Below are 574,834 nucleotides of genomic sequence, written 5' to 3'. Positions count from 1 at the left end.
AGCTTTTGTTTCTTTGTCACAGTTGCCTCTCATTGTTTTAAATGTAATATTATATAGGGAAAATTTAAAATAGCTGGAAAACATCTCAGTTATGCCCATTCAAACTGAGGAGGCACTTGCACCCTCGGTTTTTTGAGCCAAATGGATGCATGCAACCTCAAAATCAAAAAAGTGTCCATTAATCTGTTACTTGTCTTTTAATCTGTTAAATATGCAAAATATTATTAATTCTGTGCTGCATCCTTGTCACTTTTCAGAGATTTTGCCATTTTGATCGTGTTACATTACTTTATTCTGGCGTCATCAGCGTCTGAGCATGCTCACAAGCTGTTGCATTTGCCATCTGAGGAATTAAAACGTACGCTCACAACATTTCCAAACCTCAGTACGGTACAGTTAACCTCCTCTGTGTAAAAAATTTATGGTTTAAAATGTGACAGTCTCGACGTTATATCAGATTTCTAGATTCATCTTGGTACAACGCCAAAGTTCGCCAGAGTTCACGGGGGCGCGGAATCACACATGGACATATGAGGTCAAATTTAATGCAAAAGTCTGATCCTCTAATAATTTAATCTAAACATTTTTTGTTTTTAATTATTATTGAACATTTAACTTAATCACGTGGCTATAGCTTATGTAATTGTCGTTGTTTACATACTTTATGGATTTAAAATTACATTAATTTCATAGGATAATGCGGTTGTTGTGCAAAATGCATTAATGACACAATTAAACAAGTCATTAAACAAAACGTAAATAAACAAAACATGCCGTTTCAGATGTTATGCCAATATGTAATTATTCTGATTGAATAGTATTTGATATGAAAGTTAGTCAACACTTTTATCTTTGAGGTTTTTGCATGAAGGCATGGGCGCTGCAAATTGTTAGAAATGTAAGTGCCATGTAAAAGACTGAAAGCTCTAGAATATTTCGTTTGATGTCTGTGTATGCACAAATTTCTGTGAGCTGTGCACACTGCGCCCCCTTATAAATTGGTGCATGACGTCCCTGATTTATAGTCCTTTAGGATTGTTGCTTGCCACACTGTACGATCAAGATCGTAGTTAAGTCCAAGTCACATTGTATGATGTCAGTTTCCTTTAATGTCAGACTGTACGAGTGTAAAGACTTTTAAAAATCGGACGCACGCAAACAAACGCGTCCGTAGTTTTACGTCATCGATCGGCGACGGATGGGCGAACACACACGCTGAAGCGAAATGTTGGCTAGTAAACAAAAACAATATCTAGCATTAATTTTAATAATGACTTGCCTGGAGAAGAAAAAGAAGAAAAAACGAAGGAAACGAGTGTGGAGCAGGTCGTGGCTTGGCAAAAGAGGTCGTTATGGACTACCGATTCTACAGGGTGAACTTGAGGTAAGTTAATTGCGTTGACTATAATATAGATAAGCCGTTTGAAATCATTTTGCTTTTGTGATTCATTTGAAACACCCCCACATTTACGTCAACTTATGTTGTTTAACAAACAAAGGGCACCCTAAGTGCTCCCATTGATGATTTATGTTTTGTGGTTATATTAATTTGTTGTTTTTAGAGGCAAATTTGGTATAAAAAACCGTTAAATAACGTAAAATGACACACTAGCTCACAAGCCAAGAACAGTATTCATTATTTTTCTTTTCCTCTTTAACAGAGTGAAGATGCGAGTGGTTTTAGAGGTCTTCTCCGCATGAATGTGCAGGAATTTGAGCATTTGCTGGAATTGGTCTCTCCCCACATAAACCGGACACACACACACCTCAGAAGAGCAATCACTGCTAGGGAGAGGCTCTCTGTGACGCTTAGATTTTTGGCCACAGGTAAGAACAAAAAAAAAAACAAAAGATGATTTAAAAATACATGCTGTTGTAAAAGTGAAATGTAACATGTGTTTTTTGGGATCACCAGGGGAATCATTTGCCTCCCTTAGCTTTCAGTACAAAATTGGAAGAAGCACTGTCTCAGGTATTATTCAAGAGACATGTGAGGCACTGTACCTTGTGCTTAAAGACATTTACATGAAGGTAAGACTTTGGTGGACATTTCTTACACTCTAAATAATGCTGTATTATTATCATCCTAGCATTGGGTCTAAAAGGGATGAGCCCAGCCTATTCATCCGGACCACGTGACGTCACTGTGTCTCATCGCCGCCATTTTTGTTTCCGGTCACAGCTGCGTGCTCTGCTTTACTCTATGGTCACAGCAGCCCTAACTACCAGATAAGGAGCAATAAAACACTCCAGGAGGTTTACAACAAGATTACAATTTGCCCGGGATGTGTTGCGATGTTGGCTCGAACTACAATTTTATTCTATTCCAAAGGAGTTAAATCATCGGAATAAAGGATTGCCTTCAATCAGAAGTGACCAAGGATAACTTAAATGCTTGCCGAATATTAAATGAATAGTAAAAAGTTATCATGTAATTAAATAATCAAGTAAAATGTAAGTGATAATAATATAAGAACAGAGAAACAAATTTAATTTATTATTAAATAAATAAATATAACATTAAGGAGCAGATGGTTTTTTATTAACATATACAGCGGTCACTTTAAAAGCTTACAGTTATTGCTTCATACATCCTAAACCACTTTCCCTAAACTTTGCACTTCACACATAACCTTTTTATAAACATTTATATACGCCAATGGACATTTTGAGTTAATTATGAGCGTATGTGACCGTCAAAGCCTGAAAGATCACAGCTCTGCATGGGCACGTTTGTTCCCGCTGAGATGTTATGGACAGCAGACTTTCTTTGAGTCCCATCAACTTATATTAAGGACTTTAAAACAATAAATTGTAATACATTATGATATTGCTTTACCAGATCTTTGCATATGAGACAGCAGGTGCGCCAAGCAGGTTTCATGAGGACTTTTATGTGTCGTCATCATGAAAATAATGCATTATAACTTACCATTAAACTTTGATAGAAATATAGTATAGATAATGTTTTTATGTGTATTCAGAAGATATGATTCACTGTTAACTGTGGGGTGCAGGGCTGTTATGATAACGGGATACAGCGTACCATGAGAGGGATTGTTCATTCGCGTTAGTAAATTAAAGCCAAGAATATTCACCAAGTTGTCTACTCTATTTATAATGACAGAGATATAACATTTAATGTATTTTTATGAGACATTTTTAGTTTCTGGAAATATTTAATACAGAATATGACAAATAATGCAGGATCCCAAAAATTCGACATTTTGCACTCTTCCGTGATCGTGAACAACTGGAGGGACTTACTGGCAGCCGACATCCAACTCCACCTTGTAAAATCAGTAACTTGTCTCTGGTAAACCCTCAATTAAACTAATAAATGTGACCATTTAGTGCATAAGATATGCTGTGTTCGCTGACAAGACGGACACAAATATGGCGGCGGGCATGGCGGAAGTGACGTCTTTGGTACCCATGAATTGGGTTCTAATTTCACCTTTGCTGGGTTGTCTTAAACTGTTTTTTTGGGTCAAATATTTAAACATTTTTTGGGATAATTTAACTTAACAACTGAGCTTGTAAATTTTTTACCCAATGCTGGGTTAAATATAATCCAGCATTATTTAGCGTGTAGTTTAGAGCATTTTTGCAAATAAAAACATCATGCAAAACAAAACAAAAACTACTATCATAATACAGTAATTTTTCCTGTAACCTTAATGTCTTGGCATAAACATAATGAATTTTTTTAAACCTGAATTTAATACATTACAATTTAGACTTCTGCACATTTTAGCACAGCACTGTATAAACGCAAGATACATATTTATGTGTAAGATACAAAATAAAGTCTAATGTAGAGTTATTTATGCCAATTTATTACATTCAAACTGTTTCATAGATTGCAAGAAATTGTTCTTCTCATGTTGCTTTTTTTGTCTGTACAGACTCCAGTGACAGAAGTTGAGTGGAGAGAGGTCGCTAAAGGATTCCAGGAAAGGTGGCAATTTCCACATTGTCTCGGGGCAATCGATGGCAAACATATAACAATCCTCCCCCCTGCAAACAGTGGGAGCACTTTTAGGAACTACAAACCTCACTTTTCTGTCTTGCTAATGGCAGTTGCTGATTCCAAGTACAGATTTTTGTATGCTCATGTCGGAACTCAGGGTAGAGTTTCGGATGGGGGCCACTTCGCCCACTCCGATCTTCGAGAGGCAATGGACAAAAACATTCTAAATATACCTTCGGCTGAACCACTGCCAGGCACAAATATTGAGATGCCTTATATGTTTGTTGCGGATGAGGCTTTTCCTCTTCGCACTGACTTGATGAACCCATACCCTTCTCGACACCTTACTCACGACCAGCGTATTTACAACTACAGGTTGTCACGAACAAGACGGGTCATTGAAAATGCCTTTGGAATACTCGCGAACCGATGGCGAGTTTTTCTCTCCACAATTCACCTGGATCCAGTGGCAATATCGAAGATTACCATGGCTTGTCTTGCCCTTCACAATTATATGCAAGCACACGCTCCAGATACATACATCCCTCAAGCACTTATTGATACAGAGGATGCAGAACATCAAATTATCCCTGGTGGGTGGCGGAATGATGCACCTCTCCCATCTAAACCTGTATCCCATGCAAGAAATGGCTCCACACCCGCTAAAGATCAGAGGGAAATTTTAAAAGCTTACTTTATCTCACCTGCAGGGTCAGTCCCATGGCAGGAACACATGTTGTGAACAATCCACACAATTTGCTGAAACTATTGAATATAAAGTTGCATAGTTTGTAATTTTGCCAGCAGCTTTAAATGTTTTATATCTAGATGATGACAACCACAATTCAAGTTTTTGTATAACCCTATGATTTTACTGGTACTTTGTGTCTCAGTGCAGTTACTGTTGCTAAAATGACATGACATAAAATTATTTTGTGAAACAGAATCTATTTATTGAATCTATTTATAAGAATTTATTGCACATATGTCCTGAACATCAGAATTAAACAGTAGTTTCACTTTAAAACTTTGTGCCTATGCACACTGTGCAAACATATTGACAAATGCTTTCCAGAAGCCATATAAACAAAAATTGTAAACCATCACCATGTGAACATAACACTGTGAGCCATCACGGTGTTAAAATAACAATATAAATCCTTAGTTAAATTTGAGTTAAGTAATTTTCACTTTAATAGTGTGTACTCATTGCTTACTCATTACTCAAATCTTCTAGCTGAGTACAAGATCCACTGAGCATCTGTGTGTAGCTTGATACAGGAGTCTGTTGGTAAGAAGGAACTTGTTTAGTACAGGGTTCCCATGGGTCCTTGAAATCCTTGAAAGTTTGTTAATCTGGAGGGATAAATTCAAGGCCGTGGGAAGTTTTTGAAAATATACATACATAGATACAGGTCATTGAAAGTGCTTGAATCTATCATAACAATTCTAGACTTTTTAAGCACACATGCTAAACTTTTCGCTTTAAATCCTTACGTCTTCTGTATGCGATTGTTAATTCATACCAAAATGTTTTTTTGCATAGTTGTGTTTGACACATGAAAACGTCTCGGTTACGTATTTAACTGTTGTTCCCTTAGAAGGGAACGAGACGCTGCGTCTCCCTTGTCATACTTCCTGCGTCCCTGTAACGCTGTCTTTGGCAATATTTCAGATAGTGATATACTTCCTGGCTCCCGCGTCACCCTGTCTTTGTCGTTAAGCCTCACCATTGGTTGAATTTAATATACACATTCAGCCGCACTTACCCCCCGGAGGCGTCCCCAAAGTGTCACCGCAGTGACGCAGTGCGAGTTCCCTCAAAAGGGAACTGTAACAATGTATCTTAAAAGGTAACACAATGTAACCTTGCTCTCACTTGAAATGTGTCCCCACATTTAGTCCTTGAATTTGAGGGTATTGGACCTGGAAAGTCTTTTAGAGGTCCTTGAATTTGAAGTTAACTTAGGTGGGGGAACCCTGGTAGTAGGGCCTTTAGGGTATTGTACATGCTATACTTTGCTGACATAAACCTATCTTGTGCTTCATATAAAACTCTCATAATTGCTCGCCTAACCTGCATTTTCTCTGCTGGATCTTAAATAACACACATTTCATTGGCTACTTGTTTGCCAAAAATATCATCAGAATCTTCTTTTTGTAAAAGGCGCTACTTTTTGTATTTTGTATTTAAAAAAAAAAAGTTAATATTTTATCTAAATAACATTTCTTATCAGTGGATTTTATTGTGCTTATTCTCTCTTTGGATAAAATGTTACCCTAATTTACTAAAATAAAAGCATCTTAAAACTAATAATAATATTATTATTTTTTTATGTTAACTTCACTTACATTCAGTGTACTGACTGTGGAGGCTACACATGAGTCCTGAGAAAATCTAAATTCCTGAGAATCCAATTCTGTCTAGACGTGAACTCTCTTCCACTCAGTTTGGGGTGCAACAATTTTGAGAAATGGGTGCGCAGCGATGATGCATGTGTTTGAACTTCCAAGGCTACAATACAATGTACATTTTTATGCTCATTATTCATTACATCCACCTGGCTCTTGTCAACAATTTGTCCCCGTGCGTTTGGTTTGTTGTTGTCACATTAATTATGTCATCGGGTTCTATGCTTCTATTGGTTCTTGATCTGCCAGTTGTCGTAAAGAGATGTCACACAGCAGGATTGTGTCTCAGCATTTCTGACACTGCCTGAATTTTGTTGGAGGATAATTTTGATCGCAACGGCCATTAAGACGGCAGATTTTAGCCTAGGATTTCAGGAATCTTTTAGGATTTCAAAATTTGTCCCAGACAGCTAAATCGTGGCTGAAATTTCACAGTGTGCACCGGGCTTTACATATGTAACCTCCATTCCATGAGGGAGGGAACAAGACGTTGTATTGATGATTTGACAATAGAGGTTCAACCTTGGTAGTCCAATCACTCTGTCCAGTCACCACTATTGAAAATGGGCAATGAATGATCAATGAACACTGGCGTGTTCACTGCATACCGTGACTCCATCCGGAGATCTTGGTTTAAAAGGGAGGCCGTTATGCTTATTCATTCAGATTAAGTGCTAAGGAGCTGAATTAGGATCGGCCAATCGGCAGTCAGTAAGTGACGTGGCAGAGGGACACAATGTCTCAAGGTTACATATGTAACCAAGGCATTCCCTTTCTGTCAATGTGGTGACACTAGGGTCCCTATGACAAATGCCACAGAAACTGACTGTGTTAGAAACCTTTAGCCAGACAAACCCAATTAGCAAAGAGTATGGAAGAGCCTTCCAAGGTAAATAACCTTCTAGGGCACAAGAGAAGTTGACCATGCCAGAGGGATGGAAAAAGAGACTCCTACTACAGCATTGGACAAGCACAGCACAGGCACTGGGAAGTCTCTAAGAGACGGCGGAGATCACAACCTACCAAAGGCAGTGAGAGGTCCGAACAAATGGAGGAAAAATTTAACCCAAGAGCAGAGAGCTGCAAAACAGGGCTCAACCACTGATCTATATAAATGACTGGATTGCGCATAGAACGCTTGACGTAACCGAGTGAGGTGAAGCCAGCGCAGAGTTCGAGCCGCCATCTTGGTATACCCAACCGGCAGAGAGCGCCATTGACTTCCATTCAAAATTATGATCAAAATTTACCCCCTTTACAGCGTATAAGTTACATAAGGTTAATTTTTAGGATATGTGTACGTTAATTATTTGTTAATTCTGGTGTTATTTGCAATGTTTATGTTTTAATCGGGCAGGATAATGGATTTAGAAAAAACCGTTAAAGTGAGTGTGTCTGTTGCATTTGTTAATGACACGGGTATAAATAAAGCTTTTTTTGACATTCAGCTACACTGTGACGGTCAGCGTTATTTCTCTAAATAAGTTTAGGTAACATGTAAGTTTAGATAACATAATTACAAAACTAGCAAATTATTGCATGCACATACGGTACAAAGCATGATTATTTATTTAGATTTCAGAATGAGCACGTTTATTGTCATTAATACTAAATATGCTGCGGTCTATCTGCTGATCTGATACTGTAATAAAGATGAATGTATAATAACTGTTTAAAACGCAAATTGTACAACTTTCAGTAAATAACTATTTACATGCTTTGGACGTTTGTGTTGTAATAATGTGCATGGTAACTTCACATATAAAAACGAAGACGAGTAAAGTGAGGTTTTATCATTAAAATCTGATAACGTCCATTGATTTAATAGAACGTTTGGGTATACCAACATGGCGGCGCGGTGGCTTCACAAGTGTGACGTCATGCGCAATCCAGTCATTTATATAGATCAGTGGGCTCAACTGGAATCAAGGGAAAGCATCAAAAAGCCCTTCTGGGGAAGGCCCAGTGATTACCTAAGGAAAACCGTTGGGGACTTAAAAAGCAAGCAACTCAAGGGGTGGCAAGCCTACAAAAAAAAGTTCAAACCGGCTATACAAAAGGTAACCGGTCGAAGAGGAAACTGCTTCTCCGCAAGCAAAACTGAAAAAATAAAATTTAACACAGAAAAGGGGGAAACCAAGTTGGAAAATGTGCCCTGAAAAAAGGAAGGGCACAACCTAGGCCCACAGCCGTCAACCAGGTTGGCCGTCCGCAGCCGACACCACACGAGACGAAACTGCCTGAACCCTTAGGTTATAGAACCTCACAAAGGTATTAGGAGTGGCCTAGCCTAGACTATTCTAGTAAAAGTTCAGATGAGGATTCAAATCTGAGTTCATGTTTACTGTATGTAAAACAAAACTATAGATCCTATGTGATTCTGTTGTTCATATTTTAGGAATTAAAAGGATTTTAGCACAGTCACAAAAATACAAGAGTTCCTTTACTGATAAACATCTAACACGGTGTATTTTTACTGTTGTGAGAGTTGCTTTGAGTTCCCTAGATTTTTGTATTTCCTCACGTTTATGTTTATGTCAAGTGTTGACTGCAAGTTAAACCAGTTATCTATCATTTTGAGTGATCTGTTGTGAATTATTAAGAGAGTTCCCCTATTTGTATTTTTGTGTATTTCCTCATGTTGTTTATGTCAAGTTTTGACTACAAGTTAAACTAGTTTTTCATGGTTTTTTTTAATTATCAAAGTGGACCAGCAGGACCTAAAGAGAGACTGAAACAACACACAACGGTGTTGGGAGCATTTGAAATACTGTATAATCCAAAACAAACTAAACTAATGAGACAGAAGTAATAGACTTGATTATGTATTGAGGAAAATATATCTGTGAGTGTAAAGATGCTCTTTATGTGAATCTCAGTTAAGATTAAAATGTTTTCATTCAATGGAAATGACAATCAGGTATGAGCGAGTGTCCTGTTTTTCAAGGTCCTCAGATAAAATGTTGATGCTCATCAGACTGAAAAAGGTTTCAAAAATACTGAATGAGATTGGAAACAAATGGAAGATCACACCAGTCGTGGTAGAATTCATTCCAGCATAAGAATCTTAGGTGCTGATGAACATTTGGTGTTTATTTTGCTACATCTGGGTCAGGCTGGTTTATCATCATCATCCAGAAACCATTAAATTGTGAATTATACTACAGGGTATAGGATATTTAAAAATAGTTTTACATTGTTGCCAAATAAATTGGTTATGTTTTTCTGTAAAGTCGCTTACAAATATTGATAGTCACGGGTCGCACAGGAGACAGCAGTTTTTTCCCACCCTAATCCTGCTTCTAATTGGCTCTGACCCAGATGGCAACGAGTACTAGCCAATCAGAAGCAGAGCAGGGCAATCATTTTTTTCTGGTTAGGAAAATGTAGTCAGTGAGTGATGTAAACCTTAAATTAATGAACGAGTTGCGACTGATGGTGACTGACTGGACTGTAGAAGAGTTTTGGAGAAACAAATGCCTGGTACAAAGTGGGCGAAATATGGGAAGAAATATAACGAAGACTGGGTGAAAAAGAAAGGAGTAAAAGAATGGATTCAACCTGTCGTGTGAGACAACTCAAAAGCACTGTGCAGAGGGATTCCAGCAGAATCTCAAAAACAAAAAACAACATCTGTGGCTGCAAGCAATTAAACGTGCAAACTGGGACAATGCGAAGATTCAACAGTTCACAATCGTCTCTGTAATAAAACACACCTGATGTCAGATTAGAATAGAGAGATACGATTCATGACCTCAACAGTGACATATCTCAATGAAAACACCCACCAGGTACAAATAAAATCACAATCTATATTTTATACACTTCTGTAATTAAACAATGCCTATTCAACAAATACAATAAAAAAACGGTCCAGTGGTCAGGAGATAATATTTACAGATCAGTAATAAAAATATCCTCTTCATTTGAAAAACACACACACACACATATGCGTGAACTATAACAGTCTGCAGATGTGAATTTCATCACTAACATGTTGTGTTAAAAACAACGCTCATCTGTATGAAAACAAAACAAAAATGTCCTTCAGTCATCTTAATCGCTCCAACTTTTGGTCCAGATTATCAGACACACACATATTAAAGCGTGGTGACGTCACTGTTGGCGGTTTCTGTAAGGTTTGTGCCTGCTGTGCATTTTCCCATAAGTGTTTGTTTTTGGGCCGATGCGGTTTTAAGCTCCATGGGTATGAAGATGTTTGAAGCACAATGTTCACTCAGATATTCTCCTCCTTTCTCCTCATAATCCTGACGGCTGATCCAGCCCAGACCTCCAGTCGGGTTCCTGAGAGCCCACTCACGAGCTCCAAACCATGAGTCCAGAGCGGGTCGAGCCGCCACAGACACCTGCCAGACAACAGAAACATCATCCTAAGATCAATCTGATCTTACAACTCTTTAACAAATGATATCAGAAAGAATCATGAAACTATGAGAATTTTGTCTCTTAAACTGGTTTTTCATCTTACTATAGTTTCTTATGAATGGGAAAAACAAGTGTATAAAAATCTATGACTGTGCTTTCATGGCCGCATTTACACTGCATGCTTGAAGTCACTTCATTATGATTTGTTTCTCTCATGTAACACAGATCGGATATGACCCACAAACATGAAAGCAGAAAAAAGCCCATAGATTTTAAAATCTTACATTCGGTTTCAGGCTGTCAGCTACATGCAACAAATCAGAATTGGGCATCAAGATATGCAGTGTAAATCCAGCCTATGAAACAATATGATTATGTTAATGAAGACTAACGTGTCTTGAAATGTAATAATCAGACCTTAAAGTAAGACTGAAAGGGTCTGATGGCCAGCAGCTCTCTCTGTACTCTCTCTCTGACTCCACTGTACTGCAGGTTACCCCCGGTTAAAAACACATTCTTCACCAGCGCCTCCTGCAGGTCAGGAGAATACCTACACAAACACACAACAATCACTACACAGTTAACATAAATGCATATGAAGTCAGCATATAAAGCCATGTTACATAACCGTGTTATTTCTGATGAAGTGTTTACATTAAAAAGTGCCTGGATGAAGCATCCTGGATGTACTTACTGATCCAGAACAAACTGCAGTGTCTCTATCAAACCCATCTGCTCTTCACCGATCAGAGACGGCTGGAATAAGACCTCCGGCGCTCGCACGCGCTCCGTGCCCACAAACAGCTGATGATACTCCGCCATGTTAAACGACGCCTTTCACACAGCACACCGAGCAAGAACATACAAGCAAATACACAAGCAGACCTTAACATCATCAAAAAAACTGAATATTAATAAATGATTGATAAGATAAATTACCTGCAAGGCACTGGAGGTTTTCACACACTCACTGCTGTCCTCGTTTAAATCTGAATCCAGGACGTTTCCTTCATCCACAAGTGAGTCCACCTCTGAAATCTGATTCAACAAATGACTATCAGAGATTCATGAATATAAATATTTTTTTTTTATAAATGATTTTAATAGTTACACGATGATGAGTCTATGAGCTCTGAACATTAAACATGACGTGTACAGTGTGACCACATAGAGATGACATTTACACAGCAATTACAGCTGCAGAACGCTTTTATAAAGTACAAGAATAATATATGAAGTGAAATCATGCCGTTCATAACTAAACTAGTATACTGACAAAACACAGAAACAATCATTCGCAACATCAGAAGTGTTTCTGACTGAGGAAATATTAAAACGTCGCTCATATAAACCTCAATGAGACAGATTTTCTTCAATCTCATTATACAGATCTTTCCTTCCATCTTTCTTTCTATAAAATGTGATGAGTTTCACGACTAAAGTTTTACTCGAAATCTCATAACTTGATGTCTTTATTGTTGATAAGTTGTGAGCTTACTCTCTGGCGAGAGATCACAGCTTATTTACATCTAAATTTGTTTTGTTTTGTTAGCACTAAAGTGAATATGTGAAAAATAAGTGTGTCTCCAGTCTGTTTCCATCCAACTGGTGTTTAATTGTTAAGATGTCGCAGAAGTTTTGGTGTATGAAAAAAAAATCTAACCTTCAGCCGTTTCCATTTATATTTGTGTGTATATCGCAAATTATCTACCTTTTGTGTCCCAAGCTGTTTAAAAAAAGAAATAGTGTATTTGGATTTTGTGCGGGAGTAGAAGAACAGATTGATATCCGTTTTTCCAAGACGCATTTATGTGGTCGAATGTAAATGGAACCGTTTTAACAAATCAGATCAAAGACAACACATGAAGTGACCAGGTGAAAAAGTCCCAAATAATATTCAGCCCTAAATCAGTTAACAGAAATGTTTTAATCGTTTTAGTAAACTGTAATAACCCTGCTTAGGTACAGAAATGAAAGAAAATGAACAGAGGAGCAGGCCAAATCGAAATCATGTGACACCACTTTTTTTAACAAAAATTGTTTTCAATCTAGTTTTTTTGCAACATTCGAAGTACTGAAGTGTAATTTATGTTCTAAAGTTAAACAGACAAACATTGTGTCATTTCCATCAGCTTAACCTGTAAACAATTGGATGCCTTTAATCTTTTTGCAAAAAAGCATGGATGGAAACACGGCTCTTGACATGTGACACATGAACCTAACAGCACACATCTACTGAAGCAAAACGCTTAAACTTGTGTTGACAAACCTCAGACTTCACAATCCTGTGCTGCTCAATGCTCAGACTGAGTTTATGAATGTAAGACTGAAGCTCTTCAGCAGAGTCCATGTTGAGTTCCATCAAACTCCTGTGAAAAAGCTCCACAGATCCCTCCTCCAGGAGCTCCTGAACAACACAACACAAAAACTCAACACAACACACAGTGTGTTTATATATATGTGTGTGTGTGTGTGTGTTTGTGTGTACCTGCACAGACAGCAGTGTCTGCAGACGTTTCTGATCTTCCTGTAGCTTCTCTTCTCTCCGTCGATTGTTAATTTCCTGCAGTCGTCTGAGTTGTTGTGCTTTCCTCTCATTCCTCTCCTCAGTGCTGTTGCTCAACACTCGGCCAGAGAACGGCAGCTGAACACGGTGAACTTCTTGCTCATAAAACTCAGCACTTCGCCACTTCTCCAGCTCTGTTACACAACATTAAAAGAAAAAACATCAGTCAGATGAACCTGATGCTGAATTACCCAGAATGCAGTACGACATGATAAAAAAAAGAATCAAATTAAGTTTATTATTATTTACACTGATAGCAGAAAATGATATTGCACAGACATTCAGCTGGTGTGAGCTGCACTGACACTTTACCCGGTTATCTTTCAGTACTTTGCATGAGTCACTGATGTTTACAGTGTGACCTTTTATCTGGTCAAAAAGCTTTATTTTCTTTTTAAGTGGTTTAAAAACAAATTTGCCTCCACCTGTTTGAATAACTGGCAAACATTCATAGTGAAATGTTTCTCTGTATGTGAGAGAAGTGATTTTGAAATGTGACTTGAAGTTTTACCGTTCTGGTAGTCGAGTGAGACGTAGCTGTGATGATGAAGCAGTTCCTCCATACGACTCAGCGTGATGGCGTTCTGATGCACAGGATATTTTAACTGCAACAGTCTCTGAAGATACGCCACCGCCTCACCTCCACCCACATTCACACGCTTACAGTTCCCTGCATCCAGCCTGTATAAAAGTCATTGATTCATGATCAGTCTGAATGACTCAAGTCAATAAGCTCAACATCAGTATCTGTACAGTTCTGAATCTGATCTATCAACAGTTGTGAATACACCTGTAAAGTCTATATAGCCCTTTTCACACAGACATAATGGAAAATACACAGACAATTCAAGTCAATGTTTTGCTCAAACTTAAGATCTTGGGTTAACAACATAAGCCCAATGTATTTTCATGCTTTATACTATGAAATAAAAGGCATCATTAGTGAGATTAGGAGGTCACTTGATGTTTAGGGCGCGCACAGTGCTTGCTGGGACCTGTAGTGCAATGCTGTACATAACGAATGGAAGCGGGTCAAGATCAAAAAACGTTTATCATTGCGCGGGCCAGATTCAAATGTGCAGCAGTCCTTAGTTGACATGTGTTATATGGGATTGCTGTGAAGAACCTTTAAAGCACATTTATTTTTAAGACTAAATGTCCCGCAAACTTTTGGGTTGGCCTACAAAATAAATAATCTCCGCGGCACTCTATAACAAAACACAAAGCATGTGAAACAACGCGATAAAAAAATGTGGTATAGAAGAATTACATTTTGATAAATGGAAACTAAAATCCAATGATATTCCTTGACTTAGATGGAAAAAATATATAAATTTCCCTGACTCTGAATGTCTGGAATAGACCTTTTAAAATTACATGATATTCCAGAAATTCCATGACCCGTGGGAACCCTGTACAGAGGCCTGCGAGACAGACAGACAGCGAAACAGAGGCACAGTGACACAGAGTTAAGATAGGCTTAAGGTACCTGCCATTGATGACGGGCAACACATGGGAACAGTGATACCCTGAGGACAGCACCAGACCTGTGTGTGATGAATCCACTCCATGAGTGACACAGTTATTATAGAAGCTGAAGAGACTGTCCACACCGTACGACACCTGTGGGACTCCATAACACTCAAAGAGAAGCTCAGACATCATCTGTCTACAGTGCAGAGGATTACAGGGAGGCTCAGTAACAACCACAGGATGATCAACAAGACCCTGAAGACACACAAACACATTCATGCATTGAGTGAATCGTTATTTAGCTGCTCCTTCACATAAACGTCTAATAAATGTCTACACTACCAGTGATGAAAAGATCTTCGGACATCACCTGTGTGTTTATGCCGAGGTGCGTGAAGATGTAATCAAACACAAGCTCCTGTATGTCACAGTTGACCACCGCGTTGCGGTCAAACGCGCTCTTCAGCGTCCAGCGCAGCGGCTCCAGGTTCGCGATGTCATTACCGACCTGCGATTCGTTACGCGCGGCTCCTCTGCTGCGCGCCGCCACCGATCTAAACACGAGCAGCGGCGACACGCCGGACGCCCAGCCCGCGCGGCACTGGTACGAGCCGTTATCCACCACTACGGGCGACGAGACACATTCCGGTTCGACTGTAAATATCGGGTCGGGCGCGCACTTATAGTCCTGAAACGAGTATACGGGAGGTTTGTTACTCATTGCGTACGAGCATTAGGGGCTGCGTCTTCTTCGCATTGATGAGAGTCGCTTCACACACGCGGATCATTAGCGCCGCCTGCAGTACGCGGGGTCATCTTGGATGAGAGGGGGTTCAGCGAAAAATCGTCAGCTGTCAGCAGGAAGTTGCTGCCACTGGCAGCAGACAGTACCTGACACTAAAACCGGAAACCAGAGGAGGCTGTAAGCGGCAGCAAGACAAATAAATAATTATAAACATTTCTAATACGTATTTAAATAATGTCAGTATTATCTGATTAAAAAGATTTATGGAATATAAACAAAGAAAAAGATCATTTGGCCAAACGTTAAATTGCAGCTGAATATTTATGAATGCGTGTAAATCAATGTTTGTGTGAAATAATGAAAGATATGCACAAACACTAAAACCGGAATAAAGAGGAGGCTGTCAGCGGCACCAAGACAAATAAGTATAATTTCTAATACTTATTTAAATAAGTATAAATGTCAGTATTTTCTGATTAAAAAGGTTTATTGAATTTAAACAAAGAAAAAGAGAATTTGGCCAAACGTTAAATTCCAGCTGAATATTTATGTATGCATATGCGTCTAAATCAATGTTTGTGTGAAGTAATGAAAGAGATGCACAAAAACACCTAGATAAATGAATTCATATTTATATGAGGCACTTCCCACTAGATGTACTGTATGTTGTACTGTATGTTGTATATTTATTTTACAGGCCAAACACACACGCCTAAATGACAAAGAGAGACAGGTCTCACCAATGACCTTTATTTTAAATATTTTTATTTTGCTTGTTTTTTTACATTAGTAACTCAAGATGTAGTATTCTTAGGCTTTGCTAAGAACCAATCATATGTTACTGTTTTGAGATACTGTGTTCCTATTGGCTACGGCATATGTCAATCACTTGACGTAAGACGGTGTTTAGGAAGTCTAGTGTGTGCACTGATGCTGGAGAGTACCGGCAAAATTGTATCCTGAAAGAAGTTAATAAAATCCTCATCTAGATAATATACTGTGTGTCGGATCATCAATACATAAAGAATAACACAACATGGTGTCAGAGTGAACGGATTGCACGAAAATGGATACGTCTGGAGTCCCGATGCCCACGATGAACTGGGAAGCAACGAACCTGCCAGAAGCATGGCGCAAGTTTCAGCAACATGCGGAGCTGATGTTCAGCGGACCGCTAAAAAAGAAGGGTGAGGATGAAAAATGTAGCTATCTTCTCCTATGGGTCGGAGAAAAAGGCCGTGATATTTTTAATACATGGTCTCTGTCTGCAGACGAAGCAAAGGTCTTAAAATCGTATTACGACCGCTTTACAGCATATGTAGAACCCAAGGCAAACGTCATATTTGCTCGTTATAAATTTCACGAGAAAATACAGGGAGATCGCGAGCCCTTCGAGCACTTTGTGACTGACCTGCGTCTGCTTGCTAAAGACTGTAATTATGCAAATAGCGACGAGATGATCCGCGATCGCATTGTTTTTGGGATACACTCACCGAAAGTGAGAGAGAAACTTTTGAATGCAGGCTCTGAATTAACACTTGAAAAAGCGATAGATATCGCTAGATCTCACGAGTTAGCTCAAGCACAGCTGAAAACCATCTCAAATGGTATGAGTACTTCACGTGAACATGCAGTGCACTCAGTTTTTCGTAACATGCCACAAGGGGCTGTTTCAAAGCAACACAAAGCTAAACACACAAGGAAATACAGTGAGAATCTGCAACACAGAAATGCAACTTCAGTACACCCAAAAGGATGCGGTTACTGTGGAAACAATTTTCATGTTAATCGATCTCAATGTCCTGCAAGAGGAAAAGTATGCAAAATATGTGGCAAACTAAATCATTTTGCAAAAGTATGTCATTCTAACAGTGAGAAAACTGTGCATGCAATAAGCAAAGGAATCTCAGACCAGACTGAGGAGAGTGATGATGAGCTGTTTATTGACTCAGTCACACAGGGCGAACAAAGCTCAGAGACAGAACAGGCTTTTGTAAACATTAAAGTAGGCCCTAAACAACTCGAAATCAGGTTCAAACTGGACACTGGATCCGCTGCCAACGTCATTCCCATACATGAGTATGCCAAGTTGAGTACCCATTGCACTTTACAACAGACATCTCGCCTTCTGATTGGATACGGTGGAGAACACTTGTTGGTAAAAGGCAAATGTGACCTGAAATGCAAACACAGAGACATTGAAATGATCATGACATTTTATGTGGTTGACACAGTTGCACCTCCTGTCATAGGTCTAAAAGGCTGCATAGACTTTGGCCTAATTAAGCTTGTACTATCCGTAACACAAACACAGATGGAAACGCCGGTTTTGAAGGAATTCGCAGATGTTTTCAAAGGAATTGGACTGTTTCCCGGCGAGTGTACCATACACTTGGACCCGGATGCAACCCCAGTGGTCCACCCACCTAGACGCATTCCTCTCGCACTACGCAGCCGTCTTAAAGATGAGCTTGATAGCATGGAACAGCAGGATGTTATCATTAAAGTCACAGAGCCAACTGAATGGGTTAACTCAATGGTTGTAGCGGAAAAGCCACGCACAGGACGATTACGCGTGTGCCTAGACCCGAGGGATCTCAACAAAGCTATTAAGCGACCTCATTACCCATTGCCCACGCTTGAAGACTTAACATGCAAGCTAGCTGGTGCTCAATTCTTTAGTGTTCTCGATGCCAGATCGGGGTACTGGGCTATTAAGCTCACTGAGGAGTCGTCAAAACTGACTACGTTTAACACAGTCTTTGGACGTTACCGTTTCCGACGCCTTCCCTTTGGATTAATTTCAGCCCAAGACGAGTTCCAGCGGAAAATTGATGAAACATATGAGGGTCTAAATGGGGTCATGGCCATTGTTGATGATGTTCTCATTTTCGGAAAGACCAAAGCAGAGCATGATGAGAACCTACTTGCAATGCTCCAGCGTTCTAGACAGAGAGGAGTCAAGCTCAACCCAGAAAAAAGCATCATCTGTGCGACAGAAGTGAGCTACTTCGGACATCTACTCACTGCTGATGGGATAAAGCCAGACCCTAAAAAAGTCGCTGCTGTAAGAGACATGGAGCCCCCAAAAGACAAAGGAGAACTCGAGACGGTGCTGGGTATGATCAATTATCTCTCTAAATTTGCACCTGGCCTTGCTGATGTCAACGCACCACTACGTCAGCTCCTGAAGGAGTCTAGTGAGTTTGTTTGGGATGCCCAACATGAAAAAGCCTTCAAGAAAATAAAAGATTTGCTCACAAGTGAACCAGGCCCAGTCTTAGCATATTTTGACCCTGTCAAAGAGCTCAGGTTACAGGTCGACGCCTCCAAGTATGGGCTTGGGGCAGTTTTGCTACAAAATGAAAGGCCGATTGCATATGCATCGAAGTCCCTCTCTGAGAGTGAAATCAATTATGCTCAAATTGAAAAGGAGCTTTTTGCAGTGCTATTTGGCTGTAAACGTTTCCATCAATACATCTATGGCCGCCACATCATTATCGAGAGTGACCACAAGCCCCTGGAATCAATCATGAGGAAACCCCTGGCATCAGTTCCTCCAAGGCTACAGAGAATGATCCTTCAGCTACAGAAGTACAACTTCACCATCGTACATCGACCAGGCAAGGACATCCCTGTGGCCGACACGCTCTCAAGAAAGTCACTTTCTGACCAAGACATGAGCCTTACTGAAGGCATGGACATCCAAGTACACACTGTGTACAGCAGCCTTCCTGTCAGTGACTCAAAGCTGGAGGAAATAAGAGTTGAAACAGAAAAGGACCCTCAGTTTCAGAAACTACAGGAAGTCATACAAAATGGATGGCCTGAGGAAAAGAAAAAATGCCCCATGATTGTGTCAGAATTCTGGAATCACCGCGATGAGCTTTCATATCTGCATGGAATCATCTTCAAAGGTGAAAAGATTGTAATGCCCACAAGTCTTCGGTCAGACATGTTATCACGTATACATGCCAGTCACCTAGGCATTGAGAAATGTAAGCAGAGAGCCCGTGACATCATGTTTTGGCCTGGGATGGGAAAAGAAATAGAGTGCATCATTAGCAAATGTTCAGTCTGCCTCACATATCGCCCTTCCAACACCAAAGAGCCCATGATCAGTCACAAAATCCCAGATAGGCCATGGCAAGTAGTGGCTACCGATTTGTTTACCTGGAACAATGAGGACTATTTGGTGACAGTTGATTACTACAGCAGATATTTTGAGCTGGACAGACTTCACAGCACAACTTCTGCTGCTGTTATACACAAGCTAAAAGCTGCCTTCGCACGACATGGGATCCCAGAGACCGTCATCTCAGACAACGGTCCTCAGTATAGTTCGGGTGAGTTTGCATCTTTTGTTAAAGCATGGGAATTCACACATACCACCACAAGCCCATACTATCCGCAAAGTAACGGATTGGCAGAGAAATCTGTGCACACTGCAAAAATGTTGTTGGAAAAGGCAAAGGCTGATAGAGGTGACCCGTACCTCAGTCTCCTGGAATATCGAAACTGCCCAGTTGATGGTTTTAAGTCCCCGGCTCAGCTGTTAATGAGTCGCCGTCTCCGATCAACCCTTCCCAATACCAATCAGCAGCTCCTACCAAAGGTCATCAGCTGTAAAGATGTCAGAGCAAAAAGGCTGCACAAACAACAGCGCCAGAAGAGCTATTATGACAGATCAGCTAGACCCTTACCTCAACTCACAGAAGGACAGGCAGTCAGAGTACAGGAACGAGGATACTGGAAGCCAGCTACCATCATCAAACCAGCCAATACTGAGAGATCATATCACGTGTGTACGTCTGATGGACAGGAATACCGACGAAACAGACGTCATCTCATGAACGTACCAGAACCGCACAGTAATGACTCTTATCAGGTTTTAGGTGATACCAATAAGGAGCCTTGTACAACATCTGAAAATGACATTTCAGATACACCTGAGCACACCGATGTTTTTCCCAAACCCACTGTTTACAGAACCAGATACGGACGACAGATAAAACCCAGAGATATTCTGGATTTGTGAATGTACAAGGGTGTAGGCGGATCGCTGCCCTTTCAATTGAAGAATGTATACTGTTCATTATAGTTGTATAAATGCTTTCAATATGTTAGCGCTGAAAGTAAGTGTTCACACTGTTATTTTGAATACATAATAATTTAATTTTTCTTCCTGTAATGTGAACAATAATATTTTGTCTCATTTAGAAAAAGGGGGATGTAGTATTCTTAGGCTTTGCTAAGAACCAATCATATGTTACTGTTTTGAGATACTGTGTTCCTATTGGCTACGGCATATGTCAATCACTTGACGTAAGACGGTGTTTAGGAAGTCTAGTGTGTGCACTGATGCTGGAGAGTACCGGCAAAATTGTATCCTGAAAGAAGTTAATAAAATCCTCATCTAGATAATATACTGTGTGTCGGATCATCAATACATAAAGAATAACACAACACAAGAAACAGGCACATTAACACGTTGTGTAATATGCAAATTATCCAAACTTTATAAGCTAAGTATTATAACCAATTTAATATGCAATCCTTCAGAACATTAGAAACCGGTGTTGTTATTTTATACTCCAAGTGTTGCTTTAATGTAAAGTATTAAGAGTTGAGAATATATATTATATTGTTTAATAAAAGACACATATACAGTTTTGTATTAAAAAGTTAATTAGAGTAGAAAGCTTTGGATACATGTATAAGAAAGAAAGATTTTGAGTGATTGAATTGATTAAATACTTTATTGAACAACAATCAACATGAAGTGTTCAAAAGGATAAAAATACAAAAAGCCCATAGGCTTATTTCCATTGTGGTCCTTAAGATATAAAACATAAGAAATACAGTACCCTTTGGTGCATGATTTGCAGAAGAGCATAATTGCATGATTTGAGACAAAGAAACTTCTTCATAAACATATACACATAATATTAGGGGCACTCCCTAGTAGATGTCAGAAATCAGAATCACGAACAACAATCCTGGAGGTATTTACAAGACTTTCAGAACAGAACTGATGTGTTATACAGAGTTATTCCTCCTGTAGCATCATGCACCACTCACTGCAAACCCCTGGATGGGTGTTTTCGGAGTAAAAGCCTTGCATCTCTCCTCGTTTTCCTCTTCCAACATAACCTAGAGGATTCATAAGAAAATGGAGACATTAATACATAAATAACCTTAACAGTAGAAAAGCATGCACAGACATATTCCCATTGCATTTTGCCATGAACCTAACAGTGATCACAATTTCATGCTTAATTTGCACACCTGGTAAGCAGTTATTGTACACTTCATTGCAGTGTTGGCTGAAGTGTAAACATTTTCTAAAGGTCCTGGGATGGCTCAGACTTTGTACTCCATTTAGTTACACCTGTATATTGAAATGATAAAAATAATAAATGAGCATTACAAATATAAACATTCAGAGAAATTTAATGATATGGCACCATTTTAAACATCTTTAAATCAAATATGTAAAAGAAAATGAATACCATCAAGCCAGCCGAAGTGTGCCTGTCCACCAGACTTCTGAATTTGGAACAAACCAAAGAGAGATTTAACAATGCAGCAGCATCACCCTCCTCCAGGACCACGTGAAGAAGAACTTCTGACAGGACAGCATCTGGCAACTATTGGGTATTATAAACAAACCCAAAAATTACTGCAATTTCCAAACATCACAGCCTAAGCTCCCTAAAAACAGAAGTCCATCATATGGGAGCAGGTTATACTTAACACATGTATAAGGCATTTGCTATAAAGCTACTGTAATAGTTAGTGAGGGTAAAGACTTTTAGTGTTTGCGTAATATTGAATGTGCTGCTACCATCAAGATGTTCAAGATGTACTCTGATGTTCTGCACTTCTTTCTCCTGCCATTTTGTCTCATCCTTGAATGCTTCCAACATGGTTGATGTGCACTGCTTCTTCCTAAAAATAAAAACAAACAAACAAAACAAAAATTAATTCACTTAAGTTAGTAAGATTTTGGAAATGTAATGGCTTCTTACCCGTCATAACTGATAGTCAGATACACAAAAGGTGAAGGCAGAAATAGAAGAGTAGTTGTTAAAATAACCGTTTTGTCAATTGTTATAGTAAAAGAAAAAAATCAATAAGTTGATGGATATCACACAATCACTTGAAAAATTAAACACAAAAGTATGAACAGTGTTGCACTTGTATCTTCTATACATCCAGTCAAACAACATTCATTTTATATTATTCAGTAGACTCTTGTTAACACGTTAACAAACGTTAATATTTAATCGTAAACGTTATATTTGAAGTACGTTATTAGCCCCCTAACATACAGCAACAATTATGATGTAACATGGTACACAAACTACGTTTCTAACACGAATTGGAATAAATTTAACGTTTAAACTAAAATAGGCAAAGTTACACTATCGTTTACTAAGATAATAGTTAAAATCAAACTTACATTCATTACTCCGTTTAAAACTTACCGGTGCTCGATCAATCGCTGCCATTACTAAAGCATGCAATGGCTGCTGTTGTAGTTATATGTGATTGGTTGAGTTCACGTTGGTCGATATTGATTGGCTGTTAACGACTGTCAGGTCCCTCCTACCTTCAGGCTGTCAATGGCAGCCACTTCCTGCTGCCGGCTGCCGATTTTTATCTGAACCCCTACTGGCCCTGTCCCAAATGGCACACTCCGGACTTGTGGTCCTCCTCGGAGTCCACACTTTGATGACATCACGTAGTCCAGACTTTAGGGACCCTTGATGCGAGTCCACGTGGGTGCACCGGAGTCGTATTTTGGGACAGACTCGAGCATCACACCGGAAAATAGGTAGAGAAGTTGCCCGTCAGTGTGAACTCCTCCCTTCCGTCGTCTGATTGGTTCGATTGCCCTTTCGCAAGGACTTCTGGGTTGGCAAAGTGCGCGAAGCCTGCTGCAGTGCGGGCTTCGCTGAAGACCGCATCAAGGGGGCAAAGGAGGCGCTGATGAGCACACTTCAAAGCGTAAAAATGACAGATGGGACACCCTACGGACTCGTAGACTAAGCGAGAACGCGCAATTTAAGGCCACGAGACCGAAAGTCCACATGAAGTGCGCCATTTGGGACAGGGCCAAAGTCTTGGATGGTGCCAGTCCATCGTGACATCGAAGTCTCGCGAGAACAGGCATTGTGATGTCATACTCAGATCAGTCTGCGCAGCGGCTGATTGCGTTTCTAATACTTTGTCGAAAGAGTAATGACGTTTTTATTATTTTACAGACTGCTCTCACTGAATTGTACTAATTTTAAGAATTGTTTTTAATGGACTAATTTTCACCCAGTTAAAGGTCAATGGTTAAAATATCCTAATAACTATGTTTGCCTTGTGTGTGTTTTTGTTGTTGTTTTAATGATAATTGATAGTTTAATTATAGATAATAATTTACTGGATAGTTTTCATTGTATGTAGAAAACAAGAATATTATAATATGCATAAAATACAAGACAAACATGTAAATGTACGTAATAAAGATGATAACAATTTTTCTTCTACGTGTGAGCGTGCGTGCGTGCGTGTCTGTGTTTTACTTTCAGGGGTTTGGAAGTCAATTTATTTAAGATCATGGATCTTTCAAAGCAGATATTGTGTATGAGACATGACAGATAGTACTGCCACCTGCTGTATGTGTCATTCATCTTACATTCATATCTCCAGCATCTGCTTTAATTCACACTTTCATCTTTTGTAAGTAGATTTATTCCAGGAGTGGCTGGAAAGATCAGACCTTTGATTTGAGCCTGATCTGATCTGCTCTTTCTTTTAGCAGGTGTGTCTTTGTGAAGCTGTGACTCCATCTTCACTCATATCCATTCATTAGACACAAAGATGGAAAATACACAGTTTAATACATAGTTTAACATTTACTTTGCATGTCATTAACATTATATTGTTAACAGTTATATGCAAATATATGTTGACTTTATACATTTTTAATGTGATTAATGTAATTTATGTGCGGCAGGATTTGCACTGATCTAGAAACAGCTGTTATATATAGACCGTACTCTATATACTGCCAGCCATAAATAAGCTGTAAATTCAACAAATGTAACTTTTCAATAATAAATACTACTGGCTGGTACAAACTTGGCAGGATGGTCGTAAATGTGTCAGACATTATTGATGCTAAAGTATAATAACTTTTTGACCAAAATAATCACAGTAATACGGAGCCCTTAAGGGGAAATGGAGAAAAAATTAAATAAGTTTAGAGATACTAATGACAAAAAGTGTTTTAAAAGACCAAACCATAACTGCATCAAGAAATTCAATGGTCAGATTTGACTTTGTATTTTCTCTGGTTGATTGATGATAAACTTGCAAATATTTGTAACAGTATTAATTAGATGAAGCATCGTGACCATTAAATCAGTATGATCTGAATGTTTTGATGCTGTATGGGTATACCTGAAATGTTTTTATTTTCATGTGACCTGTATGTTCATTCACCTAATAAGACATAACTGCCACAAAAAATAACTACTGGCTTACTGTAGGTACAATTAACCATGGATTATCCTAATAAATAACTCATTAGTAATGTTAAAAATAAGAAACATCTGATAACGCAACAAACAATAAGGTGGAATGGGAAAAACTGTGAAAAATTATAAAATAGTATCATTTATTTAAATATATAAATATAAAAATGAACATTGAACACGACATTTTAAACAATGGCAGATGGAAGAGAGAAAATAAAAGCACTTGTAGGCAGGCTGTATCTGTACTGTATTGATGGATTGTGTTTAGTGATGGAGACAGTCGTTGTTTTTTTCTGATCAGCTGATGTGTGAATGTTTTCTCTCATCTGCTTCTATTTCTATTCATGACAGTGAAGATGAATCTCTTTGACAGTAAACACACAGATTTATTCTTCATTTAGATGTTACACTCTGAAATGGCAGTGTGATGTCTGATGGTTTTAGACCTCATGTTGTTGGGGAAGTTAAATGAGGGTGTGCTCTCTCCCTCCCTCTCTCTCTCCCTCTCTCCCTCTCTCTCTCTCTCTCTCTCTCTCTCTCTCTCTCCCCCTCTCTCTCTCTCTCTCCCTCTCTCTCTCTCTCTCCCTCTCTCTCTCTCCCTCTCTCTCTCTCTCTCTCTCTCTCTCTCTCTCTCTCTCTCTCTCTCTCTCCCTCTCTCTCTCTCTCTCCTCTCTCTCTCTCTCTCTCTCTCTCTCTCTCTCTCTCTCTCTCTCTCTCTCTCTCTCTCTCTCTCTCTCTCTCTCAGTTGAAATACAGACTCAGTTCTGCTTTTCTTTTGCAGTAAAGATGCTTCGGGCGGTTCGAGATCAGGTCAGGAAACATCCTGGAGTGAGTATTTTATTTTGCTTGTTATTCATCTTTACTCAATTCTCAATTTAAAGACACTTTATTGGCATGATTGTGTCACTTACAAATATTGCCAAAGCGTTATAAATAAAACAAGAAACATACAATAACACAATAGTAACGAAACATACAATAACACAATATTTATGCTCTCTCTCCAGCATCGATCAATACTGTAGTACTTTTATATCTGAACATTTAACAACTTTAAACATATTTTCCAAAGAAAGCAAAATATTAAATATTTGGCTATTTGATGATGGTAATTCAGTTGAAGTGAAAATATTCAGATTGATAATTAATTAATTGTGTTGTGTTTTTGGCAGCTGGTTCCACAGTTTTTCTTCATCTGTCTGGGCATGGGTGGAGCTTTTCTTTATTTGTTTCGTCTTGCAAAAGGACCTCATGTCATGTAAGAAATGTTTTTACACACACTACTGTAACTTATTCTTTATTTAAAAAATAAAATCATAAAATTTGTTCATGAAGACTCATCAAAACTATAAAAAAAAGAAAACAGTAAACGGTTGATAAATAGAAAAAAAAACTCTTTTCCATTCTGGATTCTTCTAGGCTGATTTTTTTTCAGTCCAAGTCACACATAAAATGCATGTTGATTAAATTACATTTTTGTTTTGTAATAAAAGATTCATTTGTTGTCACATTTTTATCCACATCATTTATTTTAAACATTCAGACGTGTGCTTTTAGATCATAGAGATTTTAGTCAAGTGACCATGAACTTTTGAATGATAGTGTATACTTTCTAAAGATCCTAAATATTTTGCATATTTTCTTTACAATGCAAATTAAAGCTAAAGGTTTTTTTTCTGTTTATTTTAAATATTTGGTTTTGCTATCGGCTGCTAAACCACCAGCTGGAGAAAAAGCAGTAACCCAGAGCCGTGGAATGAACTCAGCCCAACTTACCAGTACAAGGTAAATCTCCTGAGGTTAAAACACTGTACTGTACTGCATTACTCAATCTCAAACCTTTAGCTTTTTTGTTCTGATGTAATTTCTTGGTCCAACTTTTATTAAATCTTTCCATTTTCTGACAGAAAGTTAATGCAAAAGAATAAAGATGCAAATTAGGTGTGAAAATTATTGTTATGTTTTTTATAATTTGTTATCAGAAAAGGCAGTAGTTTATAAACTGAGATGAGATTAACAAACCTATCAGGACTTTACACACAGTCACAGTCTTTATATCAACAGGTGGACACAGATTTTATATTTGACATATAGCATATAGTCTTATTCAGCCTGAGTGTTAACCAATCACAGATTATTGTTACATGAAACACATTTCTCGTCATCTGCGTATTCATTTAAAATCTAGACTTTAACCTTTAACATTCAAATCTCATTTTTCTGAGGTACTCAATGGTCGTGCCGTATGTATACACAGTCTACAGTATATATTATTATAAAAATAAATGTTCTTCATTTTTTATAGTTTTAAATTTAACCAAATTGAGTGCTCAGTAAAATCAGATTCATTGACTGATCAGTCTTTAATTGATGTTAAGTTTGTTTAAAATTTCTGCGTGACAAAGGTGATGACGTCTATTGTTTCTTTCTATCAGTCAGATGTGTCTGTGTATCTAGTAAACAAACAAGCACTGTTTCTCTTTATAAGAAATTATCAAATACTGAAATAACATAATTTCTATTTCAGTTTGTGGCCATTAACACAGACTACAAAAACCTGAAGAAAGAAGGACCAGACTTCTGACTCCTGACAGAATCACAACTGATGTTTTTTATGTAGACACTGACTTCATTTTACTCCCTATTAAAAATAAAATGATTATTAAAACAAAATAAAAAAAAAATGTTTTATTGATGAATGCAACACTTGAAAAAAATGACACATCTTCCTAAAATATTTGTTGACAAAAGTTTTCATTAGAATCTGGTGAATATCTGTTTGGGGTAATTTATGTAAATGTGCAGCTTTCTAGAGACCGAGATGAAGCTGTAGAGATGATTTGAGATGATGTGACCTCACTGCAGTGTCGTGAGAAAGACGTGAGATCAGCAGATGTTTCTTCTCTTCTCTAAACAGAGATTAAAGTAGTAAAGACTCGTGGGAGAAAGACTGAACTCCCTCAGGAAGATGACCTTTAAAAACACTCCACTCAAATCTCACACTTACATGTGTTTATACACAAACTGCTACACACACAAACACACACACACACACAAACATTATCTCTCTCTTCATCATCATCATCTGATTATCTTATGTCTTCCTTTTAACCCGTCTGTATATTTTTGCAGGCTGTCTAAACAAACAGAGGAAATAGGCAGACATGAGGTTAACAGTAATTCTCTTCTCACAGGACAACAATTTCACCTGCTGTTAGTATAAAAAACAAACAGCAACGTTTGAATTGTACATTTCTGAATCGCTGTGTTGTTTGTTTGTTATTTTGTAAAATGTGAAAAGATCCTAAAGTCAGGTTACTGCAGGAAAACCATCAAAAATCTCAGTGTGATGTCTGCATTAGCAGTGGCATATGCTTGAATTGTTTTAATTTATATTTTATATCTCTAGAGATTAATATACACAATTCTAAGCTTAAGAGTAAATTTCCTCACTGAAATTTATAAGACAATTGCTAAAAGCATTTCTTTAAACTGTTGCACACTTTCTCAAAACCTTAAACACAAAATCAAATCTTCAAACTACCTTCACAGAACCTCTGAGTCTACTGGCAAATAAACAATCGCCTCAAAATCATTTATTTTGTTCATAATCAAACAATGATTTCAGTTGTAAACACAACTAGACTATATTTAAAACACAACAGAACATTCATTAAACATACATCATAAAATGAAAAAAAAGCATCCATGGTTACAGAAAAATATAGATTGATAGATTGATTAATTGATTGATTGATTGACAACACACTTGACTTGACAAATACTGTTAAAAAATCTAAAATACTATAATAACAAGTTTAGTTTAGTGAATATAGTGAATACTTATATAATGTAAGTACTGCAAGTAATAGTAAGTTTTAAATATAAATATAAAATAAAAAATAGTTATAGCAGTTCACATTTATTGTAATAAAAAAAATAAAGTATATATTATATACATAAAATTATGTATAACACTACAAAATTTAAGACATAAGTCTCAAGTAGTTGTAATCCAAATTTCAAGTTTATTATCAAAATATGAGGTTTGTGTCACACTTTTAGTGGCTTTACCAACAACGGCCCCTATGTGTCAATGGTTTGCTGGCTGCATACTCTTGTCACAAATTAATAAATTACTGTCACTGCCATATGAAATATTAAAAGCTTTCCAATGATGTATAGTTTGTCAAAAATTTTTTAGATGTGCAGTATAGGATATAGCGGTATATATATTAAATAATATGCATTCCTATGGGGGGGCATGTAACAAAAAACTGTCACTACATTATTTCTATCATCAGATGACCAAGATTGTTTAGCTTTAGAATAGGGTATTCGTGTTACAAATATATAATAACAACATGGGCTCACCTGTGAACAAGCATTTTAGAAAATGCCTCTCACTATGTCATTCGTTTCGCAAAATGGTGATGATAAATGACAACACTCTTAGAGCTTTCAAATGATATATAGTTTGTCAAGATTAGATAAGAATTCACATGAAAAACATTAAAATAGCCTAAACGCGGGACTGCTGCTCGCGGGACAGTGACATTTAGCAGGATATAAATGTTTTGAGGCAGACTCTTTTCATAAATGAATCAATTATTTATTTGATATATCACGTATTAAAATATGTATTCTAGAGATTCCAACAATTTTAGTTTGTCGTAATAGATAAAATTTACATTAAAAATATTGAAGTAAACTTAGCTGTAAGTTTTAGAAGTCTCCTTACTTAACACACCTGATTTAACTTATCAGCTTGCTAGGGAGACATGTTAACCATTTTAGAAGGAGGCTGATTAGTTGTTTTAAATAAGGGAACATCTAAACCTTTATGGGAGGGGGTGCTCGAGGACCGGGATTGGGAAGCACTGTTCTAAATAATCAAAACATTATTGGCTGAGCTGTATAAACAGCTAATATTCATTGTTAAAGTGTGAGCATAAATCCCAGTTTCAAGTGTTACTCTGATCGCATCTGTGAGTATGCACCATTATGCGCAGTCACGTTTATAATAGCTACACTTCAGATCTAAACAAGATGTTATGTTTCAGATTACTTTTTTGTAGCTTTTTCTTTTTTCTTTTCTTTTTATTGCCTCTGTTTTTAACAAACACAATGCTTTATTTATTGAGCTAAAGCAGGCTGTGTTTGTTTGGATCAGGAAAGGTGTGTTTTAAGAGGTGTACTAGATAAGAGGTGAGTAGGGTTATGAACAGTAAGATCTGATATGTTTAAGGCTTATAAAGCAGCAAGTATCGTGTTAACTAAATACATATCAATAATAATTGCCGTGATTGCTTGCTTATTTATCAGTCAAACACTCTCTTCTGCAGGTTTGTCTCATTTATCATGCATACACAGACATAAAAAATAAACTTTTATTTGACAAATAGTTTTATTTGACAAATAGTTTTATTTAACGTGAACATTTTTAAAAACATTGTAATTCCAAATGTGCTGTGACGTTCAATTATTGGCAGCAGATAAGAAGCAGAACAAGTGCACAGCTTTTCAAATCAAACACATGCAAAATATAATACTGGGATATTTGTAAAGCACACATTGCACACATTTAATCCATTACAGATAATCGTTATCAAATAAACTGATCATGACTATAGGTTTTGATCAATTGTAGTAAGAAATGAAGCTAGGATTTCATTCTCTTACACATGCAAACAGATGTTGAAGTTTCTTATGATGAGCTGATAGATGGAGCAAAGCTTTAAAGCAACACTATGTAGTTTCCATGTAAAAATGACTTACAGCTCCCCCATGTGGTTAAAAGCGCAACAGTGCCTGGTATCAGACACTCTTCTGCAGGCAGGGGGAGGGGCGGGGCTGTGTTTCCTACCCTCCACCGCCACTTTCAGAGTGTGCTTGTAGCAGCTAGGAGGCTGCTCAGGTGGCAGCAACAGTACAATTTGTCCAGTTAAAAGTTGTTCTATCACTGAAATAATTTTAGAGACATTATTTAAAGGTAAAAAAACTACATAGAGTTGCTTTAAGATCTGAAACATTTCAACACAGTGTGCAGATCACAGATCAGGTCCTAAAATATATTTATATGATTTTGCATAGGGCATCATTTTGGTAAAAGTGAGTCATATATAGCATAGATGTCATTCACTACATCCCAATTCAACAACAATGCACTAAAATGTCTATGTTTTGTTATGCAAATGTTGTTTCTTATGTATAATATTCATACTTTATTAATTGCAATTTGACACTGCAATATTTTAATGATCCACATTTTAACATAATTTGGTATTTGAATACTAGTCAGGACGGAAAGTACATTATGTGAACTGGGACGCAGGTATTTTTTCTTTTGTTCTCTGTGAACTCTTTCATTCTCAATGGTTCACTCAGATCTCCTCTAACAGATCAGCTGGGAAGAAGCCCAGTTTACGGCCGGTGCTGACCTTCAGATATCCATTCACTTCTTCTCCTTTCTTCACCACAATCTAAAGATGAGGAGCAGATATTTACACTGAATGAGCTGTCAAGTATTTTCCCGTTCTGTGTGCTGTATTGTTTTCAACATCCATGTAAAGGACAGACTTTGTATTATAGTTTTCTGTCTGACCTGATCTTTCTTCAGTGTGATCTGGCCCATCTCTCTGTTTCCCACAAAAGAGCGTGTCACTTTATAGGTGCGCTCTCCTACACGAACTCTGATGATGTACGTCATGGGTAAGTAACCCGTCTTCTCACCAATCTTACCCTATAACAAACACACACGCATACGTGCACATGACTTTTACAGTACAGTAATGAGCACATCCTTGAAACACAATGCTTTTTATAGACGATTTTAGTAGCAACAACATAAACAAATGACTTTGGTGGCCCAAACTCAACTTCCGGTGGACATCAGAAATCAATAACAACTGAGTTCCTCTAGAGGAGATTATTTCTGATAACAAGCAAAATAAATAACCAGAAAATGACCTTAGTTCAAATCATAGCTATTCATTTTGATGAATAGTATTAACATTATTTTCCTTTCATATTTGTATACCTGAGGTTTAGTCCTATTTATCAATATTAGGAGTTGAGATGTTTTAGAGGTGATAAAAATAATAAGGTTGGATTTGGTGACTTACACACCCAACTCAGAAACTCAAGACTTAAAGAAAATCCAGAGTTTCTGGCTGGTAAATAAGACCATATGAAAACAAGTGCACATAATCGGAATAATATCTGGATTAGGGTTTATTGGTGTTTATTGGAGTATGAATGTAACTCACCCTCCACCACTCCTCATTCGAATCATCCAGAACTGTAATACGATCACCTGGACTAAAACACAAACATTTACATTCAGCATCATCTGACCACATATAGAAATCAAATCTATAAACTCAAATCATTTATGAGGCTTATGCTTATGTATACAATAAATAAACAAAATGAAAAGATAGACTTACTGGAAGTCCAGGTCATCTTTCTCAATGGCTTTAAATCGATATAAAGCCAGATAATAATGAGACTGACTAAACGTCTGCTGCTGCTTCTTATTCTACAATCATCAAACACAGTCACTTAACCAGTTATAGTTAACCACAAACAGTCAACCTCACATAAACTGAGCATTAAATAATGCTTATCAATTGATTCACTTTTAAACTATACATTTTTTGTCAGGACATAAAAATGTTTTTAATGTGGTGTATTTAATACAAACTGTGAATAGTAACATAGCTCATGTGTGCATCCACAAAACTAAAGCAGTATTATGAAGAAATAAAAAAGGTGCTGTGTAATGTTATGTGTTCTGATGTCGATGACAATAAAGAGTTACTGTAGTGAAAATGTACAGCAGTAAGTCTAAAGTCTAAACACTGCTGTCATGCATCTTAAAAACCTTCATTGTCTGTGATGATGAGAAGATGAATGCAGCACTTCAACATGAATCCTGTACTGCAGGAGTTTCTTACCTTATCATCTGCAGCTGTCTTATCTTTCTTATCTCCATCTTGCTTTCCTAACCAGAGAAGACAGAATGTGTTCATTCAACATCTCTCCTTCAAATCATGGAAAGATTAAAGGTGTTAAAAAGTAATTGTGTGGCTCATTGTAAAGGGACAAGCAGGTGTCAATCACGATTGATGTCAATGAATAGAATAGATGAAAAATGTTTTGCCCAGCTGAGTCAATGACAAAAACGATGAGAAATTCAAAACTATTTTTTTTAAACTTGTTTTAAAAGCATGCATCAGGTTTATTTTAATGCACATAATATATTTATGTTGATTTTCTGCAATAAAAAATTCGTATAATGCACCATTTTTGACTGAATAGACCTGAAAATGTCAAATGGTGTAACCGCCAATTGTATTGCGGTTAAGAATGAGAAATAGTAAATATTTTATCCACCTTGATGGCATGTAAGCGTAATCCTCAAAAAAAAAAAAAAAAAAAAAAAAACATTTTAAAATATAATTTTATTTGTTATTTCTTAATGTTCATTTTTAATGCGTTTTTGTTATAAATGTCCTGAAAACAGTTTTTTAAATAATCTTTGACAAATTATGTAAAAAATCATATTACATTAAACTAGATGATTAAATTTTATTACACATTTTTATGAATATATATTTTTATTTTTATTTTAAAAAAAGAGTTACACCAATTGACACAGACTGGTTACACCACATTGACATTTTTGCAAGTATCCCCCAAATAATCTTTCAAAATAAAACAAAACCAGAAATTTTAGACTTGGTCCAAAAAAAGAGATTTTTTTGTAGATTTTTATGGTTAGGGATGTGTTAAAATAAGTTATTGCAAAAATATTTCTAGTCAAGTTGAATGTCTGTTGAGGGATCATCACAATAAAGTATCAAATATTAAGCAGTCAGTGTACTAGTTAAGAAGAAGTCTAAAATCTAAAGTGGACTGTTAAAATAAAGTGTTAGAAACTCTTCTGTACCAGTGACTTATTTAAACACCATTACATTCATGCATTCAACAGACAATTCTGTGATTGGACACTAGAAAAGCAATGCATATAAATAAATCTTGTAAGATAAATCAAACTATAATGACGTCGTCAGCACTTCAGTTGTATATTAGCTTTTGGTTTGTTGTGCAAATGCATTATTTTACTAAGGCTGATACAGTAAACTGTCATCTCATACCCCAAAAATATGTGCTGTCATGTCCTGCTCTCAGACCTTCTCATAATGGTTCATGTCCAAGTGGTGAAAACTGAACCCTTATCAGTTTTAGGAAACGTTTGGCAAGATGGAAGTGGGTTACTGCCAAACATTGAACTGTCTGTGAATAGGTGGAAACGTTCTTGTTGTTTTAGCATTAGTGTTTATCAAGTGAGATGACTGACATCGTCTGGCTGTTGCCTGGCACTGTTGTTTCATAAGAGAGCATGGAAGACATGTAAAACTAGATTGGTGTTATGCAAGGGATAATGTATATGCAGCAGGTTGTTATCAGTAATGCACAATGGAGGTTTGCTTTCAAAATTTTGGTGCTTTGAGTACGATTCTGTCATACTGACCACTGGATGTTGAACATGACACCTCATGGCAAAAAACTCTCTGAGGATTTGAGAATTAAAAATTGTTGCTCTCCAAAAAGATGGCCAATGCTAAAAGATCAATAACAAACTAAAACTGATTAACAGTACAGTAGCCAGGGTCATACAGAGGTTTTCCAAGACTGTTTCAACAGAACTCGCAATGGTCGATCAAAAAAGTTGAGTCCTTGTGGTGTGCTTCAGGTGCAGAAGCTGGCTTTAAAACAGACGCATGTATGCTGCCAACATTGATTTACAGGTTGCAGTAACTGAAGGAAGGCTCAGTTGCAAGGCTCAGTGCTTGGACCACTGCTCTTTTCTGTATACGTGACATCCCTGGGTTCTGTCATTCGGAAACATAGCTTGTCCTACCACGGCTTTGCAGCTGACACACGACTCCACTTGTGGTTCCACCCTGATGATCCCACAGTTTCTGCCTGCATCTCAGCATGCCTGAGTGACATCTCACTCTGGATAAAGGATCACCATTTCCAGCTGAACCTTGCAAAGATGGAATTGCTTGTCATATCGTCTTACCCCGAGATTCATCACAACCTTCCCATTCAGCTGGGTTCTTTGACCATTACACCTTCCAGGACAGCAAGAAACCTGTGAGTGGTCATTGATGATCAGCTTAGCTTCTCGAAGCATGTTGCCAGCACCTCCCGCTCTTATACTATAGATACATCCTCTACAATATTAGGAAAATTAAACCTTTCCTAAATGAGCATGCTAAGCAAGTCCTAGTCCAGGCTCTTGTCCTGTCCAGACTGGACTATTGCAATGCACCGGCCGGACTCCCAGCCTGCACAACCAAACCTCTACAGATGATCCAGAATACAGCGGCAAGAGTGGTCTTCAATGAGCCAAAGAGGGTGCACGTCACGGCTTCCTACACTCTAAAAACAAACGATGCTTAATAGCACTAAAAGTAGCTCGTAATCATAGGGGAACCATTTTAAGTGAACTACAGTGATGGACACCGAAATTTGGCATTTTGTAAAATTCCATTGACTTCTCTTGGAAGACTCATTGTTTATACGCTAGACACCGAGTTCCGTTCAGTGTCCTTGTATGGTAAAGTGGTTGTCGCCATCAAGTGGTCGGGAGTGTGCTAACACTTCAGACTCAAATATAGAGCGGAAGTATATACGCGGTTGTGAGGTATCTGAAAAAATTGTTCCACTATAGCAAATAACACGGATTGAAATCATACATTGCGCCGATATATTTGTTTTTAATCATCAACGAACACCACGAACCACTCGGTGAGTAGCACAGTTTTGAAAATGTACGTTAAGTGTTGTTTTAATGACATGTTTGTGCATGGTCATTGACTTCCATTCTGAAGCAGTCAAGAGACGCTTCTACACGGGTCAAAAACTCAAGACACAACCCATTGTCAAAATTTCAGTGTCCATCACTGTAGTTCATCCAAAACAAACCATGAGACTCAAAGTGTTAAATACCGGAATTATCCTTCAACTGAATGTATACAGTCATATGATTATATTGGATCTTAAAGTAACAGTATCCTAATTAAATCTGCTGCTCTCTGTGTCGTTAATATTAAAACAGAAAATCACTCCTGGATTTTGACACCCCTGTGGCCTATAGACTGTCAGTCTTTTTAGGTTTGTGAACTTGATTGACAAGGGACACATACATTAGTCCCTTTCACACATACAGTCTTTACTGGTAAATTGCAGTTAACAGATCATGGTTTTTGGTAAATCAGTGCTGCCAATTTACCAGTAAGAGAGTTTGTAAGATTACCAGTTATTTACTGGTGACATGTTTTAATTGAATACATGAGTCAAATGAAACACAGCTCAGCTGTTACCTGCTAAAAATATCTTAAACACAATAGCCTACATCTACATACCACTGTACAAGATCAGATCACTGAGCAGCCACATCTCAACCACAACTTACATATTGACATATTCCCATTTCTATCTGCAATAACAGTGTTTCCTGTAGTAGTATTTTTTTAATAATTTTCATGGCGTCATTCCCTTTTCCTTATATGTATAGCCTATTGCTTTTCTCTGTTTGTTTTAAAATGTATCTTCTAAAAACATGTTTTACTATATAGCTTCGTTTACATCTTTCATTGTAGTTTAAATGTTGTGTTCAAGTTCGTGCTTATATTAGGCTAGTGTTCCCTGTTGCAGAGTCATGCACAGTGCTGTTTGATAACCCAAATCCGTGTGCGACTACAGCATGCAATTCCCTGACCAGAGGTGATGTATTTCAGTGTATTCCAATCAAAAACGTGCGTGAGGTGAAAATGATTCATCCTTATGTGTGTAACACTTGAATCCTTTAAAAACTATTTATTACAACCCAGCTGTGTTTTCTTTTCAATATTTACCCAGCATGAGTTAAAAACAGCCCAACATTTTTCCTGGGGTGCCTGGGGTGTTATAAAACTCACCTTCAACCACCTCTGCATCCTCTTTTGGCTGTTGGGCTTCCTCCTCTTCCATCATCATCATCATCATCTATAGAACAGAATCACATTCATAAGGCCTGAGGTTCTTCAAGATCTTCTGAGATGTTTGATGATAAAGAGAAACTTACATTCTTCTTGTCTTCTGATCCTTTCTTCCTCTCTTTATTGGCCATGATGACGCCCACTCTCAGTGTGTCGAAAACCGGGTCCGTTCGGTTCTGCTGACCTAAACACGAGCACTTTAGTTTCTATAAGCCTCATTGTTATTGTCTTCATATCAGATACAGAGTCCAACTCACCTGGGTTATTGATCTCTTGATCATAGAGAGGAGAGCTATACGCCCGTCTAAACCCAGGAGGCTGAGAAGATATGTAAAGATATTACTGCAGGTTTCCAATGTCCAGTGCCTGACACCAGACAGATCTCATTCATTTAATCCTTAACATACTGTACAGTACTGTGCAAAGTCTTAGGCCACCATCACCAGCTTTGTTGTTTTAGCAAAGTTTTAATGTCCATCCACATTTTTTTATTAAGATACAAGCAGAACAATATGTACACAAAATTAAAAATCAATTTTCAGAACTAAATGTCTTTTTCAGGCATCAGTCAGTATTTCATGTTGACTTCTCTTAGCACGAAACACATCTTGAGCTTTTTTTAAGAAAACTGAAGTCCTGAAGTCATTCGATTAGAATTAGAAATAATTTCATTTCGGTTTAAGAGATCCTGCAATTGTCGCCTATTGCTCAATGTAAGGGGAGTTAACTCAAAAGACTTAACACTTCAGCTTATACTTTTATACAGTTTTACATACACCTTTTCTGTAATTTGGTTGTATTTTAGTAAAGAGAATAAAGATAAATAGTTAAATATCATATCATATATATGTTCACTATACCATTACAAAACAACACATCTAATGGTCCTAAGACTTTTGCACAGTACTCTATTGAGGTAACCAAATATTATGGTGTGACACGATGGCTATAAGATCATACGTTGAATAAAACAAAGCCATATGTAGACACAAATTTCTTTTTAATTTTCTATTATGACAAGTGTTTATTATCATTAAGAATTTTACAAAAAAAAAACCTTGATGAATTTTAGTTTGTTTGGCCAATTTCAAGAGGATGTCATTCTGTCTCCATATGATCTCATGGTCATGCCATATGACCTCCTCGTGATTGTTGTGAAAATGATTGTTTGCTCACAACATATTATTCAGATAATACAAAACTGAAGTGAAAATTAAATGATCTGTATTCCTTCTCCACCCGTACCATTCAACGCAATATATGATTAAGACTGTGCTGTCATCTTACTATTTTTCCGAAGCATCTCTGGAACTGGACATACGACTGACACGAGTGGTGAATGTTTGTCTTGCAGTTTTTGCAGCGCAAGGCAAATTTATTATTGACTGAAAAAAGAAAGATCAGTTAATAAACAAAATATTTTCTGCTGATCAATTTAGTTAGTAGCTAACAAACCTTATTAAAATGACACAGTATGCAACACACTAAAGACTGATCACAATGTCAGATCAGACAAAACACAGAACATTCTTTTAGTGTAAAAATAATGTTGAGCTATGACACATGAACAAGTATAACTGTAACATCCCGCATGTATCACTGTAACATCCCGCAGGTAGCACTGAAACGTCCCGCATGTATCACTGTAGCACCCTACATGTATCACTGTAATGTCCCACATGTAGAACTTTAACGTCCTGCAGGTAGCACTGTAACACCCTGCATGTATCTCTGTAACGTGCCGCATGTAGCACTGTAACATCCTGCATGTATCACTGTTACATCCCGTATGTATCACTGTTACATCCCACATGTATCACTGTTACATCCCACATGTATCACTGTTACATCCCACATGTATCACTATAACATCCCACATGTAGCACTGTAACAATCCACATGTAGCACCCTACAGGTATCACTGTAACGTCCCGTATGTAGCACTTTAACGTCTCGTATGTAGCACTTTAACGTCCCGCATGTAGCACTGTAACGTCCCGCAGGCACTGTAACATCCCGCATGTAGCCCTGTTACATCCCGTGTGTATCACTGTTACATCCCACATGTATCACTATAACATCCCACGTGTAGCACTGTAACAATGTAGCACCCTACAGGTATCACTGTAACGTCCCATATGTAGCACTTTAACGTCCCGCATGTAGCACTGTAACGTCCCGCAGGCACTGTAACATCCCGCATATAGCACTATTACATCCCGTATGTATCACTGTTACATCCCACATGCATCACTGTAACATGCCGCATGTAGCACTGTAACATCCTGCATGTATCACTGTAACGGCCAGCATGTAGCACTTTTACATCCCGTATGTATCACTGTTACATCCCACATGCATCACTGTAACATTCCACATGTAGCACTGTAACAATCCACATGTAGCACCCAACAGGTATCACTGTAACGTCCCGTATGTATCACTTTAACGTCCCGCATGTAGCACTGTTACATCCCGTATGTAGCACTGTTACATCCCACATGTAGCACTTTAACAATCCACATGTAGCACCCTACAGGTATCACTGTAACGTCCCGCATGTAGCACTGTAACGCCCCGCAGGCACTGTAACGTCCCGCATGTAGCACTGTTACATCCCGTATGTAGCACTGTTACATCCCACATACATCACTGTAACATCCCACATGTAGCACTGTAACAATCCACATGTAGCACCCTACAGGTATCACTGTAACGTCCCGTATGTAGCACTGTAACGTTCCGCAGGCACTGTAACGTCCCGCATGTAGCACTGTTACATCCCGTATGTAGCACTGTTACATCCCACATGTAGCACTTTAACAATCCACATGTAGCACCCTACAGGTATCACTGTAACGTCCCGTATATAGCACTTTAACATCCCGCATGTAGCACTGTAACGTCCCGCATGTAGCACTATTACATCCTGTATGTAGCACTGTTACATCCCACATACATCACTGTAACATCCCACATGTAGCACTGTAACAATCCACGTATCACTGTAACTTTCCGCATGTAGCACTTTAACGTCCTGCATGTAGCACTGTATTGTAACCGCATGTATCACTGTAATGTGCCACTTGTAGGACTGTAACATCCTGCATGTATCACTGTAACACCAACGAATGTATCACTGTTATGTCCCACATGTATCACTGTAACGTCTCGCAGGTAAACTGTAACATCCCACATGTAGCACTGTAACGTCGCACATTTGGCATCCTACAGGTATCACTGTAACGTCCTACATGTAGCACTGAAACGTCCCGCATGTAACACTTTATCACCCCACATTACTGTAATGTCCCAGATATAGCACTGTTACGTCCCATTATGTAACACTGTAGCACTCCACATGTATCACTGCAACGTCCCACATGTTTAACAGTAACATCCTGCATGTCCCACACTTCAACATCCCGCATGTATCACTGTAAAGTCCCATGTGTTTCAGTGCAATGTCCCGCATTTATCACTGCAAGAGCACACACACACAATTGGTATAATTAATTATAATGGTGTGAAAGTAAACTTACGAACAATCATTCGTGCACAAACATCACAAAATTTTGGTTCAAAATATTTTCTGCTGATCAATTTAGTTAGTAGCTAACAAACCTTATTAAAATGACACAGTATGCAACACACTAAAGACTGATCACAATGTCAGATCAGACAAAACACAGAACATTCTTTTAGTGTAAAAATAATGTTGAGCTATGACACATGAACAAGTATAACTGTAACATCCCGCATGTATCACTGTAACATCCCGCAGGTAGCACTGAAACGTCCCGCATGTATCACTGTAGCACCCTACATGTATCACTGTAATGTCCCACATGTAGAACTTTAACGTCCTGCAGGTAGCACTGTAACACCCTGCATGTATCTCTGTAACGTGCCGCATGTAGCACTGTAACATCCTGCATGTATCACTGTTACATCCCGTATGTATCACTGTTACATCCCACATGTATCACTGTTACATCCCACATGTATCACTGTTACATCCCACATGTATCACTATAACATCCCACATGTAGCACTGTAACAATCCACATGTAGCACCCTACAGGTATCACTGTAACGTCCCGTATGTAGCACTTTAACGTCTCGTATGTAGCACTTTAACGTCCCGCATGTAGCACTGTAACGTCCCGCAGGCACTGTAACATCCCGCATGTAGCCCTGTTACATCCCGTGTGTATCACTGTTACATCCCACATGTATCACTATAACATCCCACGTGTAGCACTGTAACAATGTAGCACCCTACAGGTATCACTGTAACGTCCCATATGTAGCACTTTAACGTCCCGCATGTAGCACTGTAACGTCCCGCAGGCACTGTAACATCCCGCATATAGCACTATTACATCCCGTATGTATCACTGTTACATCCCACATGCATCACTGTAACATTCCACATGTAGCACTGTAACAATCCACATGTAGCACCCAACAGGTATCACTGTAACGTCCCGTATGTATCACTTTAACGTCCCGCATGTAGCACTGTTACATCCCGTATGTAGCACTGTTACATCCCACATGTAGCACTTTAACAATCCACATGTAGCACCCTACAGGTATCACTGTAACGTCCCGCATGTAGCACTGTAACGCCCCGCAGGCACTGTAACGTCCCGCATGTAGCACTGTTACATCCCGTATGTAGCACTGTTACATCCCACATACATCACTGTAACATCCCACATGTAGCACTGTAACAATCCACATGTAGCACCCTACAGGTATCACTGTAACGTCCCGTATGTAGCACTGTAACGTTCCGCAGGCACTGTAACGTCCCGCATGTAGCACTGTTACATCCCGTATGTAGCACTGTTACATCCCACATGTAGCACTTTAACAATCCACATGTAGCACCCTACAGGTATCACTGTAACGTCCCGTATATAGCACTTTAACATCCCGCATGTAGCACTGTAACGTCCCGCATGTAGCACTATTACATCCTGTATGTAGCACTGTTACATCCCACATACATCACTGTAACATCCCACATGTAGCACTGTAACAATCCACGTATCACTGTAACTTTCCGCATGTAGCACTTTAACGTCCTGCATGTAGCACTGTATTGTAACCGCATGTATCACTGTAATGTGCCACTTGTAGGACTGTAACATCCTGCATGTATCACTGTAACACCAACGAATGTATCACTGTTATGTCCCACATGTATCACTGTAACGTCTCGCAGGTAAACTGTAACATCCCACATGTAGCACTGTAACGTCGCACATTTGGCATCCTACAGGTATCACTGTAACGTCCTACATGTAGCACTGAAACGTCCCGCATGTAACACTTTATCACCCCACATTACTGTAATGTCCCAGATATAGCACTGTTACGTCCCATTATGTAACACTGTAGCACTCCACATGTATCACTGCAACGTCCCACATGTTTAACAGTAACATCCTGCATGTCCCACACTTCAACATCCCGCATGTATCACTGTAAAGTCCCATGTGTTTCAGTGCAATGTCCCGCATTTATCACTGCAAGAGCACACACACACAATTGGTATAATTAATTATAATGGTGTGAAAGTAAACTTACGAACAATCATTCGTGCACAAACATCACAAAATTTGGGTTTCTTGCAGTAGTGGTCCTTAAATTTGTGTGGCCTGTCATTGATGATGACTACAGGCTCAGGGGTTGGAGGAGGAGGAGCCTCTTCTTCCTCCACCTCTTCATCATACACAAAATACACCTAAAGAGGTCAGACCGTCAGACGTGTGCATATGTGATATACGGCAGGCAGACAGAGAGTAATGTTATATGGTACATACAGTGTTGTCATCTTCTTTGACCACATTGTCTGGTGCTGGTGGGTTATCATGAATATCCAGTGAGTCTTTATCCTCTAATCTGCAAACAACCAACATTTAGCTAAAGCGACACACAGGTACATGATCTACAGAACAGAGCTGTCAGACACTCACTGATCATATTGAGCCATAGACGCCCCTGAATTCAGCTGTCAGTCCCAACCTAAACACAACACATAATTCATTTCACTACTAAACTCAACATGACATAAAAGTTATTCTGATGTTTCCTCTGAATGTTGGAATCTGATGATCCACAAAAATGATCTGCACTGAGAAAAGTAATTAAGATGAGGTTATATATGAGAAATACATAAGCAAAAGTTTATAAGTGTAAATAAATCTAATAAAGAATCTTATTTATTCATCATAATGTGGATACACTGTAAGACTATGATTTAGTTTATATTTTACCTTTACTGATGATGAATATAACAATAAAGAGACGATCATCTGAGTACACTTCACACGAGCATTGAGGTTTCAGAGGAATCCGTGTGTAAAGGAGTCTCAATGTCACTGTTTAAATATAAACCATCACTTATCTGTCTAACAGGTGACTGTGACTAAATACTGTAAGAAAGATTTGCCACAGTGTCTCTAAAGATGTTATATTACATTTGTTTAAGGATAAAAAAATGAATATTGCACTAAAATCTGTGTACAACACAAAGTCAATAATTCCTCTTATATCGCGGACGGTTACCACAGACTTTGCTCTGGTGGTGATTTTAAGATATTTGACAGGTCAGGTGTGCTTTTTACAATAAAATAATCATAATTTCTCAACCAATCAGAATAAAGCATTCAACACCCTTGTGGTATAAAGTATTATTAGTCAAAAGAATTAAATGAGTTTGTAAATGAAACTCATGCACACACACACAGTTTCTATTTGGGAGCTGGAAACTCTATCAGAGAATTCCAAAATTAGGATCCATCACCAGACAGAGTTACAGCGGAAAAGATGATGAACATTTCCAACACGACAGATTACAGAACAAAACTTTACGTTCTGAATTTACACATTCATTAGTTGGAAAGCCATTAATGAATCAAGTGACCTAAATTAACTAGTTCAAACACACATACCTGTTTATGGTGTATGCTTTACTAAAATCCAATGTTTGCAATGAGTTGAAGATTTTGTTTTACAATTTTTGTCATATACTTGCTGTTTGTATGAGAGTTATCAGTTAATGTTAACTCATGAACAACCGGACTGAACTGACCAACAAACATGAGTGAATGTGTGTGTGAGTCTTTCAAACAGATGGTGAATGACGAAAAGTAATAAGAGCCTCTCTCTCTCTCTCTCTCTCTTTGACAGACATGCACATGTGCATTTGGTTTAAATCACTCAGACATTTACTAGTAAACCTGTTTGGAGAACCGGCGACCAGCTACTGTAACCGAACAAGAAAGTTCTCAATGTCTTTCATTTATCCAAAAGAACAAATTTTTTCACTGCATCTATCACACATACACTGTCAGAAAAAAAGGTACAAAACTGTACCTTTTCTGTCACTGGGGCTGTACCCTAAGTTTCAATTTGGTACCTTTATGCAAAACAGAATACAATTTTGGGTAAATTACCGTACCTTAAGGACCTACATTGTTAGAAAAAAGTCCAAATATGTACCCTAGTTGTAAGTGGGGCAGCACCCTTTAAGAAGGTAATTGTATGGACCGTTAGGTACAGATGTGTAAACATTTAGTACTAATATGTACCTTTGAGATACTAATATGTATTTTTGAGGTACTAATAAGCTCTCTTTGGTCCCAGTATGTACCTCTGAGGTACTAAAATGAAATCCTTAGGTGCAAAGCCGTACTTTTAGAAAGGGTACCGCCCCAGTGACAGAAAAGGTACAGTTTTGTACTTTTTTTTCTGACAGTGTACAGTATATCATTTTGGTTAATGATAAAAGAGAAAACAATAAACACTTCACCCAATGAGAATGTCTCTAAACTGAACAGATCTATTGAGATGCTCATTGTTTTAACATGATTTCAACATTTTCAGGTGCTAGTGATTTTTTTAAATGTCTGAACCACAAATGATCTGAGAAAAACTAAACAATGTCCACACATATAAATGTGCTTGCTGTTTTCAACCAAATAAATACTAGTGAATGCAGATGTAATATCATCTAATACTTTATTTGAATTAAAGAAAACAACTTCCATTATAGGTGTGCAAAAATGTGTGTGTTAAAAATATCACCTTATACACAAATTCAATTCAAAGTACAAGGAATGTAAAGAAGTATGCTTCACTCTCTACATCTTTCTGGTCACTGTCCAAGTTTAATACATGTTCAAATATATAGGGTGACATTAAATAGCACATAACCACACAGAAAAGCTTCATGGTCACATCAAGCAGCAGATCTTCCAGATTCTTACAATGATGTCATTTTCAGAAGATCTTATAGAGCTCCAAGCCCTCAAATGTCTTGGTTGCAAATACCAGAATTTTTGGAAAATTTCAGCCTTGCATGTTACATTTATTTAAATATTACATTTGTTTCAATAAGCTCCAAAAGTAAAGTGTGGGTCAGGTCTGAAGTCAATATCTAAGATGTTTATTTGTATGTTTGGGTTGGATCTGAAAGATGATGGATATATCTCTATATTTAATGAATATATGCTGAAGACAACAGGTCTAGCTGATGAGTATGGTGAAGTAGATTGAGAGGCCTTTACTACAGTCTGTATTGAAGTGGTCAAGCTATGACCATTGCAGACTGCCATCATTATACAGCGGCAAGAAAAAGTATGTGAACCCCTAATAATGAACGGATTTTCTACAGTGATTTGCCAAAAAAATGTGATTGAATCCTCATCTAGGTCACAACAATAGACAAAGACAATGTGCATATAATTGTAGTTTTTTGAAAACACCAATTAAAAATTCACTTCTGGAGGAAAATATAAGTAAACCCATGGATTTAATAGCTTGTTGAACCTCATTTGGCAGCAATAACTTTAAGCAAGCGCTTTCAATAGTTTTGAATCAGACCTGCACATTAGTGAAGCACAGGTCGTCTCTCATAACCCGCGTGTCGGGTTGGGGCAAGTAAAGAAATTATGACTGTATTGTGGGTTATTAAAAACAAAATAATAAACATGTATGTTGCATGCAATTCCCTATAGCCCAGGGGTGTCCAAAGTCGGTCCTGGAGGGCCGGTGTCCTGCAGAGTTTAGCTAAAACTTCCCTCAACACACCTGCCTTAAAGTATCTTGCCTGCCTAGTAAGACCTTGATTGGATCAGGTGGAATAAAACTCTGCAGAGACACCGGCCTTCCAGGAGCAGGATTTGACACCCCTGCTATAGCCTATTAAATATTTTGTGAATATATATTTTCATATTTTATTAGGTTCTTTGATAAGGTTAAATTATGTAGGCCAACGTAGCAACGTAACTCAATATCCCCAAACCTTTGGCCTCACGTCACGAAAGTGCAAGTAGCTCCTGCTGCCAGCCACTCCAACCCATGGGTCCTGCTTTTATGAAATATTTGGGCCGCCCCAACCAGCATCACTACTTCACATCGTTCAGAAATTTTTTTGCCCATTCCCCTTTACAAAACCAGTTCAACTAAGACACATTTGTACACTGAAAAAAATGATTCATTAAATTTACTAAATTTTTTTAAGTTAAGTGGTTGCAATCAATTTATTTAAGCTACAAACAAAAGTTTTATATTTTATTTTACTTTACTAATCTTTTTTGTTTAAACATAGCTTAAAAGAGCATGTCACCCATGGAAACATTAATCTTTATTGAAAGTGTGTCATATTTGTAGTCGAAATGTAACATACATTTAGAATTTGGTGCATATTTGAACGAGAAAAGGGGTGTTTGTAGTCTCACCCCCTCAACAAAGATATTGGACTTCTTTCTTTCAATGATGCAAAATGATGATTTTTACATCATTGAAAGAAGGAAGTGCAACACTGAAATCCATATTTCTCCTGTCTCAGGGGAAACAGAGGGAATGATGCATGACCATTCAAAAACGTGACTGGGTTTCTAACTATACAAAGCTTAATGCAAATGGGTGAAATGTCCCTTTAAATAAATTGATTGCAACCACCTACCTTAAAAAAATTTAGTAAATTGAATGAATCATTTTTTTCAGTCTAGGAGGTCTGGTGTGAAGTGCTTTCTTGAGGTCATTCCACAGCATCTCTATGAGCTTAAGGTCTGGGTTTTGACTAGGCCACTCCAAATGGCACATTAAGTTTTTTTTTTAAGCCAGACTGTGGTGGTTTTACTTCGATGCTTAAGGTTGTTGTCCTGCTGCGTCAACCAACTTTAAGTGAGCTTTAACTGGTGAACAGCCACTCTGACATTATCCTGAATTCACCTCGACGATGGCAAGTGGTCCAGGCTCTGAGGTAGCAAAGCATGCCCAAATCACGATGTTCCTTCCACCATATTTACTGCTGGGATGATGCTTACTGCTTAAAGCTGTGCCCTTTTTGCACCATAATATTTTCCCCAAACAATTTAACTTCTCATCAGTCCAAAAAATATTTTCCCAGTTGCACTGGGGTTTGCCAAATTGCTCTTTTGCAAACTCCAGGCTCACATTTATGTTTTTCGGGCTTACTGTGGTGTTCTGCCATAGACACTGTGACTGTTCAAAGACTCTGTATGGTAGACTCATGAACAGATGTGATCCAATGATGTCTTCAAGCCCTTACCTGATACTCGTGGGTTCTTCTTTACTTCATTGAGTTTTCTGCATTCTGCCTTATGAGTCATCTTGGCTGTCCGTCCACTTCTAGGAAGGGTAGCTACTGTATTAAACTGTCTCCATTTATAGACAATTTGTCTTACTGAAGACTGATGAATGTCTAAACATTTTGAGATTGTTTAGTATTCCTTTTCGACCTTATGGAGTGCAACCCCTCTTGATCAGATATCTTTAGAGAGCTCCTTCATGGTTCATAAGAGCTGATGCTTCTTAAGGAGATGTCTATTGTTGTGACATAGTTGAGGATTAGATCGCATTTTATGGCAAATCACTGTAGAAACCCAGTTCATTCCTAGAGATTCACATACTTTTTCTTGCCACTGGATGATGATCATTAATAATGTATAATGATGGATTGTGTCTGACCCAGGTAGAGCTGGAACTTTATTATAAACTGTAGTAAACTCTTCATATGATGCTAATGTTTATAACACGGCAAACATTCATCATCCAAATGAATGAAGATTTCTATCAGAGCACATCCAGATTATGATCTATGATCATTCAATTTACAAAGTGCTTTGACTTAAACGGACCTGTAGATTGTGAGGTCAAGCCACCACAGCATAACCCATAGATCCTTAACTGGGTTGAGATCTAAAGAATCTGAAGGCTGGGTGCATTGGTGAAAGAAAGTGTGATGTACTGAATGTTGTGAGACATTCCTCCAGTAAATATCATTCAGATTTTATGTGACTTTTTTCAATTGTATGTGGCAGAGTAAAGCTTTCTGATGGTTTAGACACGACTGGACAGGCTTCATTTCCCTCACAAGCTGATGAGCCCACACTGTTTGTCCCGCCGCAGACCACGTTGGTCAAATTTTACCACTGCCGACAGTAAGAAACCCACAATCATCTATCAATGCGGACAGAACTGAAACTTTTAGATCTGCAAAAAAAACTTTGGAAGAAATCAAAAACTCAATTAATGTTTCTGTAAATACAGTTGTGCTCGTACGTTTACATACCCTGGCAGAATTAATGATTTCTTGTTCATTTTTTAGAGAATATGAATAACAAAAACTTTTCTGTCGCTCATTGTTAGTGTTTGGATAAAGCCATTTATTATCAATCAACTGTGTTTATTTTATTTTTTTATCATAATGACAGAAACTACCCAAATGACCCTGAACAAAAGTTTATATACCCAAGTTCCTAAAACCATGTATTGCCCCCTTTAACATCAATGGCAGCTTGAAGTCTTTTAGTGGTAGGGCTCTTTATCTTCTCAGATGGCAAAGCTGTTGATTCTTCATGGAAAAAAGCCTCCAGTTCCTGTAAATCGTCTTGCATGAACTGCACGTTTAAGATATTATGATATTGAGGTTCATTTTATTCTGTTGTAGCCAATAGTTGGCCTTGTGTTTTGGGACATTACAACATGACAATGATGAAGTACGTCCCATGCGCAGCTTCTGAGCTGATGAGTATAAAATTTCCTCCAGTATTTTTTGATGACATACTGCCTTTATCTTGCAATCAATTTTGACTAAATTTCCTGTGCCTTTGTAGCGCACACATCCCCAAAAAATCAGCGATCCACCTCCATGTTTCACAGTAGGAATGGTGCATCTTTCATCATAGGCCTTGTTGACTCCTCTCCAAATGTAGCGTTTATGGCTGTGGCCAAAAAGTTCAATTTTGGTCTCATTACTCCAAATGACTTTGTGCCAGATGGTTTGAGTCTCTGTGCGGTGTGGCATAATAATGGCTTTTTTCTGGTGACTCGACCATCCAGCCTACCTTTCATCAAGTGCCTCCTTATTGTGCATCTTGAAACAGCCACACCAAACATACTTTTAGAGAGTCCTGTATTTCACCTGAAGTTATTTGTGGGGTTTTTCTTTGCATCCAGAAAATTTTTTTTCTGGCAGCTGTGGTTTTAACAGAACCCTTCATTTTCCACTTCTTAATTACAGTTTGAACACTGCTGATTGGCATTCTTAATTCCTCAGCTATCTTTTTATTTCCCTTTCCTGTTTTATACAGTTAACTACCTTTCCTGCAGCTCATTTGACAAATATTTTGCTTTCCCTACGACTCAGAATCCAGAAACATCAGTGCAGCACTGGATGAGACGCAAGGGTCTGTCGGGAGTCCATAATCCACACTATTAACAAGCAAACAGATCACAGGTGAGCCATTCAAACCAGTTTGTCTCAACTTGTGTGCATACTATCAGGCCAAAATCATCATGGTCATTTGGGTAGTTTCTGTTGTCATTATGATTAAAAAACATTTGATGGATAATAAGTGACTTTAGCCAAACACTAACCATGAGCACAACTGTATAATACTTATACTACATGCATTAAAGGGGCACTTTTAGCATAGCTTAGCACAATCTATTGAATCTGATTAGTCACAATAATCAAGGACTTTGCTTTTGTAACATGGAGGCAGCAGGCGTAGTGATATTACGCAGTGCCCAAAACTAGTCCCCTGCTATTGAAAGTAACTAAGGGGACTATTTTCAGGAGCTGCGTAATATCACTACGCCTGCTGCCGCCATGTTACAGCAGCAAAATCCTTGATTATAACGCCAGTTTGAGAGTAGTTCCTAGCCATATCTGCCTAGAAAAACTTTTAATTTCCGTCGGTCTTAGTACACGATGTAACTACAGAAGAGTCAAGTTTTAAATAGGAAAAATGTCGAAACTCTTTGGTTATTTTTTAGCGCGATGCTAATGGTCTAATCAGATTCAATGGATTGTGCTAAGCTATGCTAAAAGTGGTACCGCCAGAGCCGGAGATTGGCTGAATGGATTACAAAACTGTAAGAATCAAAAATGTTTAACTCTAGGGGAGCTGGAAAATGAGCATATTTTCAAAAGTGGCGTGTCCCTTTAAGGCTTAAAAAATGTCAACAGCACAAAAATTAAGAGTTGTTTACTGTAACTGAGACTGTGATAAAGTAGAGAATAAAAGCACAAGATTTCATTTCATAGTTTCAGCATTTCATGTTTTAATTTTGCATGTTTAATTCTTCATTCCTGTTGCACTCCAAATCTACAATATTCTGAAAACGTGCACAAAATTTTTTTATGTTTTCCTTCCTCCTGCAAGAAAAATAATAATAATAATAATATAATAATAATAATAATAATAATACAAAACAAAACTATTACTCAAGCAGAGTAGACAGGAAACTAGTGTTAATTCTAGAAAGTTCCTTCTAGTCTTTTAATTGATCAGTAACTCAGTCGACTTGGACTCCTCCAGTCTGGGCTTCACACCAAAAAGTTAAAAAAAATATTCTCTCTAAAACAAATATTTTCAACTCGTATCAGTAATGTCATTTCTGCAGAAACTACAGCGATACTCATCTCTCATCCCTCCCTCAATCAAAATCTTCAACTTCAGGATAAAAAAAGAGGAATGACAAAGATTCAAAAGACCAAAAAAAACCTGATTCTTTAGTTAATGTGAATCATCTTATAGATTCAAACTGATCTGATTCACCTGAGCTCAACGTCTAAAGCTCAATTCTCAGATTTTAAAATATTTGTAACTTCCCAGAGTTAAATTAAAATAAATAAATGTTTGATACAGGGAAAGCGGTCGATCTATCATAGTTTTAGTTGCTCTTTTTTATTATTGTTTTTTGTTTCAGTTTTTATAAGAAAAATCTGACATAAAAACACCTGTCTTTTCAGATTTTTCCACTATCTCCACTGTCACTTTCTTACAATAATGTTAACTGACAGAATATGCATCAAAGAAAAAAAGACATTAAAAACTCTACGCAAAGGGATTTTAAAAACATTTCCATGAAATAAATAAATAAAATACTTGTGTATATCCATGAAGCATAGCTTGGATGGGTGAAAGGAAAGGATAGGCTGAGAATACTTGGGTTTCTTTTTGCACTTAAGAGAGTGTACATGTGTGATGAAGATGATGATGGAGGAGGAAAATGGGCAGTGGGGAGGGCAGGGAGCATCAGTTAGTGGCCAGTCCCGTCGCCTCGGATGACAGTCTGAAATCATAAGAGATTTCAATCAATATCTGCCGTACATAAACACAAAACCTTCTTTAATTGGAAGAGATGCTTCAGATTAAATAACACATGTGAGAGTTTTGTGTTACATGTTGACACATTGGGTTATGTACTTGACAAAGGCTGAGAGCAAGAGCGTTACCGTGCATTGATTAGGTATTCGGCAAGACTGATGCTGGCAGGTGAACCAGTGATGGTCACCTGCCGGTCAGTCGAACCTTCCACCGGGTTGGCAATCTTGATTTGTGCCCCAGACATCTGACGGATCTCGTTGATCTTCGCGCCTTGGCGGCCAATGATGCAGCCGATCAACTGTCAATTGACATCAGACGATTATTTCAACTATCATTCATATCATCAACTCCTACAATACCTATAAAAACAATTCATCGACATACAAACCAGTGCTACTTCTACAGCTGCATGTGGTATAAACACGATTCATCTGCTAGCTAGACTAACAAAGAACATATGTCTGGCCAACGTATGAACGATAAAGGCAAAAGCCAACATGCATCTAAAACTCTTGATAAATAAATTAAACTCACATCATTTGGAATGGTCAGTTCATGAGAGCCTGTCTGTGCAGTAGCATCCATACCAGCTTCAAAAGAGAAAGACATTGAATTAGTCATGTATGAATGACGTGCATCAATACTAGTACTGATTCAAGGTCACACTGGTTACCAGTAAAGCCTTGACTACTGGGAGCCAAAGGAAACGGGCTCTGCTGCATCGCCAACTGATGAAGTTTAGTGAGCTGTGGAGAAAAGACACCATATTAATATCATACAGAGATTCAGATTTTATCAAAAATATTAGATGTACCAAGATGAGGCACTAGTGTTACTATAAATGGGGGGAATGCAACACTCGATATAGCCACTAAAGGAAAGGAAGTCCCGCCCTCCAGTCACAAGAGCCAATTGACTCTCTGGGGGAGGGGCTCTATACGCTTAAGTCGTGTCTGATGTCACATTTTGGGTACAAATGCTCCATCAGATGCATTAAGCAAATAAACTATACTAATGAACACTTGCAGTCCTAAACTTTATCTCCATACTGATGGTCAGAAAATAATGAATCTTTTAAGAATTGTTAAAGTATTGTTGTCTGGGACGTCATGAGCTTGGAAAAAAATAGTGTACACTGCGAGTTTATAAAAATATAGCTTTAATATGTGAAATGAATAAATAGCGCTCATAATTGCTGTTGAGATTGTGGTCTTAAATGAAGCGAGTGGAGGCTTGAACCCAAAAATGGTATTTTTACATCATGATTTAACAAGTCGATACAGAGTCGCATGAGGCACTTTTTTGATGTTAGAGATATCCGTCTATCCTATTCAAGTAGGTAAGCCTAGTGTTGGCCCGATAAATCAGCTGATGATGCTTGCTAGGCTTCTCAATGAATTACAGTGAAATGCCCCTACATCCAAAAGCCAGAGGGCGCTCTCGTGCAGAAACTCAATATGGGTCCCAGAAGAAGAACCATTACACACGCAGCTAAAGGAAATGGCGTAAGCATTTTTTTTATTGTTGTTCTTCAAACCTTTTCAGGTATTTTCATAATAATAAAAAAGAATATGTATATTGATTATGTTTGACGATGGTTTCTTTTTCAAATACACATTATAAACGACTCTGACTCATTGATTTTAGATTGATACAGGCTTTCTGTTGATCAAAGAGCTGTAGTACATGAAAGAGCTGTGCGATTCAGTATCTATACCGAACGGGTATTATTAGTGTGTATCTGCATTTATCGTCCCATCTCTAGTAAGACTTTAGTCTTGTATGACTGAAATAACTGTCAAAAAAATAATTTTGTCCGCTGAGTGGCGTGACTGATATATAACTCACATCAGGCTGAGGAATGGCATGTTGTCCCTGCACCGCATAGGCCTGAAAAACATTAAACAGAAAAAGGAAATATAAAATATCTGTCATGCTGATCAAAACAACTCAAACATCTATCAGTTCCTCTACTGTTCTTCTTGAAAAACAACAAACATCCAGACATGACACAGGCTCTTATGTCAACCTGTTAATATACTGAGAAACATGGCACTTACAGTCATAACATACATGCTATATTTTTCCTTCCATTTGTCGGGACTGACTCCTAAGGCGTGAGTTTTCATTGCACGCAACAGAAGCAGAGAAGAAAAATGAGCACTTCTAACAGTTTTATATCTATCAGGATATGTGTTAGAAACTATCTGATATAACGTTTATAATGTATGCAAATAGTTGGTGGAGTGCACAACAGGGCCAGCGCCAGACCATAACTAACAGGGGGGCACTTGGCTTCCAACGGGGGGCACGCAATAGCAACAATAACTTGCAAAAACAAGACATTGAAACAACAAATACAGTGCAAGCACACACTCATACAACTGGTACAGACTGTCAGCTCATTTCCCGTATAAAGTGCAAAAGACCACAAACTATGCGCAAAACTATTGAACTTCGAGCGCGGCGTGAGCGCAAGCTGAGCTCCGCTGCGCTTGCGCTTTGCTTGACGCAACCTCCCTCGCGCGGCGCAAGCCATTGAAATGAATGGTTTTCATAGCGGAGCGCACCCCGCGTCCTAGCTTTAAAAAAGCCGCTTTACCATAATCACGTCGTAATGCTGTTAACGGTCTATAGCCACACTTCACATTTAAGCTTACATAATTTAAAACAACGCTAACTTACCTTTAAAATAGCTGAAGACGGCGTGTACGAACATTAAACTTCCTTAAAACAGTGTCCTGTAGATTTGTAAATTCCACCTCGACCTCTAATCTCTGAGTTTGAGCCAGTCTGTGTTTTCATTAAGTCAAATGAAGCAGGCGGTGCTGGTTCGTTCTAAATGTTCTAATATCCATATTTTACACGATCCATAAAATGCTGCGAAAAAACACGTTGCTAGTATCAAGTCACAAATATGCTAAAGCCCAATGACGCATGAGACCCGGCAATACAACCAATCAGAGAAACTGGTCGATTTTAATAAAAGAAAACATATATCAACTATTTTTTCCTCATTTGATGTTCATTCAATGTTTAATTTATTTTAATTATTCTTGATATATATTAAATTTATAAAAAACTTTGTAGGGAGGGCACAACAACCTGTTTGGGGGGCACTGCCCGCGAATGCCCCCCTTGACGCCGGCCCTGGTGCACAATTAGAGTAAAACAGGGTTAAAATGACGCTGTCATTCATATAGCAAAAACAATAGAGGAGAGCGGTGTTGGCCATCACTTATAATTCGTCCTCATACATATGCTCTTGTGTTAAGTGTGAGTGACATGTATAAACACACAATGCATTTTAAAAGTGTGTTTGTGCAGGTGAATGCATGACTGTCCACTCGATTTGTGACTTGTAAAGTTGTCACCACTGTATGTGTGTGTATGGCTCAAGAGCCTCCATTACTGATTCTGAAACAATCAGTGGAGGACTGATAAAAACAGTAAAGAGGTTCCTGTGATAATAATGGTGGAATATTACATAAATAGAAAAGCCTCTCAGCCTATCAGATTCAAGTGCCAGATATGCCACCAGCCATATCACCCTGTAGCCCAAGACAGCTTGCCCACTGAAGCTAAGCAGGGCTGAGCCTGGTCAGTACTTGGATGGGAGACCACCTGGGAAAGCCAGGTTGCTGCTGGTAGTGGTGTTAGTGAGACCGGCAGGGGGAGCTCACCCTGTGGTCTGTGTGGGTCCTAACACCCTAGTATAGTGATGGGGACACTATACTGTCAAAAAGCACCGTCCTTCGGATGAGACGTTAAACCGAGGTCCTGACTCTCTGTGGTCATTAAAAATCCCAGGATGTCCTTCGAAATAGAGTAGGGGTGTGTCCCGGCATCCTGGCCAAACTTGCCCATTGGCCTACTAATCATCCCTCATACTAATTGGCTATATCACTCTGTCTCCTCTCCACTAATAAGCTGGTGTGTGGTGGGCGTTCTGGCGCAATATGGCTGCCGTCGCATCATCCAGGTGGATGCTGCAAATTGGTGGTGGTTGAGGAGATTCCCCCATTCATTCATATGTAAAGCGCTTTGAGTACTGAGAAAAGCGCTATATAAATGTAAGGAATTATTCATTATTATTATTATTATTATTATTATTATTATTATTATTATTATTATTATTATGTGTTGTATCTGTTGGTGTTTAAAATGCTTTTAATTCATAAGTGCTCCCAAATGCAGCGCACATAACCTATAGCCTGAATTTCACTTTTACTGTTTGATGAAGACCAAACAAAAAAAACATTGGTTTGACCCACATCCTGGAAAAAAGCATGCATCATGTTTGTGAACAGTTGCTCGCGGCAGATGCGTCGCACAAGCACAATGACACACGCTTACCTGTCCTCCTGCAAAGATGACAGGCGATCCTGAGGGTTTGGGCCTGTAAGGGATGGTAACCCCTTTAGGAGGAGACTGAAATAAGAAGATAACAAAAAGAATGATGGCCAAATAATTCTGCAATTTCACGTCAAGTTCTAGTGCCTGACAAATACTGACAAGTTAAGTTAGTTGTCATCTGTCAGTGTTTGTTGGATCAGTGTAAACTAACCACATTTAAACTTCAAAGTGCTTGTACAAGAAACCAGGGCTGGGGGGGTGTGGTTAAAAGAATGCTCATCATGATAACTGATCAATAAATATTGTTTTGGCAATACATCATTTGATAAAGTGGTGTCAGCTTAAAGAGTATCTAGACACTAGCTGCGTTTACATGGTCAATACAAAACATTAAATTGTAATCATTATGATATTGCTTCACATGGTTATGCGAAACATCAGGTGCGCCACACAGTTTCACACAGATATTTCAAAGTAGGCATGTATCCTCATGAAACAGTGCATTATAACTTACAATTAAAAACTTTAGAATTAAAGAGGAGATAATGTGGTGATGATGTATGTTTAAGAGATCGTGAATGACTGTGTTAAGAATCATCATCATTCTTTAATTGCGCTTGCAAAATTTCATCAAACAAATGCTAACATTTTAAGTAAATTTCATACATTATACATTCAGTGCAAAGCTCAGGAGTAGGAAGAAGAAAAAAATTCTTATTTAACCTACCCCTTATTTAACCTAGAATGATGTTAACTGTGGGATGTAGGGTTGCTATGGTAGCGGGGCACTAGAGAGAGAGGGATGCTTCATGTGCGATAATGAAATAACGCCAAAATTGTTCACAAAGTTGTCAACTCAGTTGCATGGCAAAATATTACATCATTTTATTTTTTGATTTGCTATTGGTCGCATTTGATTGGCTGTTTGAGTATCATCACCATCGAGATGAAGTTAAGTATGATCCAGTGTTGTGATCTTTTATCACCAACAGGTCAAGAGACCTCCTAGAGAATTATCATCAAATCATTCTGCCTTGCATAAGTACAGAAACACAAAGTTAGATGCTAGCGATGTGATGTACCTCCAGCATAACCACACAGATCTGTTTGACACACTCGATGATGGACAATGGAGTCCCAGCAATAGTAATTGCCCTTTCAGTCGAGTTGGGCAGCATATCACCAGCCACCTGAACCTGAGCTCCAGTAGACTACACACACAGACAGAAGAGAGTAATGAAACATAAACTTTCACATCTAACATTAAGTGCCAAGACTATAACATGCACGCTTACCTCTCTGATCTCTTTGATCTTACAGCCACCCTTGCCAATCAGGGAGCCACACTGACTTGCCGGCACTACAATGCGCAGTGTGACCGGGGGCTTCGATGTGGCCGTACTGTTGGACATAGAGCTGCTGATGTCCTAATGAAATAAAGATGTGACATAAAAGTGTTATTTTTATTCACACTAGACAGGATTGTCTTGAACCATATCCGACTCTCAACTGTCCCCCGAATCCCCTGCATCATTTTAATGCGATTGAATATAAGCAGTGGCATGTTCTCTCAGTTTAATGGAGTCATCCTATATTACACAAACACATTGAAACCACCACACACACGCACACAAAAACTTTCACGTCAGCAGTTTTCAACAGTTAATGAATGTGACCGTACCTCTTCCAGTTTCTCGATGATCATAGAGAAGGCTTTAAAGATGGCCGTGGTGGGACCAGCCAGGGTGATGATGCGTTCAGGGCAGTTCCCTTCAGAAATGTTGATACGGGCACCACTCTGCAGAGTCAATTACATCATAGATTAACAGTTTTACACAGACTAAACGTTTTAATCATCGCTAAAAAGCAAAAGAGAATTGAAAAGAGTTCTCACCTCCTCTCGCATCTTCTTCACAGATTCACCTTTCTGCAAATAGAAGTGCATTTAAATAGCTGAACACATAAAGACAGAACACCAATAGCAGGTACACTCATCACCCAGGGCACCACAAGCAATTTTGGGTCCTATAAAAGAATATGATGTTGGGGCCCCTACCACAACCACTTTGTACCAAAAATATAAGCCATCCTACCCATCTATAATCTTTTAATGCTACTGCTTTTGCCCACTATTATCAGTCTTTAGTCAAAAGACCTACCATGTCTGTAGCTAGCAGATGATTTATTGTGCAAATGTACATTTTATAGAAAAATACAGTACAGTTATAAATATACAGAGAAAATGCAACATTCTTAAACATACAAGATATGGTGTAGGGATGCTTAACGATTAATCGTGATTAATCGTTAGCAGAATAAAAGTTTTTGTTTACATCATATATGTGTGTGAACTGTGTATAATAACTTTGTATAAATAAATGTACACACATGCATGTATATGTTTTAGAAATGTTTACATTTGTGTATATACATTTGTATATTTATGTATAATTGATATTATATATAAATACTTAATATATAAAAAAAATTCTTAAAATTATACATGATTGTGTTCATTTATATATATACATATTTATTATACACAGTTTACACACATATGTGATGTAAACAAAAACTTTTATTCTGCTAACGATTAATCGCAATTAATTGTTTAGCATCCCTAATATGGTGTGTATGAACCTTAACCCAAAAACCTTCATCTTAATACACTAGATAATTGTGACCCTGCCTGTAAAAACCCACCTGAAGTATTTATTTATGGGTTACTGTTTTCCACAAAATCATCCTACATAATGAACATTCTGTGAAAATATAAACTTGATATCTTTAATATTGACTGAGTAAGTTCATGTCAGGAATTGAAATCAGAGTGAAAATGTTTGAAATAAAACTGATGCGCTTTCTCACATAAATAGATTTGAGACTGTAGTCTGATTCTCGCATGTGTACAAGTCCGCTAGCATACACTGTGGTAGTTAGCAAAATGTCTGCTAGCATAATTTGCTAACGGAAAATGCTGGCAAGTGACTACAATTTCAAGATCTATATCTGGACAAAAATCACATCCTTCTCATTTTCAGCGGTGATAAATGTATTGAATATTAAATTGAAGGAAGCTACTTCCTCAAAGACATCTCTAATTTGGTTTACCATCTGTTCTCACTCAATGACTGACTGACAGTGAATGGGGTGGGGGGTAATTTTGCCAGAAATGCAGAAGCAAGCCATAACTTTGTTTTATTGCTAATTCCTTTGGTGGATTTATAATTGTATTATATCACTACTATTACTAATAAAATGATCTGTGATAAGTGGCGCCCCTCCTAATCACTAACACAACAAAAAAAATACTTAATTCTGTATGCTGACAGATAGGGATGCTCCGATCAAGATTTTTGCAGCCGATACCGGTCACCGATTTGTAATCTTCGTGATCGGCCGATACCGATTCCGATACCGATTTTTTAAAAGCTGATATGCAAGTTCTTTGATGACTGTAACTGTTACATTTTTTCTAGATAAAATAATAACACGGATGTTGCCTTTGTTAAATTACTTGCAGTAATTAGGTATATTATTGTTTTAATAGAGACTCAAATAAATAAGCACAACAAATATTTATTCTGCAAAGAGAAATTTAATATGGCTTTAAAAAGGCTTATGTCTCCTAAAATTACTGAAAATAAAACACTTCACAGTCTTTACTGTATTAATTAAATATACATGCATTCGTATGAAGTATAAAAATTCTTTAGTCAAGAGCAGAGAGTGATTTTATTGAGTGATGAATTAGGTTACTGCAGCTTTAAGACATGAGAGGGAGAGATCGCTCTGTTCACGTGCACTGATGACAGGCTGCTGTGTGGGGGGGCGGCGGCTGAACGCAGACAAGCAGCTGTGAGGAAAATAAACGTTTAAACGCTCAAAACTTTAAAACGCATGCAAATAATAAACTTTTGGCATGAGGATGCAATTGTCCGTGATAGATATGTGTTGTATACGCTGTTTGATGGGGATGTGAAGACGCCTCGCGCTGTTGACCGGAGCGCGTCCGCATAGAAAATACGCATATCTCTGTAAAGGCAAAGAGAGACATACAAATCTGCACGCCGCACATGAGCAACGGGTTGTAAAAATGCTCGCGCTACGTAAAAATGTCTTTAATTGCAGCCGCATTCAGGATCCTTTTGATGACAAAAGTAAACAGAAAGATCGGTTTATGAGATCGGCAGATTTAGCGAGCACCGATCGAGTCATTAAATGACATTAACGGCCGATACCGATCGGCGGCCGATCGATCGGAGCATCCCTACTGACAGACATTGTCCAAGTGGAGTTTATTAATTTTTTAATGTGTATGAAAGGGCACGAATATGAAGTAAAAAAAAAATGGTGAGGCTGACATCGCAACAATGAACAGATGCATTTAGTTATTAACCTTAGACATCAGTGCAAATTGATGACAGGTCACACCTGATGTGACATAACTGCAATGCATTCAATGTATATATTGTGCATGATGACTACATGAAAATTTCTGGTGTAATGACAAGAATTTAAAGACAGCGAGACCTTCCTCTTTTCATGGGTAAAGTTGGTACCAGTGGTTGGGAAGTTTAAGTGAACTAATTTGTGACCGATAATGGCAAATTAAGTTGGAATGAGCAAATTTTCAATAATAAGTTATTTTGAGAAAAATCGAGTTAAAGAATTTTGAGGGTTCAAAAACAAAGTCACCGCATCTATACCTTCAAATCCCCGGTAAAACTAATAGATTTAGCACACAAAGTCAAAAACAATATCTATAGGAAAACTATACGTATTCTTTTTCTTTATTTTATTATTTGACTGACAATAGCTCGGTTTCCATCAAACTAATTTTATGCGCATTTTGAAAGTATCGCATAAGAAACGAGTGATTAAAACACAAAATTTTAAATAAAATTACCTTAATTCGCAAAAGTTTTTACGCTCGCTTAAGGTGGTTTTTGACTTACCAAAAAGAGAGAAACATGCGAATAATAGGAAATGGAAGCGCATTAGCCGAATAAATTCTGATGTAAACATAATTAAACCCACGAGACTGATTGTCTAGCTGTATCAGCTGACGTTGTCTTTACCATATATGGAGCTCGACGTCGTCGTAATGCATCAAAAATTTACCCCATTCAAATGTCTTTGTTTTTCCTTTTTTTTGCAATTTTGAAAAGATTCGCTTCACATTTAGATGGAAGCCCAACTATAGACAGCATTTTGGGCACTACAGAGAAACTCTGTCTACAGGGTCTACAACTGTTAAAATATTCAAACCCACCTTTCCAATGATGCTGCCCACTTCCTTGCCATGCATTAAAAGTCTGATAGTGAGAGTGACATTGAGTCCTCCTTCAATCACACCAGAATCCATGATGATCAATGAGTCGAGCTCTGGATCTTTGGTCACAGATGATCAACCTGCTGCATACAACATACAAACACTTAAAACACAAAGCACTACTGAAACACACACACACAAGACAAGTGACGATATGCACATAACACTTCAAAACTAATGTGTTTAATGTGTAATAAACATATGATGGTACTGACGTCACATCTCATATTTAAATAGCAAATTTATGTTATCGACCGTTAAAATAATCTCATGTTACCATCGTTGTACAGTTCAACTAAACTAACACGTTTAACAGTAAAGTCTCATGGTACAATGAATGATTGGTTTGAACAAGCTGGTTAACGTTACCCATATAAATCAGCGGGTCATTGAAAGAAATGTTCAGATAATTCAGCTTTCTCATACATATTTCACTAAGCTGGATTTCTGCATTTGAAATTAATCCACGTCAATCATTCAAATATTGTTTTAAATCAGCAGGTCTGGCATATAAATATTCATCTTCATCGTCAAGTTAACGCTGCGTGTTTACTAGCTGCGTAATAGACTCAAATAACAGCAGACTCCCCTTTAAACGACACAAACCCGTTTAACGCACGTTTACAAGATTTGTTGCATAATTTAAGCGACACGTTTACATGATAAATGTTTAACGAGTCTTAAATTTCATCTAATATGAGACGCCAGCGATTAGCACGGGGCTAACTAGCGTCTAGCTAGGCCTGCAGGCCCGTCGAGCTCGAGGACGCGTTTAAAGCGCTAAAATCTCACCTGATGCGCGCTCCGGGAAGGGGTGAAGGGTCCGGAGGGTAAGAGGGGAAGGTTCGGGAGGTTCGGGAGGGAGTTTTGAAAGGATTCGGGGAAGAGGGAAGACACGGCTGCTTGATCGAGCTCCACTCTTACAAAAGACAACAAGATCACCTCTCACCCACGACCTTTCTGACGTCATCGTGCGCTGGCCCCGCCCCTCACTGCGTACTGCGCACTACTTCACTGTGTGCTGCACACTACTGTAGCAGCACCAGAGACGCAGAAAACTAAAACAATTATTATGGAAAAAATGTTTCAGCATCAGTACCATAAGAACCATTTTCACCACATGTCAAAAAGTGCTTTGGTAAGTCTTGTGTATGAAATTAAAAATTGCCTATCTGTCTGTTTGTGGGTGCAGTCCATCTGGCAGACAGTTAAAGGGGACACATCATTTTGTCACTTATTATATTGCGAGCAGTTTGCCAGCTGGAGCCATTCACTTCCAGTCTTTGTGCTAAGCTAAGCTAGGGGGCTGCGTCAGACATCACGCACGGAGATGAGAAATGTATGTATGCATTTATCTAACTCTGGGGATACTGTGAATAAGGCCTGTAATAACTAATATTCATGAGCCTCTCTTCTGATTGGACTGTTGTTTTATGAGTGAAATACGTAGTTGAAATAACGTTACCCATGGAAGTATACTAAATGTTAGATTCTGTAGGATAGTAAACCAACAGACACAGAGACTAAGAGATTTTAACCTCATTATGTTTAACTCAATAAACAAACAGACAGACACCAACAGGGCTGGTGTCTGTAACTTAGGAAAACAATGTCTGATTTCCAACAGATATCAAAATCAAACTTGTGCCTACCAAAGACTTTAATGTTACAAAACACCACGTAAGCATCACGTTAGCGTGCATAACGGTTTACAATATATCATTTCAGTTTTCTCTGTCTCCATAATGTAACCTAAAAGTTAGGACTGCTGATAAATCGTATGTGATTGTCTCGCGCACCTCTTCAGTAAAGCCAGTCCATTGATTAGTAGGGCTGTCAACTTTAGTCGTTTAGTCGACTAATCGGTCGATGCCGTCTTTGTCGACTGACATTTTCATTGGTCGACCAGTTGCATAATTTATTTATTTTCACCAATAAAAAAATTTTCATTGATTTACTCCTTGATATTTATTCCTTTATAAGCAGTTATATACTACTGTATTCTTAATATAATTAGCCTATATTTTATCCCCAACTTTAAATGCTTTAATTTGGGCTATTTTGTAACAGCGCCACAGTTAAGCGCACGACGTAGAACACTCTGGAACCGCACCTGTGGCTGGCTGCACTGCTGCTTCACGCTTAGTAAGAAATATAGGTAGTTCTGCTGTATTCATTCAGTTCAAACGCTACTTGTTTTGGCTTTAGTCAGCAAAATGTCCAAGAAATCTAAATCCTTTGTCTAGCTGCATTTGACAAAAAAAGGTCACGGAGTTTGGGTTCGCCTGCTCACAAGGTTTGCCAAAAGTAAACGCTACAGGCTATTTTTTGTAAATTCCTTCATTCGAATAGAAAATAAAATACAGTTATAATAATAATAATAATAATGGCATATAATTTTTTGTCTTTCAAAAAAAAACAATTTAAATACCGAGAATCGAATCGAACCGTGTCCTTAGAATCAAAAAAGTAATCGAATCGAGGATTTGGAGAATCGTGACACCCCTTTAAAATCAAACATGGAAAAAAAAGTGTCACATTTCTGGCTGATGTCAGAGGTATTCAGGCCAATCACAACGTACAGGTAAGCTGGCCAATCGAAAGACACTGCGCTTTTCAGGACGATGAGCTTTTTACAAATCTATGCATTTCAGGGAGGCAGGGCATAAAAGAGCAACAGTAATGTACGGAAAAACAGGTGGAAAACAATGTGTTTTTGAACCATAAACCACGCGAACACATTGTTTACACCAAATGCTCAAAATAACATTTTAGCAACGTAATAGGGGTTCTTTAAAATAGCACTAATCAAATTATTTTCCATGGTAGTGTGAGTGCAGCTTTGTCATATCCATAACATTGTTTTCCTTTCTCCATTTGTTGGGTATTACTGCTTCTGGCTTGTGCATTTTAATTCACAGAATTCCTACAAATTATGTTGTCTCCCAAAAACTCGTCCTCATTGGTCACATCCATAACGCATGTATATTTTATGTATAGACTGAAATATACAGATTTTTTTCTGATCATCAGGGGTTAAGCCCCTTAGGTGTCACCCTAATGGGTGAAAACTACACTCTTAGAGCTTTTACTGAAGTTAACATAGGCGGGACAGTGACATTTTACAGGATAAAATATTTTACAGGATAAAAATTTTCATAAATGAATCAATTACTCTCCCTACATAATTTATTATACAAAACACCGTTGAAATGTATTTAGAGGCTTAGACCTTTCCAACGATAAATAGTTTGTAGTGATAGATTAAAATTTACATCAACAATATTAAAGTAAACTTGCGTGTCCCGTATTCGGGACGGCAACGCTTAACATGTTTAAGCAAATGCCAACATCTGTGAAATGACTCTGGTCTGTAAGATCTATGCAGCAGTGCTCTCTTTCTCTCAAATGTTAAAAAGTCTTGTGTGTGTTGTTCACAAATGGACACATGAACACTGAGACAAAAAAGAATCAGAATCAGCATTTTCTTTAAATTACATTTATTTTTGGGGTCGGCTTCCAGCACACTTCCACACTGTACATAAAGCAACCTTCAATAAAGATATCTTGGCTAACTCAGGAGCTATTGCACATCTGACTCTTAAATATTTTCTCTTCTAATGGTGACAGTAAAGGAGTTTCTCAAGCACACGTGAGAATACATTTCAATGCCAACTAAATCTATGATTAAACCATCGTAATACAGTTTATACAGCCGCAGACAGAAATTATCTTGCTTTAAATAAGACTTCAAGGAGAAGACGAAGGAACGAGTGACACACGTCAGAAGAGATGAGAGAGATTTTAGGATTCTCAAGAGAAAAGACCAAACACTACTGATTCTCTCATCCTGATTGGCTGATCAGGATTTCCTGAGAGAAATCTGAGCTATGATTGGTCGGAGCTTTTGAGAAAATAACTAAAGCATTTTAGACATTCTTATGCATCAACTCGAGCAAGTGTAGGGAAGAATTTATAAGATATGTTATATTGATGACAGCATTAATACAGCCATCTTATTCATTTGTCATAGGAAAACAAACACAATGCAAATTAAATTTAAAATGGTTTTTGCACAATTGGAGGTAGTCAATACTTATATGTATCAAAATCTACACAATGACACTTACCTTTACATGTAAATTTAAATTTGTGTGTATTTGTGCACGCACGTACACATTGTTCGTCTTTAAGGCTCAGCAAGACTAAAGGGAAATTGTTTCTGTATTGTAACGCAAGCAGTATAGATTGTGTATTCCAATATCTATGTATAGATTAGTTTACAACCTATGTGCTGTTTTCTGACTAAACAAACCAACATGCAACAGTGAGATACAAGAGACAGGATACATGATATGAGTGCATGAAGATTATTGTGTAGAATATAAGACAGTACAGGTAGATAGTGAAGGAAACTGGGAATGAAATTTGTGACGAGAGCTAAACGGCTGCATGCAGACATCGGAGATGTGGAGAATCTACAGAAAACAAGAGAACAAACATTGAATTATAAAACATATCAACATTAGTTATTCATTCACAGTGTGTGCGTGTGTGTCACCTACATTAAATGATTAACTGGCTGCGGTTCCCTGCTGCATGATATAGACTCGTGAAGCATCATCCAGTGCACTGCCACAGTGAACATCACTCCTAATAACAAAACATATTCAATATGACCCACATGACCACAACACATGTCTGCTGATGTTTACATATCACATATTAGGTGAAATGGCAGGTCTTCTGCCACATTGAGTGTTTGTAAGCATGTAAAGTACAGTATTGTGACTGCATGAGCTAAAGACCTAAACATTCACATGTTTGTGTAGGGTATGTTCCTGACCTTAAAGGAATATTCCATTTTCTTAAAAGAAAAATCCAGATAATTTACTCACCACCATGTCATCCAAAATGTTGATGTCTTTCTTTGTTCAGTCGAGAAGAAATTATGTTTTTTGAGGAAAACATTGCAGGATTTTTCTCATTTTAATGGACTTTAATAGAGGCCAACATTTAATACTTAACTCAACACTTAACAGTTTTTTTCAACAGAGTTTCAAAGGACTCTAAACGATCCCAAACGAGGCATTAGGGTCTTATCTAGCGAAACGAGTGTCATTTTTGACAAGAAAAATAAAAAATATGCTCTTTTGAACCACAAGTTCTCTGTTGATTATCTCCCCAGATGTGTCTTGTTATCTTGTTACCCATGTGTATATATTGCACTAGTTGCAGTGCTTCCCAATCCTGGTCCTCGAGCACCCCCTCTGTAAATAGGTTGGATGATTTTCTCTGCGATGCTGTCAGGACTAGACTCACCATCAACTGAATTTGCTCAGGAAAGCTAGGGGAGGCAGGTGGACTTTGATCTGTTCTGAGGTACCATGTCCTGAGGACTTTTCATTATCTTCAAACAAGCTATTATTTCAACTATAACAGTTTTACTTGACCTTTGTTTAAATTAAATATTACATTCAGTTTAATTATTTCTGTAATACTGCTAATCTTAGTAAATCTTATCTTATATCAGTTGCCCCACCCACTCATCACCGTTCTTCGTGGATTAAATGCGATTTGTATTTAGGGGTTTATTGTAAAATAAGGTAAGTCAAACAGAGAAATATATTGACCCATTTGTATGCCTTTTGTGGCTCATAAGAGACCTACAAAAGACCTAGCTGGATCCCATCTCTATCCCATGTAGACAGACTCATGTAAGCACCAAATGGGAGCTATCTGGTTAACCCATATAGGCCCTATAAGGAGATGATCAAGGCTCCATCATCAGCCCATTTGGGCTATGAAACCTACATAAAACCTATTTGGGTCCCGTCTCTATCCTATGTAGACAGACTCTTGTAGGCACCAAATGGGAGCTACCTGGTTAACCCATATGGGCCCAATGAGGAGCCCATCAAGGCTCTATTATCAGACCATCGCCTAAGACAGTGGTTTTCAAACTGGGGGCCGCGAGATGGTGCCAGGGGGGCCCCAGTTTTATGACATTTTATGAAATACATTAATTTATCATGAATTCTGTGTAATTAAACCTAAAAAAATAAGGCTACTAACCAAAAGCACTAATTTTTTGTATAATTTAATGGTTTTTTTTTATTAAAATATTGAGTTTTAGAACAGTTTTTTGTCACAAATTTTTTTTGGGGGGGCCGCGAAGGAATGCACTGTACACAAGGGGGGCCGCACGCTGAAAAGGTTTGGGAACCACTGGTCTAAGAGACCTACAAAAGACTTAGCTGTGTCCCAACTCTATCCCATGTAGACAGATTTCTGTAGGTACCAAATGGGAGCTACTTGATTAACCCGTATGGGCCATATATAGTGCCTATCAAGGGCCTATCATCAGCCCATCTGGGATAACCAATGTGGGGCCACCATGGAAAAGAGGGCAAAATTAGCTGGGTCCCAGTTGGGTAGCCCATGTGGACTCCACATATCAGCCCAGGTGCAACATGGGTGTTTTGGCTGGAAAGGCACTTCAGTGAGCCTCTAAATCTGTTTTCTCAAATACTGATTGGTCAAATTTAAATGCACACATTAAAGGCAGGGTCCATGATCTCTGAAAGCCAATGTTGATATTTGAAATCACCTAAACAAACACGCCTCTACCCCAATAGAATCTGGACCTTCTGTCGATAGAGCCGCCCCACACATACGCAACCCAGGCAACGATGTTGTTAAGTAGACACGCCCCTTACTGCTGATTGGCTACAAGTGTGTTTGGAAGTCGGCCTGACTCCCTTTTCCAAAACGCTTTTCAGATATTGTGCACTCTGCCTTTAATTGTGAACTTCATTAAATGATAACTCTGTGTCTTAAACTGGTCTACTAAACAAATAAATCTACAGACATTTACTCTGCTCGCACTAAATCTCCACATCAATGTAAGTTTCACTCAACAAAGCAGGTAAGTCTCTCAGTTTAATGTCAGTTCTTGCAGTGGTGTTTATCTCAACAACTCATACAGCAGATAATACAAATGACTGAAGAGTAAATACCCCTCACCTGTTATCATTTATATCTGTGCTGTTTCCTAGAAAGGACAAAGCAAACAATAAAAGATTATCACTGTTACAATAAAGTAAAAAATATCTAGTATTCACATAATTTTCCCAGCTCTTATCACATTAGAAGCAATAAAAACAAAGTACTGTAGTCCAGACACAGCCATCACTGATGAGCAGAAGAAAATAATACAGTCAATTTTAACCGTGTTAGTTTGCATTATGATCTTATTTATGTTGTGTGGTTTATACTGAAAGTGGTTTTAAGCCAGAAACTGATTGCATCAAATCATGATCACATCTGATCATGTGTAAATGAATTGCTATCACTTGATTCATTATTTAATTTTAATAACTTGCCGGTCCAGTCAAGAGAGCCTGTGAGGACATAAAGAATAACCTGACACGACATTATTTCATCACGAGTAAAGTGTTCATGTAATCATCACCAACACAGACACTCACTGTCCTCCTCGCTCCAGAACTCAACTCACCGTTCTCTACGTCGAGCGGACAGGAGCTCAGTATGTCTACGGATCTCACAGTGCTGTATCCAACTCTAAAACACACATGGGAGCAGGTGAGATGAGCATCACAGGACAATGAGACAGAGACACCGACTGCGATACGGTGATACTCACGTGTTGTTGGTTTTCTGGAAAGCAGCGGTTTCCTCTTGTTGGAAGAGTGCGTTGCTGTAAGACGTGGCAGGCTTGCTTGTACGTATGGAGGAGAAGCTTGTGGGCGATGTGGCTGCGACATGGTGTCCGGGTCTTACAGGCTTAGCTGCAAGAGGTTAAAAAGCAATCAAATTGTATACTTGTTTACATGCTTCTAATTAAAAGCAGGACATTGTGCTTCGTTAAGATGCGTGTGATGATGCGCTACCGATCTGAGCTGCATTAGGACGGCGCAGCGGATAACGCAGGCGCATTGCGTCACGTATACGCTCCACCTCCTGCTGGTAGCGACGGCGGTCATTCATGGCACCCTGCTTGGCATCCTTCAGTGCTGCCTCCAGCGCCCGAACGCGCTCAGCCGTAGAACGAAGACGCTTCTCCAACTTCGGAAGCTCACAGCGCAAATCTGCATTATCACGTACCAGCTGTGTGAAGAGAAAGATGTACTTCAAGTTATTAAGAAATACATATATACTGTATAGACTAGAATTTCATCATATTTCCCCTTTTATATATCGTGCCACCCTATAATTTAGTGCATGTCTGTCTGTGCATCCTGACCTGTTTATGAACCTTTGTAAGCTGATCCAGGTTGTTCTCAAGAAAGGAAATCTTCTGTTTCTGAGTGTTAGACCCCCCATGATCATCAGGTCCAGTTTCTGTACTCTACAGACGAAACATTTATCAAATCAAACTGCTTGAGATGCAGTGAAAATCTGTCACAACATTGACATTTGTAACTAACTTTTTTAACTCGAGTCGTGAGGTCTTGAACGAACAGCTTGCGCAGGTTGTGGAGGGTCTGGAGTTCACGGGCCTGAGACAGACAGAGAAACACATGATGATATACTGTAGATCACAACTATATGAAAGTCAATACGTCATCATATTCAGAAAAACCAGACACACATTTACAATCATCAAGTCCTCAAACCTCTACTCCGGACACTCGGAATATCATCATATCCATTAAGAAACACATAAGTCAGAGAGAAAGAAAGAGGAAATGTTGAGTGTAATCAAGGAGGTGTACAGTATTTAAAACTTACCACAGTCTCCTCAAGGCCTTTAAGATCCTGTTTAGACTGCGCATGTCTCTCCTGCTGAAAGCTGAAGGAAAGAAAACAAATGTTGGCATTCACTAATTTCACTGCTGCACCATGACATCTCAATGTATGTTTATCTGTAATAGTTTAACATACGACAGCTGATCCAGACAGGCGCTTTTGGTTTCGTCTTGCATCTTCAGGTTACTGAAACTGGACCGCACGTGAGCCAGCTCCAGCTCCAGAGCTTGATTCTTACTGGATAACAGGTTATGACATCTTTATAGTTATTCATGATTTAAATGAAACATGTAGTGCTAATGGACTACATAACAATGTTGAATTGTTGAAGTAAACTGACTCTGTAAGTTCATCAATGAGTCGCTGTTTCTCATTGATCTCATCCCTCAGGTGGCTCAGTTGACTCTGACGTGACTCCACATGGACAGCAGAACGACCAGCAATCTTCTGCAGAAACGCACAGAAACTTGTGAGAATGAATCACATGATAAATCACATTTTTTATTACGACCTTAAATCTGTGGAATCATCTGTTGGTCATCATTACCACTCTGTATCTTTATAAAATACTACAACATATTCATGTAACGTGTTAAAGTAAAGGAGAAATGATCAGGAGTTGCAGTTTAATCTCTCTCACCTTCCCATCAGCCTCTCTGTCTGCCTTCTCTCCTTCATTCAGCCCAGACACATGACTCTCTGAAATCCAAACATGATAAATTACTGACAGGATTATATCTGACTTTAGATTAAATAAATGTGTGTGTGTGTGTGTGTGTTACCTGAGTTCTGCAGCATGTACAGTTCTTCACTCAGAGCATCATAATTATCCTCCAGCTGCCTCTTCTTATGCTCCACGTTCTGCATATACTCAGTGAGAGATCGAATCTTTGCCTCATGCTAAGCACACAAACACACACACACAAATGGCCAGTGAAGTCAATGGTATTCGTTTTACATGTTTAAAATGTTCAGAACAAGGTTTTAACTATATCAAGTATCTCATGAACTCAACTCAGTTACACAGCACAGATTTGTTTTACAATATTAGTGAGAACTCATCTCACAGTGTTTCCTACAGACTTACAGCTTATTTGTGGCGGTACAACCACCAGGGGGTATAAATGAATATTGGGTAACGTCTCGGTTACGTATGTAAACCTCGTTCCCTGAAGGAACGGAACGGACACGTCACGTCGTGATTGACGAATTGGGAACTCGCTTAGAGAGAACAATCTGCTTCGAATACTACTAAAACGCCAATGAACTTGGCATTGAGATATTTGCATAATGCTGGCGCCGCCCCGCCAGGTGCGTATATAAGCAGCAGGTGCAAATATGGAAATTAGCTTCTTTTTCGCTGAGAAAGCCGGAAAGTGTGACCGGCCGTAAACAGCAGGGAGCAGTCCTGTGGCGACGGGACGTGACCAACGAATTGGGAATCCCAACAAAATGCCATTGAGGGCTGACCTCTTCCAGTGTCTGCGTAAAGCCCTCCGGTTCCACTTAAGGAGAAGGAGAATTAGGTTTTAAGGCAGAAGGCCCGGCACTAGATGTTCCTTTAACCCCACAGTAGTGCCAGCAGTCTGCTGTCTTTGCGAAGAGCACCAATCGACGAAAAGGTTCCATTTAACCGCGTAAGCCCGTATTTACAGCGGATTTAAAAGAGGAACTATATTTTATGGCGTAATAGCACTTTTGGGAGTACTTCAACTCGCCTGAAAAATCCGCTTCCCTTCTCCCTCTCATAATGGGAGAGGGAGGGTGTTACTGCGCCGAGTCTAAGTACTCCCATAAGTGCTATTACGCCATACAATATAGTTCCTCTTTTAAATCCGCTTAGAAAAGCGCTGCGTTTTATTTTGTATCACCAAACTTGCTTGTATAACTACTCGTCTTAAATAGGAAAAATGTTGATGTGTTTGGTCACTTCTAACTTTATCTCTGAGTGGTACCATTGAATGAATGGGGCTAAGCTTAATGCTATCGAAGTGTCACAGCGCGCCCCAGCGCTTACGTGCATGCCCTAAGATGATAGAGGGATGTATCAACTCTTCTTAGTTATGGTAATAACATATTTTAATATTGAAAATGAGTAGACTATTCCTTTAAGGGCTGATGGTGGGCAAAAGTCAACTGAGTTGAGGTACAAAGACAGCCGTGGCTGTGTAGGCAAAGCAGGGCTCTGCTGAGGGAAACGTGGGCTAGTAGGATTAACCCCACGAAAAATACTCACAAAGGAACCCGATGGGACGCATTGTGGATGCCCGAGCCAAACACATAGGTTCGCGAGGATGCAGCTAGTGAGAGGCTGGCAGCAAACCATTACGCATTTTTGTCTTAATTGCCTTCCATACTGATACTCAGTTTGGAGCATCAGTTGGAGGCTGCGAGCTTCTCTGTGCTTCCCCTAGCGAGGAAAGAACACGAGAGGAGACAGGCTCGACACGAACACTGTAAAATCTAATGAACTTATTAGTTGTCACCCAACCAGCAGCTCTGCAGATGTCTGTTAGCGAGGAACCCCGAGCGAGTGCCCACGATGAGGCAACGCTTCTAGTAGAGTGCGCTCTCAAGTTAAATGGACAAGGAATACCCTGCAGATTATAAGCAAGGGCGATAGTATCAACTTTCCAATGAGACATCCTCTGCTTAGTGACAGCTTTCCCTCTCTGCTGATCACCGTAACAAACAAAGAGCTGATCTGAGGTCCTGAGGCTTTGTGTGCGATCCACATAGAGGCGCAGAGCGCATACGGGACATAATAAAGCCATGGTTGGGTCTGCCTCCTCCTGGGGGCAGCGCTTGCAAGCTCACCACCTGATCTCTGAAGGGAGTGGTGGGAACTTTAAGCACGTAGCCTGGCCTGGGTCTGAGTGTTACGCTCGAGACATCAGGACCAAACTGAAGGCACGAATCGTCGATGGAGAATGCATGAAGGTCACCTACACTCTTAACAGAGGCCAATGCTAGCAGGGTCAGAGTTTTCATTGACAAAAACTTCAGACTCACAGACTGCAAAGGCTTGAACGGGGGTCCCTGCAGGGCTTTCAGCACCATGGACAGGTCCCAAGGAGGAATAGAGGGAGGGCGCGAAGGATGTAGCCTTCGTGCATGCGCCTCTTAGAAATCTAATAATTAAATCGTGCTGGCCAACCGATCTGCCGTTTATTAAAGAGTGATGTGCAGATATAGCGGCGACGTCAACTTTAATGGTGGAGGGTGACAGCCTACCATCTAACCCAGTGGTCACCAATCCTGGTCCTGGAGGGCCAGTGTCTCTGCAGAGTTTAGCTCCAACCCTAATCAAACACACCTGAAGCACCTTAATTAGCTGCTTCAGGTGATTTTGATTAGAGTTGGAGCTAAACTCTGCAGAGACACCGGCCCTCCAGGACCAGGATTGGTGACCACTGATCTAACCGGTGTTAAAGGTATGTAAGCACGGTATTAATGGGGCATTCTCGGGGGTCCTCGCGTTGCGAAGAGCACCAATCGACGAAAAGGTTCCATTTAACCGCGTAAGCCCGTCTTGTGGACGGCGCTCGAGCCGCGGCGATGGTGTTAGATACCGCTTGTGATAAATCACCTAAACCTTGAGCGCGCTCAACGACCATACATAGAGATCCCACAGGTCGGGGCGCGGGTGCCATAATGTGCCCCCTCCTTGAGAAAGAAGGTCCTTCCTCAGGGGAATCCGCCAGGGAGGGGCTGTCGCGAGGAGCATCAGTTCTGGAAACCAATTCCTGGTCGTCCAGTAAGGCGCGACCAGTAGAAGGCTCTCCTCATCCTGCCTGACCTTGCACAGTGTCTGTGCGATTAAGCTCACTGGTGGAAATGCGTATTTGCGCATCCCCCGCGACCAGCTGTGTGCCAACGCATCCACGCCGAGGCTGCCCTCGGTTAGTGAATAAAATAGGCGACAGTGGACGAGTCTCCCATGAGTTAGGGTTAGGTTAGGTGGTTGAGTCTCCCATGGGTTAGGGTAAGGTGGACGTGTCTCCTATGAGTTAGGGTTAGGTGGACGGTTCTCCCATGGATTAGGGTTAGGTTAGGTGGACGAGTCTCCCATATGTTAGGGTTAGGTTAGGTGGACGAGTCTACCGTATGTTAGGGTTAGGTTAGGTGGACGAGTCTCCCGTGAGTTAGGGTTAGGTTACGTGGACTAGTCTCCCGTGGGTTAAGGTTTGGTGGACGAGTCTCCCGTGGGTTAAGGTAAGGTGGACGAGTCCCCCATGGGTTAGGAGTTAGGTTAGGTAGACAAGTCTCCCATAAGTTAGGGTTGGGTGAACAAGTCTCCCATAAGTAAGGGTTAGGTCGACGAGTCTCCCATATGTTAAGGTTAGCTTAGGTGGACAAGTCTTCCATGGGTTAAGGTTAGATGGATGAGTCTCCCATGGGTTAGGTGGATGAGTCTCCCATGAGTTAGGGTTAGGTTAGGTGGTTGAGTCTCCCATGGGTTAGGGTAAGGTGGACGAGTCTTCCATGGGTTAGGTGGACGGTTCTCCCATGGGCTAGGGTTAGGTGGACAAGTCTCCCATTGGTTAGGGTTAGGTGGACGAGTCTCCCATATGTTAGGGTTAGGTTAGGTGGAAGAGTCTCCCATAGGTTAAGGTTAGGTGGACGAGTCTTCCATGAGTTACAGTGGACGAGTCTCCCATGGGTTAAGGTGGACAAGTCTCCCACGGGTCAAAAAACCACCAGCACCACACTGGTGTCCAGGTGTTCCCAAAGGGGCCTGTAAGGGTCATCATAGCCCTGGAGTCCCTAGCCGGAGGCCTGCTCTTATTTCCCTGGTCTAATTGTGCTCCTCTGTTACCCCACTAGATTAATCCATTATATTTTTAACTGTTTCTTGTGTTTTTTCTAGAGTTATGAATATGGATGTTTTCTTCCTCCTTAGTTCCTTCCGGCTATCTGCAGGATAGAATTAACTAACTAGCAAGGAACATTTCGTACCCCCATTCTTTAAAATAAACATGACCTGACAGATTTATGACCCATTTGACTAGTGAGAGACTCTTAAAATCATGCAGTGTATCTTGCGCTTACACACCTGTGAGATGAGGAGCTGGCAGGAGGAGAGCTCTCGGCTAGTTTCTTCCATCTTGCGATGACACTCTAGCTGCATGTTTTCCAGCTGTCTGCAACGCTTCACCATGGACTTCACCTCCGACTTGATCTTACTGATGTAGAGGCGTGCCACAGTGAACTCCTCCTCAATGGCTCCACTGATCTCCACCGGCTACACATATAAACAGAGAGGAGACATTGAGATTAACACACACACATGCCTGCTGGTTAATACCCCATTTGAGTCATGTAAAAATCTACAGTAACAACTTTAATGTGAAACACCCAGGGCCTAAAACTAACTTTGACTGGTGACTTTGGCAGAAAGACATTTAGCTCAGCTTTTTTTGGTGAGGTGCAGTAAGTGACTTAGAGATTGGATGGGGGCGCTGGGCCATTAAAGGTTGAGAAACACTGTGCTCAACAATATGCTTCATGTGCGACTATATTGACATTAGAGCACAACCTCTGGAGTTGTCTTGCTCAAATTCTCCCAGAGGAGTCTCTCAGCTTACCAGTTTGATTTCTCCATTGCCGACGATGGAGCTGAACTCGCTGAGGTCCTTCATTAACCCGTTCAACACGTCAGCGATGCGTTTCCTCTGCTGTGAGCTCACTTCCTGCATCTGAGCAAGCTCCGCCTCCAGCTCCATTAAACTCGCCTGAAAAGAAGCCAAAGGTTTAACCAGAGACATTCAATTTAACTGTACAGATTCTCACTTGATATTTGACTTCTTGATTACTGTTTATTTTTCTTCTTTGACTCATGTATAATAGAAATGTGACATCTGTCAGGTTTGCATGAATAACATCACAGCTGTGGCCTCAGATCTACTGTGTGTCATTTTTAATTGTATAGTGCTTTTCACAAAACATTGTTTCAAATCAGCTTGTTTTATTCCTCAATATTCAAGACTTTGTTACATAGGAATGTGTTTGCATGCATTACCATCTTGTGGCTGAGTTGCTCGGCGAGCTGTTTGTTATGAAGGCTTTTCTCCTCCACCTCCTGACTCTTCTGGTCATAGTTAACAGCCAGCTCTTCTAATGCCTGCAGAACTTCTCGCACCTCAGCTTTAGCGCTATCGCTCTCCGTCTGCAGTCGACCCAGTTCTGTCTGGACCTTATCACTGTCACCACGTGAGGACGCCAGCAACTGTAACATACACAGAAGATCGAGTGGCTCTCTTCGTGGTTTCATAAGATGTTTGCATTGCTACAATGTTGCAGCAACTAGCTGTATCTGATCTTTTACAAAAGCCTTTAACAAAAATGAAATTATGGTATTTTTTAAGAAACCTACCCATATTTGAGAGGTAATAAAAAAGAACAAATGACGAAAGGATGTTTATTTAAGGATGCTTGTTTAAAAGCAAAAGGGTCTGTTCAATTATTTAATGAAGAAAATGTTCTGGAAGGCAATAAAATGTTGTAAAATCATAAAAATGCTGCCGCTGGCTGGCAACTTTTTGAAAAAAAATGCTAAAAAAGAGTTAAATAAACTGTGACTGAGTTAACCGTGTTCCTCTAGCTTAAATTGTTTAAGCAGCATAAGGTTGTGGATGCAGAGAACAAACTTACTGATGAAAATTTTGGATTCAAGTGCCTGCTAAAGGCATTTAGGGCGCACTCACCCTATCCAAATCAAACCGTGCTCCAGAGCGATTGTCTCCCCTCCCTACTCTCCCAGAAGCTTGCACTTACACTGTACTTTTGTACTTAAGCCCCGGCGCGCTTTTGTCATTATGATGAGATTGTTTTAAAGAAAGCAGGAAGTAAAGCACTCTCTTGACCCATAGTAATGTTACATCTTTTTTAAGTCCCATCGACATCGTGTTCCACGCCTGAGCCCAAGTAAACCGCGCTCAAGCCCACCTCTGCAAGCCGGCCAAGGCGCAATTAACCAAACCGTTTGGAAAGTGTGAGTGCGCCCTAAGGTAAATCTAAACTGGGCAGTGATGATTTTGACAAAATGTGACCACTGACCTCATCTTGATCTAAAATCTGTTCCTTCAGTTTCTCCACCAGCTGACACTGAAGATTGATCTCATCATCCTAGAAGACACAGAGCCACATAATATATGTCCGGTAAATCAGATACAATTTATTTTTAATAAATAGTGTAGAGCAAACGTGATGTGTAATATTGAGTTATTATGCAATATGTTTACCTTATCATCCAGCTGTCTGTAAAGTTTGCGAATCTCCTCCTCATATTTCTGCCGCTCCTCCTCAGAGATCCGCACTACGATGGAGGAGGAGTCAGAGTCTCTGTCTCTTATCTGCTGATGCTCAGATGATCGATCATTATCCAGAGAGACCTCATCATTGGCATCCAGCTTCATCAGACCAGGATCCGTCTGTTCGGTTTCTGGAACATTCTCTCCTGTGAGACACATCCTCTTTATCAGCTTTTACACAGCATCAGTACTCATCTCAAATTAATCAATGAAAAAACATCACTCTTTTATTTACAAAGAGAATGAAAAACACAGATATGAGGGCGTCAATATGTTGATGAGATTGTTCAGTGTCTAATCAAGAATCTTTTATTACTACAGACTGCAATGTCAACTTTTTTGTGGTTGTTCGGCACAATAACTGTGGTTCTCAATCATGTTCCTGGTTATTCACTGCTCTGCACATTTTGTAGGTCTCTCTTACAGTAACTCTGAATGAGTACTAAACGGTACTAAAATAATTATTATCTGTCACAATAAAAAGATTTGGTCAAGCACTCTTACAATATAAATAAGAAATTGAGTGAAGCCTGCTCCTACGACACAATTATATACCAGTATGAAAGTGTTAAGGGCCAAACTTTTATTTGTTTTATTCTTCAGACGAATAAGCCACCAATATCCCACTTATTTTCTGACACTGGCCACACTAAACACACCAATTCAACAAAATGTCGCTATGAGACGTACAGTAGCACTTTGGTCAAACTGCACGAAAAATGTTCACATTGCATCACATTGCCTACTAAGGGTTAATGTTGCCACATGGTGATCAACAGGTAAAATGACAAATTTTAACTCTTTGCAAAAGGAAAAACCACAAAGAATCAAGAATGCATGATAATAAGGTGTTATGGCTTTGCAATCAAAAAATGGCGTTATAATGAAAGTCAATGGGGCAAAAAAGCCACTAACAACTAATTATGGATAAAAAAAATAAAAACTGATGCTGCACAAAAACTAAAAATGCATCAAAGCCAATGTTTTTACCAATCTTTGGCATGCCCAAGACTGTGAAAAATCACTGTGAAAAATCCAGTCTACAATCACTTTTTGTATTAAAAATCTGCCAGCGACATCACTTATGAACTTGGCAATTAAAGAGTTAAAATCATGGAAATTTTGTAAACATTTGGTAGTTTTGATCAGTACTGAGGGTGATTAATCTAGTGAATTAATTCACTTGTCGTGAGCCTACTGTAGTTTGTGGCCTTTCACTTGGTTTCATAAAACTTGACGTTGCCCTCAAATCAAAAAGTTTACAGAGCTCTGATTTACCTCATTTATTATATGTGTATTGAGTGATGTGTATGTGACATGAAGAAAGTTGGTTTATTAGTCTCACCACTACGCCAGCGCTTCAGCTCCATCTCCAGTCTCTGGATGGTGTCTCTTAGACTCTTGCTCTTCTCTTTCTCCTTCTCATACTTTCTCTTCCACTGTTCAGCAGTCAGCTCCAGGTTGATGGAGGCGGCGTTCTTGATGGTTTTAGCACTGAAACACACACAGACAGATCAACAACTGTATATTTGCCTGCTTCCAGTAAAATATATTTAAACATCATCCAGAATCACCACAATTTTCATATGAAGCAACTGTCAACTAACAACATACCGTATACAGTCACCTAAAGGATTATTAGGAACACCATACTAATACTGTGTTTGACCCCCTTTCGCCTTCAGAACTGCTTTAATTCTATGTGGCATTGATTCAACAAGTTGCTGAAAGCTTTCTTTAGAAATGTTGGCCCATATTGATAGGATAGCATCTTGCAGTTGATGGAGATTTGTGGGATGCACATCCAGGGCACGAAGCTCCCGTTCCACCACATCCCAAAGATGCTCTATTGGGTTGAGATCTGGTGACTGTGGGGGTCATTTTAGTACAGTGAACTCATTGTCATGTTCAAGAAACTAATTTGAAAAGATTCAAGCTTTGTGACATGGTGCATTATCCTGCTGGAAGTAGCCATCAGAGGATGGGTACATGGTGGTCATAAATGGATGGACATGGTCAGAAACAATGCTCAGGTAGGCCGTGGCATTTAAACGATACCCAATTGGCACTAAGGGGCCTAAAGTGTGCCAAAAAAACATCCCCCACACCAGTGCATTAATGAGAAATTGAACAGGTGTTCCTAATAATCCCTTTGGGTGAGTGTATGTTTTGTGTGTGTTTGTGTTACCGCTGTCCAAACATGAGAGTGGATTTGGTCTCGGCATCATTGTAGCTCGAGGGGGAGCAGCAGATGAACATGGTGGTCCGGCAGTTTCCTCCCAGAGAATCCTGCAGGATCCTGGTCATCTTACTGTCTCGATACGGCACATGAGTCTTCTGCTCACACACGAGAGAAATAACAAAACATATGGCCATGAGTGTGAATAAACAGTATCTGTGTGTGTGTGTGTGTGTGTGTGTGTGTATGCACTGTAAGTGTGTGTTTGTGTGCTTACGGTTCCTTCAGCAAGAGCGGAGATGACGTTGCCCAGAGAAGACAGAGATTTGTTAATGTTTTTAGCTTCATCCAGAACAGCTCCAGCAGCACCGGTCTTACTGACCTATATTAACACACAACACACAGACGATCTGATATTTCATCTGATGATATGACTGATCCTTACAAACATCTATCAGTTATTCATCTATATGCGTAATTTGACGGGTGGGACATGTCCCCACCACTTTTTGCCAAAGTTGATTACGTCCCGACCACTTATTGGAAGAAATGTATAAGGATTTCTTGCGTTAGGTAAGTGTTAGGTGTCATGATAATGAAATGGCAAGACCTTCTCACTGCCAGCCAGATCCACCAGGTAAAGTTTTCCACAGAGTTTCTGCTCGGTCTCCACGTGTTCCTGTTTGATGTTGATCAGGAAGATGCTGTGACTACGAGAGCTGTGCTCATTCATATCTGACGGAGGAAAAACAACATTGTCTCATTCATGGCTTTTTCTCAAACATAGTATCCAAATATCCAAATTCAATATTTTGGGCTCACAGTATGTGTATACACCATAGACTGTAAATATGGACGTATTTTACCATAGGTTTGTAAAGGGCTTTTTTGAAGCCAATAGTTGACGGGGCCTGCCGTCACCATCTTAGCTGTGACCATTTAAGCCGTGCATTAATTTAATTTAATTAATTTAATTTACATGGATGAGTTACAAATAGATTGAATGACTCATATTTGCCATGTAGGGCAAAATTAGCTATACAGACCAAAAACACTTTTTGTACCAGGCTGTAAACATATTATTTTCTGCTGGAAAGTTGGACATTTTAACATAGAGGTCTATGGGATTGACTCTGTTTTGGAGCCTGCCTCTAGAGGCCAGTCTATGAATTACAGTTTATGTCACTTCTATATTGGCTTCATCAGAGAGATTGGAAGGTTGACACTATACACACAATGAATATGTAATAATCTGTAAGTATTGTAAGTCTACAGGGCTCACTACAGGCAGTATACGATCTTCATGGTGTGCTTTTGTAATGTCCAGGTCAATGTATACACAGATGTTTAGACAGTCTAAGGTAGTTTGTTGAGTCTTACTGTAGCTGGTATTAACTACAGTAGTGTTATATACTTAGAAAAGCATTTTTGAAAGAGAAATACAGTAGTACAAAAGTACTCACTGGTGACAGCGACGTGTCGATTAGACTTGCCCTCATCTATGACATCCATTACTTCTTCAGGACTGGACACAAAACGTTCAGTGCAGCCCTTGAACACACAGGAGAAACGTTTATTCACACAAAACAAACTCATGATACCTACAAATGTTATGTATGCCATTATATCGCAATATGATTTTATAAGATCACCTTCACATAAGGGACACGGTTCTTATCCTCATGGACAGCCAGGTTGGTCTTTGTGACTAAAAACAAACAACAGAGAAATAAACATAATGGAACATGTAAATACCATTTTTTACATTTATATGTACATTTCTATTTCCACAAACCATCCAAAAGATCCCGGATTTTCTCCATGTAGATCTCAAAGTAGGACACCTGGGAAAAGCCAACACTGGTTTTAGAAAAAGTGTCTAAAAGCACATGCATGGAATGAATGATATATATATATATAGTAGTGTGTGTGTGAGTTTACCTTGATGTGAAACTCCAGGTTTTCATCCATTGAGAAGATGTGATTGAAGATGTCCTCAGCGATACGCGGGATGATGCCCATCTGCTGAGGGTCATGCAAGTTGCCCTGTGGGTGAAGCCAAAAACAAACTGAGTTCATGCAGTTTCATAGTGCTGTGAAAACATGTTGATTTTTTTGAGAGCATTATTTACAGTGTGTCTGTTAAAATGATTTATTAAATGGTTTTATGAGAATCTAAACTCTAATTGTACCTCCATGGTGTGAGTTTTCCCAGAAGAGGTCTGACCATAGGCAAAGATGGTGCCATTGTAACCTCCCAGCACATCTACACACACACACAGATCAGATTATTGTCCAGACTGATTTCATTTAACTCTGATCATTGCTTAATCAGTGACATTTGATAAACCAGCTACAGATACAGATAACATTCAGACATATGAACTAGACAAAACAAAAAAAGCCTTTTGTTACAAACAGGTTTCATTTATCTACTGTAGAGCAATCCCAGTGTTATAGATGTGAACCCGAAATGATAGGCCCACCCACTAAAACAAATAGGCATGAGTTACAGAAGTCCACTTCCACTAATACATTTGACTTAATCAAAGTACCAACGTATTAAAGATTAAAGACATCAAAGTACAGAGAGAGTGATTTGAAAGCATTCAGAACAGTCTGATCTCACTGTACCTTAATGTCGTACACTAATGGGTCTGTATATAACAGCATGAAATCAAACACATCTAAACACCACTTTAGTCCAAATGTAATAACATGCATAAATTATTATACTAGGAGCACAAACAGCAAAAACCTGCATGACTGTGTGGTTTAAATAAAGCACTCAGATGCAAAAGCCACTAAACGCCACCTCAGTCACAAATTTGATAATGATATTTACCGAATGCTCTTGGCACTAATACATTTATCAAATACGTTCACATCAAATCCATTTATTTCTGGCCTCAGACCATTTAGTAATACGGCTTTGTTGGAAGAAGTCCTTTGTGCACAAAAGATTAATGTGAACGACCGTGGAATCAAATTCAAACGTAACTACCTGGACCTGAATACATCCTGAATGTGGCAGTCACACAGATCCCCTTAACGTGTGCTTCAGTTTTTTAACTTTTAATTCTGACTTTCATCATTTACAATGTTTCTAATTGCATCTTTAGTGATTTTGCAAAAGTTTACTCTTAAGCCCTAATCGCACGGGATTAGTATTACCTGGTGATCTCTGTAATAACTGTGATTTGTAATAACTGCGGAGATTGTCTGTGACCTTAATCCTGTACGAATGTCTGACCTAGCATTTTTTGTCAAACACAAAGGTCCTGTGATAATATTATTCCCGTGCAAAATGGCATCTCTGTGATTTGGCATGGTTATATATAAGTTTTCAAAGATATTGTTAGGGGCCAGTCACACCACGCCTTATTTGAATGATATTCTATGGGCAGGGAGCGTTTGCGCGCTGTTTATGCGCGCTGAGCGCCTTGCGGTTTTTGCCACCGGCCGCAGCACGCGCCTTTGAAGAAATGTTGAGAGCAGAGAAGTGCCCGACGTCATTCACGTCTTTCCATTGTCCAATCGAATGAGGGGAGAGGCCTTACGTTGTGGTGTGTGACTGCAGTCACTCACTCTCTCCTGTGTGTTTGTGCACCTCTCATCCTAAAACAAGGTCAGAGCAAGCATCCTCTTTTTAAAGTTTCTTTAAAACAAAAACAAAACATGGCATGACAAAACAAGACCATGAGGCAGTGGTGGGCCATGGAGCAGCGGCTGGCCTGGGCTGTGGAGCAGCGGCTCGGACACACCAGCAATGTTCCCTATTTAAGGGTGCTGGTGCAGCTGTGCTATTTTGGCTGTGGACACTGATGTGGCAGCCATCTTGGGTAAAGGTTCAGGCATGGCAGCCATCTTGGGAAGAGGTTCAGGCATGGTGGCCATTTTTGGAACTAGTTGAGGCATGGCGGTAATCTTGGAACTGGTTCAGGTCGTGGGGAACATCTTGGGAACCAGGTTCAGGAGTGGGGGCCTTCTTGGGAACAGGCTCTGGCATGGGGGCAATCTTGAGAACTGATTCAGGCATGGCGGCCATCTTGGGAACAGGTTTAGGTGTGGCGGCCATCTCGGGAACAGGTTTAGGCATGGCGGCATCTTGGGAACTGGTTCAGGCTTGGCGGCCATCTTGGGAATTGGTTCAGGTGTGGCAGCCATCTTAGTAACTGGTTCAGGAGTAGGGGCCAACTTGGGAACAGGTTCAGGCATGGTGGCCATCTTGAGAACTGGCTCAGGCATGGCGGCCATCTGGGGAACATTTTCAGGCATGGTGGCGGCCATCTTGGGTGTGGCAGGTGACTCAAAAGACTCCGCTTCATGGGCTGCAGTGAACTCCGTGGGAACTGTAGTGCAGTGTGTGGCCCGAACACACCACAGAGCTGTAGCCATCACTGGTAGGTTGCACTGCAGACAGGGGATAGATATCTGATGCCTCTAGGAATACCTGACTTGGGACCACTTGTGCAGCAGACATGACATGAGCAGACCCTGGTTTGATAGGCTTGACGTGAGCAGCCTTGATGTGAGCAGGCTGTGGCAAGGAAGGCTTAATGTGAGCAGGCTGTGGCAGGGTAGGCTGGATGTGAGCAGGCTGTGGCAAGGCAGGCTTGATGTGAGCAGGCTTGACATGAGCAGACTCTGGTTTTACAGGCTTGACGTGAGCAGGCTTGACATGAGCAGGCTGTGGCAAGGCAGGCTTAATGTGAGCAGGCTGTGGCAAGGTAGGCTTGATGTGAGCAGGCTGTGGCAAGGCAGGCTTGATGTGAGCAGGCTTGACGTCAGCAGGCTGTGGCATGGTAGACATGACATGAGCAGGCTGTGGCAAGCCAGGCTTGATGTGAGCAGGCTTGACGTCAGTAGGCTGTGGCATGGCAGGTATGACATGAGCAGGCTGTGGCAAGGCAGGCTTGATGTGAGCAGGCTTCACGTCAGCAGGCTGTGGCATGGCAGGCATAACATGAGCAGGCTGTGGCAAGACAGGCTTGATGTGAGCAGGCTTGATGTCAGCAGGCGGTGGCATGGCAGGCATGACATGAGCAGGGTGTGGCAAGGCAGGCTTGATATGAGTAGGCTGTGGCAAGGCAAGTTTGACTTGAGCAAGCTTGACATGAGCAGGCTATGGCAAAGCAGGCTTTATGTGAGCAGGTTGTGGCAAGGCAGGCTTAACACAAAAGATCTTTGGCATGGTAAACACTGTCGGACTACTGGGCCCCTCATCCACAGTTCCCACAGTGAAAGGAGAGCAACTCAACAATAAAGCATAGTCAATATTTTTGTAGGGTCCAAATTGAAGTATGACGTGGCATTAAACAGGATTTAGTCCAAAACGAAAAATGTCTTTCAGGAAAGTGTTATTGAAATCAACCTGATAATATAGTCATAAGAAGTCCTCCACATAATCCTCTACAGACCTCAACCAGTAGAACATTACATTCACAAGCTTGACAAAGACAATGGGAACATGAGGGCTATCTATACAGACAAGGAACCAATCAGAACATTACACACCAGGGAACAGGAAAACTAGAGACAACCATGACAATGAACGATATAAAAATTAAAGACGAACATGAAACATAGAACTTAAAAATAAAAGACTTGAACACAAGACAGAACCCTGACAGACAAACATAAAGCTTGCATGCAAGTTAGACAGTTTTGCAGCTAAAGACAGTAACATTTGTTGAATACTAATGAAATGAAAATAGTAAGATTTGTGAAAGCATTGCATTTCAATCACTGACTGATAACCATTGTATTGCCATTAAGGTAAAATTACAAAAAAAAATGCTCATTTACAAGAAAACATGTCTGAAAAAACATAGAGGGTTTTGCATCTGAGCTCTTCAAATATAATGTCATCTATATAACATCAGATTAGTGTCAGTGTTTCTCAATCGTGTCCCTGGAGGTTGACCAACACTACACATTTTTCAAATTCCTATTCAAACACACCTAAATCCAATCATCAGCTCATTAGTAGAGACTCCAAGATGGGAAATAATGGGCTCAGATGTGGGAGGTATCCAAAATCTGTTGGTGTGCCTCCAGGACCAGGGTTGGGAAACACTGATTAGCTAACACCTCTTATGAAAGTTATCAATGGTTCAACTATAGTAAACATATTAAAACAACATTATCCAGAAATTGACTATGGTCCTATCACAATAATCATTGTTTAACCAGGGTAGTTGTAAAAAAACTATTGTAATACAACTGATAATCACCCCCCCCCCCCCCAAAAAAAAAATACATGTTTACTACACTTTTAAAAGCATAATGGATTTTTTTTAAGGCAGTGGTTTTCAACTCCAGTCTGGGTGATCCTCTGCTCTCGTATCTGACAGACTCAGTTGAGTTCATTTAGAGATCTCTAGTAATGATCTGATAATCAGAGTCAGATCATGTGTCAGATAAGAGAGATTTAAAACTGCTGGTCTAGATTAAACCCAGCAGATGTGAAATTAAGAATCTTAAGATTACATCTAGAAAATTAAATCACAAATAAAGGTTTATTATAGTCTTTAAAGTTCAATCTATTTCACATATGGGATTTAATGATGAACTTTTGCTTAATGTGCATGTTATGTTTAATCTGTAATTATTAGCAAATGTTGTATTTATTATATACATGCTATGTGGTTTCTTGTATAATGCATGATTTATTGTTTATCTGGGAAATGTAGATTTAATAGTATATATTTTGTATAAGATTGATTGTGGTTATGGTTTGTGTGGACTGGAGGGGGATTCATGAGCCGAGTCTATCTGAGTAGATCTTAATCCACTACTGGTTTGCCCAAATTTTTATTTCATGATAATGATTAACTTTGTATGGAATTGCCCTGTTCAGTCAAATAATGACAAAAATGTAATGAAATCATTTCTTAAGGCAAAATAAACATATAAATATAAACATTCACAAACACACACATATACACACATATACACTGACTGACCTTTCACGATCTGCTTGGCACAGGTGTTATAAACCTGCTCTTGAGTAGTGTTAGTGGGAAACACACGGTCAAATGCAAACGATTTACCCTGCAGACACATAGGAACAGATTATACCACACATCACATTACAGCCAGAGACAAAAGAGATGAGTGACGGGAAATACACACACACACACACACACACACACACACACACACAAACTGGTTTCCAAACTTTGTGCTACCTTAGATAGGACATTTGGTCCCCACAACGTGATTATTACCAGGTACACACACACACACAGATACATTTGTGAAATACAGCTCTGGAAAAAATTAAGAGACCAATTCAAGATTATTTTCAGTTTTTCTAAATGTATTATATAGAGGTATGTGTTTAAGTAAGACTATCATTTTTGTTTCATTCTGTCATCAACATCTCTGCCAAATTCCTAATAAAAATAATTTGCAGAAAACTAATAACAGACAAACCAACAAAAAGATGCAATGTTTTCAGATCTCGAATACTTCAAAGAAAACAAGTTTATATTATTTTTTTAAACAGCACAAACTTAATGTTTTACACGTATTTTAATAATAGTTCAAAAGTGAATATTTGATGGAATAACCCTTTTTTTTAATCACATCTTTTATGTGTCCTATCATGCTCTCAGTCTTTTACATTGCTGTTGGGTGACTTTATGTCACTCCTGAGGTTTGCTTTTGTTGGAATCCAACAGACACTGGACAGAAATGATCACAATACATGTAGAGATGATGATTCAAGGCAAAAATAAAACTGGAGTGGTCTCTTAATTTTTCTAGAGCTGTATTTGTCTATGGTGTACACTTATCAGTCTAAATAGACACACACACATTCTCACTGTGACAATATAAAGTAGGCTTTTTATTCTTACATAACTGCAATATTCTCTGTAACTTTTCAAAATATCACAGTCAGATGATATTCAGCGCATGTCAATATTGATTATTTAGGATTTATTTTCCCTTAGTCAAAGAAAACTAGTCATAGGCCTACATCACCTGCCACTCCCTTCATTCACATCATCAGTCTCAGTTAACTCATGAACACATTAACACACTATACAGATATAGATATATGTATATATACAGTATATAATAACCTATAGTAATAAAAAAAGAAATTCGATTAATTTACATTTGTTTATAGGAATAATACAGCACAAGCATATAACAGCAATGTAATGTTAGATAAATAAATCTGCTGAGATAGCCTACATATATGTGTGTCTGTGTGTCATATATGTTGTTATATAGATGTCAGCATCAGTGGCCTTATCATTATGGGATGTTTATCTTACCCCGATGACGACCGTATCGTCTCCTTGAAATGTAGGCAGGAATTTGTCTCCTCGCAGGATTTCGGCCTGATTCAGCGGCCTGAAGCGACACAACACTTTAATATTACACTCAGCGACCGCGTCCGTCATGATGTCACTCACAAACCTCGAGATATCAACAACACTACAGATGAGATTTATTTGACAGAACAAGATGAAGCCGAACGGCCTGAACTCCAGCAAATGGCGGCGGATCGTCGAAACGAGCGAATCTTTAAACGTCTAAACGTTCAGCACACATCAAAGCTTTCGACGAATGATGATGGTCGTTTATTATAGATTATTAAATGTGCCTCGTCGTTGACGTAGATTATATTTGTTGTTGTAAATCTGCTCCTGCAGTGATGATGATGCTGCTGCTGCTGCTGTGCTGGTGCTGATGATGATGATGCTGTTGTCATGAGAGATGCGGATTCAGGGCGTGGCTCTGACGCTTCGCATCTCAAACAGCTCGGAAGAATGGGCGGAGCTTTCAACATAAGACGATTTTTCTATCTATAATGAATGTCATGTTTTCACTTTTCACAGTATTTTCAGTTCTGTCCACTGTCTCTTCGTGTTATCATTGAGAGGTAAATCGTTGTTTTTGCTGAAGCAGCAGATGATCACATGATCACTGTTACTTTTCTCAGCGCTGCTCGGGATGCGCTAATCACAGTACTGCATTCAGATTCTGCAATACAGATGACGACGAGCCATTTACACATAATATAATTTTTTTTTTTTAAATAGTTGTACTATAAATAGAACTGTGTTTGTAGAACTTACAATTAGTAGAAGTTAACAATTTGTAAAATTTAATAGATCGTCTTTAAAAAATGTAAAGTTTTATAATGTTAATTTTGTCTTCTGTTATAAATTAATAGAGTAAGAATTTAACTAAAGTAAGAAGTTAACTAAAGTCTTACAAAATCCTTCAGATAAATTAAATGATTAAACTCTAGAAATATTTTCTAGTTCTGGATCATTCTTATATTGATGGGGACTGATAGTGAGCTCACAATATATTAAATATTTATTTTTGGATAAATATCTATTTTGAGCTATATTTAATATATGTCACTGGCAATATGTGACAAATTGCAACAGGTAATATTACCAGATATTTCATCTTATATGCTTATTTTATTTGATATACTGTATACTCTTTATGTACCATAAAGCTGGTATAATTTAATCAAATTTGCGAGAGCGCTATAGAAATAAATTCAAACTGAACAAAATTTTACATCACCACTACATACATCACTTTACTATCCACAACAACCAAGTGTCATAGTAGGCCTATGAGAGTGATGTCAGTGCTGGTACATTATTGACTTATGACACAAGCTGAACATTTTTTTCCATAGATAAAGATGCCATCACCTCATATGAATCTCTTGGGATTTGGACTTGCTGATGTCACATAGGTTGAAATAACAAGTTCAATGAAATCCTTCAAAAAAACACAAGGGTTACAGAGCTTATGTTCACATGGACACTCAAACACCATCAAATATGAGACCAAAGAAACAACAGAAGAAACACAAGGCCTTTATAGACACAACATACATAACAAAAAGAAACAGCTAAGTGCATACAATCAGGCAGGGTCAAGATAGACAGGACTACAAACAAGACTGGCACAAAACTACAAAACAAATAGACATCTGTCATCTGATACAGCCATCCATCAACTTGATTATGATTGTAAGTTAATTACTTTAGCATTTGGAAGTTTAGGTCATGTGTACAAAAATGTGTCCATTATGGAGGCTGATGAGGACAGGAGACTAGGACTAGGTAGGACAGGATGGGAAGCCCCCAGAATGGTGCACATGTCACACAGTACAGCCTGCATCCGGGGGCCAGGGAGGAGCCGGCAGAGCAAATGCTCCTGCTAGGCTTTTGAACAAATCATCAAAAATATCCCATATAACTCCAATTTTAATTTCATTACATTGGCTTTCAATCAAATTTAGATTTCAATTAAAAATTCTTGTGATGGTGTTTCGAGCTGTACACGGTCAAGCTCCTGTTAATAAAAAAAAAGTTGTTGAACCCCTATAACTCCAGCAGGAATCTGAGATCCTCAAATCAAACCCTGCTTGTTGTTCCATACTCTAAATGAAAGATTAAAGGTAACTGTGCCTTTGAAGTATTGTTACTGCCAAAATGTGGAATGCTCTTCCATTTAACCTGAGTTCTGTGGACACTTTCTGTGGAAAAGGTGCTTCTGAAATAAATATTACTTACTTACTATATGAGGTCTGACAGGCAGGATATAGGCAGCACAATAAAAGAATTTCCTTTTAGTAACACAAACTGAATTATGTCAAACATAACAAATTATCATATGCATATAGAAAGTATTATCAAAAAATTGTTATGAGCACAGCTTTAAAATCATATACCTGATATGAGCATCCCATGACAGATGTTTGAACCTCAAACTGTTTAAAAGTTGAGACATCAGAGTATTGATGGCATGTCCAGAAATGACAGGAGAAGGAGGAAATACAGTCTAATCTTTTATACCATGTGGCTGTTGAATGCTTTATTCTGTATATAAAGATAATTTCTACTTGCATCCAGTCTGCTTCCTGATTCACAGCGTGACGTGTTACAATAACTACCAGAGCGATGTTTGTGGTAACCAGGGTATAAGAGGAATAATTGACTGTGGTACTTTGAATAAGTTGAAAATGCGGTGTAACTCTGCTTCGCATCGTGCTGCAGTACCACTTGAGTGTGCTTTTTGTAAGTCAGTGCAGTTCTGTAGTTTTTGCAAGACGGCTTTGCATCAGGGCTGTCCCATTTGACACTTAAGATTTATGTGGCAGTGATGTTGGCTTACCACAATCCTGTAAGTGGTCATTCATTGGGCAAAGAACAGCTGGTAGTACATTTATTTGAAACTGGGAGGCTGAGTAACACACCACACACCATTATTTTACAGACTGTAACCCTTGTTTCCAAAGGAAACAGACTGTAACGTAACTCTTGCATCCCTGTTACACCTGCTTTGGCACAGTTTAGCTGTAGATGACTTTGCCAGATGCCCTTTCATGCTTCCTGGCTCCCACGTCATACCACCTATGACGTTCAACCTTACTACTGGATGTTTTTGACATACTTGCTCAGATGCAATCATGCCGAGGTAACTAGAGACGTTTCCATCATGCTTTGCATGAGACTGAATAATTTCTAGAATATCAAAATTATTTAAAGGGCTATTTTCATGTAAGAAGGACAGGCATGTCTAGTTATGTCTATCTTACACTGGGCTCAAGGTGAGAATATATGATTTCTTTAATGTTTTTTAGCATATATGACAGAATGTCTGAGAGACTGAGAAGCTTTTAAGCAACACTATTTTTTATAGTTTTTTCTCATTTAAAATAATGTCTCTAAAATTATTTTCAGAGGTAGAACAATCTTGAACGAATTCTTCTGCCACTGCAAAATAAACAGCCTAATGACTACAACCACACTCTGGCCACGTCTGAAATCGCATGCTGTGACAGTAGGTACTGAATTAAATGAAATACCTATTGACCTTCAAAACAGTATGTACTATATATTTTTGTCTTTTTAAGAGTTAGAGAGAGAAATTCATGCTTTTGTGTCCTCACGGCTTGATTACTGTAATTCCTTTTATGGGAAGTCAATCGAACATAACATGGATTGCAGACGATTCAAAATGTGGCTGCCAAACTTTTGACTGGCACCCGCAGATTTGATTATATTTTCCCTGTATTATTATGCTCTGCACTGGTTGCCGGTCTTTTACAAAATCAAGTTTAAAGTCTTAATGTTTGTTCTTGAATACCTGAATAGTCTTTTAAGCCCAAATATATCGGCTAGACCGTTGAGGTCTTCTAAGAAAAGTGTTGATGGTTCCTAAATCTAGACTGAAGTTGAGGGGTGCATTTTCAGTCATTGGGCCAAAACTGTGGAATAGTCTTACAGTCTCCCTCAGATATAAATTCGGATTCTGAAGGAACTTATCTAAGTTAAAAGCTTACCTTTTTCCAGGGCTTATAATTGTCTTTAGAGTATAAGGATCTGTCATCTATCAGTGATTTTTCTCCTGTTTTATTTGATGTCTTTTTAGCAAGACTGATTAAATATAATATGAATATGGATAGTATGAACAAATTTAACCAATTTAACCACACGCTTATCAACCACATGGGGAACCATGAGCCAGTGTTACATTAAAGTATACAACAGTGTTGCTTTAAATCATCTTAATACCTGATGCACTGGAATGCTTGATTCTCAGTGTCAAAATTCAAAGGTTCGTTATTTTCACTAACTAAAACTGATAGCATAGCTTCATCTGGGTACTGCCAGTAATCTTGACAGGAGCAATTTAATATAAATAAATGTATTTATAAATAAAAATAAATATGCATAACATACACTCACCTAAAGGATTATTAGGAACACCATACACTCTCAGAAATAGGGGTACAAAACTGTACCTTTTCTGTCACTGGGGCTGTACCCTTTCAAAAAGTACAGCTTTGCACCTAAGGATTTCATTTTAGTACCTCAGAAGTACATACTGGGACCAAAGAGAGCTTATTAGTACCTCAAAAATACATATTAGTATCTCAAAGGTACATATAGGTACTAAATGTTTACATATCTGTAATGTTCCATACAACGACATTTTTAAAGGATGCAGCCCCACTGACAGCTAGGGTACATATTTTTTCTAACAATGTTGGTCCTTAAGGTACAGTAATCTAGCCAAAATTGTATTCTGTTTTGTGTTCCTGTAAAGGTATACCAAATGGAAACTTAGGGTACAGCCCCAGTGACAGAAAAGGTACAGTTCTGTACCTTTTTTCTGACACCATACTAATACTGTGTTTGACCCCCTTTCGCCTTCAGAACTGCCTTAATTCTACGTGGCATTGATTCAACAAGGTGCTGAAAGCATTCTTTAGAAATGTTGGCCCATATCGATAGGATAGCATCTTGCAGTTGATGGAGATTTGTGGGTTGCACATCCAGGGCACGAAGCTCCCGTTCCACCACATCCCAAAGATGCTCTGGGTTGAGATCTGGTGACTGTGTGGGCCATTTTAGTACAGTGAACTCATTGTCATGTTCAAGAAACCAATTTGAAATGATTCGAGCTTTGTGACATGGTGCATTATCCTGCTGGAAGTAGCCATCAGAGGATGGGTACATGGTGCTCATAAAGGGATGGACATGGTCAGAAACAATGCCCAATTGGCCCTAAGGGGCCTAAAGTGTGCCAAGAAAACATCCCCAACACCATTAAACCACCACCACCAGCCTGCACAGTGATAACAAGGGATGATGGATCCATGTTCTCATTCTGTTTACGCCAAATTCTGACTCTACCATCTAAATGTCTCAACAGAAATCGCGACTCATCAGACCAGGCAACATTTTTCCAGTCTTCAACTGTCCAATTTTGGTGAGCTCGTGCAAATTGTAGCCTCTTTTTCCTATTTGTAGTGGAGATGAGTCATTCCCGGTTGGGTCTTCTGCTGTTGTAGCCCATTCGCCTCAAGGTTGTGCGTGTGGTGGCTTCACAAATGCTTTGCTGCATACCTCGGTTGTAACGAGTGATTATTTCAGTCAAAGTTGCTCTTCTATCAGCTTGAATCAGTCGGCCCATTCTCCTCTGACCTCTAGCATCAACAAGGCATTTTCGCCCACAGGACTGCCGCATACTTTTTTTTCCACTTTTGACACCATTCTTTGTAAATCCTAGAAAATGGTTGAGGTTGAAAATCCCAGTGACTGAGCAGCAGCAACAACCATACCACGCTCAAAATTGCTTAAATCACCTTTCTTTCCCATTCTGACCTTAAGTTTGGAGTTCAGGAGATTGTCTTAGGACCACACCCCTAAATGCATTGAAGCAACTGCGGTGTGATTGGTTGATTAGATAATAGCATTAATGAAAAATTGAACAGGTGTTCCTACTAATCCTTTAGGTGAGTGTATAGGAGATTTAATTGATAAATAATTAAACCAAATGCATGTTCATCTTGTTTGGATTTTGAAAAAATCCAGCTAAGACCAGCTGGTGAGCTGGTTTTAGCTGGCCTCACAGCAAAGCTGGTCTGTGTTTTGTTCACATTTTAAGCTTGTCTAGCTGGACTTGTCTGTTCAGGCTGGAAGACCAGCTGACCCAACAGCCAGGCTGGGAGGAACAGCTTAAACCAGCTACTGCCACCTTAAACCAGCTACCATCTTATGCTGGTCTTAACTGGGCAGTGCAAAATAAAATGTAATATTTAATAATGTTAATTTAATAATTAGAGGAGGTGCTTGTTTTAATCATTTTACATACAAAAAAACTGCAGGTTTTACATCCTAAGCTGTCTGAGCTCTTAAATAATATTGCAAACATAATATTGGCTCCTGCGATTACGTACAGTACTTGTATGGAAAAACTTGATCATTTAGAGATGTTAACTGTAACTTCTATTAGACTCCATAACTGACATGAGATTTACATAAACATGGATGGCAATATTCTGACTATTGGTATAGTCTGAATATACATATATGTATGTGTATGTGTTTGATTTAGACTCCTGTTTAGACTTTAGTAGTGCATTGCATTGGTTCATGGGTTCAAATCTAAGGGAACACACATATTGATAAAACATTCAAAGAAATACCAACAGTTCTTTTTCATAGCAGAGATTTTATACTGATATATTTTATTTTCACAAACATTGGAAGGTAAAACCTGTTGTCAAGCGATCAGATTGCTGTACAATAAACATTGTTTACATTTCTTTAGTAATGTGATTACAATAGTCCACATTTCTCTTCAGTCATGCTTATTCCAAATGTGTCCTCTATTACAATAATCAGAAATGTTTCACATGACCATTTCTTATTCAGATTACCATCATAGTCTGATTATTGCTGTCTACGTGAATATAAACCAATCGCAGTAGTTCTGTTTCAGTCAGAAAAGGGCTTCCAATATTCCTAAATTTGAACAAATTGCCTTTTTTTTTACATTTTTACAACCTGCTTAGACTTCCCTGGATATAAACCTCAATTTACAGTTAAAATCATGGTTTTAAAAGAAAAAAGTGATGCGGTTCAAAGTATTTGTTCAGTGGAGATTTGCATCTCTCATTACATCACGATTATCGTATCATAAATACAATATTGAATTACATGATCATGTCTGTGTATATAAACATCCTAATGTACTGTAAAGTGCCTACAAGCAACACAATGTTATTACACATTCAAGGTAAAAAAAGTGCAAACATTTCTTTAGATGTATAAAAACAATCGATTCAAAAATTAAAATACATAAAAATGTTTATCATGCATTTTGTTCTTCAGAGCTTTACACTTCTCATACCTACATCTTGCAAGCTAAAATTCATATACATTTTGTTTTTGTTTTGTTTTTACTGTTGTTTGTGTTTTTCGTTTGTTTGTACAGAAAATAAAAGTGCTTCTTTAAAAGTAGTAAGTAATTTACATATTGCATGTCCCTATACGAAAGAAACGTTATTAAAGATAATCCGAGAGGTAAGAGGAGAGCGGACAGTTGAAATGACTAAAATGTACATTTAATAGTGGGCTATTGTTCAGTTTGCGTAGTATTGTGTATACTGTACTTGCATGAGGAAAGGCAGTGAGTCTATGAGAACTGAACATTTAGGAGGCTCAGGAGGAGAACTGCATCTGTCAATCTGTTGTGTGTTTTCGTTGAATTATCTTAACAAATATTATTTCATAGATTTAGCTTACTAAATATATATTTACATTATAATCAGGGCATTACAGTCCTAATAGAATCACATATTTACGTGCACCTTGTACATTTCCTTACTTTGGAAAGAAAGTGTCTGTACATAGTGTAGTGTAGTAGTCAGTCCCAATGAGAATGCAACCCATTTGTTTATTCTCGATACTGAATCTTGATCTTTCTACACATGAACGGATGTCATTTGGGTCTTATATGCCCTAAAAACAAAACCCTAATAAGACAAACACAGCTATGGTGTTCTTCAGTCACTGGATCGGTGGTTTGATGTGGTTCCTGATGTATTTAGCAAGAGTTATTTTCCGTGGCGATGCCCCGATGGTCACGGGGGCCGTTTACAATCACGACTTTGTTTTGACCGGTGTCTTAAAGTGACGAATGGTTGTGTTTTCTGTCAGTGATGATCAGCGTGTGTGCTGGTGTAATGTTTCCATTAATGTGTTGCATGTGTATGAGTTTCAGTTTTGAGGACCCTGGCCCCAACCTCCTGCGCTCGGGGGACGACTGGGCTCCCCGCTCCCCGATTGGTCGAGTTCGGCACTGTCGCAGTCTGAATCCTCACACAACGCACGAGTCTGTATATAAGAGACAGAGAAAGACATGTTAAATATATATTTCTCATTCTGTTTGGCCTGTGAGCAGAGAGAAAGTTCTGGTGGTGTATTTTGTGTAGCATCATGTGGTGTGTATGTCTGTACCTCCAGGATATTTTGCTCCAGGTCAAAGTTTGCTCTCTCCAGTTCAAGGGCAGCAGCCTCTCTTTCAGACAGCGTCGGTTCGGTGACGTCGGCGGGAATCTCCGAGCCTTGAGAGATCAGATCGTCGCTGCGATCGTCCAGACGCTCGTCCGTATTAGTGCTGACCACGTCGGGTGTGCCGCTGTGGGAGTGGTCAGTGGTGTGACCCTCCTCTCCCTCTGACACTGACAGGTTCTCGGAGCTGAAGGTAGACACTGACTGGCATTTGGTTATACTGGCTGGCCGCCTGTTAGAAAAGGGAAATAATTTGGTCACAACCGTAAATCAAACTCTTAAAATGACGCACAGTGTCTGTCTGTAAATTAACTTCATCTATTCTTCTTGTATTGATTTTGATGTGCTTTAATATGCTATACTTTAGTTACTTAGTAGCTTGCCGGACCACAAAAAGATTTTTTTGAGAGAAACGTTAAGTTGCCTTGTTGATCTATTCTTACCGTCTTCTTGGTAACTCGACCTCACTGTCCACCTCACCCTCCTCTTCTTCAGAAGAGACACCACGACGCTGATGATGTAAAACACACTTTACTCAGACATTTACAGTGGACACTTCATATCCAAAAGTCAATTTTAGGCAAATGTATGTTTATAGGAGCAATGTCAAGAGGGAAATTAAATTGTGTCAAATCAAAATGCTCTTCTTTGGACTCCCATTTCCACCAACTACAGTGGATTGGAACTTATGACCAAACATTGCTATTTAATTTAACAATATCTGCAACATAACCATCACGTTTGTAATGTCATTCTCAGTGTACTAATAGACACAGCACTGATTTAAAATGGCTGTATCTCTGTTTATTCCCTAACAAAACTAATTTCAAAATTGTGCTCCAAACATCGACCCATCTATGTCCTGTAGGTTTCTTTATGTTGTAGAGACGGATGAGTTTAGGTTAAAGTGAAGAAATAAGTTTGTGTAGCAGTGGCCCAAGCAGTGCGCGAATTGAGGGGGGATCTGGGACCCCCATAAGGCATATAGTAAAGATAATGCTGAAAAATTTCATTAAATATGTGTAAATGTCATGAATGAATTATTTACAGTAATAAATGTCAAGTATATTTTTAGTATATTCATATGTTGTGTCTCTTTCAACATGTTAATGCCCATGATAGTTAGGCATAGAAGCTAATTAAAAACTGGCAAACATTTAACTTTTAAAATGGAGAATATTTTTTTTCGTTGGTTGGTTGTCCACTTTATATCTGGGCTTTAGTATTCCTTACCAACATAAATTTACTGTGGCCAAAAACATTGAAAACCATGATCTCTATGTATGAAGTGAAACCTCAGGATTATCTCAGTAATATCTTTTATATAATTTGAGCCTGGTGTCAGTCCAAATCATTTCAGCACCTTGTGCATAGCTGAATGAAGCAGATGTTAAGAGTCAAATGGTGAAATTAAAGGTCTACTGAGTAGGGCTGTTAAATATAAAAGTAAAAGTGTGAGGGAGACAGACCTAACTGCACCTTACTGTGCAGTAATATAAAACATAAGGAGGCAAGCATTGGATTTGTGAGACCAGTGATGATTTACATCTCTACTACTTGTTACGGATTCACCAGGCTCCTTACTCATCTCCCTCAACAATCTGTCACCTGTCACTTGTTCACAGCAATGACCACCGCAACCATAGCCACAGCTCCCATGGCAAACCCAGCGTCCTATTCTGGTCTGGCAGAGGAATGCAAAGGTTTTCTGTAACAATGTTCACTAATCTTCGAAATGCAACCTAACCTAATATCGAGGCAAGATCGCATTCATAATCTCTATACTCACTGGAAAGGCATTGCGTTGGGCTGAATCCATCTGGAAGCAGAACAGGTCAACTTTACATTCCATCTCAGCATTCATAGACTATTTCCAAGAGGGATTTGGTATAACATCTGGTGATTCATCTGTTTGTGATAAACTGTATCATCTAAAACAGAGAAAGTCTTCTGCTGCTGAGTATTCGTTGAAGTTTCGCGTGGCCCCTAGCAGTTGGAACAAATTAACTCTTCTCACCACCTATTGCAATGGCTTATGACGACACCATAGGATTAGAGAACTTCATCCAACGCTCCATCAGAACTGAAAACTAGGGATGCTCCGATCGATCGGCCGCCGATCGTAATCGGCCGATAACGGCAATAAATGACGCGATTGGCACTCGCTAAATTTGCAGATCTCAAGAGCCGATCTTTCTGTTTACTTTTGTCCTCATAGCGTTCCTGATGCGGCTGCAATTAGAGACCATTTTACACAGTGCAAGCATTTTGTAACCCGTTGCTCATGTCTGATGTGCAGATTTGGATTTCTCTCTCTGCCTTTACAGAGATATGCGTATTTTCTCTGAGGACGTGCTCCGGTCCTCAGCGCGATGTGTCTTCACATCCCTATCAAACAGCGTATACAACACATATCTATCGCGGACAATTGCATCATCATGACGAAAGTTTATTACTTGCATTCGTTTTAAAGTTTTGAAGGTTTAAACTTCCATTTTCCTCACAGCTGCTCTTGTTTGCGGACACCCGCCGCACGCATACACAGCAGCCGGTCATCAGTGCACGTGAAGAGAACGATCTCTCCCACGTCTTAAAGCTACAGTATCCTAATTCATCTCTCAATAAAATTACTCTCTGCTCATCAGTGAAGAACTGTTGTACTTCATATGAATGCGTGTATATTTAATTTTAACAGTAAAGACAGTGAAGTGTTTTATTTTAATTACTTTTAACAGACAAAAACCTTTTTAAAGGCATATTACATTTATCTTTGCAAGAAGAAATATTTGTTGTGCTTATATTTTTGATTCTCTATTAAAACAATAATATACCTAATTTATAGTTAGTTTAATTTCTACAAATGGTGCAAACTCAGATCATGATCTGGGTGATCGGTAATCGGTGATCGGCCCAAAAATGCTGATCGGAGCATCTCTACTGAAAACCATATGCAATTCTGTTACAATAAGGTTAAAGGATCATTCACATCATCTCCCCTCCGCCAGCCAGAAAACACCTTACCAGAACCAGAAGCCATGCAGATAGATTCTACCCAGATTCCGCTGTCAGAATGTCATTGCCGGATGACCAACGGGCTGTGTCTGTACTGTGCTGCATCTGGACACACAATTGGAGAGTGTCCCATGCATCCTTCAAGAGCTGTGGTGAGTACGGTTCAACTCTAAGCTAATTTTTACACTCCATAAACTACAAAAGTTAAGCTCCATCTATCTGATTCTTCAGCCATCCTTGACACTCTGTCAGCCGGTAACTTTATCTCTTCGCAACTATGCTCAGAACTTAAAATCCAAAAGGAACGGATCCCCCAGAAACCCATGTCCAACTAGTAACTGGAAAATCCCTCAATCGATCCAACATCCATTACCTGTGAAGTCGTTCTGAGAGTGGGTGTCCTTCACTGAGAAAACATCAGCTTCCTGGTTCTGGAGAATTCTACTGCGGATGTCATACTAGTGACCGTGGATTGTTTTACATTATCCAGAGCTCTCTTGGGACACAGAAGTGAGAAAATGGAGTGATCATTGTTTTCCATCCTGTTTCCCACAAATACCACGTCCTTGTCATCGTCATGTCTTGGGTATATGGGTATGTTCCACATCCATCGAAAGCCTAAAAGGTAATGTGTCAGTCCCTATTCCTAAAAAAATACCATGATTTCCAGGATGTGTTTGTCCCAAGAGATCCTCATAATTACCACCTCATATGCCATGATGAACCAGTTCCTAAAGGTAAAATCTATCCACTAACCATTTCCGAACAGGAGGCCATGGAGAACTACATGAAGGAAGCACCAAGTCAAGGATACATCTGCCCTTCCATGTCCCTTGCTGCATTCCCTTTCTTCTTCGTTGACAAGAAAGATGGCGGCCTCCAACCCTGTATTGATTACTGAGCACTCAACAAGATTACCACAAAGTTCCGTTATCCCCTTCCTCTTGTTCTTGTTCTGGAACAGTTACAAGGTGCTAAATTCTCCTCCAAGCTGGATTTACCAAGTTCATATAACCTCATCAGAATTCGCAGTGGAGATGAATGGAAGACAGCTTTTGTGACCCCTCCGGCCATTTTGAATATTTGGTCATGCCGTATGGATTAGTTAATGCTACTTCCATCTTCAAACACTTTATGCACACCATCTTCAGAGACATTGTCATCTTCTGTCTACATTTGTCTATGTGTTCTAAGTCTTCTTTGTTTACTGTGACTTTCAAGAAGTGTTTGTGTTTGGAGTGCATGTTCAGCCATCTATATACATTCATATTTACCATTGACCATCACCACTGTGGATTTGTGATGTATGTGTCAATAAACACCCTGTTGGTTTTACTTCTGTCATCTCCCTTTGTCTACAGTTACATAAAACTACGGAGTGACTAATAAAGAAAGCAAGTTGCCCCTACCACCTACTGGCATGATAATATAACCTCCATAACACCACTAATACCACACTGACGTCCTATCTAGTCACACTTTATACTTAGTAATGTTTAATAAACTACTAACAGAAACATGTGGGAAAAATAGCATAGCATAAATATTACATAAATCATCATATTGTGTTGCCATCAAGTAGTAATGTGTTTCCATTTTGGGTTTGCTGCTTTGCCTTGATGCAGACCCCAATATGACCTAATTCAATTCGAGCACTGGGCCCAAGAACTCTTTACAAAATAAATAATATGTTTTACAACATGACAATATATCAGTTTCCATAAATGTTTATACAAAGGTATCAATTCTTTAAAAAACCTGCAGATATAAATAAATTTCTTACAGCACTGTAAATCTCTACCTGCTTGCGTGTGATGGCGGCTCGATACAAGATGGCGGATGGAGTCAGGTGACTCCCGCTGGATCCTCTGGGTAATCGGATGGCTCCAGTGCCCTCCTCTCTCTCCTCGCCATGAGCTCGCCCCACAGCTCCACTTCTGCCGCAGCAGGGCGAGTCTGGACTGCTGGAAAAAGGCAACGAAGCCGCATCCTCGCTTGCTGTGTCACTTCTGGGCGGAGTTTCATCTAGCCCTGCCCCGGCTTCAGCCCGGGCGCCCGTTTCTCCACCCAGGGTTTTAGTGGCAGAGGCTCCACCGACTCCGTCTTCTGCGCGACGTGTGGAGCTCAGCAGATCCGGGCTGGAGGAGGACAGCTTTAAGGGAGCTGGCTCCTGCTGGCCCTCCATAACCGCAGCTCCTGAAACCGATTCGGTGACTGGCGGGGCCGTTGTCGTCGTGTTGGACTGGGTGGGCTCTCTCTCTCGGGTGGGAGGGGCAGATGGGTGTTTCGGCCCCGAGAGATCCCCGCTGCTGCCCCGGCCGCTCCTCCGGTGCCGAGTTTTGACCCTACGAGTGCGGTTCGGCGAGGTGGGTCCTCGGTTCGCGCAGGCCGGGACGGTCACCTGGACCACCCCAGCGTCCATCTTAGGAAGAATTATCTCCGACCTCAGGAGATCAGGCCTTGATACAAGAGACAATAACAGCTTTATCATTTATCCTTTTGGATTATGCTGTTATTGTAGAAAATATTTACAGTTGAAATGCATTTATTGTACATGTTATAAATTAAGAAGCAGGGCTCTACGCTAACTTTTTTCCCAAGGAGGTCATGTGCTTCTAAATGAAAAATTTAGGAGCACACAAAGAAATTTAGGAGCACAGTGAAAAAAGTTTATTAAACTGCTCAATTCATATGGAGTAGTTTTATGATCTTTTTATGAACTTTTTTTGAAGCATCAAAGTTGTAGTTGTGTAGGCTGTCAATGGAGGGAAAGAAATCTCTCAATTTTATCAAATCGTTCTTCATTTGGGTTCCGAAGATGAGTAAAAGTCTTACTGGTTTAGAACGACATGATGGAGAGTAATAAATGACAGAATTTTCTATATTACCTGTTTAATAATTATAAAAATATTATTTTTAGCCTACTTCAAGATATATAAAAAGAATAAACCCACAATAAAGTATAAAATGCTAAAAAAAATTAATTAATGAATAGGATTCACATGACTCGCGCTCTACATCTCAGGCCGTATGAGATGAAACAGATGCACGCACATCAACTTGTAACTGTAATTGCGACCTCGTCCTCTTGCATGCTTTCCATGTGAAATCAATGGTATGCTTCAGTGCGCTGTTGTTCAGTGTATAGAGAACAGCCCGTCACTCGTGCACTGTGCTCCTAAATTTTTTTATAAGTTCGCACATAATTTTTTAGGTGCAAATGTGAAATACTCGCACGGTAGAGCCCTGAGAAGGCCATATTATGTGGTGTTTAATTCACCTCTTGCCGTGTGTGGAGAGTTTTTGAGGGACGTTTCTCTTCTTGATGAGTTTGTCCACTGTGGATGAGGGGTGATGTTTAAAGATACTGGGATATTTCTTGTCCAGACACTGCTCTCTTCTAAATATACAAACAAACATATAGAGTATTGTCACTATAGATCCTCTTCTCTATCTTTGGTTATTAAATTGAGTTTTATTACAGCTCTTGTGTTGATCATACAGTACGAGGCCAACATTAGACAAAATTCTTATATAATCTAGATTATAAACTCTGTCCAGTTTGTATATCTTATATTTTCACTATTTCACTGAATTTCTGGTTTGGACCTATTACTGTTAAAGGCACAATATGTAAGATTTTTACATTAACATACCCTGAAATCCCCGGCACAGTGTTATCAGTTGTGTTAATTTATCCCTGATATTTTCAAATCAAATGTTTGTTCAGAGAATTTGCAGTTTTTAAAAGCAGTAGTCCCATGTTCATAGGGTTCATTCAGGGGTCAATCAGTACATTTATCAATTCAGTGATCATCATGAACATGTGCTGTGATTCTGCAAAATGTTTATTGTACTGCCTGTTACAGTATAACTACATAGTTACATACATGTAATTAAACTGTGATTGAAATGTGTCAATTTAATATTCCATATCTATTATTTTGGGTCTAGGTCTAGGTTCAATAGTCATGGTTCGCTACTGATCCTAAAGCAATACTCAAAATATCTAAATTACTCCATGATTAACTCACTATTAAGCAATCCAAGATACATATGACCATCACCTTTCAGACAAACACATTTCACTGATTCTTGAAACTTTGGCAAAAACATGTCCCACTAAGAAAAGTGCTAATTCTATTGGAAATTAATAACATTTTTATGAAGAAAAAGAATCAATGTTATAATCAGGGCACATATTTAAGGTTCTTCTATAGGTTTATTTTTATTTTTTATTAATTTAATGATTATATGCTGGCCCATTGCCTCCAAAATCAGCTGTCCTCGGTTAAAAGATAATCATTTCAACTTGATTAAAAAAGCCAAAAGTAATAACTGAATTTAATAATATATTTACCACATTAAAGAGTACCTTGTAATATGTATTAAAAACTACAAACAGTGAGTTTTGAACAATATTTACTATTATTTTGTGATTGCTCAAAATGTGTCCCACATATTTGTCACCACCTTCAGATATTTTTAAAAGCAATAAAATCAGACAACTACAGGGTCAACTGCATTCCTGAGGACCCCATTTTCAAACCTTCAGCTCTACTGCATGCTTCAAGATCACTCAAGCTCCTGTAGGTTTGCTATTTTCTCTTAAACTTGTTCAAACCATAACATGTCAACACCGTCATCTTTGTATAAAAAAATTTGATTCGATTATGAAACAAAAGTATCATTTTTAAGAAGAGGTCTGAAGTAGCTAGCTACAGAGGGGAAACAAGATGGCTAATGTGGACAACTCATCTATTTTTTTTTAATCTATATTAGGTTTTTGTCACCACCGTCAGATGTCACCACTGTCATGTTTTCTGTCTTTTCTGTCAGGTTTTATGTATTTTAGGAAATTATGATTTGATATTTGTTCATCACAGTGCTCAGGATTGTTATTTTTTGGACCCAAATATTTACATAAAGTTTAAGCAAGAAGCCATTGACTTGAGTGGTATACATTTTGGAATAATGAGGCCAGTGTCACCACCGTCAGACGGAGTTTTATTTGTTTAAAATGAATATGTTACAATATGTGTCTTCAGTGCTGTTGAGTTATTAAAGTAATAGTCTCTCTTAATACAAAAAAATGTTTATTAAATAAAAAAATCATTACTTTTTCTATTAAGGCTTAAAGTAAACGTTGTATGAGTAATAACTGCAAAACGCCCATTTTATGAAAAAAAAATACAAACAGAGGAGGTTGCACCGGTAAATTGCTGAACAGCCAAGACCTTGGTCTATAATGATATACCTTCAGATTTCGTAATTTAACTTTTATCCAAATTCCCAAGAATCACTGATTTGGAGTTATTTTAGTAAATGTCCTGGCTCTTCCAAGCTTTATAATGGAAGGAAACATGGATCAGGGAACAACTTCTGACTTTAAACACCCCAAAAGTGCATTCAATCTTCACAGAAGTAATCCACACGGCTCCAAGGGGTTAATAAAAGTCTACCTTACGTTATTTGGCAATATGATCTAAGTAATAAAAACTTTTATTTTAAAAAATATTTTTTTAACAGTGCACTACTGCAGACTTATGTAGGCTACTGAGGATTTAATAGTAATATTTTAATATAGACGGTTTCGGCAGTAACAACATAAACAAGCGGCTGTCGCGGTCCGCACGTAACTTCAGGTAAACTCCGCTAAGAATAAATAACAACAAAGTTCTTTAAACGTAGTTCCCTTTCAATACGGTTCACTTCGCATTGCGTCAGTTTGCTGACGCTATGGGGGAAACTCCTGTTTACTCCGTGACTGAAGCCTATTGGTTAACGTCTGTACAAAGTACAGACCAATGACGTTTGAACCCGCGCGCGGGAGGAACGCGTCCCTATATAAGCGCGGTTCAATCGTCAGGAGCTCATTAATTTCTCCTTCAGCGCGAACCTCTCGCTGCTCCGAAGAAAAAGAAGAAGCCTTACCTCGCCGTTGACAAAAGCCCTGCAGCGGAGTCCAGGCCTAGCGTCTTCCCCTGCCGTTTTCCGGCTGAGAACCGAAGATAGCAGAGTCCAGGTCTAGCGTCTTCCCCTGCCGCTTTCCGGCCGAGAACCGAAGATAGCCTTCGCTTGCCGTGGTACGAGCCCTGTGCAGCGGACACGCCTGACGAGGTCTCCCCTGCGGCCGCCCGGTAAGATCAATATTTTTAATATAAAGCTATAAGCTAAAAGAGCAGGCGCTGTTGTAATAGCGTCCAGCACAGCGGCTCGGTGAGCCTCTCTGCTATGAATTTCCTCCGAGCGCGTTACCGGTCTGGCACCTCCCACGCCGGGACCGCGCTTATGCTTTGGTTGTCTTATCCATGTTTCGTGCTCCCCCTGCTGTTCCTCTCTCGCCGGGATGAACACACGGCGAGCCATGAGACTAGATGGATGCATAGACAAGCACACACGGACTAACCCCCCCTGTGTTCTGTCACACCGCAACCGTTCATGCTTACAGAGTCCCTTCGCTCCTCTCAAATTCAGTGGCGAGATCTCTGGCACATATATTAATCCCCCGAGTGCATCGGGTGATACCGTCACGACGCATGGCTGTTCTGTCTGTGTTGCTGCTCCCCTCTGCCGTTCCTCTCTTGTTGAGATGAACAAGCGGGGAACCGTAGACCTGGATAGATGCATACGACAAGCAAACACGGGCGGTCTGCCCCTGTCTCTGTCATAGCACAGCCACTCGTGCTCCACGCTCGCGGAGTCCCTCGCTCCTTTCCCCACAGTGGTGAGGTCTCTTAACGGCTTAGCTAGCACGCGGTATTACGGCTCGCTGCCTCTAAATGCAGCTGTCCAGTGTTCAACGATTACAGAGCTTCATGCCCCTCCCCTCTGGAGCGGCGCGATCTCATTCGTCTGCTCGATAGGGCCGATTCGCCGCTATTGGAGCACCAAGAACACTCATTATAAGAGAGCTTCATGCCCCTCCCCTCCTGGAGCGGCACGATCTCATTCGTCTGCTCGATAAGGCGGACACGCCTCTATTGGAGCGCTAAAACACTTATTATAGAGCTTTACTGGCCTGAGCCGATCTCACTTCAGATAGCTCATTCTTCGTCTGCCTGGTAATTTCTCTCTGGTTTAGACGGAATCAGAGGCAGAACGAATTTGTTTATAATATACTGAGGCCCGAATACCTCCCTTTATTCAGTCCCGTCCTATATCAGTGCGCTGAATATTGGTACATTCTTATATATATACCCGGTTTTTCTGCCCTTTTAATAAACGGCAAAACCGCGGGCCTCACGGCAGACTTCCTCTCTGCGATGGGTTCAGTCTGACATTAAACCACCTAGACATACTGCTCTGCTCCGTGAGCCGTTCGGTCACCGTCACTACTGAGGCTTGTGCACCTGAACGGCTGAGCTCTGGTCTCCGCAGCACAGCTGCATCAACAGAGAACGAAACTGTCTGGGAGAAAAGGGGTTATGTCGCGCCTCGGCTGGACTGCCCTGTAATGTTTTCTGTGTGCTGTTTATCCAAACATACTGTGTAATACTGTCGGCTATGCGACCTCACTATAGTGGCGAACGGTATTTAATTCCTCTAAAAAGAGTAATTTCCGTGCTTACTATACTGTGTATTGACACCCACGGTTGTACGGTGTCTCTAAACACTTTAACGCCTTACTGACAAGCAATCAGTAATACGCACACACGGCCCGCTGTCCATAATTCTATCGACGCTTGCCGAAAAGACCCCGGTTTGGCCATATACTGTGTATTGACACCCCACGACTGTACGGTGTCTCTAACACCTTTCTGCCAAATTCGCTCGCAGCCCACCTCAGTTTCTCCGCTACGATGCTGATGGCGCAAACCAGCACGGTCTTACGGCTGTTATTCTCTCTTCCTAGAGGAAGGACAGCCTCAGACTTTTGCATGGCTCCAAGCGTTTGAATCACGCCCTCTCCGGACGGCCACTCAAAGGCTTACAGCCAAGCGGTTTATGACGTTTTTCGGCCATATAGCTGATTTATATTAGCGGATCCGAAGACGCTCACACCTCCGCTCCAATACTCGGATATATTAAGGGTAATATCAACCTCAAGTGAGCTTGCTACCCGCCACAATAAGTTTCAAAGCTTAAAGCGCGCGCACAGTCAGACGCGCGCGGCATCTCGTTTAAGACGGGCACACGTACCCCTCTAACGAGCCTCAGAAAGCTGAATATCGTGGCATTCTGTTCATAAGTCCACTTCAGTTTGACTAAGCAAAGGTCCCGCCCCGAGCTGACGGCCGGGAAGCTTGCTTAAGTTACACACGGCTGCATGAAGTGCTGTCATTACGAGCTAGCCCAGCATTTGCTGTGGGTTGAACACGCTTTACGACGGCAATCAGCCTTCGGCGCGTGGAACGCCGTTTGTCTCATATAAATCACCTTGTACTGTGAATACGGTACATTAAGAGGATGATTTAGCACTGCAGCACTCTCGACCGTGTTATTGTGATAATGCGGTCGGGCAATCTACGGTGGTTTCATTATTTACCGAACCAGACTGAGATCTCGCCCCCTGAACAAGCTGACGAGTCATCTCCTTTATAAACTCATTGCATCGCTTTATAAGCTATGTTCAATCAGAGTGATACGCATCTCATGCTTAAACTACCAATATTAACCCATTACGATGGGCGTGCGGAGATGGCATCCGTGGGACACGACCTACATTACGTGCCTTATGACACATTGACACAAGCTGCTAGGACCCCTTTCACGAGGCGTCCTTATGCAAAGTCTGATCCATTCTGTCTAGTGACATTTGAAAGTCAAAACCCCCCGCGAATCGCCGGTGGAACACTTTTCTCCTCACTACAGAGGCACGGCGGCTCTCTCCCCTACCTATATCTATGTGGCCGTGATAACAGCGAACCACGCTTTTACGACCGACCATTCAGTTAATTCACAAGCCTGTCATCTCTCAGATGCGGACGGCGGCGGTAACAGCGAACCATGCTTTTACGGCTGGCCATTCACTTTATTCATAAGCCTGTCATTTCTCAGATGCGGACGGTGCCCGAGGCACAGCGCTCTGGAACTGTCCAAGGTCCTGTATGACACATACGTCTGACGTACATCAGACGATCAGCTGTTTATCTGCGTCACAGATCACTCACTAGAGCACCTGTCAATACAGGCTATTTATGGATCGTTGACGTTATCACCTCCCGTGACAATTATGCTCACTTGTCTTAGAGCATGGGCATGGTCTTAGAGGTTTCTCATTTGACAATTGTGACACGGCCGGCTGGTCCCCGCCGTCCACGTTGTCAGTTTACAGCTTCGACATCACTGCTTCGCGCACTACTGAGGTTTGTTGCATTAAAGGTGCGCCCATTAGGTCACCTGTATGCACGATATGGGTTTTAATTATATGCGTCCACCGTGCGCTTAGAGAAGCTCACATGTACACGCTATAACATTTTGGTATACAATAAGATGCGCTTGGGAAAGCTCACCTGTATACACAGCTGTGTTATGCTTTGTGACACATACATTGTTGTTCATCTGTGTACGTTCACGGTGCGTTGGGTGCCCACCGTTACGTTCATCAAGCATATCTGTACACATTCACGGCGCGTTGTGTGCACTGATTTATCTATACGCATTCACGGTGCACTGAAGAGTTCACCCGTGTGCGCACAATTTATTATCAGAACACATGACGGCGCGCTCGAGAATCTTGCCGGCCTGTGCATTATAACACTCTGATTCATCTATATGCATTCACGATGTATTCAAGTGTTCACCTGTGCCCGTGCAATTTATAGTCAATACACATTTACGGCGCGCTTGGAAAGCTCACCGATCTGTGCACTATAATACTACCTATATGCATCCCGATGCGCTCGAGGGTGCACCGGGGTTCACACTATTGTGGTATCTGTATAATCCCACGCTACGAACCGTTCTGCCGCATATTATAGTCAGATCGGCCGTTCGTGAGCTTCGCAGATCACTCACTACGTATGTCTGTTGCTAACAGTGGTTATTTAGATGGATCGTTGAAACCATCGCACTGGCTCACGCCCCTCTATGAGCTATGTCCTATATAGAGCCCACTCTGTGCGAGTTTGGCTTCTTCATGAACTTGGTCTACAGGGGTATCTATATCTATATTTAATATCTGCTACGCGGCCGGCTGGTCTTCGCCGTCTACGTTGTCAGATTGTACAGCTTAGACGTCCCTGCCCTACGAGCGCAGGTTCTCTCGGCTCAATCATGCACGCTCATGCGTTTTATGTGTACACCACGGTGCGCTCAGCGAGCTCACCAACGTGACTCTGAATTTACTTATCTCGCACAGCCGCGGCGCGTACCTCGCCGTCTTGTGCTATGTTATGTGCCCCCGGTGCGTTTAAAACCCCACCGTGTGCGCGTCAACAATTTATATGGTGCTTACACATTTGCTTTTAAAGCTGTGAATATGCCGGGTATAGGGCCACACGCAGTGTCTCTCCGGTAAGGCACTTCAGTACGTTGTGTATGCACGGCGTGATGGGATTACGTTCCCCTATAGCGTCAGCAAACTGACGCAATGCGAAGTGAACCGTATTGAAAGGGAACGCTTAGGTTACTCACGTAACCCCGGTTCCCTGAAATAACGAGAACGAAGCATTGCGTCTCTTGCCGTGCTACAAACGTCTACGCAGCGAGTGTTATTCGGCTGCGCGCTTCAGTCGAATAATAATGAGCTCCTGACGATTGAACCGCGCTTATATAGGGACGCGTTCCTCCCGCGCGCGGGTTCAAACGTCATTGGTCTGTACTTTGTACAGACGTTAACCAATAGGCTTCAGTCACGGAGTAAACAGGAGTTTCCCCCATAGCGTCAGCAAACTGACGCAATGCTTCGTTCCCGTTATTTCAGGGAACCGGGGTTACGTGAGTAACCTAAGCGTTTATTTATATAACAACCAAAAAAACAACACATAGATTACCTAGGAAAACAAAACATTTGTTATTTTCGACAAGGCATTCGTTCAAGAGATCAGTTTAGTAACTAGTCAGACCATTAAAAAAAAAAAACCGGAAGTAAGGTTTGGATCCAGACGTGTATCACGTGCGTCCAATGAAACCGTCTATAGTCAGTCATAAACTAAAGTGGTTCAAGGCATGAAACTCCAGGGCTAAAAATGAGTCCCACTCCGGCCCTATCTGAGGGTAATTGATGCGATTTTGTAAGAAAAATATGCATATTTCAAACTTTATAACCTATAATAACTAGCATCCAGTAACGATGTTGTGTTGGACTCATGCGATTCACCAGAGAGTTTTAGCATAGTAAGAACTTCAAAGTCAGAAGTTGTTCCCTGATCCATGTTTTCTCCCATTATAAGGCTTGGATAACTCCAAATCTGTTTTTCTAAAAGATTATGGTCATATGTATCTTGGATTGCTTGAGGGTGAGTAAATCATGGGGTAATTTTAATATTTGTCAGGAGTGTCGTTGCAAAACGAGATAACTCTGTTTTTAAAATTTTTGTCAAAACATTTTTATTATTATGTTATCATGGTTTTATCATGTTTTGTGGTGCTACTTAGCTGTATTTTTTAAGGTAATGTTGGTTTAAATCAAAACAAACCAACTGCAGTTGAATTGATATTAATTGGAATGCACAACCAAAAAACAAGATTTCTGAAAAATAAAAAAATAAAAAATTCCGTCATACGGAAGAAATAAGTTTGTGTTACCTGAGCAGCTCTTTCTCTTTGAGTTCCAGCTGAAGCATGACAGCGTTCAGCTCCATGTAAAGGTTATTGGCTCTTTCTAGTTTCCTCTCATAGTGTTCTCTGATGTCAAGTGCATGTCTGTTAGAAACAAACACACATGAGATCTGTTTTTACTGAAACACAGTAAACATTACAACAGCTGTGTCTCGTTTCAAATGACTGCATCCTTTGCGTCATCTGTGGGTTGCATCCTTAAACAAGTGATTCTCAACCGGTGGGCCGCGGTCCCCGGAGTGCCATCTGGGGGGCCGCATGGGCAGTGGAAGAATACTGACAAATGATTTTTATAAATCTTGTTATATTTGGATTAGATTTTTCTTATGAATTTAAATAAATTAAAAACGCTCATTCAAGATGCATGATCTAAAAGCCCATTTATGCCCATAACAGCAATCATGTCAGATGGAACGTAAAGTTCCCCTAAAGTTGGCCAGAGAAGAAAGCTTCTTTAACAAAAACATTTTTACAAAAAAGTAGGGCTGCACGATAAATCGCATGCGATACCACGCGCATCTCCTCAGTAATGCCGGTTCCTTAATTAGTAGTAAATCGCCATCAGCTGTTTTCAGATGTAGCAGCATTTACTACACAGAGCCATAGTTCACTGACAATCCGGGCAATTTCGTATTAATTATCGCAGACGTATCACCTGCAATATGTATGCGATATGGCCCAGCTTGTCAGGGAACTACGGCTCTGTGTAGCTAACACTACGCCTAAAGGTCAAAACTATAATAAATTAAATATTTGTATGATAAGCTAATGGAGACTGAAATATGTTTTCACCTGAGTTCCTCTCGGCGGCGGTTGATCAGCTCTTCATCCAGACGGTGAAGACACGTTCCCTCAGATTTAATCTTCTCAAAGTGCTGCTTCACCTCCTCACGCCACTCCGCCTATAAACACACATAAATACATACATACACAATCACTGTCTTTTATCACAAAAGTAAACTTATAATAATAATTTATCATTTGGGTTATTCCTGTTTGTAAAGAGTAAAAAGAGGATTCAGTTACTACATTGTGTTTGTGTGCTGAGCAGCGTCTGTAGTTGCTTAGAGTTCAAACTAAACGTTTAATCTCTAAAGATTTATGTGATGATCATCCAGCAAACATCATGTAGATATGTAAGAAATTATTGACAACGGGCCGTTAAATAATTTGAAAATAATGCACATCCAAGGTGGTAATGCGAGTGTGTATTATTTTCAAATAATTCAACAGCCTGTCGTCAATTAATTCACCTAAACCACGTTTACCACAAACATTGCTTTGGTGGTTATTTTAAAACATTTGACAGGCCAGGTGTACATTTTACAGAAAAAAAATCAACACTCGTGAAAAATTTTTCAACCAATCAGAATAAAGCATTCAACCGACCTGTGGTATAAATACATTTTATTGTAAAAATTGTGGAATAGAATTCCAGAGATGAAGAGCACCATGACTAACAACCCTAGACCCCATAGTGACTAAATAAACAGAGGGTACAACAAGGAAGACAGAAGAGGAAGATCGAAGTGTACGCTACGGGGTGTAGATGTGAAGCATTCCGAGAGAGATGAGGGTGCAAGATTATGAAGAGCTTTGAAAGTGAGAAGCAGAATCTTGTACTCTACCTAATATTTAACAGGAAGCCAATGTAGATGAAAGAGAACAGGAGAGATATGCTCAATGGAAGCGGTTCTAGCAATTATACGGCCAGCTAAGTTCTGGACCAACTGAAGTTTATAAAGGAGTTTGTGAGGTAACCCAAATAGAAGAGAATTACAGTAATAAATGCGTGAAGTGCCTAGAGCGTGTACAAGAGTGACTGTGGAATTGGATGTGAGAAATGGACAGAGACAGCTGTAGGTGGAAATATGCAGACCGAGTAATATTGTATATTAGTATCTCAAAAGATAAAGTACTATCGAGGACGACACCCAGACTCTTAACCGGAAAGGATGAAGAGATTATAGAATTATCAATGGAAATTAAAAAGCTATTGGATTTTGACAAATTGGATTTACTGCCAACAGAAGAATCTCTGTTTTATCAGTATTCAACTTCAATCTCTTCTAAACAATCTGAGAGAGAAAGAGAGAGAGAGAGAGAGAGAGAGAGAGAGAGAGAGAGAGAGAGAGAGAGGCAGATAGAAGAGTAGAATTTGGCTTGGATGATAGAGCTGAGTGTTGCCTGTATAGCAATAAAAACTAATGCCATATTTCCTGAAGATGTAACCAAGGGGTAGTAAGTAAATGATAAATAAAAGAGGGCCCAGAACATAGCCTTGAGGGACACCAGTGTTCACAGATGAGGAGTATGACCTGACATTTTTGAGCTGAACAAATTGAGTGCGTCCGGAAAGATCTGAACCAGGTAGGAGAAACACCAGTGATACCTATAGAGAGTAATCTATCTAATGGCGCTTTTCCATTGCATAGTACCCCACAGTTTAGTTTAGTTTGGGTCGGGTTAGCTCACCTCACTTAAGCGTGGTTAGCTTTTCCATCGAGTTTAGTATCACTTCGGAGTGGGAGGGATTATAGGCGTGTCATTATATTTGCGCTACCTGCTGTGACATCATACAAGTGAGAGAGTTGTTGTATATTCCCATACAGTTATTTATTTCTCAGTCCGCCACAAAATTAAAATTGACCACCACAAACAGATGTTTGCACATTGCGTTTATCACTACCTCTGTCTCACATGACAGTTTCTGTTCAAACACCTGCGGCGTCAGCCAACGGCGTTCCGCGGAGCCTCATTTAAGTTGCATTTAAGAAAATATAATGCTGACGTGCTCATTGCGAATGTTCCGCCACAAACTGCAAGTCTGGAAAAAACTGTTATGGTGTTCCTGATTCTCAACCTGTGGATGTTTTTCATCGCTAAATGGGAGTTTGGGAACTTATAGCAGAGCAGATGACAACATGTTTGCTCGAGACAGTGCAAGCTAGCAGTAAGCTAAAGCTAATATTTTACATTATAGCGATGACGTGACGATTCTCTCAGACCAATCAGTGATCTACAGTGTTTTTGTGTCACGTTTGGTATTAGCTCGGGTCGCTTGGAACCCCAACCGAGGTGGTATGAAAAAAGTATCGGGTACTATGTACTGCACCCAGTGGAAAAGCTCTCAAAAGTAAGCTGACCCGACCCAAACTAAACCAAACCATGGGGTACTATGCAATGGAAAAGCGCCATAAGAGAACTTGATGGGAAATTGTTTCAAATGCTGGACTTAAATTGAGCGTCAGTTCTGGCAGGCCAGGTAGTCAAGACGCTGCTAACGTGATTTCGTTAACATGTGCTCATGAAAGGTCAGAGGACTCCCTGAACAGAGCCATACCGCCAAATTTCATCTGCTTGCATCTATTGAATAAAAATTTCTCATCATTTTTATTGTCTGTATGTTCTTGACTTAATGGACCTGACAGAACTCAAGTAAGATAGCTATAATTAAGAGTACAGAATCAGCTGCCATCAGCAGATCATTAACGACTTTTACCATGGCAGTCTCTGTACTATGCAATGGCTGAAAACCAGACTGGAATTTTTCAAACAAGCTATTTTTAAGGGGTGAGCATGTACCTGAGATGCAACAATCTTTTCCAAGATTTTTGAAAAAGAAGGTAGATTGGAGATTGGACAAAAGTTGGAAAAATTGTTAGGATCGGCATCCGGTTTCTTAAGTCTTGGAGTTATAACAGCAACTTTAAAAGATGAAGGAACAACACCAGAAGTTAGAGAAGAATGTATAATATTGGTTACTATACCAGATAAAGTGGATAAGCAGGCTTTAACCAGGTGAGTAGGGAGTGGATCTAACTAACAGGTGGAAGACTTAGATTTAACTTCCAACTGTTGATATTATGTCTTATATTTCATCAACAGTCGGAAGTTCAAAAACTATAAAATGAAGAGAGAGTTGATTTATTGTAAAGCAGAAACAGCAGAGCACATGCCATGCTATTTTAAGGAGTCAATTGTTAATGGATATTGTCAATTTTAGTTATAAAAAAGGTCTAAGTTACACTAGAGTCTAAGTGGAAAGGAAGGGTGTCAGGCTGTAAGATGTTATTGTCTGCCCTAAACAAAGATCTAGTTTTCCCTTCATCTGACTTAATTATAGCAGAATAATAATCAGATTTAGCTGTCAAAAGAGCATTCTTGTGGGAGAGCATGTGATTTGTGTACATCTCTTTATGAATATTAAGACCAGTTTTTTATGCATAGATGCTGCAAGCGATGTTCATTAGTTTTAAGTTTTCTCAGATCAGGTGTAAACCAAGGCGCAGAATGAGTTTTTAGAGGTGCATCCTATCAAACACATTATGCAGTCCCTTATTATAGTGGGAAACTAAGTCATCAGGAGTAGAAAATATATCTATCATAAGAAAATTATCTAGTACATCAGAGAGAGCTGATAAATCAATGTTCTTAACATTCCAAAATGAGATGGACGACCCATGTTGATGTTTTCTACCATTAAGTTAACACTGAATGATATTAACTTGTCCCCACAGTTACGGGAGAGACTTTCAGCTTGTCATTATAAAGTATTGCAAGCCCTCCTCCTCGGCCAGAGGCACCGGGTTGACAGGTTTAAACAAAGCCCGGGGGAACCGTTTGATTGAGCTGCGAGAAATCGTGAGGTTGTTGCCATGTTTCCATCAAACAGAGGAAATCAAACTTGTTATCATTCAGGAGATCCTAAATAAGAGGTCCATTGTTTTTAATGAGTGAATGTTGAATAAACCAAAAGTTAGATTTTTCATTAGGATTTGGTACTAGTTTTCCAGGTTATGTTGGCTAACACACTGTGATCAACAGTCCATCCTAATTAAGGTGGATGACCAAAACAATTGTATTGGACCTGTGTCATTATATATATAATTCCGTCGTAACCTGCGATAGATGTATGTCTACCAAGGATAGTATATAATATCCTGGTGAGATTGAAGGGTCAGGGGTGGTTTGGGTAGCTCGTTCTTGAGGCCCTTGGACCAGGAACATGCTCTCAAGGCCAATTTGACAAGGAACACACTCTCAAGGTGTAACCAAACTCTCGAGGCTCTCCAGCAAAAAAAAAATGCACTTAAGGCTCTCCGACCAGGACCACAATCTGGGGCTCTCCTAACAGGAACACACCCTTGAGGTTCTTTGAACAGGAAAATGCTCTCAAGGTTCTCCGACCAGGACCACACTGTCGAGGCCCTACGACCAGGACCACGCTCTCAAGGCCCTCTGACCAGGAACATGCTCTCGAGGCCCTCCGACCAGGACCACGCTCTCGAGGCTCTTCAACCATGAACACCCTCTCAAGGCTCGCCGACCTGGACCACGCTTTCGAGGCCCTCCGACCAGGAGCACGCTATCGAGGCTCTCCGATCAGGAACATGGTCTCGAGACTCTCCAGCCAGGAAACCGCTCTTGAGGCTCTCCGACCAGGAACATGCTTTCAAGGCCCTCCGACCAGGAAAACACACTTGAGGCCCTTTGATCAGGACCACGCTTTTAAAGTCCCGCGACCATGAACACGCTCTTGAGGCCATCCGACCAGGACCACACTCTAGAGGCTCTGTGACCAGGAACACGTCCTCGAGAAACGCACTTGACCAAGAAACGCACTTGAAGCTCTCCGACCAGGGACACGCTCTTGAGGCTCTTCAAACAGGAAAACGCTCTCAAGGCTCTCCGACCAGGACCACGCTTTTGAGGCCCTCCATCCAGGAACACGCTCTTTAGGTCCTCCGATCAGGAAAACGCTCTTTAGTCCTCCAACCAGGACCACGCTCTCGAGGCTCTCTGACCAAGAAAACGCACTTGAGGCTCTCCTACCAGGAACACGTCCTCGAGCCTCTTCGAACAGGAAAACGCTCTCAAGGCTCTCTGACCAGGAATTCGCTCTTTAGGCCCTCCAATCAGGAACACGCTCTTTATGCCCTCCAACCTGGACCACGCTCTTGAGGCTCTCTGACCAAAAAAAGCACTTGAAGCTCCATGACCAAGGACACGCTCTTGAGGCTCTCTGATCAAGAAAACGTGTTTGAGGTCTGACCAGGGACACGCTCTCGTGGCTCTCCGACCAAGAAAATTCACTTGAGGCTCTCCTACCAGGAACACGCTCTTGAGGCTCTCCGACCAGAAACACGCTCTCAAGGCTCTCCGACCAGGAACATGTCTCAATGCTCTCCGACCAGGCTCGCTCAACCACTCAGAAGGAAGCATTCAACAGCCCAGTGGTACAATAGTTGATATTATAGCACAATTCCCACCCCAGACCTCACTAATTTTTAAACTCTGGCTACTTCCATGCTTCTTCATGTTTTACGGCGGTTGGCATCCAGATTTTTGGAGCATTACCATCATCTTCTGCTCCGGATGGAGACATTATTTAACAATCCAAACAAAGAGAAGTGTTTACAACACTGTAAAAAATGCTTGTGAAATCTACAGTATTTAACTGTGTTCATGCACAGCAAATAACTGTAATAAAGTTCACAGTGGATTACAGTGCATTCAGTGTGAAATCACAGTAGTGTTTTTAAACTGTAAAAATCACAGTAAAAAGGTATGTGCTGTAGAAAATCACAGTAAATAAAATATCCTGCAAAGATTCACAGTAACCAGCAATGTACTGTAGATACTCACAGTAACCAACATTGTACTGTAGAGACTCACAGTAGGGGTGAGCAGGGGCGAAAGTACAATTTTTCAGAAAAACTTAATTTTAAAAGATAAAGTTTTAGACAGATATATTTTTGCTGTGATCAGTAACTCAAGTGTGGACTATGAATTCCAGGTGAAATTTTGGAAACAAAATGGCCTTAGACTCTGTCAGCAGGGACGAAAGGAACACATAGGTGGCTCAAAAGCAGAACAGAACAAGATAGATTTTTGTGTTACACTTGTTTTTAGTAAATAAACATGACTATGATCTTGTTTATATGTATTTTCGGTTAAATTTTGGTTTCATCAAATGTTTCTAAAGCAACCTGACAGTACAAACTTGAATTGTTGAAAAAAAAACATTTTTAACAGTTTGAACACAATAAAATTAAATCAAATAAAAAAATATACATTTTCAACATAATGCAACAGTATTGGCAGTAGGAGAAGAGGAACAAGTGTTACTTTCATCCCGACAGGAACTCCTGACATTTAAACCCGATTGACTTTTATTTTTAAAAACTCTGAGAAATCAAACTTCATGATGTGTTACAGCACATTTTACATTCTGTAAATGTATTTAAGTCCAGTCAACAACAATTTTTGTTAGCAACATGCTGATGTCTAATCTTATTCAGGATACTCAAAATAAACTGAAGAAAATTATTTCTTCAATAATCTTTGTTGGGAATTCCTTTTTAAAGTATATTTATTATATTATATTTGAGTATTATGCTAGTAATGACAAATTAGATTTATTTTCTATTTCTTTAAAGGAGAAAGTCACTATGATTATTGTTTTGTCTACAATATGGTACACACAACATTCCATTAAATATGCTACCACACTGAAATAAATTGTAGGTTACACTTAATACTTATACAACTATAAATAAGTTTTCAACTATGTGAACCAACTTTCACTAATTTGCAACTATATCTCAACTAACTGTCTAACTGTCCTTAGAGTATTAGTAGACTGTTAGGGTTAGGGAAGAGGTTAGGGTTAGTGGAATAAGTTGACATGCACCTGCAAAGATACTTATCACAATATCATCACAATAAAGTGTGAATAGATATTAAGCAGACAGTCTACTAATACGGTAAAGATTGGTAGGATAAATAGTTGCAAAGTTACTTATAATTAGTAAAATGTCTAAAGTGGACTATCGAAAAAAAGTGTTACCCAATTGTATTGGCTGACTCGTCATGTTGCTTTGAGTATAATTGGTTAATATGACTGTCATTCAGTAAACTGGCCAATGACTGCTGTGTGAGCACTGGTTTAGTTTGAACAAACTAAGGGTGCATCCCAATTCAGGGTCTGGATCCTTTTAAGGCCGCAGACTTTGAAGGCAAGGCTCAATATTTGAAGGCAGCAGCCTCTAAACGCCACGGAGTGAAATGAAATGAGACGGTCTAGCCTACGGGGGCATCACTTGCTTTTCCCGTCCTCTACGCTTGTCACTGGGACACAAAAGCTGAGACCTATCAGACTTTTAAAAATAAATATGGTGGAAGATTTTTTTATTTTACTTTAGAAAATATTCAAACAAATTAGCGTCGCACACCTGAAGTCAATAGATGGGTGCGTAGGATAAGACGACAAAAAGTCTCAAAATATACAAAGAACAATTCCCGCACACTATCTGCTTGCTGAAAAAATGTATTTAATGAAAGTTGCGTTGCAACGTTTCGATCAACTGATCTTCATCAGGCAACATGAAGAGCAATATGATCTTCATCAGTTGCCTGATGAAGATCAGTTGATCGAAACGTTGCAAAGCAACTTTCATTAAATACATTTTTTCAGCAAGCAGATAGTGTGCGGGAATTGTTCTTTGTATACTTTAGAAAATATAACACATTGATGCAGATTAAACTATCCAACAGTATGTAAAATTCACCAACCTTAGAAATATACAAAAGCAAAATGCAACACACAACATTGCAGCAATAATATTAATTTACATCACTAAAACATCATTTATAAAAGTAAAACAGACACAAGGACCTTTAATTAGCAAAATATACAATTTTATTTAACTACAGTTTTGAATGTTTATTTCAAAATACCCAGACTTCATATTGAATTTTGGGATAGCCAAGGCTGTGAAGGATACATCTATGGATCCTCGGTAGGGCTGTAACGATTTATCGTGCAAATGCGCGTTTTCTCAATTAATGAATTTGCACGAATTACGGTGAAATGCCGCCACATCCAAAAGCCAGGGGGCGCTCTCGTGCAGAAACTCCCTTTGTGCCACAGAAGAAGTAGGCTAGCATTGCAAACGCAGTTCCAGGAAATGTCTGCAAGAATATTTATTTTGCTGTTCTTTAAATAGTTTCAGGTATTTTCATGATAATAAAGAATATTTTGAATGATTTTGAATGATTTTGTTTTATTTTGAATGATTATGATTTTTGATGCATAATCAGGCAGGTCTTTATAATGGGACAAGCTATAGCGTTACAGCCCTAACTCGGAATCAGTGGGGAAAAGGCCACAGTAAGAGGCTTTTATATGAATGAGCCTTCGAATTGTGACAGCCTTCGTCACAGCCCGGTGATGTCATTTGCCTTCAGATACGGCCTTGGAAGGCCACAGCCCCTGAATTGGGATGCACCCAGTATGTCAGTTTAAAGGGCAATTTATAGTCGTGCATAGGTCCGTAGCCTGTGCATAGCTCTGCGTAGCCTGACGCGCACCTCACAAATTTTTTAACAGCGCATCAGATCTACTGACGCGCGTCTATCTACAGCGCGTCAAATTGGTCCACCAGAACCCCTCCCGTCAGGTAAAAAAAACTGTGTCATAGGTATTTCCGTTTGTGACGGTGAAAACAAAAATGAGCCAAGTTGAGGAGTGATTTAACTCAAATTGCATCAAAAGTCGATGTTTATTTACTTCCATCATTACTGGTCTTCTCAAATTATACACAACAAGTTGCTGTTTCTTCTTCGTTTGTGGGTTAACTTGCTTAGCTTCTTCTTCTGTGACTTCTTTTGCTGCTAAAATATTTAATTTTAGAGAAAATACACATGGTTGGCTAATAGATACTTTAAACAGTATTACACTGAAATCATCTTGGCCATATGCTGGTGAGACATGAAAACACATAAGCCCTCTGAATGGAGAGCAGTCAAGCCCATTAGAGTTTTACCAGTGGCTAAACCTGCACACAAAAAAATAAAATTGCACAGTTTCATCAAAGTGAAGTGTGTATAAATAACTTAATAAATAACTTTGTTCACATATATGATACATAATCTATTGGAAAAGGTCCATTGTTTGGAGTCATGTTTTGGTGATTCACTTAAACATCTGATAACTAGTCCACTCAAAGCTGATATTATTTCGTACTTAATTGTCAATACAGGCACGTTTAATGTAAATTAAACAATAATGTGTTTAAGCATGTTGAATAGAATTAAACATAAATTCTAACTTTTAGTAAATCTTGTAAATATGTTTATTCATACTGTAGGATCCAGTAGATTACTAGCAATTTAAATGAAAACAGCTTTTCAATCTCTTAACATTGTCTGTTGTGGTATGGTTTCACTGACCTTTTTGGGCATATTTTAATGTTACTTATACACTGTAAAATTAGGATTCTGAATTTAGAATCATTTTTAGAATCAATGGTTGTGTTGTGCACTAGAACTATTTATTTTGGAGTGAAAATATTGTAGACATAAATTTGTTTTGCATTTCAGTTATTATACTTCACAGTAATATTGTGTTTAATAAAAATTGGAGGAAACTTTAACAGTTTACTTGAAGTGTACTTTTGATTTATAATTAATGATTTTGTTTTATTTACAGATTGTACTGAATTATATTTAGATATTTTTAGATTGTAACAAAAGTTTAAGATGTTTTAAGATACATTTCTTGGGAATTCATACTTTTTCATCCAAATCAAAATGTTATTTTACAAATGTTAGCATGCATTTATTGAATGTATTTGACTGTAAAAAAAATTTTTAATTTAGTACATATCTGTGAAATAGTAGCATTTTCCCTCAAATCAGAAAACTTATTGTATTATTTTTTAATTTAGCATATTTAAATTAGATAATTAACGTTGTGACATGATCACAAAAGAGACATGTTTTACCACTCATTATATTGTGACTTATGTATATTTGAGTTTAAATTAGTTTTACGTGTTTTCTTAGCCATTTTATCCTTTTGCTATTTTATGTGTGTATGTCTTTTATTTTGCTTCGTCTGCCTGTCATGTTAGGGGTCACATGACATGGAACTTTGTATAAAAGGAAGGAGCAGGAGCACATGGTTAGCTGACGCTATAGCTAAAACAAGCGGTTGCTGGGTTGTGGAGTTTGTGTATTTGGGCTTACCTGTCCAGTTACGTTTTATGGACTTTGGATATCACTTTCTTGGATTTTATATACACAGTGGAAACTTTGCACATTTGGACTTTTAACACGCTTGGACTTTTATATTGTTTTAGATTTGTTTTTTGTATTTCCTTCTTTTAACAGTCTTGAGTTTTTAAATAATTGTAACTCAACCTTTAAGGCTGGCCGTTACAACTTTATTTTAACATTGATGAATGTTTACAGAAAATAACTAACCAATCAAATGCTGTAGGGAAAACGCTTAGGTTACTCACGTAACCCCGGTTCCCTGAAATAACGGGAACGAAGCATTGCGTCAGTTAGCTGACGCTATGGGGGAAACTCCTGTTTACTCCGTGACTGAAGCCTATTGGTTAACGTCTGTACAAAGTACAGACCAATGACGTTTGAACCCGCGCGCGGGAGGAACGCGACCTTATATAAGCGCGGTTCAATCGTCTGGAGCTCATTATATTCGACTGAAGCGCGCAGCCGAATAACACTCGCTGCGTAGACGTTTGTAGCACGGCAAGAGACGCAATGCTTCGTTCCCGTTATTTCAGGGAACCGGGGTTACGTGAGTAACCTAAGCGTTCCCTTTCAATACGGTTCACTTTGCATTGCGTCAGTTAGCTGACGCTATGGGGGAACGTAATCCCATCACGCCGTGCATACAGAACGTACTGAAGTGCCTTACCGGAGAGACACTGCGTGTGGCCCTATACCCGGCATATTCACAGCTTTAAAAGCAAATGTGTAAGCACCATATAAATTGTTGACGCGCACACGGTGGGGTTTTAAACGCACCGGGGGCACATAACATAGCACAAGACGGCGAGGTACCGAGCGCGCCGCGGCTGTGCGAGATAAGTAAATTCAGAGTCACGTTGGTGAGCTCGCTGAGCGCACCGTGGTGTACACATAAAACGCATGAGCGTGCACGATTGAGCCGAGAGAACCTGCGCTAGTAGGGCAGGGACGTCTAAGCTGTACAATCTGACAACGTAGACGGCGAAGACCAGCCGGCCGCGTAGCAGATATCAAATAAAGATATAGATACCCCTTTAGACCAAGTTCATGAAGAAGCCAAACTCGCACAGAGTGGGCTCTATATAGGACATAGCTCATAGAGGGGCGTGAGCCAGTGCGATGGTTTCAACGATCCATCTAAATAACCACTGTTAGCAACAGACATACGTAGTGAGTGATCTGCGAAGCTCATGAACGGTCGATCTGACTATAATATGCGGCAGAACGGTTCGTAGCGTGGGATTATACAGATACCACAATAGTGTGAACCCAGGTGCACCCTCGAGCGCATCGGGATGCATATAGGTAGTATTATAGTGCACAGATCGGTGAGCTTTCCAAGCGCGCCGTAAATGTGTATTGACTATAAATTGCACGGGCACAGGTGAACACTTGAATACATCGTGAATGCATATAGATGAATCAGAGTGTTATAATGCACAGGCCGGCAAGATTCTCGAGCGCGCCGTCATGTGTTCTGATAATAAATTGTGCGCACACGGGTGAACTCTTCAGTGCACCGTGAAGGCGTATAGATAAATCAGTGCACAGAACGCGCCGTGAATGTGTACAGATATGATTGATGAACGTAACGGTGGGCACCCAACGCACCGTGAACGTACACAGATGAACAACAATGTATGTGTCACAAAGCATAACACAGCTGTGTATACAGGTGAGCTTTCCCAAGCGCATCTTATTGTATACCAAAATGTTATAGCGTGTACATGTGAGCTTCTCTAAGCGCACGGTGGACGCATATAATTAAAAACCATATCGTGCATACAGGTGAGCTAATGGGCGCACCTTTAATGCAACAAACCTCAGTAGTGCGCGAAGCAGGGATGTCGAAGCTGTAAACTGACAACGTGGACGGCGGGGACCAGCCGGCCGTGTCACAATTGTCAAATGAGAAACCTCTAAGACCATGCCCATGCTCTAAGACAAGTGAGCATAATTGTCACGGGAGGTGATAACGTCAACGATCCATAAATAGCCTGTATTGACAGGTGCTCTAGTGAGTGATCTGTGACGCAGATGAACAGCTGATCGTCTGATGTACGTCAGACGTATGTGTCATACAGGACCTTGGACAGTTCCAGAGCGCTGTGCCTCGGGCACCGTCCGCATCTGAGAAATGACAGGCTTATGAATAAAGTGAATGGCCAGCCGTAAAAGCATGGTTCGCTGTTACCGCCGCCGTCCGCATCTGAGAGATGACAGGCTTGTGAATTAAATGAATGGTCGGTCGTAAAAGCGTGGTTCGCTGTTATCACGGCCACATAGATATAGGTAGGGGAGAGAGCCGCCGTGCCTCTGTAGTGAGGAGAAAAGTGTTCCACCGGCGATTCGCGGGGGGTTTTGACTTTCAAATGTCACTAGACAGAATGGATCAGACTTTGCATAAGGACGCCTCGTGAAAGGGGTCCTAGCAGCTTGTGTCAATGTGTCATAAGGCACGTAATGTAGGTCGTGTCCCACGGATGCCATCTCCGCACGCCCATCGTAATGGGTTAATATTGGTAGTTTAAGCATGAGATGCGTATCACTCTGATTGAACATAGCTTATAAAGCGATGCAATGAGTTTATAAAGGAGATGACTCGTCAGCTTGTTCAGGGGGCGAGATCTCAGTCTGGTTCGGTAAATAATGAAACCACCGTAGATTGCCCGACCGCATTATCACAATAACACGGTCGAGAGTGCTGCAGTGCTAAATCATCCTCTTAATGTACCGTATTCACAGTACAAGGTGATTTATATGAGACAAACGGCGTTCCACGCGCCGAAGGCTGATTGCCGTCGTAAAGCGTGTTCAACCCACAGCAAATGCTGGGCTAGCTCGTAATGACAGCACTTCATGCAGCCGTGTGTAACTTAAGCAAGCTTCCCGGCCGTCAGCTCGGGGCGGGACCTTTGCTTAGTCAAACTGAAGTGGACTTATGAACAGAATGCCACGATATTCAGCTTTCTGAGGCTCGTTAGAGGGGTACGTGTGCCCGTCTTAAACGAGATGCCGCGCGCGTCTGACTGTGCGCGCGCTTTAAGCTTTGAAACTTATTGTGGCGGGTAGCAAGCTCACTTGAGGTTGATATTACCCTTAATATCTCCGAGTATTGGAGCGGAGGTGTGAGCGTCTTCGGATCCGCTAATATAAATCAGCTATATGGCCGAAAAACGTCATAAACCGCTTGGCTGTAAGCCTTTGAGTGGCCGTCCGGAGAGGGCGCGATTCAAACGCTTGGAGCCATGCAAAAGTCTGAGGCTGTCCTTCCTCTAGGAAGAGAGAATAACAGCCGTAAGACCGTGCTCGTTTGCGCCATCAGCATCGTAGCGGAGAAACTGAGGTGGGCTGCGAGCGAATTTGGCAGAAAGGTGTTAGAGACACCGTACAGTCGTGGGGTGTCAATACACAGTATATGGCCAAACCGGGGTTTTTTCGGCTAGCGTCGATAGAATTATGGACAGCGGGCCGTGTGTGCGTATTACTGAATGCTTGTCAGTAAGGCGATAAAGTGTTTAGAGACACCTTTGTAAGGGGGTGAAAAATATATCCCCCATCCATCCGTTTGGCCCAATGGCGAAGTCCAAACCGCATGGGAAGGATTAATAGCGCGTTCGGTCTTTTCCGGAGCTTTGCAGATGACGTTTTGGCGTTACGTAATTTAGGTATATTTATCTCTAATCTGACTCCAAAGACAAAGATTTAGTTTATATTATATTACAAATCGGATTATTACTTTTAAAACTTACAGAATTTAGATGGATGTTTGTTTGTTTATTCTGATAAAGCTCTGGTATTACACTCGTTCATTCGGTTCTCACAGTCGCACATGATCCTAGTACGGGCCTCATAATTAATATACTGGTCAACGGTCGTAAGCGAATCAGTGTTGGTCGCTGCCAGAGGTTGGACTATACGCTTAAGCGGCCGCTTTCTGCGTGCTCAACTTTAAACATACTTTATTTAGTCCCCTTAGAGGTGACACTTAATTATTACAATTATTATTTCTAATCAAGATTAATGAATAGAATAACATTGAAATAAACAGAGGTTGAGGCTGACCCTATTTAGAGTAATCAGAAATGTTACTCTAAACGGAAACACAGCCTCCACGCTTCTAAGTACACTTAAACTAACGCCAATTGCTATTCGTATCTCACAAATCCTCAGCTGATGTATTATTCACTATCTAACTGGGTTTGGGCCGATCCTAGCCTGATTTCAGTCCTTACGGTAACTACGGATACAACGATATTACTTGTAGTGTCAACATTTACCGAGCAACACAGAATAAAATCAAATATAACAATTTATTAACCAGGTAGGTAAAACATAATTCAGAAGCCAATTCACATTCCAATTCAAATACGAGAAAACAAATATAATCAAATGAGAATAATGCATACCTGGCAAGTGATGAATATCTGGTTACAGATTTCTCAAAGTAAAATAAAATACATGATGCTGTATCAAAGATACAGCATCATGGGGGTGAATTTCCATGAATAGAAAGACCCGCCGAAGCATTTTACATCATTCCCTTAAATATCCAGAGAGACAAAGCATATAGGAGTTTGCTACTGATTGGTTGTTGTAAAATTCAGGGGTGTTGCCTAATATACATACAGTGGGTGATTGGTCAACATCTCTAAGGTAGGAGTTGTCTCCCAACATTAGGTTACGTTTACTTGTTTATTGTCACAGATTAACATTGAATCCTGTTGTTGTATGGAGATGTGGTGTTTGAAAATCAAGTGTAACTCTCCAGGGAGTCTCCTGTATTCGAGATAAAGTTCTGGTTCCCGAGAGGGGTGTTTTGGGGGTCTTGGTCCCCTGCCGTGAGTCCTGGAGGAAAACTTGTTGTGTTGCAAAAAAGTTATCTTTTGATGTCCTTGCTGCCTCAGGCACCTACAGGGCACACACACTGCACTCTCGGGCATCCATGCTGTGTTCCCAGGAAGGGCTGACCTTTTGGTCAGGATCAATCAAAATTCTTACACCGTACAACCGTAGGTGTCAATACACAGTATAGTAAGCACGGAAATTACTCTTTTTAGAGGAATTAAATACCGTTCGCCACTATAGTGAGGTCGCATAGCCGACAGTATTACACAGTATGTTTGGATAAACAGCACACAGAAAGCATTTCAGGGCAGTCCAGCCGAGGCGCGACATAACCCCTTTTTTCCCAGACAGTTTCGTTCTCTGTTGATGCAGCTGTGCTGCGGAGACCAGAGCTCAGCCGTTCAGGTGCACAAGCCTCAGTAGTGACGGTGACCGAACGGCTCACGGAGCAGGGTAGTATGTCTAGGTGGTTTAATGTCAGACTGAACCCATCGCAGAGAGGAAGTCTGCCGTGAGGCCCGCGGTTTTGCCGTTTATTAAAAGGGCAGAAAAACCGGGTATATATATAAGAATATACCAATATTCAGCGCACTGATATAGGACGGGACTGAATAAAGGGAGGTATTCGGGCCTCAGAATATTATAAACAAATTCGTTCTGCCTCTGATTCCGTCTAAACCAGAGAGAAATTACCAGGCAGACGAAGAATGAGCTATCTGAAGTGAGATCGGCTCAGGCCAGTAAAGCTCTTTAATAAGTGTTTTAGCGCTCCAATAGAGGCGTGTCCGCCTTATCGAGCAGACGAATGAGATCGTGCCGCTCCAGGAGGGGAGGGGCATGAAGCTCTCTTATAATGAGTGTTCTTGGTGCTCCAATAGCGGCGAATCGGCCCTATCGAGCAGACGAATGAGATCGCGCCGCTCCATGAGGGGAGGGGCATGAAGCTCTGTAATCGTTGAACACTGGACAGCTGCATTTAGAGGCAGCGAGCCGTAATACCGCGTGCTAGCTAAGCCGTTAAGAGACCTCACCACTGTGGGGAAAGGAGCGAGGGACTCCGCGAGCGTGGAGCACGAGTGGCTGTGCTATGACAGAGACAGGGGCAGACCGCCCGTGTTTGCTTGTCGTATGCATCTATCCAGGTCTACGGTTCCCCGCTTGTTCATCTCAACAAGAGAGGAACGGCAGAGGGGAGCAGCAACACAGACAGAACAGCCATGCGTCGTGACGGTATCACCCGATGCACTCGGGGGATTCATATATGTGCCAGAGATCTCGCCACTGAATGTAAGAGGAGCGAAGGGACTCTGTAATCATCAACGGTTGCGGTGTGACAGAACACAGGGGGGGTTAGTCCGTGTGTGCTTGTCTATGCATCCATCTAGTCTCATGGCTCGCCGTGTGTTCATCCCGGCGAGAGAGGAACAGCAGGGGGAGCACGAAACATGGATAAGACAACCAAAGCATAAGCGCGGTCCCGGCGTGGGAGGTGCCAGACCGGTAACGCGCTCGGAGGAAATTCATAGCAGAGAGGCTCACCGAGCCGCTGTGCTGGACGCTATTACAACAGCGCCTGCTCTTTTAGCGTATAGCTTTATATTAAAGATATTGATCTTACCAGGCGGCCGCAGGGGAGACCTCGTCAGGCGTGTGTCCGCTGCACAGGGCTCGTACCACGGCAAGCGAAGGCTATCTTCGGTTCTCGGCCGGAAAGCGGCAGGGGAAGACGCTAGACCTGGACTCTGCTATCTTCGGTTCTCAGCCGGAAAACGGCAGGGGAAGACGCTAGGCCTGGACTCCGCTGCAGGGCTTTTGTCAACGGCGAGGTAAGGCTTCTTCTTTTTCTTCGGAGCAGCGAGAGGTTCGCGCTGAAGGAGAAAATAATGAGCTCCTGACGATTGAACCACGCTTATATAAGGACGCGTTCCTCCCGCGCGCGGGTTCAAACGTCATTGGTCTGTACTTTGTACAGACGTTAACCAATAGGCTTCAGTCACGGAGTAAACAGGAGTTTCCCCCATAGCGTCAGCTAACTGACGCAATGCGAAGTGAACCGTATTGAAAGGGAACCACAATGAACTATATATTAAAAACATATAATCTCTGCTTAGTTACTTGTCAATGACTGCCAGTAAATTACTGTGGAAAAAATCACAGTAGTTACCTGGCAGCCATTGACAATAGTGATTTACTGTAGAAAAGAAATCACAGTAGTTAACTGGCAGCCATTGACAAGTAACTTACTGTGGAAAAGAAATCACAGTATTTAACTGGCAGCCATTGACAAGTAACTTACTGTACGGAAAAATCACAGTAGTTAACTGGCAGCAATTGACAAGTAACTTACTGTACAGAAAAATCACAGTAGTTAACTGGCAGCAATTGACAAGTAACTTACTGTACAGAAAAATCACAGTAGTTAACTGGCAGCCATTGACAAGTAACTTACAGTACGGCAAAATCACAGTATTTAACTGGCAGCAATTGACAAGTAACTTACTATAGAAAAAAAACACAGTAGTTAACTGGCAGCAATTGACAAGTAACTTACTGTGCTTTTTCTAAAGTAAGTTACTTGTCAATTGCTGCCAGTTAATTACTGTGAATTTCACAATATGTTTTTTACAGTGAATGTTATTTTTGAAAAATTTTGAATAGCACTGATTTGTAATAAAGTTGTTTTAATATAAAAATAAAAACTGGCTTTGATGTAGCAAACTATATTTGCAATGTTGCTGTAGCTTAGCTATCCACATTTCCCGGGGGGATATATATTCCAAGTAACTTGCCCAACACTGTCAGAATGTTATATAACACTGATGTTGTAGTGTTGTTGTAGAGTTCACCTGTGAACTCTCGAGGCTCTCTGACCAAGAAAACGCACTTGAGGCTCTCCGAACAGGGACATGTTCTCGATGCTCTCCGACCAGGATCACACTTTTGAGTCCCTCTGACCAGGAACACGCTCTCAAGGTCCTCCGACCAGGACCACGCTCTCGTGGCTCTCCGACCAAGATCATGCTTTCGAGGCCCCCCCAACCAGGGGCACGCTCTCAAGGCTCACTGAACAGGAAAACGCTCTTGAGGCTTTCAGACCAGGAACACGCTTTCGAGGCCCTGCAATCACAAACACGCTTTCGAGGCTCTACGACCAGGACCATGCTCTCAAGGTTCTCCGACCAGGCTCGCTCAACCAATCAGAAGGAAGCATTCAACAGCCCAGTGGTACAATAGTTGATATTATAGGACAATTCTTGACACCCCACCCCAGACCTCACTAATTTTTAAACTCTGGCTACTTCCATGCTTCTTCATGTTTTACAGCAGTTGGCATCCAGATTTTTGGAGCATTACCATCATCTTCTGCTCCAGATGGAGACATTATTTAACAGTCCAAACAAAGAGAAGTGTTTACAATGTAAATTTTGAATAGCGCTGATTTGTAATAAAGTTGTTTTAATATAAAAATAAAAATTAGCTTTGATGTAGCAAACTATATTTGCAATGTTGCTGTAGCTTAGCTATCCACATTTCCCGGGGGATACATATTCTAAGTAACTTGCCCAACACTGTCAGAATGTTATATAAGACTGATGTTGTTGTGTTGTTGTAGAGTTCACCTGTGATTTGAAGTATGTCTCCTGTGGTGTGGACAGCACATCTGCTGAGGCAATGTCCAAATGCAACAGAATCTGTCTGAATGATGGCCGGTTCCTTGGTTTGCAGTTCCTAAACACACACAAACACATTCTAAAATGATTACATTTCTAAACGAGATTGATTTTTATTCAGCTGTGATGACAGGATCCCAAACTTACTCAACAAATTTCTTGTCTAGCGTTAGTAGCTGCAGGTCAGTAGCTTACCATGAAGCTGTCTCTCTCTCTTTTTGGCTCTTTCTCTCTTTGTTTGTCTGTCTCTCTGATTGTCTGTTAGTCAATCTGTTTGTCTCTCTGACTGACTGACTGTATGTATGTCTCTCTGTCATGTATCTTTTGTTGTCTCTCACCAGCACTGTCTGAGGAGGATCTTGAATCCATCCGGGCAGCTTTCAGGAAGAGGAAGCTGTAGGCTGTTGTTTCCGACGCCCCATATAATGGCAGAGGAGTCCACGTCTTTATACGGAATCTCACCGGTCAACATCTCCCATAGCACAACACCAAATGACCTTAAGTACACAACACATCATTCATAGCTCTAACAAACCAAGCAAGAAAATAAGACTGCATTTAGCTCCTGTCATTGTTATGTACTTAGTCCAGGGGTGTCCAATCCTACTCCTGGAGGGCCGGTGTCTCTGCAGAGTTTCTCCAGGACAGAGTTTGGACACCCCTGATTTATTGTGTCTAACGTTTAGTTTACACTTAAAGTAACTAACCAGCATACAATTATTCCCATACCAGATATCCACTTTCTCGGACACAGGTTCATTTCGAATGACCTCTGGAGCCATCCAGGCCACGGTGCCAGCGAATGACATCTTGGTGCTCTTATCTCTGAGTTCTTTAGATGTGCCAAAGTCTGAGATCTTTACCAGGTCATCATGTGTGATCAGCATGCTGACAGAAGACAGAAAACACAGGTTTAACACAACACTGTAACCCAAATGGACATGACTGCGAGAAAATGACAAGAACATTTAAAAACAGGAAGTTTCTGATGAATATGAGTGTGCTTAGTGAATAGGGAATTTACATTTTATGAATGTTGAAATGATTCTCATCCAAAGCTACAGTGTCTTTTCAGAAGATCTGGATTAAAACACTCAAGTCTGTTAATTTTGAAAAACTGGCTTCTCACCAATATGGGTGGACGACCATGTTTTTGCCACAAACCAGAGCTAGTAGTCAGTAGTTTAAGTAATTCTAGGTTCATTTAAATCTTAACAACCAAAGTCCCTATAGGGAAGTCACAAAACAGGCCAGGCATACTTAGTAATGACCACCTCGGTTGAGGTTCCGAGTGAGCTGTACTGATACTAAAATGTGATGTGTATACTGCGCTTTGTTGTACAAGTTTCCAAACTCTCTTCTTTTTGCAGTCTAAAACATCCAAATGCAGAGTATCAAAAACACCATGCCATCGATATGCTTCATAGTTCTTGTGATGTGCGTTTCTTTTTATCATGTTAACAATGACTTCACAGCAGTGTAGAAGTGGCAAAACTATAACCAGTGGCAGATTTAGGCATGGGTGTCATTGGCAGTTGCCCATAGCGGCATTTAGCGGAGGGCAACACAGGGTGACTGCGAATAAATGAAATGCGCATTTCATGTCACTGTGCTGCCATTTAACCTGTTTGGGACTAAAAGCGTGTGCCCTGCTGGCTGGACTCCAGAGTGCTTTGACTTCATACAGTGTTGCACAGATCGATCAGCGTTTGCCATCAGGGCCAGCAAGTGGAATTAAAGAACATTGCTCCTCTACTCTGTCATATCTGTCAATCAAACCAAGCCCAAGTAAACCAATCCAAACTGTGTCACACCAAACCTAGTCGTACCAAACAGTGGAAAAGTGCCATAGGTGAAGAAAAGGAGGATCAGTTTTAATGCTTTTACACAAAACTCATTCAGTGACCAATTTTATCAATATTTAATCAAAAGACTCTTTAGACACCACACACTACACAACTGTAAACTATGACTGATCACAACTGGAACACACTGAACACAAGATTAGAGACAATTTCAGCAGTAACAACATAAAAAACGTCTTTCGTGGAAAAAACACCTAACTTCTGGTAAACTCCACTAAGAATAAATAACAACAAAGTCATTTTAAAGTAGTTTATTTATATAACAAGCAAAATAAACAACATATAGTTTACCTAGGACACCAAAACATTTGTTATTTTCGACGAGATATTTGTTTAAGAGTTCAGTTTAGCAACTAGTCAGACCATTAAACAAACAGAAAATAAAAGTAAAGTTCCGACCAGATGCGTAATTTCGTCACCTCACGTGCGTCCAATGAAACTGTCTATAGGGAATATATTTACATTAACACACTTCGTGCAAATGTCAGTGTTTGACTTACTTAGGTGATTTGAGATCTCTGTGGATGATCTTGTGTAGATGAAGGTAGTTCATTCCTCCAGCGATGCCCATGGCCCAGTCCACCAGCAATGATGGTGTGATCTTTCTGCCGGCTCTCAGAACTTCATACAGCTGTCCCTGTGCACAATACTCCATGAGGATACAGTAACATGGAGCTTGTGTGCATACACCTCTGAAAAACAAACACATAACACAAATACAGCATATTACTTTCTGATTCACCATTTATTCATCCACAGATCAGACACAACACAGAAAGACACAGAAGGATATACCTGTTTAATACTTTTTCTATATTTTTTTCTATATTTATTTTTTTATTTTTTCTATACTTTTTTGTTTGTATTCATAATAAAATATTCTTAGGGGGGTCAAAAGGACTGGAACTGAGAAACATTAACATAAAGACAGAAGAGTCAGGACAGATCAATGCACATATTCTAAACTAATCTCAATCTGTAAATTAAGCAGACATCCAGAATCTAATAATGAGACATTGAGCATCAAATTTCGATTTCAATCATTAAATCATTAATATTTGACATGCTCTTACTCATTCTATATCAAAGACTTATCAAGGATATATTTTCACAAAATGTTTTCTACATTATCTAGGAGGATTTTATGTAGAACGCAGCAAATCTCAAACAAATAAAAATACTTTAACTGGATTTTCACAGGCAGGATCACAAAATATTCTCATTTTCCATCTTTAGCTTTAGCTTAGACATCCAATTAAATCCAAATCACTGTGAAACACTTTTCTGTCTCTCCACAAAAACAAGCTTCAGTATACAGCCGTGGAAAACATTAAGAGACCACTTCAAGATTATTTTTAGTTTTTATAAATGTTTTCTTAACCTATCTACTGTGTGTGTTTTTATTTATGTCTCATTCTGACAACTACCGACAACATGTCTGGCGTATTCTTAATAACAATGTTTTTATTTGCATTTACTTGCAAGTAAAGGGCTTAGAGGGAGAGCAGAGGAAGGCAAAGGTTGTAGGATTCCAGGGAGCTTGGAAAAAATGTGATCTCCCCAAAGGTAATTTGACATTGGCTAACCTCTGGAGGTTTGAGTCATATCAGATCTCCTTCTTGCTTCGAGACAACTATGGCACCCTTCAAACCTCTTTGAATCTACACAGATGTGGTATGATGGAAGACCCAACATGCACGCCATGACAAAGTACTGGCTGTGCTAGCTGACATTCTGCAAGCTCCCGCCTGACATAACATTTGTAAAGGAGACAAAGGTAACAGGGCCCAATAAATCCAGGGTAAGCCTTCTACAATCTGAAAAGAAAGCGTCAGTTTCCAGATGTCATCCATACTACCCAAGGACACTGATGCAGTCCTTTTCTTCACAGAAGGAAAGAAGATAATTTTGGTGGAGCTAATGTGGGAAAAGGGGTGGGAGAAGGCATTTGAAAGGAAGTCTGAACACTACAAAGATCTGGTGCAGGACTGCAGGAACAAAGGTTGGCAGACATGGTTGTACCCAGTCAAGGTTGGATGCATGGGCTTCCAAGCCCGGTCAGCCTGAAAGCTGATGACAGACATTGGACTGAGAGGAATTGAGAGTAAGAAGGCAGTGCAAAGATTGGGGGAGGCAGGAGAGAGAGCCAGCAACCCCATACACAGCACTCTTAAGATGGCACCAAGCAAGCTACAGAAGCCACACATCAGCAATACCCCCAGAGTCTCCCGAAGGGGAAAAAGATACTCAACGGGACTAATGTAAAAATCACATAACACACATTGTTTCTGCCAATCTGATGTTAATCTTGATTACCTATAGACTAGTATTTCATCCTTCATATTTCCACAGAGTATTTCGTTTTGTTTGATTTATAAAATACAGAACAGCCTTTCCATTTTTTTTCCAGAAAAAGACGAACTCAGTTTACACCTATCACTGTTTTAACCAATTGGGTAACATAAACAGGCTGGGGGAATTCATGTTAATGTTAAAAAACCTGTTAAAAAACCATAAAGTGAAATTTTCATGCCATGTGCCCTTTAAATAAACACTTTTTAAATAACAATGGCTTACAGTCAGAGACAGCCATAAATATATGATCCAGAATCGGATACTGAGTCGGTAATTGATCAACAGGAACAGCAGCAACAATTACAGTTGGACGTTTCTTATCTGGTAATTAATCCTTGTTTGCTTATCTCCTATTTTAATAAAAAAGTGACGTTATTCTTGATGTTTATTTTTTCTGCATTTGCCATTACATGCACGTATGCGTTTGAAAACAAAACACGTGAGATTTTGATTTACTTACCGCCTGTGATTCCAACTCCTGAACAGGGTATTTTACAGTTGAGAAGCCTTGTTTGTTAAGATATTCTCCACAAAATGCAGGGAACAAACATAAACCCTTTCAAAATGATGTTGCTGTCCAGGAAAAACAAACTGCATCCACTGTGTGTCTTTTCCAAAAACACACTTCTTTTGTCTAACCATCTTGATATAAAACAAAGTTGTTGCGTGCCGAGCAGTGATACCTATGGTTTTTACTCAATAGAACAACGTTAATGGGCGTTCTCGCTCTTTCTCTGATTGACATGCTTTTCCGGGGGAAGTCCCCATAAAAGGAATATGGGGTCAATCAGACGTACTGGGGACCCATGATTGAAAATTACCCCCCCCCCCAACGGTTATGGCCAGGAACAAAAACACAGAGAAGGCTTATTCAACCCAACATAACTGGGAAAGTACCAGAGGTAAGTGCTCTTGTAGTAAGTACAAGACTTAACAGGCCTCATAGCACATCAGGCCAAGACCAAGTGTGTGAGAACACACAGTTGCAACACGCAGATATAGAATCTGGTGAAATGCAGGAAAACTCCAGCCAGAAAGCACCCCATAGCGCTGGAGATTTCTCAGCCCCTCAATCACCTACACCCCAAGATAGCTTACCACAGATGCCATACCACAGCCAGAACCCATGAAGAAGAAGATTAGGTATCATGGAGGCATCCAGTTTCGATAAGGACCTGAATAGAATCCTTAAAGTCACGTCAGCTGGCACAGTTGAGCAAAAAGTGAACACCCTCACAAAGATCATGTACAATTTAGCAAAGGAACAATTTGGCACAATAGAGAGGAAGAGAAATATCAAGGAAGGAAAGCAACTGAACAGAAGGGAGAGGGAAATTTACAACCTAAGGAAAGAAATCAAGAGCCTTAACAAGAGGTACAAAGCAAGCAGTACAGATGAAAAGGAAGGTGTAAAGGAACTCACAAGCTGGCTCATCATAAAGCTCACTATTAAACAGGAGAATAGGTAACCAGAGGCCCAATAATGGATTCACGAATAGGGCAACCAGCTATATTGATGACCTTATAATCACAACAGTATCCCATGTACAGGCCAGGTGGGTTCTAACAAAGCTTGATGAGGTGGCAAAGTGGACCAGAATGACTTTTAAGCCAAAAAAATCAAGGACTTTGATAATTAGGAAGGGTAACATCTTCCCCAAGAACAATCTGTTCATACAAGTCAAGATCATTCCTTCCATTAAGGACAATCCCATCAAGTATCTGGGAAATTGGTACAATGAGTCATTACAGTGCAGCATGGAGAAGCAAGCAGATGGTTGGCTAAAGAAAATAGATAAATCAGGACTCCCAGAGATGGCTTTATCAACATGGCCTGTTTCCCAGACTTATGTGGCTGATTACAGTGTATGGGGTTCCACTTTCAGCAGTGGAAGGAGTGGAATGTAAAATCAACTGACAACTCAGAAGGTGGTTACTTTAGGCTTTACATCAGTTGGGCTGTACATCAGGTCCGGGCTATTACAACTACCCTTATCTTCCCTGGTTGAGGAGTTCAAAGTAGCAAAGTGCAGGGTTGTGATGACCTTAAAGGACTTAAGAAATAACAAGGTCAGAGAAGCTGGTATAAGAACCAGATCAGCATGAAGGTGGGATGTCTCTGCAGCTCTGACCCTAGCAGAAGGGAATGTAAGGCACAAAGACATCCTAAGAGCACCCTGCATAGGAAGGTAAGGACTGGGAATGACTCACTCCCAAGAGTGGGGTAAAGCCAACCCAGTGGAGAGGAGAGCATGGTTCAGAGCTTAAAGGAATAGCAGAGGAAGGCAAAGGTTGTGGTGCTAGGATCCCAGGGAGCCTGGACAAGGTGGGATCTCCCCAAGAGGAAGGTGACATGGGCTGACCTCTGGAAGCTTGAGCCATAGTGGATCTTCTTCTTGCTTAGTCTTGCTTAGTCTATGACATCCTCTCAACCTCTGTGATTCTTCACAGATGGAAGATGAGGGAAGACCCAACATGCAAGCTATGCAAGCAAAATGGAAAAATGGCACACATATTGTGAGGATGTAAGATCGCACTTGCCCAGGGCAGATACAGATTACGCTATGACAAAGTATTGGGCTATGCTAGCTGACATCCTAGAGCAGGAGAATACTTTAAAGATCTGGTGCAGGACCCAGTCAAGGTGGGATGAAGGGGCTTCCAATCCCGGTCAACCTGGAAAAGGATGACAGACGTTGGACTGAGAGGCAATGAGAAAAAGAAGGCAGTGCGAAGATTGGGGGAGGCAGCAGAGAGAGCATCTTGCTGGATTAGGATCAAGAGGGAGGAGTTGAGCTGGCAGCCAGGAGGGATTGAGTAGTGGCTGGCCACCACTGCTGACCCACCAACAGGAGAGTTTTATGGTTAAGGGTCGAAACTCTTCAGGATTGCTCTGTCAACCATCTGATGACACAAACTCCTGGCTAAAGCTCCAGTCAAAGCTCTCAAAGGGGATGCACACAAATCAGACAGGGTGGAAAATTGACATAAATTACTTATATTTGTGTTTTTTGGCAAAATATTTTAAAAAAGTACACCTCAGGGAAGATAATAAAATAATGAAAACTCCTCATGACCCCTCAAGAAGACCACATTCAAAAGTCAATCAACATCAACACTGAGGCTCATGGGAGTCACCATCACAGAGAACCACTTCTGAACTGACAAAACCTCAAAAGTGGTGGGTAAAGGGCTGTTCACATTATAGATGATAATTATAAAAATATTGTTTAAAAAATCATTTTATATTAAAGAAAATAGCGGAGCTCAACCCACAACTATAAAAATAAAGATACAAGATCCAATATTGTTGTGATCACTTTCTGAGCATTTTTTCCAACTGATAAACGATTGACAGCCAATCAAATCTATTTGAATTTAAACTGCGCATTTGAAATGGCAGATGTCAATGTGGGGAAACTCATTTCTGAGGTCCATAACATGACATTACCTCAGGTATCCAGCACTTTTGCAGTTGTAGTGAAATTAAATATGTAATGTTTTAATTCTACTATACCAAAAGGTAAGATATTAGATTACACAAACTAGATTCACTGTTTAGAAATACACAAAACGCAGCGTGTTGAGGACATCTGCTGGTTATAGCTGCTGTAAATGTAACAAGAACAGCATATTTATACATTCACATGACATGTGAACCATTAAAAATTTTTTTGTTAAAGGAAATATGCAAAATAATTTACTGCCATCGAAGGTAAATCACTTGCGCAAGTACTGCGCCTCGCTAGCGAATTGACATAAATCCGGTGGTGTGGATGCTAATATAGTTATAGTTAGCATTATGGTAATCACTAAAGTTTGGCGGCAGTTAAGGCTCACAATGGCTTTTTCCACAAAAGCTGCTCGTCAGCTTTTACAGATGCATGACAATATCAACCAAACAAACAGACTCAAGAACAATTTCTTTTCAAATGCAGTGAGACTACTGAACTTTTATATGTCATCAGTTTGATGACTGACTGGTACTTACATATTTATATTATTTATCTACCATTTTGTATGAGTTTTATGTTTGATTTCTTTGCAATTTTTTACAATAAACTGTTGACTTAATGTTTCACTGCTTCTGTTCTATATTTACTTTTTTACCTTATGATTTACCTAAATATTATTCTGTTAATTTATGCATTGCACTGTTAATATTCTGTACTTAAATGTATTATTTTAATATTGCCTATTTTCCTGTAAATATTTGAAAAATTACTTAAATTCTATAATGCAGAGTGGCTGACACATGCAATTTCACTGTGAAAGTGACATGATTGCCAGGTATGGTAAACCATTCTCTAAATCTGACATCTTCATTTAACCCACCCTCTGTGAGGAGTAAACACAGAGAGAGAGAGCGGTGGTGTCAGTCATTCACTGAAAGATGATTTGATGAAGATACATTGAGAATCAAACCTGCGACCCTCAGGTTAGAAGTCCAACTCACTAACTATTAGGCCAACACTCCACAAAAAAGTTAGTTTTACTTAGGCTACTTTTACACAGAAACGATCAGAAAAGAAAGCGCAAAAGTGGCGTTGCGTTATTAATTCTAATTCCGCATTTATACAAGCATTTTGAGGGGGAAATCTGCGTGCATATGGAGAAGCAAAAGTGTGTGATATTCGATGTAGTATGCACTCCAGGTGGCTAGGTGGCAATGTGAAGCACCACCAAGTCCGCGCGCCTGCATACAACCCTCTTCCTTTTTCTCCCAGGTCTCGTCCAAAGCCGTCTGGTTTGCCTACGACGAATTGGTGCATCAACAATTTGATGGAGGTAATTAATGCGCCTTCTCTGATCAGAAATACTAGCTGTGAACATTTTGTACAACTGCTGGAAAGGCTTGTTTATTTATCACAGCTGCTATGGCAACTTAAAGGTCCGACATATGGAAATAATCCGACATGTTTGTTGTTATTTTCATGAACTGGCGTATGCCTGTGACATAAACGCGTACATGACGAGAGCCACCGTGAGCAGACTTTGCATTTTTACCCTTTAGACTGGAATGCGAGGGTAGATAGTTTTTAAGATTTCCTCTCTGGAGGGTGGTTTCACTTTTTTTGCATTTTTAAGCCCCAAAAACGCTGTCACTGTGTAAACAAAAGGCACATCCGAAATTTTTTTTTACGTTTTCACCCTCGAGTGTTCTCGTGTAAACAGGTCCTTAGGGCACACTCACATTATCCAAACCAAACCAAACCATGCCCCAGCGCAACTGACGTCTTCACCTTTTGAATCGCGCTCAGGCGCGATTGCACTCACACCACAGCCTTCCGCGCCTGAGCCCAAGTGAACCGCGCTCCGGCCCACCTCTGCAACCCGGCCGCGGCGCAATTAACCAATCCGCACCCGAGCACGGAACAGAGCTATCACACTAGTCAAACAAACCAGGCTTTGGGGGTCAAACGCGACCGAGCGCGGTTTGGTTTGGATAGTGTGAGTGCGCCCTTAGTCTAAGCTCTGAAATGTTACCCTGTGTAGTTTAGAGGACACATTTGGTATTTTACACTTAAAGCCCTGTTTTCAGATTGTTTATGATGAAATAGAATGGTTTTGACTGAAATTTGGACATATGATGCTGGCCCGAGAATTTTTGGGTGTTTGTTGTATTACCCCCCACCTACAATGGGCGTATAGGTGCACTGGAACAATCCTTTCTAAAATGCATTAAACTTTCATTTACAAAGACGTAAAACTCACTGAGTGGTCAGGGGTGTTCACTGATATGCTCACACAAAAATCGCTGCAAAAGATGCTTTCCAACAGGTTTTATCATGGTTTTTGTCCAACTCCATTGACTTGTATTAGATGTCCTGTGAGGTACGGTATTACTCCGTGCCGGGAACTTTGTTTGTATTCTTGCAATTGGCAAAGGTGGATTATCGCCACCAACTGGGCTGGAGTGTCTATTATTCAACGGCTCTCAACGGAAGAATGTACGGGTGTGAGGCGTTTGGAAAAATAGGTCCACAAGTTTACAACGAATGCTAAAACACCTGTTGGAATGCAGCAATTTTTGTGTGAGCTTATCTGTGAACACCCCTGACCACTCGGTGAGTTTCATAGGTGCACTGGAAGGATTGTTCCAGTGCACCTATGCAAACACCCAAAAATTCTCGGACCAGCATCATATGTCCAAATTTCAGTCAAAACCGGTCTATTTCATCATAAACAATCTGAAAACTGCGCTTTAAGTGTAAAATACCGGACTTGTCCTTTAAAGAGATAGTAAACCCAAAAATAAAAATTCTGTCAACATTTACTCACCGTCATGTTCTTTTAAAACCTGTATGATTCCTGATTGACAGAATTTTTATTTTTGGGTGAACTATCCCTTAAATACATACAGTACTAATCAAAAACATCTTGCCATATTAGGGACATACCCGAATTATCGAATTTTCGAATATTCGATCTGCAATAATAATTCGAATAGAAAAAAAGCTTTTTGAATGTTTGTTTGTTTTAATGTGCCACAGCAGGATTAATGCTAATGCTCATTTAATGTTTTTTCACTTCACCTGTACTGTCTTATACAGACTTTCATGTAAAATATACATACATTTTTGTGTATTTCTGATTGTTTTGGCAATTCAGATTAGTGTTAATTTGTTCGTCAACTACCTTTTTTTCATGACTAAGACAAGACTGCACAGATGTCCAAAAACACTGACTAAAACTAATTGACATGTATAATTGTTGAGTAAAAAAGACGAGACTAAAATGTTTTGCACAAAATAAAAACTAAGATAAAATCTCTCTTCATTTTCATCTACAATCGTCTCAACTAGGGATAGAATATTCAGCCGTTACGTTACACCTTCAAAATACACTGAATGAGTTTGCGAAGTTGCTAGTACAGGTCTCAAACTCCTGTTGCTGCCAGCCTGTGGCTGCAACACGAAACTACATCGGACAAGAACACAACACCCATAGATAGCGAACACGAGAGACAAGCGCGGACATCATTTGTGAATGTGTCTTTTAAATCAGAAAACCAAACACGTTTAACAAAGTTGCATTCAACAAAAATCATTCAACAAGTGTATTTTGTCAGGTGATTATGACATTAAATCAATATTTAAGATGTGTGAAACACTATTTGACTGAAATGGTTATCAGAAATATTCTCAGAAATAATTTATTTAAAAAAAATACAAAATTGTTTTAACTAAAACTTGACTAAGATAATAGAGTTTTCTTTTGACTAAAACTACACTAAAATGACGAGACTTTTAGTTGACTAAAACTTGACTAAGATACCTTGAGTTTTCTTTTTGAATACAACTAGACTGAAATGACAAGACTTTTAGTCAACTAAAACTTGACTAACAAAAAAGATATGTAAATGACTGAATATGACTAAAACTAACAAGGAAATTTCTTGGCACAAGACTAAGACTAAATAAAAATAGGTGACAAAATTAACACTAATTCAGACCGTAGACCAATTTAAGTATTTCGAGTTTTAACACCATCGGGTTGTCTGTTTTTATCCACCGGCTCACATGCTTTTCTGGCGCATCAGGGCATCATCTGAGATTTATAGACCCCTTCAAGGTTTGTAAACATTGAATGACTATCAGGTGCGCGCGCAGCATGGGGTCAAACTTTTCATTCCATTCAGGCTTTATAATTTAATCTAACAGGGCTGAAAAATGATGACTTACCTCAAATGAACTGAGCACTACAAACACAAGCCTCTTTGATATTTGTATTGTTCCAGTCTGCACGTTAATTGCTTGCAGCCGCATATGTTGTATTTTTTTTGTTTTTGATATTCTGCATGAATCGCAAAAACTTAACGGAAGACCTGATGCGATTTTCAAAGCCCACGACGCAAGTAAGCATTTTTGACGATACCAAATAATACGCAACTCAATCTGCTGTAATGACTTTTCTGACCCCGACATGCGCAGTGGGAACCTCCTGTGACGTGAACCGTGAAGGGGTCTATTAGCTTCCTGTTATATAGCCCATACTATTTTGTTAATACAGAGCTAAACGAAACAAGAAAACGAAACGGAGAACATCTGTGGAAAATAAACCATATTACTGCAGACAGTTGTTTAACAGCAAACAGTAGCAATAGCTCTGTCTTTGTGAAGTGTTGTTGAATTAAGATCGTAACTTTGCACATGCATCAATAAGGTATCAAGTCAGCTTACGTTATTTGTAAAATAATGTTATTCAGATATTCTTGTAAGATCCGTCTGTTGTTTTTATCAGATAACCACGGAGCAGCGTTTTCTCCACAGTCAGCATTATTTTAATGAGAAGAACAGGCTTTCACCGGAGCAGGTCAGTTAAATATGGTTGCCTTTCTTTACAAAAACGTGTCAAATTAAATAAAGAGGATATTCATATGCCGACTGTGCAGTCTGTTATCTAGCTATGTTTTTTTCATTCACTCCGGGCTCTCCTGGTGTTATGAGTCTGTTTATATGATAATAGCCTACTTAATGTCAAGTACTCAAACTTTTAACTTCACTTGAGTTTGTGGTTAGGGTGTAATATAATTAACTCTTTCCCCGCCATTGACGAGATATCTCGTCAATTAAGAGAAAACGCTTCCCCGCCAATGACGAGATTTTCCGTCTTTCCGCAATACCGCTATTATCCACCAGATGGTGCCCTTCCGCAACTTTTTAAACCCGGAAGTATTGCCCTATGGCAAGCGGCTGCATGTCCGTGTCTGTTTTAAAGATCGCTCTGAATGGGATCTCTATGAAAAGTCCGTCACAAAAATGGAATTAGCTCTGCTTTTTGCTCAAAATATGGTGTTTATGCAAAAACCTACCCATATTCAAAAGCTGATTTCAAAAGAACCACTAAAGGTAGGATGAAACGTTTTTTTTTTTTTTTTTTGAAAGCAGAGGGTCTGTTCTTTCATTTGATATATTGTATGTTTATATATTTAAAGAAGAACATTTTCTGGAAGGCATTAAACTGGTGAAAATCATGAAAAACGCTGGCGCTGGCTGGCAACTTTTTTTAAAAACGCTGGCGGTGAAAGAGTTAATTATAATAAAATATATAATATAATTTAGGTATAAAATCATTTATCAACAAGATCAAACAATACTGAATTCGTACTAACAACCGACCTGAAACACAAAGGATTTGACTAATTTTTCTGTAGGCTATTTTTTAACAAGATTTTTTTATATAAAATTAAATATATATACAGAATATAAGCTTAGCTTGTTGTGGATATTTCTTAATTAAAGCCTTCTGAGATATTGCGACAAAATAAAAATAAATGAAAGTTTAACTAGTTCTATAACAGTCTAATTCTATGCTAATTTGGCCTGCGTTTTACAAAGCTTTGCATAATGATGAATGTTGTTATGTTTATTTAAATATATCATGTGACAATCTGAGTTTGTAATCACTTTTTTGCTTCACTTACTTAAAGGTGATGATGTTGGGGTGCTTGAGTTTGCGTAGATGCTTGATCTCAGTCTCTTTGATATCTCTCACTTTTTTCACAGCCACCTCCTCGCCGTGGTACTTGCCGAGAAAAACGGCTCCTTGTGCCCCACTGCCCACCCACTGCAGCTCGGAGATCTCCTCAAACGGCACCTCCCATGATTCTGCTTGAGACACATTTCCGTTTAGCCAATCAAATTCCCCAAAAACATTTTATAAAAAAAAATGGTTTACTCACCCTCATGGCTCTGTTTGTGCTCTGTAGAATAGGCTTTCCCAATCATTGTCCACACCGGCTTTAAACATCCAAACAAACCCTCCAGAAAGCCTCCACCGCCTGCCTGGAGTCGGAAGCTGTCTGCCTGGTTGCGCACCGCTCCGCCTTCAGCTCCACCCTCCTGCAGCTTTAGCACGCTATTAGAGAAGTTGGTAGGCTCGTCGCTCAGGGTGGGGCTGTTGCTGTGGGTGCCACTCCCACCCCCGACGGGATCGATGGAGAGCACGTTACGCAGAACGCACTGGGTCGGGGTGAGTTCGGTGTCCGGAGTGCTCCCGTGCGCCTCAGAATCCGGCCGACAGAAAGGGTGTTCAGACACAGGGGTGCTGAACCCTGAGAGGGAGGGGGACGGGGCATGTTGCTCATGGATGCAAGCCATGGCGGCAGAAGGTGTGGGCTGGCCCACTTATTTACCCCCACTTAAGAAGAGTCCCAACAGTCACTTCAACCAAGCTGGAAAGAGGAATAACAAAGCAAGTTTGTTTTTTTCTTTTTTGTTGTTACAATGGCATTTGCTCAGTCAGTTCATTAATAGAATATATTAAGAGTTTGTGAAGATTGTGAACTCATATTTTTATAATTTATAGTTTTTAGTAGTATTTAAACCTCCACATGCTGAATAACTATGCTGATATCTAAAGAGCAGGGTGACTTTTACTTTTATGCATTTGGCAGACACTTTTATCCAAAGCAACTTACGATGCATTACAAGGTATAACATTTTTACCAACGTGTGTTCCCTGGGTTCGAACCCATGACCTTTTGAGCTGCAATGGAATGCAAAGTGTGTGACCGCCCCTTAAGTCTGAATTATTTGTTTTACAGCATTATACATATTAATTTATTATATAAATCTATTTAATTTAATATATTATTTTAATATTTATATTTAATAAGTATATATATAGTTTAATAATAGCAAGTCTAATAGCAAATACTATTGCTTTCTTACTATAAAATAATCTTTATTTAAAAATTAAATAGGTTTACTGTCAAGGATGTCAGCAGATTTCATAGGTATCACTAATAATCTCATGTCTATTAATGAAAAACATTAAACAACACTCACTGACATCAACACCAAACATAAATGAATAATCCTTAATACAATTATACAAATACATATAAGATGATAAATTATATACAGAATGTGTGTGTGAACGCTCAAACACAGGCATACTGAACGCAGTTAACAAAATGACAGTGAGCAATATGTTTGTATCTATTTCTTTCATTAAATACGCTACATTCTCAACACAATGTGTCGGTGTCTTACAAAACACTTCCACGCGAACCGACGCACGCATCGCCCGCGCTCGCGTCCGTCCCATCACAATACAACACGACAAAATTGCATAACTAATGCATGCGTTCTCGTGGCGTGCGTCTTTCAATTACACCATTATTGACGCGTTTTACAAGCGTGTTAGTTCAAAAACACCAAAATCTGGCACGCGCACTAATAATGCACGCGTTTAATGTGACGTCATTGGCATCAATGGCGCGTGTGAACGCGTCCAGCAGTGAAGTACCGCAATGACTGAAGAGAGGATGCGCTCACACACACACACACACACACACACACACACAATATACACGGACACTAACACACGCAAACACTAACACACGCACGCAAATACAGGCACACACACACATACTGCACGGCTACACACTGATTTCTGATTTTTTTTCCACGATAATTTTTATTGAGCAATTTTAATCGCGCGATCGATGCGCCGCTCGTGTTGTGTTGTGTTGTGTGTGGGTTGTGGATGAACGGTACCGAATCTCCGCGCGTTGCTGTTGTCGCGTTGTCAGGTGACGGGATGCGGGATGTGCGGTGATGTTTTCCTCTCGGCTCCTCTCACGTTAGACTCAATATTCCCCGCGCGTTCTCCTCTATTTCTCTCTCTCTTCGTTGGTCTGATTTGATCTGATTGCCTTCGAGTCCCATCGGATGATCACAGGTTCGGCTCCATCGCTCCAGCGGAAGGAGCTGTTTCTCCTCTACGGTGCTGAAGTGACGTCAGAGGGCGGCATGACGCCCGACAGGGGGCGCGCGCGCGTCCGTGCACCAAAACATGATGTCAAAGCCTCTTAAAGAAAACGCTTGTTTATTTACATTTCTCTTATTATGACTTCCACTTATTTTGAAAAGCGTAATTAAATTTTAATTTTCTCCACTTTTATTCGAGTATTATTTTAGTCAGAATGTCAAGATGTAATCTCTGCGCGAGAAGCTTATAATTTAATACTTAAAGTGCATTAATGGAATAACAAAATATAAAACAGAGATCTTCAAAGCTGTTCTAGGAAATCTTTGTTTACATATCTTGGTGCTGCTCTAACACTGACTGTGCTTGCTGAATTGATTGACTTGAGTTTGTAAGATCTTTAGGAGCGAGTTTGAGATCTCTGAAATAAAACAGCCTGCTTTACATTTACACTCTAAGAAAGCATGTGTTTATTTTTTTATTGCACATTGTTTTTTATTTTAACACATTATGTGTTGATTTTGTGTTCAAATAAATAAAAGGGACAACACAAGATGTATTAAAACAACACATAAAATAGTAACACAGAGATGTCAAATGGTAAATGGTAAATGGACTGCATTTATTTAGCGCTTTTAACAGACCTATGGCCATCCAAAGCGCTGTACATGTTGCCTCACATTCACCCATTCACTCACACATTCATACACCGACGGCGGTGTCAGCCATGCAAGGCGCCATCCAGCTCGTCGGGAGCAGCTGGGGTTAGGTGCCTTGCTCAAGGACACCTCGACACTTGGTCCAGTGGAGCCGGGGATCGAACCACCAACCTTCCGGTTTGTAGACAACCTACATGAACCACTGAGCCACTGCCGCAAAAAATAGTAGGCTACAAATGTGAAGTTTTAGCTCAAAATACTGTGCCATAAAGATAATTTATTATAACATGTTAAAATTGCCACTTTGTAGATGTGAGCAAAAATTGCCATTTTGGGTGTGTCCTTTAAATGCAAATTAGTTGATATCTGCACTAAATGGCAGTGCTGTGGTTGGATAGTGCAGCAGATTAAGGGGCGGATCCCCTTCTGACACCACAAGGGGAGCCACATTTCAATTACCTATTTTTTTACATGCTTGCAGAGAATGGTTTACCAAAACTAAGTTACTGGGTTGACTATTTCACAAATTCTATGTTGATAGAAGCACTGGGGATCCAATTATAGCACTTAAACAGTTAAAAAGTCAGATTTTCATGATATGTCCCCTTTAAGAGTGTACTTCTGTACAATGTTGGGACAGGGTTCATCTGTCTACAGTTTACACCAATTAATGCTAATTGAAATGCTCCTGTAGTAACTATGTTAAACTATAATAACCACAGTTTTTAGTTTGAAATAAAAAACCATTGTTACTTTTTGTAAGGGTCTGCCCCTTTAGTTAGTCAGTATATAATCACATGCAGCCATGTACAGTTGTATAAATTTATCAGACATTTTTAACCTTGCTAAATAAGACCAAATTTTCAGTCTCTGTTTAGATATCTGACCGGCGACTGCATGAAATACAAGCAAACACGTCCTGTAACTGAACTAGAACAGATACATACAAAAACAGTTGAGATTAATATTTACCCAACATATGGTGTTTATAAACATGGTGGGTTTGGATGTGGCATCTGTAATGTCAAGTTTGATTTACTTTATTAAACCCAGGGGGAAATAAATGGGTCACAGCAGCAGTTTGTCACAACATATATGTAAGCCCGTCATGTGTGTGGTTCCTTTTTTCAAAATATGTTTTCTGCGCTTGGAGGGATCATGTGTGTATCCGTGTCTTGTCAAAATAAGTGCCTGCAGATGCATCTCTTTAATCATAAACGGTTTTGAGATGTGTGCAGCAGGCACTTTTTTTGACAAAACATGTAATAATCATGGTTCACATGATGCAACAAACACATATTTTGAAAACGCAAGCAAAACACCTGACACTCTGAACACTTATTTTGAATTAGCGCCTCTCAGATGAGCATTAAATGATGTCAATAGACCCTTTTACAGCCCACGTGATCAAATAGCCTGCGCGCACATCCCAGCCAACATTTGTATATAGGGCCCATATGGGTATGAATTGGGCTGAAAAATGGGCCCTATATAGGATTGTCCGCGGGTTCCATAATGGCCTCATGCTAATTGCCCACATGGATTTCATGCAGGACTGCACTTGCCACTAGGTGGGCCCCACCTGGGCAATATGCACAACACCCATATTGGGCCCAGATTTTAGTTTTATGTGGGTACTACATAGGGACAACACGGTCATGAAATATGGGTTGTAAGTGGGATTGTCCGCGGGTTCCATGTTTGCCCCTTGTCAATTACCCATGTAGGTTATCTGCAGTATTCCACTAGGTGTTTGGTGGGCCCCAATTGGGCAATATGCATAATGCCTATGTTGGGCCCAGATTTGAGTTTTATGTGGGTACTACATAGGGACAACATGGTCATGAAATATGGGTTGTAAGTGGGATTGTCCGCGGGCTCCATGTTTTCCCTTGTCAATCACCCATGTAGGTTATCTGCAGGATTCCACTGGGTGTTTGGTGGGCCCCAATTGGGCAATATGCATAATGCCCATGTTGGGCCCAGATATGATTTTTATGTGGGTACTACATAGGGACAACATGGTCATGAAATATGGGTTGTAAGTGGGATTGTCCGCGGGTTCCATGTTTGCCCCTTGTCAATCACCCATGTAGGTTATCTGCAGGATTCCACTGGGTGTTTGGTGGGCCCCAATTGGGCAATATGCATAATGCCCATGTTGGGCCCAGATTTGAGTTTTATGTGGGTACTACATAGGGACAACATGGTCATGAAATATGGGTTGTAAGTGGGATTGTCCGCGGGTTCCATATTTGCCCCTTGTCAATCACCCATGTAGGTTATCTGCAGGATTCCACTGGGTGTTTGGTGGGCCCCAATTGGGCAATATGCATAATGCCCATGTTGGGCCCAGATTTGAGTTTTATGTGGGTACTACATAGGGACAACATGGTCATGAAATATGGGTTGTAAGTGGGATTGTCCGCGGGTTCCATATTTGCCCCTTTTCAATTACCCATGTAGGTTATCTGTAGGATTCCACTGGGTGTTTGGTGGGCCCCAATTGGGCAATATGCATTATGCCCATGTTGGGCCCAGATTTGAGTTTTATGTGGGTACTACATAGGGACAACATGGTCATGAAATATGGGTTGTAAGTGGGATTGTCCACGGGCTCCATGTTTGCCCCTTGTCAATTACCCATGTAGGTTACCTGCAGGATTTCACTGGGTGTTTGGTGGGCCCCAATTGGGCAACATGCATAATGCCCATGTTGAGCCCAGATTTGAGTTTTATGTGGGTACTACATAAGGACAACATGGTCATGAAATATGGGTTGTAAGTGGGATTGTCCGTGGGTTACATGTTTGCCCCTTGTCAATTGCCCATGTAGGTTATATGCAGGATTTTAATGGGTTTTAAGGTAGTTCCCAAATGTACAACATAAGCAAAACCCATCTGGGACCCATATTACAGCTCTAAATGGGTGCTACATGAAGACTACCTGATCTAAAATCTGGGTTGCTGTTGGGATTGTATGTGTTTCTGCTACATCTACTTGAGTTTCAGCTTTGAAAAGCTGTGGGAGAGGTTGAACCAAAAATTTTAAATGTTAGTCTGAACTTGCATTAAACTACACAAGAAAAACTATTTGAGTCTGTCACCATATATACATTTGTTGCAAAATTGATCAAGCTTTCAGCATAGGAAGTTGTGAACCAAAGAATCATACAACCCCCTTGACAATATCTAGGCAAAAAATACCCCAAAAGACACAATTCCCAACAAAAGGTACAAAAAAATTATAAATCTTAGGTCAGCAGCTAGTAAATACAATAACTAGTTAGGCTGTAATTAATTTGTTGCAGGTAAATACATTATTTTAGTAAACTGCATATTTAATAAGACATATCCAGTGTTATCCAGTTAGCATATTGTAATGAGATGAGTGTGATGAAGCCCTGGATTAGCAGGGCAGAAGAAGCACACAGTGACACTGAAATCCTTTCAAATTCCATTTTTATTTAACTAACCATCAGGCCACATTTGTTACAATGGCACAAAACTATTTTAGAACCTTTTAGGGTCTTGAGTGTTTTGAAAAGTATATCCTTCAATAAATACAGTAACAAGATAAAGTCTATTAACCTTTTGGAATTTCATAGCTTTCTAAATAAATTTCAAGTCAAGAATATTGAACAAACATAATGGTTCTAAAAAAATTTAACAATAAAGAAATGAAAAAACAGAATTATTTAAGAACAGCCAAAAAACTCATAGTGCTTGTGAAAAAAGTATGTGAACTTTTAAGCCAACAAGACCTCGAAAAAGCAAATTGGAGTGAGGTTTTATCACACCTGGAGTCTCTTTAAGATAATGCATTTGGAGGTGTGGACTACAGCTACTTTGAAGTTTACTTTTGGAGTTCATTTTTTTATATGGGCCATGCCTCACCAAAAAGAGCTTTCAGAAAAGCTACAATCAAGAATTGTTGCTTTACATGAAGCTGGAAAGGGTTAAAAGTTATGTCAAAGACTTTAGAAATTCACCAGTCTACAGACAAACAATCTACAAATGGAGATGCTTTTGGGACTGTTGCTACTCTACCAAGAGATGGACGCCCAGTCAAAATGACACCAAGAGCACCACCAAGAATGAGGTAAAGAAACAACCCAGAATGACATGCAAAGATTTGAAGGCATTATTGGAACTCTCTGTATGATTGTCTACAACACGTAAAACACTGAACAAGCAGTGTATCCATGGCAGGACACCAAAGAAAGTCACTACTTACAGTACTAAAAGGAACATTGCTATTCCCCTGAAATTTGCAAAAGAACAAAGTGACATTCCAACAGTGGTATTTGGCAAAATGTTTTGTGGACTAATGAAACAAAGATTGAACTATTTGGAAAAAACACACAGCACTACATCTGGCATAGAAAGGGCGCGCGATATCATTGTGAAAACATCATCCCAACTGTAAAGTATGGTGGAGAAAACATGTTGATTTGGGCCTTTTTTGCTGCATCAGGGCCTGGCCAGCTTGCAATCATTGAGGGGAAGATAAAGTCCCAAGTTTATCAGACAATTCTTCAGGATAATTCTGTAGGAGGATTGTCTGGGTGATGCAACAGGACAAAGATCCAAAACACCAGAGCAAGTCCACAAGAGAATGGCTTCAGAAAAACAAAATCCGCCTTTGGAGTGGCCAAGTCAAAGCCCAGACCTCAACCCAATAGAGATTTTATGGATTAACTTGAAGAAGGCCATACACATGATAAGTCCAAATATTGAAGCGTGAGCGCTCTTTTGCTGTTAACTGTCATATTAGCAGAAACTTTAAAAAGAGAGCGTTTACTCCGACCTTGTTTGAGGGTGAAAGGTGCACAAAGACGCAGGAGAGAGTGAGAGAGTGGAGTCCGGTTCTTCAAAGCAACTGTAAACTTCCCTCACCACAACGTAAGGCCTGCCTCTCCCCTCATTCGATTGGACAATGGAAAGATGGGAATGATGTCGGGCGCTTTTCCGCCCTCAGCGCTCCTTCAAAAGCTCGTGCTGCGACTGGCGGCAAAAACAACAAGGCGTTCGGCACCCATAAACAGTGTGCAAACACTCCCTGCCTAAAGAATATCATTCAAAAAAGGCGCCTGCAACTGCCATAAACACGTTTGATGTGGTTGGCCTCTAAGTGTGTTCAATATAGACATGAAAGATCAGAAGTTGTGTTATTTTTTAGACACATTATGTTAGATGGAGATCAGATCACATTTTATGAAAAATGTATTTAAAAAAAAAGTATGAAATTCCAAAAGATTTACATTCCTTTTCTAGCCACCGTATATAGTATAAGGAGGTATGTACTTTGATAAGTTTATTGCAAATAAAATTTGAAAACAATTATATTTAAAGGGGCCATATCATGAAAACCTGGTAAACCATTCTCTGCAAGCATGTGAAAAAATAGGTAATTGAAATTTGGCTCCCCTTGTGATATCAGAAGAGGATCTTATTATAATAATAATCCTAATAACTATCCAAACATGGCACTGCCATTTAGTGCAGAGAGTGAGAAAAAATAATTGACAGCACAACTGAGTTTCAATCTCAACAAACCACCATCATTGTGATCTGTGTTTGCATTTTAAAGGACACGTTTAAAGGACGCAGTTTTGCCCGGACCTGCAAAGTGGCAATTTTAACATGCTATAACAAATTATCTATATGATATTTTGAGCTAGAGCTTCATATATGTACTCTGGAGACACCAAAGATTTATTTTACATCTTAAAAAACTCTTGTGAAATGGCGCCTTTAAAAGTAAATGAAAGTAAGATAATTACAAACACAGTTTTTCAATATTTTACTATGTTCTTCCCTCAACTTAGCCGAATAAATACATATCTCTCTTTTCTCAATGTGTACACTTAAACTTAACTTGATATTTCGCAGAGTCTGCTCAATCTACTACGTTAGTACAGGCGTGTTGGTTATATTGACCGTAGTTTAAGCAAGAGGGGGAGTAGTCAGGAGTGATGATGTTACTGTGCCCAAGGTCGAAGTGCTACAAACTAATTGCAATATAGTTATATTTTTTACCATACTTCCTCGTGTAACTACTCATGTAACAGTCTTTGAATAGGGAAAACATTAGGGGTGTGCAAAAAAATCGATTCACATTTGATTAATAGAATTCCAAAAATCGATTCATAAATTTTTTTGTAATGCTGTGTTACTAATGTCCTGAAATTAGTTTATCTCAGTATTCCCATAGATGACGCTGCGTCGTATTCACTCTGACGCCCGCACACTCTTGTCACAGTGTTTCCCACACATTGACTTTACTTGGGCGCGCTGCCCAGTTATATTATCAAGTGCCCAAGTATATCTGGCATCAAATTTAGTCTTTTATGTTTTTCTGTGATGATGACACTCTTTAATAATGACATTTTGTGTGCGACATGAGAAGTTCGGTGTGCGTTCACGTGCTCTCTGTTTCTCAATGAATTGGGATGTACATTCACATTGTATCCTTCATGTTTCTGAACTTGAGCAGAGTTTTACCATTAGAGGACATCACGGAGCACCCGCGGTCCGTATGGTTCCGGGTTTGTATTTGAAATGGTCAGCCCGGTCCGGGTCAGTCATAGTTAAATTACTTTGGGTCCCAAGTCTGATTAATATTGTGTGTAAAACCTAAGTCGATTGGAGAATGGCCGTGAGCGCTACCGCGCTAAAGCTTGCGTGCAGTTTCAGTGTGCCGAGGGTTTTATGGCGATAACAACTGGCTCTTTTCTATTATTATTAATAAACCATATCTTTTCCAAAATCTATTGCACTGAAAGCTAACTCAAGATCCCCTGTCACTAACAGCAAGTAGACTTTTCAATCTGAAATAATGAGTGGATTTAGCTTTTTTAAATCGGCAAGAGAGAAATAGATAGAAAGAGCAGAAGCAGGAAAAGTGCCTATCTAATAGAAATAATAACCATTATAACACCAGTCACATTTATAATCTATAGACCTGCACTGTCTATCATTAATGTACTATATTATTGTATTTAATAGAGTTTGATAAAAGGGGTCATCTAATTGCTTCATAACAGTTTTTATTTTTGCATAAAGACATAAAGTAACATCAAACTACATTTAGCTTGTTGTGTTTCTTTTCTTTAAAATTGTATATCTACTTCAATCAGTCACATAGGAAAAAGTAAACTACATTTACATAATGTGAATCGTTTGTTAAAATCAAGAATCGTTTTTGAATCGAAAATCGTTTTTTTTTTAATCGAATCTTGAGCCCAAAAATCGGAATCGAATCGTGAAATTTTCTGAATCGTGCACCCCTAGAAAACATGGACGTGTTTGGTGGCTTTTAAATTCTTCCCTGTTTGGATCTTAAAGCAACACCAAAGAGTTTTTGCTCTTTGCTCCCCCTACAGGTTAGAAGCGTAATTGTCCATTACCCACTGTCATAAATACTGAGGCATAGCTGGCTCTGATTGGATTGTAGGTCTGCCGTAAAGCAAGTTTTTGTAGTATTCACTCGGACTACAGGACCGCTACCCGACGGTTGGAAACTTCTTTAGTGCGGTTTTGGCCGATAGAGGGCTGCAAAGCGAATGTGAAAGTGCTGTTCACCCTGTTTAGAGTGGATGAACGACTGAAACTGTTTTGGAAACGTTATTTTAAGGTAAAAAAAAACTCTTTGGTGTTGGTTTAATGAATGAATGGTGCTAGGCTAAATGCTAACATATTCACGCCACAATTCACAACAAATAAAGGCAGGGTGCATGAAAGCCAATGTTTACATTTGAAATCATCTAAACAAACACACCCTTACACTAATAGAATCTGGACCTTTTTTTGATAGACCCGCCCCACAAATACGCAACGCAGGAAACGATGTCAGTTAGTAGACATGCTGCTGATTGGCTACAAGTGTGTTTTGGTAGTCGGCCCGACTCCCTTTTCCAAAACTTTATTTTTCAGAAATTGTGCACCCCACCTTTAAGTGCACGCATTGAGAAAATAGAGGTATGTATTAATTCATCTAAGTTGAGGGAAGAACATGGTAAAATATTGAAAAAGGTTTTCCTTTAAGAAAAATAAAAGAACTATGACAGTTCAAATCAGCAACTGTAGTTATAACCTTTCTCAAACAGACATCCTTTTCTGCATTCTTGATGCTCTCTGTCCTCCTCTGTCCCTTGCCCAAGTGAACCATTTTGACAGTGCCTTCTCAGCTTCTTGCTGATTGACCTTGGACATCAGGGCGTTGTCCTTAAGAGCATCTGCAAAACCAAATAAATTTTTAAGATAAAAATATTAAAAATGACACATTTGTTCTTTTTACAATGACAGTGTTTGGCATACAGTAGGTATTAAAGGATGGATACTCAAACCGAGCCCGCGGGACCCGGTGGTACCCAACGGGCCAGGTTCGAATAGACATTTAGAAATTATGTTCGGGTAAGGCATTGAAGATTTGAAATTTAAAACAGCTTATAATAATATGTAGGTAGCCAATGGGCCTGTTTAAAGCGATAGTTCATCTTAAAATGAAACACGCGCATTCACACATCACCTTCTTATTCATCTAATGTTTAATAGCGGGTTGCGAAACAACTTCATAGGTGCATACTGCTACCTACTGTTTCAGGTGCACGTGAGGGCGTATAACACTATACGGGGCTCTCTTTCTCTGGGGATAGTGTTGTATTAGAGGTAAAAAATGATATAAATACTGTTCGGTTTCTCACACAAACCGATCGTTTCGTGTCTTAGGACATGAATATGTCGTGTAGCAGGGTTTTATTTGGATTTGTCTGTGCATGTTTTTTTTCTCTTTCGGATTTTGTTACCATCCACTTATACAACTGACAGACTGAAACTGTTGGAGTTAAAAATCTACATTTGTGTTCTACTGAAGAAATAAAGTCACCTACCGCTTGGATGGCTTGGGGGTAAGCTGATAAACATAAAAGTTTCATTTTAAGTTGAACTGTCATCACCCATTTTTTTAATGTGTGCGGAAATATGTTTATGTTGTTAAGACAAAGCGATTTTTAACTGTGTTGGGCTCAGACATAAATATTGTAATGCCTGTCGGGTTACGGTCGGGTTTGGTTACCGCCCTGTCGAATGTGGCCGGGCTCGGACAGAAAAATGCGGCCCGATTCGCACTCTAGTAGGTATATGCTTATGTTAAACAATATTTTTTCCCCACACAGCCATACTAACAAATATTAGGTGTGTTCATCTTGAAGTGGCATTGTATACACTGATTGATGTATGAAATCAAAGTACTGTAAGAAAAATTAGAGAGCCGATCAAACTAGGCATGCACCGATACCACTATTTCCGCTTCCGATACCAGAATTCTGTAACAACACTGCTTATTCAATGTACAATAAACAGTTAATAATAATAATAACAATGTTACTAAATTCTGAACAAAAATGTAATTCAAAATAGTCTTGCATCGTGATGTGCATCGTACCGTGACCTTGTATCGGGATACGTATCGTATCAGGAAATTGTTGGCAATACACAGCCCTAATAAATACAATGCAATTTTTTATTTTCCACTTTTTATGGAGCAGCAAATCCCTAAAGAAGTGCTTCTTGGCACACTTGACTGCAACTACATTTCTAGTGAGGTAAGAAAGCAGGCCATGATGCATTCTATTGCAGTAGGGAAACTTTATATTCAAGAAACGTTAGCAAAATATTAAATTCTAAATACTTACATGGTATTGAATAACAGCTACTAAGGATCTGAAATAAAAATGACAAAATTATATGAGTTAACAGCTGGCAAATACTCTTAAAGTTCACTAACCAAGTCCATACTATACAGTATGTAGGCTACTATCTTTTTTTCATGTAAAGTTAAGCATAGAAGTGCAACAACAGTCTTGTTATAACGCTGCACCTAATTGCTTCCCTATATCCAAAATGACATTAAAACTTGTAATAGATATCAGTGATCAAACTGAGCAAACAAAATAGTGCTCTTTACAACAAAACATGCAGCCAAACGAAAACGTGATTTCCATAGGAGGGGACAGCCGTCAATATTATGCTTGAGTTAAAATACAGTAATTCGTGTTATCTAATATTATCAAACTAATGTGTCACAAAAAGCACTCACATCTGAACAAACATTACTTTTCAGAGCGAATCAGACGCCAATCGTCGATGGATTTTCTTCCTGCTGTAATCATGGCTGTGATTCAAGTGAACATTTTAACTTACTTTGTCAGCTCGCGTGCGTTTATCCGGGTCTGACGCACAGGTCGCGCGAGCATTTTCTTCTTCGAATACATTTACCGCGTTTGTTTCAGGAGATTGATAGTTCACTTGCATCCACTTCATCTAACACTCCTATTGGCGTGTTTTTAAGTTTCACGACGTTACGAGAGAGAAGTGCTGCAGATGTACAGATGATTCAGATCTTACAGCAAACGGAACAAATCATTCAAATTGATTCAAACCGTTCAATCAATACCTATTTTAGAATTGACCCGGTACAAAACAGTAATTCCTTTTGTGAAGAATCGACTCGTTCAAAAGAGTCATTCATTCACAAATCAAATGCTTCGGCAAATTATGAAAAAATAACAATAATCTGACGATCGCATTTCGTACTTCATTAAAATAAAGTGCGTCGTGCAAAACTGAGTGCATGTCATTTTCATTAGAAATATCATCGAGTTACGAGTAAAAATAAAAATACCCACTTTAACTGTTAAATATATCCTAAAGTGCTTCTTAAGTACATGTAACGTTAACAGAGTAAATGTAGTGTGTTAATACTCTTGACAATTTAAAAACAAGATTGATTTTCGCAACCGCGACCGTACGCATTCACCTAACGTTAACGAGCTTCGCCACTGAATAACATCCAAGAAAATTTTAATGTTTGACTACTTGAATATACTTTTTATCAACAGTTTAATGTCATATAATGTAATAAAACAGACCTACTCACCACACTTCGAGCTTGCAGCACTCCAGTGAAGACAGCAAGTAATTAAAATGTACCAGCTCCAACTGGCTCAGCAGAGCAATGCGCATGTCCTTTTTTCTTGGCGCCGTTTTTTTTTTAAATGAATACAACATATGTTGTATTCATTTAATACAACGTTTCTGAATAAATATACCCCAAAACACAATGTGCATATAGTTCTTACTTCTTACGAAAATTAAACATGGTTTTATTGTGGTAAAAGTGTAGTAACATGTTTTTTTTTGTGTATTGGTTACTATCAGCAAAACCATGGTTTTACTACACTTACCATGGTTTTTTGGTTTTAACTATAGTTAAACCATGGTTAATTTTCTACATGAAAGTATAATAGCCCATTGAAAAAAGAGACAATAGCCTACCTAACGAAAATTAAGCATGTTTTTTGTGGTACAGTAAAATCCCTGCTGAAAAAAACAGCATCAAACCAGCATGGACCAGCATGGGAATTATGCTGGTCTATGCTGGTTTGATGCTGGTTTAGCTGGTGGTCACCAGCATACCAGCACAAAACACAACATAAGCATATGGTTTTACTACAGTAACCATGTTTTGTTGTTGCTGTTTAAACTGTAGTAAACCATGTATTTAATTTTCGTAAGAAACTGTAGCCCATAGATCCCAAATAAATAAAATCCAGTAGCCCTGTTCACATGACCTTAGCAAACTGAAGGTAGGAGCATCTGTTTGGAGAGCAGTGGCATCCTGCTTGCAATTCTGCCATTCACGTAGTGACGGCCGCGTGGTGACATCTTTTTCGAGGGCGCACGATGCAAATCTCATCACAACGTATGTAGCCTAGTTCCTAGTGGCATGAGTTCAGTGTTAAGTTAGTGTCTTGCAAGTATTTTGTGAGCGTCTCTTTTATTACAAATCCTTTCGATGTGTGTCCAGCAGGCAGGGGTGTCGGACTGGGGGTAAAACCAGTACTGATTACCAGGGCCCCAAAGGAAGAGAGGGCCCTTGAAAGTCTGGAATATATTATGGGGGTGGGGCATGGGGGCCCATCAGGATTGCCTATGCATAGGGCCCGAGATCTTGTGCAACGCCCCTGCCAGCAGGCAAGGTGCATGATGCACATGGTTCACATGACGCAACAAACACATATTTTGACATGATGAGCAACACACATGACACCCCAAACACAAATTTTTGAATCCCTCACAAGAAAAGTCACCAGCCACCCCTGCACACCACACCATAGTTGGTCAATGCTCTTCTCATGGACTTGAACTCATGGACTCAGCATGATAGTAGTCTCAGCTTCAACTGTCACGCCCACAGAATGTTGGCTAAACATTGTAAACAACTTCAGTATTGAAGGTCTGGCCAGACTAGCACGATATGGCCTTTGGTGTATGGTGATAATTCACTTAGTATCTATCAAAACATAAAATGAGTTCTACATATGTACAAATCCTCTCAGTATAGCAAATATTGGAGACAATGTAAATAAAAGATTTTTGTGCAGTTTTGACTGTTTAATTTATTAAAATTACACTCAGACATCCCACCCTACAAAAACTGATTGGGAAGGAAGCTCACCAACAAGCCCCCACAAAAAACATACATTTAAAATAATTTAATCATCAATGTAATTTATATTTTATTTTGTGTTATGTTGTTTATTACTTTAATACGGTTGCTCTTTTAACAGCTTTAAAATATATGTACAATTATGAAGGACACCTTAAACTCCTTTGACCCTATATTTATAAAAAAGACACATATTTAAAAAAGATAAAGAGTAACAAATAAAGATAGGTTAAATGTTTTTGTTTTGTTCAAAGCAGAGGGTTTACACAGAGATAAACTTTGATATACTTAAAAAATAAAGTAATTATTGTATTATTTTCCTGGGGTTTTTTTGGACACTCTGTCATTTACTGTACATTGTAAATAAACTACTACTGTACAGTGGTTTACTGAGCTGAAGAGAGAGGTTGATTGTAAGCCTGCCCACAGTGAAAACTGATTGGTCTAGATATCAGAATACAGTGAATACGGTCTGTCACTTTCTCACTTTTGCTAATTATGCCAGATCGCTTTAGACTTGCAGGAAAATTTTAACCTAAGCCTGAACCTAACTTATTTTTGTAATGTTTTATCATCATATTACAAATAATATTTTAAATGCACTAATACCCATGCAAGCTTTGGGTAAAAAATGCAAGGCTTCTGTTACATTGATGCCGCCGCCTTTACTTAGAAGTTATCCTGAAGTCCTTTGGGACTTCATAAACTATTAGGCTACATGTCTTGCTTTTAGCGTCACCATGGTTTGCGAAGTAAGACAGTCTGAAAACATAGGCATAAACCTTTCAGGATCCCTGTTTAAAAAAGGACATGAAATGACAATTACATATGTGGGGAGTCTGTATGGGACTGATTTTGGATCGATATGATTTGACAGAAAGGGTCCCATAAGTGTTTCCTTATTTAGAATCCATATACGGGAATGATTGTGTTTGCCCATGTTGTACCCATATGGTTTGGCCAAAAGGGCCCCATATGTGTTTCCTAATTCAAAACACATATGCAGGTGACCTATGTGGGTCCCACTTCGGGCCCATATAAGGAGCCTATATGGGAATAATTGTGTTTGCCCATGTTGGACCCATATGGTTTGGCCGAAAGGGTCCCATATGTGTTTCCTTATTCAAAACACATATACAGGTGACCTATGTGGGACCCACTTCTGACCCATATAAGGAGCCTATATGGGGATAATTGTGTTTGCCCATGTTGTACGCATATGGTTTGGCCAATAGGGTCCCATATGTGTTTCCTTATACAAAACACATATACAGGTGACCTATGTGGGACCCACTTCTGACCCATATAAGGAGCCTATATGGGGATTATTGTGTTTGACCATGTTGAAAATATATGGTTTGGCCAATATGGTCCCATATGTGTTTCCTTATTCAAAACACATATACAGGTGACCTATGTGGGACCCACTTCTGACCCATATAAGGAGCCTACATGGGGATAATTGTGTTTGACCATGTTGAAAATATATGGTTTGGCCAATATGGTCCCATATGTGTTTCCTTATTCAAAACACATATACAGGTGACCTATGTGGGACCCACTTCTGACCCATATAAGGAGCCTATATGGGGATAATTGTGTTTGCCCATGTTGTACGCATATGGTTTGGCCAAAAGGGCCCCATATGTGTTTCCTTATTCAAAACACATACACAGGTGACCTATGTGGGACCCACTTCTGACCCATATAAGGAGCCTATATGGGAATAATTGTGTTTGCCCATGTTGTACCCATATGGTTTGTCCAAAAGGGTCCCATATGTGTTTCCTAATTCAAAACACATATACAGGTGACCTATGTGGGTCCCACTTCTGACCCATATAAGGAACTTATATGGGGATAATTGTGTTTGCCCATGTTGTACCCATATGGTTTGGCCAATATGGTCCCATATGTGTTTCCTTATTCAAAACACATATACAGGTGACCTATGTGGGACCCACTTCGGGCCCATATAAGGAGCCTATATGGGGATAATTGTGTTTGCCCATGTTGTACCCATATGGTTTGGCCAAAAGGGCCCCATATGTGTTTCCTTATTCAAAACACATATACAGGTGACCTTTGTGGGTCCCACTTCTGACCCATATAAGGAGCCTATATGGGAATAATTGTGTTTGCCCATGTTGTACCCATATGGTTTGGCCCAAAGGGTCCCATATGTGTTTCCTTATTCAAAACACATACACAGGTGACCTATGTGGGACCCACTTCTGACCCATATAAGGAGCCTATATGGGAATAATTGTGTTTGCCCATGTTGTACCCATATGGTTTGTCCAAAAGGGTCCCATATGTGTTTCCTAATTCAAAACACATATACAGGTGACCTATGTGGGACCCACTTCTGACCCATATAAGGAGCCTATATGGGGATAATTGTGTTTGCCCATGTTGTACCCATATGGTTTGGCCAAAAGGGTCCCATATGTGTTTCCTAATTCAAAACACATATGCAGGTGACCTATGTGGGTCCCACATCTGACCCATATAAGGAACCTATATGGGAATAATTGTGTTTGACCATGTTGAAAATATATGGTTTGGCCAAAAGGGTCCCATATGTGTTTCCTTATTCAAAACACATATACAGGTGACCTATGTGGGTCCCACTTTGGACCCATATAAGGAACCTATATGGGAAAAATTGTGTTTGCCCATGTTGTACCCATATGGTTTGGCCAAAAGGGCCCCATATGTGTTTCCTTATTCAAAACACATATACAGGTGACCTTTGTGGGTCCCACTTCGGGCCCATATAAGGAGCCTATATGGGAATAATTGTGTTTGCCCATGTTGTACCCATATGGTTTGTCCAAAAGGGTCCCATATGTGTTTCCTAATTCAAAACACATATGCAGGTGACCTATGTGGGTCCCACTTCGGGCCCATATAAGGAGCCTATATGGGAATAATTGTGTTTGCCCATGTTGGACCCATATGGTTTGGCCAAAAGGGCCCCATATGTGTTTTCTTATGCAAAACACATATACTTATGACTTATGTGGGTCCGACCTTGGACCTATATAAGAAACCTATATGGGAATAATTGTGTTTGCCCATGTTGTACCCATATGGTTTGTCCAAAAGGGTCCCATATGTGTTTCCTAATTCAAAACACATATGCAGGTGACCTATGTGGGTCCCACTTCGGGCCCATATAAGGAGCCTATATGGGAATAATTGTGTTTGCCCATGTTGGACCCATATGGTTTGGCCAAAAGGGTCCCATATGTGTTTTCTTATGCAAAACACATATACTTATGACTTATGTGGGTCCAACCTTGGACCTATATAAGAAACCTATATGGGAATAATTGTGTTTGCCCATGTTGGACCCATATGGTTTGACCAAAAGGGTCCCATTTGTGTTTCCTTATTCAAATCACATATACTTATAACCTATTTGGGTCCCACTTTGGACCCATATAAGGAGCCTATATGGGAATGATTGTGTTAGCCCATTTAAGACCCATATTGGTTGGCCAAGAGTGCCCCATATGTGTTTCCTATTATGAGCCCATGCCCTCATTTCCCATTAACATCCCAATTGGGACCCATATAGGGAGCCTATGTTTTTTAACCCATGTGGGGCCTACTACACTCACCCAAGTGAGTCCCATATAAGATGCCCATAATAGGACCATGCCCACTTGGTACCCATGTAGCCCAAGTAAAACCCATGTGGGGCCCACATATACATGTTGGCTGGGATCTTGGCAACGGAAGTGGTGTTGTTCCCCAGTGGTTCTATTGTGTTAGCAACTCAGAAAGTTTATCAAAACGTTTTCCCAGCATCAAAATGTCTGGTTGTTGCGTTTGGTTGCACTAATATAATATACTAATAGACGTATGTATGTTTCTGCCCACTATTTGGCCATCTGCTAACGTCTTCAATCCACTCCACTATAGTACACGGATCTAGCTGTGTTGAAAAAGTTGATAAGTCAACTTTTAAAAATAACTAACTTTGTCTGTGTTGCCCCTGCTGAAAAAACCAGCATCAAACCAGCATGGGAATTATGCTGGTCTATGCTGGTTTAGCTGGTGGTCACAGCATACCAGCACCAAAACACAACATATGCTGGTATGACCAGCATGGGATGCTGGTGCTAATGCTGGTTTAGCTGGTGCTAATGCTGGTTTGGTGCTGGTTTAGCTGGTGCTAATGCTGGTGCTGATGCTGGTTTGATGCTGGTTTAGCTGGTGTTCACTAGCAAACCAGCACCAAAACACAACATATGCCTTACGAAAATTAACCATGGTTTTATTGTGGTAAAAGTTTAACCATGGTTTTTTGGTCAATTGATTACTATGAGCAAAACCATGGTTTTACTACACTAACCATGGTTTAACTATGGTTTTTGAAAACCATGGTTGTCAAAACCATGGTTATTTTGGGGTAACCATGGTTTAACTACAGTAACCATGGTTTTTTGTTCTTAACTGTAGTAAAACCATGGTTAATTTTCGTAAGGGTGGTCTTGCTGGTATGCTGTTTTTTTTTTCAGCAGGGGCTTCACTACTGATTCTTGCCATACTTCTGTTGCCAAAATGCGTGCGCATACGTTGCCACGTCATCATCATTGTGTACAAACAGTAAAAGGGTCTTTAGAAGAGTTTTTGACTAAACTCCGCCGACAGGAATATGTCAGTCTCCAGCTACGGCTCAAACGGCTCTGCTAAGCTAAGCTAAGCTGCTATCAAATCACAACACACTAAACAAACTACACAATCTGAACTCGTTACATATTTCTAAAGGAGGGACTTCATAAAACAAGGAAGACATCAGCACGTTTTTAGGACAATGAAAACAGCGCCGCAGAGATAAGTAAATTGAACACATTACATTGCGCACTGTTAACAGAATCAAAGCTTCAAAAACACAGTAAGAACGGGACCTTTAAGAGAAAACGCTTCCCTGAAAATGATGAGTTTTTACTCATCTATATTTCCGCTATTATCCACTAGGTGGCGCTCTTATGCAAATTATAAAACACTGAAGCATCCACTGATTCAAAAACAGTAAAAACTTTGTTTATGTTTTGATCATCATTCTGAATCTGATCTCTAACAAAAGTCCTTTACAAAAGCTGGCCACCGGCTGTCAACTTTTTTTAAAGCATAACTAAACTCCTGATCAGAGCCTGACTCCATCCACTGGCAATATTTGAAAAATGCAAGAAAAGGATCCCAGGGCAGATCCCAACGGAGATACACACTAAGCTCGTACCAAGTGTGTGGTGAGATCGTAACAAGGGCGTGGTGAGCTTGAACCGGCTTACGTCATGAGGTATTTTTTGGACGCAACATCCAATAGGAAAATTCAACTGCAGAAGCCACCGTTCAACCTGAAGAGGGCAGCACTCAGGCGTTTTTACACCATATATTGTAGTATTGAAACACTTTATATCCAAATGTCAAAAAACTTACTGAAATCAATGAACAGCATTATATTAGTGACTATAATAAAGCATCATTCTTACAGATCATGAACTAAAAAACGTTGGTTTAGGGTTTAGTTACTCTTTAAAAACGCTGGTGGGGAAAGAGTTAGATATTTTTTTCTTTGATGTTTAAGGATGTCTTTTTTGGTTTAAATTATTTTAACAAAAAATAAAAGACTATTAATAAATGTATAAACTTTCCTAGCTAAATGTTTACTATTTATTTAGTACTTAAATGCAAATTTTTGTCTGCTAAACCTCTATTTATTATTTTCTGCAAAGACTTGAAACGTTGTTTGATTCTGTGCCCAGATAATTTGGATAATGTTATTTGGATTTTTTTAACGTGTATTTGCCTATGGTACAACCGGTATTTTTCGCCGTTTTCTTAAATTCAATTCATATTCATGGTTCTTATTTTGTTTTTGTTTTATTGTTCCTTTCCCCATTGATTCTTTGTATATTGTTTATTTATTATTGTTGTTACATTTTGTGTTGAGCTGTAAGGTAACTACTTTTATTTATGTTAAAAAAATATATTTAAATTACCACACAGGTAAAAATCTATTGTCCGCAAGAAATGAAACGCTAGAAATTAAATAGAAAATAATTATATAAATAAGAACAAAAAAGATGTTTTAAAGGGTAAATGTTTAAATTCCTGTGGTTATTTTACAGAAAGCGTCACTGTGGGACTTTTATTATGAAACTTCGCATTTCTTCCTGTCACTTCCTGCTGTATGTAAGAACTGAAGGCGCGCGAACAGTTGTGTGATTTTTAACTGCTGCAGCGTTTATTCTGCGTTCATGTCATCAGAAGGTGAGTGAACTGTCATGACGTAAAACATAAGATAACACGACACGATCCGTTCAATACTGCATAAATGACTTTTTTTATGTGTGTGAATGTTTATGACGTGTAGACGAATCATGTGTTCTCTGAGTCTGTTCCCATCACCGTCCGCTTCTGGTGTCACTCTGTACGAGCACAACAACGAGCTGCTGCAGGGACACAATAAACAGGTTCAGATTCTGTAAACATAAACACATACAATCAAACGTGCTTATATTTCTCCATATGAAGACCGTGTGTATGCTGTGTTTGTTTAGGAGTTTGATCTACCCAGTCCTCAGTTCAGCAGAGATGTTGTGAAGGGTCACAGCCGTCCGGAGAACAGCAGTAAATCAGCTTTCCTGGACCAGAGAGACACACTGTGGATGCGGAGCGCTGGAGCCTGGTGGGAACATTCACTTCTTTTTACTAACAATTTACTAACAGTTTTCTTACAATACCTGATCAGATGTTTCACAAACACACTACTGCTAGGCTAGCCACAAAGGCTGTCCAGTTTTAAAGACCGGAAGCACAGGTGTTATTGTGGTCTAAAGTCTTTAGACTTTTTTGCATAATTTTAAATTATTCTTTAGAAACTATTTTGAGATTACCTTGATCATACATCATACTTTATAAGCAATTAAATCACTGCATATTTTGCTTATTACTCCATTACTAAAATAACGCCTTATTATGACTATATGTCAATCATCTGTTTTTAAAACAGTAAAAGCCCAAACTGCGTAGAGTTGAGTTAAATCTGTGAGTAGTATTAAACCTCATGTTTAATTTATGTTGTTTAGGCGGGATGCTGGACTTCATGGCCTTCTGGATGAAATCACTAATAGCGCTGAGGAAGGTATGATGTGATTACACACTAGGATCATGCAGTGTTGTTATATACTGTGTGTGTGTTAAGGAAAAATTACGTTGTTGTTTTATTGTTTTCTCAGTGCCCAGGTGGTTAGCTGTGAGCTCAGGCTGCCTGCTGGCTCTTCTGCGATGGGCGTCTTCATTTCACGGCTCACTCTTTCCACATCTCACTGTGAGTATCAGCACTTCTACATCCCACACTATCTCTGCAATGTTAGTTCATACATTTATATGATGAATAAATTTTAAACAAGCGTGCTGCACAAACCCTGAAAAGTGAAGGCAAAACGTCTCGATCGCCCCCCAGTGACTGGTCCCAGTATAGGTCATAAACCCCGCCTCCCCCATGTTATTCAACGGGACTTGAGACCAACTAAACAATTTAATTACACTTCAATAATCTTTTTTCTGAAGCTGGTTTCTGTCATTTACTGTAGTTTTTATCACGCTGATGTAAATTCAAATGTTTGTTTTTAAAATAAGTTTGTTTTTAGTTAGTTATTTAATGCTATAAAAACGGTGGTGTCACGTCATGATTGAAAGCTGTGATATGCGCACTCTGCTAGGGCGGGGCCTTGATTTCGTGGCTTTACTTTAGAAATATGACAACATAAACCGTTCCTGTTACACAGAGTTACAAAACACGTGCGTGGCGCGGGCATATACAGCATGATAGAGAATGTGTGTGTGGGAAACACTAATGCTAAGCTTTTTCGTCAAGTTTAGTTTAAGAAAATGACAAATTATTCTCTGGCGCTATAAATCAAATTTACATGACCTTCAAGGGGGGCAGTTTGAGCCGTTTGGAGGGCGGGGCGCCCCCGTTATATAATGTTAGGGGAAACACTGGAGAACTTATCTGAGCACTCCCACCGGTCTGTACCATCAGAGTGTGTCACCCGCCGCTCTCGTTGATCCAGTTTGTACCATCAGCATGTGTCCTGCTGTCCTGGGTCTGTACCATCAGTATATAAACAGTTTGTTTTTGTTTCTTAGCTGAGTGGGGATGAGATGGTGGCTGAGTTTTCTCAAATGTTGGATTGGTACGTCATTTTTTCTGCCTTGAGTTTTTACATAATGATGTAATTATTATCATTTTAATATAAAAACAATCAAAGTCTATGTTATTAATTTTCAGGTCTGACAGCGCTGTAAGAAGCTTCGCTTGGCATCCTCACACAGACAAGTTTGCTGTGGCTCTACAGGATGACTCCATCAAAATCTACAAATCTCACAGGTATCCTAACCTGAAAGCGGAACTCCACCCTAAAACAACATTATGATCCAACACTATATTTCTTCACATATATGTAGTTGATTGTGCTCCCATCAAATGTACTAACTCCATCTGAAAAATGTAATCTTTTAACGGTAACAGTAACCGTACAGTAACGGTGATTTGACACATCACCGGATCACCGGAAGAAAAATGCACAACTACATATTCTGCTTTTACGGATGCGCACGTTTAAAGCACAGATAAGGGTTGCGTTCATTGTGCTTTGCTTTCACCCATGCGCAAGCGGCACATTTACATTGGCCACGTGTGTCATGGCTGTCTGTCTTTAAATACAACAGAATAAGTAGTTTGCTTTATTTAGTTAGCATTCACAATCATGGGAGAAGCGTGATCCTCATATAAAAACTATATGATTAAAAAATAATTCAGAATCGTGCACCCCTAATACTGTGCCTTTGTGAAACTGATACAGTGATGTTCTACATTCCTGAATAATCATTTTCTTTTTAATTTTTTCTTATTTTTCCACCGCTCTTAATACACATGAACACTGAGAATTTACTCATCACAATAACAGAGCAGTCACAATATAACTTGATATTAATAATCATAAAGTGTCCCAATACAACTTTTGACATTACAGTACATATTTATATCTTTTAAATAGATTTCTGATTATGTCAGAAATATGGAAGAAATGAAAGATTTGAGAGAAGTCACAACAAGTTCCTGTTGATAATTTTTCTGAATCAGAAAGGACTTCTTTTTCTTCTTTAAGCGTCTGTGGAGGGAGTTGACCCAATATTTTCCCAACACAATGTGCAGTTGTTTGCTGTTATTGTAGAAAGCCAAACCAGACAGACGTGAAAATTGAAATGAAACTGAAAACAAGATGACTAGATGTATTAATATGTGGTCGTGTGTACAGTAGTATTCATACCTGCCCCATACTAAATATTAAATACTGAAAGCAGAATTGATAACAGTGTGCAGTGTGTACGTGGCCAAAACTTTTTTGCAAACAATTGCAGGTTTTAAATGTATGGGGTAGCTTTATTGAAAAAAAGTAATAATTTAGTCAAATTGGTACAATATTGTTGATTGAAATTGTTGATGTGTTCTGGTCTTTGTGTCAGTTCGACAAGTCCGACACTAAAGCATCGTCTTCAGAGGTCAGTGTGTGATCTGGAGTGGAAACCCCTATGTGGATCTGTGTTGGCTGTGGCCTGTCAGAGCTCTTTACTCATATGGCACGTGGACCCTACATCTCTCTCCACCAGGTACTAATAGTCATCTGTACATTCCTTATACCTGCACACGCACATACATACTGTGTATATACTGTGTGTTTATATATATGCTCACACACTGTCATCTGCAGGCCGTCGTCTGGCTGTGCGCAGGTTTTGTCTCATCCGGGTCATTCTCCCATCACGTCCATCTCTTGGTCACCCACTGGCTCTCTGCTGGTATCTGCATCTCCAGTCGATACAGCCATGATGGTAAAAGAAACCTTTTATTTTATTAATAAAAAGTTAAAGTAAAAGACTAAGGTCTCGTACACACTGCAAACTTTCGGGAGTGACAACCGCATTTAAATGCGGGTGTGAATCTCCTAAATGTTCGTTTCATGTCTGTACGGAACAAGGCTCACTCCCGAAAATGTGATGATTGACACAGAAATAACCATAGCAACGCTCTGCCGTCTTGCGTGCTTATCACTCACAGCTTTGACCAAAATAATTTAACAGCGTTATGTTTTGCAATAAACCTCCGTCTTGGCGTTGTGTGTTGTATGCTTTTGTGAGGCTGCTTCACAGGCGCGGTCTTGCAGTGTTGCCATGTCCTTGTCTTTTTTGTCCGTAAATACAGTTTTGGCGCTTAACCGTTTATGGCTTTTGGTATGGGGTGTTACGATTAACCGTGCAAATGCGTGTTTTCTCAATGAATGAATTACGGTGAAATCCCGGCCCATCCGAAAGCCAGGGGTCGCTCTCATGCAGAAACTCCCTTTGTTCCACAGAAGTAGTAGGATTACAAACAATATTCAACGAAATGTCTACAGGAATATTTATATCGCTGTTCTTCAGATTGTGTCAGGTATTTTCATGATAATAAAGAATATTTTGAATGATTTTTTAAATGCACGTTATAAACAACTCAGACTCATAATGATTTTAGATTGATAAGGACTTCCTACTGACCAAATGCCGCAGTACACGCACAAGCTGTCCATGAAACAAAGAATCACAGCCTTGCGATTCAGAATCGATTTCAGACAGGCATTTTAATGGGACACGCGATTTAATCGTAACATCCCTAGCTTTTGGCTCATGAAGCGATCAAGTTTTTGGTGTTAATGAAGTGTGAAGGTGCTGGTCCCAATATTTTGATCTTTGAGGTAAAGCATTTAGATTTATTTTGGTTTATTATTGGATTTTTCTTGTTCTTTGTTTTTTTAGTGCAAGATCTGGCAACACAAGTCAGAAAAACGCTTGTGCCTCTGTCATTTTCTGAACCGCCCATAGGCTAAAGAAGACTTTTTCCCCTTCTAGGAATGTATTTTTTCAGAAGAGAGACCTGTCCTGTTTATGATGCACGTTTAAACACTTGATTAACTACTAGTTGTTCAGTTCGCTTATGTAAGAGTTTCTGTAAATGCGGTTGTCACTACCTGCATTTTGCGGGAGTTAATTCGGTTGTAGAATGCGGTTGTCAGTCTCGTAAATTACTAAACTGTGTGTGTACAGAACAGGATTAAGCATTAAAAGGTGAAGTAACAACCGAATTAATATGCAGTGTGTACGGGACCTTAAAGTGGGCTTCAAAAACTTAAGAGCACTAATAAAAATGCTCATGATGATTTATTTTAAGTTATTCTAAGACTCATTAAAAATGATAAGTTATCAGTTTGAGAGTAAAAATATTAGTGAGAATTTGAACATTTCTAATATTTGGTTTGTTTCTCTTCTGGGTTATTAAGAGAAGGTGGTTGATTTATACTCAAAGTCTTTTGATCCATGTTGTTTCAGCATAATATGAAAATGATGTTTGTTATAAAAACTTAACTTGGTCAACTTAACAGATCTGTCCAAGATATACAAGAACAATGTTAGTGGACCCTTTTGGCTTGCCTTTATTACACATTAAAGATGGGGGACTTTCAGATTTAAGTCACAAATATTAGGATAGCTTGACAAATATAAATGATACTCGACTTGACATGAATTAAGACTTGACTTGGGCTTGAGTTTAATGACTCGAAATAATTTTTTATTAATTATTAAAAAAGTAATTTTAAAAAAGTAATATTAAAAATGTAATTGTTTGTTATGATCAGTGGTGTCATGATAATTTCGAGGAAGCCCAATGAAACAAGAAACCATTTAATAAACTCTTCCACCTGCCATTGACGAGTTTTCAAACTGCAAAAGACCTCAATCCATATTTTCACTATTATGCAGTAGGTGGCGCTCTTATCCTGGCTCAAAATTAGGTACAATCTTTCCCTGCCGTTGATGAGTTAACTCGTCAATTAAGATAAAAAAGCTTCCTTGCCAATGACGAGTTTTCCGTCAATTCGTATTACTGCTAGTATCCAGCAGGTGGCGGTCGTACCCAACTTATACATTCCGGAAGAATGCCCTTAGGGCAGGTGTGCCCAAACTTTTTTCTCCTAATTTATAATTTTCTAATATTTCAAAAATAAATAAGCAAACATTATGCATTTTATTTATGCATAACTAATGTAGCTAACTGTTGTAAAAAGAAATAATTTTGCCAATCATTTTTAAATTTCCTTTTGTCTGTGTGTCACTGCCTCAACCTCTCTATTATTAGCCTATAGTCCCCGAGTTTGAGTTTCGTGATGCATGCTATAAACACCTTCAAGTATGCATGTACATAAAAAAATTATACTTTACACTTCATACTTTATTCACTTTATTTCCTTGCATTTAATTTCAATTTTTGTAACTTACAAATAAAACTAAACAATTTTTACGTTTTAGAAAATGTGTAATTAGAAATATGAACATCTGCATTGTCCTTTTTCCTTATCTCATGTGGCATGACGGGCCAAATGAAAGGTTATTGCGGGCCTGATCTCTATCAAAAGCTTTTTGCAACAAATTTGGTGTTTTTAAAGAAACCTACACATATTTGAGAGGTGATAAAAAGAGAACTAGGAAGGAAGGAGGAAACATTTTTATTTTAAAAGCAGAGGTCTGTTCTTTCTTTTGATATATTGTATGTTTATATATTTTAAGAAGAAAAAAATTTCTGGAAGGCAATAAAATTGAGTAAAAATTGATTTAAAAAGTTTTTTTAAATACGCTTGGGGGGAAAGAGTTAATAATTAAATGATTAAAGAAAATGACAAATATAAAAAATTAAATAAATTAAAAACATTTACATTTAGTCATTTAGCAGACGCTTTTGTCCAAAGCGACTTACAAGTGAGGTAAACAATAGAAGCAATTATGGCAACATAAGAACAGCAATACATAAGTGCACTGGAAATAGTCTCATCAAGTCCAACACAATATACATAGCCAAGGGTATGTTAGTAATTTTATTTTATTTTTTTTAGATAAAGAGGAAGGTAAATAAAGAAAGAGATAAAGAGAAGGGTAACTAAAGAAAGATAGTAAATCTGTAATTAGGAAGTTAGGTAATGTGGAAGAGATGGGTTTTTTAACCGAGTCTTAAAGACAGCTACAGTGTCAGCTGATCGTGTCACGACCGGCAGATCATTCCACAGTTGTGGGACAGTTCCTGAGAAGGTACGCGTTAGTGTTTTCTTCCCTTTTTGAGATGGTACCACAAGCCGTCGCTCGGTGGTAGAGCGCAGTGATCGAGAGGGTACATAAGGCTCTATAAGCAAGCGAAGGTAAGGGGGTGCTGACCCAGTGGTGGTTTTAAAGGCCAGGAGCAGAACCTTAAATTTGATGCGGGCTGCTATAGGAAGCCAGTGTAACTTGACAAAGAGAGGAGTGACGTGCGCCCTCTTTGGCTCATTGAAGACCACTCTTGCCGCTGCGTTCTGAATCATCTGTAGAGGTTTGGTCGTGCAGGCTGGAAGTCCTGCCAGTAGCACATTGCAGTAGTCCAGCCTGGACAGGACAAGAGCTTGGACCAAGAGCTGCGTAGCATGGTCATCTATGAAAGGTCTAATTTTCCTAATATTGTAGAGGATGAATCTACAAGAGCGAGCGGTGTTGGCAACATGCTCCGTGAAGCTAAGCCGATCATCAATGACCACTCCCAGGTTTTTAGCCATCTTGGAAGGCGTGATGGTCGAGGAACCTAGCTGAATGGAAAAGTTGTGCTGAATCTTTGGTTCAGATGATATGACAAGCAGTTCTGTCTTCACAAGGTTAAGCTGGAGATGGTGATCCTTCATCCAGAGTGAGATGTCCCTCAGGCATGCCGAGATGTGGGCAGAAACCGTAGGATCATCAGGGTGGAACGACAAGTGGAGTTGAGTGTCGTCTGCATAGCAGTGGTAGGAAAAGCCATGTTTCCGAATGCCCAGGAATGTCATGTATATCGAAAAGAGCAGCGGTCCAGGCACCGAGCCTTGAGGGACCCCGGTATCAAGACGTTGGGGTTCGGACGGAGACGTCACCTCTCCAGGATACCCGAAATGACCTATCTGAGAGGTACGACTTGAACCATAGAAGCGCTGTGTCAGTGACACCCATAGACATGAGAGTCGACAGGAGAATGCGGTGATTGACCGTGTCAAAAGCTGCAGATAGATCCAGTAAGATCAGCACAGATGATTTGGAGGCTGCCCTTGCCTGCCTTAGGGCCTCAATGACTGAGAGCAGCGCAGTCTTTGTGGAGTGACCACTTTTGAATCCAGACTGATTGCTATCCAGGAGGTTATTTTGTGTGAAGAAAGTGGAGAGCTGGTTGAACACAATGCTTTCAAGAGTTTTGGAAATGAAGCGAAGAACAGGAAGCAGTGTTCATTTACATATAACAAACAGCAAAGTTGTTTAAAATCAAATGAAATATTACTTTTGCAGTGTTTTGCAGTTTTTGCTGATGTACACGGTCATAAACCTCTATCCTTTCATCCACTCTTGACAAAAAACAATTTTTCTTGCCTTCATTTTTTAATATAATAAACCAAAAGTTTATGTTAAGATCCTAATCCTTATTTAATAATAGTGTGTAAATTATATTAAAAAAAGTTAAATTAAAAAAGGACAAGGCCAGCCCATTGAGTTGTAATTTAACTTATGCTAGGCTGTTTTTAAGTGCACGTATTTCATTGCTAAAAACAATGTTATTTTGTGTATTTGGTATGATACAATGTGTTTGTGTGGTTTATGGTAAAAAACACATTATTTTCCACATATCGTACATTTTTGTAGCTCCAGATTTCCCTTTCTTCCTAAAATGCAAGGATTTTAAAAGCTCTGTGTCCCTGATTGGCCAGCTAATCTGTACGCTGTGATTGGTCTGAATACCTCTGACGTATTTCAGTCTATTGCTGAATTGGGTTAATCTAGCAGCTCTGGCTTCTATCATTGCATTTATATGAAAGCATTAACTCATTAACAACTCAGCTGTATGTGGACGCCTTTTGAGTATAATTGCATATTGCCCTTTTTTGTTACAAATAAAACCCCCATAGTCCATAACTACTGTAGATTATACTTCTTAAATAAATAAATTCTGTTAAATCATCAAACATTTGCATGACTTGCCAGTGACTTGCTTGACCCAAGCTACGACTAGGGATGCACCGATACCACTTTTTCCATCTCCGATTCCGATACCCGAATTCTGAGTATCGGCCGATTCTGATACCTGCCGATCCGATACTACTGTATTTTTCTTGAACAATTTAAATTACACACAGACGCACGCACGCACGCACGCACACACACACACACACTATATAAATGTGTATAGTGCTTTCTGCTAAATCTAGCATAATATAATTATATTATATAATTATAATTTTAAATGTAAAAACCAATAATTTAAAATGATTTACAAGTTACAAGAACATTAGTAATTATTAACCATGGCAGTGTTTAGGAGAAAATAAATAGGCACGTTTGATCAAAGTATGCTAAATATATTTTCCTTAATTGGGCAAAAAGTCACAGTAAAAAGCTTTAGTGTGCAGATGGTTATTTTGGGAATTATGCACTTAACGGGACCTTTTATGCACATTTCGGGTGCAGAATTGATGCGCCTAAATCATATTGAGTGCGTCTAAATCAGAGGTCCCCAACCACCGGGTCGCGACCCAGTACCGGGTCGTAGACAAGTTGCCACCGGGTCGCAAGAACGTCCTGAAAAAATAGCTACGTAATAGCTTAATCGGGTATTTTTAACTTTAAGAGCCGACTTGAAATAACATAAATCATTTCCACTTTTGTACAGAGCCACACTTTCTTTTTTTCGTGGTCTCTCTTTATCTCTACCAGCGCAGGGGCAATCACATTGCTGTCAGAGTTTGAGCATACAGTACTTCTAAAACACAATCGATGAAAGTATTGCAGAGGTATGAATTAATGAATCATTTGCAAATATACGTCGCAAATCATGTAAATACGCGGAGACGTTTAACTGTGTGACATTGCAAATGACTGAAGTAATTATTTTATTCTTCTGTAAAACAACTTCAGAATTATCCAGCGATCGTGGCACCATGATCAAAATAAACTCTTTTATTGGGTTAATAATATTTTAACGGCTACACTTTTAACGTAGGTTTAAAAGGAAACTGTGTCAATCATCATTAAAAGCATATGGTAAACGGGAGTCTCCGCGCCCAGCCGCAATTCTTCTGGCATCTCTCCTCTTTCGCTGCATTTTTCTTCCGTTCTGTTACTTGAACTTGGGGCTTGAGCCTGACCAAGATTAAGCTGACTTTCGAGAACAGCAAGCAAGTTCGTTTACCGTTAATTATTAAGACTAAATGGGCAGGCAAACTGAAACAATGAAAGTAAAAAAACTATCCGCCAAAATATGGTTTTACATGTCTGTAGAAAATATACTATAAAAAAAGCAATTATTAATTTTCCCAATGCATGGTTGTTTGATCTTTCTTCCGTTTAAAATGTTATACATTTTGCAAAGGAGGATTTTCAGCACTTTGTCTGAACAGCAACTCAGCACCCCCCCCCCTCAAACCTCAACCGCAAACTTTTTTTAAAGCTGAAACCTGTCCGCGGTGTAAAAAAGGTTGGGGACCCCTGGTCTAAATCATACTGCGCTTCCTGGGTGCAGCATTGATGCTCTAGTAGGCTATCCGTAACCTGTGCGTAGCTCTGCGTAGCCTGACGTGCACCTCGCAAAATTTCTAACAGCGCCTTAGTTCTACGCAGACCGCAAGCACTGTGATTGGTCCACCAGAACCCCTCCCGTCAGTAAAAAAAAACTGTGAATTTCCGTTTTTTTTTTTTTTTTTTTGGGCCATTTTTGCCTTTTTATTGATAGTAAGTAATGGAGAGGCGACAGGAAAGTACAGGGTGAAGAGAGGGGTATGGGATCGGCAAAGGACCTCGAGCCGGGATTCGAACTCGGATCGCCGGATGTTTGCACCATATGTCGGAGCACTTTCCACTACACCATCGGCTCTGACGGGTATTTCCGTTTTTGACGGTGAAAACAAAGAATGGCCAAGTTGAGGAGTAATTTAACTCAAACTGCAACAAAAGTCGTTGTTTATTTAATTCCATCATTGCTGGTCTTCTCAAATCATACACAACAAGCTACTGTTTCTTCTACATTTGTTGGTTAACTTGCTAAGCTGCTTCTTCTTTGACGGTTGCGCTGCTACTTGACTCGGACTTGCTTGAGACTTGAAGGTTAAGACTTTAGACTGACTTGTGACTTGCTCAAGTGTGACTAAAGCTCAAGTGCGGACGACGACGCAAAAGTATAAATGAAAACAGTCGTCATCGAGGCTACGCCGTAGGACCTACGCACAACTATAACGAGCCCTTAATGTGTAACAGAGGTAGGAGTAAAGGGGGGTTCCGCGTCGGTTTTCATTTATACTTTTGCGCCATCGTCCGCGTCGACGATCAAAAAAAAGGCGCAGACCGCTGATAGGCCAATTATTTTATATATATATTTTATTGTTGTGTTGTAGGTGTGGGATGTGGCCGCAGAAGCCTGTGTACCTTTACAGCGGGTAGGTGGAGGTGGTGTTACGTACCTGTCCTGGTCACCTGATGGCAGTCGATTGCTGGCCGCCACACCGTCAGCTCTCTTCAGGTAAATTCTGACTGTCACATCACCTGCGTCCTCTCTAATGATAGAGAAGAAATTTTGTTTCAAACATTATTTATTATAGTAATCAAATCTAAGTGATAATATATTCATTGTGTTTATTAAGTGTTACTGTTTATAACACATTATAAAGCTTCGGGTTACCAACAAAATATGCAAGCTAAATGCAGCACACACATTTTTATTTTGGACAAACAGACAATTCACTCATCTTAAATAATGTGAGAGAAGGTAAAATAAGGACTGAACCGAAACAACATCCCAGCAGTCATCTTAAAGGTTGTGTAAGCATTTCGGAGAGTTTAGCCATAGCAAGTTAGCAATAAAAGCTTATGGTCCCACCCCCTCATCAGAATACTCTCTAAAGCCACACTTTCTATTGTCGCTTGGTCTTCATGGTGTAATAAATGAACATGCAGGGTTGCCAGATCTTCAAAACAAAACAAGCTTAACAGCCAAGCAAAACAAGCCCAATGATCCTAGCCTATATACCAAAACTTTTTAGATTGAGAGGAGAACACCGTTAAAACTCTGGAGCTGAACAGCACTGCTGATGATGGGAGATTGTGTGCACGAACAGGACAGTTTATGGTTGTGCACTTACCACAAGATAAATAATTATTTTATACATTTATGCATTTGGCTGACACTTTTATCCAAAGCGACTTACAAGTGCATTACAAAACTTTGCATGCATGTTCACGCCCATAAATGAGAAAGTCACAAAATTTCCAGAGGAAAACCACAGGTTAACTGGTTTATCTGACAGCTTAAAAAACAAAACGGGTTAAATTGACCCAGAACATAATATAAGGGTTAATTGGTTTGAGCTGATCTTTATCTGATCCTGTACTTACAATCAATCTGACAATATATGATCAATACAGTATAGGTAGTTTACATATCATTCTCTGCCAATAAATATGCTTTTCATGTGTGTGTGTCTGCGTGTGTTTTGTTTACTGCAGGGTGTGGGAGACGCGGATGTGGACGTGTGAAAGGTGGCCGTGTGTTAAAGGCAGCTGTCAGGTAAGGAGACTGAAAGTTTTAAAGCAGTTTAATATCATCATTTAGCAAATAATGCATGAAGCACACAACATTTTCACAGCACATAAGACTGTTTGTCTGTAGATGTTTACATGTTAATGTTTATATATTTATATAATTATTTTCCATTATAATTTACATGTAAGACTTGTCTTTTTTTCTGTTTTTAAACTTGTTTTCATGTTTGTCTCTTAAGTCGGGCTGCTGGAGTCCAGATGGCAGCTGTTTGTTGTTCAGTATTCAGGGCGAGAGTCTCATCTATGCTCTTACGTTCTCTGATCTCACAGGTATGAACACAAGTACACACATCACACTTACCACGGTGCCAATATTTAGTACAACAGCACCATTGTGTGAGTCTGATACTGCTTCCAATTCTAGATTCAAATCCAAGACAGCTTAAAAACACAACAATATTTGCACCATTGATAAATGTATGAGCGACGAAAGCTGGGGAAATAAATTTACAATGTTTCTCCTTTTGAACTTTTATAAAAAAATCAAGAAAACACAATGATTAATTGAAGTAAACAACTGAAATTGGCAGAAACATTATAAAATATTTTTTTTTCTCTAATACACACTGGGCACAATTATTGGCACCCCTAGAATTTTTTTATGAGTAAAATATGTCTTAAGTATATTCCCATTGATATTAACATTTCCTGAGCACGCCAAGGTGGCTATAACAGAAACCTCAAGTCCCTTTAATCATTAACACAATGGATCAAACCAGTGCTTCTCAATCTTTTTAAGTACCCCCTCAGAAAATATTTGGCTCTCCAACTATCACCATAATGACCAAAGTTTAAATTTAGAAGTGTAGTACACCTAACTATTTAGCTACAGCTATGCACAGTTAAAAAAAAGGCAGTTTTATTCCTGTATCAACTAAACTTCAGTGAACATAAACAACGGTCTGTAAAAGTTTGATTTGGAGCAGTCCACAATACTCAAAACACAAATCACAGCCCAGGAAGTCACCAGTAAGTGTTAAGATGGTTGATTTTACATAAAAAAACAGAAAGACAAACTGTATGACATCAGAGCTTAAAGTACATCATTGTTTATCAACTGGTAGCCTTTAAACAGGAGATAGACATTCAGTTTTTTATTATGAACCACTTTAAATACACTGCTATTTAATGTTAGATTTTCTGGAAACATGGTGTAAACGGTTACAACCTAATCACCACCAAGACAAATTTCTTTATTATCTTGATCAACAGTAAATATCTCACATCAAGGGAAAACCGTGAAGTTTGTACTTTTTTTCAAATTGGTAAATTTCATGTTACTGTGTTTCAGGAGGTCCTAAAGCTGCCACAGTAGTGGCTGATCTGTCAGAGACAAGCTTCCCTGGACCTGATGGAGACCTCACGTAAGTCTCCATCACATAACACTGCACACCACCCAAACCATACACGCGTGTACATATTACTGCATGTCTTCCATTTATTATGAACCTTTTCCAATACATTTCGACTGTAGCTGTGAGTATTTGAGCATCATTGAGCTCAGATGCTAATGTCGGCTGATGAGGTCCTATAGTCAACATTGCTAAAAACTAGTGATGCACCGATGTATCGGCCGCCGATATTTATCGGCCGATTTTTGATGAATTTAAAACCATCGGCATATCGGCAATAGCACGAGAAAGGCCGATACCGATTGTTTTCCATTTTATGTAAAAAACGAGTTAATGTTGTTAATAAAATAAATGCTGAATAGCAAAAACCACCTTTGAAGGTTGTCATGCTGTCTTATTATATTTGTTTTAGCTTAATTTGTGCCTCTCTTATTATGTTGGACAGTTGAATGTTAATTAGATCCAATCCATGTTCAGTAAAAATTATTTGATGCAGAAATAAACTAGCTAATAGACCAACTGTATAGTATTGTATACAAGTGTTTAATATCGGCATAGGTATCGGCCAGAAGTTGTCTGTTTAAATCTGTATCGGTATATGCCCAAAAAATCCTATCGGTGCATCTCTACTAAAAACTCTTTCTTCACAGAACTGTGCACCTTGGAACACATTGAATTGCCATGCAGTGTAGACTCCTATTGTCAAGAACCGTTTAACATTATTAATTATAATAATTGCACCCAGTTCATGTACTCATGATAAGAAAGATAAGAAAATGTTGTAATCAATTAAAACCTTACCTCTTACATAGGCAATAAATAATTCATTAGGGTTTCGAGCACGAAGTGCTGAAAACCTATTGTATTTGTCTGTTTTATTATTAGGGGTTCAAGCCCGTAGGGCTGAAACCCTATTGTAATTGTTAAGATTTTTATTTTTATTAATTATTATTATTTTGCCGTAAAACGGAACGTGCAGCCCAAACCGTAAGGCCTAGAGACTTGAAACTTGGCCAAATGGTAGGACCCAATTTGGGGAGAGGTTGATAGAGTATCAACCCGATTGGCCTATAGGTGGCGCTATAGCGATAACAAACGCGTTGATGATCATAACTCCCACAAATCTTGTCCAAATGTCAAGTGTCTTATATCACTGGAATCCTTGCGTCAAGACGAACAAAACGTATATCTCCGATTTCATTTCCGTCATGAAATTTTTTTCGCTATTTTCGATTTTGTCGAAAAAAATAAAAACGAACTAGTCCTAGGTTTTTTGTCCGATCGGAACCGTTCCAGTGCTGTAATATTCCTTGGAGTGTGAATATCAAAAGTTATCAAAAAAAATTTGAACTTTCGACTCACCATCGTAAAGCCACGCCCAAACGCCCCCAATGGGCGGAGCCTCTTGGACTTAAATGGCTATAACTTGGGATTGGAAAGAGGTATCGACACCAAATTTGGTACAAATATACAGGGGACTATTCTGGGGTCACGTGCAAAAAATTGCGCCGCTTGACCACTAGTTGGCGCTAAAACACCACCTCAACTTTGAAGGTCTGTAACTATAGAAATATGCGACCGATCAACTTGACCTTTGGCACCGGTGCTCCTGGTCTAGGGTACTATCTATGTCTAAAAGGAATTTCAGGTAGCTCAAAAAACATGGCCGCCATCGGCCAATCAAGAAAAAGCAGCTATCAGACAGGGTTAACGGAGGCCGATCAAAACGAAACGCGTTGGGCCTGTTTGTCTCTTGGCCATGAAGGTCTGTGCAGAGTAAGAAAAAATTCGGCCTCCGGGAGGCGCTATCACGTTTTTTCAGTGTTTAAGTGATTGTGTATTATGCAGTGTTTCAGATATCAACAAGATCTTCATATCATTTAATAGAGGTACTTATAATGAACAACTTTCCCTCAAGAAGCATTTGTCTCAGTCAAATCGTTTGTTAGATATTCATAATTTTCTTATAAACCTACTTTTGCGAACTAGTCCTAGGTTTTTTGACCGATCTGAACCAATCCAGTGCTGGAATATTCCTTAGACACTGAATATCAATAATTATCAAAAAAAATTTGAACTTTGCACTCGTCGTCGCAATACCACGGTCAAAAGTACGAAGAGGCGGTGCCACAAATACTTAAATGGCCATCATTTATGATAGGAATGAGATATCAACACGAAATTTGGTACACATATGTATAGACCTAGGCCGAGGTAACATGCAAAACATTTCAGAGATTGTCCACGAGGTGGCGCTATAACCTAAGGACAAAGAACGATGACTATAGCATATGTATACGACACATAAATATTTGTCTGACCTACTTGTTATTTTGCACTTAACATCTGCTTTCAGATTCTTATAAGGGTCTATTAGGATAATTACATATCTTAGAAAACATGAGACCAACAGCCAGCCAGCATTAACCATGTACGAGTCCAGTGTAATGGTGTGCGATTACAACTAAACTGATGGGCCTGTTTGTCTTATGTTCTCAAGTGTCTGTGAGGATTTTTGGCTCATCATTCCGGAAATATTTGCATCTAGAACAACGGGTGTTACGTTAACTGTCCCCTAGATCAGTGGTTCTCAAAGTTATTCCTGGAGGCCCACTGCTCTGCACATATACAAAAGTCTTCTATTTTAAACAAATCTACTTTAATCATCAGTAGAGATTTGTATGAACTGAACTGATTGTGTCAGATGAGAGAATCATACAAAATGTGCCGAGCATTGGGTCTCGAGAAACCACTGCGTTTCACTGGGTTAAAAGTACTGCTCTAGATGTTTATGTTTATATGAAAAACTATTTTGTGAATTTACTGTACTATATCTATTTTATTTTATAATCAAATCATCAAAACGTATTAAAACTAATTAAAATCTAATTATCTCCACTTCTGTTTTCAAATTAAAATATGAACAATTTATATATATATATATATATATATATATATATATATATATATATATATATATATTAATTTTAGAAACTCATTACTATAATATTACAATCAAATAGTTTAAATTAAAACTTGTTTAAAGGTTGAACTGCAGATTAGTATGGTTTACGTCTAGGCAAATATTCATTTCTACATTCATTTCTGTTCTTATAAAAAAGTTATTAAATTTTTTTTCTAGAATATTTACTCTATTAATACATAACTGAGTATTATGTAAGGAGTTACAACCATAAGATGTATAACATTGAAAGAGTTGAATAAGTCCACTAGGTATGGCATCAAATACAACTGCAAATTCCTTAGCAGTTACTGGAATCTTATAGTGATTGAGGAATTCACAATAATTAAAGAGGTGACCATCATCTTTAAATAACTGCCTCACTAATATTATATTATTATCATACCAATTTCTGTAAAATAAGGATCTGTTTCTTGTATAGAATATTCTTGTTATTCCAAATAACAAATCTATGTGGAGAAAAGTTATGTTTATATATGAGCATCCAAGAAAAACAAACCTGTTTATAGAAACCTGACAGTTTTATGGGAAACTTGTTTATATCAAAATTGTATCGCAAAAAAAATTCCAAACCACCCAATTTCTTAAAAATCATTTCTGGTATGATGTTCCATATACTACCTTTGCAACTTCAGTAACTTTTTATCCACTTATTTTTAAAAACACAGTTAGCAGTATTAAAATCTAGTGAAAAAAATGTATCCTCCTTTCTCAACTGGATTGCATAGAATTGACTTTTTAATGTAGTGCTTCACTGCTGGGTCTGTCGTTCATACGTGGATTACTCAGTTAGCTGGATTTCATTGTTGACGATTAGGCTTCATGTTGAATTATTTGTTTCTTCGAAGGTCATCCTAGAGTAGTTGTTATAGTAACATGTCCGTAAGGTTAAAACTGCTCGGGATTCAAATTCAACTCGTTATAAAAAATGATACCTTTAATATTTTAGTAATGTTATTTAAAAAACTATATAATATAAAAAACATAATTAAGACTGTGTTTTAATGACTAGTCTGAAGAATTAGTAGTTAGTAAGGGCTAATCAGTCTTACTATTTGGATTTTAATATAATTTAAATAACAGTTGTGTTCAATCGTGAAGATAGAAATGTATGACTAACTTTGAATACTAGTCTTAGAGATTAATGTTACTGACCATTGGTTTAAGTGTAGTTCCAGACTAAAATTTAGGCTTAAGTTTTAGTTGTCTTACTTGAAAATAGCTTACACTGGCCTACCTTTAAATATATCTGGGCCATAGTTTTGTCTTAAGATGTACACCAGTAATGTTTTTTTAAGGTTTGTTTGTAAAAAGTACCTAAATGTTTTTACATAACTAATGGCTAGTCATGCATCAATCTAAACCTGTGGGAAACAACCCAATAAAGTTATAAAGCTTCAAATGTTGTCTTAGAATTTTTCAAATCCTAAAGGTATGAAAAAGATTGCTGTAAATATGTGGATCCTTAAAGAACAATAATAGGCCAACATTAGAAATAATAACTAATAATCATACCTAAAGAGAATATATATTTGGTTATCAGTAGCTTTAGTATTCTAATCTACTTTCCAGAACATAAACATGTCATAATGTATCTTATAAAGTTTTTTAATAATTGTTTATAGAATTATTGCAATGAAATTGTAATGTTATGATACAATTGGTTATTTTAAATGTAAATGATTTGCTGAAAACTTACTCTAGCACAGCACATGTGTGAACACTAATAAGTGCTTAATAGCAAATCTGACTGACATTTGCTTAATGAAATCATTTGTTATTAACTCCATTTGATATAAACAACACATCTGTATCAGTTATGTATTGACATAGCCAGTGGTTAAATATAAAAAATGTAGAGCTTTAGTACTACTTTTAGGCCTACTATAATATGACATAGGCTGTCATCTGAAATACTTGTATGTTTGCACATAATATCTATGTCAAAGAATATATATGTTCTATAAGAACCATTACTTTTGTTAAAAAAATGTCTAAAAGATTTAAAGGTGCAGTGTGTAATTTTTTGAAGGACCTCTTGACAGAAATGCAAAATAATATACAAAACAATATTATCAGGGGTGCATAAAACGTTTTTATAATGAACCGTTATGTTTTTATTACCTTAGAATGAGACGTTTTGATCTACATACACAGAGGGTCCCCTTACGTGGAAGTCGCCATTTTGTGCCGCCATGTTTCTACAGAAGCCCTAAACGGACAAACTAAGTTGTCTGTCAATTACATGTTTTTCCGGTGGCGGCTACCATAGCTTCTCTATGCGTTTCACAAGCAAGAGGTGAGCAGTGGACTGAGCCGTTGGTTGCAATTCGCAACCTCACCAGTGGATGCCGCTAAAATGTACATACTGCACCTTTAAACAAGCAACCATTTAGTAAGACCTACAAAATAGATCTCTATGAACTAAAATGACTGTTTAAGATGAGAGAAACATACAAAATGTGCAGAGCATGTTTGTGTATATGTTCCTTTTGTCCATAAAATATAAATGGTTTAATAACTTGCATACCTCACTTTATTTACCTAAATAAAACAGAAAGCCTTCATGGTACTCGATTAATTTTTTTACTAAGTTGTCTTTGACGATGACATGTTTGTCTGGTGGCGGCTACCGTAGCTTCTCTATGTGTTTCAAAAGCGAGGGGTGAGCAGTAGACTAAGCCATTGGTTGCAATTCGTGACCTCACCACTAGATGCCGCTAAAATTTACACACTGCACCTTTAACTTCACGATTTTACTGTTATAATATTAAAATCACATTTAGTGAAAGACTAACACTTCAATTGTTCTGAATTATCAGTTTTAACACTCATGTCACTTTATGATAGCTGTGAAATGTGAACATAATTTTGGAGGCACTTACACAACATTTGCAGTAAGAATTATATTTTTTTGTTTTTTATAAAAAAACTACATTCCAAATGGGAGTGTAACCATGTCGGTATTAAGTCTTGTTTCTCCTTTCTCAGGTAAACATGTGTGTGTACAATATACAATGCAGAATATCTATATGGCCATGTCCTTAAACGTCTTGTGATCTAAATGGCTTGAACCCCGGTAATCGCTGCTTGCAGCTATATTACCGTTTGTTTTTGTTAGGATATTTATTATTTTTCTGCCATAAAACGGATCGTGCAGACCAAACCGTAAGGCCTAGAGACTTGAGACTTGGCCAAATGATAGGTCTCATTCGTGCGCAAACTTGACAGAGTATGGACCCAATCGGCCTATGGGGGGCGCTACAGCGATGGCAAACGCGTTTAGGCTCATAACTCCCACAATTCTTTTCCAAATTTCAAGTGTCTCATATCCCTGGATTCCTTGCATCAAGACGAACAAAATGTATATCTCCGATTTTATTTCCGTCATGAAAAATTTTCCGCTATTTTCAATTTTGTTGAAAAAAATAAAAACGAACTAGTCCTAGGTTTTTCGCCCGATCGGAATCATTCCAGTGCTAAAATGTTCCTTGGAGTTTGAATATCAATAATTATTAAAAAAAAGTTGAACTTTCGACTCACGGTCAACATGCCACGCCCAAACATCTAAATTGTGGGCAGGCACTAAAACATTATAGGCTATAACTGGGGACAGGAATGGAGTATCAACACGACAATTGGTACTTGTGATGAGAGTCATGGTCTGAGGTGGCATGCTTCGTTTCGTCACAGCGCCACCTAGTGGTCAGACGAATCGAATAATGCTTATAACTTAGGCTGAGTTCAACGTATTTTCATGCAACTTTTTTCCTTGGAGTCCTGAATTGTTGCCGAGTCCAACGATACCAAGCATGGCAGGTTTTGCTTTACGGTTGGCTCTGCACAGGAAAATAACGCTTAAAAAACACGCGCGAATAACTCCGCGAGGGATATTCCGATCGACTCGAAACGACCATAGGAAGAACATTATATTACCTTCTGAACAAAAAGTTCTATTGGCATTATGTTAAAATTTCCATCAGAAATGGCCGAAAATTGCAAAAAACGAAAAATTACCTCAAAATCTTGTGTTTTTTACACATAAATGGTTATAACTCTGCAACGAAATGACATTTTTTCACCAGATTTGATACGCTGATGTCTGAGCACAGTCTGAGGCAATACAAAAAAAATTGTATGCCTGCACCACTAGTTGGCCTCATAATTGAACAAAACCTTTGACATTGAGCAAGCCCAATGGTCATACAACTGTTTTTTCACTAAACTAAAGTGTATAGTCATGATACTAGCTAGATGTAACACAGTCATGACCTGAGATTCCATGCACAAGTTTGTCATAGCGCCACCTAGTGGTAATTTGTTATTTTCACTTAAAAATACTGTTACCCTACATTTAAAATCATGAGTCATCATGGATTATTCCTTTCATGACTTTGAGTATAATCATTGGTGGATTACAAGTCACTCCCTAGCAACCAATGTGAATACCCTAGCAACCATTTAGCGAGAGCTGTATCTCTGTATCAGAACATCGTAGAGACATGGGGTTCGGCTCTTTTGACTCATTAACACTATTTTAACATTTTTTGACCCGAGTTTTGCCAATGCAAGCACCACAAACATTTCCTTCAGTGTTCCATTTGTCAATGTTCCTTGAGAAGAGAGGGAGACATTTCACTGATTGATAGCACTTTTTTGTTGATACTTAGAACATGTGTGTCTGGTATCTTATTTTTCATCATTTATTTTGTACAATGCAGCAAATCTACACAGCCATGCCCTAAAGGTCTTAATGTCCCAAATCGCTTGAACCCCGGTAATCGCTGCTTGCAGCTATATTTATTATTATTATTATTATTATTATTATTTTTCCGCCATAAAACGCGTCGCCCAGCACAAACCGTAAGTCGTAGAAACTTGCCACTTGGTCAACTGGTTGTATATTAGCAGGCTACTCAGATACAGTGAATCAGCCAAATCGGCCCATAGGTGGCGCTATAGCAATGCCCGACGCGTTGGGGCTCATAACTCCTAAACCGGACATCCTACACTCAAGTGTTTGGTATCATTGTAATCCCTGGCTCCAAACTTAAAAAATGTATATCTCCGATTTCATTTCCGGTATGCACATTTTTTCGCTAATTTGCATAATATGCATTTCAAGCCAAAATGAACTAGTCCTAGGTTTTTCGCCCGATCGGAATCGTTCCAACGCAGGAGAAATCTGTGGAGTGAGTAGGTAAATAATTATCGAACAGAATGTGTAATTTCGCTTCATTGTCACTAAGGGGCGCCAAAATTCAATACCGGAAGTAGACTATCTCCAGGAAAATGGCTATAACTCGTGAACGGTTAGAGATATCTTAACGCGGTTTGGTACACATGTGTATCAGCTCACTCCGGGGTCACAGGAAAAAATACGCGGATTTTGGCCACTAGGTGGCGCTATAATAAGCTTGAGGTCGAAAATGGCTATCACTACACAACCGTAAGCCCGATACACTTCATATTTGGTATGGTGTGTCTTTGTGCAATGTACCATGAGGCTATAGAAGGACATTGGCGTATCTCCAAAAACATGGCCGTCATCGGCCAATGAAGTGTGAGGGCTGATTTGACAGGGTTAACGAAGGTCGATCGGAACGACACTCACTGTGCTTGTTCGTGTACTGCTCCAGAAGGTCTGTAAGAATTATGGTGTCATTTGGCCACTAGGGGGCGTAATACCGTATTTCGGTGCCTGTATCACGTGACGTTTGACATACACACACAAACATGACATCATATGATAGATCGGTTCATGACGAAAAACTTTGCCACTTGAAGCGTTGCTGTCAATCAAACGGTTCGTTAGTTATTGGCGATAACGTTCAAACCTACTTTTGCGAACTAGTCCTAGGTTTTTCATCCGATCTGAACCTAACGAAAGCTGATTGATTCTGTGGAGTGGGAAAATGAATAATTATCGAAAAAAAAGTTGAAATTCGTATTCAAACACGCAAGGAGTGGCCAAAAACCGAACTGGGCGGAGCTTAAAACATTTAAACGGCCATAACTCGAGAGGCGTTTGAGATATCATCATGGGGCTTGAATCATATGTGTAGGCCATCGGTCTAAGGTTGTGATATAAAAAGCCCGCCGATTGGACACTAGATGGCGCTATAACGGGGAAAATAGCACTAAATACTGTGATTATGCAATGGTTGCAACTTTCACGCCTATAACTTTATCTGTGGTCAAGAGATTTTCATGGGAGTTATTTTTTTAGCATCCTGAATTGTTTCCGAGTCCTACGATACCAAGCATGCCAGGTTTCGCCTTACGGTTAGTTCTGCACAGCAAAAATAGCACTTACAAAACATGCGCGAATAACTCTGCGAGGATTATTCCGATCGACTTTAAACGACCATAGGAAGAACATTGCATTACCTTCTGAACAAAAAAGTCTATTGGCGTTATGTTAAAATTTCTATCAGAAATGGCAGAAAATTGCAAAAAAAGAAAAATTACCTCAAAATTTTGTGTTTTTTACACATAAATGGTTATACCTCCGCAACGAAATGACATTTTTTCACCAGATTTGATACGCTGATGGCTGAGCAGAGTCTGAGGCAATACCCAAAAAATAATATGCCTGCACCACTCGTTGGCCTCATAATTGAACAAAACCTTTGACATTGAGCGAGCCCAATGGTCTTACAACTGTTTTTTTCACTAAACTAAAGTGTTCAGCCATGATACTAGCTAGATGTAACAAAGTCATGACCTGACGTTGCATGCACAATTTTGTCGTAGCGCCACCCTGTGGTTATTTGTTATTTTCACTTAAAAGTGAGTAGAGTGCAGAGAAATTTCACTGAATGAGAGCTGTTTTTTGCTGATAGCTAATGTATTTAAGGTTGTATCTTCGCCAAACGTATGCGTAATGACACAGTACTTGGTAATTCTGATGGCAGTCTGGACCTGAGGGAGCCTGCAGTTTTGTTGCACCAACACCTAGTGGTCGGAAGCATATTTTAGAAACCTAAATCTTTGGCTGCAGTCACCGTATTTTCATGGGACTTTTTTCACAAGAGTCCTGAATTGTTGCAGAGTCCAACGATACCAAACATGCCAGGTTTTGCCTTATGCTTAGTCCTGGAGTTATTAGAACACAATTAAGGAGGACATTAAATAAGTCAAGCATTATCTTTCCAGCTGTGTTTGCTGTCCACTGTAGGTCCTTGCGGTTTGCTGCGCTGCTGTGTGTGTGCCTTATGTGCACGTCTGCAGTCTGTTTACACCATTGCACCATACCACGACTCAATGGCCTTGTAGTTCAACTAAACACGGCCATTTCTGAATTGTATGTTACGGTATAAATCTGAAAAACTAATTCTCGTTAACAAATTATCTGAATGACTTAACATTAAGGACGTGACATATTTGTCCTATAGGTGCACCTGTGAGTAAGCATACATAGTCTGTATGAACCGTTTCTGACCATCTCTTTCATTTTTCTGCATGCGATGTTGTGTATCAGCCTGGTCGACGACGTCTGACGTCTCTGACGTGGTTTAATGCTCGAAACCCGGTAAATGCTGCTTGCAGCTTTAATTATTGCTGTTTTTACAGTGCTGTGTTCATCCTGCTCTTGTGTTTGATAGGGTTGGGGGAGAGGTGCGCTCACTTGCATGGGATCCCAGGGGTGAAAGAATGGCTGTGCTTTTGAAAGGTTTGAATTAAGTTCTCAATATGTCCATAAAAATCATTTGTCCCTCCAGTTTTTTGTGCTGTTTTGTCATCGACAAAGTGAATATGTTTGTAATATGAAAGACTGAGCACTGCGCTGTTAGACTGAGCACTTAGACTGTGATAGACTGAGCACTTAGACCAGGGCTATTCATATTACCCTGGAGGGCCGAGCACTACAGAGTTTAGCTCCAACCCTAATCAAACTTAACCACCTGTGAATGTCTAGTGATCATGAAGACCTTGATTAGCTTGCTCAGGTGTGTTTGATCAGGGTTGGAGCTAAACTCTGCAATGCTCGACCATCCAGGGTAAGATTTGAATAGCCCTGACTTAGACTGTGATAGACTGAGCACTGTGCTGTTAGACTGAGCACTGTGCTGTTAGACTGAGCACTGTGCTGTTAGACTGAGCACTGTGCTGTTAGACTGAGCACTGTGCTGTTAGACTGAGCACTGTGCTGTTAGACTGAGCACTGTGCTGTTAGACTGAGCACTGTGCTGTTAGACTGAGCACTGTGCTGTTAGACTGAGCACTGTGCTGTTAGACTGAGCACTAGCACTGTGCTGTTAGACTGAGCACTTGGACTGTGATAGGCTGAGCACCACTTGGACTGTGATAGACTGAGCACCACTTGGACTGTGATAGACTGAGCACCACTTGGACTGTGATAGACTGAGCACCACTTGGACTGTGATAGACTGAGCACCACTTGGACTGTGATAGACGGAGCACTTACACTGTTATAGAATGAGCACTGTGCTGTTAGACTGAGCACTTAGACTGTGAAAGACTGAGCACTTAGACTGTGAAAGACTGAGCACTTAGACTGTGAAAGACTGAGCACTTAGACTGTGAAAGACTGACCACTGTGCTGTTAGACTGAGCACGTAGACTGTGAAAGACTGAGCATGTAGACTGTGAAAGACTGAGCACTTAGACTGTGAAAGACTGAGCACTTAGACTGTGAAAGACTGAGCACTTAGACTGTGAAAGACTGAGCACTAGGATTGTGATAAACTGAGCACTGTGCTGTTAGACTGAGCACTGTGCTGTTAGACATAGCAATTTAAACTGTAATAGCCTGAGCACTGTCCTGTTAGACTGAGCACTTAGACTGTGATAAACTGAGCACTGTGCTATTAGACTGAGCACTGAGCTGTTAGACTGAGCGCTTAGACTGTGATATACTGACCACTGTGCTGTTAGACTGAGCACTGCACTGTTACACTGTGCAAAACAGTGTTTGTTTGAAGAATGAACGTACTTGCATGAACTACACATTATTGAAACTGAACACATTTTTTGTGCAGGTGATTCTCAGGCCATCGGTCATCCATCTGTCATTGCTGTGTTTAAGACACGCTCCAGTCCTGTTTTTGAACTGCTGCCATGGTATGTAAAAAAATAATTTTCTTGATGATCAGTTTGGTGTTCATCATACCAGTGGTCTGAAAAATATTTCTTAAGGGAAATTAAATTAATCAGATCTTCATTTTTATCATGTGCTTCTCTTTGATATAGTGGTTTTGTGATGGGAGAAGATGGAGCAGAACCTAGATTCATGCAGTTTCATCCACATTTCCAGCATGGGGCACTTCTCACTGTGGTGAGACACACACAGAGGCACAAACTCACACACACCTGAAGAATGTTGTCTTTATAAAACTTACCGTATTTTTCGGTCTATAAGCCGCGTTTTTTTTCATAACTTGGATGGTGCTGCGTCTTACAGTCAGGGGCATCTAAGTCAGTATGAAATAATTGTTACATTTATTAGGCAAGAGACAACATTACCGTCTACAGCCGTGAGAGTCCGCCATATGCTGCTTCTGTATTTATGTAATTAATGGATTCTGTAATGTGGAATGACGAATATGCAAACTTCACGCTAGTTGGCTTGTTCGGTTAATTTAGCCTATTCAACCTTCCAGGTAAGTTCTGTATGCTATGGTTTATCATTTAAATAACTGATAATATTACTTTTAACTTACATACATCTATTCACCCTGCTGTTCTGTCTTTCCAGATGAAATGTCTGTTCTTCGGCTTGGATTTTGTGAAATAATCTTCTAAATAAACGTGACGTATAGTCCACTGTGACTTATATATGTTATTTCGTCTTAATGACGCATTTTTTAATGATGCACCTTATACTCCGGTACGGTTTATAGTCCGGAAAGTACAGTATGTGTGACTGTAAACAATGTATGTAATTTGTAGTTCAAAAATGAGGTTTTCCAGAACATTCACATTCATAAACAGTGAAAATGTGTTCATTATAACACCACAATTTTCACAAAATTGGACAGTATATCATGTTGGTCCCACAAAGCCAGATCTGTGTCAGAATGTCTGGTGCTTCATCCAGCTAAGAACTGAAACTTTTCAGAGCAACAGTAAAGTCAGATTTCTTTTGCAGCTAAGTTATAGTAAATGCTTTTACAGCTGAAGAATGTTTTGAGTTCTGAATCTTACATGATCACACATCAAAAGACTGAGGAAATTGTAAATCCTCACGTCATGAATGAAAACTAGAAGATGTATACCAGTGTTTTTCAACTGGTGTGCCGCGGGAAACAACAAAAACTGAATTTTAAAAGGTTTTCTGATGTGGGACTTTAATTTTGAAAGGCACGCGTGAAAGCCCTACTGACTGATAATGAGTCGTGGTCCCCCCCACTCATGCACTGACTGTGATGAAAGTCATCCTGCCTTTCAGCACAACTGATCTATGCGAAGTCGACTTCTCTTCTCCGGTTCAGTTTAACTCAAAGCAAGACAGCAGATCGGACATTGAGCATGATCATAGCTCTGTATACTAAAGGCCAATTTATAGTCATGTGTAAGCTCTACGCTGTAGGTTATCCGTAGCCTGTGCGTAGCTCTGCGTAGCCTGATGTGCATCTCACAAAATTTTTAACAGCCAGTCAGTTCTACGTGGACCGCAAGTTTTGTGATTGGTCCACCAGAACCCCTTCCGTCAGGTATAAAAGGCGTCATAGGTATTTTTCGTTTGCGACAGTGAAAACAAAGATGGACCAAGTTAAGGAGTTTCTCACAAAGAGGCGTTTACAGTAAAATAACTCTGTTGTCGTTTTCTAGTTTTGGTTTTTTAAACTCGTGCCGTCAAACTGTTGTATAAAAAACTGACATCTTAAAAAAAATTTTAAATGTCCCCTTTAACATTTTGAACAATACCCATTCTTGTCTTAGGACAACATTAGATGAATTTTTTGGATCCACTTCAGATGTTGACTAGTGTAGTTATTTATCCATCTTATGTTAAGTAAATTGGGGCAGTACTTGTGTGTTAACCATTATTGAGAGATAAATGTGCTTAATTCAAATTCCTAAAATGTGGGTCATGGCTTGATGACCATGTAAAATGTGGGTTCCATGGCCAGACCAGTTGAGAACCAGTGATATATACCACAAAAATTATACGTATAGACTTTATAAATGCTGGACAAAAGTGGGATTATTTTAAATGGCAACTTCTCTTTCTTTGGTTTAAACACAGTGCTGGTCTGATGGACGCATCTCTCACGTGCCCTTCTACTTCAGCAGCGTTGGACCTTCAGGAGGAACCTTGCAGCAGCCGAGCACAGATTACTGCACAAACAAACTTTACACTGACCACTTATCCTGAACACAGCCTTGATCCAATCAATTTACCTGTAAACTTATGTCTTCAAAACTTTACAATCAAAATAAACACATTGTAACTGCATTGTCTGTTGTTTTTGCAAAATACCTTTAAAAGATGTTTACCTCATGTTATCACTTACAGTGCAGGAGAATGTTTAAAAGAACAAAAAATCAGCAATAGATAGTCATAAAAAAATCAGCGATAGTGGCTCAAACATAATGTAACTTCAGGAAACTTTCGCATAGAATCAGTAACAATAGTTTAATTTGATTCTGTTTTATTTCTGATAACAAGCTAAATAAATAACCAGTAAACTTCCTTTGTTCAAATCATGGCTAAAGCGTATCAACTATTAAACTGAGCTAACATTACGCCATAAAATTTATGTATACAATGTAAACTACAGATTATTAAATTCTTGCCTGGCTGGTGTACGTGATGCTTCGAGGCTCAATGGAGAGGGTGCTTGAACCCGAGTTGCCCACTGCAGTTTGTGTGAACTCAGGGCTCAAAGCTGGCTGTATACTGGATGTGCTGTATGGATTTTTTATTTATGCAGCAATACTGGTTAAACTTCCAACTTATCTCTGTAACCTTTTTAATTTTACTTCAGGCACTTACCAGATGTGCTCTTCTAAGTGTGCACTTCCTAATGTACCTCAAGTCTTTACAGAATTGGGGAAAACTGCATTTTCTTACCATGCACCCATAGAATAACTTGCAAAAAGACTTGAAACTAATTGACAAAGAGACTGGCAATGGAGGTTTGTTTTTGTTGAGATGACACTACCTTTGCCGGGTCTCTTTTGTAGAAGAGATTTTAATCTCAACGAGACTTCCTGGTAAAATAAAGGGAAACAAAGATTAGATTTGATTACCTTTATTGCCGCTCTGTTTGTCACAGAGCGAAAATGTGTCTTTGACTCTGGTGACATGAACACATCAATCAATACAGACATTTGAAATTAACAAAACCCATTACAAGGTTAAACAAATTCAATTGCCAAACACTAGTCTAACATACAGTGTATATATAAAAATGTTACTATTGTATATAAAATCTATATAGTCCATTAAAATACTCTGGCATGCCAACCAATCTCTTAATAATACAGTTAAGAAGAATCACGGCCATTGGGACAAAGTATTTCTGATACACATTTCTTCAGACAAGAGTAAATTTGAAAACTTCAAAAGTAGAGAGAAGGGGATGGGAATGGTCTTAAAAACCTCAAATTGCCATTTTCTTCCCCCATAAAACAAATCGATTCTTGTTGCTGACCTTTTTTGCCTGATGAATTATTTGTGGAAGTTTATTCTTTTGATATAAGAATTCTAAGTTTGACTCTTAGGTTAACATGAAACAATGTAAGGTAATCTCAATCATTGATCTATACACAATAGTGACAAGAGTACATGTGCTAATGTTAAAGGAAAACACCACCGTTTTTCAATATTTTTCAATGTTCTTACCTCAACTAATTAAAAGGCTACATACCTATCTTCATTCAATGCGTGCACTTAATCTTTGTACAGCGCGTCGTGAATGTGTTAGCATTTAGCCTAGCCCCATTCATACCTTAGGATCCAAACAGGGATAAATTTAGAAGCCACCAAACACTTCCATGTTTTCCCTATTTAAAGACTCACGTGAGTAATTACACGAGCAAGTATGGTGGCACAAAATAAAACATGGCGATTTTTTTAAGCAATGAGAACTATATTGTATGGTGGAAGAGCACTTAGTTTGCAGCACTTCAATTTATTTTGTGCCACCATACTTGCTCGTGTAACTACTCATGTACTACTACTTTAAATATGGAAACTTTGAAGAGTTTGGTGGCTACTAAATTAATCCCTGTTTGGATCCTAAGGAATGAATGGGGCTAGGCTAAATGCTAACACATTTACAACGCGCTGTACAAAGATTAAGTGCACGCATTGAAAAAATAGGTATGTATTCATTTGTCTAAGTTGAGGTAAGAACATAGTAAAATATTGAAAAACTTTGGTGTTTTCCTTTAAAACTCCTCTCTTTCTAAGGCCATAGCACATCTTTTAAGACCAATTCGTTGGGAAATTTGATGAAGGATTTCTTTTACACACTTAAACAAATATTTGGCTTTCTAAAGACAAAGAAGCTGGTGACGTCTAAAGCAGGTGTGTTTTTATGTTACGTCACATAACACCTCATCAGCCTTTATATAAGTATGACATGCTTCAGACTGCAGTTTCTCATCTTTCAGTTTTTTCTAGGTCAGGGAATATAATATATGCTATTTATTTTGATTCATGTTTGTTGGCAAGTTACTTTTGTTTTTTCTTTAGCAGTAAATCCCGGTTTGTTTTTTCCAGCTTTGCCCCTCCCGATACTATAGGAATGTCTTCAGTTTAATCACAAATAAAAGTGTTTAATTATCATAAAATGGATGCCCTACAGAATACAACCTATCATTTTAAATATGTCCTCAAAAATATTGAAATCTAATATATATCAGTAAAACATATAGATCATCATCTGTCTGTGTAATGTCCATGTTGTATATGGTGCAGTTCTCAGATATGAGCACATGTGATGAATTCATTCCGTTATGGGATGTTTCACTGGATCACCGTCAGCAGCACGGGTCACGTGACGGCAAGGAGTCCCGCCGGTGCCGGACAGGAGAAGATCCGATCATATGTTCACGACTGAATCAGACCTTCACATGTTATTTATCTCGACGACACATCAGTGTGATGATCGCAGACAGCGTCAGTGAATGCGGCGGTATTAACGGAGAACACACGCGTCAGTCGCGTCGCGTCTCACTGCAGGTACCGTATGATGGGGCGATGCGCTTCTTTATTTCATGCGTGCTAACGCTTCAGTTATTACACCGGAGATTCAGAGTTGTGTTATTAATGTTGTGTTATTAGTGTTTATATACAACATTCACATTTAGTGATTTCAGCGGTTACCCTTACAAAACACTTAAAGCCTTAGTGTAATCACGACATCATTTACTTTCATTTCAACCCGTTATTTACTAAATGCTTTAATGAAAGTATTACTCATCTTCATACTAAAAATATATTATTCTTTGCTTATATGTGTGTGTGCGCATGTGATTGTGTGTTAAATAGGAACATCACTTTGAATGAAAACTAAATTATTTAATATTTATAAAAAATATAATATTTATAAAACAACTAGATTTAAAACGAAGATGATTTATATAATGTTCAGGCTATTTCATGAGAATCTTGACCCAGCCCTTTCTCATCCATCAAACCATCATTGACAATTCAAGGCCAAACTTTGACACTTCGTATTTGTACAAAAAAGTCAAATCAGTTTAGTTTAGATAAACCACTCAAGTAAAGCTGCTTTGCTTCCTATAGTTTTCCTTTAGTTCAGAGTATTCTTGAATAGATTCATGATGTACAAGAAGAGCCTAAATGTTGTGTAGCTTTTATCTAACCTCACATGTGCTGATGTTATCTGAAGCTTTAGTGACTTTAACCTCTGGAGCAGCAGGTAAAAACTAAACCTGAGGATGCAGCGGCACTCACAACAGCTCTGTAGATGAGATTAATAATTTAAAGGGTTAGTTCACCCCAAAATGACAATTTGATAATAAATCACTTACCCCTGTGTCGTTCTAGACCACCAAGTCCTTCGTTTGTCTTCAGATCAGATTTTGAGATATTTTTGATGAAAACCGGGAGGCTTGTGACTGTCCCATAGACTACAGTTTGATTTACAAAATTCACAGTGTCAGTGCCAGTGGGCGTTAAGCAATCACATATCTTTCTATTTAAATTAATGAAGTCCCACGCTTTATTTTCTCTCGGGCATTCCTACTCGCTTTAATTATGATGGACATCAGATTATTAATATGTAATGGATGTATTTTATTTAGTCTACAATAAAACTGTTCATTAATATGTATTATAGGCCTCTTATATTATGTTTTTTTTTTAAGTCGATTATTTCATTTTTGAGCATCAATGTAGAATCGTTCACATCAGCATCACAGTGCATCAGAAAAAAATCTCAGAAAATGGCAAATGTTGATCATTTTATGTTTAATTACTCTTTGGAGCACTGGGAACACTAGACGAGAGCTTAATAACCTTATTTTTGTTAAAACCGTCATTTCTTTAATAGTTTTGCCTGTCGTAATTAGCTCATGCGCATTCCGACTAGTTTTCCTTGTCACATATGAGGAGAATTCCAATCAGAAGTGATCATCCCTAAGCCCTATATTCTCTTCAAAGATCAGAGTACTTGACTGTGCAGAGAGTTGGGCAATGGTTTCTCATTGTGTGGCCACTAAAAATAAACTTGGAGAAACGAGCAATGAAAATAACGTCATTTTCTTTACATTTGGAGCGAAAGTTTAAGCGGCGTCCCCTTCCCAACGTGCCATTCAACTGCGCACAAACATGGTTTTGAATTTGTCCATGCTCTCTCTCACCAGGCTTGGTTGTGCAGGAGCGATTCTAGCTTTTTAATATTGGGGGGGCTGATTTAAATGTTTTTTTTATAATTTGATTGGATTTTATACTAACCTTAATGCAGTATTCCAAAATATATGTAGGCTATAACATCAGTGTCCATTTACTTTTGTGCATGACTGCATTTTCCTCTAACACAACATCCACAATATGTTTCCGTTAAATGAACCTAATATGACAAAACATGATATGGTTTTAAAGTATGTCTTCAATGGGTGTTAAGAACTGGAGATAAACAAGGGGTGAATTTTTCTTTACAGTTGATAGGAAAGTGTCTTTTATTTCTCCTGCAACATACTTTGCAAAATGTTTTTATGATAATGAACTACATAGATGCAGATGTCATCTTGCAGTTAATGTGCAAAAAATTCTTAAAGGGATAGTTCGGCCAAAAATGATAATAAACCCATGATTTACTCACCCCCAAGCTGTCCGAGTTGCATATGTCCATCGTTTATCAGACAAACACATTTTCGGATATTTTAGAAAATGTTTTAGATCTTTCAGTTGATTAAATGTAATGTTACAGGGTCCACCCATAGTCCACGACCTTCAAGTCCAAAAAAAGTGCGTCCATCCTTCACAAATTAAATCCAAACGGCTCCAGGATGATAAACAAAGGTCTTCTGAGGGTAATCCGCGCGGTGTTGTTGTAGAAATATCCATATTTAAAACTTTATTAACGAAAATAAATACCTTCCGGTAGCGCCGCCATCTTAGACTCCTCTGTATTCAGGAGAGAGTATTAGCGTAGTGTACGCACTTTTCTTAGTGACGTATGACAAATTCGGAGGGCGGGGGCACAGAGCAGCAGCAGAGTAGCCTCCGTAGGCTGCGTAAGCTCTCATCCTGAATGCGGACGCGACTAAGATGGTGGCGCTACCGGAATGTATTTATTTTCATCCTATTAAATTATATTAAGCCTTAAACTTTTGCATAATTAAGGGCGTGGCCACTTGAGTGAGGTGTGAACCGCCACTGCTGTCACTAGAGTCGAGCTGGGCGGGCGTGGTTTCAGCAACCAGTCACCCCAGCTTCACCCACGTCCGGCTTTTTTCCAATTTTCGGATATCAGCGAGAAAGGTCCTGTCCCAAATGGCACACTCCGGACTTGTGGTCCTCCTCAGAGTCCACACTTTGATGACATCACGTAGTCCAGACTTTAGGGACCCTTGATGTGAGTCCACGTGGGTGCACCGGAGTCGTATTTTGGGACAGACTCGAGCATCACACCGGAAATAGGTAGAGAGGTTGCCCGTCAGTGTGAACTACTCCCTTCAGTTGTCTGATTGGTTTGATTGCCCTTTCGCAAGGACTTCTGGGTTGCTGCTGCAATGCGGGCTTCGCTGAAGACCGCATCAAGGGGGCAAAGGAGGGTCTGATGAGCACACTTCAAAGTGTAAAAATGACAGATGGGACACCCTACGGACTCGTGGACTAAGCGAGCACGCGCAATTTAAGGCCAAAAGACCGAAAGTCCACATGAAGTGCGCCATTTGGGACAGGGCCTAATGCATGATAACGCGTGGCCAAGATGGCGACGGCAGACACTGCCTACTTTAATCTTCAAAAACAATCTTCAGAAACCTATGGGTGATGTCACGGACACTACGTCCATCTTTTTTTACAGTCTATGGTACAAACACAGAATACGCTTGCAAGTAATTTGTGCATTTATACAAGCTTTCGAAGACAAGCGAAAGACTTGGTGGTTTTCAACGACAAGTGATTTATGATCAAATTTAAATTTTTGGATGATCTGACCATTTAATGTTGTGAGCCCTCATTCAACATCACACAGTGCCCTTTAAAGAATGAATGCAGTGTGGTTTGGATTTAATTCAATGGCTATTGTCATCATAAAGTGTATTAATGTTTACTCGTGTGTTTTGTGTTTATATAGGTCTGAGTGGACTGTGTGTGTGTGTCATACTTTACATCATTGCTATATAAATAAAATGTCTTTTGGTACTGTAAAAGATTGATGTCATTGATGTCTGGTCTTCAGAAAGATGCATGCAGCTATTAAATGTTTCTGTATAATCTCAACACACAGAATCCTTGGCCATAGGGCAGCCAGCTTTGATGGACCGCATGAAGATCATTAAAAAGCGTCTGTCTATGAGCTTGCAAAGCGTTCGGCATGTGGACAACAGTCTGTCAGAGCTTCCTGAACTTTCTGGACTGGATGAGGACAATGGTAAGAAACACACAATCTTATGTGTTTCTGCACCATCCGGTGTTGATGTACAGCAGATGTATGAGGCTCTTCCTTATTTAGGGTTGTTGTCCTTTATGTTTCAGTCATATTTCATTGTGTCACATGCAGGGGCGGAGCCAGACATTGTAGACATTGGGGGCTTAGCCCAAATCTAGGGGTTGCAAGGCATGGTCCCCTGCTGATATTTTTCCCATTTATGGCAGCTTTACAAACTGTTCTTTAAACTAAATGTTCCTTGTATTAATATTTTGAAACATTAATATACCACATTTTTACAATGGCACTTTAACTTTTCTTATCCAAAAATAGGCAAAATATGTTTGCTGTAATCCAATAACTATGAAGTTACATAAGAGGGAATAACAATTTTGACTTCACTAGCAGAACAATTTTCCACCTGTTTCTTGAAGTTTTCGCTCTCTCCACCCTCCTCTCTCCCCCTTTGCACTGACATTTATCATACATATGCATATTGTAATGTAAGAGATTGAGGATTCACATTTTATAACAGTCTATCAATGCATTTCTGATGTGAAAAACTTGTGTGAAAATGAAAAACTGAGAACAGTGCATTCTATTTAATTGTTATATACACAATGCTCATTTGGTTAAAAGAAAAAATTTAATTCAAATTATTTTAAAGGACCAGATTGCCGTTTGCCTATTATGCAATTTTTAGCTTTCTCATTTGTTAGGATTTATCTAATAATTCTGTTGCACCAAACAAAAAAAGGAGATTTACATTTAACCCATCATTTTGATCATGGTTTTAAGTTATATTTAAAGTCGCAATGAAATTGAAAAGAAAAACTATGTAATAATAATAATAATAATAGATTTTATTTATAAAGCGCTTTTCATTCCAAGGAATCTGAAAATGCTACAGTTTAAAACATATACGACAATGCAAATAAAATCCAACAAATTAAGTGCTACAATTAAAAATTAGAACCACAATGCAAATAATAGAATAATCAACATAAAAAAGCCTTTCTAAAAAGATAGGTCTTCAGATCAGCTTTAAAAGAGTCCAGGCTCTGTACTGTTCTGTTCAATATTTTTAATATTGTGGTATTATTAACAAATGACTTATCTGTGAGCTTCATTATTTTTAAAAAATGTGTGTGTAGTCATAATCTTTAATCAAAAATGTAAATCTATACCTCTCCTCAAAAGGATCTCTCTTCACTTCCAGTCATAATTATGGCAGGTGGGCGGGGTCCGGGAGAAGATCGCAGTGATTTGCAATTAGCAACACGACCCAACTTCAAACGATCCAATCAGATCTCGATGGACAAATTCAAATCCAGCCCTGCCTTATTTAATCTCTAAAGCCATTTCATTCGGATATACGTCACCACGGGGAAAATAAGGCAATCGCTACTTCCGTTTCATGGCGACTTTAAGATAAACTTTATTCCCGTGGCACCATAACTTGAAACCTAGATTTAAATCTCGATTATGGATTAATTTAATAAAGGTTTAAATAAAATGAAATGCACATTAAATTAAAATATGTGGTAGAGGTCTGACAAAAACAGGCCTCGGCGAGGTGTTTAAAAATTAAAGCACATTGCACTGTCAAAGTGCAATGGTTGGGGCGAGATTTCCGGGATGTAAGGAATATGTTAAACATTAACCAGCAGCGGTAGCGGTGATGATGAGGCGAGCACCAGTGATCACGACTACCTCTCTCATTTCTTATGCCTGCATTTTGCGTGTCAAGTCCATGTCAAATTTTGAGTTATTGCTGTCAAAGTCTTAGTTGAATCTTATTTAATAGATAAAATATCTTTATCTTGCACAAATGTAAACAGTCATATTTGGGGATGTTTAGGGAAATGAATGGCATATTCAGATTAATCATGTTTGCCCTACTCTATTTACATATGGTCCTTCTTTGGAAAATGATTCTAAGGGATGACAGATTTCTGGTATATTTGTAGCCTAAATCAGTAAATGTTGGTGATCTAAAGTAGTTTGGTGATCTAATACAGATCATTTTAACTGTATGCTTCAATCTCTTTCATATGTAAGATGAACCCAAGGCTTTAGGATGTTGACTGTGTGTGTACTTACAGGTGCAGTCCACAGAAAGATGGGATCAGATGGTGAAAGTGATCAGGCTTCAGGAACCTCATCTGATGAAATTCAAAGTCCTGTAAGAGTCCGGATGCGAAACCTTTCTCAACGCATCTCTAATGAGGTACACACAGCATCACTAATCTCACCAGAGGACTTTTGATTCTTTCATTCTTAACCTTGGGTAGACTTCTGAATCCTGGATTATCTTGATTTGTTTAACACTTTGTTTTCTTACTTGCGTTTCTTCTGTATAAATAAATCAATATTGGTGCATGCTGATTTATGTTTAGTTCAGCTCAATCATAGCTCAATAGTACAGTACACACCCCATTAGTTTCACAATACACTTGTATAGCTTCCAGCAGATGCTCACTTTCCCTTTTCTCTCTTCATGGATGTCTTCATTATTCTGCAGTTCACACACGTATGTCCTTACTCACTCACGGGAAAATGACTTTCAGCTACATCCACTGAACTCTTTACACGTCTCAGATCCCCTTACCGTTTACATCTTCTTGGTCATTCATTCGTTCGGCAGCTCCTGAACGCCACGAGGATAGATTCCTCAAATATTTACCTCACATTTTGTCATTGCATAAGATGAAGTGTTTATAATAAGAAAAACAAACTTGACAACGTCCTCTCTTCATATAGTTTGTAAAGGTCTAGTGTTTTTAAGTGTTACTTACAGCATGTGACCAAATGACATTATATTGCATTAAATTAATTCAAAGTTCTTGCAGTAGGTACAGCAGCTCCAAAAAGTTACACCTTTTTGAATGTCATTATTTTATTTGTCTATTAGGACATCAATAAACGCCTGTCACTACCAGCAGATATCCGTTTGCCAGAGGGTTACCTGTTGAAGTTTGCTACAAACAGTCCTCCGTTTGACAAACCTCTTAGTCGAAGACTTCGCCGAACTTCACTTGTGAGTCTTGACATAATGAAGATTTTAAGAAACATTTATTTTTTTGGTTTTGAACTCTTGTTTTTAAATGCTTTTCATTTGCCTCAAAGTATAATGTAGACAGTATTAAAAAGGAAGCATATGTACACTAAACAACAGTTAGCTGTCTGTGACATCATCATTTGGCATTTTCTCCTTCATTTCCTCACTTCCATCTCAACCATAGACATTAGAGAAATAACTAGACCGGGCGTTGGCTACTGAATCATGGGTCAATGGCACCACAATATTAGTGGTTGCAACTTCTCCATTAATCTCATAGCAACTGAAGCTAAAAATGCCTTCATCGTGTCTAGTTTGGAAGTGTACAAACGGTCACACAACTCAAATCAAGTCAAGGGCATTGGGGGGTATAGTAGCTGAAAGAAGATCATGTTTTAAAAAAAAAAAATTATGTATATAGTGCTTTTCACAATTGTTGAATTGTTCCAAAGCTGCTTTACATTAATAAAAACAAGAGAAAACAGAGAAATCATAGTACAAATGCAATGTATACTGTGTAACGGAATGTAATTCTATGTTTGCTAATGTCATCTGACTCCCAATAGGTTGAAAAAAAATTCCTAGGAGAAAAACCCTGTGGGGAAAAAAACCTTTGAAAGTGAGCCAGACATACATAGCTGATACTATAGAGGATATACTATATATATATCGACTAATATATGTGAATTAAAATTTTAATAATTTTAAAAGTTAAAGGAAGCATTTGGTTGTCACTGGGTGATCCATTAAAAGATAAAATTATATACTTTAGGATTTATTAAGTATTAAAAAATTAGAAATAAAGCCCAGTGGTCAGACATCAGCTGGGCATCACAATGATAGAAATGCAGACTGTCACTCTTTGATTTGGATTTGCTGATTTTGCTGAAAGCACAAGAAAACTAAATAGTTGGGGTTGCCTCCGCAAACCAAATCAATATATGACAAGCGTATACGATCCTTATGATTCCTTATAAAAATAATAATTATAAGTCTTAATAATCAAGATTTTAAGCAAATGTAGACTAAACATTTAAATACTTCACATAGATCAAAAATTATTGAAATCGGTTGAGAAATGTAAAAGTTAGTGGGTTTTATATTTAAAAAAGTTGCACCTTCCCCATTTACTCTCATTTGTTTGCAGGCTACTCTTGCCACTGCCAATAATATGGCGGTGGCGCTGACCCATGGCAGCAGCTGACCAAAGCAGCCAATTAGAAGTCTAGTTGTTTCTTATATGTCTATGTTCTTACCTGGCCACATGAGCGGTTTGTGGTTCACTCCCAAATGATATAATGTGAACAAGTGTTAGTCTCAGATGTGCACTAAACCTAAATGGTGCTGGTGTAAACCGGTGTAAATTCATTGTAGTGCTGGTGCAAACAGTCACAGATGAGCAGAGAAAAGATTAACTGAACAATCACTTCATTACAAAATTTCACTTTATTCAAATAATTTTTTCTAACTGCTTAATGATTAGTAAATTGTTTGCATATTTCCAGTGATTAGACTTTTTGTGTACGACAAACAACATGGGCTTGATATGCATCTTTGACGAAACCCAATCACTGACATTTCTCTTACAGTCTGAAATTGGCTTCGGCAAATTGGAAACATACATCAAACTGGACAAACTGGGAGAGGTGAGATAATGACAAGCTTAATGTTTCTCCATATTGATTAAATGGTTAGGAGGTTTTGTCAAACTGAGTAAGTTTAACTTAAAAAATCGAATGCTTTAATTCTGCTTTTTATAAATCTTTAGATTTAATGATGCATACAGTAGTCCAGTCGGCAGAAGTGCTGAGAAAACACCTCATGGTTAATGTCAGTAGAGAGGGGGCGGGGCTTAACAAAGAGTCACAAAGAAATGCAAATATATTGTGTTCCATTTGCCTAATAACATAGCAGCAAAAAGCACATTTTATGCCTGGGAAACATGTCCAGTACAGTGAGTATTTTTTTATAATTTCTGACAATTTTATCATAGTTTCACAAAAAAATCTGATAAAGTGCAGTAAAACTTAGCTGTGAGTGTTTTTTTCTAAAACACACTAATAGTCTGTCAAAATCATGTATTGTGTTTTCCCTTGTCCAAGTCTTTTATTTTGAAGTTTTGTATTTGTTAGCCATGTTTGTAGTTCTCTGTAGTTCTGTTTCTTATGGGTCCTTGTCTGATTGTTCCTCAGGTGTTTCTTGTTACTTTGTTTCCCTTGTGAATAAATAGCTTAGTGTTTCAGTTGTCCTTTGTCAATCTTCGTTGGATTATCTTGTTTGGTGTTTTGACTTCTTTGTTTTATGTATTGTTTTGAGTTTATTCATTAAAGTTTGCTTGGATATGGATTCTCTGCCTGCCTTTATCCTAACGTTACAGTCATCCAAACACTGCCCAAACACCTAGGCTAAAACAAATTAAACAGACATCCAACCATAGCCTAAAAAATAAAGTGGTATGTACAGTAAACAGAGTGCAAATCTAGCCAATTATATACTGAATGTACAGATTATGACAATTGCAAACATTTACAGTGAATGTGAATATAATAACAATATAGGAGAAAAAGAGACGAAAATAAAATATATAAATAGTGGTAAGAACAAGGTGTTATTGCACATTTAGTAGCTTGTAATTGTGTGAATATTGGAGTGTGTAGTCCATATTATTATTATAATTATTATTAAGTGATCATTGTCTGACATTCATTGGTGTTTGGATGTCAGTGTAGGTGTTTGGATGTCAGTGTTGATGTTTGAATTTCAGTGTAGGTGTTTGGATCTCAGTGCAGGTGTTTGGATCTATGTGTAGGTGTTTGGATCTATGTGTAGGTGTTTGGATCTCTGTGAAGGTGTTTGGATCTCTGTGTAGGTGATTGGATGTAGGTGTTTAGATCTCTGTGTAGGTGTTTGGATGTAGGTGTTTGGATCTCAGTGCAGGTGTTTGGATCTCAGTACAGGTGTTTGGATGTAGGTGTTTGGATCTCTGTGTAGGTATTTGGATGTAGGTGATTGGATCTCAGTGCAGGTGTTTGGATCTCTGTGTAGGTGTTTGGATCTCTGTGTAGGTGTTTGGATCTCTGTGTAGGTGTTTGGATCTCTGTGTAGGTGTTTGGATCTCTGTGTAGGTGTTTGGATGTAGGTGTTTGGATCTCTGTGTAGGTATTTGGATGTAGGTGTTTAGATCTCTGTGTAGGTATTTGGATGTAGGTGTTTGGATCTCAGTGCAGGTGTTTGGATCTCAGTGCACGTGTTTGGATCTCTGTGTAGGTATTTGGATGTAGGTATTTGGATCTCTGTGTAGGTGTTTGGATGTAGGTGTTTGGATCTCAGTGCAGGTGTTTGGATCTCAGTGCAGGTGTATGGATCTCAGTGCAGGTGTTTGGATCTCAGTGCAGATGTTTGGATCTCAGTGTAGGTGTTTGGATCTCAGTGTAGGTATTTGGATGTAGGTGTTTGGATCTCAGTGCAGGTGTTTGGATCTCTGTGTAGGTGTTTGGATCTCTGTGTAGGTGTTTGGATCTCTGTGTAGGTGTTTGGATCTCTGTGTAGGTGTTTGGATCTCTGTGTAGGTGTTTGGATCTCTGTGTAGGTATTTGGATGTAGGTGTTTGGATCTCAGTGCAGGTGTTTGGATCTCTGTGCAGGTGTTTGGATCTCTGTGTAGGTGTTTGGATCTCTGTGTAGGTGTTTGGATCTCTGTGTAGGTGTTTGGATCTCTGTGTAGGTATTTGGATCTCTGTGTAGGTATTTGGATGTAGGTGTTTGGATCTCTGTGTAGGTATTTGGATGTAGGTGTTTAGATCTCTGTGTAGGTATTTGGATGTAGGTGTTTGGATCTCTGTGTAGGTGTTTGGATCTCTGTGTAGGTGTTTGGATCTCTGTGTAGGTGTTTGGATGTAGGTGTTTGGATCTCAGTGCAGGTGTTTGGATCTCTGTGTAGGTGTTTGGATCTCTGTGTAGGTGTTTGGATCTCTGTGTAGGTGTTTGGATCTCTGTGTAGGTGTTTGGATCTCTGTGTAGGTATTTGGATCTCTGTGTAGGTATTTGGATGTAGGTGTTTGGATCTCTGTGTAGGTATTTGGATGTAGGTGTTTAGATCTCTGTGTAGGTATTTGGATGTAGGTGTTTGGATCTCAGTGCAGGTGTTTGGATCTCTGTGTAGGTATTTGGATGTAGGTATTTGGATCTCTGTGTAGGTGTTTGGATGTAGGTGTTTGGATCTCAGTGCAGGTGTTTCGATCTCAGTGCAGGTGTATGGATCTCAGTGCAGGTGTTTGGATCTCAGTGCAGATGTTTGGATCTCAGTGTAGGTGTTTGGATCTCAGTGTAGGTATTTGGATCTCTGTGTAGGTGTTTGGATGTTGGTGTTTGGATCTCTGTGTAGGTGTTTGGATCTCTGTGAAGGTGTTTGGACCTCTGTGAAGGTGTTTGGACCTCTGTGTAGGTGTTTGGATCTCTGTGAAGGTGTTTGGATCTCTGTGAAGGTGTTTGGACCTCTGTGAAGGTGTTTGGATCTCTGTGTAGGTTTTTGGAACTCTGTGTAGATAACTGGATCTCTGTGCAGGTGTTTGGATATCTGTGCAGGTATTTGAATCTTTGTGTAGGTGTTTGTAGTTGCTTGGATCTCTGTGCAGGTGTTTGGATCCTTGTGTAGGTGTTTGGATTTCTGTGCAGGTGTTTGGATCTCTGTGTAGGTGTTTGGATCTCAGTGCATGTTTGGATCTCTGTGTAGGTATTTGGATGTAGGTATTTGGATCTCTGTGTAGGTGTTTGGATGTAGGTGTTTGGATCTCAGTGCAGGTATTTGGGTCTCTGTGTAGGTGTTTGGATGTAGGTGTTTGGATCTTAGTGCAGGTGTTTGGATCTCTGTGTAGGTGTTTGGATCTCTGTGTAGGTGTTTGGATCTATGTGTAGGTGTTTGGATCTCTGTGTAGATAACTGGATCTCTGTGTAGATAACTGGATCTCTGTGCAGGTGTTTGGATCTCTGTGCAGGTATTTGGATCACAGTAGAGGTGTTTGGATCACAGTGCAGGTGTTTGAATCTCTGTGTATATTTAAATATGTTTGTGTGTGTGTGTGTGTGTGTAACATAGAAACCATGTTATTTTGAAACATAAATCTCAGGCAGTCATTTACAGCATTTGTGTTGGGAATAAATTAAAAGTAATCAGAATCTGAACATGTGCTTATGTGTTATTTTATGTAGGGTACATATGCAACAGTGTTTAAGGGTCGTAGTAAACTAACGGATAATCTAGTTGCTCTGAAAGAAATCAGGCTGGAGTATGAAGAGGGAGCACCCTGCACCGCCATACGAGAAGGTACAATTCAAATACATTCACACACACGCACATACATTCATTTATAGTGAATCGCACGTGTATATTTGATACAAAATTGGCCAGAGACTCACCTACAAAATATTTGTTGATATATACTTGTCGCTCTTATAATTTTCCTCATTCAGTTCACACGTTTCTCATTCCCTCAATTTCTTGCAGTTTTCTTCATAGCCGGTTTATTGATTTGCATGTAAAGGCATGAAAACAGGTTTCTATAATAAGCAGATTCTTTTTTAGTTATCCGATTACTCTGTGCATGTAAACCACTTAATGTCTAATCTCTAAACAGTGTCAGGAAGATCCACAGTTTGGATTTAATACTAATTTTAATTCAAATTGTTTTGCTTATATGATTTGTAATTGTAAAGTGTCAGCGACATAAGACTGAAGAAATGATTTGAATGTCTCCGTGTTGATGTCCTGTCATGTTTCTCTCTCTCTCTGTCAGTGTCTCTCCTGAAGGAATTGAAACACGCCAACATCGTCACCCTGCACGACATCATTCACACAGACAAGTGCCTTACATTAGTCTTTGAGTACCTGGTGTGTGACATTTCTTCAGTGTTATATTTCTATTTGTGTGTGTGTGTGTGTGTGTGTGTGTGTGTGTGTGTACCTGGTAATTATCACGTTGTGGGGACCAATTGTCCCCACAAAGATAGGAATACCAGTGTTTTTGTGACCTTGTGGGGACATTTTGATGTCCCCATGAGGAAACAAGCTTATAAATCAAACAGAATGATGTTTATTGAAAATGTGAAGAAGCAGAATGGTTTCTGTGATGGTTGGGGTTAGGGAATGGGGCAGGTAAGCGGAATAGAATATACAGTTTGTACAGTATAAAATGCATTACGTCTATGGAATGTCCCCACAAAACATGGAAACCAGAGTGTGTGTGTGTGTGTCTGTGTGTGTGTGTGTGTGTGTGTGTGTGTATCTTTGTAACGTGTGTACATTGCATGTTTGTTTCAGGAGCGAGATCTGAAGCAATACCTGGATGACTGCGGCAGTATCATGAATGTGTTTAATGTAAAGGTGAGCAACTGAAGAATCAATCTGCCTGATGGATCAAATATTTGTGATATTAATCCCAAAAATACAGGAGAAGATGATTTTCTTAATGGGTTTTTCAACAGAAACACATTAAACACCATTCAAAACTTACAAATAGTTATTATTAACCCTGATAGAATAATAAATTTCTGTGTATACAATAAAGTTTCAATACACCCATGTGCAGAACTTTAAAGCTTCATTATACTGTAGTGGTAGAGAAAGCTTGGAAAGTCATTCAATAATTCATAGATTTTGATTTATCATCTAGCATATGCAGTATATTCACAGTGGTGAAAAGATGATAGCTTTTGTGTTTTAAGCCTCAGTGTTTAATATGAATAAAAGGAAAAAGAAGAAAGCCCGCAAACTATATTCATACACTGCAAAAAAATGACTTTCTTACTTAGTATTTTTGTCTTGTTTTGCGTACAAATATCTAAAAAATATTAAATGAAGATGCATTTTCTTCATGAGCAAAATAACCTAAGAAAATAAGTCTGGCTTTTAGACAAAAATATACAATTTAAGTGAATTTGTGCTTTGTTCTGTCTATTTCCATCATGTGTGTGTTGCTCTACTGCTAAAGCTTTTCACATTCTCTACGCCCGCTCTATAGATTTTCCTGTTTCAGTTGTTGCGAGGTCTCGCTTATTGTCATGGGAGAAAAGTTTTGCACAGAGATCTGAAACCTCAAAACCTTCTCATCAATGACAGAGGAGAGCTGAAACTTGCTGACTTCGGTAGACACAATCACAAATTTACCAAATCTCTCAACGATTTACATTTACTGTATGGAGATTTCTATTCCTAAACTCATTCCCAGTAAAGTGTATTTGTGTCGGTTGTAGGTCTTGCACGTGCAAAGTCAGTGCCCACAAAGACCTTCTCCAATGAAGTGGTGACCCTCTGGTACAGACCTCCAGATGTGCTGCTGGGCTCCACAGAATACACCACCTCCATTGACATCTGGTAAGATTCTTTACATTCAATATCACCAGAAACTCTTTAATGAATTACAATTAAACTAATAAATATCAAACTGTAGATCAGGGGTCTCCAACCCTGCTCCTGGGGAGTTACTGTCCTGCAGATTTTAGCTTCAGCCTCAATTAAACACAGCTGAAGCAGCTAATCAAGGTGTTCAGTGTTGTGTGATAATTACAGACAGGTGTGTTGGAGCTGAAGTCTGCAGGACAGTAGCTCATCAGAAGCAGGGTTGGAGACATCTGCTGTAGAGGATGCATATAAGAAATATCTCAGAGATGGAGAGCTGATGATATATGGCCATCAGTATGATTAAAAAGAGCCTGTCTGATAAGATTTACGAAAATGTATTCAGGTAGCCTACATAATGAATGTGGTGATGAATGTGTTTATGTTATAGCATCTATTGACCAGGAGAGGTCCTCAACACTTGATAATGACATAATGATACAAATTTTGTGTCCATATGATTCAATTAAATGTAAAAGGGTTAAAATGTAAAAATAAATTTGCAGATTACTTGCATACATTCTCTTTTTTGAGGACCAAGTCTGAAATTTGTAGTTTTATTTTATTTTGACAGAATATTTGGGGGATAATTGCAAAAATATCAATGTGGTTTAACCGATCTGTGTCAATTGGTGTAACTAGTATTTTTTTAAATGAAAATATTAATATATTCATAAAAAATGTGGAATAAAATATCTAGTTTAGTGTAATATGATTTTTTACATATAATGTTACATCTTTGTCAAAGATTATTTAGAAAACAGAGCTGTTTTTAGCATATGTTTGGACAAATATTACAAAAACGCATACAAATTTACATTTAGGAATAACTAATAAAATGATATTTAAAAATGTTTTGTTTTTATGATTACGCTTACATGCTATCAAAGTGGATAAAATATGTAATATTTCTCATTCTTTGGCAATTGGTGGTTACACCATCTGACATTTTCAGGTCCTTCCAGTCTTAACTTTCATAAAAGGGGTGCAAATGTAATTTTTATTGCATCAAATCAACATAAATACACTGTGCATTGAAATAAACCTGATGCATGCTTTTAAAACAAGTTTTTTTATTTCTCATCTTGCCAAACCGTTTTTGTCACTGATCCGAGTACTGCTGTGTTTGAATTTTAACCTTGAATATTTATGCATTAAACGCTGCCCTGCGTTTTTCCGCGTTTGGCACTGAGCGCCCAGAGTTGAAAAATGTTTAACTTTGGGTGAAACGCTTAGCTCATCAATGTCACTTTTCACTCAGCTATCCAATCACAGTTGAGAAGGGGCGGGACAAATATCACAACAACCAATCGGTGCAACAACTGATAAACAGAGCAGAGGTATCATAGCAACCAAAGCGTTGGCAAGCACACACAGTTTTCCGTTTTCAGCCATGTTTGGTGTAAAAAAAACCCTAAAGGGTTTTTGCGGTGTTTCGGTCATCTGCTGTGAGTGAAGTGATGGGAGGACAGTGAAGAGAGGAGAAGGTTGAGAATAGTTGGCGGGTGTTGATGATCTTATTTTGAAAGTAAGCTTTATTGACTGTCAAGATGTTAACAATAGCATAGAAAGAGAAGAGACATTTGCAGATGTCAGCAGGGTCACTTCCTCTCTGCAGCCCTGAGTTTGGTCTGGTGGTTTAATGAGTCTGATCTTCTGTACACAGACTCTACAGTAAACATAGTAAACAGCATGTCATAGAAACACTAATGTCTGTTTGCTTGTGTGTCTGTTATCACAGGGGTGTAGGTTGTATATTCTATGAAATGATCACAGGACGGCCTCTCTTCCCTGGGTCAACAATCGAGGATGAACTTCATCTTATATTTCGTATCTTGGGTAAGAGTTGTAACAGAATTACACAAAGTGATTGGAACAAGTTTGTTTTCGCAGACAGTATTATAAATCATATAATTATATCATATAAATATATATATTACATACACACACACATTCTGGTTTCCATGTTTTGTGGGAACATTCCATAGACGTAATGCATTTTATACTGTACAAATTGTATATTCTATTCTATTCCCTTCCCCAAACCCTAACCCCAACTATCACAGAAAACTTTATTGTACCTTAGATTTTCAAGAAACATCATTCTGTTTGATTTATAAGCTTGTTTCCTCATGGGGACATCAAAATGTCCCCACAAGGTCACAAAAATACTGGTATTCCTATCTTTGGGGACAATTGGTCCCCACAACATGATAATTACCAGGTACACACACACACACACACACACACACACACACACACACACAGTGTTTGTAGTGTGATTATTTGATGATGGTCATTCTGTCATCTGCAGGTTCTCCTACTGAGAAATCTTGGCCAGAAGTCAATGACAGCTTCTATTCATACAACTTTCCTCATTATGAGGGTGAATCTCTCATCACTCATGCACCCAGGTATGTTTCTCATCCTATTGGACTATTGTTGTGATATCCAGATGCGTCGATACGATAACGTGCTGTGTCTTTTGTTTACTTTGGGGTTTGTTACATTTTGCATGCCGTTAACATGTGCTAATACATACTTACACACCAGAGAAAATGTAAAATCTTGAATCAAGGGGCTCTTTAATGATACCAAGACCTGTGGTCAAAAGATCAAGGCAAATTTCATTCCTAGTGTTGTGACCCCTTTAGGATATCAAAACATGCAAGTGTCCTCATAAACACATAACTCATGCTGTTCATATATGGGGCGGGCATTGTGTATAGAGTGAAGTGTTGACATGATGCCGTGATGTTTCACCTGTGTTTAAAAGCATGTGTTTTCTGTGTTTTACAGGATCGGCAGTGACGGCCATGACCTCCTGTGCCAGTTGTTACAGGTAATGCCAGGAAGTTCTTATTTTATTTTGCATTTTAACTCTTTCCCCGCCATTGACGAGATATCTCGTCAATTAAGAGAAAACGCTTCCCCGCCAATGACGAGATATTCCGTCTTTCCGCAATACCGCTATTATCCACCAGGTGGCGCCCTTCCGCAACTTTTTAAAACCGGAAGTATTGCCCTATGGCAAGCTGCTGCATGTCCGTGTCTGTTTTAAAGATCGCTCTGAATCGAATCTCTATGAAAAGTCCGTCATAAAAATTGAATTATTTCTGCTTTTTGCTCAAAATATGGTGTTTTTGCAAAAACCTACCCATATTCAAAAGCTGATTGCAAAAGAACCACTTAAGGTAGGATGAAACGGTTTTTTTTTTTTTGAAAGCAGAGGGTCTGTTCTTTCATTTGGTATATTGTATGTTTATATATTTAAAGAAGAACATTTTCTGGAAGGCATTAAACTTTAGTGAAAATCATGAAAAACGCTGGCGCTGGCTGGCAACTTTTTAAAAAACGCTGGCGGTGAAAGAGTTAATAAAAAGCAAGTCACAACGCAGTTACAATGGTGAAGGCCAATTTACAGCGATGCACCAAACTTCAACAAATACCAACAGACTCCAACCGATGGCAATATTATCATTTAGACTGAATGAGTTTGTTGGATTAGTGTGAATTGCCCTTTACAAAATGAACTATAGAACTGAAGAATGTGACAAGTAATGAGGGAAATCAACTCCATGACTCTTATTTACATTTACACGACACAAAGTAGTAATGTAGTAAAACATGAAAGTTTCTCCTTTGCATTTGTAAAATATTTAACATAAATAATGCTCTCAAAAAGATCCGCGTTTACATTGATCCGCAAAAACAACTCCTATCTGCTAAATTGACTGTGTGCCAGGCCAGTAAATGTTACTTTTTAAATGTGCACATGCCTATAGACTTAATAAACACACGCGTGTGATGTCACCATTACCACAGATTCGCAGTTTACACAGATACAACAAGGTGTTATCTTGCACTTTGAAACCTGTCTCCGAATTTCCAGCTTCCAGCTCTGTATTTTTACTGGGATTGAACCCATGCCCCAATTGGTTGTCATTTAAAAGTATTTTGCAGTAATACCATATATGCTTTTTACGGTTTAGCTGCTTTGAAACATTGGGAAAATTGTGAAAGCATTGTTGGAATAAAACGTGTGTGTGTGTGTGTGTGTGTGTGTGTGTGTACATGTGTGTGTAGTTTTCAGCGAGGCAGCGAGTTTCTGCAGACGTGGCTCTTCGGCACATTTATTTTAGAGATCTTGGAGACAAAGTTCATGAATTGGCTGACAGTGAGTATTTATTATTACTTCTCATTATCAGTCCTAACAAATTAGTGTTTATTTGTCCATTATTTTAAAGGTTAACCATAGTAATAAAAAAGTACAGTGAATAGTAGAGATTCCTGAAAGTGAATTCCTAACTCATTTAACTTTTTACAATCTCTGTTCAAACAGTAACTTTGACATGTGTTTAGTTCACATTCTGACTGTTAAACTCTGTCACATCAGCTGCTTCAATCTTCTCTATCAAAGAGATTCGTCTACAGAGGGATCCAGGAAAACGCATCATCCCTCACAGAGAGTCAGGTAACTTCAATTTTTTGTCACTTTAGCTTCTGTACACTAAACAAAAAACAATCAGATATAAAAAATACAATAAAATGTATTTAATAATGTCTCAGATATGACCACTGTTTCCTGATTGAGTGAACGAGATGTGTCGGTAATGACAGTAGGGGTCTCTATGCCGTGTCTTGACGTTGGGCGAAGTGAGCACAGGGGGCCTAAGCGTGCCTCCAGTAAACGTTATGTAATGTGTATAATTATTATGTATTATAATATGTACACACATGCATGTATAAAAAATCTATTTATATATTAAGTATTATAAATATTAAAATGTATATACACATGTAAATATTTTTTAAATGTATATTTGCATCTGTGTTCATTTATATATACATAATTATTATACACACACACACTTTTATTCTGCAAACGATTAGTTGGGATTAAGCAGCCCTACACTATTCTAATTGTTAGTTTTAAGCAGCATGATGTTGATCAATAGATGATTCTGACTTGGTGACGTTAGAGCTGAACTGCATGTAACACTAAACATATGCTGCTTTTAAATGGACATTTATTTATTAAACAGAAGTTCTTCTTTAGCCAGATTACACTGCATTTTCTTAATAACATAAATACAAGTTTTAATCCCTTCCAACATTAACTGGAATGTCACTGTTTCTAAATAGCACACACATTCACACAGAGACACACACACTGTATATATCACATGTCTCCTGTATTATTTTAACAGCTCTTTCTTATCGGATGGGTTCGGCCCCACCGGAACATTTTCCTAATGAAGGAATGAATCGTTTTCCCCTCTCCTCATAAACTTGCTCATGTGGTAAATAAAATTTCTCTTCTCTTCTTTTGTCCTGTAAAGGTAGCATATTTTTTATTGTGTTCTTTTTTAAATATCTGCATATGTTTGTGTGTTGTGTTTGTTCGTGTGTGAATCTCACTATTAAATACAGTCCAATTATTGTAATAATACTGACCATGGTCATGATTTAAATGCTCATTATGTTTGATATAGGCTAAAGTTTTAGCTTAAAGGTGCAGTGTGTACATTTTAGCGGCATCTAGGGGTGAGGTTGCAAATTGCAACCAACGGCTCAGTCCATTGCTCACCTCTCGCTTTTGAAACACTTACTGTGCATTCAGACCGCCACCGGCGAGAGCGTCAAAGTGGCCAGAAGTCATTTATTTTCAATGAGAGCTGGCGGCGAGCTCCGGCGAGCAGCGGCGCGGCGCGTCATGTACAGCGTGAGCGTCGAGGAGAGTTGAAATCAGCTCAACTTTATGGTAATGAGATATGACGCGGTTCGGCGGCAACCAATCGGAAGGCGGAAATGTTCACCGGCAACCAATCGGAAGGCGGAAACCTCCGCCTGAGAGGAGTTCAGAGAATGCATTCAATCGTCAGAGCGTCCACTGCAACTTTTCTTTAGCGTCGTTGTCAGGGCAGCCAGAGCTTTTATTGACGCTCTCGCCGGTGGCGGTCTGAATGCACGGTTAGAGATGCTACGCTAGCCGCCACCGGACAAACACGTCATCATCGGATACAACTTAGTAAAAAGGTTTGTCCGTTAAGGGCTTTTGTAGAAACATGGTGGCACAAAATGGCGACCTCCATGTAAGGGGGCATTAAAACGTCTCATTCTAAGTTAATAAACACATAACGGTTCATAATGAAAGGTCTTCATACACCCCTGATATATTTTTGTATATTATGTTGCATTTCTGTCAAGAAATCCTTCTAAAAATTACACACTGCACCTTTAATTTAAGTTGTTTTTTGGCTACAAATTTGTTTAATCTCAATCAAATATGTCTCAAGTGTTTAGGCCAGTGGTCACCAACCCTGTTCCTGGAGATTTATTCTCCTGCATACTTCAACACCCTGCCTCAAAATTTGTAGCCATGAAAAGCTTGATTGGGGTTGGAGCTGAACTCTCACATGTGTACAATAAAATGTTCAAGGTTAAATTGAATTCAAAGTATCCACTGCAAAAAAAAAGTGAAATAAATTAGCTTATTATCATCTAATTTGTCAACAGATCACCTGCAAGGTGCCAGTAGTTGATGGTCAAGATGTCAAAAAGGGAAGAAACCACAGCGCTTATCATATTTTAACAGAAGTTGGATGAAGCCTGTCGGACCTGAGCAAAGCAGAAATGTTTTCACTTCAGCACTGTTTCACCTCTAGATCGTGTTCGTTGATCTTAACATACAGTAAATAAGAAAAAAAAAAGAGAGAGCAGCAGTCGTTCTCTCCCTGTGTGGGTTTTCGCAAAATAAGCCGTTTAACATCATTAACATTTTCTGGGTTTTATTAATTATGTTAGATGCGTCTTTATTCAGTCTCTCTGCTCAGGAGAAATGTCATCATCAGAGTGTTTTGGGTATACTTTACTCTATGTGATGATGATGATGTCACACCGAATGCAAGCCCATCGCTGCTATAAGGAAAAATACAGCAATGTGACCTTTACGCAACATGCATATTCCTCTTCTGTAGATATTATTTGAAATGTGATATTCATTTACTGTATGCATGTACATGTTTTGTTTTTATTCACTATTAGAGATTGACTGTCATGCACAGGGATTTGTAACCATTACTGTATGATGGAGTCGAGGCTGAAGTGTTTTAGTGTATAATGCTTAGCTCTGGTAACCTGAAGGTTTGATGGTTTGACGCTTACTGGTCATGAGAATTTGATCTTGTGTGCTACATGACTACCTACACAGAGTATCCACATACAGATACGTAACACATATACAGTATGCATACTTAGCATGTGACTCAGGACAAACACTGTTACACTGATAAAGAGCTTTAGTCGTAGAGACCCTAAAGAGGTCTGAAAACAGGCGTGGATATTTTACTTATTTACAACTAAAATTTACAAATCTAAGAAATGTGCATGTTTTGCATAAAAATTGAACCATTTCAAGTAAGCAAGTAAAATATCCCGATGTTTGAACTGTAAAAAAATTGCTTAATTGTTATGAACTTATTCAAAAATGTCTGGTACAAAAGTACACTTTATGCAAAGAGTTATTTGTAAGATTCACTGAAGAAAGGATCAAAAGAGACTTAGTTTGACATTATTGTTTTGTATTTTCTTCATTGTGTTATACACATGTGTCATGTCTGAAGATTGATGACTGATGTGGACAATGACAGTGCATATAAAGCTGTAATATTCATTAATGCTGAATGTTATCTGCTTACATAGCCACTCATTCACAGAAGATCTAGTGTTGTTCATCTTGATTTGTGATTTAGGACTTTTGTTTTGAGGTTAAATAATCCTAAAGGCAATAATAGATTAGCTTTAAAGTCTAATCCCATTTTTTTCTGCTTCTTGCAGGACAATAAAAGTCCACACAGAGCACATATCCAAAAACTCTAAATACTTTTTGTCTTAATTACAGTATGAACAAAACATTAGTTTTTTTATGAGTTATTGCTATATTTGTTTGAAATAAATGCCACTTGTTTTAATATTGTGTTTTTATTGCAATGATATTCCTATATTCTGGAGAAAGAGCTGCTGGAAATGTTTGTGATGATCCCTGTGGATTTCCTAATGAGGTCTGATCGCAGTCACACTTATAAAACAAATACTATCTGACTGATTTAATGACATAGATTCACACTGCAGGCTGGAAATCTTCATGAATTTTTTAGATGTTCATGAAGGACATGAGAGATGGATCTGTGCTTGGCCCTTTAAATAAATATTGGTAAGTGTGAACTGTGCCAATCTATCACTTAGTAGAGATGCACAATTAAACAGCTCTCAGTTTTCAACAACACTTGTGTGATGCAACAACAAAATAAATGTATCGACCGAATACATAGATTATTGACATAAACCCAGCTCAGAATAAACACCGCCTTACTGTATTACTGTTGCCTGTTTCTGGCACAAGCAGTGTTAAATTCACTTCATTTAGTTATAGTTTATTTTTATTACCAACGTAAACATGTGTGTGTGTTGTTCATTACTGTGATGGGTTAAATGTAGAGGTTACTTACCATACAAGACGATCTTTTTTAGACATATCTTCAAGCTGTCTTATAAGGACAACTTATATTGTCCTTGAAGAAAAAAAAACATTTAAAGGGGACATATAATGAAAATCTGACTTTTTCTATATGTTTAAGTGCTATAATTGGGTCCAGTGCTTTTATCAACCTAGAAAATGTGAAAAAGAGCAACCAAGTACTCTCGTTTTTGTAAACCATTCTCTGCAAGCATGCGAAAAAATAGGTCATTGAAATTTGGCTCCCCTTGTGATGTCAGCAGGGGATAATACTGCCCCTTAATCTGCACTATCCAAGCACGGCACTGCCATTTAGTACAGAGATCTGGGGTCTCATTTATAAAACTGTGCGTAGGAGCCTTACTAAAAGTCTACGTATATGCACAAAAGCAAAAAATGGCAAATGCCAAAAAATATTAAGACTTATAAAAAGCAATGTTCCTTTTATAAATCACAGATCACCAGCAAGTGTACATAAATTAATTATCCTCAGATCCCACCCTGCAAGCCCATTCCATCAAGATTGTTCTTTATAGATTAGAACCTTTGCGTAGGAACTGGCGTATGTACGTTTCCAGCCCCGTTTTGTGCGTACGCACGCTTTATAAATGAGACCCCAGCTCATTTGCATTTTAAAGTCACCCCCAAAAACTGTCTATTTGCTCGCACTTTGTGTACAAAGTGTCAATTTTAACATGCTATAATAAATTATCTATATGGTATTTTGAGCTAAAACTTCACATAGTATTCTGGGGACACCAAATATTTATTTGACATCTTAAAAAAGTCTTGCTAATATCCCCTTTAAAAACGTGTATTATAATTGTATCGCTTGATATTTTGGAAAATATATAGAATTTATAATAAAGGGACTTTTTTACTCAATAAAAATAAAAAAGATTCCAGACTGTGAGGTAAAAGAAACGCTAAATTTATTAAATGTTATTAAATAACATTATTAAATGCATGGTGGAGGGGGCACTCAGTCTGTCCCGCTCTTACCTCGTGATTTAGTGGAAATTACGTCAACGCTCAAAAGTCAGACTCAGACGTGACTTTTATTTTGACATCTGTTATTGTGAGGTAAAGTCACAGAGTTGTCAGGTGATCAATGGCGCGTCATCTGTTAGTTGTGTATTTGTTTAGTTTTTTAAATGTCTCGTTTGCTCAAATCTTCTCTGCGCTGTATGATGAAAAAACCGCAAATCTAATCGTGACAGAAGGATTTCACGCAAACTACGTCGCAGTCGCTAATTTCACCGACGACATTAATAAAAGCGGGTAAGGTTTGTACTTTGAATTACTCTGTGTGAGAGCTTGCACTGCTTCAAGTAATTTAAGTTTGATTTCTACAGCACTTTACACAGTTTTTACTGCAGTATTACAAAATATACATATTAGTACAGACAGTAGAAACAATAGAAATGACAGAAAACAGGAAGCTTATGTATAAATACATGTTGTTATTGCAAATCTTTCATAAGATGTACATTAGTGATACTAACTGTATGTGATTGTCTATATATATTTATAGCAGTGTTAAACAAGATACGGTGACATAATACATATAATAAATCCATACATGTCAAGTCTCTGTTGGAAATTTCTGAATGAATCGGTTCACTGGTCTGTTGTCTGCTGTAATGTCTTTATTTTTGTGTTTGTTTATAGTATTAATAATGCAGTTAAATCTGTTTTGTGTTTTGATCAGTTGGTCGTATCTTGAGGTCAGTACATCTCTCAGTTATAATGACTCGTTACAATCTTATGCTGCTGGACTCGTGGAGTCTGCTGTCACATCACAGGTTTGACCTCATTTAATTTAAATCTTTTCAACAGTATCTAATCTATATTCACTGATTAAATCAAATGTGTGTTCCTCTGCTCATCTAGCTCATCTATAAACACTGGATGAACACACTGATGGGATATTGTGGTCCATTTACTCGTGATCCAGAGTACTGTCAGCGACTCAAACAATACATTACCACGAACCTTCAGTGGATCACACAACAGATGAACGCACACAACGACTCTTCATACTGGCATCAGGTAGAAATCACAGCAGCTCAAGTCATTCAAAAAAGCTGCTTCACACATCTCATACACAGATTATAGTTTTTTTTTTTTCAAAAATGTAGCCTTATTGTTAAAGATTTTAATCTACAGTGTCAGCAAAGGAGAAAGTTTTAACATTACAAAATAAAAGAGTTTTATAACACAATTAAAGGCAGGATAGGCAGGAATTATCTCAAAAAACTTTTTTACAAATTTGTTTAAACTGTCTTTATATACCAATACGTAAGTAAAGAACTCTTTTCTTTTAACTGCTGTGTGTAACAGAGATGTTATAATGTAGTGAATGAAGAAAACTGAACTTTTTGTTGTTGATGATAAATATATTATTAATATATTATTATTTCCCCTGAGCCTTCAGAGTAGCATTTTTATTTTCTGTTTTATTTTTCAGTGAGGCAGAGATACTTGTATGTACCTGTATGATGGAAAACTGCAGGAATTGATACTGTAATACAATACTTCTGAATGTTAAATCTGTTTGACGTTGTTTTCAGGTGCGTCTGTCTTTACTTCAGCTGAAGGGTTTGGAGGACGGTTATAATGGACAGGTGGATTTTCCCACCGGAAACTTTTCCATTGACCCGTTTGGCTTCTTGTGAGTACAGAAATGCACGCTGCTTATGCCTCAGTTTTTTATACGCCATATTTTTATACTTTATTCATGCATTATTTCTCCTGAATGTTTCAGACTGTTTCAGTTGGGTGGAGATTTGGAGGATCTGGAGGCTGCGTTGAATAAATCCAGTCAGGCTCGTACAGTCGGCTCTGGCTCGTGCTCCGCTCTGATCAAACTCCTGCCGGGCAACAAGAATTTACTGATGTCACACGATACCTGGAACACCTACCAGTCAATGCTGAGGATATTAAAAAGATATAATTTTGCCTACCGCACATCTCCGACCGGTAAATACACGTTTATTTATACATAAATATCACAATAAATAAAAAAACACACATTGACACAAATGATGTCTTGAACAGCCTTTTATAATTTCACCTGCAAATGTAAATCTAGACACAGCCCAGGCTTTAAACATATAGTAATAAAATACAAATTTTACTGAATTAAATACTGAATGATAGGATTACTGTTATCTCTTTATGCAATGCTCTAATATAATAATGATTGTTATGTTTGATTGTGGTGACTGTAGAGAAGAGCGTTATACCTGGAAGAATTCAGGCCTTTTCTTCTTATCCTGGCAGTATTTTCTCAGGCGATGATTTCTACATCCTCAGCAGTGGTTTGGTACGACACATACGCTGTTCAAAGTTATTTGGTACATCATTATTAAACTTAATCATAACACTAAAGTCACGTCATGTCTTTTACTTAGGTTACTATGGAAACCACAATTGGCAACAGTAATGATGACCTGTGGAAATTCGTGAAACCTCAAGATGTCGTTATGGAGTGGCTGAGAAACATCGTAGCAAATCGACTCGCTGAAAACGGACGAGAATGGGCTGACATCTTCAGCAGATACAACAGCGGAACGTAAATACAGCAACTCTTTAACTTATACACGCTGAGAACGTAAAAATGTAGACAAAAGATGATGGTCGAACAAAACTAAATCTGCTTGCTTTGACAGATACAACAATCAGTGGATGATAGTCGACTACAAACTCTTCGTCCCAGGAGAAGGACAAATGAAACAAGGGCTTTTCACAGTCCTGGAGCAAATACCGTAAGTGTCCTAAAACATTTTGGGAAGGTTTCCGGGACAGGGTTTATCCAAGTCCCAGACTAAAATGCATGTTTGAGTTGCCTTCATTTAAAACATCTTGCACTGACACATCTAAAAGAAATCCTCCACTTTAAAAAGAAATCAGATATTTACCCACCCTATTTCATCCTAAATGTTGATGTCTTTCTTTGTCCAGTCAAGAAGAAATTAAGTTTTTTTGAGAAAAACATTCCAGGATTTTTCTCAATTTAATAGACTTCAGTAGACCTCAATAGTTACAGTTTAAATGCAGTTTAAAAATAACCCCAAACAAGGCATAAGGGTCTTATCTAGCAAAATGATTCTCATTTTCGTCAAGAAAAATAAAAAAATATGCACTTTTAAACCACAACTTCTCATCTTGCACCAGCCTTGTGACTCGCCAGTGCAACCTTATGTAGTGAGTAAGCACGTCAAAAGGTCACATGTGACCAATGCGAAACTACCGCCCCAGTGTTTACAAGTGTCAAGAGAAAGGACTATTCAGACGTTGTTATACGTTGAAAGATACTAATTAATGTCTTTGTGTCAGTTTATTGTTTAAAATGGTCTACAAGTATGCATTTCAGATTTTTTGATGTATAACCTTTCCACGTGCTTACGCAATAACATGAAGTCATGCTAGGCTGGTGCAAGACGAGAAGTTGTGGTTTAAAAATGCTTATTTTTAGTTTCTTGCTGAAAATGACAATCATTTTGCTAGATAAGACCCTTATGCCTCATTTTGGATCATTTAGATCCTTTTCAAGCTGTGTTAAAAAATGCTATTTTAAACTGCATTTAAACTGTTAACTGTTAAGGTCCAATAAAGTTTATTAAAATGAGAAAATCCTGGAATGTTTTCCTCAAAAAACGTAATTTCTTCTCGACTGAACAAAGGAAGACATCAACATTTTGGATGACATGGTGTGAGTAAATTATCTGGATCTTTATTTAAGAAAGTGGAATATTTCTTTAACATATATAAGTGTCTTTTGTTTTGGTTTTTGTAAGGTATGTTTGTAGAAATTAATAAAAATTGTTAAGTAGAAAGTAGAAATAATTTTAAGTACAATTTTAAGTAGAAGTTGTAAAGCATTGTGTAAACAACAGTCCATATCACATCAGCATACAGATATTATTGTGCAGCTGAGCTGTTTTTCTGTGTGTGGTTTCTTTCAGTGGTATGATCGTAACGGCAGATAAAACTGAGGAACTGTTTAAGTCGGGCTACTGGGCGAGCTACAACATACCGTGAGTATGAAAGCATGAAACTTTTATACTATCAACTAAATAGCACATCCGTGTCTCTGTAAAGGGGGTTTCACACCGAGCGAGAAGTGTAGCATCGCGCAACATCATGTCATGTATCTAAAAATCAAACACATTATTTTCTATGAATGTAGACACTGATTGGCGACTGTCTGTTGTGAGACTGAACACTGCTAAAATTCCTGGCACACCACTTGCATAGTTTAACATTAAATAACATCATACAAATCCGTGTTATATGCAGTAAATATCCCTATTGTATGTAAGTATAATTCTGCTAAGAAACTGTTGTGGTTCCTTCTGTAATGTACGAGTGAAATGCATCACTGTGCTCAACACTCGGGACAGGCAGAGGGTTTTGCTCAGCGCTATATACCACATACTACAAAGCCTTAAATAATCTTTATAATAATCTTTTATAAAACATTTACATATGCATTTGACAGATGCTTTTATGCAAAGCACCCTAAGTGCATTACAAGGTTTACATTTTCATCATGACTTTTTTCGCTGCTAACACAATACTCTACCATTGAGCTATACAAGAGCATAATAGTGATCATGACAGACATAAATAAATGAAGAGCTCAGATTCAAAAGCTGCTAAAACCACCTCCGTCAAAAATAAGAATAATATTAACTGATTGCTCTCGCATGTATTATACGTTTATCAAATACTTTCATGTAAAATCTGCTTAATCCTGGCCTTGGTTCATTCAGAAATACTCATTTGTTGGCAGAATCTATTAAGAGTCTGATCATTTTTTTTTATTTACAATAAAACATGTCAGATGCATTTAATCAAACTGTGGCCATTGTTTAGTTTCTCAGTGACCTCTAGTGGTGAAAATGTCATATTGTACCTTTAATGTTCCATTGACAAGCTCATTTGTATTTGTACTCAGCACATTAAAGTGAACTCTAATAAAGTGTTTGTTGTTGTAGGTATTTTGAGGAGGTCTTCAATGCGAGCGGAGGTCAGGAGCTGGTTCAGAAATACGGATCCTGGTTTTCCTTTAGTGAAAATCCAAGAGCGCAGATTTTCCGCAGGAACCAAACTCTTGTTACTGACATTGAGTCGATGGTGCGTCTAATGAGGTAAAAAAGCTCTAAAACATATCAGGCCTCTATTCTTGACAGGTTTTTTTTTTTTTTGCTCTTGAGGTAAATTTGCGTTGCCTTTCGTTGCTTTTTTCTTTGTAGTGCTTTTATCTGTAAACATGTCTGTCTTTGGCAGGTACAATAACTACAAGGATGACCCTTTGTCTCGCTGTAATGAATGTGACCCGGTTCAGAATGGTGAGAACACCATCTCTGCCCGCTCTGACCTCAATCCTGCCAATGGCACATATCCATTTGGGGCTCTGAGACAGCGTTCGCATGGTGGAACTGACATGAAGGTAAATAAGAAGTTATAAACAATGTGACCTTTCAGTTATTTAATTCTTCTTCTGCTTTTATTAGAAGAGTCATTTGAGTCGAGAGAGTTGAGACATCAGAAGAGTGCTAAAGATGTCTGACCGTCAGGATCTTCCTCACCTCTCTTGGGTTTTGAGCTCTTTATGAAATTATAGACTCGAGTGGACACATTGATTTACACATGCAGATGTTATTAATGATGAAGATTCTGTTGTGTGTGACTGGTTACTCACTGAAACTAAGTAAGGTTGAGCCTGGTCAGTACTTGGATGGGAGACCTCCTGGTAAAACTAGGTTGCTGCTTGCAGAGCTGCTAGTGAGACCAGCAGGGGGTGCTCACCCTGTGTTTTGTGTGGGTCCTAACACCCCAGTATGGTGATAGGGACACTTAACTGTCAAAAGCACCGTTTTTCGGATGAGACGTTAAAACCAAGGTCCTCTGTGGTCATAAAAAATCCCAGGATGTCTTTTAAAAAGAGTAGGGGTGTGCCTCGGCATCCTGGCCAAATTTGCCCATTGACCTAATTATCATCCATACTGATATTTAAGTGATGTATGCTTTTATTTTCTTCTTATTTCTCTAGATGACGAGTTATGAAATGGTGAAGAACTTTGAGATGTTGGCAGTCAGTGGTCCAGCGTGGGATCAGGTGCCTGTGTTTCAGTGGAGCACCTCACCATACAGCAAACTCCTTCATATGGGTCATCCAGACCGCTGGGACTTCCCCACCGTTCACGTCAAATGGTCCACATAGTCTGATCACAGGTGCTCATTGTGAAGCGTTTTGGGATGTATAAGATTTATAACTAAAGAGAATGAATTTGTGCTTCATGCAGTCTGTGATTTAAACATGTACACATTCCTCTGAGATGTCTGTTTGTATGTTTGAAAATGAAAATGTTCTGTTTACTTGTTTATAGATGGTGATATCTTCAGTTCAGTTCCTCTGTGTTTACAGGTTGAATATGTAAAATGATAGAGTAAAAGAGTGTTGCGAAGCTGTGTCTCTTAAGATTTTGTTTTCTACACTTTATAGAGATATAACGTGACACACAGATTGGCCATAGATTTTTCTGAGTAGAAAAATTTCAACCAAAAACAGAAGCGATGCGTGCATTAAACAGCACTGTACAAAGTCATTGGCTACTCCTGAAAGGTGTGTAATTCTTGTAAAGAGACTATTGGTTGTCTGTACAGTTAATTGATTTACAATTCAATGCAATAAGATTTTAAATAACATCCACAAAATGGTGGGTAATGTTTCTATATTACGTGTGTTAAGATGGATGTTTGTGTTGCACAGATGTGTTGATCTTAAAGACAGATGTGTGTTGTCAATAAAGACTGATTTGAGTTCAGTTTAGTGCTGTCAAACGATTAATTGCTTACAAAATAAACTTTGTGTTTGTATAATATATATATGTGTGTGTGTGTGTTTTCTGTGTGTAATTATTATGTATATATAAATACACACAGATACGTGTATCGATTTAAGAAAAAAATTATTTATATACAGTACTGTGCAAAAGTTTTAGGCCACCACCACCAGACTTGTTTCAGAAGTTTTGATGTCCATCCATATTTATTTTTCAATCTATTTTATTAAGAAAATACAGGAAATATGTAAAAAAAAAAAAAACTTTCAGGATTAAATGTCTTCTTTAGGCATTTTCAGTGTTTAGTGTGACCTCTCTTTGCACTAAATACATCTTGAGCGTTTTTGAGCAGAATGAAGTAAAAAGAGTAATTTATTTTAAATGAGAAATTAGGATTTAATTTTATTTAGGTTTAAGAGATCCTGCAGTTTCCTGCTATTGCACAAGTGAAATTAAGGGGAGTTTACCCTAAAAACTTGACACATCAGTTTACATTTTATACAGTTTTTAACACTACATACACATTTCCTTTTCTGGATGTATTCTATTAAAGAGACTGAGAAACAATTATATATGATCACTTTTGCACAGTAGGCCTACTGTATACATATATATTTTTTAATTATTTAAAAAATTAGGGCTGTCAAAAGATTAATAGTAATTAATCGCATACAAAATAAAAGTTTGTTTTTGCATTACATACATGTATGCACTGTGTGTAATTATTTTGTATATATAAATACACATAAACATTTAAGAAACATTTACATGTATATAAATATTTATTTAGATTTTAATATATTTTATATTATATATAAATAAAAAAATCTATTCATAAACAATTTTTTTTAAATGTATACATGTATGTGTGTATTTATATATAGATGATAATTACACACAATACACACACACAAATATATTATGTGCAAACAAACTTTTATTTTGTATACAATTAATTGCGATTAATCTTTTGACAGCCATATAAAATATCTAAAAATATAAGTATATATACACATGTAAATGTTTCATACATATCAACTGTTTGACAGCCCTAGAACAATTCTAATTCAACATGAAGCTTCATTGACACTTGAAAATAATTTTAAGGCTATTGTTTCCCTATAAGAGGACATCATGCAAAAAAAAGCTTCTAGGTCTAGGACCTCATTTATAAAGCGTACGCACATATTTGATCGTAAAGTGTGCATACATACACAAATATAATTATTTAACCAAGTTCAGGAGGAGCATGGTCATGTGATCCAACCAATCACTGCAAAGAAGTGCCTAAAAATGGCAGTCCCTCACCTCTGTCCCGTGCAGCATCCCTCCTCCAAACCATCACCTCACTCTCATCTAGATTCATTTATCACATTTAAAGAGAGAGGAGTATTCTGGATTCGGGCTAAAATTCCGAGCTCCTCGGACAGCACGACAAATATGCTTTATCTCATTCCTTATCGATTACATGTTAATGCGAACTTGTGAATTATTATTAAAAAAACTTTGATGTGGAAAAATGCTAAATGCCACATCAGGATCAGAGCAGACATCTGCACTTTTGCTTGTCCGATTGCTGCAGCTTTTTGGAAATATAAGCAATTCTTGCTGCTCGAAAAGGATTTAAACATTGACATGTGCTCTTTAATATGTCAGTGACATTAATTAGGCATCGTTTTAATGTGGAAATCTGTAATTGTTCAGCTGTTCAACAATTTAAGCTAATTTGCGATTTATAGATTTCATGTCTGAAAGTGAAATTTACATGCTTTTTCTATGCGCAAATTCGGTTTATGAATTACATGTGCACGCTTTTGATAATGCTCGTGAGATCAAATTTAGGATGTTTTCTATGCAGTAATTTATAAATGAGGCCCCTGGTACCCCAAGGACCATAATGGTGCGTTCACACCAGACGCAGAATAAGCATTAAATGCTTCTGTCTTGCCATTATCACTAGTATTATGTAGTGCTTTATCTCCACCAAGTGTGGGTTTTTTTTGTTACAGGAGAATGACCCTAAGCAACAGCTTACATCATCTTCTTATAAACAAAAGGAAACATTTGGTGGGGGCTGAAACAGGAGGGTTACTACATTTTAAGTTTGACCAACTTTCACCAGCCTGCATTGCAAATGTCTTCTAAAGTGAAAGTGATATGATTGTTAAAGTCGCAATGAAATTGAAAAAAATTCATTTGTTTTGGAATAGTGTGGGTTTTTTTTTTTACAAATGATTTATCTGTGCGCTTCATTATTTTTTTAAATTCATGTGCCCTCAAAATCCTAAATCATAAACGCAAATCCTCTCCCCTCATCGAAACGATCTCTCTTTACTTCCGGTGATATGGTCAGATCTCAATGGACGAATTCAAGTCCAGCCTTGCCTTATTTCATTTCAAAAGCCGATATACGTCACCACAGGAAAAACAAGACAATCGCTACTTCTGTTTCATGGCGACTTTAAGTATGTGACCTCTTCATTAAACGCTTTGAGTTAAAAGCCCAACTCTCTACCCATTATTAGGCCATGACCGCCATCACAACTGTAAAAGAACTGAAAAGTACAAATGTTAGTCAGACGTGTTTGTCGTTTGTCTATAAGACAAGAACTGACATGAGCAACTCTAGCCCAAAGAAACACACACACATACACATTAATATAAATGATATTTATTCATTTACACAAACACTTAAAAAACTAAACACAGATTCAACATTGTCCGAAGAAAGTTTGAAAAACACAATGATCAGGATCTTTATTATTGGATAATTTCATAACACTCAGTGTAGACTGTCACACAATAATATTGTGTCTAAAATGTGTTATTGTAAAAATTTGATGAAAACTTACTAATGACATTATACTTTGACAGATGAAGTATTAAACATATGCAGCCATGCTGTGGAATGCTTTTCCTTTCAATGCCGTGAGTTTGTCATCTTCTTTCAGAGGTCCAGGTGAAGGTGAACCAGTCATGTATGGTGTTTGGGTTCGTTCAGAAGAATGATAATAATATGACGTATCTTGTGGCGAACTGAAATAAATGTCATAGTCATAAAAATAAGTTGAATTTTGGGAGTGAAAGTAACTGTTAGCAGCTAGGATTGAAAACATTTTGTGTGTGTGTGTGCGCGCGTGTGTGCATGATTCAGCTCTGCACTGCCTTTTTGACTTCATTTTCCTGCATCCGTTCCTATTTTATGATTTTCCTGTCAAGTGATTAAACACGGTAAATAGTTTATATGGATGGATACCTGGATTGGCAGGCTTCATTCCATGCAGAGATGATGTAGACAAGTCCTCCAGTGACGAGGAGAGCCGATCCGCCCCATCCTACAAACAGAGCCGCTCCAAGTTCAAACCTATATCAGGATCAGAGACGCTCTGTTTCAATATCAAGTTCAAAGATTACTTTCATTTCATCAGATTAAGTAAGTGATAGAAACACGCATTCACTTTTTTGCTTTGTAATTGGGGTCCATAAACTCGGATATAACTTTGTTTCCATACCAGCTGTAAGCAAACATAGCAGAGAGACCTGAAGCAGAAACAGAATGCAGTAGTCACAGACATTCAATACAAAACACTTCACGACAATACTCAGGAATACTGCTGAAGTTTGAGTATTTGGGATATTCTTCAATTGGGGTGGCAAGTGGTATCACCCTACTTTACAACAGTTAAAATACACTTATTAATAAATTAATGTTTCCAAGTTTGTATTCTGTTGGATAAACACAATTAATGCACTATTAATAATTAAATTTTTTGATTTAAAATACCTATTTTTTATGAGTTTCAGAGATTGCATTTGTAACAAAATATGCAAGTTCCTGCTATACCTCAGAGAGGTATCATGGATTGTAATTACAACAATATAAAATATTTATCACAAATGAAGTTGTTATATTGTGAATATAGATATATATAGCTTCAATTTTAATGGATATAGCATATTAAACAAATGTTAAATGGATAACTATACTTTAATTAAAAGAAAACAAACATTTTGACAATTTCTGCCTCTCATTTGCCACCCTTAATAGAATTATGAACAATTTACCTGATACTAAGTAGTTGATTCCTGCAGAGAGGGTGATTTTGGCATTTAAACTAACAGATCCTCCAAGTTTTGTGCATTTCATCCCGACCAGAGCAAGAACAGCTCCAAAAAATCCCAAAATTATACAGATAATGATGAGAGATCGACACAGGTGAATGTATGCTGTAAAAAACAAAAGATGATGATTGTAATAGCAATCCCATTTGTCAAATATGTTTCTTTATTATTGACTATTTAACAAAAGTCATCACACTTACCATGGCATGTTGCATTAAAATAACTGTATAGAAATGTTGTATAAATAATGAATAAATCATTAAGTTAGATATTAGATTAAACTTTATGCTATGAACTCTAAAAAATGCTAGGTTGTTTGTTTTTAACCCAATAGTGTTGGGGAATTTGGGGGAACCCATCGGCCCAATATTATATATATATGTATATATATATATATATATATATATATATATATATATATATATATATATATATATATATATATATATATATATATATATATATATATATATATACAGTACTGTGCAAAAGTCTTAAGCCACCATGCCAGAATTAGATTCAGCGACAACAATATAAACAAATGGCATTTGTGGACCAAACTTAACTTCTGCAAAAAATCAATAATACCAAAGTCAATAAGCAAAATACATAAGCAGTAATGAGCTTAGTTCAAAACATAGCTAAAGCGATTGATTATTCATACTTACTTTGCAAAGCCAGCATAGATGGAAACTCTTTACAGTCTGACACGCCTGTAGAGTCTGAGAGACAGTCTTTCCAGAGATTAGAGAAATAATGTGACGACGTGAGAACCAAACTCTTCACTTCTGAGTAAGTCCAGTATTCAGTTGGCATTGTGGAACAAACCAAGATCCATCCGCTGACACAGACTATAAAACAGCCGATTTCAATGTACATCACAGTTGTTCTTTTATTCATGTTGTTATGATGTAGTGAGTCTGATCTGGAGACAGCTGAAATACAAACCTTCCTTCAAATGTCATTGACTCACTGGGAGGAGAAAACAATGTTTGTGGTGTCATCAGTGATGTGTGTTTATGATGTACATACAGCTGAGAACCAGCAGAACTACAGATGCTTTTAAATATCATATCTGTTTATATCATTCGTTGATTTGAATTGAGTTGTGTGGTAGGGTTATGGGTTTAGGGTTTTATGGTTTGGTCTCATGACATTTCTCTTTTATTCTTCTAAATCAGGGGTGCCCAAACATGGAGGCCCGGTGTCCTGCTCTAAGAAAGGATGTGTTCATTTTTTTACACATTTTTTGTGTTATGCTTACACATCATGTGTCATTTTGTGTTGATTTTGTGTTAAAATAAATAAAAGTGACAACCCAAGTTGTCGTAAAACTACTGTAACATAATTTGTGTTGTTCCAATAATAACACAGAGATGTGTGTATTTTGGGACAACACATTTAGTGTGTTGTCCCAAAACTAACACTTTGTTGTTTTTAACATATACATTCCCAGAGTACCTCAGCACACCTGTCTGGAAGTTTCTTGTATGCTACTTAGCTACTTTGGGTTTAATTAAATTAGGAGCTAAACTCTGCAGTACCGAGCTTGGGCACCCCTGGTCTATGGTTATTTGCCAACAGTTACATGCATTTACGTAATAATATTACTTTTCGGAAATAACAGGATTTCATCTAGACAAGCCCACTGCTCATTTCACAAACTCACCAAACTAAATAAATAATAATGTGTGCCTATACGTATGCGGTTTTAATGTAAAAACTGATCACAATCTAAATAATTTACGATCAAATATAAAAAGAATTTTAAATAATATCAAAACAGGCTCATGAAAAATCTTCACCTATGTATTTCTAATAATAAAACCTTATGTTATGCTCATTCTATTGTTTATTCTTTAATAATAAATCTTTTTTTATATGAGTCATTCATTCACCTAATTTATTGGACATGTTGGCACAGTTGTAGTGGAGTATAAAGACTACTAATCTATCATGAAGAACAATCATTTTGTGTGTGTGTGTGTGTGTGTGTGTGTGTGTGTGTGTGTGTGTGTGTGTGTGTGTGTGCGTGCGCACATTCTGGTTTCCATGTTTTTTGGGGACATTCCATAGACGTAATGCATTTTATTCTGTACAAACTGTATATTCTATTCCCCTTACCTGCCCCATTCCCTAACCCCAACCATCACAGGAAACTGTCTGATACTTAGATTTTCAAGAAACATCATTCTGTTTGATTTATTAGCTTGTTTCCTCATGGGGACATCAAAATGTCCCCACAAGGTCACAAAAATACTGGTATTCCTATCTTTGTGGGGACAATTGGTCCCCCCAACGTGATAATTACCCGGCCGCACGTGCGTGTGTGTGTGTGTGTGTGTGTGTGTGTGCGCGCGCGCATGTGTGTTTTGATATTTTCATCATATAATTGTTAAAATAAAGTTCTTCTTAAAGGATCAATTGCAGTCGGTCAGTGGAGTACAGAAACTGCATCCAGGGAGCAAGAATGACAAAGACTCTGAAGTGCAAAGTCTTTATTGTCATAGAGGTTCATTTATACAGATGAGGAGTTTAAACTGTGTATAATCAAAAAGATATCAAACAACCAATCAAAAAGAAAGTTATTTGTATCCCCATCTTAAGATGTTAGTGGTTGATCATTAGAGGTTGGCTTGTGGGGACAAACTGTCACAGGAGGTAACTAAGAGCTGACTGGAAAAGTACTGAGAAGACAATCAATAATACATAACAGTGTGATTTTACTTAACACAGTACAATAAACAATTAATAGAATTATTCAGTATAAGTATTACCATGGATATAAATATGATTTGACTATTATAAATGTATGAGTAATAAATGTTACGTCCTAACATTTATAATAAATTATAATTTCATAATAAAGCAGGTTATCCCATTAACAGCACTTTTCATATTAAAGCCTCACTATATTTATTTGTTGATCACTTTGATAAAAAAGTGTTTGGAAAAAGTATTTGTCATGACGTGACAGCAGTGAGATTTTACAGCACTGATCTGTTGTGGTTTAAAACTTAATGAAGCAAGGCAGTACAGTATATGTGTATCGTCCATATCACCGCATGAAACACTGCTCTGGGGTTCACTTAAACTCAATAATTATAGGTGAAATATTCCTCAACAGATCTAAAGTCTGTTTCTACTGTCTATAGACAACCTCGCTCAACATTATAAACTCTGTATTGTCAGTCATTTTATTTACATATATGTACAGTAAAGTCTTATAGGCCGCTGCATTTATTTTTCACTCTCTTTATTAAGATACAGACAGAAAATAAAATCATATCCATACTGGAAAAAGATAAAGTTAGGATTTAGTGTTGACAACTTTTCATTCTTACTGTAGATGCAGCCTAAACTCCAAAGGTGCTCAAAGGTGACTCAGTCGCAACCTGCCAGCCGTGAGACTCAAAAAGGCAAATCTCTGGTTACAAGCCCAACCCTTTAACCACTAGCCTACAACTGCCCCATAACCCATAAATTAAACCCATCCATTGTTTAAAGTGTTGTATGTTGTTGTTGTCATGATGATGATGACGATGATGATGACATTGCATATGGTTGTTACAAGCAATGAGCCTGCACAGTAAATGTGTTAAATGAATTAGATTTATTGTTTAAATTAAGTAAAAATGTGAAAAGTTCATACAAAAGTGTCTTTGGCAGATATTTTCTCTCCATTTTTCCCGTTTGAAATCTTGGAGATGTGTGAGGCGCTGTATCGGCTGAGATCTCTTGGCGGTGTGTAATGGACACTGGAGTACAGTCTTTTACTTGACTTATGGCCAGTCATTGATCTTTGTGTAAATGCAGACGGCATCCTACGAAAAACATTTACAATGAGAACATTTCATTTGGCACACATTCATCTTCACTACTTGAAAAATACTGGTAAGACTTTATATTAAGGTACACATATTCACTTGATCTTGATGTTTATTAACATGCCTATTACTAATATTACACAGTGTTCTAGAATAAAATGTTACTTACAAATAAATTATGTAAACAATAAGATACGAGAGGCTGTGCTGAATCGTGAATAAGTAATGTTACAGCACTTGCCTCAAGTACCTTATTGCTTTTATGTTTACCACACAATATTAAAGGAAAAAAATATTAGTGCAACTTTCATGAAGTTAAATCAATAAAAAGCATTCCTTCCGCTAGAAAAAAATAGTCCCTGACCGTGAACAAAAATGTGTTCCAATGTGTAATATGCATGAAAGCTCAAATAAAAACAACAAACCGATATGTGTGGTTGCTAAGGGCGCAGTGATATATAGAACTTGTAGGAACCTCTTTAAACCAACCTGATCTCACAAATTTCCGTGGCATATAGTCATAGTCATTTGCTCATTTTCCCGTAGCATTCTCACAGATTGGTTATTCAACTGTTTTGTTCTATTTTGATCTACTTTTCCCGCAGTAGTTATTTTGTCTAGAACAAAGCACTCACATACCTCATATGGGTAATATACTATTGCCGCAATAGTTAGCCTGTCTGGAACCGAGCTGACTTAAACCACTATAATGTATGACACTTGCATTACATGCGAACGGCCCCTACGCTAATAGAATTCTGTTTTTGTCTCCCTGTCTCGTCCTTGACCCCGAGGACAATGAGACAAACAGACCCAGTTCCTGCTGCTGTGAAGGTCATCGCACCACTGATCTACTGGCTGTCCTTCAACGTGATACCCAGTCGATGCACGACAAACGACCACCAGCTGAACCAGTTTAATCCGCTTACCCACTTCCTATCCCTACCGTGTCTATATATGTAAATATATATTAATTTCTCCCAAGGGTTTTTGTCCTTCTAGGAGTTTTTCCCACCGGGTTTTCTCCTAGGGGTTTTTTTCGTCCCCGGGAGAGTCAGTCAACTTTGGCTTAACTTAGCACTTTACTGTATACGTTACGTTTTTAATACGCTCGCTTGTACGGTTTATCCTTAGACGCTATATTCTACTTCTTATATTATCTATTGATTTTCAGTGTTCTCCTCTACATCTACTCATGTAAAGCTGCTTTGCAACAATTAACAATTGTGAAAGCGCTATATAAATAAAATTGAATAGAATTTAATTGAATATTTTCTTCGGTTTAAGGTTAGAGTTACATAAAATGACATCCCTACCCAAACCTAACTCTAACCCCAACGCTAGGAGTAGGCGACAATTGATTTAAGTTTAGAAAATATAAAAGAATACATCAGAAAAAAAGAGCATAAACTTAAAGTGAAATATTAACGCAAACACCAAATCTAACCCTAAACCGAAGCGACAATGGTTTGAAAATAGGAAAAAGCAGTTGAGTAACCAATCGGTGAAAATGCCACGGAAAAATTAGCAAGAAATTCTGTGACTATCCCACGGAACTTTGTGAGATCATGTTCTTTAAACACATCTGTTACACAGCAAAACCTCTAGTGTTAAAAAAGCAGTGTTAATAATCCACACTCGAGTGTCAACAATCAACACTGAATCATTGAAGATTTCACAGAAATCATCATGACACTGCTGGGGTTAAGAGTGCAAAATGATGTCTAAAAATGACCAAACACACCTATGATCACATCATGGTAGTATAAGCATCAACAAGCAAACAATATCATTTTGGCTTCTTTAGAAGTGCCCAGCTTAAGGTAAAACTAATCACTGTCTTGTTCTGAATCTTTTCTTCAGTGATTGTGTTTGTAAACAGCAGGTGTTTATAATTAACACTGAAATAGTTATTGTATATATAGTACACAAACACCCTGTGTATGGATTTTATATACACACTAAGGGTGGTTTCCCAGACACGGTTTAGGTTAATCCAGGACTAGGCCTTATATTAGGACCTTCAAGTAGTTTTACAAACATATCTTACAAAAACAATTAAATAGTCAATTAAATAACAGGAGTCCTAATAAACTAGACTTTTCATTTTACATGAAAATGGCCCTTAAAAGAAGAAACACAGTCAATGGTATCCATTGGCTTCTGTAGTAGTAGTAGTAGAAAAAAGGTATCACTGTATTTGAAGGGGTGTTCATAAGCCTGACATGACACCTTCATAATCATGACATGCATGAACATGAAGGAGATTTTATGCACGTTTCTGACAACTGTCATTATGTGTCATATGCTCAATTATGTCATATTGTATGCAAAGATGACATTGTGTCAGATGTCTTTGTTATGACAACTTGACATAAACCAATACATCATAACTTGTCATGACAACATTACCAAGACAACATAACTGACCACTCTTTACCAGTCATACAAATATTATTTCATTAAGTGTTAATACTCTGTCATAATAGTTCTATAACAGTGTCATGAATATTTTTCTTGACCTCAAGTACAGTGGTACAAATATAATTTGCAATTAAAATGTCATTAAGTGTTAACATGTCTGTTGCATTTTATTAAGGTATTTAAAATGATTTGACATATTATTAACACTTATTGATATTTAAATGGCAAGTTCAATTTGTTCCACTGTAGTTGAGGTCAAGAAAAACATTCATGATGCTGTTATAAAACTATTTGACAGACTATTAACACTTAATGACTTAAATGACAGTTTAATGTAATGTTAACCCATAAAGCTATAGGTAGTTTCTTAAGTTTGATAATTATTCTGCTATGTCATGTTTATAACAGATTTATGACAAATTATGATGTATTGGTTCATTTCAAGTTGTCATAAGAAAGACATCTCAAAAAATGTCATCTTTGCATTAAAAATGACATAATTGAACAAATGACACTTAATAACAGTTGTCATTAACGTGCATAAAATCTCCTTCATGTTCATAGCCCGTGTCATGTCATGATTATGAATGTGTCATGTCAGTCTTATGAACACTCCTTCAAGTAAAGTGTTGCCAGAAAAACAAATACTATGGAATTCAATGGCTTAATATCATTTATCAAAATATCTTTATTTTTTGTGTGTGTTTAACAAAATAAAGCAACTCGTACAGGTTTAAAACAACATGAGGAAATGATGAGAGGATATTCATTTTTGGCTGAATTATACCTTTGACAACACTTCTGGCAAATTTCAAATGTTTTTGTTTTCTTTAAACAAATGTAACTACTACTGTATTGTACCTTTTTGATATGACTGTCACAGCATACAAAATAGATCCAAGAATTGTGAAGAAACTTCCAACAAATCCAAGAAGTATTGGCGTTCCAATTCCATACCTACAGAGAATAATACAATACAAAGAAAGAAAGAAAGAAAGAAAGTGAACTGATCTAACATAACATGACAATAATACTACAATACTAATTCATTCAGATAAGAGCAGAAATCTCTTTTACACAAACTGTACGTGTCAGGCATGTTTATAGTTGATTTATTAGGAGCAATACCAGTACAACATGAGTCACCGTCTAAACTGTTTAGGGTTTAAATTACATGAGTGTTACATGTGTTGACAACAAATATGCCATTTGTTTCAAAATATTTTACATTGTGTTTTTACGTTAAGTCTACACAGGACAAAAATCCTGTCTGTGGCTAAACCTGAGATAAAATTTGAAAAAACACACACCGTCTAAAGCATGAATGGGATGTTTTTCACTTCAAATGCATATAAGGACAACTTATATTTATGTGTCAATAAAAACTGATACTTGCTTTATTTTTACTTCTGAACTATATGAAATCACTGTGCACTCTTAGAAAGGATGTGTTAATTTTTTACACATCATTGTGCGGTAAGCTTTAAACACATTATGTGTCATTTTGTGTTGATTTTGTGTTAAAATATAACACATGTTGTGTTAAAAGTAACACAAAATGTGTTGTTTCAATAATAACACAGAGATGGGTGGATTCTGGGACAACGCAGTTGTGTGTTGTCCCAGAATCAACACTAATGTGTTGTTTTTAACCAGAGTTGTATAGGACTTAAGTATTTTTACTTTCTACATAAAAGTACATTTTCAATTATTCGTATTTTATTAGTGTTTTTCTTTGGAAAACATACATTCCAAAACATTTTATCATAATTTTTACTCCACTACATTTCTTAATTTCAAGTTTTTGGTTTATATTTAATATTTAATATTTAAGTACATTAAACATCTAGTAATTTTTTGTACTTTTACTTAAGTAAAAAAAAAAAATCGTACTTTTACTCAAGAAAGTAAAAGTACAAAATTTTTATGTAATTAGGTATTAAATCAATTTTAATATGCAATATATAATGAATACACAGTATGAGTTTATGCTTTAGAATGTAGTGAACATTTTTTAGTAAAGAAAAGTAATTTTTTCCCAAGATAAACACTCTGATAAAGCACAGATGTTTGGAAAAAGTAACTAAAATACTTAAGTATTTTACACCTCTGTTTTTAACACATTTGTTCTAAGAGTGTGTGTAGATAGACACTTTCGTCAGACACACACTTGGCCCCAAGTTAACTTTCAGTGTGTGTGTGTTTGTTTATCGGTCTGGCTAGTGACTAAACTAATCTCTCAAACAAATATCCTGTGAAAAATAAAAATTAGATGATCTAAAGATGAGGGGAGATAGTGACAGGGATCACTGTGTAAAGAGAGGTTTGTAGTTAACATTGTATACATTCATTTTACACATTAACACCAGCTCAGTGAAATGGTTAATATACTTTAGCTATGATATGAATGGTTATTCACTGGTTATTTTTTTTTGCTTGTTATCAGAAATGATCTTCTCTAAAGGGACTATGTTGTTATTGATTCAATGCAAAAATTTAATTGTCCCAGTTCTTCTAGTTTGTTGTGTTTCAATTCGTCTTGTTTAATAGCCCCTCCTCTGTTTCCTTGGTCTCACCTGTTCCTCATTAGTTTGGTTATCCAATTTATCTGTACCTTATTTAGTTTTATCTGTATATATATACCCTGTCTGTTATTCAGTGCCGTCTGTTCACCTTGTTCACACTTCCAGTCCAAATCCAATATCGGTGCATAGCCGATTGGAATCCAATCACATTTAGAACGTGTGAACGACCAAAAACCACATGAAATCCGTGTTTTTCGAATCTGTTTCAGTCTACATCCAGAGGTGGTTTGGTAGCTTTTTGGTTACGTCATGCTATCGCATCACGTAAAACGTAAACACGTCAGATGTTGAGGCAGATTGTTGTGCCGGTGTGCCGCAATTGCCATAGAAACAGCAGATAACCGGAAAACGGCAGAACGCTACAGAACGCACAGATTGTATCTAAACAGTTGTGATAAACAATGTGGACAGTGAGTCTATCAAATCGGATATGCACCAAAAATGGATTTGGACTGACAGTGTGAAGACGGTCTAGGTTACCCAACCCTTACAGTGATGACATATTGATGATGTAATAATGTTGAAGAGTATTTACCTGATAATACTTCTGTCAGCAGTTGGGGCAAACGCAACACTGATGACTTTGCTTGTATATAAACAGTACGCTGCACAAGCTGATAAACCTACGGAAATAGAAACTTCAGAAAATGTCTAACATTTATTTATAAATACTCTGTTATCTGCATGTTATAAAGATAATGTACATCAGGGCTATTCAAATCTTACTCTGGAGGGCCGGAGCACTACAGAGTTTAGCTCCGTCCCCATTCAAACTTAACCACCTGGGATTGTTTAGTGATCATGAAGAACTTGATTAGCTTTCTCAGGTGTGTTTGATCAGGGTTGGAGCTAAACTCTGCAGTGCTTGGCCCTCCAGGGTAAGTTTTGAATAGCCCTGCTGTACATAATACCTGTTTTAATGCCACTTTAAATTTTTCACAGTATTGTGTAAATGTATTAGAAACAGATGATTCTTCAAACAATAAAGTTTTAAGATGACCATAACTTTGCTTTAATGTGTCAGTCGTTATTATTTGTGGCAAACCAGCTGTGCTAATATTCAGAACAACAACACAAATGATGACTCTGCTTACCTCCAACTAAATGAAACATTGCTCCAACCAGTAAAGTTTTATCTTTGGCTTTTTCCCTTCCACCAATGTAAGTACAGTCCATCCCAATGAAGCAAAGAACAGCGGCTACAAAGCCCAAAGTCATGCCGATCATCAGCAGACCTCGCACACCCTGAACATATGCTGAACACAACAACACAACCATCATTAAATCCAATCTCTCACATGAATTGTGATGTGCGATTCAGTATCCCTTTAACTGCCACACCAAGAAAAGGGCATTTGAAAATTTTTTTGTTTGCATTTCTTATCTCCTTATGTCACCACTTAACACAATCAATGTATTTTTTTTCAACACATCCCATCATTTTTTAAAAATCGGCCTCTACCAAACGGTTGATATGTCACTTAAAGGAATTCAAACACATACTATGGAAAATAGAAAATATGAACTATAATACTAATTTTTTACAAACATAATCAAAATAAAATGGTTTTGTATATTAAATCTTTTTTATTTATTGAAGTATAACATATTCAAATATTTCAGGTTTTCATTTTAACGCAGGACATGACATGTTTTCATGTTTTTTGCAATAAAAATGACCAAAAGTAACAAAAATAAGGACTTTCTGCATTTAAAACCTAAAATAAAAGAAGGCCAAAGATAGTAATACAATGGCATTTTAGTATTTTATGATTTAAGAAACACACTGTCAAGTTTGGTAGTGCAACATAATTTTTTTTGTCTTTTTTTAGATAAATTAAAGGGGTCATGGCATGAAAATCTGAGATTTTCCATGTTTAAGTGCTATGATTGGGACCCCAGTGCTTCTATCAACCTAGAAAATGTGAGAAAGATCAACCCAGTAACTTAGTTTTTGTAAACCATTCTCTGTAAGCATGTGAAAAAATAGGTAATTGAAATTTGGCTCCCCTTGTGATGTCAGAAGGAGCCCTTATTATAATAATATCACCCCTTAATTTGCACTTTCCAACCATAGCACTGCCATTTCCAGTGTTTTAATCCAGAGAGGGAGAGACAGAGAAAATAATTCACAGCACAACTAAGTTTCAATTTCAACAAACCACCATCATTGTGATCGGTGTTTGCACTTCATCCGTTCATTTGCATTTTAAAGGACACACCCAAAACTGCACATTTTTGCTCAAACCTACAAAGTGGCAATTTTAACATGCTATAATAAATTATTTATTTGATATTTTGAGCTAAAACATCACATATGTGCTCTGGGGACACCAAAGATTTATTTGAGATCTTAAAAAAGTCTTGTGACATGGCCCCTTTAACATTTCTTTGTAAACCAGCAATGCTGTTTAGAGTAAGCCAACGTTGCAAACAATCCTTCAAACAATTTAAAACATCATTTAAGAAATAATTATTGATTATTTAATCAGTAATTATGATTTCCATACATTAATTATATGAATTCATTATAGTTATTTCAAAAAAATATCCAGAAGTGGCAAAAATACATACTTAAGAAATGATCTCAATATATAAAATAAGAAATAACAATAGCTGTGTCATATTCATAGCTGTGAATGATCAGAAATGTATATTTCATAGCAAAGATACACTCTGACTGCAGAAATGGATGATCTGAAAACATTACCCTAGCTTTTCTACTTTTTCCATTAAGTGACAAATCAACCGTTTGGTTGAGCATGTTTTTGAAAAATTATTCAAAACATACGAAAGTTTTTTCATGGCACCAAGTAACATAATTTTGTAAAGTTAGGGCTCTTACAGTGTAATATGTCAAAAAAATATGGTTTCCTTGCAAAATTTCAACAAGAACAGTTCATATAACAGAAGTGATTTTTTTCTTTCTAAAATCCACATAACAAGATGTGTTGTGACAAGTGCTGTTGATTGACACATTGATATCTAGTGGATTTTTTTGGCAAAACATATCTTACACAAATAGTAGAGATGGCTCAATCAGCTTGAGTTAAGTTAGGTACTCCTCTCAATAAAATATAGGGACTCAAAATGTGCTCAACCGTTTGGTTGAGCTGGCAGTTAAAGGGGTATTTTGCTATTCTGAAAATTGTCTAGGAGAAAGAGAAAAATAACATGATTGTTAAACTCCATTTAATAATAGATGTATGGGTTATCTATTAAAATGATCAATAAAATGGACTTGAGTTGAGGATGCATGGGTGCAAGGAGTGAGGAGGCCTCAATCTGACGCATGTATAAATCCTCCTCACCCTTCATTATTCTTAATCATTCTCTTTTAAATATTAAAAGACATGATTTGCATTACACTCAGTGGCCACTTTATTAGGTACCCCTTGCTAGTACCGGTGTTGTGTCGAAGTCTGTTCCCCCTATGTTCCCCCTATTTTTCCCTTCAGTGTAGTGTTTTTATAGCGTTTTTATCACGTTATAGGTTTTATTATTTATATATTAAAGTTTTAATGGCTACTGAGATGTATATGTGTGCATTTCTGTAATGTATCTGTATTGTTCTTAATGGTAAGTAAATTATTTTTACAGTATGAATCATATTATATGTATAATATATATTTATTATGTATGCAAACATTACATTTTTAAAACAACCAGTAAAGGAAAAAAAAGAAAAAGACAGGCTATATTTTAAAATAAATACCCTAATAGAAAACTATCAAATGTATGAAATATTTAATACATTGTATTATAGATTACATGATATTATTGCCTTTTAGTATAACCAGTTCAAATCTTTAATCTTTCTAAATGTAACGTGATTAAAACGCTATAAAAACACTACACTGAAGGGAAACATATGGTGAACTGAGTTCGACACAACACCGGGTTGGACCCATTTTGCCTTCAGATCCCTCACACCATTACACCACCAGCAGCAGCGTCCATGCTTTCATGTTGTTTACACCAAATTCTGACCCTGCAGCTGAAAGTAAGACTTATCAGATCAGGCAATGTTTTTCCAATCTTAAATTGTCCAATTTTGGTGAGCCGGTGTGAATTGTAGCCTTAGTTTCCTGTTCCAAGCTTATAAATTAGGTATTTTCATCCACACAACCGCCACCCACTGGATATTTTCTCTTTTTCGGACCATTAAACCCTAGAGATGGTTGTGCATGAAAATCCCAGTACACTCTCAGAAATAAAGGTACAAAACTGTACCTTTTCTGTCACTGGGGCTGTACCCTTTCAAAAAGTACAGCTTTGCACCTAAGGATTTCATTTTAGTACCTCAGAAGTACGAACTGGGACCAAAGAGAGCTTATTAGTACCTCAAAAATACATATTAGTATCTCAAAGGTACATATTGGTACTAAATGTTTACATATCTGTACCTTATGGTCCATACAATTACCTTTTTAAAAGGGTGCTGCCCCACTGACAGCTAGGGTACATATTTTGACTTTTTTCTAACAATGTAGGTAGGTACGGTAATCTACCAAAAATTGTATTCTGTTTTGTATTGCTTTAAAGGTACCAAACTTAGGGTACAGCCCCAGTGACAGAAAAGGTACAGTTTTGTACCTTTATTTCTGACAGTGTAGATCAGCTGTTTTTGAAATACTCAGACCAGTCCATCTGGCACCAACAACCATGCCAAATACAAAGTCACTTAAATCCTCGTTCTTCCCCATTTCGTTGCTTGGTTTAAACATCATGCAAGTGCATTGATTTGCTGCCAAGTGATTTAATGATCAGAAATTTGTGATAACAGGCAATTAAACAGGTGTACTTATAATAAAGTGTCCGGTGAGTGTATATTCAAATCTGTGTGTATGATGAGATGAAAAAAGACTTACGTGTGACCGCCCAGAGGATATCATAATCTCTGCAGCTGGTAACAGATGTAGTGTCTGTCACACAATCTCTCCACAGGTTTGACCAGTACCACGATGCTTTGATCATCCAGTTGCCCCCTTTCCCCCCTACATAAATGACTTTCCAGTAGTCCATGGCTGTTGTGCAGCTGATGAAAACCCAACCAAGAGTTGAAATCAAGAATCCAAACACTTGTATCAGACTTTTTCTCATTTCCAGTTTTTAGTGTGTGATCATTCTTCAGTTAAACACTCGCTGAAGCACTCACACACTACAGTAATGTCCTGAGGGATGTGTCCTAACACACATCATCCCTACTGTTTACTATAAATATTATGAAGTCATAATCTTTAGTTACTTATATCTCCTACAGAAGAAAGAAACTGCATGTCTTTAAAATGTGCATTAATGATAATATTATAAAACTGTAATGAAAAAGTAAAGGCTCATATTAGAGAGAAAGACTGAAGCTGTTGAAAACAAAACGGAAAAACATTTTGATAAATGTAACAATATTTTTTTATTTTATTTTTTTATTTTAATCTTACTGTTACAACATTTATTCAGAAAATCTGTATCAAAATTGTAGAAATGTGCAATATCTTTTTTTATTTTCTTCTTTTATTTGATAGAAGGATACAGTAGGCCTATCATCATGACATTATATCGAAACTCTACTGGGTTATTTTTAACCCAATGCTGGATAAATATTGGACAGAGCACATGTTGGGTTATAAATAAACCTATGCTGGGTTGTTGTTAACCCAACCATGAGTTGAAATAACCCAGCATTGCATTGAAACAACTCAACATAGGTTAACAGGTGTTCTGTCCAATATTTACCCAACATTGGGTTAAAAATAACTCAGAAGAATAAAAAAAAATACTTTGCTGCCTTAAAAATTTTTGTTGAATCAACTTGGATTTACAATTCATTTCAACTTACTATTATTTATCTTGACTAGAGATGAGTTGTTATAACTACAGGCGAGTTGTTATAACTTATAAAACTAAGTTGACTTTTCTCAACTATATTTTATAATTTGTGACAACTCATCTCTGTTGATATGACTTGTAAATCTGAGTTGATTTAACAAAAAACTTTAAGGCAGCAAAGTACTTATTTTTTAGAGTGTAGCATTAATTAGTTAACTACATTTGTTACAAAAAAACTTACAATAAACAATAGTTTTACAGAATGTATTAGTTTTATAGCTAAGGCTTATTTCAACCTTTACTAGTTCATTCTTTAAATCAAATGTTAATTCTGGTAATTATTTTAGTAATATAGCAGTTGTGTTTGAATAACCTACTGTACCATTAACAAAGACTAATAAATGTAAATAATAAAATATATTTCTCACTGTATTTGTCAGATATATGAATGAATGTAGTTCATATTGCATTAACTAATGTTAATAAATAAAACATTGTTGTTATTATTAGTTTAAATACAAATTATAGTTCTGTCCAAAACCTTTAATTAAAAGCACATGATTTACATGTGATTCACAACATATAAAGTTAGATTTGTCACTGCGTCATCTGTGAGAAGTGTTTGTTATACATAAATATTTTTGTCAAATTGTTTTGAAGTGTTGTTGTATTCTGGTGAAAGTCGTCTGTTGTGCGATGATTGACTCTGTGTAACACCATGAGAAGATCTTACAGAAGCTCCAGTCCTGATAAACACTTTTCTGTCTGAATGATGGGAAGAACTGCTAATAGAGAGAAAGGAAAGAAAGAGAGGAAAACATCAAATCAATCTGAGTCTTATCTACTGTATAAAAACAAATTCATAAAGACTAGATGATAAAGTTTGTGTTGAATGTTGACTGTATTCAGTTTAAAGCTTTAACAGGTGGTGTCATTGTCTCTCTCGACTAAACTTGACTAAAAAGTGCTTCATTGGCCCGTGATCATAGGGGGAATCACTTTAAATGCTATATACTGTAGCACCAATGTTGAATCAACCTTTAGTCATATAAGTGCTATGCAGAATCATGAGCTGTGCTACTCTATAGTCCTACTTATAGCACCACCTACTGTATTGTTTAATATAATACAATAATACATCACACTGAGGTCACCATACCATAGTATCATGAATTTTTTTAATGAAACTTACATTTGCATACCGTAACAATTTTTCACAAAACCTTATAGCTTAAAAAGCTATAAACAGACACAAGAGATACCAAAAACATAACATTAATTAATTTTTGTTAACATATAAAGTTTCTTTATTCTGCCTGTTTGTTCTCTTGATGGATGCTGATGTGGATTGACATGTTATTGAAAATATTCATGTGCCAGACAGATGACAGTGTTTAATGTAACTATCCATCAATAAAAATGATGTGCAAAGTAGTGCACGATAAATAAAGTTATTGGGTTCTAAAGTAGGAAGTCGACTCTGAACCGCGTTTTCGAGTCATATTATTTTTGAATCTTCAGCCTGTTGTTTATCTACGTATGAAGGCAATACTTTACATAATCTCCGCCTACAGTCTTGCCGTGAGAAAAGAAAACTCTAGCCTGCCCACAGACACTTCCACTAGTTAGTGTGTTAACATCATGTCGAGAAGAAACTGTTTCAGCTGTAAAGGCATGTATGTGTTGTTTTCTCTACGAAAGGATAAAGATGTGAAGAATTAGTGGTTAAGGTGCTCTAAGCAAATTCACGCGTTTTAGACCATAAAACATTTTTTGTTTCATACAGTAAACATCTCCTCACTATCTGCTAGCTGCCTGTCCCCTGAACACACTGTAAAAAAACGCTGTAGACAGCCCAAACTGCAACAAAAACAAAGTGGTCAAACCTACCACCACGAAACATAACAAACGTGTTCCAGCCAATAAATGACAAGAAGGATTTGGGAGTGAGGGTTGGGCGTGTTAATGACTCTTTCAGAAAGCACGGAAGGGAGGGGAGGAGTTAGCTACGCTCCGTTTTGTGTAACAACACTTCGAACGTCAACAAGAAGTGACGTCACACAGATTCCCTTAGAGCGCCTTTAAAATACTTTTTAAAGGCGGGATTTGCTAAACGTTTGGCCATCAAAGATGGTTCAGTACCCAATTAATTTTAAACAACATGCAACTACCTGTATTTTTACATTATGTGTTTATTTCCCCCCGAGTGTTGTGAATGTCTAGTTTTCTGTTATGTCTTGTCAGAAAGTTGCGCTAGTAATTGGCTAACACTTGTTGCAGTTACTGTTTACTGTTTAGCTGTGGCCGGGTTAGCTTACTTACATGAGTGTAAAAATGTTTGTGTCATGTTTTTTTATTATTTGGATTAATGATGTGTATTAATGTTGGTTTTCAAACTCTAAGGATCTCTGAGACAGGGGGTAGTATTAAATTTATGTTTTGAGAAAATGACTGTGTTTTTTGACCTTGCAGGGATTTAAACCTGTTGTTGTGGACTCCTAAACAATATTAGGAAGCTTAGAAATCGGACCTGACTGGCACTAGCCTATAAATGTGTTCATAATGTAGAGATACAGTTTAAAAATAACCACTTTACCAATATAACCAAATAGTTCAAACATTCTTTATTATGGTGTAATTATTATAAACTAAAAAAAGTAATGAACATTAAAAGTGATGAACACTGTAGAGTAAGCTTTGAATCCAAGCATCATACAGTGAAAAGCGATCAGTTCCCTTTAGCAGTCAGCAGTTTATGCAAAGTGTGGTTAGATTTTAAGGTCTTTGCTTTATATGTCAGATTATGCATTTCATTTTTGAATTTTTAAATTTAGAAAATGGTTTTATAAACATTTATGGTCTTAAAGACATTTTGGAGCACACCACCAATACCCTAAACCCAATCAGTTTACAACCAAAACACAATACGTAAGTAAAAGTACAGTCACAGGTATTTATTGCATAAATGGACAAAAAAAAAACAGTATAAATGTATTACAAACAATATTTGGACGCGCCTTCATGCCTTGGAATGCTGCTTTAGAATCTATTTCCGATGAACTCTTAACCTCACAGAAATTCACTATTTCAAAATCTCTGTTTCTGTTTTGTGAACTAGGAAACCGTGGCACATTGTTGATGTTTATATGATGTGTAATAACACATACAGCTGCATTATTGCTAAAAGTTTATCATGAAACACTAGTTTGGAAGTCCAGTATGAAAAAACTGTCATTCTGATCAGTTTAAAAACCCAAACCAGACCATTTTAAAAGACTGAAATTGCGACCTCCTTGTTGGATATATTTGGCTTTTACCTTTTGTCCATCACTTCAGACAATGACAGGCAGAAAATCAGTCCTCCTAAAATACACAGACAAGATCCTGCCCAGCCAATGAACAACGCTGCTCCCAATTCATACCTGAGGAAAAACAAAACATTCCTTACCTCAACCTCTCAATCATTACACACTAACCTTATAGCAAATTGTGTAAAACCAATAGTGTAGTTAGACAACAAAACATCATACTTTTGTGCGACAAACATCGGGTCGAAAAACTCAGATGTAATTCTGTGAGCGTAGAGCGAGCAGGCGCTCAGAGAGCACAGTCCTGTCAGAACAATACAGTAGATTACATTTAGATGATATTGTAAAATGGTTTATTTAGATTTTTCAAGTAACTGTTTTCTTTACAGTATATGGACAAAGAGATGCTATAATGTAATATAGTGAAAACCTACCAGTAACAACAAAGTTGAGACCAGCAAAGCAAACAATTCTGGCTTTAGTTTGATCAAGTCCTCCGATTTTTGTGCATTTCATGCCAATCAGAGCAAATATAGATCCAAAAAACCCAAGACAAACAGAAGCTATCATTAATCCTCGGCACACCTGGATATAACCTGAAAAGAGATTCAGTTAGTCAATTTATCTTACTCTACATCTACTCTACTGGTCTGGTCAATGTGTTTACTTCACATCTTACTCTTTTCTGGTCTGAAGCTCAACATCATCACTGGTCATCAGAAAACAATGAGTGAATGTCAAACCAATGTCTTAACATTTTATTGCACATATTTCATACGTCTCATGTCTTTACTGCTATGTGCTCTGTAAACCTGCTTTGCAGCAATGCACACTGTATAAAGTCCTAGACGTTTTCATCGGATGCACTCGCATCATCACAGTAACACACCTGTGTTTGTTTATCAGTTTGGTTAGTGGCAAAAGTGACCTCTGTGGAACAAATATCTTGCTAAAAATGAAAATGTATTTGTTTTTTCTGAAGACGAGATGAGACGGCGATCATGGATCACAGTTGTGTGAAGAGAGGTTTGGCATCCGATCTTTAATTGTATACATTCATTTTATTCATTTTTTAATGTATAGATTCATTCATAGCTTCTTTTACCGCTCAACCTGCTCTCAAATCAACTCAAGTCAACTAAAAGTTAGCCGGCAGATGAACCAAACCAAAGAGTAACGCCGCTTTTACCATCTCTGAAGGGGAAATCACCAAACCCTTGATAAAAGATGACTGAAACCTGTGCAGTATGTGGATGTAAGGAAAAAAAATTCAGGCCACCGGGAGTTAGTTTTTATTGTTTACCTCAACGCAACCCTCAGTTTACAGATTACTCGAAAATTAGAATATGCAGCCAGCACTTTCGTCAAGAAGACTTCGAGTACTGTTTTTCAGCCCAGTTTTCCCGCGGACTTAGGTAGCCTAATGTAAAATGGTCAAAATATCTCAATCATAATTTGGTTTAGTTGTTGCTTGTTTTGTGTAACTACGGTAAACATACTACATAGAAAGTTATTACCATGTTATTATTGTGAACACGAGCAAAGCAAGCTAAGGTTAGCTCATCCTGTGCAGCTGTCAATCAAAGAACGATATCATTTACTGTCAATCATCTTGCCTCAACACTCGCCCCCATTCAGAACGTTTAGAATATGTAGTCGTGCATTTTTCTTCCGGTGATTTGATGACGCGTACTGTAGCAGTTAAAAGCTTACATTTTTATATGGAGTTAGTACATTTGATGGCAGCACAATCTCCGCTTTAATTTAGGGCCATAAAAGCCATTTGTCTAAGTTGTTGCTGCTGAAATAGAAAAAACTGAATTAAGTTTCAAATAGTGCCATCTATCAAACTGGAGAGTGAAGTGGCCTTCCTATCTAGCTACACGTGGGAGATAATGTCTAAGACATTGTATAACGTAAACATCATTAAATGTAAACACAATGGCACAAAAACAGCACTGATTTACAACTAACCTCCTGCTAGCATCCAATTACATCTTGAATTATTGGACCTTATTGCAGCTTTTGAAACCACAGACCACAATTCTACTGGATAGACTAAAAAATAATACAGGCATCAGAGTCAGGCGTTAGGTCTTGATTATCCAATTTCTATCACTTTCTTTATGTAAATAAGGAAAAGTCATGTAATTCTCAGGTTAAATACGGTGTACCACAAGGATCAGTTCTAAGCCCTATCCTTTTCTCGTTATGCATGCTTCCTCTAGGAGCCATTATCAGGAAACACAACATCAGTTTGCATTGTTATGCTGATGATAGCCAGTTTTACATTTCCTCAGAACCTGGCCATACCCACCAGTTTCCAAGGTTAACAAACTGTATTAATTTGCTAGATCAAATAAATACAATCATATAAACCCAAACGAATAACCATTGCACTGCCTGCCTAGTAAGTATCACATACATTTCAAAATATCTAGTGCCTCCATATCTTCACAAGCTACTATATCAGAGGGCTCTTGATAATTCCTAGATGGTCAAAATCAGTTTGTATTGTGTCATACACAGAAAACTCATAGCAGCAACATTTCATAAAGACTTGAACATGCACATTAGGATGAGGTATATATATATATGAGGACAGCATCATTTTGCACTTCTTCTGTAGAACGACTTTGTCTCTCTCTCTCTCTCTCTCTCTCTCTCTCTCTCTCTGTCTCTCTCTCTCTCTCTCTCTCTCTCTTTCTCTTTCTCTCTCTCTCTCCCTCTCTCTCTTTACAGTCAACTTTAGTTTGCTCACTGATAATGTGTTGTATTTCAGTGCTTTTCTGTAAATAGCAACACAACTTAAATGAATTGAAAGAAGTGAATGTCTGTTTGTCCTTGATTTCTGCTTTTCACACTCATATGTTGGTGGATTGCTCTTCTAGCTCTTGTCTGGGCAAATATTAGCTTGCTAGTTAACCCAGAGAAGCAATGGAGAGATGGAAAACAGCCTGGAGATAAAGGGTTCCTGAAAACAATGAGTGCTAAACATTGACATGATGGAAGGAGAAACAGTGTTTACTTTAAATAAAAGTCTTGGTCTGTTAAGTTCTCTTTCCTGGAAGTAATGATCTTACTGTGATGAAATGTGCCAAAATCATCAAGCATAAAGTTTCAGTTTGTGCACAAGACACTCCAGAGTTAAACTATATGCTTTAAGATCGCCATCATTTCTTTAATCTTTCCATTCTTGAGTCACCTTACAAGATATTGTAGTTTTGCAGTAGGCATGAGCCGGTGTGAGATTTTAACCTAATCAAAAATGCCTTGGTTTCACCACATTTCATGGTTTCACAGTGTTGCTGTATTGCCAAATTGTGTTATTTCAAATGTCTGCTTTTAACTGGACACATTACATTTTATTTTTAAGAAACATACAACATGTATGACAGGTTATCTTTGTAATGTATATTAAATAAAACCATCAAATAAATGACATGACTTAATGATTTAATCAATGTTGTATAAACACAGCTCCTTGGAAATGGTAACAGTAAAGTTTAGTGGTTTTAAAACCTTGACTCTTTAAAACCTCACTATACATTGAAACCGGTAATGGCCCAAGCCGTGTTTTTCACAGTGACTGTCAAATGTCAGTGATAATGAAGACTAGATGACATGTTAATGCAAAAACAATGCTGTCGATCCTAGTGTTGCTATTGAGTCTGAATGTGTAAAAAATAATCCTCTAAAATCTTATTTGACTTCATCGGGTCTCTCATGGTCGCTCAGCTACAAACACGCACTTTAATGTTGGTTTATCTTTTTTACAACATAACCATCCGACACATAAGAGTGCAGGAGGAACAGGAAGTGATGTCATTCCACAAGTGTATGTTTATATATTCATTCAAGCTTTGATTAACCAGTGCAACAGTATTTGATGTAATTGCTATATGAATTTTGCTTTCCCAATGGCCTTAACCTGGGATAAAATGACTGCAATGTTTCTCAAGCTACTGCTTTACATTACTAGCAAACAGATGTTTGGACACATCTACTTATGTTTGTTGGAAAGACAGATAGACTGTGTAGATCTATATGAGAAGGACTCTCACCGTCTAGAGCTAGCATTGAAGGAAAGTCTTTGCAGTTGGAAACTCCGGTGGAATCAGTCACGCATGTTTTCCACAGGTTAGACCAGAACGTGGCTGTGGTGATAACCGTGCCATCGATTGAAGAAACCTTCCAGTAGTCTGTAGGTAAAGTTGAAGACACCAGCACCCAGCCCGATGTGGTGAGGATGAACGCCAGGATCTCTCTTATCATGTAACTCATTGTCCTGTGAAACTTCTCCAACCAAAGCTGAGCTTCAGCCGTCCGTCACTGCCGAGGGTTTGTCTGGGTTTAACCGGTGTACTACAAGAGATGGTTAATGTATTCTCATTGGGAGGGAGAAACTGACTCTGAATGCCGCCAATAAAGCAGACACAGGAGAAAATGTGATAATGCTAGAAGTTAGACTCATTTACCATCTACATCAAGACATCTTCCTTTCATCCTCAACATCACAGCAGCATCACAGAATCAAGTTATTAAATAAATACTATGTTTAAATTCAAATATTGTATATGAGAGTACATTGCATTTCATTGAGACAAAAGCACTGCAGCATCAGACCTGGTAAACGCTCATTGATAAACGACCGTGCTTTTATTCATTGTTCTTCTGTCCGCTTTGAGATTCACAGCATTGCACACAGGGCCTAAAATGAACACTCACCAAGCTCGTGTAGATGTAGTCTGGATAAAACTGTTTCATGGCCAGTAAATATTTATGGCTGGTAAATTTCTCAAGTCAGCGGTCATTGGCAGGTGTGTTAGCCCTGATTGCCTTTTAAATATCTCACAGTTCATTGAGGAAACGATGACAGACTTCAATTTCAGATCAATTATTCCTTTAAGGTTAAATAAACAAATAAAAAATAAAACGCAGAGAATGATTTCACAGAAACGTCATTGACCTGCGTTGCTGTGGTTAATGTAGTTACTCATTTAAAGAGTCGGTAGTGTTTTAGTTCATTTAATGAGATCTAGGGGGAATTCATCATGGGTTTGTTAGTTTTGTTGGTGTCTCAATACCAAAGTGTTCTGCATTATTTCCACATACATTCAGAATATCTGATGTGTACGGTGACCGCGTAGTGACCTGTTCGGTTCACAGTTTTGTCTTAGCAACTGCATTTTAAACTTAACACAAAAATATGTAGTGGTCTCGAAATATACATTTGTGGGAACATCACAGTATGTTAATGGCACAACATGTTAACTTGTAGGAATGTGAAAATGTGCCGTGGCTACAAGATTATTTTGACATTGTAACAACAAACATAATGTCATGATCACGTGATGTGATGCTGTGCCTTCAATATCCTATATGTTAAAGGAACAAAATCATCTTCTTGTGGCCACGACATCAGACTGAAACTATATTGAAGTTTACAATGCTTTATTTCGACTTTGCTTGTTGATCGGAAGACATGTATCAGAACCATCTTTTGTGTTATCATTTAAATTCAGTCTTATTTGGCAAACTACATTCTGTTGATGCGCAAAAAAGGAATTAAATTCTGGATACAGTTTTTGGAGAAAAAGAAAATGCCAGATCTCTTATTTAATATAAATTTTATAAACTTTGAATACATTCATGATCATTTAAACATTTCTTTAAAAAAAAAACGAATAAACTAAATAATGAGCAGCGATTCATGACAAACTTTAAGTGCAATTAGCAAAAAAATACGCAATATAACTGCAACAATATGTGAATAAATTATATTAACACTATGGTGAAGATATTCTGTTAACCTCTAAAACTTGAGCGTGAACTGCCTCAGATAGCACAGATAGCCACAAATGCTACACCATCTTTTATCTACTCTACAAAATGAGTCCATTTTCTTTGGTTGTGTGCATGCATAATCCCCGGCTATTTATTATGTGCAAAACAAAACAAAGTACTTTTATATGAAAAATGTATTTTCACTCTCTTCAGTAAAATAAGAATAACTTTTGAAGTCGACATGCTAAAGAGACCATTCATTTTTGGGGTGTTTACTGTCTGCTGCTGGTAACAACCAGGGCCCGGTTCCCCGATAACGTTCACTCTTAGCATGCTAAGAAGACTCAAAAAGATATATCTTACCAAAGTTGTTGATGTTCCTAAGTGTGTTCCCCGAAGTGTCTCTTAGGAAGCTTCTTAACACGCTGCCTCTAAGTTCGACGTACAATGGCGCTGTCCCAAGTGAAGGTGCTGAATTATTTGCGATCGATCACTCAGGGATCGATTTTCCACTTCACGCGAAGGTGCATTACGACGTTAAGAAAGACAACACGTTATAAACAAATGGAACATTACTCAAATTATTCCAGTCACATTTTTTTTTAAATAGTTTAAGTTATCCGTAAAATATAGACTATTAATTAAATGATCAAATTGTCAGTAATACGGGTAGACGAATCGGGTATCCCTCGCTATTTATCCACCCTCCTTATCCCGTTGTGCCACTTGTGCGGCTTCTTGACATGGGTTTTGACTTTAAACAAATATGTAATACACTTTGATACGAATGTTAAGGTACTTAACAATCAGAATTGATTGCAGTATTTCTGTTTAATGCGGTAGGCTATTGCTTACCAATGTTTTCAATAAAAAGCAACCTAGTTAGTGAATATGGTCTGAGAAGATCTAGCAGCTCCATAATGAGTTGTCTTGGAAGGCGATTTTTTTATATAGCCACGTCAAGCAAAATGTCAAAGATTTAAGGGCTGACGAATAAAAAAATTGGCATGGACTAAGCAGTTACGCGGCCGGTGTTGTGTGGAAGTCTGTTCCCCCTATGTTTCCCTTTAGTCTAGTGTTTTTATAGCATTTTTATCACATTATACGTTTATTCTTTATAAAGTTTTAATGGCTACTGAGATGTATATGTGTGCATTTATGTAATGTATCTTGACTGTTCTTGATTGTAAGTCAATTATTTTTACAGTATGAATCATATTATATGTATAATATATATTTATTATGTTTGGAAACATAACAGTTTTAAAACAAACAGTAGAGAAAAAAAGAAAAGAAAAAGACACGCTATATGTTAAAAGACATAAAACTGTCAAATATGAAATATTTAATAAATTGTATAATAGAATACATGATATTATTGCTTTTTAGTATAACCAATTGAAATTATAATATAAATTATAAATGTAACGTGATGAAAACACTATAAACATAAAGGGAACAGACTTCAATGAGGAACAAACACCGGCGCCGTCTTTGATTCATTAGTTCTGATACCAAATAAAGTCAACTGCATAAATAGTCCTGTATCCATTGCAAACATATTTTATTATAAGTCTTAATGTCCATAACATAAAATCATTGTCAGCATACCATAGTTTGACTTGTACTGCGCTGCGCTGATTTCTAAAGACTGCGACGATAGCGTTTTGCACTCAAACAAAGCTAAGAGAGAGCTTACGAATGGTCCAGACCAACCTTACGAAAGTGTGACTTACAGAAGATATACTTAGCGTACGAACGTTTTGGGAATCATGCCATAGAGTTAAGAGAGAGGTTAAGGAATAGGTTAAGAAATACTTAGCGATAAGAACGTTTTGGGGAACCGGGCCCAGAACTGTCCGCAGTCTGCTAGAGTGGTTCTCAAACTTTTTCAGCATGCGGCCCCCCTTGTGTACAGTGCATTCCTTTGTGGCTCCCCCCCAAAGAAAATTTATGACAAAAAACTGTTGTAAAATTTAACATTTTAATTAAACAAAACATATTAAGTTATACAAAGTAGTGCTGTTGGTTAGTAGCCTTATTTTTTTTAGGTTTAATTACACAGAATTCATGATAAATTAATGTATTTTATAAAATGTCATAAAACTGGGGACCCCCTGGCACCATCTCATTGCCCCCTTGGGGCCCCAGCCCCCAGTTTTAGAACCACTGTGCTAGAGCACACAGAACCAGAGTTGTTCACTTTCAAAGACAGTGTTTACAACATAAAAAAAAGAAAATTTGGTGTTTAATCATATGAAAAACAACATAAATAACAATATTTGTCACAAACAGCAGCTTTTTATGTAACTTCAAAGGGTTTTCTGTAAAATGATATAAAGATATTGCATTTATTCCACTGTATGTGGTTATGGGGACACTTCAAATATTTTTAGAAGGAAATTGAATACAGAAAGGGTATTATTCCTCCCTTCAGTTGGAGTAAAATACCTTTTGCCTTTGTAAGCTGAAATTGCTGGAATCAAAAAAAGCTGTCTGCAGGTTCGTAACCACTCCGGGCCAGAGTTATACACTTTTAAAGGAACAGTATGTAAGAAATGTATATCAATTAATCATAAAATTGCCCGGATATGTCACTAGGCATTAAGAAATCATTTTCATTTCAAATACTTATCACTGACAACAGTGGTCTGGCCAGGATATTGCCATTTAAAAAGTGGAGTTGCAGCCCTCAACTGATGTTTATGTTGTCATTTTGTGTATTGGCCACCAGTTGTGTGATTGCAGTACCAGTTTTAGCCACAAGTTTTGTTATTGCAATACCAGTTTTGGCCACAATCCTACATACTGTTCCTTTAAATACAGACTTTAGAAAAAAAAACATCAAAAAGCGCCTATTTATTTTTGTGTTTATTAGAGGACTGACAACACATACAACTATGTTTAACACTTTTAACAGTGTTTTATGTAATTTCAAAGGGTTTCCTGTAAAATGATACCACACTTTTGTATGTGCACCTCTGCATGTGGGTATGGGAAGCTTTTGAAATTGGGTAGGCCAAATCCAGGCGAAAATCCCCAAAATAGCCTCAGAGTGTAAGAGGTTAAATGCATTTGCTCCACATAGTGGGAGAACCTGACCATCTGGTTTAAAAGATTTTTATGTGATGTGTAATTATGCATTTTCTAGAGTTAACAAAGTCTTTATTCAAATACTATACTAATCTGAAGTGCCTGCTCTCTGACCTGTTTTTGTTTTACTTTGCAATAGGCCTGGCTCCAGCTATGAGATATAAGGCTGGCCAGAAATGTACCTGGTTGGCTAAAGTTGTATATGGGGGTGTTGGGTGTTGCATTATAGTGGTTTCACATGATAGAGAAAGAGTAAGAAACAGAATCAAAATAATAATCACACAACATTTTAGGCCTACAATCTTCTTTACACTCCAACAGTTTTTTTCTTTCAAATTATCATGTCATTTTTCATCATCGTGTGAGTGGCACCGTAGGATTTTGAGCTCAGCAGGTGTGCAGAAACAATTGTTCAGTTTTTTAAAATGTTGCTTTGCAAGCGTGTGAAAATTGAAATAAAGTAGTTTATTTCGTATTGGTCTGAAATATGTGAGAAAGCTCTTATACAAAACGTTGTGCAGCATGTTTACTAACAACACAAGCAGCAGACTCTCACATAATATTAGTTTGTGTCGTTTTAAACCCATCATTTCTCCCACTCGTGTTTAAACAACTCACCCACGGATCATCCCCTTAAAGTAATCAGGACAGAAGCGGTCAAAAGTGACGGATTAAAACAACAGTAGAAGGTGAAAACCAGTCTTCTAAACCAGTGTTTTTCGGCCTAATCTGATCCAGAAAATGCAGATGACCAAGCTGACCGATCAACTTTCCCAGCTCAACTTTTAAGATAAGCTGTCACAACTTAAATATACTGATGCAAACTGTTGCAAGACGTTTTTGTAGTTGAGTCCAAACAATTCAGATGCAAACAAAAAGTTTCAAGTATAAAAACAACTTCAGTCCAGTACAAACAGGAAAATAAAAAACATCACAAAGTAAATGACAAGAAAAAAATAAAGAAAAACGATTATGATTAAGAGATAATGAATGGGTCTCTAAAATAGAAAAAAACCTTCTTAAAATAAAATAAATATCCGATAACAACACTATCTTTGTTGTAGTCACAAAGTGTTTGCAGAGCACTAATAGAGACATTTAAACACCATCTGAAAGAATGAAAAGGAAAAAGTAATAGCATTATCAATATCATTACATATATGTGCTATTAATGGTTGATTTTTAACCTGTATTATTTAGTGGTTTTATGACCCTTGACTAAATCTCAGGGAACAATATTATAGGAAAGTCTCCACATTCAGCAACCATGTTTGCAATGCTTCTGAGAAACTAGCAGTTAAAGTCCTATCTGTTTGAATAAGTTAAGACAGATATCTCTTAAATCATTAACTACTAAATGTACAATAAAATAACGCCGTATTATCATCAATAATTAAACTTGACATCAACTAGTCTCTACCAACAATTCTGTTTCTTAAGATTTAATTAATGTTTTAGACGCAGGTTGCGACAATATTAGAATATCTAATATTCTGAGATACTTTCTTTTATCTGGGAAAGCCCATAAAACCGATCGAGACAGGTAGTTTATTGCTCATTACCCTGATTTTATGTGGACGTCCTCGCGTGTAAAAGATGAACATCAAAATAGCGCAAATTAACACAAAAAAGTCTGCGCTCGACTCAAGCATTTGGAAGAGAAACTTTTTTTTTATTTGGTTTCTGTAAGAAGCAAAGAAAACGTTGTTGCGTGTGTGAACAGCACATTTTTGTATTTACTGGTAAAGTCATTCTGGTAAATTTATAGCAATTTAACAAAATGTCAAAGGAAGCTAATATAGGATTATCAGGGTTGGAGATCCCTGCATTCCTTTGCGACAGATACACTGTAAGCCGGGTAAATGTAGATCATGATTTTAACTGTAAGTCAATGATACGAGAGTATGACCACTTTAATAGAGTCGATGGCGCCATTTCTCTCTCAAAATGCACAGCTGCTCTTTGTACATCTTAAAAAGCACATCATTACGAGATGACAGAGAAAACAGAATTAATCGACATTAATTTGAACACACAGTCAGGTGAGGAGATAAAGACACCATGAATAAAAACTCATCTTCCTTTATTCATGTTGTGAAGACTAAATTAGTTTGTACTTCACTCAGTTCTTAGTTCTTTAGAAACTGATTATCATCCATTTTTACACAAGCTGTTTATAGATTTTATTTTTTGAATCATCTGGGTTTACTTCTTACAGCCCTTGTATATTAAAATATAAAACTCTTATTTTAAAAGCTTGAATTCAATATTAACCAGTTCATGAAACACACAGATGTTTTAAAACACGGCAGCTTTAACTTTACAAAAGAATCTTAATATAAAACAGCTTTAAACATATGGGCTTAGGTTTCATAGGAAATGACTGTATAAAGTTGTGGAAGTTTTTTATTTTAAAAGAAATCTGCAGCTGTGGATCTTCTCCGGATGGCTGGTGATGATGTGGGTGATTTTAACACACCAGATTTTGGTGTTTTCTTGGGGTCAAAAGCAACTTGTGACCGACCGGCGGGACTTAACAGTGAGCTTCGGTCCATCTTTCTGAATTCTGAAAATGGGAAAGAAGAGATGAGAGAAATTCCCATTGTAATCTGGTCTGGTGAGTTTTGAAAAAGCCTACCACGGTCTAATTTATCCCACCATAGTCTCAAAACATAAAAAATATAAAAAAAACTCCAAAAATGCACATAGCAACAACATTTTGAAAAAACCTTAGCTTTCCATCAGTAGAAAAAGGTCACCTGTATACTGCCCCGCAAGCACACAGCTGACTAATGAATAGTTAAAAAAACATTGCGGTTAGAAATCAGGAATTAAGCAGTTTTATTTATTTGCATACAGCATCATCCAAGCCTTACTATGAATTCACACCAGCACTGGCGAGAGTGTCAAAATGGCCCCAAGTCATTCATTTTCAATGAGACCTGATGGTGAGGAGCTTCTTGGCGATGTGAGCATTCAGGATAAAGCACAACTTTATGGTAATGAGCTATGACACGGTTTGGAAACAACCAATCAGAAGGCGGAAACCTTCGAGGGCAACCAATTGAAAGGTGGAAACCAATAGAAGTCTTCCACTTGAGAGAATTCCAGAGAATGCAATGCATTTGAGCATTCACTAATCCACTAAGTGTCTACTAATCTTTTTCTATAGCATTGTTGGCAGGGCAGCCAGAGCATTTTTGATGCTCTCAATGGTGGCGGTGTGAACATACAAATATTCTCACAAAATTATTTGGGAAACATTGAAATGTTGCTGTTGAAGGGTTACTTCATTAGTTTACACTTAATAAAAAATTGCATTAACATCATGCAAAATACATGTTTATTTAATTTCACTTCATTTCTGCATTACTGCGTTACTTTTTTACTATAATTACATTTGTTATATCAGCCGAGTTGAAAAGAGCAAAAGCCCTTTAAAAGGTCCTGATCCCATTTTTCAAACTTTAGTTAGTGTGTAATGTTGCTACAATAGCATAAATAATACCTGTAAAAAGATAAAGCTCAAAGTTCACTGCCAGGCGTTATATTTTCTTTAACAGAATTCCTCTTTCAAAGCCTACAGTGAATGGCCAGTTTGGACTACAGTCCTCTACTTCCTGCTTTAATGACGTCAATATAAGAGTTTTTCCACATGAATACGTCAGTCACCAGCTTAGGCTCAAACGGCTCTGCTAAGCTAAGCTGCTATCGAATCACAACACACTAAACAAACTACACAATTAGAACTCGATACGCATTTCTGAAGGATGGACTTCATAGAACAAGGAAGACATCAGCCCGTTAAGTAAGTTGTGTGAAGAATACTGTGTTTTTTTACACACAAAACATGAACACATGTTATATTGCATACCATAAACACAATCAAAGCCTCAAAAACACAGGAAAAAAGGGACCCTTTCATTTTTCTTATTTGCTTCTTAATGTTACAGACAGAAATGTCAGGCTTTGACTTTAGATTTCTTTAACAGCGCACTAGAGAATGATCATCATGTTTCCCATCACACACATATCCAGACTGTGCAGATGTGATTTTATGTGGTTATAAATCTATTTGTGCTGCACTGCTCACGCTCAAAGGGATCTTTTATTGTTTATGGTCAAAATAAACATGGATTGACAAGAATAATGAGCATATATTACATGTAATGTCTACGATGATTATATTGTTTTTGCAAGGCTAGGATAAGCAATAAACACCTGGACAAATATATTATTAAAGCAACACTAAAGAGTTATTGCTCATTGCTCCCCCTACAGGTTAGAAGCGTAATTGTTCATTACCACTGTCGTAAATACTGCAGCATAGCTGGCTCTGATTGGATTGTAGGTCTGCCGTAAAGCAAGTTTTTGTAGTTTTCACTCGAACTACAGGACCACTACCCGACGGTTGGAAACTTCTTTAGTGTGGTTTTGGCTGATAGAGGGCTGCAAAGCGAATGTGAAAGTGCCATTCGCCCTGTTTTAAGTGGATGAACCACTGAAACTTTTTTGGAAACGTTATTTTAAGGTAAAAAAAAACTCTTTGGTGTTGCTTCAACAGGTTAGATGTTTGCAGGAGGGGTAAAGATGATATTGATCTGAATAGATACTCAGGGTTATGGTATCTCTATTATCGTGGGTTCACACCAGCTGCGTTTGAGGCGTCAAATTCATGTGTACCGCGCCTAGTTTGCCGCTTGAAAAGTTTGAGTTTACTCACTTTATTCGCACGTCAAAGTCGCACTTGAAATTCTAGGCATCGAGACATTCTCGCGGAAAATCGCGTCATGGGAGGGGCTTATGTGACTCCGCTTAGTTCCTGAAATCACGTCACTACTAAAGCAAGCTCCTGATTGGTTACCGCAGCAAGTGTCTTCACATTGACTTAACATTGAAATCACTCGCGCTTGACGCCTCTATTAGGGATGCACCGAAATGAAAATTCTTGGCCGAAACCGAAAACGAGGAAACCAAGGCCGAAAAAACCGAAACACCGAAATAAATTATTATGCCAATTATTAGTACAAATGCATTTATGGCTATCACTGTGTACTAACTTTACTAGGGGTGTGTGACAGATCACAAAACTCACGGTTCAGATCACATTACAGTTTTTGAGGCACGGATCGGATTATTTTTCAGATCAGCAAAAAGGGGGTGGGGAAAATCTAATAACAAATAAAGAAATTACAAACATTTATAAAAAAGAACAAAGCTGCACATTAATAAGGGCTAACATTAGCATTAGGTACAGAAATCGAATTAAATAGGTCATAACACTGTCTTTATTGTATAAATTAAATATATTATTATTTTTTAGAGCTATTTGTCTCTTTGTTAGACTTAAGTAGGTTAATTGAGGTTACTGTCTCTTTAAATAAGCAGAGACTGGTTTATGACTGTAATCTATACATACACTTAAGACATAAACAATGTTTTTATTAGAAAAAGAATAATTTGGAGATAATTTTTTTATATGTGCCCTGTCAATAACAAAGATTTTACATTCGCTTGTTTGCGTCTAAATCGTGTGTGCACTATTGAGGGCACTTAAACGCGCGCGCACACAGAGAACGAAGGCGAATCCCAAACAGCGCAGCATGCAAACGTTACGTTGTTTTTCATTGCTTTATTCGGCACATGTGTGTTAATGGACTATACAGTATGAGACACATTTGTGTCTCTCTCTAAAGTTTACACATCAAGAGTTCTGATCTTTGAAGGGCGTACTCACTGTGATGATCACGTCTGGACCGGACACAACCGCATGTGCCTCTATGCGTACTTTAGCGCCTTTTTGCGGTTAAATACATCCACGCCGCATACATGTTGCTTCAGACAAGCACGTGCAGGTCGCGGTTTCTGTTTCGGCCGTATTGTTTCGGTGATAAAAGTCTTTCGGTGATAAAAAATTTTTCGGTGGCCGAATATTCGGTGCATCCCTAGCCTCTATCGCGGCTGGTGTGAACGCAGCATTAGAGATCGAAGTTATACGGGATGTACATACCCATTGTTTTATTATTCTTCAGCCCAAAGGTCACCTTTTTTGTTTCCGATTTGGAAATCCTCAAACTCTGGATAAAAAAAACAAAAAACAAAAGAGAATCATGACATACTGTACAGACTGAGGTATTAAAAAGTTTAGGAGGACTTGACCTTAGTTATGTTATGACATTTAAGTCATTTTACAAACAAACCTGGTGTGCATCTAGACACAAAACAATGGCACTGATATATGTTAAGATATCTCAGTGCAAGTTGATTTCAGTTAAGACAACTCAAACAAGCATTTTAGTCTTAGACAAGACTTAAAGGCGCTCTAAGCGAATCTGTGTGATGTCACTTCTTGTTGACGTTAAATGTGTTTTCAAACAAAATGAAGCGTAGCTAACTCCTCACCCTCCCTTCCGTGCTTTCTGAACGAATCATTAACGCGCCCAACCCCCACTCCCAAATCCTCCTTGTCGTTTATTGGCTGGAACACTTTGTTATGTTTCGTGGTGGTAGGTTTGACCACTTTGTTTTTGATGCAGTTTGCGAAGCCTGGGCTGTCTACAGAGACCGCGTTTTTTACAGTGTGTTCAGAGGACAGGCAGCTAGCAGATAGTGAGAAGATGTTGACTGTATGAAACAAAAAATGTTTTATGGCCTAAAACACGTGAATTCACTTAGAGCACCTTTAAAGCCTGTGAGGGAAACCATTCCATGACAACACATGTGTGATGTAATGAAGCTAAATGATAAGTGGATATTCACATGTTTACCTGTTTCTTACACACAGGAGTGATAAAACCTGCAGATCGACAGAAGAGAGCAGTGGGACTTTTCTTTGGACTAAACGCAAAACCTTTAGTGTTCATCTGATTGGTAGGTTTATCAGACTCCTAGGAAAGAAAAAGACCAAAAGATTGTAAAGACTTCAACAGTTTAACAGATCACATCTCAAATACAACAGAATGTGAGACTCAGATCACAGAAGTAAACAGATAAATACAGGCAGAGAGAGAAAGAGAGAGAGAGTGAGTGAGTGAATGAATGAGTGAGCGGGCGAGCAAGAGATTGAGTTAGCGAGAGAGTAAGAAAACGAGTGAGTAAGTGAGAGAGAGAGAAAGTGTGATAACAAGTAAGCAAGCGAGCAAGAGAAAGAGTAAGCGAGATTGAGTTAGTGAGAGAGTGATTGAACGAGTGCGCGAGAGAAGAGTGAATGAGTGAGCAAGAGAAAGAGTAAGTAAGAGATTGAGTTAGCGAGAGATTGAGTTAGCAAGAGCGAGTTAGTGAATGAGTGAGTGAGCTAGAAATTAAGTTAGTGAGAGAGTGAGATTGAGTGAGCGAAAGAGTGAGTTTGAGTGAACGAGAGATCGAGTCAGTGAGGATGTGAGATTGAGTGAGCGAGAGAGTACTCACACTAACTATTTTTTGTTTCTTTACACTCTCTGGTTCTGCGTGTCCGTTCATGATGTTTCTCTTTCTCCTCACGCGTTCATTTGTTTCTCCATTTATCTCCACAGATTTCAATTTCTTCTTCTTCTTCTTATTCACAGTGTTTGTTTCTGTGTTTTCATGACTCTGTGTTTGTTTCTCATCTATATGAAGCGTCTCTGCGGTCTCATCCGATTCTCTGCACTCTTCAGACCTCACAGCTTTCTTTTTTATTTTGCTCTTTTTCACCTTCATCTTGTTTTTTGTCTTCTCTTCTGTGACATCTGACGGGTCATCTGTAGAAGTTTTCTTTTTCTTTTTCTTCTTCAGTGTTGTTGTGGAGAGATCAGGTGCCGTGGTGTCTGTGTGTAACGTGTGAGTTTGTTTATCGTCCGTCTGTGAACAGTCACCTGTGGTTTCTCCATCACCAGCGCATCTTTGCTTTTTCTTCAGTTTTCTTTTCTTCATCTGCAGTGCAGGAGGAACGACGCTGAGGTCCTCATCTGCTCCACATTCACTTTCATTCTTCTTCCTCTTCTTCTGTTTCTTCACTGATCTGAGATCAGATGAATCCGGCTGTTCTTTTGGAGGATCAGTGATTGTAATCATGTGTTTGCTTTGCTCTTCATTGACCAATAAACCTTTGGCTTTCTTTTTTGTGTGGTTGTTCAGTGGTTTAGAGGCAGGAACGTTGACCGTCTCTATCATGGGTCTGTCCACATCTGAACCAGTCTGATCTTCGATACCCTTTAAACGTCTCTTCTTTCCCTTTTTCTTCTTCTTTTTTGATGGATCTGTTTCAGGTGTTATCTCTGAGCTCTCTGTATCTGCTGGATGTTCAACACCATTATTATTACATCAAAAAATGTCAATCTTAAATAAACAGTATGTAGGACTGTGGCCAAAACTAATATTGCAATCACAAAACTTGTGGCTAAAACTGGTACTGCAACCACACAACTGGTGGCCAATACACAACATAAACATCAGTTAAGGACTGCAACTCCACTTTTTAAATGACAATATCCTGGCCAGACCACTGTTGTCAGTGATATAAATATTTGAAATAAAAATGATTTCTTAATGTCTAGTGACATATCAGGGCCATTTTATGATTAATTGATATAAATTTCTTACATACTGTTCCTTTAAAGGCTACTTTAGAATTGTACAACAACCCAACTATTGTGGTTTATATTGTTTTAAAGTCAATCCATCAGATAAGTCTGTGCAATGATTCAACCCATCACAGATCATGAATCACATCAACATCACATAGATTTCATGTTAATCTTGAAGTTTTTACAGTATAAGTACAGTATATACCAGTGACTTTCAATCCTGTTCCTGTACATTTCTCTAATGATCTGATCATCAGAAGACGTTTCAGATAAGGGAGTCAAAATGTACAGTGGACCACAGTCTAACAGAACCATAGTGAATATATGGAAAGATCCCAACATTGAAAACTGGATCATCACTCCAGCATTATTGATTTAGAGAAACTGATGATGAGGATGAAGACCCAGCGACTGATAGCTGGATCAGCCCATATAAAATGAATTATATTTTATAGTCTTTATTCTTTAACTCCTTCCCCACCACCTTTTTTTTTAAGTTGCCAGCAGCAGCATTTTTTTATTATTATTCAGATTTTCACAAAAGTGTGATGCCTTGCAGAAAAAAACTTCTTTAGATATATAAATATAGACTATATCAAATGAAAGAACAGACCGTATGCTTTAAAAAAAATATATATAATAATAATCTTCATTTGTTCTCTTTTTATAACCTTCTCAAAGACTGAGATCTCATAGGTTTCTTAAAAAAAATACTGTAATAGAATAATAAACAAATAAAATAATTTTGTAAAGAGATCAGATTCAGAGCGATGATCAAAACATACAGTTTTTACTGTTTTTGGATCAATGGATGCTTCTGTGTTTTATAAGCTGCGTAAGAGTGCCACCTAGTGGATAATCTCAGAAATATGGATTGCAGTAAAAACTCGTCAAAGGCAGGGAAAGAGTTAATGACTGCTCTCTTTTTTGTTGTCACTGTTGCGGTCTTTCTAAATAGTTTTGTTGTTGTCATTTTTGAGAAAAATTGTTTAACTCTTTCCCCACCATTGACAAAAAAATGAGGTCAATTCATGTTTCTGCTATTATGCAGTAGGTGGCGCTGTAACTCACCTTATAAAACAATTCAACACTTATGGATTCAAAAGCAGTAAAAACTCAGGGTATTTTTTTTTATCTGATTCGAGCAAACATCTTTTACATTTTTCCTTACAATTATTTGGTACATTTAAAGACTTACAAAAAGATTACTTAATTTACTGTACCTCAAAACCATAGTGTAGTCTACTTTTTGTATTCTTTTAATAACTGTAATAATTCGGATTTCACACTGTATCAATCTAAACTTTAAAAACATCCCTATAATAAAATACTTTGTTTAAAAACTTAAAAACACAAAAAAGCTGCATTTGTTTAGACATAAATCATCACTGGTCCAGCACCTTTGGTAAATCTTGTAGCTTAAGGGGGCGTGCACACCAAAGCTTTAACGGCCACAGCCGGTGCATGTTTTCAATGGTTTCCAATGGGTGCGTGGCGTTTTTCATATAAGCCAGCAGCTAGCATTTTTTTTCGCTGGGTGACAACTTTGGGGGAAAGCTCCACTTGTCAATGTCAGTTCTCACACGCCCGTCCAATCACAGTGGAGGAGGGGCTGGACAAGTATCACAACAACCAACCAGCTCACAGCTCAAGTATTACAGCTACCAAAGCGCTCGCCTGAAGAAAGCTGGCGTTCAGCTGAATAAACAGCTGGCATTTGGCGTCCTCCAGGCATTTTTTTAGCCGCGTTTAAAATTTTGGTGTGCACAACTCCTAAGAGTTAAACAGCAGTCCACAGCTGCCTGCAAAGTCCCTGTGCCTTTGTTTTCTCTCAGCACATCAAGTCTTTGTGATTTATGTTGTTTCTGGACTGTATGGTGTCGTTCACGTCGTATCTAAAACGCATCCATAGACTCTTTCAAAGCGCTCCGCTAGCGTCTGCCGTAGCAACCAACTTGCTGGAAAAAACAGCGCATTTCCATCTTGTTACGTGCAAAACATCAAGTTCTTCTCAAAATGAGCCACAGAAATGTTTTCTGCTATTCTGAATTAAAATGGTATTTCTTCTGAAGTAATTCTTTGTTTTTGTCAAACCACGCATGCATGCTCCTAGATACATTTATCAATTCACACGCATTTATTTTTTGTCGAAAACGCAGATAACATGCTCATACTGTCGTGCCTGTCAACTGTCTCTGTTCTTTGTACGTGCATTTATTAAAGAAGAAAATATTGGACCTTTTAAAACATTGTGAAAATCTTAATAAATGCTGACGCTGGCTGCCAACTTTTGAAAAAATGCTGTCAGGGAAAGAGTTAAGGCACTGTAGCGACACACCGTGATTTGTTTGGTGTATTGATGGATCCTATTCCAATAAAACAACAGACAAATTTTATTAACTGATGTTGATTTCTCTAAAGAAATGAACCTTTGTCTGTCTTCTCCTGTGACTGTTTGTTTAATCTCTTCTTCTTCTTCCTTCTCCTCCTGTTGTCATCATCATCATCCTCCTCACTAGAGACGTCCTCCACCTCATCCTGAGGGAAAACACCTGTACATGTGACAGAGAAAAAACAACATTAGTCACAGACAAGAGATGTGCTGCTGGAAATAATCTGAACTCCACATAGAGAAAATACTTTACCTTCGGTCAAGTCTCTAAAACTGAGAAGAGAAAAAATAACACCACAATTAAATCAAAAACAACAAACAAACATTTGTGTGGAAAATGTCAAGAAACCGCAAAACTGCACTTACATTTTCACAAACTTGTAGATCTTTGAGCGGTTGAAGCTCGGGATATTTGTGTAACTGGCCAACTGAAATAGTCTGTCAGCTATCGCACCATAGTCAAACTGAAGAAGAAAGCAAAGAGTTAACAAACAGATGACATTATCAGAGACTGTGATCCTCACTACAATACTCTGAAACTCACATCCTGATCACATGTTATTATCACATCTGTGTCTCTATAAAGTCCTGTATCTGCTACATAAGGACAAACCCAATTTCATTTGAGAGTTTTAATAACACACACCTGAAGAACGGCTTCACATTCAGCTCCACCTTTGACATCCTTCTCATAAGAAAAATCGTCCCCCAAATCACTACTGTCCTCCTCATGATCTGAAATCAGTAACAAATAGTGATGCACCGATGTATCGGCCGCCGATATTTATCGGCCGATTTTTGAAGAATTTGAAACCATCGGCATATCGGAAATAGCATGAGAAAGACCGATACCGATTGTTTATTAATTAACTGCATAAAGAAATCCATTATATGTAAAAAAAAAAATGAGTTAATGTTGTTAATAAAATAAATGCTGAATAGCAAAAACCACCTTTGAAGGTTGTCATGTTGTCTTATCATATTAGTTTTAGCTTAATTTGTGCCTCTCTTATTATGTTGGTCAGTTAAATGTTAATTAGATCCAATCCATGTTCAGTAAAAATAATTTGATGCAAAAATAAACTAGATAATAGACCAACTGTATAGTTTGTATACAAGTGTTTAATATCGGTATCGGCCAGAAGTTGTCCGTTTATATTGGTATCGGCCCAAAAAATCCTATTGGTGCATCCCTAGTAACAAACATTTCCATGAGAAGTTCCTCAGAAACACTGAAGCTGCGGATTAATTTTACCTACCATCATCTTCTGCAGCTTTCATCTTCATCTGATCATTGCCAGACTCTTCGTCTTCAGATTCAGATTCCCGTCCTTCATTTTGCCGAATCTCTCTCAGCAGATCCTCGATGGCGAAAGGAACCTGATCCACAATGGTGTTGAAGATGTTGCTTCCGATGGCCTTCAACAGCACTCGACTAAAACGAAAACGAGCACAGAATGAATGACAAGAGGAACCGACAGGAACCAACAAGTACAAGAGAAGGTCTGATGATGTCATACTCTTTGGTTTTGGCCATTGCCTTGCAGAAGGGCTCAATGAAGGCTTGGTTCTGTTCGGCCGTGAGCTGAAAGAAAAGAAACCCATGACAGCCTGTGCTCACATAACTGACACAAACAATAAACACACAGCAAGAGAGATCACAGTCATCTATCATAACAACATTTCTCAGCACATATCACCACTGAAACTACCAAAGCATCATTATGTGAGTGCCAGAAGATTGATATGTTACCGTAGCTGAACCGATGAGAGCAAGTTCATTCAAATAAAGATCCAGGATGTGAAGAATAAGTCCGGACGGAGCGGAGCTGGAGCTCTGCAAAAGCTGTCCTGAGATCAGCTCTAAAAACTCATTCACCACACTACAAGAAGATCACAAAGACATTCAGATTCACATTTAAAGGGTTCAGAAACTTCCTCTCCAGTTCAACAGCATCTTTTACATTCACACAGATAAATAATTAATAATAATAATAATAACAACCCACTTTCACCACACAACTTCTTTGTCCTGCCCATTAATTGGTAACATTTACATCATATGAAAGTGTGGATAAGAAGAGTTTAGATGCAAAAGCCGCAATACGCCACCTCCCAGCAATGAGACGCGCATTCACTGCCCAACATACAGTACAACATATAGTAGGTGCTGCCTTCTGTTGCATAAACGTCTTAAGTTTTTTAAGACGGACTAATGAATAGCGTATTTGCATTTTGCGTGGGAGTAGAAGATCGGATTGAAATCAGTTTTGCCAAGACGCATTTATGTGGCCAAATGTAAATGGAACAGTTTTAAGAAATCAGAGGTAACACATGACGTGAGCAGGTGTAAAAAGGCCTTTTGATACTGTGTACTTTAAGAGCTCTGCTCTTGTACTGCATGTGCATCATCATCATCCTCTTCATCAATTTATAACAAACTGAAAAACCTAAAGTCACCTTGGCTTCCAGTCGTGTCGTTTCAGCATTTCAAACACTTCCCGGAAGACAAAGCGGACACACTAATGCAAAAAAAAATACACACCAGAAACATCATATACAATGAAGAAATGAGCAAATAACAAATGTTTTATTACAAACTTGCAATTAATACTGACATGATTCTGCAGAATAAACAATAAAATAAACAACAGACAGACAGACATGCTTATAAACGTACAGACCTGATAGAATTTATCCATTCGAAGTCTGTCAATACCGTTCCACTCTCTCTTCATAGTCTGAAGAAATGTTTTAAAATACAGGAACTCTAAAAGTTTGACAAAACAGAAATAAATCAACATCATCCTACAATTACTCAGCATATATTGCAATGACCAGCAAAACACAATGGCAGCATCCTATTCAAATAAACACACAAAAACATTTCTTCTCACTCAGAGATTAATAACTAATGTCTGATATAATAACTAATAATCAAGACTTTATCTAACTTAATTTATGGACGAGTGAGTCAAACTTACGACTGTCAACGGTCCGGAAGCTGTGGAGCAGTGCCGATATTTTTGTCGACAGTTCTTCCTGCAAACACAAAATATTAACATGCTGTTGTTTTAGTTGACTTTTAACAAGCTGTGTGTATGTAGAAATAAATGAGTGTTGGAGAAATGAGATGACCTGTAACAGAGGCAGATCTTGCATCCAAAGGCAGTAAAAAAGGCCTTTCCAAATCTTTAATAGTTCATCTTCACTGAATCCACCTGAAGACATTAACACAACACCATGTCTGCTCTCATACAATCTCAGTGGCATTACCTAACATATATCAAAGATCTGTAAAGTGTTTCTGTTATCATTGTATAAATAAGAATGTGACACTTTTTGTTAGTGGATATCTAAACCATCATTTTGTTTAACTTATTACTTATTTAAAAACATGATTCCTGCCAATTTATGCACTGTATTTAGTGTTTGGTCAGGCACCTAAAACGTTTTTTTCTCTAAAGAAACAATCAACCCTTCAGCTGTCCAACCCTATCCAATCATTCTTAAGAAGATAAACACTAAGACAGTCAGTGTCAAATCAACCAGATTTCTCTTATACTGGAGATAGAAGATGTGTGGTGTGTTGTTGAATTTTGTATGTATAGTTTTTATGAATTAATTGTCTGTATTAATTGTCTTGCTGTTCTGGTCTAAAAACATCTGGCCAAAGGACTAAGTTGCAGTTGAAAATTAGCCGGCTGGCTAACACTGGCACATTTACAGAAATGTTGATTAATGTGTGTTGTCCTTTATAAATAAATAAATAAATAAAGTATCCAAATTTTAGGTGAACATTGTCTTTTCGAAACCCCTAGTGAAATACTAAGTAAATCATCCATGAGTCAGGACGTTTAATATTTTGACTTTATTTATCGCCTTTACAGAATGATAAAAATCTTAAGTTTCTATTATTATGTGGTTGATTTGACTCGATTGAAGATTCAAATGCACATTTTAAAGACACTCGGTACGTTGACATCATCAGTAACAGAGTAAACTATATGTTGTGGTGTAATATTTACCTTTCTCTGATCGGACACTGATGTATTTACGCAGTTTCAGTAAAGCTTTACTCCTGATGGGCTTCTCATTGGATGCTAGTTTCTGAGCAAATATAATTTCTGCTTCTTGTGTCGATGCCATTTTCGACTCTTCACGTGCAGTTCACCCTCTCACGCTTAACTCGCGCACGCTCGCCTCTGCCCAGTCGCGCTCTGATGACGTATTGTTTTTTGCCTGCGCGCCGCCGTGTGGCAGCATCGGCATATGCGTGCGTGTCACTTGCATTACTAGATATTGACCTGTAGAGACCACAGTTTGTAATACAGTTTTTTTCGATTGCTAAACGCCAGTGGGCACAACTGGAGTCACATGTGCAAAACTCTAACTACAGTCTGCACAGCAGCAGTTCATGTGGACCAAACTCTAGATCATTTTTCATTGCTTGAACACAGTTTTCAAAACTTTACACACTTATTCCATGACTTTACAGTTTTTGCCTATTGCTTACACACTTTTTGCAAAATTTGGCTCATTATGTCAAAATTCTACACACAAGCCACACAGACACAGCACTTGGAGATTAACAACTCACATCCATGCCAAAATGAAACACTGCAATCAAAACTTAGCACTCCTTTCTAAAAATGAAATTCTTGTAACAAAACCATACACACAAGCACCATTTGAATTACTCTTCATATCACCAGCAACACACTAATCCGCTTATAACACTGCAGTCTTTGTGGTTTTATTTTTATCGTAATTTTCTTAGACTCAGTCTTTAGTAAAACTCAAAAGTAGATTTATTTAAAGATATATTTATTTGTTTAAATTTATTCAGTAAAAAAACATTCTTAAAGGAATAAAGAAAAATAGAACCACAAGTCATCACATTTAGCCACAAAACAAAAATAAAAAACAAAACAAATACTGGATAAACTGCTATTGTGGGGAAAAACACACTTGTTTTGTGTTTGTGTGCGCATGTATGTGTCTGGTGGGGGCCTGGGGGGTCTTATGGATCCCTCCCTCTGTTCGTATCTGGGCACAAGACCTCGTCGACATCACAGGCGATGTCCTCGCAGGCTACACTCTAAAAAAACAAACGGTGCTATATAGCACCAAAACAGTTGCTTTGGATCGTAACGATAGAAGAACCATTTTAGTGCCATATAGCACCGGTGAAGAACCAGTGAAGCACCAGTGAAGCACCAGTGAAGCACCAGTGTAGAACCATATAGGGGCCATATAGCACCACATATGGTTCTACATAGCACTATATGGTTCTACACAGGTGCTTCACTGGTGCTTCACTGGTTCTTCACCGGTGCTATATGGCACTAAAAATGGTTCTTCTATCGTTACGATCCAAAGCAACTGTTTTGGTGCTATATAGCACCGTTTGTTTTTTAGAGTGTAGGCATCGGGGAAAATATCGTCTTGTGTGCCTAATCCACCCTTGGATGGATCCCACCTCATTGTAACATTACAATGATACTCCTTTACATTCATTTTTGAATAGTACTGTACAGTAATACTGTAATATGATACAGAATCATGTGACACATACAGTAGGTACAGGAGTAGAAACTTGAAGATATACCTGTTCTCCAGTCGGAATGTTCTTAGTATTGACGCTACTGTGTAGCGACTGAGGTTAGGGTGGACTCTTTGCCCAGCCTCCCTCATAGATAGGCCATGATGTCATCCGATACACGTCTCCGCACTGGTCCTCGTCTTTGTCCTCTTCCATGTTCACATCCACGTCCAACTCCTCTCTCTCTTTGTTCTCCTCTTACTCTTACTCGCATTGCCTCCATGCTTGCAAAGTTCTCAGAATGTCTTACCTGAGGCCTATTTGTAGTGCTAAGACTCAGACCGATTGGTGTTCTGTTTTCTGTACAAGTGTATTCAGGTGTGTATGTAAGTGCCTATAATTGCCAGATGACTTTTGGATTTTGAACAGAGTGTTTTCCCAATGATAATAGGTGATTTCGTTTTTGAAAAATGTGTCTAATGTAAGAAAACGTGTGTAGTGTTTCGCAATAAGTGTGCTACAGAATTGCAAACAAAGTGCAAAGTTGACAATGTGTTTAAGCTATGGTTACACTGTGTTTAAGCATATGCTACAAGAAGTTTAGGTATTGAGGCTTTGGTCTAAGCATTCGGATTTAGTGTGTAAGCAATAGGCAAAAACTGTAATCGCAACCTGCACAACACTGTGGATTTACAGCACTTTGTTCAAATGCTAACACACTGCTGTCAAAACTGTGAAACACACATTCAAAACACAATTGATTTCAGCATTGTGCCTTTCAAACACTGCTGATTGCAATTTCATATAAATATAAATTCCAATTTCATATATATATTTCATTTATATATAATATTACCTTTCATGTACTTTAAGTTTCTACCTTTTTTCTCATTACTGTAATTCCGTAAATTACTACAGACAACTGAAGCAAACTGCTAATTTTCATTTACCCTAAAAAATTATGATGTTCTAAAAAAAATATTGTGATAAATCAATAAATAAATCATTCTTTAAAGAAAACATTACTTGGTGTGACATCACTGAAATTGTTAAAACTGTAAAGATATAAAGTTAGTATTTTGTGTATTGGTGTTTGATGTTAGTGTTTTTCCTCTCAGTGTGTTGTGAGTGACAGTGTGTGTTATCTCAGTGAGGGTTGTGTTTAGTGTTTGGCTGCACGGAGCTGTTTTGAGCCATATGTTAAGAGTTGTGCTCAGGTGACTTTTGGTAGTGCAGACTGTAGTTAGAGTTTTGCACATGTAGCTCCAGTTGTGCCCACTGTCGTTTAGCAATCGAAAAAAACTGTAATATGTACATAAAGATTGGTAGAACGTCTGTTTATTTAGAGAATTGAAAAGATAAAGGGATTTGATCTGTTTTTTTTGGATGACAGTGGAAATTTGCTGTTGCATGAAGAGTTATAAGAAATTAAAGCAACTTACATGTACTGTAAATTTTTACAATGGAATGGAGCCATACCAGTTGCTTTTAGATTAATGGTTAGAAAAGATTTTTGTACTCTAAATCAAGGTTCTCAAACTGGGGGCTGGGGCCTCTAGGGGGGCTGTGAGATGGTGCCAGGGGGCCCCAGTTTTTATGACATTTTATAAAATACATTAATTTATCATGAATTCTGTGTAATTCAACCTAAAAAAAACCCTTAGAAAACCACTGCCATACAGTTACCACAAAGCTAAGACAATAGAAGGCTTGAATTTTTGGGATAAAAATATACAAATAGAGTTATTAGAGAGGTCCTTTTGCAGACGGCATGAATTTAGACCACGCCACCTAGCAAAGTGCATGCCATTCAATAATCGAAGATGGACAACAATCATAGATAACTGTCTGCTAGTCTATTTGTTTAATGTCTGTTGTTTTTGTATGAAATACAACTTAAATTCGCCTCATTCTTGTCTCTCCTCTCCACCCTTTGAAATAACTGCATGGTTAAGATGGCCATAGCATTTTATTTTACCTGATAATGAGCAAATTTATAATAATTAAAAGTTAATAAATAGCTTAAAATGGAGCACAGAAAGTAGCACTTTTGGAATTAACCTTCAAACTGTAAGTTGCTTTGGTGGGGATTTGATTTGGTAGGTTGCAGTTTTCAGTCATCCAATAGATGACGCTGTCAACAGGGTCTCAGCTGCGCTCCTGAAAGCACGCGCGCGCTGTTTTCTGAGTATTCGGACCTGCAGGTGGCGACAAGTTCACGTTTGATATCTTTGTTACTGTAATAAAGCAAGGATTATGTGTCTTTAGTTCAAACACATCAAAGTATATTATTTAGCTGTGTTTATTATTTTTTTTCTTTATTGTAAGTCATTGGGATGGAGTGGTTGTCATACACACAGAGATATAAAGCAGCTCTCCAAAAATCTAATATCCAGTGAAGATCTTCAGTCCTCTTTTTCCTCAGTCTTCATCAGCGGAATATCAGGATTGGCCGCAGGACTGTCAGCAGGTAACATTATTATCTCTCTTAATTTATTTCGTACACATTTTTATTTCATACTCTTCGATTAGTTTAAATGTTTCTCAAATAAAAACCGTGTACAACATTACACTGTTATCGTTTGTTATCAATGCGATAATTAAATAAATTCTGTCTCGTCGGGAGTTTAAACTTCTGTGTTATATAAACCATAGAAAGTGGAAATTATTTTACACATTTAACATATCGTTTTTACGGATAACTGAACAATTAATCGTGTCAATGTTTAAACAAAATGCATCGTCTCCTTGCGTGCGTGTGTGCGCGCGCGCGCGTGTGTGTTATTTGTGCAGGTGTGAATGAAGATGGCCATACATGTGGACGGACTGCTGGCCATTATCATCTTCTATCTGTTGATTTTAATGGTGGGAATTTGGGCAGCATGGAAAAACAAAAACTCTGGGATGTCACACGGATCAGACCGCAGTGAATCTATCATGGTCGGTGGTCGAGACATCGGATTGTTTGTTGGTGCATTTACAATGACCGGTGAGTTCCAATCCCAAGATCAAGTTCATAAAGTTTAAATGTCTGAGGAATTGTGTGTGCGTTTACAATTAGGTAATTGCCACTGAGTTTCTGGAGTCAGGGTTGTTACATAAAAATCCTCTTTATTATAAACTGGAACTATGCCCTCCCCCCTAAAAATTTACCGCCTGTATGTATTTCCAGCACTGGGTATAGTTTATATAAATTAATGATTTCCTCATCTGCTTAATAAACTATACAGCTATAAATTATAATTATATATTATACAGCTATAAATTAATGCTTTAAATTTAAATTAGCATATGAATATATAATTAAAGCTTTTCTCTGATGGAAGAAATGTACCTTCAGGCTGTTATTCTCATATCAAAATAAAACAAAGTACAAAGACTGGAAGTTTTAAAATGCTTAATAAATGACATTAAAACAAGTCAGTTAAATTTAATTTATATGCATGTGTCATACTGTATATAACAATATAATAACACACACACACACACACACACACACACACACACACACACACACACACACACACACACACACACACACACACACACACACACACACACACACACATTCTGGTTTCCATGTTTTGTGGGGACATTCCATAGACGTAATGCATTTTATACTGTACAAACTGTATATTCTATTCCCCTTACCTACTAACCCCAACCATCACAGAAACCATTCAGCTACTTCACATTTTCAAGAAACATCATTCTGTTTGATTTATAAGCTTGTTTCCTCATGGGGACATCAAAATGTCCCCACAAGGTCACAAAAACACTGGTATTCCTATCTTTGTGGGGACAATTGGTCCCCACAACGTGATAATTACCAGGTACACACACACACACACACACACACAGAGTGAGGTTTAATTTGTTTGATGTTTGATTTCAGCAACATGGGTTGGTGGTGGTTATATAAACGGCACGGCCGAGTGTGTTTATCTGCCTGGTTCTGGTTTGGCTTGGGCTCAGGCTCCGTTTGGTTACGCCCTCAGTTTGGTTGTAGGTAAGATGACTTTATGTTCATAAATTCAGTGTCCTGACTGTGAAATTTTGCTATTAAAGACTCAATTACAGTTTTTTTCGATTGCTAAACGACAGTGGGCACAACTGGAGCTACATGTGCAAAACTCTAACTACAGTCTGCACTACCAAAAGTCACCTGAGCACAACTCTTAACATATGGCTCAAAACAGCTCCGTGCAGCCAAACACTAAACACAACCCTCACTGAGATAACACACACTGTCACTCACAACACACTGAGAGGAAAAACACTAACATCAAACACCAATACACAAAATACTAACTTTATATCTTTACAGTTTTAACAATTTCAGTGATGTCACACCAAGTAATGTTTTCTTTAAAGAATGATGTATTTATTGATTTATCACAATATTTTTTTTTAGAACATCATAATTTTTTAGGGTAAATGAAAATTAGCAGTTTGCTTCAGTTGTCTGTAGTAATTTACGGAATTACAGTAATGAGAAAAAAGGTAGAAACTTAAAGTACATGAAAGGTAATATTATATATAAATGAAATACATATATGAAATTGGAATTTATATTTATATGAAATTGCAATCAGCAGTGTTTGAAAGGCACAAGGCTGAAATCAATTGTGTTTTGAATGTGTGTTTCACAGTTTTGACAGCAGTGTGTTAGCATTTGAACAAAGTGCTGTAAATCCACAGTGTTGTGCAGGTTGCGATTAAAGTCATGGAATAAGTGTGTAAAGTTTTGAAAACTGTGTTCAAGCAATGAAAAATGATCTAGAGTTTGGTCCACATGAACTGCTGCTGTGCAGACTGTAGTTAGAGTTTTGCACATGTGACTCCAGTTGTGCCCACTGGCGTTTAGCAATCGAAAAAAACTGTAAATGAATATCAGATTGTTGTCTGTTTGCTTTGAAATCAGCAACAATATCCTCTCAGCATAGACAGAAACATGAAAGATTGAAAGAAAAATGTCTGAACACTGTTTATTAAAAAGAATAAAAAATCCTTTCAACATCTCATTTGACACATATTGTCTCATCTCTGACAGGCGGGCTATTCTTTGCGAAACCCATGCGGTCACGGGGTTACGTGACTATGTTGGACCCTTTTCAGCAGCTCTATGGGAAGAGAATGGGCGGTCTTCTTTTCATACCTGCATTACTAGGAGAGATATTTTGGTCTGCAGCCATTTTATCAGCATTGGGTACGTAAACACTATGAACATTAAACATAACGTATGCGATGCTTCAGTTCAGGATAAGTTTTGTGTATTTGTTGTGTAGGTGCTACACTGAGTGTGATCATAGACGTCAACATCAACTTGTCTGTAGTGGTCTCGGCTTTAATAGCTGTTTTTTACACACTGGTGGGTGGACTTTACTCTGTCACGTACACGGATGTCGTTCAGCTCTTCTGCATTTTTCTGGGCTTGGTGAGTTTTTATTTCAGATGTATTATGACAAATACAAGGCATTTTCACTATGTATCTACTGTATTGTAACACAATGGCACCTTTGTTGCAGTAGTGTTATGGAGAAACATAATTTAATCCAAACACCTTCCACTGTGCCCGGCGTTACTAACCATTCAGCGTTTTCACTGGACACAATTTATATATTATTTATGTATAATAATGAAAAATAAAATATTTTAATAATTGTTTAAGAGACGATCATATACATGACATTAAAACCAAAGTGCATAGGGTAAAACTTAATTTGTGTATCAGTGATAGTAACATTAATGCAGACATAAATGACCTTGCAGTGGTTTGAGACCCTTACCTACATTCAGATATTCACAAGAAAAGCGTTGTATGTTACAAACCTGTAAACACATGTTTGAAAATGTTCAAATTTAATATAATTTCAACTGCAAAAATATGCATATAATTTGATATTTTATACATACTTATACTTTTATACTTACTTACTTTTTTTATTTTGGCCAGGAACAATTTATTTTATGTCGTTTGAGTAAAATAAGACATGTATTTGTTGCCCCTGAAATACATTTTGAAATATATGTAAATACACTCACCTAAAGGATTATTAGGAACACCTTTTCAATTTCTCATTAATGCAATTATCTAATCAACCAATCACATGGCAGTTGCTTCAATGCATTTAGGGGTGTGGTCCTGGTCAAGACAATCTCCTGGGGCATGTTAAAGTTCAAAACGGTGCGCATTGTTTTGCTACGGTTTCCGGGTTGAAAGGCACGTTTCCTTGAAACAGTGTGCACCGATGTGCAACAGGGTTTGAGATACGTTTTTCTCTTGTTTGGTGGGTGTGTCAGAACAGCAGTCCAATCAGCAGCAACATGTAAATAAACCACGTTGTAGTAAGGAGAGACAGCTCGCACAATGGGTTCAAGTTGGAATGTTTTCTTTCATTCTGGACGGCAAGGGCAGTGACTGTAACATCAAGAAATTTTACAGTTTTTAACATATTTATAACGATTTCATCAGGCTCCAGAAACATTTAAAAAATAACACAATGAATGGCCTTCCAGCTACCGTAGTTGCAACTCTTGTGTCATCACAACAGGGAGTCCAACGCATTACTGTTTCTGTTTAATAAATGTTGTGCAAGGTTTTGTCGGGGCTGAACGCAGCCCAGAACTCCAAACTGAATGTCAGAATGCAATTTTGAGCGTGGCATGGTTGTTGGTGCCAGACGGGCTGGTCTGAGTATTTCACAATCTGCTCAGTTACTGGGATTTTCACGCACAACCATTTCTAGGGTTTACAAAGAATGGTGTGAAAAGGGAAAAACATCCAATAAGCGGGAGTCCTGTGGGGAAAATGCCCTGTTGATGGTAGAGGTCAGAGGAGAATGGGCCGACTGATTCAAGCTGATAGAAGAGCAACTTTGACTGAAATAATCACTCGTTACAACCGAGGTATGCAGCAAAGCATTTGTGAAGCCACAACACGCACAACCTTGAGGCTGATGGGCTACAACAGCAGAAGACCCCACTGGGTACCACTCATCTCCACTACAAATAGGAAAGAGAGGCTACAATTTGCACGACCTTACCAAAATTGGACAGTTGAAGACTGGAAAAATGTTGCCTGGTCTGATGAGTCTCGATTTCTGTTGAGACATTCAGATGGTAGAGTCAGAATTTGACGTAAACAGAATGAGAACATGGATCCATCATGCCTTGTAACCACTGTGCAGGCTGGTGTAATGGTGTGGGGATGTTTTCTTGGCACACTTTAGACCTCTTAGTGCCAATTGGGCATCATTTAAATGCCATGACCTACCTGAGCATTGTTTCTGATCATGTCCATCCCTTTATGACCACCATGTACCCATCCTCTGGATGTCACAAAACTCGAATCATTTCAAATTGGTTTCTTGAACATGACAATGAGTTCACTGTACTAAAATGGCCCCCACAGTCACCAGATCTCAACCCAATAAATCATCTTTGGGATGTGGTGGAACGGGAGCTTCGTGCCCTGGATGTGCATCCCACAAATCTCCATCAACTGCAAGATGCTATCCTATTAATATGGGCCAACATTTCTAAAGAATGCTTTCAGCACCTTGTTGAATCAATGCCACATAAAATTAAGGCAGTTCTGAAGGCGAAAGGGGGTCAAACACAGTATTAGTATGGTGTTCCTAATAATCCTTTAGGTGAGTGTATATGAAGGTTTTCGAATTCTAATGTTTAATTAAGCTTTACTTTCTACAAAATATTTTTAGCATATATTTGAAAAGAAATGTATTTTCTTGCATGTGTGTGGGTCTGTGAAATGCAGGCCACTGACTGTGACAGCAAAATAACCATGCAGATGACAAACGCACCTCTTGATTGCCTTTTGAAGCACCTAGGGATTTTCAAAACACAATATAATTTCAATAAAAATAATTAACAGTGCCCATTTCATCTTCAGGGGACAAAGGTTGCTTCTGAGTTTAGTAATTAATAATAAACATTATTTAATTCCCCTTTACTAATTATTTTATAAACATTGAACGTGTTTTGACCCATGGTAAATCTCATTTATCATATGTTCTGTACTGTATGTAACCTTGTGTGGCCGTTTTTATTGTCATCATTTATATAAGCAACCAAAGATTTAACTTGTAGAGTACAAAATTGTTAACAAGAAAACTTCCTCATATATCTAGTCACTTAATGTTACTCTCAAAATTCACCACATTGATGTATTTACCTTTACATGCACAAAGTGACTGAATTCATTGATAGTTGACTGATAGTTTAATGTGACATATAATAAATGATGACAAAAAAGTTTCATAACAATGATAATTCTCACGATAAGCATGTGATTAATCAAAATTAATAGTGCATAGTGAGCAAGTGTGTCCTTACCAGTGGCCGACCCCCTGTACAAGTTCAAACTAAGATTCAACTAAAATTAAAATATATTTAATTTGTTACAATGTTTATATCAGTTGATACATAAGAAGTAAATGTAACTTAAAAATGACATATGTTAATTAATGATTGTCTTATTTTCTTAAACGCAACATTAATTATGTTATCATGTAAACACACAATAGAGAGTGAAGAGTTTTATAAGAAGACTTGAGTTTAACAACATCAGTTTAAGCAGATGCTGGTAACAAACAACCAGCATCCTGCTGATGTGACAGTAGTGTATACAGTATACTGTGTGTAGTCTCTGTGTAAACATATATATGGGACAAAAAACAAATGTGAGTTAGGTAAGCTTAAATCATGTCTGGATTATAAATTGTTAATGAATGTTAGGGTGTTTTCACATTATGGTTAATTTTAAAAGAACCAAACCCAGTTCACTTAATGCCAGAATCTGTATCTGCAGGTTTAATATGTCTTTATTTATATGTTAAAAATATGAGAAACCAAACAGGGTGAATAACAGTGTCTTCTTAGTGTACTACTGTACGTCTACAAAGAAAAAGCACAAAAATAGTATGTTTATAGATCTACATCACACACTTCAGATGTTTTCTGTCGTTTTCCTGATGACACCGTTTCCTGATTGTTTCCTGATGTCTCTTTATTTAGTGGTTGAGTGTGCCGTTTGCCCTGTCCAATCCTGCTGTGTCAGACATCAGTGTTACCGCAGTAAACAGAGTGTATCAGTCACCCTGGCTGGGCGAGATCGATCCATCTGACGGCTGGATGTGGGCGGATAACTTCTGTCTTCTCGTAAGTCTGTAAAAACTAAACTGAATCGCTACGTAAAACCATAACAAACAGAGTCTGCAGTCACATTCGCTTATCTCATACGATTTCTAGGCCACGTTATTTTTAATAAAGTGACATTTTGTAGTTTTTTTAATATATTTTCAAGACCCTTGTGATGGTACATTGACTTAAAATAGGTTGAATGACATGTCCACCATAGACTGACGGGGTCTGTATTGCTTTTTCTCGTACTTTTAAACTTGGGGTTTCGGGTAGTAAACCGAGCACAAAACAAAAAACTACAAAAATCTGCTTAACGGCATACGTCACTTCCTCCACTTCCTCAAATTCGGACATGAGAGCGCAACTATTTATTTTCCTGATGTTTTGGTCATGGCCGAAGCAGCAACTAAGAAAAAGAAACCCAAGGTTTTGTCGGAGGAGACCAGAAAGAGAAAAAGAAAGAGTGACAGAATAAAAAGAAGGACGAGGATCAATATTGGGCCAGCGTTTGCTTGCTGGCGTGAACTAAAGGTGGAGGAGGGGTTTCTGGCCGATGCTGACTTGGCCATCATGTTTTTGTACTAGTAAGTAATGTTATATTGCTTGCATATAGGCCTATAAGTCCTGTCTGGCGCCTGAAACACTAGTTTTTTACGTAAATTTTACTGGAAGCTACTTGGAGAGTGTAGAAAGAGAGTTATATCATGTGACACTGTGGCGTCGTGGTAGCGTCACGGACCTATGACATGGGCAATCTGGGTTCGATTCCCCTTTAAGGCATTTTTTTATATAAACTTTAACCAAGCTACCACCATTACAACTAGCTTGAAAATGTGAGCTACGCGATCTTTTGGCGTTTGAAAAAAATAAAACTTTCAAAAATATTTTTTTCAATGCGTGCACTTAATCTTTGCACAGCGTCTTGTGAATGTGTTAGCATTTATCCTAGCCCCATTCATTCTTTAGGATCCAAACAGGGATGAATTTAGAAGCCACCAAACACTTCCGTGTTTTAAAGACTGTTACATGAGTAGTTACACAAGTAAGTATGGTGGCACTAAATAAAACATGTCGATTTAGAAGCAGGACACAAGCGTCATACACAGCACCCTGACCCTAAAAGAGCTGGAGTCCAGGGTGGAGCCAGAGACCAAGTACAAGAAAACCCCAGAGGTGTATCCAGTAGCAAGGGCTTGCTGGCAGAGGAAGAGAAGACCAGGACACAGAGAACTCAGGGACAGCATGTGTGACCATAGCAGGAAGCAAAGGGGGCACAGGAAAGTAGGGGTTGCCGCTATGAACATAACAAGAACCTCTTGGGTCTTGTCCTTCTCTAAGGGCACTGCTGTAGCCTCATCTGCCTCTAGGGACGCCTCTGGAGCTGACAGGATAGGTGCTATCCCATGGACAGGAGTGGACATGTACCGAAGCAGGTTTCTCTGGGAAAAGGGGAACGGATGCCACCAGAGCAGGTGCCTTCATCATCAGTGGAGGGTCCACCACACTGGATGCTAGTCTCATCCGCCCAGAGTTTGATCCAGTGGCCCTTCAAAAAAATTTAGGGAATGGTTACTTCCTCTACAGTAAATGGAGAGGCACTCAAAAACAATGTTCTTTCAATAAATTCGGCAAAGTTCCCTTGAGGATCATTACAGGAGAGCTGTGATTTCAGACGTTTATTTAATCAGGTGCAGTTAAATGAGAAATTTATTCTATCTTAGCATCATATCTTCTTGCTGGCTTCATCGGGTAGTCTCAAAGAAGAAGGTTCGAAGTTGTCCTCAGGTCATGTTGTCTGGATTTCTGTAAAACCCATCCATGATCAACACAAATATAACTACAGTAATTATGTTTTGACTAAAAGCTCCTTCCCCGCCTAAGCACACACACACACAGGATTGTGGGATATCAAAGGCAGTGAAGGATACATCTATGCTGCATTCAAAATTCCATCAGATGAAGGTATCAGGAGACACGGAGTGAAACAGACGCAGACTCACTTTGATGTCTTCCTACCTTGGAATGTGTTCTCCGAATTTAACTGCTTTCGGACACCGCCAATATAAGCAACATGAATAAAGTATAAAACCCCCAACCTGATGCCTGCAGTTTTCAAAGTATATGGTTTCTTACTCTGTAATTCTGTATGGCCAGATGAAGTTATTGCAATGGCTATAAAATAAGAATATAAAAAGAATGTTTTAAGATAAAATAAGAATTTATTAGGAATTCTGTGTTGTTTGAATTCTTTATGCATGTATGTGTAAAAAAGTTAGCTGTACACTAATATTTATTGTTTATTTCAGATGTTGGGTGGGATTCCCTGGCAGGTGTATTTTCAGCGGGTTCTCTCTGCTTCTTCAGCCAGTTACGCTCAAATCCTCTCCTTCCTGGCTGCTTTTGGCTGTCTTGTCATGGCCGTCCCGTCTGTCCTGATTGGCGCTATAGGAGCTTCAACAGGTAACAGTCAAAGTCAGAAGATATTTGTGTCTTTTACATTTAATCATTTAGCAGATGCTTTTATTTAAAGTGACTTAAAAACATTTCATTTATAGACTTCTTTCTCAGAATGCCGCCTTTGATTGGAGACACGAGTCTCTGTAACTACCAGCCTCATTTTCAAAAAATAAGGGAATATATTCAGTTTCCTGCGACTGGGGATTTCACAGGCCAAACACACACACAGACACACACCTCATGCATGCCGGTGACTCCAGATGGTTGCTGTCATTTATATTTCAGTAGCTGTGGATATGACAGAATCTACAGGGGCTTCATTAACGTAGTTGATCACAGAACGTCACGGAAAACCAGAAGATGTTTACAAACACATCAAACATGAGATAAAATATACTCTGTACTGTACTGTTAAATTATGTGCAGTGTTTTCAGTAAGATGCTTTTCGAGGGTTGATACTGAATAGTTTAAAGGTTGAAAGATGCATTTACATTGTGACTTAGCCGCAGATGAACCAAATGGCCCAGATCCACTTAGGTCACCATAAGGTGATATTCCATTGGAATCTTATGGTACCGGTACTGTACTATGGTCTAATCACACAGTACCAGACAGTACCTTGGTAATGTGAAAGGGTCATAAATGCCAATTTATGGTAATACATGACTTTATCTTCAGCATTTAATCAATTCAACTTTATTTCGCCATGTATACAAATACTAGGAATTTGGTTCGGTATTCTCCATGCAGGCAACACACAGTACAACATACAACATGCAAATGAATTTAAGTTAAGAGTCATTTAGAAGGGCTATTGCATGGGGGAAAAAACTGCATGGAAAAAAAATTGCATGGGGGGGCGAAACGTACTCAAGTCCGCTTAAAAGGGTGGTCTGGGGTCCGGTTCATGTGAACTCCAGATCAGTTTGCTGCTAATGTGAGCGCAATCGTACCAAATCGCGGAAGTGAACCACTGTTAATTACGTATTATATGGAATGTCCCACCAAAACAGACGTATGTGTTTGTGTGCGTGCACTTACCTTGACAATAAAATGCATAGAATGCTTGCTTGAGTTTTGTTCTTATTTTTTTAAACCTTTGGTTTTTTTTTCAAAAAAATAATACAGACACACACTTTCGTCTGTCTGCCGCAAACATACTAAAGTCGTTTCGATGACAACGGTCTGTCCGCCGACGTCAATTTTTGCGGAGGCATTCAGAAATCATCTCTCTGCTTGCAAAGTTAGTCAATCACGCTTGTCGTCTTCTCGTTTACAGCGGTTGCCAAGCAACATGAGAACATGCCGGCTGCAGCTTGATGATGCAAGCGTACCGCGGTTCGGATGCAAAAATAATATGTGAACACAGTCCATGGGGGGCATGGGGAGGGGGGAGCAATCGAACTCGGGTTCGGACCAGGCAATCGCACCAAATGTGAAACCGTCCTAAAAAACTTTATTTGGTGCTTTAGTTAATGCTTCAAAGTTACAATGATGTAATGCAGCCTCACGTGCAAGGGAGAGCGTGTGCCGTGTACGGCACAGTGTTCCTTATCAGGTTAAAGTTTGGAATCAATGAGCCAATTAGTAGATTTGCTTCTTCACTATAATTTTCTTGCTTTCTTAATTGTAGAATTAAGAACTGAACAATAAGTTAGCACAGGCTAATTATTTTCATACCAATAACATTGAACTGTTAAGAGTACATTTTTTTAAATGTATATTTGAGTGAATAAGCACTAACACAAACTAAACTAAAACAGGATCTGCAGCAAAACTTGACTCATGTAAATGCACTAGTGTGTTATGTAGTCTGAGACTGACAACAGAAATGCACGGAACAGGACCACATAATCTAACCACTGACATGATGGCAAATCTGAAGGAATATTTGTCGTTTTGTGGCTCCTGTGCAGGTTGTCAGTTCAGAAGGAAAGTTTGTTTGCCTCTGTTTTCAGAGTAGATGTGAACGCGCTGATGACGTATGATGTCTGTGTGAACAGGGTGCGCAGTGGCATTCAAAACACGTTCACACAAGAGGAGCAAAAATTGCATGCATCCAATTATTGCAAAATTTTTTGGCCCTACTTCTTTCACAGATTATATATATTTATACTAGGGCTGTCAACCGATTAATATGTTTAATCTAGATTAATCGCATGATTGTCATGAGTTAACTCGTGATTAATCGCAAATTAATTGCGCATTTTTATCTGTTCTCAATTTTAATTGGCCGTTAGTAAAATTAGTGCCTTTAAAATTAATTTGCTTTAACGCATTATTAAGCATTCATTTTGACAGCCCTAATTTATACAAATACATTTAAACACTTTAACATAGTGATTGGTATCAGGATGTGAGGAGACATTGAAACCAGCAGAACTAAAAATATTTCTGGATCAAATCAGTTACCCTGCCTTTAATGTGACAGCTGTAGTTTAAAGTAGCTCTATATCTCTTCTCCTAGACACATTTTTCAACTGCAGCTCTTTTCATCTTTCTTCCAAAATGTGTTAGTATTATAAGAGAGCGGCTATAATAAAGCAGCGTACGCTTTATTGACTTTAAATGTGCGCAATAGGTTTATTATGGATTGTTATAAGATCTTTTTTGTGCAACACTACTTTAACTTCATCACTCGCCTTTTGCAGCAGTTTAGGTTAGGTTAATATATCTGCGTTTTCTTACTAAATTCATCACATGCCTGAGACGGAAACGGAAATTCAAGTATATCCCGCTACCTTTCCATCGATGTACTCCGTGGGTCACATTTGTCCTTTCCATAGGATTACTGATCAACTGCAATTTGTCACGTTACCTTAAAAAGAGCATCAGAATTGATGTGTAAGGTGCTGTATCGATGCGCGTATCATCAGGAGTTTCGATATTTTGAACACATCCCTGTGAGACGGATAATCTTCAACATCAAATTGAAGCTGAGATGTCTAAAATTCAAGCATAAGCTTGAACAACTGCCAAATGAAAGGAGAGATAAAAAGAAACTGAGAAATGAAAATAAGAAGTTGGTCAATGTGATTTCCAAACAAATGGAATTCAAAGATTGTTTCAAAACATTACCAGAAGAAACTAATATCCGAAACAAGACCTGTTTAAAGTGCTTTTCATTGCTAAAAAAACAACGTTATTTGGTGTAATACAATGTGTTTGCGTGGTTTATGGTAAAAAAGCTCCAGATTTCACTCTCTTTCTGAAACGCTAATCCCAGCTAATCTATACGTTGTGATCGGCCTGAATACCTCTGAAGTCAGCCGGAAATGTGACGCTCCTTATACCATGTTTTAAAGATTCACTCACAATGCAATGCTAACAGGAGTTAACTTACAGGCTGTGAGTCCGAAGCGGGATTAATTATGATAATGTCGGTCTTCACCAATCCCAGGAAGTAAACTGTTGCCTACAATCCGTGTGTTTGTTGTAGTCCAAGAAAAGAGATTTACATTGGAAATGATAACTTTGGAGTATGTTCCTTTTGCATATCGTTAACATGTAACATGTGTATCTTTACTCACTTACACACCAAAGGAAATGTAAAATCATGAATCGATAAATTGGTGCTCTTTAAAGAGCTCAGGGTTACTGAAAATCAATAGTCCAGGGCTCATGACCACTGTGAAAGATGTGATTAAGGACACACTCACATTGTACTTTACTCTACTGAACTGTACACGACCACGATTATCCTCGCAGTTTTGCACTCACACTTCACTTTATGGACTGTGATGCTGTGCCGACCGATTGCCAGATGACATTGAAGAAATATAAAAAGCAGAATGCTCCAAATATGCTTTTAAGTTTCTGTTAAATGTCATAAACTGATTGATCTGCGCAGTGCTGCTGACGGGGTAATAGTCAGTAAACGGAAACTTTAAAAAAAAATAAGGAGTACTTAGAAAAGGACTCCAGTTGATTACTAGCTAACACTGGCACTTTACAGTAATGTTAATAAATGTGTTTTCCTTATGCATAAAAGTAAAAAAAATACTGTATATATTACATTTTTTAAAGCCCAACACTACTGCACACCAAATGTAAACGATCTGCAATAAGACTGCTAACCCACCACTGTGACCTGATGATGCACCTTTAAGCCAGCCCTCAATGCCAACCTAAGGAGAGAAAGAGATGAACTCACAGTACAGCGGTTGCCGTTGAAGCACACATGTCTCTTTTCACCAATGTGGTCGATCGATTTAAAGGGACACTTCACCCATTTGCATTAAGCTTTGTATAGTTAGAACCACAGACATGTTTTTGAATGGTCGTGCATCATTTCCTCAGTTGCCGCTGAGACATACAGATTTCAGTGTTGCACTTCCTTCTTTCAATGATGTAAAAATCATCATTTTGCGTCATTGAAAGCAAGAAGTCCAATATCTTTGTTGAGGGGGTGAGACTACAAACACCCCTTTTCTCTGTCAAATAGCCACCAAATTCGAAATGTATGTTACGTTACATTTCGACTACAAATATAACGCACTTTCAATACAGATTAAAGTTTCTACGGGTGAAATTCTCCTTTAAAAGAGAAACATTTTTGCATATTAAAATGAAGATTTCCTAAATGTGTTTTGTGTTTTCTATTATCAGATTGGAACCAGACTTCCTACGGTTCGCTTTCTCCGGTGGAGAAGGATGAGTCCGACATGATTCTGCCCATCGTGCTCCAACACCTCTGCCCTTCTTTCGTTTCCTTTTTTGGGTTAGGGGCGGTGTCAGCTGCTGTGATGTCATCTGCAGATTCGTCCATTCTTTCTGCTAGTTCTATGTTTGCCAGAAACATTTACCAGCTTGCTTTCCGTCAATCAGTAAGTTTACAATATTATGAGGTCAGTATGATTGCAGTGTCTTAAACATTTAAAATCGGTTAACTGTAAGTTAATAGAGCAGTTTCACATGAGAAGAACAGCTATTACTGTATACGGCTGCATATATGATCCAATAGCAGCATGTAGGTAATGACAGACATTAATTTACAGAGTCTAACATCACACCTGTGAGTGCAATATTGATTTGATCCAACAGTTTTATGAACAAGAGTATTTTGGACAAAATATTATGGGCCTAATTTTAACGAAATAAGCATGGCGCAGGGCATGTTTGAATCAACTTTTGCTAGTTTAATGAAAAAAAGGTCCACGTGCATGGGGCGAAAGGGTTATATCCATTCTCTTAATGAGGAATGGGTGTGTTTGGGGGCGTAATGTGCAATAAACCAATCAGAGTTTTATCTCCCATCCAACTTGGAACTGTACAATTCCATCAAAACACACAACGGTTACATACTAATTAGGCTGGCACATTCATGATCTGGTACATTCAAGTTAGTAGCTTTTTAGCAGTAGGCTATACCATGTAGTGTCGTCTACAGTTAATAGATGTTATTGAACAGTTTTCAGTCCCCTCATTGCTTGTTTGTGTCTCTTTGCAGGCCTCCGACAGAGAGATTGTTTGGGTCATGAGGATCACCATCTTTGTGTTTGGGGGTTTAGCGACAGCTATGGCTCTTCTGACAGGTTCTGTGTATGGTCTGTGGTACTTGAGCTCAGACCTGGTGTACATCATTATTTTCCCCCAGCTTCTCTCTGTGCTGTTCGTCAAGGGTACCAACACGTACGGCTCCATCGCCGGATACCTCTTTGGACTACTGCTGCGAATCGGTGGGGGGGAGCCCTACCTCAGACTCCCCCCTTTTATCTACTACCCCGGCTGGCGGTCCACTGAGAAGGTTCACCATCTCACCAAGGAAGTGGAGTACCTTGTTGAACAGAGATTCCCTTATAAGACAGTCTCTATGCTGGCTTCACTATTGAGCAATGCAGCTTTTTCACATGCGGCCAAATATCTGTTCGAGAGTGGAACTCTGTCCCCTAAGTACGACTTCCTGGACGCGGTGGTTTCTAAGCACAGCAGAGAAACGATGGACAAGACGACCCTGGTGGTTAATGACAACATTAATCTGTCTGAACTGGCGCCTGTTAAATCAAGACATGGAAGTTCTGTGGCAGGAACCTTTATAAACACAGATGTACTGATTGACGAGGGAGATGTTAGCCCGGACTACAAGAATGTCCACGAGTAGAGACGCACAGTTTCTGTTGTGGGAATGATCGTGAACTTCACATGCTGCAGGTAAAATGAGCAAGCAGCCACCTGGAGCACAGAAGGCCACTATACTGGCAATTCACAGACAGGAAACAAACAACACATTATTGTGATGTAAGGTGATATTTTAATGTTTTCTCTTTCTTTGTATAGAGTATATCTGTTATAGAGCAATAATATTTTCAAAATATATATGATTCACTACATATGATACATACAGTTGTATGACACAGTGTTAAAGTCAAACACACTACAGTCAGCCTGAATTTCATACCGTTACACTCATACAATGTGACTGTTATACAACAATACAGACAGTCAGATTTTCACACCGTGTTACAGTCATACAACAATACAGTCAGTCAGATTTTCACACAGTGTTACAGTCATAGAACAAAGATTTTCTCACAGTGTTACAGTCATAGAACAAAGATTTTCTCACAGTGTTACAGTCATAGAACAAAGATTTTCTCACAGTGTTACAGTCATACAACACTACAGTCAGTCAGATTTTCACATAGTGTTACAGTCTTTCGGTGTTATATTCATACAAAACTACAGTCAGTCAGATTTTCATACAGTGTTACAGTTGTGCAAAACTACAGTCAGTCAGATTTTCATACAGTGTTACAGTCGTACAAAACTACAGTCTGCATATTTTCATACATTGTTACATTCATACAAAACTACAGTCAGTCATATTTTTATACAGTGTTACAGCTGTACAAAACTACAGTCTGTCATATTTTCTCACAGTGTTACAGTCATACAACAATACAGTCTGTCAGATGTTCTCACAGTGTTACAGTAATACAACACTACAGTCAGTCAGATTTTCACATAGTGTTACAGTCTTTAGGTGTTATATTCATACAAAACTACAGTCAGTCAGATTTTCATACAGTGTTACAGTTGTGCAAAACTACAGTCAGTCAGATTTTCATACAGTGTTACAGTCGTACAAAACTACAGTCTGCATATTTTCATACATTGTTACATTCATAAAAAACTACAGTCAGTCATATTTTTATGCAGTGTTGCAGCCGTACAACACTACAGTCTGTCATATTTTCTCAAAGTGTTACAGTCATACAACAATACAGTCTGTCAGATGTTCTCACAGTGTTACAGTCATACAACAATACAGTCTGTCATATTTTCTCACAGTGTTCAGTCATACAACAATACAGTAAGTCAGATTTTTACACAGTATTACAGTCATACAACAATACAGTCTGTCAGATGTTCTCACGGTGTTATAGTCATACAACACTACAGCTGGCCTGAATTGCATACCATGTTTCACTCATACAACACTACAAACAAAAATCAGATTTTTATACAGTGTTACAATCATAGAACACTACAGTCAGATTGTCATACACTGTTTCAGTCGTATAATACTACAGTTGGCCTTAATTTCATTCAACGTTACAGACATGCCCAACTTAGTCTTTCTGATTTTCATACAATGTTGCAGTCGTGCAGTGTTACAGTCGTACAGCACGACAATATGTCTGCTTTTCATGTAGTGTTACAGTCGCACAGTGTTAGAGTCAACAGTATACAACACTGCAGTCAGACACATTTTACACAGTGTTACAGTCATACAACAATACAGTCAGTCAGATTTTTATACAGTGTTACAGTCATACAACACTACAGTCAGTCAGATTCTCACACAGTGTTACAGTCCTTCAACAATACAGTCTGTCAGATTTTCTCAGTGTTACAATCATGCAACAATACAGTCTGTCAAATTTTCTCAGTGTTGCAGTCATACAACAATACATTAAGTCAGATTCTTACACAGTGTTACAGTCACAACACTACAATCAGTCAGATTCTCACAGTGTTACAGCCATACAACACTACAGTCAGACACATTTTTACACTGTGTTACTGTCATACAACAATATAGTCAGTCAGATTTGTATACAGTGTTACAGTCATACAACACTACAGTCAGTCAGATTCTCACACAGTGTTACTGTCATACAACACTACAGTCTGACACATTTTACACAGTGTTACAGTCATACAACAATACAGTCTGTCAGATTTTCATGCAGTGTTACAGTCACAACACTACAGTCAGACAGATTTTCAGTATTACAGTCATACAAATCTGACAGACTGTAGTGTTGTGACTGTAGTGTTGTATGACTGTAACACAGTGTATATTCAGTCGTATAATACTACAGTTAATTTCATACAGTGTTACAGACATGCCCGACTTAGTCTTTCTGATTTGCATATAATGTTGCAGTCGTACAGTGTTATAGTCGTACAGCACTACAAATCTGTCTGATTTTCATATAGTGTTACAGTCTTACAGTGTTAGAGTAGTACAACACTACAGTCTGTCTGATTTTCATACAGTGGTACAGTCGTACAGTAAAGTCATGCGGGTCCACAATCAAATATTTCTCTAACCTTATTCTGTGTAACATTTCAGTGTTTGTTTAAAATGTAAGTGCATTTTATTTATGATTATGGCTTTAGTAAAACACTAATGAATGTAGGTGTGTATTTCATGTTTCCAGCATCACTGTGTATAGAGGATGTCTTACATTGTATGTTGACTAACAAAAGATTATTTGTTGTATTCTGTTTTGTGTTGTATACTATTTTTGTGTGAAATATAAAGTCTATTTTTGTGCAGTAATTAGATATGTCCTATATCTAGCATATACAAAAGCATCTTTAGAGATCAGTGGTATAAGATTTTGATGAGCATTTCTGAATATGTTTAGAAAATAAACAGTTGCTTAACCTTTAAGGTTATGTGTGTTTTTTATAGCAAATGATTTCAGAGGAAGAGGCTGTTTACACTTGGCATTAACATGCGTTTTCGTCGATCGGATCACAAGTGGACGACGTTAATGCCAGGTGTAAACGGTGTTCAAAACGTTTTGAACGCGTCCACTTTCGACCACTTTCAACCACATTCAGAGGTAGTCGAAACCACTTTCGATCGGATCGCTTTGGAGTTGCGGAACGCAATGTGGTTGAATGCGTTCGAACAGCCACATGTGACCGCCTTCTCTCCGCCCATTTCTCTAATCTGAGGTATTAAACACTAATTTTACGTCTTTTTTGACTTCTGCAGTGAACATACGGTGAACAGCGCTATTTTAAGCCTTTCATTGATAAAACTACTGCGGGGTGTTCTCCGTAGTTTCGTTTTGAAAGCGTGAAAGTTGCGCGATCCTATTTCATCAATTGCGCTGAAAATTCAGAGAAAGCTCCAACAAATAAACGTACAAAACACTGTGCAGCATGTATACTTGCTAAACAAGCAGCGGGCTCCGACATAATATAAGTTTGCGTCCATATAAACTCATAATTACTCCCGCTCGCGTTTGAATGACAGCAAAGAGACTCGCCCACCGTCTCACAGACCACCCCCTCACAGTATTCAGGACAGATGCGGTCGAAAGTGGACAAAAGAGACGGATTTAAATACCAGGTGTAAACGCAATGTGTCTCTCTCATCCACTTGTAATCCGATCGATGAAAACACATCTTAATACCAAGTGTAAACAGCCTCGAAAAGGTGCATACATAGAATTATAAGCATGTTTGGTTGTCTCTATATACTAACACTATATTTTTTTGAATCGTTGCTCTCATTGGGTGCTGAGGTGTTAATTCAATTTGTTCTGAAGCATACATGCTATTAGCCACATTTCATTTTCACTGAAGTGCCACACACTATCACACACTGCACTAAACATGAGGCGAAGAGGCTGCATGTATAGTTTGTCAGGGTAGTTTCATAGATAATCACAAGATAATTGCATGAAAAGCATAACACACAAATAATAAACTAAAGAACTACAAATACCATGGACCTAACTACAACAGGAAGTGACAACATGAACATAATAGTTTTCAAAATGAAATACATTTGAGCAGTTTCTCCCAAGCCTTCTCTGAATCATTTAGATGTTCATTGGTAAACTTCAGACGGGTCTGTACATGTGCATTCAGCCGGATTTCAGTCTATTGCAGTGATATGTGTTACCAGTGATTTGCTTAGGACTGTGGCCTCAACTGTCTTGAGATCATTAAAAAGCTCCTCTTGGGTAGTTCTGGGCTGACATCTCACCTTTCTCATGATCATCTTTCCTCCATGAGGTGAGATCCTACATGGAGCTTTAGATCAAGGGCGATTGATGGTTATATGTGTTTCTGAATAATTGCCCACACAGTTTTGTCCTTCTCACCAATGGTCTTCTAGCTCATTTCAGCCTTGTGCAGGTCTACAATTTTGACCCTGACGTCATTCGACAGCTCTTTGGTCTTGTCTATTCTGGTGGAGGGGTTGGAAAGGAAGATACAGATTCTGTGAACTTCAATTTCTTCAAATGACAGGACTAATTTGTGTTTCACATGGGCACATAACCAATTTGAGGAGCCAGAACTCTTGCTGGTTGGTAGGAGATCAAATCAATTTCTAACCTTTATATTTATTTAATTTTGTTTGATGGATATTCTGTCTTTATGCATTAAATATACCATAAAACATGATAGACGCTTAATTACTTTCTAAGTGGGCTAACTCATCAAATCAGCAGCAGATGAAATCCTTATTTTCTTCACTGTATGTCTTCCTCATCTGACACACATGATTCAACTCAGCAGCTCATTATAAGAGACCTGAGACAGATGAAGGAGACAGTCGACTAGAGGTCCTCCCGGACTGCGTTGAGAACCACTGGTACAGTCAATCACAATATCCTTATATAACAACTGAAATGTCTATTAGTACATTAATCCCTAAAGCACAATGGTAAAATGTGTGTGCTTATTAACAACTGATGAATTGCTGTTATAAAGTGTGTTCCAGTGTGCATAGCGCCATACAATCAACTTTTAATCAACTTGGTCTAACTCTCACAATTGCACAAAATAAATGTAAAGGTACATTCACATTATAAGCAACTAGCAGTAGCAGAGCGACACGATCTCATTGATTTCAATGGAAGCTCGGTGGCATCCGGCGACAGTGACCATTGGCGACTGGATGGGCGTGTCCAGTCGCGCGACAAAGTCGAAAAATGTTTAACTTTATGCAAATTATGAGCAACGTTCGGGAGCGACTACAAATGAGATTGAAGCAGTGGAGTTCACGTCATCCGTCTCTCGTCAGTTACTGGAGTGGATGTTATACATGTCAGGACTCTGCCTTGAGGTCTTGTGTTATATTTGTATTTTGTCATGGTGGCAGAGTTCTGGCAGTCCCTGGCCTTGTGTGGAGGTTCATGCCTTGTTTTTGTGTTTGGCATGTGCCTCCGGTGTCTTGTCATTTGTCCCCGCCCCCTTGTCCTCCTGCTTATTGTTAATTATTACTTATTCCCGTCACCTGTTCCCTCCTCGTTATCTTGTTTAGTTTCTCTTATATAATGTTCTCTTGTCCTTGTTTCTGTGCAGGTTCATTTTGTATTGTTCGTGTGGTCTAGTCGTTTGTATTCCAGTCTAGTATCTAGTAGAGTTTTATTGTCAAGTCAAGTCAAGTGTTTTGTGTCTGTCTATACTGTTTGCCCCCACGTGGGCCTTTGTTTTGTGTTAGTTAATAAAGTGTTTTCAGTTCACCTCTGACATCGTCTGCATTTGGGTTCTCCCCTGCAAATCCCTAACAATACATTTGTTTATGACAACCAGATATAGAAACGCCTCTTTAGAAATTCAATTCAATTTTATTTATATAGCGCTTTTCACAAAAGTCAATTGTTTCAAAGCAGCTTTACATAAATAGAAGCAGTGAAAAGCACAGAAAAACGACAGATAGCACAACAAAATACATGATAGCATAAGCAGTTAAATTTGCTGCGGCTATGACTCAATATTATAAGTGCACGTATTACTAAAGTAACGTCTAGAAGAGGAAGCTAAGTAAAGCCCAAAAAGGCTGCCTCCCCGGGGTGAAAAACCCCCTAGGAGAAAAAAAAACGGGCTTTTATCCGAGGAAAAATAATTCCTAGGAGGGAAAAACCCTTGGGAGAACGGATAAAGAGATTTAGCGGAGATTAAAGGAACAGTATGTAGGATTGTGGCCAAAACTGGTATTGCAATCACAAAACGTGTGGCTGAAACTGGTGCTGCAATCACACAGCTGGTGGCCAATATACCAAACGACAACATAAACGTCAGTTGAGGGCTGCAACTCCACTTTTTAAATGACAATATCCTGGCCGGACTGCTGTTGTCAGTGATATAAGTATTTGAAATGAAAAGGATTTCTTAATGTCTAGTGACATTTCAGGGCCATTTAATGATTAATTGATATAAATTTCTTACATACTGTTCCTTTAAGCGGTTCTGCCGGTGATCGTTGGTCAGGCATCAGCTGGGCATCACGTTGAAGGACGGCCAGTAGATCAGAGGTGTGCCGACTTTCACATCTACCGGGACTGGGTCTGTTTGTCTCGTTGTCCTCGGGTCGAGGATGAGACAGGGAGAGAAAAACAAAATCGTATTAGCATAGCGGCCGTTCATATGTATTGAAGTGTCACACAGTGATGTGGTTTAACTCAGCTTAGTTCCAGACAGACTAACTATTGCAGCATAATTATATTATCCACAGTTGAGGATTACCATTTACAGGACCAGGAGAAAACAACATTGCAACCCGACCATACGTGCTAACCCGTTTGACTAAGGCCGGAAGCCCCACTGTCTTTAATGCAGGTTCAGTGGCAAACGGGTATGTATGGCATACTATTCACAAGACACACGAAAGCGCGAAAAACGCAACCCGACCATACATACCAACCCGTTTGACTAAGGCTGGAGGCCCCACTGTCGTAGTTAATGCAGGTTCAGTGGCAAACGGGTCTGTATGGCATACTATTCACAAGACTTACGATAGCGCCAAAATCGCAACCCAACCATACGTGCCAAACCGTTTGACTAAGGCCGGAAGCCCCACTGTCGTCGTAAAAGTTGTATTTTGGGACAGACTCGAGCGTCACGCCGGAAATAGGAAGAGAAGTTCCCATCAGTGTGAACTCCTCCCTTCCGTCATCTGATTGGTCTGATTTGTCTTTCGCAAAGACTTCTGGGTTGGTAAAGTGTCCAAAGCCTGCTGCAGTACGGGCTTCGCCAAGACCGCATCAAGGGTTCAAAGGGGGCGCTGATGAGCACACTTTGGAGCGTAAAAATGACAGATGGGACACTCTACGGACTCGTAGACTAAGGGTGTTTTCACATATACACTGTTTAGGTCGGCCCAAATGACGTGTCGCTCCGAGTACGGTGCGTTTGGGTCAGTGTGAACACAACAGCCTCACTCGGGTGCGCACTAAACAGCCGCTCCGAGACCGCTCTAAACAGGTGGTCTCGGAGCGGCTGTTGCCGAACTCTGGGGCGAGCGACCCACCTGTGGTGTGAACACTGCTGGACCTCGGGCCGAACCAAATACAGGAAGTTCTCCACATGTTTGAGCCACTGGGCTTTCGTTGTGACGTGAGCCGGGTGTTATATTGTGGGTTAACAACAAACAAGCCAATCCTGGTCCGTTGCATAGAGATTCGCTGTCTCCTTTACGTTTGAGCTGATGATTTTATAAATGCATAGCTGTCCTCCACACACAAATAGTGACATTACGGGCTTTTAGCAAATGGCTCCGTGTGAAAGGCTTTAATAGAACAGCTACGCAATTTCGCGTTAAAGCAAAGAAACTTCGCAAAGACGTACAATGTTTATCTCCACATCTTGATAGCTGCGCTCTCACTGTCAAGCTGGTTGTCGTGGAAACGTGGGGGTTGTCATGAGATGGTAAGAGCTGTCAGAGACCAATGACAGCGCTGACCGTTGTCACATGGTGTACGGTGCGGCATTTCGAGTAAAGCAAAAAATATATATATGTGAACACGGACCGCACTAACTGAAAAATGATACAATGTATTTTGGTGCGCTCCGAGGCCGCACCACGGTGCGCACCAACATATGTGAAAACAACCTAAGTGAGCATGCGCAATTTAAGGCCACAAGACCTAGAGGTTAACATGAAGTGCGCCATTTGGGACAGGGCCAAAGTTGCTTATAATGTGAATGTATCTTAAGAAAGAAACTTTTTTTTTTTTACTTTTCCCTTCTAGGACTGTCCTAGTAGGACATGATGATGTACATAAATTAATGCCAAAACAGTTTATCTGAAAGACATCTGATTCTTTTTATCTCTGATTTTACAGCTGATGTCAAATAGTTTTTGAGCAGAAGATGTTTTGGAGATTTCATTCACATAATATAACAGCTGCCCGCAGAGCTGATCCTGACCTCCCTGGGGCCATAAGCAAAATTCTGCTAACGGGCCCTCCTACCTGACCCGTGAGCAATGGTACCTGACCCGGGCCGTGAGCCATGACCCGTGAGCTTTGCAACACATTCACACTTGACACCCCACTGCTCTCACTACATACAAAATATGGTTACTACTATAAATCACACTCTTAATATTTATATTTTAAGTAGTGAAAAGTGAATTCTTGATATCAAAAATCCATATCATGTGAATGTATAAAAGCTAAAATGGCTTGCCATACTGTATAAATGTTTATAGTATGCATAAGAGCAACACTTGATCCCTGATGGTTATTATTTACTGAGGGATGTGCATTCATTTTGACCTGGCTGGCATTATAACCATTCCAATGTAAATCCATTGGTTTCCATATTGCATTAACGTTGTCATTTAGGAGTGTTATCACACTATTTTTGTTATGGTCCCCACACAGATGTTGCTGCTGGAAAGCACGTGTCATTTTGTGCACGATTGCACGCGCATATGAACGCAAATTCGCACGCGGCGCGGTTATCGAATTGCCCTTGGGCGTTTATTCACACGAATATTCACGCAATAAATTGTTGTGTGACAGACAGGATAAGAGATGCACTGGCAAATCTACACAGCTAATTTAGCAAGTCAGATAGAGAGAGACAGAATCACATAACATCAACTTAACTTTACGGTTTGCTCTTGCTGACATGACATCAAACTTGAAGAGAGCACAAGTTTACCTGATTGCTGTTCTCGCTTTTAACTCTTTTAACTCTTTTTTGTCATCTCAGTAAACAGTAACACGCGCTGTAAAATGAGTCAGGGGAAGGCGGGGCCCTACGCAGCCTGCGTACACAGCAAAATCACTGGTGTTAAAATAACACCCACAGTGTCAAATTTAACACTGGCAAAGTGTGTATATGTGTCCACACTACACTGTGTTAATTTAGTCAAAAGTGTAGTGTTAATTTAACAACACCCATTATATGTTAATTTAACACTCAATATTGTTAAATTTTACACTTTGTTCAACACTATTCATTGTTGTTTCCACACTACACTGGTGCTGGCACAGAAATACAGTGTTAAAAATTAACACTCCTAATTTAAGGTCAACACCAGTGTAGTGTGAATTCGGTGACCGTGATTTTGCCAAGTAGGGAGTGTTCCTGGATTAACATCTCTTTGTTGATCCTGGATCCACATTTCAATCAACCAATCACAGCCCTCTGATGTCATCAGTGTGTGCCTACCCAAACCATCACCGATTGACCACATGTGGATTCCCTCCATTTTCCACCCCAGCAGGCTAAAAGAGGTAAGATATTACATCGATCCTGTTGAATTTGACCCAAAAATGAAATTTTGTAAAAGCATTTATCGCAAAAATCATGCAATTCAACTGAATAAATATAATTTCAGCATTTTTGTGACCAAAAGCATCGTGTACAAAAACTGATTTTGCTTATGATCTACTGTTAATTATTACAACGTTTAAGGAGATTATATTAAAATATTTTTTTAAACTATTGTTAGACTGCATTTTTGCCTTTTCTGTTTAAACGAGCTGTTGGCTGTATTAAGGAGTTTCAAAATTAAAGTTTGTGTATGTTGGCATTGATCCCATTAGAATAATTTCAAAACAGTCGAAAAGTGTTACTTTTTATATGGTACAGTCTGAAATAACAAAAAATTGTATTTTGAATCATTTCAATATAGTCTAAATTCCTGCACCATAATAATTTCTGTTTAAATTTTCTGTTTAAATTCGCTGATGTTGATCCTGGACCATCATAATAATTTTTGTTTAAATTCGCTAATGTTGATCCTGCACCATAGTAATCATTTCTGTTTTTATTCGTTTATGTTGATCCTGGACCATCATAATCATTTCTGTTTAAATTCGCTGATGTTGATCCTGGACCATCATAATCATTTCTGTTTAAATTCGCTTATGTTGATCCTGGACCACCATAATAATTTCTGTTTAAATTCGCTTATGTTGATCCTGCACCACCATCGTAATAATTTCTGTTTAAATTCGGTGATGTTGATCCTGGACCATCATAATCATTTCTGTTTAAATTCGTTTATGTTGATCCTGGACCATCATAATAATTTCTGTGTAAATTCGCTGATGTTGATCATGGACCATCATAATCATTTCTGTTTAAATTCGCTGGTGTTGATCCTGGACCATCGTAATAATTTCTGTTTAAATTCGCTGATGTTGATCCTGGACCATCATAATCATTTCTGTTTAAATTCGGTGATGTTGATCATGGACCATCATAATCATTTCTGTTTAAATTCGGTGATGTTGATCCTGGACCATCATAATCATTTTTGCTTAAATTCGCTGATGTTGATCCTGGACCATCATAATAATTTATGTTTAAATTCGCTTATGTTGATCCTGGACCACCATAATAATTTCTGTTTAAATTCGCTTATGTTGATCCTGCACCACCATCGTAATAATTTCTGTTTAAATTCGGTGATGTTGATCCTGGACCATCATAATCATTTTTGTTTAAATTCGCTGATGTTGATCATGGACCATCATAATAATTTCTGTTTAAATTCGCTTATGTTGATCCTGGACCACCATAATAATTTCTGTTTAAATTCGCTTATGTTGATCCTGCACCACCATCGTAATAATTTCTGTTTAAATTCGGTGATGTTGATCCTGGACCATCATAATCATTTCTGTTTAAATTCGGTGATGTTGATCCTGGACCATCATAATCATTTTTGCTTAAATTCGCTGATGTTGATCCTGGACCATCATAATAATTTATGTTTAAATTCGCTTATGTTGATCCTGGACCACCATAATAATTTCTGTTTAAATTCGCTTATGTTGATCCTGCACCACCATCGTAATAATTTCTGTTTAAATTCGGTGATGTTGATCCTGGACCATCATAATCATTTTTGTTTAAATTCGCTGATGTTGATCATGGACCATCATAATAATTTCTGTTTAAATTCGCTTATGTTGATCCTGGACCACCATAATAATTTCTGTTTAAATTCGCTTATGTTGATCCTGCACCACCATCGTAATAATTTCTGTTTAAATTCGGTGATGTTGATCCTGGACCATCATAATCATTTTTGTTTAAATTCGCTGATGTTGATCATGGACCATCATAATAATTTCTGTTTAAATTCGCTTATGTTGATCCTGGACCACCATAATAATTTCTGTTTAAATTCGCTTATGTTGATCCTGCACCACCATCGTAATAATTTCTGTTTAAATTCGGTGATGTTGATCCTGGACCATCATAATCATTTCTGTTTAAATTCGTTTATGTTGATCCTGGACCATCATAATAATTTCTGTGTAAATTCGCTGATGTTGATCATGGACCATCATAATCATTTCTGTTTAAATTCGCTGGTGTTGATCCTGGACCATCGTAATAATTTCTGTTTAAATTCGCTGATGTTGATCCTGGACCATCATAATCATTTCTGTTTAAATTCGGTGATGTTGATCCTGGACCATCATAATAATTTCTGTTTAAATTCGGTGATGTTGATCCTGGACCATCATAATAATTTCTGTTTAAATTCGCTGATGTTGATCCTGGACCATCATAATCATTTCTGTTTAAATTCGGTGATGTTGATCCTGGACCATCATAATAATTTCTGTTTAAATTCGGTGATGTTGATCCTGGACCATCATAATAATTTCTGTTTAAATTCGCTGATGTTGATCCTGGACCATCATAATCATTTCTGTTTAAATTCGCTGATGTTGATCCTGGACCATCATAATAATTTCTGTGTAAATTCGCTGATGTTGATCCTGGACCATCATAATCATTTCTGTTTAAATTCGGTGATGTTGATCCTGGACCATCATAATCATTTTTGCTTAAATTCGCTGATGTTGATCCTGGACCATCATAATAATTTCTGTTTAAATTCGCTGATGTTGATCCTGGACCATCATAATCATTTCTGTTTAAATTCGGTGATGTTGATCCTGGACCATCATAATAATTTCTGTTTAAATTCGGTGATGTTGATCCTGGACCATCATAATAATTTCTGTGTAAATTCGCTGATGTTGATCCTGGACCATCATAATAATTTCTGTTTAAATTCGGTGATGTTGATCCTGGACCATCATAATCATTTCTGTGTAAATTCGCTGATGTTGATCCTGGACCATCATAATAATTTCTGTTTAAATTCGGTGATGTTGATCCTGGACCATCATAATAATTTCTGTGTAAATTCGCTGATGTTGATCCTGGACCATCATAATAATTTCTGTTTAAATTCGGTGATGTTGATCCTGGACCATCATAATCATTTCTGTGTAAATTCGCTGATGTTGATCCTGGACCATCATAATAATTTCTGTTTAAATTCGCTGATGTTGATCCTGGACCATCATAATAATTTCTGTGTAAATTCGCTGATGTTGATCCTGGACCATCATAATAATTTCTTTTTAAATTCGCTAATGTTGATCCTGGACCACCATCATAATAATTTCTGTTTAAATTCGCTGATGTTGATCCTGGACCATCATAATCATTTCTGTTTAAATTCGCTTATGTTGATCCTGAACCATCATAATAATTTCTGTGTAAATTCGCTGATGTTGATCCTGGATCATCATAATCATTTCTTTTTAAATTTGCTAATGTTGATCCTGGACCACCATCATAATAATTTCTGATTTAAATTCGCTGATGTTGATCCTGGACCATCATAATAATTTCTTTTTAAATTCGCTAATGTTGATCCTGGACCACCATCATAATAATTTCTGTTTAAATTCGCTGATGTTGATCCTGGACCATCATAATAATTTCTGTTTAAATTCGCTTATGTTGATCCTGAACCATCATAATAATTTCTGTGTAAATTCGCTGATGTTGATCCTGGACCATCATAATCATTTCTTTTTAAATTTGCTAATGTTGATCCTGGACCACCATCATAATAATTTCTGATTTAAATTCGCTGATGTTGATCCTGGACCATCATAATAATTTCTGTTTAAATTCGCTTATGTTGATCCTGGACCATCATAATCATTTCTGTGTAAATTCGGTGATGTTGATCCTGGACCATCATAATAATATCTGTTTAAATTCGCTAATGTTGATCCTGGACCATCATAATCATTTCTGTTTAAATTCGCTAATGTTGATTCTGGACCATCATAATAATAAAAAACAGGATACGAGCAATACAAGCATATGTTGTGTTTTGGTGCTGGTATGCTGGTGACCACCAGCTAACCCGCACAAAACCAGCATGGACCAGCATGGGAATGATGCTGGTCTATGCAGTTTTTTTAGCAGAGAATACAATGTTGTGGTCCAAATTGATTGACAAGGTACTATTTTTTTTGTATGTGCATTTCAGCTGTCTTCCATGATGGAGGAGTTTATCAAAAAGACTGTAGAAAATGAGGAGAGGAGAAAAATAAGACTGAGAAACATACAACTCAAAGTGCATGTTCTAAAACCAGATGACCCAGAAGAGAACCTTATCAAAGAATGCATTAACAAAGAACACAAACAAACATTCAGGACCACAAATTGTTCTAGTTTACAAGACCAAAAAAGAGGATATAATATTTTCCGTTGCAGAAGATCTGGAAACGTTTTTGAAAGAAGTCACAGAACTGTGGGATGTAAAGCATACATTTCATTTAAAATAAGACATGATTGGAAAGGACACAAAATTGTTGTGCAGAGAATATTTAACCAACACAATGGGCATGATATTTCTGAAGAAGATGGTCATTTTCAGCAAATTAACCCTCAGTTAGTGGAGCAGATTAAGAAGTGGATCACATTAGGGGTAAAACCAGATGTCATCCTTCTTCAAGCTAATGAGTGGTCAAAAGCCAAAGGAGCAGCTAATTATCATTCCAGAGAATACTTTGTTACACCAGAAGACATACATAATATCCGTACTAGCATGCTTCGAGGGAAACACCTAGATAAAGATGATTGTAAGAGTACAGACAAGCTATTAACTGGTCCTTTCAAAGATGATGTCATATTTTATCAGCCACTGGGTAAGGATCAGGACCTTATTATTGTTCTCCAGACTGAGTTCATGAGAAAAGACTTACAAGACTATGGGAGTAACATTTTGTTTTTTGATGCTACACACTGTGTGAATCAATATTCCTTTCCACTCTATACATTGCTTGTGAGAGATGACCATGGTCATGGTGTTCCTGTTGCATACATAATAACGAGCAGGGAGACCCAAGAAACCCTTAAGCTTGCACTTCAGAGGCTACGACCTGTGTTCCCTAAGCCGCCAAGGTAATTTATTAAGTCATCAATTGCCGCTTCTTAAGTTATTTTATATCAGCAGTGTTAAACAAGGTAACCTAATTTTCTTTTTTTTATTGAAGGTGCTTCATGGTTGACAAAGACATGAGTGAAATTAATGCTTTGAATGAAGTTTTCCCTGAATCTGATGTTCTTCTCTGCTGGTACCATGTACTTCAGGTAATTGAAATTTTGTAATCAGAAAATGTTCGTTTTACTTTCACAGTCATTTTACAGTCATTTAAAGAAGGGTCAATACATAAATAAATCAAAATACTTGCATAAAACATTACGTTGTCATTTACAGGCTGTCGTTCGGTGGTTGATGAAGACCGAATCTGGTGTTACTGGGCCACACTTCTCAAATACCCGGAGAGAAATTCTAGATTTCTTTAAAAAAATGAAAGCTTGTGCAACGGTATTTATATTCAAATTGATGAATTATGTAGATATACACAATTTTGGTTTTATTAGAATTTTATTAGTTTATGCACTTTTCATTATTATTTGTGCACGTTTCAGCAATAACAACATACAGTAAACAAAAAACTTTCGTGGAACAAACGTAACCTTCGGTAAACCCTGCAAAGAATAAAATGAATAAAATAGTCCTTTTAGAGTAGTTTATTTCTGATAACAGCATAAGCAAAATGATAAGCAAAATAAACAAAACATAGATTGCCTTAGTTCAAATCATAGATAAAGCATATCAAAAACCACTATTATCTAACCCTACTGTGTAAATGTTTACTATATAATGTATACAATCCAAACCTCCCATCAAATAGCGGTAATCAATGATCACAGTCTTCCCTCGTCTTTAGGAAACCAAAACATTTGTTATTTTCGCAAGATATTTGTTCAAAAGTTCAGTTTTGCAACTAGTTAGACCAGCAAACAAACAGAGACTGGAAATTAAGTTCCACTCAGACGCGTAATTGCGTCACGTGCGTCTGATGAAACCAATCTATAGAGTAGGGTAGAGCAGGGGCGAAAGTACAATTTTTCAGAAAATTTTATTTTTAAAAATAAATTTATAGACAGAGATATATTTTTGCTGTGGCCAGTATATCACAAGTGTGGTCTATCAATACCAGGTGGAATTTTGAACACATGTAAAACGACTTCAGTATAATTTCACTTTGAACAGAAGTAGTGAATTGTTACTTTTGACCCTGACAGCAGCGACGAAAGTAACACACAGGTGGGTCAAAGTAACACAGAAAAGCAAGAAAGATTTTTGTTTTTAGTAAATATACATGACTATGACCTTGTTAATATGTAACTGCAAACATATTTTGTTGTTTATCTTTGAAAAAAATAATTAAATTTCATTTTAAATTTCAGTTATATCAAATGTTTCAAAAGCAACCTAACAGTACAAACTTGAATTGTTGAGAATAAAAAAAAGTAAACAGTATGAACACTATGAAAATGAAATTAAATCAAATTAGAATAATATAAACTTTATAAACATAATGCAACAGCATTAAAGGAAAACACCACCGTTTTTCAATATTTTACTATGTTCTTAACTCAACTTAGACAAAGTAATACATACCAATCTTTTTTGAATGTGTGCTTTTAATCTTTGTACAGGGCCCTGTGAATGTGTTAGCATTTAGCCTAGCCCCATTCATTACTATGGCTCCAAACAGGGATGAATTTAGAAGCCGCCAAATACTTCCATGTTTTCGATATTTAAAGACCGTTACATGTGTAGTTATACGAGTAAGTATGGTGGCACAAAATAAAACGTTTGTTTGGAGCCATAGGAATGAATGGGGCTAGGCTAAATGCTAACATATTCAAGAAACGTTGTACAAAGATTAAAAGTGCACACATTGAAAAAGATAGGTATGTATTAATTCATCCAAGTTAAGGTAGGAACATAGTAAAATATTGAAAAACGGTGGTGTTTTCCTTTAACAGCGGAACAAAAGTTACAAGTGTTATTGTGTCTCGACATGAACTCCTGACATTTAAACACGATTAACTTTTTTTAAACTCGGAAAAGGCAAACTTCAGGATGTGTTAGAGCACTAAATAACCAGTAGATTTATCAGTTATGTGACATATGAAATCAGAAACACAATGTGTTATAAATGTGCGCAAAACAGTGATGAAATAACTCAATATTTTTCAGCTCCGTCAAGTGTTGTGTGCTAAAGATGCTGTCATAGTTTGGAATGCAAATGTTATCCGGGCTCTAAGAAAATCACTTTGTTACTTTCATCCCGCGTTACTTTCATCCCAGTTCCCCCCTATATATACTTCATGACAGTTCAAAAGGTCATACAAAACAGTAGAGAGATATGGGGAAAAATAGTGTTGCTGTTAATATTAAGTGTTTGTTTGCTTGTAGACACAATATGTTTTCTTTCATTGCAGAAGACTGACTTTGAAAGGGTTGCAAAAAAATTTCTTAGCAACTTTTCTCACTACCAAGAGGTTTGCAAGTACTTCCAGAGGTACTGGGAACCAATAAGTCAAAGATGGGCTGATTTTGGTCGTTGTTATAACCATGGGAATTCAGAGACCAACAATTTAATAGAAAGGTAATTTTGATCAGCAAATGCTTAAGTTAAAATATTTGAGTAACACTTTACAATAAGGTTGTATTAGTAAACATTAGTAAATGCAACAACTAACATGAACAAACAATGAACAATAAAGTTTTTAGGCATGTATTAATTTATTAATGTTAGTTAATGTCAATAAAGATATTCATATTACCGGTAGTTCATAATCCATTAACTAATGTTTAATTTTTAATAATACATGTATATTAGTAAATGCTAATATTAAAATGAACGAAGATTATTAAATGCTGTAGAAGTATTGTTTATTGATAGTTCATGTTAGCTAATGCATTAATTAACACATACAACCTTATTGTAAAGTGTTACCAATATTTTTTTACAATTCTGCAGACAACAAAATAAAATTGTATTCAGTTGGTACCCTATAGGAAGCTGCATAATAAAATAAATAACATTGAATATAATTAAAGGTGCAGTGTGTAATTTTTAGAAGGATCTCTTGACAGAAATGAAAAATAATATCCAAAACTATATTATCAGGGGTGCATAAAGACCTTTCATAATGAACCGTTATGTTTTTATTACCACAGAATGAGACATTTTTATCTACATACCGAGGGTCCCCTTAACATGGAAGTCGCCATTTTGTGCCACCATGTTTCTACAGAAGCCCTTAATGGACAAACTTTTTTACCAAGTTGTCTCCGAAGATGACATGTTTGTACAGTGGTTGCTACCATAGCATCTCTATGCGTTTCAAAAGCGAGGGGTGAGCAGTGAGTGGAGCCATTGGTTGCAATTCGCAAACGCACCACTAGATACCGCAATAATTTACACACTGCACCTTTAATAGGAAATATATAGTTTACTTTTATTCAGCTATTAGTGACCCATGTAATCTTGTGGTTGTTTTCACGTCTGTTAAAAGTATCTTACCTTCCTGTTTATGGGATTTTTGTCTATTCTTTCTTACTAAAGTCTTCCAGTTCTGTAAGATTCCTGCGCCATCTTGCACTCATTGTTCATTTGAGGTCTATTCACAGATTTTTAATGATGTATAGGTCAGAAGACTGTGAGGGACATGACAAAACCTTCAGCTTGTGCCTCTTGAGGTAGTCCATCATGGATTTTGAGTTGTGTTTAGGATCATTATCCATTTCTAGAAGCTCTCCTTTTTTTAACTTCCGCTTTTTTAAAGATGATGTTATGTTTGCTTCAAGAATTTGTTAGAATTTAATTGAATCCATTCTTCTCTCAACACGTGAAATGTTCCCTGTGCCATTGGCTTGCAATAAAACCCAAAAGCATGAGAAATACCCCCATGCTTTACAGTTGGACAGGTGTTCTTTTCAGTAAAGTCTGTGCCATTAGTTTTCCAAACATACCTTTACTCGTGGCAAAAAAGTGCTATTTTCACCTTATCGTTCCACAGGACCTTTATCAAAAATGCATCATGCATTTGGACGCTGATTTTTGATGTGAGGGCGCAGAAGACATTTTTTTCTGATGACCCTTCCATGAAGGCCATTTTTGCGCAGGTGTCGCTGCACAGTTTAACAGTGCACCACAACTCCGGAGTCTGACCAATGTTTTGTAGGTCTTTTGCAGTCTAAACAAGGTTCTGACTTGCTTTTCTAGCAATCAAAGCAGTTCCTTCTAATATTTTTCTCAGGCTTCCAGACCTTATCTTAACCACACTATTTCTGTTAACTGCTATTTCTTAATTACAATCCAAACTGAGGAATTTGGTACCTGAAAAGCTTTGCAATCTTCTTACAGACTTCCTTTTCTTTGTTGGCGTCAATCATTTTCATATACAGAGTGCCAGGCAACTGCTTAGAGGAACTGATTCTTGGGACTGGATTAGAGAAGCCTGTCTATTAATAAATTTAAAATTTGCATTGCCTGGCCTTTCCTAATAATGACTGTGATCAAGCCATGACCCTTTTGGGCCAAATAAGGTCTGATACCTTGGTCAAAGTTTTTTGAGAGCTCAAATCTCATGGGGTTCCCATTCTTTTGCAAGGTGCTGTTTTACTTTTTCACCCTAAAATCCCAGAAAACTACAAGAATAGACTAATATTGCTAATATTATACTACAGTGTTCTTCAACCCTGGTCCTGGAGGACCCCCTTCCAGAAAGTTTTAGATGTAGTCTTACTTAAAACACCTGAACCAACTCATCAGCCTCCTTCCAGAATGTCTCCCTAACAAGCTGGTAAGTTAAAACAGGTGTGTTGATTAAGGAGAGATCTTAAACATTCTGGAAGGGGGTCCTCCAGGACCAGGGTTGAAGAACACCGTTATACTATATTGACTAATATTGAGTGTTTAATGTTTAACTTCATGCCTTTTGGAGATCATTTCATCTTCCACTCACTTAACTGTTCACATTAACAGAATTTTCCAGAGGTGCCCAAACTTTTGCATGCCACTGTAATTATACATTTGTTCTTAAATTTTTTCTTTTATTTAGGTTTTTTCATCGACTGAAATACCAGTTCTTATCCGGTATAAGAAATCGACGTTTAGATGACTTGCTTGATGTCCTCCTTCGCAAGACGGAGACTTACTTTCAGGTGATAAAACACCTGCAGTCAGCTGGAAGAATGCCAAACTCTGTTGCCATGAAGTCAGAGGAAACATTTAATAAGGCAACAGGAATGCTGGAAAAAGGCTGGTCTGACAACATAACAAGACAATCTTCAGAAATATACATGTATAATGTGCCATCTGAACAAGACCCCTCACTTTTCTATAGGACCTGCCCCGCGGAGTGCTTCTGCAGTTGCCCTGTTGGTTTGAGAGGTCAAAAATGCAAACATTTGGTTTTTCTAGATGTACTTAACGAAAAGGATGATGCGGCATTCCCTAAACTTGCTCTTCAGCTGGAAGCTCATGTGAAAGCTTTACAAGAAAAAGCTCACTTCAATGTCCATTGCGACATAAAGATGGAAATCAGTGTGGAAAGTCTCTGTGGAAGAGGAACATACCATGCATCTTTGAAAACCTATTCTTGTACGTGTTGCACCTTCTCCTATCATGGTATATGTCCCTGTCTTATTTTAGCACAACAGCTGTTTGGAATGACTGATAATGAAAAAAGGTGCTGTTCTGTTAATCAAAATGTTGATTCTGATTTAGATTTTGAGCAACAAGACAGAAGTTCTGACTTCCAGAAACTAGAAGACATTCTTGAAATAGTCAAAATGTGGCAGACGGTTCCAGAGAACATTAAGAAGCAAATAAATGATCTTTATGTTAACGTGCAACAAGAAGACAGAAGTCTTTTGTCAAAAAGGCATTGTACCAAGGACCTTTCAAGGAAGATACGGCCACTCTTCCCATGCAAAACAAAACATCAAAAGAAGAAAAAAACACTAGCAGCTTCAAAGAAAATCTGTATTTCTGCCTCAAATACAGAAGGCTTCAAGAGAAGAACAAAATTTAAAAAAGCAAGACAATCAAAGCAAACAAATACAAGACTTGATGCAGATTAGCTTGTTTGAACATTTGGGATCAAATTAAGAGTGATTTTAGTATTGTTAAATCTCTATGAATGAACTGAATGGTAAGTAAATGTTAAATACTTAAACTACAAGATTAATTGTCAATAAAAAAAAGTCGATTTCAATTTTATATTTTTTATTGTAGAGTATTACAATTACAATTAAATATCACAATAATTTCTAATTATTTATGGTGGTCTTGAGTGATTCTGTTTAAAGAAAATTTTCCAATAAAACATGTTTATTTACTTCTTTACACTACATAGGTGTAAAATTTAGCTTAACACTGGGCTGGTTTTGTAAAATTAACGAGAGAGAGAGAGAGAGAGAGAGATTAACTATAGAAAAGTAGAAATACTCAGTAGAGGTAAAACTTAAAACAGTAGGCCCTAGTCTACTGACTGATTTAACAAAACATGAACATTCACAAAAGGCTGAAAGCTGCTGCTAGTAAAACTTTTCTCTTACTACATTTCATTTTAAACTCTCTATAATGAAACCCAAGACACCATCAACTGCTTGTGGACCAAATGTGTGGGTTAACAAACTGAAGGGTGAAGTATTGTTCAGGCTTGATTGCAAGTTAGCACGTACAGCAGCAAGAGCTGTCCTTTAATGAAAAAGACAAAACTGTAAAAATTAAACAGCCAACATATGAAGAGTTTCGTTGCAAAACGAGATAACCACCGTTTTTTTAATTGTTCAGAAATCTCGTTTTTTGGTTGTGCATTCCAATTAATTTCAATTCAACTGCAGTTGGTTTGTTTTGATTTAAATCTTCATAACTTAAAGAATACAGCTATGTAGCACCATAAAACAAAATAATAACATGATAATATAATAATAAACATGTTTTGACAAAAATGTTAAAAAATGGATTTATCTCGTTTTGCAAAGAAACTCTTCATATACTAACAACAAACATAACTTTGCATTAAGCAATGGCACTTTACCTTGTTATTTCTGCATCCTGGTAACTTATGTCCTTGCGTACCAACTGTGGACTAACATTTTGACAAAGGCTTTTGGTTAGCCCAGTGGCTAGGTCTGTAGCCTCCCCCTCTGTTAGTGCACTAAAAATGCTGGTCTTAGTTTTCACTTTCTTGGGAAGAGTGAGGACTATTTCAGGTAAATTTTTCTTGCGTCCCTTTAGAATAAATTATTAGAACAAGAGAAACAAATAGTGAAACAAACATAACTACCATAATAATATATTAATTTTATCAGTGTACTGTAATTATAAACTTACTCCTAGCAGATCTCTGAATACATTAGAGGACATGTTCTCCCCTTCTATTCTGCGCTGAATTTCTTCATTTGTAACAACATATTGGGCCTTTCTCTGGCCAGTGAGGGCTAAGCGTCCAAAAACTTTAATGCCCTCTCTGTGGTTATTCAGAGAACAAACTCCACTGTCAATTGCCTCTACTTCCTCGCTTTCACAAGCTGCATCACTTCCCTTGTCAAAAGTTTGTGGCTCGCTGTCTCCCTTGATGTCTTGCTCTTTTTCCCTCTTCAAAGATTCCCCTGCCTTGCGTTTTTTACCCTTTGATTGGCCTTTTTTCCCCTTCACTTTGGCTGTTTTGTTAGTTTTTTTTTTTTCTCCTCCCTGTTGATCCTGATCATCTGGGGTTACTCTTGTGCTTCCCTCTGTCTGCTTACTTTCTTGACTTTGTAGAGGCTGCAACATAAAATTGCCACCTACCATATAAAGCAATAGAATCAATACATTTCATGAGAAAATTAGTTACATTTGGTGTACAATAAAGCAATAAACCCCAAGAAGCAGTGGGTTACCAGTGCCTAAAACCCCCTTAGCTGTTATAAAATGCACTAGTAACGCTTCGAGGGGTTTATTGCGTTTATAAAACATTATTTCATATGCATAACGTTAGCGGGATTTTATAAAATAAAACACAAATAAGTAATTATATTAGTACAAATATTACTCTTCCATCAAACAAAGTAGTTCCTCAGAATCAAGTGTGACTGAAACAGAGCGCAGTTCCCAACCAACACAGACGCAGCAAAGACACGATGAAAATATAATTTAAGACTGTGGTGTTTATTTTATAAATCAACATTCATCTAATTTATACATTAACATTTATATTGTGCAGCTGTTGAAGTGATGATCAAATATTCTTGGAAGCATGCTTAACTCTTTCCCTGTCGGCGTTTTTTTTTTAAGTTGTCACCCAGTTTTAGTTTAATGCCTTACAGAAAAATTATCTTCTTTAAATAAACATGAAATATCAAATCAAAGATTAGACCATCCACTTTCAAACAAAAACAAACAAACAAAAAAACGTTTTATCCTACCTTCATTTGTTCTCTTATCATCTCTCAATTTTTTTTGCTAAAAGCGGAAATAATTTCATTTTTGTGAAGAACTTTTGTAAGAGATCAGATTCAGAGACTGATAAAAACATGCTGTTTTCAGTGTTGAGTGAATATGCGTCAGTGTTTAAATTGGGTAAGATCGCCACCCAGTGGATAATAGCGGACGTATGAACTTGAGTTATAAACTTTTTATCTTTATCGTCGAGATGACTCAACAATATTTATTGACATTTATCTGGATATCGCCATTAATTGTGCAATTGTAGACAAATAAAAAATATGATTAAAGACTGTGGTGTTTATTTTCATAAATCAGTACGCAGCAACAGTGGCGCAGTGGTACTTATGTAATGCGGTCTGAACCGTGGGGTATATTTTATGAATGAAGAACCAGAACTGCCTGTTTTATAACTAAATGTTTGTGTCGTATGAGAGTTCCTTATCATACAGATCATCCTTGTTTACACTCACACTTGTATAAGCGGTACAGAACCGTGCTTGTTGTAAGTTGCAATTGATGTTGTTGTAAACTCCCCTAGAGCTCAGCAGAGAATTTAAATGAACCTGATCAAGCAAATCTAGTCCTTTAGGCTTATTTGAATACTACAGGTATGTAGAGCAGGTTTGAAACACACTCTGGCCCTCCAGGAGCTGAGTTTGACAATGCTGGTATAGACAGTTTCATCGGACGCATGTGCATTGCGGTTACGCGCCTGGACGGAAGTGGCTGGTAACTATACTGACCTCTGGAACGGAACAAATACCCTTTTGGAAAATAAAAACATTTCTGTTTCCAAAAGACAAGGGGAGACAGTGAGCATCACTGTTAGAAGTGATGTGTTAATTTTTTACACATCTTTGTGCATTCATTTTAACAAATTATGTGTCATTGTGTTGATTTTGTTTTAAAATATAACAAGTTGTGTTAAAAGTAACACAAAATGTGTTGTTTTAATAATAACACAGAGATGAGTGGACTAAATGTGTTGTCCCAGAATCAAAACTAATGTGTTGTTTTTACACATCCGTTCTAAGAGTGATGGATCACCTGTGCAGATTTGGCAGTCAGGCAAGAATTTAAGGATCTATATTTACGTTGTATACATTCATTTTACACAGTAACATTAGCTTAGTGTATAGAGACACAGCGCAGTTATGCAAATTTGAAAAGCACGCCCACCGGGGGGGGGGGGCAATCCAACCGTCTCCTTTGACTTTGTTAGCGAGAGGACGCCTCCTTGTCATTTCTGGCTTATAACAAAAACAGAATAATGCCTAAAAGCTGCTGTGTGACAATATGTACAGCTAACAAGCCAAAGAACCCAGAAATACGTTTTTATAAGCTGTCAAGCAGTAAAACCCAGTCTTTAAGGAGAATAAAGTGGATCGCCGACTACATTTCCCCCTAGTGGACGCAGTTTTACTAATAGGAGTACTATGAAAAGTTGCCTGTTTTCCACTTTTGTGTCTTTAAACGCTTGTTTTTTGAGGTCGATAGCTTATAAAAAAAGTTATTTCTGGGTTCTTTGGCTTGTTAGCTGTACATATTGTCACACAGCAGCTTTTAGGCATTATTCTGTTTTAAGCCAGAAATGACAAGGAGGCGGCCTCTAGCAATACAAAGTCAATGGAGACGGTTGGATTGTTTCCCCCCCGGTGGGTGTGGTTTTCAGGTTATGACGCGCTCCACTCTGTCTCTATATCTATTCACTTTAGCTATGATTTGAACTAAGGTAATTTACTGGTTATTTATTTTGCTTGTTATTAAAAATTATTTACTCTAGAGGGACTCTTCTATTATTGAATATATGCGGAAATCTATCGGAAGTTATGTTTGGGCAACAAAAGTCATTTGTTTATGTAAGTGGAATACTGTAGCTGCTTGTTCTTGTAATTAAAATTACTCACCATTGCAGATTAGACATATGCCACAGAGTATTTGCTGACATCTCGAATGCCTGTGTGCACCACATTTCTGACAGCACACCTAAAAATAAAGCAATGCTTGGTATTATGCCACTTATTACAACATCAATCCTTCTAATTACCTTGTCTTTCATTAGGACACCCCAGCACACTGTGCACTTCATACTTCTATCTGCAAGGGAAAAACATGATATTAGTCATCATTTCTTATACAATTGTTTAAGTTTGTATGTCTTACATTTTTTAACAGTGAGTACCCAAGGAGGAAAATAGAGTGTAGCAGAGCTGTGCCCTCAGCTGAGGAATATCAGTAGAAGAATATCCATCCACAAATCCTTTTCCATCAAGCAGGGCCTGAGCAAACTAAAATATAAATGAATAAATTAACAGGCCTTTTGTCAATATTTATACAATGTATAAGTAAAATTACGTTCACTCTAATCAAAGGTCAATATTCTTTGGCCACCACCGTATATATACACATAAATGCACATACACTCTAAACAATGCTGGGTAACTATTGGACAGAACACATTGCTGGGTTAAAATGACCCAAATAATGGGTTGTTTTAACCCAACTGCTGGCTGATTAACAATAACTCAGCAGTTGGATTAAAACAACCCATTATTTGGGTCATTTTACCCAGCAATGTGTTCTGTCCAATAGTTACCCAGCCCTGGGTTAAGAACAACCCAGCATTTTGTAGAGTGAACACACACACACAAACAACATTAACATTTTACATATCTACCATTAGCACATGGATTCCACAAGAATGTCCGTCGTCCTGCCGTGGATGGGGCACATCATTCCATTTCCACTCCAGGATACATCCCTTTGCCTTAGCAAAAGAACTGAAAATAAAGTTATTAGGTCAAATAATCAGTGATGGACAAACCAAGTACTTGAGTTAAAGTACAGATAACCTAATTAAATATTTCCCCACAAAAAGTATTATTACTTGTATTTAAAGGAACAGTATGTAAGAAATTTATATCAATGAATCATAAAATGGCCCTGATATGTCACTAGACATTAAGAAATCATTTTCATTTCAAATACTTGTATCACTGCCAACAGTGGTCCGGCCATGATATTGTCATTTAAAAAGTGGAGTTGCAGCCCTCAACTGATGTTTATGTTGTCATTTTGTGTATTGGCCACCTGGGGCCCGTTCTTCGTACGTCGCTTAATACATCTGAGATCAAATGAGACATCCCATATGTTTAGATCTGGCTAATTATGATCTCGCTTATTTGGTTCTTTGAACACCACTGCTGTTGATGATTAGTATGGCAGGATTGAATTATCTGAGATCACTGCGCGTTCGTGCACTGCAAGAAAAGTCAATACACACGATAGTAGAAACACTGATCAGCCACGCTGTGATTGGCCAGTTGTTACAATGGCCAAGAACGCACCCATTTTTTAACCCCTACAGTCTGAGAGCTATTGATGAAAGGTTGTGAACTTTTTATGACACTGAATTTAAAAACCCAGTTAAAGCTACTTTTGTACATAAATCACCATAAATAATGTAACATTTTCTGTAAAAATATAATCTTGATATCTTTATTATGCTTGTCATAGATTTAAATTACTGATTGTAATTAAAATTTGATGCTCCTAAAGTACTTTAAATCTATTTTAAAAACAGTTAAAATCCTGTTTTATCTGTTTGAAACAGCAACATAAAAAGCAGAATAAAAAACACAGGTGGTGGTCCTGCATCTTCATGTGATGTGCTGGCAGGAGTGATGTCTCTAAACTGATTGATTGTACAGATCATCTCTGGAGGCAGCTGCTCTCTTAAACCTACAGCCAATGCAACAATTTCATTGCTGATAAATACAATTTTAATTGTAGTTTATTATAAGATTGTGTTTTCCTCTCTTTTGTGCAGTTGTAGATAATACACCAACACTTTTAGCAGTTTCCAAGAATGTGGTAAATAAAGCATGATGTGCAGTAAGGGAATGTAAATGTTATTCTACATCAAAAGATTATAAAATGCAACCGTTTCTGATAGCAATGCAGATGACAGTAAAGAAATCCTCTCAGATGGTAGTCCTTTAGAGAAACTATATGCAAGTGGTTAAATAAGTTTACTTCAATTGCATTATTCTTAACTGATTTCTGACTATATTAGCAGTATTCCACGTTAACTGAAAGTCCTGCATCTGCTGAGTCTGCACAGAAAAGTGTAGTAAAGAAGATAAAGATATATCTGAAAATATGTGCAAAAAACTTATTTGGTTATTTTGGTCATTTTTGTCACAGGAAAGGGACAGGGTAACATATTTGTAGACAACGTTTTAAAGATAAAACAGATACTAAACGAAAACCCTTTCATCCATGACATTGTAAGCTACTTGACAATCTAAAGACAAAACTAAAATAGGAGATTAGTTTATTCAAATGAAAATTATTTCACACTGAGTAAGAGTCTTTATTGTACATAACATCTATTAGTGCTGGGTATGATTGATTGCTGTTTTTATTAAGGAAAATTCAAACAAATTTAAAATGAATGTGATCAGCATGTTTGTCTTCTCATTCGTTTAAGAATACTAATCAAAACACCTGTTACACAAAAACAACTTGCACAAGTACAGAAAAAGAATATTTGTTATATTATATATTTTTAAAATAACATCGCTAAAAGATTTAATAAATCTATCCTTTTTTATAACGTGTTGAATTTGAAAAGCTCTTTATATTAATCATGCATCTTACGCAGATTGCGCTCGTATAATGGAGAATACGCGACTGCGTCAGATTTTCCGTATCACATCCGCTTAAAAAGGTACAAACTAATCTTGTTTACATGAAATAAGCCTGCTCCCGAGCAGGTTTGAGCTTACGGACCTGTTGCTATGACAGCAACTCTAGGATGAGCTTCGAAGAACCAAACGATCCAAGATAATGCCAAATCGTCAACAATCAAATCCAGTTAGCGACGTACAAAGAACAGGCCCCAGTTGTGTGATTGCAGTACCAGTTTTAGACACAAGTTTTGTGATTGCAGTACCAGTTTTGGCCACAATCCTACAAACTGTTCCTTTAAGTACATACAATTTCAAATAGTTTGCTCAAGTTAAAAAGTACTGATTGATACATTTTTAGCAAGAAATGTTTTATTACGAAAACTTGTCATGTACCCTACTGATAACTACTACTGAGAATGTATCATTAAAGTGTGAAAAACAAGTTAAAAAACATATAGACACGTAGGTTTGTACAATAAAGTTTGTCAATGTGTGTTAACAAGTATAAATATAATATAAAAACAATGTCACACTGACATGGTTGTATAAAACTTGCACGATGAGGAATACTTCAAGGAACCACTTGTACAAACTTGCATATTTGCACTTACATATTTGTGAACGCAGATAACTCAAAAACCTACACTGTCAGAAAAAAAGGTACAAAGGTGTACCTTTTTATACCTTTATGGGTATACAACAAATTAAAATGTTGTACCTTATGGCGTACAATATTATACCATAAGGACCAATTGTGTACCTTAAGGAACAATTTTTTACCAGTTCAATTTTAGGGGTACAAAACAGTTAACTGTACCTTTAAAGGTACACAATCGATCCTTAAGGAACAGTAAAATGTACAACATTGTATTATGTTTATATACCTGTAAAGGTACAAAACGGTACATTGGGATCGACAAAAAAGGTACAGTTTTCTACGGTTTTTTTTCTGACAGTGCAAGAACTATGGACTGGTTTCACAGACAGAGCTTCGCTTAAACCAAGCTCACCAACCAGTGAACACTGAAGAAGTTATTCTTGTGAAATTTGCAAGAGCAACGATTGAACGCTTCTCCAGAGAGGAAACCAGATCTGCATTTGTCATTCCTGCAAATATGTAATTCTGATACATGCAATGAGTATCCATTATGAAATAAAGGTATTTTTATCTTTATCTTTATGAATGTGCGGGGGTTGTGCATATTACTAACTGTAAAATGATAACCGTGTCAGGCTGAAACTAGCTAAGAGACACTTGCATAGCACCTTCCATTGCATTGTGCTGGGTGTATGATATGGCTCAATGTACCATGATTTCTGCATTTACATACACTGAAAGCTGTTACCAAAATGGATAGCCAGACTGAAAAGAATGCGGAAGAAGTTGTTCAAGTAGTATGTTGTTTTGTTACCAATGTTATTCAAAATATTTTTGTTTTCAACAGAATAAAAAAAACATATGGTTTGGAGCAGTTTGAGAGTGAACAAATGACAACAGAATTTAAATTTTTTTAGGTAACATACTAGGATCAACTAAATAAGACAGGTAGAAACTTTGTACAGGCCAAAACATCGTTCAATGTTAATGTAAATTTATTACCTCCAGTTCTTAAGAATCTTCTCTTTCTTTTCATTTGTCTCACCAAATGAATCCAAGTATGTGACCTCTTGTTTAGTTAGGTCACAGAACTACAGAATAAGTACAGAAGATACAGTCATCTCATAATAATCCTCAAATGTCAATTTTTGTTGTTGTTGCAGGATGAAAAACACAAATGGTCATTTCTAAGCATTAGCTTAAAAAAATGGTACGGTATGATTTGGTGTACTTACAAAAAGTGTCCAGTGATTTTTATTTTCCAGCACAGCACCAATGACTCTCTCATAGCTTTTAAGTATGTTTTTCTAGAAAGACAGAATGATTAGTTATCAATTTTTCAAAGTTAAAACATTCTCTTACTTTAGGTAAATTTGTGTTCGTGTGAAAGATGATGCAAATATGTACTACTTGTGTGCTACATTCTCAGAGAAAAGGGTACAAGAAGGTACAAAAGCTGTCACTGGGGCGGTACACTTTTATACCTAAAAGGTGCATACTGGTTACTCAAATGTACCAAATGTCTGTACCAAAATGAAACATATTATGACATTTTTAAAAGGTATTTTGAAAATACAAAAAAAAATTTTTTACAAGGGAGCATGAAATTTCTTGGCAAACCTTCCTGCAGTTGGACTATTAGTCTTTACAACTTCTGCCTTGGTTACACTGGCTCAACCATTGAAAGTACTTAACCCAATGAAAACAATGCACATTTCTGTAATTCCACTTGGTGAGACTAGTGTCATAGCTTTATTATTTAGAAAGGCAAATGTCTTACTTATATTAAATAATAAATTATCAAGTATGTAAAATATTTAATGCACCTTGCAAAAGTAGTGACTTTTGACCCTCTGTGATCCGGACAGAATCTTCGTCATTGACTGGGTGCAAATACTGTACACATCCTGGTATTTCTTAATGAGAAAAGGTCTATTTTTAGTACCAAAATATAATTGTACTTAAATGGTTAATTTCAAATAACATACCTTGCAGATGATAAACATGAGGGCATCTATTACCTATTGATAATAGCTGTAGTTAGAAACCGTTAAAAAAGCCATCTGTCATTTAGAATGCGGTATTAACTCACCACATCTGGAATGTAACCTGGCTCATACAGTGCTTTTAAATGGCCAGCTGAAAGACTGTAAGGCCCAATACAGCCCACTAAGGACTCTAAAGTGCGATCTGTGTAAAGAAAGAAATTACTGGAAAAATTATTATAATTATTTATAATATGAAAATTCTAATTGCACCCTTACCAGTCATAATAAATCATATGTGATGCGACTGTAAAGTATCACTGTAAACAACGAAAGAGAAAAAAACTGTTAACAAATATAATTCCAACAAGTATAACAAGTTCTCTAACCCAATGCATTACCTCATGGTCACAAGCAGGAAAATCTACTCTTAGACCTTTACATAGTTTATATAAACGTGCTATAAAAGTGTTTGATAAGAAACCTGTTAGATAACATCACTGTCTTGTAATTCAGAGGCATAACTTATTTACTTTTAGCAATTTTGTTATATTTTACAAATGCATTTTAATGTACAAAATTGTAAATAATCTTGCACCTCCACCATTAAATAAATTTATTTCATTACGCACCAATAATATAAGACAGACAAGAGCATCGTTGAGAGGCGATTGTGAGGCGCATTTTGCAAAGACTGAGTTTGGTCGATCAGCATTTTCTGTAACAACAGTTAATATCTGGAATAATTTACCAACTGACATTAGACAATGCACCACATTTGTGCAGTTTAAATCACATCTAAAAGGTTGGTTGAAGGCATGTCAGGCTTGTGATCATTAATTATATAATGTAGTGAACATGTTTTTATATTTCTCTGTATATTACTGTTTAAATTGTATTTTATATTTATTGTGTTTAAATTGTATTGTATTTTATTGATGAATTGGTGTAATCCTGCCCAGGGACAGCAGATGAAATTTAGCTTTGTAGCTAATTCTGGGGTAGTATCATTACTGTCCATTGTCCCTGTCAAACAGAAATTATTACGATGGTCCAGGATCAACACCAGCGAATTTAAACAGAAATGATTATGATGGTCCAGAATCAACATAAACGAATTGAAACAGAAATGATTATGATGGTCCAGGATCAACATCACCGAATTTAAACAGAAATTATTATGATGGTCCAGGATGAACATCAGCGAATTTAAACAGAAATTATTATGATGGTGGTCCAGGATCAACATTAGCGAATTTAAAAAGAAATTATTATGATGGTCCAGGATCAACATCACCGAATTTACACAGAAATTATTATGATGATCCAGGATCAACATCAGCGAATTTACACAGAAATTATTATGATGGTGCAGGATCAACATCAGCGAATTTAAACAAAAATGATTATGATGGTCCAGGATCAACATCAGCGAATTTAAACAAAAATGATTATAATGGTCCAGGATCAACATCACCGAATTTAAACAGAAATGATTATGATGGTCAAGGATCAACATCAGCGAATTTAAACAGAAATGATTATGATGGTCCAGGATCAACACCAGCGAATTTAAACAGAAATGATTATGATGGTCCAGAATCAACATAAACGAATTTAAACAGAAATTATTATGATGGTCCAGGATCAACATCACCGAATTTAAACAGAAATTATTACGATGGTCCAGGATCAACACCAGCGAATTTAAACAGAAATGATTATGATGGTCCAGGATCAACATAAACGAATTTAAACAGAAATTATTATGATGGTCCAGGATCAACATCACCGAATTTAAACAGAAATGATTATGATGGTGCAGGATCAACATCACCGAATTTAAACAGAAATGATTATGATGGTCCAGGATGAACATCAGCGAATTTAAACAGAAATGATTATGATGGTCCAGGATCAACATAAACGAATTTAAACAGAAATGATTATGATGGTCCAGGATCAACATCACCGAATTTAAACAGAAATTATTACGATGGTGGTGCAGGATCAACATAAGCGAATTTAAACAGAAATTATTATGGTGGTCCAGGATCAACATAAGCGAATTTAAACAGAAATGATTATGATGGTCCAGGATCAACATCAGCGAATTTAAACAGAAATGATTATGATGGTCCAGGATCAACATAAACGAATTTAAACAGAAATTATTACGATGGTCCAGGATCAACATCACCGAATTTAAACAGAAATTATTACGATGGTGGTGCAGGATCAACATAAGCGAATTTAAACAGAAATTATTATGGTGGTCCAGGATCAACATAAGCGAATTTAAACAGAAATTATTATGGTGGTCCAGGATCAACATAAGCGAATTTAAACAGAAATGATTATGATGGTCCAGGATCAACATCAGCGAATTTAAACAGAAATGATTATGATGGTCCAGGATCAACATAAACGAATTTAAACAGAAATTATTACGATGGTCCAGGATCAACATCACCGAATTTAAACAGAAATTATTATGGTGGTCCAGGATCAACATCACCGAATTTAAACAGAAATGATTATGATGGTCCAGGATGAACATCAGCGAATTTAAACAGAAATGATTATGATGGTCCAGGATCAACATAAACGAATTTAAACAGAAATGATTATGATGGTCCAGGATCAACATCACCGAATTTAAACAGAAATTATTACGATGGTGGTGCAGGATCAACATAAGCGAATTTAAACAGAAATTATTATGGTGGTCCAGGATCAACATAAGCGAATTTAAACAGAAATGATTATGATGGTCCAGGATCAACATCAGCGAATTTAAACAGAAATGATTATGATGGTCCAGGATCAACATAAACGAATTTAAACAGAAATTATTACGATGGTCCAGGATCAACATCACCGAATTTAAACAGAAATTATTACGATGGTGGTGCAGGATCAACATAAGCGAATTTAAACAGAAATTATTATGGTGGTCCAGGATCAACATAAGCGAATTTAAACAGAAATTATTATGGTGGTCCAGGATCAACATAAGCGAATTTAAACAGAAATGATTATGATGGTCCAGGATCAACATCAGCGAATTTAAACAGAAATGATTATGATGGTCCAGGATCAACATAAACGAATAAAAACAGAAATGATTACTATGGTGCAGGATCAACATTAGCGAATTTAAACAAAAATTATTATGATGGTCCAGGATCAACATCAGCGAATTTAAACAGAAAATTTAAACAGGAATTATTATGGTGCAGGAATTTAGACTGTATTGAAATGATTCAAAATACATTTTTTTGTTATTTCAGACTGTACCATATAAAAAGTAACACTTTTCGACTGTTTTGAAATTATTCTAATGGGATCAATGCCAACATACACAAACTTTAATTTTGAAACTCCTTAATACAGCCAACAGCTCGTTTAAACAGAAAAGGCAAAAATGCAGTCTAGCACTAGTTTAAAAAAATATTTTAATATAATCTCCTTAAACGTTGTAATAATTAACAGTAGATCATAAGCAAAATCAGTTTTTGTACACGATGCTTTTGGTCACAAAAATGCTGAAATTATATTTATTCAGTTGAATTGCATGATTTTTGCGATAAATGCTTTTACAAAATTTCATTTTTGGGTCAAATTCAACAGGATCGATGTAATATCTTACCTCTTTTAGCCTGCTGGGGTGGAAAATGGAGGGAATCCACATGTGGTCAATCGGTGATGGTTTGGTAGGCACACACTGATGACATCAGAGGGCTGTGATTGGTTGATTGAAATGTGGATCCAGGATCAACAAAGAGATGTTAATCCAGGAACACTCCCTACTTGGCAAAATCACGGTCACCTGTGAATTCAACAATGTTAAGTGTTGAAATACTGATTAATAGCCAATTTTGTTGCTAATGGGTTGTTTCTATAAAAGACAAATGACAAGAAATATTGCAAAACCTCTTTTTATTAAAGTACATCACATTTAATATTTACATTGATACACACAACACTTTGCATTTAACACTGCTTATTTAAATACCTCAGCTACAATTAGAAACAGAATACAGTATGGAATAATGAAAGTTATCTTATACCACAGCGCAGTGACATGAAAACCACTTATTATAAGGTCTTTAATATATCAAATGAGAGTTAAAAAAAAATTAGCCACCCTACTCAAAACTTGAACATTAAAATACACTGCAATTACCTTACTGGCAGGCAGAAATGCTTATCCTTCACAATACTAAAGATTTTTCCATAACAAAACAGACATTTCAATCCAAAAGACGTTTCATTTTTCTTAAATACGTTCCAACCTGGTATTTAGTTCTGTAGTTGTTTTACTCATGATGTAGTGGAAGGCTGAATCAGTGGTCTTCATCATGGAGGGAATGGCTTTTTGGTCCAGAATGATGCAAAAATTCTGGATGCAACTTCTGTTCCCAACGCAGTGCAGGCAGGGCTGTGCTGATTCATCCCCCTCAAAGCATGGATTGATTCTCATCACCTAAGAGTGTTTTAAAAGAGTGTATTTGATCAATGTATTTGATGTGTATTTATGAACTTGTATGCATTTAGATGGGGTGAACAATGCAAGCAAACTAACTGCTGAATAAATAACTAGAACAAAATACCAAAAAACTTAGTAGCTTCAGTTGCACATTGACCCTCTCCAGTCTTTCTTCCTTTTACAAATGAAGGCAAGAGGTGAATGAGCCAGGGAAGAGCTGCCACATCACTGTCCCGTCCTACCAAAACAGAATTTAAACACCATGAGTATACAGTTAAACTTTAAAACCATAAAAGCAGCAAACCCATTTACACTTACCATATTTAAACTCCTGTTGACCAGACAGAGGGTCATCCGTATCTTCATCAGGATGTAGTCTGCAATTATCCTTTAATTGTTGTATGTTGGCCATTTTGCAATACATCGCCTCAGCATATTTCTGCAGATTTTCAAAGACAAAAGAGTCAAGAAAATACCAAAAAGGGTGCAGTTTTAACCGTTATTTGAATCAAAATAATCTCAGTATAATAAATCATGTTAGAGACAGTGTACAGACTAATGTACTGTGTGTACTCACATAACTATTGGTAAGCTCTTATCCTCCAAACTGGGTTAAGGAATAACAGTTCAAGAATTCATGGGTATGCCGTATTCAAATATAGTCTGGTAGGGTCCTATCACAAAAATGACAATAAAGACTCTGAAAACTCAACATTCTTTTTATATTAAAAACCGCACTCAAGACAAAATATGAATCTTCATTTATACATTTTCAAAATAGTAATCAATTTGATTGCTATTTAATATGATATCAATAGCAAAACGATGTATGAGAAGACAATATCTTTATTAAAGTTGGCAGCAGGTCATGTGACTTTCTTGCCAGATTAATAACCATAATATGTACAAAACTACATATACTAAAAAGATTGGTTAACTGTTCAGTTATGTCAAATAAAATGATTTATATGTATAAATATATAAACTTACCTTCTGTAATGAATTTATATAAGTATTAGCAGTCGTTTCTCATTGGAAGTCATCCATGTCAGGTCTTCTTTAATAAACTGCCCTAAAAACAGCATCTCGTCTGAATGATTTGAAGCACTCAGTGTGAACTTTCACCAAACTAGCATCTATAATGACAGAAAAACAAATGTTCGCCATACACGTTTGACACTTTCGTATGTATTTGCCATTTGCATCTGTCTGACATCTAGCACCACGAAAAGCTTACAACACACAATGCATCCAATCCAGCAATATGTGCATACAAATAATGATATATTGTGAGGTTTTGGTCAAATTAATTGTTGGTTTGGCGATATTTCCCCTGTTTGCATACATCTAAGAAAAACACATGACGATGCGGTTGCGGTTTTCTCCGTGTTTTTCAGTAATTTGAATAATTAACCGATATCAGTGCACTCACGTGCATGTAAACGACCTCGTTAACTCACGGTATCTAGCCTCTATGATTACCTCATAACGAGCATCATATGGTGAATAAACGAGCTTTCATTCAACTTAATACCTTCAATTTGTAGTGCATGTCGCGTTTTATCATGGTTTAATTCGTTCATATCTCCTGTTAATATTATCCTTCTTGGTTAAAACTTTTAGCTAGCAGTTTAACTTTATACTAAACTAACAAGGAAACAACATAACACAAGGTAGCTCTGATTAAACTGAACCAAATAACGAATAAAGGGGAAGTAAAATGGGAAAAATACCTTATTTGGGTTTTTTGGCATATGGCTGCGTAGAGTCAGACAGAGAAATAACAGTTTAATTTAGCTAAACCATGTGAATATTATGAGACTGATTTACCTGATCTCTTCAGTCCTCCTGTGAAAGAAAATGGCGGTAAAATCCCTGACAGGATATGTTTAGTGGAGGCGTGGCTTGATTTACACCGCTCAGAGTGAAATCTGATAACACCCTTGTTTAACACTGACACTGTTGTGAATGTAACACTGGCCTAGCAATGGCAGTGTTATTTTATTACCAGATAGTGTTAAAACAACATCAACACTGTGTATTTAACACCATCCCTGAAAATTTAACACTGGTGATTTTGCTGTGTATAAGCGTATAGGGCCGATCGGCTCTGGCTGCCCAGATGTCTCTCCAAAGATGGCTTTCAAATGAACTTAATTGCTTTAAATTGATCTTTGGTTTATTATATTTTAATATTTTATATTTGAGTACAAAGGTTACAGATCTGATCACAAGTTTACATACTGTACCCCTTTCCAAATCTACAGAAAGGAAAAATGATAAAATGATAAAAATGTTAATTTAGCAGTGTCCTATTTTACATAACACATTTACATTTACGCCACAACACACAGTAATATCTCAATTTTCAAAAACAAGATTCATCAGACTGAATTTAAAGACTCAAAACATTAAATGATGCTGTTGACTCTTAAAAGCTGAATTGATGATTAAAACTCATTCCTCGAACTGTCTGAAATCTTTCAATGATGATAATGGTAATGGAGGAGATGATGCTCAATATCTTTAATGACTCATAGTAGCTCATTTAGCATAACTCATCATCACATTCATTGATCACATTGATTCAAATACATGATAAGTGTTTCTTCATTTACTAACATTGCAACCATATTGGAGGTTTGAGAGAGTTTATACACCTCTCAGTACAAAATCTATACATAAAAAACACCAGGTAACCACTTATGAAAATTAATCATAGGTTTACTACATTTGAAAGCAAAAATACATGGTTGGTATAGTTAAACCATAGTTTTGCCAATGGTCAAATACCCCTTCCCCAAAAAATAATTACAACAACAACAAAAACACAGCTAATTTGTTTAAGGGACTGCAGGTGCATTTAACCCTTTATCATAAAACAGCCTGGAGAAATCTGTTTAGATCAAAGAGAAAATCTCTGTATGTTATCATTGACATCTGCAAAACAAAACAGCTGATCTAAATGTTTTTGAGAAAAGAAAGCAAAATGAATTCATCACATCAATAACAGTTTTCATCGCAATTCTCACATTTAATAAACTAAACCACGGTCTTAATAATAAATTCACTTCAGATTATCAATTCATAATTGGCACTGATATAATATAAATAATTTCTGTTCAACTGAACAGACGTATACTGTATGTGAAGCACAAATGTTCTGTATATTAAAAAAACTATTTTTAGAATTTTTTTTCAATTGACCTGAAATAAGTAATATTTAGATTATTTGATCAAACATTTATTACATTTTTTTTTTCATGGATTGGATTATTGTTAGTGGTCATACTGAATATCGTCCATTGGTTTGTTAAAGCTGTGAGGTACAGCCAACATCTGAAGGACAATATATTTTTATGATTTTAATAAACTCAATGGCTCTCTGTAGATGAAAAAAACGTAATCTGTCTCAACGCTGAAATAAATATCAAGTTTATTTCCAATAAGAATAAAATGGGCCATTTTAGATATAGTTGATATTCAGTAAAGGCATTATTTATTAGAAGTATTTTCAGGCTTTCAGCAGCATTTGTTTATTCTTTTGGCTCGTGCTGTCCCGCCTTTGCTTATGTCCAAAACACAATTTTTCATCTTCTCCATTGAACTCTGTTGACCTTCTACACACAAATGAAAGAAGGAGGTGGACGCTTCAGAGGATCATCTGTAGGTGCCGTTCATCAACTAACCAACCCACGCTGCATCGTTTTCACATTTAACTTAAAACCATTTTAAATTGCGTGTACATAGCAAATTCACAACGCTGTCATCCATCCAATAGAAGTGATGAATGACAAATTTCACAGTGACGCACCACTGAAACACAGCAAACCCAATTTAGTGTTTATCTGACAGATGCTATTAACTTTACAGCCTCGGTCTCGTTCACAGAGCGGAAAACACAGCACGAGACTCTCGCTCATCTATCCTGCTAACAAACAGCTGTCAGAACCATCGGCTTATGTTTTACAGGAGCGTCGTTTAAAAATGATGGAGGGCACAGTCGGGCGGGGGTGGACGCAAGCCCTAGATCAATGTGCTGTCATTGACCGGTGCCGGTTATTTATTTGATTATTTTCTTCTCGCTTTGGCTCCAGTATGAATCAGAGGGCGGAAAAGAAGTTGACAGCGAGAATTCATCGAGATTCTTACTGACGCAGGCAAAACGGCCAGCGACCAAGATGGGTTTGCAGTGTAAAGAGAAAACAGATCAATCCAGTACCTGTATAGTCCCACTTCATATAAAAATAGTGTTTGTTTGAGCTGACGACCAATGGATGTTTAGGTTTCATCTCAGCGTTACTCAGAACACGATCGTGTCTCACATCACTGAAATGAGGTTTATCAGATATTAACATTGCTGTGAAGCTCATTGATTGTGTTGACCTAAGTCCATTCAGTACCATCTGTTGATTTTACAGCTCCATAAAAGGTCATGTTCTTCCTGATCCCATTTTTTAAACCCTGGTTAGTGTGTTATGTTGCTATAATAGCATAAATAATACATGTACAATGATAAAGCTCAAAGTTCACTGCCAGGTGATATAAGAGAATTCCTCTTTCAAAGCCTATACAGTGAATGGCCAGTTTGGACTACAGCCCTCTACTTCCCAATTAAATGACATCAATATAAGAAACTCTGCCCAGTCACCAGCTTTGGCTCAAACGGTTCTGCTAAGCTAAGCTGCTATCAAATCACAACACACTAAACAAACTAACGAGAGCTTTAAGTGACAAGTCAAATATTTCATAAGCTACATCAGGACTGATATGTTGGCAGATACTTGTAAATTTGTAGCCAACACAATTACATCCATAATATACACGAACAGCTATACTTCCTTGCCAAACCAAAGCTGTTCTTTAACTGTCATTGTCCCACAGATGGGACATTTGCATTACATATTTTAAAAAAAATTGTTTTTTAGCCAGCACTTATCTTGAAAAACTACATATTAATGGAAAGCTCTAAGAATGTTTACATTTATGCATTAAATATTTGCAGTATTAATAATGCATACATAAACGATGACAAAAGGCAGGATTATAAAACTAACAGGACTTTATTCACGTAGGACAGCAAACACGATGACAAGGATACATACAAACGAGTTCAGACAAAGAACAGGCACATTAGGGCAGACTATAAAGGATAAATGATAATGACAAACAGCTGTAACTAATAATGATTGATCAACTAAACACAGGTGTGACTAATTAAAGGTAACAAACACAAGGAGTAATAATGAATAATGATAAAAACTAACTTAATAGAAACAAAACCCTGACAGTAACAGTAATTTATTAATTTGTGAAAGCTAACCATTGACACCTAGTGGCCTTTGTTGGTAAAACCACAAAAAGTGTGACAAAAACCTAATTTTTGTGATTTTAACTTGAAATTTGGATCAGAAGTAGTTGAGACTTATGACTTTATTTTTGTAGCATTTTTGGAGAAAAACATATTCATTTTTGGGGGTTTTAAATATAAAATATATACTTTATTGCATTATTTTTTTTTTTTAACCAGAATTATCAAAGTGGCTCTGCAGTGTAATATAAAACAGTGTAATGAGCAGTAAAATAACAGAACTAGCAGATCAACAGCAGTTCTCACAGTTTCTCTTCAGCCTTGATCAAACACACAAATCCAGATCACAAATTCAGGAGTAGAGGCATTTGACTTCATATAGATTACATTAAAGTGTCAGTGTTGTCATGAATTACTCAACCTAATGTCAGTCCACACTTGTAAGACCTTCGTTCATCTTCAGAACATTTACATTTAGTCATTTAGCAGACGCTTTGGTCCAAAGTGACTTACAAATGAGGTAAACAATAGAAGCAATTAGCAACACAAGAACAGCAACACATAAGCGCACTGGAAAAGTCTCATCAAGTCCAACACAGTATAGCCAAGGGTTGGATAGTAAATTTTTTTTTTTTAGGAAGAAAGAAAAAGGAAAAATAGAGAAAGATAGTAAAAGATAGTAAGTCCTACAATAGGTTATGGCGGAAGAGATGGGTTTTTAGCCGATTCTTAAAGACAGCTACAGCTCCATATTGAACACAAATGAAGATATTTTTGATAAATCCACCTAGATTGACACACAGCAACACAACTTTCATGGCTCAGTAGAGAAACAGTGATTCAAACTTCAGTCCATTAAGTTACAAGAATACTTTCTGTCCATCGCCAGGATTCTTATACTCCTTGATTCATAAATCTAATTTTCAACATAAAACAACTGTATTTATCATTCACTAGCACTCGATTGTACTGAGTTTGCTATTTTAACAGAATAATAACTGATAACCATCACACAACTAATAATCCATAATCTAAAAATGATTAAAAACACATGGTCTTGCCACAGAAACTTCACATTTCAGATTTCAGTCACAAAATGAGCAGAAAGTGAGTTGTGGTAATATAACCATCATGTTTAATGGAAAGTTGGGTGTCCCACTGGAGCAACATATTCATGTTCACTATAATGAAGATCTTAGCCTAAGGTTTATTTTAATAGGGCAATGTGACATTTCTACAGTATGCTATTAAAGAATACGAAATGCAATCTATTGACATATTAACCACCGGTTTCAAAGATGAGGCTTAAGGCTAGTCCTTGACTAAAACACATGTTTGAGCTGTCTCAACTGAAAATAACTCACACTGACACATCTTTAAATAAGCCAGTGCCACTGATTTGTCTGAAGATACACATCAGTAACATCTCTTTCTAAGGTATGTTTATAAAAGATGTTTTCATCTTAAAGGTGACATAGAATGATTGAACGGGGTATTTATCCTTGTTCTGTGATGTGACATGTAGACAAAAATGTTTTGTTTGGGTCTGTAATGCCTTAGAAGCTTTCTAAAAACCTCTCTCAGATAGCTCTATTAGGGTGGGGAATTTTAAACAAGTGGTTTTGCACCTATTTGGCTCCCCCTACTGGCTTAACTTGCAATCTCATTACTGATTGGCTGACTTTGCTGACACTCAAAAAATGTAGCCAATTATTTTAAAGTGGAGGGGTAGTTAGATGCCTGTGATGTCATAAGCATCAGTTTTTTAGATTGAGCCGTTTTTTGGCTGACATTTTTAAAAGAGGAATTTCTACGAGACGACATGTTTAGCATATCTTGCACTTTTCGTATGTTTGTGAATGCGAGTAGACAACCATTATTCAACAAAGACAAGGTAAAAATGTTTTTTCATTCTCTGTCCCCTTTAATGTATTAAGGCCTTGCTTTTGTTAAAGCAACACCAAAGAGTTTTTTTTACCTTAAAATAACGCTTCCAAAACAGTTTCAGTCGTTCATCCACTCTAAACAGGGTGAACAGCACTTTCACATTCGCTTTGCAGCCCTCTATCGGCCAAAACCGCACTAAAGAAGTTTCCAAACGTCGGGTAGTGGTCCTGTAGTCCGAGTGAATACTACAAAAACTTGCTTTACGGCAGACCTACAATCCAATCAGAGCCAGCTATGCCTCAGTATTTATGACAGTGGTAATGAACAATTACGCTTCTAACCTGTAGGGGGAGCAAAGAGCCAGAGTTCTTTAGTGTTGCTTTAAGCCTTGTCTGTGAAACCAGACCTCAGTTTTTTAATGCATGCAGACAGAACCAAATCCTATCCCCATAAAAATACCATAAGAAAGACATATGTGTGGTTTTGTGATGATGAACCATACAGCCATCTCACCATAATTAGATATCTGTTTGTTATACAAAGAGGAAAAAAGGAAACAGCTGCAAAAAAATTGATTATTACCCAGTTGAACCATTCAACACTCACACAATACTGTCAGCATTTAAATGTTTTTATTCAGGTTTGTGTTCCTTGTATATTTTAGCAGCACTAACTGTACACATAGTTGTCTGTAGGTTTATAATCAGAACATTAACATTGCTATAAAGCCACTACTGCCTTTATCAGATTTTCATAAGGTGGTTATTATTAGTGATTGATATTAGCTATAAACATAATTGTCTGTCTGCAGGACTGTAATAGGATTGTTATAATAGTAATGCTATTAAGAAAATATGCATATCAGAAAATGCACATAAAAAGATAAATCCATAGAAACTAAATGAATACATACTACATGCACTTTTAAGGCATTTAGACAATTAGCATGAAATATACAGCTATCATAATAATCATATTGCAATTCTAAACATTTAATCTGTACATCACTGGTTGTAGCTGGATCATTATATTAAAATATAATAATAATAATAATAATAACAATTCTTATAAAGAATAAAGCACATGTTTTTACAGTCACAGGAGCTTTTCATCTACAGTAGGCCTACATATATTTAATTTGATTTTTATTTTTTTAGTCATCTCTTAGCCTCGGATGTTTATGTGATGTTTAAAACAGCAAGGATAACATACGGTAAACATCTGACTACCATGATAAATAAGTATTCATATCCATAAATGTTGTCAGAATGTTTTGTGTCTGTTGTAATCACCACAATAAAAATTTATGAATTATTGTAAAACCATTTTGTCTATTGAAAGACCCCACAAAAGAATGTAAGTGTGTGTGTGTTTAATCAATGTAAGTGTCACAATCAGCTGGAGTTAAATCAAAGGTCTGGAATCAGATGAAGGGTTGGATTGTTGATTGTTTCTCTGCAGGGAAGCTCCATTCATTGCAGTCCTGTCTGTCTGTCTGTCTGTATGTCTGTCTGTCTGTGTGCCTCAGGCTGATTAAACAGAGTAGCCTACAGGGTCTACAATGTACACAGGAAGTATAAAATCACTGCAGATTGGTCAAATGTTGCATATACATTATACATAAAAAACAGTGAAAAAACTGTGTTTAATTTACGTAATAAGCTTGAAATACTTGTTTTTAACATCACATTACAGTCGATGAGCAGCAGGTGGCGCTGACATGACGCAGTCAAACTGACATTCATTTCATTGCTTAATGATTTATGAAAAATCTTTTCATTTTCTAACAATTTCTTTATACTTCACATTCAACTTTTTGTTGTGAGTGTCCTAAATGACTCGAACAGTCTATAAGGAGTTCAATATAAAGTACCTTTTTAAAATGATGGAAAATCTATGAGAATAAAACATTTTTTTTTTACATTTAAAAAATATAAGCATGTAAAAGTGAAGCTACAAAAATCAGTTTTCCACAAAAATCACATATTATAATTTTTTTTACATTTTAAAAATATTAGCATGTAAAAGTGAGCTACAAAAATCAGGTTTCCACAAAAATTACATATTTTTACAGAGTTTTTTTTCACTTTTGGCTGACGTAGACAGGAATAAACAAATTAATAATATATTATTAATTTGTTTATTCCTGTCTACGTCAGCCAAAAGTTTTATTACAACTTATTTTTTGTATGTTTACTTACAGTGATATTTCTCCTAATACACATCAACGACACTGTGTAACTTACATAACTTTCCATTTTATAAAAAGTCCCGCCTCCTCTTAATTAACCAATCCAGACATTTGTTACCGATGACAAGCAAACAGTGATTGGTCAGTTTATACGTCATTGCTGTGTATGAGAGGGCCAGTTGTGTGAAAACAGCTGGTGACAAGAACACGATTGGCTTATTTTAAACAACATGTGCAAGTAGAAATGGCATTAGAAGATAAATTTTGTACTGCATGGGTAGCTTTATCTCTGAAGAGAAACAACACTTTTACATATTGTTAGGAATATATGGGTCATTTAAAAATTATCCGAGGGGTAGAAGAAGAAATAGCACAAACACTGGGAATAAATCAATAGAAACCACAATCCTGTCTTGACTATTTAATCCGCCTATAACAGATCTTTTAAACGTTTTAAACAAAGCACAAAATCAGAATCATGATGTCCAAGAAAAAAAAAAGAGTAAATCAGTATATTGACCGGATCTACAATTATATATGTTATATGTATCCAGAATCATACAAACAGTAATAGAAATATTCCAAATAATACAACATGAGGTAAAGCAGATTATTTATGTGTGTTTACTGTACAGTTAGTTAATGTCATGGCCGTAATACAATATTCTCAGATTGACTGGCAGAATTAAAGAGAATTCAGTCTGGCCATATTAACTAATCAGGAAAAAACAGAAGCAAGTCAGTTATTATAGTTATTAAAGAAGCAGTAACTAAATCTTGGGAAGAAGATGGCAGGCCAACCGAGTCTGCGTTTATTGATTAAGATAATTAACTTGAAGATCTCAGAAGAAATATAAAAAAACGATCTCATCAGTATTGTAAATATTTTCCAGTTCGGTAGGTGGCGGTAATGCAGCAGAAGCTTGCTGGCCAAGCGTTAATAGACAAGGCAAGAAGAAGAAGAAGAACGCACGGGATTGGCTGTTTTCTCATCATGATATCGACGCTTTTGTACGGAAGAAATGCGGAAGTTGGTGATGTTGCACACAAATGTTTATAAATGAAACACTGAGTTCTAATTCATTAAATTGGTTTAATTACTGAGTTAAGCTGAAACAGAAGTTTGTCAACCGGCTGTTTTTTTGTCATCACATACAAAATGGAGGTCAGTAGCAGTAGTTTTAATGGTTGTTTATGAATGGATAATTTACTGTAACTTACCATGATATTAACATGGCATTTCAGGGCAGTTCATAATAAACCGTAATAATATCATGGTTTTAAAAACAAGAACAACAAAGTATAATCCTAACCAGCCGAATAGATTATAGACTAGTTTATTTTTTGTTGATTGGATACATGGTACTGTTAAAGGTTATTATGCAAAGCAAGTGTCATTGTACCCTTACTATGGCAAAATACACTAAATATGTATATGTTGTTTACATGATGCTTTAAGAAATATCATAGTAACGTTACTACTATGGTGAATGTCCTAAAAACCATGATGGTCATGATACGTGTCCGAAACCCAGCACGTCATTACCATGATACCTTTCGCTGCTTTTGGTTGCATGCAAACGAGTAAAACCAACAGACATGACAACTGGTTGATCAAACATGTTGGGTTGATGTTTACATTGGTGACTAGTTGTCAAGGATCATAATCCTGAACAAACACAATGAAGGAGGAAGGGCATCAGTCTTAAGTGTAAAAACAGGCATCATTGTTGGATTTAGGGATGCATAACGATTAATCGCAAATAATCTATAGCAGAATTAAAGTTTTTGTGTACACAAAAAGTTCACACATATATGATGTAAAAAAAGTATTCTGCTATAGATTAATCACGATAAATCGTTATGCATTCCTAGTTGGATTGTGATATTATTGTCTCACTCTTGCGACAGGACACAAACCCTGAGATGGTGACGTCACCGTTAGGTCAAGGGACAGGCAAATCTAAGGTAAGTTCAACTTTGGATGAGATGGTTGGCAAAATCTTGCATACAAAACTGAAAATGTTTCATGACTGTTCTGATGATATAAATATCTTTCATATAATTGATTTCCGGTTATTGTTGGTGTTTTGTCTTTAAAGTTGGATACACTTTCCAAAGAAGATCTCATCAAATTTGCGAAGAAACAAATGGCGGTAATGCAGAAGATGAAATCAAAATGTACAGGTAACATGGGATCCTCTATGTTTTTTTTTAATTGACAGATTTTGCCAATAATTGCAAAGAGTGTAAAGCCTAACCTCTTTTACAGATTTAGAGAAGGAGGTTGAAGCCCTCAAAGGTCCTGCAAATGACACAGTTATTCAGGTTTGTACTCCGTGACATCAGCAGTATTATTTGAAATTATTTATATATATGTATATGTGTATGTGTATATGTAAATGTATATGTATATGTGTATATATATATGTATATGTATGTAAGGGATAATGTATAGCAGGGCTAGTCAGCTGTCGACATTAATGTCATAAATGTTATCAAAAGAACAAATTTGCATTTAATTTTGGGTAAAATTAAAAAAGTACCTTTCAAAATGATTTGCAGCCGTGTGTAATTAGTTTTGGGTGGTTGTTATCTGGCAATAACAAACCTTGCAATGTGGCCAATCAGAATCAAGCATTTTAGAGAGCCTTGTAAAAATATACATGTACAGTATATCTGCAATATGTTATAAAACAATGATAAAAACAAGTTAAGTAGATGTTATATCTACTTTATACAGGCTTGAATTTTTTAGTGCTCCTTCATCTTCATAAGTCACTTTGGACGAAAGCGTGTGGCTGCTAAATAAACAAATGTAAATGTATATCTTTGTTGCCACTGTAAAAGCCTAAGTAGTTTATTATTTAATAACTGTTTCTATGATGCAATTATATTGACTGTGTAAAAACATGGTTTTGTGAATGATAGATCTTTCTATAAAATCTGTTTACATCTCAAAATGAAGGAGTGTGTTGTATTGAATAGATGTTGATTGATGTAAACAGGAGCTGAATGAGAGACTGAATGCAGTACTGCTGGAGAAAGCTGAGACTCATCAGAGTTTAACATCACTACACAAGGAACATGAGGAGCTCAAGAGTCAAGCACAGGTCAAACATTTTAATAAATGCCTCATACAGTTTGTTTAAGTACAGTTTCTCAGAGATCAGGACAAAATACAAGATCTGCATAAAATACAAATTAACTTGAAATAAGCTGTGTACTTGAAACTCTCAGAGTAAAAGACTTTATAACATTAATAACATTAAGCACCAATAAGAGTTTATTTGGGGTATGTGTCTTTGTTTACTTTGGGGTTTGTACCTTTTGCATATTGTTAACATGTACTAATACACACTTACACACTAAAGGAAAACAAAACATCTTCAGTCCTGGCAAAGCAGAAGTGCAATTATTACCCATAAGATGCCCTTGATATGGATCCCTTTAAACCAATGGGGTTCAGTAAAAGCCCTTTGATCTCGTTATTTGCATTCTCGACTCTCCTTTGTCTATCTTTGGCTTTAAAAAAATTTTGTAGCTGAGTGCCTTTTTTAAATAGACAAGATCTTTAAGAGATGCTTAAAGCATACTTCTGATGATCTGTTAATGCTGCTTTAAGTCAGTGGTTCTCAACGTTATTCCTGGAGGCCCACTGCTCTGCACATTTTGTATGTTTCTCTCATCTGACACAATCAGTTCAGTTCATAGAGATCTCTACTAAAGAGCTGATGATTTGAATCAGGTGTGTTAAATAAGGGAGACATCCAAAATGTGCAGAGCAGTGGGCCTCCAGGAATAACGTTGAGAACCACTGCTTTAAGTGAAACATTGGATTTAATGTATTTTCAGGAAATGAAGGAGAGGTTATCAACACTTCACGATGAACTGCAAATAAAGAATAAAGAGCATGCAGACCTGGAGTCACACACTGCTGAACTCACTGCTAACTTTCAGATGACCTGTAATCAATATGAGTCCAAGATATCTCAGTTTGAAAAAGAACTGGAGGAAGCCAAGCAGCAGTTCACCGCTGAGATCGAAGCTCTTAAAGACTCTCACCAGACGAGTCTCACACGATCGCAGCAGGAGATCGAGAACCTACAGCTGGAGATGGAGAGACTCAACAAACAGTACGAAGACGACGTGAGAGACCTGGAGGAACAGCTGGAGCTGAACGCCGCAGACTTTGAGAAGGAGAGAGAACGGCTGCTGTCGCTTCAGGATGAGCTTTCGGAGCAGCTAGCGTTGAAGGAGGGCTTCCTGCATGACGTTCAAGAAGAAGAAGAGGACGGTGGTAGAGCGATTCAAAAAGATTTAGAAGTCCCTAAGGTACTGGATTTCCCAGCGTCGGACGACTCGAGCGATGAAGCTGCCGCGCTCAAATTGGCTCTGGAAGATTCACGCTCTCAGAACGTCATGCTTCAGGAAGAACTTATCTTTCTTAAAAATTTAAAACTGCAGCTGGAGTCTGAGCTCAAGCAGGCAAAAGATGAGTTCACCGTGGAAAAAGAAGAACTAGAGTTTAGGATTAATGAGCTTCAGATGAACAAAGACGACGGTGTGACGCATTTAGACAAGACAGGAAAGAGACGCAGAAGCTCTGTTGAACAACATCATCAGAAAGTCACAACCTTACAAGAATCCCACGATGAAGACCTGAAGGAAAGCAGTCAGACTTCTGCTGCTGAGGGTGAACTTCAGGAAGAGATTCATCTGAGCATTTCTCCTAATGACATCCCAACAAACCTGGAAGATAAAGCAGAACTCTTCATCAAAAGATATGTAATGAAGGAGGGGCAGATGGAGGCCTCTGTTCGAGCTCTGCAGGAGAAACTAAAGAGCGTCTTTCTGGAGAGAGATGGTTTGTTAGAAAAACTCAAAAATGCAGAAGGAGCGTCAGAGCTGGTGATGGACAAGCTGAATATGTCCTTCGAGGACTTGAGGAGGGAAAATGAAGAAATCCTATCGCAGTTGAAACACAAGGAGAATCTCATCCTAGAGTTTAAAGAAATGCTGAAATTCACAGACAGGCCGCATGTAGCACATGAGGACGATGAGCTGCGCGTCCAGTTCAGTGACTTGGAGAATCAACTGTTGATCGTAACCAGCGAGAAAGAGCAGCAAATAAAGACTCTGGAGGAAGATGTCTGTGCCTTACGTTCCAAAGATGAAGAGCATCAAGAGAGCATCAGACTTCTTGAAACTCAAGTCTCGTGTCTGTCAGAAGAGAGGGACGCCCTCCAGAGTAACACGGATATCAGTCAGCGACAACTTTCTGAAGCTCGCCGTCACATTGCTGAAATCCTCATGCAGAATTCTTCTGAGGCTGATGTCGATGAGACATCGGATATCTTGACCTTGATAAACCATCTGTTGACTAAAGTTCAGGAGGAGAAAAGTGTCCTTACCCAAGACTTTGATGAAAGGGTCAAGCAGTTTACCCTAGAGCTGGAGAGTACGAGGCGGGCGGCTGAGGAGCAGACGTCCGAGCTGCAGGAACATCTCAAGGACGTCAGCCGAGAGAAGGACCTGCTGAAGGCCAGTTTGGATGACATGGTTTTAGACACAGAGGGACTGCAGAAAGATCTGAGTGAAATTCAAGCCATGAATGAAAAGCTCAAGGGTGAAAACCTCACCTTGCTGAGTCAGGTCGATGACTTAAGCAGAAGTCTAGAGGACAAACGACATGAAGAACATCAATCAGAAGAAAGTGAGATACAAGTGAGCCAGACGACAGAACTCCAGCAGAGTCTTGCTGATAAAGACGCTCTTATATCACAACTAAGAGAAGAAATTGGCCACTTACAGGTAATTTTTGTAGACAGTCTGAAACATACAGCATAAGAAAAAGATCACTTTAGTCTCTTCATTAACACAACTTATATTTTTCATAAAACATTCTACTAGTAATCTGTTACTTCTGTTATATACTCTGATCGTTTATCACTTCATTCTTGATGTTCTGTGAGAGACGATATTGTCGCTGTTGGATCAAAACCTCTAAAACTACACTGGTAAAAAAGTAGTACACTTCCATAGTGTACATAAAGTGCTTTATTTTCGCACATTAATTAACAAAAAATGTATCTTTAGTACTTCTTAAGATGGTAGATCATCCAAGTGTACTTCACTGTGCTATTTTGAGACACCATGAATATGAACTAAAATGCATTTTTAACATACTATCTCTGTATTAAAAAATGTATTTAGTTAACACTTGTATTAAACTTAAACTCAACTTTCATACAAAGATGGGTTCAAGTTTACTACAAGTGGTATCTAAATACATTTTGTAAATAAATCTTTAGCACATTTTAGTTCATATTTATGGTGTCTCAAAATAGCACAGTGAAGTAAACTAAGATGATCTTAAGAACATCTTAAGAAGTACTAAAGATTAATTTTTAGTATATTAAGTAAAAAATTAGATTAGTGTGCGAAAATAAAGCACTTTATGTACACTATGGAAGTGTACTACTTTTTTACCTGGGTAGTTTTAGAGGTTTTGATCCAAAAGCGACGATATCGTCTCTCACAGAACATCAAGAATGAAGTGACAATGATCAGAGTATATAACAGAAGTAACAGATTACTAGTAGAATATTGATAAACTATAATAGCAGAGAGGGGAAAAAAAGCACTAGCCTACCAACGCGTTTCCACAACGCGTTTTCATTCAGAACACGTCAACCAGCTGAAACGTACAAGAAGATCAGTGAGTACATAACGGCTACCGTAGTTGCAACACGCATTTGGAAAGGCGAGGAGCTAGAGAGCACTATTTGTTTAAATGCAAAATACAAATTCACCACTAGATGGGGGTAAATCTTACTTACAGTCCCTTTAAAGGAAAACACAACAGTTTTTCAATATTTTACTATGTTGTCACCTCAACTTAGATGAATAAATACATACCTAATCTTTGTACAGCGCTTTGTGAATGTGTTAGCATTTAGCCTAGCCCCATTCATTCCTATGGCTCTAAACAAAAGTTTTATTTAGTGCCACCATACTTACTCGTGTAACTACTCATGTAACAATCTTTAAATAGAGAAAACATGGAAGTGTTTGGTGGCTTCTAAATTCATCCCTGTTTGGATCCTAAGGAATGAATGTGGCTAGGCTAAATGCTTACACATTCAAGCATTCAGCATGAATTCAGCATTTTAGAAAGCCGTGTAATAATTTGGTTAACCTAATGAGTTGTGTTCTCACAGGCTGAAAATAGGATGGAGAATACTATGGAGAATATTATTGGCCAACACTAGCTACAAAGTTTCCCTCTGACGATATGCTGTTGTGCTGCACATTTTCATGTAGTGTCGAATTGAATACAAAATATTAAAATTAAAGCACTTTGTGTAATTTTGAAAAATTAACTGCTGTTAACAATGATGCCTAATTTTTACATTTCATTTTTTAGACCTCAGTCTCTGATGAAGATATGAAAGTGTTATCTCATAAAATAGGTTTGTGCATATACTACAGTCATTACACGTAAAAACATTCATTGCTGTTCGTTTTCAATATGACTTTTTGGTTTATTGTCAAACTTATGTTTTCACATTCATGAAGATTTTTCATATTCTTTAACTGGATTCTTCTGTTGTGTAGAAATCATGGAGAAAGAGATGAAAGAGAAAGACGAGCGGATGAATAAAATTAAAGCTGTGGCTGTGAAGGCCAAAAAGGAGCTTGACAACAGCAAGAAAGAGGTCACAGTGTTGCACATTCACACTTGTAAACATCTACACCTGTACACCTCTGATGTGGCGCACATGTGCTCATATTCACTTTGCCATTTCAGGTTGTTGCTCTGAGTGAGGAAGTGGGAATGTTGAAGGATGAACGAGACAAATTATCAAGATCCATGAAGGACATAATCCATGGAGCAGAAGACTATAAGGTTTGAAGTTTACATTTTATTGTATCTTCATATATTGGTGAATCACCTTTTTACAAGTGCATGAAGAAGCCTGGAGACACATTTTTTTTTTACTTAAAGGCATAGTTCACCTAAAAATTAACATTCTGTCATCCTTTTCCCACCCTCATGTTGTTCTAAACCTATTTTTCGATTAATCGTCTTTTTTTACGTGATCGATTCTCAAAGAGCAGAATCAATTTTTTTCCAGATTTATTTCCGCAAGCATTGAACTTAAGATTAACGTTAATCTAATTACTAGTCTTCTTCACTAGATCACTCGTCACCCTCTTTTTTGCCTTGCGCGATGTTACCAAGGAGCGAGAGGCGAGCCTGTCATTCATTCATTCATTCAGTGCTTAAAAAGTTTCAGGTGCTTCATCGACGTTGATGCCAACTTCACATAAAAAGTCAGAGGTATGGAAGCATTTTAGATATTACAAGCAAAAAGACGACGATAGTGTTGTGGCTTTTAAACTGCTGTTAATACTTTTACTTATTAATATAGTATTTGTATTAAATCTATATTCATTGGGTTTAATCGAGAATCTAAATCGAATCGATTTGATAGCTTGTGAATCGAAATCAAATCGATCTGGAACATCTGAATCGATACCCAGCCCTAGTAAGCACACAGCTGATGGTACCCATTGACCTTCATAATATTAGTTTTTTGTACTAGTATGAAAGTTAAAGGGACATTCCACTTTTTTGAAAATAAGCTAATTTTTTCAGCTCCCCTAGAGTTAAACATTTGATTTCTACCGTTTTGGAATCCATTCAGCTGATCTCCGGGTCTGGCGCTAGCACTTTTAGCATAGCTAAGCACAATCCATTGAATCTAATTAGACCATTAGCATAGTGCTAAAAAATAACTAAAGAGTTTCAATATTTTTCCTATTAAAAACTTGACTCTTCTGTAGTTACATCGTGTACTAAGACCAACAATAATTAAAAGTTGCGATTTTCTAGGTAGATATGGCTAGGAACTATTGTCTCAAACTGGCGTAATAATCAAGGACTTTGCTGCTGTAACATGGCGGCAGCAGGAGTAGTGATATTACGCCGTGCCTGAAAATAGTCCCCTGGTATTGAAAGTAACCAAGGGGACTATTTTCAGCAGTGCGTAATATCACTACGCCTGATGCAGCCATGTTACATTAGCAAAGTCCACTGATGGATTGTGCTAAGCTATGCTAAAAGTGCTAGCGCCAGACCCGGAGATCAGCTGAATGGATTCAAAATGGTAAGAATCAAATGTTTAACTCTAGGGGAGCTAGAAAATGAGCATATTTAAAAAAAAAGTGGAATGTATTTAACAGAATAAAGAAACATGAGGGTGAGTTAATAATGTCAGAATAATAATTCGGTGAACTATCCATTTAATTGCATTAAAACACTATTGCATAAAATAATAAATAACAAATAATTGACAGAATGTGATGGTGGAATATGACAAGCAGACTGAACTTCTCGATAAAGAGAAAGAGAAACTGGAACAGGCAGAAAAAAATAATGAAGATTTAACCAGACGTCTTCAAAACGTTATTCAGCAGGTAACTCGGTGATCAGGCTTAATAGATAGTGTTGTGGTTAGATAGTGTTGTGTGAACGATTGCTTTTTGTAACTCTCAGCATGAGCTGTTATCATCTGAGCGGGAGGATCTGATGGTGCGAATGGAGACGCTGCAAAAAAACATCACCCAACTGGAGTCATGTATACTGGAGCTGCAAAAGCTGAACGCTGGCCTGGAGAAACAGCTGGAGGCAGAACGACTTGTAAAAGAGCAAAAGGCAAAGGTACACATCAACCTTTCTGACCTCTTTTACCAAACCCTTTATTTACTCCATGCAGGTGAAGAATTATTTTGTTCTTTTCATAAAGTTGGATTGTTCAATCGTTGAATTTTGATGTCTTTATAGGACCATCAGTCTGCAGTTAAAGACATGGAGGAGCTTCATGCTCAGCTGAGCAAACTCAAACATCAGCTTCAGCAAACAACACAGGAACTGGAGCAGCTAAGAAAGGCAAGTTCAAAAACCTGAACCCTGCAATCAGTGCTGACGCCAAGCACGTCTCCCCATACCTGACCTGGAGTCAACCACAATCTACTTAAATCTAACTCTAATCCACCCCAATCCACTCCTCGTAGTGTTTAGATGAAGACACAGATAAACAGCAGTATGGGTCATGTTATTATAAACAATCTGTCATGATGTGTTGTTCTGTAGGATGCCCAACAGAATACACTGTTGGACATGGAGATGGCTGACTACGAGAAACTAGTGAAAGAACTCAATCACAAACTGTGTGAGAGAGACCGGCAGATTGAGGAGCATGAAACCAAAGAACAAATGCAGAACGAACTGGAACAACGACTGAATGAGGAAATAGGTATGAATGAAGAGTGTTTTGTCTGTTCTTAAGGGAGGTGATGTGTGTTTTACATAAACACCTGATGAATCTCACAGTGTGATAATGTTATTTCAGAGTCTCTGAAGGTGCTGGTAGATCAGTCAGAGGAGAAGGCCTCCAAGATGAAACAACTGCTTGTCAAAACCAAAAAGGAACTTGGGGATGCAAAGCAAAAAGTGAGTCTCACACCCGATAATGCCATTTTCTGAAAATTTGGTGCATCACTAGCGCACACAGTCTTACTCACCAAGTACAAGAATGCATTTATATAGATAACATGAGTGAAACTTGTACACAAAAATGAAACAAAACAACTAACAATCCATATTCAGAAAGAAGCAACATTTTAAACCTTATCTGGACGTCATTCAGCTAAACATCAACCAATATCAATCACAGGAATCACTGGTGCTACTCCATCTGATTTCTGCAAGTAAATTAAATCTTAAAGGAAAACACCACCGTTTTTCAATATTTTACCATGTCCTTACCTCAAATTAGACCTCAACGTTTTTCTTGATGAGCATAAAACAAGCAAAAAAATCCGGCAATGGGGTAAGCAAAAAATGTTGAACATTTTTCTTAAACACTAAATTCAAGAAAAATGTGCTTACCCCATTGGCAGATTTTTTTGCTTGTTTTATGCACAAAATCACTTAAATTTGATATTTTTGGTCTAAAAACTAGACTTATTTTCTTGGGGCGTTTTGCTCAACAAGAAAAAGTATCTTAATTTAAGGATTTTTTGATATTTTTTGATATTTTACTAAGATTTTTTTCTTGAAAATCATTTTTTGCAGTGTACACATACATCTCTTTTATTCAATGAGTGCACTTAATCTTTGTACAGTGCGTTGTGAATGTGTTAGCATTTAGCCTAGCCCCATTCATTCCTTAGGATCCAAACAGGGATGAATTTAGAAGAAACCAAACACTTCCATGTTTTCTCTATTTAAGACTGTTACATGAGTAAGTATGGTGGCACAAAACAAAACATGGTGATTTTTTTAAGCAGATAAAAAATGAGAACTATATTTTATGGCGGAAGAACACTTAATTTGCAGAACTTCGACCTCGGGCGCAGTAATATTGACCACAGTTTGAGCGAGAGTAGGAGTAGTCAGGAGTGATGATTTTTACTGCGTGCGTTTTATTTTGTGCCACTATACTTACTCGTGTAACTACTCATGTAACAGTCTTAAATAGAGAATACATGGAAGTGTTTGGTGGCTTCTAAATTCATCCCTGTTTGGATCCTAAGGAATGAATGGGGCTCGGCTAAATGCTAACATAGTCACGACGCACTGTACAAAGATTAAGTGCACGCATTGAAATAAGATGAGTATGTATTAATTCGTCTAAGTTGAGGTAAGAAAATAGAAAAATATTGCAAAACTGTGGTGTTTTACTTAAAAAAAAAAAACTGAACATTGAAAATATGTTGTTTTGTTGAGTGATGACATATTTAACAAACATTCAGGTCATGTTTGGTTCATACAGCTCATATATTCTCAATTCTGAACATCAAATCAAGTATATATTAATACTGCTCTGGATCACATTCAAAATATTTTTAGGTCAATGAAATCTTGATTTGATAAACCGTAATGACAGAGGAAAAATTGATATTTTCTTTTTTCAGTGTAAACTTATTTCTTATTTTTCAGTTGATAATGTACAGGTACAAGCTCACATAGACAATCATTTTACTGAGCTTCCCTCTTAGCAGAAACCCCAAAACCCTACAACAAATATTATTGATAGAAATGTTTGTGAGTGTGTTCTGGAGTCATTATATTATCACTGGTCAACCTTAAAAAGTTGCTTTTGACTCACAAGTATATGTCAGGCTTCAGGAACAGCTTTGATAATGTACAGTACTGAATCTCTGATACGAGTGTGTTGTAAATGTTTCTACCGCAGGAAGCGTCTCAGATGATCACTCAGTCTTCTCTGAGAGGAGAACTAGAGGCTCATCAACAACAGCTGGAGGAATATAAGGTAAGCTGAATTCAATATAGAGCCACTGAAGTCTAATGATTGATGTATTACTATGTTGTCATGTTGTAGGGGTACAATATCCACCTTGAACCCCTGTGTTTTATTTTTAAATAAGTCCCCCTGTAGTTGATCATTTTATCCCTTAAAACTTATTTTTGAGCATCATAGTAGCATATGTAATTTTTTTTCCTTCTGTCACAGTAATTTCTTTAAAACAGCTTGAATGTAATTCAACACCCTTGTCTCATTTAGTATACGTGTCGTGGATCTATGAATATGCAAGTTAGTGCCATCCTCAACTCAATAGCACGGCTCAGACCATAGATATAAATGTAAATAGATGCTACATTTGACAGTTTTAGACATATAACTGCGAAGTTTGGTTTCACACAAAGCATACATGAATACACTTATCTTACTGTTATAGGTGTATGGATGTGTACAGGTGTTGTATGGATCTGTTATAGTTGTAAGTTGTATTCCTAATGCTAAACATTGACAAGTGTCAAAAAAGCAGTTTTTGTGCTGAATGCACTACGCCAGGGTTCATACAACTTTCGTAAAGTTTTTTTCCAAACGCTTAAGATTCATACGTCACAATCATGCTTAATTTTTTTAATGGGCAATTTCAGTGCAGGAAGTACAGTGGAAGTTCTTATATGGGCACTTTAACCGGAATAGCACACCAGAGAAGCATTGTTGTTGTTTGTAAGGGAAATTTGAGCTTGTTCAGCTTCCCAAAGAACCCAGGAGTTGTGTGTGTGTGTTTGTTTAACGCTGGATTTTGTTAAAATAGGGCGGTCCCAACAGGGTCATGAGTCCCAGGCAGTAAGTAAAACTGCATCAGATGTCTGTGTTTTGTTGGCATTCGGCGCGTAAGCGATGTAAACGACATGAATATGTAGTGAATCATAAGTTATCCAGAGATATTGAGATAATGTTTTGTGTGTGTTGCTTGCTTGTGACTCGCTCCTCCTTGCTGGGCTCCTCGAGGGGGTTGGGTTTATTTGGAAATAATTGGTACAGCCAGGGATGCACTATATATCACCCGACATATCGTTATTGGCCGATAACTGCTTATTTTTAATATTATCGGTTATCGGTCTGATAGCAAAATTATGCCGAAAAATGAAAGCCGATAAATGATGGATTATTTCGGTTTGTTGAACCACTTCACTTGCTCATTGCTGGCCATGTGGAGTTTTGATTGGTGCTTTCTGTAACATAGCACGAAGATGACACGTGTTGCGGGCTCAAGAAGAGTATGCTAGTCCATAGATATGTATATAAAGGCTAGATGGCTCGTCCGCGCTGATGGCCAATTGAGTGGAACGTCCGCATTTTGGCGGCCATCTTAGGACAGGGCGCTCGCTCACTCGTAGCATTGAGTTTTAATGATGCAGGTACTTTTAAATGACCATAACTTGCTTAATTTTTTACCGATTTTCAAACGGATTGGTTTGTTATAAACGTCAAAGATGTACCCATGACACTGAATACGTTTACTAAAAATAAATAAAAAATTCATGAAACATGTTAAAGCATCCAGAATTATAGCCACGTTAATAACGTTTGTAAAAAACCAAACCGTTTGTAAATCCGTCAAGAATTCAGCAAGTTACGAGCATTTTAGTTGGCGTATGTATCTCACCTTCCGTCCACAGCAGCAGGGAGCAGCACTATGGCAGCACTGACCTAAGATGGCCGCCAAGTGACGACACAGCTGACTCCGCCTTGAGCCATCTAGCCTTTATATACATATCTATGTGCTAGTCTAGCGCAAAGACAAGATGTCCACGGTCTGGGAGTTTTTCATTGTGAAATTAATATGAATATTTATCGCCTTATATATATATATCGGTTATCGGCCCCCAAATATAAAGAGTTATCGGTATCGGCCGAAATTTCCATATTGGTGCATCCCTAGGTACAGCTGATCTGTCTTTTATAAATCTTATAAAACTAAAGACTCTTCTGATATATAAAGAATGTAATACTACTGTATACGTACTCAAGGTTAACGTAAGATCAGGGGCGCAAATGCCCATTTGCAGAGGGGTATGCAAGATTAGTTTTGCCCCCCATTTTTTCAAACCTAGTTTTCCCCCTTTTTTTAAATAGAAGTGGCTTTGTGGTAAACCAGCATGTGTAAAGTATAACATTTGTGTCTATCTCAGATTCAGTGCAGTAATCTAACTGCAGATCGACATCGACTGGAGGAGCAGCTGAAGATGATGAACGACCAACAGCAGAGAGCCTCCAGCTCCTATCAGCTCCGACTGAACGGCCTGCAGGATGAATGTACCGCTGCAAAGGTCTCCACTTAAACCTCTTTAAAATCTCCCAGTCCATTTCTCATATGTATAAAGATGTCATGCTTTATTATCCCTTCAGAGTGATTGAAGTTCAGTCTCGCTGCTAAACACAATTATAATCCAACGCTTGGCCCTCCGGCTCTTAATCGTATAAGAGAGGAATGGCCTCTGTGTTTGTCTGAATAATGAAAACCTTTCCTCCTACATGTTTCTGTCTAATCTTATTATTTTACACACACACACACACACACACACACACACACACACACACACACACACACACACACACACACACACACACACACACACACACACACACTGTGTCTATGCTGATATTTAATGTAGTGTGCTTGGGTTTTTTGGTGACAGGCCGAGCTCGCAGCGACTGTGTCAGAGTTTGAGAGTTATAAGGTGCGAGTCCACAATGTACTGAAGCAACAGAAACACAAGAGCTCAAATCAGAACGATGGAGATGCTTTCCAACATGAGAGGTGATGTGTTGTATGCACTTTCATATTGTCACTAAATTTACCTTGCTCTCTTTTTCTCTCTCTCTTTTCTAATAATACATTTTTATAATAAAAATTAAATTTCCATGTCATTGTACTGTTTGCTTAAAGGTATTGCGTAGGATTTTCTTTTTCCGGGTGGATCATCAAGACTATTGGTCCTCCTAGTTGTCAATCAGGAGTGTTGCGCAATTGCATTTTTTTAAAAAGTGGAGAAGGCGGTTATTTTCTAAAATTCGAGAAAATCCTCCGCTACACCTTTAAAGGCGGAGTCCACGATGTTTGAAAGCCAGTGTTGATATTTGAAATCGCCTAAACAAACACGCCCCTACCCCAATAGAATCTGGACATTCCGTTGATAGACCCGCCCCACACATACGCAACCCGGCATTTGATTTGATTTGATTGGCTATAAGTGTGTTTTGGTAGTCGGCCCGTCTCCTTTTCCAAACCGTTTTTCAAACATCGTGGACTCCGCCTTTAATCTTTCACCTATTTGACTAAATGAAGACCTGCTGTGCATGTTAAAGTTGTGCTTTTTGTTTTTACTGAATGTCTGATGGGATCAGATGGCCTTCATTGAATCTGCACACATCTGTTGAAAAAAGGCCAGATCTCAAAATTGTGTCATATAAAAAAGTTAATTAATGCAAATTAATATTAAGCCATACAAATCTAAATACTAAGCAAAATTATTGTGAAGATCGTAAGCTGATGGAGCTTTGTTTACACTTTGTATGTTTACATTTACATTGCAGACTGCTGCCACCTGCTGGTGTTTAACAGTTATTAACCCTTTACACACAGACAGAAAACTCACATTCTCATCGACTGTTGGTTGTAGTCTCGGGTGAAATTCACTTCATCATGTTTGTTCATCTGTGTGTTTGTGTTGTGACAGAAAGCAGATGGACGCTGTGGTGGAGCAGCTGCGCAGCCGGCTGCAGGAGACTCAGCAGACCCTCCAGTCGAACATGTCAGAACTGCAGCAACTGCAGACAGAACACGACACGCTGCTGGAACGACACAATAAGATCCTACAGGAGAGCGTCAGTAAAGAGGCTGAACTCAGAGAGAGGTATTCACATTCACACACACCTGACACAACCCTGTAGTGTGTGTGTGTGTGTGTATACAGAAACTAATGTGAAAAGATGTGTAAGACAGTTTGAGTTCAGTGTGGTTCAAACATCAAGTGCAACATCATCTCATAGTTTTGCTGCAGAATGGGCCACAGTCTTAACAAAGCACAGATTTTCAGCAAAATGACAAACCCTTAACAAACAAAGCAAATAAATGTAATAATGGATTGATATTGAAGTTAGTGTGGAGACGAGTGCTCGTGTTTTCAGCATGTGGTGTAGATTTTGACTCTCATATATGACATATTTCAGAGTGCTGACGCTGCAGTCCGAGAACGTCTCGCTGAAGTCTGAACACGGACAGTGTGCGTCTCACCTGAGCGCTCAGACCGAAGCCCAGCGCTGCAGCTTTCGTGAGCAAATGCGCCATCTGCAGGACGAGCACTGCAGTACAGTGGAGACGCTGCAGCAGCAGATCACTCGACTGGAGACGCAACTCTTTCACATGCAAAAAGAGCAGAGCAGCAGCGGTGAGACACAGAAATAATTATAATAATGTTTCTAAACACACATCACAGTTAATATAAAACAAAATAAGTGCTTTTAATTTTCCATTTAAAGAAATACAAAAGAATCACATTGTTTGCAATCATTTACATCACTGCTTTATAAATCCAGATCCTCCTCCATCAGACTATGTGATGTAATGATGTGATGTAATACAGATGTATTATTCATCTGTGTGTGCAGGTCCGGCGCTCGTGCAAAGCAGAAAGTGTCCGGTGGAAAGGAAGCCCACTGACTTGCCTCAGTTTGATCTGCAGAGTGTAGCCCGAGAGGAGGGCGAGGGGATGGAGACCACAGAGACCGAATGCATGTCATCTCCGGGGACCCCGCTGGCCTCTCTAGAGCAGCTCCTCACTGCACCGGACCCCAAACGTGGTACCAAATTTACGTGATGTCACTTTTAAACGTAGTTCAAAAGGACATTCTCGTGTAGCTTTAATATTAAAGTATTTTATAGATGTATAAGGAAGTGTTTCAGTGCTCAATGTAGGCCTACAGTAGGATTTAAATGGATGCATGTTTGTGTTTGCAGAGCCTGTGATGTGGCAGGTCGAACCCAGTAAAGAGGAACTTACTCAAAAACTCAACACCACCGCCCGCAGCGTGGAGCATCTGAACGGTTTACTGCACGAGACCGAGGCCACGAACGCCGTGCTCATGGAGCAGATCACTGTATGAAAACACACACACAAGCCTTTATGCATTCATTCATTTATTGTGTTTATTGAGCCGCTGGCTTCATGAGATGAGTGTTTGAATGTCCTCAGCTGTTGAAGAGTGAAGTACGACGACTTGAACGCAATCACGAGCGAGAGAAGTCTGTGGCCAACCTGGAATACCTTAAAAACGTCCTGCTGCAGTTCATCTTCCTGCGGTCGGGCAGCGAGCGTCAGGCGTTGCTTCCTGTCATTCACACCATGCTGCAGCTCAGCCCAGATGAGAAGAACAAACTGGCTGCCATCGCCCAAGGTGAGATCACATCACATGCTCAGGACCGTCCACAACAAATCATAAGACATTATTATATAACATTTAAAACACGACATAGAGACGGAGCGCAGCGCGTCATAACCTGAAAACCACGCCCACCGGGGGGGAAACAATCCATCCGTCTCCATTGACTTTGTATTGCGAGAGTCTGCCTCCTAGTCATTTCTGGCATATAACAAAAACTGAATAAAGCCTAAAAGCTGCTGTGTGACAGAATGTACAGCTAACAAGCCAAAAAACCCAGAAATAAGTTTTTATAAGCTGTCGACCCCAAAAGACGAGCGTTTAAAGACACAAAAGTGGAAACAGGCAACTTTTCATAGTACTCCTATTAGTAGAACCAAAGTAAAACAGCTACGCAGTCTAAATCAACACTAAAAGCTGTTTCTTATATGTTGACACGTAAATGTGCATCTTTAGAAACTAAATAAATGAGAGTTCATTATCTGGCCATTGTATTTTTCATGTCAGTAATAAGATTTTATGTTGTGTTTTTGTGACGTGTTTGTAGGTGAAGAGGAGGCTGCTGGCTCCAGAGCATCAGGATGGACATCATATCTGCACAGCTGGTCAGGGATCAGATAAAACACATTCTCAACTTAAAAACGGACCAGAGATCAGTGAAGGAAATCTTTCACAGGACTGTAACATATGAAGGGTATATAAGTGAAACACTGAATCTCCTATCGTCTATTATCATCTTGTCTCATCATCTTTACTTGGATTCGGGTTAATAAAGATAATTTTTTTTTAGTTTATGATTATTTTTGCACAAACGTTGGTCTTGTTTTAAATGTCATATCCGTACAGGTTTGTTTTGATATCGTAGCTGTAAAGCAGATGATCAGCAGATTAAACTGTGAAGGTGTATAATCATTTATATCATCAAATAAACTCTTTTATTTCTTGAGCAATAATATCAGAATGTATTTATTACATAAACATTACATGAATCCAAAGCTATTGAAGGTTAACGGTAGGTTATATTTAACTTTTGTTGGCTTTATTTAATTATGGTAGTTAGGTTTAGTTTTGATGCGTTTTTTCCTTGTGCTTGTAAATCATTGATTTCTGTGCTAATTTCTTCTGTTGCTTGTCAATACTGTAAATTGCAATGCTGAAAATAAATCTAATCCAATAAAGAGTGACATTGAACTTCAAGTTTCATTGTAAACGTGAGGGTGGAAAAGACTTCAGGCGTTCAGCCGTCTACATTCATTTTAATCCTACATTCATTTCACCTTGTGTGCTCCTCAGACATCTGCTTAAAAAACATTCATAATATATAGACCAGGGATGTCAAACATACGCATACGGCCCACAAAGGTGTCCAATCCGTCCCGCGTGATGATTTATACAGTTTTATTAAATATGAAATACATATTTTTAAAACCCTTTCAGGCGGGTGTCTAGTTCGTTTTTTATATGAGAGACTTGCGGAAAGTAGCAAAACGCGGAACATAGACTAAACACGGTCCACAAAAATCTTGCTGTTTTATTGTTACTGCTCCGCTAAAGATCCACTGATTCAGGTAATCCACTTCGTGTTTTCCCGCCCGCTCCGCAGCATCTCTGTGTCCACTCTCTGCCTGCAGAGCGAAGACGACAGATTCCGAAGTTCGTTGCATTAACAGGTAGATTCATTACATTATATCAGTTGTTAAACCGCAGAATTAGTAATTTTGAAGTTTGTTTATGTATTTCTTCCGGTAATGGTTTGCTGTCGGTGTTCTAAAAGTGCTAACAACTTAGCAAGCAAACAACAACAAAATCATATTGAATATTTAGCAGATTGTGACACTTTAATTCTTGTTATAATATTTCCCATTATAATCCAATGCTAGTAATATAACACATCATATTTATAATACTTTATTAAAACCATAATAATAGTACCACCCCCCTTAGTGCCCTTTTTGGTTTGGGCCACTGCCCCATCTAGCATTTTCATTTTCTAAAGTTCTCTTTACAAATATATTCCAAAGGAAAGTGAATGGTTTATAAATAATTTTGGCATTAAGGAATAATGCCAAATAAGTTAAATTAAGGCTTTTCAACCTAAGGCCAGTGGATTTTGTACAGATGTAAATTTGTGTGTATAGTATTACAGTATGAGTGTGACCTTATGAAATGTGTTTCTCTAGTTTTCTTGCTGAACAAACTAATGAATTGGTTTGTTTAGTTAAAGGCGGAGTCCATGATGTTTGAAAGCCAGTGTTGATATTTGAAATCGCCTAAACAAACACGCCCCTACCCCAATAGAATCTGGACCTTCTGTTGATAGACCCGCCCCACACATACGCAACCCGGCATTTGATTTGATTTGATTGGCTATAAGTGTGTTTTGGTAGTCGGCCCGTCTCCTTTTCCAAACCGTTTTTCAAACATCGTGGACTCCGCCTTTAATATTAACACAATTATCAGCACACTAAGGTTTAAAAAAAATATCCGGCCCTCACATCATGGCGTTATTTACCATCCGGCCCTCAGCCTAAAATGAGTTTGACACCCCTGATATAGACATTACTTACCATTGTCCAAAGCCCTGCTTTGAAGTGTTGGGAGTATTTAGCTGGATGTTTGAGAGAAATCTGCAGAAAAATTTAGAAATGCTAAAGAAATCCCGATCCCACTGTAAGACCCACCAGTGAGTCCAGACCTATAGTTTAAAACCCCTGCGTTAAGTGATGTTTAAACACTAAATGGCTGCTAATATTTGACTGCTTATGTGTTATGTTGTACTGAAGGTATTTTTAGTTTTGTGGATCATCGGTGTACTGCAGAAGCACTGAAACACTTAAGAAGAAACAAAGCCAGATTTCGAGGGGTGGAGTTTTCTCTGCATATCCCGAATTCCCAACTTAGCCCAGACTGCTTACATCATGCAGAGGGAACAGCCAAGTTTGGAGATGTCATGTGTGGTGTATTTATAGAGCTGTGAAGAGGACGACTATTAAAACTTATATGTGTGTGTGTGTGTGTGTGTGTGTGTGTGTGTGTGTGTGTGTGTGTGTGTGTGTGTGTGTGTGTGTGTGTGTGTGTGTGTGTGTGTGTGTAAAAACAGATTTGTTGTTGTTTTATATTCTAAAGGTTTCATTTATATGATGGTGAAAAAAACAGAATTGACAAGCAGGTTATCACTGAGAAGCAGAATTGATCTTTCTTTGTAGTTTTATATTATTATCATGAAACATTTCTGTGTAAATCTGTGTGATTTATAAGACATGAGTGGTGAACTGTAGATGCGTTTTACTATGATCTGGTTAAGATCTGATGAGTAACTGACAGATGACAGGAGGTTTTGGGGTGGGGTGTAGAGACACACGAGACCCTCACAGTCTGTCTATTATTGTCTTTCAGTCACTCGTTCGTTCGGTCTCTTACTAACTTCACTGCTTTCACACAACTTCTCTGGATTTAGTGAAAGTTTAGTGTCAAATCTCTTGCGGATATCATCATGGATATGTCAACACAACATGAGAACGGCGAGCTGGGCCGAGACAACGGCCTTCAGTACACAGAGATTTCTGAGGGATCCGAGATGCCTGTGATAAAATCACAAAGACGACGGAGTGACGTGAAAGTCTACAAAGAGTTTTGTGACTTCTACGTGCGCAGGTGAGTGTTCACATCTACACTACATTACACAAACCACTTAACTTTCAATTCATTTTAATGTTTAATATTTTTCTCAATTCTCAGTGGTGATAAACTTTTAGAGACAATGTTCCGCAGACCACAGGTGTTGATTATTTTTATATAAATGCACACCTGGCTGAACATTCAATGTCTTAAAATAACCACCAGAGTAATTACTGTTGTATAAGAGAAAAAATTTACTCAGATCCTTTGATTTCTCCACGTGGCGTTGTGTTGCATTACCACCCTTGGGTGTGTGCATTATTTTCAAATAATTAAACGGTCCGTTGTCAGTGATTATAAACTAACATCTATAATGAGTTTTATCCCTCATCTAAAGAATCAGTGATATGTGTATAGTGCTGACAGTCAGAGAAAGCCATCACAAAAAATGTCTATTTAAAAGTAAACACAACAACTGAAATAAGACATTAAAAGTTAACTTGTTCAAATGTAATACTTGTTGTGTGTTTACTTGTTCACTCACATCTGCAAAAGGATTTAATTTTTTTTTCACATGAACTTGAACAACATGTCTCATCATCAATAGTTTCATATGTAAAACTCCATTCATTCTTCTATGAAAGAGCATTGGTGCTTTCTGAGGTCAGTTCTTATTAATCTGAATCTGAATGGTAATCTGTCTGTTATCATTGAAGGGAGTGCAACAGTGATCGTCTGTAGTGAACAGTGATTGAAGTGATTATGATTCAGTGTAAAATATATTGAAGAATAGTGGACTGTTGTTGACCTTAGACCTTAAAGGGGACATATCATGAAAATTTGACTTCTTGTTTAATTGCTATAATTGGGTCCCCAGTGCTTCTGTCAACCTAGAAAAAGGTCATTAAAATGTGTCTCCCCTTGTGATGTCAGTAGGGGATAATACTGCCCCTTAATCTAAAGCACTGCCATTTAGTGCAGAGATCAGCTCATTTGCATTTTAAAGGACACACCCAAAAATGATAAATTTTTGCTCACACCTACAAAGCGGCAATTTTAACATGCTATAATAAATTATCTGTGGGGATTTTGAGCTAAAACTTTACATACTTACTTTACGGACACCAAAGATTTATTTGACGTCTTAAAAAAGTCTTGTGAAATGTCCACTTTAACAAAGAGGATTTGTGTGATAACCTTTCTTTGGCTGAACACAAATAAAGGTTTTTATATAAAATACACACGTCACTATCATGTTGAAGCTGAAGAAATTATATCATATACATCTGGGACAGCATGCGGGTGATTCTCATTTTTAAGTGAAGTTTTTAACAGATGAATGTGTTATAAAGTGATGGAGCTGTGAATAAAGTTTCTCTGGTTGAATGGATTGAGTTTAGTTGGGCTCTGTATTCATCAGTTTGTCAGTGTTTGTACTGCTCATAGGCCCTGTTTAAGATGACGTTTTGGTCGATGGCATCACAAGTGGACGATGCTAAATAAAGGTGTTAACGGGGTGTGGAACGTTTTGAGCTCGTCCACTCGCGATAACTCGAATGTGCTGGGTACGGTCTTTTGTGAACAATGTTTTTTCCATCAGTCCTAACTTCTAGTGCAAACACACAGCGTACAGTGTTCTTCCCCTTACGAAAATTAACCATGGTTTTACTACAGTTAAAACCAAAAACCATGGTTACTGTAGTAAAACTATAGTAACTACAAAATTACCATGGTTTTGACAAAAACCCATAGTTAACCCATGGTTTGTGTAGTAAAACCATGGTTTTGCTGATAGTGATCAATACACCAAAAAAACATGGTTACTACACTTTTACCACAATAAAACCATGGTTAATTTTTATAAGGGTTAGACAATCACTGATAAAACCTGGATTAAAATACCAGGTGTAAACGTGAATGTGTCTCTCTCGTCCACTTGTGATGCCATCGACCAAAACGCAACTTAATACCAGGTGTAAATGTGCTCATAGTCTGTGAACAATAATATTTATGAAAAATGATAACAAATTATTGAATTATCAAAACTATTTATAAAGTGTGTTGTTTTTTACCAGTAAGAGTTCTTCTTTAGAGCTGATAAAGCTTGTGATCTTTAATGTAGAGTAATGCCCCTGGGTTAGTAAACTGGACTTGAATAACTTTTTTCTTCTTGGAATGACAAATCTCTAAGTATATTAACCTGATCAGTGGAGCCAGGTGACTTCTTTTTCACAACATGTATTTAGCCCGTCTTGTGTGGCTCATTGTGTCAAAATATGTGTTCGGCGTGTCATGTGAACCTATGGGCATTGCACTTCATGTCAAAATACGTGTCTGTTGCAGACGCTACGAAAGGGGTTGATGATAAACAGGGCCGCATTAACACTGTAAGGGGCCCCTGGGCTTTACCTCTTGTGGGGCTCTTCATCCACCAGAATTGCAGCCTACATTCACACAATCTTAATAATCACTAAGTGCAAGTTGTCAACCTTTTATTTTGCTGGAATAAATGCAATAACAAAATATTTAAACCATAAGTGATCAGAATGCTTACAATATACACAAATATCATTGCATAACATATGCGCATAGTCTTAGCTAGGGGTGACCCGAATAGTAGAAGATTCAATGCTTTGATAGGAGAAGGCTGTCTAACAGTCGAATTATAAACAATTATAAAATGCGGTTGTTAAGCCTTTTTCGGCATCACGGGCCCCTTTTAGCCCGGGGCCCTAGGCTTAAGCCCATGGTAAGCCCATGCATTAATGCATTTTTCCTAAATACTCACTTAATCTCATATGTAATCAGAGTTTATTGTTTAAATTAGTGTCTTGCGAGTATTTTGTGAACATGAGCGTCTCTTTTATCATAAACTCTTTCGATGTGTGTGCACCAGGCACATATTTTGACATGCACATAGGTTCACATGATGCAACGAAGAGAAGTCATTGGCCGCCACTAAACCTGATATATGAGCGATCAGAAATAATTGATAGTTTTGTGTCCGCAGCAACATGGCCAATGCTTTGGCCAATGCGATCTGTGAGCGCTGCAGGAGCGGCTTTACTCACACTGAGAAGATTGTCAACAGTAACGGTGAGCTGTATCATCAGCAGTGCTTCACATGTGCGCAGTGTTTCCAACAGTTAGAGGAGGGACTCTTTTATGAGGTAACAAAACACAACATACACAACAATACATTTATAATTATTTTCATGTACATTATAAATGTTTCCTATTAAACTTTGCCTCAAGTCAGCTCAGACATTTTCTAAAACAAGCATCATTAAAATACACAATGACCCGAGGGCACATGAACAGATCGATCTCCTACAGTCATCTGAGAAAAGAAATCTGATTCTTCATTCCTGCCCCACAGCTGAGAAATACCGAAAAAATAAACATAAACTAAATTCAGATGACAACAGACAAGAGCGAACTGAAAGGCTATATATATTTACATTTAGATATTTCAGTTATGACAACACTCGGGATAGATTTGGTTATGACATGTCAATGTATTTGTTCTTGGCAGTGTTTTAACTATTTGTGCTACCTTGTCAGATTTTGCTACCTCCCACAGACACCAAAAGACTACATTCATAAGACTAACCCCTCCTCTAACCCAACACCTTAACTTACCCGAGAGGGTAACACATTATTCTGAACTTTGAAGCATTTTAAACCACAAATCTGATCTAATAGACTTACTTAGGAATGAAAGATCTGATCTGAGTATCATTGTGTTTCAGATATATTAATTTCCAGTTTCTCTGCTGGATTTAACCGAAAAGATATTGATATGTTGCTTTCTCTCTTTTCTCTGCAGTTTGAAGGCAGAAAATACTGTGAGCATGATTTTCAAATTCTGTTTGCTCCCTGCTGTCAGCAGTGTGGTGAGTTCACTGATGCTTTATACTCATGTGTATTGATTGACAGATAAGAAAAGATGACACTTAAACAAGAACTTAAACATATATCTATACTTAAAGTAATGGGAATTTGACTAGAGTTAAATGAACATGAAACAGACAGTAAGAAATGTATTTTGAAATTAAGAGAATAAACCTATGTTACTTTGAGCACCTTAATAGAAAAGCAGAAAAGTGTTCAGGTAAATAATACTAAAGTGCAACTTACCCAGTTACTAAGTAGTGACTTTGGTACTTTACACCCCTGGATATTAGTCCTCCTGTATAATAAATGCATTTGGAAAACTTGACTGTGATTGGTCAATGGCAACATTCTGATGTCAGTTATTCCTGATAAAACCACCTAAAACTGATTACACTCCGTTCTTCTGGATACTATAGATAGGATTTGGGCTTCTGGACTCTGAATCAAAGGAAGTGGTTTGATTGCCTGTGCAGGAAGATCAGCCAGCAGTGCAATGCAGTTGTCCAGTCTTAAAATACCCATGGCCTGGGCAAGAAGTTCTCATGCATGCTCAGTTAGGGCCTGATCTTTCTGATACTGCATAGAGCAAATCTGCAGTACCAAGTTGTCTTTGTGATGTGTTCAGCGAATGTCAGTTATGGTAATCAAAGACTACACTAAGAGGGTTTTCATATATGTTGGTGCGCACCGTGGTGCGGCCTCAGAGCGCCCCAAAATACATTGTATCATTTTTTAGTTAGTGCGGTCCGTGTTCAGTTTTTCTCACGGAGCCGTTTGCTAAAAAGCCCGTAATGTCACTATTTGTGTGTGGAGGACAGCTATGCATTTATAAAATCATCAGCTCAAACGTAAAGGAGACTGCGAATCTCTGCAACGGACCAGGATTGGCTTGTTTGTTGTTAACCCACAATATAACACCCGGCTCACGTCACGACGGAAGCCCAGTGGCTCAAACATGTGGAGAACTTCCTGTATTTGGTTCGGCCCGAGGTCCAGCAGTGTTCACACCACAGGTGGGTCGCCCCAGAGTTCGGCAACAGCCGCTCCGAGACCACCTGTTTAGAGCGGTCTCGGAGCGGTCGTTTAGTGCGCACCCGAGTGCGGCTGTTGTGTTCACACTGACCCAAACGAACTGTACTCAGAGCGACACGTCATTTGGGCCGACCTAAACAGTGTATATGTGAAAACACCCAGTTTTGGTTGGTGTTATGTAATGCAGCCTCAAGTTTAATGGTGAAGTTGTGTGGCACCATAGGGTGGGCAAGAAGACAAGAAATTTACTCTTGGCTAGGTTAAGTTGGAGGTGGTGCTCCCTCGTGTCTTTTAGGCAGGCTGCAATGTGAGCTCCCTCTACAATGGGATCATCTGGCTGGGAAAAAAGAAGATCTAAGTATTGTCAGCATAGCAGTGGTAAGAGAAACCATGTGATTGTATAATGGGTCCTAGGGATGTTGCATAAAAAGTGTGCAAGAGATGAGATCTTGACCATCCTACTTCACTACGCCATCTCTTTTTCATGTAATCACTATACCTCACTGATGCCAAATTATTTCAAATCAATATGTCTTGTCTAATTATTCACTTAAGTAGCTACGTAATTTGTGGAAGTACAATTTCTCTTTTGTGTATAACATAAAAAAATATGTCTTTATCCCACACATATAAATCAGGTCAGTTTGTTGTGAAAATAATGTTGCATTCTCAGGAGAGTTCATCATTGGTCGAGTGATAAAGGCTTTGAACAACAGCTGGCACCCGGACTGTTTCTGCTGTGATATCTGTCATACGGTTCTTGCTGACGTGGGCTTTGTGAAGAATGCTGGCAGGTTAGTTTCTCAACAGGTGAACAGAACAAGATTGACTCAGACCGCTCAATCTAATGCTTTAGTGAAAATAAATGGCGTAGTATATACCCAACATGTAACCTCTACATTTAACCCATCCCAGGAATTAGTGCACACATACACACCTGAACAACTGGGGGAATGTGATTAATACTTTTTACTAATGTATAACTCATTTACAAATATATCAAATAGGCTTCTTTACACCATACCATTAAAGATATAACATGTATATTTCATTAATTCAAGGATTTCTGCTGATTTCTGACAGACATCTGTGTCGTCCATGTCATAATGGCGAGAAGGCTCATGGTCTGGGAAAATACATCTGTCAAAGGTGTCACACCATCATTGAAGAGCTTCCTCTTATTTTCAAGAATGACCCTTACCACCCTGATCACTTCAGCTGCTACAACTGCGGGTGAGAGCTGAACACAAAAAGCTGTGGTTGCCTGAAATGGTTTGTACAGATACAGGAATCATTTTGCAGTTCAAAAATGTGAAAAATATGGTAACCATTGCCCAAATTTATATTTTAAAGTCCACATGAAATCAAAATTGAGCATATTTACAACTACTTGGTTTTGCCGTGAAAAATTCATGCAATGCAAGCAATGGCCGCTGGAAGTAGGCATGCTGAGGTAGGGCCGGAGTGGGGCCACTTTTTGGCCCAGGAGTTTCAGGCCCAAGAAAGGCCCACGTTTTCCATGGTCTAATTCCAAATTAGCACTTTTTCCAAATTGGATAAATGAAGCAACAGTTCAGCTCATACTATTGTGTATAGTTTTCATTAATACCATGGGTTAACCAATAATGTAAAGGTTAAATCAAAATTAAACAACAATTCACTTATTCACTACAAAAAAAGAACTCCCTCACATGGTACAACCCATGCAGAGGAACGGCCCAAAAGTTAAGCGGCCCACCGGGAATTCTCCCGGTTCTCCCAATTACCCACCCCGGGCCTGTGCTGAGGGTTCTGGATTAAGGGATACAGGTACTGTACAGCCAAATCTCACAAGATGTTGGCTTAGGTTTGGATGTAGGGTTAGGACGAAAAGTGCCCATCTGGTGAGATTTCATGAGATTTTGGCCATAACTGTATCCCTTCTAGACACAAGTGGTGCTGTAGATCTTCCTTTCTGGAATGGCGTTTCTTTTCTGATGATGTCAGTTTTATAGTTAACTCCATTAACTTCTCTCAAACTGCAAGCACAGTCTTCCATAGACCGTTAGACAAGATAAAAACTTATATAGAGATGGTGCACAGTGTCATACACAAATGAATGCTTTTAAGATTTATTAAAGAAAATATACATAAAACATGTCCCTGCAACAAAAATGATAACCAAAGAAATGTAATGAAATATTACCATGGGAAGAGTTACTGTTATTGTGTGTGTGTGTTTGTGCAGTAAAGAGCTGAGCGCTGATGCGAGGGAACTTAAGGGTGAACTCTATTGTCTCCCGTGCCATGATAAATTGGGTGTGCCAATTTGTGGTGCCTGCAGGAGACCCATAGAAGGGCGAGTGGTGAACGCTATGGGCAAACAATGGCATATTGAGGTATTTCATCCCACATGCTGCATATTCATATATAATTATAGCAAAAATTTTGCTTTTTGTTTTTACAGAATGCTTTTTTCTTATTGTTTGCTGCTTTATATATTTCCTTCTTGTTGTCTGTTTGCAGCATTTTGTGTGTGTTAAATGTGAGAAACCGTTTCTCGGTCATCAACATTATGAACGCAAAGGGCTGGCGTACTGTGAGACTCACTACAACAAGGTATGCATGTATTTTATATCTATTTCTTACGAATTTAAAAATCACACAAATCAAGGTTTTAAAGGAGCGTTGAATTAAATAATCGAATTACCTTGAGCTTTTGTTATATATGAGGTCATCGTACTTAAACGAACATCCTGTATCCTTGTAGCTCTTCGGAGATGTTTGTTTCCACTGCAACCGCGTCATTGAGGGACAAGGTGAGACTGTGTGACATGAATGTATTTATTAGCAGGTCTCACATTAAACATTACTGCCACAATAAACTCACATAATAATGAACTGTATAGCAGAAACACACAGTCCAGCTACTGCACTTCCAATCCCTCATCATAAGTCATTAAATTAAAAGTCTGATTTCAGACTTTGACTGCTATGTGTTGCATAACATTACAGGAATGTGGAGATTCTGCACATGTCTAATTAAAAATACAAATTTTCATGTAATATTGTCATGATGTCGTGTATATAGGGAGTGAGAGATGATATTGCTGTTGCTGTCTTCATTGTCTTTAAGTTGCGTCTGCATTGAATAAGGCCTGGTGTGTCAACTGCTTTGTCTGTACCACTTGCAACTCCAAGCTGACTCTCAAGTACGTACTGTTGTTTTGCTAGAAAAAGACACATAAACATTACCTCAAACCCATTTATTCATAAACATCTAACTTTCTCTGTTTCCATCTTTCGTTTTCATTGCTCAGGGATAAGTTTGTGGAGATCGACCTGAAGCCAGTGTGTAAGCGCTGCTACGAACGAGTGCCAGAGGAGATGAAGAGACGCTTGGCCAAGCGTGAACGAGACTCGAAGGACAAGAAAAAGAAAATTCCCATCTGTCTGTAACCTGTAATCCGTCTTCACGTTTGTTGTTTGTTTGGATTTGGTCTGGATCTTTTCTTCCTCTTGTGATTTGTTCTGTAGATTTGACATGTTTCTAAAGCACACAACATGGTGATACCATTAATGTCTTGTATAGCTCACTCAAAGTATCATTTTCATAAATCTTTAACTTTATCCAGGTAAAATTAAAACACAGTTGATTTGGTGAGTGTTGTGGCAAAAAGTCTTAGCTTGAATCTTCATAAGAAAAAATACTCAGGAGACAAAGGTTCCAGGTGCCAAACAAAAATTACTTTATTTGCTCGAGCCAACAAAGTGAGACAATCAAAACCCCTCAAAGAGGTACTCAAAGATCATCTGCCCTCCCAACATCTGACTCCATTTTTATACAGTAAGATCAAACACTTCTTATCTGAGATGACGTATACTCTTCTTATTGGTCTCGGTCTGCCACAATTAATTTTATTTGTTTGATGTAGCAAAAGTGCAGCTGAATCCTTCCTCATATCTAAAATGATATATTCTGCTTATTGGTTTTCATGGCCTTGGCCTAGCTTGCACAGATACCTTATTGTTAATGTAGCGAAGTACAGCTGGACGAATTCTCTAATCTAAAATGACGTACTCTTGTTTATCAGTTGTTTCGACCTTGCTTCTCAAGATAATTGTGGTGAGAACAATCGGGGTATAGTCGCAGGATTGCACCTGGACTTTTTTAGGAAACGAAAGTTAACTGAGAAAACGAAAGTTTAACTGGGTGTCTTATAGCCTTGTGTAGAAACAACAGGCCTTAGGCCTAATATAATATAAATACAGCATATGATCAGTAATATACCCAACAAAAACTACTATATATTCCCCCCTCATGGACTTCTAAGTCCATCAAACATTAGGGGGTACTTTTAAGAAAACCATCACATAATGAGAGTGCTGCAGCAGAACGTTGTCGCACATGATGTTACACTAGCTAAGAGCTTTCATGGATCAAAAGTTCCATGCAGATCCTAACACAGACGCAGTTAAGATGCAGCACTCACGCCCTTAAGGGAACAAGAACCAAAAACCTTCCCAAAATGGCACCATTCTTGTTTGTTTTAGTGAGTATATTAGCTTAAAAGAAGGAAAAAAGATTCTTGGACCCTGTACATACTAAAGGAACCCAAAAATGAAAATGTTCAAAAACAATTAATATCTCATTATTTGTAATTAAGAAAAAGAAAGACACATGTAAAATCAAATTCAGTCATTTTAAAATGTGTAAAACTTATCATTACTAAAGAATGCAGAAAGAAAGTATATCAATCAAAATAAGCCAGTAATCATGATCAGTAGTAAATATATTGATTAATTTAAGATTAAGATTCAGTGCAGGTAGAGAGATACAACTGTAGTGTAATACAGCAGTAAAAGTTCAGTAGTGTAATATATCAGTAATCAAAACATCTAGACAATCTAGTTTTAATAATATAATGGTGATGTGTGTGACTTTAGTACAACGATTATAATTCCAGTGGCTGTGCAATGATGGACCTTCGTTCTCAGAGGAACCTCTAGCTTTTCCGGTCACCAGGGGCGCTATCTGAGACACTCTTTAGTGTAGTCGTTGAGGTGAAGTTGTGCTCCGATATCTGTGTTTCGTAATACGAGTCTATGTGTATTATATGGTATATTTCACATCTTTACATTGTCCCCAGTTGTGCGGTCGAGCTAGACATTTTGTCCCCTGGATTTTATATCTATAAAGACACCAGGACCTACAGTCACCACACAAGAGGGGAAATTAAAGATGAAAACAAAGTTTAATAAAAACAAAATTTCTCTAACTTCCTGCCTACTCAGGACTAATGATTTGTAACTAATACTGAAAAACAATAAAAGAAATACAATTATAAACTTCCTCCCTTACTAACCAAACATATCACAAAAAGATGGAAAACAAAGAAACAAAAGAATGTAACATTTTAATCCATAGTTTCATAAGTATTGTCAGCTGGTGGTGTGGTGTCAACTAACGATGTAGTATGTATGTTTAGCATTAGGCCGTCAGGACTTTGGTGAAGACTTAAGGGCGATTTATAGTCGTGCGTAGGTCCTACGGCGTAGCAGCGACGGCGTAGGTTCCGCGTCGGTTTTCATTTATATTACTTGTGCGTCGCCGTCCGCGTCGACGTGCAAAGACACGCGAAACCGCTGGTTGGCAGTAATCACGCGTGTAACCACAGTAGCAGCAGAAGTCGTCACAAAAGAAGAAGCTAAGCAAGTTAACCCACAAACGAAGAAAAAATAGCAACTTGTTGTGTATAATTTGAGAAGACCAGCAATGATGTAAGTAAATAAACAGCGACTTATGTTGCAGTTTTAGTTAAGTCACTCCTCAACTTGGCTCATCTTTGTTTTCACCGTCTCAACCGGAAATACCTATGACGCAGTTTTTTTTACCTGACGGGAGGGGTTCTGGTGGACCAATCACAGAGCTTGCGGTCCGCGTAGGTCCGACGCGCTGTTAGGAATTTTGTGAGGTGCGCGTCAGGCTACGCAGAGCTACGCAAAGCACCTACGCATGACTATAAATCGCCCTTTAGTCCTGTTTGTACTGCCATCTGCTTGGCAGTTGCCTTAGCCACCACAGACCTGGAGATAGGTAGAACACAACAGAAGAGCAAGAAAAAAACAACAATTGCAATATAACATGAAATATCGGTTTTGGTTAGCCAAGCTCCCCAGGAAAAAAACAAACCAGTTATCAATTTTCAAATCAGTACCATCATTAAGTCTTACTTGTTCTATCAGCTTCATTTGATCATCAGTATAGGTAATAAATTGATTCTAATTGTAATAGAGATGATTAATCCATTCAGATCCAAACCAGTGTGAATTTAAATCCAAATTTAGAATTCAGATACCATTTGGTATTCCTCTTGGCTGATCAATATAATCTATCCAATCATAAAAGAATTGGCAATTTGATATGCTCTTTTTATTCTATCATAAAGTGGTCAGGGCTCAACATGTTCATCAGGTTTGTTACCACCCAATTGAGGTACCAACATATTAATAATCAAAAACAGAAAAAACATCAAAAACATCACGAAGCAAAAGATAATCAATCGATCAATCAATTTTTTTTTCAAATAAAAATGTAACCGAAACAAACTAATGTAAAATATAATGTTACTAAAGTCAAAGCTAAATACTTACATAAGGCCAGGACAGTGAGCTAACTAATCTGAACTACAAGATCTCCTGAGTTAAAACTTTCCTAACTTCCGAGAAAAAAATAACAAACACAGGAAAAAGTCTTCCGGTTCAGCTCACTTACTCACACTTTCTCTGAGCTAGTTTAACTAGACAAATTCAAACTCACTGTTTGATACCATATGAAATGCAAACATACGAAAGGTTTTCAAACAAATAGGTAGCTCTCCTTTGTAAGGGGCCACAACAGCTCTTAAATAGTCATACCTCAGGTGTCATAGATAATTGGTTTCTGCCCCCTTCCAAATGGACAACCACTACTAGGACAGAGAAAAACACAAACTGCACAAAAATAAAGAGCAGGGGTTTGTAACAAGGTTATATAATTTTCACATTTAAATACTAATGGCCTGGGCTAAGTTAACTAGCACACAAGCATTTTCACTATCTGGGGAGTGTGTATCGTAAGGCATTTCTCCCACATATCCAAAAACATTCAGCTACAACAGCGTTTTTTGTTTGTAACAGGAAAAAGTTATAGTTTAGTTTTTACAGGTATTCCTAGTTGACTGTACTATTGTGAAGTTGTCTGCGAATGTCATTTTAGCTCACAGATTAAATAACTTCTGACATATCAATTTTGCCAAAACATATACTGTATTGATCCAAATGTCAAATTGTGATACAATTATTATGGAATTTTTCCCACATTTATTTCCCCTGTTCCATTAGTTCTGTTAAGACAATATCATCTAGTGAGAAATCTTCATCACAATTGGGGCTACAGTTATGTCTCATTTTTATAATATTAATGCTGTAAAATGAAAGTAAGGCACTTAAATTTTGTTGCTTCACCGAATTATGAATGATTTTTGGGATATGCAATCTTTGTTAAATGATCTTCTATCCTATTAAAGCTAAACTTTGTCATGTTTTTTCCTTTGTGGCATAAGAACCTTATTCATGCCTTCTAATTTGCTGGGTCATAATTTCAGTCTTATATGCAATTAATCTTCTCAAATATTTAATATGTTTAACAATGTTGTAATTTAGCTCTAGAGGCTTTGTGCCTCCCCCCTCAGATAATTTATTTAATACTTTTATAATCTCTGCAGCATGGGTCAAGTGTGAGATAGTAAATGAATAGGTCATCCACATATTGGAATAGCGCATTGTCCAGCACTAGATCTTTTCAATTAAAAAGGAAATCTTGCAGTGATCTAGAATAAGTGAGTTGTTTACCTTCGCAGGTAAATGTGAAGTTTCTGCATTTCTCGTCCAGGTAAATACTAAAGAAAGCAGAGCATAAGTCAATTTAATTTAAGCATTTTACTTCAGGAGGGATACTCGTTAACAGTGTGTGTGTGTGGATCTGGAACTTATGCTGGCCAATCTTCAAATACATCATTTATATTTCTTTAATCATGAACAAAAATAAAGCTTTAGCTACAGAAAATATTGGTGTTTTACAATAGCTTGTTGTTTCTACTAAAAACTCCTAATGCCTCAATAGTGCTTCTAACATTTTATTGTTACCTGTCACAATGGTTACCCTACTCTTGTTTTCTATTTTAATTCTTACGGATTTTGCAATTTTTTGTTAAACTCACATGTGTTTTAGCTTTTCCATAAATTAGTTTGAATCAGCTGCTCTATTTCTGATGTTAGGCCTGCCTGTATTTCTGGGATGACTGCCAAAGCATCTCTACTGTATCTTATCAGTTGCAACTACTGCCAGAACCATGGTGCACACAACTTTCTTGTTTCTCCTCTCTTCCAAATTGAGCAGTATAGAATTTTACTGCGTTCCCTATTTTATTTTTCATCATATGGCTAAGATCTTTATACTAAAATTATTTGCCTGCAAAATAGTCACATGTGCTGTAGAGTCAAAAATCCTTTAATTTTTTTTTTCCAGGTAACTTGGGACCCTATTCTATATATGGGGAAATCAGGGGAACTTTCTATCCTTCCTTCCCATTTATTCACTCTTTTTCTAGATCTGTTCTGCATAAGGGGTCATACATCATAATACAGTAAAAATTCAGACTGTACCTTCTATGTTTATTAATTTGCTCTTTCACAAACTTTTTCCATTTTGTAATTATCATGTATATATTCTATTCTAAATTTTCCTATCCAATATAAGTTTACTTGTGGTGTCATCATTGTAATTTTTCTAACTGCCTTACTGTTAATATAAATTCCATCAGGGGAACAAGATATCTGCTATTTTAATCTAAATAGGGCATCTATTTCTAATAATTAATGGGTGTGCTCAGAAGCTGATCTTGCTAAAGTCACTTGTTTTGCTTTTGCTTACAGACAGACTGGAGCAGTCAGAAGTGTCAGCTGGGTTTTTTCCTTAAAATCCTGCTTGTTTTTCAAAATTTTCAGACAGGTGGAGGTGTGTGGTATAATTTGGACTTACGCATGTGTAAATTGCTCCAGTGTCAGTCATCATAGGTTCAGACTTGCCTTCAACTTCAACCCGCAGAGTCAATAATCTCTTGTCAACATTGTCAGTTATCATTGGATGTTGGCCCCTCCCGTTAGGATCCTCTGGGCAACCTTAGTAGCTTTGGTCTGGCCCACACCACAGATTCACTGGACCACACTGTGATTGTTGTTGTGATCGCTGCTGCTGCTATGGGTGGGCCTTAAGGGCGATTTATAGTCGTGCGTAGGTCCTACGGCGTAGGCTATCCGTAGCCTGTGCGTAGCTCTGCGTAGCCTGACGCACACCTCCCAAAATTTCTAACAGCGCGTCGGCTCTACGCAGACCGTAAGCGCTGTGATTGGTTCATCAAAAACCCTCCCGTCAGGTAAAAAAAACTGCGTCATAGGTATTTCCGTTTGAGACGGTAAAAACAAAGATGAGCCAAGTTGAGGAGTGATTTAACTCAAACTGAAACATAAGTCGCTGTTTATTTACTTCCATCATTGCTGGTCTTCTCAAATTATACACAACAAGTTGCTATTTCTTCTTCGTTTGTGGGTTAACTTGCTTAGCTTCTTCTTCTGTGACGACTTCTGCTGCTACTGTGGTTACACGCGTGATTACTGCCAACCAGCGGTTTCGCGTGTGTTTGCACGTCGACGCGGACGGCGACGCACAAGTATAAATGAAAACCGACGCGGAACCTATGCCGTCGCTGCTACGCCGTAGGACCTACGCACGACTATAAATCGCCCTTTACTGTCTCTGGTTTGGCTGCCAGTCTTGTTGGTTCAACCGTCCGCCTTGTTAATTCTGCTGTCAGTTTTGTTGATCTTAATTAGATCATGGGTTATTCGGAAATTCACTTCTGAAGTGTCCAGGCTGCCCCAGCATCTTCACAGCCCCAGCATCTAACACGTGATCTTTTTGGTCTGCCTTTTCCTGTGCCTCCTTGGTGTTTTTGTCCATTCCTGCTGTTTTGCTGTTTTGGCTTTGCACAGATAACAATGAGAGTGGCTTGCTGTTGAGCATTTCCTGGAGTGGGTTGGGCTGGTGTTGCTATCTGTGTTTGCTGGATGGTGGGGACAGGTGTGTTGATGAGCGCCATTAAAGCTGGTTGTTCCTTCTACAGAACAGCTTGTGCTTTTTTCTTAGTTTTGCTCACAAAGTCGTCTTGCTGTAACTGTGCCAGCCCCCTCTGCATCTCTCTCTCTCTCTCTGCTGTTGTTGCGTTCAGCTCATTCTTTCGGTGCTGCTCGACTGCATGTGAAACATGATGACAGAACTCCTTGTGTGATTTGGAGTTCAGTTCGACCACATCTTCGAGTTTGGTTTTAACCGGTGGTGGCACAGCTTCCACTATTGCATTTCTGACCAGTGCAGCTAAAACAAAGTCTTCTTCCGGGTCTTTTCACAGTTCTTCACACCACCGTTTCAGCTGTTCTTGTATATATGCTGTTGGATTCTCTGTTTCACCAATAGGATCACCTTTCAGCATCGTCGGGTCAATCTGCATGGGGTATTCTCTGCATTTTGTTGTCCACATGCTCTTCCTAAAGGGGGCAAAGGTCATTTGATCTCTTCTGATGTTGTCAATTGCAATTCTCAGTCCAGCATCATTCAAAAGTTAATTCAACTTTGTTCCACCGACATACTTTGCCAACAGGGCCTTGATATCTCCTATGGCTAAGACACACCCTGCTGTCTTTTGCTCAAAAATTTGTATCCATTTTCTGGCTCCTTCATGTATTTCTGGAAGGCGTGCAGCTAGTCCATAAAAATCCTGCATGGCCCAGTGTACATATTTTCCTTGTTGTCCCTTTATCAAATTAGGCACATTGATGTATTTTTGGGTTCTTCAACATAAACATTGTCTCTTGGTATAAATCCATGCAGCTTGCTGTTCTTGTCCAACGTTTACCCAGCGTCCAGTCTCAAACTTTTAATCCTTGCACCCTCTCTCTCCATCCTTGAGATACTGTCTGCTTGCTTGAATTTTCCTCTTGCTTGTAGCTTTTACTGGTCTGGTTTCTCCAGCCTGCCTGGTCCCTACTCTACAATTCCTGCAGGTGTTGTATCATTTACTTTTTTTTATATGTCATTCCTAAATTTGTCCATCCTTAAGCCTTTTTGTTCTGCCTACGTCTAGGGGTGTTATCTGACGTAGGGCTGTGGCTACACTATGATATGCCTTATGTATCTCAGGGGGTGTTAAAATCTTTCCTAAAGTGTTGGCTGCATCAGCCTATGCGCTAAGAACTGGGTTGTGGCCTTGGTTTGCTGTCTGTTTTTTTTTTTTTTTTTTATTGGGCCTGTGGGCTCATCTGTGTTTGTGGTGAGTTTAGGGGTTTGTAAAAGGGGTTGTGCTCTAGCCTGTGATTGGTCTGGCTCTACTTCTATTCTGTCCTCAAATTGTATGTCACCTGTAATTATTGGTAATTGGTTTTCCGATCCCTCATCCCTAGAGGAGGCATTTTTTTCTTTGTCTGCAACTTTTTATCATCTTCTTTTAGAATCTCTTTATTCTAAATCTATTTACTGTAAATTTTAAAAAGTTAAGTCCCTCCTTTTCTTTTTTTTTCTTTTTAAATTAAAAACACTTATTTTATTATTATCATTATTATTATTCTTTTCTCATCTCTTCTCATATTTTACTCTGAGGGTTTGTAATTCCTACAAATTTTCCATGTCCTCACACACTGTTACCTCAAATGTCCCATCCTCTAGCCATTTTGTCTACAGTGTTTGGTACGTTTGGTCCATTTGTTTGGAAGTTCTTGTAATCAAATCCCTTCTGATAGGATGCCTGGACTTCAGCCTTTCCAATGATGTGGATGCCATGTCTGTAAACACACTTTACCATAATTAGAATTAATTACATGGGTTCATTTGGAAAATGTATTTCTTCAAGGTTCCTCCCTCAAATTCTCCCACAAATACTCTTATTACACTTTCTCTGTCACAGGCAATCAAAGGCCTACGCTCACAATGCACTGTTCATGCATATACTCTTATCACAGATTACTTTTTATTAATTCATTTATTTATTCATAATACTGTTTATTATTGTTTACTATTATGTAATAATTAATGTATATTCCCTAATACAAAATAAGGGGTGACCAATGAATAAATAGGCAACTTCACACTCACAAATAATATTTCCAAAATTTTATTATTTCCAGTTTCAGGCATACCTGGCCTACTTGATCTCTGAAGGTTGCATGAGCAAACCTCATCTAAATATTCTATCAACATGACATCTCACAAAGGATTCTAATTATTACTTGCCAGGTTATCTATGGCCACTTTTTCTGTACTTCTGGAAACTTTTGTACTTCTACTAATTATCTCAGATACAAGTCTATTAATTTATATTATATTACTGCTAAATATTTGCTAAATGCTTTTCCAAAAGTGATTGTTAATATTTCTTATTTCAGTTTGAATTTAAACATTTCACACTCTTTCTGCTGCTAATAGGAATGTTTGTATCAGTTAATTTTCACAACCGACAACCGCAGCTTATTAACTGAACATTAACCATTAACTTATAAGATTTTAATATAAATTTGTCATTGAGTAAAAATAGTTGACAGTTGTCTGTGACCTGGTAAAAACAAAACATTTTATCTCATTTAAACGTGCAAATAGCAGCGACAGATCAACAACAGAATCAACAGGATTCATACATTATCAGATATTCACGCAACATTACCTCATCAAAGAGCACGCAATCAGCTCAGATGATTGTTATCCAAAAAGGGCAGATTGTCTCTTTTTCATCTACCACAGAAGTCATTTCTAAAGTAGGACGCATTTCAAAAAGTTTTGCTTTTGCTAATTTGTGTCATTTAGGGGCCACCTTTGTGTCACAATGCGTTAGCAATTATTATTATATACAATATGAACATCCCTAGCTGCTATAAATACACGTCTCTTATATTTTAAGTTATTATCATCCATAATTACTTCATTAAGTCTATTAAGGAAAAAAGAAAATGAGAAAATGAAAAATAAGATCAAAAGCTAAGTTTTTAAAGATAAAATCACTCATATTTACAGTTTATATTTACAGAGGCCTCACTTTCTCTTTACTAACACACACTGATCTCTCATATGCTCTCACTCAAAACAGTTTTTCATTCACAAAGATCTCTCTCACTCTTTTTCTCATACACAATGAGCCCCTCCTTTCTCTGCTCTCTTAGTTCTTATCTTTTCACACACACACAGTTCTAGCAGGCAAACATTTTCCCATGCTGAATAAGACACAGACATAGAAAAACACTCTCTCATCAGTCTAACATTTATATAGAATACACAAACTGATTGCAGTTTTAACACAGTTCACCAAATTAATGCTACAATTACTGACAACAACAACACATAGCAACAAGACAAATTACACATAGATCGTACCAGCGACCACCTGACCTACAGGATTTTATACAGGGTTTTTTCGAGCACCTAGCTCCGGACCCCAAGGCCCGACCTGCCCAAGCAGGGTTTTTTTCGAGCACCTAGCTCCGGACCCCAAGGCCCGACCTGTCCAAGCAGGGTTTTTTCGAGCACCTAGCTCCGGACCCCAAGGCCCGACCTGCCCAAGCAGGGTTTTTTCGAGCACCTAGCTCCGGACCTCAAGGCCCGACCTGCCCAAGCAGGGTTTTTTCGAGCACCTAGCTCGGGACCCCAAGGCCCGACCTGCCCAAGCAGGGTTTTTTTCGAGCACCAAGCTCCGGACCCCAAGGCCCGACCTGCCCAAGCAGGGTTTTTTCGAGCACCTAGCTCCGGACCCCAAGGCCCGACCTGCCCAAGCAGGGTTTTTTCGAGCACCTAGCTCCGGACCCCAAGGCCCGACCTGCCCGAGCAGGGTTTTTTTCGAGCACCTAGCTCCGGACCCCAAGGCCCGACCTGCCCGAGCAGGGTTTTTTCGAGCACCAAGCTCCGGACCCCAAGGCCCGACCTGCCCGAGCAGGGTTTTTTCGAGCACCTAGCTCCGGACCCCAAGGCACGACCTGCCCAAGCAGGGCTTTTTCGAGCACCTAGCTCCGGACCCCAAGGCCCGACCTGCCCAAGCAGGGTTTTTTCGAGCACCTAGCTCCGGACCCCAAGGCCCGACCTGCCCAAGCAGGGTTTTTTCGAGCACCTAGCTCCGGACCCCAAGGCCCGACCTGCCCAAGCAGGGTTTTTTCGAGCACCAAGCTCCGGACCCCAAGGCCCGACCTGCCCAAGCAGGGTTTTTCGAGCACCTCGCTCCGGACCCCAAGGCCCGACCTGCCAAAGCCGGGTTTTTTCGAGCACCAAGCTCCGGACCCCAAGGCCCGACCTGCCCAAGCAGGGTTTTTTCGAGCACCTAGCTCCGGACCCCAAGGCCCGACCTGCCCAAGCAGGGTTTTTTCGAGCACCAAGCTCCGGACCCCAAGGCCCGACCTGCCCAAGCAGGTTTTTTCGAGCACCAAGCTCCGGACCCCAAAGCCCGACCTGCCCAAGCAGGGCTTTTTCGAGCACCTAGCTCCGGACCCCAAGGCCCGACCTGCCCAAGCAGGGTTTTTTCGAGCACCTAGCTCTGGACCCCAAGGCCCGACCTGCCCAAGCAGGGTTTTTTCGAGCACCTAGCTCCGGACCCCAAGGCCCGACCTGCCCAAGCAGGGTTTTTTCGAGCACCAAGCTCCGGACCCCAAGGCCCGACCTGCCCAAGCAGGTTTTTTTCGAGCACCAAGCTCCGGACCCCAAGGCCCGACACGCCTCTCGCGTGACCTGCCCAAGCAGGGTTTTTTCGAGCACCAAGCTCGACACCCGCACTCACACGCACACCTGTTTAGAATCTGGAACCCTTTTTGCTTTTTCAATTCAATATTTTATCATTATCTTAATGGAAGCAAATAATTTATATTATAAGTATCAAATTGCTGTGTTCAATTTGGAGAGACCTGGAGTATCAACACCGCTCAGGGTTTACCTTCGGCAGACCACACAAGCACTATACAGAATAAGCAAGTAAATTTATGCTCACCTCTATAGTGGCGCGCCCTTGTGTGACCTGGCCGACCTCTGCCCGTCTGCAGCCCTCCACTCCGTAGCCTCTGTCCAATCACGTCGGGGTCACCAAGTTATGTTGTGGCAAAAAGTCTTAGCTTGAATCTTCATAAGAAAAAATACTCAGGAGACAAAGGTTCCAGGTGCCAAACAAAAATTACTTTATTTGCTCGAGCCAACAAAGTGAGACAATCAAAACCCCTCAAAGAGGAACTCAAAGATCATCTGCCCTCCCAACATCTGACTCCATTTTTATACAGTAAGATCAAACACTTCTTACACTGTAAAAAAATTCCGTAGAAATTGCAGCTGGGTTGCCGGTAATTTACCGTAGATTTACATTTATGTTTTTTACTGGCAACATTTTGTTCAAAGTTAAATGAAAATTAAACATTTACAAGTCTTTATCTTTACAGAGTAAAACTAAAAAACAGCATCAAGCAAAACATTCTGGGAAACAAAATCTGGACCAAAAAACAGAAAAAGGTTGATGATGATTTCTGGTTCCCAGAATGCTTTGCATGAGGCTGTTATTGTATAGTTTTATTCTGTAAAGATAAAGACTTGTTAATATTTGAAATGTATTTAACTTTAAACAAACTCTTGCCAGTAAATAACATAAATGTAAATCTACGGTAAATTACCGGCAACCCAGCTGCAATAACATTGAAATTTCTACAGAATTTTTTTACAGTGTATCTGAGATGACATATACTCTTCTTATTGGTCTCGCTCTGCCAAAATTAATTTTATTTGTTTGATCTAGCAAAAGTGCAGCTGAATCCTTCCTCATATCTAAAATGATATATTCTGCTTATTGGTTTTCATGGCCTTGGCCTAGCTTGCACAGATACCTTATTGTTAATGTAGCGAAGTACAGCTGGACGAATTCTCTAATCTAAAATGACGTACTCTTGTTTATCAGTTGTTTCGACCTTGCTTCTAAAGATAATTGTGGTGAGAACAATCGGGGTATAGTCGCAGGATTGCACCTGGACTCTTTTAATTAGGAAACGAAAGTTAACTGAGAAAGCGAAAGTTTAACTGGGTGTCTTATAGCCTTGTGTAGAAACAACAGGCCTTAGGCCTAATATAATATTATTACAGCATATGATCAGTAATATACCCAACAAAAACTACTATATGAGCTGTTGATGAATGTGTACAATGTCAATCTGTGCTTCTCTTGAGAATATGACTGTTATATTATAATATATACTATAAAAATGGACTATCAAAATAAAGTGTAACCATGTACTGCTATGCATTGAGCTTTATTTCACACTCTCAACATCCAAGATTGAGAGAGAAGCTGTTGTGGTAATGAGGGAAGAAAGCGAGGTGTGCAGCTGGGAAGAGGTGATGGGCTGAGGCTGAACTGATGGCTGTTGTCACAGGGGAAGGTGTCAGGACTGTCTTTCAAAAACCTCATTCACACAGCAGCACATTGATCCCAGAAAAATCCCAACAAATTGCCAGTGTGCCTTTTGCGTGAACGCAAACATATTTCCTAATTGATTCTGGAATTCACACACATTCTCACTATGAAACGACCCTTATGGCATTTTGTTCACACAGGATGTGTTGTGTCAATGTTGCAGACAAATCCCGGATACATCTTCTGTGTTCTCTATAATATGTGTGTGAAAAGTGCTAAAGCTGTTGCCCGGTCGCAGATCATTAGCAGAGTAGTCGTGGGCTTTAGGTTTGTTGTTTGTGATGTGTCGGGCATACACTGTGCCATTTCAGCAATGTCGTGGATAAACACCAACTAGCATTGTACGAGTAAATCGAATGAGATGTAAAGCCAAAGCTCACATACGGTTAGATCGCTGAACTGCGACTTGACGGACCATTCAGAAATCAACACATATCTGCAACTTTCAGTCATTTCTTTTAAAAATATATTGATATGATGTCAAATAAGAGATAAATGTTTTTTTTTTGTATGAACAAAGTGTCATTTTAGATAATCTTTTTTTTAATGGAATGATGAGTTTTATTAGCTTGTGCACAAAGCTAAGAGTCTAACCATAAGCCTTACTAAAAGATAGATTGCCCAAAAATAAAGCATTTGAACTACAAAACACTAAATGTTTAGTGATTCATTTTAAAATGATTTAAGTAAATATTTTAAGTAAAATAATTAAAATACATCATAAATTACTTTGTAGAGCAGATGTTTTTTAAGTGATCTTTTTTACAGATGGGCTTAAATGGTAGAGTGCCACAAAACACAACTATAGCCAACACAAGCTAACCTTGAATAAGTGTATATGCACAATGAAAACAACCATGATGCCCTGCTAAGAAGTATATGATTTATTTGTATGTACTTCAGTATAACTAAACTGGGTGACAAGAAAGTGGTTGGTTATTCTTAAGTTAGTTTACCTTAAAATATCAAAATTACACAAATAAAAATTCATTAATTGATCAGACAAAATCATAAGTGTCTCTGGGGGCATACATAACAATTGTGTGTGTGTGTGTGTGTGTGTGTGTGTGTGTGTGTGTGTGTGTGTGTGTGTGCGTGTGTGTATCCTGCGGAAAAAACTGGCAAGTCTAATTTGGTTGTAATTACACTTTCATATTAATGACTTGGTTACAACTTTCAAAGTTTGATATATTGTGCATGACACAAGCAAGAACCGTCATCATAAGCAGGGCTGGAAATGACTCCACAATTCACTGCAGGTACTCCAGTGTGGAAGAGGGGATCATTTTAGATGACTTATTAGATGGTTTAAAATGACTGTTTTTTGTGTTTTCTCCAAAGTATGTTTTCTTGAATATTTAATCACACAAAAATTGTCCTCAGGTTCAAGAATAAATTTGTAAATTGTGAAAATGTGGACTTTTAGTAAATAGATATTTTAAATAAGAGGAAAAATCCGAAATGAAAAAGATACATCAGTCATACAGAGCCACTTTGACTCTGTCATGTGGCAAGCTTATGTATTATAAAATCATTTTTAAAAGTTATTTAGTTGTTCTACGTGTTACTAGTTCTACCTCGAAATTTACTCCGCGGACTCGCGTTTCCCCCACACCTAATTTCTAGCCCTGAAAGAAAAGAAGCAGAAATTAGTTTACAAAAGATTCTATCCATTTCTATATTTTAAACATTTTAATATTTTACAAGAATGTAATTATAATATTAGTTGCAAAATATTAATTCTCTGTAATAAATAAATCAACTGTATTACGCTTGCATGATTTTTGTAAAAAGTCATAAGATACGTCAGAGGAATGTATATTCTGTAATCAACAAAAGACAGTTAAACGTACTACTCCACTAAATACAATAATGAGAGATTATTCAATCATTGAAGAAAGTAAAACACCTTGACTTTTTGTTAACAGGTTTATTAATGGAAAACAGCAAACATATAAGAATGTGAATTAAACAAATTCACAGAGTAGGTTTATATTTATTTATGACCATTAGTGCTGCCTCACGATTCGTCGTGACTAATCGTTTGCAGAATAAAAGTTTTTGTTTAAATAATGTATGTGTGTGTACTGTGTATAATAATTATGTATAAATACACACACACACACACACAAACACACACACACACACACACACACACACACACACGCGCGCGCATGTATATAATTAAGAAACATTTGCATGGGTAAATACAGGTTTATATTTATATATAATTTATATTATATATAAATATTTATTATATAAATATATTTTTTATTAAAATTATACATGTATGTGTGTTTATTTATATACACATAATTATTATACACAGCACACACACATATATTATGTAAACAAAAACTTTTATTCTGTAAACGATTAGTTGCGACTAATCATGTGGCAGCACTAATGACCATTCCCCCTTTTCCCCATCATATGTATATTGGCCTATGTATATCCACTCCAGTCCAGTCAGTGGCAGTAATGCACCTACCAGTTGATTGCCAACCTATGGCTAAAGAGTATAGATGCACAAGAGGGGAAACTCAATAGAACGTTCGATTGCAACACCAGCGCCCAGCAGCAGCCCCACAAATCCGCCATTTTGGAATGAGAGCGCCTCGGGAGTCAACTAGAAGTAATGGCAATATCAGCTACTTTGTACATTAAAAGATCAAATTCAAACTGTGATTACACAGAATAACATACAATCAGACCAGTGATCATTAATCCCTTTTTACAGCTTATTTTCAGATATTTAGACAAGTCTTTCACTTTTATATAGGCTAATTTTACATACAAACATACCGACATAAACTCATTCACACATAATATTTTGGCACCATATACATACACATATACACACATATACATCTGAATTTCTCGAAATGGATTAAGTAAAAAAAAAACACAGCCACTGTCCCAAGTGGCAATTATACTGTAGGATAACAGACAGAACAATGCATCATGTTCTATAAGATTATCATGTTTGTAGCGGGATCCAGGGGATTAATATGTACAAAATATATTTCATAACTAGTGGAGTTGGTAACTAATAATAGTAGTAAATGTGTAAAGTAGCATAAAATAGAATTACATAATAAAGCAAGAAAAAACGCTGGTTACGAATGTAACCGTGGTTCTATGAATAGTGGAAGACCGCCAGAGGCATAAACAGAGTGGAAATATCATGTGCTCGCGCATTGGTTACGAGAACTTATTGATTGGTTGTCATCCTATGACCTCATGACACATATAAAAACCTATCACAACGTCATGAACTTCCTCAATGGTCATTCTCGCCAGACCGAGTGACCAAAGACTCTGGCGGTCTTCCACTATTCATAGAACAACGGTTACATTCGTAACCAGCGTTCTATTTCATAGCTCCAGACCGCCAGAGGCATAAACAGAGTGGAAGACTAATACCACCAAGTCACGAGGAATGTAATAAAGACATAAGACAGAATAAACTCAACATCTTTATTAAGGAGTATACAAACAAAAATCACATCACACTGAACCAGGCAGTATGGCAGAAGAGACAGGCAGTAGAGAAACCACATTCAGCCTGTAAAACCTTGAAAAAGTGCACGGCGACGACCAAGTTGCCGCGGAACAAATGTCAGCAATAGAGATCCCCTTCAACGCAGCCCAAGAAGTTGCAACACCGCGCGTCGAATGACACCTCACAGAATTTGGAGCAGACCTGTCCATCGCACCGTAAGCACCACTAATGGCCTCTGTGACCCAGTGTGCCAGTCTTTGTCTCGACAGGGCCGCCCCCTTCCGACACGCACCAAAACGAACAAACAGCTGATCCGTTGTGCGCCACGGAGCAGTCACTTCAACATAGCGTCGCAAAGAACGTACCGGGCATAGCATCCGTCGAGAAGCGTCCGCAGGTTGAAACGCTGATAGAGACAATGGTTGGTTGATGAACTGAGGAGTCAACACTTTAGGCAGGAAGACAGGATTAGGCCACAGTGTGACCAGGTTAAAGTCAGGGCCCCATCTCAAACAATGAGCACTCACAGAAAGGGCATGTAGTTCACTGACCCTTTTCGCGGAAGTTATGGCCAACAAGAAAGCGGTCTTAACCGAAAGCCACTTAAGCTCGGCATGCTCCAAAGGTTCAAACGGCGGTAAGCATAAGCCATCCAAAACAATGTTCAAGTCCCAAGGGGCAAAGTCTAGCCGCGCACGGGGATGTAAACGCTGTGCGCCTTTGAGAAAAGCCACCAATAAAGCGTGCGCGCCCAAGGGAACACCATCCACTGGAGTCCGATAAGATGAAAGTGCAGCAACATAAACCCTCAGCGTAGCTGGGGAACGACCATCGTCTAAGAGCGTTTGTAGGAACTCAAGAATGGCAGAGATAGGACAGCCATAGGGGTCCAGCGCTCTTTCCGTACACCAAGTGACAAACAGCTTCCATCTGTTGTCGTACATCGTCCTAGTGGATAATGCACGAGCATTCAGGACAGTGTGTTTGACCCTGTCTGAACAGGCCAAGACGTCCCGACTCCTCCCAGCGGCCAAACCCAGAGTTTCAGCCTCTCCAGGCAGGGGTGCCACAAGGAGCCCTCCATCTGGGACAGCAAGTCCCTCCTCAGGGGCAGCGGTCTGGTCGGTCCCATTGTGAGAGCCAGAAGCAAGTGAAACCATGGCATGCTCGGCCAATTGGGAGCAATCAGAAGTACCTTGTGTCTTTTCTCCCGGACCCGGCTGAGTACCGCCCAGATCAAAGCTGTCGGCGGAAAAGCATACAGTACTGAGTCCGGCCATTCGTGAGCCAGGGCATCTCTGCCCAGCGATCCGTGCTCCGTCCATTCCGAGAACCACAGAGGACAGTGAGTCGTGTCTCTGGAGGTGAACAGATCCACTGTCGCCTTGCCGTATGTATTCCAAATCCTTTGCACAACCTCTTTGTGCAGTTGCCAGTCCGTCGGCCTTGGTCCCCCCCGAGACAGCGAATCTGCTGCAATGTTGAGGCGGTCGGGAACGTGTGTCGCCCGCAGGGAAAGTAGACGCGGCTCCCCCCAAGTCAGGAGTTTCTGTGTCAGGCGCAGAGAAGGCAGTGATCTCGTGCCGCCCTGGTGATTTATATGGAACACTACCGACGTGTTGTCCGTCCTGACCAGAACATGTTTCCCCATCAGAGCAGTTTCGAAGTGCTTGAGTGTCAGGAAAACCGTTTGTAGCTCTAGAACATTGATATGACACCTCAGTAGATGCGGCTCCCACAGGCCGTTCACACCTTGATGTTGCCACACGCCGCCCCAGCCTGAAAGGGAGGCGTCCGTCGTGACCACCTCTCTGCGTGACGGCGGTGGACCCATCCGGACACCCGACCGTAGAAAATCGTCCTGCCGCCACCGGGCAAGGGAAAGATAACCGGGCCCCGAGATTCGTACAAGGGTTCGACGGTTGCGGACTGCTGATAAGCGAAGAGCGATCAGCCATCGCTGAAAAGGGCGTAGGTGAAGCAGACCCAAGCGGATCACTGTGGACGCTGCAGTGAGCAGACCCGCCAGTCTCAGCAGACGAATGTAAGGTATCCGGTGCCCCAAGCGGACACCCTGTAGGGTGTGGTGTATCACCGACCTCCTGGTATCGGTAAGAGAGGCTCGCATCATCTGTGAGTCCAGATGCATGCCTAAGAAGTGTACTGACTGTGTAGGAGTGAGGTGACATTTCTCCCAGTTGACCCTGAAGCCCAGTGCTTCGATGTGTCTCAGCAGGCAGTCGGTGTCGGCCACAGCCTGCTCCGGTGTGGCTGCACATAATAGCCAGTCGTCCAAGTAGGGGAGTACAAACACACCGTCCTGTTGCAGGGGCTCTAAGGCAATCTGCACACATTTTGTGAAAACACGGGGGGGCCAGAGAGAGCCCGAATGGAAGGACCTTGAACTGGTAGGTCTTGTGCAGAAAGCTGAACCTTAGGAACTGTCTGTGCTCCACTGCAATGGGCACATGAAAATAGGCGTCTTTCAGGTCCACGGTAACAAGCCACACACCTGGAACAACGGCTCGAATCACATCGGCCGTGCGCAACATTCGGAACAGTAGGCGTTTCAAGAACCTGTTTAGGCGCCTTAAATCCAGGATGGGTCTGAACCCTCCATCCATTTTGGGAACTAGAAAGTAGCGGGAGTAGAAACCTCCCGAACACAGCAGAGGGTTTACCTCCTCTATGGCATTCCTCTGCATTAAACTTTGAACCTCCGCGATAAGGGTGAGGCGTTGTCGTTCGTCTGATACCGACGTGTGACAAACTCGGGTGTAATAGGGAGGTCGACGGCGAAACTGTAGTCTGTAACCCTTCTCGAGAGTCTCGAGAAGCCAGGCGTTGGATGTTATGTCTCTCCAGCACCGCATTTGAGATGCGGAAAAACCCCTCGCCGTCGACCCGAGTCCGTCAGCGGTGCTTAGCCGGAAATTCTGAAGGCTTGGGGGGGCGCTGGTATGGTAGTTGTCTCATCGGCATAGGGTGTGAGCATGTACCCGCAGCGCTACGGTGTAGCGGAGGGGCAGGGCGATTGTGTCGACCACGGGAGAAACGGTTGGAAGACCCAACAGGTCCGCGTTGCGAAGTGGGGGCCAGACGAGGCGGACGTATGGCCGGTTGCGGATCCTTAAATGGTGTGCGTCGTTCCACATGATGCGAACGGGACTCCGACACACGTACCCGTCGTTCTAGAGCCTCCTGAGCAGCCGGTACGAACAAATGACCCGGTGTCAAGGGTAGCTGGCGTAGATTATTACGACAGACCTCTGGCAAGGGAGATTGGGCTAACCAAACTTGGCGTCGCGCGTATGCGAGGAGGCCCAGGGCCCTCCCGCAGTCACCGGCTATAGCGCCAAGAGCCTGGAGAGAGGCGTCCATTAAGCTAGCCACTGTGTCATCATGGTTGTCGAAATCCAGGGACGAATGTAATGCCAAAAGCAAATGCCCCATTGGGTTGCCAATATGACCCAGTCTGGCCACTGTGTTATATGTCTTGACCAGTACGTCGTCCGTACGTCTGCACTCTTTGTTAGGACAGCGTACATCCTGTCGCAGGGCTTCGTCTGGCGAGACGATGAGAGAAGCCACACAGGGCTCCAAAGACGGCATCGAACCGAGCCCTACTGTGTCAGGTGTGGACATGTCTGCCAGCATGCGGGTAACACGGTCAGGCCGAAACGACAACGCTGATTGAAAAGCAGCTGATACTACCTCCGTAAAATCTTTGCAGTGCGGCAGACGTGCATCCTTTACTCCAGGTACTGATCGGCACAACATGTTGGTTGGACCTGTAGACGCCGCTGGGACATCCAGCTCCAGTTTCGCCAGCGCACTCTTTAAGGTGTCACGTAACGAGAGTGCTGCGGAGGACGCCTCACTTCCCGTCCCCGGTTCGCTGCCACTGGCCGAGGGGAGCGGAGAAGACTGGCTAGGAGGTAACATAGCGTCGGACATAGGCTGACTAAAAGACTCACTGAAGAGCGAATCCGTGGCTGCCACAGATACGGCGTCGCACCCATCAACATCCGTTGACAGAAAAGTAGCGTCGGCTTGAGCGGTACATTCCCTCACCTCCGTGTGGCATTCGTTAACCGCTGAAGCAGTTGATCCGGCCAACAGTGACTGTATCTGTTGCACCGTAGCAGTCAGCTCGTCCATGCGCTTCGCCAGCGTAGATGACGACTTTTTCTTTAGTTTCGGTTGTTCGCCGCCGTCACCTTGGTGCTTGCGTTTACGTTTACTTCCGTCCGTCGGAGCACACTTGACTCGATTCCCTGATGCAGGCGGACAAACGTTAAACAGACGTTGTTGGCGCAGCTCGACAGGCATAATACTGCATTCTGGGCAGGGGTTAGACAACGCGTCCTGCAGATGTTCTTTACCCAGGCACGACGGGCAGCGGTCATGTCCGTCCAGCATGTCCATCGCGGTGAGGCACTGCGAGCAAGACGCATGCTCCATAGCAACCGTTCCACAAGCGATCCGCCGACCGCGTGACACGGGTGCGTCGAGTAAAGCTATCAAGCGGCGTAGTAGCGTCGCACGAGGGAACCCGGGGAAACCGCGGGTACTCGATGCGAGAGGTTAAAATGTTAGGCGAGGGAACCCTGGTAAACCAATAGGTACTCGCCGTAATGCAACCGCAAGAAGATCAACACGGCTTACCTGTCCGGTGTCAAATATCCTGTCGTGTGACCCGCGTGAGAGAACCTTGTAAAACCAAGAGGTGCTCGCTGGAAGACGCGACTCCGTTAATGATCCAATAGTAGAGTAATGCAATAATCCAAAATCCAAATAGAATCCAACTCAAACCAATCCAGTTGCAAACAGCTAAGTGGGGAGCAAACAGCTAAGTGGGGAGCGAATCGCCAGCCCAAGTAAGCTGCACACAGAACGAAGTTCTCACCAAGCGAGAATGACAAAGAGGAAGTTCATGACGTTGTGATAGGTTTTTATATGTGTCATGAGGTCATAGGATGACAACCAATCAATAAGTTCTCGTAACCAATGCGCGAGCGCATGATATTTCCACTCTGTTTATGCCTCTGGCGGTCTGGAGCTATGAAATAGAACTACCTCAAATGTGTATCTATTTAATGATTGGATTCCACAACTGATAACAACAACAAATCAACACATACATACAAGACAATACAGCGTTTCGTGTAGGTGTAGCAAGTGAACAAAATTTTAATGTAAGAAACTTACTATTGCGCTTCTGATTTGGCTGTGAGAATTTTCATTCCAAAATGGCGGCCGCGCTACTGAAGCGCCACCTAGTGACTGTTGCCAAAAACGAATGAGAGTTTCCCCTCTTGTACTTCTATACTCTCTGGCTAAACACAAAAAAAAGCAGAAGAAGAAGGAAAAAATACGTCATAGTCGTTTCGAATCTGCCAGAGTCATTTTAAAGTTGATGATAAAAAAAAAAGTTGATATAGAATATTCAAAGCTGATTGGCAGGCGGGACACACGTGATTGTGTCATTTGTTGTGGCACTGAGCAGCTGTCATAGCTGTTGCGTGTTCATGTGAGTTGATCTGGTGTGTTGATGTGCTTAAATGATCAGCGTTTCGATCGAGAGATCAGTCAGCGGTGATCTGTGATTATGAGGCGGACTAAAGCAGATGTGGAGCGCTATATTTTATCCGTTCAGAATGCTTCTCCATCTCAGAAAGAGGTAAGACAAGCACAGGCCCGATCTATCACACCCACAGCAAGTTCATCATACTCTGTCTGATCAGTCAGTCACAAACTTATTAAACATCTTACGGCTTTCTACGAGTCTTCAACAGACCCGGAAAGAGCGACAAAACATGTTTTTAAATGATTACAAAAACAGAGATAAACTGAATCAGACGAGTGATCTACAGCCTGAAATTTTTCATTTCTCTGAATGTGTCATATATTCCTTTTATTATTCTGAACCTGTCATACAAGTAGTTAGTTAATTCACTTACGAAAATTAACCATAGTTTAACTACAAATAAAATTAAAAAAATCAACGGTGTTTGTAGTAAATCGTGGTTTTATAAATAAAACGATACATGTTTAATCTGAATTTGTCTAATTCAATAAACCACACCCAGCAGCAACTATCCTAGAAACTTAAAAGTGAAGATATTCTTTGAAAATGAAACTGATGCCATATAATAACATTGCATTCATGCCTTTTAAAAGTGTTCCCTAATTACCCAATTAACTTTTTATTTAAGTAGGTTAACCTAATGTAAAAATGTGGATTGGTTTCAATAAATTCACTGTGTGAAAAGTGGACTGAGACATCTCATTGACTTCAGTGAAAAAATAATCCTGATACATCACATAATGTTATTTAATGCTAATATTGGGTAATTGTGATGGAAATTTAGTGTAACCTCCTGTTTTGTTTCTTGCAGAGGCCAGTTAAAGGGTTTCTGTTTGCAAAATTATACTTTGAAGCTAAGGAGTATGAACTTGCCAAAAGGTAATTTCTTTTGCGTCTTTGTAAAATATATTTTCAGTTTTGCTGAGAGACTTGATAATATTTGTAAATCTCTCTGTCTCACAAACACAGATGCATTTCCGAGTATTTAACAGTACAGCCAAAGGATCCCAAAGCACACAAGTTTCTTGGGCAACTATATGAGCGTGATGGTGAACTAGACAAAGCTGTGGGATGTTACAAGGTATTTGAATACTATTTACATGAACACTCTCTGTAGCCTCTGTAAAATTCTGGAAATGGATCTAACAATTGAATTCAAATATGTATACTGCAGTCTTTGGCAGGAAAGCGTTTTTTATGTACAAGTAGGGCTTTGGAAGAAGTTAAAGGATTAGTCAATTTTCTTAAAAGAAAAATCCAGATAATTTACTCACCACCATGTCATCCAAAATGTTGATGTCTTTCTTTGTTCAGTCGAGAAGAAATTATGTTTTTTGAGGAAAACATTGCAGGATTTTTCTTATTTTAATGGACTTTAATGGACACCAACACTTAACACTTAACTCAACACGTAACAGTTTTTTTCAACGGAGTTTCAAAGGACTCTAAATGATCCCAAACGAGGCATAAGGGTCTTATCTAGCAAAACGATTGTCATTTTTGACAATAAAAAAATAACAAATACACTTTTAAACCACAATTTCTTGTCGAAAATGACAATCGTTTAAAAAACATAATTTCTTCTCGACTGAACAAAGAAAGATATCAACATTTTGGATGACATGGTGGTGAGTAAATTATCTGGATTTTTCTTTTAAGAAAATGGAATGTTCCTTTAAAATAATAATTAGTTGAATGCCTGTTGAATGCTTTATTCTGATGCATTATGTTTTGATAAACGCACACCTGACCTGTAAAATGTCTTAAAATCTGTGGTAACCGTGGTTTAAGAGAAATAATTAACTCTGGTCCCTTGAATTATTTGAATTAGTTTATTTGAAAATAATGCACGCATTATTACCACATTACCACCCTGAGTGTCCATTATTTGTATTATTTTCGAATTATTCAATGACCCGTCATCAATTATTCCTTACATAATTCATAAACATTTATCATCAGGTTTTGTATAATTAATATTTTTATTAAAAGGTTCCCGCAGTCATTGAAAACCTGAAAATGTTTTAATCTGCAATCTCTTGAAAATAAGTTGGTCAAATTCTTTAAATAGCAACATCACTGCATACACAAGAGCCATGTGGCAAATCAGCAGCACTAAACTGTGGCATAATACAGTTGTGTGTACACAGTTGAGCATTATGGCTTCTCGATTTTGGCCTAACTTTTGTTAAATAATTAAAATATAACACAGTCCTAACCTAACTGTTAGCGAGTCGGGCTTGTTACCCAAAGGTCACCGGTTCAAGTCTCACGTTCAGTAGGTTGCCACAGTTGTGTATGTTCACGACTCACTGGGATGGGTTAAATGGAGAGGTCACATTACAAGTATGGGTTACCTTACTACTGAATTTCATATATCTACTAAGCAAATGAGGTCTGTAACATTTTTGGTAATCCCAGCTGGTCTGTTTATTATCTTGTATAAATCTCAAAAAGTTGTATTCGATTATTCTACTGAGTATGATTTTCCTAACTAACTCCAAACAAATGCACCTCAGGCTTTTTCTCATTACTGTTGTATGTTTAAGCTGATGTGTAGGTTTGTGTATTATGTGTTAGCGTTCAGTGGATCTGAATCCAGCCCAGCGAGACCTGGTTCTGAAAGTGGCCGAGCTGCTCTGTAGTAAGCCAGAACGTGACAGTCAAGCCGAGTTCTGGGTGCAAAAGGCTGCCAATCTTCTGCCGGGACATCCTGCTGTTTTTGATCTAAGGGTAAGTGCAGTAAAACATTCTTTTTAAACAATCTGCCAAAGCAGTCTTCTAAAGCTGTCCTAAGATCAGTGTTTCTTTTTTTTATTAAGGAGAAACTTCTGAGTGCTCAGGGCCAGAAGGGCTTCGGTCAGCTGTACGAGCTGCTCTCTTCTGAACTGAGGCTGCGTCCTCATAATGCCCATGTAAACATCAGATTAATCCAGCTTTACGACTCGGACGGTCGCTATGAGGAGGCAGTCAAACACTGTCTCGCTGTTGAGAAAGCTGGAGGTCTCAGAGACAGTCTGGACTGGTACAAGGTTGTTGTCAGAACCTTTCAGGTTAGTGATGGAGATCACTTTCACATCTCACTTTATAGTGACTTTTCTTGGTGCTTAATGTAAATGAAATGTGAGACATGCTCTTAAATAGGTCGTAGCTCATCTTTAAATGTGAAAGACAATCAACATTCAGCATCACACATGGCATCATCCACACTACACATGATTTTCATCCCCCATAAACAGAGACTTTTTTTAAACCCTGCAGACCCCATTTTAGTTTGAAAACTGGTTTTACGATTCAATTACGAGTATTATGTCAACAATTCTATTCAAACCGATATCACAATTTTAATGATCGAGTTTTTATGCATTGATGCAGTAATCGTTCACATAAACATCACAATGCATTACAAAAACTATTGTTTCATGTGTAGTGTGTACTGAGTACTGAGGTCTTTTCTGAAATGATAATTTTCAAATGCTGTTTTAAAGCACAAACACTCAAATACATTCAGAGCCTCAGTGTGAGCTGACACAATCCATTTTGTCCTTTTTTAACATCGATAAGCTCATTTATTTTGCTATTGTGCGTGTGCACAAACAAGGCTTCGCATAAGAGGGACAATTTTCCCAAAAGATGATAATTTTGTCATTATTTTCTCCTGTCATTCAAACCCTCTAAATTCCTAACAATATGAAGCAGATTGTTATAGAGAGGTTTGGTGTGAAACAAACTTTCACATTAACAGCTGTTTAACACTAAAGTAGTTTTTTTTACTAGACACTAGTATGACTTTTTTGGTTGCACTTTTTTTAAAGAGCCAGTAAGATGCCAATTTTTAAGCATCCTATCACTGTTTATAAGTCCCGGACAACAGGTTTAAATGCATGCAAGGTCAAAAAACACTGTAATTTTCTCAAAATATAAATGTTAAATTACCCCATTTCTCAGAGATCCCCAAATGATTCATGTGAAGCCGTCAACGACTCAGTGTGCCTAAACTTCACTTTTCAGTGGCCTACTCTGCTCTGATTGGTCAACTGACAGAGTCTCTGCACAGACCACAGATCAGTGGCACAGACCAACAATAGTGCAACATGTATTGACCTAGTGCTAACATGATTTACTGAGAAGACATTATCAACATCAATATTCATCATTAATCCAAGCAATAAAAACGACGATAGAAACTAACATTTTACACTCATTTTAGCATTTGTGTAAGCTAACCGGGTCTTAGGAAAATTGTAAGTGAGCATGCCTTAGCCGCTTGCTAACGTGACTCTCTGACAGTAAATTAAGAGTTAAAACAACAACATCATTCATCATTAATCCAAGCAATAAAAACGTCAATAGACATTTTACACTCATTTAACTCTTTCACCGCCATTGACGAGATATCTCGTCAATTAAGAGAAAAGGCTTCCCCGCCAATGACGAGATTTTCAGTCTTTCCGCAATACCGCTATTATCCACTAGGTGGGCCCTTCCGCAACTTTTTAAACCCGGATGTATTGCCCTATGGCAAGCGGCTGCATGTCCGTGTCTGTTTTAAAGATCGCTCTGAATGGGATCTCTATGAAAAGTCCGTCACAAAAATGGAATTATCTCTGCTTTTTGCTCAAAATGTGGTGTTTTTGATGAAACCTATCCATATTCAAAAGATGATTACAAAAGAACCACTGAAGGTAGGATGAAACGGTTTTTTTTTGTTTGAAAGCAGAGGGTCTGTTCTTTCATTTGGTATATTGTATGTTTATATATTTAAAGAAGAACATTTTCTGGAAGGCATTAAACTTTGGTGAAAATCATGAAAAACGTTGGCGCTGGCTGGCAACTTTTTAAAAAAACGCTGGTGGTGAAAGAGTTAAGCAAGTATGTAGCTATAATCATACTTACAGGTTGTGGTTAGGAGATGCATGTTGTTCCAAATAAAGTGGGTACTGAACCATCTTTCATTGCCAAACGTCTAGTAAATCCCTCCGTTAAAAAATAATTTTAACCACTGATTCTTCACAGCCAGACACGTTTAGTATATCAGGGAACTACACTAACCTTTTCGACTGGTGGCACTTGCGCTACCAACTTTTTCAGTTACTGGCGCAAAATATGATTTGGTCGCACATATTGTTTTCAAGTTATATTAAGGCCTCTGGATAATAATGAACAATAATGAAACTGTATTGCATACAGATATGCTTTTTATTTTACTTGCCATCTTTTAAACCACATGCCGCCTTGTTTTCTTAAACGTTGCAATGCAGTGTCACAGATCTGAAATGTACTTGGTGGTGGTAGCCGGTGAAAAGGGCAATTATTACCCCCTGACAAATAATGGTCTACTATACATGTGACGAAGAACTAATAATGTGTGACACAACACAATACTTTGATTTATTGAAAATTAATTTCACATTATATTTCATCAATCTAACCACCCCAAACTTTCTTTGCCATTAACAAAGCTGACACTGTTTGTCAATCACCACGAAAACTCTTACTGTTTTTGCACTGATAGGCCTATATGAAGCAATTAGACCCCTTTTATCAAACTCAATATAATTGTGCCGTCCTCGATATGTCTACTTTATACCTTGACAGCCAGCTAAACTTTTTCCCAACCCCATGACTCTGAAGCCTGATTTAATTCCACAGGTTTAATGGAGTTACAGGGAAAATAGTAAAACTGCAACACACAAAAAAGCAATGACAAATTACTCATAAATAAAAGCAAATTGCACAATAACTGTCGTTTTCCCGTTTGTACTCATTTTAAAACTAAAAAGAGATACATATGAAAATACTAAACAAAGTACTAAAATAAATACTGACGTGAATTACATTCACGATATTATAACATCTTTACCGTGCAGCTCGTTAACAAATAAACACATGAGAGCTAGCGTATACGTAATTCACGCACTTTCAAAACATCCTCAGATTACACTTTACACACGTAAATTATCATCAAAAACAACATAATACTTCCGGAATAATCTCACAAAACAAATGATACATACCAACGATGCTACGTCAGAGATGAGAAGAGGAAAGATACGAAAGAAGCACCGTGAATGTAACGCACTAGAGGAAAACTGCGGAAACGCAAATGAAAGCATGAGAAATTACTTATCAACTACGGATCACGCAATAGGACAAAAAGAACAGCGCGATCTTAAAATGACCATGGTTCATGACCTAAATATAAACAAAAGGAAAGGCATATTCCTAGAACATTTTAGAATGAAGAAATGTTGACTAAAGGAAGCATGTTTATATTCTGAAACTTAACTATGCTTATTTATATTTTTCTTGTTTATATTCTTATTGTTAAGAACAGAACACTCCCCGTCTGACGTGGACACACGTCACCCAACAGTCCATGCACAGTTCCCCCTTTTTTTTTTTTTTTTAAACAGTCCATTTATTAAACAGTCCATTTACTAAACAATCTATTTACTGTGCCTCTGGAGGCAGAAGGAGAACAATTTCATTGACTGGCCTGAGAAAGAGGCTAGACCCGCCTGGTTTGATAATCTTTACCTCAACCTGGCGTACTTTCCCATCCTTGCTGGGGAAGGCCTGAGTAATCAGTCCAAGAGGCCATTCATTCCTAGGTGCTTGAATGTTCTTAAGGAGAACAACGCTTCCAGGCTGAATGTTTGGCTGAGTGGACTGCCATTTCTTGCGGGCCTGCAGTGTTGGGAGGAATTGTTTCCTCCAACGGTCCCAGAAGGTGTTGGAGAGCTGCTGAACCTGCCTCCACTGGGACTTGTAGAGGTCTGAAACTCCAAACTCACCAGCAGGAGCAGGCACACTGTTTGTCTTTTGTGTGAGAAGAGCAGCTGGCGTGAGAACGAACGAGTCATCAGGGTCCATAGTCACTGGAACAAGTGGCCTTGCGTTGATGATCGCTGCGACTTCTGCCATGAAGGTCACTAGCACCTCGTGGGTGAGCTTGTCCTTCAGCTGGAGAAACATTGCATCCAGAATCCTTCTTGCCAGCCCTATCATTCTCTCCCATGATCCACCCCAATGGGATGCATGTGGGGGATTAAAAGACCAGATGCAACCCTTGTCTGAGAGAAAAGTCTTTACGGCAGTGCTGTCAATGTTTGAGGTTATCTTCAGTTCCTTACAGGCACCAATAAAGTTCGTGCCGCGGTCGGAACGAATGTTTTTGACCGGGCCACGCACTGAAAGGAAACGCCGTAGCGCGTTGATAAAGCTAGATGTGTCGAGGGATTCTATGACTTCAATGTGCACAGCTCTTATGCTCATGCACGTAAAAATCACTGCCCACCTTTTACTTTGAGCGCAGCCGCCTCTGGTTTTCTGCGAGGAGACAATCCATGGGCCGAACACATCAAGACCTACATTAGAGAATGGAGGATCTGTTGAAAGACGATCAGCTGGCATATTAGCCATTTTCTGGATACCGAGAGGAGCTCTGAGCCTTCTGCATGTTATACAGTGGTGAATGATGCTGCTTACTTTTTTCTTTCCTCCAACTATCCAAAGGCCAGCAGAACGGACTGCCCCTTCAGTGAAGTGACGGCCTTGATGCTGGACTTGTTTGTGGTGGTGTTTGATAAGCAAAGTGGCGATGTAATGCTGGCCAGGAATAATAAGAGGAGTCTTTTCACCCTGATCAACACTTGAATAATGAAGCCGGCCTCCAACTCTGAGAAAGCCAAGTGTGTCAATGAACGGATCCAGATTTCTGAGAGGGCTTGTTTTTGGCATCCTTTCATGTTTTTGAATGCACTTTATCTCTTGGCTGTAGACTTCCTTTTGAACTGCTTGGATGATTACAGCTGACGCTTTCTCAGATTCCTCAACTGTAAATTCAGCTTTGCGGTAATGCCAGCCCTTGCATGCTGTGTTCTCTCTGTGAGCTGTCTTGAAATGACAAACTATGTGAATGAGGCGAGTGAATGCACGAGTTAATGACTTCCAGGTAGAGAACTTTGCAAAGCGTTGTGAATCCAGTTGCTGGTTTGAGGCTGCAGTGCTTAAGGCAGACACCAGGGGGCGGATTTCTGGGTCTGAGCTTGGGTCCACAAGGTCATAAGTGCTCTCAGAAATGTTGGGCTCTGGCTTGGAGAGAAATTTGGGCCCACTTAACCAGTTGGTGTGTTTCAATTGGCTAGCAGGGACGGAACGTGTTGCGTGATCTGCAGGGTTCATGTCTGTAGGCACGTAACGCCACTGGTCTGGACGGCATGATCTTCGGATGCGTAACACTCGGTTGCTGACATAGACATAAAAGCGCCTAGTCTCATTGCAAATATAGCCCAGGACTACTTTACTGTCCGAGTAGTAGGTTACAGCATCAAGCTGTAGATCTAGTTCTGTTGAGACCAGGTCTGCTAACTCAACAGCAAGCACTGCAGCGCAGAGTTCAAGTCTTGGCACTGTGTGTTCAGGGCGGGGGGCCAGCTTGGCTTTTCCCATTACAAATCCAATCTGGTTGTTGCCATTACTGTCTTTCACTTTTAGATAGCACACAGCACCGATAGCTTTAACTGACGCATCACAGAATACACACAGTTCTCTTCTTACCGCTGCTGATGGTGAGGCTTCTGTGTAGCACCTTGGAATGGAAAGCTTGGCAAGCTCAGACAGAGAGGCTCTCCATGACGTCCAGGCATCTTTCATTTCAGGAGGTAAGGGTGCGTCCCAGTCACCGTTCTCCGTTGTGAGCTCTCGCAGGATAGCCTTGCCTTGGACTGTGACGGGCGCAACGAATCCTAGCGGGTCATAGAGACTATTAATCGTGGACAGGACACCCCGCCGTGTGTAGGGCTTGATTTCACTGGAGACATTGAAAAGGAAACAGTCTGTCTTGAGATTCCAATCAAGCCCGAGGCTGCGCTGCAATGGCAGTGTGTCTGCATCGAGGTCAAGGTCTTTGAGGTCACTCGCGTGGTCACTGGATGGAAAGGAGTCCATGACCTCTTTGTTGTTCGCTGCAATCTTGTGAAGTCTCAGATTTGATTTAGAGAGCACATCCTGAGTTCTTTTTAACAGGCTGATAGCAGCTTGAGCTGTGGGGAGGGACTTCAGCCCATCATCGACATAGAAGTCATGCAACACAAAGTGCTGCACATCTGGGTCGACATGGAATTCGTTTCCTTGGACAGACTTGTGTAGACCATGAATAGCCACTGCTGGTGACGGGCTATTGCCAAAGACGTGGACATTCATGCGGTAATCCACGATGGCTTTTGAGAGGTCGTTGTTCTCGAACCAAAGAAAACGTAAGAAGTTACGGTCCTTTTCTCTTACCCGGAAGCAATAGAACATCTGTTCTATGTCGGCTGTGACTGCGATGGCCTCTCTTCTGAACCGCATCAGCACTCCCAATAGTGTGTTATTGAGGTCAGGTCCAGTTAACAGCACGTTGTTGAGTGATACGCCATTGTATTGGGCGCTGGAATCGAACACCACACAGATTTTCTTAGGCTTTTTCGGATGATACACCCCAAATGTTGGTAAGTACCACCTTTCTTCATCCGAGCTGAGAGGGGGGGCCAACTCTGCATGACCGTTCCGAAACATGTTGTCCATGAAGGAGAGAAAGTGGTCCCTCATCTCAGGCTTTTTATCAAAGTTACGTTTCAGAGACATGAGACGCCTCAGCGCCTGTTGTCTGGGAGCCGTGGACGTGGGTTCTTAAAGGGTAATGGAGCCACCCAACTGTTATTTGAGTCTTTTTGCAGTCCCTCATCCATTATCTCCATGAACTTTGTATCTTGAATGGAGGGAGCCACCTGGTTGTCGTCCTTGTTCCGCCTGAACACTGTGCATCCAAGGTGGTCGGTTTCGCAGATAGGCTGGTCCTCAAGATATGCTGGGGGCTCACTGGTGGCTTGGGTGTCACTGAACCTCTCCTTCACATGGAACACATTGGGGCATGCATTAAAGAGAGTGGGTCGTCGCCGCTCTGTAATGTTTGTGTGGAACGTGCTAATTGTCAGTGGCCTGTGAACATTACCTAGGCATACATTTCCAACAATGACCCACCCCAGGTCTAACTTCTGTGCGTAAGGCAGGTTGTGAGGGCCATTCACCTGTTTGCGGACTTTGTGCACTCTGATAATGTCCCGTCCTAAGAGAAGCATGATAGGGGCTTGCGGATCAATGTCTGGGATGAGGTGTGCAACTGCAGGAGCGATCTGTTGGTTCACCTCCGCAGACTTTTGTGCATTTGTTGGTGACCTGAGACTGCGCTGAAGCTTCATCTCCCTCCCCGCCGTGCTCAGAAGCAGGGCCAGCTTCCTGCTGCCAGGGCGCGGGACCAGGGTGGAGCGCGGTGTTGTGCCTGTTGCTTTTACATTCGAAACACTGGACATTGAGTTTGCAGTTCTTTGCTATGTGAGACGAGGAAGACAGGCATTTAAAGCACACATTGTTTTCTTTGAGGAGTGTTTTGCGCTCGTCAATGGGCTTCTCTCTGAACGCCCGGCACTTCCGTAGAGGGTGTGGCTTTTTATGTAACAAACACAGTTTTTCGCTGCCGTCAGGTTTTGTTGGAGACTCACCCGTGTCAAATGTGGCTCTGGGTGATACCTCTGTTTGTGGACGGAGACCTCCCGTTGCCTGTTCGGCTTCCACGCTATCCTCTCTGTCCTGGGGGCTATGTCTGTATTGGTGCTGAGGCTAAAGCTTGGATCATTGGCAATACGAGCCTGCTGGATGACAAAATCGACAAAGAAGCAAAAGGGAGGATAGTTCACCTGGTTTTGATGCTTGTATGCTGCACCAGCTACCACCCACTTTTCCTGTAGACGAAACGGGAGTTTCTGTACGATCGGGTTGACACCTCTTGCTGTGTCAAGGAAAGCCAGGCCTGGTAAGTCCCCTTCAGCCTTAGCGGCCTGCAGTTCCATTAGTAGATCACCCAGCTTTGTCAGTTTAGGTCCATCTCGGTTTATTATTTTTGGAAAACTGTCAATGCGTTTGAACAGAGCATTTTCTACTGCTTCAGCTGAGCCATACGTAAGGTCTAGTCTTTCCCATGCCATGGCCAGTCCTGCTTCTGGCCGATTAACATGTATTGCTCTTATCTGCTCAATATGTTCTGCTGACTCCTTTCCAAGCCACTTTAACAGAAGATCCATCTCCTCACTCGGCTCCAGGTTAAGGCCTCTGACGGCAGTCAAAAAGGAACACTTCCATGCTCTGTAATTTTGAGGTTTGTCATTGAATTGAAGCAGGCCTGTAGCCACAAGCTCACGGCGAGCTAGATACCTGACAAAGTCATTTACGTGTGAGCCACCATCATTTATGTATGAGCTGCAGTCATAGAAATCTGTCCGTATTGCATGTTGTGCGGGAGGAGGCTGCATGTCGTGATTTTGTTTTCTAAAGTGGTGTGTAGGAGAAGCATGCTCACCACTGGACTTGATGTGAGATAGACGAACGTCTTCAGGAGTCCTGTTAAATGGCTTGTGACTGCCCTCGTATGTGCTGATGTAAGGCTGCTGTGAGGTGAGATGATGAGAAGCAGTATTGTTCTGTTGCGGATAGAAGGGACTGGATTCAGGCTTTAGTGGTGGAGGTGACACGTTGTGGTTAGTGACCGACTCTCTCTTTGCTGATGCGTCACTGTTTTCACATGACTTAAGTTCTGAATCCCTTTCTTTTAGTTGATCAAGCACATACTGCTTTGTTCGTTGTGAGGCTTCTAAAGGAACAGAGTCTTTGTTCAGGTCACAACTATGTTTCTCACTCTTTACATCAGCAGCTGCTTCAAATGCCTCTGCTTCAGCAATGGCTGCTGCAGTCTCTTTTTTATGTTTCAGCATTTCTATAGACACTTCCAACTTAGCTTGTTGTAGCCTCAGATTTGCTTCCTCTTCAGCATAGCATAGGCGTGCCTTTGCTGCCTCAGCCTTCGCTCTTGCTCTGACTGCTGCAGACCCCACTGATGATGAACTGGATCTCACTGAACAACATGCTTGCGAGCGTGTCCTTATTGATGCACTGTATGGGTTCTCTTGTGCTGCTATATTTCCATGCAGACTCTGTTCTGCAGCCTGTAGCTCTGTGGCGTGCGTAGCTGCAGTAGCGCTTGGCTGTAGAGTATGGTCCGTTGACCGTCCCCTGGATGCGTGAGAAGACATGTTTGGCTAGCTTCCAACTTGGTCTCTTTCACCTCGCTTGCTTGATAGACGTTGTTTTACTGTGCCGTCCTCGATATGTCTACTTTATATCTTGACAGCCAGCTAAACTTTTTCCCAACCCCATGACTCTGAAGCCTGATTTAATTCCACAGGTTTAATGGAGTTACAGGGAAAATAGTAAAACTGCAACACACAAAAAAGCAATGACAAATTACTCATAAATAAAAGCAAATTGCACAATAACTGTCGTTTTCCCGTTTGTACTCATTTTAAAACTAAAAAGAGATACATATGAAAATACTAAACAAAGTACTAAAATAAATACTGACGTGAATTACATTCACGATATTATAACATCTTTACCGTGCAGCTCGTTAACAAATAAACACATGAGAGCTAGCGTATACGTAATTCACGCACTTTCAAAACATCCTCAGATTACACTTTACACACGTAAATTATCATCAAAAACAACATAATACTTCCGGAATAATCTCACAAAACAAATGATACATACCAACGATGCTACGTCAAAGATGAGAAGAGGAAAGATACGAAAGAAGCACCGTGAATGTAACGCACTAGAGGAAAACTGCGGGAACGCAAATGAAAGCATGAGAAATTACTTATCAACTACGGATCACGCAATAGGACAAAAAGAACAGCGCGATCTTAAAATGACCATGGTTCATGACCTAAATATAAACAAAAGGAAAGGCATATTCCTAGAACATTTTAGAATGAAGAAATGTTGACTAAAGGAAGCATGTTTATATTCTGAAACTTAACTATGCTTATTTATATTTTTCTTGTTTATATTCTTATTGTTAAGAACAGAACAATAATACAATACTATGTATAGTATATTAATAGACAGTGCAGGTCTATAGATTATAAATGTGACTGATGTTATGACTGATGTTATAATGGTAATAATTTCTATTAGATAGGCACTTTTACTGCTTCTGCTCTATCTTTCTATTTCTCTCTTGCCGATTTAAAAAGCTTAATCCACTCATTTTTTCAGATTTAAAAGTCTACTTGCTGTCCCGGTGACAGACTTTACATTGCTTTGCTCGTTCAGTGCAATTGGCTTTACATTAGCATTGCTTTTTGCTACAATCTCTGTCCAAACTTAATATGGATATGGTTTCAGAAAAGATAAGGTTTATTAATAATAAGATAATTAAAAAAATGTGAGAAAGCAAATGCAGCGCGTGGTCGTAACAAGAACCATCGCCATAGAAACCGGAGGCACGCTGAAACTGCACTTGAGCTTTAGCGCGGTAGCGCTCATGGCCGTTTTCCGATCGACTCGGGTTATAAACACAACATTAATCAGACTTGGGACCCAAAGTAATTAAACTAGGACCTAACCGGACCCGACAGACCATTAAAAATATAAACCCGGAACCATACGGTAACGGGTCCCGTGCCTCAGTGAAGAAAGACCTCTGCTCAAGTTCAGAAACATGGAAGACACTGCGCTTGCGTCGCGTCCCACCTAATTCATTGAGAAACAGCTGAGCACGCAAACGCACACTGATAAGGAGAGACACGACGTGCTTTCACACAAAATGAAGCTAATGTTTTGATGCGGCTCAGAGCACGTTATAAAACGTATTCTTAAAATCCACATTTCTGTTTTAATAAATGCTCATAGTAAATCATAGCATATTGTCTAAAACATTAGGTAGCACATTTGCGACCCATTTAAAAATTAGGGTCGCAACGGCAGTTCAAAAGGTCGCATATGCGACCATTTTGGTCGCAGTGTAGCTCCCTGTAATATCCCTCCTTGAAAAAGTCTCCTTTGGTAGTGAAAACAACACAAACTGAAAACACAGCGTGATATGATGTTTACACACTAACTAGCTGTGAGCAGGTCATAGTTTTCGTTTCTCCCGCGGGCAAGGCTGTAGGCCGAGATTATTATCTTGTGTGACTTGGAAGCGTTTGTGTGACGTGGAAAAAGTCAGGCAGGAGATCCAATCTGTATAACGACTCGTTTCAGCGATTCAGAGTTGACTCCCTTCTTTAGAAGCGAATAACTTTATTAATCGTGCACTTTTTGGTTAAACTACTTTGCACATTGTTTACATTGATGGACAGCTACATGACACACTGCAATACAGGTCAGTTTCGATTTTGGATCTGTGTGGCGCTTTAATGCTTCAATTCACGATTTGCACATCTAGTGTCAATCGGCTGTTTAATTTCTGTGTATTTGCCCCTTGTAAGCAAATGCATGTTATAGTCTGCGTTGATATCTATTATGGGGTAAAATATTTTGGCTAATAAAAAATCACAAAAATAAAATACCCACATTTATCAATCCTGCATAATAATTTATGTTTCCAAGTACATGAATGTGAATGTCTTTTTTTTTTAACCAGCCCTCTTCTTTGTTGTAATATAATAACGCATTTTAACACTGCTTTTATACCGGACAATTGAACCCATTCAAATAATTCTGTCTACATTGTATGTGGTGCAAACCCATTACACCAGGTTTAGATGCATTGTAATAGATTTGGTTATCTTTTGTATTGTTGCACCGGTCCGGTGTAGAAACAGGTTAACACAAACAGTAATTTTATAGTCAATATCGTCACGGCTGTGATTCGGTTATAAGTATGGAGCTGCGGGTAAAAGTCCATGTACAGGAAACTAAGGCGGTGTGATTTCACACTGGTATCCTCTCTTTCAGGAATATCTTCGGCAACCGAGTGTATCAAATAACAAGCAGGCGTCCCGTAAGTTTCAGAAAGAGCTTTTGCTGGCACACTGCAATCTGCTGAGACTCACGCTGGGAGTGAAGAACAGTCAGGAGAGCGCTGATGCTCTCTGCATGTAAGTTACTCATAAAGAAATGTCGATTGCAACATTACACTAACTAATGTTGACAGAAGTAAAAAAGCTTAAGACCTTATTTAAAACACCTCAGAAGACCATCTGATGCTTTTCAATCATTAGACCAACTATGAGGCTACCAAAATAAAACCTACAAATATGAAATGTAAAGTCCCATCTTTGTGTTTGCAGTTTTGATCGTGAAATGCAGTCTTTGAAGAATACGGCCACAAACACTGTGGATGAGCTGTCAGAGGTGTTCACAGAGATGAGAGCTCACTTGTACCTGTACGCTGGGACCCTGCTGATGAAGATGTTTCATGAAAAACTGCTGCAGTGGAGGGGCGTGCGCAATCTAGCAGCGTTGTGTTATCTCATTTCCTGTCAGGTACACCGGAGTATTTGGCTTTATTCTTTCTCCCCTTTATTCTTCCAAATTAATTCAATTTTATTTATAAATGAAAATATGAAGGCATTTGGCCACAGTCCCTAATTTACCATCTCTGCTTCAGGCTCCAAGACCCAAAACGAAGGGTTTTAAAAGTGACCATGAGACCCATCATCCTTTGGAGTTGTTAGCCTCTGATCGTCAAAGCCAGGCGGGTCACATGCTGTTGAATTTAAGCCAGGACACTGCACATCTTGTGAATGAAGTAATAAAAATGTTCAGGAATAAGAGCTGGCAGAACGATCTCCTCGAGAAGCTCTTCGGTTCACTGGCACAGGAACACCTGTCTTTTATCAGCAACGATGATATTCACAACATCAGCGCACAGGTGCCGGGCATCACAGATCTTCAAAAGTGGGACAATGGTAATATAATGAGAGTTTAGTGTTTATGCTCAGTAAACAGTTGTGTTGTGTGATGGTGAATGAGCAGAGCTTTTGTTGTTGTAGATTCAGTGTTGTTGCACGGCGGGGCTCTTCAGCACCTGACATGGCTGGGCCTGCAGTGGGCTCTGATGGGTCACAGGGTGTCTCTGCAGGACTGGATCAAACCACTGTTTCCACGTCTTACACTTGAGACCTCCAAACTGGACATCAACACCCCCGAATCTCTTTGTCTGCTGGACCTGGAGGTATGCACTTGCTTTTGAGATCAAAAACATTATTTCCTACATTCGTACTTGCTCTTTTTGCAAATGATTCATTAAGTGCAAATCAAATTGACACATTTGTTCCAAAATGACTCAATTGGTGCAGTACAAGCTAAATCCATTTTTTTCTCGTCAGGAGTATAATATGTATGCAATGTAGTATGCTAGTATCTTGTATATCGTTATGTAGCTTGCTATGCAATTATAATTACAAGCTTTAACTCTTTCACCGGCAGCATTTAAAAAAAAAGTTGCCAGCCAGCGCCAGCGTTTTTCATGATTTTCACCAAAGTTTAATGCCTTCCAGAAAATGTTCTTCTTTAAATAAATAAACATACAATATACCAAATGAAAGAACAGACCCTCTGCTTTCAAAAAAAAAAAAAACGTTTCATCCTACCTTAAGTGGTTCTTTTGTAATCAGCTTTTGAATATGGGTAGGTTTCTGCAAAAACACCACATTTTGAGCAAAAAGCAGAGATAATTCCATTTTTGTGACGGACTTTTCATAGAGATCCCATTCAGAGCGATCTTTATAACAGACACGGACATGCAGCCGCTTGCCATAGGGCAATACTTCCGAGTTTTAAAAGTTGCGGAAGGGCGCCACCTGGTGGATAATAGCGGTATTGCGGAAAGACAGAAAATATCGTCATTGGCGGGGAAGCCTTTTCTCTTAATTGACGAGATATCTCGTCAATGGCGGGGAAAGAGTTAATATACATTTTTCTGTCTAACTCTCTTGGGTAACATTAAATTACCTACTACCAGTGTTGGGGGTAACGCATTACGAGTAACGTGCATTACACAATAATATTTCTTTTCTGAAGTAACGAGTAAAGTAACGCATTACTTTTTAAATGTACACAATTCACATTAATATTTGAGTTACTTTTTTAAAATAGTAATGCAAGTTACTTTTTTATTTAATTAATTAGATAAAAAATGTACTGAATTAAACAAAACGTAGTCACATTATCAGTGTTTCCCATAGATCTGAAATTTACTTGTGGTGGTAGCTGGTGAAAAGGGCAATCATTATTATCCACCGACAAAAAATGGTCTACTATACATGTGACAAAGAACTAATAATGTGTGACACAACACAATACTTTGATTTATAAAACATTAATATTAATTTCACATTATAGTTCATTAATCTAACCACCCCAAACTTTCTTTGCCATAAACAAAGCTGACACTGTTTGTCAAAGCACCACGAAAACACTTAATGTTTTTGCACTGATATATGAAGTAATTTGATGACCCCTTTTATCAAACTCAATATATACAATACTATGTATAGCCTATTAATAGACAGTGCAGGTCTATAGATTATAAATGTGACTGATGTTATAATGGTAATAATTTATATTAGACACTTTTACTGCTTCTGCTTTCTATTTCTCTTTTGCCGATTAAAAAAAGCTTAATCCACTAATTATTTCAGATTTAAAAGTCTACTTGCTGTCCCGATGACAGACTTTACATTACAGCTTTGCGTTTTTTATATCCTGAGTCAGCTAGAGCTTTGCTCGTTCAGCACTGCTTTTTGCTACTATCTCTGTGCAAACTGTTTAGATTTTAGTAAAGATATGGTCTATTAATAATAAGATTATAAAAAAATGGGATAAAGAAAATGAAGCTGCGCATGGTCTGAAACAGCACTCGAGCTTTAGCGCGGTAGCGCTCGCGGCCGTTCTCCGATGGACTCGGGTGACCATTTAAAATATAAACCCGGAACCGTACGGGTCCCGCGTCCTCAGTGAAGAAAGACCTCTAATGGTAAAACTCTGCTCAAGTTCAGAAACATGAAAGGATACAATGTGACACTGAGCTTGCTTCGCGTCGCACCCAAATTCATTGAGAAACAGAAAAGACAGCACGTGAACGGACACTCAACCGGAGAGACACAACGTGCTTGCACGCAAAATGAAGCCAACTTGGATGCTATAAGCAAATGCGACCATTTTGGTCGCAGTGTAGTTCCCTGGCTGCTCCGTATGTGCTGCTGTTGATCCAGTTTGCCGTGCTGGATGTATGATGAGTTTATGACGCGTACATCATCTTCACGGTCACCCGACCCCCACCTCTCTCTTTCTCTCTCGCTTTCTCTTTCTCTCTCAACACCTCTCTCTCTCTCTCTCTCTCTCTCTCTCTCTCTCTCTCTCTCTCTCTCTCTCTCTCTCTCTCTCTCGTTCTCTCTCTCTCTCTCTCTCTCTCTCTCTCTCTCTCTCTCTCGTTCTCTCTCTCAACAAAACACGGGTCATCCAGTCGAGTTCAGAAAATACGGATATTCGTAAAGTGATTTTTTTTTTCCTGGGCAGGTCGCAATTTACCTGGGCGCAGCGCCCAAGTAGAGCCTATGTATGGGAAACACTGCATTATGCACTCTATACGTACATCCCTGTGTGGGAACAGTTTGAGTAAAAATACTGAGATGGCAGGCCAGCGCTCAACATCTTTGTGTTGAAATATGCAATTTCTGAATGCAGAACTTTTCAGTCTTAAAAAAACACCTGCAAAGCCTGAAAGAGTTCAAGCTTCAGGCGAGAAAAAGTAAGGCAAAGTAATGTAAGCATAACTAGGGGTGTGCCGGTTTCAGAATTGGTGATGACGGTTATGACGTGAGTCAAATGTGACGGTTCGTCACATAACCGTCGGTAGGGGGCGTTTTGCTCGTTTAAATGCTCGTGGATTGACGGGAAAGTGTCATTTTACCATAAAATCATGAATGTGATGCCAAGTGTGTTATAAACAGTAATAACTTTGAACAATTTAACAGAAAGCAATGAAATATTTAAAACAACACACTGTTGCCAGAAGACTGCGCTGTCACTCTCTGCCCAGCATAAATTAATCCTCTATCATCTATCTTAATAATCTTCAGAGAAACAGATTTGTGCATTGGGCTTTTTATGTCTGTAATTGTGTCTATATATCTGTCATTACACGGACCAGAACAGCACGAAAACAATGTGGATTAAAAGTGTATAGAAGAGGTTTTGCTCATAAATGCAGGTAAAAGAAAGAAATGTGAACTTGAGATTGTTATTAAACGCAGCCGGTGTAAAAGCACAATGGCCATGCGCAGCAAACGCTCTCCGCAGACGCGCTGCACAGTGCTCACCCGGCGTTTGAATAAACTAGACACTGATTAGCTACTTGCTCTACGTTTCTTTAAAATTAACAGCAAGACAACTAGCAGTGAATGTGCGTTCAAGAGAGTTAGTAGATTAGCATGGGAGGATTTGAACTTGAAAAGCGGAGTGTACTGACGCCTTTCTGCGGTTAAAACAACATTCCTTCTCATGGTCATTCATGTTTATTTGATGCTATAAATTAACTAGAAGGAAGAGATGATTTGAAAGGTGTGACTTTGTTTAATATGTTAAATCTCAAAAGTAACCGAAAAGTAACCTGGTCTGTCCTGTATGTCAGCGCGTTGCCAGTGTCTGCCCCGCTTTGTATTTTTCACTGCATGAGAACGTGAGGGGGCGTGTAACACAGACTGTTAACAGTTGTTTTTAATTAGTATTTAAACATTCTTTATGATACAAAATATTTTAACACGGTTTTGGCGGTTATAGAGTTCTAATGACGGTGTTCAACTATAACCGTCGGTCTCACGGTTATATAATGACCATCACACCCCTAAGCATAACTTTCCATGAAAAGTAACTAAGTAACGCAATTAGTTACTTTTCTTGGGAGTAACTTAATATTGTAATCCATTACTTTTAAAAGTAACTTTCCCCAACACTGCCTACTACCATTCAAAAGTTTTAGGGTCACTTTCTCTTAGGCTATTTATTAATATATTTTCACATATTATTAAAATAATAATAATTCCTTTATTTATAAATGTATAAATAATTCCACATTTATATAGCGCTTTTCTAAATACTCAAAGCGCTTTACATATGAACGGGGGAATCTCCTCAACCACCACCACCAATGTGCAGCATCCACCTGGATGATGTGATGGCAGCCATAACGCCCACCACACACCAGCTTATTAGTGGAGAGGAGAGAGAGTGATATAGCCAATTAGTATATATGGGGATGATTAGTAGGCCAATGGGCAAGTTTGGCCAGGGTGCCGGGGCACACCCCTACTCTTTTCGAAGGACATCCTGGGATTTTTAATGACCACAGAGAGTCAGGACCTCGGTTTAATGTCTCATCTGAAGGATGGTGCTTATTTTGACAGTATAGTGTCCCCATCACTATACTGGGGTGTTAGGACCCACACAGACCACAGGGTGAGCACCCCCTGCTGGTCTCACTAACACCACTACTAGCAGCAACCTGGTTTTCCCAGGAGGTCTCCCATCCAAGTACTGACCAGACTCAACTTCAGTGGGCAAGCTGTCTTGGGCGTGGTGAGCTTAAACCTGCTTACGTCACGAGTCATTTATTAGACCCAATACCCAATAGGAAAATTCAACTGCAGTAGCCACCGTTCAACCTGAAGAGGCCAGCACTCAGACGTTTTTACACCATACATTGCAGTATTGAAACACTTTATATCCAATGAAAGTCAATATAGTGATTGCTTAAATCCATTCAAGAATAACCTGGAAACATTTTGGAAATTTAAGATTGAACCTTAAAGATGAATTAACCCAGAAAGTTTCGGAAATGCTAGTTTTGATCAGCCGATTTTGCGATCAGACAAGTCCAGGGAATGCTCGCTTAGGGCTCCCAAAACAAAATGCATCTCCACCCTACTCGTCGGGCTATCTTGACTAGTATTATATTACACTTTATATAATTCAATTCAATTATCCTGCGGTAGTAACTCCTTCATTTTTTCATACGTTATCAGAAAGAATTGGTAAAGCTAATCTTTCTTTTATAAATCTGATTAAACTAAAGACTCTTCAGAGATATAAAGGATGTCATACTACTCTAAAGGTACTCCAGATTAACATCAGAAATGCAAAAAAACAGAGTGTGTTATGTGAGATTTAAAAGTGATATAGATTGCATGTGCAGTGAAGAGAATTGCAAAAAAATATGGGCTCCGTGCCCATATTTTTCTGATCAGAAAAATTATCCAATCTGTATCTGGAAAAACATTGTATGTGACCCATTGAACCACTATTAAATGGTGAGTATATCCAGTGTGGAGATGAGCAGAAACAGTTGGCTTGCATGGAAAATTAATCCAAATTTTTTTTGTCTGTTAAACACACAGCATCAAAAAGAGCAGAGCAAACATTGTGGTCGGTGGTCCTGTAGGCTTTGTATTGGCAAAATTTTGCCCGTGGTGAAAACTAATTGTGCTTTGCCCTCAACGTCGAGTGGCGTTTTCTTATCTGTGACTTCAGTTAATATTTCAAATCTTGTATTTCAGAAAACAGTTTGTCTTCGTCCTTGTAGCCTTTTTAACTTTTTCCCGCCATTGACGAGATATCTTGTCAATCTGCAGTACCGCTATTATCCACCAGGTGGCGCTCTTCCGCAACTTATAGTATTGCCCTAGGGCAAACAGCTGTATGTCCGTGCATGTTTTAAAGATCGCTCTGCATCTAATCTCCATCAAAATTGTATCAATGAAAGGCTAAAAATAGCGCTAAATACGAAAAGACGTAAAACATTGTGTTCAGTACCTCAGATTAGATAAATGGTCGGAGAGAAGGCGGTCTCCTGTGGTTGTTCGAGCACATTCAACCCATAGACTGCAGTTCAATCTATTGTTTTATTTCAGCAGTCATCATAAGTAACATGAAATAAAAATATGTTTCCACACCCCAAACTTATACGACGCTGGCGCATCCTCCAACTGCGGGCAGACTTCCTTTTCTCTCCCACTTGCCATTTCTACACGTAACATAAAATGCAGTACTTAAAGCGTAACTAAACCCCTGGTCAGAGCCTGACTCCGCCCACTGGCAATATTTGAAAAATGCAAGAAAAGTGGGAAGATCCCAACGGAGATAGAGGGGACGAACTAAGCTCGTATCAAGTGTGTGGTGAGATCGTAACAAGGGCGTGGTGAGCTTAAACCTGCTTACGTCACGAGTCATTTTTTGGACCCAATACCCAATAGGAAAATTCAACTGCAGTAGCCACCGTTCAACCTGAAGAGGGCAGCACTCAGACGTTTTTACACCATATATTGCAGTATTGAAACACTTTATATCCAAATGGCAAAAAACTTACTAAAATCAATGAACAGCACTAATAAAGCATCATTCTTACAGATCATTAACTAAAAAAAGTTGGTTTAGGGTTTAGTTACTCTTTAATACTCCAAACCAGTCACCTCTTCTTTTGCGCGAAAGAGAAACACGCTATCTGAGGTCACATACAGGGCATGAGACTACATTGGGCATGCCATGAACCGTTGAACCGTGCGGCACACACGCGCTCCGAACCGAGACAAGCGAACCGAACGGTTCAGATTTTTTTCATGGACCGTGCCACCCCTATTACTAGTATAACTCCTCTTGTAACAGTCTTTAAATAGGGAAAACACGAAGTGTTTGGTGGCTTCCCTGTTTGGTACCATAGGAATGAATAGGTCTAGGCTAAATGCTAACACATTCATGACGCGCTGTACAGTGCACACATTGAAAAAAGATAGATATGTATTAATTCGTCTAAGTTGAGGTAATAACATAGTTTAATATGGCAAAAGGGTAGACTATTACTTTAAGTGCGATAATTGGGCCTAGCTAGCAGGTTGCTCAAACAACAAAAATCACCTGCTAACTTACTTTAAATTTGCAAGAATTGTACACGCTATTCTCTGAGATGTTTTATCAACTGGCTATTAGTTATCCTTACAGATAGTGACGGACCACATCTTTCTCTCATTTGGCTGGGTGGTGCACGTGCCCGCTCGCGGTGTGAAGCCCGTCCGCGCTATTCTCCAAGATGCACTTGACGGCCTTTTGTGCAGATTTTTTTTTTTGATGACCTAGTTAAGGCGGTAGGGTGTGGAAGCGGGCATGAGCCAGGGTTTATAAAAAATTGTCCATGTGTGCCAAATATCAAGGTCCCTAGAATGCCCCATACATTTGGGAATGAAAAATCCTTAAAATTGTAAGGTGCAGGGATGTGATTTTTCCGGATTAATCCGGAATTCCAGATTTTCCGACCTGAAAATGTGACCTACGTGAATCATGCAGATACGTAAAAAAAAAGGAGGGCGGTATCTCACAGCCGTCACCATGGTAACCCGGGACCGAACCACAATCGGGTCCGGCGCAACAGGGCCACACCGGCGGCACGTCAGATGACAAAGAGATGCATTTTCTTTCCTTTCCAAGTATCAAAAAGGACGTGTTTCCGACCGTTCGCAAATGGCGGATGGCTAAGTATGATTGTATTGGTCAGATCAATCAAGCTCCCTGCGAGGGGTCCTGCAGTGCACCTCAGTCGCCCTCGCGCTACAGTGGTATCGTAAAAAGAACATTTCCAGATCGGATGATCTGGGTATGTATTATTGCTTGTGTCTATCGAAAAAGGAATCACGATCTCGATTCAGATGCTGTATTCACGTATTTACATTAAAACAATCCAGATCTTATGTTGTCAAACTTGCTTACACTTACACAGTGTAAAATCAAACCCTATTCATTCACCAATCAGACCCGATCGTTTCTCTCCTATCTTCTCCTCATTTGCGACATTTGGCTGTCACTCGCGTGACGCGAACAAAGCAGCAATATACACGTCGGTTTACTTAGTGGTTTTGGAGCGGCAATTTTCACAGAAATGAGAGGAAAAACGAGCACCATTGCAGAAAATCCTGGTGGCGACTGAGAGAGAGACGATGCAACAATATTGGTTCCGAAAAAAGGCAAGGAAATAAGTTACCTCTGAACGTTTCTCAATCGGAAGGCTGCAGCCTCCAGAGGTCTCATAGGCTGCATACGTCATCGAGCCTGGTTTAACCTAACTGAGCATTACATTCCAAAGTCATAAACATATTACAACAATTACTATTAACTAAGAATAAAGTAAAATTTATAATTGTTAATATTGTGAATCTTGATGAGTCTTGATGACGTATGCAGCTTAGAAATGCGACCTCCGTAGGCTGCAGACTTAGGATTGAGAAACGGCCTCTGTATCATCGTTTGTTTCAAAGGTTTTGTGTTTTTAAAGTTTGAAGGTTGACCAGTTTAAATTAAAATAAATAGCACCTGTACTTTTTTGTACAATTGCTTTTATTTATTAGTGTCAACCTTCTAGTGTTTATGTTTAACAGCTAACAAAGTTACTCATCTACAGGGGTCTAAAATTAGAAAAAGAGACCTTTAAGACACTTTATTATAACTAAAGGTCCTGTGTAGCACATTTTTACAGATATTTGTATTAAAAAAATACTCTGGTAAAAGTAGAAGTACTGATTTAACTTCTTTACTCAAGTAAAAGTATCAAAGTACAGGCTTGGAAATGTATGTAAAGTATTAAAAGTAAAAGTAGCCATGCGAATGATAACCATTTTTTATACAAAGCTCACGTTACCTGGATCACACAAATGCTAGAGTGCAAGCTGAGAAACCTAAGTGGATATGAAAAAAAAAAATCTTTGTTAGATTTATTCGTTTTTTATAAGCCATTGCCTACATTTTATATGGATGTCTGCAAAATAGGCCTTATTTTGACATGAACATTTGCATGTTTCACATTTAGCTGTTAAAGTTGGGTAAAAATGTAAAACAAAAATAAGTTAAAACATATTTTTTGTCATGATTGTTGTTATAGAGAGAGGCGGTGATGGAGCAGTGGACAAGACACTTGCTTTTGATTCCCACTGTTACACATCCACCAAATAAGTTGTTATGTGTCATACTGTACAAAAAAGTTGCATGTTGCACATCTAGCTGTAAAATAAATTAAAATTTGTTTTTTGTTCAAAGAAGTTGTTATTGGTCCTGCTTTACTATCCTTATAGATCTGCCACCAGTTTGATTGGCGTGTGTGTGGGGGGGTCTCAATATATTTTCCTGCTTTTTTGTCCTTAGCCAATCACATGCCTGAAGGTGACTTCAGTCAAATTTAAAATCTTTCTCAGGTTTAGGTATACATAAATGGCATTGAGACCATATAAAAATATTAATGTTTTTGCGGTGTGTTCTTTCAGGTGTTTTTGTGTGGTGTTGTGTTTACAAGTCACACTCAAATGCAAGAGACTGCAAAGATCAATGCAAGTTCTCAATCACATGAGCCCAGATGTTTGCCCATGCACATCATGAAGCTGCTGTCATCAGAGAAACAGAGACAATGGTGGGACGCCGTCTACAGTCTGATTCACAATAAAGCAGAGTGAGTTTATCACACAGTCATTGTCACGTGACATCACCTACCCCATACGTACCTCCAACAGTATCTTAAATCCAGCTCCGTTTATTCAATCTAGGCCAGGTATGTCAGCTAAACTACGACTGGTTGTTCAGCATGGTCTGAGCACGCTGCGTGCTGGAGAGAAACACGGTCTTCAACCAGCGCTGCTCATACACTGGGCTCAGCATCTAACACACATGGTAAATAAAATAGTTACAACGTTTTTCTTTCTGTTCTGATTTACCCTAACGTTTTGACACACTCAACAAAATCTATTGCTTCTGGTTTAAATTGTTTGGTTTTTATATTAAAAAAAGGTTAATGTATTTATTTACACACTGACCATTTGTCTATTATAATGGGTTGTTGGTTAATAATGTTTGAATTTGGCTACTGTAAAGAAACTTGCATATTACATTTGAATCTGTTTTGTTTGTTTTCTGGTTACTACATAATGTTTTGTGTTAACAGGGTGAAAGGACGAACTCTTACTATGATCAGAAAGAGTATACTGGCCGTAGTGTGCACTACTGGAAAGTTGTGCTTCCCCTGCTTGAGAAAATCAAAAGGAGACGGGGCATCCCGGAGCCTCTGGAGCCCATGTTCCCACACTTCCAAAGTAAAGACATACAGGTGAGTGAGACTATTGAACCTGCATGCAAGTTTGGTTATTCTTTTATTTTAAGGGATGTTTTTGAATACTCCTCCTTCTTCTTCCTTTATTTCTTTACGCCATTCCAGCATCTACGGCTATATTCATGGCGAGAACCAGTTAATCCATACACAAGTTTCAGTCAGACAAGTTGATCCATACGCAGGTTGTGGGAGGGACAATTTGGCATCTTCAATTTGCCTAACTTGCTTGTTTTTTGGGAAAAACCGGAGTAAACCCACCGGGAGAGCATGCAAACTCCACACAGAAAGGCCACCTGTCCTAGGTGTGGCTCGAACTGGAGATTTTTTTAATACTAGTTCAGTGCACTAACAGAGCCATCACAAGGGTGGTGTGAGGTCCTGTGTGAACTTGATGTGTGAACTGCTACATCATGCTCTTTCTCCGTCCATGCCATAAATGAGTCCTTGAATTAACTTATGTTAGTAAAGTGTTTTGCTTTTAAAATTCATGCAAATTTATTTCAAATATAGGCACGCACATCAAAACACAATTTCATTTGTTTGAGTTTGCATGACAAAAATATTGCACTTCTATTTTGTTGTGTTTTAGAGCTGAAACATTTAAAGACGGTCTGAATTTAACACAAACGATTGAGTGGTTACACAAGACCATGCATTATTAAGTTAAATACAAAAAGTCATTAAACAGAAACTGAGTTTAGAGAAATGTAGGCCGTCGTCTGCATTAAAATGTCATTTTAAAGTTTAATTAAAATGATCAACAATAAACAACTCCATAAACTACATTGCTTAGCAACATTTAAAACCTTTCTTTTAAGGCTTTTTAAAGTGTCCACGTGGTGAAGGACCAGAGTGCCTTTATTATTAACAGATGAAATTCTTCATAAAAAAATATTGTAAGTTTATATAATAAATTACTGATAATGCTCTGTCTTAATATGAGGTGTCTACCACTTTTAGCATAGCTTAGCACAATCCATTGAATCTGATTAGACCATTAGCATCGTGCAGAAAAATAACCAAAGAGTTTCTATATTTTTTCTATTTAAAACTTGACTCTTCTTTGCTGCTGTAACATGGCTGCAGGAGGCGCAATGATATTATGCAGCAGCCGAAAATAGTGCCCGTAGTAATTTTCAATGGAAGGGGACTATTTTCGGGCAGTGTGTAATATCTCTACACCTGCTGCAGCCATGTTAGGGGCCATTCACACCAAAAGCGTTTTTGGCAGTTGCAGGCGCCTTTTTTGAATGATATTCTATGGGTAGGGAGCGTTTGCGGGCTGTTTATGGGCGCTGAGCGCCTTACGTTTTTTGCCGCCGGCCGCAGCACGCACCTTTGAAGGAATGCTGAGAGCGGAAAGCGCCCGATGTCATTCGCGTCTTTCCATTGTCCTATCGAATGAGGGGAGAGGCGGGCCTTACGTTGTGGTGAGGAAACTTTACAGTTGGTTTGAAGAACGGGACTCCACTTGCTCACTCTCTCTTGTATGTTTGTGCACCTCTCACCCTCAAACAAGGTCAGAGCAAGCGTCCTCTTTTTAAAGTTTCTGCTAATATGACAGTTAACAGCAAAAGAGTGCTCACACTTCAATATTTGATTGACAAGACAGCTGACTCGGTGGTTGCCTAGCAATATAAAAAGCCGCGTCACACTGCTCTTTTTTTTTATTAAACGTTTCCAAGCATTTAAAGCGCTTTTGGTGTGATTAGCCCCTTACAGCAGCAAAGTCCCTGATTATTACGCTAGTTTGAAAGTATAGTTCCTAGCCTATCTGCCTAAAAATCACAACTTTTAATTTCCCATCAGTCTTCGTATACGATGTAACAACAGAAGAGTCAAGTTTTAAATAGGAAAAATATTAAAACTCTTTGGTAATTTTTTTGCGCGATGTTAATGGTCTAATCGGATTCAACGGATTGTGCTAAGCTATGCTAAAAGTGGTACCGCCAGACCCGGAGATCGGCTGAATGGATTTTGATAAAAATCAAATGTTTAACTTAAGGGGAGCTGTAAGATGAGCATATTTTCAAAAAAAGTGGAGTATCTCTTAAGATCATAATTTTAGGTTATTTTCTGGGGCACGTGTTTTTTGCACGCTCGGCACTGCGTCGAGTGTTGAAAGAGATTCAACTTTGGGTGAAATGCACCGCTCGTCCAATCACAGTGGAGGAGGAGCGGGACAAGTATCAGAACAACCAAGCAGCTCACAGCTCAAGTATCACAGCTACCACAGAAGAAAGCTGGCGCTCAGCTGAAAAAACAGCTGGCAATCGGTGTCCTCCAGGAGTTTTCAGCTGCGTTTATAAGTTTTGGTGTGCACGCCTCCTAAGAATGTAAAGAGACTTTCAAGCTGTATAACAAAAAAATTCTGTTTCCTGTCTTTAACTGATTGTTAATTTTAGAAATTGTATAAATGGGTGATAATAACTATAGCCAGCCTGGTTAAATGATGACTTTTACTTCTAGGTCTCTGATGTCGGTTTATATGAGAAAGAGGCAGCCATCAGTTTTGCCACACTACTTGACATCGAGGACAACACGGATCAGGCCATCTCACAGCTTGAGAAGCTTAACAGCGTCTCATCTAACTGGCATCTGGCTAAGGTAGCAGTGGTTTGATAATAGATATATACCTTTAGGGGATGTTTACACTTGGTATTAAGATGTGTTTTCATCGATCGGATCACAAGTGGACGAGACGAGAGAAACACATTACATTTACACCTGGTCTCTTTTGTTCACATTCGACAGCATCTGTCCTGAATACTGTGAGGGGGTGGTCTGTGAGACGGTGGGCGAGTCTCTGCAGTCATTCAAACGCGAGCGGGAGTAATTATGAGTTTATATGGACACAAACTAATATTATGTTGAAGTCCGATGCTTGTTTAGCAAGTAAACATGCTACACAGTGTTTTGTATGCGTATGTTAGAGCTTTCTCTGAATTTTCAGCGCAATTGATGAAATAGGATCGCGCAACTTTCACACGCTTTCAAAACGACGAAAACGCATGTTAATGCCTTGTGTAAACAGCCTCTTAGATGTAACATTGATTGAAATGGCATATAATACTCAGCATGTGTAAGAAGAAGTTGCTACTCTTGGTTTGTATCTTCAGCATGAACTTTGCATTGCCCTTTACTTCTCAGATATATCAGAGGCTCTCAGATGAGGCTGGAAACGGTGTGGAGGAAACTCAGGATAGGTGCACTAACTTTCTGCGGCAGTTCAGGAAATACTTGAGGAAGATCTGTCAGGCCAATGCAGAGGACACGGAGAAGGTATTGTCAGACTGATTTATTTAAAGGGGGGGTTTAATGGTATTTCAAGCATTCTGACTTATTAACACAGTTATAGAGTTGTTTCCTCATGCTAAACGTAGGCAAAGTGTCAAAAATGCAGTTGGGCGTGTTTCAGAGTATTTCTGTGCCGAATGCACTTCGCCAGGGTTCGTACAAGTTTCGGCTAATTTTTTTCGATTACGGTTCTAACTGACGTTTCAGGGGTTTTCGATACGTATCACTTCTTTATATGGGCTTCCGCCGGAAAACTTCCCCTGGAAAACCCCGCCCAGCCGTCAGTCAGCGGGAGACGCTAGACTAGAGCTTGCTAACAGCTTATCACGCCACTCAGCTTTGTTTAATTTCAAAAGTCAACAATGGCACAACAAGAAGTGTGTTTTTGGATGTAAGGAGAAGACATCCAGCCTTATGGAAACAATGGATATAGTTTATTATCCGGATTAGCAGCGGAGTTTTGCGTGTGTGTGTTTGATGCGGTGGATTTTCATGACGAGTTACACGCGGTAAGTAAGACTTCTGTCTTATGTTGGAAATAGGCGCGTGTATATTATATAAATGACACGAACATGTAGTGAATCATAAGTTAAAACAGTGTTGTATAGTGTTGCATGACTCGTACTCGCTCCTCCCGTGTTATAACTCCTCCTTCTTCATTTTTTCGTACGTTATCGGAAAGATTCGGTAAAGCTAATCTTTCTTTTATAAATCTGATTAAACTAAAGACTCTTCAGAGATATAAAGGATGTCATACTACTCCATAGGTACTCCAGATTAATATTAGAAATGCAGAAACAGCGTGTGTTACGTGAGCTTTAAAGATGCCTTTAGAATTTAGATGCTTTTAAAATATTAACTTGATATGTCTTGATTTACAAAAGGTTCTGACATCTCTGTGTGCATGTAGCTGTCATGGATTATTTTAATATAACGCTAGATGTGAACCCACAAATTCAAAACTTACATGCTTTTGCTATTTATTGTTTCATTCATTTTGTTTCTAAGTTACCCGTGTCTATGGAGGAGGTGATGGATTTGTTGAATGAAGTCAACCAGGAGCTCGTGGATGATGAAGAGACGGATGAAGATAAATATAATCATCCACTGACATCCAGCCCCAGTCAGCTCCCAGAAGCACATGTGAAGTTCTCCACACCGTCCCCAACCAAAAGCACCATGTCACCTTCCAAAAGACCAGTGGTAAGTCAGAGCATTTTTGATGTTGCCGCAGATACCTGTAGTTTCTCTTCGCATCACTTATGGTTATTGTCTCTTTCCTAAAAGTTTTCACCCAAAACTCCACCTCACTGGGTTGAGGATCAGAAGTCAGCCTTACAGATGTTGTGTCAGCAGGTCGAAGCCTTGAAGGTGAGTCGCTTACCAACACAAATTCATTAGTAGGCCTACAACATAATAGTGACATTTTTAAAGTGACCGATGCCTGTGTTTATCAAAAAAATATAAAAAGATTTACCTACTTAAAGCACTGTTTGTATTAGTATGATGACGTATTTCTTTGTTCTCATTTTCTCTGTTCTTATTTTTTTCAATGACTGTTTACCTGATTATATAATTACTTGAGAACTTGCTATTAAAGGACAAGTTTGGTATTTTAGACTTAAAGCCCTGTTTTCAGATTGTTTATGGTGAAATAGAATGGTTTTGACTGAAATTTCGACATTTGCGGGTGCCCTGAGAATTTTCGCGTGTTTGTGTTTCAGCTCAGACCTCTACAATGGGTTTAATGGTGCACTGGAACAATCCTTCCTAAAATGCATTAAACTTTCGTTTACAGAGACGTGAAACTCACCGAGTGGTCAGAGGTGTTCACTGATATGCTCACACAAAAAAAACGCAAGCGGAAGAAATGACGCGAGGCGGAGAATGGACGCGCTTAAACTGACGCGCAGTCTGTGGGAGTATAGCTGCTTGTGCTGTTACTGAACATGCTCATTTCAAAGCAATTGATTAAATAAGCTCGCGCAACTTTACACCCTCGCTAAATTAAAGAGGCGGAGAGCAGACGCTTTAGTTTTATAAAAGTTTAAGGTCCCGGCAGAACACTGTGGGTTCGTGTTATAAAAACGTTGTGCAGTACATTAAACATAAGCCTACATCATTATGTTGTCAGCAAGTCAAGCATTGTCGTCTTAACGGTAAGTTTCTAATTAATTTGTGAAGTACATAACTTATTGTAAAGCTAATAAACAATGACTTTATACGTTTCCATTTCAAAATAAGCCCAATATAACATTATTCTTGTCAAAACTGACAATCATTTAAGTTATATGTATTTTGTTTTGTTTGTGTTTTAAAGTTATTTATAATTAGTCAAGTTTACTGTTTTGTGCACTTATATCAGAATCATTTTGGATAATAAAGTTTATTGTTAACTTGTAAAACACACCTGCCTATATAACATATCTTTGTCACGTCATTTTAAGTGTTTGATCACCACATTTGTGAGTGATCATTGCAAAAAAAGTATTTATATAGAGTATATTCTGTTAATGTATATAGTGTATTATATGTACAGTAGCCTGCTGTAGTATAATATACTGTAGTATATGTGTACTGTACTATAATATACACATAAAGAATATCGGCCGATATATCGTTATCTGTGTTTTTTTACTCCCTAATATCTGTATCGGCATCGGCCCCAAAAAATTCATATCGGTCGGGCTCTAATAAAAATTAATAATTGATTATTAAAAAAAGCAGTGCTTTGCGCGCGTCTCTTGCACATGCAGCCTGTCTCTCTATCTTTGTTTCTCTTGCATGCACCTTTCTCTCTCTTTATTAGGTGAGTGTGGATGTGCAGGAGACTGTGTAAATGAAGTTGTATTTTATATTTTTTAACAAGTATTTTTCTATTCCTCTGCAGAATGAAACTCATGACTTGCGTCATAATTCGTCTGATGCTACAGGGACCCCGTATAGGATGTATGGAGATAGTTATGCTGCAGAGGGACTTCAGGAAGCTTTTACAGGAGCACAGACGTTCCATGGTGTTCCCCTTACAGGTCTGTTTTTTAACTTTCCAATCCTTCTGCTGTCTTGAAAGTCAGCACTTTATAAATTTGGTTTTCTAAGTTTAATAGATGTTTAAAAGCATGTACTTCTGTTGCCTATATGTGGCAGTTGCCACTACAGGTCCCTCGGTATACTACAGTCAGACTCCGGCATATAACTCACAGTACCTTCTGCGTCCTGCTACAAATGTTACACCAACAAAGGTAATGGGCTAATTTTCATTTAATGAAATTACACTGTGGGTTCAAACAAGAATCGCATCTCATAGTATTGTACGGTTGTCTTTGCAGGGTCCTGTATATGGGATAAATCGGATTCCTCCACAGCAACATGTGTATACCTACCAACAATCAACACACACACCACCTCTTCAATCGACACCTGCATGCATATATCCTCAAGAGCAGGTGTTTGGGGCTCCTATTCGATTTGAGTCCCCAGCTACGTCCTTACTCTCACCATACAGTGAAGAATATTATGGCCACAATGTTCCTCAGCCTACAGCCAATCCATCGTTGCCTGAGCCTGGATATTTCACCAAGCCATCTGTTGTTACATCTGCCCAGCCAGCGAGAAGTGCTGAAACAAAACCACTAGACCCCAAGATGAGCTTTGGGCAGCAGTTCTCCGGTGACCCTCCAAGAATTCCAAACTTTGGTGGTGTAGCTGCGGCCCCATCGACCTCAGCAAATACTGCATTCAAGTTCAACTCTAACTTCAAGTCTAATGATGGGGATTTTACATTTTCATCTACCCAAATGAAAAACTGTGAAAGTCTGTTGGGACTTCTGACATCAGATATCCCCCCCAGAACTGAAGGACTGTCTGAACCAAAACTTCAGACCCAAGACCAGCCACCAAGCCAGAATGATGTTTTTAATTTTGGGAGTAAAAATGCCACAGGATTTTCATTTACTGATTCTGCTCAGACCAAACCTATTATTTTCGGCCAAACTGATGACACGTTCAAGTTGACAAGCGTAATTAAGCCAATATTTGGAAACGCAGAGACACGGGAAGAAAAAGAAAATGTAGAAAGTGATAACGAGAGAAGCCATGTGGAAGAGGATGAGGACGGACCTCATTTTGAACCAATTGTGCCTCTACCTGATGAGGTTGCTGTGAAAACTGGTGAGGAGGAGGAAGAGGAGATGTTCTGTAATAGAGCAAAACTCTTTCGATTTGACGCCGATACCAAAGAATGGAAAGAGAGGGGCCTTGGCTGCATCAAAATTCTGAAACACAAAACATCTGGGAAGGTTCGTCTGTTGATGAGGAGGGAGCAAGTTCTCAAAATCTGTGCTAATCACTATATCACAACAGATATGGTCTTAAAACCAAATGCTGGATCCGACAAGTCCTGGGTGTGGTATGCCATTGACTATGCAGATGAATCCCCAAAGACTGAGCAGTTGGCCATACGCTTTAAAACTGCAGATGAGGCAAGAATGTTTAAATTAAAATTTGAAGAGGCTCAGAGATTTTTATTAAAGTCCTCACAAAAGCAAAGCCATCAACTTGTACCACATGTGCCAAACAAAGACATGGATATTAAAACCCGGTTTTCCAAAAAAGAGGGTGAATGGGACTGCAGCGTTTGTTGTGTAAGAAATGCACCCACATCTGCATCATGTGTTGCCTGCAACAGTGTAGGTCCCTCTATTTCAAAGGTTAAACCTCAAAAAGACATGGATATTAAAACCCGGTTTTCCAAAAAAGAGGGTGAATGGGACTGCAGCGTTTGTTGTGTAAGAAATGCACCCACATCTGCATCATGTGTTGCCTGCAACAGTGTAGGTCCCTCTATTCCAAAGGATAAACCTCAAAAAGACATGGATATAAAAACCCGGTTTTCCAAAAAAGGGGGTGAATGGGACTGCAGCGTATGTTGTGTAAGAAATGCACCCACATCTGCATCATGTGTTGCTTGCAACAGTGCAGGTCCCTCTATTCCGAAGGATAAACCTCAAAAAGACATAGATATAAAAACCCGTTTTTCCAAAAAAGAGGGCGAATGGGACTGCAGCGTATGTTGTGTAAGAAATGCACCCACATCTGCATCATGTGTTGCCTGCAGCAGTGCAGGTCCCTCCATGCTAAAGGATAAATCTCAGGAGGTTGTAAAAGACTCTGCCCCTGTTGCTTCTTCTGATAAAGTCTCTACTCAATCATTCTCTGGTGATGTTGGATTTGGCTCTAAATTTTCCAAGAAAGATGGTCAGTGGGACTGTGAGGCTTGCTTAGTGAGAAATGATGTCACTGCAACAAAATGCATTTCTTGCAATACCCCCTGTAGCACAGTGGAAAAGTTGTCAAGCAGTTCGGCCTTTTCATTTTCACTTCCAAAGTCTACCGGCGGTTTCAAGTTTGGCACTGGGGAATCTGAGGCAAAACTGTCAGATGGACCGTCACAAAATAAAGCCTCATCTAAACATCTCAAAAATATTGCCGAACAACACAAAGAGAAAGAGAGGGCCCCAGTTTCAGATCAGTTTGGTTTCAGTAAGGATAAAACTGCATCAGAAAGCTTCAAGTTTGACCCTTATGCAACTCGGGTGGAAAAGTTGTCAAACAGTTCGGCCTTTTCATTTTCATTCCCAACATCTGCCGGCGGTTTCAAGTTTGGCACTGGGGAATCGGAGGCAAAACTATCTGATGGACCGTCACAAAATGAATCTGCATCTGAACATCTCCGTAATATTGCCGAACAGCACAAAGAGAAAGAGAGAGCCCTAATTTCAGATCAATTTGGTTTCAGTAAGGATAAAACAGCATCAGAAAGCTTCAAGTTTAAGCCTTCTGCAACTCAGGTGGAAAAGTTGTCAAGCAGTTCGGCCTTTTCATTTTCACTGCCAGCACCTGCCGGGGGTTTCAAGTTTGGCACTGGGGAATCGGAGGCAAAACTGTCCGATGGACCGTCACAAAATGTGATTGCAGGTCCCTCTATTCCAAAGGATAAACCTCAAAAAGACATGGATATAAAAACCCGGTTTTCCAAAAAAGAGGGTGAATGGGACTGCAGCGTATGTTGTGTAAGAAATGCACCCACATCTGCATCATGTGTTGCCTGCAGCAGTGCAGGTCCCTCCATGCTAAAGGATAAATCTCAGGAGGTTGTAAAAGACTCTGCCCCTGTTGCTCCTTCTGATAAAGTCTCTACTCAATCATTCTCTGGTGATGTTGGATTTGGCTCTAAATTTTCCAAGAAAGATGGTCAGTGGGACTGTGAGGCTTGCTTAGTGAGAAATGATGTCACTGCAACGAAATGCGTTTCTTGCAATACCCCCTCCTGTGGCACAGTGGAAAAGTTGTCAAGCAGTTCGGCCTTTTCATTTTCACTGCCAGCGCCTGCCGGCGGTTTCAAGTTTGACACTGGGGAATCAGAGGCAAAACTGTCTGATGGACCGTCACAAAATGAATCTGCATCTGAACTCCTCAGAAATATTGCTGAACAGCACAAAGAGAAAGAGAGAGCCCCAGTTGCAGATCAGTCAGCCGACAGTGGCAGTTATGGTGACAATCCTTTAATCACAGGCACTAACTCTTTCAGTTTTGCAGACTTGGCAAAGTCCTCGCAGGGTAGTTTTCAATTTGGCCTGAAGGACCCCGATTTCAAAGGCTTCTCAGGGGCTGGAGAGCAGCTCTTCACCAAGCAAAGGGCTGACACCTCAGCTGATCAAGATGATGAGGAAATGTACAAAACAGAGGAGAACGATGATATTCAGTTTTATCCAGTTGTTCAGATGCCCGACAAGGTTGAAATTGTTACCGGCGAGGAAGATGAGAAAGTCCTGTATTCACAACGTGTCAAGCTATTTAGATTTGATACAGACACTAGTCAGTGGAAAGAAAGAGGGGTTGGCAACCTTAAATTGCTAAAAAATAATCAAAATGGAAGACTTCGAGTTCTTATGAGGAGAGAGCAAGTGTTGAAGGTATGTGCTAACCACTGGATCACAACCACAATGAACTTGAAGCCCCTCTCTGGGTCAGATCGGGCCTGGATGTGGCTAGCAAGTGACTTTTCTGATGGCGATGCCAAGTTAGAACAACTTGCTGCAAAATTCAAAACCCCAGAGCTTGCAGAAGAATTTAAGGAAAAGTTTGAGGAGTGTCAACGGCTCCTTTTGGATATTCCTCTGCAGACCCCTCATAAGCTTGTGACCTCGGGCAGAACAGCCCATCTTATACAGAAAGCTGAAGAGATGAAAACTGGTCTAAAAGACCTTAAAACCTTCTTGACTTACCAGAACAAGGATGATGAAAGAAATGTTACTAGTAGCGAGACCTCTGAAATTGTGGCGAAACCCGACTCCGAAAGCACTGGACCGACTTTGGAGTGGGATAACTATGATTTGAGGGAGGAAGCCCATGATGAAAGTGTGAACACCTCTCTGTGTTCTACTCCTCTGCGACCCAATCTGGTTCCAAAAAATTTATTCCGTTTTGGTGAATCGTCCGGAGGCTTTAGTTTCAGTTTCCACCCTGTTCTTAGTCCCTCCAAGTCCCCATCTAAGCTGAACCAGAGCCTGGGGTCTGTTGGCACAGATGATGAACAAGAGGCTTCTCAGGAGGAAGAGCGAGACGGGCAGTACTTTGAGCCTGTCGTGCCATTGCCGGATCTTATCAATGTCTCAACAGGGGAGGAGAATGAGGAAGTTGTTTTTAGCCACAGAGCAAAGTTATATCGCTACGATAAAAAACTTGGTCAATGGAAGGAAAGAGGTATAGGAGACCTTAAAATACTACAACATTACGAAACCAAGCGCGTAAGACTCGTCATGAGACGGGACCAGGTTCTCAAACTATGTGCAAACCACTGGATAAGTTCAGATTTGAAACTTGAACCAATGAAAGGATCCGATAAAGCATGGATCTGGAGTGCATTTGATTTTTCTGAAGGCGAGGGTAAGGTTGAACAGTTAGCAGTGCGCTTCAAACTGCAGGAGACTGCCACTGCTTTCAAGGAAATCTTGGAAGAAGCAAAGGATGCCCAGGAGAAACAAAGCCTTCTTGCGCCGTTTTGTTCTAGAGTACCTCCCACCACCAAAGAGACGCTCTGTGGTATGACTGCAGTCGCTGTACTGGAGGAAACCACTAAAGAACGTACTGTACTGTCTGAAGAAAGCAGTCTGAAACACCTGGACAGGTCACCTGGTGCAGAGCACAGTACTCAAAGCATTAAGGCTGTGGTCTCTCCGCCAAAGTTTGTCTTTGGATCAGATTCTGGTCAGAAGATCTTTGGGAGCCCTTCATCATCCAACGAAAAATCTCCAGTTGTACATCACTCAGAAGATGAGCAAGTAACAAGTGCCTCAAGACTAAGGCCCATTGAACAGGCTGTAACTGATCAGCCATCTGTTGTAACTCCATTCAACGTACCAGCAAGAGGTGAGCCTTGTTTTCTTGCCCATATAGTGTATGAGTAAAGCCTCAGTGAATCTTATTTAGGTTCTAGTTATGAAAAAAATCATTATGTCAATTTTTATTTTTACCTGTGTCTGCAATGCGTGCACTCAGCCACCATATAATGGTAAAAATTGCTGATGTCCAAAAAAAATTTGTGCCAATCTTGAATCTGAATTGAACAAACCAATAAAATAATCTGTTAATTTAAAGTTAAAGAACCTATTATTCTTCATTCCATTCAATGCAAGCAAATCTAATTTAATAGATTTTGTTTGATTAGTTATTTAAGCAATGTAAAGTTATAGAAAACTGTTATTACATGCAAAACAGTAGAAAAGTAATAAATTCAGGACTTCAGGGATGTCAGCAGGTGATTGGCTGTCACCTGCCGTACGCTGTTTTGTGCCAGTCCACTATGAGCTACTGAAAACTGTGCAGTTCGTCATCATTTACTGGACAGAGCCGCTGATCATTCACAACTCTATGGGAAGAGCCTGTTATGTTTTGTTGGAGGAATTGAATGTGGCTCAGTTGAGTCGTTTACGTTTTCTGGAATAAGCCCCACCTACAACTTGTGATTAGCATAGAGGCTACGTTTACACATGAGCGGCTGTTTTCATAAAAGGACATTTCAACCTCTCCAGTTTTCAGAAAAGTGTTCATTTACATGTACCCGTGCATATATGCCGTCAAGAGAAGCTCAAGCCCATGTAAGCCAATCACCGGCGGCGCTGGTGGTGACGCGGACTGGTTCTTCATGTAAGAGGGAGGAGTTGTTGCAGTAGGTGTGCGATGACGTCAAAGTACCGCGAGAGCGATTCAAAATGAGACCTTTACGTGTGATTTCTCAACTCGCTTACGCGGTACGTGGACATCATCCGTCTGTTGTTTCTTGCAGCGCCGCATGTAGTCGAACACGCTTAAAATTGCTGACCTCCGAGCACTCGTCTCTGCTCCTTGACATAATGGAGCAGCTGTATTTGCAAATACTAACACACGAAACGAGTTTGCACGAACATAAAGTGATCTTGTGACTGCTACTCTGAATGCTTACATGTAAACATAGGTCTGGGGCATACTGTGACATTGCCTGTTTAAGCATCCATTTGTCTCAGTTTACATGCAACTGTGCAACCGAAGATTTTCAAGATCTCCACTCTGGCCTGAGTTTTATTTAAAAACAATCGGTTTCAGAGGCGAGTTCTTCGTTTGCGTGTAAACGAGGGGCACAAACGAAGGGAAATCTCTCAGTTTTTAAAAATAACCATGTACGTGTAAACAGGGCCTGAGAGAGCAGCATACAGTCCACAGATTAACCGATCTGGGATTCTCCTTTCCTCAGTGAAAAACAAATGAAAGCCCGTTTGAAGTTTCTAAAAAAGCCTGAGAGTCATTCAGCCATGCTTTGTTGTGTTTTGCACTGAGCAGAGGCTTAAATCTTGCCCTGTGCCATAAAGCCCAGATCAGTGTAGGGCTGCAGTGATGGTTTCTTCACACAGGATCTCTGGAGCTCAATCAGAGTGGGCGTCAGTTTCTTGGTTGCCTCTTTTATTAAAGACTCAAGTATGCTTTGTTTCTTTGTAAACGCACAGTCAAACACACAGCCTTGCAAAGTATACTTCATTTGACTAGTAGGGGTACACACATGGGCTTTCAACTAGGGCTGGGCAAAAAATTTTTTTTTGATTAATCGTGTTTTTTTTACGTGGTAGATCTCAAAGGCCACGAATCGATTTTATTTTTTCATATTTATTTCGGCAAACATTGAACGTAAGATTAACGTTAATCTACTAGTCTTCTCCACTAGATTTCACCCTCTTTTCGCAATGTTTTCAAGGATCGAGAGGCGAGCCTGTCATTCATTCATTCATTCATTCAGTGCTTAATATAGCAGTTTCAGGTGCTTCACACCTTCACATAAAAAGTCAGAGGTATGGGAGCATTTTAGATTTTGCAAGCAAGACGACGACGATAGTGTTTTGGCTTTTAATTTCTTTTTATTAATTACCCACTTGTATACTTCTGTTCGGTTCTTTTTAATAAATATAGTATTTGTATTAAATCTTTATTCATGGAGTTGAATCGATAACAGAGTATAAAAATTAGTCCGAGAACCAGAATCGAATCAAAATCGTATTGATTTAATAGCTTGTGAATCTAAATCGTATCGATCTGGAACATCTTCGAAAGCAATGTATTCGGACGTTAAAGACACAACACTTCTGACTGGTGCACATACACTCATAGAAAAGGTGTTTTTGAGCTGAAACATCACAGACACTTTTGGACACCGGAGACTTTATCTTTTAAAAATCTGCCATAGTATATCTCAGACATTAGGAGTGCTGTAATATCTGACAGTTTTCTCACATTTGTAATCCGTCTGATCCCACAAGTGTCCTTAAACCTTCAGGCCTCATTAATATTTTAACATACAGTAATGTGTATTTAAACGACTCTAAACAAAACATGCTCTTTCCACCTGTTGTGGTAAGTTAGTAATCTCATTGGTATCTTTAACACAAACAATTATCTTTTAGGTTTGGATTTTAGGCTTTTCAAACATAATCCAATGGCATTTTGGACCTGCACATCAGCCACCCAGTTTGATGCTCAAGGTATTTCAGGTCACAGTGACTGGCATGACCCAGGACCTGACGTGATAACCTGAACATTAGTCCAGAGCGCTCAAAATGTTTGCATGAGTGAAACTAGCTAACCTTCTGTTGTTTGTGACTGGAATGTACCATAAAGTGATTTCCTATCTTAAAACAGGATGCCAACATGTCATCAGAAGAGTAGATCTTGTTGTCTTGGTTGTTATGGTTCAAAGTGCATAGAAATAGTGCTGCAGGTGTCTTATAGGGACTGCTGAGGTGTGCAGATGTGTTGATGTCAGATTAAGGCATTTTTACCTCAATTTGACATTAACTGCATTTATTTTAGATTGTGGTACAGTGAGGTTTTTAAAACGTATGTGTAAGTATTGGATAACAGAACTCTGGTCCTCTGTAGCACAATTCACTCTTTTGCATATTCAGTTTTAACAAATTCATGAGACAGAGGGGTGACAATGAGGTTTGTGAACTGTGTGTGTTTCCAACAGAGGGCATGAGAGTGTTTGCATGTGTGTTGAACTAATGGATTTGGTGCTTGTGTGAATCTCTAATGCAGAGCTGATGTTGTGATGACTGAAATAAAACTGCTGTTTGTCTTGTAGTTTCTCCTCAGACCCCTCAGGATGTCTGTGATGATGTCCAGATCGTATTTGAGCTAAAGCCCACAAAAGAACAGGCTGAACTGTCTGCCAGACTCAGGCTTCCTACAACCTTTTTCTGTTACAAAAATCAGCCGGGATATGTCAGCGATGAAGATGCGGATGATGGTAAGAACCTTTTATCTACAGTTTATTGGCTCTGCACATACAACTTTTTTGCTGGCTGTTTTTTGGCTAATACAGTATTTAGCATTATTCAGTCCAAGACAAAAACATTTATTAGCAAGAAGGTCCCCAGCAAGGTCAGGTTTTGCATGTTCTCCTTGTGTCAGCATGGGTTTACTTCAGGTACTCTGGTTTCCCCCACAGATCAAAAACATGCAAGTTAGGTGACACCAAATTGTCCCTCCCCGAAGCCATGTATGGATTAACTTGTGTGGACCAACTTGTGTATGGATTAACCAGCTTTCACCATGAATCTAGCTATAGATGCTGGAATGGCGTAAATAAAGAAAGAAACACATTTATTAAATTTTGTAATAATGTTCTTCCACTTTCTTAAAGGGGCAGTAAATTTGTTGATTGTGCTGTTTATACTGTTGTCTGAGGTCTACTTATGTTCGCGTGGTTTTTACATTCAAAAACATTAAATGTAACATGGATTGGTGGCTCTTTGGAGAAATGGTTCAGTATATTTCAGTAGCACGGACGTTTTCAGTTTTGAAACTTGCAGGATGTTTATTTAAGTATAATGACCTCATATAACAAATTATCAGGTTGAAATTGATTTTGATTTACCACTCCTTTAAGATGATATGAAGATTTCAGTCAAGTGACTCTACACTTTTGACCGCTGCTGTATAACTCAGATGGCACAACGGGCATCAGTAGTCATCTGTACATTCCAGCTGTTTATCTCAAGCTTTTTTCATGTCATTTGCCTTCAGCTGCGTTCTCTGATTTTTAGATGAAACTTTTGAAAGCGCAGTGAGGAGTCTGAGAGGCTGTTTACACTTGGCATTAACATGCGTTTTCGTCGATCGGATCACAAGTGGACGACGTTAATGCCAGGTGTAAACGGTGTTCAAAACGTTTTGAACGCGTCCACTTTCGACCACTTTCAACCACATTCAGAGGTAGTCGAAACCACTTTCGATCGGATCGCTTTGGGGTTGCGGAACGCAATGTGGTTGAATGTGTTCGAACAGCCACACGCGACCGCCTTCTCTCCGCCCATTTATCTAATCTGAGGTATTAAACACTAATTTTACGTCTTTTTTGACTTCTGCCGTGAACATACGGTGAACAGCGCTATTTTTAGACTTTCATTGATAAAACTACTGTGGGGTGTTCTCCGTAGTTTCGTTTTGAAAGCGTGAAAGTTGCGCGATCCTATTTCATCAATTGCGCTGAAAATTCAGAGAAAGCTCCAACAAATAAATGTACAAAACACTGTGCAGCATGTATACTTGCTAAACAAGCAGCGGACGCCGACATAATATAAGTTTGCGTCCATATAAACTCATAATTACTCCCGCTCGCGTTTGAATGACAGCAGAGAGACTCGCCCCCCGTCTCACAGACCACCCCCTCACAGTATTCAGGACAGATGCGGTCGAAAGTGGACAAAAGAGACGGATTTAAATACCAGGTGTAAACGCAATGTGTCTCTCTCGTCCACTTGTGATCCGATCGATGAAAACACATCTTAATACCAAGTGTAAACAGCCCCTGAGAGGAAAACTGTATCCTGCTGGAGCTGAAGGAACTTCTGATCAAGGTGAATCACATTACTCACACTGAAGCCGAAGGTATACTAGGGACATCCGCATGACGTCATTTTCGTCATCAGGAGGAGCCCAAAATTTGAGACCGCGTGTACAGTCCGCGTACAACAGCGTATGCGTGTGAAAATATTTAGACAGGACACTCCACTACAAACAATTATACAAAGAAAATAGACAGCATTTGCATACAAACAATCGTTTTTCTTCTTTAATTTTTACTTCTTCCAAGAACAGAACTTTACCATAAAGTTTGATTCATGTTCTTTGTTGTCTTGTTGTTTGTTCTAAACTGGGTTTGCAGTGGTGGATCAGCTACTTTTCTGCAACTATCCAAATGTTTTAATGTACTGTAAATGTTGCCAAATCAGTGGTGCCCTGACGGCCTGGTAGAGTAATAATTTTAAAAAGAAATCATGTGTATTGCGTACTTGTAGAACACGCCATACGCGCGTAGCCGCAGAGAGTATACATGGAAAGCTGCGCTGACGTGTGCACGCGCGAGCCGTATGCGGAAAAAAGTATACCGCGGCCTTGAAGCTCTGTGTTTAGATGTGAACCTCTGTATTTGTAGCTATCCACCTTATTTTTGATGTAAAAGTGGGCGCTGCTGTTTTTGAACTTGAATGTCCAGAGCGTGCGCTTTAAACCTATTGTTTCCTATTGTGCCGTGGCATTTTAACGATGCTCAGTTGGCACTAAGGGGGCTAAAGTGTGCCAAGAAAACATCACCCACACCATTACACCATTGCATTAATGAGAAATTCATCCAGTGTACCTAATAATCCTTTAGGTGAGTGTACATCACATTTAAATAGCAAAACCGCAACCAAATAATTGGTATTATTACTATATAGTATGAAACAAAGAAAGAAGTCCCCGATTTTATTACTTTGTGACCCAAGGTATAGACCCCTTAAAGGTTTGTAAACATTGGAACGTCTCCGGGTGGGCGGGGCTTAGCTGGAGGTAAAAAGAGGCGTGGACACGATGTTGACCAGCGTAAGCTAGCACGATTTAGGAGAGCTTTATTAAACATGGATGGAGAAGATGGTTCGGAACAGTCCGAATATGTACAGTAACTGATTCAGCGGGACCGTGACAGCTATTTTTGTAAATTAACTCTTGGGATTTTAACCAGGTTTTGGATATTTCCTAGACAACATATACATTATTTTTGGGTGGTTTGGGGAATTTTGTCAAGGCTTATTTTCTAATGTAACCTATTGCTGGGCTAACTTTGATTAGCAATATGGATTACAAGACCATTCAGAGGATGGCACACACATCTATCGCTGTCTGTTTGTTTAACATTTAAGCTAAACAATAGCACTGAAGGTTGGAGACTTTTCACCTATAAAACACAAACTTGCTGATTTGTACTAGATAAAACCAACACACCAGTACATATCCATAGATTATTTTACCTGATATGAAGTGTGCACCTCAAACACGAGCAAACCACAATTGTCTTCTTGATTTCTGTGAAGGAATGTCTGTTGGGATCCGGAAAAACTTTAGTTTTGAACCAAAAGTGCTGTTCCTTCTATTCTGTAAGCCAAAAACACAAGACAATACAATACAATACAATACAATACAATACAACTTTATTATCAACCGTGGTTGAAATTTGTCTTTGACCAGCAAAACCAGACACTCATACAAACACATAACATAATATAAAACACAGACATAACACTATATAAAATCACATACCTTTTTGATTAATAAAACCGATTGCAGAGGGTACAAAGGATCTTTTGTAAATATTTGTCTTTGCTCTAGGCATTAAAAATCGTCTCCCAGAAGGCAGTAAAACAAACTGGTCACACAGAGGATGAGTTGGGTCTTTTGATATACTCTCCGCTTTCAAAACACATTTTGAGGTGTACACCTCACCCAACTTACTCTGTGGTCTGCCAATAATTTTACTAGCTGTAGTAGTAACTCTTGCCAGATTATTTTTCTGCTTACAGTTTAAATGCCCATACCATGCGATTAAATTATAAGTCAAAACGCTCTCCACCAACGATTTGTAGGCAATCTCCAATATGTTTTGACTTACTCCAAACCTACAGATTCTCCGTATTAGAAACAATCGTTGCATGCATTTTTTCACAATATTATTAGTGTTATCCATAAAATTCAACTTACTGTCTATACATGTGCCAAGATATTTAAAATTATCAACAATCTCAACCGGGTGACCCTCTATCGATACCGGCACAATTGCAACATCTTGCCTAGTGCGACTTATAACTAGTTCCTTGGTTTTCTTTATATTTAATACTAATGCACTATTATTACACCAGCCCAAGAGTTCCTCAACATATTTCAAATATTCAGCTGACTCATTTATATCATCTTTCTTAAAAAGTCCCACTAAGGCCATGTCGTCTGCATACTTAAAAAGTTTAAAATTGGAGTTATTAATCATAAAATTATTAATATACAATGAAAATAAGACAGGTGATATGACACTTCCTTGAGGGGCCCCCGTATTAACAGAACATTCATCTGACATCTGTCCATTATAATGTACCCTCTGAGTACGGGACAACAAAAGGTCCTTAATCCACAAAATCAGATACCCGTTAACACCAATGTACATTAGCCGTTCTAACAGAATATCAATCCTCATTGTATTAAATGCCGATGTAAAATCTAAGAAAAGAATTCTTGCATAAGCATTTGAATTTTGTAAATGAAAAGTTAAAAAATTCATCATGGTTAACACCGCATCATCAGTGCCCCTATTTCGTGTATATGCAAACTGCAGTGGGTCAACACTTGAACCAACAGATGACATTAGATATTTAACAAGAATTCTTTCCATAGTCTTGCATAACACAGATGTTAACGCTATAGGGCGAAGATCATTCACAGTATGAACTAAAGGCCCTTTGGGTACTGGGATTATCAAACTTTCTTTCCATGAAGGAGGTACAATTCCAGCTTGCAACAAAGACTGGAATAGCCTTGTCAAAACACATTTCAGTTGGTGACAACAACTCTTTAACACTTTACCACTAATCCCATCAGGCCCCCTAGCTTTACCAGGCTTTATCTTGGAGATGGAAGCAACCACATCCAACTCCGTCAAATTAATAGGGGCACTATATGGGATGGTCTGACAAATACTATTACAGTTCAAACTACTAGCCTCAGTGTCAAATCTGTTAAAAAAGTTGTTAATATCATTGATAGGCATAGTAATTGGTAAATCACTACGCTTTTTAACATTCCTACCCATCATAATATTCAGACCATCCCACGCTTGCCGGACATTACCTGTAGTAAAATTTCCCTCAATCTTATTCCTATATTGTGATTTAGCTTCCCTCAATTTACCCTTTACAACTCTTTTACACTCTCTATAAGTAATAAAATCACCACTACAAAAAGCTCTCTTTTTATCATTCAAACACCTTTTTAAATCTTTAGAAACCCACGTCTTATTATTAGGGAAAATTCTGATCGTTTTAGTCCCAATTACATTTTCCTCACAAAACTGTATATAAGCTGAGATTGTGTCTGTAATTTCATTCATATCATTTCCAGTATCAAAAAACAAATCCCAAACAGTATCATCAAAACAGTCTTGGAGCTGCTCAACAGAATTATTTGTCCATACCTGAATGTCCTTGGTGACCACTGCTTGCTGCTTAAGTTTACTTCTATATTTCGGCAGGAGATGTATAACGTTATGGTCAGATTGACCCAAAGGCGGCCGACACAGGGTTTTATATGCGTCATTAACATTTCCATAGCAGCAGTCCAGGATGCGAGTGGATCGAGTTGGACAAGTAACATATTGCTGCAAAGTAGGCAGATAATCAGACAAACTACACATATTAAAATCTCCTAAAATAAAGACCGGCTGTTCGGTAGACCGAGACAGAGCGCAATTATAGCTCTCTGCTAATCGTTCAGCAGCAATTTCCATATTCGGACCAGGAACATAAGTCAGGATAATAGTTATTTGACCGAATTCTCTCGGCAGATAAAAAGGTCTAAATGACACAGTTAAAATTTCATAGTCTGGAGTACAAATCTTCTCCCGAATGCAAAAGTCCTTTGCCCATTTATTGTCAACAAAGATGCATAAACCACCTCCGATCGACTTGCGTGACTTTTCCTCATCTCTGTCGGCTCTAATGGTAGTATACCCATTTAACATAGGATCCGGATGGTTTTTTAGCCAAGTTTCTGTTAGACAAATAAGATTACTCATTCTAAAATCACAGTCAAATGCCACTTTTGCAGCCAGTTCATCCAGCTTGTTGTTAATTGAGCGGACATTAGTCAAAGTGATTACCGGCAGTGGAGGTTTGTTTCCCCGGCGTTTAACCCTTTGTTTCACACCTCCTCTAGATCCTCTTTTCTTAGACTTGTTCTTAACTGATCCATGGGAACGAGGATCTCGACTTATATCACGGATAGCCTCCCGAAGTTGTTTATCCTCAACAATGCCGCCATACCGCATGGACATCAGATCCTCCCTCGTATAGATGAGCCTCTTGTTTCCCGTCAGCTGCGCGCAGTTTATCAAACCGACTGCTAGGCACAGAACCAGTACTAGCTTAAGAATCTCCATATCAAACGATCAGTGAGCAATCAAAAGGCATCAAACGATTCAATAAACATTAACAGTTTCCAGAGACAAACTTAAAAACTTTAGGAATAAAAAGAACAAATAAAACAAACAATACAGACGAGTGCTGGTGTGGTACAGGGTCAGCAGCAGAGCCGCGCCCCCGGAAGTTCGGGGCATTTCGAGCACGACATTTTAAAGTCAAAACCTCAAACTTTTAGCGCGCCTGCTATGAGTTCTTAATTATGTTTTGCCTCCAGCTAGAGCGATGACATCAGTGATGTAGGCGATTAAGGGGTCTATACAATGGGACCTAGGTCCTTGGGTTACGATAGACCCATGAAGACCTCACAGGGATATTAATCGTGGGAGAACATCCTCACCGAGGCATCATTACTTTGTGAATTACACAGCTTTATTTAATCGTAGCATTCTGCGATAGCTTTTTTTAGTGCAATGTTTAGCTGACTGTACATCGTCACGTTGGTAATAGACTTCATAAAGAATGGATTGATTGTGGGTTTTTTTGTTATAGACTCTGACTGCACCCTTGTGTGGGAGAAAAAAGCGACTCCAGAGGAGGAGGAGAGAGCTCGACAGCTCCTGCTCCCACCGGCCTTCCTGTGTGGAGTCGGCAGCGACTCTGAACCGGAGGCCGACAAACAGGAAGACTTTATCACTGAGCTCCAGAAACTGCAGCAGCTTCAGGTATAATGAAGCACATCATCTGATTCGCTCTGCACTGTCATTTCATGCCTCAGTAAAGCATATTAATGGATGTATGTCTGCATTTCTCTACAGGTGAATCAAAACCCTTCCCATGATGCTGTGGTTCTTAGCATTGATGATGTCAGAACCGATCGCAGTGAACCAGAGCAGACGATCACATCGACCTCTGATACCAGCTGCCCCATCGACCTCTCCAGCAAAAGGAGCAGCGAGCAAGACTCAGGATCGAGTGAGCACCGCACTTTAACCCACAAATATCTTTCTTATCGACATTTAAACCATTGACTGTCCTGAGGAGTTCAGCTTCAACCCTAACACGTAATCGTGTTTAGTGGATCAGCACTCGGTCTGATAAATTTGTGTTTCTCTTCTGTAATTCAACAGCGGCTCCCTTCAGCTTTGCATCTGTCGGCGGATTTTCATTTGCAGACTTGGCAAAAGGTTCAGGCGATTTTGCTTTTGGAAAAAAAGGTGAGAAGTGCTTATAAACCATCGTTTCATAGAGCAGAGGAGCATTGAACTGCGAACAGCTGATATGAATGATTTTACACCTCATGGGACACTGAATGTTTGTTCAGCAAGCAGCCAGTAAACAAAGAAAATATGCCGTTGTCACCTTTATAGTATACTGCATTACTATATTAGGAAACTGTCTATATAAAGATTACATTGTGTCATCTCAGTCCAGTACAATAATGTAAGGACTTGCTTCTGTAGATGAACAATTTTCCTGGGCGAATGCGGGAGCTGCAGTATTTGGGGGAGCTCCAGAGCGAGATACAGCACACAATGAAGAGCACAGCGATGAAGAAGAGCCTAAAAGTGATGAGATCCACTTTGAGCCGATTGTTTCTTTGCCAGAGGTATCCACAGTGTTTTGTTATTCAAGCATGTAGAAATGTTTAGGATAACATGGATTTAAATGGTCACATGGCACATGCAATGCTCAAGACTTTAACCTTAAAGCCCCCATTTAAAGCTGTTTCTGCTATCTTATGTTAATCTTGAGTACCTATAGAGTAGAGTAGTATTAGATCCTTCATATCTCCAAACAGTTTTATCAGATTTATAAAAGACAGATCAGCCCTACCTAATCTACCGAGCGAATCACAAGCAAGCAACACACACAAACACAGACATTTTTATGTAGTTTTACTTACCGCCTGCGACTCATGACCCGGTTGGGACCGCCTCATTTCTAACAAAATCAGCTTTAAACAATTTTTGTGAAGGACTTTTAATAGAGATCAGATTCAGAACAATGATCAAAGCATACACGAAGTTTGATAAGTTGGGTAAGCACGCCATCTGGTGGATAATAGCGGAAATATGGATTGCCGGAAAAACTTGTCATTGGCATTGAGGCGTTTTCTCGTCAATAGCAGGGAAAGAGTTAAACTGCATAAATAAGTCAGAATGTATGAAATGGCTTTAGCCCCGTCAAGATTTTAAAAACATTAATCAATGTGTGTACGCCAATAACAGAGCAATCACATGATAAGACCGACGCACTGAACATACATGAAAGTTGGCATATGGTTATTGTGATTGTTCTTCTCAAGAGGAACACGTGAAACAATACAAGTATATCTACATGCTCAGGTGAAGATCGACTTTTTAGTTTGTTAATAATAAGGTCGGCTACAAAGAAAAACGTGTCTTTACATTGACTTAACATTGAAATTACTCGCACTTGATGCCTCTACCACGGCTGGTCTGAACGCAGCATTAGCTCACAAATGATTATTACAATCGCTTTTAAAGTGCTTTAATTGTATTTATTTATTTATGTATTTATTTTGAACTGAGACGAAGTAAATTACAACACACACATACACGAAAAAAATTAATTTACATTAGCTCACCTCATTCGAAAAGGGATAGGTAGAAGCCCTAGGCTTATCAAAAACCTATCCCCAGACATCACAGTACTTAAAGCTCACATCAAACAATTTAAAATAAAAAACACAGCTTTTAAAATAAACATAAAAAAAATTCATTAAAAAGGGGAAAAAAATCAAAATCAGGCAGTAGCAGTTTTCCAACTCACCCCTCTCTTATATACTTATCGAAAATAGATATTTTAAACCTTTTTTTAAATTGAAATATATGAACACTTTCTTTTATCTGGTTGTTCAAACTATTCCACAATATCACTCCACGGATCGAAATACACATTCTTTTAAGCTCTGTCCGAGCATATTGTTGTCTCATATCTTGTATATAAAGGACTTGCCCAAAAAACACGTTGATAATAATCCTGAAGCCTGAATCATTTTATTGCTCAAAGAATGAATAATGATATGAAATAATAGTGAATCTTGCATTATTAAATTACACATGACTACTTCCACAGGTTGCTTGGGTAATCCAATAGGAAAATGTTTTAAACCCTGTCTTTACCTGTATGACAAACTGTGATTCTTTCACAAAAACACTGTAATAACATGTGGAAAAACTTTAAGCTCTGCATTGAAGCTGGGAACTGTGAGAAAGCTGAAACAATGTTTCTTTTGACCCCTTTTAGGTGGAGGTGAAGTCTGGTGAAGAGGATGAGGAGATCCTGTTTAAAGGGAGGACCAAACTTTTCCGCTGGGACCGCGATCTCGGCCAGTGGAAGGAGCGTGGAGTGGGAGACCTCAAAATCCTCTTCCATCCAGTAAAGAAGTGCTACCGTGTACTTATGAGACGAGATCAGGTCTTCAAAGTGTGTGCCAACCACACCATTACCACCAACATCGAGCTGAAGCCCATGAACACCTCAGCCAATGCGCTGGTGTGGACGGCCACAGACTTCACAGGTATAAAAGACGCAAGAAAATATGTTTCATCTGTTCGTTGGTCTTGTTTGCCAGCTGATCGTGTCATGCGTGTGTTTTTGTAATCCCCACAAACAGAGGGAGATGCTAAAGTTGAGCAGCTCGCAGCCAAGTTCAAGACTCCAGAACTGGCCGAGACCTTCAGACGGACGTTTACGGACTGCCAGAGTCGCATGTCGCAGGCGGACTCCTCTCAGATGTCCGTAGCCGCGGGACTTTCGAGAGACGACAACCCTGTGGTTTTCTTCAGCATCGCTGTAGACGACGAGCCGGTCGGACGGATCACGATGGAGCTTTTCGCTCACATTGTTCCTAAAACGGCGGAGAACTTCCGAGCTCTGTGCACTGGGGAAAAGGGCTTTGGTTACCGTGACTCTGTTTTCCACCGGATCGTTCCTGACTTCATGTGTCAGGTAAAAAAGATATACTGTGACTTTCAATTAGGGGTGGGCCGATACGATATTTGGTATCAATATTAGTCCGATATTTGCGAAAATGGCTGGATCGAATATCGAAGAGGCCGGGGAGTACAATCCGATCCAATACCAACACATACCTTGTCATGGCAAATTGGGGTAAAGCGCGACTTGCTGAGCAACATGAATTTGCACAAAGTCGCACTTTAAATTGTCCAAAGTTACACCTTAACATTTTGAATTGTTTTGCTGACTAACTAAAAATGTTGCCTCTAGTCTGTTTGAAACATTTAAATAAAAATGAAGCAGCAGTATTGCACAATGTTTCACTGAGTCTTAAATTTGCTTTTTGTACGGCTAACAAATGTGTTATTTGCAGCTTAATTTATTAAAATGGCGATAGAGATGGTATTGGATCGGTATCGGTATCGACAGATACTCAAAGTTGTGGTATCGAGATCGGTATCAGACATGAAAAAGTGGTATCGGCCCAGCCCTACTTTCAATGTATACAACCCTCTACAATGCCACTAAATAAATATTTACTCTGCAAATTATGTCTGATGTTAGCCATTGGCTAATAAATACTAAATAACAAAAGTAGAAAGGTTGACTGTATAATGCAAAATGAATTTATCAATTCAGTTCAAACAAACAGATTTTGACACAAAGGTCAACAATTCTGCATGTCATGACTTATGCGATGATCTAATTTATAAATGTTTTAAGGTGCAAGACTATTCAACAAAAATCTGTATAATGTATTTTGATTACATAAGCATCTTCTGCTTTCTTTCAGGGCGGTGACATCGCCAACCAGGATGGAACCGGAGGGAAATCAATCTATGGAAATAAGTTTGAAGATGAAAACTTTGACGTGAGGCATACAGGTCCAGGTCTGCTGTCTATGGCCAATCGTGGAAGGGATACTAACAGCTCTCAGTTCTTTATTACCCTGAAAAAAGCAGAGCACTTAGACTTTAAGCATGTCGCGTTTGGCTTTGTCAAAGATGGCATGGATGTGGTTAAACGGATGGGAGAACTGGGCACAAAGGAAGGCAAACCCAGTAAAAAGATCACTATTATAGAGTGTGGACAATTGTAAGCTTTTTACATTCATGTTTGGTATATTGAGATAAAAACAGAATTTGTCATTTCTAAACTATTATTTGAGAGTGAGTGGACTTGTATCTGTAGTGGTTTTATTTACTTTCTTGTTTCATTGTTCATCAATACAGTTTTATTCAGCTTTTGTACAAAAAAGTACTTAAACACTATACATGCTGCTAACTTACTTACCATGTTCAGGCTCGCAAAAACTTGATGCTTTTTTATGAAGTTTGTTTCTTGCTCTACATGGACCCTGTGTGTGTAGTCCTCATTTTCCTGTTTTCCCGATTGTTCCTCTGAAGCACTTGCATCAAATAAACATTTGGCATTTTGCATTTCATAATTTCTTTAAAGTATGCAGGTATTTAGGAGAAACTGAAATATTGGTGAAACCTTGCTGTTGTAATGGTAGACACAATTTGACACATTTGTTCCATTTATACAAACTGTCGACAGTAAATTATTTGGCAGTTGATCGATTAAAGCAAATCTTTTCGATAATAGTAGTAAATCAGTTGCCATTTCACATCTTACATACTTTAGTGTCACTGTTTTCACTTGAAATATCACATATACTGAATAACAGCACAATAGCAAATGTGATTATTTATCTATGGGGCGGTTTTCTGGACAGGGATTAGACTAGTCCTAGACTAAAATAAATGTAAGAGCTGTCCAAACTGAAAACAACTTGCAATGAAACATCTTAAAATATATCAGTGCTCTTAGTTTTGCCTCAAAATGCACACAAGTAATGTTATTAGTAAGGCATGTTTGTTAAAACTAGTTATATTTCCTAATTAAACTAAGGCCTAGTCCTGGTTTAAGATAATCTCTGTCTGAGAAACCACCCATAGAAGTTGCTAATAACGTATAATGTAAAAAAAAAAAACTTATAAAATGTTAAAACTGAGACCGTGGGCAGAGGATTGTCTTTGGAACACGAATTTCACTTAGCCAAAAATAAATTTCTATGGCAGAGGGTCTCTTGAGATGATCATGTGAAAAGAAACCATATCCAATCAGAAAGCGAGATGATGGAAGACGGAAGCACCACAAAGTGAAGTTGATACAAAATGAACTTGTTCAGACCATGTTCCCGCTGTCTCCTTTAACCGAACCCTTTTCTTTTTTCCTTGAATTTTCTGTGAAAACCATTTCAAACACTATCATTGAAATTTCTTCCTGCATATCGTCCCCCATGTTTATTCTGAAGTCTCGCAAGATTTCCTGTGTTCACAGTCGAGACTGGTTGAAAATCTGTTTGTGTCTCTTTTTTATCTTTCTATCACATTTTGAAAATCTTATAAGATGTAAAAAATCTTTGGTGTGTACCTAGCATAACTCTGGGATTACTAAACCAAACTGCTATACCATACAGAAGAACAGATTCAATGCAAGCATGATAAAACATTGACCTGACCTTCTGGGCAACTTCAAATGTTCTCATCCTTCGTAGAAAAGGACACCGATTATCTACATGCACTTCCCATGATAGTTTATCATCAATAAATACCTGTCTGATGGGCTCATTTTCAATCATTATAGATGAGTGTGTACCCACGATCTAAGGATCAAACATTTCCTGTTTTCCTGATGTTGATAACAAGACATTGGGTCTCATTCACTAAGCATGCGTCCGCACAAATTTGTTCGTAAAATGTGCGTACGGACGTTTTAAATTACAAATCATGATTCAACAAAAACTTTCGTACAAAAATTAATTTTAAATGTATGCAAAAACGTAAGAACAACTTAGACCACACGTACGCAATAATCATGAACAAGGGAAAAAATATGTAAGTAATAATTGACGACGGGCCATTGAATTATAAGAAAATAATGCACACCCAGGGTGAAATGTGGGGTGCCGTTATACCGCGGGTGTGCATTATTTTCCAATAATTCAAAGGACCAGAGTCAATTATTCCTCTTATACCACAGTTACCACAAACATGCCTTTTTTTTAGGACATTTGACAACTTAGGTGTGCGGTTATCAGAAATTAATGCATACCCATGGAACATTTCTCAGCCAATCAGAATACAGCATTCAACAGACCCGTGGTATAAATAAAATATATAACACAGAGATATATATTATAGGGTTCTTTTTTCTTGTTCATGATTATTGCGCACATGTGGTCTAAGTTGTTCTAACGTTTTTGCATACATTCAAAATAAATTATAGTACAAAGGTTTTGGTTGAATCATAATTTCCCAGCTAACAATTTTTGGTTCCCAAAACGTTTTCCTAACGTTAGTTTTTGGTTCTAAAAACTTTCCCCTAATGTTAGTTTTTGGTTCCCATAACGTTATTTAGCCAGGAAAGTTTTCTTTACGGAAATAGAACGTTATTTCTAGGTTAGTTTAACGTTATGATAACGTTAGGAGAACGTTAGTTTTAGGTTAGAAAAACGTTAGAAAAACCTAACCTAACCTAAAACTAACGTTCTCCTAACGTTATTATAACGTTAGAATAACGTTAGGGGAACGTTAAACTAACCTAAAAATAACGTTCTATTTTCGTAAAGAAAACTTTCCTGGTTAACCAAAAACAAACTTTAAAAAATAACGTTATGGGAACCAAAAACTAGCGTTATGGGAACGTTATTTTAACGTTAGGAGAACGTTTTGGGAACCAAACATTTTTGCTGGGAGTATGCACAGTTGACATGGAACAAAAACAGTTTAATGATCTACAGGACAGTGCGCGTTGCCGCGGCTCCGTGCACGCACTGAAAGAGCGCGCAGAGCTCAAGATTCTGTCTATTGGTACATTCCGTGTTGTGTTTTTTCTATCATATCTATCCAAAATAAGTTAAACACATTTCCATGTAAAAAGGAATAAACCAATATATTAATAACAACATTTATAACAATTAAATTATTTTATTACTGAAAAAATGTCTATTGAAACATTAGATGAATAACACAGGTTATTTTAAATTAAAAAAAAAACCTCAACCCATCACACATTGAATTTAGATAGCATTGTATTTTATCAAATATATAAATGACTTCAACACAATAAAGAAGACTTAAAACAGATATTTATTGAAAATGAATAAACATTTAATTTACTTTGGATCAAAAAATCTTACCACAGCAGTTAGCCGCCTCTCCATTATTACAATAATCAAAAACATCCTCTCTTCATATAGACGGGAATCACTAAAATATATATTAGTTCTCAAGATACGTCAGAGGAGTATACACTGTAATAAACAAAAGACAGTTAAACATGTACTACCCCACTGTACAAAATACAATAATGAGAGATTATACAATCATTGAAGAACATAAAACACCTTGAGTTTTTGTTAACAGGTTTATTATGGAAAACAGCAAACATATAAGAATGTGAATTAAACAAGATAATATATAGTATATGGTTTATATTTATTTATAGACCATACCCCCTTTTCCCCATCATATGCATAGACATCATATATGATATCTTAATGATATCTATATATAGATATCTATATGATATCTATGATCAAATTGGCCTATGTATATCCACTCCAGTCCAGTCGGTGGCGGTAATGCACCTACAAGTGGATTGCCAACCTATGGCTGAACACCAAAGAAGAAGCAGAAGAAAAAAAATACGTCAGAGTCGTGTCGAATCTGCCAGAGTCATTTTAAAGTTGATATCGAATATTCAAAGCCGATTGGCAGGCGGGACACACGTGATTGCGCCATTTGTGGCGCTGAATAGCCGTTGAATTTTCATGTGAGTTGATCTGGTTAAATGATCAGCGTTTCGATCGAGAGATCATTCTGTGGAACGCTATATTCAATTGTTATGACGATATGTGACTATGAGGCGGACTAAAGCAGATGTGGAACGCTATATTCAATCCGTTCAGAATGCTTCTCCGTCTCAGAAAGAGGTAAGACAAGCACAGGCCCGATCTAAGACCCATGTAGCAGTAGATCCTTTCCCCTCGGAATGTCTGTTCCCCCTCCAGTTGATAAAGCGTGTCTGCTGAAAGCGCATGTGCAGGCATCGCAGATTAGCTGGGTGTTTTTATTTATTTTTATTATGGTATGTACAGTTTGTACAAACTAATACAGCTCACAACAATTAAAACTATAAAATAAATATTAAGTAAAAACAGCTGTATAGGCTACAGAAAGCGAGAAGGGGAACAGACATTCAGGATTTGCTGCTACACCCACAGCAGTTCATCATATTCTGTCTGATCAATTATTTTTAAATAATTACAAAGACAGAGATTAACTGAATCAGACGAGTGAACTACAGCATTATATTTTTCATTTCTCTGAATGTGTCATCTATTCCTTTATTATTCTGAATCTGTCATATAAGTAGGTAGTTAATTCACTTTCGAAAAAATCCACGGTGTTTGTAGTAAATCGTGGTTTTTATAAATAAAACAATACATGTTTATTCTGAATTTGTCTAATTCAATAAACCACACCCAGCAGCAACTATCCTAGAAACTTAAAAGAGAAGATATTTCTTTGAAAATGAAACTGATGCCATATAATAATAACATTGCATTCATGCCTTTTAAACAGTTTCCCTAATTACCCAATGAAGTTTTTATGTAAGTAGGTTAACCTAATGTCAAAATGGGGATTTGTTTCATTAAATTCACGGTGTAAAAGTGGACTGAGAGATCTCAGTTTCTGATCTAATTGACTTAAGTGTAAAAACTAATCCTGTTACATCACATAATGTTATTTTATGCTAATATTGTGTAATTGTGATGGAATTTAGCGTAACCTCCTGTTTTGTTTCTTGCAGAGGCCGGTCAAAGGGTTTCTGTTTGCAAAATTATACTTTGAAGCTAAGGAATATGAACTTGCCAAAAGGTAATTTCTTTTGCGTCTTTGTAAAATATATTTTTAGATTTGCTGAGAGAGACTTGATAATACTTGATAATATTTGTAAATCTCTTTGTCTCACAAACACAGACGCGTTTCCGAGTATTTAAAAGTACAGCCAAAGGATCCCAAAGCACACAAGTTTCTTGGGCAACTATATGAGCGTGATGGTGAACTAGACAAAGCTGTGGGATGTTACAAGGTATTTGAATACCTTTACATGAACACTTTCTGAAGCCTCTGGAAATGGATCAAACAATTGAATTCATATATATATATATATATATGAATTGAATTTTGAATTTTTTGAATTTGTTTATTTGAAAATAATGCACACATTATTATCGCATTACCACCTTGGGTGCACATTATTTATTTATTCATTATTATTCCTTACATAATTCATAAACATTTATCATCAGATTTTGTATAATGAATATTTCTATTCCCATAGTCATCGAAAAACCCAAAAATGTTTTAATCTGCAATCTCATGAAAATAAGTTGGTCAAATTCTTTAAATAGCAAGATCACTGCATACGCAAGAGCCATGTGGCATTAACCTCATGTTGTTCTAAACCTGTATGAATTTATTTTTTCTGATGAAAACAAAAGAAGATATTTTGAGAAATGATGGTAAACACACAGCAGTAAGTGACCATAGACGTCCATAGTAGGAATAAAAAAATATGATGGAATTTAATGGGTACTGTCAACTGTGTGCTTACCACCATTTATCTTAATATTTTCTTAGTCCTTTATCACAATAATTCCAAAATATTTTTTTCCTACTATGGAAGTCAATGGTCACTTACTGCTGTGTGTTTACCATCCTTCTCAAAATATCTTCTTTTGTGTTCATTAGAAAAAAGAAATTCATACAATTTTAGAACAACATGAGGATGAGTAAATGATGACAGAATTTTCATTTTAAAGTGAAATATCCCTTTAACCACAGTTGTGTATGTTTGCTTACTGGGATGGGTTAAATGGAGAGGTAACATTACAAGTATGGGTTACCATACTAAACAAAACACGTCACACTCACACTTTCTTTATCACATGACTGAATTTCATATATCCACTAAGCAAATGATTAGGTCTGTGACGTTTTTGGTAATCCCAGCTGGTCTGTTTATCATCTTGACTATAAATCTTGAAAAGTAGTATCCGATTATTATACTGAGTTTGATTTTCCTAACTAACTCCAAACAAATGCACCTCAGGCTTTTTCTCATTACTGTTGTATGTTTAAGCTGATGTGTAGGTTTGTGTGTTATGTGTTAGCGTTCAGTGGATCTGAATCCAGCCCAGCAAGACCTGGTTCTGAAAGTGGCTGAGCTGCTCTGTAATATGCCTGAACGTGACGGCCCAGCCGAGTACTGGGTGCAAAAGGCTGCCAATCTTCTTCCAGGACATCCAGCTGTTTTTGATCTAAGGGTAACTGCAGTAAAACATGCTTTTTAAACAATCTGCCAAAGCAGTCTTCTAAAGCTGTCCTAAGATCAGTGTTTCTTTTTTATTAAGGAGAAACTTCTGAGTGCTCAGGGCCAGAAGGGCTTCGATCAGCTGTACAATCTGATATTTTCTGAACTGAGGCTGCGTCCCCATGATGCCCATGTTAACATCAGATTAATCCAGCTTTACGACTCGGACGGTCGCTATGAGGAGGCAGTCAAACACTGTCTCGCTGTTGAGAAAGCTGGAGGTCTCAGAGACAGTCTGGACTGGTACAAGGTTGTTGTCAGAACCCTTCAGGTTAGTGATGGAGATCACTTTCACATCTCACTTGATATGAAATTCCCTTGAACAACACATGCTTCATGTAAATTAAATGAGACATGCTCTTAAACAGGTCATGGCTCATTTTTAACTCCGCCAGTCTTTTTGAAAAGTTTTCTTCTATAAATATATAAAAATAGAAATATATCAAAAGAAAGAACAGGCCCTTTGCTTAAAACAAATAAACAAACAAAATGGGGAAAAAAAACGTTTCATCCTATCAGGGCTCTACGCTAAACTTTTTCCCAAGGAGTACATGTGCTCCTAAATGAAAAAATTAGGAGCACACAAAGAAATATAGGAGCACAGTGAAAAAAGTTGATTAAACTGCTCAACTCATACGGATATTATATTCCCGCGCTATATGCAGATTTAATGTAGGCCGGAGTTCATGTCACCAAAAGCAGCAGATAAAAGCTGCATTTTATTGATCATAAGCTCATTTTTAAAATAAGCGATAGGAGAGAGCGACAGCAGCACTGATAGCCTAATATCATTTAATTTCTTTACTATTAATGAATATGATTGTGTGTTGAGCATCTACAACAGGGCTATTCAATTAGTTTGTCATAGGGCAGTTCATGAAAAGCATCTCAAATGAGGGGCCAGAGATATATCAGTGATGATGACTACATTTTCCTACATTTAAATATACTCATGTTGTATGAAACGGCATAACAACAAAATCAGTGCATTGTACAAAAGCTTTTTTTACAAGCATGTATTTTCAAACTGCATACAACAAAACTTGTGCATTATAAGATGTCCAAATAGGCTTTATCTACATCCAGACATGTTTGTATGTTGTATTTTAAAACTGGATAACAATTTAAGTGCACTGTAAGATGCCTGAGTAAGCTTTATTCTACATTTAAATGGGGTAAATGAGAATTTAACTTATTTACTCACTTAAGTACACATAACCAAAAGTTTATAATATGGAACATAACATTGTTTTATGCAGTTTTTTGTCAATGCTTATTATTTCACGACCTCTATTTAAACTACAACCGTCATCTTAATAACTGGCAAACATTAGGCTAGCTTCTAATAAGAGAAATGATACTTTTAGATTTCGTCAGTGCAGTAAAATCAGGTGTATGTTTGTCAGCGCGATACGCATACAGTGGTGCAGGTGCTGGGCTGTGAGGGATGGGCGATTAACTGTTACTTGTTTAAATTGCATTCTTGTGTGAGAACACTGACTCGCATAATATTTGAGCCTTTGTCTGCTTTGAACTTCGGAGAAACGCCAGGATCTTTTTTCTAGTTCACAAAAATCGTTTTAATGCGTTTCCTTTATTAAGACATCTAATGTCATTGTGGATAAGCAAGTGATCATTGAGCCGACATATCAGACAACAACTGTCGGAAAAGGTGGTGGTGTAAGCTGGAAATACAATAAATAAAGTTATAACAGCCATAGAGTCTGTGGTCTCTTAACTCACCACTGTCAGTCTTCACATCTTGACGCCGGCGGATCAAAGTGCAAATATAAACACGTGACACCGCTGCTCGCGCCAGTCACGTGACTCCGCTCTACATCTCATGCTGTATGAAATAGATGCATGCACAACAAGATTGCGACCCCGTCCTCTTGTATGCTTTCCATGTGAAATCAATGGTATGCTTCGCTGTTGTTCAGTGTAATGAGAACAGCCCGTCACTCGTGCTTTGTGCTCCTAAATTATTTTACAAGTTCACACATAACTTTTTTAGGCGCAAATGCGAGTGAAATACTCGTACTGTATTTTTCTCTGCTTATGAACTCATAAATCATGCATAGTATTTTATGTTTCCAAGTACATAAATGTGAATGTCTTTTATTTTTGTACCCAGACATTTTCTTTATTGTAATATAATAAAGCATTTTAACACTGCGTTTGGATTTGGTGCAAAGCTATTACACCAAATAAGCCTATTTATTTAAATTTTTACCCATTTAGTATTTATAAGTGCCAGTGCCAACAATTAAGCACTTTAATTTATTAATATGCACAACAGGTTTCATGCTGTAATCTAGCCCTGACATCAAAGTAAATATCTGGTTTATGTACATTTCTACACCTGCAGCAGTTACCATTGGGCTACTAACAAATAATATATCATTTCTGGGGTGAGCCTATTTGCTATGGTAACAACCTTTGTGTGTGCGCGCAAGTGCACCTGTGTTTATGTGTGTGCACGCGTGCTGTGCGTGAGGAGAAGTGACACCCCAGTCAGACGTTCAGTTGCTTCATTCATTGCATTTTGGTACGGCAGAAATACATACATTCATTTTCAATAGAACGCTGCATTTGGTTTGCATCACTTGCATTGTGGTGCATTTTAGGTTAAGAATCCGTTCGAAAAATCACATGCGTGTGCATGCGTGTGTCTGAAGGGGTTCTTTTTTATACTCTCTTGCAATTGAACGTGAATATGTTTACTACTTAAAAACATCAAGGCTAAACATCATATCTAGTCAAACTGCATAACGACATCGCTACAAATACTGTATGGGATTAAAATCAGCGAAAGCTACGTTACCTTGTTTCTGCGACTCTTGGTGAAACAGCAGTGGATGTTTTCGGTTCAGATGCTGAATGTAATGTAATGATAAGAATGTAATGATCCCAAACTTTAGACATTCTCTCTCTGCCGTTTATGGACATATTTACTCTCCGCCATCGTGCCAACTTAATTCAAAATGTGTCACGCGCTATGATGTGGTTCCTGAACATTGAACAACGGTCCGTGTGAATCAGATCTCGGCGCGTGTAGTGCGCGTCATAGGCTATAACGAGGCTTCGAGGCAGAATTTTTGCTTCTGAATTTTTTGAATGGAGTTAATCGAGTAACTCGATGAATTGTTTCAGCCCTAAACATCACAATTGTCCCTTAAGTGTTTATAAACGCATGTACAGTAAACTAAGGTGGAGTGATTTCATACCAGTATCCTCTCTTTCAGGAATATCTTCGGCAACCGAGCGTGTCAAATAACAAGCAGGCGTCCCGTAAGTTTCAGAAAGAGCTTTTGTTGGCACACTGCAATCTGCTGAGACTCACGCTGGGAGTGAAGAACAGTCAGGAGAGCGCTGATGCTCTCTGCATGTAAGTTACTCATAAAGAAATGTTGATTGCAACTTTACACTGTTTAATGTTGACAGAAGTAAAAAAGCCTAATAAGACCTTATTTAAAACACCTCAGAAGACCATTTTATGCTTTCCAATCATTAGACCAACTTTGAGGCTACCAAAATGATACCTACAAACATAAAATGTAAAGTCTGTCTTTGTGTCTGCAGTTTTGATCGTGAAATGCAGTCTTTGAAGAATACGGCCACAAACACTGTAGATGAGCTGTCAGAGGTGTTCACAGAGATGAGAGCTCACTTGTACCTGTACGCTGGAACTCTGCTTATGAAGATGTTTCATGAAAAACTGCTGCAGTGGAGGGCCGTGCGTGATCTAGCAGCGTTGTGTTATCTGATTGCCTGTCAGGTACACCGGATCATTTACCTTTATTCTTTCTCACCTTTATTCTTCCAAATTAAAATATGAATGCATTTGGCCACAGTCCCTGATTTACCATCTCTGCCTCAGGCTCCAAGACCCAAAACGAAGGGTTTTAAAGGTGACCATGTGACCCATCATCCTCTGGAGTTGTTAGCCTCTGATCGACAAAGCCAGGCGGGTCACATGCTGTTGAATTTGAGCCAGGACGCTGCACATCTTGTGAATGAAGTGGTAGAAACGTTCGGGAATAAGATCGGGCAGAACGATCTTCTCCAGAAGCTCTTCGGTTCACTGGCACAGGAACGCCTGTCTTTCATCAGCAACGATGATATTCACAACATCAGCGCACAGGTGCCGGGCATCACAGATCTTCAAAAGTGGGACAATGGTAATATGATGAGAGTTTAGTGTTTATGCTCCGTAAACAGTTGTGTTGTGTGATGGTGAATGAGCAGAGCTTTTGTTGTTGTAGATTCAGTGTTGTTGCACGGCGGGGCTCTTCAGCACCTGACATGGCTGGGCCTGCAGTGGGCTCTGATGGGTCACAGGGTGTCTCTGCAGGACTGGATCAAACCACTGTTTCCACGTCTTACACTTGAGACCTCCAAACTGGACATCAACACCCCCGAATCTCTTTGTCTGCTGGACCTGGAGGTATGTACTTGCTTTTAAGATCAAAAACATTATTTCCTACATTTGTACTTGCTCTTTTTGCAAATGATTCATTAAGTGGAAATCAAATTGACACATTTGTTCCAAAATGACTCAATTGGTGCAGTACAAGCTAAATCCATTTTTTTCTCGTCAGGAGTATAATATGTATGCAATGTAGTATGCTAGTATCTTGTATATTGTTATGTAGCTTGCTATGCAATTATAATTACAAGCTTTAATATACATTTTTCTGTCTAACTCTCTTGGGTAACATTAAATTACCTACTACCAGTGTTGGGGGTAACGCATTACGAGTAACGTGCATTACACAATAATATTTCTTTTCTGAAGTAACCAGTAAAGTAACGCATTACTTTTTAAATGTACACAATAATATTTGAGTTACTTTTTTAAAAAAGTAATGCAAGTTACTTTTTTATTGAATTAATTAGATAAAAAATGTACTGAATTAAACAAAACGTAGTCACATTATGCACTCTATGCGTACATCCCTGTGTGGGAACAGTTTGAGTAAAAATACTGAGATGGCAGGCCAGCACTCAACATCTTTGTGTTGAAATATGCAATTTCTGAATACTGAAGACTCAACTTCAGTGGGCAAGCTGTCTTGGGCTACAGGGTGATATGGCTGCTGGATAGCAAATTGATCAACGCTATGTAAATATGAAAGTCAATATTGTGACTGCTTAAATCCATTCAAGGTTTGTACGGTCCTGAATAACCTGGAAAAATTTTGGAAATTTAAGATTGAACCTTAAAGATGAATTAACCCAGAAAGTTTCGGAAATGCTAGTTTTGATCAGCCGATTTTGCGATCAGACAAGTCCAGGGAATGCTCGCTTAGGGCTCCCAAAACAAAATGCATCTCCACCCTACTCGTCGGGCTATCTTGACTAGTATACCACTTTATATAATTCATTTCAATTATCCTGCGGTAGTAACTCCTCCTTCATTTTTTCATACGTTATCAGAAAGAATTGGTAAAGCTAATCTTTCTTTTATAAATCTGATTAAACTAAAGACTCTTCAGAGATATAAAGGATGTCATACTACTCTAAAGGTACTCCAGATTAACATCAGAAATGCAGAAACAGTCAGAAAAATGATCCAATCTGTAGCTGGAAAAACATTGTATGTGACCCATTGAATCACTATTAAATGTTGAGTATATACAGTGTGGAGATGAGCAGAAACAGTTGGCTTGCATGGAAAATGAATCCAGATATTTGTCTGTTAAAAAACACAGCATCAAAAACAACAACAAGAGCAGAGCAAACATTGTGGTCGGTGGCCCTGTAGGCTTTATATTGGCAAAATTTTGCCTGTGGTGAAAACTAATTGTGCTTTGCCCTCAACGTCGAGTGGCTTTTTCTTAACTGTGACTGCAGTTGATATTTGCAAATCTTATATTTCAAAAAACAGTTTGTCTTCATCATTGTAGCCTTTTTAAGGTGATGTCGGTGTTACTGGATATTTTATTTATTAATACTGCTGCCTCCCAGTTATTTATTGTAGGTATGTAAACCTACTTACTGGTAAAAAACAAATAGCCTGTTGTTGATTTTAGTTTAGGTGTGGTGTGGTACATTTTACATTTGGGCATTTAGCAGATGCTTTTATTCACAGAAAAAGGCAAATTTTCATTGGATTTTTATTCTTTTATTATGTATACATGAAATTTTCTGGGTCATGATTTTTGCCTTGACAGTAATGGAAATGTATTGGTAAAATGTGTACGAACCCTGTCCATTAGTTTGAAACCCCCGCATTACAACATTCATCACTGACTGACCTTCAGTTTCACTTTTATTATTATTAAAGGTGAGCCTTCAAATCTTATGTTTATTTGACAGTGAGTTTACATTAAAGTTTGTATGAAGACTAAATTCTAGTTAAAGGGGACATATCAAAATCTGACTTTCCATGTTTAAGTGCTATAATTGGGACTAGCTAGCAGGTTGCTCAAACAACAAACATCACCTGCTTACTTAATCTAAATTTGCAAGAACTATAGACTAATGCAATAACAGGCTTAAATAAAACATAAGTCCACTTACAGTTGTCACAGACATGCGTTTTATCAACTGGCTATCCTCCAGACATGACAGACCATTTCGGCCACATGGCAGCATGCATGCTCGTGGTATGAAGCCCGTCCATGTTATTCTCCGAGATGCACTTGACGGCCTTTTGTGCAGCGTTGTTTTTTTTGGACGACCTAGTTAAGGCGGTAGGGTTTCCCAGCTTAGGCGGGCTGCCTGAACTGCAAAGTGCAGCGGGAAACCCTGAGTGTGGAAGTGGGAATGAGCAAGGGTTTATAAAAATGGTCCATGTGTGCCAAATTTCAAGGTCCCCAGAATGCCCCATACATTTAAGAATGAAAAATCCTTAGGAGAACAATGAGCCGTCATAAAATTGTAAGGTGACTTCGGTCAAATTGAAAATCTTTCTCAGGTTTAGGTATTAGAAGTCCATAAATGGCATTGAGACCATATAAACATATTAATGTTTTTTCTGTGTGTTCTTTCAGGTGTTTTTGTGTGGTGTTGTGTTTACAAGTCACACTCAAATGCAAGAGACTGCAAAGATCAGTGCAAGTTCACAATCACTTGAGCCCAGATGTTTGCCCATGCACATCATGAAGCTCCTGTCATCAGAGAAACAGAGACAATGGTGGGACGCCGTCTACAGTCTGATTCAAAATAAAACGCAGTGAGTTTATCACACAGTCATTGTTACGTGACATCACCTACCCCATACGTACCTCCAACAGTATCTTAAATCCAGCTCCGTTTATTCAATCTAGGCCAGGTATGTCAGCTAAACTACGACTGGTTGTTCAGCATGGTCTGAGCACGCTGCGTGCTGGAGAGAAACACGGTCTTCAACCAGCACTGCTCATACACTGGGCCCAGCATCTAACACACATGGTAAATCTCATTTGTGAATTTGAAATAAAATAGTTACAACGTTTTTATTTCTGTTCTGATTAACCCTAACGTTTTGACAAACTCAACAAAATCTATTGCTTCTGGTTTAAATTGTTTGGTTTTTATATTAAAAAAAAGGTTAATATAAATTCTGCATGTGTATGTATTTATTCACAAACTGACCATCTGTCTATTATAATGGGTTGTTGTTGTTGTTTAATAAGGTTTGAATTTGGCTACTGTAAAGAAACTTGCATATTACATTTGAATCTGTTTTGTTTGTTTTCTGGTCACTATATATTGTTTTGTGTGAACAGGGTGAAAGGACGAACTCTTACTATGATCAGAAAGAGTATGCTGGCCGTAGTGTGCACTACTGGAAAGTTGTGCTTCCGCTGCTTGAGAAAATCAAAAAGAGACGGGGCATCCCGGAGCCTCTGGAGCCCATGTTCCCACACTTCCAAAGTAAAGACATACAGGTGAGTGAGACTATTAAACCTACATGCAAGTTTGGTTATTCTTTTATTTTAAGGGATGTTTTTGAATACTCTTCCTTCTTCCTTTATTTCTTTACACCATTCCAGCATCTACGGCTATATTCATGGCGAGAACCAGTTAATTCATACACAAGTTTTATTGATCCATACGCAGGTTGTGGGAGGGACAAATTGGCATCTCCAATTTGCCTAACTTGCATGTTTTTGGGGGGAAACCGGAGTAAACCCACGCTGACACGGGAGAACATGTAAACTCCACACAGAGAGGGCACCTGCCCTAGGCGGGGCTTGAACCAGGGATTTTTTTTAATACTAGTTCAGTGCACCTACAGAGCCGTCACAAGGGGGGGGGGGGGGGGTGAGGTCCTGTGTAAACTTGATGTGTGAACTGCAACATCATGCTCTTTATCCGTCCATGCCATAAATGAGTCCTTGAATTAACTTATGTTAGTAAAGTGTTTTGCTTTTAAAATTCATGCAAATTTATTTCAAATGTAGGCACGCACATCAAAACACAATTTCATTTGTTTGAGTTTGCATGGCAAAAATATTGCACTTCTATTTTGTTGTGTTTTAGAGCTGAAACATTTAAAGACGGTCGGAAATTAGCACAAACGATTGAGTGGTTACACAAGACCATGCATTTAATGATGGACATTCTGCATGGCTCTCTTGTTTTACTTTTCTCAAGCATGCATAATAAAGGTTTAATAAGTTTGTAATGAAAACAAGATAAGAGAATAATTTCTTATTTGGGCATTATTCGAAAAGTTAAAGATTAAAAGTTTAATTAAAATGATCAACAAAAAACAACTCAATAAACTACATTGCTTAGCAACATTTAAAACCTTTCTTTTAAGGCTTTTTAAAGCGTCCACGTGGTGAAGGACCAGAGTGCCTTTATTATTAACAGATGAAATTCTTCATAAAAAAATATTGTAAGTTTATATAATATATTACTGATAATGCTCTGTCTTAATATGAGGTGTCTACCACTTTTAGCATAGCTTAGCACAATCCATTGACTCTGATTAGACCATTAGCATCGTGCAGAAAAATAACCAAAGAGTTTCTATATATTTCCTATTTAAAACTTGACTCTTCTTTGCTGCTGTAACATGGCTGCAGGAGGCGCAATGATATTATGCAGCAGCCGAAAATAGTGCCCTTAGTAATTTTCAATGGCAGGGGACTATTTTCGGGCAGTGTGTAATATCTCTACACCTGCTGCAGCCATGTTAGGGGCCAATCACTCCAAAAGCGTTTTTGGCAGTTGCAGGCGCCTTTTTTGAATGATATTCTATGGGCAGGGAGCGTTTGCGCGCTTTTTTGCCGCCGTCCGCAGCACGCACCTTTGAAGGAATGCTGAGAGCGGAGAAGCGCCCGATGTCATTCGCGTCTTTCCATTGTCCAATCGAATGAGGGGAGAGGCGGGCCTTACGTTGTGGTGATGGAAGTTTACAGTTGGTTTGAAGAACCGGACACCACTCGCTCACTCTCTCTTGTGTGTTTGTGCACTTCTCACCCTCAAACAAGGTCAGAGCAAGCGTCGTCTTTTTAAAGTTTCTGCTAATATGACAGTTAACAGCAAAAGAGCGCTCACGCTTCAATATTTGATTGACAAGACAGCTGACTCGGTGGTTGCATAGCAATATTAAAGGCCTCGTCGAGCCTTGCGTTTCCAAGCGTTTAAAGCGTTTTTGGTGTGATTAGCCCCTTTCAGCAGCAAAGTCCCTGATTATTACGCTAGTTTGAAAGTATAGTTCCTAGCCTATCTGCCTAAAAATCACAACTTTTAATTTTCCATCAGTCTTCGTATACGATGTAACAACAGAAGAGTCAAGTTTTAAATAGGAAAAATATTAAAACCCTTATGTAATTTTTTTGTAATCTGATTCAACGGATTGTGCTAAGCTATGCTAAAAGGGGAGCTGTAAGATGAGCATAGTTTAAAAAAAATCATAATTTTAGGTAATTTTTTTGGGGCACGTGTTTTCTGCACGCTCTGCGCTGAGCTTCGAGTGTTGAAAGAGATTCAACTTTGGGTGAAAAGCACCACTCGTCCAATCACAGTGGAGGAGGAGCGGGACAAGTATCAGAACAACCAACCAGCTCACAGCTCAAGTATCACAGCTACCAAAGCGCTCGGCCGAAGAAAGCTGGTGCTCAGCTGAAAAAACAGCTGGAAATCGGTGTCCTCCAGGCGTTTAAAAGTTTTGGTGTGCACGCCTCCTAAGAATGTAAAGAGACTTTCAAGCTGTATAACAAAAAAATTCAGTTTCCTGTCTTTAACTGATTGTAAATTTTAGAAATTGTATAAATGGGTGATAATAATGATAGCCGGCCTGGTTAAATGATGACTTTTACTTCTAGGTCTCTGATGTCGGTTTATATGAGGAAGAGGCAGTCATCAGTTTTGCCACACTACTTGACATCGAGGACAACACGGATCAGGCCATCTCACAGCTTAAGAAGCTTAACAGCGTCTCATCTAACTGGCATCTGGCTAAGGTAGCAGTGGTTTGATAGTAGATATATACCTTCAGACGTAACATTGATTGAAATGGCATATAATCCTCAGCAGGTGTAAGAAGAAGTTGCTAATCTTGGTTTGTATCTTCAGCATGAACTTTGCATTGCCCTTTACTTCTCAGATATATCAGAGGCTCTCAGATGAGGCTGGAAACGGTGTGGAGGAAACTCAGGATAGGTGCACTAACTTTCTGCGGCAGTTCAGGAAATACTTGAGGAAGATCTGTCAGGCCAATGCAGAGGACATGGAGAAGGTATTGTTAGACTGATTTATTTAAAGATGCCTTTAGAATTTAGATGCTTTTAAAATATTAACTTGATATGTCTTGATTTACAAAAGGTTCTGACATATTTGTGTGCATGTAGCTGTCATGGATTATTTTAATATAAAGCTAGATGGGAATCCACAAATTCAAAACTTACATGCTTTTGCTATTTATTGTTTCATTCATTTTGTTTCTAAGTTACCCGTGTCTATGGAGGAGGTGATGGATTTGTTGAATGAAGTCAACCAGGAGCTTGGGGATGATGAAGAGACGGATGAAGATAATTATAGTCATCCACTGACATCTAGCCCCAGTCAGCTCCCAGAAGCACATGTGAAGTTCTCCACACCTTCCCCAAACAAAAGCACCATGTCACCTTCCAAAAGACCAGTGGTACGTCAGAGCATTTTTTGATGTTGCCGCAGATACCTGTAGTTTCTCTTCGCAGCACTTATGGTTATTGTCTCTTTCCTAAAAGTTTTCACCCAAAACTCCACCTCACTGGGTTGAGGATCAGAAGTCAGTCTTACAGATGTTGTGTCAGCAGGTCGAAGCCTTGAAGGTGAGTCGCTTACCAACACAAATTCATTAGTAGGCCTACAACATAATAGTGACTTTTTTAAAGTGACCGATGCCTGTGTTTATCAAAAAAATATAAAAAAATTTACCTACTTAAAGCACTGTTTGTATTAGTATGATGACGTATTTCTTTGTTCTCATTTTCTCTGTTATTATTTTTTCAATGACTGTTTACCTGATTATATAATTACTTGAGAACTTGCTATTATTTAATAGGCAAACATTTATGGTATTTAAAGTTGAAAAAAATCACTATTTTGTTTGCACTTTTGTTGAAATTACCATTTTGATTGCAAAAATCATTGCGAAAACCTGGTGGGACTGATATAATCATTTTTTTCAAAGCATCACAATGCTTAATGCACTGAAAATAGTGATTCATTGAATTAAATAATTTTTTTTAAGGTAAGTGCTTGCAATCAATTTATTTAAGCTACATTTAAACAAAAGTTTTATATTTTATTTTACTTTACTAATCTTTTTTTGTTTAAATGTAGCTTAAATAAATTGATTGCAACCACTTAACTTAAGAAAAATTGATTTAATTCAATTAATCATTTTTTTCAGTGTGTGAACAATTACTGCATCGATAAATAAAAACAAATAATTGAATATTAAAAAAAGCAGTGCTTGCGTGCGCCTTTCGCTCGTGCGTCTCTTGCGCATGCCTGTCTCTCTGTGTTTCTCTTGCATGCACCTATCTCTCTCTTTATTAGGTGAGTGTGGATGTGCAGGAGACTGTAAATGAGGTTGCATTTTATATTTTTTAACAAGTATTTTTCTATTCCTCTGCAGAATGAAGTTCATGACTTGCGTCATAATTCCTCTGATGCTACAGGGACTCCGTATAGGATGTATGGAGACAGTTATGCTGCAGAGGGACTTCAGGAACCTTTTACAGGAGCACAGACATTCCATGGTGTTCCCCTTACAGGTCTGTTTTTTAACTTTCCAATCCTTCTGCTGTCTTGAAAGTCAGCACTTTTTAAATTTGGTTTAAGTTTAATAGATGTTTTTAAACATGTCCTTCTGTTGCCTATATGTGGCAGTTGCCACTACAGGTCCCTCGGTATACTACAGTCAGACTCCGGCATATAACTCGCAGTACCTTCTGCGTCCTGCTACAAATGTTACACCAACAAAGGTAATGGGCTAATTTTCATTTAATGAAATTACACTGTGGGTTCAAACAGAAATCGCATCTCATAGTATTGTACGGTTGCCTTTGCAGGGTCCTGTATATGGGATAAATCGGATTCCTCCACCGCAACATGTGTATACCTACCAACAATCAACACACACACCACCTCTTCAATCGACACCTGCATGCATATATCCTCAAGAGCAGGTGTTTGGGGCTCCTATTCGATTTGAGTCCCCAGCTACGTCCTTACTCTCACCATACAGTGAAGAATATTATGGCCACAATGTTCCTCAGCCTACAGCCAATCCATCGTTGCCTGAGCCTGGATATTTCACCAAGCCATCTGTGGTTACATCTGCCCAGCCAGCGAGAAGTGCTGAAACAAAACCATTAGACCCCAAAATGAGCTTTGGGCAGCAGTTCTCGGGTGACCCTCCAAGAATTCCAAACTTTGGTGGTGTAGCTGCGGCCCCATCGACCTCAGCAACAACTGCATTCAAGTTCAACTCTAACTTCAAGTCTAATGATGGGGATTTTACATTTTCCTCTACCCAAATGAAAAACAGTGAAAGTTTGTTGGGACTTCTGACATCAGATATCCCCCCCAGAACTGAAGGACTGTCTGAACCAAAACTTCAGACCCAAGACCAGCCACCAAGCCAGAGTGATGTTTTTAATTTTGGGAGTAAAAATGCCACAGGATTTTCATTTACTGATTCTGCTCAGACCAAACCTATTATTTTCGGCCAAACTGATGACACATTCAAGTTGACAAGCGTAATTAAGCCAATATTTGGAAACGCAGAGACACGGGAAGAAAAAGAAAATGTAGAAAGTGATAACGAGAGTAGCCATGTGGAAGAGGATGAGGACGGACCTCATTTTGAACCAATTGTGCCTCTACCTGATAAGGTTGCTGTAAAAACTGGTGAGGAGGAGGAAGAGGAGATGTTCTGTAATAGAGCAAAACTCTTTCGATTTGACTCTGATACCAAAGAATGGAAAGAGAGGGGCCTTGGCTGCATCAAAATTCTGAAACACAAAACATCTGGGAAGGTTCGTCTGTTGATGAGGAGGGAGCAAGTTCTCAAAATCTGTGCTAATCACTATATCACAACAGATATGGTCTTAAAACCAAATGCTGGATCCGACAAGTCCTGGGTGTGGTATGCCATTGACTATGCAGATGAATCCCCAAAGACTGAGCAGTTGGCCATACGCTTCAAAACTGCAGATGAGGCAGCATTGTTTAAATTAAAATTTGAAGAGGCTCAGACATTTTTATTAAAGTCCTCACAAAAGCAAAGCCATCAACCTGTACCACAGGTGCCAAACAAAGACATGGATATTAAAACCCGTTTTTCCAAAAAAGAGGGTGAATGGGACTGCAGCGTATGTTGTGTAAGAAATGCACCCACATCTGCATCATGTGTTGCTTGCAACAGTGCAGGTCCCTCTATTCCAAAGGATAAACCTCAAAAAGACATGGATATAAAAACCCGTTTTTCCAAAAAAGAGGGCGAATGGGACTGCAGCGTATGTTGTGTAAGAAATGCACCCACATCTGCATCATGTGTTGCTTGCAACAGTGCAGGTCCCTCCATGCTAAAGGATAAACCTAAGGAGGTTGTAAAAGACTCTGCCCCTGTTGCTCCTTCTGATAAAGTCTCTACTCAATCATTCTCTGGTGGTTTTGGATTTGGCTCCAAAATTGAGCTTTCTGCCACTCAGGTGGAAAAGTTGTCAAGCAGTTCGGCCTTTTCATTTTCACTTCCAAAGTCTACCGGCGGTTTCAAGTTTGGCACTGCGGAATCTGAGGCAAAACTGTCAGATGGACCGTCACAAAATAAAGCCTCATCTAAACATCTCAAAAATATTGCCGAACAACACAAAGAGAAAGAGAGGGCCCCAGTTTCAGATCAGTTTGGTTTCAGTAAGGATAAAACGGCATTTGAAAGCTTCAAGTTTGACCCTTCTGCAACTCGGGTGGAAAAGTTGTCAAGCAGTTCGGCCTTTTCATTTTCATTCCCAACATCTGCCGGCGGTTTCAAGTTTGGCACTGGGGAATCGGAGGCAAAACTGTCTGATGGACCGTCACAAAATGAATCTGCATCTGAACATCTCCGTAATATTGCCGAACAGCACAAAGAGAAAGAGAGAGCCCTAATTTCAGATCAATTTGGTTTCAGTAAGGATAAAACAGCATCAGAAAGCTTCAAGTTTAAGCCTTCTGCAACTCAGGTGGAAAAGTTGTCAAGCAGTTCGGCCTTTTCATTTTCACTGCCAGCACCTGCCGGCGGTTTCAAGTTTGGCACTGGGGAATCGGAGGCAAAACTGTCCGATGGACCGTCACAAAATGTGAGTGCAGGTCCCTCTATTCCAAAGGATAAACCTCAAAAAGACATGGATATAAAAACCCGTTTTTCCAAAAAAGAGGGCGAATGGGACTGCAGCGTATGTTGTGTAAGAAATGCACCCACATCTGCATCATGTGTTTCTTGCAACAGTGCAGGTCCCTCTATTCCAAAGGATAAACCTCAAAAAGACATGGATATAAAAACCCGGTTTTCCAAAAAAGAGGGCGAATGGGACTGCAGCGTATGTTGTGTAAGAAATGCACCCACATCTGCATCATGTGTTTCTTGCAACAGTGCAGGTCCCTCTATTCCAAAGGATAAACCTCAAAAAGACATGGATATAAAAACCCGTTTTTCCAAAAAAGAGGGCGAATGGGACTGCAGCGTATGTTGTGTAAGAAATGCACCCACATCTGCATCATGTGTTTCCTGCAGCAGTGCAGGTCCCTCCATGCTAAAGGATGAACCTCAGGAGGTTGTAAAAGACTCTGCCCCTGTTGCTCCTTCTGATAAAGTCTCTACTCAATCATTCTCTGGTGATGTTGGATTTGGCTCTAAATTTGCCAAGAAAGATGGTCAGTGGGACTGTGAGGCTTGCTTAGTGAGAAATGATGTCACTGCAACGAAATGCATTTCTTGCAATACCCCCTGTGCCGCTGCCATGTTTGCCAAAAAAGATGGACCGTGGGATTGTGACGCTTGCCTGGTGAGAAACGAAGGTACGTCCAGCCATTGTGTATCATGTCAGACAGCAAAACCAGGTATTAAAATCAAGACCTTTACTGCACCCAGTAGAAGTTCCCCCAAACAGTTAAGCACTGGGGAATCGGAGGCAAAACTGTCTGATGGACCGTCACAAAATGAATCTGCATCTGAACATCTCTGTAATATTGCCGAACAGCACAAAGAGAAAGAGAGAGCCCTAATTTCAGATCAATTTGGTTTCAGTAAGGATAAAACTGCATCAGAAAGCTTCAAGTTTAAGCCTTCTGCAACTCAGGCGGAAAAGTTGTCAAGCAGTTCGGCCTTTTCATTTTCACTGCCAGCGCCTGCCGGCGGTTTCAAGTTTGGCACTGGGGAACCGAAGGCAAAACTGTCTGATGGACCGGCACAAAATGAATCCGCATCTGAACTCCTCAGAAATATTGCCAAACAGCACAAAGGGAAAGAGGGGGCCCCAGTTGCAGATCAGTCTGCAGACAGTGGCAGTTATGGTGACAATCCTTTAATCACAGGCACTAACTCTTTCAGTTTTGCAGACTTGGCAAAGTCTTCGCAGGGTAGTTTTCAATTTGGCCTGAAGGACCCCGATTTCAAAGGCTTCTCAGGGGCTGGAGAGCAGCTCTTTACCAAGCAAAGGGCTGACACCTCAGCTGATCAAGATGATGAGGAAATGTACAAAACAGAGGAGAACGATGATATTCAGTTTGATCCAGTTGTTCAGATGCCCGACAAGGTTGAAATTGTTACCGGCGAGGAAGATGAGAAAGTCCTGTATTCACAACGTGTCAAGCTATTTAGATTTGATACAGACACTAGTCAGTGGAAAGAAAGAGGGGTTGGCAACCTTAAATTGCTAAAAAATAATCAAAATGGAAGACTTCGAGTTCTTATGAGGAGAGAGCAAGTGTTGAAGGTATGTGCTAACCACTGGATCACAACCACAATGAACTTGAAGCCCCTCTCTGGGTCAGATCGGGCCTGGATGTGGCTAGCAAGTGACTTCTCAGATGGCGATGCCAAGTTAGAACAACTTGCTGCAAAATTCAAAACCCCAGAGCTTGCAGAAGAATTCAAGGAAAAGTTTGAGGAGTGTCAACAGCTTCTTTTGGATATTCCTCTGCAGACCCCTCATAAGCTTGTGACCTCGGGCAGAACAGCCCATCTTATACAGAAAGCTGAAGAGATGAAAACTGGTCTTAAAGACCTTAAAACCTTCTTGACTTACCAGAACAAGGATGATGAAAGAAATGTTACGAGTAGCGAGACCTCTGAAATTGTGGCGAAACCCGACTCCGAAAGCACTGGACCGACTTTGGAGTGGGATAACTATGATTTGAGGGAGGAAGCCCATGACGAAAGTGTGAACACCTCTCTGTGTTCTACTCCTCTGCGACCCAATTTTGTTCCAAAAAATTTATTCCGTTTTGGTGAATCGTCCGGAGGCTTTAATTTCAGTTTCCAGCCTGTTCTTAGTCCCTCCAAGTCCCCATCTAAGCTGAACCAGAGCCTGGGGTCTGTTGGCACAGATGATGAACAAGAGGCTTCTCAGGAGGAAGAGCGAGACGGGCAGTACTTCGAGCCTGTCGTGCCATTGCCAGATCTTATCAATGTCTCAACAGGGGAGGAGAATGAGGAAGTTGTTTTTAGCCACAGAGCAAAGTTATATCGCTACGATAAAAATCTTGGTCAATGGAAGGAAAGAGGTATAGGAGACCTTAAAATACTACAACATTACGAAACCAAGCGCGTAAGACTCGTCATGAGACGGGACCAGGTTCTCAAACTATGTGCAAACCACTGGATAAGTTCAGATTTGAAACTTGAACCAATGAAAGGATCCGATAAAGCATGGATCTGGAGTGCATTTGATTTTTCTGAAGGCGAGGGTAAGGTTGAACAGTTAGCAGTGCGCTTCAAACTGCAGGAGACTGCCACTGCTTTCAAGGAAATCTTGGAAGAAGCAAAGGATGCCCAGAAGAAACAAAGCCTTCTTGCGCCGTTTTCTTCTAGAGTACCTCCCACCACCAAAGAGACGCTCTGTGGTATGACTGCAGTCGCTGTACTGGAGGAAACCACTAAAGAACGTACTGTACTGTCTGAAGAAAGCAGTCTGAAACACCTGGACAGGTCACCTGGTGCAGAACACAGTACTCAAAGCATTAAGGCTGTGGTCTCTCCGCCAAAGTTTGTCTTTGGATCAGATTCTGTTCAGAAGATCTTTGGGAGCCCTTCATCATCCAACGAAAAGTCTCCAGTTGTACATCACTCAGAAGATGAGCAAGTAACAAGTGCCTCAAGACTAAAGCCCATTGAACAGGCTGTAACTGATCAGCCATCTGTTGTAACTCCATTCAACGTACCAGCAAGAGGTGAGCCTTGTTTTCTTGCCAATAGTGTGAGTAAAGCCTAATTTTTTAATGCCAATCTTGAATCTGATTTGAACAAACCAATAAAATAATCTGTTTAATTTAAAGTTATTAAAATTAGACAAATTAGAAAATATTTAAAAGCAATACTGAACCTTTTATTTTTCATTTCATTCTATGCAAGCCAATCTAATTTAATAGATTTTGTTTGATTAGTAGAGTATGTAGAGTTATAGAAAACTGTTATTACATGCAAAACTATAGAAAACTAATAAATTCAGGACTTCAGGGATGTCAGCAGGTGATTGGCTGTCACCTGCCGTATGCTGTTTTGTGCCAGTCCACTATGAGCTACTGAAAACTGTGCAGTTCGTCATCATTTACTTGACCAGTGTTTCTCAACCCTGGTCCTCGAGGTCCCCCTTTCAGAATGTGTTAGATGTCTCCTTATTTAAAACACCTGTACCAACTCATCAGCCGTCTTCCAGAATTTCTCCCTAACAAGCTAATAGTTTAAACAGGTGTGTTATTTAAGGAGACATCTAAAACATTCTGGAAGGGGGTCCTCGAGGACCAGGGTTGAGAAACACTGTACTTGACAGAGCCGCTGATCATTCACAACTCTATGGGAAGAGCCTGTTATGTTTTGTTGGAGGAATTGAGCGTGGCTCAGTTGAGTCGTTTAGGTTTTCTGGAATAAGCCCCGCCCACAACTTGTGATTAGCATAGATCCCGGCCTAAGTGAGCAGCACACAGTCCACAGATTAACCGATCTGGGCTTCTCCTCTCCTCAGTGAAAAACAAATAAAAGCCTGTTTGGAGTAAAACAGCCTGAGAGTCATTCGGGCATGCTTTTGTGTGTTTTGCACTGAGCAGAGGTTTAAAGGGATAGTTCGGTCAAAAATGATATTAAACCCATGATTTACTCACCCCCAAGCTGTCCGAGTTGCATATGTCCATCGTTTTTCAGACAAACACATTTTCGGATATTTTATAAAATGTTTTAGATCTTTCAGTTGATTAAATGTAATGTTATGGGGTCCACCCATAGTCCACGACCTTCAAGTCCAAAAAAAGTGCGTCCATCCTTCAAATAAATACCTTCCGGTAGCGCCGCCATCTAAGACTCCTCTGTATTCAGGAGAAAGTATTAGCGTAGTGTACGCACTTTTCTTAGTGACGTATGACAAATTCGGAGGGCAGGGGCACAGAGCAGCAGCAGAGTAGCCTCCGTAGGCTGCGTAAGCTCTCATCCTGAATGCGGACGCGACTAAGATGGCGACGCTACCGGAAGGTATTTATTTTCGTTAATAAAGTTTTAAATATGGATATTTCTACAACAACACGGCGCGGATTACCCTCAGAAGACCTTTGTTTATCATCCTGGAGCTGTTTGGATTAATTTGTGAATAATTTTGGATAATTTGTGGGGTCTATGGGTGGACCCCGTAACATTACATTTAATCAACTGAAAGATCTTAAACATTTTATAAAATATCCGAAAATGTGTTTGTCTGAAAAACGATGAACATATGCAACTCGGACAGCTTGGTGGTGAGTAAATCATGGGTTTAATATCATTTTTGGCCAAACTATCCCTTTAAATCTTGCCCTGTGCCATAAAGCCCAGATCAGTAAAGGGCTGCTGTGATAGTTTCTTCATACAGGATCTCTGGAGCTCAATCAGAGTGGCCGTCAGTTTCTTGGTTGCCTCTTATTAAAGACTCAAGTATGCTCAGTGTTTCCTCTAGGATTTTTTCCAGCTGTGGCGGCAGGGGGCGCCCATGATGATTATAAATGTACATTATTTTTTTTAATGTAGAAAATAGGCTACAGTAAACTAACATGTGTTTTTTATCATTTTCATGCTGTCATTTACTTTTCCTTATATTTATAGCATATTGCTTTTCTATGTTTGATCTAAACTGTATTTTCTTAAAAAATACGTAAGTTTTATAGCTTCATACGGATCTTTCATTGTAGTTTTAATGTAGTGTGCAAGTTCGTGCTCGGGTTTAGCGTTACAGAGCTGTTGCAAAGTCACGCACAGTCCTGTTTGATAATCCGCACCGCTGTGATTGACAGAACACCCGACATCAGCAGCAATTTATTCCACACCCGGGCTGTTTGACATAAAGAGCCCGACCCGGTCACACCGCAAATCACGCAGTTATAGAAACCTTTATGCTCTTCGCAGACAGATCTTAAACACAAATAAGCACGGGGACATTTAAAAACTGTTACCTGTCGGAATCGAGTCGAATTCTGTTCTTGGATGTTAGACCCGCAGTTCACGCTCGCATATTGAGTCCCGACCTGGATCTACAATGCATATAACACGTTAATATTATTACACCCGTTACATCAAATATTAGGAGTTTCACCCGCGGGTACCCCGACCCTGTTGTTTCGTCTGAAAACAGATGAAACAGTCTCACCGTCTGCCTCCAGTTTTTATTACCAACGTCCTTCTCTTCCACGGGAATAAGTTTCCTTCCAAACAGATTCGACTAATGTCTTGCAGTCCTATATGAGTTGTATTCAGTATTTAGCCTTTTGTTTTTGGACAAACATCTTATCATTTAATGTGAAACTTTGTGAGTGTCGATCTAAAGCACAGAAGATTGACTGACAGCTGAGTGGTCAGCAGTGCGCTGCGTTTATAGCCTATATTCTGAATAACTAATGGCCAGATAAGTTGATAATATGAGTACAGTGATTACAAATGAATGTCCAAAAAACTCGTAATATGTTAAATCGAAAGTTTAATCATGTCATTTCTCGCAGCCCCGCGCTGCGTCCGTGTATATGCGCCTGTGAACAGCATACGCGTGATGACCTTGCAACTTAAATTACCCTTAATTTATTGCCAGACAGATAAAAGTAAAATAAAATTTGAATCTGTAAATTGTGATTTTTATTTATGTAAACTCACAATAAGGAGAAAACCCTGTGCTTATTTAAAATAATTAAAAACATGATGTGCTTTCTGCTGCTTTGGTTTAACAGCGCATCACAAAAAAAGAACAGAAACTCAAATACTTTTTTTATTCGTTTTGTCAATCTGATAATTATAACATATTTCGAGTAGACTTATTTATTTTTTTATTATTTCTCAAAACAGAAACGTAGCCTAATCATCATCCGTTGATTTAAATCTATTTGTGCATGAAACTAAACCCATGGGGGGAAATTATGATATTTTAGGAGATTTATTTATAAATGAGTGAACAACGCGAATCCAGAAAGGATTTTTTTTCTTTCTTGCTGGGCGGACATTTTGTTATAGCTTTATTTATTTTGCGAGCTTCCGCCGCGGGTTTTGTCTAGAAGGGATACAAAAAATGCCAAAAAGTTTATGATTAGATTTGGAGGTAGGATTTTTAGGATGAAAACAGCGGCTCTGGCTACATGAGATACACATACATCATACAATCCTGTGAAATGTTGTGTTTAGAGTTGGGTTTGGGTGAAGGATTAGGATTAAACAGTGCTCATCCGGCGAGATTTCGTTTGCTGTATCCCTTCTATCCACAACCGCAGGCGTGGCGGGGATGTTTTAGGTGTGGCGGGCCGCCACGGTTGAATGTATATAGCGGAAACACTGATGCTTTGTTTCTTTGTTCAGCCTTGCAAAGTATACTTCGTTTGACTAGTAGGGTTACACACATGGGCTTTTGACAAGGGCTGGGCAAAAATATTGATTTTTCAATTAATCTTTTTTTTACGTGGTCTATTCAAAATCGATTCTCAAAGGCCACGAATCGATTTAATCCTAAAATTAACGTTAATCTTATTACTAGTCTTTTCCACTAGATGTCACCTTCTTTTTTGCCTTGCGCGATGTTACCGAGGAGCGAGAGGCGACCCTGTCATTTACTCATTCATTCATTCAGTGCTTAATATAGCGGTTTCAGGTGCTTTGTCGACGTTGATGCCACCTTCACATAAAAAGTCAGAGGTATGGGAGCATTTTAGATTTTGCAAGCAAGACGACGACGATAGTGTTTTGGCTTTTTATTTATTTTTATTAATTACCCCCTTGGAAACTTCTGTTCTTTTTAATAAATATAATATTTGTATTAAATCTATATTCATGGAGTTGAATCGAGAACAGGGTATAAAAATTAGCCAGAGAACCGGAATCGAAAATCGAATGGAGAATCAAAATTGAATTGATTTGATAGCTTGCGAAACGAAATTGAATCGATCTGGAACATCTAAATTAATACCCAGCCCTACTTTCGACGCATGCGCATTTTCAACAAATAAGTCTTCCGGCCTACATACCCACACTCCTGAACATGCATGCTCGACTATTCTGATGATGACATTTGCATAACGCACACTATACACTGACCCTTGTGTACAAGTGAAGTATACCCTGACCTTAAAGCCTTTCTCCCCCAATTGCTCAGTTTTGCCGGCTGATAAGCTTTCGGGAGAGTCCTGGTTATGCCAAACTTCTTCCTTTTTAGAATTGCAGAGGCCACTGTGCTTCTGGTGTGCGTACAGTCTTCGAAAGCAATGGATTCGGACGTTAAAGACACAAAACTTCTGACCGGTGCCCGTACACTCTTAGAAAAGGTGTATTTTGAGCTGAAACGTCACAGACACATTTTGTGGACACTGGAGAGTTATCTTTTAAAAATCTGCCATAGTATATCTATAGAGATATTACGAGTGTTGTAATATCTGACAGTTTTCCCACATTTGTAATCTGTCTGATCCCACAAGTGTCCTTAAACCTTCAGGCCTCATTAATATTTTAACATACAGTAATGTGTATTAAAAACGACTCTAAACAAAACATGCTCTTTCCACCTGTTGTGCTAAGTTAGTAATCTCATTGGTATCTTTAACCCAAGCAATTATCTTTTAGGTTTGGATTTTAGGCTTTTCAAACATAATCCAATGGCATTTTGGACCTGCACATCAGCCACCCAGTTTGATGCTCAAGGTATTTCAGGTCACAGTGACTGGCATGACCCAGGACCTGACGTGATAACCTGAACATTAGTCCAGAGCGCTCAAAATGTTTGCATGAGGGAAACTAGCTAACCTTCTGTTGTTTGTGACTGGAATGTACCATAAAGTGATTTCCTATCTTAAAACAGGATGCCAGCGTCTCATCACAAGAGCAGATCTTGTTGTCTTGGTTGTTATGGTTCAAAGTGCATAGAAATAGTGCTGCAGGTGTCTTATAGGTGACTGCTGAGGTGTGCAGATGTGTTGATGTCAGATTAAGGCATTTTTGTTTACAGTCAATATCATGAATATTGACTGTAAACAAAATGCCTCAATTTGACATTAACTGCATTTATTTTAGATCATGGTACAGTGAGGTTTTTAAAACGTATGTGTAAGTGTTAGATAACAGAACTCTGGTCCTCTGTAGCACAATTCACTCTTGTGTCCAGACAGAGGGGTGACAATGAGGTTTGTGAACTGTGTGTATTTCTAACAGAGGGCATGAGAGTGTTTGCATGTGTGTTGAACTAATGGATTTGGTGCTTGTGTGAATCTCTAATGCAGGGCTGATGTTGTGATTACTGAAATAAGACTGCTGTTTGTCCTGTAGTTTCTCCTCAGACCCCTCATGATGTCTGCGACGATGTCCAGATCATATTTGAGCTAAAGCCCACAAAAGAACAGGCTGAACTGGCTGCCAGACTCATGCTTCCTAAAACCTTTTTCTGTTACAAAAATAAGCCGGGATATGTCAGCGATGAAGATGAGGATGATGGTAAGAACCTTTAATCTACAGTTTATTGGGTCTGCACATACAACTTTTTTGCTGGTTGTTTTTGGCTAATATTTAGCATTATTCAGTCCAAGACAAAAACATTTATTAGCAAGAAGGTCCCCGGTGCAACACCTGGCAAGGTCAGGGTTTGCATGTTCTCCCTGTGTCAGCAGGCCTTTTCACACAGACATTCCGTAAAATACACCGGGAAAGGCATCCTGTATTTTTCCGGAATCGTTAGATTTTTTGTTCATTCACACTGCCATGATTACCCGGCATCTGATGGTCCCGGAAAGACACGTGACATGTTGAAAGTCCCGCCCTCTCTTCTACGCAGCGTATGAAGTTTGCAAATTATTATATGACGAGCTCCCTGATCTCTGCTTTAATCCAGTTTTCAGACATTTCTCATCGTGATTGTTTATATGCATTTAAAACCCGCATTTTGAGGAGCTGAACGATATATCTTGTTAGGATGACACGCGGGCATTTTCGTTTATTATAGCTCAAATGAGCACGTGACGCGATATTCTTTTATGCTGCTGAATGATCTCCGTTTCAATGCAGTAAGTGACGAGCTAACTTACCTGATATCTGCTTCAGTCCAGTTTGCTGACATTTCTTGTGGTGAATGTTGTAAATCCCTCATTTTAAAGAGTTGAACCAACTTTGTGTTGCCATGTCACGCGCGTCCTCACTACGGCACGTGCGTCATTGTTTATGCGTTTCATTTATCATTTCCTGATAACTGCTTCAAACTAGTTTGCAACATTTCTCGTGGTGAATGTTTATATGCACGTAAATCTCTCATTTTAAGGAGGTGACCCATAACTTTTGTTGTGATGACGCGCGCGTCCTCACTACGACACGCCCATTACGGCATTCGTTCGGCTTTTTATTCACACAGAGGGTTATCCGTGTATCTGACTAGGTCCTCTTTCCGGTAATGATCCCAGAAGATTAACGGGACGAGTTTGTGTTCATACAGACGCTTGTCTGGCAATTTTAAGGGTGTTTTCTGGGACCAAAGGTCTGTGTGAATGGGGTTAGTATGGGTTTACTCCAGGTACTCCGGTTTCCCCCACAGATCAAAAACATGCAAGTTAGGTGACACCAAATTGTCCCCCCCTCGAACCCCTGTATGGATTAACTTGTGTGGACCAACTTGTGTATGGATTAACCAGCTCTTGCCATGAATATAGCCAAAGATGCTGGAATGGCGTAAAGAAGAAAGAAAGAAACACATTTATCACATTTTGTAAAAATGTTTTTCCACATTCATAAGATGATATGATGATCAGTCAAGTGACTCTACACTTTTGACCGCTGCTGTATAACTCAGATGGCACAACGGGCATCAGTAGTCATCTGTACATTCCAGCTGTTTATGTCAAGCTTTTTTCATGACATTTTCCTTCAGCTGCGTTCTCTGATTTTTAGATGAAACTTTTGAAAGCGCAGTGAGGAGTCTGAGAGGAAAACTGTATCCTGCTGGAGCCGAAGGAACTTCTGATCAAGGTGAATCACATTACTCACACTGGAGCATTTACTTGTGTACCCCTGTATTTGTATCTGTCCATCTTATTTTTGATTTAAGAGCGGGCGCTGCTGTTTTTGAACATGAATGTCCAGAGCGTGTGTTTTAAACCTATTGTATCTTTAATGTACGATGTATCTTCAAGACCTAAACTAACTCTTTCTTTTCTCTTAAACAGGTATTGTACTTTAGAAACAATGAAAACTTGTATCTTGTTATAAGCACCTTTTGTACAATTGCCGCCTTATGACTTATCGCTTTTATTGTTTCCTAATCTTTGGAAGTCCCTTTGTACAAAAGCATCTGCTAAATGCTTAAATGTAAATGTGCTATTCTCATCTCAAATAAGGTCATATGTCCTTTTTAACATTCCATGTTTTCTGAGATTCTTTGTCCTGTGGAAATTTGTAAAATGATGTGTATTTCCTGTGTTTTGATGGTTGAATGACCAGCATCCTGATACAAAACAATAGGTTTAAAGCGCAAGCTCTAGACATCCATCCCTCACAGCCTCAGTTTGGATTTAACATGCGACAGACTGAATAACTGTGCTTTCATACCGCGTCCGGCGAGAGCGTCAAAGTGGCCGGAAGTCATTCATTTTCTTTTTTCTTTTTTGAAAAAAAGTCATTAATTTTCAATGAGAGCCAACGGCGAGCTTCGTCGGGCAAGGACGCGTCAGAGCGTTGAGGAGAGTTGAAATCAGCTCAACCTCATAATAATGAGCTATGATCCGGTTCGGCGGCAACCAATCGGAAGGCGGAAGCCTCCGCTTAAGAGGAATCCAGAGAATGCATTCAAGTGTCAGAGAGTCCACTACACCTTTTCTATAGCGTTGTTAGTAGGGCAGCCAGAGCTTTTATTGACGCTCTCGCCGGTGGCGGTGTGAAAGCACAGTAAGTCATATGGCTGTAAGCAAAGACAGGTTAAAACAAGTTCATACAAGATGAACATTCATTTGATTAATTTCTAAATAACATCTCATACATTATTATTCATTATGCAATTTTATACTGTACTCATTCATAGCTATTAAACTGCGCCTGTAAAGATGACTTGTATAGTACCCCGATGAGTGTTATTTGCTTTTGCTCCAAAAGATTATAACAAAAAAACTTACGTTTTACCTTGAAGGCACTACTTTCACTGTAGTCATATTGGAAGAATTTTTTTTTTAGTTTTTTATTTATAAATTAAACTAAACCGCTTTGTTTTTTTAAATACAAATACGGTTTCATAACCATAATATAATATTCATTCTGGTGTTGAGAATGAGATTGCTCTGTGTTTATCGAAGGCTGTTGTTGATCACAGACACGCTGTGCACACATCTTTATTAAACATGTATACAGAAGAAGGTTCGGAACAGTCCGAATATGTACAGTCATTGATTCTGCGGGACCGTGACAGCTATTTTGTAAATTAACTTTCGCAATTTTAACCAGGGTTTGAATATGAATTATTTTTGGGTGGTTTTGGGAATTTTGTCAAGGCTTATTGTCTTATGTAACCTATCGCTGGGCTAACTTTGATTAGCAATGTGGATTATTTTAAGAGACCATTCAAAGGATGGCACACACATCTATCGCTGTATGTTTGTTTAAAATTTAAGCTAACAAATAGCACTGAAGGTTGGCGACTTTTCACCTATAAAACAGAAACTTGCTGATTTGTGCTAGATAAAACCAACACAACACTACATATCCATAGATTATTTTACATGATATGAGGTGTGCACCTCAAACACGAGCATTATTTATGATCGTCTCCGTCTAGTCTGTACGACGTATTGCATTCAACCACAATTGTCTTCTTGATTTCTGTGAAGGAATGTCTGCCGGGATCCGGTAAAACTTTAGTTTTGAACCAAAAGTGCTGTTCATTCTATTCTGGGAGTCAAAAATACAAGACAACATTTTAAAGTCAAAACCTCTTAGCACGCCTGCTAGGAGTTCTTAATTATGTTTTGACTCCAGCTAGAGCGATGACGTCACAGTGATGTAGGCGATTAAGGGATCCCATAGGGATATTAACCGTGGGACAACATCCTCACCGAGGCATCATTACTTTGTGAATTACACAGCTTTATTTAACTTTTTGTTAGTGCAATGTTTAGCTGACTGTACATCGTCACGTTGGTGATAGACTTCATAAAGAATGGATTGATTGTGGGGTTTTTTGTTATAGACTCTGACTGCACTCTTGTGTGGGAGAAAAAAGCGACTCCAGAGGAGGAGGAGAGAGCTCGACAGCTCCTGCTGCCGCCGGCCTTCCTGTGTGGAGTCAGCAGCGACTCTGAACCGGAGGCCGACAAACAGGAAGACTTTATCACTGAGCTCCAGAAACTGCAGCAGCTTCAGGTATAATGAAGCACATTATCTGATTTGCTCTGTACCGTCGTTTCATAAGCATGTTAATGGATGTATGTCTGCATTTCTCTACAGGTCAAGCAAAACCCTTCCCATGATGCTGCGGTTCTTAGCGTTGATGATGTCAGAACCGATCGCAGTGAACCGGAGCAAACGATCACATCGACCTCTGATGCCAGCTGCCCCATCGACCTCTCCAGCAAAAGGAGCAGCGAGCAAGACTCCGGCACGGGATCGAGTGAGCACCGCACTTTAACCCACAAATATTTTCTTATCGACATTTAAACCAGGGCTGCCAGCTCCTGCTCCTGTAGATTGACTGTCCTGTAGAGTTCAGCTTCAACCCTAACACGTAATCGTGTTTAACGGATCAGCACTCGGTCTGACAAATTTGTGTTTCTCTTCTGTAATTCCACAGCGGCTCCCTTCAGCTTTGCGTCTGTCGGCGGATTTTCATTTGCAGACTTGGCAAAAGGTTCAGGCGATTTTGCTTTTGGAAAAAAAGGTGAGAAGTGCTTATAAACCATCGTTTCATAGAGCAGAGGAGCATTGAACTGCGAACAACTGATATGAATGATTTTACACCTCATGGGACACTGAATGTTTGTTCAGCAAGCAGCCAGTAAACAACGAAATATGCCGTTGTCACCTTTATAGTATACTGCATTACTATATTAGGAAACTGTCTATATAAAGATTACATTGTGTCATCTCAGTCCAGTACAATAATGTAAGAACTTGCTTCTGTAGATGAACAATTTTCCTGGGCGAATGCGGGAGCTGCAGTATTTGGGGGAGCTCCAGAGCGAGATACAGCACACAATGAAGAGCACAGCGATGAAGAAGAGCCTAAAAGTGATGAGATCCACTTTGAGCCGATTGTTTCTTTGCCAGAGGTATCCACAGTGTTTTGTTGTTCAAGCATGTAGGAATGTTTAGGATCACATGGATTTAAATGGTGGCATGGCACATGCAATGCTCAAGACTTTAACCTTAAAGCCCCCATAACAAGCTGTTTCTGATATCTTATGTTAATCTTGAGAACCTATAGGGGTAGTATTAAATCCTTCATATCTCCAAACAGTCTTTAGTTTTATCAGATTTATAAAAGACAGATCAGCTCTACCTAATCTATCATCGTTCACCAGACGTTTTACAACATCTGCTTCAGTGTGTGTTTATTAACCCTTTAGTTTAATTTCATCACGCAGCTTTTCCCATTACAGACCTGCCAACCTTTACGCATTTTGCGTAACAGATATGCATTTAGGCACCAAACTACGCTGCTACGATTTGTCACTTCAAAATACGCAAAAGCCATTGATGGCTTTGAGTTCAACTGTCTGTGCATTTGCGCTCTAGGCGCAACTCGTCTATCAGTGTAACCGCATTGGGCAGCAACCTGTTGGGAAAAAAGTCATCGACCCAATCATAGCGCTAGTTTTAAACTCTTCAAAGCGGAGAGCAGGGAGCCGTCAAAACGAATAACAAAAATAACTAAATTGTTTTTCATCTCGGTCCATCTTCATACTGTGACTTGTTTTACAAGAGATGATGGTTCTAAACACTGTTTTTAAAGATAAATGGGCAGGGTATGTTTGGTTTTCCTACTATGGAAGTCAATGTGGATTTAGTTGAAAAAAATTCTTCTGACTGAAATTTTTTTCAGGCCAAGTCATATTCCATTTAACTAAAACTTAATGTAGGCCAGACCAATGGCATTTTAAGGGGAGATTTTTTTGCCATTAATTCCATATTAAAGTCTCCTGTGGCATATATAGATAGCTGTAGTTTGTATGGCATTTAAGATGAAGGCAAAACAGCTAAATAACTCACTATATAAAAAGAAAACATGAATATCACCACCTTTAATTAATCTTTTATTAATTATTTTTGAATTCTAAATGTATTTATTTTAGCATTTACTAATAGTTTTTTTTAGGGCTGGGCATAGATTAATCTAGATTAATCTCATACAAAATAAAAGTAATTTTTGCATAACAGTTTGAGTTTGTGCTGTGTGTAATTATTATGTATATATAAATACACACACAATCATGTATGTATTTAAGAAACATTTACATGTGTGTATATATTTATTTATATTTTTATATATTTTAAATTATATATAAATAAAAAAACAATATTTAAATAAAACATTTCTTAAATGTGTATATATAGGTATGTATGTGTGTGTGTGTGTGTTTAAATATACATAATATTTACACCTATTACAAACTCATTTATTATGCAAAAAATGACTTTTATTTTGTATGAGATTAATCTAGATTAATCTATGCCCCGCCCTAGTTTTTTTAATCAAAGTTGAAACGGTTAACATTAGTGAATGCACCATGAACTACCGTCAATTACTGTAATGACATAAACAAGAATTAATTAATGCTTATATACTCTATATTTTCATGGTTTGTTCATGTTATATAATGCATTTACTAATGTGAACAAACACAACTTTTTCATATCATATTATTCAGTACACATAAATGAATAATCCAGGGTCTGTTCTGTTCACACAACAGCTTACAGTCACAGCTCTAATACAGTAACGTTATGTATGAATATAAACCCTGAACAAGTAACTCGAGTCAAACTAGTGTACAATTCGCACAGGATGTCTGTAACCATAGTGACATATGTAAATTGAATGACTGTAACATTACCTTTATCAACAAAATATTGTGTTACAATAGAGGCAGCGCTGATGTGCTATTTTATGCGCAATGTTTCTGCTGTTTACTTTCTCCTAAGACCTAAATGGTCGTGTTTATATGAGGAGAAAAGACGGGATTTTTGATGCATATTTATATTTAAGGCCAATAAAGTAGCGCAAAAATACTCACAAGCTCAATGAGAAGCGAATGCGCAACTTGTATACTCCTCTGACACAGAAACAGCGGACGCATTTACTGTTGTTTGAGAATGGCTTAAAATCACTTGTTTTTAAACTGCGGTGCTTAAATATATGTACAAATCTTACGTTATTGTGACCACACGCAAATGCAACTGCAAGAACCGACAGGTGGATGACATCAAAGTGCCGCGAGAGCATTTCGGAAGCAGTCTCCCCTTATGATTCCTCATCAATCTCTCTGACGGGATTTGGATGTCATCTGCCTCTTGGTTCTTGTGGCACCACATGAAGTTTACCCACGAGTTTAACAAACCCGTTGTATGAGCCACTGGCTAGATGAGCATAGCAATCAAAAACGTGACGCGGATGATCACGTACGGGAGAAATCATTTACCCCCAAAATACAGGACCACTATCATATAATCAATACTGTGCAAAGACAAGTAACTTACCTGGATGTATTGGTTGTTTTAGCCCACGAACTGAAAGGCTTGCACTGGTCTTTTACACATTTATCAATCTTCAAAACATCAGAGCCTTTCTGCATTATAAGTTTGTCCATGCTAGCTGAAATAAAGTTTTACCTCAGCTTAACGTGATACAGCCAGATGGTTACAATGGTTACAATCAGCTGTGTGCTTAACATCATTTATCAAAATATCTTCTGTTGTGTTCATCAGCAAAAAGAAATTCATACAGGTTTAGAAAAACATGAGAATGAGAAAATTATGACACAAGTTTCATTTTTGGGTGAACTATCCCTTATGATACAAAGACCTGTTGTATGTCAAAAGATCAAGACAAATTTGATTCCTCATGTCATGACCCCTTTAAAATAACAGTGCCAAGTTATTGTTTGTCACCTTCTTGTTATATGTCCAGACTCCAGCATGCTTTTTAAAATGATTAAGATTGTAGGTCTCAGTCCACAAATGATACAAGTTATAACAATTTAACAGTTTAATTATATAGAGCTTTTATTCTATGGAAAAGAAACTTTGAGGTGCGTATCGAAGTTGAGGAGTTGCATGCAGTTTTATTGCTCAAAGAATGAATGATGAAATGAAGTAACAATGAATTTTCCTTTGTTAAATTACACTTGACTACTTCCACAGGTTGCTTGGGTAATTCAATGGGAATTTTTTAACCCTTTCTTTACCTGTATGTCAAACTGTGATTCTTTCACAATAATAGCATGTGGGAAGACTTGAATCTCTGCATTGAATCTGTGAACTGTGAAAAACCTGAAACGATGTTTCTTTTGACTCCTCTAGGTGGAGGTGAAGTCTGGTGAAGAAGATGAGGAGATCCTGTTTAAAGGGAGGACCAAACTTTTCCGCTGGGACCGCGATCTCGGCCAGTGGAAGGAGCGTGGAGTGGGAGACCTCAAAATCCTCTTCCATCCAGTAAAGAAGTGCTACCGTGTACTAATGAGACGAGATCAGGTCTTTAAAGTGTGTGCCAACCACACCATTACCACCAACATTGAGCTGAAGCCCATGAACACCTCGGCCAATGCGCTGGTGTGGACAGCCACAGACTTCACAGGTATAAAAGACGCAAGAAAATATGTTTCATCTGTTCGTTGGTCTTGTTTGCTAGATGATCGTGTCACGCGTGTGTTTTTGTAATCCCCACAAACAGAGGGAGATGCTAAAGTTGAGCAGCTCGCAGCCAAGTTCAAGACTCCAGAACTGGCCGAGACCTTCAGACGGACGTTTACGGACTGCCAGAGTCGCATGTCGCAGGCGGACTCCTCTCAGATGTCCGTAGCCGCTGGACTTTCTAGAGACGACAACCCTGTGGTTTTCTTCAGCATCGCTGTAGACAATGAGCCGGTCGGACGGATCACGATGGAGCTTTTCGCTCACATTGCTCCTAAAACGGCGGAGAACTTCCGAGCTCTGTGCACTGGGGAAAAGGGCTATGGTTACCGTGACTCTGTTTTCCACCGGATCGTTCCTGACTTCATGTGTCAGGTAAAGATATACTGTGACTTTAAATGTATACAACCCTCTACAATGCCACTAAATCAATCTTTACTCTGTGTGACTAAATAATGTCTAGTGTTAGCCATTGGCTAATAAATACAAAATAACATAACTAGAAAGATTCATAATTGTTCATTTGTATAATGCAAAATGAATTTATTAATTCAGTTCAAACAAACAGATTGTGACACAAAGGTCAACAATTCTGCATGTCATGACTTATGCGATGATCTAATTTATAAATGTTTTAAGGTGCAAGACTATTCTGATTACATAAGCTACTGAAAATGTAGCAAACAGCAGACAATTGTACAGAATCATCGGCATGATCTTCAAAGCATTTGCAATTTGTCCAAAACAATAAGTTGTTGTGCACAACTGACTTGATGATGTGGAGGTTAAACAAAGTGTGTTTGTATATCAGTTTTGTGAAGATTTATTAGCCATAGTATCGCTAAGGTGTCCGCAGAAGGTTGATGGATACAAAAGTGTTTCATGCACTGTTCCTCTTCTGCTTTCTTTCAGGGCGGTGACATCACCTACCAGGATGGTACCGGAGGAAAATCAATCTACGGAAATAAGTTTGAAGATGAAAACTTTGACGTGAGGCATACAGGTCCAGGTCTGCTGTCTATGGCCAATCGTGGAAGAGATACCAACAGCTCTCAGTTCTTTATTACCTTGAAAAAAGCAGAGCACTTAGACTTTAAGCATGTCGCGTTTGGCTTTGTCAAAGATGGCATGGATGTGGTTAAACGGATGGGAGAACTGGGCACAAAGGAAGGCAAACCCAGTAAAAAGATCACTATTATAGAGTGTGGACAATTGTAAGCTTTTTTACATTTTTGTTTGGCATATTGAGATAAATACAGAATTTGTCATTTCTAAACTATTGTTTGAGAGTGAGTTTACCTGTATTTGTAGGTGTTTTATTTACTTCCTTGTTTCATTGTTCATGTATCAATAAAGTTGCGGCACTAGGACCCAGTGGAGTTCAGCAATAGTTTTATTCAGCTTTTGTACAAAAAGAACTTAAACACAATACATGCTGTTAACTTACCATGTTCAGGCTCGCAAAAACTTGATGTTTTTTTTAAATCAAGTTTCTTTTTTTTGCTCTACATGGATTCTGTGTTTAGTCCCCATTTTCTTTGTTTCTCTGATCAAGAAACCCCTGATGCTACTTTATTTTTTGCACTTGCATCAAATAAAAATTTGTCGATTTGCATTTCACCATTTCTTTAAAGTGTGCAGGTATTTAGGAGAAATACTGAATAAAAGCACAATAGCAAATGTGATTATTTATCTATGGGACATTTTCCCGAACAGGGATTAGACTAGTCCTACTCTAAAATAAATGTAAGAGTTGTCCAAACTGACAACAACTTGCACTAACATATCTTAAAATTCATCAGTGCCCTTTGTTTTGCCTCAAAATGCATGCCAGTTATGTTTTCATTAAGGCATATTTGTTAATATTTCCAAATTAAACTAAGGCCTAGTCCTGGTTTAAGATAATCTTGGTCTGGGAAACCACCCCTAAAAGTTTTATAATAAATGTATAACGATGTAAAAAAGCTTAAAAATTTTAAAACTGAGACCGTGGGCAGATGATTGTCTTTGGAACACATATTTGACTTAGCCAAAAATAAATTTCTATGGCAGAGGGTCTCCAAACTCCAGAGGGCAAAGGCCACCCAAAAAAAAAAAAAAAAACATAACATAACAAAAGACTGTTTCACAACTAACAGGGGCCCCCGTCTACTCGCAAACATTATTGATGGCATAATCTGTATAATAATAACATATACTTTATTATCCCTCAAAGGGGAAATTATGTTGGGCAATACATTTAAAAGTACCTGTGCACAAATGACAGTATTTTATTTACACTTTGAATTTAACAGTCCAGTGGCTAAACAAACAAAAGAGTACTTATAATGGTGGAAGCCATTCAAATTTTGGATGGAGCCTATGAGAAGGGTCAGAGCTCTTGGAATGATTTTATTAAATATAGCCCGAAGAGGGGTGTAAACCCCCAAACTAATGCTGCGTACACACCAAAAGATAATCTTCCCCACTATGGACAATCTTAGCTATGTCCCGATTATCTTGATGGTTCTACAGTTTATCTTATCAGATTTTCCCTTGGTGTGAGGTGTGTTAAGAGTTTTGAACCTGATCGGAAGAATGTCAGAGCCTCCCCGATCGTGAATCATAAATATTAAACATGTTTAATATTTATGATCAGAATCCTGATGTGTTTGGGGAACCCCAAGGAGAAACACGTGCACGCTCTTGAGATTATCACATGAAACGAAACAATATCCAATCAGAAAGCGAGATGATGGAAGATGGAAGCAGTCATGGAGCAGCACAAAGTGAAGTTGATGCAAAGTGATCTTGTACAGACCATGTTCCCCCTGTCTCCAAACCCTTTTCTTTTTTCCCTTGAATTTTCTGTGAAAATTATTCCAAACACTATCATTGAAATGTATTCCTGCATATCGTCCGCCATGCTTATTCTAAAGTCTCGCAAGATTTCCTGTGTTCGCAGTCGAGACTGGTTAAAAATCTGTTTGTGTGTAGTGTGCTGTCTTTGACACATCATGGCACACCACACACTATAGGAGCAAAACTGTTAAATCTAGGATTTTGTATCCTCATGTTTGTGATCTATCACATTTTGCAAATCTTATAAGATGTAAAAAATCTTTTGGTGTGTACCCGGCTTAACTCTCAGATTACCAATCCAAACTGCTATACCATACAGAAGAACAGATTCAATACAAGCACAATAAAACATTGACATGACCTTCTGGGAAACTCCAAACGTTCTCATCCTCCATAGAAAATGACACAGATTATCTACATGCACTTCCCATGTTTATTATCATTCAATAAATACTCAAAAATATTTATATGAATCAACCTGTCTGATGGGCTCCTTTTCAATCATAATAGATGAGTGATTACCCACCATCTTAGGATCAAACATTTCCTCTTTTTTCCTGACATTGATTACAAGACATTGTTCCTTCCTAACCCTAACGTAACAACATAAGCTATTTCTGCATTATCTTTATCCTCATAAAAGACCAAGAATATCAGTTTATCATCTGAAAATTTGACAGCAATTTTCCAGGATGGGGACTCCTGTACTCATTCGTGTACAATGTAAATAACAATGGTGAGCCTACAGCAAGCCTACCTCCTAACAGCAATACTATTAAGTTTGGAGAGCATAAATTGTGGGTTAAAAACAGAACTTGGATCAAGAAAGAACTATCTGGCATAAGCCTTTGGAACCTCTAGATCAGTTGTGTCTCCAACCTCCTGCTCCTGGTGAGCTACCATGCTGCAGACTTCAGTTCCAATACACCTGTCTGTAATTGTCAAGCTACCCTGAACAACTTGATAAGCTGCTACAAGGAGCATTTCACCCGTAGAAACATAAATCTTTTTTGAAAGTGTGTCATATTTATAGTCGAAATGTAACATACATTTGGAATTTGGTGCCTATTTGACCGAGAAAAGGGGTGTTTGTAGTCTCACCCCCTCAACAAAGATATTGGACTTACTTCTTTCAATGATGCAAAATGATGATTTTTACATCATTGAAAGAAGGAAGTGCAACACTGAAATCTGTATTTCTCCTGTCTCAGCGGCAACTGAGAAAATGATGCATGACCATTCAAAAACATGACTGGGGTTCTAACTATACAAAGCTTAATGCAAATGGGTGAAGTGTATCTTTAAGATGTGTTTGATTGGAGTTGGAACTCAAATCTGCAGGACAGAAACCTAACTCACAACATGATGCACCACAGAACTGCATCTTCATCGTCATCTTCATCAGTGGCAAACGGGTCAAGATGATCTTTAACCTCTTTCAAAAGGTTTTTTTATTTACTGCATACATACTCATCTTTTAAGCTCATATTAGTTACCATCAACTGACTCTATAACTTCTACCAGCTTCTCTTATCTTATAATTAAGCTTTTCCTGAGCCAGTTTTATAAGTAGATGATCCCCTCGTTTAAAAGCCAGGTGTTTCTGATGAATAATGTGAAAGTGTTGTAATTCTTAGAAACAACGTCTCCACCTGGCTCACTTGTGTGATGTCTTGCCCCGGTCCAATATGGCGACGCTTTTGACTCCTCGCAGAAACGGACAGAGCGTATCAATGGGACGGATGATATACAAATAAATATTTCTAATTTGTCATTTGTATATTGCAAATATGGGTTTGTACATGTAGCACGTTTGGCGTAAATCTATTTTCATATAGTGTACACGTACTAGTATAGTTAAATATATTTTAATATACTGTATATTAGATTGTATTCTAGCAGAATATACTTTAAACGAATTTACAAACTACTATTGACAACTTTTAATGAAATAGTTTTCAGTTCCTGACAGTATTGTAACATAGACCCCACCTACCACCACCCCCCCGCCAACCCCGACTCATCCTCCTCATCCTCACCTCATCCTTAACGCGAGCGAACAATAGAGTACACGCTGCCGGCAGGGCCTCGGCTCCTCTCTCAGGATTATCAACACAAATCAAACGATGAACAACATCGACCTCACATCAGACATCTAACGCGACGGATTACACGGAGACTGATAATCATTTGTGTTTAATAATCGGGTAAAAATGGCGAACGACTCGCCCGCGAAGAGCCTGGTGGACATAGACCTCGCCTCTCTGCGCGTGAGTGACACATATCCTCATATAACAACACAAAGACATCTCTCACAAACACTCTGAAATATCTTATTATAATTGCACAAACCTGTTTATTTGTGTATTTTGCTGTTTTGTTACCTGAAGCGTGGCTTATAGAAATGTGGCCCTTTGTTTGCAGAAAGCTTCAGCAGCGGAGCTCGATTAACGTTAACTCCCAGTTATATCTGCTCGCCTTCAACGTTTATTTATCAAGCAGTCATTTATATGTTATTGATTATTGTGATTTGTGTGATTCTAGGACCCTGCTGGCATCTTTGAGCTGGTGGAAGTGGTCGGCAATGGCACATACGGACAAGTATATAAGGTTGGTCCAACGTTTATATTCAGCGTTAGTCCACCTGTAAAGAAACTGTGCTAATTTTACTGTTTTACATAAAAATTATGAAGATGTGAAGAAATAAACGACCGTTAAGTCGTTGATGGGTGTGATCTGCTGCGCATGCGCAGACGTACTCAATGCGACAAACATGACATTGATTATAAAGTGCCTTAAAAGAGCAGCAGACAATTTGCGTTAATTCACAGACACACATACAATCGTGTCATATCGTGTTATTGACACAGTTCTTTTGATGGCAGTCTATATTCACTGAAGACAACTGCAGTTTTTTAGTATAGCACACTGCTACAGAGCGTAGTGTAGATGCTGTGTACTGTCTATGTTTAGGACATGTGTATGACCTGTTGTGTGTGCTAACATGTGTGGCGATAGCCTAAAAAGAATAAAGACTTGTTTAATATTATTGATACAATTATAAAGTAATAGTACACATTCTGTAAGTGGTGAGATATATTCTGATAATAATATAGTGTAGCTTTATTTTTAAATCTGTGATTTATTTTGTAGGCCTTTGAAGATGTAGTATGTATTGCAGTATGTACTCCTGTTTCTTTTCTTGTGAAATAATGGAGACTGTTTGAATTACTGTTCTTTTAAAATAAGTACCCATTATGCTGTGTTTATTGTGCTTCATTCATTAAGTTGTGAACTAGTGTTTCATTTTCAACACAGAAGAATTGAATTTAAGCGCACAGAATACAGACCTGGACCACAAACATTAATGCCACTTTTCTATTGCATGATACCCCACGAGTCAAGTCGTGTCAGCTTACCTTACTTTGGCTTGGTTAGCTTTTTCCTTGAGTTAAGTACCACTTCAGAGTGGGAGGGATTATAGGCGTGTCGTGGTATATGCACCGCCTATGTAGGTGTTTCCCATACATTCATTTATTTGTCAGTCTGCCAAAAAATCAAAATTGACCACCACAAATAGATGTTTGCACATCTCGTTTATTACCACCTCGGTCTCACATGACAGTTTCTGTACTCACCCGTGGCATCAGTCGACACCCTCCGCTAAGTTGCAAAAATGCTGTGCATACGTGCGTGTCGTGAATGTGTTGCCACAAACTACAAGAAAAACATTGGTATGGTGTTCCTAATTCTCAGCCTGTGGATGTTTTTCATCGCAAAAAGGGAGTTTGTGAACTTATAACAAAGCACGGATGACAACAGGTTTGCTTGAGACAGCACAAGCACGAAGGTAAAGCTAATCTTGCGTTTAGCATTGACGTCTCTCTCTCCGACCAATAAGTGATCTGCAGTGTTTTCACCTCACGCTTTAGGATCAGCTCAGCTCGCTTGGAACTTCAACCAATGTGGTACTAAAAAAAGTCTTGGGTACTACATACCGTACCCAATGGAAAAGCCCGCAAAAGTAAGCTGACCCAACCGGTGAGGTACCATGCAATGAAAAAGCGCCATAAGAGAATTTTTTTAATACCTATTGTTCATTGTCAGTTCATGACACTTAATAGCAACAAATGGTAGTGTTTCATTAGGATAATAATCTTGTGTTTTTATTAAAATCTAATTCTTAATTTTATAGAGTGTGCTTCTAAAACCCCATTCACACAGCATGTTGATCTCAGAAAACTACCATAAAAATGTCCAGCTTGCCCTTCTGTGTGAACATAACCATGTCCTGTAATTGATTCTGGGATCTCTCCTGTAATAGTGATGATCTAGTAACTTTGCCGTGCCATCTCACTATCCACGCTAAAACAACTGAGATGTTTATTTTAATGTTTCTTTTAGCTAGTTTATGATCGCTTCAGAAAACAATGCACACGTCTGTTTTTTTCGAGAGAGACAAATTGTGGATATAAGCAAACTTAAGAAGCTGTGAATTACAGATGTAAAAATGCACAATTAAAAATACAATGCAGGGCAGTTGTCTTTACGGGATGCATGTAAATGCACACATAGATTGCGGAACATCATTAGCAGTGCAAATTAACCCAAAACAAATGATCACTGGATGTAATTTGCATAATCTGTGTAAAAAAGGACTTCGTAAACTAAAAAAATTGCCAAAATGTTCACTGGCCCCACCACAACAGTCAAACTCAATTTGCCTCAGACTTTATATGAGTTCCCAAACCAACATTATTGCAAACCCAAATAAAACATCGTTAAAGTCTGAAAGTAACAATTAGGGCTCAGCAAGTCCGATGACCTGGGGGCCAGTGTGAGAGACACTCTGGTTATGCTGGGTACACACCAAAAAATTCTAGATGTAACCGTTTTGCTCCTATAGTGTGTGGTGTGCCATTATGTGTCAAAGACATACACAAACAGATTTTTAACCAGAGTCTCCACTGTGAACACAGGAAATCCCACAAAATCTCGCGATACTTCAGAATCAGCATGGCCGATGATATGCAGGAAGACATTTCAATGATAGTGCTTGGAATAATTTTTACAAGACAAGTTGTATAAACATTCGTGCTGTTGCCACAAATCAACAAGCTGATCCTCCATCTCTGCTGTCCACATCAACTTCACTTTGGCCGTTTCTCAATCCGAAGGCTGTAGCCTGCGGAGGTCACATATGCATCGGCCGATCGGCACGGTTCCGACGTTCTTCCGAACAGGTTCGGACACTCTTAACACACCTCACATGACAGGACAATCTGATAAAATAATCTGTAAAACCATCGCGATACTCAGGACATAGCTAGGATTGTCGGAAGGGGGGAAATCGGCCCAAAATCAGCCCGATTATCTTTTGGTGTGTACCCAGCCTTGGTAAACAGGAATGTCACTGGCCTGATTGGGCCTGTGCTTCGCCCTCAGTCACTAAAATATATTTTCTAAACAGCCTGTGGCTGTTTGTCTGTATGTATTCTAATGCAATGTTACCTTCAAGAAACATTTTTAGGAAATTTTTAGCAATGTCATGAGGTTTCTCCTAGGGATGCACAGAATATTCGGGCACCAAAAGACTTTTATCACCGAAACAATACGGCCGAAATGTTGTGATGATGCAAACAGAAACTGCGACCTGCACGTGCTTGTCTGAAGCAACATATATGCGGCGTGGATGTATTTAACCGCAAAAAGGCGCTAAAGTACGCACAGAGGCACATGCGGTTGTGTCCGGTCCAGACGTGATCATCACAGTGAGTACGCTCTTCAAAGATCAGAACTCTTGATGTGTAAACTTTAGAGAGAGTCGCGCAAATGTGTCTCATACTGTATAGTCCATTAACATACATGTGCCGAATAAAGCAATGAAAAACAACGTAACGTTTTTATGCTGCGCTGTTTGGGATTCGCCTTCGTTCTCTGTGTGCGCGCGCGTTTAAGTGCCCTCAATAGTGCACAACACGATTGAGATGCAAACAAGCGAATGTAAAATCTTTGTTATTGACAGTGCACATATAAACAAAATTTTCTCCAAATTATTATTTTTCTAATAAAAACATTTGTTTTTGTCTTAAGTGTATGTATAGATTAGTCAGAAACCAGTCTGTGCTTATTTAAAGAGACAGTAACCTCAATTAACCTACTTAAGTCTAACAAAGAGACAAATAGCTTTAAAAATAATAATATATTTAATTTATACAATAAAGACAGTGTTATGACTCATTTAATTCGATTTCTGTACCTAATGCTAATATTAGCCCTTATTAATGTGCAGCTTTGTTCTTTTTTTATAAATGTTTGTAATTTCTTTATTTGTTATTAGATTTTCCCCACCCCCTTTTTGCTGATCTGAAAAATAATCCGATCTGTGCCTCAAAAACTGTAATGTGATCTGAACCGTGAGCTTTGTGATCTATCACACACCCCTAGTACAGTTAGTACACAGTGATGGCCATAAATGCATTTGTACTAATAATTGGCATAATAATTTTTTCCGGTTTTCTGTTTCGGCCAAGAATTTTCATTTCGGTGCATCCCTAGTTTCCCCTACATTAGTGTTTCTCAACCCTGGTCCTCAAGGACCCCCTTCCAGAAAGTTTTAGATGTCTCCTAATTTAAAACACCTGAACTAACTCATGAGCCTCCTTCCAACATGTCTCCCTAACAAGCTAATGAGTTAAATCAGGTGTGTTAATTAAGGAGACATCTAAAACATTCTGGAAGGGGGTCCTTGAGGACCAGGGTTGAGAAACACTGTCCTATATTATTGGTTGTTGTAGACACTGTTGCGTGTTACATTATCTGGTAGGGCATAGAGACACTAAGATTAAAATGTTTTGCACAGTTTGCCGTCAGTTTCCAGGTAAAGCTGACAAGTCAGGAGCGTTTTTTGTTGAAACAACCAACTACCATAAACAAAACCTTGAAGCTCATTAGAAAAGCTGACAGCACATAGCGTGCATTTTGTGTAATCATGACAGTTTAAGCACAAGAATTCAAATAATCTCAACACATGCAAATAATAAACTTTTGTAACGTTTTCACAATGTTAACTGACCTGATCATCGGTCGTTCTGGCTCTGGGCCATCGTGTTATACACTAATAATTGAGTCTTGTAATGTATTATTATGATGGTCATTGAAATATTTTATTTTTCTTAGCTAAGCATCAAAGAAAGCAGTTCATTATACATGAGGGATGTAACGGTATTATAAATTTCGCTGTATTCCGGTTGAAATTTTCAAAGTGTAGTATTTTCGGTCAAGTGTAGCGGGAGGAGGGAGATGCGGGAACTACAATTCTCATAGAGGCTGTTTACACTTGGCATTAACATGCGTTTTCGTCGATCAGATCACAAGTGGACGACGTTAATGCCAGGTGTAAACGGTGTTCAAAACGTTTTGAGCTCGTCCACTTTCGACCACTTTCAACCACATCCAGAGGTAGTCGAAACCACTTTCGATTGGATCGCTTTGGAGTTGCGGAACGCATATGTGGTTGAATGTGTTCGAACAGCCACACGCGACCGCCTTCTCTCCGCCCATTTATCTAATCTGAGGTATTAAACACAAGTTTTTCGTCTTTTTTGACTTCTGGCATGAACATAGGGTGAACAGCGCTATCTTTAGCCTTTCATTGATAAAACTAAAGTGGAGGATCTCCGTGTAGTTTCATTTTGAAAGCGTGTGAAAGTTGCGCAATCCAATTTCATCAATTGCGCTGAAAATTCAGAGAAACCTCTTACATACACACGTACAAAACTCTGTGCAGCATGTTTACTTGCTAAACAAGCAGTGGACTCCGACATAATATTAGTTTGCGTCCATATAAACTCATAATTACTCCCGCTCGCGTTTGAATGACAGCAGAGAGACTCGCCCACCGTCTCACCGACCACCCCCTCACAGTATTCAGGACAGAAGGGGTTGAAAGTGGACAAAAGAGACGGATTTAAATACCAGGTGTAAACGTAATGTGTCTCTCTCGTCCACTTGTGATCCGATCGATGAAAACACTTCTTAATACCAAATGTAAACAGCCCCATAATCTCATGTGTGCCACTTTGAAGCCTCTCACAAGTAGAGCAACAATGGCGGATTCTGCTGAGTGGCGAAGGAAAAGAAACGCTATTTTAAATCGGATGTGTGGAACATTTTTGGGTTCGCTGTGACAAGAAACGAAAAAAGAACAAAAGGTGACAGACATACAAAAAACGAGTGTGAGTGAATCAATGAATGAGGATTGTGTATACCGTTTCTCCGTTGGAAGGCTGCGGCCTTCTTGGAATGCATGCGTCAATAAGCCTTGTTTATTTAAGTTAACTAAGAATTACATTCGCAAGTCATAAGCATATTACAACAATATACGATTAAATAAGAATAAAAGTCAACTTGAAAAATTTTAATACTCTGAAATAAGACGGTCTTCATGACATATGCAGCCTACAAATATGACGTACGGAGGCTGCAGTTTTCCAATTGAGAACTGTCCTGTATCAGTAAGTGAGCTGACATAACTCAGCTCGAGGTTCAGCTGCAATAAGAAAGCTGCTATTTTCATTTTTACTGGGTTGTTTTTGTTTTCAGGAATTGACCTATCATAAAACCCATCATCGTTTTTTGATGAAGTCCATTGCGCATATCTACCAGTTTTCTTTAAAACAATTGCATCTTTTAATGATGTGAGCATACTCTGGTATGGCTCATAAAGTGTAGTGTGAGTGCAGACGAGCGGGGCAGTAGGGAGGGCAGACAATCCAACTCTGGTACGGTTTGGTTAAGTATGATATTACATACAGACTCTGAACTTCATAAAACAACATGGAGCTAAGGACTGAAAAAGAAGATTTTTTGAGTGTGCAACCTAGTAAAAAAACAAAAATCAGAACAGCGGACTGTTAAACAACAATAAAATGCACTGCAACAGTGGTGGGCTTTGAGGGGCTGCTGGCCTAAACACTATCAGAATCACTGACATGTATATTTTAATATTTTTTCCGTAAATGTTTATTAAATTATTCCCAATAGTCTATTCTCGTCATTTCGTATGTTTTCTCATGGTTGGGCTGCTTCTGGTGGTATATTTTCTGTTGGAGCCTTTACCCAATCATATTATAGCAGTCATGTGTTGCCAGGATCGGGGAAATCTGCCTGGAGGCCTTCAGAATCAACAGTGCTGGCGCCTGTAGCTTAACATGAATGGAAATGAAGTTGTTGCTTTAACCAATCAGATTTCTATGGCGACTCCATCTAGCAAACGTACAGTAATGTTGACATTTACTCGTCCTTTGTTTTGATTGTCAAAGTAGGGCTTTGATGGTGGTAGAATTTTATCTCGGTGATGGTAATGCACCAATTCACTGCGATGGTTAAAGAATGTGTGTGTGGGGTTTTGTCTGCCTGTGGGTACTCGTCCTAACGTCCAGCAATGCTTAGGTCATTAGGGACGCTATGGAGCACCCATATAGGGCTGTAACGATTACCTGTGCAAATGCGCATTTTCTCAATGAATGAATTTTACCTATATTACGGTGAAATCTCGGCACATCCCAAAGCCAGGGGGCGCTCTTGTGCAGAAACTCCCTTTGTGCCACAGACGAAGTAGCATTATTCCAGGAAATGTTTCAGCAGTAACAACATACACAAGCAGCTGTCGTGGTCCGCACGTAACCTCCGGTTAACTCCGCTAAGAATAAATAACAACAAAGTTCTTTAAACGTAGTTTATTTATATAACAAGCAAAAAACAACACAGATTACCTAGGAAACCAAAACATTTTTTATTTTCGACGAGGCATTTGTTCAAGAGATCAGTTTAGCAACTTGTCAGACCATTAAAAAAACGAAACCGGAAGTAAAGTTCGGATCCAGATGTGTATCGCTTCAGCACACGTGCGTCCAATGAAACCATCTAAAAGGATATTTATATTTCTGTTCTTCAAATCGATTCTGAATCGGCATTTTTAATGGGACACGCGATTAATCGTTAGAGCCCTACAGGTAGATAAGAGGCGCGGCCATGTTTCCATGTGGTTTTAGACGCAAAATGTGAAGTTAATGTGAAGCCATTAAGCATATGTGATTTTTCGGTGGGTGCACGAGCCGAGCCCTGGAGCACCCTCAAGATTGGTGCCTATGTGCGTGTTTTTTCTATCACTTTTATTCATGAAACAACATACGGTTCAAGTAAGAGACTTTATTGGATTTGTAATGTTTCCAGCCGTGCTGAAAACGCGTTCTGATTGTGTGGTGGTCCACATGATGCAGTTGTCATTATCAGGAGGGTCCGCACACCCCGTTCACATGCAGCTCACTTTTTGATGGCACATGGAAGGCATACAACAGCCCATGCATGCGCAAGAAAATTTTAAACGGGACACCCCACAATAAAACAACATGGACAATGGCAATAGACAGCATTTGCACACACACCATAGTCTTTTTTTCTTTTATTTTCATTTTCTTATTCAAAGTGTGTGATGTTCAAAGCATGATGATGTTTTCTCTTTCTCTTAGGGTCGTCATGTGAAAACCGGACAGCTGGCAGCCATTAAAGTAATGGACGTGACTGAAGTAAGTGGTTGTGCTTGTACAGACTACATATGATATTAGTTTGCTTTCTGAATTACTTTTCTACAGGTTAGGAGGACTATAGGTATTGCTTTTTTACATACAAATCTGAACTCATGTGCACAAGTAAAACATGGCTGAATTAACGATATACGAATACTTCATCTATTTTTTGGCCATCAGAATTTCACAAACTGCTATTAGTGGTTTTTATTTTTTAGGGTCTTAATATTATTATTAGTGATTTGTTTCAGAATGCTCTGTATCTGATTTTATGCTTTCATCATAAACAACAAAGTTTAGATGCGATGAATGTAAGACACATGTAGATTCATTTATTTTAACGGGAGTTTTGCGACATTAAACTTAAGGCATGGACATTTTAAGTGATCGTTCTTTGATCGCTTTCTGTATGCAAAAGTTTGAATAACCATTTTGTTGTATCATGCTACTAGACTTAATTTACTAATATTTAATACATATTATACCATGGTAAATTTCTTAAAGGAATAGTCTACCCTTTTGCCATATTAAACTGTTATTACCTCAACCTAGACGAATTAATACATACCTATCTTTTTCAATGCATGCACTGTACAGCGTGTTATGAATGTGTTAGCATTTAGCCTAGCCCCATTCATTCCTATAGTACCAAAAAAAGTTTTATTTTGTGGCACCATACTAACTGGTATAACTCCTCATGTAACAGTCTTTAAATAGGGAAAACAAGGAAGTGTTTGGTGGCTTCCCTCTTTGGTACCATAGGAATGAATCGGGCTAGGCTAAATGCTAACACATTCATAACACGCTGTGCAGTGCACGCATTGAAAAAAGATAGATATGTATTAATTCGTTTAAGTTGAGGTAATAACAAAAGGGTAGACTATTCCTTTAAAGGATGAGCGTTGTTCTGGAAAGCTACTCTGTGTTTGTTTGTCCATCTGGAGAGTGTGATGTGTGTGCAGCCTGGTTGGTGGGAGTATAGCGTGAGACGCATTGGCCGGTCTGCAATACTCCAGCATTACTTGCATTGTGGATATACATATCAAACATTATTGGACTTAATAATTTCTAGAAGATAATTATAGTGCATTAATTGTTATAATTTTAATTGGCCAGCACAAGTTGTGAAGTAACAGTGAATTGTTATTTAGGATTTTGTAGGGCAAGTGTAGTAATTCACAAGTGAATATATGTTTGTGGTATTTTTTGCATTATGAGCGCTCAGGTTGCAGGAATGTTTAAGCCAATACCCATAATCCCATATTGAATTTCAGGCCTTTTGAATCTGTATAAATTATTTGATTTGTGTTTCCGAAGGATGAAGAAGAGGAGATTAAACTGGAGATTAACATGCTGAAGAAATACTCGCATCACAGGAACATTGCCACATACTATGGAGCCTTCATAAAGAAAAGCCCGCCAGGACACGATGACCAGCTGTGGGTCAGTTTACCTTACACACACTCTTACACTTGCACACACACTTCTGAAGGGAATTTAATTATTTGCACGTAATGCAAGGGTGATTATAGAAGCAAATTCGTGCCTGGAGATGTGAATGACACAAATTTGGTGACACAATTGCTATTCGCATCAAACGCGTCTTTCGTGCAAGTTGAAAAATGTAAACAAGCAGAAAATTCGCATGACACGCTGGTGCGCAAGCCAGTCAGTAAAGTGCATGTCCGGTTTGACACGTTCAATTTAAACTGGGCGGTGTGCGTGAAGACACTTCTTATTTTATAATGTTTCTATTCATGCGAGAAAGGTGAACAAAAAGTTAAATCTTGCGGGTAATCTAAAGTAAGGAACAAATATATGCTTCACTTTTGTTGTCTACACCGCATTACAGGACACACTTACTCTCACACACATTGGTACATTTATCATTATGAGAAGTTTCCAGAGATGTAATGCTTTTTGTATTTCAATAATTTTCTTTTCTATCACAACTACGATCACTCACTCTGTCTATGAGGCTTCCATACATAATATCTGTGACTCAAACTACAGATCCGGGTGTTTAACTGTGATTGGTTACATGTTTGTAAAGTTAAATTGTGGGAATGAGATCAATTTTATGGAGAAAATGAAGAGTTTGGTTCCAAAATGCAATAAATACATTCTGGCTCATTTCGGTATAAATGTGTTTTCTATATCAAGAAAGTGATAACTATTTATTTTCTGTTACAAACTTTCACATAGCATCTTTAGGTTATAATAACATTAAAAATTCAAATTCATAATTTGATTTTCAAAGATTTATTATAAAAACTGATTCTCAAGATTCTCTATAAATCTGTTGAATCAATATTAGGGGTGGCACGGTTCACAAAACCCTCGGTTCGGTTCGTATCACGGTTCTATGGTCACGGTTCTCGGTTCAGTACGGTTCTTGTTGTTATTTTTTCTTTAAATTTTTAACACTCCAGAAATGTATTATCTTATTAATGTATTAATTATCCATAATTTAGGATAAAGTATTAAAAAAAGTTATATCATGTAATCATGCAAAAACTGAATTTGACTTTAAGCACATTATAGGGACCATCTCTGAGGAAAGCCAGATGAGATTTTGATAGAGCAAGATGGAAGACATTGATGATTTCAAAATGCTTTTCATTTATTTGGCAAAAAAGAGAATGTGTATTGCCATCTACATGAACTTTATGTGCATTTTTAGCACACAAAGATAACTTGCATTTATTAAAATGCCAACTTCAGTGTAGCTCTTAGATTTATCCCTGAGAGGCTGCTTTAATACTGGCGCATTCTCCAACTGCGGGCAGACTTCCTTTTCTCTCCCACTTGCCATTTCTACACGTAACATAACCTGCAGTTACTTATACTCCAAACCAGTCACCTCTTCTTTCGCGAGAAAGGGAAACACGCTATCTGAGGTCACATACAGGGAATGAGACTACATTGCACATGCCATGAACCGTTGAACCTTGCATCACACACGCGCTCCGAACCGAGACAAGCGAACCGAACGGTTCAGATTTTTTCTTGGACCGTGCCACCCCTAATCAATATATAAATGTGCATTTATCTTTGCCATGTTATTTTCATTTAGTTGACTAGTGGTATACACTGATTAAACATTGATGGGATTAATCAAAACACTTACCTTGTCACATTAAAGGAATAGTCTACTCATTTTCAATATAAAATACTATAGTGTATGGTGGAACAGCACTTTTGGGAGTACTTCAACTCGCCTGAAAAATCCGCTTCCCTTCTCCCTCTCATAATGGGAGAGGGAGAGTGTTACTGCGCCGAGTCGAAGTACTCCCAAAAGTGCTGTTCCGCCATACAATATAGTTCCTCTTTTTTAAATCCGCTTAGAAAAGCGCTAGGTTTTATTTTGTACCACCAAACTTGCTCGTATAACTACTCGTCTTAAATAGGAAAAACGTTGATGTGTTTGGTCACTTCTAACTTTATCTCTGAGTGGTACCATTGAATGAATGGGGCTAAGCTAAATGCTATCGAAGTGTCGCATTGTAGCACTTGTACTGCACATTGTACTGGATTTGGGAAGTTTTTATTATATACTGCAGTTGCTCATCTATGACATGAAATGAAGAGTTAATTTAAGTGCATTCATCAGACAAATACCCAGGATCGGCCCCACTGTTTTTCTTATACACTGCATGGTTCAGGATGTCTTAATTTTAAATAATAAATGAAACATTTAGTGGCTGTACGTTTTTGCGCTTTTCTCTGACACTTCAAAATGCTTTCACCAACATGTTTGCTGCATTGGCACGCCTCTCACTCTGCGCTGGTTGCTATTTGATCACGTCAGACCACATTGTTTGGTCAAATATATTTGGTCTTTTCACTTGTTTTCGGTTGCCGAACAATCGGTGCATCCCTAAAAATAACCTGATGAGTTAAATGAGACATTTTGCATCTTCAGTTCTTGTGTGTGTGTGTGTAAATCTCTTTCTCTGTTTCTTTGTCTAGTTGGTGATGGAGTTTTGTGGTGCTGGTTCTATAACAGACCTGGTGAAAAACACCAAAGGAAATACACTAAAGGAAGATTGGATTGCCTATATCTCTAGGGAAATCCTCAGGGTAACACACACATAAAGACAAATAAACACTTGTTTGTTGTTCAACACTCATCTTTAATGCACTCCTTACAGAGAACGACTGATTCAAATTGTATTTGTGTGTTTGTGCGTCTGTGTGTGCGTCTGCCTGTGTTTGTGCGTGTGTTCTCTCGTCAGGGTTTGGCCCACTTGCACGCTCATCATGTCATCCACAGAGACATTAAGGGCCAAAATGTTCTGCTGACCGAAAATGCAGAAGTAAAATTAGGTAATAAATGCACATTCAGATTTTAACTATACTTTATATTTCATTCAGATTTTTTTTTTCGTCTCTTATATTAGGCTTTTGTGCCCTGATTACTGTGTTTGGTTTATTTCATATCTTGGTTAGAAGAAATTCATTATACTGTTATATATTAACATGTCAGACTATACTTTACTACTATACTATACTTATACACAAACAAACAAAACAAGCTAAGAGGTGTTTATTTATGCTGTTTTAAGCATAAGTAAAATTAGGTTAAGTCTAGACAAAATGGTTATTCAAACTGGGAATAAATTGTATACAGGAAGTGATCAACGAACGACCACAGAAACTCCCATTATAATGCATGAATCGCACATATCTTACTTTCATCGTATTGAAACTTTGTTGCTTAAAATAAAAGCATGAGTGCTCACTTTTATCAAAACATTGGATGGTTTAGCAGACTGGCTCTGTGGTTCATTAAAACACATCTGATTGGCCATAAGTTACATTTCTAAACTCAACAGAGACATGTCTGCAATGCTGCAAAAAACTCAAAATAAAAAGATATTTGATGCAATACAAGCAAATCTTAATATGTAATGCTGGTATCCACACATTTTGTTCATTTTCAAAATTCTTTATAATTGAAACAGTCTTAAAAGGTCTTGTTTTGAACTTGGGTGGCAATTTTGTTGATCTTTCCGATCCTGCTTGCCACTAAATTTGAAAATATCTCAAATATCTCATGAGGTTGGTTGGTTTTCACATTATGGCATTTGTGCACAAACTGCACATTGCAAGTGTTCTGCAGACTGGGAAATGTAGTCAAGTCAGTGAGCGTATTCAACATCACGCAGCACTGCGGAGATCGACAGGTGCATGACATCAAAACACTGCGAGAGTTGAACAAGAATACAACGCTCCGTATGCTTTCCATTCACTCTTGTGGTTGTTATATGTCTGTTGGTCTGCACAGTGGTTCTTGATGTTGGACATATTTAGCTTAACAGCAAGCCTTGGCTTTTTTCATCTGAAATTTTCTAGGGACCCCCTAGAACCTCCTGAAGGTCCCCAGTTTGAAACCCCCTGCTTTATAGAGAGAGCGCCATCAAACTCCTTTGAACGATTATGAGCCATTTATGATCAGAGCACTCTTAGTTTTATGATGAAAGTATGGGTTTGATCATATTATTTTTGTGTGTAAATGAGCTGTCTGAATCTCCTTCACTCCTTCAGTGGACTTTGGTGTTAGCGCCCAGCTTGATCGAACCGTTGGCCGGAGGAATACTTTCATTGGAACACCATATTGGATGGCTCCGGAGGTCATCGCCTGTGATGAAAACCCAGATGCTACCTATGACTACAGGGTAATTACCTGCAGATACAAACTTTTTACAAACTTTTTTATCCCAAAGCTCTAGATATTATACATATGACAGGTGCTATGATGTGATGATCGTGAAGTCTGTTTTAAGGTCTTGACGCCCTTTACTTTTTTTTTAGACCTTAACATTTTCGTCTTTTTCTAGTCTTTCCAATCAAATGTGTTTGTATAAGCAAATGGCTCCTCAAACTACATTGCTCCAGCAGCGCACGTGTCACTGATATAAACGCAAGTTTTTTCTTAGCTTGCTTAAAGGGATAGTTCAGCCAAAAATGATATTAAACCCATGATTTACTTACCCCCAAGCTGTCCGAGTTGCATATGTCCATCGTTTTTCAGACAAACACATTTTCGGATATTTTAGAAAATGTTTTAGATCTTTCAGTTGATTTAAAAAAAGATGGCGGCTCTACCGGAAGGTATTTATTTTCGTTAATTAAGTTTTAAATATGGATATTTCTACAACAACACCGTGCGGATTACCCTCAGAAGACCTTTGTTTATCATCCTGGAGCCGTTTGGATTTAATTTGTGAAGGATGGATGCACTTTTTTTGGACTTGAAGGTCGTGGACTATGGGTGGACCCCGTAACATTACATTTAATTAACTGAAAGATCTAAAACATTTTATAAAATATCCGAAAATGTGTTTGTCTGAAAAACGATGGACATATGCAACTCGGACAGCTTGGGGGTGAGTAAATCATGGGTTTAATATCATTTTTGGCCGAACTATCCCTTTAAAGTTCAGAAAACTTTACAACTATTAGCATTATGTGCGAGAAGAACCCTTTATTTGGCATCACAACTCCTTGCGTGTGCCTAGAGAGACCTCTGCACGCGAGAGACTGGCCGCGAGAGACCTGCGGTGGATTCACTGGCACTTATTATTTTACATGTTTCTCCGTCACACTCAGTCTAACATGCGGGAGGGCAGAGTTGGCCACGCCGACTTATTTGCATTTCGCGGAATAGAAAAATCTGTTACGTCTGACATGTTATTCTGCGGTAACGGAATATACCGTCATACCGCCCAGCCCCAGTGTGTATCATATAGGCTAATTGCAGAAATCACTCGCGCACACTTGCAAAGATTTTAGAAGTAAAAATCAATAAGAGGAGACATCATGAAGTCCTTTGTGGTATTTGTTATGCTGGTAAAACAACATCAAGTTAAAAACAAATAATTTGTGAACATAAAAGAAGAAACAACCATCATTATTCTGTAAAGTTCATTCTTGATGTCTTTTTGCTTTTTTCTACCTCTAAAATGATATTGAAGTCCTTTTATAGGGGTTGACGGCAGTTACATGTCGGTAGATTTTAAAAAATTTTCATTGTTATTTGCTGTGATGGCATCTAATTGATGTCACACTGATGATAGGTCATGCATATATATATTAAATTTGAGGACATTTGTATGATTATAAACACCTGATGAAGTTCTTTGTATTGAATCATTGTTTATTAAAATAAGTATAAATAAAATAGTTTGTGTGCACATGTGTGACTTCTCTGTTTCTGTTTGTTTTTAAATCAATGTAAAATAGGAACAGAAGAGATTAGATTACCATATTCTAGTTATTGACTTATTAACCATTTCACATTTATTTTTCAAATGCAGTCTGCTTGAATGTTGAGGTGTTACAATGATGTTTTTACATTGCTTTCTCTGCAGAGTGATTTGTGGTCGTGTGGGATCACAGCTATTGAGATGGCTGAGGGAGCTCCTCGTGAGTACATCGCATTACTTAACCTAACTCATCTAAACCATAAATCACCTAACACAAACTCCTTGTGAGTGCTTCACATTACTAACTCTGACTCATTAAAACCATGAAACTGACTCGCCCAAATAATCTGTTCATCCCTAAAAAAAGACTGCATTTTCTGTGTGTGTGTTTGCGCCTGTGTGCGCTCCTAGTGACTATTACATATGACTAAGCCTAACACGCCTAAATTATTACTCACCTAAACTATTATCAACTATCTTATATCTTATTTTATCTATATAAATGTATTATTATGTGAAAAGATATATATATGTTTTTATCTTATCATGCATTAGGTTTATATTATATTATGGGCATTTAAGGAAAGTTTTATTCCTTTATTGACCCTCATATCTTTCCAAACCATTGTCAAAGAAACTGAAAGCTTTGCGTTTGCCACTGGAATGTTTTTTATAAGTTGTTAAATTGGTCTGTAAATACACATACAGTATGCCCATATGTAAGGTTTGTTATATTCATATAGGGGTGTTTGAATTAAATTCTAGTTGAAGTTTTGCTGTAATAAAGCCGTGGTAAATTTTCCTGTGCTGACTTGAACAACATGACAACTATAGCATGCAATAAACATGCATGTCAGCCACTTCTGGAGTATTTGATGTGTTCTGTATGTAAAGATTAGTTAGCTAGTAAGCTAAATAATCTCGCTGACTGTTGTTGTGATGATGTACCGAGTGATGTCTTCACTAAGGGAGGGATGATGACGCATAATTTCTCTGTGCACCGTCTGTCTCTAGTGCGTCATGAACTTTTCTTGAACTGGTACCATGTGTACGGGATCCAAAGCTTGGCGAGTTCAGCAATGATCTATTTTGTCATGGCTTTGTTTCTGCAGATGATGTACTGAGGATTCTCCATTTTGAGTTTGAATCTAAAATTTAATCTGCAGAGAAAGTCATCAAAATCTGCATATAGCCACCTATTAAGATAAACTCCACCCTTGACCTTTATCACGCCTCAAGTACAGACTGCGTTATTAAACTGGGCAAGCGCAAGTTGTAATATTTTGGTCTTATTTTTAATGTAAAGCATCTGGATTTGTTTCTGGTTATTATGGGCTTGTTTTTTTCATGCAAGATCTGTTGGGCACCGTGCACTTTGACAGGGACAGGTTAAAGATGTTACAAAAAACCTCACCCAATGTATCTGCACAGTCTATGAGTCCCTTCCCTATATGTAAGTGTAATCATCAGTAAATGTGAGAATAGATTTGTAACTGTGAAACCGCAAACAGTCATATGTGTAGAGAAAGAACAGTGGAGGGCTCAGAACACAACCTTGGTGGGCTCCTATTATTAGGGGGATGAAATTGGGGGACTGCCAGTGAGGAGGTTGGGAGTGTAGTGTCCTGAGCAGAAGGACAAACTCACACAGAAACATTAACCCTAACCTGAACCTTCATGAATGATTACTTTTAGGAGAACCCTTAAAGGTGCTCCCCTTTTGACATTTACTTTCGGCACTTTAATCCAATGCAATTTACAGCACGTTTAAGCTATAGATAAACATGTGCATTCCATGGGAATTGAACAGATGACCTTAACCCTAACCCTCCTTGCTTGAGCTCATCAGTCAAAGGTGTATTTTTGTACCTTATCTACCCTAAATAGCATAAATAAACAGATTTCTACGTTGTATTAAACCATGGTAGTTTTATTTAAGTTATTCTAAAACTAGTCACTAATTCTTAAGATGAGGGATGAAACGCATTTTAGTTTACTACATCAATTAAACAATGCAAAAGGTCTTTATTAAATTCAAGCAGACATACTTTGTCTGATGTGGCAGTGTTTCCGCTATATACATTCAACCGTGGCGGCCCGCCACGCCTAAAACATCCCCGCCACGCCTGCGGTTGTGGATAGAAGGGATACAGCAAACGAAATCTCGCCGGATGAGCACTGTTTAATCCTAATCCTTCACCCAAACCCAACTCTAAACACAACATTTCACAGGATTGTATGATGTATGTGTATCTCATGTAGCCAGAGCCGCTGTTTTCATCCTAAAAATCCTACCTCCAAATCTAATCCTAAACTTTTTGGCATTTTCTGTATCCCTTCTAGACAAAACCCGCGGCGGAAGCTCGCAAAGTAAATAAAGCTATACCTAAATGTCCGCCCAGCAAGAAAGAAAAAAATTCCTTTCTGGATTCGCGTTGTTCACTAATTTATAAATAAATCTCCTAAAATATCATAATTTCCCCCATGGGTTCATGCACAAATAGATTTAAATCAACGGATTGATTAGGCTACGTCTCTGTTTTGAGAAATAATAATAAAATAAATAAGTCTACACGAAATATGTTATAATTATCAGATTGACAAAACGAATAAAAAAAGTATTTGAGTTTCTGTTCTTTTTTTGTGACGCGCTGTTAAACCAAAGCAGCAGAAAACACGTCATGTTTTTAATGATTTTAAATAAGCACAGGGTTTTCTCCTTATTGTGAGTTTACATAAATAAAAATACACAATTTACAGATTCGAATTTTATTTTACTTTTATCTGTCTGGCAATAAATTAAGGGTAATTTAAGTTGCAAGGTCATCACGCGTATGCTGTTCACAGGCGCATATACACGGACGCAGCGCGGGGCTGCGAGAAATGACATGATTAAACTTTCGATTAAACATATTACGAGTTTTTTGGACATTCATTTGTAATCACTGTACTCATATTATCAACTTATCTGGCCATTAGTTATTCAGAATATAGGCTATAAGCGCAGCGCACTGCTGACCACTCAGCTGTCAGTCAATCTTCTGTGCTTTAGATCGACACTCACAAAGTTTCACATTAAATGATAAGATGTTTGTCCAAAAACAAAAGGCTAAATACTGAATACAACTCATATAGGACTGCAAGACATTAGTCGAATCTGTTTGGAAGGAAACTTATTCCGTGGAAGAGAAGGACGTTGGTAATAAAAACTGGAGGCAGACGGTGAGACTGTTTCATCTGTTTTCAGGCGAAACAACAGGGTCGGGGTACCCGCGGGTGAAACTTCTAATATTTGATGTAACGGGTGTAATAATATTAACGTGTTATATGCGTTGTAGATCCAGGTCGGGACTCAATATGCGAGCGTGAACTGCGGGTCTAACATCCAAGAACAGAATTCGACTCGATTCCGACAGGTAACAGTTTTTAAATGTCCCCGTGCTTATTTGTGTTTAAGATCTGTCTGCGAAGAGCATAAAGGTTTCTATAACTGCGCGATTTGCAGTGTGACCGGGTCGGGGTCTTTATGTCAAACAGCCCGGGTGTGGAATAAATTGCTGCTGATGTCGGGTGTTCTGTCAATCACAGCGGTGCGGATTATCAAACAGGACTGTGCGTGACTTTGCAACAGCTCTGTAACGCTAAACCCGAGCACGAACTTGCACACTACATTAAAACTACAATGAAAGATCCGTATGAAGCTATAAAAATTACGTATTTTTTAAGAAAATACAGTTTAGATCAAACACAGAAAAGCAATATGCTATAAATATAAGGAAAATAAATGACAGCATGAAAATGATAAAAAACACATGTTAGTTTACTGTAGCCTATTTTCTACATTAAAAAAAATAATGTACATTTATAATCATCATGGGCGCCCCCTGCCGCCACAGCTGGAAAAAATCCTAGAGGAAACACTGTGTGGTGATGTTCCCATTGTTTTAGATAGAACTGAACTGAAGTCTGTGAACTAATTATATTACCCAATTGTCACCATCTGATCCTTAAATCTTTTTAAAGACCCCATGAAATCAAAACTGACAAATCCTACTTTTTGATATTTCTGCTTTGAGTTCCAATTCTGAATGAAATGCATACTTTTCTTTATCCAATCAATTAAGCCATGCCTACTAGGGATGTGCATCGATGCATCGCGCTCCCATTAAAAAGACCTGTCTGAAATCGATTCTGAATCGTAAGGCTCCGATTCAGTGTTTCATGCACAGCTTGTGCATGTACTACGGCTCCGTGATCAGTAGGAAGTCCTTATCGATCTAAAATCACTACAAGTTTGACTCGTTTATAACGACGTGCATTTAAAAAAGCAACACTCGTCAAACACAATCATTTAAAATATTCTTTATTATCATGAAAATACCTGAAACAATCTGAAGAACAGCGATATAAATATTCCTTTAGACATTTCCTGGAATAGTGTTTGGTATACTACTTCTTCTGTGGCACAAATGGTGTTTCTAAGCGAGAGCGCCCCCTGGCTTTTGGATGTGCCTGCATTTCACCGTAATTCATTCAAATTCATTCATTGAGAAAACGCGCATTTGCCCGATTAATTGTCACAACCCTAATGCCTACAATATGGTAGTAATTCCTGACTTCCTGTTCACATGGACTTTTAATATAATTATTTGACACCGATATAGGCAGTAAGCAAAAACATTTGTTCTTATATCTTTTGCTTGACTTTATTAAAGACCTTTTGCATTGTTTACAAACGGCCGGTTTGGACTACAGCCCTCTACTTCCTGCTTTGATGACGTTAGTAGAACAGTTTTTGACTAAACTCCGCCCACAGGAATACGTCAGTCACCAGCTAGGCTAACGGCAAGCTAATCTGCTGTCGTATTACAACACACTAAACAAACTACATAATCAGAACTCGATATGTATTTCTGAAGGAGGGACTTTATAGAACAAGGAAGACATCAGACCGTTTTTAGGACAGTAAAAACAGCGCTATACAGATAAGTCAATTGTGTAAAAAATACCGCATTTTTTACACGTGAAACATGATCACATTTTGTTTATTGTTTATTTTCTTAATTAGTTGCGTTTTAAACCCTTTTTTTAGCAGTTTAACATTGTGAGTTCATGTTCAGGACAGGATAAATTAGTTGTATTTTACAAGTACACAGCATGCATTGAAAAGAAGTCTAATGTTTATTTTGCAGCATTGTGTGACATGCATCCGATGCGAGCTCTCTTCCTCATCCCGCGAAATCCTCCACCCAGACTGAAGTCAAAAAAATGGTCAGTACCTGTTTGGTGTTACTGTGGTAAGAAAATATCATGGCCCTAAATTTCTCTTTCCGTTGTGTTTTTTCTGTCGCAGGTCAAAGAAGTTCTTCAGTTTCATTGAGGGCTGTCTGGTGAAGAACTACACGCAGAGGCCGCCCACCGATCAGCTCCTGAAGCATCCCTTCATCAGAGACCAGCCCAATGAGAGACAAGTGCGAATCCAGCTGAAGGACCACCTCGATCGCTGCCGCAAGAAACGGGGCGAGAAAGGTACGATCCTGATTATTTTTGGCTTTACGTTTCAACAGAGACCGTGTGCGATCGTGTGAATGACGTGTGTTTTCACTGCAGATGAGACTGAATATGAATACAGTGGCAGTGAGGAAGAGGAGGAGGAAGCTCAGGAGCAGGAGGGGGAGCCCAGGTACTACATCAACCTACAACCTTTAATCAGAAAAAATTGGGACAATGTGTAAATGTACATGAAAAACATAATGCAATGTTCTTATTAATCCATCATTTGATTCATAGAGCATAGAAAACATATTGAATGTTTAAACTGAGGCAATGTACAAATTGTAAATTTGATGACAGCAAAACGTCATGTTTAGAGCTGGAGCGAAACCTTATGGAGACTACGAGAATATGTTGATGCTTGTGAAATGCATCGGTGTATCATTTTATTTTTGCACACCGTATAGACAATTTTTTTAATTGGTATTTTTTGCACCTTGTTAGGCAGTTTTTATGTAGCATTTCTTATGGTATATGATGCACTTAAGTGTTGTTAGTGTTTTAAGTATTTTCTTATTTTCTTTTAAATATTTTTTATATTAAGCAGATGCTTTCATATAGAGATTTAAAAATGAGGAAGGAACACATGAATATTTGTCATTATGTGGATCCTCTTTATATGTGTAGAAAAAAATAAGCAGGCTATAATAATGTATAATATAATGTATATAATAATAATATAGATCATGTATAATAATATATAATACAGAAAATATTATAATATAAAATATAATCATTTTTTCAAATTCAAATTTTATATATCAACATTATTATACACATTATAATTATAGCCTAATATTTGATTATGGCATACTAATTGCGTACTAGTTGTTTTAGTTTTTTTTTGTGTGTGTGTACATTTTAGAAGTTTTGATACGAAAGTTTACGTGAGTCACAATTTTTTTTGTGAAAACATCCGCACAAATTTGTGTTTACGCATGCTTAAATGAGACTCGATGTTTTTGACAATCTAAGTGCATGTTCTATATCTGTCCTTTTTATATAGTTTTATAAAAGTCATGAAGTATACATGTATGAAAATAAAATCAAAGTAATTTTAATGCAGTTTGACAGCAGCAGGACACCGCAGAGATATTTGTAACTTTTAAATCAAGAAAATCATCAGAAATCTTTTAAATATATGTATGTATATGTGAGAAATATACCAACCACTTATATCAAATTAGCCAACCTTACAAAACATCATTTACAAAAGTAAAACAGTGAAAAGGACATTTTTCTGTCAAATAATGCACTTTATTTAACTAATGGTTTTGAATATTTATTTTAAAATATCCAGCTGTCTCTTAACATTTACTCTGTATACAAACCTGTATAAATTTCTTTGTTCTCATGACCAAAAAGGAAGATATTTTGAGGAAACCTAATCGATCATGAGCCCCATTCACTCCAAGTTTGTTTCCCCCTATTTAAGTCAGTGGGGCTCATGATCGATTTTGTTCAGTTCAAATATCTCTCATTTGTGGTCCTGAGAACAAAAAATGTATACAGAGTTTACATTTTTGGGTGAAAAAATTAAGTTAGTGCTATATTACTTAGCAGAAGAATTGTGTATCGAAATGTAAAGGTTTATTGAGCATTGATGTCATTCGACATATTGCATATGCTGCTGTGATATAAAAGCAATGAAGAACTTGTTTTACCACAGTACACAGGCATTACAAAATGTAAGGATGTTAGATGACTTTAATACAAAGCTCCCTGCTGCCCTCTACAGGACAGGAAGAGTAAAGCCCATAAGTAAATCTTTATAACACATTAAAACCATTCTTAACAATTCAGAAAAATATAAAACTCACTTCTGTGCATGTGTTTGGGTTATTGCTTTAATATCGTATCATGTATTTGTTTTTTTTTTTCCTGACAGTATAATTGTGGTAATAGTGGCATGATTTGATTTTTCTGCAGCTCTATAGTGAATGTCCCGGGTGAGTCGACTCTGCGGCGAGACTTCATTCGTCTTCAGCAGGAGAATAAAGAACGTTCAGAGGCCATGAGAAGACAGCAGCTCCTCCAGGAGCAACAGATGCGTGAACAGGAGGAGTACAAGCGCCAACTTCTGGCCGAACGACAGAAACGCATTGAGCAACAGAAAGAGCAGCGCAGACGACTGGAGGAGGTAAGACGGAGAGAGATCAATGATGATTGGTATAGGCAGTTAAATTAATTTTTCTTTTAACAAAAACACAGCCCTTGGCTTGTTATCAAATCCCCAAAGAGACATCTGTACTGTGAGAGGAACAACAGCATGATGTGTGATGTTACTCAGATTGGGTAGACGGCCACTGCAGGACTCAAATATTTACTTTACTACTTGGTAACACTACATCATCTTGATGATCAAAAGCTTTAAAGCTTTTCCATTGAAAATCCTAGTTAAGAAATATGTTGTTTAAGATTCTGCTCTTCATGTTGTCACTGCGTGGCAAAGCCCCGCCCAGCGATCTGCCATATTTGCATAGACAGCCCTGTGTTAGCAGCACAGAGTCCGCCATTGCTGTATCTTCTGAGGGATGAGCGAGCTGCTTTTCTGCTTTGTGTAGTGCAAGTTCTAGATGGATCAAAGCCCCTTGAGCTTTACAATAAATGATGAGACTTCACTCAGTGATTGACAGCTCAACTCGCCTGTATTCCCTTCACGATATACAATATAAACCTTAAACATCATACAACGCTACAGTCACGAATGTGTAGGGTAGAGGCAGGGAGCACAACAAGTGCAAGCCACCTTTAAAAATCTGCATTACCGTTATCTGTGTACCCAGAAGACTTTACAAGGCTGTGTGTTCGACAATACAAAGTATACTTAGGCCTTAACAACACACGGGATCTTCTGTTTTACAGCAACAGAGACGTGAGCGAGAGATGAGGAGACAGCAGGAGCGAGAACAGAGGAGGAGAGAGCAAGAGGAGAAGAGACGCATTGAGGAGATAGAGAGGAGACGCAAAGAAGAGGAGGAGCGGAGGAGGGCAGAGGAAGAGAAAAGGAGGGCTGACCGCGAGCAGGTAAATGTCTCTTAAAATGTGATTTTGATTTGAAATGATATTTGAAATGTTTTAATATTCTGGTGTTGGCAAGCTGAGGATGTTTTTATTATACAGTATAGGTTGTTTGAACCAAACCCACTTCACTTAAAGTGAACTAGAAAGGCAACTAGCCCAATGTGACCTCAGTCCTTATGATGTTAGGATTCATTGTCAAAATTATACCATGCAATGTATCCGAATATATTCGAATATCTAGGTGCCCCCCGCGCGCATAAAAAAAAAACGTAATAGAGATTCAATTTATTAACAGTGACAGTCATAAACGGGGATGTCTGCATTCCTTTTTTTTACTTAATGTTTGAAACAGCAGGTTATCAACTTATGAATAACAACGACTCAGAACAGGTGACAACTTAAACAGCAGCAGGAGTGGGGCATTTAGCCAAGCTCAAACGAAATCCGCGCCCGCAGATTTCGGCGGAAAACTCCGCTGAATTCCGCAGATATAATGCCCTTCATTGACAAGCACACACATCTCGCGCTTGAGCCTGTTTGTGAGAAGAAATCTCATTGACAACAAGCACACATACATAGACTATCTCGCACGTTTGTTAGCCGTCATTGACAAGTACATTAACCCTGCACCTGCTGTTTGCTTGACCGTTTTTAATGATGGAGAGCACAAACCATTTGATATTTGAGATGAAATTAAACTTACCACTGAGTTAAGCAGATCTTACTTAACTCTGTCATCTATGTGACGCGCAACAGTCAGCACATGATCATTTCAAATCCGTTTACAAGACAAATGCTGTTGTTGTTTAATATAAAGTTTACATTGCATTGTAAACATGATGAAATTATCTTCATACATGCTAATTTCATAATGCGACCGTATGAACACAAGCTTTTTATTCCGCTATAATATTTAACACTATAAACAATAATATGTCATTTTATATACAAACTTTAATTATATCTTGACATGCACGTGAGGTTCGTGTTGGTCCAATTTGATTTCCTCTCTTGCGCACAGTTTTCATCGTCGGTCTCACTCTCAGCCTCCTTCCTATAACGAGGTGTTACTGTAAAAAATGCGCTAAACATGGCATTTTCAAAACCGGATTGTTTATTTATAGTTCGAATACGGATATGTGACGTCATGTTCGAATGCATATTCGAATATCAAATAAAAAGTGACAGCCCTAATGTACACAGGTTTTAGGAAATGCTATTTGCACTCATTTATTGACAAGTCAGATGCTGCTCGGTGAAATTAAGGCAGTGTTTCTCCTTGACACTCACTGAACAGATAAAAGGCTGATGAAGAGCATCCCAAAATGTATTTTGTTTATCTTGCTGTAGCATTAGTCAAACAGGTCTATAGATGTATTTCTATTATTTCTTTCTCTACTGTGGTGTGTGTGATCTCTATAAACTGTCCCTGTGTGTCATGACTCTTGCAGTTGACTTCCGCATTCTGGTTCAGATAATGTCACATTATTATTTTGTTAACTAACTTTTAATAATCGATTTTTTTACATTTGTGAATCAATTCAAAATTGTCCACATCTGCATTGCAATATATCTAAGGCTGGATTTACACTGCGAATCTTGATGCCCAATTCAGATTTGGGTTTTTTTACGCCCCGATTACATCTTTTAAAAGTGACTCTTATCCGATCTGCATTTACAATTAACACTTGCCAAAACAATTCAAGGTATACATACTGACCCAAAACAGCTTAATCCTCAGAGGAAGTAAATCATTGTGATATGCAATGGACACAGACAAAAGATTTACATGATTATAAACTAAAGCTTTATTTCTGTAACAAGACATAAAACTTCAACATTACTTCATGTGATCACTGGTGGTGATGTAATTTTCCAGTGTCACATTTTTTATGACGCATTACACGTCTTGACATGGGAATATAAAGTTTGTTTGCTTACATTGCAGACACGAATGCATGTGTCCAATTCATATACAATTTATTTCCACATTTGAATGAGGCCTGGATCAGAGAATATCGAAATCTATGCCCTTTTTTCCTGTTTACACATTCATCGGTCATATTTGATCTTTGATCACATGTGTCACTTTAAACATGCAGTGTAAATTTTCCCTCACCTCTATTCATCAGTGCCTTTCTTTTTGGGAAGCAACATAACAAATGCAGTAGTGCTTTGTTTGGCAGCTGTGCAATCATGTGAGAGATTTCTTTGTGTGTGTTTGGTAGGAATACATTCGTCGGCAGCTGGAGGAGGAACAGCGCCACTTGGAGATTTTACAGCAGCAGCTTTTGCATGAGCAGGCTATGCTTCTGGTAAGTAAAGCCATTTATCTTGCTTTAATGAGACACTTTAAACAGATCAATTCAAGTATGATGCCTTACTTATTCATTGACATTTATAGATTATCACATGTGATGTTTTGTCATCTAAAATACCACTCACATTTTTTCAGAAAATGGATAAATTGTGGATTAAAAACATAAATATATTTATGAACGTCGGTGATGATATGCTGCACGAGGTTATGTGACTAAAATGTCTTTGTGGTTTGTGTTTTCAGGCGGATGAGCGTCACAGAAGAAATGTTCAGGGTTCTCCTCAGGCCGCTGCAGTGCAGAAACAACCGCCTGCAGTCCCAAAACTACCGCCTGCAGTCCCGAAATTACCGCCTGCAGTCCCACCACGCTCAGAACCGTCCTTCTCCAATGGTAGCGCTCCTGAACCGAGCCACCGACCCAGTGATCCACAGGTAACCATGATAACCTTATGACATCTCGGTTATCTGACATTCCTTTAGCTGGTTTTCTCTAAATGATTTTGACACATTTATTTAATATGATCTGGATAAACTTGCAGGATTTGACTGCGCTGGCCAAAGAACTGCGTGCTGTGGAGGATGTGAGGCCCCAGCACAAGGCCACAGATTACTCCTCCTCCAGTGACGACTCTGGAACCACAGATGATGAAGATGATGAGGAAGTGGACCAAGAGGCCGGTGAAGACTCCACGTCCGGTCCAGAGGACTCGCGCGGAGGGTACGTGCATCATTTTTAAAAACATGCTGTAGATTGTTTGCATGAAGGCACTGGGGATCAATCTGTGATCTTTTCGAGTGAATATAGCCGCTGGATTGCTGTGTGATCAACAGATCGCCTACATTGCGTGTTGGTACTGATTCATTCTGTGATCAACAGTTCGTCTAGACTCAGTAATGGCGAGACGGAAGCAGCGAAGACGATGGTTGTCCAGGATGATGACGTCTCTTCTACGCCGTGCAAAGACAGCACATTAGTCGTACGACAGGTGCCACATACAACTTGCCACTGTTACACCCCATTTTTCATTAACATAGATCAGTGCTTCACTGTCCTGGTCCTAAAGGATCCCCTTTCAAAAGGTTTTAGATATTTTTTTATTTAAAACACCTGATTCAACTTATCAGCCTAATACCAAAATGGTAAACATGTCTCCCTAACAAGCTGATGAGTTAAATCAGGTGTGTTAAATAAGGAGACATCTAAAACTTTTTGGGAGGGGGTCCTCGAGGACCATGATTGGAAAGTACTGAGATAGATGACAGCAATAAAACACCATCGATATACAATCAGTGACTACTATTTTAGACATTTGATTATAAGTTTAACTCCCCCGTTTAACTGCATCTGTTAACTCGACAGAATGGCAATGAAATATTACATGAAAACGCTTCTCCAAATTTGAGTCCCGATTCCTGTTCCCCTGTCTTTCATCCTGCGTGATGTCCTATTGTCCATTTAATTAAAATACAAAAACAACTAATCATCAAACGGCCATGGTTTTGTCTTTAAATCTTGAAGCCCCTGCATGTTTTTTAGTTGGCGCAGTGTAAGATAAGCATCTTTTGATGATAGTACAGCACAGCACATGGCCCTTAACTGTAAGCTTTTCAGTAACCCACATTATTAATAATTCATTGAAAATTCGACCCACAAATGCTTGTAGATGAATGCAGAATTGTTTGAGCAATGATGCATTAGGAAGTCCACCCCCAATCATTGCTGCCGGTCACTTTCAATAGGGATTGGCTCACTCGACCGCATTGTGCAGCAAAATCTGTACTTCAGATCTTGTTTGGTCCACATTATAGCTCATTTCTATTATATAGACTCTTTGTAATACTTGCACTTTTCTTCAATAAGCCGTATGTTTGACTTTTCACGTAATAGACTTCTGTCTCCGATTCACATCCATTTATTTGCTAGCTGCATTATAAGCAGGATAAAGTGCATTCAGCAGACCATTATCACTATAGCAGGCAGAAACACATAAAGTTAAACATACTTGTTTTATCCTATTGTTCTTTCATCCATTATTTATCACCACATTTGTCTTTTTCAGTTGTTTCAAAATTTCATCATCAAAGTTTTAATGTGGTATTTCTGCTTTTTGTTTTTCAGTTGCTGTATTTTTTTGTTTGTTTCATTACTTAAAGATCATCATATTATTATTGTTAGGTTAAAAAGTCTAATTTCATTCAAGTTTAATCTGGCACAGATGAATTTAGTGGAGGTTCACTCCAGTGTTTCTGTGCTCAGTTCAGACTTTTGTCTTAAACAGTAGAAGGCGGCAAAGTGTTCTTGTTAGTCGTTCGTTAGCACCACATCTAAAGACGCAGACTTTCCTTTCTCAGTTCCAGAGCTCAGGGGGTCTAAAACAGTGTCTGGCAATGTGGGGTTCAGGGTGGGAAGCAGCTTCTAAACCCAGTCGTGTAGGGATTCAGGAAAGAAATCACCTTCTGCCCGACCTGCTCCAGCAGAGTCACCCCTCACCCTCCTCCTGCCCCAGCAGCCCTGCTCTGATCCCCCTCAGCCCCTCGGACAAACCTGCATGCCTGACAGAGGTACGTCCCGTCTCCGGCCGTAGACATGCCGCCCGAGTGGAGGCCTGGTGGTGGACGTTTGCCTCTCAGTGATCATTTGAAGGATTGTGATGGTGGTGGTGTTAATGCATTTGCTAAGAGAACACCATATGGGTTCCAATTAACCCGTTCAAGACGCCCAGGTTGACGTAAGAGAAGAGACAATTTTTCTTTGTAAACAACATTCCACTTCAAATATAGCTCCCTTCATGGTACATTTTATATTCTTTTAAGCTCTCAGAAAGTAGTTATTGTGATTGATACTTTAGATGTGTGCTCAAGTACTCGAACGTGGCATCGATAATCGATCACGATGATCATGTGGGTTTATTTATTTGGTGGCATTTGGATGTCTGATTAGTGTTACAAGTGGTAGTAAAGACTGGGTCTGGAGATGCGTGTTTGACGTCGTGTCGAGCTACGCAGACCGGCGTATGACATTACCATGCGTGATTCAAAAACAAACAGATAATTCCGCGCGACCGCGCCGCAGCAACCAGCCGATCCGTGCAATGCGCGGCAGCCCGCCTATCCCGTGAAGCCGGCCACACCTCACATTATGATTTAAAAGGATGCCGTGATTTTCGGAAATACAGTCAGTCAGGTGCAAAATGTACAGCGCCGTCAAAAGTTCAATGGGTTATCATCTCATATTTAAACATCAAATGTCAAGAGATACCAGAGAGCCATATGAGCATTTACATTACATCTTGACTGAGGTAAGAGAATGACACGACACAGCTAAATGCTAAAATGATAGCAAAAGACTTAAAGCTGGTTAATGTTATGAAGCTTAAGCTTTGACTGGACGTCTTTAAAAGTGCGCTGTTTATGATGCACATCCACAAAGGGAGTTAAACTTTCCTTTTTTTAGAAAACTTAGTTGAAAACTTAGTTGAAAACTTAGTTGAAGTCTTGCATTTTATGCAGATAGATGCACGTTGAACATTTATGTTGTATAAAGGCTTAATATTATTTAGAGTGCCTGTTAAAAACATTGAATTCATAAAAAATCTAGTATGTGTTCATTGTTCTGTCATAGTTTCTTCAAAATTAAGTTTTATTTGAGTGTTTTTAATAAAAATATTTACATTTTCACCATGATGTGTACACCCCGCCCCTTTGATTGCCCCGCCCCCAGTTAATCGAGTACTCGTTTTTCAGACATATGGATTAATCGAAATGAAAAAAAATGGATTAATCGAAATGAAAAAATGACATAAATGCACATCCCTAATTTTGAATAATAGGTGCCCTTTAAGTTTTGGATGAACATATCTGTGGCGGTTGAATTAAAGTGCGCAGTGAACTCTGTTGCCGTGAAACTTCTGCTGGTGCCATTAATTTCATATTCGCCTGTCAGTATGGTGGTGTAAAGATAATGGGTCATGTGACGTCCGGACCTCTATGGAGCCTTTTTTTTTTACATCAGAACGCTGCATAAAACGTAGATAAAAGAAAGAGGGATGGAGAGAATGAACTCAAACCTCAGCAGGTCTTTGTAAGAGAATAAAACCATGAGATTTTCCCGCGTGGAAGTAAGAATCTGTCTTATGAGATGTTGGATGTAGTTATGGGATGTGACATGCCTACAGTGGTCTTTCATTTTGGGAAGAGCTGCTCAAAAAGTCTCAATTTCCATCATCCTACTAGAAAAAATACAGGGAAACCCACTTGAAGTCAAGCTTTTTTTTAAAACATCAGCAGTTTTTTACAATTTGGGAAGTTACAAAATGCCCAAGAGCGTGCAGAGAGGATTAAACCATTGATGATCCAACCATGAGAGTGATTCATTTCAAAATCAACCGTAAAAATTATGTTTTGAGAAATATAAAAATCACACTGAAACCTAGAGAAGAAAATAAGTTTGGCTCATTCATTTTACTTGCGTTCATTTATTTGTTTTTTCTTTATATGATCATTAAGTTAATTTATCGTCATCATTTTTTTTATCACCAACCACCATCAAGTCCTTCCCTGTCTTTTTACATCTTTGTGTTTGAATGTAGTTGTTTTATTCTGGTTTGTAAGTAATTTCATTTCAGATTTATGTTATGCTGCACTTTTCCTGTGAAGTGCACCTCCTCTTTATGGTCATTTAGTTTTTCTCATTCTCCGCTCGTGGACTTCTCTCACAGACACCCACCGTGCCGAAGCACAAGTCTTCCTCCTCGTTCACCCCCTTCATTGACCCGCGTCTCCTCCAGATTTCTCCGTCCACAGGCAGCGCTCTCAATAACGCTGGTAAGTCTTAAACAAAGAGGTCTAATTGGTTCATTTTCCCTTCAATTCCAGTTGCTTGCTTGGTGCAAAACCTTCCTCACGGACGTTCAGTTTATCACCTGAGCTCTGGATCTCCATGAATATTTACCATAAGGAAATGTTTGCAATTTATGTGTTGCTTGATATTCTGCTAGGACATGCAACGTTAACATGCCTGTGGTAGCATCAGGGGCTTGATTGGATTATATTAACTAGCCAGAGATTGAGCCCTGGGTCATGACCTGCTGTTCTCTTTCCACACTTACACAATATAATCCAGAAGTGTTATGACAGCCCAACACAACTCTATCTTTGCTCAATATTTAACTTGACAAATATTGTTGACTGGCTGTCAAGTGCTTGGTGGTTGAATTTTTTAACATTTGCATGTTAATCAAAGTTGATCCAGCCACTAACATGTTTATAGGTATTTCAGTCATGACCCCTATAGAAACAGCAACTGCTTTTGAACAATGACACTCCTTTGGGTAGTTTATTATTAAAATTAAAATTCAGAAATTAAAATTCTGCCATCATTTACTCATCCTCGAGTTGTTTCAAACTAGGGCTGGGACAACGCGTCGACGTAATCGACGACGTCGACGCAAAAAATACGTCGACGCAAAATATGCGCGTCGATTCGTCAGACCCAAAAAGGCGGCGCAGTAGTAGCAACGCGAGTGGCTTCAGTCCACGCTGGTTTCACACAGCAAGGGTGAGCAGTGCCTGCGGCCGCGCGGCGCGTAGTTTTTTCAGCGCCCATGTTAACAAGCATGCACCCCGCCGAATGAGCAGCGCGAGCTCGCGGCTCGAAACGGATATAAACGGAGGTCGGAGCCAGCTGCAAATACTTGGGCGGCTCTGTAGCAACAGTGCTGCAATCGTTTCTGCGTGGTTCTGCTGCGCTGCTCACGCTCAATTAAAGTGAAAGTGCTTTGTTTATGGTTTAAATGCTCGTGGATTTACGCGAAAAAGTGTCATTTTACCATAAAATCATGAATGTGATGCCAAGTGTGTTTTAAACAGTCATTTGAGCAATTTAACAGAAAGCAATGAAATATGTCACTGTTGCCAGAAGACTGCGCTTTCATTCACTCTCTGTCCAGCAGTAAATGAGTCCTAATCTATCTTAACAAACTTAAGAGAAAGAGATTTAATAATATATGTGCTTCTTAAGTCTATAATAAGTCTATCTTAAGTCTATCTTAAGTTTATATCTGTCATTAAATGGACTAGAACAGCACGAAAACAATGTGGATTAAACAAATCTAGTTATAAAAATTACACAGACCATCAAAAGGCACACTGAAGAGGTTTTGCTCATAAATGCATGTAAAATAAAGTAATTTGAACTTGAGATTTTTATACGGTTACTTAACTGCACAGTATGCACTGCAAATGCTTTATTGAATGCTACCTCTGTCTAAGAATGCATTATTTTGCACTTGTATAGTCTTTTTTTATTTTGAAATTTTAAGAGCAATAAAGATATACTGAAATGTTTACATTCAGATATGTAAATCAACATGTATAACTTGCTATTAGTTAATTAATGGGGAGATAATCGAGAATCGAATCGAATCGAAGTCGAATCGGACTGACAAAATGAATCGTTAGATTAATCGATGCATCGAAAAAATAATCGCTAGATTAATCGTTAAAAAAATAATCGTTTATCCCAGCCCTATTCCAAACCTGTATAAGTTTTTTTTTGTTCTGTTGAATACACTCTGCTTTGTTTTTACCAAACCATTCTGGTTTTCCCATTGACTTCCATAGTATTACTTTTACTATGTAAGTCAATGGGGCTCTTGCTTCCTGCTTGATTACCAAAATCTTTCTTATTGTTCAGCAGAACAACGAAGCTTATACAGGTTTAGGACAGCTTGAAAATGAGATGATGATGACTGATCATTATTTTTTTTTTCTGGGTGAACTATCACTTTAAAATAATGTTCACTGCTTCATTACCAGCATTGCTAATTATCAGGAGCCAAGTGGATTATTTTCTAAACACAGTTTTTGGATTGGATGGGTCAGGATCACAAACAGGCTGTTTACGCTTGGTATTATGATGGGTTTTTGCCGATCGGTTCACACGTGGGCGATGCCAAAGACAGGTGTAAAGTGTGTTCAAAAAATTTTGAGCTCGTCCACTTTCGACCACATTCAGAGGTAGTCGAAAACACTTTCAACCAGATTGTTTTTGTAGTGTAAACGCCAGGGTTTCCCGCAGCACTTTCCAGTTCGGGCGGCCCACCTAAGCTGGGAAAGCCTACCACCTTAACTAGGTTGTCCAAAAAAAATTCACCGCACAAAAGGCCGTCAAGTGCACCTCGGAGAATAGCGAACAGGGCATGCGCACCACATGGCCGAAATGAGAGAAAGACATGGTCCGCCACTGTCTGGAGGATAACTAGCCAGTTGATAAAACATTTAGTTCATTAATAATCTAGTATGTGTTCATTTTCTGTCATAGTTTATTCAAAATTGAGTTTTATTTGAGTGCTTAAAAAATATATTTTCATCATGACGCGTACACCCCACCCACACGCACAACCCTACCACCTTAACTAACAAATTTTCTGCGGGAAACCCTGAACGCTCATGTGGTCGAATTTGTTCGAACAGCCACACGAGACCGCCTAGTCTCCGCCCATTTATCTAATCAGAGGTACTAAACACAAGTTTTACGTCTTTTCTGACTTCTGGCGCGAACACATGGTGAACAGCGCTATTTTTAGCCTTTCATTGATAAAACTAAACCTGCTGATCTCTGTGTAGTTTAATTTTGCGTGTGAAAGGTGTGCGATCTTATTTCATCAATTGCACTGAAAATTCAGAGAAAGCTCTAACATACACGTACAAAACACTGTGCAGCATGTTTACTTGCTAAACAAGCAGTGGACTCAGACATAATATTAGTTTGCTTCCATATAAACTCACAATTACTCCCGCTCGCGTTTGAATGACAGCAGAGAGACTCGCCCACCGTCTCACAGACCACCCCCTCACAGTATTCAGGACACAAGCGGTGGAAAGTGGACAAAAGAGATGGATTTAAATACCAGGTGTAAACGTAATGTGTCTCTCTCGTCCACTTGTGATCCGATCGATGAAAACACATCTTAATACACAGTTTAAACAGCAGCCACACGAGACCACCTTCTCTCCGCCTATTTATATAAACTGAGGTACTTAACACAATGTAGGGATGCTCCGAATCCATTTTTTTTTTCACCGTACCGAATCCTAGGCTTGCGCTACGCTGGTCTATGTCATGCGGCCGTTGATTACACACATCGGGTGCTGACGTGGAGATAAGCTTTTTCTTTTGGTGAGCCTTAGGGGTTGTGTACACCAAAACTTTTACGCCCGCGGCCGGTGCATGTTTTCAATTGTTTCCAATGGTTTCCAATGGAAGCTCGGTGTTTTTCAAATAAGCCAGCAGCTAGCGGGTTTTTTCCGCGCTGAAAACCGGCGCTCGCCGTTTTTTCCGCGCTCTGCGCTGAGTGTCGAGAGTTGAAAGAGACTCAACTTTGGGAGAAAAGCTCCGCTCGTCAATGTCAGTTCTCACACGGCCGCCCGATCACAGTGGAGGAGGGGCGGGACATTACCACAGCAACCAACCGGCTCGCAGCTGAAGTATCACAGCTACCAAAGCGCTCAGCTGAAGAAAGCTGGCACTCAGCTGAAAAACAGCTGGCATTCGGCGTCCTCAAGGCGTTTTCAGCCGCGTTTAAAAGTTTTGGTGTGTCCAGCCCCTTAGTGGCGGTTCACATTTCGCGGACGCACCTGGAAAAACAAGCGTGTCGCACCGCATCGCTTTCATTATGCATAGGCTTATGGTAATTGTCAAAATAGTTTTTCCCACTTGTCATCTTGGCATAATGTTGCCTATCCATTTTTTTTACAGTTAAAATTAAATAAAATGAAAAATACACTGCTGTGGACGTTGTTTACTTCATCAATGTGTTTTACTGTGTTAATGGAATAAGGATGAGAGTAGGATTCAGTATTCGGTTTCAGATTTGTTTAAGATTCGGCCGAACCCAAAAAATCTGGATTCGGTGCATCCCTAACACAATGTTTTATGTCTTTTCTGACTTCTAGCGTGAACACACACAGTATACAGCGCTATCTTTTGGCTTTTATTGATAAAACTAAAATCAGCTGATCTCCGCGTCTTTCATTAGTTTCATTTTGCAAGCATGTGAAAGTTGCTTATTTCATCAATTGGGCTGAAATATCAGATAAATCTCTTACATATCTTGTACATAACACTTTGCCGCATGTTTACTTACAACACAAGCAGCGGACTCTGACATAATATTAGTTTGCGTCCATTTCAACCCATCATTACTCCCGCTTACGTTTAAATGACAGCAAAGAGACTCGCCAACAGTCTCCACAGACCATCCCCTCAAAGTAATCAGGACAGAAGCGGTCGAAAGTGGACAAAAGAGACCGTTTTTAAAACCAGGTGTAAAGAGATTTTGTCTCTCTCGTCCACTTGTGATCTGATCGACGAAAACACATCTTAATAGCAAGTGTAAACCGCCCCTAACGGTCCTGGGATCTGTTCTTAAGGTCTTCTCCGTTGACTGATGTACACATGTTTTTTCAGGTTACAGCAACGATGCTCGACTACAGGAAGCCCTGCGTCAGGACGCTTCTCGTAAGGGCTCCGTGGTCAACGTCAATCCCGTTAACACCAGACCACAGAACGACACTCCAGAGATCCGCAAATACAAGAAGAGGTTTAACTCTGAGATCCTGTGTGCTGCCCTCTGGGGTGAGTCTCAACACCTTTCATTCAACTTATAATATTTCAAGGGGTATTAGATTTACAGCCAATCAGATTGTCCTTGACTTCGGGCTGCTAGTAAGGGTTTGCGGGTAAATGGATCCAAAGAAGCATGTTACTTAAGTTGATTCCTCCTTTTATTTTTATTAATTTCCCAAGGTGTAAATCTGTTAGTTGGAACAGAGAGCGGTCTGATGTTACTGGATCGCAGCGGTCAGGGAAAAGTTTATCCTCTCATCAGTCGCAGACGCTTTCAACAGATGGATGTTTTGGAGGGACTTAATGTACTGGTGACAATATCAGGTAAGCGTCTCACTTTCATACTCGGCTAGAGCTGTTTCCTCACACACACAAAAATCAAGGCTGTGTTATGTAACGTCCGTCCTTGTCATGAATTAACTAAAGTGAAACCACAGGTTTGTCTCTGTTTCTGTCTGTTTTTGTGTTGTAAGGCCATGTGGTGTAAATCCATGGGAGACCACAGACCTGAGGACAGTTTTCACTAATTATTATTTGCTAAAAGAGCAAGGGCTACCACAATGGATAAACCAATGCTCTAGATGATTCCTGTCAACTTTAGTAACGATTTCACAGTGACACGAGATCTCACAGAAACTCTCGTGACTAGAAAAAACTCAAACAAACATGTGATGGTTCTTGCACAACACACGATAAAGGGGCACTGGTGATCTTCTTTCTCAATACACTCCACGTGTTTGTGACATGTTTTTGACTGTCACGTTTCAGCTATAAATACACGCAACATCCGGTTGGTGAAGCTTGTTCGCTCTCATTGGCTATTGCGGGTATCCTGTCAGAGGCATCCCGATCAAGAGTCGTAAATATCAAACAAAAAGACGCAAACAGTTTCGACTTTGACATCTGTATAAATGAAGTGTTGTCTGAAGTCCTTGCATGTGTTCATTAGGGAAGAAGAATAAATTGCGCGTTTACTATCTGTCCTGGCTGAGGAACAAGATTCTCCACAACGATCCCGAGGTGGAGAAGAAACAAGGCTGGACCACCGTAGGAGAACTTGAGGGTTGTGTGCACTACAAAGTTGGTAAGTTAGTGTCACTCACCTCTAGATGCAGATTCGGTGTCCCCAGAACTTACACATCACAGTTGTTTGGGATTCGCCCCTCGATCTCTGTGTGCGCGGTGCGCTCCTTTAAGTGCCCTCAATAGTGCACACCTGAGAGAGATGCGTTTTTAAAAAAACAAGCGAACATAAAATCTTTCTCTTATTGACAGGGCACATACAAACAAAATGATCTCACAGTATTCTTTTTCTTATAATAAAATTTGTTTATGTCTTTAGTGTATGTATATGTTACAGTATTTGGTCTTAAAGAGACCGTAACCTCAACTAACCTACTTAAGTCTGTGTCATTAATGTTAATCAAACAACACAAGACAAAGAGAAAATCACTTCTGTAGCTCAAAAAATAATATTATATATTTAATTTATACAATAAAGACAGTATTATGATTCATTTATTTTGATTTCTGTACCTAATGCTAATGTTAGCCCTTATTAATGTGCAACTTTGTTCTTTTTTATAAATGTTCGTAATTTCTTTATTTGTTATTAGATTTTTCCCACCCCCTTTTTGCTGATGCGAAAAATAATCCGATCCATTCCTCAACAACTGTAATGTGATCCGTCACACCCCTAGTAAAGTTAGTACACAGTCATAGCCATAAATGCAATGGTACTAATAATTGGCATAATTTCTTTCGGTGTTTCGGTTTTCTGCCTTGGTATTCTCTCTTTTTCGGTTTCAGCCAAGAATTTTCATTTCGGTGCATCCCTAAAAAATATCAAAACCATATTTAAACTTTAATAACCATAATAACTAGCTTTACAATTCACAAACTGCTCAATCCATTTGTGAAGCTTTCGTCAACATAAATACAAAGGCATCCAAACTGAAAAGGTTTTGTTAATCAGCCAAGATCATTACAGTGATGTATTAGATATCTTTTTTTATATAGTTGCTGTTTGACAAAAACTTCATGTCTACTTTATGTTAGGAATGGGCATTTTTCAGTAATATAACATTCAAATATTTGAGCTAAAATATATATATATATATAAAAAATTTTTAATGATGTTTTAAGACATCATTGTTTGACATCATTGTTTATTTTATTGTCAAAATTTCACAAAATGCTTATGATTATAGGAAAAATAAATGTATATTCTGTTTTTAAGTTGAAAACACTGTAAAATAATATTTTTCAATTCTTTAAAAATACAGAAAAACTACTCTAAATACTTAAATAAGTCTGCAATCTAAATAGCCAAAACAATAAGAAACATATGTAAATTCATTGTTAATTTTACATCTGTACATTAGTCTGTAAAATACTGTACAGATGAAGTGAAAACTTAAAAAAAAAATGGATATTCGAATTTACCGAGCCCCTAAGGTGACATTGGAGTAAAAAAATCTAAAGTTTAGGTTCATGTGTTCACTTTCATGTGCAGATTTTTTTTTACGTTAAGTTTCGCGTGCGCACGTGAAACTAAATTTTATTGCTCCATGTCCCCTTAGGGGCTCCATACGAATTTGACTAGTCATGCACTACTTTTTTTGTGACACACTTTTATTATTTTTCAAATATAACAAATATATAACAAAATGATACAGACATACAAAATTAAACGGTTAAAATAATATAAAGGGGGCGGGGGCAACCGACACAATAGCAATAATTCACAGTTTAAAGTTAGACTAGTCATGCACTACTTTGAAATTATGTGATTTTGGCAAAAAGACAGAAGTATCTGCAGGCTACAACTCAACGTTAAAATCCATGAAATGATAAAATGTAATGTGATGCATTTGGACATTCTGTGTATTTTATAAGGTCACATAGTAAAAACATAAAATGGGGTACTATGGGAATATACTTAACACTTTGGATGAAAGTTTGAATGTTATTATCCACGTGGGCCAATAAGACATCACAGTACCTCTGTTACTAACACAGCTTGTTGTTTCTTTCATCTGCAGTGAAGTACGAAAGGATCAAGTTTTTGGTTCTGGCCCTGAAAAACTCTGTAGAGGTTTACGCCTGGGCTCCCAAACCCTACCACAAATTCATGGCTTTCAAGGTAACTGTAATATTAAAATAAAAATTCAAATTTGACTATTCATGGCTAAATTAATCAATCCATGGATTGGGAGTATTAATTTATGTAGTTATTAATGCTGGAGAAAAGCGAAATTTTAGTGCTGCTAGCACCCTTCAATGGCATCTTCAATTTAACCACAGACAATATTGACCAGTTATTGACTACTCATGGTAAAGTTTTCCAAAAAGGCAAGTGACATACGTGTGAAGTCAAGTGTATACACACAAACACATACAAGTTTACATAGGCCAAGAGAAATGATAAAAATGGCAGTTAGTAATGTCCTAAACAAGCTGTTTTACATAACAAATGCTTAAATATAATCCACAACACACAATATTATCTGATTTAAGTTTTTTTTTTGGGGGGGGGCATTTTTGCCTGTAATTGACAGACAGTATTATTAAGAGAGGACAGGAAAGTTCAGGGTTGTGAGAAGGGAACTGGAACTGCAAAGGACACCAAGCCGGGTCGCCGAAAGCACGCCTGTCCCCACCGCACCGGTGGCTCCGATACAATAATACATGAATTTACAAAAATAACTCGACTATGTGCCCATATGATCAGGGATGATTCTTATTAATTTATCTTTTAGGAAAATGTAAATGATTTGTAACATGTGGATTGCAAAGAAAGAGAAAACGTGTTTGATGTGCTTTAACTTTGGTTTGGTAGTCGTTTGGTGATCTGGTGCACAAGCCACTGCTGGTGGATCTGACTGTAGAAGAAGGTCAAAGGTTAAAGGTCATCTACGGATCGTGCTCTGGGTTTCATGCGGTGGATGTGGACTCTGGAGCTGTTTATGACATCTATCTTCCCACTCATGTATGTACAAAAGCAGAAGATTTTCAGTATTAACTGTGGAAGAACAGCAGTCGCTCATCTCTTTAATTCATCTGTTCCCTCAGATTCAGACCAGCATTCAGTCCCACGCCATCATCATCCTGCCCAACACTGATGGTATTGAACTGCTGGTGTGTTATGAAGATGAAGGCGTGTATGTCAACACCTACGGACGCATCACCAAAGATGTGGTGCTTCAGTGGGGCGAGATGCCCACCTCTGTCGGTATGTTGTTACTTGACGGTACTATTCAATCCTTAACATTTAGTATGAAGAAAGACCCTAATAGCCACAAAGTGAAACTGTCAGGCAAGGTAAGCGAGTTTAGACAAAACATGAAAAGTTAAAAGGGCCAATTGGAACGCACCTCATTAACATGGAATTACAATACAGACATGATAAATTTAAAATAAAAGACATGAAATACAAAACGCAAGACAGATTACCAGTTATTCTCTATATGTTTCTTACCTGTGTGTTTTTTTTTATCGCAGCTTATATTCGCTCTAACCAGATCATGGGATGGGGAGAGAAGGCTATAGAAATCCGCTCGGTAGAGACCGGACACCTGGATGGAGTTTTCATGCACAAAAGAGCGCAAAGACTCAAGTTCCTGTGTGAGAGAAATGACAAGGTGATCCTCAAAACAATACAAGCACTCCTTGAATATTTTTGATGTAAAGTCTCTGAACTAACAAGTACTTAACAGATGAATCCAATGAAAAACAAATTTTCCAGGTTTCACACCCAAATAATAAAAAGTAAACAGGAACTTATTTGAATTAAGAAAACAACATTAAAGTTGTTTAAATCATTCAGCATTTGATTGTATGTTGATTTTTAACTGTGATCTATAAGCACACGGCTATAATTTATTATTTTGAGAGGTTAACAGTTATATACGTGTTGCACATCACTTAAAACTGTAATAGCTGTCACAAATGGTATTAGAAAGTGAATACTGTTATATTTGGTTCTTTCGGTTTGTATAAAGTTATGGAATACATGGTTTTCTTAAAAAATAAATAGTTAATTTACTCTCCCCCATGTCATCCAAAATGTTGATGTCTTTCTTTGTTCAGTCAAAAAGAAATGTAAGTTTTTTGAGGAAAACATTCCAGGATTTTTCTCAATTTAATAGACTTTATTAACGCGACCTTGCATATTGAGTAAGCATGTGAAAAGGTCACGAGTCACCAATGTGAAACACACACTTGGGACCATTTTAAACAATAAACTGACACAAAGACAAGTTTATTGCGCTGGCAAGTCACACGGCTTGTGCAAGACGAGAAGTTGTGGTTTAAAAGTGCATATTTTTATCATTTCACATTGAAACAGCAATTTGAAACTGTTGAACTGTTGGGATCCAATAAAGTCTATTAAATTGAGAAAAATCCTGGAATGTTTTCCTCAAAAAACCTAGTGAACAATGAAAAACATCAACATTTAGGATGGCATGGGGGTGAGTAATTATTGGGATTTTTTTTAAGAAAGTGTGATATTGAAGCCATGTCATGACATGCGATTTAAATGCGAGTGATTTGAGCATTGATTGGCTGCAGATTATAATTGCACATCACCATTTTTTGCGTATTATTCACAAGAAATGACTTGTCTAATCCAATCACTGCACCATGATGTGCACGAGCTGTCTCATTATTTATGCATACAAGCTATCGCTTGCGTCTTTACTCGAGGTTGTTGTGGTTTAGAGTCGTGTCTCGTGTGTGCATTTTTCAGTTTAATGACACAAACTTTTCTGTGGTTTCCCCCCCGTCACGACTAGAGCTGAAATTTGGGTGCATGTCGCTGGTTTGTGGTGGCCTACAAACGTGCACAGAAAATAATGTGTTGAGAAGTGCTTCACTTTAAGTTCTCAGTATTGATGTAGCTGCTGCTCTCAGCATCGCCAATATGTTTGTATTTACATTGGCTGTGTGCAAATTAGTCCCCTTTTATGCAATAAACAATATACCTTTATATGTGTATTTCCAGGTTTTCTTTGCCTCTGTGCGTTCCGGAGGTTCCAGCCAGGTCTACTTCATGACTCTGGGTCGCACCTCTTTGCTCAGCTGGTAATGGTGACATCATCCTTATAGGACTGCGCTCCACAGACGGGAACACGAAGATCCGAACATCAGAAGCCGAACATCGCGGCCTGAGGCCGGGCGACACACGATCACAGCCTGTTGAATGACTGACAAACTGGACTACACAATTGTGATTAGGCCAAATGTGTCCTTGTGCAGCGTTCTGCATGGGGAACGGTTTGAGTATCCTACAGTATTATTGCTAGTCTGTGTAAATCTGTGTTCTTCTCTAGTATTGAGTAGATTCATCTGACCCGTCTGACAGGAGCCGCAGTGTTTCTGGCAGACAGTCACTAATAGTGCTATGGCAATGAAGAAACACTAAAGAAATAAATGGCTTGTTTTGTAATTTATTTTCAAATGTTTATGCATTTTATTTATTTCAGTTTTTTTCTCTCGTTAAATTTGTTTTCATAACCAGAGTAGTTGAAGAAATGTGGGGTCATGTGACAGAAGTGTGGCAAGGCAAGGGATGTTTTGTTGTTTTTTACATCATGTTATAATGAATTCTTCGTGTTAAAAGAAAACTGAGAACAGTTGGCTTGAATTTTTCTCCAGATTAAATGTGAATCTAATTTGGATTTAATGTGAATCTAAAGTGGATTTAATGTGGACTGTCTTGTGGCAGAATGTGCAGGACACTTTGTTGCCTCTTTTCTCACGTCTCTTTTCCTCTTCTCACATTAAGATAAATCCATATGAATTTTCTTCTTCTTTATGATGTTTAACAAGAATCTAAAGGTAGTGACTTTATTTTTTGAATATACACCTTGATGGCTTGTTAGCTAAGCGTCATTATATATTATTGGCCAGTGTTCTGGTTCGTCTGGGGATTCGTACCTTCACAAACTGAGCTTGTTATCATCCCTGTAATGTGTAATGTTCTGTCTGACACTTTTCTATGCTGTCTCTTTATTGATCATCTAACACAACATGTTGGGGAACCTTTATAAATTTACCTTAAAATCTTAAAATTTCTCCTTACTTCACTTATAGTAACCATTCCTCTAACAGCCCACCCTCACCATTCATAATGAAGACCATCAGTTACCTGATTATGACCATTATTATGCTAGGGAATGATATAAATCTGATGCTTTATCAAAAGGATGACTTCTCATTGTTCAATTATGATTGATAACGACAGTACTGAAGTATTAAATGACTGAAAAGGTTTCTGGGGTTTACTCTTTGAAGTTAGCTCATTTCATGACTAATGCAATTAATTTAGGTTTTTATTGGCTGTTTTCTGTTTAGTTGCCTCACGTCTTCTCTCCCTACCTACCTACAATATTTATACACTCTGTGTTGTGATCATTTGTATTTTGAATAGTAACTTAATCTTTAAGTAAGATAATCAATTCTTATATCTGATTTGTGACGGAGATATTCAGAAATTGGCAAAAGCTAAAACTGCTTTGGCTCTTTTTTGTGTTATCAAAGAAAACGATCAATTGTATAGTTTCTGTTTTGCAATATCTTTGTTTCCATCACAGTAGTGACCTGAAATTAAAACGGTAACCTTTTACAGATGTCTCATTTATTATAAAGCGAATGCATTGGTTAACGTGAGCTAACAATGAACAAGAGCTTTTACAACAATTGTTTCTCCATATTTTTTCCGTTGTGCATTAACCGTTTACAGAAGCTGCATTTGCACACTGTATTTAAATATGTTTTGGTAAATGATGAAATGAAGTGCTGTACAAGTACTGTTCATTGTTAGTTACTGTAGTTAACTAATGCTAACAAATTGAACCTTATTGTAAATTGAGACCAAATAAATAAGATCTAAAGAAGCAAAGTTTCGCAGTTTATTATTTGTTTTAAGATTACAGACTTTTTGTATTCAACTTTGTTTTTACCCTAATTCTTGTTCATTAAGAATAACAACCGAGCTGGTGTTTTTTCAGCACTGCTTTGACTTTCTGAATATGTGAGCTGACTGGTTTTCTGTTCAGTGGTGGCACTGTATTGTATGTCCTCAATATATGGCAGAAAGTCCTGTTTTCCTGATGGTCCATTGTTTTTCTTTAAAATAAACTCGGTTTAAGGATTGTTGCCCATGTTTCTAATAAAACTAATGTATAATATTTTTTGTTTAAATATTTTTTTCTGGCATGACCTGAGGCTGATTGCTTGTTGATAATTTGTGGAATGAATGTTGAATCTCTGGAGATGCAGACATTTTAAGAAATGTAGTTAAAAATAAAAAACTTCCAGCAACCTCCAACACAAAGAGTGATAAAAAATGGTTATAAGTTACACAAGTATTCAGTATTTACTTAATTAGTGGGCATACAGCAGGGCCTTATACACCACATGTGACGCTCTGCCCGGATGGCAGGTATTCCATTGTTGTCCAATCAGTTAAAGTGGAAGAGGACTTTACCAAAATACTTGACACTTTAATTTGTACTGTAAACACCGTTCCCAAGGTCCGCAAAAGGACCCAGAGGGAATTTGACCCGACCTCGCGTCCACTTCATATTTCAAGTGCATTCATTTCTATGTGATGGATTAAATGTTTGCATTTGTTACTTTAAAACGCAAATTAAACTTGTAAAGCATTCGTTTATTAAAGCAATAAACCCCAAGAAGCAGTGCATTTTATAACAGCTAAGGGGCGTTGTTAGAAACTAAACCCCCCTTAGCTTTATAAAATGCACTATTACCCCACTGCTTCGAGGGGTTTATTGCGTTTATAAAACGGTTACTTCATGTGCATAACGTTAGCGGGATTTTATAAAATAAAACACAATTAAGTTGTAATTATAGTACAAATATTACTTTTCCGCCAAACAAAGTAGTTCCTCAGAATCAAGTGTGACTGAAACAGAGCGCAGTTCACAACCAACACAGACGCAGCAAAGACACAATGAAAATATGATTTAAGACTGTGGTGTTTATTTTATAAATCGCACCATTCATCTAATTTATACATTAACATTTATATTGTGCAACTGTTGAAGTGATGATCAAATATGCTTGGAAGCATGCTGAACTCTTTCCCCCTCAGCGTTTTTTTTTTTTTAAGTTGCCACCCAGTTTTAGTTTAATGCCTTGCAGAAAAATAATCTTCTTTAAATAAACATAAAATATCAAATGAAAGAACAGACAAAAAAAACGTTTAATCCTACCTTCATTTGTTCTCTCATCACCAATACAATTTTTTAGCTAAAAGCGGAGATAATTCCATTTTTGTGAAGAACTTTTGTAAGAGATCAGATTTAAAGCCATCAAAACTTCAGTTGAATGCGTCAGTGTTTAAGTTGGGTAAGATCGCCACCCAGTGGATAATAGCGGACGTATGAACTTGAGTTAGAAACTCTTCAGACAACGTTTTCTCTTTATCGACGAGATGACTCAACAAGATTTATTGACATTTATCTGGATATCGCCATTAATTGTGCAATTGTAGACAAATTAAAAATATGATTTAAGACTGTGGTGTTTATTTTCATAAATCAGTACGCAGCAGTGGCGCAGTGATACTTATGTAATGTGGTCTGAACCGTGGGGTTACCGGTGTATTTTATCACGGCTTAGAACGCGTTTCAACCAATCAGAATGAAGAACCAGAACTGCCCATCACCTTATTCCGCCACGCCCCTTTTCAATTCTTCGCTCTTCCGCATTTTGTCAACCGACTTCCGCTGCTAATATGGCACAGTGCATTCGGTAGCTAGTTTGGTGGTTAGAAGATTGTTTGTAGTTCACTATAACTTTAGCTAAATGACAAATATCGCAACTGCTGTAAATGTTTTAAATAAGGAGCACGGAGAAAACTTGATACGACGCTCGGATAGTCTTATATTGTCCCATCAATCGTCTCGTGGTTAGACGATATGAAGCGGCCGCGGCAAGTAACCTGGGACATATTTTATTACCTCGTCGTGTCAGAAGGAGTTGATGGAGCAGCATTATTAAAGTAATTAGGCTATGCTTACCAATATTTACACAGTGATTTCGTCTTTTTTAAAGCAAATGTGCACCTTAGCCAGTCCAATATCTATGTACCATGATAGAATTCATTTGCAAACTTGCCAACACTTATTCCTTCAAATCAGGAGACTTAAATTCTTTTAAGTGGAATCTACAAAGCTCACATATGGTTTAAGAAATTCCTTACAGATAATATCTGATCACATAGTAAAGATTCATAACTGCATGACAGGTAACATCTGATCACATTGTAAAGATTTAATATAACTGCACAATATCTGATCACATTGTAAAGGTTTATATAACTGCACAATATCTGATCACATTGTAAAGGTTTAATATAAATGCATGACTGGTGATCACATTGTAAATGTTTAATATAACTGCACAATATCTGATCATATTGTAAATGTTTAATATAACTGCACAATATCTGATCACATTGTAAATGTTTAATATAACTTCATGGCAGGTAATATCTGATCACATTATAAAGGTTTAATATAAATGCACAACAGATCACATTGTAAATGTATAATATCACTGCATGACATCTGATCACATACTGTATGAAGGTTTAATGTAACTTTACAACAGGTAAAATCAGGTCACATTGTAAAGGTTTATAAAAATAACTATGGACTATAAAACTTTTCAGCAAGACCACCCTGCAATGAATTAAGACACAGCTTTATCAGAGTCATCAGGAGCTGATCCCAAGTGTTTATCTGGAAGCTGTTGGTGTATGTACTGGTGATGTGCTTAGCGACTGTGTAATGTATGCAATATCAACCCTGTGTAAAGCTGACAAAGATGGTTGTTTCTCAGCAGAGATATGTACATTTGTGCCAGCTCAACACATGAAGCAGAAGCATTGAAGCAGTTCTCGGACAGGGTTTACAGGACTAGGCCTTAATTATATTAGGACGTTTTAGTTTTTACAAACAAACCACATCTTGTGACAAAACAATGGCACTCATATATGTTGAGGTATGTTAGTACAAGGTGTTTTTAAATTATCGTAGCTCAAATAAGCATTTTAGCCTGGGACCAGCATAAGCCCTGTCCGGGAAACTGCAAGGTTGTTTCCCATATCAGATGTAGGTTGCTTCAGTTTGAGTTGTGATTTTAAAGTGTAGTTGTGGTCAGAGACAGATGGATCCTCTCATTGTGTTTCTGCATCACAGTTCAGGAACATGTTGATTGTATATCATCCTCACAGTTGTCCATTGCATCACTAAACATCAATGCATCTGTGAAAATAATATAACCATAAACATTTTTATGTTAGTATTTAAAAGAAACTTGCATCATGAGAATTAATTTATAAATGACATCCATACTTAAACAGAACAGTGTGTAAGAGAGAAATGCATTAAAAAGAGACAGTAACGTTATACACACAACCTCTAACTTCAGTGTTAAATAATATGTCGTTTAATAGGTCATTATCATCAACATCTGAATGAGAAATAAACTGAACTCCTAGCATCTGAAATCTCTGTAACTTGTATGAATGTGAGCTACTGTAAGAATGTAATGTACTATAATATTATAATATTGTCTTATCTTAAATATAAAAATATAGGTGGGCAATGAAAATCATTCAAAATAATTGCATTTTGTAAACTAACGTTACTGATCTTAAGTTTATTCGTAGAACGGACAACACAAATCTAACGTTAGGCGAAAGAGCACATTTAGCCAAGATAGCTTACCTGAAACTGACCACCTTTTCAACACCCGGCGTGGTTTAAAGTTACCGGAACATCGTAGTCGAACCATTACTTGGGATTAGGGTGTTCCTCAGTCGGCTACCCGTCCGTTAAAATTGGTAAGAAACAAACATAAAGGCGCTTGAGTGAGCTATTTAAGTTTAACCCGTCGCCTTCAGCCACTGCCTCAGTTGCTTATCATATGCAGCCGGAAGTACGTTGACAAAATGAGCGCAATGGCGCCGCCCTTGTTGTCGTGGAAAATAAGGTGAATAATATTATTTTTAGATTTAATTAGAGTATTCCTGGTCCGAAAATGACGTGACGCTGTAGCCATGACAACCAGTAAGTAACGTACTGATGTTTGACGTAATTAGAGCGCCACCGCCCTTCACCGTGGTGTGAGCTTTCGGATGGTTGAGGATGCTAGTTTCTAAAACAAGAAAAGTTGACTAAGACAAATGTTTCCAAAGATGACTGGACAGAAAAGTATGCATTAATTTGTCCAAATCCAGCACAAAGCCGTTCGGTTTGATTTTCAGCGAGACAGCTGGAGTTAAAGAGTGGAAATGTCAAACGCCACTAACGAAACACGGATATTTTGAACAGCACTATCAACAGAATACAGAGGTGAGGACAATAAAACTACGACAGCTAAAGTCTTCATATGAATCAGCAAATAAGTTTCTTGTGAGAGCTTTGACACATCAAAAGAGCTACAGAAGCCTCATGAGAGAACCAGCCGAAAGTAACAAATTTCCCCCAAGCCCTGATTAACACATTTTACATTCCAAACTATGAAAACATCTTAAGCACGCAACCATTGACAGTTGTTTTTGTTTTGTTGTTCTATTTTTTTTTAAAAATGTAGCTTAAATAAGTTGATTGCGTCCACTTACCTTAAAAAATTCAGTAAATTGAATGACTCATTTTTCTCAGTGTAGCCTCTTTGAGAGAGAGAGAGAGCGCGCGCAGCTCAGATGCAAAAAACCGCAACTTCCGTCAAAAATTAGATAGTGATATTGACCGAATGCTCTCGGGCTGTATTATACGTTCATCAAATACTTGTGCTTCAAACCTGCCGACCCATCAAACACAAACCTGTAAATTAACTAAATAAAGCATTTCCCGTTTGCTGATTATTTCTAACAGTTCTGAACTAAACAAGCTATCAAGGGTTAAGTTCTTTACTCAGTCTTTGTAAAATCTATATTATAAGATTATTGTAAGTATGAAACTTCTTATATGTCCTTTTATAAATAAGACCCAGTCTTGGATTAATCTAAAGTTTAGATTCTAAACCCTGTCTGGGAAACCACCCCTATATTTAAAGTCACAATGAAATTGAAATGAAAAACTATAATTTGTTTTGGAATATTATGGTATTCTTTATATGTGACTTATATACGTGCTTCATTATTTTTTTTAAATTAATGTGCCCTCATAATCTTTATTCAAAAACTCCTATCTCGTCCCCTACTCAAAACGACCTCTCTCTCTTTTGGTCATATTGCATGGCAGGTGGGCGGAGTCCCGGAGAAGATCGCAGCAATTAGCAACACAACCTAACTTCAAACGAACCAATCAGGTCTCGATGGACAAATTCAAATACAGCCCTGCTCTTTATTTCACTTCAGAAGCCGTTTCACTCTGATGCATGTCACCACGGGAGAAATAAGGCAATCGCCACTTCCGTTTCATGGCGACTTTAACATCGTTGTTTAATAAAACCATGTGTTTATTTGGTTTTGACACTTTCTTTGAAACAATTATTATTGTTATTTTAAATGGTTTTGCCCACTTTGGTCTATTTTTATTTCCAAAAAATATCAGATTACTTGATTGTTATCAATTATCAAAATAGTTGTTAGTGAAAAGCCTAGATTGGTTAAAAAAAATTCAAAATTTTGTGATTTCATTTAAATAAAATGCTATTTTATAAATTTTCCATTGATATATTTTCTCATTAAGAATTTCTTAAAACTTCATCTTGAAGTCTCAAGGTGAAAATATCAGCAAAGTGTAAAAATCTAGTCTCGTGAACCCAATCTCATGTCTTGTCACACGACTCACACCCCTAGAAAATAGGTGAGAGCGGGGTAAGATGTCACACTTTTACAAATTTTTTTTTTGATGACATTTTAACACAGTGTCTAACATTTACTGAGCGCCATACATGACAATGATATAAATCTCATACCAAATCAAAAAAGAAGGAAGTCTTGGGCACATATGTTGTATTCATATCTCATAACAAAGTTATTGACTAATGAATACATAATGTTACTTTTTGCCCCAACTTACCCATGTGACAACTTACAATTTCTTTAAGCTACAATTTCTTAAAAAACACATGGATGCATGTGCACTGGAAAGTAAAAGTGGACTTCATTGTTGTGTTACAGGCATAAATTCAACACACACAGTACTGTGCAAAAGTCTTAGGCCACCACCACCAGACTTCTTGTATTAGAAGATTTCATGTCCATCCAAATTTATTTTCAATCTATTTTATTAAGATACAAACAGAAAATACAGGAAATATGTACACAAAAGTAAAAAATTACATTTTTAGGACTAAATGTTATCTTTAGGCATTGTCTGTGTTTAGTGTGATCTCTCTTGGCACTAAACACATCTTGAGCGTTTTTGAGCAGAATTAAGTAAAAAGACTAATTTCTTTAAAATAGGAAACTAGGATTTAATTTTATTTAAGTTTAAGAGATCCTGCAGTTTCCTGCTATTGCTCAAGTGGAAGGGGGGTTTACCCTAAAAACTTCACACATCAGTTTACATTTTTTTTTTTTTTACAGTGTTTAATACTATATACACATTTCCAGTATTTTCTGGATGTATTCTTTTAAAGATATTGAGAAACAATTATATATGATCACTATAACATTGCAAAAACAACAAATCTAATTCTGGCATGGCGGCCTAAGACTTTACACAGTACTCTATATGTGCGTGTGTGTGTGTGTGTGTGTATATATATATTCCTGGAATTCATGAAACTTGTCTTATATTTTTAGATAAACTTTCTTCTATTGCTTCAGAGTCTATTGATCTATTACAACATTGTCCTTGAGGTAGCAAAGGCCTTACTGGGAAGGTCTGGTCGATCAGTGCATGCCAGTGCCACAAGAAGAAGATTGGTAGATGATTGCCCAGGTCTTCAGTGCTCGCTGGAATTTCCCAAATTGTTTGGGGGGATGCCCACCCAACCTTTTCTACCATTATTAAGGAACCTGTTCCATTGCATTACTTGAAATTGCTTTAGATTTATCTGTGTGTGTGTGTGCTTATGGCTCTGGACGTGATGGTGCAACCCTGAGGCATGCTTAGAATCACACCAGAGGCCTGTTTGCCAAAAGCTGAACATTAGGCCCACTTCCTTATGCTTTTTTTAGCGGACGAAGCTTTCTCACTAACACAACTTGTATTAGACAAAAAATTTGTGCTTCAGTAATTTACTTCTCATGCACAAACAAAGCTATCTGGACCTAACCGCTGTAAAAGATGATGAAATCATGAGATATTTTGCAGCCCTATCAAGGGTTAAGCTTACCTGCTGAACTTGCTGTCATAGCTTGGAATGCAAATGTAGTCAGAGCTCTTAGAAAATCACTTTGTTACTTTTATCCCGAGTTACTTTAAACCTCGCTCTCCCCTATGCATAAACATCTTACACTCCAGTGTAAATTTGCTGAATTTTCATGCAGAGAAAATGACAACAGCACAAGTGACTCATTTGTGTTCTTTTGACTGATGAAAGATCCAGAATATCTATGAGCACTGAAACAAATGACAAAACATGACAACTTGGAGGACCCTGTGTAACGATATAGAACATTACCTAACCCCAGTCACGTTTCTTAAACTTGAACTGAAAATGTGAAAGAACTATTGAGTCATTGCACTGTGGGAATCTCAAGTAGTCAAGATATGAAAACCACCAAAGCATTGGACCTCATGTGCATTTTGTTCATCAAATACCTTTAATACTAACCAACTGCAGAACCATACGTCTGAAAAGATAAATGTACAATATATGAGATGCAATTATATTATATATAATAAATATATAGGGTGATTTCAGATTGATTGGGACACTTTTTGCCATTGAGATGAATTGGAAAGTGTCCCAAACAACATGAATTCACCATATACATTGTTGTGAAGAAGTGTTTGCCCCTTCCTGATTTTTTATGTTATTGCATGTTTGTCACACTTTAACTTTTCAGATCATCAAACAAATGTAAAAATGAATCAAAGATAACACAAGTAAACACAACATGCAGTTTTTAAAAGAAGATTTTTTTATGAAGGGAAACTTAAATCCCAAACTACATGGTACTGTGTGAAATTGGTATTGGTACTGGTTGGGCCACCCTTAGCAGCAGCAACAATTGCAATCAAGCGTTTGAGATAACTTGCAATGAGTCTGTTACAGCGCTGTGGAGGAATTTCGGCCCACTCACTCATCTTTGCAGAACTGTTGTAATTCAGCCACATTGGAAGGTTTTTGAGCAAAATCCGCCTTTTAAAGGTCATGCCACAGCTTCCCAATAGGATTGAGGTCATGATTCTGACTAGGCCACTCCAAAGTCTATATTTTGTTTTTCTTCAGCCATTCAGAGGTGGACTTGTTGGTGTGTTTTCGATCATTGTCCTGCTGCAGAACCCAAGTTCGCTTCAGCTTAAGGTCACTGAGCACTTTTTCACACAGGGCCATGTGGGTTTGGATTTTGTTTTTCCTTCATAATAAAAACTGCATGTTGTGTTTACTTCTGTTATCTTTGATTAATATTTACATCTGTTTCATGATCTGAAACATTCAATTCTTACACGTACGCACACACAAAATGTTGCAACAGTTTACTTACATACTTGGCCAAAGAAGGGGAGGAGTTGGCATAAATATCAAGGAAATGACTAAAATGGCATTTGTTGAAATAAGGCATTTCAATGACTGATTAATAACTGTTGACGCTCATTTACAGGGAAACATGTCACAGGGTTTTGCCTCTGAACTCCTCATATACATCACACAAAAATAATATAAATTTTGTGGATCATATATTAAGATATAAATATATGTTAAATCATATATTTAGATGTATCATTTAATATCTTGATTTATGAATATATATTCAGGCTGTCTGTCTTCTATACCCTTAGATTACAGCTTGCAGAATTCAGTGTATGGGGAACTACAAATGTGTCAATAATTTCCTCTTTCCAAAATGTCTAAACACTGGCAGTTTGTATTTGTTTTAAGCATCACTATTGCATTAAAAACACCCGGTGAAAACACAGCATGAATGAAGTTAAATTTTTGCTAATTAATGTGTACACAATGTTTTAAATCCTAGTATACCATTTAGAAACATGAAAATATGTGGTCGATGGCTATGGTCCAACACAAACATCTATACAGTACATGTTTTGTATGTTGGACAGGATTTCGTCATATATCATAACAGGACAAAAGGAATGTGTGTTGTCTCCATCAAATGCATGGCAGGATGTGTCTGTGTTTATTCTGCTCTATGTCCGTGACAGAGAATTGATCTTATATAATCGGTGTTCTGGTTTGGAAATGTGGAATTTCCTCTTACTGGTGACAAACCTTCCTTTACATAGAAGTAGGGATTCCCCCCATAACCTGCTCATAAAACAGACACTGCTGACAATGGACCCATATCTTTACAGTGCTCTGCTTCAGTCTGGATCTTCTTTCATCATTATTTTATCATGACCATCAACAGAAAGGTGAGAATCGATGCATTGCTATTCCAAAACGTAGTGAATGTTCTTATTGGAAGACATAGATTTTGATAATGAATATATTAAAACAAAATGTATGATTCTTTTATTATTCTTGACTTACAACTTATATTTACCAAAATAAAGCTAATCTTTTGTGCTATTTAGTTATGTTTGGAGATACATAATTCTCTCTCATTTAAAATCATTCTTTATTTTAGTGGAGCGACAAAATGTGGATTCAACATTTTTAAGGAACTTACAATTGTCTAGGCTAAAAGTTCATAGGCTGTGTGGGACAGTAGTTATGAATGTCAGTTTATCAGATCTTGTTTGTATCATGTCATGATGTGATTTTTTTTGTGACAGTGTGTCATTGACGTCTGTACATGCATTATAATGCTTTCCAGGGCATTCTTCCTCAACGCTGCGCCCCCTCTAAAAGGTGTGTATGTACAGACTATAGTAAAATATTGTCACAAAACATATGACAATTTTAAATGATTGTTAATTTAGTAATTGTATAGTTCAAGTTTATGCACTCTATAGTAGGGGTATTTAAACATATTGCACTAGAATGATATAAGTCATGATATATACACATGTGATTTTTTTTTTTTAAAGTTTAAGTTCTGAAAAAAGAAAGAAAAGTATGCCTATCACACATTTGTATAATGTGTTTTAACATTAAATTTCAATAACAGTTTACCAAAACTAAAGCATAAATAATACATTTATCAGATGCAACCATAAAATACTCAATTTAAAAGAGCAGTACTACAAACTAGTTGTACATTCTTCCTACATTCAAAGTGGCTGAAAGTGTAGCTTAGAAATAAGAAATGATTATCTTGTATTATATTTCACTCTGTCTGCTTTATAAAAGGCTGATGACTTAAACCCTTCCCATAGGTGGAGCCTTTTTGTCTTGAGGTTGCTTAATAACATTTTGTAATTGGTCTAGACAGCTGTGTGGTGGTTGGTCCAGAGATCCCCGATCATCACATTCAAGGTGAACCAGTTATCATAAAATTCCCATTTCTTGAGGATGCAATCCAATACAATCAAGTGCAACTGGACAACAGCTCAATATTCCACATCTGTCACAACAAAACGGAAAATGGGAGCAGTCTGAAGAGTTGTGATAGGGTGATGCAGAGTGAGCGTGGCATCTGGCTCCTCCCATCGCACCCTTCCGATTCTGGACTTTACACTTATGTTTTCAGGTTAGTAAGTTTCAAAAATGCAATGTACACATTTAGTAGGATTCTACCTATAGATATGAATGCCTACTGCTACTACTACACTGAAAAAAATGATTAATTGAATTTAATCAATTTTTTTAAGGTAAGTGGTTGCAATCAATTTATTTAAGCTACATTGAAACAAAAAATATTAGTAGAGTCAAATAAAATATAAAACGTTTGTTTAAATGTAGCTTAAATAAATAGATTGCAACCACTTACCTTAAAAACATTGATTAAATTCTATGAATCATTTTTTTCAGTGTACTATGACAGGGTGTTCAATACCAGTAAAGGGAGATAATATTAACTGTAAAACAATATTAACTTCTAACACATTGAAGCTGGGCTTTGTCAAAGGTTGTGTCCTTCTGGTAAGGTATGAAAATCACCACTTTATGTCATGCATAAAAATGTCAGTGTACCGTGAAAACTATAACAAACCAAGTTCAAGTTTAAGCTCTGTTTAAGTGTTTAATCTGCGTTCTGACTTTTTCTAATTATGAACTGTTGCCAACAAGACAAACGTCCCTGGCAACTCTAAGGGAGCAAATATAAGTGCAAGAAAGCTGAGCTATCGGTCTCAAATAATCTGTCTTACATTTACATTTACGCTTTTATGCAAAGTGACTTGAAAACAATAAAGCGATATGTCATAGGCAGGCAATAATACAAGAAGTGCTTATAACAAGATACAAGTTTTCACTATTCTAAAAAAATACCTGATGAGAGAAAGAGAGAGTTAGAAACATTTTAAAGATAAAAGAGATAGAAATACAGTCAATATCTATATCAAGTATTTTTTTTGGAAAAGATGAGTTTTAAATAGTTTTTTGAATGTTGCAAAAAGTGTGGCTGACCGGATTCTTCCTGTTGAAGTTTTACTATTGACGTTACAGTAACGTTTTGCAGGTCCACACTGAATAAACACAAACTTACCATTCAGAAACATACATTTCCAATCTCTGAATAATTGATTATTCCTCAAAATCTGTATCTTCATTTGATACAGGCTCAACCATAAGGTCTGTTTATACACACAGAGCTAATAAGAGCAACGACCACCGGCTGAACCAGTTTAATCCGCTTACCCGCTTCCTATCCCTACCGTGTCTAAATATATATAAATATATATTAATTTCTCCCAAGGGTTTTTGTCCTTCTAGGAGTTTTTCCCACCGAGTTTTCTCCTAGGGGGTTTTTCTTCCCAGGGAGAGTCAGCCAACTTTGGCTTAACTTAGCACTTTACTGTATACGTTACATTATTAATACGCTCGCTTGTACGGTTTATTCTTAGCCGCTATATTCTACTTCTTATACTATCTACTGTATTGATTTTCAATGTTCTCCTCTACATCTACTCATGTAAAGCTGCTTTGCAACAATTAACAATTGTGAAAAGCGCTATATAAATAAAATTGAATTGAATTGCATCAACTTCACTCCACAAGAACCATTTTTGGTTCGTACACGATGAATTGTATTCTGATAGTAATTCACAAAGATACGTAGGTGCTAGACCAGTGGTCTCCAACGTGGTGCCCGCATGGAGACTGTGAGTTGCCCGCCAAAGCACACTCTACTTATAGCCTCAATTGTATGTTAACATTTTAGCAATGATAAAACATATTAACAAGTAAAATAAAATAAAATCAACAAGTAAAACAAAAAGTTTTGAGTAGACTATATAAAAAAGTAGCCCTCCAGATTGTTTTATCCATTGTGGTAGCCCTTGCTCACAAAAAGGTTGGAGACCCCTGCACTAGACCATTTAAGGTTTTAAAGGTGATAAGCAAATGTATAATAATAATAATGTTAAATTTATAATTTTTATATTTACTTTGTGCTAATCATGTTTAATTTCGACCCTTATTGAATGGGTTGTCCCCAAACTGAATTGCCCCTTTGGGGACTAATAAAGATAAAGTAAGAGCGACTCTAGGAGCTGCGTTTTAAACCAGCTGAAACTAGTTTACCAAAGAGCCCAACAAGTGTGTGCTGCCGCTCCAGAGAGTAATGAATCTATGACCATCATAAAGCTTATTTTTCCATGTGTTTTGAAGCCCTGCCAAATTAAAATTTAAGCAGATATAATGCGAAAGAAACAATTCTCTGAAGTGGATTTACCCAGACTTCAATGAATCAATTACTTAAAATGAATAACAGTATGGTTAACTTTCACAGGTCATTAATGTTTATAACTCCTCACTGCTTACTACAGTGTAAAAAAATAACTGTAATTATTAATTGCCGGTAACTTACTGTTTAAGATAAAGACTGAAAATGTTTCATGTTCATTTAACTTTGAACAAACTGTTGCCAGTAAATAGCATAAATGTAAAATCTACAGTAAGTTACTGGCAGCTAGTTGACAGTAATACCCAGTAATACTGTAATTTCTACAAAAATGTTTTACACTGTAAAAAAATTGCTGTAATTATGCAGTTGGTTGCCAGTAACTTACTGTAGAAGATAAAGACTGAAAATGTTTCATGTTCATTTAACATTGAACAAACTGTTGCCAGTAAATAACATAAATGTAAAATCTACAGCAAGTTACTGGCAACCAGCTGCCAGTAATAATGTAATTTCCACAGAAATTTTTTAGAGTGTAAGGTTAATAAACCATGAATGGTTCACGGGTGTCAACTTTACATGCCTGTAATTTAATACTGGTGATTTAAAACTATCATATAGGTTAACTTCTTATTAGTATTCACCTTATAAGGAATATATTAGGAAACCAATTTTAAGTAAGTATGCCCTGAATTACTCTTTTACTCAGATGTCTTTGATCCATAACCCTACACCGTATTAGTCAACATCTCTATTGCCTCTCTGTCTTACTCTGATAAGCTACTAGTGTAGTTTGTAATGTAAAAATGGTTATTTGTGTAATTGCCATTTGAATTTCATTGAGTTCTGTCTGAATTGTGTCTTTGATGTATTTCTTTTCTACTTAGGGGAGATACATTCTGCTTCACTGGAAGTATTTCCATAACCATTTATGAGGCAGAGGAACCCAGCAAGACTGTAATGCCCTATGCTGCACATGCAGGAGAGGATACAAGAATTATTTGCCCCTATTTGAAATATTTCAAAAGGGCAGAAAATCCAAAGTGGTACAAGGTAGATCAAATTTACTGAAATAATCTAATGACAAATAATTCAACTCTTTATTTGTAAAACGTTTACATGTAATTGACAGGATTTCCAGAGCACAGCTCTTCCTGACGGTAAAGGACGGTACGCAATTGAGAGAGAAAGAATATTGACCATCAAAAACATCTCGATGAAAGATCAGGGCTTCTACACTTGTAGACTAAGAGTGATTATAAACAATACTCAGTACAATGTGAGCAGAACCTGGAGAGTGTCAGGTAAAGAAGTTTCAAATGTTTTGCTTGTGATATGATTATTATTACACATCTAGAGTACTGACAGATGACTTACGCACGGCTTCTATTCTGTACAAACAAATGGAGCAAATAATACATAATACAAGATGAGCAGTACAGTACTAAGCTTTGTCTGTGATGTTTCTCAACTCCTACAATGTTTTAGATGCCTCCCTAATCAACACACTAACGAGTTGTTAAATCAGGTGTTTTTTTATTTCCTTGAGGACTGAAGTTTTTGACCAATTTTCTATTTATCACTTTTATAGTCACAGATCTTTCTAGCTCTGCACCTGTAACCTCTGAAAACCACAAAGCTTTAATACGTAAGTTTAATTTGAGCAACAGCACATTGTGTTGAATCTGATTACATTGATAATAATGTAAAAAAATTATTAAAACTATTCCTGGAAAATTAAATATGCCAATTGTTTTCATACAGCATCAAGGGATTTATTTCCTTATATTATCTTTCCTGTTAATGGATTCCTGATCAAAAGTCACTGTGGTAAGTACACAGTACTGCTCCTAATCTTTTTTTTTAAGTACTCACTTTACATGACACTGTGCATATTCCATTGTCCAAATGCCTCCTACTTCAACAGAATTGTTAGATTTTCTTGTATTTGGCTTGTACTAGTGGTCACACCTGCTGCTTGCCGTAATGATTTGTGCGCAGTGTTTTCAGTTTTTTAATTGCGAATAAAGTAAATTAGATTGTAAATTTGTCAAAAAACAAACCTTTTAATAAAAAGTTGTAACCAGAAATACTTTGAATAATTGAATATTTTAGTTGCTGCTTATACTGTATGCCCGAAAAGTAACGAGAAACATAAGCCTAGATTATTAAAATACCAATAGAGTTTCGTCTATTAGTAAAAAATTTTTTTACATGGCACAATATAACAAAATACAGATAAATTCATGAGTTTTATGATGACATCTGAGTACCGTAAGAGCGATTTGAAATTAGACTCCACCGGATGATTTCTTGAATGATTCTCGCGGTAGTTTGATGTCCTCTGCCTGTTGGTTCTTGCAATGCCGGGTGAAGTCGAACACACCTATTCACTATGTCTTTAGTGATTTTACCATCAAAATAAAAGTATGATAATGTTTTGCAGCAGTTTTATTTTGAGATGAATTGAAAGTATTTAATTTGAAAAGTTCTGAATAGGCTTGTTTGAGTTGCGCCTTGCCCTCGGAGTTGTGCTTTGTGCAACGGAAATACAAAATAAATGCATTCATTGAAGATGTTTATAAGGAGAACCAATGAAAGGTGAACTGTTCATTACTGGAAAAGGCTATTTAGTAAATGTTGGGATGTATAGTGGCGAAAAAAGTTTTTGGCATAATGCCAAACTTACTTGCCGACTTCTGCTCTAAACCATGTAATCGAATGGGACGTGAGCGAAATTTAAATGTCAAATTACACTTCAAATTAATTTTTCTTAATGCTTTCTGTTCTGTAGTCTTCAACTGCGTTATTTACTTTCAGGTTCACGGTTGGAGATTCCATGTACAGTGTCCTTTGGGAACCAATCAGCTGAGTCTACAGAAGTGACGTGGGTGATTGATGAGACATCAGTGGAGAATTCTTATCTGGGTGAACGTGCCTTCCAGACAGAAAAGAAGTAAATACCATTCATGCCGAAATTAAGTTGACATTTTAGTGTGTTGAAGAATAGTAGTTTGATATTGTGACAAATTTAGGTAATAAAGTTTACTTACTTGCAGATGAATGTGTATTAAACGTTTGCTTGCAATAACCACCCTAAAAACTACATGATATAGTATTAAGCTCAGATCTGTCGCTGCCTAAATGGGTTTAAGCCTACTAAACAGCAAAATAAATAAATATTCTTCACAAATTAGAATTGGTCAAGTCCTTTAACAGAAGTAATATTTTATGAAAGTATCTGTACTCAAGTACTTGATTTGGCTACTTCATCCAACCGCTACTTTCTGATACTGAATTTATCATCACTGAATGTGTGTTTTTTTTTTAGAATCTTAGCCAATCACATTGAGGTGAAGCTGGTTATCCTCGAACTACAAGAAGAGGACAATGGAGCACAATTAAAGTGCATCAGTCAAAACCAGGCCCAAAAACAGGAAGTTGTTGCTCAAATAAAAGTGGAAGTTCAAGGTATTTGTGTCCACATTAAGAACTTATTAAAGAGCCTCATTAAAAACAATAACACAAATATGGCATGTATTGCAAATACAATGGGTAAAATCTATAATTTCATCTCTGTATCTTTCTTTTTCCCCTCTCTATAGACTCAGTGTCTGTGTGGTTGCTGGTAGCCATGGCCCCCTGTTTTATTGTTGTTGGGTTTATTTTTCTGTATCATTTGTGCCGAAGGCAAGAGAAACAACATGATTATGTTCTGGCTTCACAAAATATTGCCATTTAAAAATTCTACCCGTTACTGTGGGTGGTTCTGTCATCTCGATCTATTTTGTTGAATTTTTTTATGTTTTTTATGATTTGGTGTCCTACCTCTTGCCCTTTTTTACTGTTAAGTTTGTTTACAGATGTTTCTGCTATTGTTGTATGTTTCCATTTTGTGCTATTGAAGGTAGTGGCGGCTGGTGCTAAAGATTTTTGGAGGCGCAAACAACCTTAAAATCAATTAAACTTTAACTGTAGTAATGCAGGACTGTAAATAGCCATTTATCAGGTGATGAATATCATTACTGCTTAGCTAAAATGCTGAAAATGTTACTGTTGAAGTTAACTGTTAAAGCATAAAATAAATACTATAAATCTAAAAATTTGAGTATAATGTGGGTTTATTATCAGTAATGAACTAATCAAGGGAATCTTTCTCTCTCTAACACACACACACACACACACACACACACACACACACACACACACACACACACACACACACACACACACACACACACACGCACGACACACACACCAAAGGTTGCGTTAGACTTTTTGTTTGTTTACATGTTCATTTCTAATCATGAACTTACAAAACAAGCACACCAGTTCAAATGTGTTTATTTATTTGTGAAGTGAACAGATGAACATCACATTAAGCAGACAAAAGAATGCTTTTTTCGCATTCACAGCAGAGGCAATAAAACACACAACCTTTGTGCTGAACAGGCAAATATGAACAAATCACAAAATTCTATTACAATAAACAGGGCCGGTTCTAGATATTTGGAGGCCCTAGGCAAAATTCATGTTGAAGGCCCCTCACACCCCTCTAATTTTCAGTATAATGTGAGAAAGTGTTTTTATGTCTACCCTGAAAGAAATCATTAACACTGGATAACATTTTTGCTTTCTTCAAAGAGTAAAATTAAAAAGACAACAATACATTGCAAAACCCCGAACCCTAAAAAACTATGAAGACCTCCTAGACATTATTTTATTAAATGAGCATCAGTATTTGTATTGTTTTTTATTTTAACTGGGTATGAAGAGGATTCCCCCTCTTACTGAACCAATATACGGTATGAAGTTATCTATTCTAGACCATTGATATATTCACATGTATTGCAATTAGTACTGGGCAAAGATTAATTGTGATTAATCGCATACTAAATAAAAGTTATTTTTGGCATAATATATAAGTGTGTGCTGTGTGTAATTATTATGTATATATAAATACAAACATTCATGTATGTATTTAAGAAACATTAACATGTGTATATATATTTATTTATATTTTTATATATTCTATATTATATATATAAATTAAAAACAATTATATATAAATAAAACATTTCTGAAATGAATAAATGTATGTGTGTGTAGTTAAATATACGTAATAATTACACACAGTACACACATAAATTAATCACTTTTATTTTGTATGTGATTAATCGCTATTAATCTTTGCCCAGCACTTATTGCAATACAATGTGTGCGCATGGTGTATGGTTCAAAATAAGCATTATTTTTCACATATCGTACATTTTTTACCACCTCTTAAGTCCCGCCCATCTGTAACAAGTTGTTTTGTACAAAGCTCATCATTCTGAAAAGAGCAGTGTGAACCGATTGATAATTTTTCTAAACACTTAACACAGAGTTCCACCTACAAAACACAATTGGCCAAATGCATAATTTTCTTCTCAAAAACACATTTTGTTAAATAAATACTAACTCTTCATTTCAAAACAGAACACATCTTTCTCTGCACATAATAACTTTACCAAAACACTGGAAATCTGACTCAAAATGAAATTATTCTTTCAAAGAATAACACATCTTTTCACTTCACAAGGTACATGCAATCAATCAAAGTACACCAGGTTTCAAAATACTGGCTATTGTTGACATTACAAAAACTGCATAGACTTTTATGTTTCAGTTTTACAGGTATTTGCATGCAAAACATGCAATCCAAAGTTTTTACGCTAAATGTCTTGGTTGGGAACTGTAGGTCCACATGTGTTGTATCAAGGTTGGCATGACGGTGGAGGACACCATCCATATTGGAGATGGCAGCACACATTGTGATGTTCCCACCACGTTAGCCAGGAACATCTATAATGGCTCTGTGGCCAATGACGTACCTGTGGTCTTTTCTAGTGCTTACATCCTGATTGAAGTGTTAAAAATTAACCATTCAGGTGTTTGGGTAGGTGGCACATATATTGGCCATTTAGCTCGTGTATTGTCATTTTGAATGGTAGTGTTTTGAAAAGGCAAACATGTGACTTTATGTCAGATTGTTGTGTCTTGTGCAGAGAACCGTGTTCAGTGCATTTAAAAAGTGCCATTGTGAATTGCAAAATGTGTGTAAAGCAGAAAATGTGTTTAGACTTTTGGAGACTTGAGAAGAGGTGTTGCTCTCTGTGTGTCAGTTTAAATAGTTGTGCTGTTCATGTCATTTTAGTGTGTTAGCAATTGGAAAAAACTGTAAAATCTATTGTTTTGGTCTTGTTTGAGCTTGTTTGTAAAAGAAGTTCAAGCATTTTAAATTTGTGTTAATTATATGCATTTTGTGTTAAACCAACAAGAAATGTGTTAATAGTATATAGCTTACACAGGTGGATGTAGTGCTAACTGTGTTAAGAGTTTTGAAAACTTGTTAAAAGTATTGAAAAATCTGTCAAAGCAATCGTAAAAAACTGTAAGTTAGTTTAGTTAGTTAAGCCAATTAAGTTAGTCTAGTTAATTTAGTTAAGTTAGTTTATGTCAGTTTAGTTGTGTTAGTTAGTTTAGTTAGTTAATTGAGTTACTTTAGCTTAGTTTGTTAAGTTAGTTAGTTTAGTTAGTTAAGTTATTATGCTAGTTAGTCGATTTAGTTAAGTTAGATTAAGGTAGTTTTGTTAAGTTAATTACTCTAGTTAGTTTAGTTTATTAAGTTAGTTTGTTTATTTAGTTAAGTTTAAGCTAGTTAGTCGAGTTAGTTTGTTAGTTAGGTAAAGTTAGGTTAAGTTACTTTATTTAGTTTAAGTTAGTTTAGTTAATTTAGTTAAGTTAGTTTAAATTAGTTAACTAGTTAATTAAGTTAGTTTAGTTATTTTAGTTAAGTTACTTTAGTTAGGTTATGTTAGTTTAGTTAGGTTAAAGCACACGTAACACACGCTGTTTCTGCATTTCTGATGTTAATCTGGAGTACCCATAGAGTAGTATGACATCCTTTATATCTCTGAAGAGTCTTTAGTTTAATCAGATTTATAAAAGAAATATTAGCTTTTACCGAATCTTTCCGATAACGTACGAAAAAATGAAGAAGGAGGAGTTATACCGCAGGAGGAGCAAGTACGAGTCATCCAACACTATACAACACTGTTTTAACTTATGATTCACTACATGTTCGTGTCATTTATATAATATGCACGCGACTATTTCCAACATAAGACAGAACTCTTGCTTACCGCGTGCAACTCGTGACCTGGTTGGGAAAATCCACCGCATCAAACACACACGCAAAACTCCGCTGCTACCCCAGATAATAAAAAATATCCATCGTTTTCATAAGGCTGGATGTATTCTCCTTACATCCAAAAACACACTTCATCTTTTGTGCCATTGTTGAGTTTTGAAATTAAACAAAGCTGAGGGGCGCGATAAGCTGTTTGCAAGCTCTAGCGTCTCCCGCTGATTGACGGGTGGGCGGGGTTTTCCAGGGGAAGTGCCCATATAAAGAGGTGATACGTATAGAAAACCCCTGAAACGTCAGTTGGACCTGTAATCGAAAAAAACTTTCCGAAACTTGTACGAACCCTGGCGAAGTGCATTCGGCACAGAAATACTCTGTAACACATCCAACTGCTTTTTTGACACTTTGCCTACGTTTAGCATGAGGAAACAACTCTATAACTGTGTTAATAAGTCAGAATGCATGAAATACCATTGAACCCCCAGTTAGTTAAGTCAGTTTAGTTATTAAGTTAGTTATAAAGTAAGTTTAGTTAGTTTAAGGTAGGTTATTTAGTTAAGTTAGCTAGTTAGTTTAGTTTTTTTATTTAGACAAGTTAGTTAATTTAGTTAAGTCTATTAAGTTAGTTAGTTAAGGTAGTTAAGTTTGGTTGAGTTAGTTGATTTAGTTTCAGTTAGTTCAATTAATTTACTTAAGTTAGTTTAAATTTGTATAGTTAATTATGTTAGTTAAGTTAGTTTAGTTTTTTTAATTTAGCCAAGTTAATTTAGTAAGTTAAATTGATTAGTTCAGATAATTTAGTTAAGTTAGTTCAGTTAGTTAATTTAGTTTAGTTTGTTAAGTTGGTTAGTTTAGATAGTTTTAGTTTAAGGTAAATTAGTTTAGTTTGGTTAAGTTGGTTTAAGGTAGTTTGGTTAAGTTCATTAAGTTAAGTTATGTAAGTTAGTGTAGCTAGGTTAAGTTAGTTAATTTAGTTAAGTTTGTTTAAGATAGTTTAGCTAATTTAGTTAAGTTTGTTTAGTTAAGTCAATTTAGTTTAGTTAGTTTAAGTTAGTTTAAGCTAGTTAGGTTAAGTAATGTTAAGTTTAGTTAATTAATGTTAGTTTAGTTAGTTAATGTAGTTTAGTTTATTGAGTTAGTTGTTTTAGTTAAGTTAGTTAGTTTAGTTAAGTTAATTAAGTTGGCGGAATTAAGAGCGTTTTGGAATGCTAAACATCCCCATACATTAATTTATTTCTCAGTCAGCCACAAAATCAAAATTGATAATTACAAATATGTTTGCACATCGCGTTTATCAGTACCTCTGTCTCACATGACAGTTTTTGTACAAACACCGGTGGTGTCAGTCGACGCGCTCCGCTGAGCCTCATTTAAGTTGCATATACAGTACGCATATAATGCACACATGCATTGCAAATGTGCCGCTACGAACTGCAAGTCTGGAAAAAAACTGGTATGGTGTTCCTGGTTCTCAACCTGTGGATGTTTTTCATCGCTAAAAGGGAGTTTGGGAACTTATAGCAGAGCACAGACGACAACATGTTTGCTCGAGACAGCGCAAGCTAGCACTAAGATAAAGCTATTTTTTTACATTATATCGATGATGCTGGTAGTGACGATTCTCTCAGAACAATCAGTGATCTACAGTGTTTGGTATCAGCTCTGATCGCTTGGAACATTAACCGAGGTGGTACTAAAAAAAGTTTTAGTACATGTTAACGACATGCAAAAGGTACATACCCCAAAGTAAACGATGACAAGTAATTGTCTCCAATGCACAGGTAAACCTGTGTATCATCCGCAATGCAGTGAAATGACAAACAATGTTTTTAAAACTGAATCCAAAGGGAAGCATATAGAGAGAAAAGGCATCTGAGCCAAAACAGATCCCTGGGAAACCACACAGGGAAAAAGAGCTTTACTCGAGTAATGCTCGCCTATTTTGACTGAAAAACTAATGAACGAGGTATGCCATTGCTTCCAATAGAAAAAACAAACCACATAGGTGTCATTTTGAGAAAAAACATTTAAAGTGTAAGATGCAAAGGTAAACTTTTAGGCTTAGACTTGATCTTTATTAGTACGCCTACTCAAGGGTAGTACCTTTGAGAAGTTATATCTTTGTAGATGAAACACATTAAGAGACCATTTCAATACTTTTTTTTTAGTTTATCTAAATGTACTATTTATAGGTATGTGTAGGTAAAAATTAAAACATTTTGAAATGTTTAAAAATTACCAAAAACATTTCCGCCAAAATCCTAATAAAAAATATGTTTTATTTGCATTTATTTACTAAGAAATTGAGTGGTCTGGCCAGGATATTGTCATTTAAAAAGTGGAGTTGCAGCCCTCAACTGATGATTATGTTGTCATGTTGCGATTGGCCACCAGTTGTGTGATTGCAGTACCAGTTTTAGCCACAACTTTTGTGTTTGAAATATTAGTTTTGGCCACAATCCTACATACTGTTCCTTTAATATAAAAAAAATTATATAAATTCTTTTTTACTGCTTTCTGATATTCAGAAAGAGAGTCCTTTAAAATTTTTAAAGAAACATGTAGCCTGACCTTTTCCCAGTTTCATTCTCCAGAGAGGGGAGCCGTCACAGTCGGAACCAAATGGATTCACCACTCTCTCTTTTCAATAAATATGTATTTGTATACAAATTCAGTAAGACTTTGTTTTAGCTAAATTGTAGGATTAGCTATTGGATTATTGCGTGCCTACAATCCAGAGTGCCTACAATCTAGGAGGGTTTGCTACATCTCTCTGAGGTTCTTTAGGCTCCTCAGGTGCATCTGGAATGTTGGGGAGTGGCACATGATTCATCTGACATATTATGCAGCACACAGACCGCCCCAATAATTTGGCATGCCCTCTCAGGTGTAGCATCTGACTGGAAATCAGATTTGGCATCATGAGCAATCTGGATGTTAACAGCTACAAATCCTGACTTTAGAAATGGAGTTTTAACACCACACTACCAACAGGGGGGCAATGGTCTCCTGATAACACACTCCCCAGAGATCTTTTCACCTCCAAACTCCTTTGCCTGATCATAAATTGGTGACAATCTAAACACACTCTTCTCGGCTTCAAAGAAATTCCATCGAGAAATATGAGATCTCGAAATTGGGTAACAATTGCCAGAAACCGACAGATGGCTGACATGGACTATGTGGAAAACAGGCAGGAATGGTAAATGGACTGCATTTATATAGCGCTTTCATAGACCAATAGCCATCCAAAGTAGGCTTGTTGCGATAGTCGGTGAAACGGTGATTACCGGTGCTTCAGCCTCTCACCGGTTAGATCACTTGCCCACCGCGACACCGTCTTTCACCGTCGTTTTGATATTTTCTTGTAATTAAATCATTTAGTTTGGTTAGAGAGAGCAAACACTTACAACTGTATGTGTCTGCTGGCTGAATCTAGCGGAGCTGAACGCGCGTCATCACAGAGCAGCGGCTGCGGGTGTCAGATTTCATTCATTCCTCAGACTGCGGCGAGCAGACGATGGCAGAAGCCGCGTGCTTACTCGTTTTTGTTATAAGATGCATATATGATGTTTAATATAGGCGAGATCGTTTTGTTGTTGTGTTTTTCATTAAGAATAATAATAAACCCATCATTCAAGCAGCGCTTTATGGAGGAATAGCCGGTTGCTCTGCTTGGGACTGGCGGGTTTCTGTCAAAAGTACCTGCGCACATTGACTCAAGCACTTAAACCAGCTGTTGCACTCACATTTGCACGCAAATACATACGCGATTTAACGCAGCTTACGCAAGCGCTGGATTTAAACAACAGTTGCATCTAACTCAAAAGTGAAAGTAAAATGCGCACTTCTGTGCATTTATAAGCCCCTCCCACCCGGTGAAACCGGTAAAACCGGGTTTGTCACGCGCTGATTAACCGGTGGGAAAATTCTGTCACCGCAACAACCCTAATCCAAAGCGCTTTACATATATTGCCTCACATTCACCCACACATTCATACACTGAAAGTGGTGTCAGCCATGCAAGGCACCATCCAGCTCGCTGGGAGCAGCTGGGGATAGGTGTCTTGATCAAGGACACCTAGACACTTGGAGCCGGAGATTGAACCACCAACCTTCCAATTGTAGACAACCTACATGAATCACTCAACCACTGCCGCCCCAGGTAGACTGTGACAGTTAGAGGTATGGTATGCTGCATGGAAAGAATGTGTTCAACACTTCAGACAGGACCTTAAAAACGCCAGATCTACCTTAGCAAGCTCATCAAAGAAAATCATAATAACCCTTGATTCCTCTTTAACACAGGTTGCAAAACTGACTACAAACAAAGAACAAACATAACGGATACTAAACTCCAACACAGTAGCAACGACTTCTTGAACTTCTCCACTAACAAAATTGTGGTAATTAGGGAAAATATCTAAGCTATGCAAGCAGCCACCGCTTTTCCCAATAGTACACTGAAACACAGATTACCACATAAGCAACTTAAATCTTTAAAGCTATTACAATAGAGGACCTCTCAAAAATTTTAGGCTCGGTTTCAATAGCTATATATGTTATCAGGAAACATAACATAAGTTTTCATTGCTATGCAGATGATACCCAGCTTTACATCTCCCCACACCGTAGCGAAACCCACCAGTTTTCTAAGCAAACAGACTGTATTAGCGACATCAGTGACTGGATGGCTAATAATTTTCTTATGCTAAATTCCAATAAGACAGAAATACTAATTATTGAACCAAATAGCTCCAAACAAAATCTGTCATATATTGTCCATAGAGGGTTGCACTGTTGCACCATCTTTCACAGTCAAGAACCTAGGTATGATGTTCGACAGGAATCTATCGTTCGATAGTCATATCTCCAACGTCTACCGCACAGCTCCAGTTGTAGCCTAGTAGTTAGAGAGTTGGGCTGAGATTTTCTGGTTTGAGTCTCACGGCTGGTGGGTTGCGACTGTGATGCCCTTGAGCAAGGCACCTTACCCTAATTGCTACCTGGGTGCTGGGATAGCTTCCCACTGCTCTGGGGTGGTGTATGTTCACGACTTGCAGTGCATGTGTTCACAATTCACTGAGATGGGTTAAATGCAGAGGTAACATTTGAAAAGTATGTCACTTTCACTTATCACTCAAGGGATGTCACGCAAATCAGGTAAACAAGCTTCAGCTGTTCCAAAACGCCGCTCCAAGAGTGCTTACCTGATTTAAAAGTAGTACGATCACATTAGCCCAATTAAGGCATCTATACACTGACTTCCGGTTAAAGAGTAACTAAACCCTTAACCAACTTTTTTTTAGTTAATGATCTGTAAGAATGGGGCTTTATTAGTGCTGTTCATTGATTTGAGTAACTTTTTTGACATTTGGGTACAAAGTTTTTCAATGCTACAGTATATGGTGTAAAAACGTCTGAGTGCTGCCCTCTTCAGGTTGAATGGTGGCCACTGCAGTTGAATTTTCTTGTTGGATGTTGCGGTACCGTGTGATGTAAGCAGTACGATCCTACGTAAGCAGGTTCAAGCTCACCACGCCCTTGTTACAATCTCACCACACCCTTGGTACGAGCTCAGTTCACCTCTATCTCCATTGGGATCTGCCCACTTTTCTTGCATTTTTCAAATATTGCCAGTGGGTGGAGTCAGGCTCTTACCAGGGGTTTAGATACTCTTTAAGTATCACATACATTTTAAAATACTGCTTATCACCTTTGAAGCCTTGTATGGTCTGTATCTTTGTGAATTACTATCAGAATACAATCGCGTATAAACCAAAAATGATTTAAGTGGAGTGGAGAAGACGTGACTAAAAAAGGTATGATCACATAAGCCCAATGTTGGCATTTTTAAACAGGCTACCGGTTAACTATCACATACATTTTAAAATATTGCTAACCACCTACAGTGTAAAGCCTTAAATGACGTAGTGCCTCCATATCTTCAAAAATTACTATCAGAATACAATTCATCGCGTACACTGCGGTTGCATAACTCAGGTCAGTAAACCTCTAATGAAATGGCTGAAATTCCACAAGATGGCATATTTGATTCGTTAAACTTTTCTCCAGAAACGTGACACCCAAATATAGCATTATAAGTCTTGAATGAGAAGTGAGAGTTGAACGAATGTCCAGTAGTGAACTAATTGTTTACAATTTTTATATCGTAATTCGGTCAGAAACCTCAAGATTGTGAGGCTTGGTTGAATCAAGGTAAGGTCAAAGTTGAATAGTTTTGGATTAAAAGGCTTGGATATTCCATTTCCTTGGACTCTTGGGGATTTATGATCAATTTGTTTGGAAAATTTCACCGAAGTGGATAAAGAAAAGATATGAAGGTAAGTAAACAAACTTAAACCGCGCCGCCTGGTTCAGGTAACTAACAACTAGATTACAGTTTTCTGACTGCTATAAATCATCTTATGCTTTGTGTGTGCACTTAACGGAATCCTGAGAGTCTAGGATTTCAAACGATTTGCGGCATAACTATTGTTATAAATATTTTGAAGATTTAATGCTTCAAAGTTACAATGAAGTTTATGCAGCCTAACTTCCTAAGGGGGTGTTCCTTATCAGGTCAATTATCCCTTAAATATCAAAAGTGTCTAAAGGTTGTAGATCCTTTTCCTACTTACTCTAAAAATATTGGTGCTAAATAGCACTCAAAGCTTGTAATTACAGGGAAACCATTTTAGTGCTATATAGCACTTATAAAGCACCTATGAAGAACCATGCGGGGGTGATATAGCACCACTATGGCACCAGATATGGTTCTATAAAGCACAATATGGTTCTACATAGGTGCTACACAGGTACTACACAGGTGCTATATGGCACTTAAAATGGTTCTCCTGATTGCGAGCCAGTGAACCCATTTTAGTGCTATTATACTGCAGTTGAATTTTCCTGTTTGATGTTGCAGTACCGAGTGATGTAAGCAGTATGATCCTACGTAAGCAAACTAAAATAAAAAACACAGTGTTTGAAAAAAAAAATGCTCAAAGTAAGCTACCAGGTTTCTGAGTTGGTCACAGCTGCGTGTGTCACTGTCATCAATTCCTGCCAGGATATCATTAGTGTTCATCAAAACAAGATCAAGTTTCAAATTAAATGTGAATAATACAGTATTATATTCCAGTTTAACAAATCATTTAAGCATTGCAATACAGGTTTGTGCAGATCAGTAAATGCTTATTGTGAAAGTGGTGTGCCGTATGATTTTTTTAACTTATCAAAACTGTGCCGTGGCAGAAAAAAGGTTGGGCAGTTCTACTCTATTTCTGTCTCTCTCTCAAAGGTTTAAATCTCCAAAGGAATTTTCCCCTAAAACTGTTTTTTTTCTCCTAGGAGATTTTTTCAACCCCTAGGGAGTCAGCAAAGTATTTATGGTAACACTTTACAAGGTTCCATTAATTACAATGAAAATATATTATTAATGCAGTTATTAATCTTGTTAATGTTAGTTATACAATTCTTCATTGTTTGTAAATGTTAGTTTATTGTGCACTAATTAACTGGTAACAATTAATTAAAAAAATGTATAAGTGAATGTTGAAAATAACTTGAACTGAAATGATTAAGTGCTATAGAAGGATTTCTCATTGTTATTTAATGTTGAGGAAGGTACAGTAGTTTAATCTTACCCTTTGGGGATCTCCATCAAGGTGTCAGTTATTTATGGTATTTATGATCATTTTTAAAAACATTTCTTTCAAAAACGATCTTAAGAAAAACCTAAGAACATTCTTAAAAAATAATTTTAGGAATATAAAATATTCGTAACTTTTTTTCGAAATTTAATCTAAGAAAAAATGTTAGTTGAGAAGAATTTTTTTCTTCAGAAGGTTTTGTGAATCTGGCGCCTGTTTATCTTAAATGCCCGATATTGCATAACGTCACCTTCCTAAACTAATTGCCTAAGTCATTTTTTGACAAAAATGTTTTAGGCTGTTTTATCTTGTCAAAAAAGTCAAAAGACATTGAGACTTAGGCAATTTACAAGCTTTTCAAAATGGCAGCTGCATCAAGAAGAACGCAAATCTACTCAACATCTGAAGTTCCATTTATTTGTTTTCTGAGAAACCTGAAAAAATTACTTGGGCAATTATTTTAGGAAGGTGACGATAAACAAAGTTTGACATAGTTTTAACACATACGTGACATGAGGGAAGTATTCTGTATTATGCAAACAGTGCTGCCTGAGCTACACAGTGTTCTGGCTTAGAGGAGGCGTTCGTAAGTGGAAGTTAAAGTTACGAATAAGGGAAGTTTACATCCATGACTTTAATGCAGAATGTATACGGCTCTATTTCTTACATTAGTCAGTCTAATCACTTTTTCACAACCTTAGTTCGTCATGTTTATTATTCTTGCTGAAACCGCTAACATGGCTCCTCATATTACTAAACCAGATGCCTGCACAAAATTGTTTTATTAGACACAATGATGAATTTAAGATGCACAACACAACTCATGTTTGTGACTCCCTAGCTGTGTTCTCTATTTTAAGGAAGTGATAAGAAAGTGTACAGCATGAGTTTGATCTAGAATATAAATTACATGGTTTAACTGGTAGAGCATTGCACTAGCAGCACAAAAGTTTGTGGGTTTGATGCCAGGGACCACACATACTGCTAAAAGGTATAACTTCACTTTGGATTAAAGCATCTGCCAAATGCACACATATTTAAAGAAAGCGTATTAAGGATTCATACTGACTGAAAAAAGGGCTAAGAACCAACGAGAAACATCTTTTATTCTCTTAGATTTGGTGATCTACACCTGGAATGCCATGTTGGGGATGTAGACAAGTTGATTATGAGTGAGGGACAGCAGGTTTAAAGAGCTCAATGAAGCAAACGCTCCAGGATTGATCTCCTCAATGCGGTTCCGATCCAAATATAACTGCTTCAATGATAATAATCCATCAAACCATTCCTGCAGAACGGAGAGATGGTAAAAACCCGATTAACACAGTAATGAGATCCTCTACTTTTGAGAAACAGATCTATCTACCTTTATATAGCACCAAGACTGTCACGACTCGCACAAACACACAAATAGTAAGATCCAAAAGCAGTTTTAATAGGGGTGATCCAAAATCATAATCCATACAGGCAGGGGTCAAAATCCATAAATACAATCCAGAACATAAATCCAACATGAACACAGATACAGAAGGCGATGTGACTAACAACAAGGAATCCACAACAAAGACTGAACAGACAGGGCTTAAATACACAACACTAACAAGGTGAGTGGGAACAGCTGAAAACAATGATCAATGATGACAGACAGGATTATGGGATATGCAGTTCATGGCACATGTTATAGTGAAGACAAGAGACATCTGGTGGCTAACTCGGGGAACAACACTAATACCTATTACCAACACAGAACACAGTTTGACACTGTGACAGTACCCCCCTCTAAAGGAGTGGCTCCCAGACACTCCAAACGACAAAACACAAAAGTTCAGGTGGGTGGAGGAACGGAGGTGGACCTGGGGGAGGGATGGAGGGTCTAGAACCCAGGGCGGGGCCGGCAGAGCAGGAGGCCAGGGCGGGGCCGGCAGAGCAGGAGGCCAGGGCGGGGCCGGCAGAGCAGGAGGCTGGAGCCAGGGCGGGGCCGGCAGAGCAGGAGGCTGGAGCCAGGGCGGGGCCGGCAGAGCAGGAGGCTGGAGCCAGGGCGGGGCCGGCAGAGCAGGAGGCTGGAGCCAGGGCGGGGCCGCGGGCGGAGGCTGGAGCCAGGGCGGAGCCGCGGGCGGAGGCTGGAGCCAGGGCGGAGCCGCGGGCGGAGGCAGGGACCACAGCAAGGCAGGAAACCAGGGCGGAACTGGCTGGACAGGAACCCAGGGTGGTGCTGGTGATGTCAGGAACCTGGGTAGAGGGAGACAATAGAAAGAGGCCCTCTGGACCAGGTTAAATAGGAACGAGAGTTCAACCCTGGCCTTCTTGGACCAGGCAGTGAGGGCAGGGAGCTTGGGAACCGCCATCTTGAAACAGGCCGAGAGTTCAGCACTCGGCTCAGATGACTCACTCGGCTCAGATGACTCACTCGGCTCAGATGACTCACTCGGCTCAGATGACTCACTCGGCTCAGATGACTCACTCGGCTCAGATGACTCACTCGACTCAGATGACTCACTCGACTCAGATGACTCACTCGACTCAGATGACTCACTCGACTCAGATGACTCACTCGACTCAGATGACTCACTCGACTCAGATGACTCACTCGACTCAGATGACTCACTCGACTCAGATGACTCACTCGACTCAGATGACTCACTCGACTCCACGTCGTGCTGAACAACAAAACAGAAGACAGACCACCCGCACCACAGAGCCATGGCAAACACGGAAAGCACTGAGTCTAAAGAACATACCTCAGGTGCCTCTCTGAGCACAGGTGCGGGTGTGAGGATGGCTCTCCTGAGAGCAGGTGACTGTGAGACCGTGGCCATCTGGAACGTAAAGGCCGGTATAACCGTGGCGGTCTCAAACGTAGGTGTAGGCATTGTGACGGCCATCTTGGGAACAGCGGCTGGCTTAGTGCCGGCCATTTTGAGAACGGGTGCCGGCATGGACACAGCTCTGTCGAAAACAGTCCCCTCTACCACCGTGACCCTCTGATGAACAGGTGGGGATATAGTAGTGGCCGTCTCGAAAATAGGTGCAGTCTTGTAGACAGCCACCTTAGGAACCGCTGCTGGCTTGGTGGCGGCCATCTTGTCCGGCATCGCAGGTGTGGCTGTGTTATCCCACTGGCTACGATGCTCTAAGTAACGGGTGAACCCCCAGAAATCCAAAATCTCCAGTCCGTTTATCTCCCACCTAGGTAAAGGGTCATCCAGGCAGGTATTAAACAGGTCCTTCAGTGCTGCATCATTATAATTCAGGCCCCGAGACAAGGTCCAAAACATTTGGGCCAGACAACCCACCGGTTGACCCTGCTGGCATAGGGCCTTTATGTTGGCTATCCGCTCTCCTCTCTCCCTAGCAGTAGTGGGCGGACAGATCTGGATCCCCAATCCGCTGGATCTTTTCATGGTGGATTCCTTCTGTCACGACTCGCACAAACACACAAATAGTAAGATCCAAAAGCAGTTTTAATAGGGGTGATCCAAAATCATAATCCATACAGGCAGGGGTCAAAATCCATAAATACAATCCAGAACATAAATCCAACATGAACACAGATACAGAAGGCGATGTGACTAACAAAAAGGAATCCACAACAAAGTAGTGATGGTCGTTTTCGAAGCACTGCTTCATGAGGCTTCGAAACATTTACGAATCTTTTGTTTCGAATCAGTGGTTCGGAGCTTGTTTCAAACTGGCCCAATTCACGTGATTTTAGCAAACGAGGCTTCATTACGTCATAACTGTTTCGAAACGTTTCGAAAATCCGATGGTTCACCACTAGGGGGAGTTGATCACATGACCAGTGTCTAATAAGTTTATGTGAACTCGGGTCAGTTTTATTATGAAAGTTCATAAAACATTTATCCTTCTGACTAATAACACTGCCATGTTGTCTACTTTTTGTTTATAGACAGATTTAATGACAAAAATGTGCATAATTAAAAGGGTAGTTAGTTTTATTCATTTGTTTGCCCTAAATAAAACTAAAAACACATAATACACTTTTATCTATGTCTTAATTAAGTTAAATAATTTTTTTAAACATATTTTAATAAAAAGCTTGCTATTATTTTGTAAAGAAAAGTGTAAAATGTTTGGACACATCTGCTTATACACTATTTTGACCAGCAGGGGTCGCCGGCGTGTGTGGGTTTCGAACTGCTTCGAAAAACTGAATCAATTTTCGAAGCAATTGGTTCAATTGATTCGAGGCATCGAAAAGCTTAGTTTCTCCCATCACTACAACAAAGACTGAACAGACATGGCTTAAATACACAACACTAACAAGGTGAGTGGGAACAGCTGAAAACAATGATCAATGATGACAGACAGGATTATGGGATATGCAGTTCATGGCACATGTGATAGTGAAGACAAGAGACATCTGGTGGCTAACTCGGGGAACAACACTAATACCTATTACCAACACAGAACACAGTTTGACACTGTGACAAAGACGGCCGCACATAATCTGAAGGACACCTGTCATGTACTTTACCTGGTATAGGACGTTAATGATGTTCCTGGTGAGGTCAATTTGGACCAAACGGGAAAGACCTCGGAACGCCCCCTCTCTTACTGAGTGAATCCCACATCCCTGCAGGTTCAGGTGGGTCAGGTAGGGTGTGTGTTTAAAAGCACCTTTGATCAGTTCCCCAAGATTGTTTCTCTTAAGATCCAATTTCACTGTGATCTCCCTGCTGAAAAAAACAGCATCAAACCAGCATGGGAATTATGCTGGTCTATGGTGGTTTAGCTGGTGGTCACCAGCATACCAGCACCAAAACACAACATATGCTGGTATGACCAGCATGGGATGCTGGTGCTAATGCTGGTTTAGCTGGTGCTAATGCTGGTTTGGTGCTGGGTTAACTGGTGCTAATGCTGGTTTGGTGCTGGTTTAGCTGGTGCTAATGCTGGCGCTGATGCTGGTTTAGCTGGTGTTCACTAGCAAACCAGCACCAAAACACAACAGATGCTGGGGCCTCATTTATAAAGCGTGCGTACGCACAGATTTGATCGTAAAGTTTGCGTACGCAAAAATCCACGGCAAAGTGCATATTTATAAAAGCTGTCTTTGAAGTGGAAAAGTGCTTAGCGCCACGTCAGGGTCTGAGCAGACGTACGCACTTTTGCTTGTCTGATTACTGCAGGTTTTTGGAAATATAAGCCATTCTTGCTGCTCGAAATTTGGTTTAAACATTGAGAAGTGCTCTTTTATATGTCTGTGACATTAATTAGGCATCGTTTAAAGGTGGAGATCTGAAACTGCTCGGCTGCGCACAAGTTCAAGTTCATTTGCGATTTATAGATTTGAAAGGGGTACGCACGTTTTTTGCGCGTACGTTCGGTTTATGAATCACACGTGCGCATTTTTGATAAATGATCGTAAGATCAAATGTAGGATGGTTTTTACGCAGCATTTTATAAATGAGGCCCCTGGTCTTGCTGGTATGCTGTTTTTTCAGCAGGGCTAAAATTAAGAGAGACAACTGCATCAATGATAATAGTGATGCACATGCACATATAAGGCTATCAAATAGTAAAGAAATGAAATCAAACTTTGATGCTCTTAATATCATATTTATGAGATTTTAGCCAGGATTTCACAGATAGGGTCATTTATTTATGATCAAAGTTTATTTATGAAACCACATTTAGCTTAACTGGATTTGAAAAGCAAATGGGCATACTCACCTCCTTTATGGCTATACTGTAGGAACGTGTTTGAGGTTCTTCCCAATGCAGGTTACAATGAGCTTGGTGTCATCACAGACACAAACACGTGGGCACTTTGCAGTTAGACCTGAAGATATAGAGGTCATGAGGATCAACATTACCATCAGAATCATGGTGAAGACCTCCTACAACACAATTTCTATAATAAAGACTAAATTCTATGTGCAATTTACTATAAAATAAGCAATACATACAATATGATGTACAACTTTCCCAGGTCAAAAATAATTTGATTTAAAATATTTTTTTTTAAAGTGTACTAAGGATATATTTACATTTTGTACTATTTTTGTCAAATCCAAGTATAGTTAAGTGTATTCAATTAAGTATTAACTTCAACTTAATATCTATTTGACTACACTTCAAGTGTAAATAGTATACTAAAAATGAAACAACTTTTTTAAACTTCAAGGGCACAAACATACACTACTGAAAATCAAGATTCATGAGCAATTAAGCACACTTACAATTGCATAATTATAGTTGTGTTTAAGTACATTTTGTGCGTACACTAAAAGTATACTTTTAAAAAGTAAATATCAAATACTCTTTCAATAAAACACAAGTAAAAGCATACTTGTTTTATACTTATGTACTTCAATCATATTTCTAATACACTAAAGTATACAAATTTACACAAAGTAAAACACTAACATATCACTGTTTTTTATTTAAAAATACAAATGTTTCTAAGAACCCCTGATCCCATTCTGCACTGTACAAATTAACACTCTGCTACTATATTTCAAAGCTCTATCCTTTTGTGCATGAATGAAGATAGTGAGTGAAAAGTTTGGTTAATTTTAGTTTTTAACATTTGTGTAAAATCATACACCATTTTTGCAAAATCTTGTTGAGTATTACAAGAAACTCTTAACTTCAAGGTTCAATTAGGTTTAACAGAATAGAGAATACTGAATGGGAAAAACTTTTCCACATTAGTGTTAAATATTTATTTTAACTGAAATTACACTTTGTTCAATTCAAAGTGATCCAGATTTTCAGTGTCTATTAGAATGACAACTGTGACATAAAAGAAATTATCTAAAGTTTTCTTATCTTACCACAGAACTAATAACAAACATTCACGACACCTTAAGAAATAATTGTAAACTGAGAAATCAAATGAAGGGCACTTACCTTTGATATACACTTGTTATGTGATTTCCATAATCCAAACAAGTCAAATAATTTTTATTTAACCAGAGGAAATTCATGCCATCCGTGACAATAACAGACATTTACTGCACATACAGAGCCCTCAGTTCCAGTCTTTCTCTCTCCAAAGCTTCCAGGGAAAATCTGAAGCAGACGTCCTGGCTTTCCTGAACAAACTCTCACAATGGTAAAGATCCATCAGGAGTTGAGGTAAAGGGCAGGACTTTCATAACTTCTGACTGCATAAAGATAAACTATGACGATTCTTGATCATGACTAAACTCAAATTTTGATGTGTTTACTGGCCAAATGCTGTGCTTCTGCCTCTAAGTAAAAGCTCAATTCAAAAGGCTTTATTGTTGAGTCTATAAAAAACATAATTTTGATTTACATTTATAAAATGTTTTACATTAATTATTGTGGCTAATAATTAACATTGCTTTTAACAGATTTTTGAGGTCTCACCCTGAGATGCTTTTTAAACATTGAGAAAGTTTTTTATTTGAAAACTTTTTATGTATCTTTTTTATTGAGAAAGTTCACATCTGTTCTGTTCTTTTCTCTTACTGACTGCTTTTTTCTTTATTAACCGGTCTAAATCATTAATTTAAAAAAACATGTTTGAAATTACCTATGCGGAAAAAAACATTTAAACATGCTTTCAAATCTAAAATAAAAATGTCCATTAAGTGATCCTAAACTATTGAATGCTTCCATGATCTGTTTGCTCTAAAGACCGGCAAGTCTAGATTCAGGAATAGTGTTTATCCTTTATCCATAGCCATCCACTCCCCCAGTCTCAATTACTTTATAGTTATTTTAATAATTTTTAAATTAATTTGATACATTTTAATTGTTTTTTATGATTGTATGTCTATCTATTTATTGCTTATTATTGTTGAATGTTGATGTATGGTCTGTTCTTCTTTGTGAGACACATCATTTCATTTAAATGTTATATGCAATGAATGACAATAAAGGCATTCAATACAATAAATACAGAAAATGATACCCATGATAACCTGTTTAAGTAATAATTGATTATACTTCTATAATATAAATTAATTTCAAATAAATTAATTTAATCTAAACAACAGGGTTTCCACAAACTTTTACTCATACTGTTTATGTTTATAATTGTGCTCGTAAAAAAACATTAGAAATAGTACAATCCTTTTTTTTTTTTTTTCAATTATCTTTGATTTTTAACATTTTGTTAACATAACAGACAGAAATAAAAGGAATACAATTACAAGAAATAAAAATGAATAAATAATAGTAATAAACAAAAACAAAACAAAACAAAAAAATATATAAAGCAAATTAAATCAAGTCAGTCCATGGTCACAAATCACGATTCATTACAAGTTATGTAAACATGCCAAACCCTGTTATGACATGGTAGCGTCAGAGGTCCATAAGCGGTTCCCATATCCTTCGGAAGGCGTCTCCCTTATTTTTTAGGGTGTATGTGCGTTGTTCCAGTCTTAAAGTTTCATTTAGGATTCGTTTGAACAGTTTAAATGATGGGGGTCTTTGTTGGTTCCAATTGAGCAGAATGCATTTCTTTGCTATATAGGAAATTATGATAATCCTTTTCCTGCATGTGGTATCCAGTGTCTTGTCCAATTCCGTACCAAATAGGTACAGTGTTGGTGCAATGTCCAGCGGGGTTTCCACAATCTTAACAGTTAGATCATGTACCGCCTTCCAGAAATGTTTTAATTTCCTGCATTCCCAAAAAACATGCATATTTGAACCTTTACACGTTTTACAACGATGACATCTGGGGGAAGAGTTAGGAAACATTTTACTTAATCGGAGTGGAGTAAGGTACATCCTGTGCATGAATTTGTAATTTTGTTCGATTATCTTATTACAGGACAGTGAGGAAAAAACATTCTGGCATATCGTGTCCCACTGATCTTCATCAAAAGTACGCCCCATATCCTTCTGCCATATGTTCTTAAGTGAGGTCAAGGAAGAACTGCAGTGGTCCAACAAAGCACTATAAATTTCAGAGATTTTTCCTTTTAATGATGTTGATTTTACCAGAATCTCCTCAAGATTTGTTAGCCCTAAGGACAAGCGTTTCTCCCCTTTTAGGGTATTTATTAAATGGCGGATTTGTAGGTATTTATAAAAGTCCTGTTTCGGAATTTCGTATTCTAACATTAGAACTTCAAATGACTTTAGTGTGTCCCCATCAAATAATTGTTGGAATTGATGTACACCCCTTCCTTTCCACTTCGCTAACAGGGAACCACCAATAGATGGTGGCAGATCTGGATTTAAAGATAGAGGGGAGAGCCTGGAGATTTTGCCAAAGTTTCCGTAGAACTTATTTACATCTTGCCAAACCCGAAGAGTATTGTAAACTACATATGTTTTTGTTATATGATGCATTGCTTTTATGTTGTTAATAAATGGTAGCAAGTTTATAGAAATAGGAGTACAAAGTTCTTCTTCTATGTCTATCCAATGTGCATTATCACGTCTTTGCACCCAACTAATCAGGCCCTTTGTCTGGGCGGCCCAGTAGTACATCTGTAAATCTGGTAACGCCAGTCCCCCTTTCTCTCTAGATTTAGTTAAAGTTTTAAAAGCTATTCTTGGTAAAGAGTTTTTCCAGATGAAAGAGGTTAACATTTTGTTTACAGATTTAAAGAATGTTTTATCCAAATAGCAGGGCAGTGACTGAAATAAGTAGCTGAAGCGGGGCAGAACATTCATTTTAATTACATTAATTCGTCCAAGAAACGAGATTGGGAGCATTTTCCAATGTTCTAGTTCCTCCTTAATTTTTGTAAGCAATGGAATGTAATTTATGAGGTAAAGATCTTTGAGTTTCGGAGCCACATTCACCCCAAGATACCTAAAGCTGCTTTGGGCCCAGGTGAAAGGTGAGATTGCTCTGAGTCTATTAGAAACTGACGAATTAAGTAATAGAGCATTGGATTTTGTCATATTGATTTTATAGCCTGATATTGTTCCAAATTTAGTAAGGAGGTCTACTACGGCTGGGATTGATTGCTCGGGGCTGGTTAAGTATAGGATTATATCATCCGCATATAGTGAAATTTTATTCTGTGTTTTCCCGATGTTGATGCCCGCAATCTCATCATCAGCACGTATGGCTTCTGCAAGTGGTTCGATTGCAAAGTTAAATAAGAACGGAGATAGAGGGCATCCCTGTCGGCAGCCTCTAAACAAATCAAATTTTTCAGTGAGGGTACCATTTATGCAAATTTGGGCTTGTGGGTTACTATACATACTTCTGATCCATCCAATGCATTTTTCACCAAGATTGAACTTCTTCAGAACGGCAAACAAATATGGCCACTCCACCCTATCAAACGCTTTTTCTGCGTCGAGTGAGAGTAGTAGGGCTTTTCTGTTGTGTAGGGTGGAGTGGTCGATTACATTTAATAGCCTCCGGATATTATCAGATGCATAGCGTGCCTTCACAAAACCGGATTGATCAGGATTAATAATCTGGGGCAACAGGTCTTCCAGCCTACGTGCAATTAATTTTGATAATATCTTAAAGTCAACTGGAAGTAATGAAATTGGCCGAAATGATGAGCATTCAGAGGCATCCTTGTCCTTCTTATGTATTAAAGATATTATTGCTGTTCTCATAGTGTCAGGAAGAACGCCATTTTCAAAAAAATCAGTGATCATGGGCATGAAAAGTGGCTCGATTTGCACCCAAAAAAACTTATAAAATTCTACAGAATATCCGTCCAGCCCCGGAGTTTTTCCAGAGGGCATTGATTTAATTGCTTGTAACACCTCCTCTGAGGTGAATGGAGCACTCAACTGCTCCTTCTCATCTTCTGAGATAGAGGGTAAGGATATTTTTTCCAAAAATCTGTGGATATCTGTTGTGGAGAGATTTTCTGACGTGTACAGCTGTTTATAAAACTCGAGAAATGAGGACTTAATTGATTTTGTGTCGTATTTCAACTGGCCTGCCGCATTACGTGTACATTTTATTATATTTTCTGCATGTTCTTTTTTGAGTTGATAGGCTAAAAGTCTACTTGGCTTATTACCGTATTCATGATATTGCTGCTTGGTGAAGAATATAAGTTTTTTTATATGTTCTGTTTGAATAAGATTAAGATTGGTTCTGGCTGCATTTAATTTTCTCAAGTTTTCCTCTGTAGGAGAGCGTTTATGGCATTGTTCCAAATTAATTAACTCTTTCTTAAATTGCTCTGTTCGTTTAGTGATAGATTTTTTTTTGCAGATGTGTAAGAGATCACCTGGCCCCTAATTACAGCTTTAGCTGCATCCCACATCACTGCCGGAGTAACAGGGGAGAGCGCATTATCCTGTCTATACTGCTCCAACCATTTTCTAATATTATTACAAGCCTCAGAGTCTGTGAGGAGGAAGGCATTAAGTCTCCATTGTTTAGTTTGATTTGTCTGCTGGGGGAGGTATAACCGCAGGTAGACTGGTGAGTGATCTGATATAAGGATGGGCCCTATATCGCATGAAACTATGGATGAAAGATGACCCTGAGGTAAAAAAAATAAGTCTAATCGGGAGTATGATTTGTGTCTAGCCGAATAGAAAGTGTAGTCTTTTCTTGTAGGATTAAGTTCTCTCCAAACATCGACCAGGCCTACGTCAGCCGAGGCTAAACTCAGAGTCTTAGAAGCGTTGGGGTTAGACAGTGTGGTTGAAGATTTGTCTAAGCTGCTATCCATATGACAATTAAAATCTCCGGCAACTATTCCAAAGTCTTTATTATATTGATTAAATAGGGTAATCGTATCCACAAGGCCGCCTTAATGCACGGGCTTACCTGGGCTGAAGCCCAGGGGCCTCTCAAGTTCAGGGGCCTCCCAAGTTCACGTTCATATTGTTTTGTAACTCGTCAGGTTATCTATCAATCACTCTAACTGCACGTTACATGGCTGCTGATTCGTCCGTGGTAACTTACCGTGAAATAAAATATCAGACGTAACAGATTTTTGTATTCCGCGTAATGTGCGCGTTTTCAACTAGGCATTACTACATGTTAGACTGAGTGTGACAGAGAAACGGGAAATAATCCACCAACAAATGAAAGAGTAATTTCTGAAATTTCATAATAAGCACTGAGGTGCAGGTCTCTCTCTCTTTCGCGCGCGCGCTCGCTCTCCCTGTGCTCGTGCCTTCTCTGGCATGCAGAAGTCTCTCCAACTGTGCGCCAGATACTGTGCCGCCAAATAAAGAAAGGTGTTCGTTGTCATAAGGTTTAAGTTTACTCGCGTTTATATCAGTGACGCGTGCGCAGCTGTTGCGATGTAGTATGACGCGATGTAAGCTCACAGTACACATCTGTTGGTTTACAAAGACGACGCAACGGTAAATGTGCAAGTCAAAGCGCGACAAGGCCATCTCTAATGATCATCCCCTGATCGCACCATTCATATTTATAATGTCCTTATCTAAAGATCTTATATACATGTATGTTCCCTGTCTGTTTTGTGCATATTCCTACGTGTTCGTTTTACATGCTTATGTATGCATAAATACTAAATACAATGCATAGGCTACTATATCTTCAATAGCCTACAAAATAAATAATTGATTAAAAAATAAGATTCTGTCTATAAGACTTATCTTTTGTTTACATTAATGCATTTTCACTTTAAAACTAACTTTAACTTCTTATATTTTTAAAACTGTTCTGAGCATTTAGTTAGTGAGTGGCAATTTTCTGCAAATTTGTATATTCCAAAAACTATATAGACATAAAGCTTATAAACATATATACTCTCACACAAGTTGCTGTGTGTGGTTGTTAAATAAAGTGTCTTGTGTTTATGCTGCTGAAGTGAGCTCAGTGATATGTTAATAATGATATTATGGTGTTTTCTGGGTCATAGAGGGAAAACTCACTGTTGTATGGATTGAAAGAAACTAATGCATTTTGTGATGTAGATTACCTAGATATTACACTTTTTTTTAATGAGACTATAAATTGAGGGTATGGAGGGCCTCCAAAACCTCTCAGCCCCAGGGCCTCACATTAGGTTAAGGCGGCCCTGCGTATCCATCATGAATTTAGGGTTATCTTCGTTTGGTGCATATATGTTTAGTAATGTCAGTTCTTGTCCACACAATGTCCCTCTGATTAGTATTTGTCTGCCCTCATAGTCACTATATTGCTCGTTCAATATGAAAGGTAATTTTTTATGAATAAGTATTGCTGTTCCTCTTTTATTGCTAGTAAAGCTAGAGAAGTAAACTTGCCCGACCCAGTCCCTCTTAAGTTTTTTGTGCTCCTCGATGGACAAATGAGTTTCCTGAAGGAAAGCTATATCTGCTTTTTCTTTTTTTAAGAATGTAAGAACTTTCTTTCGCTTGATTGGGTGGCCAAGGCCTCTGACGTTAAATGTTATTACATTGAGTATATCAGACATAAAAAGTTTTGCCTGTTACATTGGTTTTGTGTGACCATGATGAAATGCAAGGAAAAATAATATAAAACTAACAAACTAATAAAAGAGAAAAAATATATAACATAGGTAGAGCATGAAGGGCCCCCTCTACCTCCCCCCTCCCCACCTCCCCAAGACCCTAGCCAAGTCCCCAAACGACAAGGCAACCCCATTAGAACAGGTAACACCCTCAAGTTGACCGGCAAGTAACAGCTGTCAACAACGCACATCTTGTTTATAAAAGGGCAGTATCTCTGTGCAGGAGAAGAGGCACAAAAGAAAGAGAAAAAAAAAAAAAAAAAAAAAAAGAACTATCAGAAATAAGTTCAAGCTTAGCTTAACAAGTATGCAGGTATGTATATAAAAAAAAACAAATACACAAAAGGTAAAATTCCTATGTGTAAATACACACATGTACAATTTTTTTTTCTTATATAAATATATATATAGGAAAATCAAAGTGTCATTAATATCATTTAAAACCCATATTTGAAGCCCATCAAACAGATTTGGAATAGTGTCCAGATTCATAAAGCCTACACACCTGCTGTTCCCATTCCGTCTTAATATTATTGTTATCTACTATTTACCATGCTAGAAAAGTATAACATATCCGAAATAAGGTGAAAGACATAACTTAAACCGAAGGCTGCAAGTGTTCGCAGGGAAGAACTAAATAAAATAGAATAAAATAAAGCAAGTCTTGTACTATCTGTTTAAACCATTGCGTGCCTTCTGTGTATTGTTCATATTTCCCAATACTTTGGAGTCACCCGGCTGAAGTGCTCACTGTCAGGCCCGGTGTTTAGTCCATCTCCTGCACATACGTTAATGTACAAGCCCCTCTTAATGTATAGAAAACGATTCAATTCAAACCTGGTCGTCTGTAGGCTATTTAGCGGATATTTTGCGGTAGAATTCCTCAGCTTCTTGTGGGGAGGAAAACAGCTGGATTTTCCCATTGTGAAGTACTCTTAGCCTGCACGGTTGGAGGTGAAATCCTCGAAACATCCCGATGTCAACAAACAGCTTTTTTACAGCGTTGAACTCCCGTCTTCGTCGGATCGTCTCCGCCGAGAAATCCTGGACGAATGCGAGTTTGGATCCGTCGTGTGTAATGCTCCGTTGTCTTGCAGAACGCATGACGAATTCTTTATCCTGGAAGTTGAGAAAGCGCAGTAGGACGGCTCGGTTCTGGTTGGGAACTGCTGGTGCCAGGGTACGGTGAGCTCTTTCCAGTATAAATACTCTGTTGGGTTCGGAGCCCAGCCACTGGGGTAACATATCGGTTAAAAAGTCTAGAAGAGGACGCTTACCCTCGGCTCCCTCCTTAAGACCAAACAGCCGGATGTTTTTCCTCCTCCCGCGGTTTTCTAGGTCCTCGGTTTTTTCCTCCAGGTATGTGATCCGCTTTGTTGCTATAACGAGAGCCCTCTCGGTCTTATCCAGCGCGTCCTCTGTAGCGGATATGCGGGCTTCAGCCTCCTCGATTCGCTGTTCGTTTGCTGTTATATCTCGTTTAATTTCACCTAAATTGCTCTCCATCACCGAGACAGAGTTCGTCAGCTCTCCCAGTTGGTTATTTATTCCGTCCAGTTTCGAGCTGAACTCGGAGCGAAGTGATTTAAGCTCGGTTAGCACGTCAGCTACACTAGCCATGCTAACTTCGGCACTCTCGACCGGAGATGATGTTTTCGCGTTTCGTGAGCTTGTTTTTCGAGCGTTCGAAAAGATTTCACACTCCTTTGCCACTGGGGGTTTAGGCATTATTTGTATCGTGTAATTGACCAGGTTTGCCAAGGTCTGGGCTATTAAATATGCGTTGTTATAGGGAGCCGTCAAACTATGCTGCCATCTTGTTCGGGCTCTCTAGCGCCCCCCCCGTTAACAATCCTTTTAATTAAAGAAGAATTTATATCATGAACAGATGACAGTCTAGCCTGGTTAGCCAGACCTACATCAAGATGTAAGGTCTGGCAACTCTTCACACAAACGGCTCAATGCAAGGGGCGGGATATAAGGTTGTCCCTCAAAATGCCTCTGCACGCAATAGGATAGCACTATGACCAATCAGAGCAACGATGTAGGTCTTGATGTAGGTCTGGCTAACCAGGCTAGCTAATTGGTATATCAAACTTTTACCGTAACCAGTCGGCAAAACTCCAAACACATCTTTCTTGCTTAAAAAGGACTTCAGTAGGGTTATTTGCTCTTCTCTCAAAGAAAAACATAAGTCTAAGTCCTCCAGAGTCGCGGCCAAAGCCGCTTCAAAAGAAAGCTGTTCGCCAGCAGCAGCGCCATTCTTTGTTTTCAAGTAGGAACCGTTGCAGCTCTGTCGTCATCATGTTAAGCCCGCCCCACAGACGCTACACACGATGTGATTGGCCTGACCAAATTTTGGTTTTTGGAGCTGTTAAGTGTATTGTGAGTGCCTAGACTAAACCCTGGCAGCAAATATATTTTGCGGCCGCTAGGGTGCGTCTAGATTTCTAGGCTAATGACAGTCAACACCAAAAATACAATCACACAAGACAATGTTTATAATTTATATATCATATTTATTAAATATTCTGCCAATGAGCAAGCTGTTGCAAGGGAAAAAACTCCAAAAGGTTAACTATTGGAGAAAAAACCTTGCAGGAAACTAGGCTGTTTCATCATAACCAGAGAAGATACATTATGAAGATAAACAATGTTAAAGATCACAAAATTATCACTATAGACCTGGAAACCCATTGATCTATAGCAAGACAAGAGAATTACATATGAATTGACATGAACTGAATAGTTGCACATACACTAGATAAGAAAGGTGAGCAAGTTATACTGTGGCAAGGAAAAAACTCCTAAAGTAGTATTGGAGAAAAAAACCTTGCCAAAACCTTGGTCACCACTACGCTTGGAGGGAAACTCTTTAGACTTTCAACTTATTAGGATAAGGGCTGGGATAAACGATTATTTTTTAAACGATTAATCTAGCGATTATTTTTCCGATGCATCGATTAATCTAACGATTCATTTTATCAGTCCGATTCGACTTCGATTCGATTCTCGATTATCCCCATTAAATAACTAATAGCAATTTATACATGTTGATTTACATATCTGAATGTAAACATTTCAATATATGTTTCTTAAAATTTCAAAATAAAAAAGACTATGCAAGTGCAAAATAATGCATTCTTAGTCAGAGGTAGCATTCAATAAAGCGTTTGCAGCCCATACTGTGCAGTTTAGTAACAGTATAAAAATCTCAAGTTCAAATTACTTTATTTTACACGCATTTATGAGCAAAACCTCTTTAATGTGCCTTTTGATGGTCAGTGTAATTTTTATAACTTGATTTGTTTAATCCACATTGTTTTCGTGCTGTTCTAGTCCATATTGACAGATATAAACACAATTACAGACTTAAGAAGCACATATATTATTAAATCTCTTTCTTTTAAGTTTGTTAAGATAGATGAGGACTCATTTACTGCTGGACAGAGAGTGAATGAAAGCGCAGTCTTCTGGCAACAGTGACATATTTCATGCTTTCTGTTAAATTGCTCAAAGTCATGACTGTTTAAAACAGACTTCACATTCATGATTTTATGGTAAAATGACACTTTTTCGCGTCAATCCAAGAGCATTTAAACCATAAACAAAGCACTTTCACTTTAATTGAGTGTGAGCAGCGCACCAGAACCGACACAGAAACGATTGCCGCACTGTTGCTACAGAGCCGCGAGCTCGCACTGCTCATGCGGCAGGGTGCATGCTTGTTAAAGGCCGGGGTAAACCTTTTTCCGCGTCCGGCTCGCGCGCCCACACGTCCGCGCAGCTTTCCAAGTATACATGGGCGCTGAAAAAAGCACTGCTCACACTTGCTGTGTGAAACAGGCGTGGACTGAAGCCACTCGCGTTGCTACTATTCTACGGCGCCGCCTTTTTGGGTCTGACGAATCGACGCACATATTTTGCGTCGACGTATTTTTTGCGTCGACATCGTCGATTACGTCGACGCGTTGTCCCAGCCCTAATTAGGATCAATGCATGCAAAAAAGTACAGCAGGGGAAAATAGGTGGGCTATTGACACAAAATTTCCACCAGATGTGGCCATCAAGCCAAATATTGAATTCATACAAAGAAATTAGAACATTTAATTATACAAGCTGAGTCATAATAAATAAAGTGAAATGACACAGTGAATAAGTATTGAACACATGAAGAGAACAAGGTGCAAATGGCATAGAAAGCCAGAAGATCAACTGAAATCTGTCAGTATTGAGAAGAAAAACCCTGCCCCCTATCAGTAATAATTGATATCAGCTGCTTTAGTCTTAATTGATGGCCTATAAAAGGCAAGGCAAGGCAAGTTTATTTGTATAGCACATTTCATACACAGAGGTCATTCAAAGTACTTTACATAGAAATGAGAAAACAATATATAAAAGAGAAAAAAGAAAATGTAAAAATAAGAGATACACGATAAAATCACAATAAAAACAGATACATGAGAATTTAAAATAACAATTAA

General features: G+C 38.5%; 21 protein-coding genes and 2 long non-coding RNA genes across 43 annotated transcripts; 11 read left to right on the top strand and 12 right to left on the bottom strand.

Annotated features, from left to right (window-relative positions):
* Positions 1–10,177: 10,177 nt before the first annotated feature.
* actr5 (actin related protein 5) lies at positions 10,178–15,628 on the bottom strand. Its single transcript, XM_065293124.1, has 9 exons — positions 15,181–15,628; positions 14,827–15,065; positions 13,849–14,018; positions 13,260–13,471; positions 13,041–13,178; positions 11,711–11,809; positions 11,466–11,605; positions 11,189–11,321; positions 10,178–10,752 (listed from the first exon to the last, which is right to left on the bottom strand). Exons 1-9 carry the CDS (start codon positions 15,529–15,531, stop codon positions 10,486–10,488), a joined length of 1,749 nt encoding a protein of 582 aa, XP_065149196.1. The 5' UTR covers positions 15,532–15,628; the 3' UTR covers positions 10,178–10,485.
* Positions 15,629–21,295: 5,667 nt separating this feature from the next.
* Positions 21,296–23,947, bottom strand: LOC135782675 (uncharacterized). 4 transcript variants are annotated; one of them, XR_012335141.1, is made up of 5 exons: positions 23,046–23,947; positions 22,403–22,595; positions 22,068–22,205; positions 21,844–21,946; positions 21,296–21,708 (listed from the first exon to the last, which is right to left on the bottom strand). It is a non-coding gene; the product is annotated as an uncharacterized lncRNA (long non-coding RNA). The 4 variants fall into 4 exon arrangements; XR_010545461.2 differs by having other exon boundaries at positions 22,403–22,506; positions 23,021–23,941; XR_010545460.2 differs by having other exon boundaries at positions 22,403–22,506; positions 23,046–23,940.
* A 1,871-nt stretch (positions 23,948–25,818) lies between these two features.
* On the top strand, positions 25,819–27,768 carry ndufa4l2a (NDUFA4 mitochondrial complex associated like 2a). The gene is made up of 4 exons (XM_065293352.1): positions 25,819–25,919; positions 26,264–26,349; positions 26,816–26,876; positions 27,619–27,768. Exons 1-4 carry the CDS (start codon positions 25,878–25,880, stop codon positions 27,673–27,675), a joined length of 246 nt encoding a protein of 81 aa, XP_065149424.1. The 5' UTR covers positions 25,819–25,877; the 3' UTR covers positions 27,676–27,768.
* Positions 27,769–30,504: 2,736 nt separating this feature from the next.
* stac3 (SH3 and cysteine rich domain 3) lies at positions 30,505–44,280 on the bottom strand. Of its 3 annotated transcripts, XM_065293121.1 has the most exons (14): positions 44,116–44,280; positions 43,263–43,295; positions 43,138–43,188; positions 42,985–43,063; positions 42,749–42,905; positions 38,435–38,532; positions 37,405–37,465; positions 37,234–37,331; positions 37,088–37,154; positions 33,050–33,096; positions 32,540–32,631; positions 32,360–32,411; positions 31,696–31,833; positions 30,505–31,573 (listed from the first exon to the last, which is right to left on the bottom strand). In XM_065293121.1, exons 3-14 carry the CDS (start codon positions 43,152–43,154, stop codon positions 31,475–31,477), a joined length of 1,005 nt encoding a protein of 334 aa, XP_065149193.1. In that variant the 5' UTR covers positions 43,155–43,188; positions 43,263–43,295; positions 44,116–44,280; the 3' UTR covers positions 30,505–31,474. The 3 variants fall into 3 exon arrangements, with proteins under 3 accessions (XP_065149193.1, XP_065149192.1, XP_065149195.1); XM_065293120.1 differs by lacking the exon at positions 43,263–43,295 and having other exon boundaries at positions 43,138–43,186; XM_065293123.1 differs by lacking the exons at positions 42,749–42,905; positions 42,985–43,063; positions 43,138–43,188; positions 43,263–43,295; positions 44,116–44,280 and adding an exon at positions 40,690–40,718.
* Positions 44,281–51,336: 7,056 nt separating this feature from the next.
* On the bottom strand, positions 51,337–62,468 carry pcbp2 (poly(rC) binding protein 2). The gene is made up of 12 exons (XM_065293119.2): positions 62,294–62,468; positions 61,442–61,584; positions 58,061–58,093; positions 57,848–57,964; positions 57,462–57,593; positions 57,249–57,377; positions 56,167–56,241; positions 53,659–53,700; positions 52,484–52,556; positions 52,345–52,400; positions 51,939–52,108; positions 51,337–51,775 (listed from the first exon to the last, which is right to left on the bottom strand). The coding sequence occupies exons 2-12, from the start codon at positions 61,532–61,534 to the stop codon at positions 51,739–51,741; spliced, it is 957 nt and encodes a 318-aa protein (XP_065149191.1). The 5' UTR covers positions 61,535–61,584; positions 62,294–62,468; the 3' UTR covers positions 51,337–51,738.
* A 2,516-nt stretch (positions 62,469–64,984) lies between these two features.
* Positions 64,985–88,519, bottom strand: kif5aa (kinesin family member 5A, a). Its single transcript, XM_065293118.2, has 29 exons — positions 88,057–88,519; positions 86,734–86,821; positions 81,958–82,031; positions 81,707–81,811; positions 81,561–81,609; positions 81,418–81,473; positions 81,229–81,316; positions 80,376–80,500; positions 80,043–80,147; positions 79,775–79,923; positions 78,932–79,080; positions 77,518–77,732; positions 77,333–77,401; positions 76,296–76,502; positions 75,862–76,008; positions 75,330–75,518; positions 71,056–71,173; positions 70,914–70,972; positions 70,614–70,720; positions 70,409–70,510; positions 70,256–70,316; positions 69,952–70,023; positions 69,768–69,872; positions 69,415–69,631; positions 69,168–69,312; positions 69,021–69,085; positions 68,528–68,555; positions 66,067–66,154; positions 64,985–65,979 (listed from the first exon to the last, which is right to left on the bottom strand). The coding sequence occupies exons 1-28, from the start codon at positions 88,183–88,185 to the stop codon at positions 66,076–66,078; spliced, it is 3,102 nt and encodes a 1,033-aa protein (XP_065149190.1). The 5' UTR covers positions 88,186–88,519; the 3' UTR covers positions 64,985–65,979; positions 66,067–66,075.
* Positions 88,520–94,784: 6,265 nt separating this feature from the next.
* On the bottom strand, positions 94,785–146,959 carry map3k12 (mitogen-activated protein kinase kinase kinase 12). Of its 2 annotated transcripts, none has more exons than XM_065293116.1 (14): positions 146,674–146,959; positions 144,852–145,343; positions 144,594–144,780; positions 133,312–133,503; positions 131,676–131,834; positions 131,285–131,443; positions 130,896–131,004; positions 112,156–112,265; positions 111,331–111,447; positions 102,920–103,039; positions 101,441–102,098; positions 97,071–97,138; positions 96,574–96,859; positions 94,785–96,450 (listed from the first exon to the last, which is right to left on the bottom strand). In XM_065293116.1, the coding sequence occupies exons 2-14, from the start codon at positions 145,267–145,269 to the stop codon at positions 96,334–96,336; spliced, it is 2,700 nt and encodes an 899-aa protein (XP_065149188.1). In that variant the 5' UTR covers positions 145,270–145,343; positions 146,674–146,959; the 3' UTR covers positions 94,785–96,333. The 2 variants fall into 2 exon arrangements, with proteins under 2 accessions (XP_065149188.1, XP_065149189.1); XM_065293117.2 differs by having other exon boundaries at positions 144,594–144,777; positions 146,674–146,958.
* A 19,255-nt stretch (positions 146,960–166,214) lies between these two features.
* aaas (achalasia, adrenocortical insufficiency, alacrimia) lies at positions 166,215–194,564 on the top strand. Its single transcript, XM_065293115.1, has 17 exons — positions 166,215–166,345; positions 166,449–166,548; positions 166,636–166,763; positions 167,164–167,219; positions 167,314–167,405; positions 168,230–168,276; positions 168,372–168,470; positions 169,610–169,753; positions 169,855–169,975; positions 177,601–177,725; positions 178,709–178,769; positions 178,984–179,074; positions 180,096–180,168; positions 190,747–190,814; positions 192,145–192,226; positions 192,356–192,440; positions 194,355–194,564. The coding sequence occupies exons 2-17, from the start codon at positions 166,456–166,458 to the stop codon at positions 194,481–194,483; spliced, it is 1,494 nt and encodes a 497-aa protein (XP_065149187.1). The 5' UTR covers positions 166,215–166,345; positions 166,449–166,455; the 3' UTR covers positions 194,484–194,564.
* Positions 194,565–197,087: 2,523 nt separating this feature from the next.
* LOC135782668 (cyclin-dependent kinase 16) lies at positions 197,088–219,589 on the top strand. Its single transcript, XM_065293114.1, has 17 exons — positions 197,088–197,300; positions 201,043–201,186; positions 203,289–203,413; positions 204,098–204,223; positions 205,834–205,890; positions 209,452–209,566; positions 210,036–210,130; positions 210,560–210,622; positions 211,260–211,383; positions 211,492–211,612; positions 213,378–213,475; positions 213,951–214,050; positions 214,436–214,478; positions 215,723–215,813; positions 216,033–216,110; positions 216,847–216,939; positions 218,156–219,589. Exons 2-16 carry the CDS (start codon positions 201,072–201,074, stop codon positions 216,924–216,926), a joined length of 1,431 nt encoding a protein of 476 aa, XP_065149186.1. The 5' UTR covers positions 197,088–197,300; positions 201,043–201,071; the 3' UTR covers positions 216,927–216,939; positions 218,156–219,589.
* A 1,632-nt stretch (positions 219,590–221,221) lies between these two features.
* plbd2 (phospholipase B domain containing 2) lies at positions 221,222–228,049 on the top strand. Its single transcript, XM_065293113.2, has 12 exons — positions 221,222–221,435; positions 221,866–221,959; positions 222,048–222,206; positions 222,728–222,828; positions 222,922–223,136; positions 223,388–223,482; positions 223,571–223,731; positions 223,829–223,924; positions 225,125–225,196; positions 226,160–226,312; positions 226,452–226,614; positions 227,218–228,049. The coding sequence occupies exons 1-12, from the start codon at positions 221,266–221,268 to the stop codon at positions 227,386–227,388; spliced, it is 1,650 nt and encodes a 549-aa protein (XP_065149185.1). The 5' UTR covers positions 221,222–221,265; the 3' UTR covers positions 227,389–228,049.
* A 2,266-nt stretch (positions 228,050–230,315) lies between these two features.
* cldn10c (claudin 10c) lies at positions 230,316–233,078 on the bottom strand. Its single transcript, XM_065293351.2, has 5 exons — positions 232,801–233,078; positions 232,076–232,237; positions 231,469–231,550; positions 231,267–231,374; positions 230,316–231,046 (listed from the first exon to the last, which is right to left on the bottom strand). Exons 1-5 carry the CDS (start codon positions 233,030–233,032, stop codon positions 230,893–230,895), a joined length of 738 nt encoding a protein of 245 aa, XP_065149423.1. The 5' UTR covers positions 233,033–233,078; the 3' UTR covers positions 230,316–230,892.
* A 1,582-nt stretch (positions 233,079–234,660) lies between these two features.
* On the bottom strand, positions 234,661–246,116 carry cldn10l2 (claudin 10-like 2). Its single transcript, XM_065293350.2, has 5 exons — positions 245,840–246,116; positions 242,063–242,224; positions 241,504–241,591; positions 239,245–239,340; positions 234,661–235,956 (listed from the first exon to the last, which is right to left on the bottom strand). The coding sequence occupies exons 1-5, from the start codon at positions 246,069–246,071 to the stop codon at positions 235,779–235,781; spliced, it is 756 nt and encodes a 251-aa protein (XP_065149422.1). The 5' UTR covers positions 246,072–246,116; the 3' UTR covers positions 234,661–235,778.
* A 1,285-nt stretch (positions 246,117–247,401) lies between these two features.
* On the bottom strand, positions 247,402–254,386 carry cldn10b (claudin 10b). Its single transcript, XM_065293349.1, is given in 5 exon segments — positions 247,402–247,557; positions 250,099–250,216; positions 250,325–250,406; positions 250,537–250,698; positions 254,167–254,386. Coding segments are annotated over 5 exon segments (720 nt in total). The 3' UTR covers positions 247,402–247,419.
* Positions 254,387–261,048: 6,662 nt separating this feature from the next.
* On the bottom strand, positions 261,049–274,140 carry rrp1 (ribosomal RNA processing 1). 2 transcript variants are annotated; one of them, XM_065293111.1, is made up of 16 exons: positions 273,946–274,140; positions 273,056–273,138; positions 272,902–272,959; positions 272,602–272,687; positions 272,378–272,439; positions 271,671–271,800; positions 271,438–271,502; positions 271,177–271,352; positions 270,564–270,652; positions 270,284–270,381; positions 270,171–270,190; positions 269,955–270,077; positions 266,390–267,234; positions 265,750–265,869; positions 264,993–265,059; positions 261,049–261,548 (listed from the first exon to the last, which is right to left on the bottom strand). In XM_065293111.1, exons 1-16 carry the CDS (start codon positions 274,064–274,066, stop codon positions 261,394–261,396), a joined length of 2,298 nt encoding a protein of 765 aa, XP_065149183.1. In that variant the 5' UTR covers positions 274,067–274,140; the 3' UTR covers positions 261,049–261,393. The 2 variants fall into 2 exon arrangements, with proteins under 2 accessions (XP_065149183.1, XP_065149184.1); XM_065293112.1 differs by having other exon boundaries at positions 266,390–267,231.
* Positions 274,141–277,798: 3,658 nt separating this feature from the next.
* LOC135782665 (high-affinity choline transporter 1) lies at positions 277,799–295,941 on the top strand. The gene is made up of 9 exons (XM_065293109.1): positions 277,799–277,932; positions 278,256–278,451; positions 279,358–279,471; positions 280,516–280,671; positions 280,751–280,899; positions 284,502–284,645; positions 286,934–287,087; positions 291,694–291,911; positions 292,535–295,941. The coding sequence occupies exons 2-9, from the start codon at positions 278,262–278,264 to the stop codon at positions 293,183–293,185; spliced, it is 1,776 nt and encodes a 591-aa protein (XP_065149181.1). The 5' UTR covers positions 277,799–277,932; positions 278,256–278,261; the 3' UTR covers positions 293,186–295,941.
* A 10,905-nt stretch (positions 295,942–306,846) lies between these two features.
* LOC135782910 (uncharacterized) lies at positions 306,847–313,460 on the top strand. Its single transcript, XM_073812022.1, has 7 exons — positions 306,847–307,818; positions 307,911–308,007; positions 308,135–308,245; positions 310,219–310,385; positions 312,847–313,050; positions 313,132–313,270; positions 313,440–313,460. Exons 1-7 carry the CDS (start codon positions 306,911–306,913, stop codon positions 313,458–313,460), a joined length of 1,647 nt encoding a protein of 548 aa, XP_073668123.1. The 5' UTR covers positions 306,847–306,910.
* An 820-nt stretch (positions 313,461–314,280) lies between these two features.
* On the bottom strand, positions 314,281–323,887 carry LOC135782909 (uncharacterized). Its single transcript, XM_065293397.2, has 13 exons — positions 323,780–323,887; positions 323,608–323,705; positions 323,504–323,536; positions 323,342–323,431; positions 322,751–322,822; positions 322,518–322,606; positions 318,901–319,003; positions 318,406–318,511; positions 318,271–318,320; positions 318,131–318,209; positions 315,129–315,580; positions 314,833–315,026; positions 314,281–314,489 (listed from the first exon to the last, which is right to left on the bottom strand). The coding sequence occupies exons 1-13, from the start codon at positions 323,784–323,786 to the stop codon at positions 314,354–314,356; spliced, it is 1,509 nt and encodes a 502-aa protein (XP_065149469.1). The 5' UTR covers positions 323,787–323,887; the 3' UTR covers positions 314,281–314,353.
* Positions 323,888–328,576: 4,689 nt separating this feature from the next.
* On the bottom strand, positions 328,577–330,085 carry LOC135782856 (uncharacterized). Its single transcript, XR_010545520.1, has 3 exons — positions 329,823–330,085; positions 328,983–329,128; positions 328,577–328,666 (listed from the first exon to the last, which is right to left on the bottom strand). It is a non-coding gene; the product is annotated as an uncharacterized lncRNA (long non-coding RNA).
* An 8,291-nt stretch (positions 330,086–338,376) lies between these two features.
* LOC135782664 (GRIP and coiled-coil domain-containing protein 2) lies at positions 338,377–356,346 on the top strand. The gene is made up of 23 exons (XM_065293108.2): positions 338,377–338,546; positions 339,293–339,349; positions 339,484–339,568; positions 339,654–339,709; positions 340,390–340,494; positions 341,237–343,195; positions 344,811–344,856; positions 345,002–345,102; positions 345,195–345,293; positions 346,748–346,867; positions 346,947–347,111; positions 347,235–347,339; positions 347,544–347,706; positions 347,803–347,903; positions 349,651–349,728; positions 351,906–352,043; positions 352,413–352,534; positions 353,454–353,630; positions 353,947–354,164; positions 354,385–354,576; positions 354,734–354,873; positions 354,969–355,170; positions 355,703–356,346. The coding sequence occupies exons 1-23, from the start codon at positions 338,541–338,543 to the stop codon at positions 355,774–355,776; spliced, it is 4,509 nt and encodes a 1,502-aa protein (XP_065149180.1). The 5' UTR covers positions 338,377–338,540; the 3' UTR covers positions 355,777–356,346.
* A 2,092-nt stretch (positions 356,347–358,438) lies between these two features.
* Positions 358,439–371,266, top strand: lims2 (LIM and senescent cell antigen-like domains 2). Its single transcript, XM_065293107.2, has 10 exons — positions 358,439–358,809; positions 361,784–361,943; positions 362,603–362,669; positions 364,376–364,496; positions 364,786–364,935; positions 365,930–366,080; positions 366,208–366,300; positions 366,452–366,500; positions 366,818–366,893; positions 367,002–371,266. The coding sequence occupies exons 1-10, from the start codon at positions 358,649–358,651 to the stop codon at positions 367,138–367,140; spliced, it is 1,167 nt and encodes a 388-aa protein (XP_065149179.1). The 5' UTR covers positions 358,439–358,648; the 3' UTR covers positions 367,141–371,266.
* A 17,993-nt stretch (positions 371,267–389,259) lies between these two features.
* ranbp2 (RAN binding protein 2) lies at positions 389,260–481,728 on the top strand. 11 transcript variants are annotated; one of them, XM_065293106.1, is made up of 31 exons: positions 389,260–389,437; positions 390,156–390,223; positions 390,314–390,425; positions 391,925–392,077; positions 392,167–392,397; positions 404,183–404,325; positions 404,518–404,713; positions 404,838–405,138; positions 405,223–405,404; positions 414,529–414,710; positions 414,805–414,928; positions 415,200–415,361; positions 417,834–417,971; positions 418,515–418,646; positions 419,670–419,864; positions 419,949–420,032; positions 421,552–421,690; positions 421,809–421,903; positions 421,991–423,785; positions 424,638–427,091; positions 429,650–429,727; positions 430,330–430,494; positions 431,294–431,329; positions 432,065–432,106; positions 437,240–437,412; positions 437,506–437,662; positions 437,818–437,904; positions 438,151–438,296; positions 439,961–440,234; positions 440,331–440,665; positions 441,468–442,164. In XM_065293106.1, the coding sequence occupies exons 1-31, from the start codon at positions 389,366–389,368 to the stop codon at positions 441,771–441,773; spliced, it is 8,757 nt and encodes a 2,918-aa protein (XP_065149178.1). In that variant the 5' UTR covers positions 389,260–389,365; the 3' UTR covers positions 441,774–442,164. The 11 variants fall into 11 exon arrangements, with proteins under 11 accessions (XP_065149178.1, XP_065149171.1, XP_065149169.1 ...); XM_065293099.1 differs by having other exon boundaries at positions 421,991–427,091; XM_065293105.2 differs by lacking the exons at positions 389,260–389,437; positions 390,156–390,223; positions 390,314–390,425; ... (26 more) ...; positions 440,331–440,665; positions 441,468–442,164 and adding exons at positions 445,496–445,676; positions 446,558–446,625; positions 446,728–446,839; ... (25 more) ...; positions 480,154–480,488; positions 481,026–481,728.
* A 3,241-nt stretch (positions 481,729–484,969) lies between these two features.
* Positions 484,970–529,474, top strand: map4k4 (mitogen-activated protein kinase kinase kinase kinase 4). Of its 4 annotated transcripts, XM_065293092.1 has the most exons (27): positions 484,970–485,224; positions 485,499–485,564; positions 493,487–493,543; positions 494,861–494,986; positions 497,516–497,626; positions 497,782–497,872; positions 499,094–499,224; positions 500,920–500,974; positions 505,947–506,025; positions 506,108–506,283; positions 506,365–506,437; positions 508,237–508,447; positions 509,173–509,334; positions 511,560–511,646; positions 511,895–512,083; positions 512,191–512,369; positions 512,529–512,637; positions 514,004–514,213; positions 516,370–516,475; positions 521,121–521,288; positions 521,460–521,603; positions 522,229–522,363; positions 524,324–524,424; positions 525,121–525,270; positions 525,354–525,513; positions 525,783–525,922; positions 527,287–529,474. In XM_065293092.1, the coding sequence occupies exons 1-27, from the start codon at positions 485,168–485,170 to the stop codon at positions 527,368–527,370; spliced, it is 3,357 nt and encodes a 1,118-aa protein (XP_065149164.1). In that variant the 5' UTR covers positions 484,970–485,167; the 3' UTR covers positions 527,371–529,474. The 4 variants fall into 4 exon arrangements, 3 of the variants coding, with proteins under 3 accessions (XP_065149164.1, XP_065149165.1, XP_065149166.1); XM_065293093.1 differs by lacking the exon at positions 514,004–514,213; XR_010545458.1 differs by lacking the exons at positions 525,121–525,270; positions 525,354–525,513; positions 525,783–525,922; positions 527,287–529,474 and adding an exon at positions 522,048–522,138.
* A 9,706-nt stretch (positions 529,475–539,180) lies between these two features.
* Positions 539,181–546,118, top strand: LOC135782855 (interleukin-1 receptor type 2). The gene is made up of 9 exons (XM_065293348.2): positions 539,181–539,255; positions 539,775–540,036; positions 543,018–543,183; positions 543,263–543,434; positions 543,722–543,778; positions 543,895–543,960; positions 544,951–545,086; positions 545,462–545,601; positions 545,736–546,118. The coding sequence occupies exons 1-9, from the start codon at positions 539,210–539,212 to the stop codon at positions 545,870–545,872; spliced, it is 1,182 nt and encodes a 393-aa protein (XP_065149420.1). The 5' UTR covers positions 539,181–539,209; the 3' UTR covers positions 545,873–546,118.
* Positions 546,119–574,834: the final 28,716 nt, after the last annotated feature.

Source organism: Paramisgurnus dabryanus, chromosome 15 (assembly GCF_030506205.2).
Source record: "Paramisgurnus dabryanus chromosome 15, PD_genome_1.1, whole genome shotgun sequence".
NCBI classification, from domain to species: domain Eukaryota; kingdom Metazoa; phylum Chordata; class Actinopteri; order Cypriniformes; family Cobitidae; genus Paramisgurnus; species Paramisgurnus dabryanus.
The sequence above is the reverse complement of the archived record's forward strand: the minus strand, read 5'-3'. Positions and strand labels throughout refer to the sequence as shown.

Excerpts from the sequence above, each read along its gene's own strand:
- ranbp2 (XM_065293097.1), top strand. The coding sequence starts at position 389,366 with ATGAGGCGGACTAAAGCAGATGTGGAGCGCTATATTTTATCCGTTCAG. Across the intron at positions 390,426-391,924 it reads AAGCTGTGGGATGTTACAAG|CGTTCAGTGGATCTGAATCC; the intron begins GTATTTGAATAC and ends ATTATGTGTTAG. Across the intron at positions 480,058-480,153 it reads GACAGCCACAGACTTCACAG|AGGGAGATGCTAAAGTTGAG; the intron begins GTATAAAAGACG and ends CCCCACAAACAG.
- LOC135782910 (XM_073812022.1), top strand. The coding sequence starts at position 306,911 with ATGATGGAGGAGTTTATCAAAAAGACTGTAGAAAATGAGGAGAGGAGA. Across the intron at positions 310,386-312,846 it reads ACCAACAATTTAATAGAAAG|GTTTTTTCATCGACTGAAAT; the intron begins GTAATTTTGATC and ends TCTTTTATTTAG. Across the intron at positions 313,271-313,439 it reads CTCTTCAGCTGGAAGCTCAT|CACAACAGCTGTTTGGAATG; the intron begins GTGAAAGCTTTA and ends GTCTTATTTTAG.
- aaas (XM_065293115.1), top strand. The coding sequence starts at position 166,456 with ATGTGTTCTCTGAGTCTGTTCCCATCACCGTCCGCTTCTGGTGTCACT. Across the intron at positions 178,770-178,983 it reads GTGTTAAAGGCAGCTGTCAG|TCGGGCTGCTGGAGTCCAGA; the intron begins GTAAGGAGACTG and ends TTGTCTCTTAAG. Across the intron at positions 192,441-194,354 it reads ATGGGGCACTTCTCACTGTG|TGCTGGTCTGATGGACGCAT; the intron begins GTGAGACACACA and ends GTTTAAACACAG.
- map3k12 (XM_065293116.1), bottom strand. The coding sequence starts at position 145,269 with ATGGCTTGCATCCATGAGCAACATGCCCCGTCCCCCTCCCTCTCAGGG. Across the intron at positions 144,781-144,851 it reads GCACAAACAGAGCCATGAGG|CAGAATCATGGGAGGTGCCG; the intron begins GTGAGTAAACCA and ends ATGTGTCTCAAG. Across the intron at positions 131,444-131,675 it reads TCCGAGAAAGTGGATATCTG|GTCATTTGGTGTTGTGCTAT; the intron begins GTATGGGAATAA and ends TGTGTACTTAAG.
- LOC135782909 (XM_065293397.2), bottom strand. Across the intron at positions 319,004-322,517 it reads AAGATTCTTAAGAACTGGAG|TTCTTTTGCTAAGGCAAAGG; the intron begins GTAATAAATTTA and ends CTTTATTTTCAG. Across the intron at positions 315,581-318,130 it reads CATATGTCTAATCTGCAATG|GTGGCAATTTTATGTTGCAG; the intron begins GTGAGTAATTTT and ends TTTATATGGTAG.
- pcbp2 (XM_065293119.2), bottom strand. The coding sequence starts at position 61,534 with ATGGATTCTGGTGTGATTGAAGGAGGACTCAATGTCACTCTCACTATC. Across the intron at positions 58,094-61,441 it reads TGGGCAGCATCATTGGAAAG|AAAGGTGAATCTGTGAAGAA; the intron begins GTGGGTTTGAAT and ends TTCTATTTGCAG. Across the intron at positions 57,594-57,847 it reads TCATCGAGAAACTGGAAGAG|GACATCAGCAGCTCTATGTC; the intron begins GTACGGTCACAT and ends TTATTTCATTAG.
- kif5aa (XM_065293118.2), bottom strand. The coding sequence starts at position 88,185 with ATGACGGACGCGGTCGCTGAGTGTAATATTAAAGTGTTGTGTCGCTTC. Across the intron at positions 70,721-70,913 it reads ACAGAGAGGCTGATGGGAAG|AAGATTGCTGGTCGTTCTGC; the intron begins GTGAGAGAGATT and ends GCGTTTCTGCAG. Across the intron at positions 69,313-69,414 it reads TCCTAATGCAGCTCAGATCG|CTAAGCCTGTAAGACCCGGA; the intron begins GTAGCGCATCAT and ends AACCTCTTGCAG.
- LOC135782664 (XM_065293108.2), top strand. Across the intron at positions 339,710-340,389 it reads CAAATGACACAGTTATTCAG|GAGCTGAATGAGAGACTGAA; the intron begins GTTTGTACTCCG and ends TGATGTAAACAG. Across the intron at positions 354,577-354,733 it reads TGCACCGGACCCCAAACGTG|AGCCTGTGATGTGGCAGGTC; the intron begins GTACCAAATTTA and ends TTGTGTTTGCAG.
- rrp1 (XM_065293111.1), bottom strand. The coding sequence starts at position 274,066 with ATGGCATCGACACAAGAAGCAGAAATTATATTTGCTCAGAAACTAGCA. Across the intron at positions 272,440-272,601 it reads GAATGGATAAATTCTATCAG|TGTGTCCGCTTTGTCTTCCG; the intron begins GTCTGTACGTTT and ends TTTTTGCATTAG. Across the intron at positions 270,653-271,176 it reads GAAAGCTGCAGAAGATGATG|ATCATGAGGAGGACAGTAGT; the intron begins GTAGGTAAAATT and ends TACTGATTTCAG.
- map4k4 (XM_065293092.1), top strand. The coding sequence starts at position 485,168 with ATGGCGAACGACTCGCCCGCGAAGAGCCTGGTGGACATAGACCTCGCC. Across the intron at positions 509,335-511,559 it reads GGAGGGCTGACCGCGAGCAG|GAATACATTCGTCGGCAGCT; the intron begins GTAAATGTCTCT and ends TGTGTTTGGTAG. Across the intron at positions 512,084-512,190 it reads ACCGACCCAGTGATCCACAG|GATTTGACTGCGCTGGCCAA; the intron begins GTAACCATGATA and ends ATAAACTTGCAG.
- cldn10c (XM_065293351.2), bottom strand. The coding sequence starts at position 233,032 with ATGAATAAAAGAACAACTGTGATGTACATTGAAATCGGCTGTTTTATA. Across the intron at positions 232,238-232,800 it reads ATCTATGCTGGCTTTGCAAA|CATACATTCACCTGTGTCGA; the intron begins GTAAGTATGAAT and ends TGTTTTTTACAG. Across the intron at positions 231,375-231,468 it reads CCCAATTACAAAGCAAAAAA|GTTTGAACTTGGAGCGGCTC; the intron begins GTGAATGCGTGT and ends ATCCTGATATAG.
- cldn10l2 (XM_065293350.2), bottom strand. The coding sequence starts at position 246,071 with ATGAGAAAAAGTCTGATACAAGTGTTTGGATTCTTGATTTCAACTCTT. Across the intron at positions 242,225-245,839 it reads TATCCTCTGGGCGGTCACAC|CATATGTTCAGGGTGTGCGA; the intron begins GTAAGTCTTTTT and ends TGTTGTGTTCAG. Across the intron at positions 235,957-239,244 it reads GTGACAGTCATATCAAAAAG|GATGCCGTCTGCATTTACAC; the intron begins GTACAATACAGT and ends TGTTTTTCGTAG.
- LOC135782855 (XM_065293348.2), top strand. The coding sequence starts at position 539,210 with ATGCTTTCCAGGGCATTCTTCCTCAACGCTGCGCCCCCTCTAAAAG. Across the intron at positions 543,184-543,262 it reads AAAATCCAAAGTGGTACAAG|GATTTCCAGAGCACAGCTCT; the intron begins GTAGATCAAATT and ends TGTAATTGACAG. Across the intron at positions 543,961-544,950 it reads CCTGATCAAAAGTCACTGTG|GTTCACGGTTGGAGATTCCA; the intron begins GTAAGTACACAG and ends ATTTACTTTCAG.
- lims2 (XM_065293107.2), top strand. The coding sequence starts at position 358,649 with ATGGATATGTCAACACAACATGAGAACGGCGAGCTGGGCCGAGACAAC. Across the intron at positions 364,497-364,785 it reads TTTGTGAAGAATGCTGGCAG|ACATCTGTGTCGTCCATGTC; the intron begins GTTAGTTTCTCA and ends GATTTCTGACAG. Across the intron at positions 364,936-365,929 it reads TTCAGCTGCTACAACTGCGG|TAAAGAGCTGAGCGCTGATG; the intron begins GTGAGAGCTGAA and ends GTGTTTGTGCAG.
- plbd2 (XM_065293113.2), top strand. The coding sequence starts at position 221,266 with ATGGCGCGTCATCTGTTAGTTGTGTATTTGTTTAGTTTTTTAAATGTC. Across the intron at positions 222,207-222,727 it reads ACTCTTCATACTGGCATCAG|GTGCGTCTGTCTTTACTTCA; the intron begins GTAGAAATCACA and ends CGTTGTTTTCAG. Across the intron at positions 226,615-227,217 it reads ATGGTGGAACTGACATGAAG|ATGACGAGTTATGAAATGGT; the intron begins GTAAATAAGAAG and ends TTATTTCTCTAG.
- ndufa4l2a (XM_065293352.1), top strand. The coding sequence starts at position 25,878 with ATGCTTCGGGCGGTTCGAGATCAGGTCAGGAAACATCCTGGA. Across the intron at positions 26,350-26,815 it reads GCAAAAGGACCTCATGTCAT|CTGGAGAAAAAGCAGTAACC; the intron begins GTAAGAAATGTT and ends CTAAACCACCAG. Across the intron at positions 26,877-27,618 it reads GCCCAACTTACCAGTACAAG|TTTGTGGCCATTAACACAGA; the intron begins GTAAATCTCCTG and ends TTTCTATTTCAG.
- stac3 (XM_065293121.1), bottom strand. Across the intron at positions 32,412-32,539 it reads AAAGATGACCTGGACTTCCA|TCCAGGTGATCGTATTACAG; the intron begins GTAAGTCTATCT and ends TTTGTGTTTTAG. Across the intron at positions 31,834-32,359 it reads CGAATGAGGAGTGGTGGAGG|GGTAAGATTGGTGAGAAGAC; the intron begins GTGAGTTACATT and ends TGTTTGTTATAG.
- LOC135782668 (XM_065293114.1), top strand. The coding sequence starts at position 201,072 with ATGGACCGCATGAAGATCATTAAAAAGCGTCTGTCTATGAGCTTGCAA. Across the intron at positions 209,567-210,035 it reads CTGCACCGCCATACGAGAAG|TGTCTCTCCTGAAGGAATTG; the intron begins GTACAATTCAAA and ends TCTCTCTGTCAG. Across the intron at positions 211,384-211,491 it reads GCTGAAACTTGCTGACTTCG|GTCTTGCACGTGCAAAGTCA; the intron begins GTAGACACAATC and ends TGTCGGTTGTAG.
- actr5 (XM_065293124.1), bottom strand. The coding sequence starts at position 15,531 with ATGAGTAACAAACCTCCCGTATACTCGTTTCAGGACTATAAGTGCGCG. Across the intron at positions 13,472-13,848 it reads CTCACTCGACTACCAGAACG|AGCTGGAGAAGTGGCGAAGT; the intron begins GTAAAACTTCAA and ends GTTGTGTAACAG. Across the intron at positions 11,810-13,040 it reads ACAGGATTGTGAAGTCTGAG|ATTTCAGAGGTGGACTCACT; the intron begins GTTTGTCAACAC and ends TTGTTGAATCAG.
- LOC135782665 (XM_065293109.1), top strand. The coding sequence starts at position 278,262 with ATGAAGATGGCCATACATGTGGACGGACTGCTGGCCATTATCATCTTC. Across the intron at positions 278,452-279,357 it reads TGGTGCATTTACAATGACCG|CAACATGGGTTGGTGGTGGT; the intron begins GTGAGTTCCAAT and ends GTTTGATTTCAG. Across the intron at positions 280,672-280,750 it reads AGCCATTTTATCAGCATTGG|GTGCTACACTGAGTGTGATC; the intron begins GTACGTAAACAC and ends TTTGTTGTGTAG.